Source organism: Bos grunniens, chromosome 3 (genome assembly GCF_055505025.1).
Source record: "Bos grunniens cultivar Pamir isolate PY7600 chromosome 3, Bosgru_T2T1.0, whole genome shotgun sequence".
Lineage (NCBI taxonomy): Eukaryota > Metazoa > Chordata > Mammalia > Artiodactyla > Bovidae > Bos > Bos grunniens.
This window is the reverse complement of record NC_141167.1, coordinates 82207068-82767491: the sequence shown is the minus strand read 5'-3', so window position 1 is coordinate 82767491 and position 560424 is coordinate 82207068. Positions and strand designations below refer to the sequence as shown.

Here is a 560424-nt window from a genome sequence, read left to right as displayed (position 1 = left end):
GGCTAACTTGAAGGTGCGACTTACCATTCTATTGTTTGCTGAGTACTTGTTAAAAGAAAGATATGATTCTTCTAAGAGACGTAATTAGTTGTGTTCATCTCCAACCTGGGAGTAATTGAGTCATGGAAACAGAGCCAGGAGGGAATATACATATACTTACATGATTGTAGGGGTTGAGGGTTGGGGACTGGCACGTCCAAAACCATGGAGCAGCTGGAAACTCTTGGCCAAAAGCTGATATTCTGTCCTGAGGACAAAGAAATTCTTTACTAAAAATTAAGGTTTATTTAAAAATCTGAGTTTAATCCAAATGTATGCCATTGCCTTCCAAAGGTATATTTAAACAACCCAGGGCTCATTAGGTATGTTCCTAAATTATGAACAGGGTAGAATAGGCTTATAGATTCCTCATTGTGGTTTCTATTCACACTCCTTTCCATTTCCCCTCAAGTATTTATTTTCCTGTGGATCCAAATGATGAGGAATAGGCCACGGAACTAATCAAGGTATCAGCAATTTTAATAGCTGAGGATACTCTTATCTTGTAATTTTCTGAATAGGGAAAATCGGTTATACTTTATCCTAAGGGAAATCTCAGTTTTTCTATGAGTATTTTAATCTGAGTGGATGAGGTCCACCATTATTGAAGATAATTACTTAAAGTCAGTTGTCTATAGATGGTATCCACATCCACAAAATACTTTCACAACAATACCTAGATTAATGTCTAAAAGAATAACTGAATTCTATATGATAGTCACATTACTTAATGAGTTTGAGCAAACTTCGGGAGATGGTGAAAGACAGGGAAGCCTGGCGTGTTGCAGTCCATGGGGTTTCAAAGAGTTAGACATGACCGAGCAACTAAACAACAGCAACAACAAATATGTTGGTTAAGAAGACACATTAAAGTAACCATCATCATTCCCTCCTTGTCAACTTGGCATTCATACACATATCCTTAAATGCACTACTCCTCAAAAGAAGACAATGACAAAGTCATAAGTCCACTTAACATGATGTACCTATCATCAGTTCAGTTCAATCACTCAGTGGTGTCCGACTTTTCCCAAACCAAGAACAGCAGGAAGCCAGTCCTCCCTGTCCATCACCAATGCCCAGAGTTCACCCAAACTCATGTCCACTGAATCAATAATGCCATCCTACCATCTCATCCTCTGTTGTCCCCTTCTCCTTCTGCCCTCAATCTTTCCCAGCATCAGGTCCTTTCAAATGAGTCAGCTCTTCACATCAGATGGCCAAATTATTGGAGTTTCAGGTTCAACATCAGTCCTTATGCTGAACAACCAGGACTGATCTCCTTTAGGATGGACTGGTTGGATCTCCTTGTAGTCCAAGAGACTCTCAAGAGTCTTCTCCAACACCTCAGTTCCAAAGTATCAATTCTTCGGCGCTCAGCTTTCTTTATAGTCCAACTCACACATCCATACATGACTAAGGAAAAACCATAGCCTTGACTAGACAGAACTTTGTTGGCAAAGTAATATCTCTGCTTTTTAATATGCTGCCTAGGTTGGTCATAACTTTCCTTCCAAGGAGTAAGTGTCTTTTAATTTCATGGCTGCAATCACTATCTACAGTGATTTTGGAAGGCAAAAAATAAAGTCAGCCACAGTTTTCAGTGTTTCCCCATCTATTTGTCATGAAGTGATGGTACCGGATGCCATGATCTTAGTTTTCTGAATGTTGAGCTTTAAGCCAACTTTCTCACTTTCACTTTCATCAAGACGCTCTTAATTCTTCTTCACTTTCTGCCATAATGATGGTGCCATCTGCATATCTGACGTTACTGATATTTCTCCCTGCAATCTTGACTCCAGCTTGTGCTTCTTCCAGCCCAGAATTTCTCATAATGTGCTCTGCATACAAGTTAAATAATCAGGGTGACAATATACAGCCTTGGTGTACCCCTTTTCCTATTTGGAACCAGTGTGTTCTTCCATGTCCAGTTCTAACTGTTGCTTCCTGCCTGCATAAAGGTTTCTCAAGAGGCAGGTCAGGTGGTCTGCTACTCCCATTTCTTTCAGAATTTTCCACAGTATGTTGTGACCCACACAGTCAAAGGCTTTGGCATAGTCAATAAAGCAGAAATAGATGTTTTTCTGGAACTCTCTTGCTTTTTTGATGATCCAGTGGATGTTGGCAATTAGATCTCTGGTTCTCCTGCTTTTTCTAAAACCAGCTTGAACATCAGGAAGTTCATGATTCACATATTGCTGAAGCCTGGCTTGGAGAATTTTGAGCATTACTTTACTAGCATGTGAGATGAGTGCAATTGTGTGGTAGTTTGAGCATTCTTTGGCATTGCCTTTCTTTGGGATTGGAATGAACACACCTTTTCCAGTCCTGTGGCCACTGCTGAGCTTTCCAAATTTGCTGACATATTTAGTGCAGCACTTTCACAGCATCATCTTTCAGGATTTGAAATAGCTCAACTGGAATTCCATCACCTCCAATAGCTTTGTTCGTAGTGCTGCTTCCTAAGGCCCACTTGACTTCACGTTCCAGGATGCCTGGCTCTAGGTGAGGGGTCACACCATCATGATTATCTGGGTTGTGAAGATCTTTTTAGTACAGTTCTACTGTGTTCTTTCCACTTCTTCTTAATATCTTCTGTTTCTGTTAGTTCCATATGATTTCTGTCCTTTATTGTGCCCATCTTTGCATGAAAAGTTCACTTGGTATCTCTGATTTTCTTGAAGAGATCTCTAGTCTTTCCCATTCAATTGTTTTCCTCTATTTCTTTGCATTGATTGCTGAGGAAGGCTTCTTTCCTTGCTATTGTTTGGAATTCTGCATCCAGATGCTTATATCTTTCCTTTTCTCCTTTGCTTTTCACTTCTCTTCTCTTCACAGCTATTTTAAGGCCTCCTCAGACAGCGATTTTGCCTTTTTGCATTCCTTTTTCATAGGGATGATCTTTTTTTTTTTTTTTTTACTTTTTTTAAAATTAATTAATTTATTTTTTTACTATACAATATTGTATTGGTTCTGCCACACATGAACATGAATCCACCACAGGCATTCACATGTTCCCCATCCTGAACCCCCCACCCAGCTCCCTCCCCATACCATCCCTCTGGGTCATCCCAGTGAACCAGCCCCAAGCATCCCGTATTGAACCTGGACTGGCAATTCGTTTCTTATGTGATATTATTAGGGATGATCTTGATCACTGCCTCCTGTACAAATTCACAAACCTCTGTCCATAGTTCATCAGGCCCTCCGTCCATCATATCTAGTCCCTTAAATCTATTTCTCACTTCCACTGTATAATCGTAAGGGATTTGATTTAGGTCATACCTGAATGGCCTTGAAGAGATCTCTAGTCTTTCCCATTCTGTTGTTTTCCTCTATTTCTTTGCATTGATTGCTGAGGAAGGCTTTCTTATCTCTTCTTGCTATTCTTTGGAACTCTGCATTCAGATATTTATATCTTTCCTTTTCTCCTTTGCTTTTTGCTTCTCTTCTTTTCACAGCTATTTGTAAGGCCTCCCCAGACAGCCATTTTGCTTTTTGCATTTCTTTTCCATCTGATGGTCTTGATCCCTGTCTCCTGTACAATGTCAGGAACCTCCGTCGACAGTTCATCAGGCACTCTATCAGCCCTAGGCCCTTAAATCTATTTCTCACTTCCACTGTGTAAATCAAATCATAAGGGATTTGATTTAGGTCATACCTGAATGGTCTAGTGGTTTTCCCCACTTTCTTCAATTTAAGTCTGAATTTGGTAATAAGGAGTTCATGATCTGAGCCACAGTCAGCTCCTGGTCTTGTTTTTGTTGACTGTATAGAGCTTGTCCATCTTTGGCTGCAAAGAACATAATCAATCTGATTTCGGTGTTGACCATCTGGTGATGTCCATGTATAGAGTCTTCTCTTGTGTTGTTGGAAGAGGGTGTTTGCTATGACCAGTGCATTTTCTTGGCAAAACTCTATTAGTCTTTGCCCTGCTTCATTCTGTATTCCAAGGCCAAATTTGTCTGTTACTCCAGGTGTTTCTTGACTTCCTACTTTTGCATTCCAGTCACCTATAATGAAAAGGACATCTTTTTTGGGTGTTAGTTCTAAAAGGTCTTGTAGGTCTTCATAGAACCATTTAACTTCAGCTTCTTCAGCGTTACTGGTTGGGGCATAGACTTGGATTACTGTGATATTAAATGGTTTGCCTTGGAAAAGAACAGAGAGATCTCTTCAAGAAGATTAGAGATACCAAAGGAACATTTCATGCAAAGATGGGCTCGATAAAGGACAGAAATGGTAGGGACCTAACAGAAGCAGAAGATATTAAGAAGAGGTGGCAAGAATACACAGAAGAACTGTACAAAAAAGATCTTCACGACCCAGATAATGACAATGGTGTGATCACTTACCTAGAGCCAGACATCCTGGAATGTGAAGTCAAGTGGGCCTTAGAAAGCATCACTATGAACAAAGCTAGTGGAGGTGATGGAATTCCGGTGAGCTATTTCAAATCCTGAAAGATGATGCTGTGAAAGTGCTGCACTCAATATGCCAGCAAATTTGAAAAACTCAGCAGTGGTCACAGGACTGGAAAACGTCAGTTTTCATTCCAATCCCAAAGAAAGGCAATGCCAAAGAATGCTAAAACTACTGCACAATTGCACTCATCTCACACGCTAATAAAGTAATGCTCAAAATTCTCCAAGCCAGGCTTCAGCAATATGTGAACCGTGAACTTCCTGATGTTCAAGCTGGTTTTAGAAAAGGCAGAGGAACCAGAGATCAAATTGCCAACATCCACTGGATCATGGAAAAAGCAAGAGAGTTCCAGAAAAACATCTATGTCTGCTTTATTGACTATGCCAAAGCCTTTGACTTTGTGGATCACTATTGTGGATCACAATAAACTGTGGAAAATTCTGAAAGAGATGGGAATACCACACCACCTGACCTGCCTCTTGAGAAACCTTTATGCAGGCAGGAAGCAACAGTTAGAACTGGACGTGAAACAACACACTGGTTCCAAATAGGAAAAGGAGTACGTCAAGGGTGTATATTATCACCCTGCTTATATAACATATGCAGAGTACCTCTTGATTACTTGCCCACAAAACCCTGACTATGGGGGAAAGGTGACTGTATATAGGATACATATTTAGAGCATATACAGATGGAGGGCATTGCCAAAGCCTTGCAATTGACACCTAGCTGACACATTTACCATTTTCAGTTTTTCAATTTTGACAGATCTTTTAGGTCAATGTTATACCACTTCATGGCAAATAGATAGGGAAACAATGGAAACAGTGACATACTATTTTGGGGAGCTCCAAAATCACTACAGATGGTGACTGCAGCCATGAAATTAAAAGACGCTTGCTCCTTGGATGAAAAGCTATGACCAACCTACACAGCATATTAAAAAGCAGAAACTGTATTTCGCTGACAAAATCCATCTAGTCAAAGCTATGATTTTTCCAGTAGTCATGTGTTGATATCATAGTTGGACCATAAATAAGGCTAAGCATCAAAGCATTCATTGATGCTTTTGAACTGTGGTGTTGGAGAAGACTCTTGAGAGTCCCTTGGACTGCAACGAGATCACACCAGTCAGTCTTAAAGGAAATTAATCCTGAATATTCATTGGAAGGACTGATACTGTAGCTAAAGCTCCAATACTTTGGCCACCTGATGCAAAGAGCTGACTCATTGGAAAAGACCCTGATTATGCGCAAGACTGAAGGCGGGAGAAGGGGATGAAGAGGATGAGATGGTTTGATGGCAACAGCAACTCAATGGACATGAGTTTGAGCAAGCTCCAGGAGATGGTGAAGGACAGGGAAGCCTGGCATGCTGCAGTCCATGGGTTCGCAAAGAGTCAGACATGGCTGAGTGACTGTACATCAACAATATGTTAACAATGGGAGAAACTGGGTAAGGGACACAGGATAACTGTTCTATCTTAGCAACCCAAGTTTAAACAAAATTTCACAAAGTGTAAATTCTCTCATACTTGGTAGTACGATGCAGGTTCAAAAGGGGATCTGATGTCCTTACACCACTCTAGATCACTCTGAAGCAGAGTTGTGATATTATCTAGTATAGGATGCAAGGGAAAATCCTCATTCTGTTGATTAAGTGTTGTGAGAACTTTGGCAGTTTACTCAGGTTAGTTCTTCTAGCCATCAGTTTCCTCATCCATCAATTGAAAGTAATAGTAGTTTCTACACCATAGTGTTGTTACTGACATTATATCAGCAAATACATGTAAGAAAATTTAGAACAGTGTCTGATACAGAATGATATCACTTATTAATATTATATCATGTTGTAAACACTCTACATTCCACAGATGAAAAATATGAAAAAGTACGCAATGAGGTAGAACCTGTATACACTTAGGAATGAAGCACACTCACATTTTTTTTTAAATCAAAGTACAGTTATACCTCATATTTTGCTTCCTTGCACTAACAAAACTTTTATGACCTTGGACAACTTACTTATGATTTTTAGAAATTAGTTTCACTGCTTCTGTAAAGCAATGTTAGCAATACTTATCTTGATGGATTGTTACATAAATGAGAACAAATATATGTCTATCAATAGGCACATCAGATCAGATCAGTCCCTCATTCATGTCCGACTCTTTGCGACCCCATGAATCGCAGCACGCCAGGCCTCCCTGTCCATCACCAACTCCCAGAGTTCACTGAGACTCACATCCATCAAGTCAGTGATGCCATCCCGCCGTCTCATCCTCTGTCGTCCCCTTCTCCTCCTGCCCCCAATCCCTCCCAGCATCAGTCTTTTCCAATGAGTCAACTCTTCGCATGAGGTGGCCAAAGTACTGGAGTTTCAGCTTTAGCATCATTCCTTCCAAAGAAATCCCAGGGCTGATCTCCTTTGGAAAATCTATAGTCTTAAATAATACTACAATGCATTGCTTATAGAATGAATTTTATTTGCTTAATTTACTGCAAGATGATTCTATAGCCCATTGCATCCTTACTTGAAAAAACTTTTATTTAAAATAAGTAGTGAAATCATAATTAACAGTATAATTTTATTGTTTTATGTTAGTATTGTTTTAAAATTTATTTTATTCATGGATGAGATATTTCAGTGCAATGACATATAAACACATCTGTATAAATATGACACTGTGAATTTTAGAATTGCAGTCACATCATAATCAGTTAACCCTGTTAAGGAGATCCATTTTTTCTCATGAATAAAGATTTAGACATTTTTACTTAGACACATGGAAACACATTTAACTAGACAAATTAATTTGAGAATATTTCTGCACAATACGTATAAAGAGCTTCTTATTGAAAAAATACATTAACATGGTATAAATTATTTTATTCTCAAGTGTGTTATGGTATTAAAGGACCAATTTACATTAATTTTTGGAGACAGATAAAAGGCATGTATCATTTATTTCTACATAGTTCATTATATAAAAATACAAATATTAATATAAGCAAGTAATACCTGGCTTACTGCATACTATCCAAATGTTCCCAAAATAGCAATGAGATATTTTAACCTTTTCTTTTTCTAAAAATGTAAGACATATTGTTACCAGGTATCCAGAAGCACCATCAAGCTAGGCTCAAACACCCAACAAATATTCAACTTTGCATTGTTTAACTTATTACTGAAAATATGATAAACTGAGATACTTATATTCTGATCAATTATTAGGCTTTTTTCTTTCTTTTTTCAATATCATTATATTTAAGAATCTAGAGAGTAATGGATAACTGACCATATAAGATGATGAATTTCTTTTCTTTTTTTTTTTTTTAATGTAGGAAGACAATAGAGCCATTTGACTCCCACCATCAAAATCAATTACTTCTTGCTTATGGCCTACTCCCATAACTGCAATACATAATATGTGTATTTTCCTCATTTCATTGTATATGCATATATAATGAATGCATATGAATATTATGTGTAACATTGTATATAATATAAATACATGTGGATAATGAATACAATAAATTATCCATATTTTCACAAATAAGATTATGAAAGGTGTTAATCTGCATATCTGTATTTCAAGCAGGCATTTTCCAAAATGAAATACATAACTGAATTATCAACAAAGAAGAAAATGTCCCATAAGAGCATTAAATACCAGGAGAAAGACCTTATTAATCCAATCCAGTTCCCTCATTGATAAAAAGATGATTCAAAATACTGCTTCTAACCATAGAAGTATTTTTTGGAATACTAATATGTATTTAGTATTTAGTTAGATGTTGAGGTAGAGTGTTAATAATAGAGAAACAAATAATAATGCAATGAGTAATTGTTACCAATGGTAATGCTCTTGAAAGTATTTTTAATTATATAGAAAAGTTATATACAACACAGATATCCAGAAGAGCATATAGAATTATTGACCATGCTAAACTAAAACAACAAATTGTTTCTGTGTCTTGGTACAGAGGAAACAAAGAGACAACCATGCATATAGAAAAATGAGGATCATTAGGTTTATTGCTTGCTCCTTTCAAAAGGCTGAAGTCACTTATAGGGAAATTTTATTGTTGTATATAACATTTACTTATATATTTATGTATATATAATTTTGTTATATACATTTTGTTATATGTATATAAAATATATATAAAGTCACTTATAGGGAAATTTTATTGTTATAGATAGCATTTTTAATATATATATATAATTTTGTTAGATATATTTTGTTATATATATAATATATTATATATATTTGTTATATATAACATTATTGTTATATATAACAACTACTTTTTTGAAAATAGCTAGCTGAGGTGGGTCTTTGCATTCAAGCTAGTTTAACTGATATAAGCTATCATTTATAAAACCATAGTGGGTGCGCTCTAAGATTGGTAAACCACTTACTACATTCTGTTCTCTTTACCAAAGATTATGTTGTAAAGTGGGAGTGGAATCGCCATTGGGGAATTTCACTGCATTCCTCTTCAATAATGAAAAATACAAAGAAACTATGTATGAAATACATGGAAACTATATGGCTATGCTTTGGGTAAATAAAAATATTCATATCAGTTTTTCCCAAAACTTATTTCACAAAACAGAAAGTCAAAGAAATATTATACAAAAAGCTTTTTTGTTTTCAAAGATGATAAACATTACATAGTATGTTTTCCTTTTAATAAATAATGAAATACATAAGTATATTAAAGGCTAGAAATTCTACAGTAGAGAATTCTACTGTAAATAATTGAAATAATTATTTTCTAAACTTACACATGGCAGTGGAATACATCATCCTTATGTTTGGCTTTCTAAGTCAGCAAAAACAATTCTTTGTGTCACCATCATTGTATCTGCTTATCTAAAAAAAGAACATATTTTGAAAAAAAAAGAATATTAAAATAATATCATGTAAGAAACGAGTTGCCAGTCCAGGTTTGATGCGCGATACTGGATGCTTGGGGCTGGTGCACTGGGACGACCCAGAGGGATGGTGTGGGGAGGGAGGAGGGAGGAGGGTTCAGGATGGGGAACACATGTATGCCTGTGGCGGATTCATTTTGATATTTAGCAAAACTAATACAATTATGTAAAGTTTAAAAATAAAATTAAAAAAAATAAAAAAATATAAATAAAAAAAAAGATACAAATATCTAAAAAAAAAAAAAACAATGGAATTTCATTAACTACATTGACGGCAATTCCTGGAAACTAGAGGGAGGTTAATTAACAATTTATTGTTGTTTAGTCACTAAGTCGTGTCCAACTCTTGCAACTCAATGGACTGTAGCACACCAGGCTCCTCTGTCCATGGGATTTCCCAGGCAAGAATACTAGAGTGGGTTGTCATTTCCTTCACCAGGGGATCTTCCTGACCTAGGATTCAAACCTGCATCTCTTGAATTAGCAGGATTCTTTATAACCGAGCCACCAGGGAAGCCCTAATTTACAACAAACATATACAAAAGAAGATGTGGTACATATATACAATGGAATACTACTCAGCCATAAAAAAGAATGAATAATACCATTTGCAGCAACATAGATGAACCTACAGATTATCATATTAAGTGATGTAAGTGAGAGAGAGAAATAAAAATACCATATGATATCCCTCATTTGTTTAATCTAAAAAATTATGCAAATGCTATAAAGCTACAGTCATCAAGACTGTATGGTACTTGGCACAAAAACAGAAATATAGATCAATGGAACAAGACAGAAAGTCCAGAGATAAACTCAAGCACTCCTTGGTAACTTATCTTTGACAAAGGAGGCAAGAATATAGAATGGAGAGAACCTAGTCTTTCAATAAGTGGTACTGGGAAAAATGGACAACCACATGTAAAATAATTAAATTAGAACATTTCCTAACACCATACACAAAAATAAACTCAAAATGTGTTAAAGACCTAAGTGTAATACCAGAAACTATAAAACTCTTACAAGGAAACATAGGCAGAACACTTTTGACATAAACCACAATAAGATCCTGTATGACTCACCTCCTAGAGTAATGGAAATAAAAATAAATGGGATCAAATTAAACTTAAAAGCTTCCACACACCAAAAGAAATCATAAACAAGATGAGAAGACAACCATCAGAATGGGAGAAAGTTATTTCAAATGAAGCAACTGACAATGGATTAATCTCCCTCGTGCCTCAGCTGGTAAAGAATCTGCCTCCAGTGCAGGAGACCCAGGTTCTATCTCTGGGTTGGGAAGATTCCCTGGAAAAGGGAATGGCTACCGACTCCAGTATTCTTGCCTGGAGAATTCCATGGACAGAAGAACCTGGTGGGCTACAGTTCATGGGTCGCAGAGTCAGTCATGACTGAGCAACTAACACACACTCAGGCAGTTCAATAGCTTAAAAACAGATGGCTAATAAACCCATGAAAAATGCTCAACATCACTTACTGTAATAGTAGAGATATGCACATCACGACTACAGTAAGGTATCACCTCACACCAGTCACAATGTTCATCATCAAAAATATCTACAAACAATAAATCCTGGAGGGGGTGTGGAGAAAAGGGAACCCTCTTGCACTGTTGGTGGGAATATAAATTGATGCAGCCACTATGGAGAACAGTATGGAGATTTCTTTAAAAAACTAGAAATAAAACTACCATATGACCATGCAATCCCACTACAGGGCGTATACCCTGATAAAACCACAATTCTAAAAGATACATGTACCCCAGTGTTCTTTGCAACAATATTTACAGTAACCAGGATATTAAAATAACTTAGAGATCCATTAATAAATGAATGGCTAAAGAAGTTATGGTACATATACACAATGGAATATTACTCAGCCACATAAAGGAATGAATTTGAGTCATTTCTAATGAGGTGGATGAACCTAGCTCTAGCCTGTTATACAGAGTGAAATAAGTCAGAAAGAGGAAAACAATTATCATATAAATGCATACAAATGGAATCTAGAAAAATGGTTATGATGAACCTATTTGAAGGACAGCAATAGAGATGCAGACATGGAGACCAGACTTGTGAACACAGTGGGGGAAGGAGAAGGTACACGAACTGAGAGGGTAGCAATGAAACACTTACATAACCATATATAAAATATAGTCAGTGGGTATTTGTTATATGATGCTGGGAGCTCAACCTGGTGCTCTGTGACTACCTAGAGAGGTGAAATGGGGTGGCATGTGGGAGGGAGGTTCAAGAGATGGAGAACATATATATACTTATGGCTGATTCCCACTGATGTATAGAAGAAACCAACATGACACTGTAAAGCAATTATCCCCCAGTTAAAAATAAATAAATTAAAAATTATCCTTGCAGTCCAAGGGACTCTCAAGAGTCTTCTCCATCACCACAGTTTCATCTATGAAACAGAAATGGATTCACAGATTTTTGGTTGCTAAGAGGGAGGGGAGTGAAGGAAGGATGGATTGGGAGTTGGGATAAACGGATGCAAACTGTTAAGTGTAGAATGGATAAACAAGATCTTACTGTACAGCACAGGGAAGTGATGTTCAATATCTTTTTATCTTAAAAACCAAAGATTAATAGATATAAGGAAAATAGATGAATGATGATCCCATATATCAAAAGCTTTAGCCTCTTTTTAAATTATACTTCAACTCACAGTTAAGACAGTCATTTTAAAGAATTTCAGCAGCACCTGTATAAGCAAGAATATTGTTTTATCAATTATATGGCATATAACTAAGAGGTCATCGCTTATCAAGATAATAAGCAATGATAATTAGCAAATAAGGATAATTATTACTTTATGGCATGACTGTACTATTTTTGTAATTTTTAAAATTAACTTTATTGATGAAAATTTACATATAAAAATGCACTGATTAGTTCTGACAGATGTATGCCTTGGTCATCCATTACCATAATCAAGATAGAGAACATGTTAACATCCAAAAAAGCCCCCTAAGAGCCTAGTAAAATAAATTCTACTTTCAACACCAAATCAGATCAGAGCAGTCGCTCGGTCATGTCTGACTCTTTGCGACCCCATGAATCGCAGCACGCCAGGCCTCCCTATCCATCACCAACTCTCAGAGTTCACTCAGACTCATGTCCATCCAGTCAGTGGTGCCATCCAGCCATCTCATCCTCTGTCGTCCCCTTTTCCTCCTGCCCCCAATCCCTCCCAGCATCAGAGTCTTTTCCAATGAGTCAACTCTTTGCATGAGGTGGCCAAAGTATTGGAGTTTCAGCTTTAGCATCATTCCTTCCAAAGAAATCCCAGGGCTGATCTCCTTCAGAATGGACTGGTTGGATCTCCTTGCAGTCCAAGGGACTCTCAAGAGTTCTCCAACACCACAGTTCAAAAGCATCAATTCTTTGGCGCTCAGCCTTCTTCACAGTCCCAACTCTCACATCCATACCTGACCACAGGAAAAACCATAGCCTTGACTAGCCAGACCTTTGTTGGCAAAGTGATATCTCTGCTTTTGAATATGCTATCTAGGTTGGTCATAACTTTCCTTCCAAGGAGTAAGCGTATTTTAATTTCATCGCTGCAGTCACCATCTGTAGTGATTTTGGAGCCCAGAAAAATAAAGTCTGACACGGTTTCCACTGTTTCCCCATCTATTTCCCATGAAGTGGTGGGACTGGATGCCATGACCTTAGTTTTCTGAATGTTGAGCTTTAAGCCAACTTTTTCACTCTCCTCTTTCACTTTCATCAAGAGGCTTTTGAGTTCCTCTTCACTTTCTGCCATAAGGGTGGTGTCATCTGCATATCTGAGGTTATTGATATTTCTCCCGGCAATCTTGATTCTAGCTTGTGTTTCTTCCAGTCCAGCGTTTCTCATGATGTACTCTGCATATAAATTAAATAAACAGGGTGACAATATACAGCCTTGATGAACTCCTTTTCCTGTTTGGAACCAGTCTGTTGTTCCATATCCACTTCTAACTGTTGCTTCCTGACCCTGTATACAGATTTCTCAAGAGCCAGATCAGGTAGTCTGGTATTCCCATCTCTTTCAGAATTTTCCACAGTTTATTGTGATCCACACAATCAAAGGCTTTGGCATAGTCAATAAAGCAGAAATAGATGTTTTTCTGGAACTCTCTTGCTTTTTCCATGATCCAGCGGGATGTTGGCAATTTGATCTCTGGTTCCTCTGCCTTTTCGACAACCATCTTGAACATCAGGAAGTTCACGGTTCACATATTGCTAAAGGCTGGCTTGGAGAATTTTGAGCATTACTTTACTAGCCGTGAGATGAGTGCAATTGTGCGGTAGTTTGAGCATTCTTTGGCATTGCCTTTCTTTGGGATTGGAATGAAAACTGACGTTTTCCAGTCCTGTGGCCACTGCTGAGTTTTCCAAATTTGCTGTCATATTGAGGGCAGCACTTTCACAGCGTCGTCTTTCAGAATTTGGAATAGCTCAGCTGGAATTCCATCACCTCCACTAGCTTTGCTCGTAGTAATGCTTTCTAAGCCCCACTTGACTTCACATTCCAGGATGTCTGGCTCTAGGTCAGTGATCACACCATTGTGGTTATCTGGGTCATGAAGATCTTTTTTGTACAGTTCTTCTGTGTATTCTTGCCATCTCTTCTTAATATCTTCTGCTTCTGTTTGGTCCATACCATTTCTGTCCTTTATCAAGCTCATCTTTGTATGAAATATTCCTTTGGTATCTCTGATTTTCTTGAAGAGATCCCTAGTCTTTCCCATTCTGTTGTTTTCCTCTATTTCTTTGCATTGATAGCTGAAGGCTTTCTTATCTCTTCTTGCTATTCTTTGGAACTCTGCATTCAGATGTTTGTATCTTTCCTTTTCTCCTTTGCTTTTCACTTCTCTTCTTTTTGCAGTTATTTGTAAGGCCTCCCCAGACAGCCATTTTGCTTTTTTGCATTTCTTTTCTATGGGAATGGTCTTGATCCCTGTCTCCTGTACAATGTCACGAACCTCATTCCATAGTTCATCAGGCACTCTATCTATCAGATCTAGGCCCTGAAATCTATTTCTCACTTCCACTGTATAATCATAAGGGATTTGATTTAGGTCATAGCTGAATGGTCTAGTGGTTTTCCCTACTTTCTTCAATTTAAGTCTGAATTTGGCAATAAGGAGTTCATGATCTGAGCCACAGTCAGCTCCTGGTCTTGTTTTTGTTGACTGTATAGAGCTTGTCCATCTTTGGCTGCAAAGAACATAATCAATCTGATTTCGGTGTTGACCATCTGGTGATGTCTATGTATAGAGTCTTCTCTTGTGTTGTTGGAAGAGGGTGTTTGCTATGACCAGTGCATTTTCTTGGCAAAACTCTGTTAGTCTTTGCCCTGCTTCATTCTGTATTCCAAGGCCAAATTTGTCTGTTACTCCAGGTGTTTCTTGACTTCCTAGTTTTGCATTCCAGTCCCCTATAAGGAAAAGGACATCTTTTTTGGGTGTTAGTTCTAAAAGGTCTTGTAGGTCTTCATAGAAGTATTCAACTTCAGCTTCTTCAGCATTACTGGTTGGGGCATAGACTTGGATTACTGTAATATTGAATGGTTTGCCTTGGAAACGAACAGAGATCATTCTGTCGTTTTTGAGATTGCATCCAAGTACTGCATTTTGGACTCTTTTGTTGATCATGATGGCCACTCCATTTCTTCTGAGGGATTCCTGAGGTCATCTGAGTTAAATTCACCCATTCCAGTCCATTTCAGTTTGCTGATTCCCACAATGTCGACATTCACTCTTGCCATCTCCTGTTTGACCACTTCCAATTTGCCTTGATTCATGGACCTGACATTCCAGGTTCCTATGCAATATTGCTCTTTACAGTATCGGTCCTTGTTTCTATCACCAGTCACATCCACAGCTGGGTATTGTTTTTGCTTTGGCTCCATCCCTTCATTCTTTCTGGAGTTATTTCTCCACTGATCTCCAGTAGCATACTGGGCACCTACTGTCCTGGGGAGTTTCTCTTTCAGTATCCTATCATTTTGCCTTTTCATACTGTTTATGGGGTTCTCAAGGCAAGAATACTGAAGTGGTTTGCCATTCCCTTCTCCAGTGGACCACATTCTGTCAAATCTCTCCACCGTGACCCGCCCGTCTTGGGTTGCCCCACGGGCATGGCTTAGTTTCATTGAGTTAGACAAGGCTGTGGTCCTAGTGTGAGTAGATTGACTAGTTTTCTGTGAGTATGGTTTCAGTGTGTTTGCCCTCTGATGCCCTCTTACAACACCTACAGTCTTACTTGGGTTTCTCTTACCTTGGGCTTAGGGTATCTCTTCACGGCTGCTCCAGCAAAGCACAGCCATTGCTCCTTACCTTGGACGAGGGGTATCTCCTCACCACCGCCCTTCCTGACCTTCAATGTGGGATAGCTCCTCTAGGCCCTCCTGCGCCCACGCAGCCACGGTTCCTTGGACGTGGGGTTGGTCCTCCCAGCCACCGCCCCTGGCCTCGGGCGTGGGGTTGCTCCTCCTGGTCGCCGCCCTAAATTTTTTCTATCATTCATGAAATGGATGTGGTAGCCATTCAGCTTGGATTCAAGATATTTACTTGCTTTCCATCCCTTTTGCTTTTTCAGTGTTTGTGTGTTCAAACATAAGGTAGGCAAGCTCTGGTGACTAGCATACAAAGGGATCAAGAACACTGGATAAATTATCAGACTATAAATCTGTAGTACCAGACAGTCCCAGTTAATCACTGACTAGAGAAAAAAAAAAAAAAAAACCTAGGAAATTTGGTCTATAAATCATATGTATTCAGGGTCTGTGTCTATTGCAACGGCAAAAATAAATAAAATGAAGTCAATTCTGGCAAAATGTCAAATGTTGTGTCTTTTGGATCTTTTGTGTCCACGGGGATGATTTGTTCATTTTCATAGACTGAAAATTCACTTAAAAGTGACATCTGTAATTCTGTACAATTTTCTACTTGTAAGTATATTTTTCTCTCTTCATATCTGGAAGGTCAGGATCCAGGCAGATAAAGATTTTCAGAAAAAAATACTAATGAAGTTAACAAAAATAGCTAAGAAATCTAGTGGTGTTGGAGAAGACTCTTGAGAGTCCCTTGGACTGCAAAGAGATCCAACCAGTCCATTCTGAAGGAGATCAGCCCTGGGATTTCTTTGGATGCTAAAGCTGAAACTCCAGTACTTTGGCCACCTCATGTGAAGAGTTGACTCATTGGAAAAGCCTCTGATGCTGGGAGGGATTGGGGGCAGGAGGAAAAGGGGACGACAGAGGATGAGATGGCTGGATGGCACCACTGACTGGATGGACATGAGTCTGAGTGAACTCCGAGAGCTGGTGATGGATAGGGAGGCCTGGCGTACTGCCATTCATGGGGTCGCAAAGAGTCGGACATGACTGAGTGACTGAACAGAACTGAAGAAATTTAGATTTTGTTCAATGAGAAAGCATGAATATGGTAAAAATTCTTTAATGGGTAATAAGTAGATGAAGAATTTATACAAGTCACAGTTAATTGATAATGAAATAATCTCAAAATTTCCTTCTCTTTTTTCTTGAAATATTTACATTCTACTTTTTACCTATCAAAGGAAAAATTAAGTACAATTTGCTATACCATTATATATTATAATTTCACAATTCCATTTTGTTGTTGTTCAGTCGCTAAGTCATGTCTGACTCTTTGTGACCCCATGGACTGCACCACTCCAGGCTTCCCTGTTCTTCATGATCTCCCAGAGCTTGCCCAAACTCATGTCCATTAAATCAGTGATGCTATCCAACCATCTCACCCTTTGCTGCCCCCTTCTCCATCTGCCCTCAATCTTTCCCAGCATCAGGGTTTTTTCCCAATGAGTCGACTCTTCACATCAGGTGGCCAAAATTTAGATACATTTAGATAATCCAAACTGTACACATGTTTATAAATTTCATTGTCCCTTACCACTCATGAGTCAGGTGCAGCCACGCCTTTGACTATGATCCTCTTTGATTCCTCATAACAAATGTATGTAATTTCATTGATACTTGTTTTTCCTATATGTTATCACATAAATAATTAAATTTAATTGAGTGAAATAGTTCACCTTGATTTTCCCTTCAGCTGATGATGTTATAATATACCACCACATATTTTGACCACCAAATAAAAACTCATTTCAAGATAATGATGGTATCAACTGTCTCAGGGAGGTGATGATCCCTCAGTCATTTTAGATTAGCACTCTCAATAATGTCTCTCAAGTAAATAATCCACTGTTATAGGAGAATTATACTTTCTTGAGCATAAAGCAGTTGTCGTTTCAGTTGCTAAGTCCTGTCCGACTCCAGGGTATGTTCCCTATCCAGGGATAGAACCCACATCTCTTGCATCTCCTGTATTGACAGGTGGGTTCTTTGCCACTGTGCCACCTGGGAAGCCCTCAACAATTTTACATCTGTTTAATAGCTAAGCATACAATTTAAAGTCAAGAAAATATTTTCCATTAAGTTAAAACATTTAGAATGATTACTTTCTTTTATATGTTATTTGATTTCTTTCAAGTTTTAAAAATTTCTTACTAGATTATAAATTTAAATATTCTGCACAACACTATTCAGTAATACAAAATTTACTTGTGCTCCTGTATGAATATTTATAATTTGGGAATTGCTAAATTTGTCCAAATTTATTCTGACTTTTGCAGTAAACACAAAAATGTATCAAGTAGTTTGTTTTGTTATTAATATCATTGTTCGTTCTTATTTAATATTGAAAGAAAATTGCATGTTTTTCAAAGATAGTATCATAACAGTAGAATTGGACAATCTTGGTTTTATCAAAAACAGCATATTTATTAAAAATGAAAATCAGAAGGAAATTTAATTGAGCTTAAGTGAAGTAACTCAATTGTGTCCGACTCTTTGCAACCCTGTGGACTGTAGCCTACCAGGCTCCTTCCTCCATGGGATTCTCCAGGCAAGAATACTGGAGTGGGTTGCCATTTCCTTCTCCAGGGGATCTTCCTGACCCAGGGATCAAACCGGGGTCTCCTGCATTGGCGGCAGATGCTTTAACCTCTGAGCCACCAGTTCAGTCATTTCTAAAAATTACACAACTGCTTCAAGATGCTCTCTTTGTTTGCTCATTGCCTCTGCTTATGAATTAAGGATAGTATGGAGAAAGTCATATAAGAGTTATCTAGGTTTTATATTCAGCAGATGCAGAGAATTTCATATAATAAAAGGTAACTGAAAGAACCATTTTACTTTTTAATTTATGGCCTACTTCAGTTACCTTTAAGATATAATAAAATGAACTAGGTGAAGTAACATTTGTATTTCTTTACTAATTAAGGTTGGAAGCAATATGCTCTCAGTGCAAAGTTGTTTAGGAGAATGGTTCTCAAATGCTATTTTATTCAAACACACATTGCAAACAGTGGTAAAAATACAAACTCCAAAAATTTCATTACCTGCTTCTGATACAGTGGAGATAAGATACAGGTATCTTTATGTTAAAACTTCCCCAGATATTGCAGATGCAAGTTGCTCCAAGACTGTTCTTGGGAAAAAATGGGTAGAGAATGTTTGTCTAAAGATATGATACATACAGTCACATTTTCCAAGTAGGCAAATTAGGTACAACCTTGTAATTGGAATAATAAAAACAATAAAATTTTATATACTAAAAAACTTGAAGTAAGTTGTCATTTAACCAAGTGAGCTTGCTTTGTTTGTGTCTTCAGACCATCTTCTCTAGGTTTATTTTAACTTGCTTTGCAGGGCAATGAACTTTGGATAAACATTGTTTATTCTTAACTGATTCAACTACTTGAGAAATTTTTCAAAGTTATTTTCACATAAACAATAACAGCTAGCCATTATTTGTATGATTCTGTGGGTGATTTGCAATGCTCTGATAAAGGTAAGTATCACTTCAGTCCACCCATCAGTCTTCTTAGCTATACCAGCCCTTGAGAAAATATTTTACTTTTTCCAATGCATGGTTAATAAGAAAAGGACAGCTATTGAATGTGAGTTTAACAGGATTAAGAGGAGAGCTGGTATTAGAGGGTAATTGAAATGTAAGTAATTTCAGGATAACAAAAATCACTGGTAAAGCCTTTTTATCACTTCAGTGAAGAGTTCAGTCTAGCTTTCAATTGCTTCCTATAATTTCTGTTTACAAGCCTTCATTCACTCTCACTCTCTCATAGGAAACATTTGTGATGTCAGAAATACAACCCGAGGTTACCACACTGTGACATTTTCAAACTCTTCAAGGTTTGTCAAGCACAGCAATTATGTTTAGTAGAAGTCTCTAACCTCGCATACTCATGCTCCTTAATCATGTATGATTATACACACAGTGGAAATCTGTAAAGTGTTCAGGCTTGGAAAAAATGACTGTGTTTAAATGCTGCTTTTAGGGCACAAAGAGATATCTGAGATTTTAAAAATAAGATAGTCATAATTTTGTAAGTTTTAGTTTTGTGAAACTATCATGGAACCTAATAAAGGGATTTTCTTCATAGATTGCTATAGCTCAAAAAAATCTGTTTGAAGGCTCTAGTCAGTTAAGCATATTTTAATTGAGTTCAGAAAACTTTCTATAAATCATTTAGAAATATTGTACATTGTCTGTAACTGAATTCATCAGATTATTTTTACATTGTGAAGTTAGCAATAAAATATCATAAGTACTTCTAGCAGAAATTTGTGATGCTTTTAATACAAAATATGCTGTTCAGAAATATTTCAGTATTTCTAAAATTTTGTTACAAATTAGAAAATTAATTAGAAAAATAATTGGTAGATTTTTATTCCTTTTAAAATTAACAACTATAATCTCTGTTTTGAATGGTGTGTATGTACATTGAAAATATAAAAATTTGAAGGCAATTGAGTATGGAGCTTGCATTTGTGACAAGAACATGAACATGAAGTCATTCAGTCATGTCCAACTCTTCGTGACCCCGTGGACTGTAGCCTGCCAGGCTCCTCTATCCATGGGGAATCTCCAGGCAAGAATACTGGAGTGGGTTGCCATTTCCTCCTCCAGTGACAAGAAACATAAGAGAATTTATAAAGCAAACAGCATCTGAGTGAACATTTGGTCACTTTGTAAGCATTAGTTTCTAAAATATAATGTAAACATATACAAAGTTACGTACAGATATAATTTAGTATTAAAGTATTTGGGAAACTACTTCTAAATATTTATTTTACTGTTTTATTTTTAGTAATAAAAATAACCTATATAATGAAAATTATATAATGTATACGAAGAATGCTTAAAACTCAACAATGAAAAAAATCCAATTAAATAATGGACAAAACATCTGAACAGACAATTTATCAAAGAAGATACACAGATTGAAAATAGGCACACAAAATGTACTCAATATCACTTATCACTAAAGAAATGCACCCTAAAACAACGAAGAAGTACTACCATACACCTAAAAAACGGTCGGGAAAAAAAAAAAAAAAAAAAACACTTGACAGTTTCAACTCCTGGTGAGGATGATGAGCAGCCAGAATTCTCACACACTGATAGTTGGAATGCAAAATTGTACAACTGCTTTGGAAGACAGACGGGAAGTTTCTTACAAATCTTAAACATAATCTTAACATGCAGTCCAGCAATCTTGTTCCTGTGTTTACCCAACAGATTTGAAAACATATGTTCACTCAAAAACCTGCCTGTGAATGTCTGTATCAGCTTTATTCATTACTGGCCCCGACTGGAAGCAAACAAGATGTGCTTCAAAGAGGATGGATATACAAATTGAAAACTGTTGTGCATCCATAGAATGGAATATTATTAAGCAATAAAAAGAAATGAGCTTTCAAGGCACAAATAATGTATATTGCTAAGTGGAAAGAAGCTGGTATGAAAAAGCTACACACTATATGATTTGATTTATATGACATTCTAGAAAACACAAAATTATCCAGGCAATAAAGATCATTGTTGCCCAGATTTGCAGGTGTAGTTTAAATAGATGAAGCACAGAGGATTTTTTAGGGCAGGAAAATTATTCTGTATGATACTATAATGATAAATTAATGATACTATGCATGTCAAATGCATTGTTTTTATAGTACAAGAGTGAAACTTAATGTAAGCAAATAAAAAAATGAAGGGGTCAGGAATTTCCAAGATGAAATGCAAACTACCACAAAATGATCTAAATGGATTATAAATGTGTGAAATAACCAAACTTTAATGGCTAATAATTCTGTAAATGAGTAAAGTTGGTTAAGACTGAAGATGAATGAAACTGTACATAAGCATTTTATTGTATTTGGTAAAGTTGTTTTACTATAGGGATATGACTTACATCTGAAATCATTGTACATGAATATGTTCTAAAATTCAATAATTAAATAAACAGTGGGAGGTATTAGGAGTTAGAGTTCTCACTGTTGGAGTGGGTAGTTTCAGACAAGTAGGGTGAGAGAACTAGAATGATCAACATGTTAATGGACTAGAGTTGGAGATATATGAACTCATGCTTAGCTTAATACATACACAAATGGATACATAAAGAAGTATTTATTTCTATTTTGGATGGAATCCTGGCATAGAAAAAAAAACATTAGGTAAAAACTAAGGATATCTGAGTAATGTATGAAATTTAGTTAATACTAACGTATAAATATTAATTGCTGTTGTTGTTTAGTCACTAAGTCATGTCTGACTCTTTCCAGCCCCATGGACTGTGGCCCGCCAAGCTTCTCTAAGAGATTCTCCAGGCAAGAATACTGGAGTTCATTCCCTTTTTCCTTCTCCAGGGGATATTCCCAACCCAGGGATCAAATCCAGGTCTCTTGCATTGGCATAAGATATTTTTTTACTGCTGAGTCACCAGGGAAACCATATTAATAATTCACTAGTGGTGATTAATTACCATACTAATGTAATATATTAATATAGGGAAAACTAAAAATGGATTTTACAAGAAATTTTTGTATTATCATTGCAACTTTTCTGTAAAAATAAATCTACTCTAAAATAAAAGTTTATTCTTAAAAACTAATCTCTACTTCAACCCACATGTTGTTACTCCCTGTTAATAACAGATCTTCAAATTTTGATGTATTCTTCCACTCACTTTTTTTCATTTCATATAGATTTAAGAAAACATCAATGCTTAATTCTTTTGTGAGAAAAATGTGTTTTTTAACTACAAATATATCAATTGTGACATCTGTATTTTTATACACTAAGCAATCTCATATTGTTTTCTTATAAATGTTTAGGCATAGAGTTTTAGTAGATGCATTTCCAGCAATCAAAACTTCTTTAATTTTGATTCAAAAGTCAGAAATTTTAGTAACTTGCCCCAAAAGTTACCTTGCTTCTGCATGATTTTCACTGATGCATAGCTTATATTGGCAGTTGTACACTTACTTTTTTCAAGATATGAAATAGAGATAATTCCCTCACTATTGCTTTATGGGCTTCCCTGGTGGCTCATGTATGGATGTGAGAATTGAACTATAAAGAAAGCTGAGTGCCAAAGAATTGATGCTTTTGAACTGTGGTGTTGGACAAGACTCTTGAGAGTCCCTTGGACTGCAAGGAGATCCAACCAGTCCATCCTAAAGGAGATCAGTCCTGGGTGTTCATTGGAAAGACTGATGTTGAAGCTGAAACTCCAATACTTGGCCACCTGACGTGAAGAGCTGCCTTGTTTGAAAAGCCCCTGATGCTGGGAAAGACTGAAGGCAGGAGAAGGGGATGACACAGGATGAGATGGTGGGATGGCATCACTGACTAAATAGACATGGGTTTGGGTGGACTCGGGGAGCTGGTGATGGACAGGGAGGCCTGGCGTGCTGCGGTTTATGGGGTCGCAAAGAGTCGGACACGACTGAGTGATTGAACTCAACTGATGGCTCAGAGGTCAAGAATTTGCCTGCCAGTGCAGGAGATGAACTATTTCATCTTTTTTCATGATTGGAAGTCTTGATTTTGAGTAGAGATGAACCAGCGATGTGGTTAAAGCCTAAAATGAGATCAGCCATTGTATTTGGGTGTTTGTTTTTTCCCAGCCATATTGACCTGCTTGCTCTTCATGTGTAGACATGAAGTTAGCATAGAGTTCAAATTAACCAGCATGAGATACTTGCCTTGTATTTAATGGAAGAATTAAGAGGCCAGAGAAATGAAAGTATGCATGAAAGTGATAACTGAAAGACTTCAAGGAACATGAGGTATAATTATATGAGAAAGAAGACAATGAAGGTATGAGAGGAAAAAAGAAAATGTGACTAAAGTCAATGGACTGAAGGTCCTAAGAAGGTCAAAGCATTGTTATTAGTCACTAACAAAAGGAACAAAAGGGAACTGGAAAAAATAAGTAGTTGTATACAAACAGGGATAGCAAAAATCACCAATTTGCACATAGCATTATTATAAATAATAGTAAGTATTAAGGTGATGCAAAAATCTTAAAATGCCCCATATATCAGGATAGGAAGATGTTTACATTTTCACTTAATTGTAAAATTATTTAATTTAGAATTTTGGACATGAATCAAATTGTGTAGGTAAAAATAATGACTAATCACAAAACTGTCACTAGCAAAAAGTACGTAATTTCTAGCATTCCATCCAAAACATTAGTGAAATTTTGCTATAAAGAGATTATTCAAATAAAGTAGAAAATTATATAGATCCATCATCAGTTGCTTTAAGAATGACAGTTTTAAAAACTTAAATTACAGTGTGTTTATGAATTATGGATAGACAATGTCCTACTTTTTGAAAGCAAAACTAATTTTCTTGTCAACGCCAATAATAAATATATCAAATGTCATGAATCTCACAGGGAAGGATGCTTACATCTTTTCATTTTTTTAAGATTCACATCAATCAGATAACAATCAAAAATGCCAGTGTTTCAAGAAAAATAAATTTTATGTAGAACCCTACTATCAACCCTTTTAAACATTATTATGCTTTTTTTGAATTTTTAATTTATATTGTATGCTTAATTCATCCTGATTATGAGAAAGTTAATATAAAATTTTAATACAGAAAATACCAAGAATTAAATTACCATTAACATATTTTCTAATTATGTAGGTTAGATAATTTGGCAAATAATAATGGAGTAAGCTGTACATCTCAAATAAAATTAAGAGTCTGGCTTCACCTTTAGGGGAGACTTTCTTTCTTTATTTCTTCATTGCTTCTTTCATAATCTTTTCCTAGAAATTCTATTAAATGGATTTCAGAAACTCTGTATGATTTCTTCATTCAATACTCTCCATATCTCCAATAGTTCGGCGTTTCTTAATGAAAATTGTTGTGCCCTGAATGTATAGTCACTCTAATTATTATAAACAAATGCTCCAGTTATTATGGCTGCATAACAAATTACCTCGTAATTCAGTGACATAAAATGATGATTTATTATACTCATGAATTTTGTAGGTCAGGAATTTGAACAAATCACAACAGGGATAGTTTGTCTTTGCTTCATAATATATGAGACCTCAAACTATATGACTCAAAGACTTCTGGTTAGGATTATTTGAAGCTTTGCATGCTCATAACACGCTTGAAGGATGACGCTTACTGGTGCCTTACATTAGTTGGGTCTGTTGAACCGAGTCCCTAAACTTTGCATCTCCATTTGGCCTGCCTTCTACACTGCAGGATGGCTGGGCAACAGGCAAATATCCCGAGAGAGAGATTCAGGTGAAACCACATCATCTTTTATTACCTAATTTCAGAAGTTATACAATATCACTTCCAATATTCTATTTACAGAGGCAATAACAAAATTCCACTGAGTTCAAGGAGGGAGAAAATAAATTCATCTCTTGATGAGACCAGTAACGTTCCGGAGTGGAACAAGAAATATCTATTATACAGAGTGAAGTAAGCCAGAAGGAAAAACATAAATACAGTATACTAACGCATATATATGGAATTTAGAAAGATGGTAACAATAACCTGGTGTACAAGACAGCAAAAGAGACACTGATGTATAGAACAGTCTTATGGACTCTGTGGGAGAGGGAGAGGGTGGGAAGATTTGGGAGAGTGACATTGAAACATGTAGAATATCATGTAAGAAACGAGTTGCCAGTCCAGGTTCGATGCGCGATACTGGATGCTTGGGGCTGGTGCACTGGGATGACCCAGAGGGATGGTTGTGGGGAGGGAAGAGGGAGGAGGGTTCAGGATGGGGAACACATGTATGCCTGTGGCGGATTCATTTTGATATTTGGCAAAACTAATACAATTATGTAAAGTTTAAAAATAAAATAAAATTAAAAAAAAAAGAAATATAGTTAGGGATAATTTTGTAAAATACAATCTGCCACAACTAAACTCTTTTTATGAATTTATTGTCAAGGAGAGAAAATAATGAGTTGGTGGAGTGTAAGGGGTAAGAAAACATTTTTATTAATTTGAAAGACAATAAGAGTTTTTATGCTAATCAGAATGATTCAGTTAGAAAAACCAATGATAGCAGAAAGAGGGTCTGCATGCAAGAATGAAGGTCTTACAAACTAAACAGGATCTGATCTAGAACCAACAGATGGAGTTGGCCTTTGAGAGGGCCACTACTTCCATCTTTCATTATAATGATAGAAAATACAGAGACTCTAGTTATAGTTGTAGATGGGCATTACTCATTTAATAAACACTAATATTGGTTTATTATATGTAAGACTTTAAGTAGCCTACGTATGTTAACTGAATCCTCACTAAAGTGAAGTCGCTCAGTCGTGTCTGACTCTTTGCAACCCCATGGACTGTAGCCTATCAGGCTCCTCTGCCCATGGGCTTCTCCAGGCAAGAGTACTGGAGTGGATCGCCATTCCCTTCTCCAGGGGATCTTCCCGACCCAGGAATCTAACCCGGGTCTCCCCTATTGCTGGCAGAGGCTTTACCGTCTGAGCCACTATAACCCTGCTGCTGCTGCTGCTGCTAAGTCGCTTCAGTCGTGTCCGTTTCTGTGCGACCCCACAGATGGCAGCCCACCAGGCTCCCCCATCCCTTGGATTCTCCAGGCAAGAAAACTGGAGTGGGTTGCCATTTCCTTCTCCAACTGCAAAGTTTTATTTTTCTTGTACTATTTACAGATAAGGAAACGAAGGCACAGAAAAGAAAAGTGATTTTTCAAGGTCACACAGTTGATGACTGGGAGTTGGGATTCAAAGCCTACCATTTGGATTCCAGAAAACATGCTGTCAAAGAGGCACTAGGCTAAACAGTGTCTTTTGGCAGACTTAGTTGAAAAATAGTAAGTGAATTTCCAAAAGATTGTTTCTACTTTTATCAATAAAAAAATGGTTGTCACAAAAGACCATCATGAACACACAGATGTAAAGAACAGATACCACCCAAGGTTTATTGGGGGAAATCTTTTAAGCAGAAGAATTTTAGAATTGACTCAAACCTCAGAACTCTCGTTATTCTACAGCACGGGGTGGACAAGGGAGTTCCATACCCAGAGAGACCACGGTTTACAGCAGAGAGGATCCTGGGGAGCTGCAGAAAGAGCTTTACCAGAGAGAACTCCGGGGCGATGAACAAACCTGTTCTAAACTGAGTTATATACTTACAGGTTAGCCTAAGCTGGGCTACAGAACTTGTATTTTCTCTAAGTAACAAGAATATTTCAAGGGAACCTAAAGAATATTGGAGTTCATAGAACTCATATCTGAGTTCTACATACTGAGGGCTCTGGTAAAAGCCAGGAATGCTTCCACCAGCCTAATACATTCTTTGCTATCCAGAAAAGAAAGCTCTCCACTGAAGTGCCAAAAGACTAAGGGAATAATCCTCCATTGCATCTAGATTCATGTCATCAAAGATGATATTATCATTAGAAGACAGAAGTGAGACTGTATTGAAAAGTGGTTTGGGTATAGAAAATGTGAGACCAAGTTTATTCAGGAAATTTAGTGGTATAATTTATTAGTGCTGAATGAATACCAGTATGAGGCTGATTTTCACTAGTTTAAAGAGAGCAATTAACTTTGAGAGGTTTTCAGGTAATTACAGCTTTTTGAAAACAGTTTACTGAGTTTAAAGTTAAGGCTTTGTCAACTTGATATAATGAATGAGCAAGTGTCAAAGGTATGTAAGGGAGTATTGCAACATAGGATCTAATATTTGTAGACAAAGAAGAGAAAATATGAAGGGAGTGATAAACAGTGAAAGAGAGAAACAGACTCACAGACTTGGAGAATAAACATATGGTTACCAGAAGGGAATGGATAATTAGGGAATTTCAAATTGACATATACACACTGCTATATTTAAAATCAATAACCAACAAGGACCTACTGCATAGCACAGGGAACTCTGCTCAACATTTTGTAAAAACCTAAATGGGAAGGGAATTTGAAAATAATAAATACATGTATATGTATAACTGAATCACTTTGCTGTACATCTAAAACAAATACAATATTGTTAATCCACTACAGTCCAATATAAAACTAAAGTTTTAAATAAAATAAACAGAAAAAAAGAAGCCTAGTGCCATTTAATCTTAAATTTCTGACCAGTGAGTTTTAATGAACAAAATTCCAAAGCTTTGACTTGTATTCATTGAATCAAAAACCCTTTATCAATGTTTCAAAGAAAATTTTAAGATATGCTCTTGGATAGCTTTTGATAAAGAGCTATTGCTATTTGATTATATTTTAAAAATAAATAGTTTGAGGTATAAATTTTTTCTTAATGGGGGGAATGGTAGTGATCAGAAAAAAAAAAAATTGCATGACAGGGGCTGGAATCATCTCAAAAATGTTTGCATTCCACTTTTGGATACTTTAACTTATTTCATATTCAAATAATTCTATTATATAAGTTGTATTAATATCCTTATCTTACTCAGATAATTGAAGTTGAACTTAAGTACCTACTGAAGAACATCAAACTAATTATTGACCATGCCGATATCCAAAGCAGGAAGTCTAGATCTAGAAGTTATGTTCTTAGTCTCTATCCCAGCTGCTCCCCAAGATAGATTATTAAAGTAAATGAGGAATATTTTAATGATTTTTTTACTTAGAGCCTATCATATAATCATATATGATTAAAAAACCTCTGTTGGTTTCTTTGGATGATGCTCTGTTCAAATTGTGAGCTTAGAATTATACTGTAAATTAATTTTAAGAAGTCATTTAGAGACTTGCCTAGTGGTCCAGTGGTTAAGAATCTGCCTTGCAATACAGGGGACCTGGGTTCATTGGTTTGGGGACTAAGATCCTACATGTTGCAGGGCTACTGAGTCTGTTTACACAACTACTGAGCCCACATGCCACAGCAAAGACCTAATGAAACCAAATTAATTAATAAAAAGTAATTAAACACTGTATTTTTGGTTATAGAAACTTTTTTTCTCTTCTATTAACAGTATATTGAGGAAGTGAAAGTTGCTCAGTCGTGTCTGACCCTTTGTGACCCCATGGACTATACAGTCCATAGAATTTCAGGCCAGAATACTGGAGTAGGTAGCCTTTTCCTTCTCCAGGAGATTTTTCCCAACCCAGGGACTGAACCTAGATGTCCCTAATATCAGGTCGGTTCTTTACCAGTTGAGCCACCAGGGAAGCCTATATTGAGTAACATGAACTTATATTTCTTATGTAAGTGTAATTTGCTTTTACACAAGCCTCTAGAGATAGAATGTTTTAAAAATATAACAAAAAATAAACCTTGATCTATGGGTATTTTGATAGACATAGTCTCCTAGGAATAGACGTCTTCGAAATGCACTACTGATAAAGGAAGTTGGTAATTTTAATCCCTATAATGATATAGAGAACACAAAAATGTATTTCCTGAACATATATTTGTTAGGCAATATTATTTAGTGGAAAATATGATGGCTCTTTTGATACTTTTTAGCTGATTCACATACCCACGTATTCCCTAAGAGATCAGAATCAACTTCTCTGTCTTATAGATGAGGAAACTGATTTTCTAGCAGGTTAAAAATCATTTTATAGACATCACACTGAAGTTATCCATCTAAATCTAGTTGCTTAACTCATTAATAAAGAGACCTCAGACTTGAGAAGAACACATGTTTAGATGAGTCAGCAAACATTCTGAATGTTAACAGACACTGCTTGTAGGCTAAAAGAAATAATTATGGGCTTAAAGGCTAGCAGGAAATGGGTCTGAAAACAAATTAAGCTCCTTTTTACTTCTATTAGCAATGTCTTGCAGGAAATTCTGGGATTACATACTTTTATTTTAAAGACAGAGTAACTAGGAAGAGGATTGTAGTAAATACATGATGGAAAAATGCTACATTATTTACTACATATTTGGTGGCTCAGTGATAAAGAATCCACCTGCCAATGCGGGAGACACAGATTCAATCCCTGATCTGGGAAATTTCCCTGGAGAAGGAAATGGCAACCCATTCCAGTATTCTTGCCTGGGAAATCCATGTACAGAGGAGCCTGGCAGACTATAGTCCATAGGGTTGCAAAGTCAGACACAATTTAAAGACTCAACAACAACAACATTTCATGTTAGTAATGTTCAGTGATAACTGAGTTGGTATTGCTTAGTGATAATAAAGTAAACAAGTAGAACTGAATATAAAAGAACTGCAAATGTACATAGCATTCTTGGGATCAAAATTCAAAGTTCTCAATTAAAAATCTCAATCAGCTGTATACACCCACTTTACGGAAGCTTATGGTATTGACTTAGGCTAGTAATTAAATACAAAAGTAGGACTACAGTATAATTGTTCATTGCAGAGCAAACTGGGAAAGATCTTATTTTTCAGGAGACTATGTATCTAACAATTGCTTTATTATGGGCTTGAGTGTGATGTACTTTACACATTCAAACATTTCAAGTCAGAATTAGTAAAACTGCACATTTACTTGGAGTTATTAATTTAGTGTGGCTGACTTTGGCAGAATTTAAGAAGATTTATTTTCCTTGCTGTTTTTGCTTTTATGTCCTCAGGTCATTCACAGCCCGCCTTGGAATAGTGTTCTAATCTTACTAGTAAAATTTAGTCTCTCCTGATTAATTTTGTCTGGTATTCTTTTTCTCCCAGTATGCCCATATTTCTTTTTTATCTTTTATTACTAAGGGAACACTCCTTCTATTTAACTGAGTTGGATGATGAGTTAAACACATTATTATCAGAAAAATTTAAAAATAAACCACAGGACAACTAATTGCTTCGTAGGAAAATGAGGAGAAAGAATAAAATTATAGGACTCTAATAGCTACATCTTCAGTGGCGCTCAGAAAAGCACATTTTGTTTATGACACTGGAAGTAATCCCAGGCCTCTAAGCAGTTAGTGTACTTCTTTTGCACTTACTCTGGAGAGGAAGGACGTGACTTATTGAAGTTAGAGGATTCAACTTTGCAAATTAGTTGCTAGGTTGAAATTAGAAATCTAGTTTTTGGCTCACCACAGCAACCTTGATATCTTTCCCCTTGGAAGCAGAGGCTGTTCAAACTTCCCTCTTTTTGATGTTTGCAACAGTCCTGAATTCAGAATAAGAGGAGCAATGTTTGCCTGACAAGGAAACAAGACTAAGGATCCAATTCACCTCTGGAAGCAACCTATTGAAGAGCTTACTCTGAGTTGTGAGCGAGCTGTGTGCCTCTGCTTCTTGTAACTCCTTGTAGAATGACCTTCATTCCAGAATTTCAGGGGTGTTGAGAGCATCAGTCTGTTACTATAATCATTAAATTCTTCCTCTGGAGTGCACTTCATATGAAGGATATTCAAGTGTAGGACAGACTCTCTATTCCTAATGACTTTGAAATTGCAGCCATGTATTTTCAGACAAGATAAAATAGAGACAAGGAGAAGTAAACAGCAGTTTACTATGCAGAAAGGGTCTAACTTTGCTCAAGGCTATTTTCCTCTTAGAGGGAAATAGCAGACCACAGATCTATAATATATAACATGGCACAGTACTAATTCAGTATGTTTTAACATACGTATACCCTAAAATCATTTGACCTTGATGAGATCTACAGAATTCTACATCCTAAAAAGAGAGGGAAATGAAATCTAATTGGCCACTCACTCTATAATGTGTGTGTGTGTGTGTGTGTGTATGTGTGTGCTTAGTCACTCTAATTGGCCACTCACTTTATAATGTGTGTGTGTGTGCGCTTAGTCACTCAGTGATGTACGACTCCTTGAGATCCCATGGACTATAGCCGCCAGGTTCCTCTGTTCATGTTATTCTCCAGGCAAGAATACTGCAGTGGGTTGCCATTCCCTTTTTAGGGGATCTTCCTGACCCTGGGATCAAACCTGGGTCTCCTGCATTGCAGGTGGATTCTTTACTGTCTGAGCCACCAGGAAAGCCAACTAACCCTATTACTCACATAATAATAGTATCACTTCAAAGGCACTATGAATCCCTCTTGCCCACAGTATAAAACATAAATTCCTCAATGTCTTGCATAAAATGCAATAAAAAATATATATGCTTTTTCTTCCTCTACCACTTTTTACACAGACCCTCTGCTCTAGGTAAACAGGCTAGAGATGTAACCCATTACATTTCCCACCACCTACCCACTCCTGTCTCCTTTGTCAATTACCCTCTCTCTCTAAGGCAACTTCATTCCCTAAGTCCCACTCCACTACTTTTCTCTAGATTCTGATACTTTTAAGGTTTCTCTCATGCAATAATGACAACAATAGCCAACAATTGTACAAAATAATTACTTGTGGCTATTAAGTGTTGTGGACTTCCCCGGTAGCTCAGTTGGTAAAGAATCTGCATGCAATGCAGGAGACCTCAGTTCAATTCCTGGGTTAGAAGGATTCACCTAGAGAGGGGATAGACTACCCACTCCATTATTCTTAGGCTTCCCTGGTGACTCACACAATAAAGATTCCACCTACAATGCAGGAGATCTAAGTTTGATCCCTGGTTGAGAAAATCCTCTGAAGAAGGCATAGACTACCCACTCCCGTATTCTTGGGCTACCCTGGTGCCTCAGACCATAAAAAATCCACCTGCAATGTAGGAGACCTGAGTTAAATCCCTGGGTTGGGAAGATACACTGGAGTGTAAGGCAACTCACTCCAGTATTCCTGCCTGGAAAATTCCCGTGGATACAGGAGCTTGGTAGGCTACTGTCCATGGGGTCGTAAAGAGTGGGACACAACTGGGCGACTAAGCACAACACAGCACAATAAGTGTTGTATATGTGTTGCTTCTTATAATACTCAAAATAACCCTAAGTGTTATTCTGAACTAGATTGTAAACTCCCTGAGAGCCCTATATGCAGAGTACATCATGAGAAACGCTGGACTGGAAGAAGCACAAGCTAGAATCAAGAAATTGATTCAGGGAGAAAAATCAATAACCTCAGATATGCAGATTACACCACTCTTATGGCAGAAAGTGAAGAGGAACTAAAAAGCCTCTTGATGAAAGTGAAAGTGAAAAGTGAAAAAGTTGGCTTAAAGCTCAACATTCAGAAAATGAAGATCATGGCATCTGGTCCCATCACTTCATGGGAAATAGATGGGGAAGCAGTGGAAACAGTGTCAGACTTTATTTTTTGGGGCTCCAAAATCACTGCAGATGGTGACTGCAGCCATGAAATTAAAAGATGCTTACTCCTTGAAAGGAAAGTTATGACCAACCTAGATAGCATATTCAAAAGCAGAGACATTACTTTGCCTACAAAGGTCCGTCTAGTCAAGGCTATGGTTTTTCCTGTGGTCATGTATGGATGTGAGAGTTGGACTGTGAAGAAAGCTGAGTGCTGAAGAATTGATGCTTTTGAATTGTGGTGTTGGAGAACACTTTAGAGTCCCTTGGACTGCAAGGAGATCCAGCCAGTCCATTCTGAAGGAGATCAGACCTGGGGTTTCTTTGGAGGGAATGATGCTGAAGCTGAAACTCCAGTACTTTGGCTGCCTCATGCGAAGAGTTGACTCATTGGAAAAGACTCTGATACTGGGAGGGATTGGGGGCAGGAGGAGAAGGGGACGACAGAGGATGAGATGGCTGGATGGCATCACTGACTTGATGGACGTGAGTCTGAGTGAACTCCGGGAGTTGGTGATGGATAGGGAGGCCTGGCGTGCTGCGATTCATGGGGTCACAAAGAGTCAGACATGACTGGGCCACTGAACTGAACTGAACTGAGAGCCCTATGCATGCTCAGTAGATACTGAAGGAATAATTTCCATTTTATATATAAGAAACATAGGTTTAATAGGATCAGTTAATTTTGGAAAGCATACAATCAACTTGAGTGGAGTTTGTGTGATTATAGGGAATGTGATGCTGGGGAAATTCTTTTAGTAAAAACATTCTTCACAAATAATCTCACTTTATCCTAAAATATTTCTGAAAATGGGAATTATTATCTTCATTTTATAGGTGAAGACACCAGCTCAAAAAGGCTTCTAACTATATAGAATCAAGATTTGTATGCAGAACAACCTTAACCCCAAATCCAAGTTATATTGACATTGATGTTTTACATCTCACCATACAAATAGGTAAAATATCCAATGATTCTTAAACCAATCACTAAAAATCTACCATCTTATCTCTAGGTATTAATTCTGCCTCAGCATCCTAAGCAGAAGTTTGAAAAATCAGAGCACTTTTGAGATAATATAATACACTGACTGCAAAATAAACCATCAATCTGTTGCTTTGTGTGGCTTAGTGATTGAATCAAATCAACTGAAGAGCTGATCACATTGATAATGATAAAAGGAGTTACTATGCAGAGGAATATATTAAATAGCAAAAATCAACTTGGCAGCAACTCAGAGATATAATCTGGATCTTTTCCAATAATATTTTGAGTACATTTTCCTTGCATTATGTATGTTTTATGACAATTATCTTTCTTATTGTATCATTGGAATGAAAGACATTTCTTTCTGTTGCCATGATGCAAATTTCCTTAGTGAGAGATTAGTTTGATTTGCTGGTTATATCCTTTTGCTAAGTGATGGCAAATGGTAAATTAGGCTCAGTAAGGAAACGGCAGTAAAATGCATTGCATCTTATTCTATAGCTGAGATAATCAAGAACATATTGTTGAGAAAACAACTAAATCATAATGTTTAGAGGAGAAATATCTATCAGTAGTCATATGCTTTTTCAACTAGTTTTTCATTTGTAAAATTAAAGTCTCTGAATAATAACAGATGGAATCAACAAAATATGTTCCATCCTCAATGATATAATTTCTGAAAACTGCCGATGGAAAAGTTCATAGACCTAAATAACTCCATTTTTTAGAAACCACTTCTCCCATGTTATCAGATACATATTCAAAAACTGTGTATCAGCCAACATTCTGTCAGCTAGAAATCTCAGTTAATTGGCAAGAACATATTGCTGTGATGCATCATAAAATAGTCTAAAATGAACAACTCATTGCACTCGAAGAAGTTGTAATGCATTCTGTTAAAATTGATATTAAAAATCAAATTTTTGTTTTGTAAAGTTGAACAGTTAAATATTTTCCCTGTGCTCATATTCTCTGAAATTGGAATCTTATTTTCTCCATAATATAGAAATCCATCCTCAAATGGCACAGCCCACCACAAATATTAGCACTGGCTTGAATATCTATCCTCTTAAATCTTCAATATATCCACTGCAAATTCAAGAATCCCATATATGTATATTTATCTATAACCTCTCTTTTTCCTACTTATTGAAGCTATAAATTTAGTTAAACTAATACTATTAAAATTTGGGGGCTTAAGTCATCACTAGTAACCATTCTTATCCTTTTTTTTTTTTTTCTTTTTGGTATGTCACCTTCTACAAGCGTCTTTAAGTGCTTAGACATGGAGAGCTGAGAATTCAGTGGTGATTCTTAGGTTCCCGCAAAAGACTTAGACTCACAGCATTCAGTTTATTCTAGTTTGCTCTAGTTATCAGAATACTTGAGTTGCCAAGTTTCATATTTCATCTTCCTGACCCATACCTTCAAGGACACAGATATTCTGTTTCATTATTATGTGTCTTCTTAGCATTGACAAACGTCTCAGTTTGACTCAAGTCAACCTATGACTCAAGTCAAGAGAGGAAAAGGACCTCCGTTCTTAGTTTGATTATTTTACTCTCATGCTTAGACAATTATGATTAGTTCCTCACTAATTTTACATTCTGTAGCTTGTATTCCTTCTAAAACAATTTACATATGGATATAATCATGTCAATTCTTTGATTTCCTTTACACTTCAGAAGCAATTGGCACCTTTCTCTGGTTTAGTCCTTATTATACTACCTACAGGTCCCATTGGTGGCTCAGACAGTAAAGCATCTGTCTACAATGTGGGAGACCTGGCTTCTATCCATGGGTCAGGAAGATTCACTGGAGAAGGAAATCACAACCCACTCTAGAACTGTTGCCTAGTAAATCTTATGGACAGAGGGGCATGGTGTCCGTGGGGTCACAAAGAGTCGGACAATTTCAATAAAGCATCTATTTCTGCTTTATTGACTATGCCAAAACCTTTGACTGTGTGTATCACAATAAACTGTGGAAAATTCTGAAAGAAATGGGAATACCAGACCACCTAACCTTCCTCCTGAGAAACCTATATGCAGGTCAGGAAGCAACAATTAGAACTGGACATGGAACAACAGACTGGTTCCAAATAGGAAAAGGAGTACATCAAGGCTGTATATTGTCACCCTGCTTATTTAACTTATATGCAGAGTACATCGGGAGAAACGCTGGGCTGGAAGAAGCACAAGCTGGAATCAAGATTGCCAGGAGAAATATCAATAACCTCAGATATGCAGATGACACCACCCTTATGGCAGAAAGTGAAGAAGAACTAAAAGGCCTCTTGATGAAAGTGAATGAGGAGAGTGAAAAAGTTGGCTTAAAGCTCAACATTCAGAAAACAAAGATCAGGGCATCTGGTCCCATCACTTCATGGGAAATAGATGGGGAAACAATGGAAACTGTGTCAGACTTTATTTTTGGGGGCTCCAAAATCACTGCAGATGGTGATTGAAGCCATGAAATTAAAAGACGCTTACTCCTTAGAAGGAAAGTTATGACCAACCTAGATAGCATATTCAAAAGCAGAGACATTACTTTGCCAACAAAGTTCCGTCTAGTCAAGGCTATGGTTTTTCCAGTGATCATGTATGGATGTGAGAGTTGCTGAGTGCCAAAGAATTGATGCTTTTGAACTGTGGTGTTGGAGAAGACTCTTGAGAGTCCCTTGGACTGCAAGGAGATCCAACCAGTCCATTCTAAAGGAGATCAGTCCTGGGTGTTCATTGGAAGGATTGATGCTGAGGCTGAAACTCCAAAACTTTGGCCACCCCATGCAAAGAATTGACTCATTGGAAAAGACCTTGATGCTGGGAGGGATTGGGGGCAGGAGGAGAAGGGGACAACAGAGGATGAGATTGCTGATGGCATCACCGACTTGATGGACATGAGTTTGGGTAAACTCTGGGAGTTGGTGATGGGCAGGGAGGCCTGGCGTGCTGTGATTCATGGGGTCACAAAGAGTCGGACATGACTGAACGACTGAGCGACTGAACTGAACTGATACTACCTACACCCAGAAACTTGAAGTTTGTATTGTTATTTTATGGTTGTGTCTGTCTCCTGCCACAGCATGATAAATCATATCTTTTATGATTCATAATTGTTTATTGGTATTGCATACGGGGATTGAAGGGCTTCTCTGGTGGCTCAGATCATAAAGAATCTGCCTGTGACACAGGAGCCCCAAATTCAGTATCTGGTTTGGGAAGGTCCTCTGGAGAAGTGAATGGCAACCTACTCCTGTATTCTTACCTAGGAAATCCCCTGGACAGAGGAGCCTGAGAGCTACAGTCCATGGGGTCGCAAAGAGTGAGACACAACTAAGTGACCAAGCACACACATGGCTATGAAACAGTACCCATAAAACTACCAGTCTTTTTACTTGAGCAATGAAATGAATCATGGTGCCATTTTCTAAGTTGAGCGAGATTACAATGTGGGCATATTTATTTTGGGAGGAGGTCTAGAATTTTGGTGTTCATGCTAAATTTATGCTGCCTACTAACACACAAGTGGAATGTGTTCAAAGTCAGATCAGGGTTGGATTATTTGTGGGATTGATTCCTCCATTTATGTGCATTTTTCTTAATTGTCTGCAAATAGATAGTCAAAAACTTCTCTGTTTCCATGTAAAAATACAAATCAATTGACTCAAAAAATGTGATTATAACATATTTTTGTGTTGAAATTAGCAATGTACTCTGATTGTTCACCCTTTGAGTTAGTTTATAGATCTAACAGAAATTTGGATTTTTATGGCATTGCCCTTTCATACATTTATTCATGTATTTATTTATTCAACAATACATGCAAATATAAATAAGATATGGCTCTATGCAAAGACCTCATAGATTAATGCTAGAGATCAACAGTTGCAATACAGAGGCTTATGAGTTAAGATAAATAACAGAAGTGCTTTGGGAACATATAGAAACGACACTAATCAAGAGTTAGTAAAGGAAAAGGGGAAGTGGAGAGATTAATCAATCATAGGTTTTCCAAAGAGGATACCTGAGCTAAGTATTAATAAAGATGGGAAAAATAAAGACTTACATTTAGAGCAAAACATGTACAACAGACTTAGAGAGTTAAAATAATTCTAGGCACTTACAATATTTGTGTGACTAGAATATAATAAAGCTGTGATGATGGGAAAGTCTCAATATCATTAATGATTCTTTTATATTGTGCCTAGCTTTTTATATGGAGAAGGCAATGGCACCCCACTCCAGTACTCTTGCCTGGAAAATCCCATGGATGGAGGAGCCTGGAAGGCTTAAGTCCATGGGGTCGCTGAGGGTCGGACACAACCGAGCAACTTCACTTTCACTTTTCACTTTCATGCATTGGAAAAGGAAATGGCAACCCACTCCAGTATTCTTGCCTGGAGAATCCCAGGGACGGGGGAGCTTGGTGGGCTTCCGTCTATGGGGTTGCACAGAGTCGGACATGACTGAAGCAACTTAGTAGCCTTTTATATTCTATTCTGAAGACAATGAGGAATCATAAAGATGCTGATCAGGGAGATATATGATCATATGTAATGTTAAGAAAGGTTTCTCTGACTGTAGCTTCCTTGATAGCTCAATTGGTAAAGAATGTGCCTGCAATGCAGGAGACCCTGGTTCCATTCCTCGGCAGGGAAGATCCGCTGGAGAAGGGAAAGGCTACCCACTCCAGTATTCTTGGACTTCTCTTGTGGCTCATCTGGTAAAGGATCCGCCTGCAATGCTAAAGACCTGGGTTCCATCCGTGGGTTGGGAAGGTGGCCTGGAAAAAGGAAAGGCTACCCACTCCAGTATTCTGGCCTGGAGAAGTCCAAGGACTACAGTCCATGGGGTTGCAAAGAGTGGGATGGGACTAATCGACTTTCACTTTCACTCTGGCTGCAATGTTTAGAAAATGTAAAGTGTATATATTAGAGGCAAGATAGTTAATATAAAAAGCATTGAAATTATTAAGGTAAATTTAAAAATTAGAAATAAAATACAGATGTAGGAGGTAATTAAAAGGGATGAATCAGGAATGGTTATTTGGGTCAAGTAAATGAATAGAATAGACGGTACCATTTATAAAGGGACAGATTGCAAATGGAGGATCAGATTTGGGGATGTCATTAAGGGCCAGCAGAAGTAGAATAATACAAGATAATTCAGTTCAGATATATTAAGTTTGAAATGCCTAGAAGGCAGTGAGGTAAAGATGTATGTAGTTGAGTATATAGGTCTAGAACTCAGAAATATAAATGAGGGTTTTGGCAATGATCAGTCTTCAGTTGTGGCATAACAAGAATACCCACTTCTACTGTTTAATATATGCTAAAATAAAGAGGAATATTCATGATTCAAAATTAATTTTTGTTATCTATTATGTATTATTCTGACTTCCTTGATAGCTCAGTTGAAAAAGAATCTGACTGCAGTTCAGGAGACCCCAATTCGATTTCTGGGTGAGGAAGATCTGCTGGAGAAGGGATAGGCTACCCACTCTAGTATTCTTGGGCTTCCCAAGAATGTATTATTCTAAATGATTTCATGCATTTTCTAATTTTAAATTCACAGGTATTCTGTAAGGGTAGGGAGAGAGGCTGATTACAATCACCATTCTAAGGATGAATAAATGGAGACCCAAAGTTATATTAAATATATTTATTAATTTCAAAGTTATATTAAACTTGTGCCAACAGAATTAGAAAGTGGAACTAGATTAGCCGACTTTAAGCCCAGTCTTCTTTCAGGGTCATTAATTGCCTGTCATAGCCATTGTCCATATTTTGGTGTTGTGATAGAAATTCAGCAGTGAATTTCATAATAATCTACTAACTAGAGTTTATAAACAAATTAATATTCGATGTTAATTCTGAGATCAGAATCTATCAGATCAGATCAGATCAGTCGCTCAGTCATGTCCGACTCTTTGCGACCCATGAATCGCAGCATGCCAGGCCTCCCTGTCCATCACCAACTCCCAGAGTTCACTTGATGCCATCCAGCCATCTCATCCTCTGTCGTCCCCTTCTCCTCCTGCCCCCAATCCCTCCCAGCATCAGAGTCTTTTCCAATGAGTCAACTCTTTGCATGAGGTGGCTAAAGTACTGGAGTTTCAGCTTCAGCATCATATCTTCCAAAGAAATCCCAGGGCTGATCTCCTTCAGAATGGACTGGTTGGATCTCCTTGCAGTCCAAGGGACTCTCAAGAGTCTTCTCCAACACCACAGTTCAAAAGCATCAATTCTTCGGCGCTCAGCCTTCTTCACAGTCCAACTCTCACATCCATACATGACCACAGGAAAAACCATAGCCTTGACTAGACGGACCTTTGTAGGCAAAGTAATGTCTCTGCTTTTGAATATGCTATCTAGGTTGGTCATAACTTTCCTTCCAAGGAGTAAGCGTCTTTTAATGTCATGGCTGCAGTCACCATCTGCAGTGATTTTGGAGCCCCCCAAAATAAAGTCTGACACTGTTTCCACTGTTTCCCCATCTATTTCCCATAAAGTGATGGGACTGGATGCCATGATCTTAGTGTTCTGAATGTTGAGCTTTAAGCCAACTTTTTCACTCTCCACTTTCACTTTCATCAAGAGGCTTTTTAGTTCTTCTTCACTTTCTGCCATAAGGGTGGTGTCATCTGCATATCTGAGGTTATTGATATTTCTCCTGGCAATCTATACAATTTACTAAATCCAGAATACAGCAATATCAACTGAAACACCCAGTTGTCTTTATGGATTTAATAAAGGCTATTTCACTTGGTCGGCTTCCCTGATAACTCAGTTGTAAAGAATCCGGCTGCAATGCAGGAGACCTGGATTTGATTCCTGGGTCAGGAAGATTCGCTGGGAAGGGGATAGGCTACCCACTCCAGTATTCTTGGGCTTCCCAAGAATGTAATATTCTAAATGATTTCATGCATTTTCTAATTTTAAATTCACAGGTATTCTGTAAGGGTAGGGAGAGAAGTTGATTACAATCACCATTCTAAGGATGAATAAACGGAGACCCAAAGAAGTTAATTTCAAAGTTATATTAAACTAGTGCCAACAGAATTAGAAAGTGGAACTAGATTAGCCGACTTTAAGCCCAGTCTTCTTTCAGGGTCATTAATTGCCTGTCATAGCCTTTGTCCATATTTTGGTGTTGTGATAGAAATTCAGCAGTGAATTTCATAATAATCTACTAACTATAGAGTTTATAAACAAATTAATATTCTGATGTTAATTCTGAGATCAGAATCTATACAATTTACTAAATCCAGAATACAGCAATATCAACTGAAACATCCAGTTGTCTTTATGGATTAAAAAAAGCTATTTTGCTTGGTAGGCTTCCCTGATAACTCAGTTGGTAAAGAATCCGGCTGCAATGCAGGAGACCCGGATTTGATTCCTGGATCAGGAAGATCCCGCTGGAAAGGGGATAGGCTACCCACTCCAGTATTCTTAGGCTTCACTTGTGGCTCAGCTGGTAAAGAACTGCCTGCAATGAGGGAGACCTGGGTTCGATCCTTGGGTTGGGAAGCTCCCTTGGAGAGGGGAAAGGCCACCTGCTCCAGTATTCTGGCCTGGAGAATTCCTTAACTGAGCGACTTACACTTTCAGTTTCATTTTGCTTGGTATTTTGATGCACTCACATATTATATAACTATTCTGCATATATTGCAACTTTTTTCAATAAGCTATCTAATGCATAACATTTGCAAATGTTTATAATTTCCACTAATACAGCCCTTGGAATGGTGATTATTTAACATGTAAATGGTCTACTTGTACTTGTTTGGAGAATGAATGTGGAAAAGATATTCAAATTTGTTCTTAGTTGGCAATTATAAACATTGAAGAAAGTAAAAATTATTTCTAGACCACACTAGATGGTGTTCTTAATGGCAGCCAATCATTAGGAACCTTGATTAATTTATTTTACTCTAATTATGAAAGTCCATGGGGTTGCAAAGAGTCGGACATGACTGAGCAACTGAAGTGAACTAAATCATGAAAGGCTTTTTGATAGGCACTGTGGGGTAACAATGACAAAGAAGTTTCCGCCATTTGAAAGAAGTGCACAGATTAACTGTAGAGATGGGAAAGGAAACAGTGGGACAAAATATTGTGCAAAATATGAAAAGTCCCAGTTGTAGTTTATATCAACATTTGGTTTAAAATTTAAAAAGATGAATGGGGTACTGGTGGAAACTTCATGAAATCATCACCAGTAAGACTGTGAAAGACAGTCTTCAGATATAGCAGATATGGGAAGAATACTGTGATGACTAAAGAAATCAGTTAAGCTATCAGTCAAAATAGTTTATGGATAGGCATTGAAAATATGAAATTAACCAGGATCAGAGCCATATATTTGACAATATATCCCAATTTACTCATGAATGCCTGTGTGTAGTTCCTTTTCTGTCAATGCTTTCACAGCAGTAATATCTTCAAAAGAGTTATAGCTTACTGTACTCCATGTATTAAGTTTCTATCCTTTTGTGACGAAGACAAATGTTAACTTTAGTGAATCTATATTACTTAATGGCAGACAACTATCAGTTCATTTCATAGTACGTAATTGATACAACACGCTCTCTGAGCCTTCAGTTCAGTTCAGTTCAATCTCTCAGTCTTGTCCTACTCTTTGCGACCCCATGGATTGCAGAAAGCCAGGCTTCCCTGTCCATCACCAACTCCTGGAGCTTGCTCAGACTCATGCCCATTGAGTTGGTGATATCATCCAACCATCTCATCCTCTGTTATCCCCTTCTCCTCCTGCCTTCAATCTTTCCCAGCATCAGGGTCTTTTCTAGTGAGTCAGTTCTTCGCATCAGGTGGCCAAAGTATTGGAGTTTCAGCTTCAGTATTAGTACTTCCAATGAATAGTCAGGACTGATTTCCTTTAGGATGGACTGGTTGGATTTCCTTGCAGTCCAAGGGACTCTCAAGGTTCTTCTCCAACACCACAGTTCAAAAGCATCAATTCTTTGGCACTCAGCGTTCTTTCTAGTCCAACTCTCACATCCATACATGAGCACTGGAAAAACCAAAGCTTTGACTAGATGGAACTTTGTTGGCAAAGTAATGTCTCTGTTTTTTAATATGCTGTCTAGGTTGATCACAGCTTTTCATCCAAGGAGTAAGCATCTTTTAATTTCATGGCTGCAGTCACCATCTGCAGTGATTTTAGAGCCCTCCACTAAAATAAAGTCTCTCATTTTTCCTATTGCTTCTCCATCTATTTGCCTTGAAGTGATGGGACCAGATGCCATGATCTTAGTGTTCTGAATGTTGAGCTTTAAGCCAACTTTTTCACTCTCCACTTTCACTTTCATCAAGAGGCTTTTTAGTTCTTCTTCGCTTTCTGCCATAAGGGTAGTGTCATCTGCATATCTGAGGTTATTGATATTTCTCCCGGCAATCTTGATTCCAGCTTGCGCTTTACTCAGTCCAGCATTTTGTATGATGTACTCTGCATATAGGTTAAATAAGCAGGGTGACAACTCTGAGCCTTAAGTTTCACTTTTCTTGGTCATACTGCTTCCATAACAGGCATTCAAAAATATCCACAACATATTTTTTACTAGATAAATGACATAGTTGTAAATCATTTTCCAAGGCTGTGTTCAAAAGAACTAGCATTAGCATGCATAATAATTATACTTTTCACCTGTTGAGAAAATAAACCAGATTGCCTTTCTTTCATTGCAATGTATCATAATAAAGGAGCAGATTAGTTGCAAGATTTGAGAGCTTTAATACATTTTACACATACTTCACTCTGTTATACTGTCATTAAAATCATGTTTCTAATAATGGATTAAGATCAATAAATTTATTCAGAGAAGACCTCTGATTTTAGAACAATATAGTCAGTTCTTGGACTATAACTATTAAATAAGTATATTTATTATTTTGACCATACATGGAATTTCTTCACATTTATTGAGATAATAAATTGCAATAGGAATATTTAATTGTAAGAATTCTATCATAACTCTGAATATTTGGGGGAGATAAAAATATTAAGTAATGTGATTAAATTAAATATTATAAATATTAAAACCATATGTATCTACATTAAGAAGTATTTTTCCAATAAAGCTTACTGTCACATTCTCAAATGAATAACTGATTGTTGTTGTTTTTTCCTATATTTCAATTGGACTGGCAAACTCTTTCACACCTGTATCTATCACAAAGTACTTCCTTGAAAATTTATATAACTTAGCCTGAATGTGGTGTCTGAGTTTTAATATGGGTTTTAATATGGGTTCCAAACCTTAAAAAATTTTCTTTCAAAATTAACAAATCCAAAATTGTGGAAAAATTTTTGATGGCATTTACCATAATCAGTTTTCATGTTGAAAATAGAACAAAGAAATCAGATTACTGAGAGAAATGTCAGAATTTAAGATTAGATTTCATGGTATAATAATTGAAATCATGACAGTAAATTAATTATTTTGTGTAAAAAGCATAGACTGTGTAAAACAGAGAAAAAGAAAACGAAAGAAAGGAAATAAAAGGAAGAAGGGAAGGAAGGAAGGAAGAAAAATAGATGAAGGGTAGGAGGAAAATCTATGATGGACTGCTTTTCACTCGTATTCTCAAGGGAATGAAAATCACAATGGTTCTCTTGTCTCCTACCTCAGGATTATCCATTCACTTTCTGAATTTAGTAAGCCTATTCCCTCTCTCTGTTAGAGTAGAGGGATGGTATGGGGAGGGAGGTAGGAGGGGGGTTCAGGATGGGGAACACGTGTACACCCGTGGCGGATGCATGTTGATATATGGCAAAATCAATACAATATTGTAAAGTAAAAAAAATAATAATAATAATAAAGAGTATGAGTGATGGAGTATTGCTGCAAAACAATAATGCCACACATCTATCACCTTAAAATAACATATATTTATCACCACACAATTTTGTGGAGCAAGAGTCTAGGCACAGTTTAACTTGGCCCACTGCAACCTGAAATTCAGGTGTCATCCAAGGATGCAGTCTCTTTTGCAATTTTATTTGTGAAGAAGGATGTACTTTCACACTCCCAGAGTTGCTAGCAGCATTCAGTTTCTTCTGGACTGTCAGACTGAGAGCCACCATTTTTTCCTGTCTGTAAGTCTGAGGCCACCTACAGTGCTTTTCCCATATGGGCTTTCCCAAAAGAATTGCTGAAGGATGATTGAGATTATGATATATATGAACGTATATGAGTGTATATAAATATAAAATTATTTTATTTGTAAAATGATATGTTTACTTTTAAATAAAAAACATTGACATAGCCAAATAAATAATTCAAATTTTTCTCTTTTATATTTCTGTGTGTGGGCTCAGTTGCTCGGTCATATCTGATTCTTTGCAGCCCCATGGACTGTAACCTGCCAGGCTCCTCTGTCTATGGGGTTCTCCAGGCAAGAATACTAGAGTGGGTTGCCATTTCCTTCTGTAAGGGATCTTCCTGACCCAGAGACTGAATCTGAATCTCCTGCATTGGCAGGCAGGTTCTTTACCACTAGCCCCACCTGGGAAACCCTCTATGTTTCTAGTAGAAAATAAAAAGTAAAATTTTGCTAACCCAATTTATCTGAAGTCGTTTTATCAGTTCAAAATGACACATTAAAATTGTTTTACTCATGGTGGAAAAGGCTGAAAAAAAAGTAAACTCTGAACTAAAGCTCCTCTGTCTAGATTGGTTATTTTTGAAGTTCATGTTGAGATAAGCAAGTGCTAAATCTTAATGAATTCATTTTCAGATAGGCATCAATTTATATAGAAATAAACCATAAAATCCAGCATAATTGTAAATTTTATTTCCAAAGCAAATTTCTACTTTGTCATTTCAAATGTCATTAGTTTATTATAAATAACTTTAGTAGTATAAGAATACCATTTAATAATTTTAAAATGCACATTTTATTTGTAAAGTTGGAAGAAGCTAAATGTTTGACAAAAAAGAAAATGAATGCCTACTTCACTCCTAAATATTTATTTACTTAAAATTGCATCTTTTTTTAAAATTTTATTTTATTTTTTAACTTTACAATATTGTATTAGTTTTGCCAAATATCGAAATGAATCTGCCACAGGTATATCCGCGTTCCCCATCCTGAACCCTCCTCCCTCCTCCCTCCCCTACCCTCCCTCTGGGTCGTCCCAGTACACCAGCCCCAAGCATCCAGTACCGTGCATCGAACCTGGACTGGTGACTCGTTTCATACATGATATTATACATGTTTCAATGCTATTCTCCCAAATCTCACCCCCGTCTCCCTCTCCCACAGAGTCCATAAGACTGATCTATACATCGGTGTCTCTTTTGCTGTCTTGTACACCGGGTTATTGTTACCATCTTTCTAAATTCCATATATATGCGTTAGTATACTGTATTGGTGTTTTTCTTTCTGGCTTACTTCACTCTGTATAATAAGTTCCAGTTTCATCCATCTCATTAGAACTGATTGAAATGTATTCTTTTTAATGGCTGAGTAATACTCCATTGTGTATATGTACCACTGCTTTCTTATCCATTCCTCTGCTGATGGGCATCTAGGTTGCTTCCATGTCCTGGCTATTATAAACAGTGCTGCAATGAACATTGGGGTACATGTGTCTCTTTCCCTTCTGGTTTCCTCAGTGTGTATGCCCAGCAGTGGGATTGCTGGATCATAAGGCAGTTCTATTTCCAGTTTTTTAAGGAATCTCCACACTGTTCTCCATAGTGGCTGTACTAGTTTGCATTTCCACCAACAGTGTAAGAGAGTTCCCTTTTCTCCACACCCTCTCCAGCATTTATTGCTTGTAGACTTTTGGATCACAGCCATTCTGACTGGGGTGAAATGGTACCTCATAGTGGTTTTGATTTGCATTTCTCTGATAATGAGTGATGTTGAGCATCTTTTCATGTGTTTGTTAGCCATCTGTATGTCTTCTTTGGAGAAATGTCTGTTTAGTTCTAATGAGTATACTACCCAAAGCAATTTATAGATTCAATGCAATCCCTATCAAGCTACCAACGGTATTCTTCACAGAGCTAGAACAAATAATTTCACAATTTGTATGGAAATACAAAAGACCTCGAATAGCCAAAGCAATCTTGAGGAAGAAGAATGGAACTGGAGGAATCAACCTACCTGACTTCAGGCTCTATTACAAAGCCACAGTTATCAAGACAGTATGGTACTGGCACAAAGACAGAAATATTGATCAATGGAACAAAATAGAAAGCCCAGAGATAAATCCACGCACATATGGACACCTTATCTTTGACAAAGGAGGCAAGAATATACAATGGATTAAAGACAATCTCTTTAACAAGTGGTGCTGGGAAAACTGGTCAACCACTTGTAAAAGAATGAAACTAGAACACTTTCTAACACCATACACAAAAATAAACTCAAAATGGATTAAAGATCTAAACGTAAGACCAGAAACTATAAAACTCCTAGAAGAGAACATAGGCAAAACACTCTCCGACATACATCACAGCAGGATCCTCTATGACCCACCTCCCAAAATATTGGAAATAAAAGCCAAAATAAACAAATGGGACCTAATTAAACTTAAAACCTTCTGCACAACAAAGGAAACTATTAACAAGGTGAAAAGGCAGCCTTCAGAATGGGAGAAAATAATAGCAAATGAAGCAACGGACAAACAACTAATCTCAAAAATATACAAGCAACTCCTACAGCTCAACTCCAGAAAAATAAATGACCCAATTAAAAAATGGGCCAAAGAACTAAAATTGCATCTTTTAATTTAAGTTTGTAAGGTTTATACTCTTTTAAAGCATGGAACCCATTAATGCCAACCATGATTGCTTTTCAATCACTTTTCTCCTTCTAGCTTTATGATGTGCTTTGTTTTCTTTAATTACGGCATGATGATTCATTACTTGCACTGTTTCTGTTATGAACTGAGTCAGCCTTTTGGCCTTTCCCAACTAATAATCTGTCTTTTTCCTCTCAAGTGTGTTTTTCCTCTGTACAGAGTACATAGGTGCTTACTTATTTATGTACTTATTTCTTGGGAAAATGTGATAATGTAACATGAGAATGCCATCAACTTGTCAGAAATTTATAAAACACTTTTATATATACTACTGCTGCTGCTAAGTCGCTTCAGTCGTGCCCTACTCTGTTCGACCCCATAGACGGCAGCCCACCAGGCTCCCCTGTCCTTGGGATCCTCCAGGCAAGAATACTGGAGTGGGTTGCCATTTCCTTCTCCAATGCATGAAAGTGAGAGTGAAGTCGCTCAGTTGTGTCCGACTCCTACAAAGCAGTATGATACAAATTGGAGTAAATAGTATATTAAATAACCTATAGTTTAGAGTGTAGATTTTGTCTTTTTTTTTTTTTTTGAGACAGAGAACGTTATAAATTTTATGCAAACATAGAAAAGGCAGAAGAACCAGAGATCAAATTGCCAACATCCACTCGATCATTGAAAAAGCAAGAGAGTTCCAGAAAAACATCTATTTCTGCTTTATTGACTATGCCAGAGCCTTTGACTGTGTGGATCACAACAAGCTCTGGAAAATTCTTCAAGAAATGGGAATACCAGACCACATGACCTGCCTCTTGAGAAATCTGTATGCAGGTCAGGACGCAACAGTTAGAACTGGACATGGAACAACAGACTGGTTCCAAATAGGTAAAGGAGTATGTCAAGGCGGTATATTGTCACCCTGCTTATTAAACTTATATGCAGAGTACATCATTAGGAACGCTGGGCTGGATGAAACACAAGCTGGAATCAAGATTGCAGGGAGAAATATAAAAAACCTCAGATAAGCAGATGACACCACCCTTATGGCAGAAAGTGAAGAACTAAAGGGTCTCTTTATGAAAGTGAAAGAAGAGAGTGAAAATGTTAGCTTAACACTCAACATCCAGAAAACTAAGGTCATGGCATCTGGTCCTATCACTTTACGGCAAATAGATGGAGAAGCAGTGGAAACAGTGGGAGACTTTTTTGGGGCTCCAAATCACTGAAGATGGTGCCTGTAGCCATGAAATTAAAAGATGCTTGCTCCTTGGAAGAAAAGTTATGACCAACCTAGACAGCATATAAAAAAGCAGAGACATTACTTTGCCAACAAAGGTCCATCTAGTCAAAGCTTTGGTTTTTCCAGTAGTCATGTATGGATACAGAGAAGGCAATGGCACCCCACTCCAGTACTACTGTATGGAAAATCCCATGGACTGAGGAGCCTGGTAGGCTGCAGTCCATGAAGTCACTAAGTCGAACATGACTGAGCCACTTCGCTTTCAGTTTTCACTTTCATGTATTGGAGAAGGAAATGGCAACCCACTCCAATGTTCATGCCTGGAGAATCCCAGGGATGGGGCAGCCTAGTGGGCTGTCGTCTATGGGGTTACACAGAGTCTGACACAACTGAAGCAACTTAGCAGCAGCAGCAGTAGCAGCATGTATGGATGTGAGAGTTGGACTATAAAGAAAGCTAATCACGAAATAATTGATGCTTTTGAAGTGTGGTGTTGAAGAAGACTCTTGAGAGTCCCTTGGACTGCAAAGAGATCCAACCAGTTAATCCTAAAGGAAGTTAGTCCTGAATATTCATTGGAAAGACTTATGTTGAAGCTGGAACTCCAATACTTTGGCCACCTGCTGCAAAGAACTGACACAATGGAAACGACCCTGATGCTGCGAAGATTGAAGGCAGGAGGCGAAGGGGACAACAGAGGATGGGATGTTTGGATGGCATCACTGACTCAATGGACATGGGTTTTAGTAAACTCTGGGAGTTGGTTATGGACAGGGAGGCCTGGCATGCTGTAGTCCATGGGGTCTCAAATAGTCAGACACGACTCAGTGACTGAACTGAAATGAGGAACTCTTTTCCTTATTTTCCTCCTTTCAGATTAAACCTGTATAACAAGTGTTGGGCTCAAGTTTATAAGTGATTTAAAACTTCTGCATTTTTAATCATTTTATAATTTCTACATTCCCGAATAGTCTGTTAAGAATTTTTTTTTTTTTTTTTTTTTTTTTTGTGAGGTAATTGCTTTTATAACACTCATGGACTTTTTTTTATGAATGGAAGGAACTCTTAATTCTAAGAGTTTACAAATTTTCCCTGTTAATGTATTTCTACCCTTCCTCTCTATTTAACCTTTAATAAAGAAGGTAATTAATGACTTAAATAGGACAAAAATAATTTTGAACAGGTTGTACTTCCCTTTGATAGTATTCTGAATAGTATGAAGCATCTTGCTCTTAATTCAAGCTTAGAAGGTTTGCAGCTCTTCAGAGGAAAAATCTAAAGCTAGACTGCCCCAGAAGGGCTACTTAACAAAACAACAGCATGTCCTGGAGGAACATGTATAGCTAAACCAATAAGTAGGGTTTAACATTGTATAAATATTTTAAAGGGTTGTATATCATCATGTGTATACAAAATATATAATGTGTATGTATTTATATATGTGTACACCACTATGATAGTTTAAGCAAAATGATAAATTGTTTTAGTAAACTCTCACCAATTGCACTGATAATAGATGTATAATTTTGTCATTGATGTGAGGTTGAAGGCAAAGAATCATTAGATTGGCATGGTATTTCCTCCTGATTCAGAGTTTGTAGAGTCCTTAGAGAACATTGGTAACAGCCTTTCAGATGTACTGATTACAAAGTGAGATGCTCTGCATATTAATTACAGTTTTTCACCCAATAGAGTATAGAAAAAAACTAAAACAGTTAGAGAAAAAAACAAAATGGAGGGAAGCCAAGAATGCTTGGAGTGTGGGAGAGTCAAGCAATTGTCTTTGAATATTATGATTAAGATGCTCTTGAGCTGATGCAAGTTAAGTTGCTGACATTAGAAGGCAGAAATAATGATGAAATCAATTATACCACTCTTCTTTTAACCATTTACTAGTTCTCTAAGTATAAATGTAAGTTCTAAAAGGTGAGATTTTTATCAGCGTACACTAATATTATTGAATATAAGACTAAGTGCTATTTATACTAAAATAGAAATACTAAGTTTTAAGAATAAAGAGTATTTTAGAAAGAAATATTTATAATTGTAAGGATACTGGATTTCATTGGAAATTAAATGGCTACTGGAGTGGGTAGCCATCCCTTTCTCCAGGGGATCTCCTGACCCAGGGATCAAATCAGGGTCTTCTGCATTTCATGCAGATTCTTTTACCATCTGAGCCTCCAGCGAAGCCCCAATTGTAATGATATAAGCACTTAATTTTAAAAACTGAAAAAAACTATGAAATATAAATTATCATTATGAAAAAGTCAGGTTGGATATGTGTGAAAGATGACACTTTTACTTTAAGTTGAATACATAACACTTTTATTTGTAAAAGTGCATTGAAATGAGAGTGCTTCCTAGGTGGCACTAGTGGAAAGAATACGTGGGCAAATTCAGGAAGCATAAGAGATGTGGGTTCGATCCCTGGGTCAGGAAGATCCCATGGAGGAGGCCTGACAACCTGCTCCAGTATTCTTGCCTGAGAAAACCCATGAACAGAGGAGCCTGGTGAGCTAAGGTCTATAGAGTCTCGAAGAATTGGACATGACTGAGCAACTGAGCACACATCCATGGATATGAGGACAACAGATTCCTCTAGTTATCACTTTGATAATTGTTTTACACTGATTATTATTACATGTCAAGAGTTTTAGAATACCTAAGAACTAAGATAAGAGGATTATGCGATTAAGGTCTGGTTTTATGTGTTAAGATGTCTTATCCTAATTCCTTAGATGTAATGAATCATTGTTATCTAAATATAAGAAAACATATTTTCAATATATTTTGGAGTTTTTTTGGATATATCAAAAAAGACATTTATATTTCACAATGTGCAATAAATCCTACACAGAATATTTATATTTATTTAACAAAATATTTTTATCAAATATAATGTATTTAACTTGTATTTACTTATCACTAAGTACTGTGACATCTAGTCATGGCAAATAGATGGGGAAACAATGGAAACTGTGAGAGACTTTATTTTCTTGAGCTCCAAAAATCACTAAAGATGGTGACTGCAGCCTTGAAATTAAAAGATGCTTGCTCCATGGAAGAAAAGCTATGATCAACCTAGACAGCATATTAAAAAGCAGACATTACTTTGCTGACAAAGGTCTGTCTAGTCAAAGCTATGGTTTTTCCAGTAGTCATGTACTGATGTGAGAGTTGGACTATAAAGAAAGCTGAGCATCAAAGAATTGATGCTTTTGAACTGTGGTTTTGGAGAAGAATCCTTGAGAGTCCTTTGGACTGCAAGGAGATCCAACCAGTCCATCCTAAAGGAAATCAGTCCTGAATATTCATTGGAAGCGCTGATGCTGAAGCTGCAATTCCAATATTTTGGTCACCTGATGTGAAGAACTGCCTCTTTTGAAAAGCCCCTGATGCTGGGAAAGACTGAAGGCAGGAGGAGAAGGGGACGACAGAGGATGAGATGTTTGGATGGCATCACTGACTCGATGTACATGAGTTTGAGTAAGCTCCAAGAGTTGGTGATGGACAGGGACTGCAAGCTTGCTGCAGTCCATGGGGTTGCAAAAAGTCAGACGTGACTGAGCAACTGAACTGAACTGAAGTACTATGATACTCACTAAGAACGTATTAGATATGCAAGAAAAAATAAGAGTAAAATGCCTGCCTTTTCCTTATTCTCTGGGTTCTTGGATTTCCAGTGGAAAGATGAACAGGCAAACAGTATACTACAGTGTGATAATCCAGCAATATAAGCATTTACTAAATTTCGAAGAACATAGGAAAGCATCAATGTCTGATGAACTAAATTACGAACAGTTTCATAGAGGAGGCACTTCAAGAATGAACACTTTTTATTTAAAGTTGCACAAATATGTGAAAACAGACAAGAAAGTTGTATGAAGGACAGTGTGAGAGATGGGAAGGGCATTGCTCACAAAGAAGAGAGCGTTTGCAAAGGATAAAAGTAGTTCTCATCCATATCAGACACAATGCACATCTGTTTTTAGGACAAATAATTTCTAATACTCTTTTTACTTTCTTTAAATTAAATTAACAGTGAAACTTCCTACACAGGTACTTTAAAATAATAAAAGTATAATTCCCAAAGATGACTATAATAGAGAATTTTTTAAAAAGTAATTTATAATAGAACAATATACATTTCAATAGGCAAATACTCAAGGCTCAACTGTGTCTAGAGTATATTGTCTTAGGTGACACAATTTTCCAAATGGGATCAGCTCTTAAGTTGTAAGTATATATATATATATATAATTTCTGAGTACATAATGAGTAAAAAAGATTTTGGAGCCAACCTATAATACAGTCTCTCTCTTTACCATGGGAAACAAAGAAATGTGGCTTGCCCAAACATACTAATAAATAATCTCAGACATCCTGGCAAACACACATATCATTTGTAAGCAGGGACATCTTTAGTTATAATCTACTTTTAAAAAACTGTCTTACTGTCTAGGATTGCTCATGGAAAATAACCTAGAAAGTGTACATTTCTTAAATTGTAAATTCCATATGCTAGCCCCTTGGTTATTGGATGGGCACTCAATTATATATTTTGTTGAAGTAGCTTGTAGGGATGCTTATATTATTTCCTGACTAAGAATCACTATTATAGAGGATGGAGTACTATAAGAATTCAAAAATTTGCATCAGTTAAACTAAAATATGTTTGCATATCATATAATTCACTTGTCTCATGTATAAAAGTCAATGTTTTTAGTAAATTAATAGAGTTGTACAGCAATCATCAGTTAGACTATTTTAGAACACTTCCATCACACCTAAAACATTTTCATCACTCTAATATCCCCTGAAAATACACGTTTGTCTCCAGAAATTTTCTTTTTTCTGAAAATTTCTATAAATGAAATCATACTATACTCAGTCTTTTGAGACTGGTTTCTTTTACATAGCATCTTGTTTTAGAGTTTCATCCATGCTGTAGCATACAGTTGTATTAATCTAGTTTCTTTTTTAAATTGCTGACTAAAATTTCATAGAATATCACATTATTTATCTATTAAAAATAATCTTAAAATTCATATGTAACCACAAGGGACCCCCAAATAACCAAAGCAATCCTGAGAACGGAGAACAAAATTGCAGTCATTACATACCCTGGCTTCAAAATATATTACAAAGCTATGGTGAAATAAAATCTTTTCTTAAACTTATTTTGAGTTTGTGTACTGGCATATAAAAATAAAATAGATTTGTGTATCTTAGCCTTGAATCTTGAATCCTTTGTATATTCAAATGTTGTAGTCATTTTCCTGCAGATCCTTCATAATTTTCTACATGCAGAATATTTTTATAAAATATAGATTTTCTTCTCTTTTTCTCTAGTTATAATGCTATTTATTTTTTCATTCATTCATTCTGGATTGTACTTCTTAGTTCTGAAAAATATTCTTTCAAAATTAAATAAAATTTGTCTGTAGGTTTACTGTAGATAAGTTGAGGAAGCATTCTTTTATTAGTGGTTTTTGAGAAGTTATATTACAAATCAGTATTGGATTGTATCAGATACTTTTTCTGCATCTATTGAGTTGATCATGTATTTTTTTTTCTTTATTCTACAGTTTTGTTCAGATGCATGATCTTTTTAATGTGTTGTTGGATTTGAATGGCTAATTTTTGTTGGCAACTTTTATCTCTTTATTTATAATAGATATTGGCCATTATTTTCTTTTATTATGATATTTGCATGGCTTTGGCATTGAAGTATTACTAGCCTCCTAAAATGAGTGGGTTTGTATACACTTGTATACACATAAATATAGAATTTATGAAGGGTTGGTAATATTTCTACTTTAAACATATAATTAAATTCAACAATAAAGCCACTTGTGTTTACAGTTTTCTCTGTAGGAACATTTTAAATTATTAAAAATTTATTTATGTCAGCTGAACATTTTATTTATTCTTCAATCAGTTTTAATTTTTTTCATTTGAATAATATTTCCCTTTTATCTAATTTGTGCAATTTGTTTGTATAAAGTTGTTCACACTATTCTTACAGCATATTTTAAATTTCCTTGTGATGTCACTTATTTTTGCCAATTTTGATAACTGTCTTCTAAAATATTTCTTGGTCAGTCTAGCTAACTTGTCAGTTTTATCTTTCCAAATCTTAACTGTTGGTTTTGTTCACATTCAGTATGGCTTTATTGCTTCTATTTTGTTGATTTCTGTTCTAATCTGTACTATTTCTTTTGGTTTTCTTTGGATTTAGTTTATTTTTTTCTTGTTTTTTAAGGTGAAAGCTAATTTTTTGATTCAAGATCTTTTTTATTTGCCAGTAGGTATATTTACCTATAAATTTTTGTATATGCACTGATTTTAGCTGCGTCTATAAATTTTAATGTTTTGTTTGCATTTTCATTTGGTTCATAGGATCTTCTAAATCCACTTGCAATTTCTTCCTTGGATTTTTTAGAAATGTATTTTTATTTTCCAAATATTTAAAAAGTTATCTTTTTTCATCTTTTAATAATTTCTATTTTGGTTTTATTTGGGTTTTAAACAATTTTTTGTACAGATTAAGTTCTTTTAAATGTCTGACTTAAATGTTTCACATATGCTTGAACAAAATGTGCATATTACTGCTATTCTGTTATATGTTTTAGGAGTACCAGACAAGTCAACTTGGTGATCAGATCAGATCAATTGTTTAAGTCTTTAATATTGCTACTGACTTTCTATCTAATTGTTGTATATGTTATTATAAATGGACTTTGAATTTTACTCTTATTATTATTGAATTAGTTATTTCTCCTATCCATCATTCCATAATTGCTTTCATGTATTTTGGGGATATTCTCATTTAAAAAAAAATCTTGTTTTTATTTTTATTTGCTAAGCCTAGATTTCTAAGTAGTACTCTTAGGTCAAAATAGTTTATGCATCAGTCAGCCCAGAGCTTATGCTTAAACATCTTGAGCCAGTAAGGGTTCTATCCTTTGTCAATAACCCTTTTTGGAAAAAAAGGTATGTATTCGAGTTTCCAAGAATTTACAATTCTTTCTTGGCTTTCACTGTCTATGTGTGCAGTATCTTTTGTTTAGTCAAAAACCATAGATGGCTCCTGACTTTTTTGAAGACTCCTGAGTGTATGTGTACCGTACTGCATGTGTGCAGCTTCCCAGAACACCAGGGATATGTGAATATGAGAGCTTATCAAAGTTGACTATGTCTATCAAATTTCCCAGATCTATCTGTGAAATTTTTGACAAGCCTTCTAGTCTTTTGCAGAGCCTTTGGAATACTGCAATTTAAGTTTAGTGATATGTTGACTATTCCAAGTTATTTGTTATCATATGTCTTATGTCTGGACAGCTAGGATCTGGAATAGCTAAGAGTGTCCAGCATCTTTCACTAACTTCCTAATAATCTCCCCAAAAGAGCTTTTCTGCTGAAAGGTTCAGGGTAGCAGAGTATCTTTGATGTTGTCTTAGGGCTTCCAAGTCATGTAGTATATGCAAGAGAAGCCAGGTAAAAGCTCTTTTTCTCTGTTGTAACCGAGACTTTTCTACTCTGCCACAACCCTTTAGGTCAATCTCCCTAGAGATAAACATCACTAAGGTAATAACCAGAACATTGTGGATTCTGGAAAAGCATGCCAGCAAGTATAAATGAATTACACTGAGGAAGGACAGCATCCAACATATCTGAACTTACATATTATATTTTCTAATGAGTTGTGGAGTTTAATATTATTACTTTTACAATAAATACCTAAAAAGTTCAGTTCAGTTCAGTCACTCAGTTGTGTAGGACTCTTTGCGACCCCATGAACTGCAGCACGCCAGGACTCCCTGTCCATCAGCAACTCCCAGAGTTCACTCAAACCCACATCCATTAGTTGGTGATGCCATCCAACCATCTCATCCTCTGTCGTCCCCTTCTCCTCCTGCCCTCAATCTTCCCTAAAATCAGGGTCTTTTCAAATGAGTCAGTTCTTCCCATCAGGTGGCCAAAGTATTGGAGTTTCAGCTACAACAACAGTCCTTCCAATGAATACCCAGGACTGATCTCCCTTAGGATGGACTGGTTGGATCTTGCAGTCCAAGGGACTCTCAAGAGTCTTCTCCAACACCCCAGTTCAAAAGCATCAATTCTTCAGCGCTCAGCTTTCTTTATAGTCCAATTCTCACATTCATATATGACCACTGGAAAAACCATAGCCTTGAGTAGACGGAGATCAGCCCTGGGATTTCTTTGGAAGGAATGATGCTAAAGCTTGAAACTCCAGTACTTTGGCCACCTCATGCGAAGAGTTGACTCATTGGAAAAGACTCTGATGCTGGGAGGGATTGGGGGCAGGAGGAGAAGGGGATGACAGAGGATGAGATGGCTGGATGGCATGACTGACTCGATGGACGTGAGTCTGAGTGAACTCTGGTAGTTGGTGATAGACAGGGAGGCCTGGTGTGCTGCGATTCATGGGGGCGCAAAGAGTCGAACACAACGGAGCGACTGAACTGAACTGGACTGAATTGAGTAGATGAATCTTTGTTGGCAAAGTAATGTCTCTGCTTTTTAATATGCTGTCCAGGTTGGTCATAACTTTCCCTCCAAGGAATAAGCATCTTTTAATTTCATAGATGCAATCACCATCTGAAGAGATTTTGGAGCCACCCAAAACTAAAGTTAGCTACTGTTTCCACTGTTTCTGCATCTATTTGCCATGAAGTGATGGGACTGGAGGCCATGATCTTAGTTTTCTGAATGTTGAGCTTTAAGCCAACATTTTTGCTCTCCACTTTCACTTTCCTCAAGAGGCTCTTTAGTTCTTCTTCGCTTTCTGCCATAAGGGTGGTGTCATCTGCATATCTGAGGTTATTGATATTTCTCCCGGCAATCTTGATTCTAGCTTGTGCTTCTTCAAGCCCAGCGTTTCTCATGATGTACTCTGCATAGAAGTTAAATAAGCAGGGTGACAATATACAGCCTTGATGAACTCCTTTTTCTGTTTGAAACCAGTCTGTTGTTCCATGTCCAGTTCTAACTGTTGCTTCCTGACCTGCATATAGGTTTCTCAAGAGGCAGATCAGGTGGCCTGGTATTCCCATCTCTTTCAGAATTTTCCACAGTTTATTGTGATCAACATAGTCAAAGACTTTGGCACAGTCAATAAAGCAGAAGTAGATGTTTTTCTGGAACTCTCTTGTTTTCAATGATCCAGCAGATATTGGCAATTTGATCTCTGGTTCCTCTGCCTTTTCTAAAACCAACTTGAACATCTGGAAATTCTCGGTTCACATACTGTTGAAGCCTGACTTGAAGAATTTTGAGCATTACTTTACTAGTATATGAGATGAGTGCAATTGTGCAGTAGTTTGAGCATTCTTTAGCATTGCTTTTCTTTGGGATTGGAATGAAAACTGACCTTTTCCAGTCCTGTGGCCACTGCTGAGTTTTCCAAATTTGCTGACGTATTGAGTGAAGCAATTTCACAGCATCATCTTTCAGGATTTGAAATAACTCAACTGGAATTCCATCACCTCTACTAGCTTTGTTCATAGTGATGTTTCCTAAGGCCCACTTGACTTCACATCCCAGGATATCTGGCTCTAGGTGAGTCATCACTCCATTGTGATTATCTGGGTCATAAGATCTTTTTTGTACATTTCTTCTGTGTATTCTTGCCACTTCTTCTTAATCTCCTCTGCTTCTGTTAGGTCCCTACCATTTCTGTCCTTTACTGAGTCCATCTTTGCATAAAATGATCCCTTGGTATCACTAATTTTCTTGAAGAGATCTCTAGTATTTCCCATTCTATTGTTTTCCTCTATGTCATTGCACTGTTCACTGAGGAAGGCTTTCTTATTTCTCCTTACTATTCTTTGGAACTCTACATTCAAATGGGTATATCTTTCCTTTTCTCCATTGCTTTTCACTTCTCTTATTTTCACAGCTATTTGTAAGGCCTCCTCAGACAGCCATTTTGCTTTTTTGCATTTCTTTTTCTTGGGGATGGTCTTGATCCCTGTCTTGTGTACAATGTCACGAACCTCCATCCACAATTCATCAGGCGCTCTGTCTATCAGATCCAGTCCCTTAAATCTATTTCTCACTTCCACTGTATAGTCATAAGGGATTTGATTTAAGTCATACCTGAATGATCTAGATAGGAAAGCCTTCCTCAGTGATCAATGCAAATAAATAGAGGAAAACAACAGAATGGAAAAGACTAGAGATCATTAGAGATACCAATGGAACATTTCATGCAAAGAGGGGCACAATAAAGGCCAGAAATGGTAGCGATATAACAGAAGCAAAAGATATTAAGAAGATGTGAGAAGAATACAGAGAAGAACTGTACTAAAAAGATCTTCATGACCTAGCTAATCACAATGGTATGATCACTCACCTAGAGCCAGACATCCTGGAATCTGAAGTCAAGTAGGCCTTAGGAAGCATCACTATGAACAAAGTATTGGAGGTGATGGAATACCAATTGAGCTATTTCAAATCCTAAAAGATGATACTGTGAAAGTGCTGCACTCAATATGCTAGCAAATTTGGAAAACTCAGCAGTGGCCACAGGACTGAAAAAGGTCAGTTTTCATTCCAATCCCAAAATTAAAGCAATGCCAAATAATGCTCAAACTACCACACAATTGAAGTCATCTCACATGTTAGTAAAGTAATGCTTAAAATTCTCCAAGCCAGGCTTCAGCAATACATGAACTGCGAATTTCCAGATGTTCAAGCTGGTTTTAGAAAAGGCAGAGGAGCCACAGATCAAATTGCCAACATCTGCTGGATCATTGAAAAGCAAGAGAGTTCCAGAAAAACATCTACTTCTGCTTTATTGACTATGCCAAGGTCTTTGACTGTGTGGATCACAATAAACTGTGGAAAATTCTGAAAGAGATGGGAATACCAGACCACCTGACCTGCCTCTTGAGAAACCTATATGCAGGTCAGGAAGCAACAGTTAGAACTGGACATGGAACAACAGACTGGTTCCAAATAGGAAAAGGAGTACATCAAGGTTGTATAATGTCACCCTGCTTATTTAACTTAAATCAGTGTACGTCATGCGAAACGCTGGTTTTGAGGAAGCACAAGCTGGAATCAAGACTGCCGAGAGAAATATCAATAACCTCAGATATAAAGATGACACCACCCTTATGGCAGAAATCTAAAAAGAACTAAAGAGCCTCTTGATGAATGTGAAAGAGGAGAGCGAAAAAGTTGGCTTAAAGCTCAACATTCGGAAAACTAAGATCATGTCATCCGGTCCTATCACTTCATATCAAATAGATGGGGAAACAGTGGAAACAGTGGCTGACTTTATTTTCCTGTGTTCCAAAATCACCACAGATGGTGACTACGGCCATGAAATTAAAAGACACTTACTTCTTTGAGGGAAAGTTATGACCAATCTAGACAGCATATTAAAAAGCAGATACATTACTTTCTCAACAAAAGTCCATCTAGCCAAGGCTATGGTTTTTCCTTTGGCCATGGATGGATGTGAGAGTTGGACTGTGAAGAAGGCTGAGCACCGAAGAATTGATGCTTTTGAACTGTGGTGTTGGAGAAGACTCTTGAGAGTCCCTTGGACTGCAAGGATATCCAACCAGTCCATCCTAAGGGAGATCAGTCTTGGGTGTTCATTGGAGTTGTAGCTGAAACTCCAATACTTTGGCCACCTGATGGGAAGAGCTGATTCATTTGAAAAGACCCTGATGTTGGGAAAGATTGAGGGCAGGAGGAGAAGGGGATGAGAGAGGGTGAGATGGTTGGATGGCATCACCAACTAGATGGACGTGAGTTTGAGTGAACTCCGGGAGTTGGTGATTGACAGGGAGGCCTGGCATGCGGCAGTTCATGGGGTCACAAATAGTCAGAGACGACTGAGCAAGTGAACTGAACTGAACTGAATGGTCTAGTAGTTTTCCTCACTTTCTTCAATTTCAGTCTGAATTTGGCAAAAAGGAGTTCATGATCTGATCCACAGTCAGCTCCCACTCTTGTTTTTGCTAACTGTATGGAGCTTGTCCATCTTTGGCTGCAACGAATATAATCAGTCTGATTTCATTTTTGGCCATCTGGTGATGTCCCTGTGTAGAGTCTTCTCTTGTGTTTTTGGAAGAGCATATTTGCTATGACTAGTGCGTTTTCTTGGCAGAACTCTATTGGCCTTTGCCCTGCTTCATTCTGTATTTCAAGGCTAAATTTGCCTGTTACTCCAGGTGTTTCTTGTCTTCCTACTTTTGCATTCCAGTCCCCTATAATGGAAAGGATATCATTTTTGGGTGTTAGTTCTAGAATGTCTTAGAGGTCTTCATAGAACTGTTCAAGTTCTAGAGTATCTTGTAGGTCTTCATAGAACTGTTCAACTTCAGCTTCTTCATTATTACTGGTAGGGGCATGGACCTAGAGTACCATGACACTGAATGGTTTGCCTTAGAAAGAAACAGAGATCATTTTGTCGTTTTTGAGATTGCATCCAAGTACTGCATTTTAGACTCTTTTGTCGACTATGATGGCTACTCCACTTCATCTAAGGGATTCCTGCCCACAGTAGTAGATATAATGGTCATCTGAGTTAAATTCACCCATTCCAGTCCATCTTAGTTCACTGATTCCTAGAATGTTGACGTTTACTCTTGCCATCTCCTGTTTGACCACTTCCAATTTGCCTTGATTCATATACCTAACATTGCAGGTTCCTATGCAATATTGCTCTTTATAGCATCGAACCTTGCTTTTATCGCCAGTCCCATCCACAACTGGGTGTTGTTTTTGCTTTGGCTCCATCCCTTCATTCTTTCTGGAGTTATTTCTCTACTGATCTCCAGTAGCATATTGGGCACCTACTAACCTGGGGAGTTCACCTTTCAGTGTCCTACCTTTTTGCCTTTTCATACTTTTCATGGGGTTCTCAAGGCAAGAATACTGAAGAGATTTGCCATTCCCTTCTCCAGTGGACCACATTCCGTCAGATCTCTCCACCATGACCCATCCATCTTGGGTGGCCCCACACAGCATGGTTTAGTTTCATTGAGTTAGACAAGATTAAACAAACAGTCAATATATATGAAGAAAGATACACCAGCTAAGTTGATTATTCTTTGTACTTCACTATATCAGGAAGTTTCTCTCCTTGGATGTTTGTCATGAAGGACTGGTATCTACAGATTGCTTCACCAAGGACACCTTGCAATTGGCATCCTGTTGGTTTCTGCCAATGGGAGTCACTAAGAGGAAAACGCAGTGAAAGGAATGAAGTCCTACATTTTGTTATCCCTGAATTCATCCTATCTGACAGTCATTCTGTAAGTAGCTCTGCTCTTCTATTGCCATATTTTCTATTTGATGGCCTCTTTACTGAAAGAGCAGCTCTTTCTTGACTCTATAATACTAGTTTTCCCTTGTTTCTTTAACTCTAAGGACAAAAACAACTTCTTATTGTTGCATGTCATTTACCTATTTTGAGTGGACCAAGATTCTACTTGCTTGGGGGAAGTAAACACAGGTGGCTCATGGAATATAATATTGTCATATTATCCAAATAATTACTGATCCTGGTTTGAGACTGAATGCGAATAAAGGTCAAAGGGAACTAAAAGGTTAGAGCTTTTAGTAGCCATAGCAACCATGTTGATCACAAAGATTATGGAGTGGGCTGAATACACACACACACACACACACACACACACACACACACAGAACAGAAGGTGTACAAATCCTGACTCAAGTATTGAAAGGAGAATTTTAAATGTAGCAGGAATTACATAGTAAAGAGCATTTTAGGTAGCATTTACTTTTGGCTCAAAGTGAGAGAAAACTTGATAAAGAGTGTCTTAGACAAGTAGGGGTTTACTTTTCTCTCAAAAATGTGGAGTAAATTCAGCAACTCCATGTTATCAAAGCTGCTGTATCTGAGAATCTTAGTTTTTTACTCATAATTGCAACACTGCTTTTGAGCATCCATTTCTCACTTGGATTTTTAATGTACATAAATAAATGATTGAAAAAGACCAGGTGAATCTGTCCTTTTTATGAAGGTTAAAAAATGTACAGTATGATGCTATTTGTGCAAATTTTAAAAACAAACAATTGATGTATGTTTACACTATTAATGGTTACAAAGATGCAAAAAATAAGTAGGAAAAGTACATAATTATTATTGAGAATGACATGCAACAATTGTAGGAGAGTGTTTAATAAATCTATAATATATTTTTCTTTTAAAAGAGAGAAATCTAAAGAAAGATAGCACAATTTTAATAAGCTGAAATTCAGTGGATGGTTAACTGTTATTTGCTGTATTTTCCAGTATGTGGAATATGTTATGGTAAATGAAACAAAGATTATTTGCTTTTGCTTTGTTTTGTCCCTAAATAAGTGACAGACTCAGGTTTAAAAAATAAAATTAGGTTTCTTATTTTCAGAAAAATAGATGCTGGGAGCAGGGAAATGTTTTCATCTCAGTCCATCATGGCAGCAGAAATCAGGACTTGCTAAAGTCAGTGTTGAACAATCTATTGTCAATGTTGGGAATTAATATGTATAGACGGAAGACACCCGTGGGACCAATTCTTTGATCATCCTAGAGGACATGGAAGGGTTTAGGAGATAGCACAAGTACAACCACTGCAAACTGTCTGGGAAACACTGATTCTGCATATACGCTTTTAAAAAAAATCACTAGTAAACTTATAGGGCTTAAATGTTAAAGCATCTGCCTGCAATGCAGGAGACCAGGGTTCAATCCCTGGGTCGGGAAGATCCCCCGGAGAAGGAAATGGCAACCCACTCCAGTATTCTTGCCTGGAGAATCCCATGGACGGAGAAGCCTGGTGGGCTATAGTCCACCGGGTTGCAAAGACTCAGACACGACTGAGTTACTTCACTTTAAACTTATAGGAATTAATTGTGAGTTTATATTTTCTCCCCTCCCTCAAAAAATAAATATAGTGATCATCAAATTGAACACTTGAAGAAAAAAAATTCCTTTTGTCTGTTTTTTTACAAAAATACAGTGTTCTAGAACAAACAAAATAGTGTTCTCAAACTGGAGACCTAGTAAGTAATATATAAAATAAGACAAAGCAAATGTTCAGGAGATAAGAACACATTAGAGATGAAAAGGGAAACCATTTGTTGAAGATTGTGAAGAAATTACGCATAAGAATTAAAATTCAAATAGAAGGCAGAGAAGCAGAATTGAAAGGGTAGAAAAGAAAATGAATAATGTAAACCTTATTATATTTCCATTTTATAAATAAGTAATTATATAGATTAATAATTGATGATCAATAAAGATAGAGTAAAATTACACCAAATATTTAAATTATTTCTTAAGGAATATGCTAAAATAAATGAAACAGAAGTAATGTGCAAAGTCATAAGTTTTTATTTTCTGAGTGATGGAAGCATGTAGTTATTAACAATTTAATTAAAAGAGAAACACCACTCTCAGACTCCCTCATGAACATTTGGATGTGATATGATAGCAGTAAGATACTTGAGGGAATTCTTAAGAAAATATTTTTAGCAAGATATATTTAATCTATTTGGGTTGCTTACTGTGAATAACCAGGAATATGTAGATTTATTAGAGAAAACATTTTGAAAACTGAAAATATAAACTATGAATCCCCAACCTTAAGTATGTTCTCTGAGCTTGCCCTACTGATAGAATATCTTGTACTACGAATTCAAGATGTGTCCCAGTACACAAAAAGTGACTTTTTGAAGTTTTATTTGACAGTTTGGAGCCTTCCCAAAGCAGATGCTTATATATCTGTGTGTGTATGATTTTTATTTCTCACTGATCATTAGTAATTCAGCCTCTTGTATCATTGCAATTTACAACCAATCCCCATTAGGAAGTAGATTATGTTGAAACATATTCTACTCAAAACAACAAAAATAAAAAAGCATACATACTTGAAAAACATTATAATATAAAATATTTAGGGGCTTCCCTGTGGTGCTGGTGGTAAAGAAACTGCCTGCCAACGCAAGAGACATAAGAGACGTAGATTCAGTTCCTGGGTTGGGAAGATGACCTTGAGGAAGGCATGGCAGCCTACTCCAGTGCTCTTGCCTGGAGAATCCCATAGACAGAGGAACCCGGCAGGCTGCAGTCCTTAGAGTCTCACAGATTCAGACACAACAGAAGCAACTTAGTATGCACGCACAAAATGTATGATACTCAAATAGTTAACCCACAAATATTTCCTGGGAAATATAAAGACTTACTACGGCTACTGCTAAGTCGCTTCAGTTGTGTCTGACTCTGTGCAACCCCATAGACAGCAGCCCACCAGGCTCCCCTGTCCCTGGGATTCTTCAGGCAAAAACACTGGAGTGGGTTGCCATTTCCTTCTCCAATGCATGCAAGTGAAAAGTGAAAGTGAAGTCACTCAGTCCTGTCCGACTCTTAGCGACCCCATGGACTGCAGCCTGCCGGGCTCCTCCATCCATGGGATTTTCCAGGCAAGAGTACAATAAAGACTTGAGTAAAGCAATAAAGAGATTTCTAGAATGAGAAGATTGAACATTATAAAGATATCACCTCATACTAAATTAGACATTAATGCCGTTGCAATAAAACTCCATGTTGGATATTAATTTTAACTTGAGACAACTATTAGCAAATGCAAATAGAAAACAGAACAGGACAAGATAGCAAAAAAATCTTTGAAAAGTAATTTTTACCATTTTATACCAAACTGTGAAAACCTGACAGAATACTGGCCATCCTAGCTGCTGCTAGCAGGTAGTTTCAGTGCAATGGCTGAGATGCTGTCTTAAGATTTAGTAGAAATGGTACATCTAGAAGACTGATGGCAGTAAAGAAGGATAATGTTAATTAATCACTAGATCTAAGGACAATTGTGAACTACATGTTTCAAAAACCAGGATTTTTTTTTTAATTTAGTTTTCTTTTTTTTTTAATTTTTTTTTTTTCGTTCCACCTAAGATTTACTCTCAGAACATTGACAGTATGCCTTAAAGTTTGGTCCCCTAGATTAGCAATGTACTCTTGACCAGAATATACATGTCTCAACTCAAGCATCGCCTCTTTTTGGTCACATCATTTTGGAGATCCACAAATTGGGTTATCTGGATTCCTCTTCATTAATTTAGCACACAAGTATGCACTTATTTTAGCATGTATCCAGCAGTAACATCTCTGTTTGTTCTCATTTATCAAAGCACACTGACATCTTGGGGAGCAAAGCCTATTTGTTTCAAAAATTACTCTCACTAATACATTCCACTTACTCCTTGGAAGAAAAATTATGACCAAACTAGACAGCATATTTAAAGGCAGAGACATTACTTTGCCAACAAAAGTCCATCTAGTCAAGGCTATGGTTTTTTCAGTAGTCATGAATGGATGTGAGAGTTGGAGTATAAAGAAAGCTGAGTGCCAAAGAATTGATGCTTTTGAACTGTGGTGTTGGAGAAGACTCTTGAGAGTCCCTTGGACTGCAAGAAGATCCAACCAGTCCATCTTAAAGAAAATCAGTCCTGAATAGTCATTGGAAGGACTGATTTTGAAGCTGAAGCTTCTAATACTTTGGACAACTGATAGGAAAATTTGACTCATTTGAAAAGTCCCTGATGCTGGGAAAGATTGAGGGAAGGAGGAGAAGGGGATGACAGAGGATGAGATGGTTGGATGGCATCACTGATTCAATGCACATGGATTTGAGTAAACTCTGGGAATTGGTAATGGACAAGAAGGCCTGGCGTGCTGTAGTCCATGGGGTCGCAAAGAGTTGGACATGACTGAGCAACTGAACTGAACTGAAGTACTGTGACACTCAGTAAGTACATATTAGACTGAACTGAACTGAATATATTCCAATGTCCAGCATAGTGCAGGAATAAAGTAGAACCTAAATTAATTTATATTTGTTAAACAAATACATGAACAGTAATGAATTACCATTTCCAGATTCTAATGATGGGTATGATATAGGCTTACATTTCATTCTTACAGTAAGATTTAATCATATTGTTATCACATTTTATAGAAGAGAAAACTTATCATGCCAATTATAGCTATTTAAAGTCATCTCATGGTGATGTGAAATAAAACACATGATTCTTAAAAAAATTTGATAACATAAACAGAGGAATTGAACAATAACTTCCCTCAAACAGATTTTAAAATATTGGATTGGCCAAAAGATTCATTCAAGTTTTTCTGTAAGACGTTACAAACTTTTGAGCCAACTCAATATAAAAGAATTAAAGAAATAATAAAGTAGAAATCCCAAATTAATGGGAGGGAAAGATAATATTTTAAAAATAATATTGGAAATAGTGTCCTTAAATTTGAAATAAATGAATTAACTTAAATAATTATTTCACATCTTTTAAAAATAAAATTTAATTGAAGATTACATTTTAAAATAGCAAATAGAATTAAAATAAATGCTAGATGTCTCAAATGCTTGGGTGAAGGAGTATTAAAATTAGAAGTGATATCAATTATAAAGGAAAATAGAAAAATTTGACCAGATAGGTTTTATTATCTGCTCTATATTTTTTTAAAGGAAAAACCAACAGAGAGTAAAAAAGTATAATTTCAAACATGTTGGTGGAAAGTTGTGGAAAGAGGATTTATTTTATTTATATATAATAAAGTGTACAGTGTAGATGTGTCAGTAAGTTCTTGGAAAGAAACCGTACCTGAAAACCAGGCATGAATTTAAGGGCCGCTGAAGAAAAATTTCAAGTGAAAGATGTGGGCAAAAGCACAGAACTTCAATACTGTGTAGATGTGTGAAGTAGGCAAGAAATAACCCAGATCACCAAGTTACCAGTGTTAAATGAAATGCCAGGACCCAATTAAAAAAAAAAATCTTGTCTTCTTTGCTTAAGTAATAGTATCATGAAAAAAAAATTATGGACCTTATAATTATAAACAACAAAGTACACATATTGATAATTAACAAAAAAGACAAATGAAAATCAGAAAATAAAAATGAATAATCCTATAGGGAAAATATATCAAGGGAAAAAAATCCTATAAGGATACAAATATGTCAAGAATGAAGGATCAAATATCTTTAAATATTAGAATGTACCCAACGGCACCCCACTCCAGTACTCTTGCCTGGAAAATCCCATGGATGGAGGAGCCTGGTGGGCTGCAGTCCATGGGGTCGCTAAGAGTCGGACACGACTGAGCGACTTCACTTTCACTTTTCACTTGCATGCATTGGAGAAGGAAATGGCAACCCACTCCAGTGTTCTTGCCTGGAGAATCCCAGGGACGGGGGAGCCTGATGGGCTGCCGTCTATAGTGTCGCGCAGAGTTGGACACGACTGAAGTGACTTAGCAGCAGCAGTAGCAGTATGAGATTCTAGGAATGATGCTAAAGCTGAAACTCCAGTACTTTGGCCACCTCATGCGAAGAGTTGACTCATTGGAAAAGACTCTGATGCTGGGAGGGATTGGGGGCAAGAGGAGAAGGGGACGACAGAGGATGAGATGGCTGGATGGCATCAATGACTTGATGGACGTGAGTCTCGGTGAACTCTGGGAGTTGGTGATGGACAGGGAGGCCTGGCGTGCTGCAGTTCATGGGGTCGCAAAGAGTCGGACACGACTGAGCTCCGGATCTGATCTGATCTGATCTGATGAGATTCTGAATTATATCACATATTATTTGTGGAATATATATAGGATGGATGAAACATTACCAATTTTTTACATGTGGCTTCTTGAATACTATTCAAATATTCTGTGTATTTCAATAACCAGATAAATGAAACATAAAGACATTTTCCCTGAAAATATAGATGCTGTTGCTATCAGTTCATTTATCATCTCAAATTTTTGAAAGAAATCAAAGGAAAAAAATCTATTTCTCTCTTGTGTGAACAATACTCCTTCTACCTCTGTCTTACTTTTGGCTGGAGTGTCTGCAAATTCATCTGAAAAATTGGTTTGTCAGTTTTACACTTCAATTCTGTGGGCTGCTACTATAGAAGGACAGGTAATTTGCTCAGAGGAAGAATGGAATTTGTGGCAGTAATTGTCATACTAATGGCTAATCCAGAAAACCACTGCTGCTTCAAACAAGAGTCTCTGATCTATAAATAGGTCATCATTAGGAAATAGAGAACATACCATAGAATTTGTAATAAATATCATTTGGTATCCTGAAAAATTATCTTATGGCTTTCACATGCTTCTTATATTTCTCTTAGATCAGATTCTTTAGAGAGTATCCAGAGATAGAGCTTTATGTGTAGAAATTCTACTGAAAGTACCTGTGGGATCAACACATACAGAGTCACTAATGTGGAAGGATTTAGTAGAGAGCAGAGCAGAACTGCGATACATTGCAAAAAAGACCTCACGGATAGCATAGGGTGTTCTAGAGCTAGGATGGCATTTTGCGGTTATCCATCTCTGAAGGAATCATTCTAAGCTTCCTATGTTACATGCATCAGTCTTTGGGTGAGGCAGCTTTTGAGAAAGGAGTGTGGCATGGGGTAAAGCAGCTCTCTTCTGCTAAAGACAGTATACACAGGGACTTGGCTGAGGGATATTAGCATCACTCACTCTCAACAGCTGGGGAAGTGAGTATCTTAATACCAGAGGGAGTTTCTGGGTGGCACACCAATACATCAACTTCAGTCCAAGCTTTGTGATTCATTAATTCATTTGCTTCGTATAAGAAGTCCTGGAAATATTTTCTCCAATATTCTGGTCAGGCTATTTTCCTGAATAAACCTACAAGGGTTATTAAATAAACCTCTAAACCTGCTCTCAAGGCCACATCTGAGATTTTTTTGTTGGCCTCTTGTTTATCCATTTTAAAATCTCTCTACCATAGGCCAACATTGCTGCTGGTTTAGGTGACTTCCCTAACTTCAGAACCTCGTCCCTTGAACAGTCTGAACCTCTGATTGTTAGACCCTTCTCAGACCATAGCTGAAACACTTGTTCATTTACTGTGGATAGAAGATGAAGGAGTTCCAAGAGATAAATACATTGACAGAATACCAAAGTTTTCCCTGCCCCTATTGTATAGTAATAGTAATTTTTGGATCTTGGACTCCAAAATCACTGTAGATGGTGACTGCAGCAATGAAATTAAAAGATGCTTGCTCCTTGGATAGAAAGCTATGACAAACCTAGACAGCATACTAAAAAGCAGAGACATTACTTTACCAATGGAAGTCCATGAAGTCAAAGCTATGGTTTTTCCAGTAGTCATGGATGGATGTGGAAGATGGACCATAAAGAAGGCTGAGCGCCAAAGAATTGATGGTTTTGAACTGTGGTGTTGGAGAAGACTCTTGAGAGTCCCTTGGACTGCAAAGAGATCAAACCACTGATCTCTGGAAAAATCCTGAACACTCACTGGAAAAACTGATGCTGAAGCTGAAGCTCCAATACTTTGTCTACCTGATGTGAAGAGCTGACTCATTAGAAAAGACTCTAATGCTGGGACAGATTGAGGGCAGGAGGAGAAGGGGGCAACAGAGAGCAAGATGGTTGGATGGCATCACTGACTCAATGGACATGAATTTAAGCAAGCTCGGAGAGATGGTGAAGGACAAGGAAGCCTGGTGTGTTGCAGTCCATGGGGTTGCAAAGCGTTGGACGTGACTGAGCGACTGAACGGCTAAATAACAACATTGTGTAGTAATAGCATGCCTGCCAAGATGGTAATTTTTTCCCCCTTGCTAGTAATGATCAAATAAAAGCTTAAAACTTAGAGGGTTGCTTGCTGTGCCCCTGGTGGAGTAATTCTCTATCTGGGATTGAAATCACTAAATCACCAGAGTTCAGTGTTGCAGTGATATAAAGCACACATTCCCTGAAACAGATTACTGAGTATGATGATAAACAGAGACAATTCTACTCCAATCCTTACTGCCTGTTTCCTGGGGAAATAGAATCATATCATTATCATTAATTCCAACTGTATACCATGTCCTGGAGAATAGTGCTCTATCTTTACATGGCATAATCTCCAAAAGGACAGCTCAGTTGACCCTTCAAGAGATCACTGTTGCGTACTATTGGGCCAATGTTCTGGGAGGTTCTGAATAATGGAACGAACAAATCCCAGATTCATGTGTCTACTACTGTACCTTTTTTTTTTTTTTTTCCTGGAAAATAGGTCTTTTACATTATGAGAGCAGAGAAGAGCACCCTACTCCAGAACTCTTGCCTGGAAAATCTCGTGGACTGAGGAGCCTGATAGGCTGCAGTCCATGGAGTCACTGGGAGTAGGACATGATTGAGCAACTTCACTTTCACTTTCATTCATTGGAGAAGAAAATGGCAACCCACTCCGGTGGTCTTGCCTGAAGATTCCCAGGGATGGGGGAGCCTAGTGGGCTGCCATCTATGGGGTCGCACAGAGTTGGACATTATGAGAGACTTTGTGTAACAGGGAATGTTATGAAGGAGTCTGTGTCAGTGGATAGAGCTTTCTATGGGTCTTTGGTTAATGGTGCTAATTAAGTTCTTATAAGCAGAAAAGGCAAACTATCATTGGAATATGTGTTAGACTACTGGAAAATGATCATATAGTCCCTAAATTTAAGTGTGGTGGAAGCTTCTAGGACGGTTAGTCACACTTTCTTAGATTCAACTGGTAAGGCTGTGCTGAGTCTCTCAGTCGTGTCTGACTCTGTGGCCCCATAATCTCTACCCCAACAGGCTCCTCTGTCCATGGGATTTCCCAGGCAAGAATACCAGAATGGTTGTCACTTCCTTCAGCAGGGGATCTTCTTGACCCAGAGACTGAACCTGCATCTCCTGCATTGGTCGACAGATTCTTTACCACTAGTGCCACCTGGGAAGCCCTGGTAAGGAGACAAGTCAAGTAAATTTAGACACTTTACTACTCATGATGTAGCAGATGACAAATGTTCCCTTTGACACACAAATTCCACTGGGGCAATGTGGAGAGAGGTCCAGGTGGATGCTGTGCACACAGCTGAACTGTATCACGGCTGAGGAATAGCAAGCTTCAAAATCATCCACTCTTATAAAGGAGAACTGGCAAACCTGACCATCTTTCCTTCTAGAGTGAGACTTCATCCTTACTACCCTGTAATGTTAGCAAATCCCTGAGGAGGGAAGAGACAGTCTCTATCTTCTGGAATATAAATGAATCTGAAAACTGAGTGCTAATACATGGGCAAAGATACAAAAATAGGTTGTATTACATTCTCTTGGCCAACAATTCAGTTGCAAAAGCATTTTCCAGCCAATTTCTACTTGTACTAGCTCTTTTTCCCCTGGTAAAGGACTCAATGTAGGGGTTAAGATAATTATCAAATATGTCTCTTCCAATTATACATTTAGAGTTTGTGTCCCAAATGACCCCATTGTAAAGTTGTAACTGAATAGTCTCCTTTAATTACCTGGTTTCCATGCATCCTCCATCTATATTAAAGGACTTCAAAGCACTTTGAGTCTATGTATATCAATGTCGAGTTGGATACTACATCGTTGAAATAATTAAAAATGCTCTTTTTTCAAGTGCATGGTTAACTAAACATAACGTCGTAGTTATCATTGCAGAAGTAATGGGAAAGCATCACTATGCACACTTGTTATGTGTTCCTCCTGGGAAAGCTCCACATTAGATTTGACTGCCTCAAAGCATTGCTAATTTTCAGATTTCCTAGGAAACTAATTTTGAATCAGGAATATAGTTGGAATGCCTTAAACATCAAGATTGTTGGAAGTAGTCTTTAGCAGAAGGAAGATGTACTGGTTTCCTATGGCTGCCATAACAAATTACCATAAACTTATTGGCTTAAAACAACAAAAGTTTATTCTTATATCAGTTCAGTTCTGTTCAGTTCAGTCACTCCGTCATGTCTGACTCTGCAACCCCATGGTTTGCAGCACGCCAGGCTTCCTTGTCCATCACCAACTCCTGAGGTTTGCTCAGGCTCATGTCCATTGAGTCTGTGATGCCACTCAACTACCTCTTCCTCTGTCATCCCCTTCTCTTCGGGCCTCAATCTTTCCCAGCATCAGGATCTTTTCTAATGAGTCAGTTTTTGCATTAGGTGGCCAAAGTATTGGTTTCAGCTTCAGCATCAGTCCTACCAATGAATAGTCAGGACTGATTTCCTTTAGGATGGACTGGTTCTCCTTGCAGTCCAAGGGACTCAATATTCTTCTCCAACACCACAGTTCAAAAGCATCAATTCTTCAGTGCTCAGCTTTAAACTCCTGGAAAAAGCATAGCCTTGACTAGACGGACCTTTGTCAGCAAGTGGTAATGTCTCTGTTTTTTAATATGCTGTCTAGTTTGGTCATAGCTTTTCATCCACGGAGCAAATGTCTTTTAATTTCATGGCTGCAGTCACCATCTGCAGTGATTTTCGAGCCCTCAAAAATAAAGTCTGTCACTATTTCCATTGTTTCACAATCTATTTGCTTGAAATCCCCTTGTTTCACAATCTATTTGCCTGAAATCCCCTTGTGCTATTTTTCATATATATATATATATATTTCTTGTACAGTTCCTAAGAGGAGAAGTTCTAAAATGGATCAGAAGGGCTACATTCTTTCTGAGGGGTCTAGGGGAGAATTGGTTTTCCTGCCTTTCATAGCTCTTAAAGGCCACCTGTATTCCTTTGTTCATGGCCTCTTTCTCCATCTTTAGTGCCAGAAATACAGCATCTTCAAATCTCTACTCTACTGTTATCACAATACTATCTGTATCTGACCCTCTTATTGTCTTCTTATAAAGACGCTTGTGATTAAATTGGCCTCACCCAGATAATCCAGAACAAGGTTCCCATCTCAAGATCCTTAACTTTATCACATCAACAAGGTTCCTTTTGCCATGGAAGGTATTTATAGGTTTGGGGAATGAGGATGTGAACATCTTTGATGGGCCATTATTAAACCTTTCACAGCTCACCCTCTGCGATACCTCAATGTCTAACATGAAGAATGGTTGGTAATTGATGATATTTTCTTGGACATCCCTAGTAAGTCATGATGAGGAAAACTGCATGGTCTATGAAATAGCACAATTTCCTTAGAGGTTAAATAATAATGAATCTCAAACTGTGGTTTAATGACACATAATTCTTTAAACTGGTGATATTTATTACTGTTTTAGCATCATAATGTTTATCTTTAATCATTACAGTTTCTGAAATGTTCATAATAATAAATTTAGTTGAGATATGATATTTTCACATTGCATTTGTTGTAAACTTCTTTAATTTTTGAACTTACAAAATAAAATCCTAAATTTTGTTACTTTTTTCATATGTAACAAGTAGCTAATTTATACTTGAATCACTTTTTCTTATTAAATTGTGTCTCTTTTCTTGTGTGTGATTTATAAAAGTCTTGTTATTTCTGAAAAATAGAGTAGATTATAAAATGAATATATTACTTTAACTTTAAATCTTAAAATTACACAGAATTAGTTAAGTAGAAGTAAATTTGAGAGTTGCTTGAGTTTTTTGGTAAGTGTATCTTTTCCTATAATTGCCCGGTTTTTAGTGCTTTTTTATTGTGATTTTTAAGTGTTACACATATTAATTTTTGTCATTATAAATTAACTCATTATTATATGCTAGAAATGTTTCAAATGGTGGCACTTCTACTGGTCCTTCAATTTCTTCAGTCTTTTGATGGCAGACTATACTGTGACAGCAGAAACAGTGTTGTAGGTCCAGGCACCACCAGCTGCCATTTTCATGAAAGAATCACAATGCCAGATGCCCGCAGCTTGTCTCTTCATCATGGACTTCCCACAGAAGGAGCAAGTGTATGCGGCATGATGGCTGATTTCAATTTTCTTCAGCATTTTCCTGAGGGAGGCACTATAATGGGTCCCATATTTATTGACAGTTCTGACCTTCTTGTTGTGTTAATCATGTCTTCCCACAAACATTGAAGTTTTTAAAAGAAGGTGAAACACTTGGGCTACCTCGGTGGCACTAGTGGTAAAGAACCCATCTGCCCATAAGGGATGCTGATTGTATCCCTGGGTCAGGAATATACCCCGGAGGAGCGCATGGGAACCCACTCATGCCTGTAGCCTGTCTGGCTACAGTCCACAGTTGCAGAAGAGTTGGACACAACTGAAGCAACTGAGCATACAGGAAAGCAGGAATCAACACTTAAAGATATGGAACATTCATTTTAAAGAAGTTTCCAAAATATAGACACTACTTTTTATAATCATTCTCTATTTTGTGCCATTAAAGGATAGAGACTAGATTCTCCATGTGAGTGACACAGGGAAGACTGTGTTATTCTTGTGATAATGCTGCAGTACTGTTTGCAGTTATGGCAAGGTGAGAGGTATACTGACAAATTGAAACTCCAGTACTTTGGCCACCTGATGTGAAGAACTGACTCATTTGAAAAGACCTTGATGCTGGGAAAGATTAAAGGCAGGAGGAGAAGGGTAGGACAGAGGATGAGATGGCTGGATGGCATCACTGACTCAATGGACATGAGTTTGAGTGAACTCCGGGAGTTGGTGATGGACAGGGAAGTCTGGCATGATGCAGTCCAAGGGGTTGCAAACAGTAGGACATGACTGAGTGACTAAACTGAATTGAACTGAATACTAAGTGTATGGTCTGATATATTGGTATTATTGATATCTTTGATTTGATCCCAAAGGGAAGGGAGCTTATAGATCCAGAAATTTTGGTGAACTTTTGTGTTTATGTTTATAGTTTTAATTTTTGACCCATTAACTTTAACTTACATGCACTAGAAATATTTATTTTTTCCCTAACTGGAAACAGTTGTCAGCTTTTATTTTTGGGGGCTCCAAAATCACTGCAGATGGTGATTGCGGCCATGAAATTAAAAGACACTTACTACTTGGAAGGAAAGTTATGATCAACCTAGATAGCATATTAAAAAGCAGAAAAAAAAAAAAAAAGCAGAGGCATTACTTTGCCAACAAAGGTCCGTCTTGTCATGGGTACGGTTTTTCCAGTGGTCATGTATGGATGTGAGAGTTGGACTGTGAAGAAAGCTGAGCACCAAAGAATTGATACTTTTGAACTGTGGTGTTGGAGAATACTCTTGAGAATCCCTTGGACTGCAAGAAGATCCAACCAGTCCATTCTAAAGGAGATCAGTCCTGGGTGTTCATTGGAAGGACTGATGCTAAAGCTAAAGCTGAAACACCTGATGTGAAGAGTTGACTCATTGGAAAAGACCCTGATGCTGGGAGGGATTGGGGGAAGGAGGAGAAGGGGATGACAGAGGATGAGATGGCTTGATGGTATCACTGACTCTATGGACATGAGTTTGAGTAAAGTCTGGGAGTTGGTGATGGACAGGGAGGCCTGGCGTGCTGTGATTCATGGAGTCGCAAAGAGTTGGACATGACTGAGTGACTGAACTGAACTGAACTGAACTTTTAAAATTAAATAAGAGATTAAAGAGTTAATATAACTGAAAAGCCATGTCAGGGGAAAAAAAAAGACTACAATTTCTACAGTGTGATTAGGAGAATTCTTAGACTTCTAGGCATTGGGAAAATGAAGGAAACACAGATTTAAAGTGAAATGAATACATTTACACTTGCCATAGTCTTACTGTCAATGAAGAAACATTATTTTCCTTATTTTATAAATGGGATGGTTCTATAAATAACTTTTAGAACATGTAGCTTTGATGTTTCAGGCACGAAATATAATGGAATTTAAACCTCAAATATTTGAAAGATGTATTTTTTAGACACAAAGTTCAACTTTTAAAACTGTTGCAGAGACTTACATTACAGAATATACATTATTTTACATCTACTTAGAAATGCAGTCTAATTTGCATTTAGATAACTGAGGCTTATAATGATCTTAATATAACAAGTATTCAGCATTTAACACTATACAGCATCCATATCTTTTTCACCTGTACTGATGTCTATGGCTTTGTTTTGGGGCCAGTTCAATTCCATTGGTATTTTTATAAGTATTAAGGTATCACTTCTGGAAAAGGCAATGGCACCCCACTCCAGTACTCTTGCCTGGAAAATCCCATGGACAGAGGACCCTGGTAGGCTGCAGTCCATGGGGTCCCTAAGAGTCAGACACGACTGAGCGACTTCACTTTCACTTTTCACTTTCATGCATTGGAGAAGGAAATGGCAACCCACTCCACTGATCTTGCCTGGAGAATCCCAGGGACGGTGGAGCCTGGTGAGCTGCCGTCTATGGGGTCGCACAGAGTCGAACACGACTGAAGCAACTTAGCAGCAGCAACAGCAGCAAGGTATCACTTCTAACTTAGATACAGTTATGCGAGAAAGTATGTGCTTGGCATTGTGGAAAGAAAGTGAAAGTGAAGTCGGTCAGTCATGTCCGATTCTTTGCAACCCCATGGACTTTAGCCTACCAGGCTTTTCCATCCATGGGATTTTCCAGGCAAGAATACTGGAGTGGGTTGTCATTTCCTTCTCCAGGAGATCTTCCCGACCCAGGGACTGAATCCGGGTCTCCCGCATTGTAAGCAGATGCTTTACTGTCTGAGCCTCCAGGGAAGACCAAAGTTTTGCATAAATAAACTAACTGGACAGCAGTGAAAGATAAAGTTGACAACAAAATAATTGATATTTATTGAAATATTTATATTGTTCAAATAGGAAATGCTTTATAAAGCCTATACATTAAAGTATTCAAAAATTATAATGGACTTTCAATTCAAACAGGCTTTGTTTTCACTCTCTGATGTACCTCAGCCCAAGCTGTATTGCTTTGGACAGGTCACATATTTTCTCACACTTAACACACTGTATAATACTTGTTAAGCAATCAATAAATGCCCAAAGTTATATTACTATTGTCTCTTTTAGGATAGTTTTTTTAATGTTAATATTTATAATAGTATCACTTTCTGTTTTGATATGCTAATCTATTCAGGAGTTGAATGAGTTAAAGGAGACTATGATGTATGAAGGTTTTTCTTGGCAATGGTGGTTATACGTTTCTTGTAGGACAGGTGAGATTTGTGTAAGCAGATAGGTAGATGCACTTTATTAACCAGCTAATTATTTTGTGAGCACATCCTACATGCCAGGCATTATGTTAATTCCTGAGGAAATCCCAGTACAATGATGCATGATCATTTTGTTATCAAGGAATTTATAATCTGGGGATAGAATGAATAAATAAAATAAGAATTTAAATGTATAGTCAGTTACTATAGGAGCACAGATAAAGTGTGTCACTATACAGATGGCTGGTCTGGGAATAAAGAAGCAAGAAGGATAGATGAGTTTACACTCACAAAGAGAAGACAATCATATGATGAACAAATGAAGCCCAGGAATCCAAAATAACTGGAATTAAGGCAGGAGATGCATTTCAGAAAGAATTTGGTTTGATAGATGTAGTTTCTGCGAGATCTGAAATATGAGGAAGAAGAGAGGTTAGACATTGGAGTGGTAGTGGGACTAAAGTAAACAAAAATTTAAAAAAATATATACATCTGAGCATTAAACTATGAACATCTACAGTTTTAAAAATTCTTATCAAATTAATCCTCAAAAAGAAAGAAAAGCCTATTTTGTAGCTCCCTAGTTTTACAAATCCCTTCAAGAGAAGACATCTGGAAATCATATCCATCTAAGGAGCTGGATTTTTTTAGCAACGTTGGCCTATGTTAAAACATCAATAGGTATTTTCTTAAATCAACCTTCTCCTGGCCATTGTTCTACAGTCTGAATGCATTTTAGTAAATTAATCACTTAGCTAATAATCTCTCTGAAATGTAAAGTGGAACATTCTTATGTTCAGTGTTTAAAAAATAGGAGTTGGTTGTTGTGCTTCATGAATATCAACACAGCTTGAACCTTTCAGCCTTGTGTCCCATGTGGAACAACTTAACATCCTTCCTCTTTCACTTTGCACCTTCGTATGTCAAAAGGACTTTAAAAAATAAATCTCTCATCATGAAACCGCTGTGAATATCAACAGGGACTAAAACTCTCTTAGGTAATCTAAGGGCAGAAAAGTTTAGGGGACACATTTTCTGAAAGAATTTAGAACACAAATATCGATCAAGATCACATACTTTCCAGCATCTACATTACCAGGATATAACTTTATCATGATGTCAATTATATGACCTGAATAAATATAGCTTTGAAAGAGTAGGAATAGTTTTCAGTTTTCTTAAAGCAATTAATATTCTAACTCACAAGTTTCAGTAATTTGACTTATAGGAAAACAGGAAAAGTAGGATTTTTGGTAATGTATGAAGAATTCCCTCCTTTACTGATGTTTTTGTTCATTATAATCTCTCTCCACACTGAGATACGAACAGATTTTTACATGCTTCTTACCTCATAAAGTGATTTTATTTCTGAAGCAATTGTGTCCTGCTAACAAAAGTCCCATTTTAGTGGCTCATAGGAAACCATTCCCTGATGGATAGGAAAAGACATAGTGAGGAGGGCTATGACTACAAAATTAAGGGCTATGTGGCAAAAATTTTACTTGGTTAAGCAGATGTATGATCTTATAAAAATTCCAAATGAAAAATATACAAAATACAGAAAAGAAGCTATATAAAATTCTTTATTTTGTGAAATTCAGTACATACTGGAAAATTATTGTAACATTGCATTTTGCTTAATATTCTTCAAGATACTAGCACCAAAAATTATTTCATATGAACATCTGCCACCAATATATTTTTTATACCATTACCATGATTAATTTTGATTATATTATTGTAGCTGTCATAAAATACTTTATTTGAATTCAAATGCAGAAATATATATTACTGCATAGAGAAATCATTCCAGCTATAAAACAATAAGTGGTCCCAATACATTTTAGACTAAAGAACACTAGAAGGAAAATAAATGCTTTTTTCATGTATATAAAACTATGCTCTAAAACACATGAGTGACTTAATGCACCTACCATTCAATATCCTTTCTAGTTTACTTTGTTTACGGGACTTGTGCATTAGTCTTCTAAAATTGTTTTCTGTGTTTTTCAAAAAAAAATACATACATTTGAAATTTGCAAATACATATAATTCCAAGTTAATTTCATGTTTTTACTTTTTCACAAGAAGGAATTAAAGTATGAGTTAGACTATCAGCTTACATACTGAAATGAATTGTGAGTTAAGATAGTATTATTTCTGCTCATATGCAGTGTTGTTAGAATTCTGAGCTGTAGAAGCAGGTTGTCAGCTGCTCAGACAGATTCCTGGTGAGACAGCAGGAGGTAGATCTTGGACTCAAGTTTAATAGCTCACCTAGGAATAATCAGGTTGATCTGTAATCCAGAAGAGAATTTGAGTATTAAGATTAATTTTATTAGATATGCTTCTGTCCATAGTTTCAAATTGGATGACATCTGCTTCAACATTTAGTGGTTTAAGAATCCAATTAGTAAGTCACCGGATTCAGGGAGCATGATATTGAAAAAGAAGAACTGGTTGATTCTGTGAAATTTTCTGTCTATGCCACATTAGATCCTCCTATATAGTCTCTAATATATTCGAAAATAAGTGACCGGGACACTCATATCACTGTAGAGAATATTTCCCCTGTACCATTGTGTATGCATGCTCACAAATTATTTGATTAAACCTTTACAATGCTCTTCATCTGTCAGTAAGATAAAATGTTCCTATCAAAGAGGAGCCTTTTCCTTTACCCTACTCAGTTCTCTGGCACTTACACATAGAAAAACCTGAAGTGCAGTTCAGCCTCCAATGTTCAGGGAAAGAGGAGTGTGTACAATACTGTCAACTTGCAGCTAATCTGCGGTAGCTTTGTGCTACCAAAGAGTTTACCAGCTCTTGACCAAGATAGGAATGACATGTTATATTAGTGATTTATTTTGTGTTCTTTAAACTGCTAAAACTCCTCTGGAGGCATTACAGCTTTCTTTTATAGAAATGTGTAGATTGATAGTGTGTAACTGATTCAACAGGTCACACAATTTGGTTTTGCTCTGTGACCAATGGAGTATTAGAACAAAAACAAAACAAACAATCCTCAGTAAACTTTAGCCTCAGCTTCCCTGAGGACAAGTTATTCATTAGTTCTGGCTAATGGAATAAAAGGGTATGATCTATTCATTTCTAATGTGATTTTTAAATTTTTCAATATTATCTTTTAAAAATGAAAGCACATACATTCCTAATGAATTTTGTTAACAAACTCGATGTCTTTGTGTGATTTGAAAGTGAATTCCTTTAATTTCTGGATTATAAGTAAAAGATCTCTTATAAATGTGACACAACACAGTATGACTGGAGGTTAAGGATAATACCTGGAAGTTGAACTGAAACATGGTAGAAAAATCAGACAAATAAATATATGTCAGAAATAAACAAAGGAAAAGGCATATAAACTGTAAATTTAGTACTATTGATGGAATAGAGAGTGGGTTTCTGTTTAGTTCCTTTGCATGAATGTTGATATATTTTTTCCTACCATAGTCAGATACTTAGATTACTTTTCTACAAAAGAAAATCATCTGTTGAAACCGTATTCCAGAATAGCTTGAACCTGCTTGAAATCGGGTTACACAATATTAAAGGTTTAAAGCATTTGGAGAAAAGTTAGAGAGACTTCTGTATTCAGACTTTCAAGCTCAAAATGAAAGTGATTAATAACTTCTATCTTTTGCTTTGATTGTGGAATGTTTCAATGTTAGAGGGCTTCCCTGGTGGCTCAGACGGCAAAGCTTCTGCCTCTAATGCAGGAGGCCTGTGTTCATCCCTGGGTCGGGAAGATCTCCTTGAGAAGGGAATGGCTACCCACTCCAGTACTTCCAGCCTGGGAAATCCCATGGACAGAGGAGCCTGGCAAGCTACAGTTCATGGGATTGCAGAGTCAGACTCGACTGAGCAACTAACACTTAACGTCAATGTTAGAGAAATTTCAAGACAAGATCTTGAGGTGTCATATCATTTCTCCATATGAAGTTGAGAAAATCTGCTTATGGTATTGATTTTAGAATAATATCTGAATCACATGCTTGAGAGTTAGGCATATTGTTCTAAATATAATTTGACATTTAAAATGGAGCTGACTACATAAAAAGCTAGGATTTATATTTCATTTTAAAAATCATTAGTGAACAAATGTTGTCAGGACAACTATAGGCTCAAAACTGATATCTTGACTCCAGTAATACCTGGTTCCAAGATGTCAATAACATCTCCAAAGATAATAGAGTGAATACATATTTAATTTTAACAAAATGTTAAGTACCAGAGAGTACTTCAAACTATAGCACAATTGCACTCATCTTACATGCTAGCAAAGTACTGCTCAAAATTCTCCAAGCCAGGCTTCAACAGAATGTGAACAGTGAACTTCCAGATGTTCAAGCTGGATTTAGAAAAGGCAGAGGAACCAGAGATCAAATTGCCAACATTGCTGGATCATCGAAAAAGCAAGAGAGTTCCAGAAAAACATCTATTTCTGCTTTATTGACTATGCAATAAAGTCCTTTGACTTTATTTTATTTATTTATTTATTTATTCCTTTGACTGTGGAAAATTCTTCAAGAGATGGGAATACCAGACCACCTGACCAGCCTCTTGAGAAATCTGTATGCAGGTCAATGCAGGTCAAGAAGCAACAGTTAGAACTGGACATGGAACAACAGACTGGTTCAAAACACGAAAAGGAGTACTTCAAGGTTGTATATTGTCACCCTGCTTATTTAACTTATATGCAGAGTACATCATGTGAAATGCTGGACTGGAGGAAGCACAAGCTGGAATCAAGATTGCTGGGAGAAATATCAATAACCTTAGATATGCAGATGACACCACCCTTATAGCAGAAAGTGAAGAAGAACTAAAGAGCCTCTTGATGCAAGTGAAAGAGAATAGTGAATAGTTGGCTTAAAACTCAACATTCAGAAAACTATGAGCATGGCATCTGGTCCCATCACTTCATGGCAAATAGTTGGGGAAACAATGGAAACAGTGAGAAAGTTTATTTTGGGTGGCTCCAAAATCACTGCAGATGGTGACTGCAGCCATGAAATTAAAAGACACTGGCTTCTTGGAAGAAAAGCTATGGCCAACCTAGAAAGCATATTAAAAAGCAGAGGCATTACTTTGCCAAAATAAGTCCGTCTAGTCAAAGCTATGGTTTCTCCAGTAGTCATGTATGGATGTGAGAGTTGGACTATAATGAAAGCTGAGCACCAAAGAATTGATGTTTTTGAACTGTGGTGTTGGAGAAGACTCTTAAGAGTCCCTTGGACTGCAAGGCGATCCAATCAGTCAATCCTAAAGGAAATAGGTCCCCAATATTCATTAGAAGGACTGATGCTGAAGCTGAAACTCCAATACTTTGGCCACCTGATGCTAAGAAATGAGTCATTAGAAAAGACCCTGATGCTGGGAAAGATTGAAGGCAGGAAGAGGAGGGGATGATAGAAGATGAGATGGTTGGATGGCATCACCGATTCTATGGACATGAGTTTGAGTGGACTCTGGGTGTTGGTGATAGAGGGAGGCCTGGCATGCTGCAGTCTATGGGGTTGCAAAGAGTCAGACATGACTGAGCGACTGAACTGAACTGAAAATGTTAAGTATAGAATTTATTGATGCATTGCTAAAACAACCATGAATATAATTAAGACCAAGTCTTTAAAGTAAAAAAACCTCAATTTCTCATTAATTATCTAGATATTTAAGTCTCAGTTCATTTAGAAGCCTTTAAGTTTATGTGCCAAATGTAAATGATATAAAATGAAAGCTCGTCATACCCAACTCTTGGGACCCGACGGACTGTAGCCCACCAGGCTCCTCTGTCAATGGAATTTTCCAGGCAAGAATCCTGGAGTGGGTTGCCATTTCCTACTCCAGAAATGATATAATGTTGTGTATAAAATGCTTTAGCTGTGTTATTTGGTAAACAGATGGTTTCTCATTAAATCTTTAACCTAGGGGCCACTCCAGAAGCCTGTGTTGGTGCCCTGGGCTTTTGGACTTCTGGAAAGCATTCAACTTACTGCCCAGACATTCAAAGTTCCCTGTTTCTGACCTTTGGGTGGTCCTGCTCCTGAGCATACCACTTGTGACAGAGCCTGAACCCCCACAACTGGCTGGATCGCCTGGGGGAGACACTGCTGCACTGTGACTCTAACTGAGGCATTGAATTGGGGTTGGTTTGATAGGTAATATGAGCCAGACTCCCAGTTTGGGACAAAGGGCCCTGGCACCCAGGTGTTCCTCATTCCAAGACTTTTTGCTGGCCTATAGAACTACCGAGTTCTTTCTTGATCCACTTATTTCCAGGAAAAGTGGTCAGGGTATCCGTGCTTTGACCCTGATTGTGACTTCCTCTGAGCCTCCCCTTCCTCAGTACACCCTAGCCCAATCTCTCCCTGCCCTTCCTTGCAGACCCACACTTTCCCTCCAGCCCTCATACATGAGCTACAGTGTGTATTCGGTGTGTTCAAAAACAAAAGCATTGTTTAAAATTTTTGGAACTGTTTTGAATTCCATATCAAGGTTTTGGTAGTATATCTTTGTGATTTTAAAACATTGTAAATCATATATTTTGAGAGCACAGACAAGAGGCACTAATTTAGGGAGAGTTGGTGCCTGGTTTGAAGGACAAGCACTGGTGAATAAACAGAATGCAAAGTCATTCTAGAAAGAAAGTGTATCCAACACAAAGACAGGAGACAAGAGTTTCCTGTATTTAGGAAACTGCAATATTTGGCACATAGAAAATGCCTGGTAAATATTTGCTGCTATTATGGTTTTATTTATATTAAAAGTATTTTATTACTACTGCTAGAGAGAGCACATGAGAGACGGAGAACTTAGAGTTCTAGCTAGAGCAATAGTTGAAGAGTAAATACAGACTTTAAAGATATTGCACATTTCTACACAGATTTTGTAGAACAGCTAAAAGGAAATGCATAGATTAGTGAACTGACCACACTTACATTGTAGAAGATTGTAGTGGACTAGACAAAAATAGACTAGAACTGATTATTAGAAGTTTGATTGTAGCAATCTAAGAAAGAGACAATAATTCTAACAGGAATAGGGAAGATGGGGAGAAGGTATCTGTATTTTTGAAGATAAATTAGTGAAAGCTATTGACTTTTTTGTGACAGATGACAGATGGTAAAGTAGAGGAAAGAATTATGAATGAGTTTCAATATTCAGGCTTGTGTAAGTGGATGCTTGCTTCTGTTACTATTAGTTATGGGTGCAGCCCAAGAAATATCATGGTTAGGGGAAAAGATGTACTTTTTTTGTTTTGCTTACGCTTATTTTTAGGTGCCCAAGAGATCTCTAAGGGAAGATATCACATTTGCGGATATAAGTACAAATCTGGGGAGTCTTCAAATATAGAAAGGTCTTAAAGCCATGGATTTGACAGCCTTTGTGTAAAGAATTCAGAGAGAAAAGTAGCAAGACTGAGAGTTGACTTCCTCCTGAAAACCAATGTTTATTTATCATCAAATCAATATTGAAACCACACAACACACACAGACCCCATAGCTGAAAAATAGTAAAGGAAACAAGGTAGACAGAATACTTCCTTAAAGCTGACATAGAACATTTTGAGGAATAAAAGGTGAGCATTTTCAAATACTGAAAATACAAGATAAAGACTAGAAAGTGTGCACTGGAAATAGCAAAGAGAAGAAACTGTTTTCCTTGGAAATGTCTGATTGAAAGATAGTCTAGGTGTTGAAAGAATGGTTAGTGATGGAGGTTTGTGAATTCTTGATTTATAAAACTGGTTTTTATGGTTTGCAACATGTGGCTTGGCTGGGAGTATGTGAAAAAAATAATAAAAACAGGCTTTAGTTTGATCAAGACATTCTTAACCCTAGAGAATGGGATTGCAGAAGTCTGAAGGAAAAGAAGCCTTTTTGTGTTGAAGACATAGGGATAGTTATTTGAAATCCATCTGTCAAGAAAAGGCACATTGGCACTAAGGCTGCCTTATATGCTCACAGAGGGTCTGCTGGCATACTGTTCATAATTATCACTGTGGGAGTTGATGAAAGGATATAGATTGAAATAAAGAGATGGAGAAGATGAAAAGTAGGAATAAGGCAGACCAAGGACAGAACTCTGGAAAACCGATATTTAAGGGGTTGCATACAGGAAAAAAAAAAAAAAAAGATCCACGTTCTCTCATTGTGGAAATGAGAAAACATTTGAATAAGCCAACTCAGACTTATGGTTTCCAGTGAAAAGGCCAGAAAATCACAACTAATTTGCAGTTGTTTTTTTTTTTTGTCTGGAGGGGTGGGAAGGACGGGGAGGATATGCTTTATGTAAGCACATGGATGATGTGTCTTTTCCTGAGCATCCTCAATGTGAGAGAACCATGGTGGGAATCTGATGATACAGCTAATGAGGGAACTGACTGATCCCAGTGATCCATCTCTGTAATCAGACTCTTGGAAATCCTGTCAGTGAGATTTAACCAAATGTAATCCTGCTGGAGAGGACTTTTGGGAGTCCCTTGGACTGCAAGGAGATCCAACCAGTCCATCCTAAAGGAGACTAGTCCTGGGTGTTCATTGGAAGGACTGATGCTGAGGCTGAAACTCCAATACTTTGGCCACCTCATGCAAAGAATTGACTCATTGGAAAAGACCCTGATGCTGGGAGGGATTAGGGGCAGGAGGAGAAGGGGACGACAGGATGAGATGGCTGGATGGCATCACTGACTCAATGCACATGAGTCTGGATGAACTCTGGGAGTTGGTGATGGACAGGGAGGCCTGACATGCTGTGATTCATGGGGTCGCAAAGAGTCAGACATGCCTGAGCGACTGAACTGAACTGAATCCCTACATTGTTCTTCCCAGGGGTCTCAGTGGTAAAGAAGTCACATGCCAATGCAGGAGATATGAGTTTGATCCCTGGGTTGGGAAAATCCCCTGGGGGAGGAAAAGAAACCCACTCCAATATTTTTGCCTAGGAAATCCCAAGGACAGAGGAGCCTGGCAGGCTATAGTCCATGGGGTCACAAAAAAGTTGGACATGACTTAGCATTTAAACAATAAGAACAGGAAAAAAAAAAAAAAAGACCCAGGGAAGAAAACTGAGGAGAAATGTTCAGAGAGACAGGGAGGAAACCAGGAGAAAATAACATGCAGAAGGTTAGAGGTCACCTTGGGTGTGATTTGATACTGGTTTGGAATAGCATTTTCCATGTAACTTAATCCACATTAAATTAGTTCCCTCCTTCTCTACTTTTCAAATGGAATGCTTTCTCCAGCCCAGATAGCTCTTTGCTGACCCCTTCTGATATGCATCTGGTACAACTCCCGCAATTTACTATTGTGAACTTGGCTCATTAAAAAGTCAGAACCTGACTATACTGATTTTTACCATTACCAGCCTGATATTGATATTCTATCTTTATAACTCATGTAATACTGTTCTTGAATCTCAGTCACCTATGGTTGTGCTGTGCTTAGTAGCTCAGTCGTGTCCCACTCTTTGCGACCCCTTGGACTGTAGCCTGCCAAGCTCCTCTGTCCATGATGATTCTCCAGGCAAGAATTTTGGAGTGGATTGCCATGCCCTCCTCCAGGGGACTTTCCAACCCAGGGATTGAACCCAGGTCTCCCACATTGCAGGCAAATTCTTTACCATCTGAGCCACCAGGGAGCCCATGGTTGTGCGAATTCCTTCTGTTTTGGATTAAAAATGAGCAGAACTTGAAACAGAATAAATGGTTGTGCTAATTCCTTCTATTTCAAATTCTGCTTATTTTAAATTTCTCATAGTATCTCCCACCAGGTTAACATCAGTAAAGCTTTGAGTGACACGAACATAGCAATTAGGATATTAGATTTCCAGGGGATCCAAAATTAATTTTATATAGGCATGATATCTTTGTACTTGGAGAGCACTCTAGATATCTGAATGCCCACTGAATTTCAACTACTCTAAAACTAACTTCTCATTTGTCTAATTCATAAAGATGTGATTATACCTTCAATCTATATTTAGCAATTTAAAACCTGAATGATCTAATGTTAGTTACCCTTGTTACATACTTCCAGATGAAGATTTGGACAGTGATTGCATTTTTAATCATCAGTTTTTAATACTAGGGCTTTAGTTATATAGGACCTCGATTATAGTTAATATATTTCTCTTTATGAGGACTGACTTCCTTTTTTTCATCTTTATTGAGATAAACTTAAAAAATAACATTGTATGAGTTTACAGTGTACAGTGTGGATGATTTGATATACTTATATATTTTGAAGTGATTATCATAATAAGGTTAGTTAACACATCAGTCACATCTAAGGTAACCTCATATAGTTACCTTTTGTGTATAGTGAGAATATCTGAGATTCACTCTCTTAACACACTTTATGTATACATCACAACATTGTAAACTGTAGCCATTATGTTGTGCATTCAGTTCAGTCGCTCAGTTGTGTCCAACTCTATTGTGATCCACATAGTCAAAGGCGTTGGCATAGTCAATAAAGCAGAAATAGATGTTTTTCTGGAACTCTCTTGCTTTTTCCATGATCCACAGGATGTTGGCAGTTTGATCTGTGGTTCCTCTGCCTTTTCGAAAACCAGCTTAAACATCAGGAAGTTCACGGTTCACGTATTGCTGAAGCCTGGCTTGGAGAATTTTCAGCATTACTTTACTAGCATGTGAGATGAGTGCAATTGTGCGGTAGTTTGAGCATTCTTTGGCATTGCCTTTCTTTGGGATTGGAATGAAAACTGACCTTTTCCAGTCCTGTGGCCACTGCTGAGTTTTCCATATTTGCTGGCATATTGAATGCAGCACTTTCACAGCATCATCTTTCAGGATTTGAAATAGCTCCACTGGAATTCCATCACCTCCACTAACTTTGTTCATAGTGATGCTTTCTAAGGCCCACTTGACTTCACATTCCACGATGTCTGGCTCTAGATGAGTTATCACACCATCGTGGTTATCTGGGTCGTGAAAATCTTTTTTGTACAGTTCTTCTGTGTATTCTTGCCACCTCTTCTTAATATCTTCTGCTTCTGTTAGGTCCATACCATTTCTGTCCTTTATCGAGCCCATCTTTGCATGAAATGTTCCCTTGGTATCTCTAATTTTCTTGAAGAGATCTCTAGTCTTTCCCATTCTGTTGTTTTCCTCTATTTCTTTGCATTGTTTTGCATTAGATCCCTGGAATTTATTCATCTTATATCTGAAAGTTTATACCATTTAACCAACAAGTTCCCATTTCCCTTACCTATGCCCTGCCCCAGGCAACCACCAATCTATTATGTTTCTGTATCTTTTTAAAAAAATTTCAGATGTAAGTGAGAGTATGCAGTACTTGTTTTCCTCTGACTTATTTCATTTTTAGTGCAATTCCTTTAAGTTTCATCCACATCACAAATGGCAGGATTTTCCTCTTTTATGGCCACATAATATTACATTACATGTATCTATAATTATGCACAAACATTTCTTTATCCATTTGTCTATCAATAGATGCTTAGGTTGTTTCCACGTCTTGGCTATTGTGAATAACGCTGCAATAACATGGGTATGCACATATCTTTTCAAGATAGTAATTTCATTTCCTTCAGATGTATTCCCAGAAGTAGTATTGCTGGATCCCACTGTAGCTCTATTTTTTAATTTTTGAGGAACATCTATGCTGTTTTCCATGGAAGCTGAATCAATTTACATTCCCACCAACAATGCACAAAGTTCCATTTCCACCATATCATTGCCCTCATTTATTGCCTCTTCTCTTTGATAATAGCCATCCTAACAAGTGTGCAGTAGTTCTCAGTATGATTTTGATTTGTATTTCCCTTCTGTGACTTGTGATGTTTAGCATATATTTATGCATTTTGGCCACTTGTGTGTCTTTTTTGGAACAATATTTATTCAGGTTCTATGCCCATTTTTAAATCAGATTATTTACTCTTTGTTATTGAAGTGTATGAGTTCCTCATATATTTTTGATATTATCTGATAGATGGTTTGAAATATTTTTTCCCATTCCATCGGTTACCTTTTCATGTTATTGATTTTTTTTCTGTGCAGAAGTTTTTTAGTTTGATGTAGTCCCACTTTTTCGCTTTTGTTTTTCTTTCTTATATACTTGGCCTCACTTCCAAGAACTCTTCACCAAGACCAATGTCATGAATCTTCCCCCCACTTTTTAATAGGAGTTTTATTATTTCAGGTCTTACATTTCAGCCTTTAATCCATTTATAGTTAATTTTTATGAGTGGTATGAGATAGGAGTCTGGTTAATTTTTTTGTGTGTGAATATCCAATTTTACTAGCATCATTTATTGAAGAGACTGTCTTTACTCCACCGAGTATTTTTGGCTTCTTTATCAAATAATAGTTAACTGTATATGCATAGATTTATTTCTGGGCTCTTGATTCTGTTCTGTTTGTCTATATGTCTATTTTTATGCCAATATCATATTGTTTTGAATACTATAACTTTGTATTATACTTTGAAATCAAGAAGTGTGATACTGCTAGCTTAATTCTTTTTTCCCAAAATGCTTTAGATGACTGTGGTCTTTTTTATTTTATTTTATTTTTTTTTGAGGTCTTTTTTAGTTCCATATAAATTTTAGGATTTTTTCCCTATTACTGTGGGGAAAAAAAAGCATTAGAATTTTGATAAATATGATCTTGGATCTATAGATTGCTTTGGGTAGTATGGTCATTTTAAAAATATTAATTCTTCCAATCCATAACATGGATATCTTTCCAGTTGTTTGTGCCTTCTTCATTTCTCTCATAATGCCCTAGAGTTTTCAGTGTACAAATTTTCATTCATTCTCCTGTTAAATTTACCACAACAGCTAAAAATGCTGCAAAGTGAGGGTTTGACATATTACATATAAAATGGAAGATATAGATTATTTTATGACCTGGAGGATTTTACAGTGTGTTACTCTTAGAGGTCACAGTGGATTCTTGATACAAGGGGAATGGAGCATGGCATTTGTAAGGGGCTCCTCTGCCAGCTTTGTCAAGTATCCAACTGCTAACTAACCTTTAGTTTATATAATCCTATTATTATAGCACGAGTAGAAACAAGTGTGCATACTTGGAAAGGAATGGAATTGTTGAAAACATGAACAAATTAATAGTAAGATTTTCAAGTTGGATAACTTAACAATTTATGAATATATATGATAAAAATTGTACTTAAACATTAGTAAGTCAGAAATGGCATTAAAATCCATCTTGATATATGTTGAGCAACTATGTTTCTAAAAATTATAAAATTCACGTTTTAAAGTCATCTGAACAAGTGTTATATAATAAAGACAGTGATTAATGCTAAGACATATTGTGCAATAATTGGCTCCTCACCGCTTGATGGATTTCTTAAAATTTTTATTTTTTTAGTTTATTTGGCTGCTTGGGTCTTAGTTGTGGCATGTGGGATCTAGTTCCCTGACCAGGGATTGAACCCAGGCCCCCTGTATTTGGATCACAAAGTCTTACCACTGGACCACTGGAGACGTCCCTTGATGTAGTTTCAAATTATTTTTTGGAGGTGGGAAGATGGAGGGAGAGACTTAAGTATATATGCTCACACATCATTTGTAGTTTCTCCTGTCTTTAAATTTAAGTATTCAATTTTGTGTTTAATGCAGAAAGAATGGACTATCTTGTGTATTGTAACATTTTCTAGCAATATGCCCACAGCTTTCTGAGTATTCACAGTAAGTATGGTAATATACACATATAGGAGAGGGAACACTCTTTACTGACAAATAGATTTATTCTTACCTTTGAGGATGACATTTGAAAACAGAATTTCTGGGAACATTCCACAAAGTTTGTTTAAACAAACTAATAATGAAGTAAAATAAAAGTACCCAATACTTATTTTATGAAAAAGAGCTTTATGTCTATTCTTATTCATCTATGGAATAAAAGGCTGCACAAAATGTTGCTTAATGTCAGTATTCTGTGGGTGGCCATTACTGTGTGTATTACTTATTATTTTGATAACTTATTTAAGTGTTATTTCAAAAAAATAAACAAGGTCTGGGTTTTCAAATACAATCTGTACTAATAATAGTAATAATGACAAGAATGACAATAAAAACAATGATAACTTTGTTACTTAATGGGCATTTAGTATATAACAGACACTGCACAACTATACTTTTGCCTGGAAAATCCCATGGACAGAGGAGCCTGGTAGGCTGCAGTCCATGGGGTCGCTAAGTCGAAGACTGAGCGACTTCACTTTCACTTTTCACTTTCATGCATTGGAGAAGGAAATGGCGGCCCACTCCAGTGTTCTTGCCTGGAGAATCCCAGGGACAGGGGAGCCTGATAGGCTGTCGTCTTTGGGGTTGCACAGAGTCGGACACGACTGAAGCGACTTAGCAGCAGCAGCAGCAGCACAACTATGATTTATGATACGTTTTAAAATAAGAAAAAAAAATGTTTTCTAGATCTGTGTGGCTTAAAAAATAAGTCTAACAATAGAAACAAGTAGTGATAACCTTATGAATCTTTATTGTTATGCATTTGAATACTTACAATATAGTCACCATGTTCTACCACTTTCCCAAGTTACAGTTACAGTATTATCTTTCCTCAGCATCTCAATCTGGGTAAGTAATAAAATACATATTTCTACTATCTGTGGAAACAAGATAGGAAATTTGCCTGTTTTCCCCAGGAGTTTCAGAGGTTGTCCTTAATTTCCCATGGTGAGAAAATGAAATTTTCTTTCATCTAAAGGTATATGTTTATAAAACCAAATTTCTTATGTTCTTCCTGATCTTCTTTATCAATTGATCAAAAGTTAATAAAGAGCTTTCCAATTTTTAGTGATAATTATTGCTAATACTTAGTACTAATACTTAAGATTAACTTTGGTTAATCACTGTAGTTATTTTACACAAACTCATGTATTCAACTATGTATTAGTACAAGAACTCTGTGAAGTCTCCATTTCACAGATACAGAATATGAGGCTTATAAAGTTTAAATACTTTGGTTGTCATTGCAGAGCTAATAGGCAGATAATGTGAATACTTCGGCTCCAGAGAGTGTATACTTTATAGTTGTAGACTGTTATGGGGGAATGGGAACAAATCTGAACATAAAATTATAATCTTCTTATGTTCCTAAGCCTTCTACTACCCACCTCCCAAAAATGAGGGTAGGAAAGCTGCTATTGTTGTTATAAGTACTGACATTTGTTTACTGAGGTTATAAGAATAGTGTAAAGTAACTGCCACTTGTAAATATCCACTGATAGATAACCTTCATTCCCATTTCAGCATTAAACTAACTGGAAACAAGGGTGTTAATTGTTTTTTATTTAAAATTATAATGTTGTCTAGTTTCATCTGAACCCAAAAAAATATTTTGACAGATCTAGAATTTTACCAGACATTCAATTAAGGATTGACTATTGCTCTTGAAACATTATTATTTACTTAAAAAAAAAAAATCACAGCGGTGTATTTCTTACAGAAGAAAATAACCTCTTCAGCTAACTAGAAGGACAAAAAGCCAATGGAAGGAAGCCACTAAACTGTGTGCCTTATTCCCCCCTCTCAGCTCTATACAGACATTTTTATCCTTCTTTAAAGTTATCAGAACCAGAAGAACAGATTTTTAAATAGTCTGTCTCCAGCTGTCTCCTTGTTTGGGTCCCTGGATGATTTCTCTATGTGAAACGCCTTTCATCTTTTTTCAGGTGAAAGGTTTATTTGTAGATATTCTACAAATGAAACCAACTAAAATCTCCGAAGCTCAAAAATGAAGCTTAGAGTCTTTTTGAAGGAGGCTGACACAACATAGCTGCTCAGCTGCAGAACACTCACTGAGTCTGTGCCACCTACCACTCAGATAGGGGGCAGGTGCCAATTAAAAGGAAGCCAAGTGGGTAGATACATAAAGCAATGAGGTACCTCTTTCCTTTACTTTGCCAAATAGATACAACCTAGCCAACTGAAGCATTTTAGGTGAAACTACAACACTTCTTCATGGGTTCTCAGGACATATTGGCCCAGAACTAAGCACATGTGATCAACTTTGCCTTTCGTTCCCTAGATTCTTCTTATTTCTCCTCTTCTGAACTAGCATACATCTCTGTTCCCATAAGACTTCTTCCAGATTACCAATGAACCCATCATTTCCCTCTTCCTTTCTCATTACAAATTGTAATCAATAAAAAGATGATATATTCATTCATTCACATTAGGATGAAAATTATGCACAAGGCTTAGTCTCTTTCATGGTAAGTTGTCATTTTCTATGGGATAATATTTAGGTTAAAGTAAAGTATACTAATAATGGATTATTCCACTACATCAACTAAGTTGAAAAATATTTTGGAAACATTGTAAATTCCCCAACATTTAAAATTATTAATTTGTTCTATACATAAATTGCATACACACATACATATTGCTAAGTAGTTGTGTGTGCACGTATATATAATAGTGATGGTAATAGTGGCATGCAAAGTGAGCATTTGGCAATTTATTTCAGTAAAGGCAATTCTTAATATTCTGATGAGGAAATACTGGGTGGTATCTCCTTTAGTTACAGTTTCTCTCTATATTAATTTTCACTGACTTACATTTCTGTCAGTATGACATATCAGACATCCTAAATGACCTTCTCACTGAAAGCAACTAAAACTGCTCAATAAAATATTTTTAAAATATTAAAAAATGGAAAGCTGATCTGGCAAGAAAATATGAAATTCTAGGAGGATAAAAACAAAGAGAGCAGGAATCCTGGGACTTGAGCAGCAGGCAAGAATGTTCTGAAAGCTTTGCCCTGAGGGTACGGCCAAATGGTTGAGCAGCAATTACACAGGGTCAGGTGATTGAAAGGACTCATAATACTCCATGGGGTATATACTCACTAAGGTAAAATATATGTACAGCAGGAGGAAGAAAAGCATAGGCAAACATCAGACAGGTCGAAGACTTATATATACAGCTCCCAGAGTCCCTTCTTAGTTACACAATTCACAGTTTGTCATCAGATTGTTAATCATTACATGATGGGGAGAAAGACTACCTAGGTCTTCAGTTCAGTTCAGTTCAGTCACTCAGTCATGTCTGACTCTTTGCGACCCCATGGACTGCAGCATGCCAGGCCTCCTTGTCCATTGTCAACTCCCAGAGTTTACTCAAACTCATGTCCACTGAGTCGGTGATGCCATCCAACTCTGCCGTTCGCTAGGTCTTAGGGGCATCTTTGTCTCATTGAAGGAGGAGGACTTTTTATATTCCTCTGTTAGTGTAGCAAAAACTCCCCTGTATTACTGTGTTTAATAGTGGGATGCAAGAGAACAGATATGAAGTGCAAACCATCAACCTGTTCATTTTTCTATAAACACTCTTGATAAGCTGGTGCAACTTGCCTTCTGGTTTGTCTCAAATTCTAGCACGAGACTACACTAATCATTATTCAGTACAAATTAGTCAAGTTTTGACCAAGAGACACACCAAGACTCCAGGCATTCCTGGAAATAAATGAGTTTGCTACAGATTAGCTGAGATCAATTCTATACTTATAGGAGTTGTGATTTTTGAGGACTATGGAAATTAAGGGACAGGAGGTTAAGTCTTGTAGTAGGCAGATTTGTGGGGAATCGAATAAGAAACAATTTACATTTAGCTAGAACCTACATGTTACATTCTCTTCTTAAATATGAAGTAGAAGTACACTGGACATACATAACAGAGGAACAAAAAATGTATCTTAACTGGCCCTTGGAGGAAGGGGGAAAGTTTTTGCTGGTGATTTATAATTTTATGACTCTCATTTGAATTTGTGGTTGAAACCTGGTGAAACACAAATTTATTTCTGGAGGAACATAAATAATTCTTTATTAAATATTCATTCCTTCCTACAGCAATCAAGACGTAAATCTCACAGTCCCATGAGCTCTAATAATCACAAAGCACACAAGGAATCAAAAAACCATGAGAGTTAGCCAGCAGAAATAGTAGGCAGCAAATACACTCAAAATTAAGATATTGCAGTTTATTGGACATAAGACATGAAATAAGTGTGTTTACCCTGTTTTAAGAAACAAAGTAGCTGTTTTAAAGATAAAATATGAGAAATAAAATGCCATGAAAAAGTTTCCACGTGTGGGGTAGCTGGGAGGGCAGCAGGTGGCCTGGACCTGCTTCCCTGAGTATAGCGCTACCCTCTGGCCCCCACAGAGGCCGAACCTGGGGCCTCTGAGCTCCAGCACAGGATGCATTTTCTTGTAGAGATCCTCTACACATAGTAAAAGAACAGGAAGAGTGTCTAGAGGCAAAAAGGAGATAGGAAAAAGTGAAAAATAAACTAAGGGACTTGGAAAATTGTAAATCCTCAACACACTTACATGGAATTTTTGAAGGAAAAAGCTAGAGGATGGGGGAATTCTCTGTTTACAGGGGAAATGACAGAATAATCCAGAACTGATGAGAAAATGTTTAATATTTGAGCATACCAAAGAATTTCAAGAATTTCAAGCAGATGTCATTTATAAAAATGTAGATAGCCAAAGTATATAGATATTTGCTATTCTATCAAAACACTTTCTACTAAACATATAGGCTATATATATTAATATATATATGTATATATGGGTTGCAAAGAGTTGGAGACGACTGAGCAACTGAACCGAACTGATGTGTATACATATATATATATATGTGTATATATATATATATATATATACACACACACATATACACACACATGGATTTTTCAGGTGATAGAAACAGCAAAATGAATTACTATTTCATTAGTCTTCACTGACCATTTTCAATTTTTAGAATCTTTGCTTCCTATGCAATAATCACCTGTGAACAAAAACTAATATCCAGAGTTTGTTGAAGTAAAACTATTTTCATTGCTTCCTTATCAATATTTCACTTCTCAGTAGCAGGGTCAAAGACTTATTCTCACAGAGCTGGAGGAGGCAATGCATTTTTTTAAACTCACATAGAAGTGGAAATGACTTGTCATTTATCTTTCCCTCAGAACAAGTTCTTTTGGAGAGGAAAGCAAGATTTCCCTAAATGCCTTAAAAGAGGTTAGATGGAGACCAAAGTCAGCTAAGGGGTGAGAGTAGGGTGCACTAGAAGAGGAAGGAAGGGATATTAAATGGAAACAATTTTGCCCAGGAGATAAACCCCTTTCAAATGTTGGCCTGGGGATTACTAGATCTGCAGTCTTTAAAACATGACAGTCACTAAGGTTCAAAGCTGAGCTTTCTAGGTTCTTAAGAATAAAGCTTGAGACACTATCCTAATATAATCTTTACATTGGTCAAATGATAGAATGCCTAATGTTAATGCCTCAATTTAGAAGCTAATCTTTCCAATTAGTGCTTTATTTCTTAGCAGATAGTGTCACATAAGGACCAGGAAAATAAATGATTGGTTTTGCATATTACATTTTTGCTCTTCAAACCACAATACTGCCCACAGTATGATCACCACTTATTATTAATTTACTTTTCAAAAACACAAAGGTCCTGTGTATACTAAACACAAAGCTAAAGTGACAGAGTCCTTTTTTCAACCCAAATAAATATATCACTGTCATTTAGCAATCCCCAGCGTTCAGTTGAATTTTTTTCCAGCACTACTAGGATGTTAAGGGAGGGTGACAATAGAGACAGCTTATTGATGTCCTGTGCATACATCTGAAAGCTACTTTAATGTTGCACATAAAAGGTCAAGCATAAAATTATTTGCTTGGAGCAGCTGTCCTCAGAGATTTGAATTAACATAGATGGAGATTATCACAAGAAAAAAAGTTTAATTTTATCTTAATTGGATTAAGCTGGGTCCCATCCATACTGAGAAGATGAGGTTACAAAAGACTAGAAACTGCCAGGTTGACAGAAAGGGATTAATTCATGGGCTAGTGTCAGGTTGTTGACTAATAACATATTGATCGTATCTATAAGATATGCACAGTGTCTGTCAGGAAGAGAGACACTTTGGAATTGAAGATCCTAGCCTATCTGACACGATCAAAGTTAGATTAATATTAGTTAAGAGCTGCAAGTGAGCTGCGTATTGCCTTAGCAACCGGAGACATTTTCTACATGTGTCTGGGACTGCCATCATGAATAGTAGCAGTACTTGTTGGTTAGAGGGAAGCGACTGATTTGTGTGGCTGCTTCCCCCACTCCTTTCTGTCTTCAGTGCGTTCCAGCAGACATATTGAACTACCACGGTTTAATCCCAGTGGAGCCTGCAGGTGGTATTGTCCTTGCATTGAGGAGTTATTAAATTCTTAAGGTCACCATAGAAAAGGTTCTATTAAATTGAGTTAATAAAAACATTGGGCAAAGGTTTGCAAAGAGCACAGATGTCAAAGCTTTGGGAATTGGAATGTCTCTTATGATATTAGGCTAAAAGAATAATTTAAATGACACTATAATATAAAGAAGATAAAAATTCTGTATTCAATAAATATGAAATTTTCTCACCTAATACATGTGCGTATATGTTAATACTTGTATAAGACACTCATTTCTTTGAACATTTTGCTTGCCATTTCCTGTATGCATTTCTTTCTTTTCTTTTTTCAGTTGAGGGAACACATGTATACCTGTGGCGGATTCATTTTGATATTTGGCAAAACTAATACAATTTTGTAAAGTTTAAAAATAAAATTGTAGTTGGAAAAAAAAAATAAATAAAAACAGAAACACCTGGAAAACAGCACCTGAGCATAAATCCCAGTGAATTTCTGGGAATTTTTGTATGTGTGAAAACTGATTTTTAAGAAAAAAAGTTGAAAGGAAGTGTGACACTTGATTTAGGGTGACTCTAATACTTGCCTGAATGGAGGAAGTGGGTTAGAAAAAGTCTTTAGCATTTAGTTCCAATGATGCAGCTGAGATTCTCTATTGATACAGTCTATAAACAAAACTGCACTCATAGCACAATGTGTGTGGAAGTCCAACTATTCCTTATGCATCCCACTTATCTGTGGATTTACAATAGCCTGCTTCCACTGGAAGAGGAAGCTGTATATTAGCATGGTAGCATTGTGATAAACATTCTAAAAACTGAGGGAATCACTACTCCATCTGTCCAATTACTAAACGTTAATATTCTATTTTCAGGGAAAATTATGAGAGAAAACTCATGGAGAGCACATGACTTTTTAGAATGAATCTGACAGAGGATGAGATGGTTGGATGATATCACCGACTCAATGGGCATGAGTTTGAGTAAGCTCTGGGAGTTGGTGATGGACAGGGAAGCCTGGGGTACTGCAGTCCATGGGGTCACAAAGAGCTGGACACAACTGTGCGACTGAACTGAACTGACTGCTCTTTAATGATTGAAGCTGAATTTGGCTTCAGTATCCGACACTGAATTAAATCTTGGAAACAAGAGTTTTTGGCTGAAGCAGAAAAGAATAGCTTGGTTGCTTTGCCAGGCAAAGGGGGCCACAGTGGACTAATGCCCTCAAAATTGTGTGTCCCAACATAGAGAGGTAGTGAGAAGTTTTATATTAATGGTTCAAAGAGGGCGTGATCAGCTCCTGGACATTTTTCTGACTTGGTGGTGGTGAGGCAAGTGGGAGTCAGCATTATCAACTTTCTGGTTCTAGCTGGTCTGTTATCTCCATGCCTTGTGGGCAGCATATCATCTAAACCATTAACTTCTCTCACCTGGTGGGAGCTTTGCTGCTAAGTTGATTCAGTTGTGTCCAACTCTTTGTGACCCCATAGACGGCCTCCTACCAGGCTCCACCGTCCCTGGGATTCTCCAAGCAAGAACACTGGAGTGGGTTGTCATTTCCTTCTCCAGTGAATGAAAGCGAAAAGTGAAAGTGAAGTCGCTCAGTCTTGTCCGACTCTTAGCGACCTCATGGACTGCAGCCTACCAGGCTCCTCCCTCCATGGGATTTTCCAAGCAAGAGTACTGGAGTGGGGTGCCATTGCCTTCTCCAGGAGACTGGGAGCTTTAGTATCTGCAAAACAGCTCAAAGATATAGTTCCCTTGATGGGAAACCAGGACCTTGCCCCAGGCTACACTGTTGTTTCTCTAGACTCTCAATCTCTCCTCTATCATCCCCTCTGTTCCCTAATTAACAACTGCTTGAACCTGCTGGTTGGAACTTATAGGAGGTCAAGGAGGCTGAAAGAAGCCTGTTTCCTATAATCAACAAAATGGGGATCTCAGGAAGGTTTTTATGCCCAGGAGCCCCACAGGTCTTGCTCTATATCAATGATCCACTCTAAAAATATATCCCTCCCTCCCTCCTTCCTTCCTGGGTGTCTTTGCAGAGAGCCACCTACAGATGGTGGTGGGGTGTTGGTGCAGGTTCACCTGCTGGCTCCCAGCATGAATTAGGGCGTGGACTCCAGCACTGGCGCAGGTTGCTCCTCCTCCACTGCTCAGCGTGAGGTGTTCCCCAGCACACACTCTCTCCACCCTGGCCCAGCAGCAGTGACCTGGAGGTGGTTCCAGGTAAGTCCAGGCCTCTGCTCCCATCTCTCCTTTTTGCACGTCCCTGTACACTTCCCCCTACTCTATATGCTGCTTTTGTAAAAATAAAGTGTTTTCAGTTGTTGGCCACTTGGCTTTCTGTGCATGGTACAGGAAACGCTTGTCTGGCTGAGCGCTTTGGGCTGCAGACAGGTGATGAGCCCTAAGTTGGGGCAGCTGTAGGGGCCTCTAAAGTAAGGCAGAGCGGGCAGTGCCACCTGGCTTGAGACCATCGAAAACAGGAAGCTTCAGAGAAATGAAATGGGACTTGAGGGTGCGGGAGGGGCAGTAAGGGGCCCTGAACACGGAGGGGCTGTGACAGGGTGGGGAGCCGAGATGAGGTCACAAGTCAGTGAAAACGGCAGCTGGTGTGCAGGGACTGCTGGTAGTCCTTAAGGATTTGATGATGACTGATGTGAATGGACCCCGGGGACTTGTCTGGTGACTGGATAGGGGTGCAGAACCTAGCTTGGGGCTATCGTGAATGGCAGGGAAGAGAGAACCTGATGGTCAGATGGTGCCTGCCCAGTGTATTTGTACCCTGGCCCTCAAGGCCACAATTGGGTGGCAGACATCTGGCTGCATTTGTGATGTTACTCCAGTTGTGGGAAGTGATGGAATCCTCAGAACTGCCCTCTGGCCTCAGGAAGAGGGCCCTGGCCTGCCCTTCTACTTCTAGGCCTTGATCCAAGGTGCATGCCCCACCCCTTGTGGGGCCAGCCATGTAAACTGGATGTTTTTCCTGCAGTTTCATTCAGATGCTATCCTTACCACTGCACTGCACAGCTAGAAGGGGTAATCTCTGCAATAGACAGGTGCTCCTTCCAGACTTTCTGTGTTTAATGACTTCAGCAGAGTCACTTCAGGGTCACTGGGCAGATTTCCTTCCCTTCGTCTTCCACTTTATACGAACAGGTTCCTACCTCTAGAATTCACTGTCCGGTGACTGGCAGATGACACTAGATGGACTGTGGAGGGAGATGGAAGGGGCTGGTTCCCAGGGCTGTGGACCTCTCAGGGCAGGGGTCACAGTCTGTTCAACCCTGAGCTGCAGGACGTTGGGTTCAGCATACTTTTTACCAGACTGGGGTCCGTTTGAGCCGCTAGAGGTGAGCGCCTACCCCGGCCATCCTGTTTTACCTGAGCAAAGCTGTCTTGCCCCCTGTACAACCTGCACCAGGCTCCTTGAAAGCTGCCTCACAGCATCAGGAGGGGCAGATGCTGGTGCCAGGAGTTAGTGCACCCCGCCAGGCACACCCTTACACCCCCATCAACACACACACACACACACACACACACAGGGCCCTGAGGACAAAGTGCTCTGAGGACACTGAATCCCACGGCCTGCACACGTGCACCAGCTAATTCTTCACCAGCCAGGTGCCACCAGGGATTGGCGGAAGTGGTAGACAGCAGGTGAATGCTATTTCTTAATTAAAATTGGATCTCTAGTTTTTCTGAGACATGAGACTACCCAAACAGTCTATATATCCTAGACTTCATTGCATTCTTTAACTATGTAACTTTGTCTTCAATCAGGGCCAGCTACATCATTTCTGTGCAGGGAGGTTGGGGGAAAGGATGTGTTTAAAAAAGAGGGAAAAATCTATATTGAAGTTATTAATTTATTGTGTTTCCTTTTCTTTTTGTGTCTCAACTTATCACATTATTGTGTTGCTAATTAACATAGTTCTAAGTAAAGAAAATTAAAATTTTAATTATTAACATGAATTTTTCTGTTCATATTTATTTTGTTCAATACCAGTTTTAAAAGCAAATGTAAGGGCATTTCATGTGTATGAGGAGTAACAGAAATTGTACAGTCCATATTTCATAGCTAATCTATGCATATGTATCTTATTCCTGCCCTGAGTAGAACACTTCACAAAACTTATTCATGTTTAATAAATATTGAGGTGACTGTGGCAGTTTCTTCAGTAAGACAACAATACAACTTGCCACATCAGTTGACTCTTCACCAGTAATATGCCTGTAGCATGCAATGCTGTTTGATAGTGTTTTACCCACAATAGGACCTCTTTCAAAACTGGGATCAATCCTCTCAAACCTGTCACTGCTTTATCTATTTAGTGTATGTAATGTTTTAAATACTTTGTTGTCCTTTAAACAGTCTTCACAGCATCTTCACCTAGACTCCATTTCAATACACCACCTTCTTTGCTCATGAGAAGCAACTCCTCATCCATTTATCATGAGATTGCAACAATTCAGTCACATCTTCAGGCTCCACTTGTAATTCCAGTTCTCTTGCTATTTCTGCCACAGTTGTACTTACTTTTTCCCCTGAAGTCTTGAATCCCTAAAAGTATTTCCCGAGGATTGAAATAAACTTCTTCTAAATTCCTCTAAACATTGATAGTTTGCTCCCTTCTACTGACTCACAAGTGTTCTTAATTGTATTTACAATGTGAATAGATTTCAGGATATTTTCAACTTATTTTTCCTGACACCATCAGAAGGTTCACTATATCTGGCAGCTATAGGTCTATGAATTGTATTTCTGAAATAATAAGACTTGAAAGTTGAAAATTACTCCTCAATCCATGGACTGCAGAATGGATATTGTGTTGGCAGGCATGAAAATAACCTTAATTGTGTACATCTTCATCAGAACTCTTGGATGGCAAGGTACATGATCCCTGAGCAGTAATATTTTGAAGTAAATCTTTTTCCCTGAGCAGTAGATCTCAACAGTGGGCTTGAAATATTAAGTAAACATTTTGTAAATAGGTGTTCTGTCATTCAGGCTTTCTTGTTCATTTATAGAGCATTGGCAGAGTAGATTTAATATAATTCTTAAGGGCCTTAGGATTGTCAGAATGGTAAATGAGTACTGGTTTCAACTTATAGTCGCCAGTTGTATTAACCCCTAATAAGAATCAGCCTGTCTTTTGAAGCCAGGCATTGACTTATTGCTATAGAAGTCTCAAAGGGCATCTTCTCCCAATAGAAGGCTATTTCATCTACACTGAAACTCTGTTGTTTAGTGTAAGTAATTAATTATCTTAATCAGATCTTCTGAATAACTTGCTGCAGCTTCTACATCAGTACTTGCTGCTTCTCTTTGCAGTTTTGTTATGGAGGTGGTGTTTTCCCTTAAACATCATGAACCACCCTCTGCTAGCTTTAATCTTTCTTTCTGCAGCTTCCTCACCTATCTCAGCCTTCATAGAATTGAAAAGATTTAGGGCCTTGCTTTGAATTAAGCTTTGGTGTAAGGGAATGTTCTGGCTGGTTTGATCTTCTATCTTGACAACTAAAACTTTTCTTTATATCAACAATCAGACTCTCGGTCTCTTATCATTTGTATATTTACTGATGGAGCACTTTTACTTTCCTTCAATAACTTTTCCTTTGAAATCACAACTTGGTTAACTGGTGCAAGTTACCTAACATTTGGCCTTTCTCATGAAACTTAATTATTTCTAGCTTTTGACTTAAAGTGAGAGAAGTGTGACTCTTGCTTTCCCTTGAACACACAGAAGTTGTAAGATTATTAACTGGCTGGCCTAATTTTAGTATTGTTTGTCTCAAGGAATAGGGAGGACTGAGGAGAGGGGAGAGGGGAGAACACATAACATTTATAAGATTGTTTGTTGTTTTATTTAGGTGTGGTTCGTGATGCCCCAAAATAATTATAATTCTAATGTCACTGATCAAAGGTCACCATGCTGCTGCTGCTAAGTCGCTTCAGTCGTGTCCGACTCTGTGCAACCCCATAGACAGCAGCCCACCAGGATCCCCCGTTTCTGGGATTCTCCAGGCAAGAACACGGGAGTGGGTTGCCATTTCCCTCTCCAATGCATGAAAGTGAAAAGTGAAAGTGAAGTTGCTCAGTCGTGTCCGACTCTTAGCGACCCCATGGACTGCAGCCTACCAGGCTCCTGCATCCATGGGATTTTCTAGACAAGAGTACTGGAGTGGGGTGCCATTGCCTTCTCTGAAAGGTCACCATACAAATATAATAAAAAAAAAAAAGTGTGAAATATTTCAAAAATTACCAAAATGTGGCACTGAGATATAAAGTTAGCAAATGCTATGGGAGATGGTACCAATAGATTTATACAGTGTAGGGTTGCAATTTTTTTAAAAAAAGAATATCTATAGAGCACAATAAAGTGATGCACCATAAAATGAGATATGCCTATGCTTCCTTTGACCTCCCACACCTAGAGGGTCTACCATAATTCTATGCAAATGGGATACTGTTGTTTTGCATGTATGGGATACAGTATGTTTTGCATACTGTTCTATGCAAAAACTATCTGCAAATGATTGAGCAAGAAATGGCAGGCACACATTGTGTCTCCTTTGCTCTCATGTATACTCAGTTATTTTATGAGACTTCATTGACAAAACAAATGTTCAAGAAAAAAATTAAGGATTTCAAAAGGGTGACAAGGTCATTAAAGTAAATGTGGGGCTCTTCTGAAATTTCTTCTAAAACTAGATTTACACTTGATCTGAATCCTGCAGTTATTTGTGCAGTGCAACAAAATATTCACATTTTTTCTTTGCTGCACTTTCATCTTTGTTGGCCAGCTCCCTCTTTCCTTTCTTGATCACAACATATGCCATGCAAGATCTTAGTTCCCAGACCAGAAATCAAACCTGTGTTCTCTGCAGTGGAAGCATGGAGTCTTAACCACTGGACCACCAAGGAAGTGCCCTCTTTTGATTATCCATTTTCATAAGCTGATGTGTGGGTTTGTCACTAGGATGCATAGTAGCAACACAACTACACACCTTGCAGTTTGTGAATGAACTGAGCAACAAATGTACAGTGATCAATCAGTGACAGATTTGGAAAAAATGACATGATTACTCACTGAAAATGATAGCACCATGTATATTTACATAGAGATTTATGGAAAGAAGAGCTTGTGTGTTCAAGTTTGTGTGTTCCATATTTACTCACAGTTAATGTATTATATCGGAGAAGGCAATGGCACCCCACTCCAGTACTCTTGCCTGGAAAATCCCATGGATGGAGGAGCCTGGTAGGCTGCAGTCCGTGGGGTCACGAAGAGTTGGACACAACTGAACGACTTCACTTTCACTTTTCACTTTTCATGCATTGGAGAAGGCAATGGCAACTCACTCCAGTGTTCTTGCCTGGAGAATCCCAGGGACGGGGGAGCCTGGTGGGCTGCCGTCTATTGGGGTCACACAGAATCGGACACAACTGAAGTGACTTAGCAATAGCAATAGCAATGTATTATATAATTTGAATAGTGTCATCAGGGAGCTAGTGTTATTTAACTAAACAATGGTAACTGGTGTTTGTGCATATTGGAACCAGAAAAATGAGTACTTTATACTTATTGTATCATACTTTTTCATGATGTCAAGCATCTAGAAGTGGCTTAGAGTTCTGGTTTAGGACTTCTCCTGAAGTGGCAGTTAAAATATCATCTTGGGCTCCAATCATGTAAAGACTTGCATGAGACTGGTGCATTCACTTGCAAGGTGACTCCCTTGCACACCTGGCAAGTTGGGGCTCTCTCTGACTCCAATGCTCAGTCATGTCCAACTCTTCGTGACCCCGAGGGCTATAGCCTGCCAGGCTCCAGTGTTCCTGGGATTTTTCAAGCAAGAATACTGGAGTGAGTTGCCATTTCCTTCTCCAGGGGATCTTCCCAACCCAGGGATCGAACCTGTATCTCCTGTGTCTCCTGCATTGCAGACAGATTTTTTTACCCACTGAGCCATCAGGGAAGCCCAAATCAGGACTAGTTATCGGCAGAAAGATCAGTTCCTCCTTACCTGGACTCCTCCATAGGGCTGCTTGAATGTCCTCATAACATGGCAGGGGCTATTCCAAGAGAAAGTGACCACAGAGAAAGAATAAGATGGAAGTCATATATCTTTCATGACCTAACATGAGAAGCCACACACCGCTGTTTCTTACTGATTGCAGTTCAGCAAAGGAGGGAAGTGTGGGTAGGAATGTTGAAATTATTGGGGACCATGTTGGAAACTGAATATCACATATAGCAACATAGAACCTCGGAAATGGTTAAACACAAAAAGAAAAAGAAGCCAAACAAGCCCAACTATAACTTGATGGACTGGACCAGAGGTTATTTTAATAATATTAACATTCCCCTAATGCTTTTAGGAGACAAAAACCTATTACACATATTTAGTAAGCTTCATTGGATATAATAACATATACTCCCTGAATATATACATTAAATTTTAAGGTTTCTTAAATCGTGCATTGTCTTATTTACCTTGATGTGTATAGACTTTAAAATAGGGCTTCCCTGGTGGCTCAGATGGTAAAGAATCTGCCTGCAATGCAGGAGACAAGGGTTTGATCCCTGGGTTGGGAAGATTCCCTGGAGAAAGGAATGACAACCCACTCCAGTATTTTTGCCTGGGAAATCCCATGGACAGAGGAGCCTGGCAGGCTGCAGTCCATGTGGTCACAAAGAGTCACTAGATACTCATCAAAGATCTCAGCAATTGGGGAATAAAGTCATGTCTAAAATCTTCCCATTAGAATAATACTGCTGATTTTACACTTTTCCATTTTGATATGTTTTTCTGCAAGAGATATTTTTAGGATTAAGAGTAAGAAAAGTTTTAGGGATAGGAATATCTTTATTCCTCCAAAGATTGTATTTTATGAAACTTTACAAGCAGTTTATTTCCACATACAGTCACTTGCATTGGTTATTAGTATTGCTTTTTACTATAAAGTTTTGCAAAGTGAAAACCGTTTTGCTTTTGCCATTTAGTTTGCAATTGTTTTATTACTGGCAAATTTGAGTATTTTACCAATATATGTAACAACCTTGTAACATAAAAGGTTATGTTAAAAGCTTATTTTGTAACTTGTATAAAGCATTATTTTATTGGATCAAGACTATTTTCATTTTCTAATATATATTTCCATTACCTTTACATATTAAATATATATGTGAAAACTGTCACTAGGGCATGTAAAAAGTTTTTGCTTTGTAGTTTTAGTTTATAGTGCTTTTAGTCTTGCAAAATATGATTTTAGAATTTAATTTCCACGTAATAAAATTATTAGATTTCAAGTTTTATCTTTAATATCATAGCTGCAAACTTACCTTTCGAGATTAATATATGCTAATTTTACATCTAATTCTTATATGGTTTTTTTATATTAAAATTTTTGATACAGTTAGAATGAATACCAGTGTATGATTTCCCATTGGGATATAAATTTATAATTCTTTTTTATAAAATGCTAGCTAGTTTGTTTTACAAGTTAAACAACTTGTCTTTAATACTTTAGACTTTGGTATAGGCATGAATCTATCCGAACTGTCTATTCTCTTCCAATGTCACACCTCTGTAATTGTTGTTAGCTTTAGTTTTTTTTCAAGTTGGTGGTTTCCTAAATTAGTTTTGGGTTTAATACACCTTATGAGTATAATTGGCAACCATCTATTGCCACATTTGAGGAGTGCTGAAAGTGAAAATCAACAATACCTCTCTCAAAAATGTGTTACTGATCTTGAAATATTCACAGCCAAATTCTTTCTTCAAAGTTCATCTCTTCTTAAGATAAGCCCTTTCATATTATACTATCTAGAAAGACTGGTTTGCTTTTGTTTTAAAATTATATTGTTTTGTCAAATTATATTTCTAAGGATACAGTCTCATGAATTTTAGTATAATTTAATGTTTTTTGAGTGTACGAGAACAGTTTTGTATATAAAACAATCTCTTAGAAAATGATAGCATTTAATGAGAATATTTAACTAGATATATACAGACATTCCTTTTGGATAACAATGAGCGTAAGAAAAAATGGATAGATTGATTTTTCATTAAAGATAAATAATTTTTTTTATTGAAAGATAATTTTCCAGGAAATTTCTTTTTGGAAGTTTATAATATATGGGAATTCATTGTTAATTTCAGATGCACAAAATTTAACAATGTTTTAAAATACAATTTGATAATTATGTTATCTTAAAAATATTTTTTACTGCTAAAGCTAGTTGTTTTTGAAAATATAAGTCCCTGATGGTGTTCAAAAAGAATAAATAATAAAAAAACATGTCAGAGAAAAGTTATTTATTTCAATATAAATGAAATGATTGATGCCTGATTATTAAAAAAATTATGATCTAGATCACACCAATGGAATACAAGACTGCCCACCAAGCCCAAGGCTTGCATTTTGGGGAAATAGTTTTGTGATTGTCTTTTTCAGATAAAACAAGGCATCAGAAATGCCTAGATAAAACAGTTTTACCTCACAGTCAGGAGGTGATCTCTGAGGAAAGAGACTCTCCAACATTTTATGATTTTACAGACTGATGTACAACTTTCCTGGTATAGACTCTGTTACTCTCCTCCACTCCACACAAAAATATGATCTTATTGATGCTGATCAGAGCTCAGCAACGTGAGAAATTCAGTGCCCAGAAATATATAAAATGTTAAGTACTGAATACAAGCAGGGCAGTGGTATAGTTAGAAAAAGATCTCAGACATAGCACATCCTTATCTCGTGTGTGTACTGTCACATATGGAAGCATATTAATTTAAATGTAATTCATATTACATTTACATATTGCATACCAGAAGCTCCCTTCTAATCAGACTGAATGAAACTAAAGCCATTAAAGAACAAATAATATGGAGTTACATTTAAATTAATATGAGCCATGTCCTCTATTGACCCAGGAATTGAACCCAGGTCTCTGGCATTGCAGGCAGATTCTTTACCGACTGAGCTACAAGGGAAGCTCAGTATGCCTTGGAAAGGCAAAAGATTGTGACTAGTCAATTAAAATCTCCTCTGAAAGGTAGAGGGATATTTTTAATGCATAAGAGCATTAGGAAAAGAAAAAGGAAATAATTCAAGATGGAGTTCATCCTAACAGTTTTTAAAGAAAAACTACAAAATTGCATAAAATTTCAGAGGAAAATTCTGCCTTACTCATCTTTGTTGTGGTGGCTCAGGGGAGAGAGTTAGATAGTGGAAATGGCCCATATTAATGTAAATGTAATTATATATTATTTATTCCTTAAAGGCTTTAGTTTCATTCACTCTGACTGGAAGGGAGCTTCTGTTTCCACAGAATTCAGAGAATTTTAGAAAAATAGGATCCTGAGCAAGTCAGTTCACATATAAAAGGATCACTAATACCTAGAGAAAACTAAAGCTTACTTTTGAACTCTTTATCAAGAGTGGTTCTAAAGGAATCTACCACTTACAGAGTCGGACACGACTGAAGTGACTTAGCATCAGTGGCAGGCCCGGGGATGGGCTTCCCAGGTGGCGCTAGTGGGAAAGAACTGGCCTGCCAATGCAGGAGATGTAAGAGATGCAAGTTTGATTCCTAGGTCGGCAAGATCCCCTGGAGGAGAAAATGGCAACCCACTCCAGTATTCTTGCCTGGAGAATCCCACAGACAGAGGAGCCTGGCAGGCTGCAGTCGGTAGGGTTGTACAGAGTTGGACACTACTAAAACGACTTAACACCCATGCCCGGGCCCTAGGATAAGTGCAAAAACAAGGAGAGATATAGATGTCCTAGGCAGAAGAATTTGAAGCAAAAGGAATAGGGTGTGTCATCCTTTTCCTCCATAGCTTCTGGAGTTCTATTATAAGGGATGTTCCTGGTATTTCTCTTGATCATCAGAGGCATCATGTAATTTATTAATGTCTGATTTCAAAACTGTCTTCAAAGAAAAGCAAGTTTAAAATACTTTAAACTTATATTTCAGTTTGTATGTTGTCTTCTATTCAAAGTACATAAGAAGAATTCATCTCTATTAATTTACTTGAACTAAAGTGACAAATAGTCTGAAACAGGTTAAATGTTATTTCCCACATCACAAACCACGGAGGGAAAAACTTCTTAATTTCCAGATTTTCTGATCCTTACTTCAGTATGCCTGTTTTTATTTGCTTACATTATTTCCCATATGATTTTCTTTGAATATTCCTTTGATTCTTGTTTTGTGGAGGGAAGAGGAATGTATTTTTAAATAAAATGAGAAAAGAAAAACAGGCATTTTTTAAACATATATTTGTTACAGTTGAATGTATTATGTAAACTACTGTAACTTAATAAGTATTTATGTTGCATAGAGTAGACAACTGTAGCAATTATTAAAGACAACATATGGCAACCTTAAAGCTCCAGGGTGACAACAAAAACATATGACTTCAGCTAATTATAAGTATTTTCTAAGATCCTCCTAATTGCTGTAGTAATTAAAATTTACCAGTTTTTGTGAAGATGCCAAATGACTTATTACAATGGAGTCACTATATGCTTTGCATTATTAAGTTTACATAAAATATACACTCCTAGAACACTAAAGAATTACTCTTTGTCTATATTTATAGCTATTATTTGTATCTATATCTATCTATCGATTTGTATGTAGACCTCTCTATAAATAGGTAGGTAGATACTGCCTCTCTTTCATAAATTTATATATAAATAGACTTACATATACATATGTATATATTTCTTTGTATGTTCCTATAAAGAAATCCTAGAACTTAATTCCATCTCCTTCAAAGTCACCATGTCTTATCTCATTTTTATTTTCTACACATTGTAACTCTGTCCTTCACTATTTTTTATTAGTAATATATACTATGTGGTGTTTGCAGTCTTCTTGATAGGATAATAATTAGCATTAAAAATTTATTAATTCAGATCAAATATACAGCTCAGCTTTCCAGATCACATAGTCCTACTGGTAACACCACTCTGATTAAAAGAAATGTTTGCTGGATTAAAATACAAATTAAGATATTGTAATATGTATTAATATTTTAATTCTGAAATCCCTAAGAACAGGGGAAAAAAGCTTCCCAAGAGAAATTGAGTTTTATTTAAACTTTAAACCCTCATGTTATTAGATATTTCAAGTTATTGGATACCCTTGAGAAAAGTTGTTTTAACAATATAATTTTAAATTCATGACAACATAACTCCTGTAAATTGCCTTTCAACTAAGGATTTAGTTTTTATTTGCTTAATCAATCCAAGCTTTATGAAACTCTCGAAGGGCTGTGAATAGCTAGAAACTATTTTTTAAGAGAAGAATATTGAATATTATAAGAAAATAATCTACAATTTAAACAATAATTTCCTTAAAAATTATAGTTCAATATGGATCAGAAAAAATATAAACTATTTTGAAATGTAATGTAAAATGTATGTGAACCTGACCTTAATTGTATATTTTTAAATACCCAGGTTGTATTAATTAGGGTTTAGCACAAGGAAATGGTCCATTTTAGGCTTTACTTTTTTTTTCTGTTTTTAAAGAAGAGAAAGTGTTTACAAAATCAGATCATATCACTGGAAACAGTAAGTTTGAGAACATGTTGCCTTAGCTGCCATCTGTATATTTGAAAATTAGCAACAGGAAGCCACTGCCACATCTGCAGCTCAACATCAACAAAACAGTGAGTAGATCCCTGAAATGCTGATTTAATTCAACAGACTCCTGATACAAATGCAGTTTTGATGGGACATTGAATGCCGAGTCTAGTGTAACAGCTTCTATCTATAACTCAAAGATCCTGTTTGAAATGTCCATAATATTTTAGTGTTACCCAGGAACACAAAAACCAGTCTCAGAACTTAAGAGAGAGGGAATTTAATAAAGGCAGTTTTTAGATGCCAGTGGTGAATAGTGATTTCCTTCCCCAACTCTCAAGATTAAAGGGCAAGAAAGCACTGTTACTTTTCTCAACAAAAGACAAGATAAAGAGAAAACATCATCAGAGTCCAGAGCTATCCAAGAAAAAGGAACCATAGTGGCCATTCCATTTTGGATTAGTAGCTGTGGAAAAGTTAACTTGCTGCCAAAGATAAAGCCTGAAGCACAGAGAGAGGAAAAATACTCTGGTTCTTTCTCTCTCATGCCATTCAACAGTCTGACTTTGGCTTTCATTCAGCAGAAATTTGGGGAAGCCAACTGAAGTCCAACTTGGAACTACCTGATGGTTTAGTTGGCAAAAAACAATTCTCATCAGTGAACCCAAATGAAAGGGAATTTGGAAAGTAGTTTCAACTTTCCAGTCTGTTCTTTGTTGAAGGTCCACTTGAGCACTAAAAAGATGCTTAATGTCAGTTCATCATACACAATGTATTTGACCTGTTCAACTACTCAATATCTGTCCATACATTTCCAGACAGTAGCATGCTTTAACTAATGTGAGCAAATGCATCTCTTAAATATGAAAAGATTATCATTACCCTCTTATAAAATTAAGATATCTTCAAAGATATCAACTCATAATTTCATTTCTGGGTGAGATTCATTCTTCCATTTAGTTACAATTCCTCTTTGATAATAACAATCTCAAGCCTATATTATCACTCATGTAACTTTTATATAAAGTGATAGATGAGACAGAGAGGGAGAGAATGAAATTGGCATAAATGCATATATATTAAAACTACGGATAAATATCTAAGAATCACTGCTGGTGTTTACAAAATTTCTATTATCCTTCCACATTCTCTTTGCCATCAGGTGGCAATTCAGCTGCAGTAAAATGTGCAGTGACATAACGGTCATCTTGTCTGCCTGAACACTGTAGTAAGAGCGTGCTATGCCAAGGCAGACTTTTTTTTTTGTCTTATTTGTTGCTTTTTGTTTTGTTTGTTTTAGATTTAAAATTCATTAAATTCAGAGCAACTTTTGAGAGACTCATCTCTATGACCCATTAGATAGATCTACTTTTTTACCACTCTTCCAATTTTGTTGTTGTTCAGTTTAGTGCCCAACTCTTTACGACCCCAGGGACTGCAGCATGCCACACTTCCCTGCCCATCACCATCTCCCAGAGCTTGCTCAAACTCATGTCCTTTGAGTTGGTGATGCCATCCAACTATCTCTTCCTCTGTCATCCCCTTCTCCTCCTGCCTTCAATCTTTCCCAGCATCAGGGTCTTTTCTAATGAGTCAGCTCTTACCACCAGGTGCCCAAAGTTTTGGAGCTTCAGCATCAGTCCTTCCAATGAATATTCAGGATTGACTTCCTTTAGGATTGACTGGTTGGATCTCCTTGCAGTCCAAGGGACTCTCAAGTGTCTTCTCCAACACCACAGTTCAAAAGCACCAGTTCTTTGGCCCTCAGCCTTCTTTATGATCTAACTCTTCCAACTTGATTATTTCTAAATGCCTGAACAATCTTGCTACAGTGAACACAGACATCAATGTCCTGAGATAATTTCTCCTTCCCATAGACTGGGTGTCTAGATGTACCATTTAAAGTGTTCTCCAATAGGAGGATTCCTGTTACCTTGATTGGAGATATAATGATGCAGTACGCTTCTAGTATATAATACTGCAATCTATGGGCCTAGGTTCACATATTTTTTTCTGCTTACTTTCTTGCTTGAGTGAGGGAGAGATAGTAATGCACTTGGAGCAAGTATATTATAAGCCATCTGTTTATAACTTTTGTATCTTCCACATGATGCTGTACTTTGCATACACGTACTTCAATATCTTGGTTGGCCGTATAATATCTAGTTCATTATGGGAAGTTTGGATCATAAAAACATGTAATGTGTCATGATCAAGTATTCAATATTAGCAGGGTCCAGTAGCAACTTCCATTTAAAATGAATCTCCAAATTATATTTTATCTTTTTCTTTAATATACTATTGGATGTGATTTGGTTAAATTTTTATAGGATTACAGATATCAAAGCTGATTCATTGGTAGTCAGTGAATTGACCATATTCACTTTCCTTTGCTCTTAAATATGTGATGTGTGAAAACAAATGTTGTTAAATTAAGCTGCCTGGCTTAAGATATTTTGTCATAGCTTCCTGAATGGAGTAGAACATGTAGCTTCTATGGGAAATAGTATAGTAGTTCCTCAAATAATTAAACATACAATTATTTTATGATATAGCAATTTCACTTCTGGGTATATACACAAAAAAATAACATGGACTCTACAGATACACCCATTAATATCATCATTATTCACAATAGGCAAAAGATGGGAACAACCCAAGTGACTTCTCCATTCTGCAGATGAATGGATAAACAACATGTGGTATATATATATATATATATATATATACAGTGGAATATTACTCAGCCTTAAAAATAAAGAGCATTCTAATATGTGCTACATAGATGAACCTTGAATAAATTTTTATCAAATAGACAGCTCAAATAAGAGTTGCAAAAGGTGTGTAATTTCACTTATAGAAGGTACATATAAGCCATATCCATAGAAACAGAAAATAGAATGGTAGTTGTCTGAAGATGAAGGGAGGAAAAATGGGGATTTTGTATAATGAGTACAGAGTTTCAAATTGAGAAGATAGAGAAATTCTAGACATGAATGGTGGCAATAGTTCAATTATGTTAATATATTTAATGCCAGTGACCTGTATGCTTAAAAATAGTTAAATAATAAGCATTATGTGTGTGTGTGTACAGTCAATCATGTCTGACTTTTTGTAGTGTGATGAACTATAGCCCACAAGGCTCCTCTGTCCATGAAAATTTTCAGGCAAGAATACTGGATTGGTTGTCTTTTCCTCCTCCAAGGGATCTTCCTGACTCAGGGATCAAAACCATGTCTTGTGTCTCCTGCATTGGCAGACAGATTTTTTTTTTTTTAACCACTGAACCACCAGTGAACCCTATGTTATGCATATTTTTCCACAAAAATATCCATAAGTAGATAATGAGAAAAAAAGAATGGTAAGAAGAAGGTGTAAAGGACCTGTGCATATTAAGTAATGGAGAAACTCGAAGTGAAAGTAATAAATTTGTAGCTGTAATTATCAAATAGGCTTCCATGGTAGCTTCTTTGCAGTGCAGGAGAACCAAGTTTGATCCCTGGGTCGGCAACACCCCCTGAAGAAGGGATTGGCTACCCACTCCAGTATTAGAGTCCCAAATAATTGGGCTTCAGGCAAACAGAAGAAAGACCATTCATGATGAAGAGAGCAAAAAAAAGTTTGAGAAGTTCAGAGAAAAAAGTCTTATCTGAAGGCAGGCAACCACTAATCCAAGTCTAGTTTCTATCTATATATAGTTGCCTCTTTTGGGCATCTCACATATGGAATTCAACACTCTGTGGTCTTTTGTGACTGTCTTCTTTTCCTTAGTGTAGTATGATTAAATTTCACTGATGTAGTAACATGAGCAGAGTTTCATTTATCTTATAGCCACATCCATTGTGTGAATATACTTTTTTATTCATATATTCATCAGATGATTGATTTATATTTGATTTGTTTCCACTGTTGTGCTATTATAAATGATGCTGCTATCAACATTTTGTGAGCATGTTTTAATTTCCTTGGCTATATATCTGGGAGTGAAATTGCCAGGTCATGTAGTAACTCTACATTTAGGATTTTGTTGATTTGCCAAACTGTTTTCCTAAGTGTCTTCATCATTTTACATGTTCAGCAGCAATGAATAGGGAAAGGGAAAGGGAAGTTGCTCAGTCGTGTCTGACTCTGTGCGACCCCATGGACTGCAGCCTATCAGGCTCCTCTGTCCATTCGATTCTTCAGGCAAGAGTACCGAAGTGGGGTGCCATTGCCTTCTCCGACCTTGGTTTATAACATTATATAAATTTGAGGTATGGAAAATTATATTTCAAATTCTGAAGCACTACAGTATACTCACCACCAAAAGTTTTATTTTCCATCAGTCATGATACAGTTGACCTTCTTTTTTTTTTTCCCTCTCTCATCTTTTTTTTTTTTTTCTCTCTCATCTTATTTTTTTATTTTAATTGGAGGCTAATTTCTTCACAATATTGTAGTGGGTTTTGCCATACATTGACATGAATCAGCCATGGGTGTGCATGTATTCCCCATCCTGAACCCCCCTCCCACCTCCCTCTCCATCTCATCCCTCAGGGTCATCCCAGTGCACCAGCCCTGAGCACCCTGTCTCATGCATCGAACCTGGACTGGTGATCTGTTTCACGTATGATAATATACATGTTTCAATGCTATTCTCTCAATGAATGGAGAGTCCCAATTCTCCAAATCATTGCTAATTCTTGCTCTTGTCTGTGTCATCTTTGTAGGGTGGGAAGTAGTTTCCTGAGGTTGTGGTTTTAATATGTTTTTTCCTAATGATACATGAGCTGCTGAATGTATTTTCATGTGACTGTTGGCTATTTAAATATTTTACCTGGAAAAATGTTTATTCACATCCTTTGTATATTTTTTAGTTGGGTCATTCATTTTTTATTATTGAATGGTAAGTATTGTTTTATGTATTCAAGATACAGTTTCCTTGTCAGATACATTATGTGGAAATATTTTCTCCCATTTCTTCTTGTTTTTAAAATTTTATTGATGATGTCTTTGAAGCACTAACATTTGAATTTCGATGAACTTTAGTTTATTTATTTGAGGGTGGTGGCATTTGTAATTGGTGGCTTGTATAAGAAATCTGCCTAACTCGAGATCACAGATATTTACTCCTATGTTTTCTTGAAGAATTTTTCATATTTAACTGTTACACTTAGGTTGATGATCTATTTTGAGTTCACTTCTGTGAAAGATGTGAAGCATGAGTTCAGGTTCATTATTTTCCATGAACAAAGCTAGTGGAGGTGATGGAATTCCAGCTGAGCTATTTCAAATCCTAAAAGATGAAGCTGTAAAAGTGCTGCACTCAATATGCCAGCAGATTTGGAAAACTCAGCAGTGGCCACAGGACTGGAAAAGGTCAGTTTTCACTCCAATCCCAAAGAAAGGCAATGCCAAAGAATGCTCAAACTACCGCACAATTACACTGATCTCACACACTAGTGAAGTAATGCTCAAAATTCTCCAAGCCAGGCTTCAGCAATACATTAACCGTGAACTTCCGAATATTCAAGCTGGTTTTAAAAAGGCAGAGGAACCAGAGATCAAATTGCCAACATTCGCTGGATCATCAAAAAAGCAAGAGAGTTTCAGAAAAACATCTATTTCTGCTTTATTGACTATGCCAAAGCCTTTGACTGTGCAGATCACAATAAACTGGAAAATTCTGAAAGAGGTGGGAATACTAGAGCACCTGATCTGCCTCTTGAGAAATCTGTATGTAGGTCAGGAAGCAAGAGTTAAACAGGACATGGAACAACAGTCTGGTTCCAAATAGGAGTAAATCAAGGCTGTATATTGTCACCCTGCTTATTTAACTTATAGGCAGAGTACATCATGAGAAACACTGGGCTGGTTGAAGCACAAGCTGGAATCAAGATTGCAGGGAGAAATATCAAAAACCTCAGATATGCAGATGACACCACCCTTATGGCAGAAAGTGAAGAGGTACTAAAAAGCTTCTCAATGAAAGTGAAAGAGGAGAGTGAGAAAGTTGGCTGAAAACTCAACACTCAGAAAACTAAGATCATAGCATCCAGTCCCATCACTTCAATGCAAATAGATGGGGAACCAGTGGAAGAATTTATTTTTCTGGGCTCCAAAATCACTGCAGATGTGACTGCAGCCATGAAATTATAAGATGCTTGCTCCTTGGAAGGAAAGTTATGGCCAACCTAGACAGCATATTAAAAGCAGAGGTATTACGTTGCCAACAAAGGCCCGTCTAGTTAAGGCTATGGTTTTTCCAGCAGTCATGTATGGATGTGACATCTGGACTATAAAGCTGAGCACCGAAGATTGATGCTTTTGAACTGTGGTGTTGGAGAAGACTCTTGAGAGTCCCTTGGACTGCAAGGAGATCCAACCAGTCCATTCTGAAGGAGATCAGCCCTGGGATTTCTTTGGAGGGAATGATGCTGAAGCTGAAACTCCAATACTTTGGCCACATGACAGGTAGAACTGACTCCACTGCTGGGAAAGATTGAGGGCAGGAGGAGAAGGGGATGACAGAGGATGAAATGGTTGGATGGCATCACCAATTCAATGAACATGAGTTTGAGTATACTCCAGGAGTTGGTGATTGGCCAGGGAGGCCTGGTGTGCTGCAGCCCATGGGGTCACAAAGAGTCTGACATGACTGAGCAACTGAATTGAACTGATTTATTTGTTCAGCACTGTTTGTTGAAAAAACTTTTTCCCCAGTGAATTATTTTGATACCTCTGTCAAAAAGCAATGGATCCTAAATATAGCTTTTTCTTGAATCCTAATTCTATTTCATGATCTGTGTCTATCTTTTTGCCAATGCAACACTGTCTTTTTACAGTTAACTTTGTAGTATTAAAGGTTTGAGTCCTCCAGCTTTGTTTGCTTTTTAAAACAGTTTTGGCTAATCTAGGTTCCTTGACTTTTTATGTAAATTTTAGGATCAGTTTTTTAATTTCTACAATTCCAGCAGGAATTATACAGTGATTGCTTCGAATCTATACATAACTTTGGGAGGTGTTACCATTTTAACAATGTTAATTCTTTAAACATGGGATGTATTTTCATTTGTTTAGATCTTTACTTTCTCTCAATATGTTTGGAATTTTTTTAATGTACAAGTCTTATGTTTTTCTATCAAACTTACCCCTAGGTATTTCATTTTTGGTTGCTTTTATGAAAGGAATTGTTTTATTTTAAAATCATTGATTGCTAAAATAAACAAACACAGCTTATATTGTAGGTTGCTCTTAGATCCTGCCATAGAGCTGAACTTCATTATTAGTTCAGATAGTTGCTTAAATGTTAAGTAGAAGTGGCAAGAATGTATATTCTTTTGTTTCTGATTTTGGGATGAAACATTCAGTCTTTACTAAATATGTTAACAGTGAGTGTTTTTTGGATAGATTTCTCAAGATAAGGACATTCCCTTCTATTTCTAGTTAAGTAGTTTTCTCAAAAAAGGGTGTAGGATTTTCTAAATGCTTTTCCCACATGTTGGGATGATTATGTGACTTTTATCATGTATTATATTAACATATAGCATTACACTGATTTTTTTTTTTAATCTTAAATCCACCTTGCATTTCTGAGATACACTCCACCATGTTTCATCAGTTCAGTTCAGTCACTCAGTCATGTCAGACTCTTTGCGACCCCATGAATCGCAGCACGCCAGACCTCCCTGTCCCCCACCAACTCCCGGAGTTCACTCAGACTCATGTCCATCGAGTCAGTGATGCTATGCAGCCATCTCATCCTCTGTTGTCCCCTTCTCCTCCTGCCCACAATCCCTCCCAGCATCAGGGTCTTTTCCAATGAGTCAACTCTTCGCATGAGGTGGCCAAAGTACTGGAGTTTCAGCTTTAGCATCATTCCCCCCAAAGAAATCCCAGGGCTGATCTCCTTCAGAATGGACTGGTTGGATCTTCTTGCAGTCCAAGGGACTCTCAAGAGTCTTCTCCAACACCACAGTTCAAAAGCGTCAATTCTTTGGCGCTCAGCCTTCTTTACAGTCCAACTCTCACATCCATACATGACCACAGGGAAAACCATAGCCTTGACTAGATGGACCTTGTTGGCAAAGTAAAGTCTCTGCTTTTGAATATGCTATCTAGGTTGGACATAACTTTCCTCCCAAGGAGTAAGCATCTTTTAATTTCATGGCTGCAGTCACCATCTGCAGTGATTTTGGAGCCGAGAAAAATAAAGTCTGACACTGTTTCCACTGTTTCCCCATCTATTTCCCATGAAGTGATGGGACCAGATGCCATGATCTTCGTATTCTGAATGTTGAGCTTTAAGCCAACTTTTTCACTTTTCACTTTCACTTTCATCAAGAGGCTTTTGAGTTCCTCTTCACTTTCTGCCATAAGGGTGGTGTCATCTGCATATCTGAGGTGATTGATATTTCTCCCAGCAATCTTGATTCTATCTTGTGTTTCTTCCAGTCCAGCGTTTCATGTGTTACTGGATTCAGTTTGTCAGTGTTTCATTGAGGATATAGTGTATTTCTAATTGTAAGGGAAATTGCTCTGAACTGTTGTCTTTAGTTTTGGTTTCACAGTAATAGTGGCCTCATAGAATGTGTTGGGAAGTGATATTTGCTTTTTTGGAAGAGCTTGTGATTGGTATTGAATCTTTTGCAAACATTTGGAAGAATTTATCAGTAAAGTCCTCTGGGCCTGAGCATTTCTCTTTCTCCTCTTCTTTTAACTAATAGAATCTCTTTGAGTGGTATAGACCTATTCCGATTATCTAGGGGTGGAGAGAAGATTTGACTAGCTTGAAAAAGCTGTTACAGACTCTGCTGTCAGAGTTCAATAGTTTCTCTTGGATAAACAGTTTCTATTTTGTTCTGTGGCTTTAGCTAAATACAAGATTTCTGAAATGGTGGTTTTAGTTATTTTATAGTACATGTGAACTCCATGTTCCTCACTCTGGCATTCCAGAAGGTAATCTGGGTCAGGGAAAAGTTGGTTGTACCTCATGGCTATTGTTAAGATAGAAAACATTGAGCCAGTTATATTTTACTGAAGAATTTTTATAGTATGAGAATGTGACATTTAAAAAAAATCTAATAAAGACAGGTATTAGATAATCATCAGTGCAAAGGTAAAATGTGTCACTCCTTTAATTCATTGCAATCTAATTATTACAAAGGAAGAGAAGAATTAGATGAATAGTTGTGAGTTAAATGATAAAAATCTTCATAAAATATAAAGGTGAATCACAAATGTTTGACTACACAAATAATCCACAAATATTTGAGTTATTCCAGTAAATACCTGAAGTTGCAATATTACTTTTTACAGGTAAACACCAACTTATCCAAAAGCTGAGGGCATCAGCTTTCTAAGGCAGATGATTAATGAAAGCAACTTTTGATTCCAGGTTTAATCATTTATTTGCCTGTCAATGCCATGATAAAGTCCCAGAAGCTCTTTGCAAAATTTGCCATGAGATAGAGTTAGCAGGTGTTATTAAGAGAATATGCAAGTTTCTTTAGCAAAATGCCAAAAGTTTATTGTTGACCAACTGGGGAAGACCTGTGAGATCCTTCCAGTGTACACAAAAGCAATGAATCCATAATTAAATTACAGTTAATCACAGATGGTTATTTTACAACAGGTGCTCAACTTTGAAAGTGTAGCTCTGGACTATTTTTGTTCCAACATGATGTTCAATCCCTGTTGGTTATCTGGCAATATTTTATAGTTAGAAAATGTTTATTTTTGTGATGTTATTTCCTCCCTAATAAATAAATAAAATATTATTTCATGTAAATTTAGTGAGCGTGTGCCCATTATTATTTTGATATTTTTTAAAACACAGAAAAATTATTTAAATATTATTTATCATATTCACAAAATATTTATTGATATTCAGAAATAACTGTTATTCAAAGATATTAGCAGGAGTATATGAAATGATAGACAAATTTAAAGGATTCTACATTGTTCAAATTTAGAAAAATTTAATAACTCACATAGTCAACAATAGCTTTATTGACACATATAGATGTTTTTAATGGTTTCACTTTTAAAAACAAATAAAATAAGCAAAAATGATATAACATTGAATTATTGGTACAGTAACCATCACAACATATTAAGGGAAGAAAGGGAATAGGTGATTTTTTTACATATTTAAATTTAGCACTAATATTCTGTAAATGATAATTTTGCTGAGCAAAGCCAATCCCTCCTCCAAATATCATAAATATAAAGCTGATCTGGATACATCTATTTTAGAGTCTAATTATTAATCATCTATTAAATGCAAGATTTTTGGCTTAATGCTAGATATAGTCAGTGTTCTCAGCTTTGGGGTATCATTATGGAACTATTAATATTCCATGTTCTTATAAGTAGCCACTAATTACCCATTTCTTTCATCTCATTCTGTATGCCCCTCCTAACCCTCTGTTTGGAAAGAAGAGTTGCATACTCCTATGACTAATTGCTTTGGCATTGCATTCTGGCAATATTGTTTTCAATCTGTTGTTTTCTGCAATGATCCAAATAGATATTTCTCCTACACACACACACACACACACACACACACACACACTCAAAATGCCATCTATAGCATCCCACTGTAGGAGAAAGACCCTCTTCAGCTTTTTTTTTAAAGAAAATTAGAATACCTCCTTTTAGGGAAAAACAAACAAACAAACATGAGATTATAAAGGCTGTTAGAGCTGTAGTCTTAGAACTAAGAACACCATCAACACTTGTGGGACTTTAGTCAGACTTGAGTCAAATAAGCAGAAATAAAGGAATTAAATCTGTGATCAAAACATAAAATTCAGAAACTCCAGAGATAAAATAAAACATTCACAGAATCAATAAAGACATTTGAAATCAAGACTCTGGCAAAAGAAGTAAAAAGAATATTTGTGTACTAGCTAAACTATTCTTTTCCAAAAAGAATATTTGTGTACTAGCTAAACTGCACCATGAGCATTCTATTATATATGCAATTTTTCTCACTTCCATTACCACTCAACTTTCCAGATGTTCTTCCTTCTTCATGCAATGACTTTTCCTTCCTTTTCCCTGGAACCTGTATGTCTCTCCCTATTTCCTCTATCCCTAATTCAGATAAGTAATATCTCTAATCCCTCAATTATGTCAGTTACAAGTTGTATCAAGGAAGCATAACCAGATAACATCTACCCAAAATTCAACCATGTGATTTTCTTATGTTCTTGGTACCTGTCATATACATGGTTACTGAATAACTTTTTTAAAATGAGCAAACATGTTATGCTAATTAGCAGCAATGTTGTCATTTTGATGATTTTTGAATAAATATATGTCAATTGCTTCCTACCTTTAATTATAGAAAATTATAGAAAAGAAATACAAAGAACACTATGTTCTTAATTTTCAAATAACTGCCACTTTGAAAGGGCCTTTAATGTGTTTTTAATGTGTATTCACTACCAGCTATGTTGTCAGTACAGAAGATGTGATTTACTTTTTAATCAGAGAGAATCATGGCTGTTGCTCAACTGAATCTCTGCCTGGTGTATAGAAATAAAAATATTATGTACATACACATCTGAATTGGATCCAAAGGTTGACAAACCTTTAGATAGCTTATCTGACAAATATCTAGTAGCTAGTTTATTACCTTGGTCATTTTAAAAGCTATTTAGAATGGTCATTTCTTTTAGGATAAGAATTCTTAGTCTGATGTACATTTTATGATTTTAACAGTAAAAGACAAATATGGAGGTTTTAAGGGATTTAGGGCACAAAAATAGCCACCATACCCGAGCAAATTCCATACCTCAAATAAATCTTAAATAAAAGCAAATATATAACAAGGTCTAAAATTACCAGTTTCACGTGACCTGTATTTTACAAACACCCCACTGAGTAACGTGCTTTGAAGACAAAGGATATATTTTCTAAAGAACTACCGTCACAACTGATTTCCCATTAATCAGAATTATGTTTGTATATTTATTGAATGTGTTTTCTAAGGAGTTTCCAACTTTTAAAGTTACAACTGTTAGTCATCATGATATCTGAGCTATAAGAAGACCTACCCAAACATTTGTACTGACAAAATTATTGAGCTATGAATTAGTGAAATGCTTTGCCTACATTTTGTAAAATGTTATAAAATAGTCATTGTGTATTTCAAATATTAATATACTCACTAAAATTGTATTCAAATTTTTAAATGAAAAATGCCATGCTTCAGGCAATAGAAGCACAAAGACTGTTTAGACAGAACTCTGTCCTCAGGTGTTGTCATGTGATTAAGCACTACAATATTCTGTCTATAGAACAAGTATGGTTACTAAGTTAAAATAAAGTGTCATTTAATGGAATTTTAAATGCTAATATTTTGGATGTAGCTTTTGACCATAGTTGAGTCTATTCCCAGGAGGTTCAGATGGTAAAGAATCCGCCTGCAATGGGGGAGACTCAGGTTCTATCCCTGGGTCAGGAAGATCCCCTGAAGAAGGGCATGGCAACCCACTCCAGTATACTTGCCTGGAGAATCCCATGGACAGAGGAGCCTGGCAGGCTACAGTCCATGGGGTCGCACAGAGTCGGACACGACTGACTTTCACTTTCTTTCGTAGTTGAGTAGTTGGTCTCACAAAGATTCATGTTTCTCTTGAACAATGCCAAAATAAAAAGGTGTACGTGTCTTTAATGTGTATGTGTTCACTTTTATACACAAGAAGGGTAAAGATACTGAGTTATAATCTTAGTGCCTGATTCTCCTTTACAGAAAACCTTGAGTATATAGAAATATTCCTTACTTGTGTCTTAATGGAAATCTCACAATTTTATGGCACAATACAAATGTTAAGCTGTGATATTTTATTAAAGGAATAGAATCAATGCTAAACATTATGAAATTAGCATGCACATGTAAATTTAGATATTCTCTTGAGAAATAATATCAGGCTTGGGTCCTTTTTCTTAAATATTAATATTCTGGTTTACATAAGTACTGCATCCTGCTGCTATAGAAAATGACTACCATTGTTGATTTATGATGGCTATTTAACTAAGGTATCTCTTGTAAAGGACATGTCTCTATTAAGGATTGGAGGAAAAAAGATAATACGAGCAAGCCTTGGTTTTTAAGTAAATGATAAAAAATTTGTTTGGAAAATGAAAGAATCTATTATATGTTTATTTGGGGAAATATTAAGTGACTTACCTGAGTTATGGGGAAGAGAGTGGAAAATGAAAAGATCAAGCAATTTCTTGCTTCAGTTAGGTTCAGTTCAGTCGCTCAGTCGTGTCCGACTCTTTGCGAGCCCATGAATCGCAGCACGCCAGGCCTCCCTGTCCATCACCAACTCCCAGAGTTCACTCAGACTCAGGTCCATCGAGTCAGTGATGCCATCCAGCCATCTCATCCTCTGTCATCCTGTTCTCCTTCTGCCCCCAATCTCTCCCAGCATCAGTCTTTTCCAATGAGTCAACTACTCGCATAAGGTGGCCAAAGTACTGGAGTTTCAGCTCCAGCATCATTCTCTCCAAAGAAATCCTAGGGCTGATCTTCATAATGGACTGGTTGGATCTCCTTGCAGTCCAAGGGACTCTCAAGAGTCTTCTCCAACACCACAGTTCAAAAACATCAATTCTTTGGCACTCAGCCTTCTTCACAGTCCAACTCTCACGTCCATACATGACCACAGGAAAAACCATAGCCTTGACTAGACGAACTTTGTTGGCAAAGTAATGTCTCTGCTTTTGAATATGCTATCTAGGTTGGTCATAACTTTCCTTCCAAGGTGTAAGCGTCTTTTAATTTCATGGCTGCAGTGATTTTGGAGCCCAGAAAAATAAAGTCTGACATTGTTTCCACTGTTTCCCCATCTATTTCCCACGAAGTGATGAGACCGGATGCCATGATCTTCATTTTCTGAATGTTGAGCTTTAAGCCAACTTTTTCCCTCTCCACTTTCACTTTCATCAAGAGGCATTTGAGATCCTCTTCACTTTCTGCCATAAGGGTGGTGTCATCTGCATATCTAAGGTTATTGATATTTCTCCCAGCAATCTTGATTCCAGCTTGTGTTTCTTCCAGTCCGGTGTTTCTCATGATGTACTCTGCATATAAGTTAAATAAGCAGGGTGACAATATGCAAATTGACGTACTCCGTTTCCTATTTGGAACCAGTCTGGTGTTCCATGTCCAGTTCTAACTGTTGCTTCCTGACCTGCATACAAATTTCTCAAGAGGCAGATCAGGTGGTCTGGTATACCCATCTCTTTCAGAATTTTCCACAGTTTATTGTGATCCACATAGTCAAACGCTTTGGCATAGTCAATAAAGCAGAAATAGATGTTTTTCTGGAACTCTCTTGCTTTTTCTATGATCCAGCGGATGTTGGCAATTTGATCTCTGGTTCCTCTGCCTTTTCTAAAACCAGCTTGAACATCAAGAAGTTCACAGTTTACATATTGCTGAAGCCTGGCTTGGAGAATTTTGAGCATTACTTTACTAGCATGTGAGATGAGTGCCATTGTGCAGTAGTTTGAGCATTCTTTGGCATTGCCTTTCTTTGGGATTGGAATGAAAACTGACCTTTTCCAGTCCTTGGCCACTGCTGAGTTTTCCAAATTTGCTAGCATATTGAGTGCAGTACTTTCACAGCATCATCTTTCAGGATTTGAAATAGCTCAACTGGAATTCCATCACCTCCACTACCTTTGTTCATAGTGATGCTTTCTAAGGCCCACTGGACTTTACATAAGGATGTCTGGCTCTAGGTCAGTGATCACACCATCAAGATTATCCGGGTCGTGAAGATCTTTTTTGTACAGTTCTTCTGTGTATTCTTGCCACCTCTTCTTAATCTCTTCTGCTCTGTTAGGTCCATACCATTTCTGTCCTTTATCGAGCCCATCTTTGCATGAAATGTTCCCTTGGTATCTCTAATTTTCTTGAAGAGATCTCTAGTCTTTCCCATTCTGTTGTTTTCCTCTATTTCTTTGCACTGATCGCTGAAGAAGGCTTTCTTATCTCTTCTTACTATTCTTTGGAACTCTGCATTCAGATGCTTATATTTTTCCTTTTCTCCTTTGCTTTTCACTTCTCTTCATTTCACAGCTATTTGTAAGGCCTCCCCAGACAGCCATTTTGCTTTTCTGCATTTCTTTTCCATGGGGATGGTCTTGATCCCTGTCTCCTGTACACTGTCACAAACCTCATTCCATAGTTCGTTAGGCACAGGCACTCTATCTATCAGATATAGGTCCTTAAATCTATTTCTCACTTCCACTGTATAATCATAAGGGATTTGATTTAGGTCATACCTGAATGATCTAGTGATTTTCCCTACTTTCTTCAATTTAAGTCTGAATTTGGTAATAAGGAGTTCATGATCTGAGCCACAGTCATCTCCTTGTCTTGTTTTTGTTGACTGTATAAAGCTTCTCCATCTTTGGCTGCAAAGAGCATAATCAATCTGATTTCAGTGTTGACCATCTGGTGATGTCCATGTGTAGAATCTTCTCTTGTGTTGTTGGAAGAGGGTGTTTGCTATGACCAGTGTATTTTCTTGGCAAAACTCTATTAGTCTTTGCCCTGCTTCATTCTGTATTCCAAGGCCAAATTTGCCTGTTACTCCAGGTGTTTCTTGACTTCCTACTTTTGCATTCCAGTCCCCTATAATGAAAAGGACTTCTTTTTTGGGTGTTACTTCTAAAAGATCTTATAGGTCTCCATAGAACCGTTCAACTTCAGCTTCTTCAGCATTACTGGTTGGGGCGTAAACTTGGATTACTGTGATATTAAGTGGTTTGCCTTGGAAACGAACAGAGATCATTCTGTCATTTTTGAGATTGCATCCAAGTACTGCATTTCGGACTCTTTTGTTGACCATGATGGCCACTCCATTTCTTCTGAGGGATTCCTGCCAGCAGTAGTAGATATAATGGTCATCTGAGTTAAATTCACCCATTCCAGTCCGTTTTAGTTCGCTGATTCCTAGAATATCGACATTCACTCTTGCCATCTCTTGTTTGACCACTTCCAATTTGCCTTGATTCATGGACCTGACATTCCAGGTTCCTCTGCAATATTGCTCTTTACAGCATCCGACCTTGTTTCTATCACCAGTCACATCCATAGCTGGGTATTCTTTTTGCTTTGGCTCCATCCCTTCATTCTTTCTGGAGTTATTTCTCCACTGATCTCCAGTAGCATATTGGGCACCTACTGACCTGGGGAGTTCCTTTTTCAGTATCCTATCATTTTGCCTTTTCATACTTTTCATGGGGTTCTCAAGGCAAGAATACTGAAGTGGTTTGCCAACTCAGTGAAACTAAGCCATGCCCATGGGGCAACCCAAGACGGGTGGGTCATGGTGGAGAGATCTGACAGAATGTGGTCCACTGGAGAAGGGAATGGCAAATGGGAATTTCTTGCATAGACTACTACAAAGTTAGATGTAAAATAAATTGTCAAAGCAAACAGTTTTGGGAAACAATAATAAGAAAAATTATATTCAACAAAAAACAGAATAAATTCTGTTAAACATCAGTTCAGTGTTGTAAAGAATCATCTCAAGAAAATCTTGTAGGATGATGAAAAAAATATATTGGAAACAAAGACAATCTGAGAGATAATATATCCTGAGTCTAAAGAACAGCAGTATTATCCAGATAATTAATATATGTGAATAAAAGAAAACACATATAACAAGAACAATTTTAAATGATAACAAAAAAAGAAAATTTATGCACAGGTGTGTGTATAAAATACAAAAACAAAGTTAAATAAAAGTAGTCATTACAAGCATATACTTATAAATGTTTCATAAGGTAGCATTAACATTGTTTTGAGATAAAGTAACATTAAGAAACTTATTTATTAACCATAACACATGCTAAAAATATGCAACCGAACATATGATCTTTAAAAATGATTTTCAGCAACAAACTGAATATATGAGAGGTGGAAAAAAATTGTTGGTTGGCTGGTTTCTTCACTAACAAAGCTGACATACCAAAAGTGATTCTGACTAGGAATGAAAAATATGATTCTTGAAATGATATCTGAGTGTTCTCAGAATTTAACAAGAAGCAGGAAATCAGGCATCTTCAGTTTATTTATCTAATCAGAAAATGGTCACATTTTTACTGTGTGTCAGGAAATTCACTAAATGCTGGAGATATAATAGTGAATGAAAGATATAGTTTTGCTATAAACTGTGCAGAAAAAGAGCAGTATTTGGAGAAGACTAGAGTGACAAGATGTTTTGTATATTTGCTAAATTTTTCAACATGAGTGATATTGAAACATATTTTATGCCTATGAAAATCAGTTAGTCATGAGGGTGAAAATGCAGGACAGAATAGGAATTAATGCAACAATGGAATCCATCTGTGACTTGAAGTTCATGGATATATTATACAAGTGAAGAGTCTGATCTCAGATAGGATCAAAAGCAGTTGTATTCTAACAGAAGCAAAGATCAAGCATATGTTACATGTAGAGATTTCACAGACATTGCTTTTAGAGCCCTACCTCTGACTAACATGGCTTGTCACTACTGATATTTCAGTTTCTTTTAGAGAATCTTGACTGACTTAGAACCAACAGGTCATGTAGTTCTAACATGGCTTTGGAAGCATCTTTGTGTATATGGTCATACCTGGTGAAAGGGATTTTTATAGTGAGCTGCTGCCCCTGCTGCTGGTAAGTCACTTCAGTCGTGTCCGACTCTGTGTGACCCCATAGATGGCAGCCTACCAGGCTCTGCCGTCCCTGGGATTCTCCAGGCAAGAACACTGGAGTGGATTGCCATTTCCTTCTCCAATGCATGAAAGTGAAAAGTGAAAGTGAAAAGTGAAAGTGAAGTCGCTCAGTCCTGTCTGACTCTTAGCAACCCCATGGACTGCAGCCCACCAGGCTCCTCCATCCATGGGATTTTCCAGGCGAGAATACTGGAGTGGGTTGCTACTAATCTCCAAATGATTTTGTATACATAGTACTTAATTGCTAATTAAACCTTATATATGTTTTATAAATGTTTTTTTTTAATTACTTTTATTTTATTTTTAAACTTTACATAATTGTATTAGTTTTGCCAAATATCAAAATGAATCCACCACAGGTATACATGTGTTCCCCATCCTGAACCCTCCTCCCTCCTTTTTTTTTTTTTTTTTTAATTTTTTATTCCTTTATTTCTCATGTGTTCCCCATCCTGAACCGTCCTCCCTCCTCCCTCCCCATACCATCCCTCTGGGTCGTCCCAGTGCACCAGCCCCAAGCATCCAGCATCGTGCATTATAAATGTTTAAAAATAACATCTGTTTTAATTGAAGTAATGGATAGAAACTTGAAAAATATTCTACAGCTGATAAAAGTGAAAAAAAAAGAGAAGAAAAACATTAAAACAGAATATTGTATAAGATCATAAATATGAGAACAAACTAAATACATATAAATGAGACAAACATTCCTATTTTTAAAATGCCATATTAAAAATTACTCAAATATACTATATAACTTTATATAAGTTTATATAAACTTTATATAAATTTATGGTCAAATATCTACTAAACTTATAAACTTAAATATCTACTAAACTATTTGAAAGTAGTTTGTCTTAGGAATAATTTGCAAGAAGCAGAATTCACTCAAACCAGCTTTCAAACGAGATGTGGAATAATTACAGTGATATAATGTCAAGCTATTACTTTTTAAAACATACAATATTTTTAAAAACTAATCTTTTGGAAAATGACATTGATAAAAAAAATAATGAAAAGCAGGTGTTAAATCACAGATTACACATGAAAATAATATATCACCATAGAAAGGAAATAGAAATAATTAAAAAAGAATTATTTTCTATACAAACAAATGGTAATGAATTTGAAAATCTGCATAATTTATTGAATGGGAACTTACATTTGCAAGAAGTAACAGGAAACCTCAGTAAATGAATAATCTTGCAGTATATGAAGTTTATCAAATTTAACCCCCTCTAACGCACACTAGTTCCAATATTCTACACAGATGTTTGTTTGAGTATTCAAAAATTAATAGCATCTGCATTAGTGTAGCTGATTTAGAGCAAAAGGAAGTAAAGAAAATCCCTCAATCGATTTCAGCATGCTAATATAAACTGTATACCACAGTCCAGCTATAAGAGTACATGAAAAACTATCTTCTAATGTTACTGAATAATGAACATGCAAAGATTAAAATGAAAGTTATCAGAGTAAAATCTGAAACATATTATAAGAATGATGTAACAGAACTATTAGAGAGCTTTTTAACAAACTCTACAAGGTTCAATCTAGAAAAGAGGAAGATTCAACAATAGGATATCAAACATAAGCCTCCTTATTAATGAGTAAAATAAAAATTTTAATAATGTGCACTTCAGAAAATGTGAATATTAACAGTACACTGTTTATTAGCATAATTTAGTCTACTAACCAAATTTAAACTATTTCACCCACATCCAAAATCATATTTGGGGGTAAAGACTAAAAGTGGTTTCTATTAGAAGACAAAGCTTCTTAATGTCATCACTATTAAATACTATTTGTCAGTTTAATTTGACAGTTGTCACTATTTGTGTAAATGGTATAATTATTGTGAAATTTTCTGCTTTTCAAATAACTGAAGAAATAATAAGCTATATAATTAACCAGGACATTGTATAGTATAATAGAAAGTCCCATTCACAATAATACAGAGGAATTATTTAGTGTTAACTTTAATATTAAAGATATAGAATTTATTTGCAAGCTATATGCATTCTGAATTTCATATATGTACTAAAATATAACAAAACAGCCTATACAAATAGATATATACCATCTTCTGTATGAAGATACATATTTCTCCCTAATAAGCTATGATTACAATACAATTCTAATAAAAATTAATGAAACTTTAATTCCAACCTACATTTTTTGAGATTGCAGCTACTGAAGTTTAGACTGATTTATTTTGGAAAAGAAACATGTGCCAGTGTCCCTATAAATGTTTTCTATTCAAATTCAATATATCCTTGCTACTCTTATGAACTATGGATAACCATGAGAAATATAAACATATCTCCTACTCTCAAAGAGTCTAAAGTTAAATGGAATTAAATAGTATTATATAGCATCAAAATTATCCTCAGATGTTAAGTTTAAAATTTTGCAGAAATTAAACTGATTGGAAAAGAATAATATTCACTTAAAGAGTTTTGACAACGTAGAAAAGATAGACAAACTTAGATCCCCATGAGCTGTGTATACATGTAAATGGAAAAATATAGAACTATTGAAACAGAATATGTTACTGTTGTTTCTCAGTCGCTAAGTCATGTTTGATTCTTTGTGACTCTGTGGACCACAGCATATCAGGCTTTCCCATTCTCCACTATCTCCCAAAGGTTGCTTAGATTCATGTCCATTGAGTTGGTGATTCTGTCTGACCATCTCATTCTCTGCCATCCCCTTCTCTTTTGCCTTCCATTTTTTTCCAGCATCAGGGTCTTTTCCAAAAAGTCATTTTTTTTTTGCATCAGGTAGCCAATGTATTGGAGCATCATCTTCAGTATCAATCCTCCCAATGAATATTCAGGGTTTATTTCCTTTAGGATTGACTGATTTGATCTCCTTGCAATCCAAGGGACTCTCAAGAGTCTTCACTAGCACCACAGTTCAAAAGCGTAAATTCTTCGGCTCTCAGCCTTCTTGAAGATCTAGGTCTCACATTCATACATGACTTCTGGGAATACCATAGCTTTGACTAAATAGACCTTTGTCGGCAAAATGATGCCTCTGTTTTTTAATATGCTGTCTAGGTTTGTCATATCTTTCCTTGCAAGGAGCAATCATCTTTTAATTTCATGGCTGCAGTCTCCATCCACAGTGGAGCACGAGAATATAAAGTCTGTCATTGCCTTCATATTTCCCCTTCTATTTGCCCTGAAGTGATATACTGGATGCCATGATCTTAGTTTTTTAGATGTTGAGTTTCAAGTCAGCTTTTTCACTCTCCTCTTTCACCATCATCAAGAGGTTCTTTAGTTCCTCTTTGCTTTCTGCCATTAGAATATCATCTGCCATCTTATTGTCATTGAGGTTATTGTTATTTCTCCTGGAAATCTTGATTCCAGCTTGTATTATCCAGCCCAGGATTTCACATGATGTAGTCTGCATGTAAGTTAAATAAACAAGGTTTCAATATACAACTTTATTGTAATCCTTTCCTAATTTTGAACCAATCTGTTGTTCCATGTAAGGTTCTAACTGTTACTTTCTGTCCTGCATACAGCTTTCTCGGGAGACAGGTAAGGTGGCCTGGTATTCCCATCTCTTTAACAATTTTCCACAGTTTGTTGTGATCCACGTAGTCGAAGGCTTTAGCATAGTCAATGAAGCAGAAGTAGATGTTTTTTTGGAATTCCTTCACTTTCTCTATGATTCAAGAATGTTGGCAACTTGATCTCTGGTTCTTATGCCTTTTTTAAACCCAGCTTGTACATCTCGAAGTTCTTGGGTCACATAGCTGAAACCTAGCTTGAAGGATTTTGACCATAACCTTACTAGGATGTGAATGAAATGAGTGTGATTGTATGGATATATCTAATTATGACCTCCATGAAAACTTTAAGTTGCTGTTATTTGTTTTTCAGTCACTAAGTCATGTCTGAATTTTATGACCTCATGGACTGAGGTGAGCCAGGCTTCTGTGTCCTCCACTTTCTCCTGGAGCTTGCAGTAGCTCATGTCCACTGAGTCGATGATGCTGTCTAATCAACTCATCCTCTGTTGCCCCCTCTCCTCTTGCTTTAAATCTTTCCCAGAATTAGAGTTTTTTCCAGTGAGTTGGCTCTTCTTTGCATCAGGTGGACAAAATACTGAAGCTTCAGCATCAGTCTTTCCAATGAATATTCAGGGTTTATTTCTTTTAGGATTGACTGGCTTTATCTCCTTGCAGTCCAAGGAATGCTCAAGAGTTTTTTCCAGCACCACAGTGTGAAAGCATCAGTTCTTTGGCACTTGGTCTTCTGTTGGAACTTCCCAGGTGGCTCAGTGGTAAAGAATCCATCTGCCAATTTGAGAGACTCAGGTCACATATGTTTGATCCCTGCATCTGGAAGATCCCCTGGAGGAGGAAATGGCAACCCACTCCAGTATTCTTGCCTGAAAAATTCCATGGCCAGAGGAGCCTGGCAGGCTCTATTCCATGAGGGAGGTCACAGAGTCAGACATGACTGAGCAACTGAGCACACACACAGACTACTTTAACCCCCAACTCTCAACATTCATACATGACTACTGAGAAAACCACAGCTTGACTATATGGACAGTTGTTGCTAAAGTGATGACTCTGTGTTTTAAAATACTGTCTAGGTTTGTCTCAGCTTTCCTTCCAAGGACAAGTGTCTTTTAATTTCATGACTGCAGTCTCCATCTGCAGTGATTTTGGAGACCAAGAAAAGAAAATCTCATTGCTTCTACTTTTTCCTTGCCTTGAATTGAAGGGACGAGATGCCATGATCTTAGTTTTTTGAATGTTGAGTTTCAAGCCAGATTTTTCAACTTCATCAAAAGGGCTTTAGTTCTTTACTTTCTTCTTTTCTGCCATTAGAGTGGTATCATCTGTGTTATCTGAGGTTTTTGACATTTCTCTTGGCAATTTTGATTCCCACATGTGATTCATCCATCCCAGCATTTCACATGATGTACTCTATATATAAGTCAAATAAGCAGGGCGACAGTATATGGCCTTGTACTCCTTTCCCAAGTTTGAACCATTCAGTTGTTCCATGTAAGGTTCTAACTGTTGCTTCTTGACCCACATACAGGTTTCTCAGGAGACAGGGGAGGTAGTCTTCTTTTAGAATTTTCCACAGTTTATTGTGATCCACACAATCAAAGGCTTTAGCATAGTCAATGAAGCAGAATTAGATATTTTTCTGGAATTCCCTTGCTTTTTCCATGATCCAACAAATGTTGGCAATTTGATCAGCTAGATCTAAATGAAAGGGAAATTTCAGCTATCATAATCAGTTTAAAAGGCAAAAGATTGAAGGTACTTTGTAATCTTTAAATTCCATAATATTTAAATAAATTAAACAAAGGAATTAGAAATGGTATAACGTAAAAGGAAATATTACACAAACAGTGTTTCACTATGGTTTTTCCTGTGGTCATGTATGGATGTGAGAGTTGGACTGTAAAGAAGGCTGAGTGCCGAAGAATTGATGCTTTTGAACTGTGGTGTTGGAGAAAACCCTTGAGAGTCCCTTGGACTGCAAGGAGATCCAACCAGTCCATTCTGAAGGAGATCAGCCCTGGGATTTCTTTGGAAGGAATGATGCTCAAGCTGAAACTCCAGTACTATGGCCACCTCATGCGAAGAGTTGACTCATTGGAAAAGACTCTGATGCTGGGAGGGATTGAGGGCAGGAGGAGAAGGGGACGACAGAGGATGAGATGGCTGGATGGCATCACTGACTCGATGGACGTGAGTCTGAATGAACTCTGGGAGTTGGTGATGGACAGGGAGGCCTGGCATGCTGAGATTCATGGGGTCGCAAAGAGTCGGACACGACTCAGCGACTGATCTGAAAATGAAATATGGGCTTCCCAGGTGGATCATTGGTAAAGAATCCACCTTCTAATGCAGGAGAAACAGGAGATGGGGGTTTGATTCTTGGATTGAGAAGAAATGGCATGTATCCTTGCCAGAGAAATTCTGTGGACAGAGGAGGCTGGTGGAGTACAATCCATGGGGTTATAAAAGAGTTGGACACAACATAGTGACTGAACAACAAGATGAATATAAACAGCTGACACATAAAACCATTCTTCAATTTCATTCTATGTAAGAGAAGTAATGATTATGAAATATTGTTTGAAGAACATGTAAAGAATCCACTTCCAGAAATTTACTATCTCTTCTCTTTGGATTGGGCTTCCAAGGTAGTGTAGTGGTAAAGAATCCACCTGCCAGTGGAGGAGACTCAAGAGACTTGGGTTCAATCCCTCGGTCAGGAAGATTTCCTGGAGAAGGAAATGGAAACCCACTCTAGTATACTTGCCTGGAAAATTCCATAGGTGGAGAAGTGTGGCGGGCTACAGTCCATTGGATCTCAAAGAGTCAGACAGGACTGAGCACACCCACACACATATCCGATTGCCCTGTAGGTTATGTCAAAGCAACAAATAGCTGTGTATCTGGGCCCTGTTGTCTTGTACCTGAAAATTTGCCATTCAGAGTTTTGATGTCATACTTTTAGCTTGCAGAGTTATTCTGCAAAAGAGCTTTATGGAATCCAGGATATTGGAGACAATGAAAAAAGCTTCAACATAAGAGTTTAAACATGACAGTGTAATTGAAATACAAGCTCTGGCGCTAGGCAGCTGGACTCCATCTGGAAACTCATGTGTAGTTTACCTTATTTAAGAATACAGTATGTGAAAAGCAGATTTTAGGGATTTACATATGTAGATTGGAGTAGCAAAAGTACCACAATGTGTCCACAGTCGTTGTATCTCAGGAAGCACTCTTGTATATTACCATTCTTTGGTGTTAAGGACTGTGTTTTTCCCCTGTACTGTTATATTAATTAATAGAGAGGCATTGCACACAGGTCTGTGATGATCTTTTGTAGTTACATTTCCTCTTTGATGGCCAATTGTTCTGCCATCATCTATTAGCAGTTACTTCTCTTCTTGTCATTCAAAGTATCCTCTCTCCTAGGGCTCTCTGTACTAGTGAAGAAAACTGGAAATCTCTTTCCACCTGTGGTCACAGTTCTTCCAACATTTCAAAGCTGTTACTGTACCAATGGTGTAGCACAGTTAGAGCAGTCTGTTCTCATTTCTGGCAAAAAGAGTGTGCATTACCTAAAGATAATTTTTTAAAATAGTAATAAAACATGGTGAAAATAAGACTGTTTTGATTATTATGATGTTCAACAATGCTCAGCACAGTCATCCCTGTGTAGAGAGTAATCCCTCTTTACAGAGACCATTTCCCACAACTCCCCACTGCTGTGCCACCATGAAACTCTAGGAATAATGTGTGCACTGACCTCTTGTTTTCTATTTATTTGAAGCTTCCTTATTTACTTATGCAGAAGGAGCTCCTTTTAAGTGATCAGCATTTAAGTCAGTAATACCTTTTACTCCAGAGACTGCTGCTCATTTACTGGAAGTTAACAAACACCCTCTTCCAACAACACAAGAGAAGACTCTATACATGGACATCACCAGATGGTCAACACCTAAATCAGATTGATTATATTCTTTGCAGCTGAAGATGGAGAAGCTCTATACAGTCAGCAAAAACAAGACAAGGAGCTGACTGTGGCTCAGACCATGAACTCCTTATTGCCAAATTCAGACTGAAATTGACGAAAGTAGGGAAAACCACTAGACCATTCAGGTATGACCTAAATCAAATCCCTTATGATTATACAGTGGAAGTGAGAAATAGATTTAAGAGCCTAGATCTGATAGATAGAGTGCCTGATGAACTATGGAATGAGGTTCGTAACATTGTACAGGAGACAGGAATCAAGACCATTCCCATGGGAAAGAAATGCAAAAAAGCAAAATGGCTGTCTGGGGAGGGCTTACAAATAGCTGTGAAAAGAAGAGAAGGAAAAAGCAAGGAGAAAAGGAAAGATATAAACATCTGAATGCAGAGTTCCAAAGAATAGCAAGAAGAGATAAGAAAGCCTTCCTCAGCAATCAGTGCAAAGAAATAGAGGAAAACAACAGAATGGGAAAGACTAGAGATCTCTTCAAGAAAATCAGAGATACCAAAGGAACATTTCATGCAAAGATGGGCTCGATAAAGGACAGAAATGGTATGGACCTAACAGAAGCAGAAGATATCAAGAAGAGGTGGCAAGAATACACAGAACAACTGTACAAAAAAGATCTTCTCGACCCAGATAATCATGATGGTGTAATCACTGACCTAGAGCCAGACATCCTGGAATGTGAAGTCAAGTGGGCCTAAGAAAGCATCATTATGAACAAAGCTAGTGGAGGTGATGGAATTCCAGTGGAGCTATTCCAAATCCTGAAAGATGATGCTGTGAAAGTACTGCACTCAATATGCCAGCAAATGTGGAAAACTCAGCAGTGGTCACAGGACTGGAAAAGGTCAGTTTTCATTCCAATCCCAAAGAAAGGCAATGCCAAAGAATGTTCAAACTACCGCACAAATGCACTCATCTCACATGCTAGTAAAGTAATGCTCAAAATTCTCCAAGCCAGGCTTCAGCAATATGTGAACCGTGAACTTCCTGATGTTCAAACTGATTTTAGAAAAGGCAGAGGAACCAGAGATAAAATTGCCAACATCTGCTGGATCATGGAAAAAGCAAGAGAGTTCCAGAAAAACATCTATTTCTGCTTTATTGACTATGCCAAAGCCTTTGACTGTGTGGATCACAATAAACTGTGGAAAATTCTTCAAGAGATGGGAATACCAGAACACCTGATCTGCCTCTTGAGAAATTTGTATGCAGGTCAGGAAGCAACAGTTAGAACTGGACATGGAACAACAGACTGGTTCCAAATAGGAAAAGGAGTTCGTCGAGGCTGTATATTGTCACCCTGCTTATTTAACTTATATGCAGAGTACATCATGAGAAACGCTGGACTGAAAGAAACACAAGCTGGAATCAAGATTGCCAGGAGAAATATCAATAATCTCAGATATGCAGATGACACCACCCTTATGTCAGAAAGTGAAGAGGAACTCAAAAGCCTCTTGATGAAAGTGAAAGAGGAGAGTGAAAAAGTTGGCTTAAAGCTCAACATTCGGAAAACGAAGATCATGGCATCCAGTCCCATCACTTCATGGGAAATAGATGGGGAAACAGTGGAAATAGTGTCAGACTTTATTTTTCTGGGCTCCAAAATCACTGCAGATGGTGACTGCAGCCATGAAATTAAAAGACGCTTACTCCTTGGAAGGAAATTTATGACCAATCTAGATAGCATATTCAAAAGCAGAGACTTTACTTTGCCAACAAAGGTCCATCTAGTCAAGGCTATGGTTTTTCCTGTGGTCATGTATGGATGTGAGAGTTGGACTGTAAAGAAGGCTGAGTGGTGAATAATTGATACTTTTGAACTGTGGTGTTGGAGAAAACCTTTGAGGGTCCCTTGGACTGCAAGGAGATCCATCCAGTCCATTCTGAAGGAGATCAGCCCTGGGATTTCTTTGGAAGGAATGATGCTCAAGCTGAAACTCCAGTACTTTGGCCACCTCATGTGAAGAGTTGACTCATTGGAAAAGACTCCGATGCTGGGAGGGATTGGGGGCAGGAGGAGAAGGGGATAACAGGGGATGAGATGGCTGGATGGCATCACTGACTCGATGGATATGAGTCTGAGTGAACTCCGGGAGTTGGTGATGGACAGGGAGGCCTGGAGTGCTGCGATTCATGGGGTCGCAAAGAGTCAGACACGACTGAGCGACTGATCTGATCTGAAACCTACTCTCACCATCTAGCTGTTTAAGCATCCAGCTTCTTGCTAATGTAGATGCCCTTTAGCTGCCATGCTGAAATTTTAGGTGTCCTTCAGACAAGGACATACTCTGACTCCTTGAGAATTATAAGACGTTTCCAGTTCTGGTTTAGTGCTTACCCTGGTACTGTGATGTGATTTCAGAGATCATTAGAAGTTGCTCAGATAAAGAAACCTACAGGGTTTTGTTTGCTTTTTATAAAAAATGCAATGCATGCTCCTTTTCTTAGGTAGAATTTGGGTTTTTAAAGTGGTCCCCAAATGGAAAAAAAGCATCTATCTCACAACCATAAAAATATGGAAATATGAACATGACATTATTAAGATGAAAAAAATATAGGACTACTCTCTGAGATTAAGCATAAATCTATAATCTGTTTTGCTATATCTCACAAAAATATTAGTATTCTTCAGTTGCAAGTGACAGAAACTCAACTGTCTAACTAATATAAACCAAATGAGAATTCACTGACTCACATAATTGGGAAATTCAAAGAGTGAAACTGAGTTCAAGACCAGCTGTGTGCAGAGAGACACGAGCATGCTAACAACTGTCATCAGAGCTCTGTCTCTACATCTCTAACCTTTGCCCTCTTATGTGCTGACAACTTCCTTAGGAAAACTTTTCCCATGTCATGGAAAATATGCCTGCTGGTAGATCTAGGCCCATACATCCTTTCCAGATAGTGATTCCAAAGTTAAGGCAGCTACCTGTCTTCCAATAAATAGTAAATTTCCCAGACAGAGTAGTGATTTTCCTTCCATAAGTCATGGCCCCATTTCTGAAAAGGAAAAAAAAAAAAAAATCATTGTTAAGAGAATTGTAATCTAACTGTTAACACTAATCACAAGCGTATTCATGTGGCAGTGAGGTGGCATTACAATGACAACCCCTTCACATTGGAGCCATCTACTACCAGTGAGAAGTACTTCTTTTCCTGTTATCCTTTTAAATAGCTTCCTGCTCTTTTTCTTGATAACACTGACCAGTTTCCTGGTATATAACTAGTAGTAAAGTTGTTCATTTAATGCCATACCAGGATCTCAAAATAATAATTATATTTGTGTTCATCTATCTACCTGGCATCCTGCAGAATATCTCAGGTACAAAAGGTTCTTAATAAATAATAGTACAAAGTAAATTAGTCAGGGTGGTGTTTCTTAAACTGACAAAAATTTGCTATCATCTGTAGAAAACGAAAAAAAAATTTTTTTTTGATCTGTTCAGTACACGTTCTGAAGCTCCTTTCTATATCTGTTAAATGAGATCCTCAGTTCTCCAATTTTGTGAAAATCCATCTTCATCCACTGATTCTAATGTGTATATAACGATACCAATCTTCCTGTTTATAGTTACTGAAATATTGCTCTATATTGGCTATCTTACAGTGACTGTGTATGCGTGACTGCACAGTCATGTCCAGCTCTTTGTGACTCCATGGGCTATAGCCCACCAAGCTCCTCTGTCCATGGAATTTTCCAGGCAAGAATACTGGAATGGTTTGCCAGGGGATCTTCCTGACCCAGGGATCAAATGTGCATTGCCTGTGTCTCCTGTGTTGAAAAGCAGATTCTTTACCACTGAGCCATCTGTGACTATAGACTTAAAATATTCTTCAATTTAATTTAAATATATAAGTGTAAATGAGATTTGATTGTACAAAAGAAAATGAAAATTCCTCTGTAGCTATGTCAGTAACCAAGTTAATAGAGTGACTCTCTAGAGTCATAAGATAATAAAGAACTATGCTCTTTTTTTGCTCATAACATCCTGGCAGTTAATACTGACTACCCATCTTTCACTGTGCATGGGAAATCAAAGTATGCTCTGTTGAGGCATAACTCTAAGATATTGAAAGAGTTCCTGTGGTCTCATATTAAATACTTTTTCCAGGGTCTCTGAGTTGCTTCCATTCCCATTTCTATTACATTTCATATAAATAGAATGACCATATAATTTATCTTCTGAATTGGTACATGTTTAAGAATGAAAAGGAGCATCATTATGCTGTGATAGCAGACATAACCAGGACACTCTCAGGTCATTCTATACATGACAAAGAGACAGGGCTACAGGTATCCTAAGATTGTATAACATTCTGGGCTTGGTCTTATCTTTTGCTAGTTCATGACTTCTAATATACAAAACAGACACTTGCCATTAAAAATTCAAGATGCACTTTTGATGGTTCCAAATTTCATAAATGTTAAATATCAAGAAATCTCTTATTTTCAGAAACATGGGAAAGGGACATAAAGCATGAGTATTTTAAGATACTTTCCTGGAAAAACAGAAGAAAAATAAAAATCTAAAATATTTGTAAATTGCCTATCATTAGAATCTAGCCAATTTTACAAATAATGTACTGTCCCTAGGAAAGAAGGGCAGGGAATCAGGGAGAAATAAGAACTGTGTGTATATTTCAGTAGTCTGTAAAACTTATAATAGTCCTCTGTAGTATCAGATCAAAGTAAATTTAATTATTTACATTTAACTGATGTGAAGTATATGAGTAGGAAGTCAAGAAACACCTGGAGTAACAGGCAAATTTGGCCTTGGAGTACGGAATGGAGCAGGGCAAAGGCTAATAGAGTGTTGTCAAGAGAACACACTAGTCATAGCAAACACCCTCTTCCAGCAAAACAAGAGAAGACTCTACACATGGACATCAACAGATGGTCAACACCAAAATCAGACTGATTATATTCTTTGCAGCTGAAGATGGAGAAGCTCTATAGAGTCAGCAAAAACAAGACAAGGAGCTGACTGTGGCTCAGATCATGAACTCCCTATTGCCAAATTCAGACTGACATTGAAGAAAGTAGGAAAAACCACTAAACCATTCAGGTATGACCTAAATCAAATCCCTTATGACTATACAGTGTAAGTGAGAAAGAGATTTAAGTGACTAGATCTGATAGATAGAGTGCCTGGTGAACTATGGATGGAGGTTCATGACATAGTACAGGAGACAGGAATCAAGACCATCCCCAAGAAAAAGAAATGCAAAAAACAAAATGGCTATCTGATGAGGTCTTACAAATAGCTGTGAAAAGAACAGAAGTGAAAAGCAAAGGAGAAAACGAAAGATATACCCATTTGAATGCAGAGTTCCAAAGAAGAGCAAAGAGAGATAAAAAGCCTTCCTCAGCAATCAGAAGCTTTTAAGGTTAATTAGGTCCCATTTGTTTATTTTTGCTTTTATTTCCAGTATTCTGGGAGGTGGGTCATAGAGGATCCTGCTGTGATGTATGTCAGAGAGTGTTTTGCCAATGTTCTCCTCTAGGAGTTTTATAGTTTCTGGTCTTACATTTAGATCTTTAATCCATTTTGAGTTTATTTTTGTGTATGGTGTTAGAAAGTGTTCTAATGAGGTGGATGAAACTGGAGCCTATTATACAGAGTGAAGTAAGCCAGAAGGAAAAACACCAATACAGTATACTAACGCATATATATGGAATTTAGAAAGATGGTAACAATAACCCGGTGTACGAGACAGCAAAAGAGACACTGATGTATAGAACAGTCTTATGGACTCTGTGGGAGAGGGAGAGGGTGGGAAGATTTGGGAGAATGACATTGAAACATGTAAAATATCATGTAAGAAACAAGTTGCCAGTCCAGGTTCGATGCACGATACTGGATGCTTGGGGCTGGTGCACTGGGATGACCCAGAGGGATGGTATGGGGAGGGAGGAGGGAGGAGGGTTCAGGATAGGGAACACATGTATACCTGTGGCGGATTCATTTTGATATTTAGCAAAACGAATACAATTATGTAAAGTTTAAAAATAAAATAAAATTTTTTAAAAAAGCCTTCCTCAGCGATCAATGCAAAGAAATAGAAAAAAACAATAGAATGGGAAAGACTAGAGATCTCTTCAAGAAAATTAGAGATACCACAGGAACATTTCATGCAAAGATGGACTCAATAAAGGACAGATACAGTATGGACCTAACAGAAGCAGAAGATATTAAGAAGAGGTGACAAGAATACACAGAAAAACTATACAAAAAAGATCTTCATGACCAAGATAATCACGCTGGTGTGATCACCAGCTAGAGCCAGACATTCTGGAATACAAAGTCAAGTGGGCCTTAGGAAGCGTCACTTTAAACAAAGCTAGTGGACATGAGGGAATTCCAGTTGAACTATTTCCAATCCTGAAAGATGATGCTGTGAAAGTGCTGCACTCAATATGTCAGCAAATTTGGAAAACTCACCAGTGGCCACAGGACTGGAAAAGGTCAGTTTTCATTCCAATCCCAAAGAAAGGCAATGCCAAAGAATGCTCAAACTACTGCAAAATTTTACTCATCTCACATGCTAGTAAAGTAATGCTCAAAATTCTCCAAGCCAGGCTTCAGCAATATGTGAACCTTGAACTTCCAAATGTTCAAGCTTGTTTTAGAAAAGGCAGAGGAACTAGAGATCAATTTGCCAACATCCACTGGATCATCAAAAAGCAAGTGAGTTCTAGAAAAACATATATTTCTTCTTTATTGACTATGCCAAAGCCTATGACTGTGCAGATCACAATACACTGTGGGAAATTCTGAAAGAGATGGGAATACCAAACCACCTGACCTGCCTCTTGAGAAACCTATATGCAGGTCAGGAAGCAAAAGTTAAAACTGGACATGGAACAACAGACTGGTTCCAAATAGGAAAAGGGGTACATCAAGGCTGTATATTGTCACCCTGCTTATTTAACTTATATGCAGAGTACATCATGAGAGACGCTCGGCTGGAGGAAGCACAAGCTGTAATCAAGATTGCCAGGAGAAATATCAATAACCTCAGATACGCAGATGATACCACCCTTATGGAAGAAAGTGAAGAACTAAAGAGCCTCCTGATGAAAGTGAAAGAGGAGAGTGAAAATGTTGGCTTAAAGCTCAACATTCAGAAAACTAATATCATGGTCCCATCACTTCATGGCAAATAGATGGGGAAACAGAGTAAACAGTGGCTGACTTTATTTTTCTGGGCTACAAAATCACTGCGGATGGTGATTGCAGCCATGAAATTAAAAAACGCTTACTTCTTAGAAGGAAAGCTATGACCAACCCTGATAGCATATTAAAAAGCAGAGACTTTGTCAACAAAGGTCTGTCTAGTCAAGGCTATGGTTTTTCCAGTAGTCACGTATGGATGTGACAGGTAGACTATAAGGAAATCTGAGCACAGAAGAATTGATTCTTTTGAACTGTGGTGTTGGAGAAGACTCTTGAGAGTCCCTTGGACTGCAAGGAGATCAGTCCTTGGTGTTCATTGGAAGGACTGTTGTTGAAGCTGAAACTCCAATACTTTGGCCACCTGTTGTGAAGAGCTGACTCATATGAAAAGACCCTGATGCTGGGAAAGATTGAGGGCTGGAGGAGAAGGGAACGACAGAGGAAGAGATGGTTAGATGGCATCACCGACTCAATGGACATGAGTTTTGGTAAACTTCGGGAGTTGCTAATGGACAGGGAGGCCTGGAATGCTGCGGTCATGGGGTCACAAAGAGTCGGACATGACTGTGCGACTGAACTGAAGTATATCAGTTCAGTTCAGTTGCTCAGTCGTGTCCGACTCTTTGCGTATATAAATTGCCTAAATGAAATTTAACATTATTCTGATGATTATGTCTTCCAAATTATGTATATGATTATGCTAATTATTATTTCTATAAAACCCACTAAAATGCTTTAATTTTAATATCTAGTATAATAAAAAATAAATGATAATGCAATGACCATAGAGGAAATATCAATTTAATAGTTATAGATTACTAGTTGGTTTTGTAACAACTTGGGTTTTTATTTCATATAACAAAACATCATTACTAAGGTTTCAATGTCATTTTTTTAAAGTGCCTTAGAATGAAATTATAGTAAGATGATCATTTGCATACATAAGACCATCAATAAAATATTTAGTACTATGACTGGTGCATAGAGAACATTAATTAAATTTAGTTATAATTATTATCTTTTTCATTACCTGCTACTTCCAAAATTTAACAACAGCAACAAACAGATTAACCCAGAGAAGAATACATCCAAATAAAATATGCTTTTATTTTAAAGTGGCAATAAACTGCAAATTATAAAAAAGAGCCCTGAAATAAATGTTATTAACTATGTCCAATGCCATATGTTTCTATGATGAAGAATTGACTTTACTTGGTTTCTAATCAAGGAGTCTGTCATTTGATATTAGCATCAGAATTCTTAATGTGAATTCTGATTGTTACTCTATTTTAAAATTGTGTTATTTTCCCTTTATTCTTCTCTGTAACCCAACAAAACACATATATACCATAAAATTGATGAAACATCAAATTTTGTCATTCAAACCTGATGGTCTGGAAGTACAAATATTAAATATTTTAAAAGACATTTTAGGAATTTGGATATTGTTAATTTTAATGATAAAACAACACCTCATTCTTAGGGTTACCAGTTTAGCTGATACAAATTTGAATTTGTATCAGATTTGTATCAAATTTCCTCCAATGTCTTAATTAAGTTATAGCTTAAATGGCAGAACTACCAAAGTGAGGTCATATCCAGGCATATTCTCACTAATTATATTGTCTAAGAGGTTGGAATAACAACATCATTCTCGTATTTATGAAAAAGAAAGAGAAAAGGAATCATTTATGGCCTTTAAACATAAATGATATTTTTAAAGTATGACATCACTTCACAAGTTTTTGTGGAATTATCAGGACATTAAAGAGCCATTGCTTTGAAATACATATCTTTAGACATATTTGGGCACCTATAAAAATATAAATTATGATTGATAGAACCTTCCATTTTTGAAGTAAAATTCTTATCAGAACTTAAAAGCCTGTAAACTTATGTTTGCTTCTCACAATTATAGCAACACTTTTCTAATCATTGTACTGTTAAGAAGGAGCCTATATGTATGTGCATATGATTATCTACTCAATATATTCTGGTATAATAGGTTAAATGCTAAACAGTGAAATCAGGAATATCTGAGTAGATATGGCCAGAGACCTCAACAAGCTGAAGTTTAGATTTGTATATTTGGTGATAGCAATGGACTTGCTAAATTTTCAACAAACCCAAATACAGCAACATCTAGTCAATCTGAATGGAAAAGAATTTTGAGTAGAGGTTAATATTTACTGTAGAGCTTAATGTATATATTTGGCTCTTGATGTCCACTAATGTTCTAATTTTATTAGATAGGCCCTGCCTTTCACTTAAACTGTAGAATTAACATTTTCAAAGACTGGAAGGATTGAAGTGGTTATATTAAAATATGTCAAGTGCAAAACTTACTGATTTAATCTGCTTACTTTGTCCACTAAATAATAACTGATGAATATTTAGTTATTTAAAATTATCTTAAAAATATTTTGGAAAGTGAAAGTAGCTGAGTTGTGTCTGATTCTTTGCAACCCCATGGACTATACAGTCCATGGAATTCTCCAGGCCAGAATACTGGAGTGGGTTGCCATTGAAGTTAACTTTAATTGCTGATACTAGTGGCAATCAAAATCAAACATAAATTTTTGTCATAATGGAAGAGCAACAATTAAAATGAAATATTATTGTAATATAAATGTCTATGTTTTTTTTTTTTTTTTTGTCATTGGGCTTCCCTGGTGGCTCAGAGGTTAAAGCGTCTGCCTGCAATGCGGGAGACCTGGGTTCGATCCCTGGGTCAAGAAGATCCCCTGGAGAAGGAAATGGCAACCCACTCCAGTATTCTTGCCTGGAGAATCCCATGGATGGAGGAGTCTGGCGGGCTACAGTCCACGGAGTTGCAAAGAGTTGGATTATTAACGTTATAGTTGAACTAAAAGTTTTGGAAGGATAACAGGGCCAAACATTGTGGTTTTTTTCCTTGATGGTCAAATAAAGCAAGTAGATTTTGTGTGCATATAACTTAAATAGCGTGTAATTTAATTGTATAATATTATACTTAACTATATTAAGTATATTAATTATATTAAGTATATCAGTTATTATTTAGTGGACAAAGTAAGCAGATTAAATTAGTAAGTTTTGCACTAGACATATTTTAGTATTACTATATAACCCCTTCAATTCTTCCAGTCTTTGAAAATGTTTATTTCTACAGTTTAAGTGAAAGACAGGACCTATCTAATAAAATTAGAACATTAATTTAACATGTATATTAAGTAAGTATAATTAAGTATAATTAGAATATTAACAACATGTATGATAGCATGTTGCTATTCAATATAATATATATGGCAGTGTTTTGATACTGTTTCCATTAGTCAACATGGGCTTCATAATAAAATATCACAGATTGTACTTAAATGACAGATTTATTGTCTCAGAATTCTGGAGGCTGGAAGTCCGAGATCCTGGGACCTGCATGATCTGGTTGTGGTGAAAGCTCTATTTCTGGCTTGCACACTTTCTGACAGTGTCCTCACATGGTGGATAGTCAGCTGTCTGGTATTTTTCTTTCAGGGGAATTGATCCCATCATGAAGACCCACTCTCATGACCTCATCTAAACCTACTTCCCTTCCAAAGAACCCATCCCCAAATACCATCATATCAGGGGTCAGGGCTTCAATTTACGAATATACTGCTACTGCTAAGTCACTTCAGTCGTGTCTGACTCTGTGTGACCCCATAGATGGCAGTCCACCAGGCTCTCCCGTCCCTGGGATTCTCCAGGCAAGAACACTGGAGTGGGTTGCCATTTCCTTCTCCAATGCATGAAAGTGAAAGTGAAAGTGAAGTCGCTTAGTCGTGTCTGACCTTCAGCGACCCCTTGGACTGCAGCCTTCCAGGCTCCTCCATCCATGGGATTTTCCAGGCAGGAGTACTGGAGTGGGGTGCCATTGCCTTTTCCTTATGAATATAGGGACAGCATAATTCAGAAAAACAGCACTATATATAATATATAAATTATATGTATGGTTACCATAACATTTATTCTCTGAATTGAATACTTTTGACACAAGAAATTGCTGCTATTATTATAATAATAATAACAAGTGACAGTTGCAAACTTGGAGATTCCAGGCAAATTTTATCTTATGTTACTCCACTGCACTTAACAACATAAATCACTTTTTCAGTTTAATATGTCTTCTAAGATTTTTGCCTGACAGTCTAGAGTATGCGATACTGTTAAATTCTTTCTAAAGAAAAAGCAAACAGTGATTTTGCATGTAGTACAATGGAAAAGGGTAAACGTAAAGGGAGCCTGAGTTGAGTGTTCATGTTAGGCATGGTGCTATGTGTTTTGTAAACATTCAGAACTAGAAATACATGTCATGATGTCTATACACTCTCAGTTTCTCTTAATACTTCAGGGGTAGCTCAGAAAACCTATGTTAGTTAAGATTATGGATCATGAAAATACACTGCTTGGGTTTAAATCATAACTCTACTTCTTACTACATAACATTGTTCAAAATATTATGTAACCTTGATAAAGTATCTCCATTTTCCTGGGCTTTAGTTTCCTTATTTCCAACATATAGGTATTACAGTATAAGGTGCATGTGTGTGTGTGTGTGCGCGTGCATGTATGCATGCTTAAAAGAGAGCTTGACCTATGCAATAGATAAATGTTTACTCTAAACACTAGTTTTGTTTCCCATCTTTCCAGGCACAGATAAAGGTGGTCATCCTTTGTTGTGTTTTGTTTCACCATGTAGTGCCTCTAACCACAGTTAGTTTTTGAGTCCCTATTATGTGGTCTGGTTTGAAAAGAAAAGCTGAACTGACTCGTTTCTTAGGAATATTAATAAGAAAATGCCTGTGTATTTTAAGTGCAAACTTAACTGCACATTCCAGATTATAACATAGTGCTATCTTAAAATCATTTTATATAGAATCGTGTTTCTCTGTGGAACTTACAAGTAAATGGGAGACCATTAAAAATGCAAGCTGTGCATGTGTGCTAAGTCGTTTCAGTTGTGTCTGACTCTATATGACCCTATGGACTGTAGCCTGCTAGGATCCTCTCTGTTCATGATATTCTCCAGGCAAGAACACTGCGGTGGGTCGCCATGCCCTCCTCCTGGGGATCTTCCAACCCAGTGATCAAACTTGTGTCTCTTATATCTCCTGCATTGGCAGGTGGGTTCTTTACCACTAGCACCACCTGGGAATTCACAAAAATACATTAACCCTTGGGTTAAATCATCACTGTAATTCATTCACATGTGTGTGTGTGTGTATAAACATTCAGAACTATGTATATCCATACATACATACACACATGTAGCTGGGTGAAATATTTCTACTTTCATGATATATTGTTAATGTTAATACTTTGATATGTGGAAAAGTTAAATGCAGAAACCTTGTATATGTAGATACACTGTCTCAAAAAACAAATTGACTTGTATTGACTCTATGGCCTGACATTCATCAAATGGAATAGGAAGCTGCTTCTGCTGCTAAGTCACTTCAGTCGTGTCCTACTCTGTGCGACCCCATAGACGGCAGCCCACCAGGCTCCACTGTCCCTGGGATTCTCCAGGCAAGAACACTGGAGTGGGTTGCCATTGCCTTCTCCAATGCAGGAAAGTGAAAGTGAAGTCGCTCAGTCATGTCCGACCCTCAGCGACCCCATGGACTGTAGCCCACCAGGCTCCTCCGCCCATGGGATTTTCCAGGCAAGAATACTGGAGTCGGGTGCCATTGCCTTTTCCTGGAATAGGAAGAGCTAGCCACATATCAGGTGTCCCCTGTGGGTCCGTGGGTGAGAAATCTACCCCTAATACAGGAGACACAGGATCAATCCCTAGGTCAGGAGGATCCCTGGAGGAGGGGATGGAAACCCACTTCAATATTCTTGCTAGGAAAATCCCATGGGCAGGGGTCCTGGTGGGCTACAGTCCATGGAGTCGCAAAAGTCTGACATGACTTGAGTGAGCAACCACAAATTGGTTTTTGAGTGTTGATGTTTCCAAAGTCTTGGAAGTACTATGGTTCAATGTATGCTTTTCTGTGATATTCATATAATATGATGCAGAATCTAGGATATGTTTTGTATATGAGAAAAAGGATTAAATTAAGCTTAGGAAATGGACACTTTAAAATGGTAAAACTAAAAAGTTCTAGATAAAGGAACAATTTTACCTATACATTCATCTATTTAAAATATTTGCTGAATTTTATTATGTATTCTTTGGGAACTGGTTGTCTTTATTCCTGGGAAAAGACCCATTTTATGTGCTGTAAATACACTTGGGAAGAATCGCTATATTAGTAACACTCCCAGTCAACTAGGATGAAACACAATTATTAATTTCCATCAAATATGACTCATGACATTTAAAATAATGAAATTTAAGAATGTGGAGTATGGATTAAGTTGTGCATATTACCTGACTTTACCACCTGGGGTGTTGTTCTGTTGCTATGTCATGTACGTCTCTTTGTGACCCATGAACTGCAGCACACCAGGCTTCCCTGTCCTTTACTATTTCCCTGAGTTTGCTCAAACTCATGTCCACTGAGTTAGTGATGCCATTCAAACATCTTATCCTCTGTCACTCACTTCTCCTCTTGCCCACAATCTTTCCCAACATCAGGGTCTTTTCCAGTAAGTTGACTCTTCACATTAGGTGGCCAGAGTATTGGAGCTTCAGCTTCAGCATCAGTCCTTCCAAAGAATATTCAGGGTTCTCATCCTTAAGGATTGACTGGTTTGATCTCCTTGCTTTCCCAGGAGCTTTCAAGAGTCTTCTTTAGGACTACAGTTTGAAAACATTGATTCTTTGGTGCTTAGTCTTCTTTATGGTCCAACTCTTACATCCATGCATGACTACTGGAAAAAAAAACATAGCTTTGACTATACAGACCTTTGTTGACAAAGTGATGTCTCTGCTTTTTAATACACTGTCTAGGTTTGTCATAGATTTTCTTCCAAGGAGCAAGTGTCTTTTAATTTCATGGCCACAGGCACCATCTGCACTGATTTTGGAACCCAAGAAAATGAAATATGACACTGTTTCCAGTTTTTCCCGTCAATTTGTCATGAAGTGATGGGACCAGATGCTATGATCTTTGTTCTTTAAATGTTGCGTTTTCACTCTTCTCTTCACCTTCCTTCGTCAAGAGGCCTTTTAATTCCCCTTCACTTTCTGCCATTAAAGTGGTATCATCTGCCTATCTGAGGTTATTGGTATCTCTCCCTGCAATCTTTATTCCAGTTTGTGCTTCATCCAGCCCAGCATTTTGTATGATGTACTCTGCTGCTGCTGCTAAGTCGCTTTAGTTGTGTCTGACTCTGTGCGGCCCCATAGATGGCAGCCCACCAGGCTCCACTGTCCCTGGGATTCTCCAGGCAAGAACACTGGAGTGGGTTGCCATTTCCTTCTCCAATGCATGAAAGTGAAAAGTGAAAGTGAAGTCGCTCAGTTGTGTCTGACTCTTAGCAACCCCATGGTCTGCAGCCTACCAGGCTCCTCCACCCATGGGATTTTCCAGGCAAGAATACTGGAGTGGGGTGCCATTGCCTTCTCTGTGATGTACTCTGCATGTAAGTTAAATAAGCAGGGTGACAATATACAGCCTTGACGTACTCCTTTTCCTATTTTGAACCAGTCTGTTGTTCCATGTCCAGTTCTAACTGTTGCCTTTTGTCCTGCATACAGGTTTCTCAAGAGGCAAGTAAGGTCTCTGGTATCCCCATCTCTTTAAGAATATTGCACAGTTTGCTGTGATCCAGATAGTCAAAGACTTTAGCATAGTCAATGAAGCAGAAGTAGATTTTTTTTTAATTTCCTTGCTTTTTCTATCATCTAGCGGATGTTGGCAATTTGATCTCTGGTTCCTCTGCCTTTTATAAATCCAGCATGTGCATGTGGAATTTCTCAGTTCAGGTACTGCTGAAGCATATTTTGAAGGGCATTACCTTGCTAGCAAGTGAAATGAACACAGTTTTTTGGTAGTTTGAACATCTTTTGGCATTACTTTTCTTTGGGATTGGAATGAAAGCTGACCTTTCCAGTCCTGTGGCCAGGAGTTTTCCAAATTTGAATTTCCAAATTTTGAGTTTTCCAAATTTGCTGGCATATTGAGTGCAGCACTTTAACAGCATCATCTTTTAGAATTTTAATTACCTCAACTGGAATTCTATCACATCCACAAGCTTTGTTCATAGTAATGCTTCCTAAGGTCCACTCGACTTCACACTTCAGGATATCTGGCTCTAGGTGAGTGACCACACTATCGTGGTTATCTGGGTCATTAAGACTTTTTATTTTTTACAGTTCTTCTGTGTATTCTTGCCACCTCTTTTTAATCTCTTCTGCTTCTGTTAGTTCCTTGCTGTTTTTATCCTTTATTGTGCCTATCTTTGCATGAAAAGTTCCCTTGGTATCTCCAATTTTCTTAGAGATCTCTAGTCTTTAGAAAACACTTTGTTGTGATCAATAGCTTCTGTACAGATAGTGACTGCAGCCATGAAATTAAAAGACGCTTACTCCTTGGAAAGAAAGTTATGACCAACCTAGGTAGCATATTCGAAAGCAGAGACATTACTTTGCCAACAAAGGTTCATCTAGTCAAGGCTATGGTTTTTCCTGTGGTCATGTATGGTTGTGAGAGTTGGACTGTGAAGAAGGGTGAGCGCCGAAGAATTGATGCTTTTGAACTGTGGTGTTGGAGAAGACTCTTGAGAGTCCCTTGGACTGCAAGGAGATCCAACCAGTCCATTCTGAAGGAGATCAGCCCTTGGATTTCTTTGGAAGGAATGATGCTAAAGCTGAAACTCCAGTACTTTGGCCACCTCATGCAAAGAGTTGACTCATTAGAAAAGACTCTGATTGGGGAGGGATTGAGGGCAGGAGGAGAAGGGGATGACAGAGGATCAGATGGCTGGATGGCATCACTGACTCGATGGATGTGAGTCTGAGTGAACTCCGGGAGTTGGTGATGGGCAGGGAGGCCTGGCTTGCTGCAATTCATGGGGTCTCAAAGAGTCAGACACGACTGAGTGACTGATCTGATCTGACCTGTCTGATCATGAATATCCTTTGATTATAAAAAAAGTATATCCAAAATAATTGAATGAATTATTAAAATATGTTCAAAATTAAACTTGGTAAGATCTCTTCAGCAGCAAAACAGTAAAAATGTTAAAATTAATACAAGTATTTTTAACATGAGTAAATGGTGTTATATAGCTAGTGTCATGATCGTATTAGTAAAAATGACAGTCCTCTATGATGTAATTGATAAACAATTCAGTTAATTAACTGAGTCAGACAACGCTGTGGTCCTAGTGTGCTTAGATTGACTAGTTTTCTGTGAGTATGGTTTCAGTGTGTTTGCCCTCTGATGCCCTCTTGCAACACCTACCGTCTTACTTGGGCTTCTCTTACCTTGGGCGTGGGGTATCTCTTCACGGCTGCTCCAGCAAAAGCGCAGCCGTTGCTCCTTACCTTGGATGAGGGGTATCTCCTCACTGTCACCCTTCCTGACCTTCAGTGTGGGATAGCTCCTCTAGGCCCTCCTGAGCCCTCGCAGCCAGGGCTCCTTGGACATGGGGTTGGTCCTCCAGGCCGCCGCCCCTGGCCTCGGGTGTGGAGGCGTGAGGTAGCTCCTCTCACCCACCGCCCCTGGCCTCGGGCTTAGGGGTGCAGGGTAGCTCCTACCAGTGGCCACCCCTGACCTCGGACGCAGGGTAACTCCTCTTGGCAGCACCCCCTGACCTCGGACGCAGGGCAGCTCCCCTTGGCCAATCCTGAGCCATCGCAGTTTGGCACTCTTGGCCATTGCTCCTGACCTCGGACGTGGGGTAACTACTCTTGGCCACTGCCCTTCGGGCATGGGGTCCTCCCGGCTTCTGCCCCTGACCTCGGACGTGGGGTGGCTCCTCTTGGCCACACTTAGCAGGTGCCGGTCACAGCCGCCTGCGCTTAGCAGGCGTGACGGTCGCAGAACACAGAGTTCCAAAGAATTCCAAAGAATAGCAAGAAGAGATAAGAAAGCCTTCTTCAGTGATAAATGCAACAAAATAGAGGAAAACAACAGAATGGGAACGACTAGAGATCTCTTCAAGAAAATCAGAGATACCAAAGGAACATTTCATGCAAAGATGGGCTTGATAAAGGACAGAAATGGTAGGGACCTAACAGAAGCAGAAGTTATTAAGAAGAGGTGGCAAGAATACACAGAAGAACTGTACAAAAAAGATCTTCACGTCCCAGATAATCACAATGGCGTGATCACTGACCTAGAGCCAGACATCCTGGAATGTGAAGTCAAGTGGGCCTTAGAAAGCATCACTACGAACAAAGCTTGTTGAGGTGATAGAATTCCAGTTGAGCTATTCCAGATCTTGAAAGATGATGCTGTGAAAATGCTGCACTCAGTATGCCAGCAAATTTGGAAAACTCAGCAGTGGCCACACGACTGGAAAAGGTCAGTTTTCCTTCCAATCCCAAAGAAAGGCAATGCCAAAGAATGCTCAAACTACCGCACAATTGCACTCATCTCACACACTAGTAAAATAATGCTCAAAATTCTCCAAGCCAGGCTTCAGCAATACGTGAACCATGAACTTCCTGATGTTCAAGCTGGTTTTCGAAAAGGCAGAGGAACAAGAGATCAAATTGCCAACATCCACTGGATCTTGGAAAAAGCAAGAGAGTTCCAGAAAAATATCTATTTTTGCTTTATTGACTATACCAAAACCTTTGACTGTGTGGATCACAATAAACTGTGGAAAATTCTTCAAGAGATGGGAATACCAGAACACCTGATCTGCCTCTTGAGAAATTTGTATGCAGGTCAGGAAGCAACAGTTCGAACTGGACATGGAACAACAGACTGGTTCCAAATAGGAAAAGGAGTACGTCAAGGCTGTATATTGTCACCCTGCTTATTTAACTTATATGCAGAGTACATCATGAGAAATGCTGGACTGGAAGAAACACAAGCTGGAATCAAGATGGCCGGGAGAAATATCAATAACCTCAGATATGCAGATGACACCACCCTTATGGCAGAAAGGGAAGAGGAACTTCAAAGCCTCTTGATGAAAGTGAAAGTGGAGAGTGAAAAAGTTGGCTTAAAGCTCAACATTCAGAAAATGAAGATCATGGCATCCGGTCCCATCACTTCATGGGAAATAGATGGGGAACAGTGGAAACAGTGTCAGACTTTATTTTTCTGGGCTCTGAAATCACTGCAGATGGTGACTGCAGCCATGAAATTAAAAGATGCTTACTCCTTGGAAGGAAAGTTATGACCAACCTAGATAGCATATTCAAAAGCAGAGACATTACTTTGCCGACAAAGGTCCATCTAGTCAAGGCTATGGTTTTTCCTGTGGTCATGTATGAATGTGAGAGTTGGACTGTGAAGAAAGCTGAGTGCCAAAGAATTGATGCTTTTGAACTGTGGTGTTGGAGAAGACTCTTGAGAGTCCCTTGGACTGCAAGGAGATCCAACCAGTCCATTCTGAAGGAGATCAGCCCTGGGATTTCTTTGGAAGGAATGGTGCTAAAGCTGAAACTCCAGTACTTTGGCCACCTCATGCAAAGAGTTGACTCATTGGAAAAGACTCTGATGCTGGGAGGGATTGGGGGCAGGAGGAAAAGGGGACAACAGGGGATGAGATGGCTGGATGGCATCACTGACTCGATGGACGTGAGTCTGGGTGAACTCCGGGAGTTGGTGATGGGCAGGAAGGCCTGGCGTGCTGCCATTCATGGGGTCGCAAAGAATTGGACACGACTGAGCAACTGATGTGATCTGATCTGATCAGTTAGTTAAAAAGTCAGTGGGATTTTTTTTAAAGTGATAAAATGGGCTCAAAGAATATCTGCTATATTAAAGAAGTAAAACTAACCAGAACAAACATTTTAATTAAAAATATTTTACATAAATATACACAGCAAAGAGTGCACATATTACATGTGACCCACACTTCTCTCACATACCTCTTTTTTAAATTATTTTTTGGTATGCGATTTGCTTTGGATTTTTTTTTTTTTTCACTCATCCTTCCCTCATGTCACTAGTTTTTGTTTCTTCTGTGGTCAATATGCTGTTAAAAATTATTGATTTCTAAAGTTTCAAATGCAATGTTTATTTTTTAAATACTTATTAAAGTTCCTAATCTTTTTTAATCTATGTTACTGTTCTCTTTATATTTCTTAAGCATACATATCATAGTGATTTTAAAGTCCTTGTTTGTTAACTACAACATTTGCATATGTTTAGGTTGGCTTTTTAAGTCCTTATTTTTTTTTTTCTGATTTAGCTGTCCTCTTTGAATGTAATTTTTGGTTGTGTACTAGAAATACAAAACATATGTAAACATAAACATAAAATGAATGTGTTATCATATGCCAGCATTATGTGGAGGCTCCAAATGATGTTCTGTTCCATCAGAAATTGTCCTCCTTTCCTCAGACAGAAGAACAGTGTGGAGGCAAACCCTTAATGCTTAAAGTGATTCAGCTGCATGGGGTCTTGGTTACAGTTTTAGCAAGTTTCTGTCTCTCTTATCTGACCCTTGTTTCTAGGGTTTGCCCTGGGAGAACTCTGATTCAGAGCCTGAGATTTACCTCCTCATCTCTGAAAGATGAGAGTACATTTAATTCTGTCCTTTAAATGTCATTTCACAATTTTTAAGGTGGGTACTTGTCATGTTTTGATGGCAGCACCTACATTACCAGATCTTTGTGTTCAGCTATTACAAGACAGTGAATAATTTTACTCTGCGTTTCTGAAGCTTTTGGACTAATTTTTCTGTCTTTCAAATAATCCCTGAATTTAGTGAATATTCTTTGGAAGCCTGGCATATACTCACAGGGTAAAAAAGAAACCCTCAATAAGCAGATAGTTTCAGTTCAGTTCAGTTCAGTCACTCAGTCGTGTCCAACTCTTTGCAACCCCATGAATTGCAGCACGCCAGGCCTCCCTGTCCATCACCAACTCCAGGAGTTTACTCTTACATCAAAATAATTCTCTAAAAATTTTGATCTTCTGCCCCTCATTATTTATATAGTGCTCTCTGAAGCCTTTAATAATATAATTTTGCAATTTCATCTAGCATTTTTCCCAAGCTGTGACTGGAGGCATTTCAGCTTGCCATCATGTACTATATTTTACTGAGGAAGAGCACTCACTCTCCTTAAAGGCCAAATGCAGTAAGGCTCCAGGCTAATTAAGGAAAAGGAAGCCTATAATCTATCAATTATTTTCCTAAGTATTTCTTCCAGTCATTAAAAAGTGATTACAGGTTTCATGTGTTTATTTTAGGAGAAGGCAATGGCACCCCACTCCAGTACTTTTGCCTGGAAAATCCCATGGACAGAGGAGCCTGCTGGGCTGCAGTCCATGGGGTTGCTAGAGTCGGATGCGACTGAGCGACTTTACTTTCACTTTTCACTTTCATGCATTGGAGAAGGAAATGGCAACCCACTCCAGTGTTCTTGCCTGGAGAATACCAAGGACAGGGGAGCCTGGTAGGCTGCTGTCTATGGGGTTGCACAGAGTCGGACATGACTGAAGCGACTTAGCAGCAGCAGCAGTGTTTATTTTATCTTTGTTATCTTATTCTTTCTTCAGTATTAAGTACCTTAATAGATAGTGCTGTGCTCTTTGGAAAAACAACTCCTTGTATGTTTGTTTGTATTGGATGCCATGGTGATGTCACCCATTCTATAGACTTTTATTCCATGAGACAGGCTCTTAATCCCCCAAATATAAATAAGTTAATCACACCTAGATAGGACTGTTCCAGGGTTTATTCATTAAAACTCCTCCATCATTTCTCACCAAATGATTTCCTTTTCTTCCCTGCTTTTGTTGTTTTTTTTAAAAACAAGTTCATCTTGACCATGTCTAAATTTAAAAACTTCATAAAGTATAAAACCTACTCCAGTGTTTCTAAAAATTCAGTGACAGAATTTTTTTCTTTTTTTATTAACTGTGTAAGCCCATCTTCCTGGTTAACATATTTCTACAATGCTTATTTAGGCAGTCATTTCTATTATTGAGCATAAAATATGTGTTTTCTCTTTTTTTTAAATTTAATTCTATTTTTTAACTTTACAATATTGTATTGGTTTTACCATTTATCGAAATGAATCTGCCACAGGTATACATGTGTTCCCCATCCTGAACCCTTCTCCCTCTTCCCTCCCCATACCATCCCTCTGGGTCGTCCCAGGGCACCAGCCCCAAGTATCCAGTATCGTGCATCGAACCTGGACTGGTGACTCCTTTCATATATGATATTATACATATTTCAATGCCATTCTCCCTGAAACTATTCTAGAACAGAGGTTTTTTTTTTTTTTTTAATAAGGTGTTAAAATGTTGAAATTTTGCCCCTGCAAAGAGTTATTCAATAATAAAAAGAAAATTCATAAATCATGCTTAGAAAGTAGAAGACTACTACATTTATTTAAGTCCAGTCTCAGATCTTCAGATCTTGCCACTTCTTGTACATAAGCCTTTGTCAAATACTCTAATTATTTTATCACTTTGTATTTCTTAAGAATTGAAGGGAAAAACTAATTTTTCAATGAGAATTAATAGAAAATATAGTATTTCACAAACATTTTTATTAATATTTCCATTGTCATAAAAGAATATGAAAATGTCTATCAGACCTACTATTGCCAATATTAAGTATCACTATTTTTAAACTTTAATAAATTTAAGAACTGTATATGATATTTTATTATAATTTTATCCCCTTTGTTTCAGTTAAATGTATTAATAATTTATTAGTTCTTTGCCACTCCTTTATGATTTTATGTGCATTTTTTCATTTTATTGCATTTACCTGATGTATTTGTATGAGTTATTCAAATGTTAAAGGTTTAACTATCTTTTGTAACTTATTTTTCCTTAGAAAAGTACTTTCCTTTTCCTTACAGAAAAGAGAAACTTCTGTAAGTTTATATTTAAGAAACAATTGTGCTAGTGACAAGTATTAAGTAATACTATACTACTTTTATCTGATACTGAGTTTTTGTGTTTACCTGGATCTGATCCTGTCCTGTACCATTGATTTGTTTGTGCTTTTAATAGCGACATCTGTTTTTCATTTTAATTAAGAAATAGTCCATACTTATGGAAGAGACAGAAAATGTATCATAAAATTAATGTACAACACAAAGCATTATGTTTACTTTTTTAATATCTGGAAGGTAAACCACTATCATTACCCTTTTCCAGAACTGTCTTGGCTGGTGTCAGCTTATTATTCATCTACTTGACCTTTATTTCACTTCCTTTTTATTTCCAAGAAAATATAATGCTGGATTTTCTTTTTTTTTTTTTTCCTTTAATAGAAAATTATTTAATTAGTATACATGTGTTCCCCATCCTGAACCCTCCTCCCTCCTCCCTCCCCACACCATCCCTCTGGGTCGTCCCAGTGCACCAGCCCCAAGCATCTAGCATCGTGCATTGAACCTGGACTGGCATCTCGTTTCATACATGACGTTTCAATTGAACATAAACAAATACTCTCCATTTCTCTTATGATCAATAAAGTTTTTAGATAATGAGTGGTGATGTACAAGTATCATGTAATTATTAACTCACTGTACTACCCTATATCTACATGTTTGAGTGGGTTTAAATTTTCTTAGTAATCTAGGTATTGTTATTATTGTTACTTCAGACAATTCAAATGGAATTTCCAAAGCTAATTCTCTGGGAATCTTAACTACACCATTGCTTTTACACAATAAAAGCCATAAATAAAACTTAATGGCTACTGAAATGCTCAGACACATAGTCAGTGTTGTGTATAAACATGTTAGAGGAAGGTCCAGGGCATTGAAAATTCCTAAACATGGAAACCTAATAAAATTAATCTTATATAAAACCCCAAATCAATCTCTCAAGCTCTGTTTTTCATTTCCTTTGAAATTCCCTTCTGAACTTCTTCCCAATTTTTTCCTTAAAAAGAAACTAGTTAGTCTTGCCAATGATTAGTTTTTATTGTATTTTCATATATATGGTAAGTTTTACTACGGTAAAGGTAATTAGAAATTATGTGTGACTCCTGATTTTATTGAGATTGTTGTCCTGTATTTTTGGTGTCCAGATGTGCCCTCATTTTTCTCAGTCTTCTTTTAATTAGCAAAAAAGACAGAAAATATATTTTGTTCATAGGAATTATTTATTATTATTACTGTTGTTATATAACCAAGCCCTAGGTATTGTTCTTTCTCCCCACTTGATCCATACATATCTTTCTTAATTCACAGTCTTAATGCATGTGGTTCCTATTAATGAAATCTAATGAAATTCCCCCTTTGATACAATAGATTTACCTTCTGATAAATAACACATGGAGGAATAATGTCAATTGATGGAAGGACCTGTAAACATTTCATTACATTTTTTCTGTTCAAAACGTGTGTATGCTGTTTCAGGTTGTGAAGATCTATAAGACTATTCATAACTAAATACTACTAATTTTTAAGACTATTCAGGAACTAAGATGTTTATCATAATGGTTTCATAGTTCTGGTTTGTATAAATCCACATCTTTACTAAGGCAGTGCCAACATTCTGCCAGCAACCATACTGAATCATTTTTTCCTCTCTTCCTCTTTCCACCAACTTTCATTCTTACACCAATGTGTAAGTGTTCTGTTCTCCTCTTAAAATTATGGGTTTTACTTTCTCATGTGTGAGTGTTTTAGTTCTTCAGTCATGTCTGTTCTTTGCAACCCCATCCACCAGACTACTCTGTCAGTGGAATTCTCCAAGCAAGAACACTGGAGTGGGTTGCCATTCCCTTCTACAGGGGATCTTCTAGACTCAGCGATGGAACCCAGGTCTCCTGCATTGCAGGCAGATTCTTTACTGTCTAGACACTAGGTTTTTAAAAAAATTTTTTTGGTCTCATCCCTGGTTTCCCCTCTTCTGCTTCTTTATTTCAGATTCCTTTGCGTATCATACACTGTGGAACTAATCAATCTTTTTTCTTGACAATCTAGAAAACTTATTTGAAAGCAATCTCATATTAGGCCAGCAATTTTCAAAATGCAGTCTGTGGATACCCAGTGGTCCCTGCTTTGCTTTCAGGGAGACTGCAAATTAGAAACAATTACCATAATAATAGTTAGATGTTATTTCCCTTTTTCATTATCTTGATATTTATTAATACACTGATGATGAACAAGCAGTGTGTAAAATTAGTAGAAGCATAGCATCAATCAAAGCAGGGTCAACAAATTCCTTTAGTACTAGCACTATAATACTAATAGTGTTTTTTACTGCTGTGTTTTCTCAATAAAAAAAGTTCTAGTATCACTTGAAAATGTCCTTGAAAAAGCAGTAATATTTATCAATGTTAATCAATCTCAATTTCCAAGGGCATACTTTTTGAAAAACTGACAAAATGGAAACTATTTATAGAACCCTTATGCTGCATTCTAATTTAAATTATTTTCCTAATTAAAATAAGAACACTTGTGCAATTAAATTAAACACTGAATTTGAGGCTTTTTCATAGAAGATCATTTTTACTTGAAAAAAAATGATGGAAAGACAAGTGGTGATTATTTAGACTTGAGTGTATGAATTATATTTTTTTGAAAATAAAGTAAGCCTACCACTTCAAGGAAAACAAACAGTGACAGTATGAATGGTAATATTTGAGCTTTCAAGATGTTATGGGCTGAATGTGTCCTAGCAAAATGCATAGGTTGAAACCCTATGCCCCACTGTGATAGTAAAAATAGACAGGCCTTTAGGAAGTAATTGTTGTTCAGTTGCAAAGTTGCATTCAACTCTTCTGCAACCCCATGGACTGTAGACCACCAGGCTTCTCTGTCCATGGGATTTTTCAGGCAAGACTAATGGAGTGGGTTGACATTTTCTTCTCCAGGAAATCTTCCTGACCCAGGGATCAAATCCATGTCTCCTTCATTGGTAGGCAGATTCTTTGCCACTGAGCTACCAGAGAAACTCTTGTGAAGCAATTGGACAAGATAATCTCATGTGCTTGGGAGTTACATTGGAAGCTGTGCCAGATACCACAGTCTAGTAGCACTGGAGAAGGCAATGGCACCCCACTCCAGTACTGTTGCCTGGAAAATCCCATGGATGGAGGAGCCTGGTAGGCTTCAGTCCATGGGGTCGCATAGAGTCAGACACGACTGAGCAACTTTACTTTCACTTTTCACTTTCATGCATTGGAGAAGGAAATGGCAACCCACTCCAGTGTTCTTGCCTGAAGAATCCCAGGGACAGTAGAGCCTGGTGGGCTGCCATCTCTGGGGTTGCACAGAGTCGGACACGACTAAAGTGACTTAGCAGCAGCAGCAGTAGCACTGGCTTTGGTACCAAACAGTCTGAGGTTCAAACCCAGCTCCACCACCTCCTAATAATATTATCTTGAGCAGTGTCTCCTACCTCCCCACCACAGGCATAGTCATTCTTGATTTAGCTTGTGAGTGTTTTTTTATTTTTTATTCTTTTCTTTCTTTTTAATTTATTTTTTAATTGAAGGATAATTGCTTTACAGAATTTTGTTGTTTTCTGTTAAACCACAACATGAATCAGCTATAGGTACACATATATCCCCTCCCTTTGAACACCACCCCCCATCTCCATCACCATTCCAACCCTCTAGGATGACACACAGCCTCTGTATGAGTTTTCTGAGCCATATAGCAAATTCCTGTGGCTATCCATTTTACATATGGTAGTGTAAGTTTCCATGTTACTCTTTCCATACATCTCATTCTCTCCTCCCTTCTCCCATGTACATAAGTCTATTCTCTATGTCTGTTTCTCCATTGCTGCCCTGAAAATAAATTCTTTAGTACCATTTTTCTAGATTCTATATATGTGCATTAGAATGCTATATTTATCTTTCTCTTTCTGACTCACTTCACTGTATATAATAGGTTCTAGGTTCATCCACCTCATCAGAACTGACTCAAATGCTTTCCTTTTTATGGCTGAGTAATATTCCATTTTTGTACAGGTACCACAACTTCTTTAACCATTAATCTGTTGAAGGACATCTAGGTTGCGTCCATGTTCTAGCTATTGTAAATAGTGCTGCAATGAACAATGGGACATATGTTTTTTTCAATTTTGGTTTCCTCAGGGTATATGCCTAGGAGTGGGATTGCTGGGTCATATGGTAGTTTTATTCCTAGTTTTTAAAGGAATCTCCATACCATCTTCCATAGTAGCTGTATCAATTTACATTCCCACCAACACTGCAAGAGCATTCCCTTTTCCCTACACGCTCTCCAGTGTTTATTTTTTGTAGACTTTTTGATGATAGCCATTCTGCCCAGTGTGAGGTGATATCTCCTTGTAGTTTTGATTTGCATTTCTCTAATAATGGACGATGTTGAGCATCTTTTCATGTGTTTGCTAGCCATCTTTATGTCTTCTTCGGAGAAATGTCTGTTTAGGTCTTTTTCCCACTTTTTGACTCGGTTGTTTGTTTTTCTGACATTGAGTTGCATGAGCTGCTTATATATTTTGGAAATTAATCCTTTGTCAGTTTCATTTGCTGTTATTTTCTCCCATTCAGAGGGTTGTCTTTTCACCTTGCTTATAGTTTCATTTGCTGTGAAAAAGCTTTCAAGTTTAATCAGGTCCTACTTGTTTACTTTTTTTATTTCCATTACTCTAGGAGGTGGGTCATAGAGGATCTTGTTTTGATTTATGTCATTGAGCATTCTGCCTATCTTTTCCTCTAAGAGTTTTATAGTTTCTGGTCTTATATTTAGGTCTTTAATCCATTTTAAGTTTATCTTTGTGTATGGTTGTAGGAAGCGTTCTAATTTCATTCTTTTACATGTAGTTGTCCAGTTTTCCTAACACCTTTTATTTTTTTATTTATTTATTTTTTAATTTTATTTTATTTTTAAACTTTACAATGTTGTATTAGTTTTGCCAAATATTGAAATGAATCCACCACAGGTATACCCGCATTCCCCATCCTGAACCCTCCACCCTCCTCCCTCCCCTCCTCTCCCTCTGGGTTGTCCCAGTGCACCAGCCCCAAGCATCCAGTACCGTGCATCGAACCTGGACTGGCAACTCGTTTCATACATGATATTATACATGTTTCAATGCTATTTTCCCAAATCTCCCCACCCTCTCCCTCTCCCACAGAGTCCATAAGACTGATCTATACATTGGTGTCTCTTTTGCTGTCTCGTACACAGGGTTATTGTTTCCATCTTTCTAAAATATACAAGCAACACCTACAGCTCAACTCCAGAAAAATAAATGACCCAATCAAAAAATGGGCCAAAGAACTAAATAGACATTTCTCCAAAGAAGACATACAGATGGCTAACAAACACATGAAAAGATGCTCAACATCACTCATTATCAGAGAAATGCAAATCAAAACCACTATGAGGTACCATTTCAAGCCAGTCAGAATGGCTGCAATCCATAAGTCTACAAGCAATAAATGCTGGAGAGGGTGTGGAGAGAAGGGAACTCTCTTGCACTGTTGGTGGGAATGCAAACTAGTACAGCCACTATGGAGAACAGTGTGGAGATTCCTTAAAAAACTGGAAATAGAACTGCCTTATGATCCAGCAATCCCACTGCTGGGCATACACACTGAGGAAACCAGAAGGGAAAGAGACACGTGTACCCCAGTGTTCATCGCAGCATTGTTTATAATAGCCAGGACATGGAAGCAACCTAGATGCCCATCAGCATATGAATGGATAAGAAAGCAGTGGTACATATACACAATGGAGTATTACTCAGCCATTAAAAAGAATACATTTGAACCTAACACCTTTTATTGAAGAGGCTATCTTTGTCCCATTGTATATTCTCATCTCCTTTGTCCCCATAGGTGCATGGGTTTATTTCCGGGCTTTCTATCTTGTTGCATTGGTCTATGTTTCTGTTTTTATGCCCTTCTGTTTTTCTGTCTTGATGACCATAGCTTTGTAGTATAATCTGAAGTCAGGAGGGTTGATTCCTCTGGCTTCATTCTTATTTCTCAAGACTGCTTTGGCTATTTGGGGTTTTTTGTGTTTCCATATGAATCTTGAAATTTTTGTTCTAGTTCTGTGAAAAATGCCATTGGTAATTTGATAGGGATTGTATTAAGTCTGTTGGAGAAGGAAATGGCAACCCAGTCCAGTATTCTTGCCTGGAGAATCCCAGGAATGGCGGAGCCTGGTGGGCTGCCGTCTATGGGGTCGCACAGAGTCGAACACGACTGAAGTGACTTACCAGCAGCAGCAGCAGCAGCATTAAATCTGTAGATTGCATTTGGTAGTACAGTCATTTTCACAATATTGATTCTTCCTAGCCAGGAACTTGGAATATCTCTCCATCTGTTTATGGCATCTTTGATTTCTCTCATTAGTGTCTATTATTTTTCTGTGTACAGTTCTTTTGTTGCCTTAGGTAAGTTTATTCCTTGATATTTAATTCTTTTTGTTGCAGTGGTGAATGGGATTGATTCCTTAATTTCTCTTTCTGATTTTTCATTTTTAGTATTTAAAAATGCAAGTGGTTTCTGTGTACTGATTTTGTATCCTGCAACTTTGCTAAATTCACTGATTAGATCTAGTAATTTTCTGATACTATACCTAGGGTTTTCTACGTACATATCATGTCATCTGCAAACAGTGAGAGCTTTACTTCTTCTTTTCCAATGTGGATTCCTTTTATTTCTTTTTCTTCTCTGATTGTTGTCGCTAGGACTTCCAGAACTATGTTGAATAACAGAGGTGAAAGTGGACACCCTTGTTTTGTTCCTGATCTTAAGGGGTATGCTTTCACTTGTTCACCATTGAGAATAATGTTTGCTGTAGGCTTATCATATATGGTCTTTACTATGCTGAGGTAGGTTTCTTCTATGACCATTTTTTGAAGAGTTTTAATCATAAATGGGTACTGAATTTTCTAAAAGGGTTTTTCTGCATCTATTAAGATGATCATATGGTTTTTATCTTTCAATTTGTTAATATCATGTATCACATTAATTGATTTGTGTATATTAAAGAATATTTGCATTCCTGGAATAAACCCAAATTGATCATGGTGTATGAGCTTTTTGATGTGTTGCTGAATTCTGTTTGCTAAAATTTTGTTGAGGATTTTTGCATCTTTGTTCAGCAGTGATATTTGCCTGTAGCTTTCATTTTTTGTGTTGTCTTTGTCTAGTTTTGGTATCAGGGTGATGGTGGCCTCATAGAATGAGTTTGGAAGTGTTCCTTCCTCTGCAATTTTTTGAAAGAGTTTTAGAAGGATAGGCATTAGCTTGTCTCTGAATATTTGATAGAATTCTCCTGTGAAGCCATCTGGTCCTGGAGTTTTGTTTTCTGGGAGATTTTTGATCACACCTTCAATATCAGTGCTTATAATTGGGTTGTTGATAATTTATATTTCTTGCTGGTTCAGTATTGAAAGATTGAAATTTTCTAAGACTCTCCATTTCTTCCAGGTTATCCATTTTATTGCCATAATATAATGTTGCTCTTCAAAATAGTCTCTTATAATCTTTTGTATTTCTGCATTGTCTGTTGTAACCTCTCTTCTTTCATTTCTAATTTTGTTGATTTGATTCTTCTTTTTTTTTTGATGAGTCTGGCTAAAGGCTTGTCAGTGTTATTTATCTTCTCAAAGAATCATCTTTTAGTTTTATTAATCTTGACTATTGTTTCTTTCATTTCTTTTTCATTTATTTCTGCTTGGATCTTTATGATTTCTTTCCTTCTACTAATTTTGGGGGTATTTTATTCTTCTTTTTCGAGTTATTTTAGGTGTAAAGTTAGGTTATCTATTCAATGTTTTTCGTGTTTCTTTAGGTAGGATTGTATTGCTCTAAACTTCTCTCTGAGGACTGCTTTTGCTGTAACCCATAGGTTTTGACTTGTTGTGTTTTCACCATCATTTGTTTCTAGAAATTTTTTGATTTCCCTTTTGATTTCTTCAGTCACCTTTTGGTTATTTAGAAATGTGATATTTAATCTCCATGTGTTTGTATATCTTAGTTTTTTTTTTTTTTTCTTGTAATCAATATCTAGTCTCATAGCATTTTGGTCAGAGAAGGGGCTTGATATGATTTCAAATTTTTTAAATTTAATGAGGTTTGATTTGTGACCCAAGATGTGGTCTATCCTGAAGAATGTTCCATGTGCACTTGAGAAGAAGGTGTAGTCTTCTCCATTTAGATGGAATGTCCTGAAGATATCAATGAAATCCATCTCATCTAGTGTATCATTAAAGACTTGAGTTTCCTTATTAATTTTCTGTTTTGATGATCTGTCCATTGGTGTGAGTGGGGTCTCTTACTATTGTTGTGTTATTGTCAATTTCTGCTTTTATGGCTGTTAGTGTTTGTCTTATGTATTGAGGTGCTCCCATGTTGGGTGCATAGATGTGTACAATTGTTATGTCTTCCTTTTAGATTGGTTCCTTAATCATTATGTAGTGTCCTTCCTTATCTCTTGCAATCTTCTTTATCTTAAGGTCTGTTTTGTGTGATATGAGGATTGATACTCCAGCTTTCTTTTGCTTCCCATTTTCATGGAATATATTTTTCTACCCTCCCACTTTCAGTCTATATGTGTTTTAGGGATGTAAGTGGGTTTCTTGTAGACAGTATATAAGTGGATTTTGTTTTTGAATCCATTCATCCAGTTTGTGTATTTTGGTTGGCACATTTAATCCATTGTCTTTTAAAGTAATTATTGATATATATGTTCCTATTGCCATTTTCTTAATTGTTTGTGGTTGATTTTGTAGGTCTTTTTTTTCTCTTGTATTTCTGGACTATATGAAAAGCTTTTTATTTCCCCATGAATTCTGAATGAGATCCTTGCCAGGTACAGTAATCTTGGTTGTAGATTTTTCCCTTTTAGTACTTTAAATACATCCTGCCATTCCCTTCTGGCCTACAGAGTTTCTACTGAAAGATCAGCTGTTAAGCATATGGGGTTTCCCTTGTATGTTATTTGTTGCTTCTCCTTTGCTGCTTTTAATATTCTTTCTGTGTGTTTAGTCTTTGTTAGTTTGATTAGTACATGTCTTGGTGTGCTTCTCCTTGGGTTTATCCTGTATGGGACTCTTTGTGCCTCTTAGATTTGATTGACTATTTCCTTTTCCATGTTGGGGAAAGTTTCAACTATAATCTATTCAGAAATTTTCTCATACCCTTTCTTTTTCTCTTCTTTTTCTCGGACCCCTATAATTCAAATGTTGGTGTGTTTGATATTGTTCCAGAGGTCTCTGAGATTATCCTCAGATCTTTTCATTCTTCTTACTTTGTTCTGCTCTTCAGAAGTTATCTACCATTTCATCTTCCAGCTCACAATTTGTTCTTCTGCTTTGGATATTCTGCTGTTGATTCCTTCTACAGTATTTTTAATTTCAGTAATGGTATTGTTTGTCTCTGCAGGTTTATTCTTTAATTCTTCTAGGTCTTTGTTAATTGATTCTTGCATTTTATCCATTTTGTTTTCAAGGTTTTTGATCATCTTTACCATCATTATTGTGAATTCATTTTCAGGTAGTTTGCCTATTTCCCCTCCATGTATTTGGACTTCTTTGTTTCTAGTTTGTTCCTTCATTTGTGTAGCCTTTTTATTATGTTTTTTCTTTTTAACTTATTGTGTTAAAAGGTCTTATTGAGGTTTCCTTTTCCCAGGCTTCAAGGTTGAATTCTTTTTTCCTTTTGATTTCTGCCTTCATAAGTTTGGTCCAGTGGTGTAAGCTTCATATAGGATTAGATTTGTGCTGAGTTTTTGTTTGTTTGTTTTTCCTCTGATGGGCAAGACTGAGTGAGGTGATAATCCTGTCTGCTGATGATTTGGTTTGTATTTTTATTTTGTTTGCTGTTTAGATGACAGGCCAATAAGAAAACTGGCCTGCACAGGGTGCTACTGGTGGTTGTGTGATGCCAGGTCTTGTACTGAAGTGGTTTCCTTTGTGTGAGTTCTCACTGTTTGATACCCACTACGGTTAGTTCTCTGGTAGTGTAGGGTCCTGGAGTCAGTGCTCGGGGCTTGATCTCATGTGGTGGTCTCGCGGGGTGCTTGGTCCAGCCCAACTTCTCTCTCAAGTGGCCCTTCTGCCAGCTGTAGCTCTGCTTACCCTGCCCTCAGATGTGCTGGGAGTGGACCACGTCCATCCTGAGAGGTGATTTATGGGCCCACAGAGTGTGGTATCATGAGCTCAGTATTGGCCATCTCCCAAAACCACAGACTGGAGGAGCTAAGCCACATTCTTGGTGATTCGTGAGTGTTGTTTTGATGCACCTTGTCATTTTTCCAAGAAAGTCTAGAATTTGTGTAAAGTGAAAAATCAGACCCTAGACTTTGGCTAACTGTACTTAGTACTGGCATCCTGTGGACTCTGCCCAAACTGGCCTGTCAAGCAGCAGCCAGTCTCACATAGCAGTAATTTGCCAGCTTTGGTCAGGTCTGCCTAAACAGCAGATCTAGAGGAGGCATAGTTTCCATGCTGCTAGTCTCGTTGGCAACAATGTCACATTGATGAGCCTTTCCTTCTCAATAGGGAAATGCTCTGTTTCTTCCTGCTCTGTGATCCTCTGGAACACACCTTGTTCTGCTATGACAAGATCTGGCCCTTGTGAGATCCAAAATCTTTCCAATAAGTCCTCTTTTTAGGTTAGCTTGTATTGCTCTCTGTTTCTTGCAATCAATACTTCTAAAGAGATAGACTCTGCTTGCCCTCAAAAGCTACTTTGAATGTTCTGACAAGGATGTTTCGCACTTTAAGGACATGATTTATAGTGTCATAATCTGTAATAGATATCTTACAAGCTTCTGATTAAGTACCCAAGAAGCAAAACAGGTTGGATTAAACAGAAGGGAGAAGAGATAATGGGTCTAGATTACTTGCTGAATTATTATTTATCTGCTTATTGGGAAGAGTTCATAGTGAAAGTGATAAGACGTTTTTACAAATGTTGGAACAATCTTTGGAAGTCAACACATTTGGCCCTGCAGGGCTTAAGGATGCTTTATCACCTTATTTAAATGAGAAATTTAGCAAATGTTCCTGAGTAGAGTGTTGTTGAAAATAAGGCACACTAAAAGCTGAGCTATTAAATTTTATACATATGGAATTGTTTTTAATTAGTCTTTATAAATATCCACATTTCTAGATGTTAACAGAATTAATTGCTAGTTTGGGGCTGTCTAAAACTATTAAGAAAACAGCTGATTAAGTTATGTTAAAAAATATACTAGCCACTTCTGTCTGTCTAGACTCATGTCTTTGAAAACAAATCCATCTCATTCAAGACTGCAGTTAAGTTCTGGCACATAAGAGGTATTCAATAATATGTTCCTGAATGGATTATGGACAAAGTTGAATAATAGAGACAGTCCTGTTGGTATATGACAACAATTTACTTGCCCCTTAAATATATCTCAAATTCATGCAGTGCTTTGGTTTTCATCAAATCACCTTTATCCAAAGTGGACTTCTGCAATACATTTTTATTTCATTTGCCGTCAAACCTTTTTTATTTCTTACCAATCAGTTATCATTACTGTTTTGTTTTTCTTATACTTTTTGAATGGCAAAGCAGTTCTGTTTTCCTCATACTTTTGAATGGCAAACTCTTTTTCTTTTTCCAGATTTTGGTATGAACATCATTTTCTCATAACTCTGTCCATTTATATGAATATTACAAGTGAAAATTATATAATAATTTGTGTGATTATTGTCTGATACTTGTCTTTTCACTGGAATTTAGGTTTAATAAGGCCATATCCATTTTTTATTACCATTTATATCTAGATTCTGGTATAGTACTTTGTAAGCATAAGTAACTATTGAAAAGGGAATCGTTGAATGAATAATCATTCCATGTGTCTTTATGAATGAAGCATTTTGAATAAATATTTTGAAAGGAAAAATTGATTATTTATTTGAATAAGAAAGTAAACAACAGCAGGTTACTAAGTCCCATGTTTTCCATGCCTGGCTAAAGGTATGAACGAATTTTTCCTTGATTTGGGAAAGTTCAGTTCAGTTCAGTTGCTCCGTCATGTCTGACTCTTTGTGACCCCATGGATTGCAGCACTCCAGGCCTCCGTGTCCATCCCCAACTCCTGGAGTTCACCCAAACTCATGTCCATTGAGTTGGTGATACCATCCTACCATCTCATCCTCTGTTGTCCCCTTCTCCTCCTACCCTCAATCTTTCCCAGCATCACGGTCTTTTCAAATAAGTTAGCTCTTTGCATCAGGTAGCCAAAGTAATGGAGTTTCAGCTTCAACATCAGTCCTTCCAATGAACACCCAGGACTGATCTCATTTAGGATGGACTGGTTGGATGTCCTTGCAGTGCAAAGGACTCTTAAGAGCCTTCTCCAACACCACAGTTCAAGGCATCAATTCTTCAGTGCTCAGCTTTCTTTGTAGTCCAACTCTCACATCCATACATAACTACTGGAAAAATCATAGCCTTGACTAGATGGACCTTTGTTGCCAAAGTAAGGTCTCTGCTTTTGAATAGGCTGTCTAGGTTGATCATAACTTTCCTTCCAAGGAGTGAGTGTCTTTTACTTTCATGGCTGCAGTCATCATCTGCAGTGATTTTGGAGCCCAGAAAAATAAAGTCTGACACTGTTTCCACTGTTTCCCCATCTATTTCCTGTGAAGTGATGGGACCAGATGCCATGATCTTAGTTTTCTGAATGTTGAACTTTCAGTCAACTTTTTCACCATCCTCTTTCACTTTCATCAAGAGGCTCTTTAGTTCTTCTTCACTTTCTGTCATGAGGGTAGTATCATCTGCATATCTGAGGTTATTGATATTTCTCCCGGCAATCTTGATTCCAGGTTGTGCTTCTTCCAGCCCAGCGTTTCTCACGACGTACTCTGCATATAAATTAAATAAGCAGGGTGACTTGGGAAAACATGCTTTCAAGTGGATGAACTGTTAATAGTTCTTCAGTGACATTGATTCATGTTTTTTTTTTATGATTATAAAATTCAACTAATTTTATTTTATTTTATTTTTTTGTGGTTCTGCCTTTATTTAATTTTTAATTGTATTTTAATTTTTAAACTTTACACAATTGTATTAGTTTCACCAAACATCAAAATGAATCCATTATTGTTGTTGTTTCTTTTCCCGCATGTATACCAAAGGGATGGTATTGGGTTTGGAGTATAACTATTCCAAACAGAATGAATTTGGCAACAATTGTATGGGCCTAGATTTGTCACCAAGTTTAAATCTTTCATAGTACTCTCTTCAAGATTCTTAAAAATCTTCTAATAAAAATAAAGGTGAATATTGGATTCAGGCATTAAGGAGAGCCACATTTCAAATAGATAAAGTGATAATTATGTGGTAGACTCTATAAAGACCTGGCCCTCCCAGGTGGCTCAGTGGTGAAGATCCTGCCTGCCAAGCAGGAGACACAGGCTCAATCTCAGGGTCCAGAAGATCTCCTGGCAAAGGAAATGACAACACATCCCAGTATTTCACCTGGCAAATCCCATGGGCAGAGCAGCCTGGCCAGCTACAGTCCATGGGGTTGCAAAAGAGTTGGACACAACTTAGCGACTCAACAACAACAACAAAGAACTACATGATAAATATGAATTCTATCCAAAGATGTTTTGGAGGGAAATTGCTTTAAACATGCATATGTTATAGAACAGAGCACAAAAGTAGAATAAATATTTAATCTCTTTGACAATCTCCTCACTTTTGTCCACAAGATTTGTCTCAAACTGGATTTGGGAAGGCGAAGATATCTTACACTGGTTTGTACTCTTCTAAATATCCAAATTAAAACCAAAACAAAACAGGAATCAATGCAGAAAAGAGACAACTACAGATGTATAATAATCTTTAAGTGTGTAATTTTAGATCAGAACCTGAACTGCAGAAAAACAAGTTAAAGGACATTATTGAGCAATTGATAAAATGTAAATATGGAATGTGAATTATAGTATTGGATCAATAGAATAAATTTTCTGGCTTTGATCATTATAGTGAGGTCAGGTAAGATTAAAGCCTTGTTTATAAGTGTGAAAGAGCAATTGACATGATGTCTTCAACTTTATTTCTCTCACTATAGAAATAGATATGGATATAATGTATATAGAGAAGAAAAAACAAGAGAAAAGAGGGGAGAAAAAGAGATGGAGGAGGAGAGAGAAGAGGAGAAGAGAAGTGAGGAGATGAGGAGAGCACAGAACAGCACAAGGAGAAAACAAATGAGCAAAAAACATAAGCAGTGGATATGGGTAAAGGTTATGGATCTGGGTAAAGGGTATAATTGTATAATTCTTAAAAAATTTCCATAAATTTGAAATTATGTATATAATCAACAAGGAATAAAAATGCACAGTCCTATAATTGGCATGGTAATAAGTGGAATCTGTTATTAAGTAGGTTGTTACATAGGTTGTTACATGTGCCTTCTATTTATTTTTTGTCCTTTTCATTAAAAGTAAAATCATCACTTGATATTTCTCATTTACCAAGTTTGGTTACTAATCTCAAAGCACGAAAGTTAAGATTGCTTAATTGCATGATTGCTTCTGTTCCTGAATTTCTGTTTCAGCATTTATTTTAAGACTCTGTTAAATTAATGATTATATAATAAAATATAATAACTATATAACGAGTGTAACAAAATATTCATATTAAAATTAGATTTATACATAATAGCAATAAGCATCTTATTATGAAAGTTTAAATAATATACTTAAAATTATTTATTGTGATTAACTTCAAAATAATTAAAAATAAAATGCAATGATTTTTTTGGTTTAACTTTAGGAATATATAGGCAGCTCCCACAGACTTCCCATGTAATTCAGTCAAATTTAGCAGTCTTTGATAGTAGGTGTATTTGCACATATACTCAAAGACACACAAATCTACCATTATAATTTCTAGACTTGGGAAATGAACAAAAGTCTTGCATGTAAGCAAATTATTTCTTGCTCTTACCTTTTGGTCTCAAAGTAATAAAATTCCTGATTTGGGAGATTATGTCTTCTTAAAGGATGTACTTGTCAATGTATATGACAAATATGACTTCCATGACTTAATTTCCTCCCATATTATTTTGTATTTATTCTTAAAAAGGAATCTGAGAAGACTCAATGTGGTTTTCCAAAATATTTCCTGAAGTATTCAACTCTACCACTGGGGTTAGCCTTCTTATATTTCTCCCTTTTATTTCGAGTATACTGTTCTTTGTTTCCTTCTGGCCCAATGGTATTTCATCCAAAGTTATCTTTCAAATTTTCTTTCTCAAAGAAGCATGGATTTCAATGCTTGAAAAATCTCTTGAGCAGATTATGAATACTGGTACATTCTGATATTTTGTACATTTGACATAAAATTTAACTAGTCCTTGAATCTTGAACTTTAATGCTTCTTGTGCTTCTTTATTTAAGGGTGGTGACATAATAAGGCATAACAGTATTATCTAGGGCAAAACTCTTTATACATTGAGTAATGATTGCTTTCTTTTTCAATATTAGCTCCTGAGTTAGAAAATAAAATATCTTGTATGATATACAGAAGCTACAACAGTTTAATAATAATAATATTTTTATATAATTTTCTACAAAATAGTTGAAGTTACACATACAAAAGCATGCATGATCTAACTCAGAGTGAACGTAGATGAAACTAAGATGTTAATCCTTATAAAACAGGTAAAATAAAACAGCATATGTACACATATGGATGCATTTATATATTATATTCTCCCCCAAAATAGCACAAACAATAAAACAAGAAAAGTGGGGAAAATAGGAGAAAAAGATAAGAAAATTAGAGGACCACTCCAGAAGAAGTAAGATCTGAATAATAGAGAAAAATCAAAATAAGGCAGTCACCGGAGGAATAATTCAAAAATTATTTGGTAATTGAAGACTATGACTTTCCAAATTGAAAGGACCTGTTGAGTCACGTGACAATTTGCAAAGAAAGATCAATAGGTTATGATGAAATTTTGTAAAACTAGAAACAGACAGAAGTCATTAATAAGTTCCATAAAGTGGAAAAATTAGGTTCATAGATCAGATCAGGATCAGAATGGCTTTGGAAATCTCAATAACATTTTCAGGTGTAATATAATGTAGGCAACTCTCTATGTCTCTCTGTTTATCTCCCTTTGTGTTTCTTTCTCACATTCTGATTATTCAGTTTAGTTCCATTATAACATAAGTTATTCAGTTTTGTTCCAGAGAAAATAAATAAAAGTTTTTCATAGAATTGAACCATATAGATGAACCAGAATACAAGGAGAGAGAAAGAGACTAGATTTTGCTAACACCATTTGTTTAGGTAACATCACTGGGGCTTCTCTGTCATGCTGTGTCAGAATCAAGACCTATTCCATTACATTTGAGTTAAATTAATCAATGATACTGGTCTATTTTAAGTCATTTAGATTTCCTGTCCTTTGAACACATTATATTCTTAAGTTTTGTAAGAATTTTTGTTTAGGACAACTCACCTTGAATCAATGTTATGATGATGTCAAAACAACAAAAATTAAAATAACTACTAGAATATTAGGGATGATAATTCCACTTCTCAGACACTATAGGCAGGTTTCATCAAAATATTATAAAAAAATAGAATGATGAAATGTGTGTTCTTAGGCACAAGCACATAAAATGATGGCTGTGGCAAAGATAATATAAAATTCTGACATTTATCATATGTGAGGCACTGGGCTACATTTTTTTTTACAAGCAACATTTTTTAAATCCTCAAAGCAAATGAGAATAATAAATGTAGCAAAATATTAATATGTATAAATATTAAAAGAATTTGAATTTTAGCCCCATAAAATGATCTTTCATAAAGTATTAATGTGTTTTGATACAGAAAATCTATTTTATATAGCCACTGAGTCCAGGTTTAAGGATAGATTGAAGTAACAATGAGAAAGCAATTTTAAATTAATTAGGGCTTCCTTGATAGCTCAGTTGGTAAAGAATGCGCCTGCAATGCAGGAGACCCTGGTTTCATTCCTGGGTTGGGAAAATCCGCTGGTGAGGGGATAGGCTACCCACTCCAGTATTCTTGGGTTTCCCTTGTGGCCACCTGGTAAAGAATCCATCTGCAATGCAGGAGATGTGGGTTTGATCCCTGGGTTGGGAAGATCCCTGGAGAAGGAAAAGGCTACCAACACCAGTATTCTTGCCTGGAGATTTCTAGGGACAGTATAGTCCATGGGGTCAAAAAGAGTCAGACACTACTGAGCGACTTTCACTTTCACTGTTAGTACATACAAGTATCAGTTCAGTTCTGTTCAGTCGCTTAGTTGTGTCTGACTCTTTGCGACCCTATGAATTGCAGCACACCAGGCGTCCCTGTCCATTGCCAACTCCCAGAGTGTACTCAAACTCAGGTCCATTAAGTCGGTGATGCCATCCAACCATCTCAACCTCTGTCATACCCTTCTCCTCCTGCCTTCAAACTTTCCCAGCATCAGAGTCTTTTCCAATGAGTCAACTCTTCACATCAGGTGGCTAAAGTATTGGAGTTTTAGCTTCAGCATCAGTCCTTCCAATGAATATTCAGGACTGATTTTCTTTAGGATGGACTGGTTGGATCTCCTTGCAGTCCAAGGGACTCTCAAGAGTCTTCTCCAACACCACAGTTCAAAAGAATCAATTCTTTGGCACTCAACTTTCTTTCAAGTCCAACTCTCACATCCATACATGACTACTGGAAAAACCATAGCCTTGACTAGATGGACCTTTGTTGGCAAAGTAATGTCTCTGATTTTTAACATGCTGTCTAGGTTGGCCATAACTTTTCTTCCATGGAGCAAGCATCTTTTAATTTCATGGCTGCAGTCACAATCTGCAGTGAATTTGGAGCCCAAAGAAATAAAATCTGTCATTGTTTCCCCATCTATTTCCCATGAAGTAGTGGGACCGGATGCCATGATCTTAGTTTTCTGAATGTTGAGCTTTAAGCCAACTTTTTCACTCTCCTCTTTCACTTTCATCAAAAGGCTCTTTAGTTCTTCTTCACTTTTTGCCATAACGGTGGTGTCATCTGCATATCTGAGGTTATTGATATTTCTCCCAGCAATCTTGATTCCAGCTTGTGCTTCATCCAGCCTAGTGTTTCTCGTGATGTATTCTGCATATAAGTTAAATAAGCAGGGTGACAATAAGCCTTGACATACTCCTTTCCCTATTTGCAACAAGTGTGTTTTTCCATGTCCAATTATAACTGTTGATTCCTGACCTGCATGCAGATTTCTCAAGAGGAAGATCAGGTGGTCTGGTACTCCCATCTCTTTCAGAATTTTTCATAGTTTGTTGTGATCCACACACTTAAAGGCTTTGGCATAGTCAGTAAAGCAGAAGTAGATGTTTTTTTCTGGAATTCTCTTGCTTTTTTGATGATCCAACGGGATGTTGGCAATTTGATCTCTGGTTCCTTTGTTTTTTCTAAATCCAGCTTGAACATCTGGAAGTTCTCGGTTCACATACTGTTGAAGCCTGGCTTGCAGAATTTTGAGCATTACTTTACTAGCATGTGAGATAAGTGCAATTGTGTGGTAGTTTGAACATTCTTTGGCACTGTTTTTCTTTGGGATTGAAATGAAAACTGACCTTTTCCAGTCCTGTGGCCACTGGTGAGTTTTCCAAATTTGCTGGCATATTGAATGCAGCACTTTCACAGCATCATCTTTTAGGATTTGAAATAGCTCAACTTGTATCCCATTACCTCCTCTAGTTTTGCTTATAGTGACGCTTCCTAAGGCCCACTTGACTTTGTATTCCAGAATGTCTGGCTCTAGCTGGTGATCACACCATCGTGATTATCTGGGTCTGGAAGATCTTTTTTTGTATAGTTTTTCTGTGTATTCTTGCCAGCTCTTCTTAATCTCCTCTGCTTCTGTTAGGTCCATACCATTTATGTCTTTATTGAGCCCATCTTTGCATGAAATGTTCCCTTTGTGTCTCTAATTTTCTTGAAGAGTTCTCTCGACTTTCCCATTCTGTTGTTTTCCTCTATTTCTTTGAATTGATTGCTGAGGAAGGCTTTCTTATCTCTCCTTGCTCTTCTTTGGAACTCTGCATTCAAGTGAGTATGTCTTTCTTTTCTCCTTGTCTTTTGCTTTTTTTCTATTCAGAAAAGAATATTTGTAAGGCTACTTCAGATAACCATTTTGCCTTTTTGCATTTCCTTTTCTTTGGGATAGTCTTGATCCCTGCCTCCTGTACAATGTCATGAACCTACATCCATAGTTCTTTAGGCACCCTGTTTATCAGATTTTGAATCTGTTTGTCACTCCACTGTATAACTGTAAGGGATTTGATTTAGGTCATACCTGAATGGTCTGGTGGTTTTCCCTACTTTCTTAAGTTGAAGTCTGAATTTGGCAATAAGCAGTTAATGGTCTGTGCCACAGTCAGCTCCCAGTCTTATTTTTACTGACTGTATAGAACTTCTCCATCTTTGGCTGCAGACAATATAATCAATCTGATTTCGGTATTGACCATCTGTATTTGGTATTGACATACAGGTATAGCTAAACGCAAATGTATGCAAAATGGAATGAGCTAGAATGAGTACGGTAGAATAACCGTACTTTAGAAATCTTTCAGCTGGGCAGTTTATTTGATAAACAGGCTGTGACACCTGTGATCATATAATTAGTCTCATTGGGAAAGACTTAGCATGAGAGCCGACATGATCTTTGAGATTCTGTAAGGCCAATTGCTATAGAGATTGTTTTCTTTATAGTATTTTATTTAACCCACACATCTGTTTTAAGATATTGGTATTGTCTCATTTTCAGGTGGAGGAAATACAGATAAATGAAGTTAAGTAAATTTTCAAGCCCCTGAACCTAATGATTTGGAGAATTGATATTTAAACCCAGAATTTCTCTTTTTTAAAAAAAGCATTATTCTTAGTTTTGGGTAAAGACAACTGGGCCAATCTTGTCAATATAAGAAATTATTTATCACAATATTAACTTCCCTGAAGAGTTCTGATAGTATCATATATAGTTACTATATGCCAGCTAATATGCATTCCATATCCAAAGAATAGTAAGAATCTTATATTTTCTTCTTACAAAGTATACCACATGTGAGCAGGTTAACATTTAAATTAAACACACACCACATCTGATTATTTTAATTTTATTTTTGGAAATACTAAATGAATGTACCTGCTAGATATTCTGCCTTAATTTTGGAAATTTATTTTTAAAATTATTTGTTAATCTCATAAATATCTCACACCAGTGACCTCTCCAGATGGTCACAGTCTAAGGTATCACAAGTGCTTTGAGCAATTAAGAGTGTAGAATTAACAGAACTCATCCATTTTTAAATAACCAAATTCTAGTTTTATAAAGGAAAAACAAAACACTGAACACACGCACAAAGAGAAAATCCCTAATTTCAAAAATTGCAGCTTAATTATCTGGCTACTAAAGATATCGTCTAAGAGAAGCAAATGGTATGAATCATTGGCCTAATTATAGTAATGTCAGAGCTTGGGTTAGCTTGCAGCAACATTTATTCTCTGTGCCTGGTTCCATCTCTGTAATAATTATAGAGATTTGGCAACACCACTTATGTAACCATTGACCATAAATTCAGTTAGACCAAACAGCTTTGGAAACTGATGGTAGGGCAGCTGACACTTTTAATTTACAGATCCTGTTATCATTAGACTAAAGTAGGTGGTGAGGTGAAAAGAGGGTCAGGGCTAAATCCTTCACATGTTGAAATTCTGCCCACAACCATAGGCGACAATTACCCTTCAGAAAAGATTATTTAGACAGTCTTTTAACAAGAGTGACATCTTCTGGCCCACATATGCAATTCAAACTGCTCCATATTTATAATCCTTTGCCATAGCCTAGCTTTATTTCTGCAGATGACAAATGAGCTGAGTTTATAATTATGAAGGACAATATTTAGCACAATAGAGTTCTTGTTCAGTTATTTTGACTTTCTAGTTTAAACAAAATGACTCCAAATTTCTTTGGGTTTCATGGTGACATTTTATTTGAAGTTTTTGTTTATATAATTTTTCTTTCCTAGAAATGCTAAATTTTTTTTGAAGTTTGAATACAGCATCCTTATGGTTTAAAAATGTTCTGAAATTTTATTTTGAGCAGTTGATTTGTGATACTACAAAACAATTTTTTATGTTGAAATAACTCTGTTGTAAAAATATATGCTCATGTTTGTTTGTTGTGTGTTATATTTTCAGTTAGTACTCGATAAAGAACAACTGTTCATTGTTATTTTGGTTAACTCTTCTCTCTTTCCTGATGTGTGTGTGTGTGTGTGTGTGTGTAGGTAAGTATGCATATGTGTTTATTTTCTTCTCAAATAGGTCAGTCTGGAAATATATATATAGTGCCATGTATTGTGAGTCTTGTATACTTTGAATCTTTATCATTGACTGCTTTTATTTTTAGGATTTTCTTTTAAATCAAGTGATTATTTGTGTGCATACATTTTGTATATATAATGATTATTATATAGTTTATTTTAATTGATAAAAGTACCTTTAAATTTCTAAATACAAAATTTATATAAAAATATATAAACAGTTTAAAAAGTAAACATTCATTATGTTAAAAATAAGAAATGACCACTGTTTATACTTTAGTATATATAATTCCAGAATTTATTTCTATGTAGAATTATAGACACAAGTATATATTAGGTTTTTTAGTACTTGTCATGTAGGACAAGGATAGATTCACAGTGGTCTATAATTTATTTTTAATCTAAATGATACTATCAGATTAATAAACAGTAATATTCTTTTTCTGTGGTATTTATCTTAAGATTAACTCTGTAGAACATGCTGTTGTCTTTTAAGCAGAACAGATACAAAGGCACATAGCTTAAGAGCATCTAGGCTTTTATATTTTGATCATATCTTTGTCTTTAAAAGAAAACATAGCATCTCAAAAATGTTAACTTGGATAAATCACCTTCTTGAAATTGTGCTCATGTGCCCCTTCATTTCTGCTAACCTAAACATCATTCTGGAAACATCATAGCTAACTAAAGAAGCTTGATTGCTACCTGGCTCTGCAAGGATTGAGTCATCAGCCACAGGAGACCTTGACTTTTAACACACCCTGAGAGGAATTGAGCAGAGATCAGGAATGAGGCACTCTGTGCTCAGGAAAACTAGCAGAACAGCACTTCAGATAGATATTTTCAGGAGAAATGTTTTATGAATCTGTTCTTACATCTTCCAATACTTAGAAAAGCACTGAAACAAGTAACTAAGGTATCTGTTCTTCGTGATCAGCAGCCTGTGCTTGGTTGCTTGTACCCCTTTGTCAAAATCACATGTATTCTGACCTTCTCCTTCCCTTTTCAGGGCAGTTTCTCAGAGTTATCTGAGAGGCTATGTCTCAGGCTGTAGTCCTCAGGAAGACATGGAATAAATTCAGCTCACAGCATTTGCATTGCGTGTGGTTTCTTTTGAACAGGGAAGTGGAAGATTAGTATTGTATCTTTAAGTCACTATTAATTATCTGATTCACTTAACCTCTTTTAGTCTCCATTTTCTTACTTCTGAAGTTCATAACACCTACGGCAGAAGGTTAATGCAGGAATAAATTTTAATATAGATGGAAAAGTGTTCTGTAAACTACTAAGCACCTTGAGTAGTAATAATTATTACATTAATGGATTTCATATCTACCTACTTTTCCTCATTTAATCTTCCAAACTAACATTATGAGGTAAATAAATTTTCATTTTACAAGCATAAAAATTAAATAAGGCTAAATGACATGGTTAGATTAAAAATGCAAGTGATGGAGCTGAGACTCAGACTCAAGTAATTCTATTTCAGAATCCAGAAAGCCGTGAGGAAGAATCATATTTTAATATATTAATAAATTTAACTATTCAGAAATACATAAGAAATAGTAAAATATAATTTAACCTTTTCAAAATTTATTCTTGAATAAATTAAATATATTCTATACAAGGCAAAATGACTATAAAGAATCCACATTGTAGATTATACATTTTATTTCACAAAAGATAGGATCTAAACATTTCAAGTATTTCTATTTTAAAGAGAACCCAATATCAAACTGCATAATATTTTGCTATATATAAACATCAGCTTGCATTCAAATGATAAAAACATACTTGTAATTCATACCAAAAACAAATATAATAGAAACAATGGTAATATGATTCAGGCTTCTCATACTGGCTGTAGTCAAATTTGTTTTTTGCCTGGGTAGTCAAGTGGAGAAATATCTAATAACTTAAGAGGTTGCAATTAATCGTGGGATTTAGTTTCTTGTATTTTGAGAACAGTCCAAATTAATTTTGCATTTTTACAAGGAGTAAAAGTGTCAATCAGTTTCTTCAGGTTGTATCTCCAGAGATTACTTAAGCAAACTATCTGCAGTTTATAGCATTATATCTGTGAGGGGGGATAAAAACCAGCAACAACATGCTTTGATGTGTGACAAGCATACAATGTTGTCTTATCAATTAACTTTTAACTCTGATCACAGTATTCTCCAGTAAGAGAGACAATATCTTATGAAATTCCCCTCCTAATTTGGGTTTGGGCACCTGTGGGAAGGAATGATATTTTTCCTGATTATAAAATGGATAACTTATTTTCATGCTAGGAAAGACTGAGGGCAGGAGGAGAAGGGGGTGACAGAGGATGTGATGGTTGAATGGCATCAGTGACTCAGTCGACTTGAGTAGGAGCAAACTCCCAGAGATAGTGAAGGCAGGGAAACCTGGCATGCTGCAGTCCATCGGATTGATCACAAACAGTTGGACACTACGTAGTGACTGAACAACAGCGAAGTAACTGGGGTAACGTGATAGGTGATAAGTTGCTTGCTTCAGTCGTGTCTGACTCTTTGCAACCATATGGACTGTAGTCTACCAGGCTTCTCTGTCTGTGGGATTCTCCAGGCAAGAATACTGGAGTGGGTTGCCATGTCCTACTCCAGTGGATCTTCCAGGCCCAGGGATCGAATCCTGCATTTGCAGGTGGTTTCTTTACCAGTAGCACCAGCTGGGAAGCAGATTATATGTATTTTTATAATCTAAAATTTTAAACCTAATGTTTTGGGACATCAATGCTAACCTTTATGATATATATTAATAGGAAGATTTAAAAAATATAAAATGGTACACTGAGTTGCAATTTGTCTTAGTGAAGAAAAACACACAACCTACAGGCTGCAAGTTAAGTTTTATTCAAGGATTTTATGAAAGACTGTAGCCCAGGAGACAGCCTCTCAGATAGCTCTTGAGAAATTGCTCTGACGGGTTAAAACCAAGGTTATTAAGGAGTTTGGTTTTTCCTATTTTTCAGGAAAAAAAAAAAAGATGTAGTCAAACATCAAATGATTGTTTTTTACTAATCATGAAAAATCAACATCTCAAGTTAGTGATTTTCATGCATTACTATATATAGGAAGATGCAAGAATCTGGGTTAATTGAAATTATTCCTTAGGCATACATCTTGATCTAGGACCAAAGCACTGAATGCTTTCATTTTTCTTGTTTTTCTCCTTCCTGAATTTTCAACAGGGTGCACCAAGGTGCAGGGGAGGGGGACATATGCAGTGGCTGATGTTTTGATCCTTCAAGAGCTGGAATGGCCAGAACATCCTTTATTGACTGTAATGGCAGGCAACAACCCCTGTCCACAAGATGTTGAGATGGTTTAAAAGAATAGATAGAAAACCTTATAAGACAAGCATTTCTTTTCTTACTGCTCCCACAGGTGATTAGCTGGGCCATGTGTACCTTGTATATATAAGCCCATCCTAAGTGAAAATATATAGCAAGTGTGCAGTTCACGTCAAATACTCTTTTGACCTAATTTTTAAACTTTTGTTTTTGAAACTTTTGTTTGATTTTCTACTGAAGTCTATTCTTCTGTTCCTGGATTTTTAAAAATTATAATTTATTAATGACATCTATTTGCTCTGTTCAATATATAGAAAGGATTCTACTTTAAGTATACTTTCACTTAGATGGAAACATTGTATATTCACCCAGCAAGCTGGGTCTTGCTTTACATAAATATTCTTGAATTAAATGCATAACTGTTTTCTACTGTTACTAAATTCTCACTCACATGCTCAAACTGAGTTCAGAAACTTTGATGTCAGTACTGTTTCAATTAAACACAAATGCTATGTGGTCAGTAATACATTTACTTTCATAAATGGATGTTGAATTTTATCAAAAGCTTTTCTGCATCAGTTGAGATGGTCACATGCTTTTTATTCCATTTGTTAATGTGGTATATCACATTGACTGATTTGTGAGTATTGAAAAATCCTTGCATCTATGTGATAAATCCCATTTGATACGGGGATTCAGTTTGCTGGTATTTTGTTGAGGAATTTTATGTCTGTGTTCATCAATGATATTGGCCTGTAATTTTCTTTTTTTTTTTTTATGTGTCCTTTGTTTTGGTATCAGAGCAATAGTGGCCATATAGGATGAGTTCTGGAGTGTTCCTACTGCTACAGTTTTTTTTGTTTTGTTTTTGTTTGTTTGTTTGTTTTGTGGGGGTGATAATTTCAGAAGAACAGGTGTTAATTCTTATCTAAATGTTTGCTTGGAATTTGCCTGTGAAGCCATCTGGCTTTTGTTTGTTGTGAGTTTTTAAATCATAGATTCAATTTCATTGCTTGTAATTGGTCTGTTCATATTTTCTTTTCCTGATTCAGTCTTAAAATTTGTCCATTTTTTCTAGGTTGTCCATTTTGTTGTATAGTTGCTTGTAGTACTCTCTTGGGCTTCCCAGGTGGCGCTAGTGGTAAAGAACTCACCAGATAATGCTGGCTGCAATGAGTCAGACACAACTGAAGCGACTTAACACACTTTAATGGTTCTTTGTATTTCTGTGGTATTGGTTATAACTTCTCCATTTCATTTTTAATTTTATAATTTTTTGTGTGCTTGTTTGCTTAGTGAGTTTTCTCTGATGACTCAAATGGTTAAGAATCTGCCTGCAATGCAGAGGACCTGGGTTTAGTCCATGAGTTGGGAAGATCCCCTGGAGAAGGGAATGGCAACCCACTCAGTATTCTTGCCTGGAGAATCTCCATGGACAGAGGAGCCTAGAGGCTATAGTCCATGGGGTCACAAAGAGTCTGAAGCGACTGAGCAACCAACACACTAGTTACTCCATCATTTCCAACTCTATGCAAGCATTTGGATTGTAGCCCTACAGGCTCCTCTGTCCATGGGATTTTATTGCAAGAATACTGGAATGCATTGCCATATTCCTCCTCCAGGGGATCTTCCCTGACTCAGGGAGCAAACTCGCATCCCTCATGTCTCCTGCATTAAATGTGGATTCTTTACCCACTGAGCCATCAGGGAAGCCCATTAATTTGATACCCCTCCCTTTTTTCTTGATGAGTCTGGCTAAATGTGTATCAATTTTATCTTTTCAAAGAACCATCTTTTAGTTTCATTGATCTTTTCTGTTGCTTTTTTAGTCTCTATTTCATTTATATCTGTTCTGATCATTATGATTTCTTACCTTCTACTGACTTTAGATTTTGTTTGTTCTTTCTCTAGTTGCTTTAGGTGTAAGTTTAGGTTGTTTGAGATTTTTCTTATTTCCTGTGGTAAGCTTGTAGCACTATAATTTTCCCTCTTAGAACTGCTTTTGGTGCAACCCATGGATTTTGTTTTTGCCTTAAAAAACAATATGTATTCTGGAATGGTCTTGAGCTCTGCTAATTCACTAGTATAGGGTAACATTTATGATTCATTCTTAACTTTCATGGAATCCATTAAATTGCAGATTCATGAGATTTATGTTCATAAATGGAAGGGCATTTGCAGCAAAACAGAAGTCACAGAACATAGGACATAGCCTTTCCTTTTACCAAAACCTTCAACTCCTTGCTTTGTCTTAAAAATCAGGAAACTTTTCATAATGAGTCTTTGAATATAATAGAAGAGAACAATGCTCATTAAATATTATTGGAGTAGCCAAATATTCTCATCACAACATAATCCAACCACTAGGTTTCACATGAGGGTTTAATGTTCTGATGCTCACTTATTCACATTAAAGATAAGAATCAGTTTAAATGGTTATATTCTTGTTAAAACCATATATCAGTCAAAATTAAGTTACAAGCAAAAAACAAAAAATCTCTGATTTAGCAGATAAACCCTTTACCATTAAAGATATTGGACAGTTTATTGAGTCACACAAAGGACTGTGGAACAGTCATAGAGACAAAAAAAAAAAAAAAAAAAGATGCTCAGATTCATAGAAATCTGCTACCCCAAGTATTAGCTCTTGCTGTAGAAACACTTGATACTGTTAGTAAGAGAATCTGAATGTTGCCACTAGTCCACAAGCCCTTATTGCATCTGTACTATTTCTTGTTGCAACTGACACCATCCCCAGAGACATCATTTGCATTTCTTATGTTCTACTTCAATAATCATGTGTGGGTGCATCTGATGATTATGGGTGGATTGCATATATATTAGTTTTAAGGGAGGCTAGGAAAATGAATATTTCCTATTTTCATAGATTGCAGTGGAGCACAACTCTGTCTCTGACCAACACTCAAAAAGAGAGAATTTCTCAATCAGGGAGCACCTTTAGACACAGGCTACAGAATGAGATAGCTGACTGTTCCAGATAAGATTGCTCTGAGTTATATTTTGGATAACACAAGAAAGGCTGATTTAGGTAACAGACTTTGATATGTTAGAAATTTAATTTGGTCAAATCACTGGGATTTTTATCTTTGTGTTTACAGTAATAGTTATTGCACCTATAGGTTATAGCTTATATAACCTTATAGGTTATAGGTTATATCTTGCACTATAGGTTATAGCTTAACCTATAGTGATTGATAGAGCACTTAATGCATTATAAGAGAACCATAAAATATATTAAAATCAGAGACATTACTTTGCCAACAGAGGTCCATCTAGTCAAGGCTATGATTTTTCCAGTAGTCATGTATGGATGTGAGAGTTAGACTATAAAGAAAGCTGAGTGAAGAATTGATGCTTTTGAACTGTAGTGTTGGAGAAGACTCTTGAGAGTCCCCTGGACACCAAGGAGATCTAACCAGTCAATCCTAAAGGAAGTCAGTCCTGAATATTCATTGGAAGGACTGATGCTGAAGCTAAAACTCCAATATTTTGGCCACCTGATGCAAAGAACTAACTCACTGAAAAAGACCCTGCTGCTGGGAAAGATTGAAGGCAGAAGGAGAAGGGGACGACAGAAGATGAGATGGTGGGATGGCATCACTGACTTGATGGACATGAGTTTGAACAAGCTCTAGGAGTTGGTGATGGACAGGGAGGCCTGCATGCTGCAGTCCATGTGGTTGTAAATAGTCAGACACAACTGAGCAACTGAACTGACTAACAAAATATGTGAGAATGGATTAGCGATTGAGTGATGATTATAAGAATACAGATTTAATGGTATGGATGGCCTGAGATCCATGATATGCAATGGCAAAATATTTTGCAAAATTACCTCATGCTGTATTTTGAATAGTAGATCATGTGCCTCCTCACTATAGAGGGTGAATATTGGAAGCCCAGATGGGAAAAACAAGATTTGTATTGGGTGTTGGTTACCTTTGCCTACATTTGGAAAGATATTGAAAAAAGAGACATGTTCCAAAAAGAAATGGGCTGATATGCTAGCAGAGAAGGAAATAATTAGAGAAATCTAAATTTGGGGGCCTTGTTAGGTTTGAAAGATATGAATGGTTTTAGAACCCAAATGGTAAGTCATGACATTTGAGCAGACTTTAAGAAAAAAGTTCCAATCAAGTATTTTATTTAAATTAAATCAATCAAGGTAAAGGTTATAATAATAGTGTGACCATTTTGGATTTTTGGTTTTCATTCTCTGAAATAGAAATATATTTGATGATTTTGAGTACAGGAGTACCATGGTATTATTTGTGCTATTAAAACATTATTTACTTCGTGATTGAAAAAAAGACCAAAGAGTCTAAAAAAAAAAAAAAAGACTAAAGGAAGAAGCTAACACATCCATTGATGTTACCTTGTAATAATTTAGGCATGAGTTAATGTCTGGGGTTAAAAGAAAAAAAAAAAAAAAACTAGTCCAATAACTACCTAATTATCTGCAATATATGCTGCTTTATGGCTAATTTGATTAGAAACAATTATCATAAGAAATTTTGTTACCGTTTTGCCATCACTCAGTGACCGCACAAAGTATTTTTGGTTTATGTTAAAAGGCACTCTCAGTTAAGGACCTGTACTAATGGAATTAAGTGCCTGGTAGAAATATATTTTTATTTCTCATCATGATTAGGAAAATATAACCACCAGAGTGACAAGTTTTAGGAAAAGTCAAACTTAAAAAATTTTCATGAGAAATTGTATCACAGAATTAATTTAAAATAGGACTGAGCTCTTTTCTCCTGAGGGCAAGAAAAATAGGAATGCAGGCTTAAAAGCTATTCTGCATTTCCAATTTCAAAGTTTCAAGTTTTATACCAAAAAAGTAACTTTTTGGTTAACTATCCTGTCTTTATTCTACATTTTAAAATAGTATATTGTTATTCATGTAACCTTCAAATTGCTAAGATACTTGCTAGCTTTTTACCCCAGTGATTTCTAATAGGAAATTTAAATACCCACTGAGGCAAGAAAAAGAAACATTTAGGGGACTGTGCGTTGCAGTGATTGATTACAGTGGTCAAAGCTAAGACTCCTAAATAATAGATACACATGTGTTCAGCCATTCATCTGAAAAAAGAAGAAAAAATCTATAGAAAAGAAAACATTATTATTCAACAAAATGGCCATAGGTAGTTAAATCAAAAATTTTAAACTACTATACTAGCAAATTTAGTTGTTATTTCTTAAGATAAAGAGACTCAATAGGTCTACAAATTATTCTTAAGATCTGGGGATTTTAAACTTAAAAAAAGAGAAGCTTATACTTATTTACCAATTTGAATCTATAGAACTTTATGATCATACACCAATGAATTTTAATGAAAAGGGAGGAGGTAAGCATGATGGTGAAGTGACATTTTAGGTGATCTGAAATAATTCCTTCCTTTACATAAAAAACATTTATTGAATGCTTCCTCTGTGCTAACTACAGTTCTAATGATTGGGATTGACAAATTAGGAACCAACATCAGATAGTGATATGTGCAACTAAGAATCATGATGGGGGAAAAAAAAAAACAAACCTTTTGAGGAAACACTATTTGAGATGAGATCTGAGTGACTAGAGGAAGACAGAGATAGCTGAAGATTATGCCAAGCAGAGACAGCAGCTATTTTCAAAGACCTTTAGAAGAACAAGCTTGGGTTTTCCAAGAAATAGGAAGAAGACCAGGATGACTAGAATATAGTGGGCACAGGAGTAAAGCAGTATGAGTCTGAGGATTAGTCCCAGGTCAGATAATACTGGATTTTACAACCCTGGCCAAAATGTTTGATTTTAATTCTAATTCAAGTCACTGTATCTTAGTGACAGTGACATGGTAAATATCTATTGGGTCATAAAAGCCCAAGAGTTCCAGAAACATCTACTTCTGCTTTATTGACTATGCCAAAGGCTTTGACTGTGTGGATCACAACAAACTGGAAAATTCTTTAAGAGATGGGAATACCAGACCACCTTACCTTCCTCCTGAGAAATCTGCATGCAGGTCAGGAAGCAACAGAACTGCTCATAGCACAAAGGACTGGTTCCAAATTGGGAAAAGAGTACTTCAAAGCTGTATATTGTCACCCTAATTATTTAACTTATATGTGGAGTACATCATGTGAAGTGCCAGGCTGGATGAAGCACAAGCTGAAATCAAAATTGCAGGGAAAAATATCAGTAACCTCAGATATGCAGATGATACCACCTGTATGGCAGAAAGCAAAGAGGAACTAAAGAGCTTCTTGATGAAAGTGAAAGAGGAGAGTGAAAAAGCTGGCTTAAGACAACATTCAGAAAATGAAGATCATGGCATCCTGTCCTATCATTTCATGGCAAATAGGTGGGAAAACTATGGAAAGTGACAGACTTTATTTTTTTGGGCTCTAGAATCACTGAAGATGGTGATTGCAGCCATGAAATTAAAAGATGCTTACTCCTTGGAAGAAAAGCTATGACCAACCTAGACTGTATATTAAAAAGCAGAGACGTTACTTTGCTGACAAAGGTCTGTCTAGTCAAAGCTATGGTTTTTCTAGTAGTCATATATGCATGTGAGAGTTGGACTAAAAAAATGTTGAGCACCTAAGAATTGATGCTTTTGAACTGTGGTGTTGAAAAAGACTCTTGAGAGTCACTTGATTATATAAAGTGCATTAGATCACAGACGTTACATCTGGTGACAAAATTGAATCCTGGTTCAAAATCCTAATCTGCTTTTGAATTCCAGGTTCTTACCAACCTGTTGTATTGCCAGGGTACAACCATTTGACATTTTATTTTGACTTATTCATGAAACATTCACCAGGTGTGTCTGGCTGGTGGAATATTGGATATGGAGAATGTAGAGTAAATGTCTGTGATTTGTTGAATCAGTTGTAAGCTAATTGAGAATGAGATTTTATTTTCATTTGCCATTTTTGGCCCCTGTGACAGTTACTTTTATGTATCAGCTTTACTGGGCCACAGAATGCTCAGATACTTGACTTACATATTGAGAATGTCCTTGAGGATTTTTTGATGAGACTAACATTTAAGTTAGTCTCAATAACACCCAAAAAAGATGTCCTTTTCATTATAGGGGACTGGAATGCAAAAGTAGGAAGTCAAGAAACACCTGGAGTAATAGGCAAATTTGGCCTTGGAATACAGAATGAAGCAGGACAAAGACTAACAGAGTTTTGCCAAGAAAATGCACTGGTCATAACAAACACCCTCTTCCAACAACACAAGAGAAGACTCTATACATGGACATCACCAGATGGTCAACACCGAAATCAGATTGATTATATTCTTTGCAGCCAAAGATGGAGAAAGCTCTATAGAGTCAGCAAAAACAAGACCAGGAGCTGACTGTGGCTCAGATCATGAACTCCTTATTGCCAAATTCAGACTTAAATTCAGAAAGTAGGGAAAACCACTAGATCATTCAGGTATGACCTAAATCAAATCCCTTATGATTATACAGTGGAAGTGAGAAATAGATTTAAGGGCCTAGATCTGATAGATAGAGTGCCTCATGAACTATGGAATGAGGTTCGTGACATTGTACAAGAGACAGGGATCAAGACCATCCCCATGGAAAAGAAATGCAAAAAAGCAAAATGGCTGTCTGGGGAGGCCTTACAAATAGCTGTGAAGAGAAGAGAAGCAAAAAGCAAAGGAGAAAAGGAAAGATATAAGCATCTGAATGCAGAGTTCCAAAGAATAGCAAGAAGAGATAAGAAAGCCTTCTTCAGCGATCAATGCAAAGAAATAGAAGAAAACAACAGAATGGGAAAGACTAGAGATCTCTTCAAGAAAATCAGAGATACCAAAGGAACATTTCATGCAAAGATGGGCTCGATAAAGGACAGAAATGGTAGGGACCTAACAGAAGCAGAAGATATTAAGAAGAGGTGGCAAGAATACACAGAAGAACTGTACAAAAAAGATCTTCACGACCCAGATAATCACGATGGTGTGATCACTGACCTAGAGCCAGACATCCTGGAATGTGAAGTCAAGTGGGCCTTAGAAAGCATCACTACGAACAAAGTTAGTGGAGGTGATGGAATTCCAGTGGAGCTATTCCAAATCCTGAAGATGATGCTGTGAAAGTGCTGCACTCAATATGCCAGCAAATGTGGAAAACTCAGCAGTGGCCACAGGACTGGAAAAGGTCAGTTTTCATTCCAATCCCAAAGAAAGGCAATGCCAAAGAATGCTCAAACTACCGCACAATTGTACTCATCTCACACATCAGTAAAGTAATGCTCAAAATTCTCCAAGCCAGGCTTCAGCAATACGTAAACCGTGAACTTCCTGATGTTCAAACTGATTTTAGAAAAGGCAGAGGAACCAGAGATCAAATTGCCAACATCCGCTGGATCATGGAAAAAGCAAGAGAGTTCCAGAAAAACATCTATTTCTGCTTGATTGACTATGCCAAAGCCTTTGACTGTGTGGATCACAACAAACTGTGGGAAATTCTGAAAGAGATGGGAATACCAGACCGCCTGACCTAACTCTTGAGAAATCTGTATGCAGGTCAGGAAGCAACAGTTAGAACTGGACATGGAAAAACACTGGTTCCAAATAGGAAAAGGAGTACGTCAAGGCTGTGTATTTTCACCCTGCTTATTTTAACTTCTATGCAGAGTACATCATGAGAAACGTTGGGCTGGAAGAAGCACAAGCTGGAATCAAGATTGCTGGGAGAAATATCACTAACCTCAGATATGCAGATGACACCACCCTTATGGCAGAAAGTGAAGGGGAACTCAAAAGCCTCTTGATGAAAGTGAAAGAGGAGAGTGAAAAAGTTGGCTTAAAACTCAACATTCAGAAAATGAAGATCATGGCATCCCATTACTTCATGGGAAATAGATGGGGAAACAGTGGAAACAGTGTCAGACTTTCTTTTTCTGGGCTCCAAAATCACTGCAGATGGTGACTGCAGCCATGAAATTAAAAGACGCTTACTCCTTGGAAGGAAATTTATGACCAACCTAGATAGCATGTTCAAAAGCAGAGACCTTACTTTGCCAACAAAGGTCCGTCTAGTCAAGGCTATGGTTTTTCCTGTGGTCATGTATGGATGTGGGAGTTGGACTGTGAAGAAGGCTGAGCACTGAAGAATTGATGCTTTTGAACTGTGGTGTTGGAGAAGACTCTTGAGAGTCCCTTGGACTGCAAGGAGATCCAACCAGTCCATTCTGAAGGAGATCAGCCCTTGGATTTCTTTGGAAGGAATGATGCTAAAGCTGAAACTCCAGTACTTTGGCCACCTCATGCGAAGAGTTGACTCATTGGAAAAGACTCTGATGCTGGGAGGGATTGGGGGCAGGAGGAGAAGGGGACGACAGAGGATGAGATGGCTGGATAGCATCACTGACTCGATGGACGTGAGTCTGAGTGAACTCCGGGAGTTGGTGAGGGAAGGGAGGTCTGGCCTGCTGCGATTCAAGGGGTCGCAAAGAGTCGAACAGGACTGAGCGACTGATCTGATCTGAACATTTAAGTTGGAAGACTAAGTAAACCAGATTGTTTTCTCTAATGTGTGTGGGCCTCATCCAATCAGTGGAAGGATTGGATAGAAAAAAAGGCTGATTGTCTCCTAAGTAAGAGGAAATTTTCTTGGCTGATAACCTTTGAACATTATCTCTGCAAATTTGGACTTGCCATCCCCCATAATTATGTAAGCCAGTTATAAAAGGATAAAACCAACATCTCCTACTGGTTCTGTTTGTCTGGAAAACTCTAACTAATACAGCCTCCTTAAAAGTATAAAAGTAAGAATTTACGTGTGTTTGATCAATGGAGTTTATTAGATAGAAAGGGGTACTAAAGAACAAAGTTTTAGTAAGCCACAGAGAATATTCCTCAAGAATATACAAGGAGATAACCAGACAGGATTATTCCAACACCATCTAGAGATGATTTGACAGGCAATGCTTGAGTGATTCAGGTAGACTATTATAACTTGGATGGCATATTCAATTTCTACCTTCTGAGCAGTTCTGAAAGACATTTATGTACCTAGAAGCTGGAAAGACTTTTGATTTTTCAGAATTATTTATTATGTTTCCATGTGAGATGGAAAATGTGTGTTTATCAGACACATTGTATGTTTATTTGGAATACAAAATAGAACAAAATTAAATCAGTGGAAGCAAAAAGTGACTTTCTATGAAAGTTCAGTAAAATTGATAAAAGTCTAGTTTTACCAATTATGAAAAAGAAGAGATCTAAATTGCCATTGTTAAGAATAAAAATAGAAATATCATTATATTTGCTAAAGATACTGGCAACCCACTCCAGTACTCTTACCTGGAAAATCCCATGGACAGAGGAGCCTGGTAGGCTGCAGTCCATGGCGTCGCTAAGAGTTGGACACGACTGAGCGATTTCACTTTCACTTTTCACTTTCATGCATTGGAGAAGGAAATGGCAATCCACTCCAGTGTTCTTGCCTGGAGAATCCCAGGGACGGGGGAGCCTGGTGGGCTGCCGTCTCTGGGGTCGCACAGAGTCAGCCACAACTGAAGCGACTTAGCAGCAGCAGCAGCAGCAGCAGCAAAGATACTAAAAGTACAAGAAAATATCAACAAATTTTAAGCCAATATAATTAAAATTAGAGGGCGTGGACAGACTATAGACCTTACAGGTTATTAAAAATCAGATAAAAAAACCCAAATAAGGTTATGATAATTAATTGAATAATGTATAATAAATCTTCCCACAGGATAAACTCTAGTCACACTTGGCTTCACTGGAGAATTATATGAAATATTTTAAAAGGACATAATATGAGTTACATATGAATTCTTTCAAAAATAAGAGGGTACACTTGCCAATTAATTTTAAAGGTCAGAATTACTTCAATAGCAAAACCAGACACAGATGTTACAAAAAGTGGAATTGCGGACTAAAATATTTTTGACTATGGATGAAAAACTCAACTAAATTTTATTTTTCCAGCCATATATTGAGAAGATGATTGTTTTTGTTGAGTTGCTTTTTCCAGTTCTTTGCAAATCAATGAACTGCACAATGCAAGTCTTCTCTGTCCATCACTATCTCCCTGAGTTTGATTAAACTAATTTCCATTGAGTTAGTGATGCCATCTAAACATCTTATCCTCTGTCACCCCCTTCTCCACTTAACCTCATTTTTCCTAGCTTCAGGGTCTTTTCAAGTGAATCAGGTCTTTCTGTCAGTTGGACAAAGTATTGGAGCTTCAGCTTCCAAAGAATATTCAGGGTTGATTTCCTTTAGGATTGACTGGTTTGATCCCCTCTTTGTCCAAGGGGAATCTCAAGAGTCTTCTCCAGCACCATAGTTCAAAAACATCAGTTCTTTGGTGCTCAGCCTTCTTTATGGTCCAGCTCTCACATCCACACATGACTACTGGAAAAACCACAGCTTTGACTAGGCAGACCTCTTTCTCAGCAAAGTGATGTCTCTGTTTTTTTCTTTTTTTAAAAAAAATACTGTCTAGGTTTGACATAGCTTTTCTTCCAAGGAGCAAATGTCTTTTAATTTCATGGCCACATTTTCCCCATCTGTTTGCCATGATGTGATAGGACAGATGCCATGATTTTGGTTTTTGAATATGTAGTTTTAAGCCAGCTTTTTCACTCTCCTCTTTTACTTTCATTAAGAGGGTCTTTACTTTCATTAAGAGGGTCCTCTTCACTTACTGCCATTAAAGTGGCTTCATCTACATTATTGCTGCTGCTAAGTTGCTTCAGTCAAGTCTGACTCTGTGCGACCTCATAGATGGCAGCCCACCAGGCTCTGCCGGCCCTGGGATTCTCCAGGCAAGGGTTGCCATTTCCTTCTCCAATGCATGATAGTGAAAAGTGAAAGTGAAGTTGGTCAGTCGTGTCCAACTCCTAGTGACACCTTGGACTGCAGCCTACCAGACTCCTCCGTCCATGGGATTTCCCAGGCAAGAATACTGGAGTGGGGTGCCATTGACTTCTCCACTACATTATTGAGGTTGTTGATATTTCTCCTGGCAATTTTGATTCCAGCTTGTGATTCATCTATCCTGGCATTTCACATGATGTACTCTGCATATAAGTTAAATCAGCAGGTGAACAATATACAGCCTTGATGTACTCCTTTCCAAATTTGGAACTAGTTCTTTGTTCCATGAGTGGTTCTAACTGTTGCTTCTTGACCTACATACAGGTTTCTCAGGAGTCAGGTAAGATGGTCTGGTATTCCCATCTCTTAAATAATTTTGCACAGTTTGTTGTGATCCACACAGTCAAAGGCTTTAGCATACTCAGTGAAACAGAAGTAGATGGTTTTCTTTTTTTTTTTTTTGGAATTCACTTGCTGTTTCTATGATCTATGCTATGTTCACAATTTTATCTCTGGTTTCTCTGCCTTTTCTGAATCCAGTTTTTACATCTGGAAGTCCTTGGTTCACATGCTCTAAAAGCCTATCTTGAAGGATTTTTAGCCATTAGCTTGGTAGCATGTGAAATGAGTATAATTATTTGGTAGTTTGAACATTCTTTAGCATTGACCTTCTCTGGGATTGGAATGAAAACTGACCTTTTCTAGTCCTGTGGCCACTGCTAAGTTTTCCAAATTTGCTGGTATATTGAGTGTAGCACTTTAAGAGTATCGACTTCTAGAATTTGAAATATCTCAGTTGGAATTCCATCACTACACTATTTTTGTTCATAGTAATGCTTCCCAAAGCCCTCATAATGGCACCCTCCAGGATGTCTGGTTCTAGGCTAGTGACCCCACCATTGTGGTTATCTGAGTCATTAAGAACTTTTTGTATCATACTTCTGTGTATTCTTGCCACCTCTTTTTAATCTCTTCTACTTCTGTTAGGTCCATACCATTTCTGTCCTTTATTGTGTCAATCTTTGCATGAAATGTTCCCTTGGTATCTCTAATTTTCTTGAAGAGATCTCTAGTCTTTCCTATTCTATTGTTTCTCTCAATATCTTTGCATTGTTCACTTATGAAGGCATTCTTATCTCTTCTTACTCTTCTCTGGGACTCTGCATTCAGTTGGGTGTATCTTTTCCTTTCTCCTTTGCCTTTCACTTCTCTTCTTTTCTCAGCTATTTGTAAGGTCTCCTCAGACTACCTTTTTGCCTTCTTGCATTTCTTTTTCTTGATAATGGTTTTGGTCACTGCCTCCCTTACAGTCTTATGAACCTCCATCCATAGTTCTTCAGGTACTCTGTCAGTTCTAATTCCTTGAATCTATTTGTCACTTCTACTGTATAATCATAAGGGATTTAATTTAGGTCATACCTGAAAGGTTGATTATATTCTTTGCAGTTGAAAATGGAGAAGCTCTATACAGACAGGAGAAACAAGACCAGAAGCTGACTATGGCTCAGATCATGAACTCTTTATTGCAAAATTCAGACTTTAATAGAAGATAGTAGGGAAAACCACTGGACCATTCAGGTATGACCTAAATCTAATTCCTTATGATTATACAGTGGAAATGACAAAGAGATTAAAGGGATTAGATCTTATAGAGAGAGTGCTTGAAGAACTATGGACAGAAGTTCATGACATTGTACACCAGGCGAGGATCAAAACCATTGCCAAGAAAAGGAAATGCAAAAAGGCAAAATGGTTGTATGAGGAGGCTTTACAAATAGCTGAGAAGAGAAGAGAAAGGCAAAGGAGGAAAGGAGAGATATATCCATCTGAATGCAGAGTTCCAAAGAATAGCAAGGAGAGATAAGAAAGCCTTCCTATGTGATCAATGCCAAAAAGTAGACGAAAAAATAGAATGGAAAGGACTGAAGGTCTCTTCAAGAAATTTGAGATACCAGGGTAATATTTCATGCAAAGATGGGCACGATAAAGGACAGAAACTATGTGGACCTAACCAAAGCAGAAGATATTAAGAAGAGGTGGCAAGAACACACAGAAGAGCTATACAAAAAAAAGATCTTAATGACCCAGATAACCAAGACTGAGTGATCAGTCACCTAGAGCCAGATATATTTGAGTGGGAAGTTAAGTGGGCCTTAGTGAGCATCACTGCAAACAAAGTTAGTAGAGGTGATAGAATTCCAGCTGATCTATTTCAAATCCTAAAAGATGATGCTGTAAAAGTGCTGAATTTATTATGCCAGCAAATTTGGAAAACTCAGCAGAGGCCACAGGACTGGAAAAGGTCAGTTTTCATTCCAATCCCAAAGAAGGTCAATTCCAAAGAATGTTCAAACTATGATATGTTTGCACTCATCTCACACACTAGCAAAGTAATGCTCAAAATTCTCCAAGCAAGGCTTCAACAGTACGTGAACCGAGAACTTGCAGATGTTCGAGCTAGATTTAGAAAAGGTTGAGGAAGCAGAGATCAAATTGCCAACAAAGCAAGAGAATTCCAGAAAACATCTTTGTCTGCTTCATTGACTATTCCAAAGCCTTTGACTGTGTGGCTCACAACAAACTGTGGAAAATTCTTCAAGAGATGGGAATACCAAACTACCTTACCTGCCTCCTGAGAATTTTTATATGCAGGTCAAGAAGCAACAGTTAGAACCACTCATGGAACAAAGGACTAGTTCCAAATTGGGAAAGGAGTACGTCAAGGCTATATATTATCACCCTGCTTATTTAACTTATATGCAGAGTACATCATGTGAAATGCCTGGCTGAATGAAGTACAAGCTGAAATAAAGATTGCCAGGAGAAATATCAATCACCTCAAATATGCAGATGGCACCACCTTTATGGCAGAAATCAAAGAGGAACTAAAGAACCTCTTGATGAAAGTAAAAGAGGAGAATGAAAAAGCTGGCTTAAAACTCAACATTCAGAACACGAAGGTCATGGCATCTGGTTCCATCACTTCATGGCAAATAGATGGGGAAACAATGCAAACAATGACAGATTATTTTCTTGGGCTCCAATCACTGTAGATGGTGACCTCATCCATGAAACTCAAAGACACTTGCTCCTTAGATGAAAAGCTATGACCAACCTAGACTGAATATTAAAAAGCAGAGACATTACTTTGCCAACAAGGTCTGTCTAGTCAAAACTACAGTTTTTCCAATAGTCAGGTATTGATATGAAAGTTGGACCATAAAGTTGAGTGCTGAAGAATTGTTGATTTTGAACTGTGGTGTTAGAGAAGACTCTTGAGAGTCCTTTGGACTGCAAGGAGCTCAAACCAGTCAATCCTAAAAGAAATCATTCCTGAATACTCATTGGAAGGACTGATACTGAAGCTGAAGCTCCAGTACTTTGGCCACCTGATGTGAAGAACTGACTCCTTAAAAAGAGTCTTTGCTGGGGAGGACTGAAGTCAGGAGGAGAAGGGGATGACAGAGGATGATATGGTTGGATGGCATCTCTGACCTGATGGACGTGAGTTTGACCAAGCGCCAGGAGTTGATGATGGACAGGGAAGCCTGGTGTTTTGCACTCCATGGGGTCACATAAAGTTCTATATGACTAAACAACTGAACTGAACAGAATGACCTTGTGCTTTCCCCTAGTTTATTCAATTTAAGTCTGAATTTTCTAATAAGGAGTTCATGATCTGAGCCTCAGTCAGCTCCTTGTCTTGTTTTTGGTGATCGTATAGAGCTTCTGCATCTTTGGCTGCAAAGAATATAATCAATCTGATTTCAGTATTTACCTTCTGGCAATGTTCATATGTAGAGTCAGCTCATGTTGTTTAATAAGAGTGTTTGCTTATGACTGGTGTGTTCTCTTGGCAAAATCTGTTAGCCTTTGCCCTGATTAATTTGGTACTCCAAGACCAAACTTCCTTATTTCTCCAGGTATCTCTTGACTTCCTACTTTTCCATTCCAGTCCCCTATGGTGAAAAGGACATCGTTTTTTTATCTTCTTTTTTAGAAGGTCTTGTAGGTCTTCATAGAACCGTTCACTTTTCACCTTTTTCAGTGTTAGTGGTTGGAGTGTAGACTTGGGTTACTGTGATGTTGAATGGTTTGCCATGGCAATGAACAGAGATCTTTCTGTGATTTTTGAGATAGCACACAAGTACTGCATTTTGGATTCTTTTGTTGATTACGAGAGCTACTTCATTCCTTCTAAGGTATTCTTGCCCAAAGCAGTAGATATAATAGTCATCTCATATAAATTCTCCCATTCCCATCCATTTTAGTTCACTGATTCCTAAAATGTCAATGTTCACTCTTGCCATCTTCTATTTGACCATATTCTATTTTACCTTGATTCATGGACCTAACATTCAGGGTTCTTATGCAGTATTGTTCTTGACAGCATCAGACTTTACTTTCACCACCAGACACATCCACAACTGGGCATTGTTTCCACCTTGGCTCAACCTCTTTAGTCTTTCTGAGGCTACTGCTTTGTCTTCTGCAGTAGTGTATTGGATACCTACCAACCAGGGCTCATCTTCCAGTTTCATAATTTTTTGCCTTTTCATGGGATTCTCAAGGCAAGAATATTGAAGTGGTTTGTCATTCCTTTCTCCAGTGGGCCAAATTTTACTGAGAATGAAAATTAAATGTTCATTTAAATAGATGGCAGAAAAAAGAATGGTTTTAAATAAAATTTATTGTTTATTTTTGAAGGCAAAAAACTCTCTGGAATGTGGAAATAGAAAAACACTTATTCCACCATCTAAAGATATATCTGAAAAAAACTGAAGCTAATGTAATGACATAATTTTAAAGACTAAGAGATTTATCCCCAAAATCAGAAATAAAGGGAGGATGTCAATGCTAACTATTGCCAGTTAGCATTCTACTGGAAATCTTTTCCAGTTGAATAAGGTAAGACATAGAAGTGAAAGATTAGAACATAGAATATCAATAGGCCAATAGATAAATGTATTTTAATGATCATCAGAAAAATAAAAACCTATTGATAATATGCAACAAATTAATGAGATTCTGAAACATTATGATATGTGAAAAATGAGAGAGATTAAAAAAAAAAACAGTGAATCCTCTATGATTCCAGTTGTATAAATTTGTAGAACAATGAAACCCAATCGCAGTGATTGCTATAGGCTAAATATTTGTTGTTGTTTAGTTGGTAAGTCATATCTGACTTTTTGTGACCTCTGGACTATAGCTTCCCAGGCTTCTCTGTCTATGGCATTTTCCAGGCAAGAATACTGGAGTGGGTTGCCATTTCCTTCTCCAGAGGATCTTTCAGACCCAGGGATTGAATCCACATCTGCTTGGCAGGTGGATTATTTACCACTAAGCCACCTGGGAAGACCCAGACTGTTTATGTCCCCTTAAAACTTCTGTTGAAACCTTATCTCCATTGATGGCATTTGCAGGTGGGGACTTGAGCAAATTTATGAGTAAACTGAGTTATCATTGTATATGAGAAATAGCATAAATTGTTATTACCAGGAAAGAAGCATGCTTATGTATATTTGAATATACCTGTTGAATATAAATGAGATATGGAGCCAAGGAAGTCTACATTTTTTACCATATCTAATTCAGAGATATAAATGATCACAGATAATATAATTTTTAAGACTTACTGTATAGATACAAGTCTTGTCCTTTCCATACCTCCTCTCTTTTTAAATTAAGACTTTTATGAATTTAACTTTATAAATTCCTCAGTTTGGACTCATTAATTCACAAGCAATCTTGTAAACTGAGTTGAGAAGCAGTTATTGATTGCATCTTATTTGTCTGATTATTATCTCAGTTATTTGTTAAACCTTTCCAATGGATGGAAAGCATGCATATATGTCTGTGGACTGGTATAAAGACTCTGAGAAATGGTTGAAGTTGCATGAGTCTACCAATGTCTTTGTATGCAAGCAGGGAAAATTCTTGGGTACAGCACAGATTATAATGCCAATTAGTTACCTAAATCTGGAATGGTTACAGCCGTCATGTTCACTGAACTGTATCCAGTTGGCAGAAGTTAATCTATGGGGATACAATCTAAATATCAACAAAATGTGTTTCTGGTTAGATAATAAAACTTTGGTGGAGCTGTTCAGTTGGCAGTTTTCCAACCTGAGTCTGTCTCACACCTGCTGCATCTGTTTGTTGTATGAGGTCTCTGTTTTACACACTCTCATATTTAGAAAAGGTAAACTATTCCAGTAATCTAATCGCCAATGCTGACTTCTTGATTTAGTTTAAGAAATTTCAGTGAATAATGCCAGAGTTTCTCATATAAAGCAAAATCTTTGCCAGGACATGCTATGCAGTTAAAAATGTTACTTTTTTTTTTTTTTTTTTTGAAGATAAAAGTTATCCTCTGTAAGGAAGCTTGTAAGTAAAAAAACCTAAACCTGATTCAGTGGGTCCAAATGTTAAAACTCAGCAGGTCTGAAATTCAAAGGAAACTAGGCTATCTAGGGTGTAGATTCAACATTTTTTTTTTTTTTTTTGGTCTTTGGGGTGTATTTTAAAGGATATAAAATAAGGAACTCAAGGGAGCATTCAGTTGATGTTTTATTACCTCAAATAAATAATTTATTTAAAATTATCAGCAATAATAAAATATCCTACACTTTGTCCAAGTCAAAGTAATTACAATGTAAGCATGTATGATAGGAGAGAAAAAAACCACAAGAGATGTAAGGAAGTAATTCTTTATAACTTTATGAATTTTCCATATCATGATTACTCACTGTAGTATATACTCTCCTTCCTGGTTAAAATAGTGTTTTGAGGGTTTATAATAGGAAAAATAAACAGTATGCAATTGGAACCAAATTCATATCCTATCTCTGTCATTTAACATCTTTGTGAAATTAAATAGCAATATCTTCATCTGTGAACCAGTGGTAATTATATTTATTTCGCAGGATTATTTGGGAAAGAAAAATGAAACATATCTATCAAATTCGTGTCCATTGAGTGAGTGATGCTATCCAGTCATCTTATCCTCTGTCGCCCCCTTCTCCTGCCTTCAATTTTCCCCAGTATTAGGGTCTTTTCAAATGAGTTGGCTCCTCAACATGAGTTTGCACAAACTTTGGGAGATAATGAAGGACAGGGAAGCCTAGTGCACTGCAGTCCATGGGGTCACAAAGAGCTGGCGTGACTTAGCAACTGAACACCAACAGCAGCATCCCCAGAGTAAATGTTTGTGCTCACCTTTTATTTTTCTTCCCCCACATAGGAATATCTAGAAAAAAAATTAATATATATATATATATCTTCCTTAATAAAATGCTGTCCTAAAATTCTCTCTACTTATTGCTTGGATGAAACACTTTTAGTAGAGAGAATTATGATTTCAAGGCTCCAAAATCACTGTGTCTCTTAAAACTAATTCTTTTAATCTTTTTCTCTGGACTTTGTTGTATCTTCTTTAAAAATTCATCAATGAAGTAAATGCCTATCTAGTTCTTAAGTGTGCTTCTCCAGATCTCATTCTTTAAAAAAATAGTTCCAGAGGGAAAAGAGTAAAAGAAATAAGCCCAAGAAAAATTATTAAACAATTGCTTATTTCCTTTTACTCTTATTTCCAGTCCTAGAATAATGAATCTTTCAACATTAATTGAGCACCTAGAGTGTGGTAAATTTTAAAGTTGAGGGCTAAAGATAAAAATTTGAATGGAACATGCTGTATGACTTTATGATGTTACAAATCTAGGTGAAATATGGCACATTAATATCAGTACAAAATGGTTAAGTGGGGTATAGATTTCTGTGAGGTGCTATGGGAGCATAGAAGAGGTGAAGGTATTTTTTTTTTTTTTGCAGAAGATATTTCTGTGCCACAAAATAAAATATTTCTTGAAGGAAATGTAAGATTGAGAGGGAAATATATGCCACACAGTTGATGAAACAGCTTGAGCCAAGTGTACATAGACCTCATTCACTTCATTATGCAGCAAAAACTAACACAACTTTGTAAAGCAATTATATTCCAAACAAGTTATATATATTTGCAGTGGGAACTGTTATTGCTGCAGTATCATTCGATTTGTATGTTTGAACTATATTGTGTCCTTTATGTACAAGTGTGCAGAGTACCTAACCTCATTTTACAGACAAGACATCTCAAGTTCAGAATCTTTAAGGGAATCAACTAAGATTATTCATCACACAAATCAGAGTTCCAGACTTAAAGCTCTTCTTTTTAAACAAGCGACGTCTACTTGTACAGCTGACCAAATTGACCAGATTTCCTCTATAACAGATTCAACAAAATATGTATGTCTATAAAGATCATATATACATATAGTTTGAAATTTTGTTTAGATAATTGTATATACTTTTGAGAAGCTTTAGTATTTTTGATCCAGTTTTAGCTTTGTCTCAAATGACTACATTTGAGTTTAGAGAATGGAGCAAAATTGGGAATTACCTTTCTGTGTGATAGCATTTGAACATCAGCTGACTGCATGCTGCAAGGTAAGGGAAGTAGTTGTCAACAAGATTTAAAGTTACTGTCAAGTTTATATAGCCACACTGGAAAGGTTACAGGAGGAGCATGATTTTGTTGAAATTAAGTACCAATGACTACTGGACCATGGATATGCACATTAGTTATCATTAATGCTTGACACCTGCATCTTCTTTGAGATGTTTAAGTTGTTTTTCTTGTCAGAAACAAAGTGCCCTGTGGTATGATCCTCATCAATTTTCTTTAAAACTTGAGTATGTATTTGTGTCTATGAACCTCAGCAAGACTATATTCTCCTTTTAACTATTTTACTTATTGGAAATCACAAAGCAGTGAGCTGCTGAATGAGCAGCCCAAATACTTGGGATTTCTTTCAGAGTGAAACTATTTGATGTAGAATGGTAACAGAAATGAAAACAAATATGTAGATACCTTCCTGAGACACACTGAAGAAGTGTTGATAAATAGGCTTCATATGTTAAATCATGTTGGTCTCCACCTTGATGTTAGAATAATGTATTTAGTAGGTGCTAGAAGACTGGTGAAACTATGAATAGTTAAAAAAGAAACAGAAGCTTCAGACTTCCATAAATAAATTCTCATCACTTTCTTAAAATATGCCAAGAAATTTTAGATTTGGAGGTGAAAAGAGTTATGGTATACTGTTAAACTTCAAGGAGTTTACAGTTTAGTATTTGTGAGAGGACCATTTTTCTCTTTTTGAGAGAAGTTGGTATTTCTTGTACAAAAGTAATCAGACTATTGTGCTAATTTTTGTAAGTGAAATATAATGTTACAGTTCTGAAGTAATTATATCATAAATTAATTTCTAAGGCATGCATATCAAATTTTTCATTGTGATTATTGACTTATAAATATGCCCAAGATTTGCAAAATCAGACATAAATATTTTGATTTCTGGAAAATTTTCAGAATGTTTTATTTTTTCAAAATATCTCATTTATAGGAAGGCATATCTCTTCCCAGCTTATCACTGTTTTAGTATCAATTTTTAAATTTTATCCTCCTTGGTAGGACTCAGAAATGTTCCTTAGTCTTCTTTAACTAGATATAAACTATCTTTATTTGTCCAGTGTATGTATTATTATTGTCTATGTTTTTGTATCTTTCTCCATGTCTGGCTTACGTTTTCCCAAGTGTTAGCCTCAGTAATTATAGAAATTTTAGTCAGTGTGAAATATATCTATTATTTGAACATGCTTTACATGAAGACAGTAGTTTTGTCCAAATATCTGGGACAATATCTGGCACATGGTATGTACTCAACTAGTTGAGAGACTAGAATTATAATAAAACATTACTCTGAAGTTCTACCTATGCAACACTCTTCTTAGAGTACTAGAATATTGATAAGAATTGAGAAAGAATTCAAACTTCTCGTACTTCCTTTTATTTTTTAACTTTACAATATTGTATTGGTTTTGCCATATATCAAAATGAATCCACCACAGGTATACATGTGTTCCCTATCCTGAACCCCCCTCCCTCCCCATACCATCCCTCTGGGTCGTCCAAGTGCACCAGCCCCAAGCATCCAGTATCGTGCATTGAACCTGGACAGGCGACTCGTTTCATATATGATATTATACATATTTCAATGCCATTCTCCCAAATCATCCCACCCTCTCCCTCTCCCACAGAGTCCAAAAGACTATTCTATACATCAGTGTCTCTTTTGCTGTCTCATATACAGGGTTATTGTTATGTTGGAGTAATCTAATTATGCCAACCAACTAATTTCCATCTCTCTTTTGATGCATACAGTGGTCTTAAAGGTGTGAGTATACATATAAAAGGTAAATGATGCAAATTTGCCCCTCAACTATCTGTAAGGTGCTTCAGTTCAGTTCAGTCACTCAGTCGTGTCCGAATCGCAGCACGCCAGGCCTCCCTGTCCATCACCAACTCCAGGAGTTCACTCAAACTCACGTCCATCGAGTCGGTGATGCCATCCAACCATCTAATCCTCTGTCGTCCCCTTCTCCTCCTGCCCCCAATCCCTCCCAGCATCAGAGTCTTTTCCAATGAGTCAGTTCTTCGCATGAGGTGGCCAAAGTACTGGAGTTTCAGCTTTAGCATCATTCCTTCCAAAGAAATCCCAGGGCTGATCTCCTTTAGAATGGACTCGTTGGATCTCCTTGCAGTCCAAGCGACTCTCAGGCTTAGGTGGTACTAATAAGCAATTTTATGTACAGGGTGTATATATAAATAACCTATGGAAAAGTGCCATTGCCAGCAGTTAGTGGATATGGAAATTGCTTAGTTCCTCTAGTAAAACCAATGTTTATATAGCTACTGGGTAACTTTAAAAGATTAAGATTTTGATATGTGAAACTTAGAGCTTCAAGTTTGGACAAACAGCAGAGGCTCAAATTCAACTGTTTAAAATACTTCACTAAAAATAAATAAATAAAATACTTCACTAGAAACGTAATTACCTATATTTCCTTACAAACAACATATGTCTCCCTGAGGGTTGTCCTTCACACTCTAATGTACTGCCATTTGATCACAGCATAGCCTGTGTGATTTTTATAGCAGCATAAGAGAGATTAGTGACCTGATATGTAGTTGCCAAATGTCAGAATATTGCCATCAAAGCATACCATCTGACATCTCTGAAAATCTGCCTCAATAGATATATCAGTTAAGAGCGGAAGCAGAAACTTTCCTGGTGGTCAGTGGCTAAGAATCCACCTCCTGATGCAGGGAACAAGGATTCTATCCCTGGTCGGGAAACTAAGATGCCACATCCTGATGGGGTAACTAATCCTGCATACCACAACTGGAGTGAAACTTGCATGCTTAAATGAAGATCCCACGTGCCACAGCAAAGACATGATATAGCCAAAAATCTAGGGGAAAAAAAAAGAGTAGAAGCAGTAAAGTTGAATAAAAATTATGTTTTTAAAAAATTGGAATCCTGAAAGGCAAGTTATTGAATAGAAATGATGACAGATAAGATGGCTTGAAATTATGTACTTCGGTGGTTCTTGGTTCAATATTTTCAAAATCAGTTCAGTCAATTCAGTCACTCAGTCGTGTTCAACTCTTTGCAACCCCATGGACTGCAGCACATCAGGCTTCCCTGTCCATCACCAACTCTAAAACTTGTTCAAACTCGTGTCCATTGAGTTGGTGATGCCATCCAACTATCTTATCCTTTGTTGTCCCCTTCTCCTCCTGCCTTCAATCTTTCCCAGCATCAGGGTCTTTTCTAGTGAGTCAGTTCTTCACATCAGGTGGCCAAAGTATTGGAGCTTCAGCTTCAGCATCAGTCCTTCCAATGAATATTCAGGACTGAATTCCTTTAGGATTGACTGGTTGGATCTCCTTGCAGTCCAAGGGACTCTCAGGAGTCTTCTCCAAAACCACAGTTCAAAAAATCATTTCATACCCTCCATAATGGGTGGGTATACCCACTTTAATAAAAAGGCAATAACAAGTGTCAGTGAAAATAAGAAGAAACTGGAACCCTCATACATTGTTGGTAGGGGTATAATATCATGCAACTACTTTGGAAAAAACTTTGGAAATTGTTTAATATGTTAAATAAATTTTTACCCTGATCTTAGCAATTATGTCATGAGAGAAATAAAAATGTATGTATCACAAAGACTGGTTTACAAATGTCCATAACAGTGTTATTCATAATAACCAAAAGTGCAAGCTATGCAAATACCTCTAGTTGGATGCATGGATAAATACCATGTGAACTATTTATACCGTTTATTCATATTTGACAATAAAATGGATGAAATTATAGGCACATGTCAAAATGGATGAACTTTAATAACACTGGAAAAGGTCAGTTTGCATTCCAATCCCAAAGAAAGGCAATGCCAAAGAATGCTCAAACTACCACACAATTGCACTCATCTCACATGTTAGTAAAGTAATGCTCAAAATTCTCCAAACCAGGCTTCAGCAATCTGTGAATCTTGAACTTCCAGATGTTCAAACTGATTTTAGAAAAGGCAGAGGAACCAGAGATCAATTTGCCAACATCCGCTGGATCATGGAAAAAGCAAGAGAGGTCCAGAAAAACATCTATTTCTGCTTTATTGACTATGCCAAAGCCTTTGACTGTGTGGATCACAATAAACTGTGGACAATTCTGAAAGAGATGGGAATACCAGACCACCTGACCTGCCTCTTGAGAAATCTGTATGCAGGTCAGGAAGCAACAGTTAGAACTGGACATGGAACAACAGACTGTTCCAAATAGGAAAAGGAGTACGTCAAGGCTGTATATTTTCACCCTGCTTATTTAACTTCTATGCAGAGTACATCATGAGAAACGCTGGACTGGAAGAAACACAAGCTGGAATCAAGATTGCCGGGAGAAATATCAATCACCTCAGACATGCAGAAGACACCACCCTTATGGCAGAAAGTGAAGAGGAACTCAAAAGCCTCTTGATGAAAGTGAAAGTGGAGAGTGAACAAGTTGGCTTAAAGCTCAACATTCAGAAAACAAAGATCATGGCATCCGGTCCCATCACTTCATGGGAAATAGATGGGGAAACAGTGGAAACAGTATCAGACTTTCTTTTTCTGGGCTCCAAAATCACTGCAGATGGTGACTGCAGCCATGAAATTAAAAGACGCTTACTCCTTGGAAGGAAAGTTATGACCAACCTAGATAGCATGTTCAAAAGCAGAGACATTACTTTGCCAACAAAGGTCCGTCTAGTCAAGGCTATGGTTTTTCCTGTGGTCATGTATGGATGTGGGAGTTGGACTGTGAAGAAAGCTGAGTGCTGAAGAATTGATGCTTTTGAACTGTGGTGTTGGAGAGACTCTTGAGAGTCCCTTGGACTACAAGGAGATCCAACCAGTCCATTCTGAAGGAGATCAGCCCTTGGATTTCTTTGGAAGGAATGATGCTAAAGCTGAAACTCCAGTACTTTGGCCACCTCATGCGAAGAGTTGACTCATTGGAAAAGACTCTGATGCTGGGAGGGATTGGGAGCAGGAGGAGAAGGGGACGACAGAGGATGAGATGGCTGGATAGCATCACTGACTCGATGGACGTGAGTCTGAGTGAACTCCAGGAGTTTGTGATGGACAGGGAGGCCTGGCGTGCTGCGATTCATGGGGTCACAAAGAGTAGGACATGACTGAGCGACTGAACTGTGAACTGAAGTGAAAAAAGCTGGGCACAAGAGATCATATATTGTATGATACACTGTATATGAAATGTTCAGACAAGTCTATATAAAAGAAGACTAGTGTTGGCCTAGTCTGAAATGGTAATAAGAGTTGACTATAAATGGGCATTTTGTGTCTTTTTGGAGTTTTAGAAATGTTCTAAATTCAGATTATGAGGATAGCAGCATGACTCTGGATATTTATTAAGAATTATTAAATTGTGTGATTAAAATGGATCAATATTATATTTTGTAACTACTCGAGTCTGACTCTTTGAGATCCCATGGACTGGAGTCTGCCAGTTCCTCTGCCCATGGAATTTTCCAGACAAGTTTACTGGAGTGGGTTGCCATTTCCTACTCTAGGGGACTTCTTGACCCAGGGATCACACCTGTGTCTCCTGCATCTCTTGCGTTGGCAGGCTGATTCTTTACCACTGTGCCATCCACAATAGCAACTCATACCTCAACGAAGCTTTAAAAATTAGATGCCAGTCATCTCCTCCTCAATTTCCTACCTGTAATCAAGTCATTATTTTTGTACAATTGTAGTATAGTCACTTCCTTAACTTTCCTCTTTACCATTCTTCTATGACAATTTAGTTCGTGTACATGGATCTTGTGTGTCTTCTGTGTGTGTGTTTTAGGTTATGGCTAAAACATACTTTTAAAACGTCTTGTTTTAAGGTGTTCTAGAAAACATTGATTTAAGTTAGATATACATAAAATCTAAAACTTTATAAAATTTATAGGAAACAAGAAGGAAAAGGGAAATAGTATCAGTATGGAAAGACAATATTAGTATGTTCAAAAATCCTGAAAAGTTGATAAAAGCATTTATGAAGGTTGTCATTATGAGCTGCTGCTTCTAGTTCTTTATTATACTGCATGCAATCTGGTTTAAATGCCACTCATCTACAAAAGCCAAAAACAATCTCTACTTATATTTGCATATGAAGACAGGACTGTGGAAAGCTATTATAACTGCTCAAGAAGTGCTCTTTCTAAAATGCATTTCTTTAATGACCCAAAGTATATAAAAAACATTATCTGCCAAAATTCTCTATGTTCATCAGCATCACAATGCAATAAGCAAAGGTAATACTTCAGTCTTAGATGGACCTTTATGGTCTTCAAGACCATAATCAGTTATATTTAGTAGTTAGGATTGTAAAAGCATAACAAATACAATGAAATCATTGTATACATCATTGATCTTGAGGGAGAAGTCTCTGTGAGAATTCAGCATAAGGGGTACGAATCAGTTGATCTCATGGCTTCCATGATTCTTGATCTGGCATTTTCACTTTTTATTTCAACTGTTTTATATTTATTTCTACAGAGTATAACACTGATTTAAGAGGAGAGCCTAATTTTGTTGAAATTAAAAGAGGTCTTTATTCATACTATTTACTCATAATTAATAAACACTTGAATTATTTGTCTCAATTGTAATACATTATTTTTTATGTAAGTGTGTATCTCAGCCTCAGGGAGAAAAAAATAATGTTTAGCAAATATTTACTGGTAGATTTTGGTTTTTGGAAGTAATTTTGAGAATATCTAGTTGCTAAGGAAGTGGGTGACTTAGTTCGCACGCACTGTTTTAAACAGTGCTTTGCAAAAGATTCCAAAATAAAAAATAGTGCTGAAAAATTATGCTCATGATATTAATTAAATTATTGTCCCCTGAAATAATGTTTAATAACAAAAATATGAATATTCATAATCCTTTTAAAAAATTATGAACTGGAGGGGCAGTTCAGGGAGACATTCTAAAGAATAGCATTAAATGTTTCATGTTTCCTGCTGTTCAGGTTATATTTCTGATTTTTCCTTTTAATTGCAAGTTTTTAAAGCAGAGAATTGAAAAATATAGAAATGACCCAGTTTGGAGACATATACTAATGTTTTCTTATTTCAACAAGCAATTTAAGACATAAGGAATAATCGCTGGCATTTAAAGAATAAAAATACTTCCCAATATAGCTACAACTGCCTCACTGAGACTCTTTTATATAGCTTGAAAATCATATCATCATAAGATGCTTTGTACTGTCTCTAGTGTTATTTTTAACAGGGAAAAGACTATGTTTGGGTATTTATTAAATTGAGAATTATTTTTAGAGCCACCAAGTCATTGCTTCTGTCTGGTTTAATAATAGTTTAGTTGAACTTATATTATAAACTAGAAATATCTGATATATAGCTTTTTAAATGAGTGATCTTAGTGTCAAAGGGTTATTAAATCAGATCATAAAAAGATGAATGAGAAAGAGAGTTAAAATGGCATAAATTCTTAAGTTTTTAATTGGCATAAAAATCTCAAATCTATAGAAGGAGTTACTGCTGTGAGCCAAGCACTGTCTGGGACAGATGTGTGAGATGTTTTTTATGAATCACTCTCAGTCAAAGTTTAAGAGCAATAATATCTGTGGAAAAATATTTTCTAAGTATATGTAAAATAGTATGATGTATGTTTTGGCCATTATTTTAAAATAAAAAGACATGGAATAAAAAAAAAATATTTATTATGTTATTGTATAATGCAAATTAAGAAACTTCATTTATTTTTCTTGCTTGTCTTGCTTTCTTTATCACTTTGCAACACTTGCTTAAACTTTCTTCCCTTGGCAGCATTCTTTCCCATGATCACAGAGCATAAATTCAGTCATTTCATCTTTAAATATTTAATTTCCCATGATTCCATATTTTACTCTTAATTCTCTTTCTTATGGTTAGTGATTTTGTATTTTCCGCACTCTTTTGTTTTCAACCTTCCCTTGCTTTCATATTTAATTGTTTTTGACATAAATAGTCCTCTTTTTTTTTTTTTTTATCCTGACAACCTCTCCATGTAAATGGAGTGTTTAGTCCATTTACCTTTAATAGTAAGTAATGATATGATCACCTTTATAAATGTCATCTTGCCATTTGTTTTCTATATGCTTCATTTGTTGTCTTTTCCTCTCTTGCTTATTTCTGGTCTTGCTTTGGCTGGAATGAGTTATTTTTAGTTTTTGTAGTCTGTTTTCTTTTCTCTACTGTTTTTTTCTACCTCTTTTTACTAATTGCATGAGAAATTACAACATTCAGTCTTAAGTTATCACAGTCTGTCTTCGAATTATAGTCTCCACAAATAATGTAAATTACAAAAGTACAATTCTACTTATTCTTACCATAGTTTGCATTCTTAACTTCTAAAAAAAAATTTACACATGTTCTAAACTCAAATGTACATTATGTTATTTTTTGCTTTAAACAATCTTTTAAAGAAAATATGTATTTTATGTATACACAACATTGATATAATGAAGATTTTAAAATGTCTTTTTATATTTAATCTTATACTTGTGCTTTTTCATGCTCTTCTACTCCTTAGACCCTACTTTGATTTGTAATATTTCTCTTCATTTTTAGAACTGTTTGTTGTTCTTATAGATCAGCTAGAAGTGATGCCTGTCAGCTTTTAGGTGGCAGGAAATTTCTTTCATATTTGAATAATAATATTAGAGTTTGGAATTTTAGTTGGACATTTTTGTTTTGGAGCTTTCCCACTTCTTTCCATTTCCATTACACAGTTTCCACAAACTGTGTAAAAAGATATTTAAATATTTGCCAGACATCTCCAGTAGAATCATCTGAATTTGGAGATTTCTTTTGGGGAATTTTAAAATTATAAGTTAAATGTCATTAATGGTTATAATATTATCTAGGTCCTCATCTTGGTGGACTTTTGGTAGCCTGCGGCTTTTTTGAGAAATTGGCCTGTTTCTTCTGAATTTAAGTGGACAGTTGCTCACAGAATTCCTTTTTTACTTTTTCTGTGATTATGAGATCTCCTGTTTTGTTCTTCATGTTGGAGGTATGCCTTTTCTCTTTCTATATTTTTCACTCTTTCTAAAGTTTTATGGTTTTGAAGAACCAGCTTTGTACTTCATTGATAGTTTCTATTTTTTTCTTCAATTTTATTTATGTTTGCTTTTATTAAGATTATTTCTTTCCTTTTACTTGCTTTGCATTTTTTTTTGCTCTTTTTTCTAGTTTCTTGAAGGTTGGAAGTTAGATTATTGATTCAACAATTTTCTTCTTTCCTAGTATAAGCATGTAGTGCTATAAATTTTCCTCTCAGCACTGCTTTAGCTGCATCTCAAATATTTTGCTATATTGTCTTTTATTTTAATTCTGATCTACCATTTTGTACCATTTAGTATTGTCCTCTTGGATCAATCACTTATTTTTGCCATGTGCTATTTAATTGACAAGTGACTTGACTGTTGCCTGCTTTTTTTTTTTTTTCCAATAATTGATTTATAGTTTGATTTCATTAGTGTCAGAGAAACTACTTTGTATAATTTTACTCTTTTAAATTTGTTAAGATTTGTCTTACAACCTAAAAGATTTTCTATCACGGTGAATGTTTGCTGGGTGCTTGAAGGAGATGTTTATTCTGCTCTCATTGAGTAAGGTGATCTAAATATGTTAAATAAATCCTCTGGTTTACTGTCTTGTTTCCATCTATATCTTTCCTCGTTTTCTATTTAAACTATGAGTTCTAGTAACAGCCCTAGCTATAATTGTTTATTTATTTATCCTTTCAGGTCTATCAATGTTTGTCTCATCCAAAGCTCTGTTGCTTGATGTGTACATATTTAATAGTGTTATATATTCCTATTTTGTGGTTGTTTATTGTTATAGAATATTTGTCTTTGTCTCCAGTAAAGTTCTTTGTTTGGACGCTATTTTATCTGCTGTGAATATAGCTCTCTTGCTTTTTGAAGCATCTTTTTGCTTGGGCTAGCCTTTTCTATTTTTCTACCTTCACCTATCCATGGCACTGAATTTTAAATGTACTTCTTATAAAGGACATATAGTTGGGACCTATTTATCAACTCTTAATCTGTGCTGCATAATTTATATCTTTAAATCATTTATATTCAACATTCATATACTAGGGCTTACTACTGTATTATATTTTTTTTATGTTTGCTTTTCTCTTTTTCTTTTTTTGCCTTCATGTGTAGTATCTTGTATATTTCAAAAGTTATTATTTCATATTGATTTATTTATAATGTGTTTGAGCATGTCATTTTCCATAGTTTTCTTAGGAGTGACTATTTTAAACCACATGTACTGTCATTCTACTGGCATAAGCATTTTACCACTTCAAAGTAAGTGAGGAAGGCTTTTTTAATTTAGCCCCCTTTATCTTTCTTAATTTAAAATAATTTTGTCATGAGTATTTGTTAGTATTATACTTTCTACTTGAATTATTACATATCTTTACAAAACACATAAGAAAGATAATTTATTTCATTTAATCATATTTGTATCCTTTCCATTTTTCCTTCTTTCTTAATATTCCAAGGTTGTTTCATTTATCATTTCTCTTTTTTTTTTGAACAATGTCTTTCAGTCATTCCTTAAGTGTAGTGACAAATTCGGTTAATTTTTCTATAGATAATAATGTCTTTATTTCTTCATCATTTCTGAAAAATAGTTCTCCTGGATATAAAATTTATAGTGGGTAGTTTTTTTCTTTTAGCAGCTGAAAAAAATGTGCCACTTTCTATTCCCTTCATGATTTCAGATAAGAAATTTGATCTTCATTTAAATCATTATTTCCCTAAAGGTAATGTTTAATTTCTCTTTGGCTCTTTTCAAGGTTTTCCTTGATATTAGTACTCATAAGTTAAATTATAATATAGTTTAGCATGCATTTCTTTGGATTTACCCTTCCTGGTATTTACCCAGTTTCCTTGATTTGTGAGTTCATTATTTTTGCCAAATTTAGTGAGTTTTAAACTATTAATTCTTTGACTATTCTTTCAGCCCCACTGCTGTTCTCCTGGCACTTTTAAACTCTGATTATACAAATGTTTTATCTTTTATTATTGACCTACAATTCCTTTGGGCTTCCCTGGTGGTTCAGCTGGTAAAGAATCTGCCTGCAATGTGTGAGACCTGGGTTTAATCCCTGGGTTGGGAAGATCCCCTGGAGAAGGGAATAGCTGCCCACTCCAATATTCTGGCCTGTAGAATTCCACGGAGTATATAGGCCACGGGGTCACAAAGAGTCGGACATGAACTTGTGACTTTCACTTTCATGTCCCTGAGTTGGTTCTTTCTTCCCTTCCCCTCCCTCACTTCCTCCTTTCTTCCTTTCTTTCTCCTCTCTGTTATTGAGATTAGGTTAATTCTCTTGATAGTTTCCCCATAAGTTTTCTGCAGTCTACTCTTGAGCTCATCTATCAAATTTCTAATTTTTGTTATTTTAGTTTTCAGTCAATTTCACTTTTTAATAGCATTTGCTTCTTTGCTTAACTTTTCTATTTTTAATTCATTTTAAGAAAATGTGTAATTGCCTATTGAAAGTTTGTGATGGCTGCTTTAAAATCCTTATTAGATAATTCCAACATCTTGGAGGTGTCTTGAACTAATTACCTTTTCTCACTCAAGTTTTTATTGTCCTGACTCTCATAAAGATGGGTGAATTTTTGTTGTGGTGGTGGTCTAGACTTTTGAGCTATTATTGTAAGAAACTCTTGGTCCTATTGAAAAATTTTATTTGTCAGGAAGTCACTTTTTAAAAATTAACCATATAGATGCTAGCCAATTTTGTGGGCTGTTGTTTCAGTGATGATTTCATTTTCTGCCTTTGAGATACTATTTGCTCTGTTTGGTGTATCTCATGCTAGTGGAGGTCACAGTTTCCTGTTGCTGCTACTTGAGGAAATGGGATACCCTTCACTAGCTGGGCTATCTAGTGCTTCTAGCTGAGGGAAAATAATCTCCAGTTCATGGAACAAAGAGCACTTCTGGTCAGGGCATTGTTGTATCAAATCCCTCTTGTGGGTACTGTTGAACCATGCAGGATCTCTGGGTGCATGAGGGAAGTATCAGGTCCAATGGGAGAAAAATAACATTTCTTCTAGTGGTATGTTATTAGCATGCTCTCCAGTTGATCTTACTTGCCAGTTCTTCCTTGCTTGCCTGAGGTTGTCAGTTGGATTCCTGTTTGATCTTGGTGGGAAATGGGAGGTGAATCTACTTGGACCCCCATCTGTTGATAGTTTGGGAGTTAGGAAATGCCAGACTCCGTAAGATTTTCCTATTGAGTGGGGAATTGTAAGAAACTTTGTGCTATGTTTTTCTTTTCCCAGTACTGGTGTTAGTAACCAATATGCCTTCCTTTCACCTATCAGAATTTATCTTTGTCTATTGCCCAGGGTTTATGAGTATACTTAGCAAAGAGAAGCAGGGAGAGATAAGTCTATGCCATTTTGTCTGGATCATAGTCTCTATTATTTATTTGTAACCTATATTTTATATGAAACACTAGGATAGGCCTTTTCTTTTTCCAAGACTACATTTATAATTTAGTAGAAAACAAATACAACTAATATTTGAGTATAATGATCTGTGATCTGTGATAAAGGCATTATGAAGTATTGTCAAAGCTCATAGTATAAAAACCTAATATCTTCAATTGGGATAGGTCAAGACTGTTTAGAATAAATTACCTTAAAAGCAAGAACTAAAATTAGGGTTTAGTCAGATAAAATAGGAAGTGAAACAGAGAATATCATGTGAAAAAGTTTGAATGCAGTGGAGCAGGATAAGTGAAAGGAAATATAAATGGTAAATTCAAAATTAATGGAGTACAAGTGTTAGTTGCTCAGTCATGCTTACTCTTTTGCGACCCCATGGACTGTACCCTGCCAATGTTGATAAAACTCCTCTGTTGATGAAGTTCTCTGGGCAAGAATACTGGACTGGGTAGCTATTCTCTTCTAAAGGGAAACTTCCTGACCCAGAGATCAAACCTGCCTCTCTCATATTGCAGGCATATTCTTTACTGTCTGAGCCACCATGTTTAAAGAGGATAGTAGTTGGTGCAGACACTGGATATCCTTGAAATAGTAGGAAGCTCCAGTGCTCTTGCCTGGAGAATCCCATGGACAGAGGAGCCTGGTAGGCTGCAGTCCATGGGGTCACTGGGAGACGGACACAACTGAATGACTTCACTTTCACCTTTCACTTTCATGCATTGGAGAAGGAAATGGCAACCCACTCCAGTGTTCTTGCCTGGAGAATCCCAGGGACGGGGGAGCCTGGTGGGCTGCCGTCTATGGGGTTGCACAGAGTCAGACATGACTGAAGCAACTTAGCAGCAGCAGCAGCAGTGAATTTAAGCAAGGGAATATGTATTTTGCAATATCACCCTGAATGTCATGTCAGCTACTGAAACAGGAAGAAAAAAGGAAACTGAATAGAAATAGATGATAATAGTACTTTATTTTGTATTAAGAAATTTAGGTCCTAATAAAAGTTGGGAATATTTAGTTACTTTGTAACACAGTCATCAAAAACTTCATCATGAGAGAATGGTTCTGCTGAGCCAGAACTGTTTCCATATCATTAACATTTTGAATCACCATTCCCTTTCCATCATCCAAATGAAAACATCCACCCAGCCCAGCTACATTTTTCAGTATGGTAGACAATCCTGAGCCAGCACTAGATATAATGACATGGTATCTGGATAAACAATTAACAACAACACTGTTCTAAACACACATGACTAAGCATTTAATTGAAATTTAATGAAATAGTCTATGTAAGTCTGATCATAAATATTAATTGGCCTGAAGAAAGCACTTTACTAAATAAAAAGGTAAGTCAATAAAATGACACTAAAAATACATGAACTTGGATATTCAGAAGGCTAAATATTTATCAACATCACTATGTGTAGGGCATATTCTTTTGTTCAGTTTTACAGTAAATGTCTGTTTTAAAAAAAATTCTGGCCAAAGAAGAGTTTTCATTCTCTTCCGGAATTAATTGACCATTAAAGAGATTGCAGACACAGAGCAGATCAAAAACCATCTATATTTGTTTAGTGGACACTGCTTGGCTCATCAGTTCAGTTCATTTGCTCAGTCGTGTCTGACTCTGTGACCCCATGGACTGCAGCATGCCAGGCTTCCTTGTCCATCACCAACTCCCAGAGTTTATTCAAACTCATGTCCATTGGTCAGTGATGCCATCCATCTATCTCATCCTCTGTCATCCCCTTCTCCTCCTGCCTTCAATCTTTTGCAGCATCAGGGTCTTTTCCAATGAGTCAGTTATTTGAATCAGGTGGCTAAAGTATTGGAGTTTCAGCTTCAGCATCAGTCCTTCCAATGAATATTCAGGACTGATTTCCTTTAGGATGGACTGGTTGGATCTCCTTGCAGTCCAAGGGACTCTCAAGAGTCTCTCCAACACCGCAGTTCAAAAGCATCAATTCTTAGGCGCTCAGCTTTCTTCACAGTCCAACTCACACATCCATACATGACTATTGAAAAAAACCAAAGCTTTGGCTAGATGGACTTTTGTTGGCAAAGTAATGTCTCTGCTTTTTAATATGCTGTTAAGGTTGGTCATACCTTTTCTTCCAAGGAGCAAGCATCTTTTAATTTCATGGCTGCAGTCACCATCTGCAGTGATTTTGGAGCCCCCCAAAATAAAGTCTGTCACTGTTCCATTGCTTGGCTCATACCAGTTGATTTTTTAACTGTATCAAGGGTAAAATCTACATATATTACATGAATTGTCTAGAAAGGTTACAAGAGAAAAACAAGGCAGAGAAAGGAATAAGATTGATGCTTTGCAACTAATATTTGTGAGCACTCATTATTTTTAAAGGTATCTTGTTGTTCAGTCACTCAGTCATGCATGATTCTTTGCAACCCCATGGACTACAGCATGTTTTATTTATAACATTGAATTTAATTTTATATAAAACAATTTCTCTTAATTTATAGGTCAGGAATTATGTTGGTATCACAACTATTAGCACACATTGTTATATGCTGATTTGGACCTACATTCTAATCTAACTCTAAAACTCTTACCTTCTCTTTTTTATCACACCATATGACTCCTCTAACAGATAGATAGGTAGATAGATACATGACAGACAAATGATAGATATTTCAAATTTTAAAGGACAGATGAATATATATTACTTATTAATTTCTTGTAACATATTTCTAGAAGCATCTTCTAAGCAAAGATAATCATAATTATAAGCCCTCATAGAATAAGTAGGATAAGAGGGCAGGGATTGTATTAAAACACACTTATTTTATTTCTCAATTATTCCCTCTGCTGTATTTTGTCAACTAATATAATGAACATGTATATTACTATGAATGAAATTATAAGATGGGAAGAGTATCAACACATATGAAAAAATATATATTACACCAATACAATGAGATGTCACAATAGACATCTTGGAAGGGAAAAATCAAAGTGCAGTGACATATTAAGTTTCATGGACAAGATTCAGGTTAAGCTGGGCCTTGATGTGGAAATAAGAAATGAATGATGAAAATGAAATGAATAGATGAAGAAGAGAGAAAATTAATATCTCTGGATTTATACAGGGAACTAGAAATAGGTATATATAGTTGGAATGGATAATCCAGTTCTACAGATCACAGACTGAAGTGTATGATCTCCTCTTTTTATTTTTCTTAAGTCTGCAGTCACTTGACTGAATGGTTTTCAGGCCCGGTCTTGCCTCAGTCTATGTCCATAAAGGACATAGGGAGGACACTTAGGTGTTCTGGGCCTACAACTTTGAACTGAGGTGATAGACAGATTTACAGTAGTTCTATTCCAGTGTCACTGAGTCCAAGCTCATTCTGTTCAAAACAGTACAGGCCAATAAATCAGGAGACAGGTGTTGGAGCAAGGAATAATTACTTTTATTTGGAAAGCCAGGAGTCTGGTTCTCTAGAGTCCTAGGGAGCCATCTTACCAGAGTTTAGAAGCTAGTTTCTTTTATAGAACAGGAATAGGAGGAAGTGAGGAGGAAAAGTTAAAAAAGGCTATAAGTTTTATAAATATTTCCTGGTTTTGCCACACTCTGGAAAAGTGAAAGTCACTTAGTCCTATCTGATTTTTTGTGACCCCATGGACTATAGAGTCCATGGAATTCTCCAGGCCAGAATACTGGAGTGAGTAGCCTTTCCCTTCTCCAGGGGATCTACCCAAACCAGGGATTTAACCCAGGTCTCTGGTATTGCAGGCAGATTCTTTATCAGCTGAGGGGTGTGTTAATTCCTTTTCTCCTGCAGCCATTCACAGGTGGCTAGGGCCAGGATGTTTCCTTGTAAACTGAACAAAGATACTTTAGTTTAAGATTCAGGCAGAGTGATCAGGGTTCCTTGAGAAGGGCTATTATATTTGCATATAACTTTAGGCAACATTTAGTGATTGTGCCATGTGCTAAGTTGCTTCAGTCCTGGCCAACTCTTTGCAACCCTAGCCTGAAAGGCATCTATGTCCATGGGATTCTCCAGGCAAAAACACTTGACTGGGTTGCCATGCACTTCTCTAGGGTATCTGCCCAACTCAGGGATCAAACCAATGGTAGGTTCTTTATCATTAGTGCAACCTGGGAAGCAACTTGTAACAAATGCAGCAGAAGGCAGGTGTTGTTCGGTCACTCAGGCACGTCTGACTACTTCTGACCCCAAGGACTGCAGCACACCAGGCTTCCCTGTACTTTCCCATCTCCCGAAACTTGCTAAAACTCACGTACATTGAGTCAGTGATGCCATCCAACCATTTTGTCTTCTGTTGTCTCCTTCTCCTCCTGCCTTCAATCTTTCCCAGCATCAGGGTCTTTTCTAATGAGTCAGGACTTCGCATCAGGTGGCCAAAGTATTGGAGCTTCAGCTTCAATATATGTCCTTCCAATGGACACCCAGGACTGATTTCCTTTAGAATGGACTGGTTGGATCTCTTTGCAGTCCAAGGGACTCTCAAGAGTCTTCTCCAACACCACAGTTCAAAAGCATCAATTCTTCAGCGCTCAGCTTTATGATCCAATTGTCTCATCCATACATGACTACTGGAAAAACCATATCTTTGACTAGACAGAACTTTCTTGGCAAAGTAATGTTTCTGCTTTTTAAATATGCTTTCTAGGTTTGTCACAGCTTTTCTTCCAAGGAGCAAGTGTCTTTTAATTTCATGGCTGCAGTCACCATCTGCAGTGATTTTGGAGCCCAGGAAAATAAAGTCTGTCACTGTTTCCGTTGTTTCCCTATATATTTGTCATGAAGTGGTGGGACTAGATGCCATGATCTTAGTTTTGTCAATGTGAGTTTTAAGCCACCTTTTTCACTCTCCTCTTTCACCTTCATCAAGAGGTTCTTTAGTTCCTCTTTGCTTTCTGCCATAAGGGTGGTGTCATCTGCATATCTGAGGTTATTGACATTTCTGCTTTAACAGAAAGCAGAGGTTAAAATAAAAGAAGCAGATCTAATATGGAGGCAGATTTGTTCTTCCCTACTACACCAAGTCCTTGCTATTAAAGTATATGTGGGCTTCCTTGTGTTGTATTTTATTTTGATAATGAAATTGTTGTATAGTATATATAAATAAGTTTCATCTTAGTAAATGATCTAATAATTAATGCTCTGCAGATATGCTACTTGTCTTATTTTTATATATATTTCTGTCTGGAGCTCTTCTCTAGGAATCTAGCCAAGCTACTGTGTACATCTATCTCCTCATAGGGCTCTCAAATGCTGGCTTGCAGTTAAAAAAAAAAAAAATTGTGAGTCATTTTTCTTTTTCCTAATCACCTTGTGATCCTGTCACAATATATATCATAATATATAACCTGCCTGCCTGTCAGAATATATAACTCCCTCACACTTTCTGTTTTCAATTAGATTTAGCTATTATGGCTGTTCCCTAGCAATGTTATATGTATCTTAAGACAGAGTTCTATCTGCAGGTATGGGCATCCTTTCAGCATTGTTGTTGTTCTGTTGCTATGTTGTGTCAGACTCTGTGACCCCATGCATTGCAGCACACCACTATCTCCCGAGGTTTGTTCCAACTCATGTCCATTGAGCTGGTGATGCCATCTAACCTTCTCAACCTTTGCCGGCCCCTTCTCCTCCTGCCCTCAGTCTTTTTCAGCTTCAGGGTCTTTGCCAATGAGTTGGCTGTTCACATCAGGTGGCCAAGGTATTGGAGCTTTAGCATCAGTCTTTCCAATGAATATTCAGGGTTGATTTCCTTTAGGATTGACTGGTTTGATCTCCTTGCATTTCAAGGGACTCTCAAGAGTCTTTTCCAACACCACAGTATGAAAGCATCAATTCTTCAGTGTGTGTAACTTATAATACAATATAGAATTGAATGTACCTTCAGCAATAAATTTTTATGGTTGTTAGTTATTATTGTTATGTTCCAAATGAAGAAACAGGTTCAAAGAAGTGGGGGAATCCAAATTTAGATCTAAATCTTTCTCCAAACTCTGGGTTACACTTTATAACACTGTTTTGCATGTTACAGATGAGTCTCCCATTTGCCCAGTCTCAGAAACTTATTCGTCTGTTGGAAGAATATAGTACTTTCATCTGCAAGGTTTTCTATGTACCCTATAGACAGCAGTTATCAAGCAAGTTACTAAGAGGCTCACATGCTATTATAAGAAAGAGTATATATCCAACTGAAACAGATGATGCAATTTGTCAAGCAGTGTATATGGGATAGACAAAGGCATTTTAGAGCTGTCAAGAGCCATTTTCTAGTGTTTCTTCTTAAGTCATTTAGTGATTTTACACTGGTATCTTGAAATGGGCTATAGTGGAATTATTTATCAACAGATATTGGCAAAGGTTTAAATTTGAACATTTTCTTTTCAGAAAGCTGATTGTTAAGCATGTAATAGTACATTACAATATAAGGGGTTTGTTATGGTAATGATTAGTACAGAGTGCAGAGTGTGGTCAAGTTATCCAGAGCCAAAAGACTACAATGTGATAAAAGGAGATACTGAAAAACAATGCAGGTAAGAGATTACCAAAATAATTTATAGGCTTATTCATTAGCTTTAGGAAATTAAGACACTAAAAATGAATATACTTATAGGGTAATGCCAACTCATTCAGCAGCTATTCAATGACCTGTTAATTAGTTGTTGACCTTTCAACAACTTTTGAAAGGTCAAAAGATTCTTTCTTGTTTTCCCCATAAGATGGCCCTAGTAGTGCTTAGCTGTCTTTAACCTTAATTGAAACAGTTTTGTTAGATTATATTGTGACAGCTATCCTATCAGTGTGCATTAAAATAAAACTTACCAAAATTGGTGAATTTTTGCAGCCATTTTAATATTGAGGATGGAAGAAAGAAAGAAAATTTTCAGCATATTATGCTTTATTATTTCAAGAAAGGTAAAAACACGACTGAAACATAAAAAAAAAAAAAAAGATTTGTGTAGTGTATGGAAAAGGTGCTGTGACTGACCAAACGTGTCAAAAGTGGTTTGCAAAGTTTCCTGCTGGAGATTGCTCACTGGATGATGTTCCATGGTTAAATAGACCAGTTAGAGTTAATAGTAATCAAATTGAGACACTGGGAACAATCAGTGTTATTCCACATGGGAGATAGCCAACATAATCAAAATATCCAAATCAAGCACTGAAAATCATTTGCACCAGGTTGATTAACTTCATTGCTTTGATGTGTGAGTTCTATATAAGTGAAAAAAAAAAAAAAAATCCCAAAACATCCGCATGCAATTTGCTGCTTAAATGTAATGAAAATGTTCCATTTTTAAAGCAAATTGTGACAGGTGATAAAAAGTGGATACTGTACAATCATATGGAAGAGATCATGAGGCAAACAAAATCAACCACAGCAAACACACCAAAGGCCAGTCTTCATCCAGTGAAGGTGCTGTGTGTAGTAGGTGGGATTAGCAATGAGTCTCCTGTTATGAGCTCCTTCTGGGAGATTGAATGATTAATTCTGATAAGCAACGCTCCCAACTAAACCAACCAAAGGCAGCACTCGACAAAAAGTATCTGGAATTAGAAAATGCATAATCTTACATCAGGAGAACGCGAGATGACCAGGCAAAAACTGTTACAGCTTGGCTAGGAAGTTCTGATTCATCCACTATATTCACCAGATATCACAACTTAAGATGTCCATTTACTTCAGTCTTTACAAAATTCTCTTAACGGAAAAAATTTCAATTTCTTGGAAGACTGTAACAGCCACCTGGAATAGTTCTTTACTCAAAAAGATAAAAAGTTTTAGAAAGATGAAATTATGAAGTTGCCTAAAAAAATGACAGAAAGTAGTGGAACAAAACAGTGAATACATTGTTCAGTGAACTTGGTGAAAATGAAAGATGTGTCTTTTATTTTCACTTAAAAAAAAACAGTGGAATTTTTGGCGAAACCAATAAATTATTCTTGCAAGGATGATCCTTATAAGAAAAATATTGGATCCTTCACCATTCATATAATCTATGTCTATATAATTTCAATTCAGTTCAGTTGCTCAGTCGTGTCCGACTCTTTTCGACCCCATGAATCACAGCATGCCAGGCCTCCCTGTCCATCACCAACTCCCGGAGTTCACTCAGACTCACGTCCATCAAGTCAGTGATGCCATCCAGCCATCTCATCCTCTGTCGTCCCCTTCTCCTCCTGTCCCCAATCCTTCCCAGCATCAGAGTCTTTCCCAATGAGTCAACTCTTCGCATGAGGTGGCCAAAGTACTGAAGTTTCAGCTTTAGCATCATTCCTTCCAAAGAAATCCCAGGGCCGGTCTCCTTCAGAAAAAAACCCACAATTGATTGTAATTATCTTTATTCTGAATAGTTCATAATTTTTACACAATAAGAAATACTATTTTCATATATTACATTTCCAGTGCTTTTATTTCCTTTATCCCTTTTGGTAAATCCAGATTTCCATTGGATATTATTTTTCTTCCATCTGAAGAACTTCCTTTAGCAACTGTCATAGTGCAAATCTGATTATTAATTCTTTCAGATATTGTCTGTATAAAATGTAACTTGTATGATATTTTTGCTGGTATAGATTCAAGATTGACAGATTTTTTCTCCTTCATTATGATTTTAAAGATAATTGCATCATTATTCTCTGACTTGTGTTCTTCCAATAAGAAATAGGATGTCATATTTATCTTTGTTCTTCTGTACCAAATAGGTTTTTAAAATTGTCCTCCTTTTAAGAATTTTTCTTTATTACTGATTTTAAACCACTTATTTATATTATGTCTAGGTGTAGTTTTTTTTTTTTTTTTTTTTTTTTTTTACATTTCTAATTTTTGGTATTGATGCACGTTCAGAGTTTTTATCATTTGGTTAATGCTAACCAATTATCTTAGCATTTTTCTTCCCCACACCTGTGTACTTCTTTTTCAGACTCTCATTACTTTCCTGTTAGGCTGTTAGAAGTTGTCCTAAATCTCACTGATGCTTTACTAATTTTATTTTCAGACAGACTCTTATCTATTTCATTTTGTATCATACTTACTGCCATATCTTGAAGTTCATTAAATTTTTCTTATACAATGTCTCTTTTGCTATTAATTTCTTTCTACAACTTTTCCATCTACAAACATAGATTTTATCTCCAGATGTTTGTTTTATGTCGTTTTATAGCCTCAATGTCTCTACTTAGGCATACTCAATTTTCTATATTCTTGACCATATGAAATACAGTTACAGTAACTTTTTAAATGACCTTGTTTAATAAGTCTATCAACTGTGTCATTTCTTGATAAATAATGTTTTACTTTTCTCCTCTTTACATATTTTTCTACTACTTTGCAATCCTAGGAAGTTTTGATTGCATGTCAAACTTCATGAATTTTTGGTAACCTTGTGGAGCTCAGAATATTTTTTAATTTCTTACTTATATTAGTTTTGTTAGGTAGGACCAGAGTAGCATTTTGTTTAAGGCTGATCTTTACCCCTCACTGAGACAAAACTGGGTTTGGGTGGACTCCGGGATTTGGTGATGGACAGGGAGGCCTGGTGTGCTGTGGTTCATGGGGTCGCAAAGAGTTGGACATGACTGAGTGACTGAACTGAGACAAAACCATTTTGAGTAATCTTGATGTCCTGTGAACAATGTTTCTCTCTCTCTCTCTGTGTCTTTGTCTCTGTCTGTCTTCATCTCTCTCCCTCTTTTCTTTGTTAGGAACAGAAACTTTCCCTGGTCTTATGTTAATCCTGAGAATTGCAACATCTAATCATTTTGAGGTGTTATTTCTACAACCGCATAAGCATTCAGTGATCACTACTTAGCACAAAACTCAAGGATACCTTCTAGAGATTTACTGAAATCTATCCCTGTATAGTTTTCATTCCAATCCCAAAGAAAGGCAATGACAAAGAATGCTCAAACTACCACACAATTGCACTCATCTCACATGCTAGTAAAGTAATGCTCAAAATTCTCCAAGCCAGGCTTCAGCAATACGTGAACTGTGAACTTCCTGATGTTCAAGCTGGTTTTAGAAAAGGCAGAGGAACCAGAGATCAAATTGCCAGCATCCGTTGGATCACGGAAAAAGCAAGAGAGTTCCAGAAAAACATCTATTTCTGCTTTATTGATTATGCCAAAGCCTTTGACTGTGTGGATCACAATAAACTGTGGAAAATTCTGAAAGAGATGGGAATACCAGACCACCTGATCTGCCTCTTGAGAAATTTGTATGCAGGTCAGGAAGCAACAGTTAGAACTGGACATGGAACAACAGACTGGTTCCAAATAGGAAAAGGAGTTCATCAAGGCTGTATATTGTCACCCTGCTTATTTAACTTATATGCAGAGTACATCATGAGAAATGCAGGGCTGGAAGAAGCACAAGCTGGAATCAAGATTGCCAGGAGAAATATCAGTCACCTCAGATATGCAGATGACACCACCCTTATGGCAGAAAGGGAAGAGGAACTAAAAAGCCTCTTGATGAAAGTGAAGTGGAGAGTGAAAAAGTTGGCTTAAAGCTCAACATTCAGAAAATGAAGATCATGGCATCCAGTCCCATCACTTCATGGGAAACAGATGGAGAAACAGTGGAAACAGTGTCAGACTTTATTATTTTTTTCATTTAATTTAATTTTTTAACTTTACGATATTGTATTGGTTTTGCCATATATCAAAATGAATCCGCCACAGGTATACATGTGTTCCCCATCCTGAACCCTCCTCCCTCCTCCCTCCCCATACCATCCCTCTGGGTCGTGCCAGTGCACCAGCCCCAAGCATCCAGTATCATGCATCCAACCTGGACTGGCGACTCATTTCATATATCATATTATACATGTTTCAATGCCATTCTCCCAAATCATCCCACCCTCTCCCTCTCCCACAGAGTCCAAAGACTGTTCTATACATCAGTGTCTCTTTTGCTGTCTTGTATACAGGGTTATTGTTACCATCTTTCTAAATTCCATATATATGCATTAGTATACTGTACTGGTGTTTTTATTTTGGGGGGCTCCAAAATCACTGCAGATGGTGACTGCAGCCATGAAACTAAAAGACGCTTACTCCTTGGAAGAAAGTTATGACCAACCTAGATAGCATACTGAAAAGCAGAGACGTTACTTTGCCAACAAAGGTCCATCTAGTCAAGGCTATGGTTTTTCCTGTGGTCATGTATGAGTGTGAGAGTTGGACTGTAAAGAAGGCTGAGCGCCGAAGAATTGTGCTTTTAAACTGTGATGTTGGAGAAGACTCTTGAGAGTCCCTTGGGCTGCAAGGAGATCCAACCAGTCCATTCTGAAGGAGATCAGCCCTGGGATTTCTTTGGAAGGAATGATGCTAAAGCTGAAACTCCAGTATTTTGGCTATCTCATGCGAAGAGTTGACTCATTGGAAAAGACTCTGATGCTGGGAGGGATTGGGGGCAGGAGGAGAAGGGGACGATAGAGGATGAGATGGCTGGATAGCATCACTGACTTGATGGACGTGAGTTTGAGTGAACTCCGGGAGTTGGTGATGGACAGGGAGGCCTGGCATGCTGGGATTCATGGGGTTGCAAAGAGTCGGACACGACTGAGCGACTGAACTGAACTGAACTGAATCCCTGTATATCTCATTTCTCTCTCATTATCTGCCCCGTGAAATGTATTTGTCTTAGTCTACCTTATCTCCCAGGTCATCTCTTCAACCAAAGTAGTTCCCTGAGCTCTTTTAGGTATCTTCTTCTCTTTTAAATACTTTAAATTTTTTAAAATTTATCTAAAAATTTCTTACATATAGATTTTACATTCACATGGAGATTTATTATTGATTAATTCAGCCTTGAAATTAAAAGATGTGTGCTCCTTGGAAGAAAGGCTATGACAAACCTAGACAGCATGTTAAAAACCAGAGACATCACTTTGCCAACAAAGGCCCAAATATTCAAAGCTATGGTTTTTCCAGTAGTCATGTTTGGATGTGAGAATTGAACTGTAAAAAAGGCTGAGCACTGAAAAATTGATGCTTTTGAACTGTGATGTTAAAGAAGACTCCTTGGACTGCAAGGAGATCAAACCAGTTCATCATAAAGTAAATCAACCCTGAATATTTATTAGAAGGACTGATGCTGGCTGAAGCTGAAGTGCCAGTACTTTGGCCCCCTGATACGAAGTCCCAACTCATTAGAAACGACCCTGATGCTAGGAAAGATTGAAGGCAGGACGTGAGGGGATGACAGAGGACGAGATGTTTGGGTGGCATCACTGACTCAGTGGACATGAGTTTGAGTAAACTTTGGAGATGGTGTAGTATGCCATGGTGTAGCGTGTAGCATGCCAGGGAAGCCTGGGATGCTACAGCCCATGGGGTCACAAAGAGTGGGACATGACTGAGCTACTGAGCAACAACAACAATACTTTTTGTCACATATTCTAAGCAGCTGTGATAAGTACTAAAAATGCCATTTTAAAATTTATGTTATTCACAAACTTTGTGATTTTTATCAGTGGCTTTAAATAATGAACTACATATGATCTTGGCTTTGAAATGCAAGCCTTATAACCTTAATAAGTTATCATGTTGCCTTTTGAACTTTAATTTATATTTCCATAACTATGTTAGTTCTTGCTAGAGGTTTTCTTCACTGTTTATGTCTTTTAATTCAACTTTTCAGTCTCTCTGTTTCTGTGTCTTCTCACTCTTGTGAAAAACCATTCTAACATTTACACAATTATTTCCATTAGGCCTCTAGACTTCCAGAACAGAACTGTAATGTATAAATGTGTTTTCAAACTACTGTGATGTGATTCTATGTTTGATATCACAAAGCATGTGAAAATCTTTTTTAGTTTCAAATTTTATTTCCCCAAATTGCATCTGTATAATTTTCCAATTTTGCAGGAATTACCCTGGTTAAAATCCAGCAGCCAGGCTTTTTTTTAAAATGAAATTCCATTTGCTTACCTTGTTTGAAGTGGCAGAAGTTTTATTTCCCTTATGTGATGCACTAACCTTATTCAGGAATTCAATCTATAAAGATACATGATTTTAGTTTGCTTTGTTTTTGTGTCTCTGGTCCACTTTGATAAATTTTTAAATTTAAGTAAATATACTTTTTTCAAATTTTCTTAATTATTGATCTGTGTTTAGAGAAGTGAGTGTAGCAAAAAATGAACTGACACAGCTATATTGACTGAGATTCATGGTTCATCATGCATTTTATTAGTGAAGAACACACTTAGGTATGTGGATGTCAGTCAAGTCCATAAGGCAGACAGCAAATCTTTAAAACAAATATGGTAAGGATTTTGAATGACCCTGAGTTCATATCACTTAATATGTAAAATCTTTTCATCTTTCATTTTTTCATTTTTACTTTTCCTATACTTTCTCATTCAATTGTAAAGACTGTGATTTAAGATATCCACATTGCAATTGATAGAGATCTCAAGAATTTTTTGCTAAAATGATTTATTGCACTTGGAATACTGTACTTAATCTCCAGTGCCCCACCCATCCTCTTAAAACATTTATTTTAAAAATAAGTAATGATCTATGTAAAGATTCTTCACACATCTAAAACTGACTCTGGATATTTTTAGTATGACCCTTAGACTGCCTCTTCTCTGATATCTCCTTCCTGACATTTACTTCTAGATTATACAAATACTTCTATTACATTTACCCAGTGAGAGCGTTATACCTATTTCACAAGCTGAGACTTTATAATCAAATTTTAAAACACAGTAAAGTGACTGATATAAATAAATCAAAAGGATTAAAATTAAGTATTTACTGGGTAAGTTGATCTTATAGGAAAAGTTTACACTTGCATTTTCAATTTAGGAGAAACTCGTTTTACAAAAGTGAACATATTTTTATATACTGTTTTTCTTGTTGATTATTGTTTCTTATTAAGTTACTCAGTGGAACTCTTCCCATTTATCAGGTTTATCTGGGCATTAATGTGGAATATTTGACATGTGCCAAATGTGTTAATGAAAATTATCACTGACACAGCATTTCTCCAAGCTGTAAAAGACAGGACACATAAAAACTGATTAGTTGCCATGACAGAATGAACGCTTGAGAATTACTTTTCTTTGCATATCATTTAAAAAATCAATTAGATGAATGTTAGAGATCAATATTATTTAGTGCAGGAAAACAAAGAAAAAGCACAATTATGACAGCTATTGCCTCCTAAATATTTTTCTTTTTGGACTGACGATCTTGGGCAAAGTCACTTAGAAAATGATGTAATAAAGGTCACCTTCAGCTGCAAGAATTGCCCTTTTGTTTCTTTTCAGGAGCATGATGCTGTCAAATCCAATACACAGTGGAAAGCTGCATCATTGGATGACTGTGATATTTTAGAAATAAAATTTGAAAATTGCTTTTTGACAATAAGCCCAAAAAAGAAGTATTTTATTGAGGTTTCCCTTTTTCTCTTATAATTTATTATTGAATTTTTGGTCGTTCGTAAAATGTCAAACCTAGCATTTGGTATTATTTTGAGACATACGAGTGCCACAGAGCAAGGTATTGAATCTGTATTTAAATGTCCGCCATATGAATTAATTCCATAATTCTATATGTTTTTGAGAAGCTCAAGATAACTTTTTGCCTTTATTATGAAACTCTATACAGAAAGTAAATATGTGACTTTCTTATAAGAAGTACCATTATAAGAAATTGTATAGAAAGAATCTCTCAGGGTGTTTTGAGCAAAGCTTATATTTAAGTTTTGAATCATTATCTAACAGTTTGTTCTGGAGTTGATTTTGAAGTGTTATGCTCTTTTGATCAAAGATACTATAAACTATTTTTAAGCAACTTAACAGTTAATAATCAAGGGATATAAATCTCTTACTCTACTATTGTTATAACAAGCTGCCATGGTCTAATTTGGAAATTTGTAAACATGGTAAGCTATTTTTTGAGATTATCTCACTTCTCTATAGTTTTGTTGTTTTTGTAAGAAATGATTGTTATAATTTTTAAAAGATATCAACATAATGTCAGTGTCCGTTGCAAGTCCCCTATCCTTATGTTATCTTTTTCCATAGTCTTATATCATATATGTACTATACAATTTCTCTATAATGCTTATATGTTTTTCCTTTTATGTATAAGTCATTTGTTAATTTTTCCTTTAATATTTTTTATTGAAATATAGCTGACTCTCAAATTAGTTTTTGGTATACAAAACAGTGATTTGACATTTATATACATTATGAATTGATCACCATGGTTAAACTCAGTAACCATCTATTACCATACAAAGTAGTTACAGTATTACTTATTGACTGTATCCTCTATTCTATATACTACATCTCTTTGATTTATTTTTTATGTAACTAGAAATATGTTTCTCTTAATCCCCTTCATCTGTTGCTGCACCCCTGTCCCCAATCCTCTCTTCCACCACTCTGGCAAACATCAGTTTGAGCTCTGTATCTGTGACTGTTTATATTTGGTTTTGATTGTACATTTATTTTTTAGATTCCACATATAAGTGAAATAATGTAATATTTATCTTTTTCTGTCTGACTTATTTCACTTAGCATATCTCTAGGTCCATCCATGTGTGATATTATATATTTTTATTTGTTTTGTGCCTATTGGATTTCTTTCTTACTTTGCTGAAAGCAGCTTGAAGAAGAAGGACTGGATCTAGTTCTTTTTCTCAGTATCTTTTCCATTACCTAGCACACTCAGTCATGTGACAAATACCTATGAAATGGACAGGTTGATAGATGAAGTATCCAACTCTTATACATAATGTGAAAAGTTTCTATGCTCAGAGATCAGACTCACCTTCCAATATAAACATTAACTTTTCTAGTTTCTGTGTAATATTCGAGAAAGAAAAGGCATGAGCCATTTATAAATTTTTGCCTTTTTTAGAGTCATTCATGTTCCACATGCTATCATAACATTCAACATTTACTTCCATTGACTCATCCATAGATGTATTCTAACTCCAAATGTTGCTTTCTTAGCAACACATTATTTCTGACCCTTTGTGTTTAAAAATATATGGTGTTATCTTATATAGTCATTCTCAAACATATTGCATTGTTTCCAGATTATTCGATCATTTCATAATCATTTTTATGTACATACTGTGTGGCATATATTGACAAAATGAATTAAAGTATCTTTTACAATGGCAGTAGAGAAATGCTGTCAGTGATTAGATTTTAATGTGATAAGGGCTATTGTAGTGGTAGTTATAGGACATAACAGTAGGGTAATAACATTTATATAAAAACTGATTCAGATAAATCTTCCCAAGAAAGTAACATATTAAATTTATGGAACAAGTAGGGGTAAGGAAAAATAAGGGGGATTTGCAAGCAGAAATAATAACATTTTTGAACACACAGAAGAGTACAGCACACTTTGTTCTGCTTAGAGTAAAGATTATGGGTTGGCCACAGTTGGCAGGGGCAACTGCTCAGTGGTAAAGAATCTGCCTGCCAATGCAAGAGACACAAAAGACACAGGTTCAATCCATGGGTCAGGAAGATACCCTGGAGAAGAAAATGGCAAGCCACTCCAGTATTCTTGCCTGGAAGATTCCATGAACAGAGGAATCTAGCGGGCTGCAGTCCAGAGAACTGCATGCAGAGTTGGCAGCCAGGGATGGGCAGCACTACGAAAGGCCCACTGTAAGGCTGTGTGGCAGCAGGATTTTCTCCTCACAAGTAACTCGTACTCAATGTCATTCCTAACATACATTTTTACACTTTGGATCCAATCTTATGATCAGGTCTTATAAATTCTTTCAGTGGATTTAATAAATTTCCCTTCTTTTTTATTACTTCAGGCACTTGATTGCTTCAGGCCTCCTTTACTCCAGAAAGAGTACAATAATCACCCAACTTTTCTTTCTGCCTTGTATCGTGACCTCACAGCTATCCTACAATTACCATACTGTCTCCTCAGAATTCTGTTCTCAGCCATTATTCTTCCATGGTGTACCTCTAAGCATGACAATTCCACTCTTAGAGGATGAAGAATAGTTTTTTGTTTTTTGTTTTTTTCCCCACTAAGAAAAGGTAGGATAAAATTTGGATGGTACTTAAGATTATTGAAAATGGTAGATGGAAAGGTTGATGTTGTTTGCTTCAATGAAATAGGAGGACATGGTCTTGAGACAGTTTGAGGAAAAGGGGAAACATTGGCTGGATGGCATCACTGACTCAATGGACATGAGTCTGAGTGAACTCCGGGAATTGGTGATGGACAGGGAGGCCTGGCGCGCTGCGATTCATGGGGTCGCAAAGAGTTGGACACGACTGAGCGACTGAACTGAACTGAACTGAGGAAGATACAGAGGCACTGTTGGTCATCACTGAAGGCACAAAGGTAATTTGAAATTAGGAACTCACAGTGTCCAGATTCATATTATGTGAATGTCTCCAGTAACTTTAGAAAGTTGCTAGGAACCAAAGGGTGGGGGGAAATGAGGAAAAAAGCAAAAGAAATGGCAACAATAACTAAGTGCCCACTCTTGATATCTGAACATCTACTGAAACCAATGGATTTTTTTTATATCTATGTTTTCCACATAGTTTCACTAAAAAGCTCTTGTTTCAATCATAGTATTTTTCTGTCCTGGGACATGAAGTGATTTTCTGATTTACTTTCTACTTCCAATTAACTATTCAAACTTAAATTCCATGATTATTTATTTATTATATTTTTTACTGGAGGATAATTGCTTTACAATATTGTGATGGTCTCTGCCATTTATCAATGTGTATCAGTCATAATTCAAGGATACACACATATATGTATATATATCTCCCCTCCCTCTTGAGCCTCCCTCACTGCCCATTTCCCCCATCTATGTCATCACAGAGTGCCAGGCTGGGCTCCCTGTGTTATACAGCAGCTTCCTGCTAGTTATCCACTTTACACATGATAGTGTGTATACGTCAGTGCTACTTTCTCAGTTTATCCTAGTCTCTCTTCCCCTGCTTTGCCCACAAGTTTGTTCTCTATATCTGCATCTCTATTTCTTCTCTGTAAATAGATTCATCAATACTATTTTTCTAGATTCTCTATATGTGTGTTAATATATGATATTTGTTTTTATCTTTCTGACTTACTTTGCTCTTTGTAACAGGTTCTAGGTTTATCCACCTTACTAGAACTGACTCAACTGCATTCCTTTTTTATGACTGAGTAATAGTCTATTGTTGGAGAAGGAAATAGCAACCCACTTTAGTATTCTTTCTCCTAGAAAATCCTATGGACAGAAGAGCTGGGTAGGCTAGAGTCCATGGGATTGCAAAGCGTCAGGCACGGCTGAGCATACACACACAAACATACACACACACATAATATTCCATTATATATATGTATCACAACTTCTTTATCCATTCATCTGTCGGTTAACATTTAGGTTGATACCGTGACCTGGCTATTGTAAAGGGTGCTTCAGTGAACATTGGGGTGTATGCATTTTTTTGAATTGTGGTTTTATCAGGATATATGCCCAGTAGTTGAATTGCTGAGTCATATGGTAGTTTTATTCCTAGTTTGTTAAGGAATCTCCATACTGTTCTTCATAGTGGCTATACCAATTTACATTCCCACCTAATTCAGTGATTATTAATACCTACTGTGGGTCAGACACAGGTTTTAAACTATGGCTCAGACAGTAAACAATCTGCCTGCAATGCAGGAGACCCAGGTTTAATCCCTGGGTCAGGAAGATCCCCTGGAGAAGGAAATGGTAGCAACTCTCCACTCTTCTTTCTGGGAATATATGGACAGCCTGGTGAGCTACAGTCCATGGGGTCACAAACAGCTGGGCATGACTGAGCAGTGACCTTTAGGTGTGTCAGGCACAGTGCTAGTCCTGCTATACACAGGTAATTAAAAATAACTCTCATACAACCTATAGTTTAGTACAGGCAATAGATTACATACAAAAATTGGAAATCACAAAAGATAAAGAACTACAAAAGGATACATAGTGATATTAAATTTTATAATGAAGTACTTGACATAACTAGACAATGAGGCCTTCCCTCAGAAAATGAAAGCTTAGCTGAGATATGAGTCATAAAAGTGGAATCTATTAGGTTGGGAAAGGATGAAAAACAATGCTTGGCAAAAGGAAGTTTATAGATACAGATTATAGTACTCAGGAAATGAAAAAGTCATAGAAACATGAAGAAGAGGTTGAAATAACTCAAGAGAAAACAGAAGAGATAAAGAAGAGATTCTTCGGATCATTGATGACAAGAAGATAGGGATAAAAATTTATATGAGGAGGAATTAATTTAAATATCTTTAGACTAAATTAAAGAGTGGGAACAGTGTCAGACTTTATTTTTTTGGGCTCCAAAATCACTGCAGATGGTGACTGCAGCCATGAAATTAAAAGACGCTTACTCCTTGGAAGGAAAGTTATGTCCAACCTAGATAGCATATTCAAAAGCAGAGACATTATTTTGCCAACAAAGGTCCGTCTAGTTAAGGCTATGGTTTTCCCTGTGGTCATGTATGGATGTAAGAGTTGGACTGTGAAGAAGGCTGAGCACCGAAGAATTGATGCTTTTGAACTGTGGTGTTGGAGAAGACTCTTGAGAGTCCCTTGGACTGCAAGGAGATCCAACCAGTCCATTCTGAAGGAGATCAGCCCTGGGATTTCTTTGGAAGGAATGATGCTAAAGCTGAAACTCCAGTACTTTGGCCACCTCATGCGAAGAGTTGACTCATTGGAAAAGACTCTGATGCTGGGAGGGATTGGGGGCAGGAGGAGAAGGGGACGACGGAGGATGAGATGGCTGGATAGCATCACTGACGTGATGGACGTGAGTCTGAGTGAACTCCGGGAGTTGGTGATGGACAGGGAGGCCTGGTGTGCTGCGATTCATGGGGTCACAAAGAGTCAGACATGACTGAGTGACTGAACTGAACTGATGAACCTGTCAGTGATTTTAAAACAAATGTTTATTGTGAATGTGTGGCTATTAGTATGCAGGTAAGTATGAGTGTGAGAAATGATAATTTTATATTATAAATAGTTAACCAGTACAGGAATGATTAGAGACAGGAAAAGTGAATGCGGATGTGTCTATCAGAAGGCTAATAAGTAAGATTAGGCTAAATTTAATCTTGATTCTAAGTCCAATTTTAATAGGCCTAATCCAGTTGGTTTACATTCAAATGACTAATGTTGACTTAGACTAAGTCATGTCTGACCCCTGGCAACCCCATTAACTGCAGCACACCAGGTTTCCCTGTCCTTCAGTATCTCCACGAGTTTGCTCAAACTCATGTCCATTAGGTAATTGATGCCATCCAACCACCTCATCCTCTGTCAAATCCTTCTCTTCTTGCCATTAGTCTTTCCTAGCATCAGGGTCTTTTCTAATGAGTTGGGTCTTCACAAGGTGGCCAAAGTATTGGAGCTTCAGCTTCAGCATCAGTAAGTCCAACCAATGAATATTCAGGGTTGATTTCTTTAAGGATTGCCTGGTTTGATCACCTTGAAGTCCAAGGAATTTTCAAGATTCTTCTCCAGCACCACAGTTTGAAAGCATAAATTCTTTGGTGCTCAGGCTTCTTTAAGATCCAACTCTCACATCCATATATGACTACTGGAAAAACCATAGCTTTGATTATATGGACTATTGAAGGTAAAGTTATGTCTCTGCTTTTTAATGTGCTGTCTAGGTTGGTCATAGGTTTCCTTCTAAGGAACAAGCTTCTTTTAATTTCATGGCTGCTGTAACTGTCCAGAGTGGTTTTGAAAATGAAGAAAATTAAATCTGTCACTGTTTCCATTTTTAACCCATCTATTTGATGAAAGTGGAAGAGGAGTGTGAAAGTTAGCTTAAAACTCAACATTCAGAAAACTAAGATCATGACATCTGGTCCCATAACTTCATGGCAAATAGATGGGGAAACAGTGGAAAAAGTGACAGAATTTATTTTTTTGGGCTCCAAAATCACTGGGAATGGTGACTGCAGCCACAGAATTAAAAGATGCTTATTTCTTGGGGGAAAAATTATGCCCAACCTAGACAGCATATTAAAAAGCAGAGACAGTACTTTGGCAACAAAGGTCTATGTAGCCAAGGCTATGGTTTTTCCAGTAGTCATGTATGGTTGTGAGAGTTGGACTATAAAGAAAGCTGAGCACCAAAGAATTGATGCTTTTGAACTGTGGTGTTGCAGAAGACTCTTGAGAGTCCCTTGGACTGCAAGGAGATCCAACCGATCCATCCTAAAGGAAATTAGTCTTGAATATTCATTGGAAGGACTGATGCTGAATCTGAAATTCCAATACTTTGGCCACCTGATGCAAAGAACTGACTCATTTGAAAAACCCTGATGCTGGGAAAGATTGAAGGCAGGAGGAGAAGGGGACAAGAGAGGATGAGATGGTTGGATGGCATCAACTCAATGGACATCAATTTGAGTAAACTCTAGGGAGTCGGTGATGGACAGGAAGCCTTAGTGTGCTGCAGACAATGGGGTCACAAAGAGTTGGACATGATGAGCAACTGAACTGAAATGAATTTATCATGAAGTGATGAGACCAGATGCCATGATCTTAGTTTTTTTTTTTAATGTTGAGTTTCAAGCCAGCTTTTTCACTCTCTGTTTACACCCTCATGGGCTGTGAGGTGAAGGAGTGGCAGCGCTGCACAGGAGTGGCAGCTGCGTGGCGCAGGGAGCAGTGAGAAGAGATACCCCACATCCAAGATCAGGAGCAGCCGCCCAGAGGAGATACCCCATGTCCAATGTCAGGAGTGGTGGCCGAGGAACATTTCATGCAAAGATGGTTTCATTAAAGGACAGAAATAGTAGGGACCTAACATAAGCAGAAGATATTGAGAAGAGGTAGCAAGAATATACAGAAGAACTGTACACAAAAGATCTTCACGACCCGGATAATCACCATGGTGTGATCACTCACCTAGAGCCAGACATCCTGGAATGTGAAGTCAAGTGGACCTTAGGAAGAATCACTGTGAAAAAAGCTAGTGGAGGTGATGGAATTCCAGTTGAGCTATTTCAAATCCTGAAAGATGATGCTATGAAAGTGCTGCACTCAATATGTCAGCAAATTTGAAAAACTCAGCAGTGGCCACAGGACTGGACAAGGTCAGTTTTCATTCCAATCCCAAAGAAAGGCAATGCCAAAGAATGCTAAAACTACTGCACAAGCACACTCATCTCACATGCTAGCAAAGTAATGCTCAAAATTCTCTAAGCCAGGCTTCAGCAATACATGAACCGTGAACTTCCAGATGTTCAAGCTGGTTTTAGAAAAGTCAGAGGAAACAGAGATCAAATTGCCGACATCTGCTAGATTATTGAAAAAGCAAGAAAGTTCCAGAAAAACATCTATTTCTGCTTTATTGACTCTTCTAAAGCCTTGACTGTGTGGATCACAATAAACTATGGAAAATTCTGAAAGACATGGGACTACCAGACCACCTGACCTGCCTCCTGAGAAATCTGTATGTGGGTCAGGAAGCAACATTTAAAACTGGCCATGGATGAAACTGGAGCCCATTATACTTAGTGAAGTAAGCCAGAAGGAAAAACACCAATACAGTATACTAACGCATATATATGGAATTTAGAAAGATGGTAACAATAACCCTGTATACGAGACAGCAAAAGAGACACTGATGTATACAACAGTCTTATGGACTCTGTGGGAGAGGGAGAGGGTGGGAAGATTTGGGAGAATGGCATTGAAACATGTAAAATATCATGTATGAAACGAGATGCCAGTCCAGGTTCGATGCACGATACTGGATGCTTGGGGCTGGTGCACTGGGATGACCCAGAGGGAGGGTGTGGGGAGGGAGGAGGGAGGAGGGTTCAGGATGGGGAACACATGTATACCTGTGGTGGATTCATCTTGATATTTGGCAAAACTAATACAATTATGTAAAGTTTAAAAATTAAATAAAATTAAAAAAAAAAAACAAAAAACTGGCCATGGAACAAGCTGGTTCCAAATAAGAAAAAGAGTATGTCAAGGCTGTATATTGTCACTCTGCTTATTTAACTTATATGCAGAGTACATCATGAGAAATGCTGGGCTGGAAGAAGCACAAGCTTGAATCAAGATTGCTGGGAGAAATATCAATAACCTCAGATACACAGATGACACCACCCTTATGGCAGAAAGTGAAGAGGAACTCCAAAGCCTCTTGATGAAAGTGAAAGTGGAGAGTGAAAAAGTTAGTTTAAAGCTCAACGTTCAGAAAACTTAAGATCATGGTATCTGGCTCCATCACTTCATGGGAAATAGATGGGGAAACAGTGGAAACAGTGGCTGACTTTATTTTTCTGGGCTCCAAAATCACTGCAGATGGTGACTGCAGCCATGAAATTTAACGACGCTTACTCCTTGAAAGGAAAGTTATGACCAACCTAGATAGCATATTCAAAAGCAGAGACATTACTTTGCAACAAAGGTCCGTCTAGCCAAGGCTATGTTCTTTCCAGTAGTCATGTATGGATGTGAGAAATGGATTATAAAGAAAGCTGAGGACCAAAGAATTGTTGCTTTTTAACTGTGGTGTTAGAAAAGACTCTTGAGAGTCCCTTGGACTGCAAGGAGATCCAACCAGTCCATCCTAAAAGAGATCAGTCCTGGGTGTTCATTGGAAGGACTGATGTTGAGGCTGAAATTCCAATACTTTGGCTACCTGATGAGAAGAGCTGACTCATTGGAAAAGACCCTGATGCTGGGAAAGATTGAGGGCAGGAGGAGAAGGGGATGACACAGGATGAGATGGTTGGATGGCATCACCGACTTAATGGACTTGGGTTTGGGTAAATCCTGGGTGTTGGTGATGGACAGGGAAGCCTGGAGTGCCCCAGTTCATGGGGTCGCAAAGAGTCAGACACAACTGAGTGATGAACTGAACTGAGCTTACACCCTCATCAAGCTGTTTATTTACTATTCCTCTTTGCTTTCTGCCATTAGGGTGATGTCATCTACATATCCAAGGTTGTTATTTCTCCTGGCAATCTTGATTTCAACTTGTGATATACCCAGAATGGCAATTTGCATGATGTACTCTATATATAGGAGGGTTACAATATACAGCCTTGCTGTATTGCTTTCCTAATTTTTAACCAGTCCATTGTTCTACGTCTTGTTTTAACTTTTGCTTCTTGACCTATCTACAGGTTTCTCAGTATGCAGATAAGATGGTCTGGTATCCCCAACTCTTTAAAAATTTTCCAGTTTGTTATGATGCACACAGTCAAAGTCTTCAGCATAGTCAGTGAAGCAGAAGTATATGTTTTTCTGGAGTTCCCTTTCTTTCCCTATGATCCAGTGGATTTCAGCAACTTGACCTCTGGTTCCTCTGCGTTTTCTATATCCAGCTTGTACATCTGGAAATTCTTGGTTCATGTGCTGCTGAAGCGTAGCTTGAAGGATTTTGAGCACTATTTTGCAAGCATGTGTGGGCTTTCCTGGTGGCCTAGTCAGTAAAGAATCCGCCTGCAATTTGGGAGGCCTGGGTTCAATCCCTGGTTTGGGAAGACCCCCTGGAGGAGGGCATGGCAACCCATTCCAATATTCTTGCCTGGAGAATCCCCAGGGACAGAGGGGCCTGGTGGGCTGCAGTGCATGGGGTCGCAAAGAGTCAGACAGGACTGAGAGGCTAAGGATACACACCTTGCTAGCATGTGTAATGAGTGCAATTGTATGGTAGTCTGAACATTCTTTGGCATTTACCCTTAATTAGGATTGGAATGAACATTGATTTTTCTCCAGCCTTGTGGCCACCCCTTTGTTTTCCAAATTTGCTTATATACTGAGTCAGCACTTTTACAGCTTCATCTTTTAGGATTTGAAATAGTTCAGCTGGAATTCCATCACCTCCACTAGCTTTGTTCATAGAAATGCTTCCTAAGGGCCACTTGACTTCACACTCCAGAATGTCTGGCTCTAATTGAGTGACCATTGTGATTATCTAGGTCACTAAGACCTTTTTCCGCATAATTCTGTATATTCTTGCCACCTCTTTTTAATCTCTTCTGCTTCTGTTAGGTCCTTGCTGTTTCTTTCCTTTATCATGCATATCTTTGCATGAAATCTTCCCTTGATATCTCCAAATTTCTTGAAGAGATATCTAGTCTTTTCCATTTTATTGTTTTTCTCTATTTCTTTGCCTTGTTCACATAAGAAGACTTTCTTATCTCTCCTTGCTATTCTCTGGAACTGTGCTTTCAGTTGGATATATCTTTCCCTTTATCCTTTGCCTTTTGCTTCTCTTCTTTACTCAGCTAATTTTAAAGTCTCCTAAGACAACCACTTTGCCTTGTTCCATTTCTTTTTCTTAGGGATGTTTTTGCTCACTACCTCCTGTACAATGTTATGAACCTCCACCCATAATTTTTCAGACACTCTGTCTGTCACATCTAATCCCTTGAATCTATTTGTCACCTCCAGTATATAATCAAAGGGATTTGATTTAGGTCATACCTGAATGCCCTAGTGGTTTTCCCTGTTTTCTTCAATTCAAGTCTGAATTTTGCAATACGGAGCTTGTGATCAGAACAATAGTCACCTTCTGGTCTTGTTTTTGCTGACTGTATAGACCTTCTTCATCTTTGGCTGCAAAGAATATAATCAATCTGATTTTGGTGATGACCATCTGGTGATTTCCATGTGTAGAGTCAACTCTTTTGTTGTTGGTAGAGTGTGTTTACTATGATCCTGTGTGTTCTCTTGGCAAAACTTTGTTAACCCTTGCCCTACTTTCAGAGAAGGCAATGGCACCCCACTCCAGTACTCCTGCCTGGAAAATCCCAGGACAGAGGAGCCTGATGGGCTGCAGTCCATGGGATCGAGAAGAGTCGGACACGACTTCACTTTCACTTTCACTTTTCACTTTCATGATTGGAGAAGGAAATGGCAACCCACTCCAGTGTTCTTGCCTGGAGAATCCCAAGGATGGGGGAGCCTGGTGCGCTGCCGTCTATGGGGTCGCACAGAGTCGGACACGACTGAAGTGACTTAGCAGCAGCAGCAGCAGCAGCCCTACTTTAGTTTGTACTTTAAGGCCAAACTTGCCTGCTACTCCAGGTATCTCTTGACTTCCTACTTTTGCATTGCAATGCCCTGTGATAAAAAGGACATCTTTTTTTGGTGTTAGTTCTAGAAGGTTTTGTACGTATTTATAGAACTGATCACCTCAGCATTGGTGGTAGCGGCATAGACTAGAATTACTGTGATGTTGAATGGCTTGCCTTGGAAATGAACGAAGATCATTCTCTCATTTTTGAGGTTGCACCTAAGTACTGCATTTCTGACTCTTTTGTCGACAAAGGGTTACTCCATTTCTTCTAAGGGATTTTTGCCCACAGTAGTAAATATAATATTCATCTGAATTGAATTCTCCCTAGCCTGTCTATTTCTTCTAGTTACACTGATCTAATTAGCTCTTTTCTTAAGTGTAATATATTTGTTCATTTCTTCTGGCTTAATTCATGCTGTTCTTTACCACATTTGTCCTTCTCCATTGTTCATATCTATCAAGGCTCTAATGCCTGACTGAAATATCAACTTTAATTGTTATGTTATATGTGACTTACTTACATAGAATATATCGTTATCACTCCACATCCATTCAGTGAGTCATGGAATTTTATAGCAGCAAGAGAACAATTTCTTGTAATGTTTTATGGCTTGGTTTATAACTCTCTGTGTCCTTCCCTAAAACTCTACAACTAATCATGTAATCTAGAAGACCAAAGACAGTTTTCATTTCTTAATAGAAATAGTGAGCTGTTAATACGTATCTTTTATGTATTACACTCTATTTATTTAATTATACTATTACTAGCCTGATTTATTTTTTAGTCCAAAAATAAGAATATTAAAGTTTAAAGAGGTTCAGTGGATTTTCCAAATGAAAACTGATATGGATGCTAATGTATGACAGAAAACAAAGCAATATTATAAAGCAATTATACTTCAATTAATAGTAGATAAGTTAAAAAAAATTGATATAGGAAGGAACTGAGATTTGATCTTGGTTTTTTTTGCGTTTCAAATCTGACCTGTTTGAAGTGGAACAATGAATAAGATAAAACCTTAAACCAGTGTCCATTTATCTAGGAGAAACAAACAGTATCAATCAGTATTTTATTCATTGTGAATAATGAATCTGTGACAAGTTGCCATAGGGATAGCTTACAATGTAATAAATTATTTGGAAAGATCAATTTTAAGTATGTGTGTAAATCTGTATCATTAAAATTTAACATAAAATATGTATAAATACATAAGAGAACAACAACCAAATCTGCAGGGCTTTTAACAAAGACATTCTAATTTATTTTCCCTGTCTTTAAAATTCAGTAAGACTGTATTGGGACCCTAGAATCCACATTTTTAACATTAATACCAATTGCTTATTGTATAATTAGTCACCAACAGTATTTTGAGGACTACTGTTCTAAAATTAGAAGAGTATGAAAGTGTTTTAGTAACTGTGTGTGATAAGAGTGAAAAATAGTTGCACTGTTTTGTTACTGGCAATCTGACTCTCGTCAGCAGTTGAGAATGTCTATATAGTTTACAGCCAGATTTCACATAAAGAATACTTAAATGAAAAAAAAAAGATAGAGGGCATACACTGAAAGAATTTGTCATTCTTTATTCTCCCAGATTCTGTCTAGAACTTGACAGACTTACTTATCTATCTAGGACTTTGAAAGGAGCACAAGTATTTATCTCCACAAAACTTCAATAACAGAAATAGACTGTAACCTTTGTGAGATGCCTCAGGAGACATGACCATATAAGATTTCCTCCTCCTTTATTGCTCAACAAGTAAAAATGCAGTCTTTAGAAGCTTTACTGTGTCTATTACTGATATAGAAAATTTTTCCACTATTTCAGAGTACATATAGTGTATAAGTACAATTTCTGGAACAAAGGAATTATTTGTATAAAGATTTCCTGCCTTAATAATGAAGAGTGTTTATGCATGTAAAATATATTGCATCAATAATATCTATTCACTTACTCATTTGCTATGAGTAGGTATAAATAAGTCTGACAGTATTTAACTTATATTTTTGCATAGGATGGTATGAAGGTAATTAAAAATTATCTGTTGAGTTTTGATATTCCCAACCATTAATATGTCAGTTCTTTCATTAATTTTTATAAAAATATATTAGATATTGATATGGGAAGTTTAAATTTTCTTTATATCCTTTTTTCCCTTTTCAAGGATTGATTTATATTCTCTTACAACATCATTACTTACTGTTTACAAACTAACTTGTTTAATAACTAAAACAGATCTTCAGATATTATATTCATATTTTAATCTATGTGAGATGATCTGCATTTTAAGATTAAAGTTGCCATGTAAATTTAACATTTTCATCCAACCTTAAATGTAATCTGTTATCAAGTTAGTAATGCAATTTAAAAATACAAATCTATCATTTATCCATTACTGGTAATGTATTATACCTACTAAGTTTATGTCTTCAATGCTTGAATGATTGAATGTTAAGTATATAAACACATTTATTATTTGAAAATGTACTTAAAATAAAATTTTGCCTTAAAGGCAATGTATTTTAAAAGCACTTTAGTGTTTACACTGTCTTTGTGTGGGATTCTTATTAAAAGTTTTAAGTTCTGAGGCCCATATAATTAAAACTATATCATAGAATATGAAATACATAATATCTGTCAAAAAGTAGATAATATTCATTAAAGATTTTGTGTTCTGGGATCAGTTGATGTTTGCTGTTGTTTTTCATGTTTTTAATTTTCTTTTAATGTTTCAATGTCTTTGATTGTCTTATGTTTGTATAAAAACTTGTATACTAAACTCTTTTTGTGAAACAATGTTTAATATTAAGCGGAACAACTCAGTGACTAGATTGATAGATTGGCATTGGGGAGCTACTAAGATTGAACATTAGTAGAAAAGAAAGAACACAAAACAAAGAACACTAACAGTATCTCAAAGGCAAGAGAAAACCGAATGACAGAAAAAATAGTAACACAAAATGAGTGGGATCATTTGATGAGATACATTGACAGAGATAAGAACCTATACTAAGATAACCTTGACATACCCCTTAGCTTGACTAAGTTTTACTCAAGTTTTTTTCTTTTTCTTTTTCCAGACTACAGGCCCCTGACTTCCCTCTTACAGCCTTTAAACTTGCAGTTATAGGTTATTTCTCCTGTTCCTTTAAGAGGTAAATCTTCTCCTAGCCTCTTGCCAGTTCTACTTTAGAACTTGTCTTTCTGGATCATCTGAAAGCCAAGCCTTTGTAATGTAATCATCAAGAAAGACAGTGCCTTTATCTCCCAGTCACTGTGGGCAGGTAGGAATCTAACTTCTCTAAGTGCCAAACAGCAAGCACAGATGGTCTAATCACTTTGACCAACCTCTCCCCAACTGTCCTCCAGCACTTGCCACTGGTTCACCTTACTGCTTAAAAACTCTCCCCGTGTTTGTTTCAGTGAAGTTGATTCAGGCTCTCTCCCCTCTTGACCCTATTGCAGTAATCTTGAATAAGGTCTTCTTGACTGTTTAACTTGTCTGCTGCAAATTTTCTTTGATAAATTTTACCAATAGTATAAATGATAGACTCTGACTTTTTGAAATGGAATACATAGGCGCATATTTTCTTTTTTTTTATTTTCTCCTTTCTCCTGGAGGTCCTGCCTCTCTTCTTATGTAAATTTGGTATATAGTAATATGTCTTATAAAAGTCACTTAAAAATGATTGGTTCAGTTACGCCAAACAATTCTGCTTAAATCTGAGGTGGGCCTTTGGAATTCTCCTTTTGACATTCTAGCATAGCTGACAAAGGCTTTTTTTGGTAAATATTCTTTTCTAAGGTAATGGAAGTAGCAGTAATATTGAATAAAGTCTCAATAATTGCTTCTATTTTTAAAATCATGAAAGGAATGCACATATATATATTTATCATAATTATAATATTTTTTCTATTATTCCATACTGTATTGATTAAAAAAAATTCCTTATTAATTCTACATTCAAAATAACCTTACTATGCATAATTGCCCTTTTTTCAGATAACTTTGAAGCAGACTGTTTTTTCTAACCCTTTGTGTATAGTTTTCTCTTCCTAATCCATTGCTTTTAACTCTCCTTTAGTATATTTCTCAGTGTTTCCCTGGGGTCAGTGTTTTCTTAAGAACAGGCCCTGTAATCCCTAGGAGATCAGTACTCCCTGAAGTATGATTTTCATTCTGACTAGCTATACTAAGACTCAAACTGTGATATTTGTTAAGCAGTGGGCCTACCCCAGTATACCCTGGTGAGCTGAGCTTAAAAGCTATTTGTTAGCTTAGTTAAAATGCAGTAACAGATTTGGTATATAAATGTTCTGTTAAATATATGTAATTCTTTGAAAACTAAGTATGCAAAGTAAAACTAATTTGCATTAATATATTCTAAATAATTATGACAGTTGTTTACTTCCCTTTAGAACTGATGTGTGGTTAATGTAAATATGCTTAAGTATTCTGAGTTATTTAGGTAAGAAAAAATTTAAATATCAAAGTCATATCTTCCAAGCATGAAGAAAAACATAAATAAAAATTCTGCAAATCTGGCTTAATTTTTAGTCCCTTCAATAAGATCAGCTCATTAAAATGAACATGTAATTAGTATAAATTATTTTAAAATTATATTACCCCTTATTATCAACTTCCATTGATATCTTAATCCTATATGATTAAATTCTATTTTCTTCAGTCTAGTCCCATCATACAGCTGGAACTTTATCTTAATGATGTATTTTCATGTTTGCAAGTTTATTAAACTTTCTCTTATTTCTTATAGTTCCATTATATTCTATTAAAAAAGCTTTAGCTTAACATAGACATTACTGAGCTTTCTACACAGTTCAATTGTTCTATTTATTTTAGGTGTTTTTTTTTTTTAGAAGCACCCATTATTTTTATTAACATTGTATTTTATTATATTTTAAAAATTTTCTCCTAGATTTATGTTTATAACTTCATGTGAAGTTCAAACTGATCAAAAGAGTATAAATCATTACTTAAAATACTATCATTGCTGAATTTATGAAATGACACCAGTTCTTCATCAAAATATTCTCTGTGAGCAATTGTTTAGTCACTAAGTTATATCTACCTCTTGTGACTCCATGGACTGTAGCCCACAAGTCTCCTCTGTTCATGGGATTTCCCAGGCAAGAATACTGGAGTTGGTTGCCCTTTCCTTCTCCAGGGGATCTTCCTGACCCAAGGATCTAACTCACATCTGCTGCTTGGTAGACAGATTCCTTACCACTCAGCCCCCTAGGAAGCACTTTGTGAGCAACTGCAGTCAGAAAAACACTCTTAACTTGCAATTTAGAATGTAAGTGCTAAGATGTCCCTGAAAAAAATAGAGAAAACTTTAGAGACTCTGGAAAATTTGTTGAGACATTTATACAAAATAGAAAAAGATAATATTATTATAGTCATAATGATATGATTAAGCACAATTTAAGGCTCACTCTATGCTGAGGTTTCTGTCAGACAACACTACGGAGTCCTGGCTTTCAAATTAAAACACTGCACTTCATTTTCTCACTGAAATGAAGTGAAGTGAAAGTTGCTCAGTCGTGTCTGACTCTTTGTGACCCCATGGAGTGTAGCCCATCAGGCTCCTCTGTCCATGAAATTCTCCAGGCAAGAATACTGGAATGGGTTGCATTTCCTCCTCTAGGGGATCTTCCTCACCCAGGGATAGAACCCACATCTCCTGAAGCTCCTGCATTGCAGGCAGATTTTTTACCCCTGAGCCACCAGGGAAGTCCTCACTCTATGCTGAGAACTCTTATAAAAGTTTTACATATTTCATTTAATCTTCCAAATAACAGTTACCCTTCCCATTATGAAAATATGAACACTGAGGAACAGAGAGTTAGATTCATACCTATACAGTATTAAAATGAGAAACAAATCTATTATAAAGAATGGGTGGTAATCCTAAGAGATAAATGATACCCTTATTAAAAGAGAAAAACACCATCAAAATGTCAATATATTTAGTTGATTTTGTTCAAGTTTAAGGGTTCTACTCTTGGAGAAGGAAATGGCAACCCACTCCAGTATTCTTGCCTGGAGAAACCCATGGATGGAGGAGCCTGGCAGGCTATATTCCATGCGGTTGCAACTAACCTCAGTTGGACACAACTGAGCAACTAAACAGCAGCAGCAAGGGTTCTACTAATTGCATCTGAATTGAAAATTACTTTCCTACATTTTCCATTTTCATGATTTTGGAAAAATCATCCCAAAGTTATAGGCTGGATAGTAAATGTTTCTTTAAAAGCAACATGATATAACAACATAGCAGGATTTGTTAGTCAATAAGAACACTGTTCAAACATGTTCTATTGATTTCAAATTAATTCAGTGACTTATGTAAGTTTCCAAGGTCTTGTATCATATCAGTATTCTCTGTTAAATAAAAGTATTTAACTTTATTAAGTTGTTATGAATTTTAAATGAAATGATTATGTATAAATTCACTACCATAGATAAGGTAATTTATAAAAGTTACTTATCTGTTTCTCTCCCTCTTTACCTGAAATAGTAATACTTTCTCTTATATATTGGTAAGATCATGTGGCTAATTTTAACCATGGGGCTATGAACACAAGTCAGGTATACTATCGAAGCTTAGACAATAAATGATGAAAGTGTCGTCTTGAAAGTCTTTCTGATTTCACATCCAGCTGTCAGCTAGATGCCACCAAGGCAGTTTTAAACATCCATATTGAAGATCCTAGAATAACTATAAAGAAGGGAAGAAAGATTCTAACAATGTATAGTACAACTACATGTGACACTAGGAAAGTTGTCTGCTCCCTGAGCCACAAGCACTGAATAACAATGACATTGATGTAAACGCAGCTTTATTTTGTTAAATAAGATTTGCAATTTTTTTTGTCACCAAGCATCTAACTAATCTACCAAATCCATGCATAGCCAATATAGAGAGAATGACCGAACTCCCTCTGCTTCTCAGTGAACACTTCAGGGAAAGATACATTGAATGGCTTAGTTTGAATCAGAATATGCATCACCCCATTCCCTACTCCCTGGAAGAAAATACCAAATCAACTTTTACTTATTACATAGAAGATCCATAGGAAATGTATAGATAAGAGGAAAAGAAGACCTTAAAAACAGAAGATGGACAACTAATCCTATTTGTGTCAATCATCATGGAGTTGGGGACCTCAAGCCTGAATCTCAGATGACTTGCTGCTACTAAAACTTGTCTACTGTGAATGTTCCTTTGATTGCTATATAAAATATGCAAGCTATAAATTCTAAATGTAGGCTTAAACTTATTGTCATGGTGAATAACATTGTATATATGTATATATATAGGGCTTCTCAGGTGGCAATAGTGGTAAAGAGCCCACCTGCCAATGGAGAAGATGTGAGACTCAGGTTTGATCCCTGGGTCAGGAAGATCCCCTGGAGAAGGGTATGGCAACCCACTCCATACTCTTGCCTGGAGAATCCTGTGGACAGAGGAGCCTGGCGGGCTATCGCCTATAGGTTTGCAAAGAGTTGGACTTTACTGAAAGAACTTAGCCCAGCACATGAAGCACATATATATGTATAAGTATGAAGCTTTGGTCACCTATGTATTAATTGTCCCCTGTTTTACCTGTATTGATTGTTTTCAATATCTATGTAGAGAAGTTAAATTTAATCAAACTAAAAGTCATGATTGATTCAATCAGCCTGCTCGGTCTGTATGGGGCACTTTAGATCAAAATGGGACTGTCAAATTTAATTAAACCCAGATATCTTATATACTTTAGTATTTACACAATGCCATACCTATAGGCTTGATTTTCCTTCCTTGAGTATTGTCTTATTTGCTGTTTTTAGTTTAACTATAACATTTGGTCCTGGATAGAAGCCAGCCATTGTAGTATTTGTTTTTGAGGTACAAAACTTTATCAAGATAATTACAAGTGTTATAGGTTCTGCAAATTCTGTAAAATAATCAGTAATATGTTTCATATCTTCCCAGGAGCAATCCATAAATAGAAAACTATTTAAAAATGATATATTTCAACAATATACAGAGCTGACAAAAATTAATCACAAGAGAGTTTTCAAGCTGAGTATTAGGTATTGGTCTTTGCATAGAAGTCTGACTATGCTAGATGTTCTCATGAGTACTATCTCATCCAATTTTCCTAACTCTATAAAGTATGTACTATTTGCTTGATATTACCAATGAGGAAACTGAAGCCAAGAAACACTAAGTTACTTATTTATATGTATATATTTAGTTATTGTGTTCATATCAGAAATTTTGTCATTTGAAGTTAAACCAAGTATGCAATTAAAGAAAATCACTTATTTTATTTTTGGTTGCAGTAGGTCTTTGTTGCTGTATGTGGGCTCGCTTTAGTTGTAGTAAGCAGGGGCTACTCTTAGCTGCATGGGCTTCTCATTGTGGTGGCTTCTCTTGTTCCAGAGCATGGGCTCTAGACATGCAGGCTTCAGTAGTTGCAGCACGTGGGTTCAGTATTTGTGGCTCCCAGGCTCTAGAGCGCAGACTCAATAGTTGTGGCACATGGGCCCAGTTGCACTGGGGCGTGTGACATCTTAATTCCTGGACCAGGAATCCAACTCATGTCCCTTGCATTGACAGACTCCTAATCACTGGACCACTAGGGAAGTTCCCAAGTATGTCTTTTTGAAATGAATTTAGATGAATCTACAAATATTAGGTTCATGAAGGGTATGAAATATGAGGACATTATATGTTAAAACATTTGTTTCCTCGAAAATAATTTTAATATCACCGCCTTTGATGGGGAGATTACTGAATTCCTTTGTTGTGCATACATTTTATGAAATATGTTTTTCTATTTCAATGTATTAAAATAAATCTTATTGAATATGGGCTTTGAACAATTCTTGAGTGATACTGAAACTTTACTCAGCCCTATAACTGTATTTTGTTAGCAGATATTTAGGCAATACATTGTAGAATGACTTTTGATTTCAGTAAATTGGCTAAAGGAAGAAAATAATCTTGAGAAAAATGACCAAAATCCATCAGGTATATAGCTATAGTTTAAAGATATTATTGATCTTTTCACTTGAATTCTCTGTAGAAGAATAATTATCATATAGTGATGATTATTTCATAGTACTAAATGTCAGAGGTAACATTAAGATTTAGGCCCTTTCTATTTAGTCTGTTCTCTCCTTAGGTATTCAAATATAAATTTTGTTCATATTCTTCAAAAGGCCTATTATATTTTAAATTTAAATTAGCTTTGTGAGACTTTCAAACATTTCATGGACATTTTTTGATTAGCTTATTTTTTATTCCTTAAAGAGAAATGATGTCTGTATAATGTACTAACTGGTTTCTAATAACTTCATTTGATGATAAAATTACCAAAAAAAAAAAATTACCTAATAGTATAAGTTGTATATTTTATTACTGGATATAGAATCATTAGGACACTGCAATTCATTAGCATATTATGTGGGAAGAAATATTATAGTACACTAAAATATTATAATGATAGTGCTGGGTTTAAATTCTATCTCTGATCCTATATTATAGCTCCTTTTCTTCAACTGGAAAATAGGGATATACATTCAAGATCATATGGATATTCTGAGGCTTAAAAGAGGACACACACACACACACACCCCACCCCCACCCCAAAGACTTGATGGTTATTCTGAGGCTTCAAAGAAATTATACCCACCCACCTGCCGCAAAGGCCTGACAAGGAGATAAGCAATTATAGTTAAGCAAATAGATAAGTGTGGAGAAGGCAATGGCAACCCACTCCAGTGTTCTTGCCTGGAGAATCCCAGGGACTGTGAAGCCTGGTGGGCTGCCGTCTATGGGGTCGCACAGAGTCGGACATGATTGATGTGACTTAGCAGCAGCAGCAAATGGATAAGTAAGATAGTATCAGGCTCTGCATTTCAAGCTCTGCATTACTAGCCTAAAAGGTAGATTAATTATGACAGAGCCATAAGTATTGATGGGGAACCTACTTTAACTGAGGAAGAAGGGGTCTAAGTAGATGTGACATTTTTGCTGCAGAGTAGGATAATATGGAGAGTGAATGGATATTTGAGGAGAGAGGAACATACTATGTGTGAGTGGGAGCACCAACAAACTCAGAATGTGTGATAGAATTTCAAGTCTATTTTATGTTTAGAAGTTGTGCTTATAACATTAAAATGTATCCAGTCCTCAGAGCTGTAAGTTTTACCCACATGAATTCAGCTCTATGGATGCAAGTTTGTAGAGTAAGTGGATACTTGGGTTTAACCACAGTGGGTGTTACTGTTTGTTCTTTAGGTGAATGTAAAGGAGAAAGCACAAGAATTATTTGAGTCACTATGCTGTACATTTTAAAATTATAAAGTGCTATACATCAGTTATGCTAAGTCACTTCAGTCGTGTCTGACTCTGTGCGACCCCATAGACGGCAGCCCACCAGGCTCCCCTGTCCCTGGGATTCTCCAGGCAAGAACACTGGAGTGGCTTGCCATTTCCTTCTCCAATGCATGAAAGTGAAAAGTGAAAGTGAAGTTGCTCAGTCGTGTCCAACTCTTAGCGACCCCATGGACTGTAGCCTAACAGGCTCCTCCGTCCATGGGATTTTCCAAGCAAGAGTACTGGAGTGGGGTGCCATCGCCTTCTCCGATATCTTAATAAAACTGGAAAAAAAGAAGAGAGACATTTAAAAGGCAGTGTTTACAAGGGATAAAATCTAATTGATACATTTTAGGAAGTTAGTGATTACAAAGAAAGTTAGAGGTCAAAGTATAAGCAGTTTCCAAAAAGAGAAATAAGTGAAATTTGAATAAGTGAAATTATTTTCTGAAGAAGTAAGTGTCCCTCTAGTTCAAGATCTGTTTGGTAATCTGAACAACAAAACTTGTCTATATAGGAGACAAAAGTAATAAGTAGTCCTTGATTCATATAGAGTTTACCAGATTCTTAGAATGAAAGATTGTGTGTGTGTGTATGTGTGTGTGTGTGTGTGTGTATATGGCTTCATATTGGTAATTAATTGCCGAATGATACTTGGCAAGTTAAAAACATTCAAGATTATGCTGGGCTTGAAAGGCAGGCATGCAAAGACGCTTGGAAGAGATTTGCTTGCCTCATAAGTTAACTGCTAAATTCAGTTATTTCCTTATTCAGTATTTTGCTTCTCCTCTAGAGAATGCACAGAATATGTTCTGCTTATATTCAACTGGTACACCTGAGCATCTTAGAAGGGCAAGAGATTAAAAAAGTAACAAAATGGAAATTTTAGAAAATAAATAATACAATGTTGAAAAGAGGGGAAATGAAATTGACAGGAAAAATAAAAGAAAATAATATGATGAAGGCATGAACAGGAGTAGAGAAATTTGTAAAATCTAAGAGTAAGAAGGATGAAATAAAACCTAATATAGGCTGCTGCTGCTAAGTCGCTTCAGTCATGTCCAACTCTGTGTGATTCGAGACGGCAGCCCATCAGGCTCCACCGTCCCTGGGATTCTCCAGGCAAGAACACTGGAGTGGGTTGCCATTTCCTTCTCCAATGCATGAAAGTGAAAAGTGAAAGTGAAGTCGCTCAGTTATGTCCAACTCTTAGCGACCCCATGGACTGCAGCCTACCAGGCTCCTCTGCCCATGAGATTTTCCAGGCAAGAGTACTGGAGTGGGGTGCCTAGGCTAGGTAAATGCAAAAGTAAACAGGGAAGTATGTTATTGTGAAAGTACAGTGACAGAATTAGTTAAGTGGGCATGTTTTTCTGCCTAAAGGGGAAATGATTATTTTTATTTGATTTAGATAATATATTAGTATGAATAATAAAGTTAACTCTCTTAGAAGCAGGGACATACTTTTATGGCATTTCAAGAGACTGGAATATTGTGTAAGAGATAATACACATATATGCACACAGTCTTAATTTTAAAAAAAATTTAGTTTGAATTGCTAGTAAAAGCTCAGTTGCTATGACCTCACGTAGTCTAGTAGCACCTGCAACACCAGAAAAAGCTTATGTCTGTTGCATTCTTAAGCTCTGCTCTGACCTCAGCAGCTTGGATTATATTTTAGTGTAAAGAGATCATGTCATCTGGGATATGGTTAGTTTTATCTCATTTTAAAAACCAGAGTCACCTCAAGTTGACATTTCTTCTTTCCTTTGACCCATTCCCTTTTTCTTTCTCAAAACCACTAATATCAAAGAAAACACTGAAATCTCCTTCCTTTATGTTATCCAGCTTGCTTTCTTGGTACGGTTCAAAAAAATGACCTTGGAATTATAGAAAGTTTAAAATGGTTTGGAGAAAACTTTCCAGCTGATGTTGCTTGATATGTTCTTAAACCAACATGTTGCTGAGACCTGACCTAATTGAAAACTCCACAGGCTCAAATTTTTGTGTGATGAAATAAACTAAATGACCCCAGAAATACCCAAATGTACCCTGCTGCTGCTGCTGCTGCTAAGTCGCTTCAGTCGTGTCCGACTCTGTGCAACCCCATAGACGGCAGCCCACCAGGCTCCCCCGTCCCTGGGATTCTCCTGGCAAGAACACTGGAGTGGGTTGCCATTTCCTTCTCCAGTGCATGAAAGTGAAAAGTAAAAGTGAAGACGCTCAGTCATGTCCGACTCTTTGCAACTCCATGGACTGCAGCCCACCAGGCTCCTCCATCCATGGGATTTTCTAGGCAAAAGTACTGGAGTGGGGTGCCATTGCCTTCTCCGAAATGTACCCTAGTGGTTCTCTAAAATGAAACACACACACACACAAGCCAAGCATTTCATGCACTGAAGCTGACTTTGGTGACTAATTCCTTCCTTGTTACTTGATATTCCAACTGTGTTGTTGTTGTTCAGTCACTAAATCATGTCTGACTCTTTGTGACCCAATGAACTGCAGCTCTTCAGTCTTCCCTGTCCTTCATTATCACCCGGAGTTTGCTCAAATTCATGTCCGTTGAGTTGGCGATGCTGTCTAACCATCTCATCTTCTGTCAACCCCTTTTCCTCTTGCCCTCAATCTTTCCCAGCATCAGGGTCTTTTCCAGTGATTCAGCTCTTCACATCAGGTGATAAAATTATTAGAGCTTAATTTCAGCGTAAATCCTTCCAATGAGTATTCAGGGTTGATTTTATTTAGGATTGACTGGTTTGATCTTGCAGTCAAAGGGAGCCTCTAGAGTCTTTTCTAGTACCACAATTTGAAAGCATTAGTTCTTCGGCACTCAGCATTCTTTAATGGTCCAACTCTCACATCGATATATAACTACTGGAAAAACCATAGTTTTGATTATTCAGACCTTTGGCAAAGTGATGTCTCTGATTTTTAATACACTGTTTTGGTTTGTCATCTATGTTTGCACTCATCTCACATACTAGCAAAGTTATTCTAAAATTCTCCAAGCTAGACTTCAACAGTATGTGAACTATGAACTTCAAGATGTTCAAGGTGGATTTAGAAAAGGCAGAGGAACCAGAAATCAATTTGTCAACATCCATTGCATCATCAAAAAAGCAAAAGGGTTCCAGAAAATCATCTACTTCTGCTTTATTGACTTATGCCAAAACCTTTGACTGTGTGGATCACAATAAACTACGGAAAATTCTTAAAGAGATGGGAATACCAGACCACATTACCTGCCTCCTGAGAAATCTGTATGTAGGTAAGGAAGCAACAGTTAGAACTGGACATGGAACAACAGACTGATTCCAAATCGGGAAAGGAGTACATCAAGGCTGTATATTGTTACCTTGCTTATTTAACTTATATGCAGAGTACATCATGAGAAACGCTGGGCTGGATGAAATACAAGCTGGAATCAAGATTGCTGGGAGAAATATCAATAACCTCAGATATGCAGATGACACCACCCTTATGGCAGAAAGTGAAGAAGAACTAAAGAGCTTCTTGATGAAAGTGAAAGAGGAAAGTGAAAAAGCTGGCTTAAAACTCAACATTCAGAAAACTAAGATGATGGCATCTGGTCCCATCACTTCATGGCAAATGGATGGGGAAGCAATGAAAACAGTGACAGACTTTATTTCTTTGGGCTCCAAAATCACTGCAGATGGTGACTGCAGCCATGAAATTAAAGGACACTTGCTCCTTGGAAGAAAAGTTATGACCAACATAGACAGCATATTAAAAAGCAGAGACATTACTTTGCCAGTAAAGTCCATATAGTCAAAGCTATGGTTTTTCCAGTAGTCATGTATGGATGTGAGAGTTGGACTATAAAGAGAGCTGAGCACTGAAGAACTGATGCTTTTGAACTGTGGTGTTGGAGAAGACTCTTGAGAATCCCTTGGAGTCAAGGAGATCCAACCAGTCCATCCTAAAAGAAATCAGTCCTGAATATTCTTTGGAAGGACTCATGCTGAAGCTGAAACTCCAATACTTTGGCCACCTCATATGAACAGTTGAGTCATTTGAAAAGACCCTGATGCTGGGAAAGATTGAAGGCGGGAGGTAAATGGGATAACAGAGGATGAGATTGTTGGATGGCATCACCAACACAATGGACATGAGTTTGAGTAAACTCAGGAGTTCCTGATGGACAGGAAGGCCTGGTGTGCTGCAGTCCGTGGGGTCGCAAAGAGTCAGACATAACTGAGTGACTGAACTGAACTGAACTGAGATTTGTCATAGTTTTCTTTCCAAGGAGGAAGCATCTTTTAATTTCAGGGCTGCAGTCACCATCTGCAATGATTTTGGAGCCTAAGAAATTAAAATCTGTCACTGTTTACACTTTAACCTTTTTATTTGCCACGAAATGGTAAGACCAGATGCCATGATCTTAGGTTTTTGAACACTGAGTTTTAAGCAGACTTTTTGCTTTTACCCTCATCAAAAGGTCCTATAGTCCTTTTCCCTTTCTACCATTAGAGTGGTATTATCTGCATATCTGAAGTTGTTGATATTTTCTTGGTAATCTTGATTCCAGATTTTGATTCATCTAGCCTGGCATTTCCCATTATGTGCTCTGCATATAACTTAAATAAGCAGGGTGACAACATACAGCCTTGTTGTACGTCTTCCCCAAATTTGAGCCATTTTGTTGTTTCATGTCCAGTTCTGTTTCTTCTTGACCTGCATACAGGTTTCTCAGGAGCCAAATAGGTGGTCTGGTATTCCCATCTCTTTGTGAATTTTCCACAGTTTGTTGTGATACGCACAGTCATAGGATTTAGTATAGTCATTGAAGCAGAAGTAAATGTTTTTCTAGAATTCCCTGGCTTTCTCTGTGATCTAAAGAATGTTGGCAATTTGATATCTGGTTCTTTTGCCTTTTCTAAACCCAGCATGTACATCTGGAAGTTCTTGGTTTACATACTGCTGAAGCCTAGCTTGAAAGATTTTGAGCATTACCTTGCCAGCATGTGAAAATAGTGCAGTTGTATGGTTGTTTGAACAGTCTTTGGCATTGCCCTTCTTTGGGATTAGAATTAGAAAAGGTGAATAAGTCATTTCATGTTATTTGAAGTGCTAGACAAGATATCTTAAATGGCAATGGAAGGTTTGTCATAGAGAATTAGTTCTCAATTCACAAGTGCTACAATTACTCATCAACTACTTCTTAAGTTTCTACTATTAATAGGTACTCTTACAGGTCCTTGAGATATGGCTCTGAGCAGTATAAATATCCCACTGCTGCAGAACTTACATTCACATATTTAAGTTGATTTAGACAGAACACTAGTCCAAGTAAAGAAATGGCAGAAGGAGTAATGAGAAGAAGCTCCTGGGTACTGTATACTCTGAATGGTTTTATTTTCTCATCAAAACAGTAAATATTAATGAACCCCCATAAAAACAACTGTAGGAGAGAAAAAATGTTAGTTGTACTGACAAAAATCTCTTTCAGAAAGGATTAGTGCACCTGTGGAATGCTTGTTATATTTGGGATCACGAACAGCCAGAACTATAGAGTGATTATTGATTAAATTTGCAATTAAAATTAAAATGTGAACTTGAGAGACGTTTCAGACACTAGAAATTCTATATTAGAATAGTAACTCTCCTCAAACTGAAGAGAAATGCATGAATCCTTCTATGCTTTAGATTGGTGTGAACTCAGAAAACAATTAGAACTGAGGTATTATAAAAGAGGACAAATTTTCAGAAAAGATTGTCATATTTATTCTTAAAGTTTTTCCTCATTAATGAAATAGCTGAGAAAGGGCCACATAATCTCATAAAAAGAGCTAATTATATCCTAATTTATGTCCTGATAAAGACATAAAATTCTCACAAGTATTCCCTCCATGAATGTAAAGAAAAACTCAGAAGATGCTGATCAACATAAGTCAGGTGACGACTGTTGAAATGACACTTCTGAAAATTGCATCCATTTGAGATGTAACTCCTTTACTTTAAGTATATAAACAAGTAAATGAATGAGAAAAACATTATTAGCTTAATAATATTAATTGGACTTGGCACTGGGAAGTCACACACCAAAGTGAAAAAGATTCAAATCTGAGGTCAGAGAAAATGAGATGGCATAGAATGGCCTCACTTCCTTTTTCGGCATGGTGATTATAGATCAGTGTATGAACTATATGAAAGGCAATCATATTAAAAAAAGATGTAATTTAAAACATTTAAATGAGGATAGAAATCTAGGTGAAAATAATTATTAGAATATTAAAATCAATTAGAAAGTGCCTTAAAGACCATAAATCACATGCTCTAGTGTTTTTTACATATAGAGAAGAAAAATAAAAAATAAGCCATTTTCAGAATTGCCCATCAATACTTTAGTGTAAAATATCTTTATTTCCACTTAGTAAATTTACTTTTTATTGATGATATGAAATCTGTTACTAATTCGATTACTTTGAAAAAGCACAGTAAATTAAATTTTAGACTTAATGCTCATAAGTATTCAATAAAACCATAACTTAATGAATTGAATTCTTCCTCTAATTTATTTATTATATGATTATTGAAAATATTACATTTTTTTGTCAGCACTATGAAAAGTGCCAAACATATAATGTTTATTCAAAATAAAAATGATTCAGAATACACTAAATTTCTATCTGAAATCTAAAGGAAACAGATGTCTTTTTATTAGTCTTTTTGTAGCTATACATCAGTGTTTATGTCATGAGTGTTGACATCATATAAACAGAAGTAAATCATGTCTTATCTAACAATGCTTTTGTCAAAATCATTTTAGCTAAAGTAGAAAGCAGAGTCATGCACATACATGCATTGAGAGATTTTTCATGGCATATTATAATATTGTTAGTATTCATTCTCACCAAAATAATATGAAAAGTTAAGCATGGTTATATTTTCAGAGAAAAGTGAATACTGTTTTCACTAAGGATGGGAATACTGATAAGACTATAGATCATCTTAAGAGAAATTGAAGAGTACTGGGATTTATCATGTATATTTAATTCATGTCTTGCCCTTTATTAACATTATTTTACCTATCATCTGGAAAATAGCAGAATGGCTTTAAAAAAATTCTACATCACCTCCTTAGTCCAAACATTTTATACTTGGAGCTACTTGAATTTATAAAAGCTATGTTTTTTTTTTTTTTTTAAAGCTATGTTTTTAAAGAAATCACTTGTCCATTTTGTTGTATTGTGCATAGGATGAATTGTTTTATCCAATTTCCTTACCTGAAAATTGTTTTCTTTGTAAATGAAACCCTTTAAACTATTGTTAAATGGTATTTTATGCATTTTATTCAATATTTTACTCTAAAGAAAATTTGGTATTAGAATTTTATCACAGAGCCACAATTTAATTTTGAATTACATTTGACACATTACATATGAATGATATAAATCTCTAAAAAGATAAATTACATTCCCAGTAAGGAGTATAATAGAATACAAATCCTTATCTCCAAAGTCAAAGCTCTTTGTACATCCTATTCCATTTCTGGTAGAGTAATCAAAATCATACTAATGTACTCCTACTAAGATATGAAAATAATACAGTTTTATAGTAATGAAGAGGAAAACAGTCTGGTTCCTCAAAGTGTTAAAAATAGAACTTCCATATGATCTAACAATAAATTCTGGATATAGATCTCAAGAAAATTAAGACATTATTATTTTTTGAGTTATTTTTTTTCTGTTTACTTCTTTTTTATTATTATTATTATTTTTTACTTTACAATATTGTATTGGTTTTGCCATACATTGACTTGAATCCGCCATGAGTGTACATGTGTTCCCCATCCTGAAACCCCCTCCCACCTCCCTCCCCATCCCATCCCCCTGGGTCATCCCAGTGCACCAGCCCCGAGCACCCTGTAAGACACTGATTTTTAAAGATGTGTGCATCCCAGTGTTCATTGCAGATAAATTTTTTATAATAGCCAAGATATGGAAGCAACCTAACTGTCTATCAACAGATGAATGAATAAAGAAAACCTATTATATTCATACATATATATATATATACACACATAATGTTATATAATGTTTATTGAAAATGGAAATTATTTAGAATATGCTATATTTCTTGAATTGAATATTGTGCTGTGCTAAGTCACTCAGTAGTGTTCAACTCTTTGTGACCCCATGGACTGTAGCCCGCCAGGCTCCTCTGTCCATAGAGATTCTCCAGACAGGAGTACTGGAGTGGGTTGCCATGCCTTCCTACTGGGGATCTTCCCAATCCAGGGACTGAATCCAGGTCTCCCACATTGCAGGTGGATTCTTTTCTGTCTGAGCCACTGGGGAAGTTTGAAATGAATATTACTCGTGCATTAAAAGAAAAAAAAATTCCTTTTCTGACAACATAAATGAACCTGAAGGGTATTATGCTTAGTGAAATTAGTAAAACAGGGAAAGACACATACTGCATATTTTCTCTTATATGTGGAATCTATAAAATAAGGCAAATGAAGGAATATAACAAAACGGAAACAGACTCAATACAGAGAACAAACCAATGGTTAGCAGAGGGGAGAGATGTGGGGAGAAGGGCATTATAGAGGAAGGGGATTAAGAGCTACAAACTGGTAGGTATAATATAAATAAGTTACAAGGATATAATGTACAGCACTTAGAATATAACCAACATTTTATAATAATATTGTTCAGTTGTTAAGTCACGTCTGACTCTCTGTGACCCCACAGAACGCAGTACGTCAGGCTCTCCTGTCCTTTACTAAATTCTGGTGGTTGCTCAGATTCGGTCCACTGAGTCGGTGATACCATCCAACCATCTCATCCTCTGTCACCCACTTCTGTTCCTGCCTTTGGTCTTTCCCAGCATCAGGGTCTTTTCCAATGACTTGGTTCATTGCATCAGGTGGCCAAATTATTGGAGCTTCAGCTTCAGCATCAGTCTTTCCAATGAGTATTCAGGGTTTTTTTTTTTTTTTTTAGGATTGACTAATTTTATCTCCTTGCAGCCCAAGGGACTTTCCAGACTCTTCTCCAACAACGCAATTAGAAATCATCAATTCTTGGGCACTCAGCCTTCTTTATTTTGACTTTAATCTATATAAATATAGAATTACTAGGTTGTACACTTGAAACTAATATAATATTGTAAGTCAGCTATACTTCAGTTCTAAAAATAAACATGAAGTAAGGGAAAGAAAACAAGAAACAACCACATGACACTTCAGGGTTGACGAGAAAAATAAGACTTGAGGGCATAAAATCTTGGATAAAGCTTTGGGAAAACTCTCAAAGAAATGAACCAAAATTCTGCAGTTACTTTTTCCTTCCAGATCCATCATCTTTAGCAAGCATCCAAACAAGGTTCAGTTCAGTTCGGTTGCTCAGTTGTGTTGGACTCTTTGGCACCACAGGGACTTCAGCACTCCAGGCTTCCTTGTCCATCACCAACTTCCGGAGCCTGCTCAAACTCCTGTCCATTGAGTTGGTGATACAATCCAACCATCTCATCCTCTGTCGTCCCCTTCTCCTCCTGCCTTCAATCTTTCCCATCATCAGGGTCTTTTCCAGTGAGCCAGTTTTTCACATCAGGTGGCCAAACTATGGGAGCTTCAGTTTCAGCATCAGTCCTTTCAGTGAATATTCAGGACTGATTTCCTTTACAATTGACAGGTTTGATCTTCTAGCAATCCAAGGGACTCTCAAGAGTGTTCTCCAACACCACAGTTCAAAAACATCAGTGCTTTGTCACTCAGCTTTCTTTATGGTCCAACTCTCACATCCATACAAGACTACTGGAAAAACCATAGCTTTGCCTAGATGGACCTTAGTTGGCAAAGTTATGTCTCTGATTTTTAATAAGGTGTCTAGTTTGGTCAGAGCTTTTCTTCCAAGGAGCAAGCATCTTTTAGTCTCGTGACTGCAGTCACTATCTGCAGTGATTTTGGAGCCCAAGAAAATCTGTCTGTCCCTGTTGCCATTGTTTCCCCATCTATTTGCCATGACGTGATGGGACCAGATGCCACAATCTTAGTTTTCTGAACTTTGACTTTTAAGCCAGGTTTTTGTCTTTTTCTCTTTCACCCGCATCAAAAGGCTCTTTAGTTCCTCTTTTCTTTCTGCCATAAGAGTGGTGGTATCTGCCTATCTGAGGTTATTGATATTTCTCCCTGTAATCTTGATTCCAGCTTGTACTTCATCCAGCCTGGCCTTTCACATGATGTACTCTGCATATAAATTAAATAAGCAGGGTGGCAATGTATAGTCTTTACATAGTCCTTTCCCAATTTTGAACCAGTCTGTTGTTCCATGTCTGTTTCTAATTGTTGCTTCTGATCTACACACAGATTTCTCTGGAGGCAGGAAGGTTATCTAGTATCCCATCTCTTTTAAGAGCCAGACAAGGTTAAGCAAGAATTGCAATGCAAAGAGAGATACAATGACCTGATAACCACATTCTGATTTTTTTTTCACTTGCAAGCTTGTTCTGATATTTAAAGATATCAGACAGAGGCCAACAATGGGCACAGATCTCACAAATGCAAAAATATTTAGGCAGTTTTACATTTCTGGTGATTTAAGTTCGGAAATTGTGTTATAATTTGTAAACTGGTATGAATTTTGATACAACTCCAGTATTCTTGCCTGGAGAATCCCATGGACAGAGGAGTCTATGGGGTCACAAGAGTCGGACACAACTTAGTGAATAAACCAACCAACCAAGAATTGTGATACAGTCAACAAACTTGTTTTAAGCCCTGTGAATGCACAGAGAAAGAAGTGATTTCAGCTGGAGAATGTCAAGGAGTAGATACTTTGAAAGGTTTCTGGTAAGTGAGAAGTCATTGAACCATTTTCACATGTTCCCATATTCACCCATATGCAGTTAGATAGTCTCTCTTAAGTGAGTCTAAAGTATTTAGCTTGCACTTCTATTACACCACCTGTATTAATACATTTTAATTATACTTTACACATCTGGCTCTCCTCTCCCATCAACTTCTACTAGCCTGTGCTCATGTACAGTAGAGATCTCATTTTATCCATTTATTTCATGATGTAAGACAACTTATGTCACCAATAAGTGACATAGTAAGTGCTCTTGAATAAGTGGAGAAGCTATCTGTGAGTCCTAGAATAGACAAAAGACTTCATAGAAGTTTGTGATCTAGGACAATTCTTATATGATATTCAGGTAGAAGGTACTCAAAAAGTAGGGAAGCTTCCAAGGAAAGAAAATCTCAAGTGCAAAAATGCCTAAGTGTAATGCATATGGTAGATCTTAAAAATAATTCACACAGATCTGAAAAAAGTTTGAGTTTCCAATATGGCTATAACACTAAATGTTTTGGAAAAAAAAAAAAAAATGAGACTAGGAGATTGTCACATTACCTGATTCCAAGGCCAAGAAATTTTGACATCTTCCTGAAGACTTTCTTAGGAATTTCTAATGTCATTAAAATTTTTGAGGAAAACATAATTGGGATGAAATAGCCTTTAGTTAACTGATATAGCTGTGTAGTAAACAGGTCTTGCCTGTTACCTCGGAAGTCTTTAAGAGAATCTGTGTTTTCTTTGTTGTAAATGTATGCATCCACTAAACAATACACTCAGCATTAAGAAAACTCCTTGTATTTTTTAAACAAAATGTTTCTGTGTTGATATTCCAGCAACTAATATTACTTTAAGAAGAATTATCTGTTCAGTAACAAATTACATTCTCTGGCAGGTTCTGAAATGTTTTCATGTCACAAAATAAGCACCACCCAGAAAATAGCACCGTTATTATCTTGTAACTGACCAGTAATATATATGTAATTATTGTTTTTTCTCTAAATATATGTATTATCTTCATGGCTTCCGCAGTGTTAGTGAGACCCATCAGTTGCAAAAAATTCATCACTGACATTTCAAAAAGCACATAGTCAAATATTCCCTGTGTCTCTAATTAAAGAAATAAACATATCATTCACTATAATGTTTACATTTGAAACAATACTTAAACTTATATTTAGAATAATTTTAAATTATTTAAAAAGTTAAGAAATTACACGATTGTTTCTCAGTATCACCTTTGTTTGAAAATCCTATACCTATGTTTAGGCAGTTTGTTGAAGAAAAAAATATATATACATAGTTTTCTACCTTTTTAAAATTAAAGTGTTATTTTTCTAACGATCTGACAACCCACATAAATTCTAAACTGCTTTTATGGTGCTTTTCCATTAGTTTTTTGTTGCTTGCTAATTACTTTTCTTGCCCAGTTTCATTTGCAGTTTGAATAAACAGTTACTTTCTGCCTGCAGGTTACTAAAGGAATAGTCAATATGCAGCTGTAATAAAATCATAAATTTCTTTGAACAGGCAATTTCCAACTTATACTTCCACAGAGGGTTTTTAAATCTCTACTGTTAGAGAAACAACTTTATGAAAACCTCAAAGTTTTATGCTAATTTATGAAGTTTGGATTCAATGAAGATGGAATCAAAATGATTGGTCATTATAATTTGACATTGCAAAGAATAATCTGACAGTAAAGTGTACCCTTTTTTCACATTTAATTGATATATTTGTTGTTGTTAAGTTGCTAAGTTGTGTCCAGCTCTATGCGACCCCATGGACTATAGCACTCCAGGCTCCTCTGTCCTCCACTGTCTCCTGGAGTTTGCTGAAATTTGTGTCTATTGAGTCAGTGATGCTATCTAACTATCTCATCCTCTGCTGCCCCCTTCTCCTTTTGCCTTCAATCTTTCCCAGCATCAGGATCTTTTCCAATGACTCAGGATTTGCATGAGGTGGCCAAAGTATTAGAGATTCAGCCTCAGCAACAATCTTACCAATGAATATTCAGAGTTGATTTCCTTTAGGTTGGACTGGTTGGATCTCCTTGCAGTCCAAGGGACTCTCAAGAGTCTTCTCCCACACCACGGTTCAAAAGCATCAATTCTTCAGCATTCCTCCTTTTTTTATGGTCTGTCTCTCACATCCTTACATGACTACTGGAAAAACTATAGCTTTGAGAATATGAGCCTTTGTCAGCAAAATGATGTCTCTGCTTTTAAATATGCTGTGTAGGTCCTTCCAAGAAGCTTTTCTTCCAAGGAGCAAGTGTCTTTTAATTTCATGGTTGCAGTTACCATCCCTATTGATTTTGGAGCCCAAGAAAATAAAATCTGTCACTGCTTCAACTTTTTCCCTTTCTGTTTGTAATGAAGTGATGGGACCAGATGCCATGTTCTTAGTTTTGTAGTGTAGAGTTTTAAGCCAGCTTCTTCACTCTTTTCTTTCACCCTCATCAAGGTCTTTAGTACCTCTTCATTTTTTTCTGCCATTAGAGTGGTATCATCTGCATGTCTGAGATTGTTACTATTTCTTCCAACAATCTTGATTCCAAATTGTGATCCATCCCGTCTGTCATTTCACATGATATACTCTGCATATAAGTTAAATAAATTGGGTGACAATATATAGCCTTGTCATACTCCTTTCCCAATTTTGAACCAGTCATTCCATGTTCTGTCTGAGGGTTGCTTCTTGACCTGCATACAGGTTTCTCAGGAGGCAGCTAAGGTGGTCTGGTATTCCCATCTCTTTAAGAATTTTCCACAGTTTTTTTGTGGTCTACATAGTCAAAGGCTTTAGTGTAGTCAGTGAAGCAGACATAGATGTTTTTCTGGAAATCCTTTGCTTTCTCCAAGATCCAATGAATGTTGACAATTAGATCTCTTGTTCTTCTGCCTCTTCTAAACCCAGCTGATACATCTGGAAGTTCTTGATTCACATGCTGCTGAAGACTTGCTTGAAGGATTTTGAGCATAACTTTGCAAGCAGGTAAAATGAGCACAGTTGTACAGTAGTTTGAGCAGTCTTTGAGATTCCACTTCTTTGGAATTGAAATGAAAACTGACTTTTTCTAGTCCTGTGACCACTGCTGAGTTTTCCAAATTTGTCTGCATATTGAGTGCAGCACCACTTTAACAACATCATCTTTTAGGGTTTTAAATAGCTCAGCTGGAATATGCTTCTCAAATTCAGAGGACAGGAGAATCAATTTTCATAGTGATCACTCTGTATATTATTGATGTGTCATGTAACTTGAAGGTTTGATCAACTTAGCTAATTTTAATAGTCGGTATTCAAACTTCATTTGTTTTTGTTTTGTTTTCTATCTTTGTTCCAATGCAACAATAAACTAGAAAGCATATCCACTATTGCCAATAATTTCACCCTTTGGTTTTTCTTTAATAAAATCCTAAGTAAGTTTTAAAATTCATGCCTATATTTCTAACTGAATTTTCCTATGACTGAGATAAAAAATAATAAATATACAAAGTTTTGTTTGCAACATAAGAGACATGTAGTGCTACATTAGTAATAAAAATATAATCCTTTAAGGAAGTTGCATTATTATTTGTACTTGTGAGGTTTTAGTGATATTTCCTTTTTAATATTCTACTTCACTAAAGGATACATATGTCACAAGTATACTTTAGCATAAATGTGAAATATTCAATAACATGGTGAAGTATATTCAATTAAAAAAAATTGAAAAGCACAAATTCAAATGAAATTTTATTTTTGAAACTATGGGCATATATTATTATTATGTTCACATTTATTTCTAAAATATTTTATTAATAACTGCTTTCTTGAAATACAGGGGTAAATTCCAGATAATCAACTTCCCTGAGATAATTCTAAGGAATGACTCTTGTTCTCCGAATCTCTAAGGGTCAGATAAAGGACACATTGTAACTCTTAAAGTCAATGGGTGATTTCTCCTCAGGTAAATTCTCTATTAGATGGGACATGAAGGTGATGATGTCCTAGACATTCTCCCTTATTCAGTAGTTTGGGAATATTTCATCAACCTCTGCTAAGACTCCCCACTGATTCTGGTTTTTAATAACAATAAAATGCATATAAGTTCAGCAATTTCCATTTACATGGTAAGAAAGAAGAAAGAGGCTTTCCAGAGCCTATTAGTGCAGGAAGATGTTTATGGAGAAGGGTCATACTCCTGAGGTCATTGTTCTAAAAACTTTCAGATAATTAGGTTAAAATTTGCATAAAATCAGAAATTTGGGATGCTCATCTGAAATGAGCTGTTTGAAGTCATTTGTACAGTTTTACTCTGATGAGTATCAAGGGGCTCCAGCCATGAGCTGTAGTATTTTATTGATTGTAAAAAATAAAAATGGACCCAAAGCAGAAAACACCATATATATAAAATAAAGAAATTTAGAGAAGTTTTGATACATAGGATGGGAGGTAGAAATAAAAATTAAAAGACTTCAGAGAAAAGGGAATAATTACAGTAAAGTATATTATGAGAGATAAATGTATCTGACAGTGGAAAAATAAAGCTTATTGAATTTAAATTAACTCAGCAATTCTGTATAAATTAGTAATGATTATGAATTTTAGAATACTTGTAAATGTTTTATAAATTTCAAATATGTAAAATATCTGATAGGCAACATAAATTTCTATGTAGAACCTTCAAAACTGCTTTAATAATTTTCTGATACCTACTTGAATTTAGGAAGAAAATTGAAATATAAACAATTAATATATAAAAATATTTAAAAAGTATTGTTCCAAATAAATTAAAATTATTCTCTACAAACTTCAAATTAAGATCAAATTTCTAAAAAATTTTACTTATTAGATGCTAAAAGAAAGGTATTATATATTATAAAAATGTATATATTAATAAAAATGTATATATTAATAAAATATCTTATATAAATAAAAAATATTTTAGAAATAAATATGAAACCTTTTAGTATACTAAAAAAAAAAAGAACACAAACAAGAAAGTATCGTATCTTGGAAAGTCGTGTGAAGATATGTAGGTTAAACACTATCATCTTGTAAGAAATAGTGTTTTAAATTTATTTTTGAAAACAATTAAAATTTGTAAACTTCTTTTTTGTTTCATAGAGTTAAGATGTGTCAAGAAAAAAGTGGGGGAAATTAACTGGCCTGGTTTTGCTGTGGCTCATCATTTCATTAGTAACGAATACTTCTGTAGACTTGGGGAAAAAAATTGAAGGTCTTTCTTGTTAATCATGGGCCTGGACAACATCATTATATACCAGAAATAACATTGTCTCTTTAAATATTATGGGAAGTTGTTTAGAGTTGTAGTTCTAATAACTTCCCCAAAACGCTCACATTCTAATCCTCAGAATCTGAGAAACATTAGTTTTTTGGTAAGAAGGAATTAAGGTTGCAGATCAGTTAAGTTGCCAATCAGGAGATTTTAACCTAAGGAGGTTAACTTGGATTATCCAGGTGATACCAATGTAACTACAAGGATCCTTAAAAGTGAAAGAGGAAGGCAGAAGAGAACAGTCAAAGGGAGATGTGATTAAAGAGGGAAAGTCAGAGAGAAACAACATTAATGACTTTAAAGACGGAAGAAAGGGGGTCGGGAACCATCAAATGTGGGAGGCTTCTAGAAGCTAGAAAAGGAAAGACAATGAACTTTTTTCTGAGAACCTCCAGAATGAAACACAACTCTGCTAACACATGGATTTTAGACCAGCAAGACCTGTGTCAAGTTTTGAACCTACAGAACTGTAAGATTATATTTTTCTGTTGTTTTAAGTTAGTGACTTTGCGGTCGCAACATAGTTGATAGATTTTACAACTTTTCTTTTGAAATGCAACACATACATAAAACATAAAAGCTCAACTGAATACTTAATTATAGTGTTACTACTACTCAGGCCAAGAAATCCAAAATTGCTAGGTCTCTGCTCCTCCCAGACTCATCTTTTGTTCCTTTATGGTCATGTTTCTCTTCTTTTTTTCTTGTAGAATATAATCATCATTCCTAGCCCTTTGTTAGATTTTGACTTACTTTGAAATTTTGTGTAAATAGAGTTTACTTACTTTGTAATTTTTTTTCTCTGTCTTGAGTCCTTTCATTCAATATACTTTTATAATACATTTTTACTCTGCATTTTATTATACACTGTATTCTGGTTTAATACGATTTGATAATTTATCAATTCACTGTCAAAGGATAATAAGGTTTTCCTTTGGAAAAAATAAGATTGTTATTAAGATTGCTAATAAGATTGTTGGGGTTAACAATCTTCCACAGCCTCTTTTAAACATGTATAATAGTGCATATACTTGTGAATTATGCTGAGATATTTAGTCAGGAGTAAAGTTAAATCCAGTGAGAACAACACTCTCTCCTATAAATAATAACATAGGTAATACTTTTCTGCTATCTGAAAATTTTAATTCTTTTTAATTTTCAAGTCATTATGCATTATATTCCTATTTGTGGTTTTATTTGCATTTACACTGCTTGGATATCATAGAGTTCTTCAGTTTGTGATTCACTGTGATATTTTTCTCTAAAACTTTAGAGCCAGTGTTTGTTTTTGAATATCACATCTGACTTATATTTTTTTTCTCCTCTTCTTATGGGAATATAACCACACATAAGTTGAATCTTAGATTCATTCCTCATGTATATTTAAATGATTTTATATTTTTTTGTTCTTTGTTTTTTCCAAGCTTCAGCTTGTATATTTTCTATTAAGCTATCATTGTTGCAACAGACATTTCTTTTGCTATGTCTAGGCTGTTGTTACACATATTATTGATATATTTCATTTCTCAAATATGGAATTTTATTTATTCCTTTACATAGTTCTTTTGTAAAAATTTCTACCTTGTCTGCTTTGGAGGGGCTTATTGATTATATTTTTTTACAATTCTAATTTCAACATCTAGAAAACTCATTGCTCTGTTTCTGTTTTCTGTATGGTCTCTCATTTTTTTTGGCCGTTTGGTTCTGTTTCCTGGCATATCAGACATTGTATTTGACTATAAAGATGCTGTACAATATTAACAGTCTAGAGAAGTGATTTACTTTTCCATCTTGCAGCAGTTATGAGGTCACCTGGATTCAAACAGGAATTTAGATAAATCAAGTCTGAACTTTGTATTGTATTCATTTTTCTCTGTTAATCCCTCAAAACTGAACAGCAAGTTTTCTTAGATATCATATAATGTTTTTTGTTGTTGTTTAAACTATAGCCTATTAATTATCACCATATTTCTAAATTTTTATGCATTTAGTGATTTTAAAGGATATCTTATTTTACTTTTATATTTTATTACATTGGTAATATATTAGTAGTTCCTGATATTCCTGAGTTTACCTCTCTCTTTAGAACATGCATTATTAAACTATATTTTCTCTTTCTCTCTATGCCCCTGTTTCCTTAAAATATATGTATTATTGTATATGTGAACAGACATATATAGATCAAATGTGTGTATTTGATGATGTTCTATGACTTTATACAGATTCTTGAAGTAGGAGTTTAATGTTTTTTTGCAACATAGGCATAAATCCTTATGAGCATACATAATAAATCATACATGGAGGATTGCCCAATTTACTTAAAATATGTATAAATATTTTATATAGCACAAATTTTAAATTTATGATTTTAGATTATGTAAATTATAATTATTTTCCAAGAGATTTTATAATTTCTTAATAGTCCTGAATTCTATGGTATAATATATTAGGAATAAGAAAGAATATTGCTCTAATAAAATTGGGGAAGATCCCATATTCAATGTAAAATATAAGAGAGCTTGAAAAGCAGACATTCTAGTTTAATCATCTATTTGCATCTATTTGCTAAGCAAGTACTGAAGAGCTACTGTACATGAGACATATTATATATGCTAGTAATTCCTTGTCTAAGAAAAGAGATATAAACTTTGTCTTTAGGAACCATGAAGTTTAGGTAGTAAAGTTACAGTACCTATATTTTGCTAGTTTATTGATATAATTGGATATTTATTCATATCACATTTTCTTGAGTTAGAGAAATCAACTTTAGATTTGTCAGGTGATGTTAGATTGACTTCATGGTCCTAATTCACCATGGAGATTTTATTCCAGTGTTTTGCCTGCTTTTTTTTTTAATGCTCAGGTTCTCAAAGTCTCAAAACTGGATCATAAGAAAAAATGACATCTCCAGGTGACTTGGCATGCATAAATTGGAAATTAATAAGACATTTAATTTTATCTAATATTTGATATTTGATAAAATGCTAAATATTTTATCTGATATCATTTGAAGTTTGAACTTAAAGTGGTGAGAATAGAGTGACTATGCTGTGGTGTTTCAAGATATAGAGAAGAATTATTATAAAGTTTGTAAATACTAAATACTAGAGTATATATATAAATAATCATACAGACAGTTTCTTTAAATATTCCACCCAGATGCTTAATATTCTTTAGAGGTTAGTTTCCTAAACCATGTGCATTACAGTAATTCACAGAGGCAGTATGTATGAGCTGTGAATAACGGTATTGTATGAAATGCTTTCTAATCTGCAATTGTTAATAGGCCTCCAGTGACTACCAGCTCAGGATTTAAGAATTGAATGTCTCATCAAGAATAATTCACAACCGGTCAATGTTCTGCTGATGTAATAACATGACCTTGATCTCTGTACCAGATCATGATTGCAAAATAATTAATTCTATTCCTTAGTCCACATTAGTAGTGATGGATGACATCATTTATCAAGACATTGGGAAGTTATTTAGGAAAATTTCTTATCATATCCTTAACCCCTTTGCTACCTACAGCAAAGTCAGATTTGTAAGGTCGGTTTTTGCTAGTCTGGAAGGAGATTTATAATCATTGTTCTGTGCTGCCTGCATAATATATAAGCCTTGGGAGTATTCTAGCTATGTGCTTTCATTTCTGCTCTAACTCTAATATTAGAAAATATTGAATTAATGTGCACTTGGTATGCCTGGAGATCTCAGGTCAGGGTCACCCATGACCTTACAATTCAGCCACAATGGGCTTTGATTTATGGTAGAATTTATAATTTTTACTATTTGAAAGTAGTTTTCCTAGATGATTAACCTATTACAATTCAACAGGCAGTCCTCTGTGAAGAAGAAATCTTGAATTAATTTCCACTCTTTTGACCAGGCTCTATCTCAAATTTTGGTGCAGCATTTTGTTCCTTTGAATACTCACATGTTTTGTAAAAGAGAGTGCATGCCTGTCCACATTTTTCATATAATACTAAATCCAGGAAAATGAAATCTAAAGAAAACATCACTATGGTGGTGGTTTAGTCACTAAGTATGTCCAACTCTTGTGACCCCGTGGACTGTAGCATGCCCAGGGTCCTCTGTCCATGGGATTCTCCAGGCAAGAATACTGGAGTGGGGTGCCATTTCCTTCTCCAGGGGATCTTCCCAGCCTGGGGATCGAATCCAGGTCTCCTGCATTGCGGGCAGATTCTTTATCCACTGAGCTACAAGGGATCTAAACATCACTGTAAGAAAGTTAGTAATCGTGAACATTGAGATCATTGTGGCAGACATTGTACAGTGTTTGAGGGTCTAGGAATGACTATGTTCCAAAGCTGAATTCTTTTTCCTTCTGATTATGCATGACCCTGAAAACTGACTAGGTGTCCTCTCTCTTTCATGACTTCTTAATATATGGGTATAATTTTAAGTTTTGGGGGGCACTAGATACATTCTGTAGTATTGCCCAGTGCATTTTACAAAGAATCCAAGCCATGCCTGCCAAATCACATCACTCCCTCCTTTAAACTTATTTTCTCTTTGTAAGGACAAGAAAAACAGTGGGTTTTCATAATATTTCCCCATCTCAAGGAACATAAACGTCATTCTTTTTTATTCATTTATTTGTTCTCCTTTATCCCAGTTTCTCACACTGATTCCCTTTTACCACAGGCAAGGGATTTAATCTATTTACTGTTACCTTTAATTTATGTAAATGTTCTTTGGTTACATGTATTATTCTGCTCTTTTTTCAATTGGTAGTACATTTTTAGGTTGGATCTCCTTTTCCATGTGTACATTTGCTTTGTTGTTTCTAATTGTTCATGGTATTTGAGGATGTTTAATATATAATACCTATTCTCTGTTTAAGCAATACACACCCAATACTCTATAAATTACTATTACCAAAAATAGCATTGAAGTGAACATCTCCACAGGCCTCCACATGATTGAGAAGTCTTTGAGATAAACATCCAGGAGCACAATTGCTGGATCATATCTTCTTTGGTAACTAATTTGGCTGATTATCCAGAATGGTTGCACCATGCATTCCCTCAAGAGCAAGGTGTAAGTGTTCCTCTACTTCTATATTCTAGATGAATATTTGCATTGCAAAGCTTCCTAATTTTGTCTTTCTCTTTGTTCTAAACTGATATTCGGTATTGTCTTATCTTTTAATTATTCTGATAAAGATTAAATTAAAAATCACTTTATAGTTTTATTATAATTTGCATTGCTCTCTGGAGATTGTCTGATTACATTCTCCAGCTAATTTTCTTTTGGGCTATCTGGTTTGGTTGTTGTTGTTTTGGCTTATGTGCTCCTATTATGGGGCTTCCTCAGTGGCTCAGTGGTAAAGAATCCGCCTGCAATGCAGGAACCAGAGGAGACATGTGTTCAATCCCTGGGTTGGCAAGATCCCCTAGAGGAGGGCATGGCAACCCACTCCAGTGTTCTCGCCTGCAGAATTCCATGGACAGAGGAGCCTGGCGGGCTACTGTCCATGTGGTCATAAAGAATTGGAGATGACTGAAGTGACTTGGCAAGCATGCACGCTCCTGTTATATTCTACTCTGTGTATACCTTTGCCCAAGATGTTTTTCTCTGAGCAGAAATCTTTAATACTGATGTTATCAAAACACTTTTAATTTATCTAATCCCTTGTATTTTTCTTATTTTAAGAGGACCTTTCTAATGCTGAGGTCCATTCCATTTGCAATCACCCAAACAAGGTCAAACTGTAATTAATACACTTGAATTAGTGTCTTTATCATTGCACTTGAATCCCTATGTTTTGTTAGTGTTCTTTTTGTTGTTTGTGCTGTTTTTCTTTAGTGGAATTTATTAATATATACTTCTGAGGCCAAGGACTGTGATGTAATTTTATACCCAATGTCTAGTAGAGTATCCATCATAAGGCTGGTGTTAGTCCGTCAGTCGTGTCCAACTGTTTGTGACCCCATTGATTGTAGCTCACCTGGGTCCTCTGTCCGTGGGATTTTCCAGGCAAGAATACTGGAGTGGGTTGCTGTTTCCTTCTCCAGGGGATCTTCCTGACCCAGGGATTGAACCCAGAGAATCTGCATTGTAGGCAGATTCTTTACCATCTGAGCTACCAGGGAAATCCTTGGTAGCTCCATCATATAGTAGTTTCTTAATAAACACTTATTAAAATAATGCATTTAGATTCAGAGTACTGGAAAATGGACAAATGATCAGGGGAAAAATACAAAGTGAGGTAGTTATTAGTAGCATGGGTAGATAGAGTCTGTGTGAAATCTTGCCCTCAGTATATCCTCCAGTCATGTTCAGAGTTAGTTCATCAATATTTTCTTTCCTGATTGTTCATCCAAACCTGTTTCCTCTCATCATTGTTTACTGTACTTTCCCACTCCCTCTTATGCAAGGAAGGGCTTCTACTTTGGGTAGTAAAATGATGTCTGCTGCTGCTGCTGCTAAGTCGCTTTAGTCGTGTCCGACTCTGTGCGATCCCATAGACTGCAGCCCACCAGGCACTGCCGTCCCTGGGATTCTCCAGGCAAGAACACTGGAGTGGGTTGCCATTTCCTAGGGTGGCCAAATAATCCTGCCTACCTGCATGTTACCTTGTAGAAAACATAATTCAGATCAGCCTTAAAGGGATGACTTTTTGTTTTCTGACTTAAGCATCACTTAAAATTTTCTCAGTTTTTTCCTTCTATCATTTACTTCATGAGAAAAAGAATGGATATTCGAGTTTTAGGGAGATAGAGATACATGTATTCTAAGTACAGTCTCCTGTAAACTAGAAATATAAGCCAAGACTGTTTCTTTAAATAATTTTACCTTCATTTCCCCCCCCCCCTTTTTTGAATCAGCTCCAGTAAAGGGATTCATTCAAAGCCCTGAGCATAGAGCCTGGGCATACAATGAGAGCTCAGTATTAGTTTCTACCCATCAAGGTAAGTTGATGAAAGTAAAAGATACTTTTCAAGGGGAAATCATGATGGACCTAATGCCATCTTTTCTCCTCTGACAGGTACTTCTAGTATGTGTGAATTATAGGTGTCTCAGACACAAAGTTCATTAAAAACTGAAAACTGCACAGTTATAAAACCTTTAACTGACTAAAAAGTCAGTTTGGCTCATGTAACAACACTGGGTAATGTATATCTTTACTATTTACTCCACATATTGGTTGTAGTTCTTCAAAAGTTCTAGTATGAGGTGCATTTAAACTATTTTTGTTTGCAAATACTTAGAATTTGAGAATGCAGACATAAATGACCTTATGGCATAATATGATTATAAGATTGCTAGAAAGAGAGTTATGGTAACAATTTTTTATGTTAACATTCACACATTTTCTCTAAAAGCAGAGCAGACTTATTGTTAATTGTTAACCATGGAAGTGCATGCGTGTTTCAGGAACAAAATTTTATTCTTCGTATATTTCTCCCCACCACTTTAGTTTTATTCAAAGCAAGAAAATAACGGAGACTACTTAAACAGAGGTGACCATGTTTGATTTTCTTTAATTATTGATCATATTTTTAACAGTATTTAAAAATAATTTTATTAATAAAATGTTATATCAAAAATAACTTAAGCCACTTACACACTTTATTTTCTAGATGTACATCTTTTCTATTTCAAATGAATCTTTACCCTCAGCATGGAACTATTCCATGATATTTCTCATACAGTGACCCCATGTCCCTCCAGCTTCTGTCACTGTACTCTGTTCTATAAAACAAAAAGTCTTCAAGGAGTTATCTATGCTCTAATTATAATGTCTATAATTTAATTATTTCTCAAGCTTCTTGTATTCATTTCTACTATCCTGTCAAACCTGCACTTGTCAAGGTCACAAAAATATCCAAGTTGGTAAATCTAATCATAAATTTTCAGTACTATTGGCAGTATTGCTCAAATTTCAGCTCTATTGGGTAAAAGTTCAAATCTACTATAAACTAGAAAGAGACATTTTCTTTAAATATCCTTAGTTTTGATTGCTTTCTTTTCTTAAATGAGAGGATAGAAGATCACTCCTTGCTGTGGAATACTGTTTCTTCACATGGCCTTGTACTTCCAAAGTCCTTTACCTTGGAAAGAAGAAAAGATGTCATTTCTTTTCATTGGCCTTCTACTTCCCAAAGTCCTTTCTTAGTTCTTTTATTTTTCCTTATTAACCTTTTCTCTTTCTACACACAACTCCCGTGATTTAATTCAATCCTGTAAATTTAAATATATATATACTCCAGTACTTTGGCCACCTCATGTGAAGAGTTGACTCATTGGAAAAGACTCTGATGTTGGGAGGGATTGGGGGCAGGAGGAGAAGGGGATGACAGAGGAGGAGATGGCTGGATGGCATCACTGACTCGATGGACGTGAGTCTGAGTGAACTCCAGGAGTTGGTGATGGACAGGGAGGCCTGGCGTGTTGTGATTCATGGGGTCGTAAAGAGTCGGACACGACTGAGCGACTGAACTGATACTCTGAAGTTTACAGAATCTATAGTTCTAGCACAGCTCTAAGAACAGTTAATATATACCTCTGCCTGCTTTCTCAGTCTGAGTATCTCCAGAGTGTCTCAAAACCAACACATCTAGAACTAAGCTTGTTTCTTTCTCTTCTCAATCTATAGTCTTTCTGATCTCTATAGATAGTGACTGCATTGTCATATTGGGCAAAATCTTGAGTCTTCTTGACTCATTGAGATCATGAGGTGCGTAACTACATGAGAGCTTTTAACTACAGCAAGATTAATGATTAGAGTACAGTTTAAGTCTGTCCTTTGTTTTCTTTTAATCTTTTCATCAATCACTGAAGTTTTTGTATATATGGAAGTAATGTGTGGGAACTGAAAACATACAGAGCCTGCTTTGCATTAAGTAAACATCAAACACAAAGAGACCCCTTTGAAGGGACTTGCAATAGCAATCTAGAAACCTGCTGTCCATAAATGCAGACAGTGACATATAACAGGAAAATGGAAAATGGCAGAACAGAGAATCATCGACAGAAACAGGCAAGAGATAGGAACCTTTGAGAAGACTCAAGGGAGAATGATAGATTGGGTTACATACTTAAGACCTTCTTAAAGCATTCTGACAAGATGGATACTTTTATCCTTAGATAGCAGTATAGCCAATATTCAGTCCTATAAATTCATTCAGTCAAACATTCAACAAATATTCATTAAACAAATACTATACAGCAAGTATTATCCTAATTTCTGAGTCCCTCTCTTCATTGATCTTACATATTTGATTTTTTTTTTTTCATAGAAACATGATATCACAGTGTGATCAAGGTAGGGGAATGGATGTCACTGTAAGTGTGATGAGCACCAATAATAAATAAATATAAGTAAGGTATGCATTGTATTTATTGAATAAAACAACTTTCAAAGGACATAGTTTACCAATAGAGAAAAATTTATTAGTGAATGGGAATGACTTATGTCATTAAAATAAGCAAAAACTCTCAAACTGGAAGTTGTTGAATAACTTTTTACAGCTTATAACTTTACTTAGTTGAACATAGCATTTTAATATTTAGATTCAATTAATATATTGTTTTTATTAGAAAAATAGATATTGTGATAGCATTTAAAATATACTATGATAGCATTTAAAATATTTTAATTCTCCCAAATTTGACAAATTACAGTACCAAAAGAATAGGACCACAAAAATAAAAGGGTTTTCTTAGTCATTCCATTGTGTGTTAAAATAATATCATTATTGCTGGGTCTGATTTGCTAAATATTTTCTACTTATTTATTTATTGTGTTAATATAGTTTTCAATAAAAAAGGGTTATAAAAATATTCAGATGCCTACTAATCCCTTTGGATGTTGGCAGGATAGGTTTTCTCATATCAGGAGTAACAGAAAACTGTTTAGAACCATATATATGTTCAATGTATTATTTGCATTTGTATATGCAAAAACAAGTAGTTTATTTGTTTACATTTTGTATGTAAGTAGGTTTTAGCTGAAAGACGGAAATATGAGAGGTATAAAAATGAATAACGAAGAGTACCTCATTACTTGAAAATCTTCCTGTTTTTCGACTTGCCTTACTGTTGAACATACATAATTATATCCTTTCTTCTGCTTATCTCAGTTTTATTATGGAACTATTGAGCAGAAACCCTGTCAATGTTTGACTTATTGCATACCTGAAATGTTGTTGATGCTCAATGAGGCAATGAGTAATCTGTTCCCTGAAAAGAAGTTAAACACATTTAGATGTATTAAATTTTCATTCTTCTTAGTGCTTTGCTAAGTGTAAACAAGGGATGGATTCCAGGCAGCAAAATGCTGTTACTGATAATGTTACAGTAACTGTTACAAGATAAGTACGTGCTTGAGAATAAGAATTGAAAGCTTTTTATAGGCATTTACCATTGTCATGACGCCCAAGTGGATCATCAGTCAAATTGTCTCTACAACAGGGCATAGATGGGTTGAGATATTGTTCATCTCTTATTTGGGGTCACATGTGGCAACATGTTATAACACTTTTTCAAACTGTCACCTAAAATGAATACAGATCTGAGAAAATAAACGATTATTAGGTTTACTGTTACTAAAGAGGTGTTTACAATTACTGAGTCATTAATGATAGAAACAAAGGTGTTTGTTTGGAAATGTTATATGAACTTATGGCAATAAAAATAGCTTGAATCCCATTTTCCAGTGGTGCCCATGGTGTGAAAAATTCAGGAAATAGTGAATGGTATGAGTGGTGCATAGTGTAGAAGAGAGAGAGGGCAGAGAAAAGAGGAAAGAGAGAGGGAGACAGAGCTATAGATCCAGGGACACAATACAGAATAAATACCAAAAAATCTACACATGAGTTTATCTTATTCAAGCAGACAACAAAGAGAAAATCTTGAAATAAAATTAAAAAAAAAAAAACTTTAAAATAGAAGGACATGGATAGGAGTTGCAATGAATTTACTAGAAACTAAGCAAGCAATAAGAAAGCTGAGTGAAATATTTAAAGTGTTAAACAATTAAGAAACAAAAAAAGCACCTACAAATCTATATCCAGAAATTTATCCTTTAAAAATGAAGGGGATATAAAGACTTTATCAGAAAAGCAAAATAACAAGAAATTTATAAACCACAGACATGCGCTTTGAGAAAAAATAAGTTCTTCATGGAGAAGGAAATGATAAAGTTTTGAAACTCAGATTCTCACGAAGGAAAGATATTTGTAAACAATAAAGTGAAGTAAAACCCAATTAGTGGTATTGGTAAAATGAAATAATTTATACTGTAGATATGATTGAAATCACAAAATAGAACATGACTAATTTTTAAAATGAATAATACTAGACCTTTGAAATGGATACTTTTCTATAAAATATAATCAATAATATAAATCATATTCATTTTATGATATCTCTTTAAAAAAGAAAATCTGTCTACTCAACATCACCTTTCAAAAAAGTAACTAGTTATGCTGTAATATGGATATGATATATCCTTCAAAGCAGAAAGAATATGAAACTGATCAAAATATAATGGTGATAATAAATCTAATTAGTGACAACTACTTTTTATTGGATAATACAAGAAATAACAAATGATATGAACAATTAAATATTTTATTAAAAATTAATTAATTGTATTTTCTTGTTTTACTGCCAAACTTTGATATGATATCATAATGATATTTAAAGGTATGATACTCTGAATAAGCAAAAATAAAAATGTCAACTATTTGTGGTTATATGTCTTTGTTTAAATTGGTACAAAGTCTGTGAAGAAGTGTACATGGTTTGTACCATTAACTCTAAACACTTCAACTATTTAACAAAATATGCTGAGATTTACTAGATTGAAAAATTTGAAATTGATTATCTCACATTATTTTGAACAATAGGAAAATGAATAGATTCAGATCAGATCAGATTAGATCAGTCCCTCAGTTGTGTCCGATTCTTTGCGACCCCATGAATCTCAGCACGCCAGGCCTCCCTGTCCATCACCAACTCCCGGAGTTCACTCAGACTCACGTCCATCGAGTCAGTGATGCCATCCAGCCATCTCATCCTCTGTTGTCCCCTTCTCCTCCTGCCCCCAATCCCTCCCAGCATCAGAGTCTTTTCCAATGAGTCAACTCTTCGCATGAGGTGGCCAAAGTACTGGAGTTTCAGCTTTAGCATCATTCCTTCCAAAGAAATCCCAGGGCTGATCTCCTTCAGAATGGACTGGTTGGATCTCCTTGCAGTCCAAGGGACTCTCAAGAGTATTCTCCAACACCACAGTTCAAAAGCATCAATTCTTCAGTGCTCAGCCTTCTTCACAGTCCAACTCTCACATCCATACATGACCACAGGAAAAACCATAGCCTTGACTAGATGGACCTTTGTTGGCAAAGTAGTGTCTCTGCTTTTGAATATGCTATCTAGGTTGGTCATAAGTTTCCTTCCAAGGAGTAAGCCTCTTTTAATTTCATGGCTACAGTCACCATCTGTAGTGATTTTGGAGCCCAGAAAAATAAAGTCTGACACTGTTTCCACTGTTTTCCCATCTATTTCCCATAAAGTGGTGGGGCCGGATACCATGACCTTCGTTTTCTGAATGTTGAGCTTTAAGCCAACTTTTTCACTTTCACTTTCATCAAGAGGCTTTTGAGTTCCTCTTCACTTTCTGCCATAAGGGTGGTATCATCTGCATATCTGAGGTTATTGATATTTCTCCCGGCAATCTTGATTCCAGCTTGTGTTTCTTCCAGTCCAGCATTGCTCATGATGTACTCTGCATATAAGTTATATAAACAGGGTGACAATATACAGCCTTAATGAACTCCTTTTCCTATTTGGAACCAGTCTGTTGTTCCATGTCCAGTTCTAACTGTTGCTTCCTGACCTGCATACAAATTTCTCAAGAGGCAGATCAGGTGTTCTGGTATTCCCATCTCAGAATTTTCCACAGTTTATTGTGATCCACACAGTCAAAGGCTTTGGCATAGTCAATAAAGCAGAAATAGATGTTTTTCTGGACCTCTCTTGCTTTTTCTATGATCCAGCAGATGTTGGCAATTTGATCTCTGGTTCCTCTGCCTTTTCTAAAATCAGTTTGAACATCAGGAAGTTCATGGTTCACGTATTGCTGAAGCCTGGCTTGGAGAATTTTGAGCATTACTTTACTAGTGTGTGAGATGAGTGCAATTGTGCAGTAGTTTGAGCATTCTTTGGCGTTGCCTTTCTTTGGGATTGGAATGAAAACTGAGCTTTTCCAGTCCTGTGGCCACTGCTGAGTTTTCCAAATCTGCTGGCATATTGAAGGAAGCACTTTCACAGCATCATCTTTCAGGATTTGAAATAACTCAACTGGAATTCCATCAACTTCCAGTAGCTTTGTTCGTAGTGATGCTTTCTAAGGCTCACTTGACTTGTAATATTTGCACATTTAAGTGACATTGTCTGTAACTAAGCATACTAAAAAGGTATAGTTCATATCGCTCTAGAATGTATAACCCTATTCATTTAGCAAATCATTCCAACAGAGTTACATTGTTTCTTTAAAGCCATATATCTAGCAGTATAGGAAGCATTAAATGTTAAAATAGAAAAAAAGTTCATTTAAAAAAAAATGCTTACATACAACCAACTACACCTATTCCTGGTACATTACTATATCACTAGCACTAACATACAGTGCTTTTTAAGACAAATCTCACAACATACCCTGTAAAGAACACACTGTCTATGAGATCTTATAGCTGTATTTCTGATTCACTGGATAACTCTTTATCAACATATAAAAACTCTGATCACTTAAAATATAGACACAACATTGGTATGCGGTTAACATTTTACACATCTTTAAACATAGGTGTTTCATAGAAGTAATTTGTCGGGAGCTGCATTAGGCATTACTGAGAAAATGGAGGCACGGTCCCCAGCCCCCACTCCTCATTCCGCAGGCACGGATCCCAGGATGAAGGAGTTAGGCCTTGTAATTCTGACTTGTCTTTTCCTCTCTTTGGCTGAGTTGACTGAAAAGGAATATTAAGGTGCTTATTGGTCTTGAGAGGAGCATGAGAAGGCACAAAGCCTTCTGCAGCATTGCTCAGAAAATAACTCATAAAGTTAATCATTGATATTTGTTCAAGGACTTTTACAAAAGAGTGTTCCCAGATGAGCACATAGGCCGTAGCTTGAGGCCATGGGAAGGATTGATATCTGAAGCCTATTTGTGGGGAGAAAGTTTATGCAAAGGAGTTTACTGAATTTAGGGCTTAGAAATAATTAAAACAGTTAGAAGTTAAAGATTTAAGGAATGTTGTAAAGTTAGCATATTTTGCTATAGCTTATAGAAGTTAGAAATTTTTAGAGACACTATAACTAGAAGCCTTTTTAAGAGATAGTGAGTTCAGGATGTTAGGGGCAAACAGGATTTAGGAAGATACATAATAAACTGAGGAATGTAGCATGAGTTACAATGTAATCACAAGTTAACTATAGGACACATTAGAAGAGGTAGATAATAGATGATATTATACCAAGAGAATCACTGAAGCAGGAACTCTGTTTGAAGAGCAACAATGATTTATGGAGTTAATCAATCTGGGAGAGGGGGAACTGAAAATGTCAAACCTCTGGCCTAATGTTTTTGTAAAAGTATAAAAGAGAACCTTAAACTTGGAATAAAGAGACAGTCCATAGAAAACTGAGAGGCTGTCTGATTGGCTGACACCATCATCTCTTCAGGTTGAATCCCTGGTTGCTGGAGTTGGACTCTGGCAGTAATTTATAATAGAAGGCATAAATCTGCATGTACAGATCACATGTGGATTAAACACATATACCAAGGATCAATAGATTAAGTGCTTTTGACTGGATTGCATAAGCATTTTTTCCCCACTGAATAGAAAGTTAAATACATTCGGTGTTTAATAGAGGGGAAGGGCATATACAGTCCATGGAATTCTCCAGGCCAGAATACTGGAGTGAGTAGCCTTTCCCTTCTCCAGGGGATCTTCCCAACCCAGAGATTGAACCCAGGTCTCCCACATTGCAGGTGGATTTTTTACCAGCTGAGCCACAAGGGAAGCCCAAAGGAGGGTAGGAAATGCTTAATAAGTTAATACTAATGGGAAAGTACATATTACAACAAGTCAAAGCAAATGCTGGAAATTATATGTAATGCTTTTAGAAAAAGAAGTCAATGGATTTGATCCTGTTTGCTAATGACACACACTGCTGCTGCTGCTGCTGCTGCTGCTAAGTTGCTTCAGTCGTGTCCAACTCTGTGCGACCCCAGAGACAGCAGTCCACCAGGCTTCCCCATCCCTGGGATTCTCCAGGCAAGAACACTGGAGTGGGTTGCCATTTCCTTCTCCAATGCATGAAAGTGAAAAGTCAAAGTGAAGTCGCTCAGTCGTTCCCGACTCTTAGCGACCCCATGGACTACAGCCTACCAGGCTCCTCTGTCCATGGATTTTCCAGGCAAGAGTACTGGAGTGGGGTGACATTGCCTTCTCCGATGACACACACTAATGCCATTCAAATATTCACTTAAAAAGAATATATTAGAATTGATTCAAATATATTCTTTTTAAGTGAATATTTGAATGGCAGTGAAGTAAGCCAGAAAGAAAAACACCAATACAGTATAATAACACATATATGTGGAATTTAGAAAGATGGTAATGATAACCCTGTATCTCTTCAGTTCAGTCACTCAGTCGTGTCCAACTCTTTGCGACCCCATGAATCCCAGCACTCCAGGCCTCCCTGTCCATCAACAACTCCTGGAGTTGACTCAAACTCATGTCCATCGAGTCGGTGATACCATCCAGCCATCACATCCTCTGTTGTCCCTGTATGTGAGACAGCAAAAGAGACACAGATATATAGAACAGTCTTTTGGACTCTGTGGGAGAGGGTGAGGGTGGGATGATTTGGGAGAATGGCAGTGAAACATGTGTAATATCATATGTGAAATGAATAATATCATATGTGAAATGAATCGCCAGTCCATTCTTTTTAGGTATCTATTTCTTATCCATATACAGGCATTTTCATATTTTCTGGATACTGCTTTATTGGTTATAATTTTCCCATATTTATTTTTTAGCAGATAACTCATCTTTTCATTTTGTTTTGAAGTTTTTGATGCACATAAAATTTTTATTTTAATATAATTAACTATGTCAGTGTTTTCTTTATGATTTGTGCTTTTCTGTGTTTTTTAAAATATAAATTTATTTATTTTAATTGGAGGTGAATTACAATATTGTATTGGTTTTGCCATACATCAACATGAATCCACCACGGATTTAATATTGAAGACTTCCCCAAAGTTCAAAAATTTAGCAATAATCCAATCATCGATTTTGTCAAGTTAGAACCATAACCTAGTTGGTGATATCTTTAATCTGTATTATAACTTTAATTTTTTGAAAAAAATACATGAAATAATGAAATAATGGGATTTTATTTTATGACAGAAACAAAATGAAATTTTTAATTTAAAAACTTTTTAAAAGGATGATTTTAAAGCTTGTTAAAAGCTTTTTAAAAGGATGACTTAGCTGACAAAATGTATGAGGAAAATCCTGAGTCAAAACCAAAAAGGAGGTTAAAATCTTGAAATTATAGTCGTAACCATTCTTGCTATCACACACAGCACGTATTATGTGTCAGACACTATATTGAAGATTTTCCACATATTCTTTCACCCTTTGTGCAATCCTGTAACTAATGCAGTGTCAGTATCTCTATTTTATAAATGTGGAAGCAAGGTACAGAGGCTACAGAGATAAATTGTGGATAAATTGTTGAAGGCTACATGGCCTGAAATTAGAGCTATTAATACCGTCTTTTAAAAAAGTGTTTGGTAATTTTTGTAAGAAGTCGTTACTCGCATCTAAGTTGCTGAAGTTTTGACAAATAATTGTCTATCATCCATTTAATATCTATAATTTCTAAAATAAATATTTCTTCTCTCATTATGATAATGGGAATTTATGTTTCTCCTTATATTCTGATCGGTCTGGTTAAAATTTTACCAGCTTGGTTTCACTGATGTTTTTAATAATGTTTTATTTTAAATTTCATTTATTCCTCCTCTGTATTACATTTTTCTTTTATTTGGGCTTACTTTGCTGTTCCTTTTTCTAATTTTGTAAATCAGAAGAATTATCATTGATTTAATCATTAATCTTTTATAAGGATTTAATGATAAAAATTTATATAAACAGCTTTTAAATTGCATCCCATAAATCTTGATATATTTTGTTTTAATTGATTCTTTTTGTTCAAACTTGTCCCACATTTCTTCATTTTATGTTAATAGGAAGTGTTTTGCTTAATTTCAATATATTTGAATATTGTCCAGATACTTAAAAAAAATTGAAATCTATTTTAATTCCATTTTGATTTTTCCTATCCCTGAGCCCAGGATATGGTCAATTTTGGTATATATTCTGTGTTTACTTTAGATGCTTATATATCCTCCTGTTGTTGAATGGACTGTTTTATATATGTTGCTAGGTTGAGCAAAATGATATTGTTAACACTTCTATTATCTTAAATATTTAATTGTTTTCATTACTAAAATCTTCTATTATAATTTCAATTCATTTCTCCCATATTGTTTTCAGATTTTGTGTTGTACATTTAAAACCTATATAAATTAAGTTCATAAATGTTTTGGATCACGAGGTTCTGTGGAAAAATCAATCCACTTATACTTATGAAGTGCTCTCAGTAAACTCTGGGAGTTGGTGATGGACAGGGAGGCCTGGCGTGTTGCGATTCATGGGGTTGCAAAGAGTCGGACACAACTGAGCAACTGATCTGATCTAATTACATGCTTTGATATTTACTTCATTGTGGCCTAGTGGTTAAAGCAATGGGCTTGAAATTTACTTTGATATTTTACAGCTATTCCAAAGCCCTAACTCAATGAAACTACAAGCCCAATCAAACTACTTAGGGCCACCCAAGATGAACAGGTCATGGTGGAGAGTTCTAACAAAATGCGGTCCAGTGGAGAAGGGAATGGCAAACCACTTCAGTATTTTTACCTTGAGAACCCCATGAACAGTATGAAAGGCAAAAAGACAGGACATTGAAAGATGAACTCCCCAGGTGGGTAGGTGCCCAATATGCTACTGGAGATCAGAGGAGAAGAAAGATTGGAGAGAGAGAGCCAAAGCAACACCACCCAGTTGTGGATGTGATGGTGATGGAAGTAAAGTCCAGTGCTCTAAAGAGCAATATTGCATTGGAACATGGAATCTTAGGTCCATGAATGAAGGCAAATTGGAAGTGGTAAAATGATATGACTAATACAATTATGTAAAGTTTAAAAATAAAATAAAATTTAAAAAAAATGATATGACAAGAGTGATCACTCACATTTTAGGAAACAGTGAGCTAAAATGGACTGGAATGGGTAAATTTAACTCAGATGACCATTATATCTACTACTGTAGGCAAGAATCCCTTAGAAGAAAGGAGTAGCTATGATAGGAAACAAAAGAGTCTGAAATGCAGCACTTGGATGCAATCTCAAAAACAACAGAATGTTCTTTGTTCATTTCCAAGGCAAACCATTCAATATTACAGGAATCCAAGTCTATGCCCTGAACAGTAATGCTGAAGAAGCTGAAGTTGGACGATTCCATGAAGACCTACATGACTTTCTAGAACTAACACCCAAAAAAGATGTCCTTTCCATCATAGGGGACTGGAATGCAAAAGTAGGAAGTCAAGAGATACGTGGAGTAATAGGCAAATTTGGCTTTGGAGTACAGAATGAAGCAGGACAAAGGCTAACAGAGTTTTGCCAAGAGAACGCATTGGTCATAGCTGCCGGGAGCCGGTGAGGCATTCCGCTCATGACAAAGGTCATGAGGAAGGAGGCTTGGCATACGCAAAGGCGTGTTCGAGCCTCAGGAGTCCGCCTGGATATTCTCGAGCATTTTCCCCCCCCAAAAAACAGAGTCTGCCTACTTTATTGCTTTGTGCTCTCACCTCTGACTTTACTGGGGGCTGTCCCCTACCACCATCTCGCTCTCTCTCTGTCAAAGAGTTAACTTACAGCTCCAATTAATAAAGTTCCTGGGCAATTAGGAGTGTTTAAACCCCTCAGATGGCTCTCTAACTCGCCTGACAAGTTTACCCGGACTCCTGCAGCTATGCATACGATTGTTTACAGTCTCCTAGCCTCCAGAGGCACGGGAAGTTTAAGATATTCAAATAGCTTAGAGCCTCTCAGAGAGTTAGAAACTGTCAGAATAAACTAGTAAAGGATTTCATTGATGAGTCAATGCTTGTTGCCAAGTTTTCACATCCCCTGAATTGTATCCTTGAATGTGTATTAATTAGTAGTTGGTATATAGAAAAAATAAGTAGTGGCCTTGGTGTTAGTAACTTTAGACCCTTAAGGTAATAAATTCTTTCCTTTGTTGTAAACCCATTACACATCCGCCCTATAGGAATGCAATTTTATCTTTGGAAGATGGCGCCAAACCTTAAAATAATTACTCTTAGAGAAAATAAGTCTTTGTTGATAAGTCCTTGTCAAGAGTCATAAAATGTTAGTAGGCCTTCTGGCCAGAAAATGATGTAAATCACCTAAACCATTTGTATACGATAAATTTGCAGGAAAGAAACCCTGGTTTTTGATAAGAATCAAAGACTGCTGACTTTGCATCCCCTATTATCCTCTATGTGTAACTTAGGGTATAAAAGCCCCTGTTAAAAATAAAGCTAGGGGCCTTGCTTACCAATGCTTGGTCTCCCCATGTCATTCTTTCCTTTAACTTCCGGCTGAAGTCTCCATCTGGAGCGTGGATATCCTCTGCGACCACTTATTTGCCTGGGCTTCTAAGACCCACTCGAGAAGGTGTCTAAGGTGGGGCACCTTCCGCTATTCGAGAGGGAGCCTGCGGCCTCCGTGGTCAGAGCTAACCTGGTGTCACGGGTTATATTGATTTTCCGCGTAAACCAAGCTACTCAGCCTCTTTTCTCCACTGAATTTTCCTACTGAGCTATCCTCATTCTATTACTCTTTATATATCTAATTACCATTTGAATAGGTCGCCGACGCCGTCTCCCCTTCGAATACCCTGGATCAGCCGGGGCTGGTCCTCGGCACATAGCAAACACCCTCTTCCAACAACACAAGAGAAGACTCTACACATGGACATCACCAGATGATCAACAGCAAAATCAGATTTATTATATTCTTTGCAGCCAAAGATGGAGAAGCTCTATACATTCAGCAAAAACAAGACTGAGAGTTGACTGTGGCTCAGATCATGAACTCCTTATTGCCAAATTCAGACTTAAATAGAAGAAAGTGGGAAAAACCAATAGACCATACACGTATGGCGTAAATCAAATCCCTTATGATTACACAGTGGAAGAAAGAAATAGATTAAAGGGACTAGATCTGATAGAGTGCCTGATGAATTATGAAGGGAGGTTCAGATATTGTACAGGACACAGGGAGCAAGGCCAACCCCCCAAAAAAGAAATGCATAGAAGCAAAATGGCTATCTGAGGAGGCCTTACAAATAGCTGTGGAAAGAAGAGAAGTGAAAAGCAAAGGAGAAAAGGAAAGATATACCCATTTGAATGCAGAGTGCCAAAGAATAGCAAGGAAAGATAAGAAAGCCTTCCTCAGTGATCAATGCAAATAAATAGAGGAAAACAACAGAATGGGAAAAACTAGAGATCTCTTCAAGAAAATTAGAGATACCAAGGGAACATTTCATGCAAATATGGGCACAATAAAGGACAGAAATTGTATGGACCTAACAGAAGCAGAAGATATTAAGAAGAGGTGGCAACAATATGCAGAAACTATACAAAAAAGATCTTCACGACCTAGATAATCATAATGGTGTGATCACTCACCTAGAGCCAGACATACTGGAGTCCAAAGTCAAGTAGTCCTTGAGGAAGCATCACTACGAACAAAGCTAGTGGAGGTGATGGAATTCCAGTTGAGCTATTTCAAATCTAAAAGATGAAGCTGTGAAAGTGGTGCACTCAATATGCCAACAAATTTGGAAAACTCAGCAGTGGCCACAGGACTGGAAAAGGTCAGTTTTCATTCCCATCCCCAAAAAAGGCAATGCCAAAGAATGCGCAAACTATTGCACAATTGTATTCATCTCACACATTGGCAAAGTAATGCTCAAAATTCTCCAAGCCAGGCTTCATAATACATGAACCATGAACTTCCTGATGTTTAAGCTGGATTTAGAAAAGCCAGAGATCAAACTGTCAACATCCACTGGATCATCAAAAAAGCAAGAGAGTTCCAGAAAAACATCTACTTCTGCTTTATTGACTGTGCCAAAGCTTTTGACTATGTGGATCACAACAAACTGTGGAAAATTCTGAAAGAGATGGGAATATCAGACCACTTTACCTGCCTCTTGAGAAATCTGTATGCAAGTCAGGAAGCAACAGTTAGAACTGGACATGGAACCAACAGATTTGTTCCAAATAGGAAAAGGAGTACGTCAAGGCTGTATATTGTTACCCTGATATTTAACTTATATGCGGAGTACATCATGAGAAACACTGATTGGATGAAGCACAAACTGGAATCAAGATGGCAGGGAAAAATATCAATAACCTCAGATATGCAGATGACACTACACTTATGGCAGAAAGTGAAGAATTAATAAAGAACCTCTTAATGAAAGTGAAAGAGAGTGCAAAAGTTGGCATAAAACTCAACATTCAGAAAACTAAGATCAGGGCATCTAGTCCCATCACTTCATGGCAAATACATTGTCAGTGTTTTCACTATTTCCCAGACTTTATTTTTTTGGGCTCCCAAATCACTGCAGACTGTGGCTGTAGCCATGAAACGAAAAGAGGTTTGCTCCTTGAAAGAAAAGTTTTGACCAAACTAGATAGCATGTTAAAATGCATATATATGGAATTTAGAAAGATAGTAACAATAACCCTGTATGTGAAACAGCAATAGAGACACAGATGTATAGAACAGTATTTTGGACTCTGTTGGGGGGGCGGGGATGATTTGGGAGAATGGCATTAAAACATGTATAATATCATATAAGAAACGAATCGCCAGTCCAGGTTTGATGCAGGATACAGGAAGCTTGGGGCTGGTGCACTGGGATGACCCAGAGGGATGGTATGGAGAGGGAGGTGGGAGTGGGGTTCAGGATGGGGAACACGTGTACACCCGTGGTGGATGCATGTTGATGTATGGCAAAACCAATACAATATTGTAAAGTAAAAATAAATAAATAAATAAATAAAAGTAAAAATAAATAAAAATAAAATACTTTTCAGTAAATCTTAAAAAAAAAAAAAAAAAAAACTATGCGTATTGAAACTAGAAATAATCCTCTTTCCTGAATAAAAATGGAGATTGAACCAAAAAAACAAAAAGCTATCTTTGCCAAGAAAGGTCCATCTAGTCAAAGTTATGGTTTATCCAATAATCATGAATATATGTGAGATTTGGGCTATAAAGAAAGCTGAGTGCCAAAGAATTGATGCTTTTGAACTGTGGTATTGGAGAAGACTCTTGAGAGTCCCTTGGACTGCAAGGAGATCCAACCTGTCCATCCTAAAGAAAATCAGTTCTGAGTTTTCATTGGAAGGACTGATGCTGAATCTTAAACTCCAATACTTTGGCCACCTGATGTGAAGAACTGACTCATCTGAAAAGTCCTCATGCTGGGAAAGATTAAGGCGGGGGAGAACTGGAAGACAGAGGATGAGATAGTTGGATGGCATCACTGAATCAATTTACATGAGTTTGAATAAACTCCGGGTGTTGGTGATGGACAGAGAAGCCTGGTGTACTGCAGTCCATGGGGTCGCAAAGAATTGGACATGACTGAGTAACTAAACTGAAAGCTCTGTCGATATGTGTTAGCACAACATATATTTTATCCTGTCAACTACAAATTGGCACTTGTCATCTACCTCTACAATGGTTACATCATGTCGTGCTGCAGCTGCTGATTTTCAACACCCCCATAAAAGGAGTTCATTATGGAGAACAGAAATGAGGCACTGTTTACTCTAGAAAAACGAGGAAAACTGGTCTTCCAATAGTTAGATATTTTGGAGCCGATTTTATGAGCCCAATTCTTGTATCTCTTCATATCTAGAAAAGCACTATAATCATCCATGATAACTGCTCCTTGTGACTAGCATCAACTTTCTGCAAAAAACATGTGCTTGATTACATGTTTTCCACCTTCACCAGAATCACACATATACTGAGCTTCCCCTTATCTCATTGGAGCAATTTCTCAAAGCTATCTAGGTTGATGTTTCCCATGCTGTAGTCATTTTGTCCATAATAAAACTTAACTTGTGACTCTCATGTTGGTTGTTTAAGACTCTGTTGTTTAATTCCACAATAAGAATTTTCCAGTTTTTCCTTCTGTTGATACGGTGGTGGTCTGGTTGCATACATATTCTTGTCCAACTCTTTGAGATGCCATGGACTATAGCCTGCAAGGCTCCTCTGTCTATGGAATTTTAAAGGCAAGAATACTGGAATGGGTTGCCATTTCCTTCTCCAGGGGATCTATCTTCCTGACCCAGGGATTGAACCCCCGTCTCTGGCATCAACAGCATTGGCAGACAGATTCTTTACCACTTGTGCCACTTGGGAAGCCCTTCTGTTATTGACTTCTAACTTCTTCCATTGTGGTGGTTACTCAGTTGCTCAGTCCTGTATAGCTATTTGAGACCCCATGGATTGTAGCATGCCAGGCTTCCCTATGTTCACTATCTCCTGGAACTTGCTCAAACTCATGTCCATTGAGTCACAGCCATCTTGTCTTCTGTTGTCCCCTTCTCCTCCTGCCTTCAATCTTTGGCAGCATCAGGATCTTTTATAATGAGTCAGTTCTTTGCATCAGGGGGCCAAAGTATTGGAGCCTCAGCTTTAGGGACAGTCCTTCCAATGAATATTCAGGACTGATTTTTGTTAGGACTGACTGGTTTGATCTCCATGCAGTCCAAGGGACTACCAAGAGTCTTCTCCAACACCACAGTTCAAAGGCATCAATTCCTTGGCACTCAGCCTTATGGTCCAACTCTCACATCTGTACATGACTACTTGAAAAACCATAACTTTGAGAGTATGGACCTTTGTCAGGAAAGTGATATCTCTGCTTTTTAATATGATGTCTAGGTTTGTACTAGCTTTTCTTCCAAGGAGCAAGCATCTTTTAATTTAATGGCTGCAGACACAATCTTCAGTGATTTTGGAGTCCATGAAAATAAAGTCTTTGACTGTTTCCATTATTTTCCCATCTATTTGCCATGAAGTGATAGGACCAGATGTGATGATCTTAGTTTTCTGAATGTTGAGTTTTAAGCCACCTTTTTCACTCTCCTCTTTCACCTTCATCAAGGGGCTCTTTGATTGCTCTTTGCTTTCTGCCATAATGGTGGTGTCATTTGTATATCTAAGGTTATTGATATTTCTCCCAACAATCTTGATTCCAGCTTGTGATTCATTGAGCCCAGCATTTCACATGACGTACCCTGCATATAGGTTAAATAAGCAGGTTGACAATATACAGCCTTCACATACTCCTTTCCCAATTTAGAACCAGTCTGTTGTTCCATATCCAGATCTATCTGTTGCTTCTTGATCTATATACAGGTTTTTCAGGAGGCAGGTCAGGTGGTCTGTTATTCCCATCTCTTGAAGAATTTTCCACAGTTTGTTGTGATCGATGTACACAGTCAAAGGCTTTAGCATTGTCGGTGACGAAGAAGATGATGTTTTTCTGGAAGTCTCTTGCTTTTTTGATGATCTAATAGATGTTGTGGAGAAGGCAATGGCACCCCACTCCAGTACTCTTGCCTGGAAAATCCCATGGACAGAGGAGCCTAGTGGACTGCAGTCCATAGGGTCGCCAAGAGTCGGACACGACTGAGCGACTTCACTTTCAGTTTTCATTTTCATGCATTGGAGAAGGAAATGGCAACCCACTCCAGTGTTCTTGCCTGGAGAATCCCAGGGACGTGGGAGCCTGGTGGGCTGCCGTCTATGGGGTCACACAGAGTCGGACAGGACTGAAGCAACTTAGCAGCAGCAGCAGCAGCAGCAGCAGCAGCAGCAGCAGCAGCAGCAACAGATGTTGAATTTGATCCCTGGTTCCTTTGCATTTGCTAAATCCAGCTTGAACCTCTGGGAACTCTCAGTTCACATACTGTTGAAGCCTAGCTTGGAGAATTTTGAGAGAATAATTTTTGGTGGCTTAACCTATGATCTATCATGAAAAAATGTCCTGAGTGTACTTGAGAATAATGTGTACTTTGTTGTTTCAGGATGAATGTTCTGCACATCCCTGTTAAATCTAGTTTGTGTATCACATCAAGTACTTGATGGCTTTACTTCTTTCTGTTTGTTCTATCCATTATCGAGAGTGGGGTATTGATGCCTCTATTATTTTATAGTTCTCTATTATTCCTTTAATTCTCTCAATTTTTGCCTTATATATTTTATTGGTCTCTTTATTGGTGTGTAAATACTGATATTTCATTTCTTTTTGCTGTATTGAATTTTCCATAAGTATATAATTTCTCTTCACCTCTTATGAAGATGGAGGAAAAAGAGGACCACTCGTTTATTTTTTTTAATTTACTTTTTAGTGAAGGATAATTGCTTTAGAATTTTGTTGTTTTATATCAAACCTTAACATGAATCAGCCATAGGTATACATATATACCCTTCATTTTGAACCACCCTCCCGTCTCCCACCCCATTTACCCCTCTAGATTGATACAGATTCCCTCTTTGAGATTCCTGAGCCATATAGCAAATTCCTGTTGGCTATATATTTTACATATGGTAATGTAAGTTTCCATGTTACTCTTTCCATATATCTCACCCTCTTCTCCCCTCTCCCCATGTCCATAAGTCTATTCTCTATGTCTGTTTCTCCATTGCTGGCCTGAAAATAAATCTTCAGTACTATTTTTCTAGATTCCATATATGTATATGTGTTAGAATACGATATTTATCTTTCTCTTTCTGACTCACTTCACTCTGTATAATAGGTTTTATGTTCATCCCCTCATCAGAACGGACTCAAATGCATTCCTTCTTATGGCTGAATAATATTCTATTGTGTATATATACCACTACTTCTTCATCCATTCATCTGTCAATGGATATCCAGGTTGCTTTCATGTTCTAGCTATTGTAAATAGTGCTGCAGTGAACAATGGGATACATGTGTCATTTTCAGTTTTGGTTTCCTCAGGAGTGGGATTGTTGGGTCATATGATGGTTTTATTCCTAGTTTTTAAAGGAATCTTCATACCGTCTTCCATAGTGGCTGCATCGTTTTACATTCCCATGAACAGGGCAAGAGCGTTCCCTTTTCTCCACACCTTCTCCAGGATTTATGGTTTGTAGACTTTTTGATGATTGCCATTTTGACCAGTGTGAGGTGATATCTCCTTGTAGTTTTAATTTGTACTTCTCTAATAATGAGAGATGTTGAGTACCTTTTCATGTGTTTATTAGCCATCTGTACGTCTTCTTTGGATAAATGTCTGTTTAAATCTTTTTCTCACATTTTGATTGGGTAGTTTGTTTTTCTGGCATTGAGTTGTATGTGCTGCATGTATATTTTGGAAAGTAATCCTTTGTCAGTTGTTTATTTTGCTATTATTTTCTCCCATTCTGAGGATTGTCTTTTCATCTTGCTTATAGTTTCCTTTGCTGTGAAAAACCTTTCAAGTTTAATCAGGTCCCACTTGTTTACTTTTGTTTTTATTTCCATTATTCTAAGAGGTGGTTCAGGGAGGATCTTGTTCTGATTTATGTCATTGAATGTTCTGCCTGTTTTCCTCTAAGAGCTTTATAGTTTCTGGTCTTATATTTAGGTCTTTAATCCATTTCCAGTTTATCTTTGTGTATGGTGTTAGGAAGTGTTCTAATTTCATTCTTTTACATGTAGCTGTCCAGTTTTCCCAGTACCTTTTATTGAAGAAGCTGTCTTTGTCTCATTGTATATTCTCACCTCCTTTGTCAAAAATAAGGTGCCCATAGGTGCATGGGTTTATTTCTGGGCTTTTAGTCTTGTTCCATTGGTCTATGTTTCTGTTTTTGTGCCTTCTGTTTTTTCTGTTTTGATGACCATAGCTTTGTAGTATAATCTGAAGTCAGGAAGGTCGATTCCTCCAGCTCCATTCTTCCTTTCTCAAGACTGCTTTGGCTATTTGGGGACTTTTGTATTTCCATATGAATCCTGAAATTTTTTGCTCTAGTTATGTGGAAAATGCCATTGGTAATTTGTTAGGGGTCACACTGAATCTGTAGTTGCAATTGGTAGTATAGTCATTTTCAAAATATTGATTCTTCCTATGCAGGAACATGGAATATCTCTTCATCTGCTTTTGTCATCTTTGATTTCTTTCATCAGTGTCTTATAATTTTCTGTGTACAGTTCTTTTGTTGCCTTCAGTTCAGTTCAGTCGCTCAGTCATGTCTGACTCTTTGTGACACCATGATTCACAGCACACCAGGCCTCCCGGTCCATCACCAACTCCCGGAGTTCACTCAGACTCACGTCCATCGAGTCAGTGATGCCATCCAGCCATCTCATCCTCTGTTGTCCCCTTCTCCTCCTGTCCCCAATCCCTCCCAGCATCAGAGTCTTTTCCAATGAGTCAACTCTTCGCATAAGGTGGCCAAAGTTTCAGCTTTAGCATCAGTCCTTTCTATGAACACCCAGGCCTTAGGTAAGTTTATTCCTAAATATTTATTTATTTTTGTTGCAATGGTGAATGGGATTGATTCCTTAATTTCTCTTTCTGATTTTTTGTTGTTAGTGTATAGAAATGCATGTGATTTCTGCGTATTGATTTTGTATCCTGCAACTTAGAAGGCAATGGCACCCCACTCCAGTACTCTTGCCTGGAAAATCCCATGGACAGAGGAGCCTGGTGGGCTGCAGTCCATGGGGTTGCTGAGGGTTGGACACGACTGAATGACTTCACTTTCATGCACTTTCATGCACTGGAGAAGGAAATGGCAACCCACTCCACCATTCTTGCCTGGAGAATCCCAGGGACAGGGGAGCCTGGTGGGCTGCCGTCTATGGGGTTGCGCAGAGTTGGGCACGACTGAAGCGCCTTAGCAGCAGCAGCAACTTTGCTAAATTCAGTGATTAGTTCTAGTAATTTTCTGATACTATCTTTAGGGTTTTCTACGTACAGTATCATGTCATCTGCAAACAGTGAGAGTTTAACTTCTTCTTTTCCTATCTGGATTCCTTTTATTTCTTTTTTTTCTATGATTGCTGTAGCTAGGACTTTCAGAACTATGTTGAATAATAGTGGTGAGAGTGGACACCCTTGTCTTGTTTCTGATCTTAGGGGGAATGCTTTCAATTTTTCACCATTTAGAATAATGTTTGCTGTAGGCTTAATGTATATGGCCTTTACTATGTTGAGGTAGATTCCTTCTGTGCCCATTTTTTGAAGAGTTTTAATCATAAATGGGTGCTGAATTTTGTCAAAGGATTTTTTTACATCTATTGAGATGATCATATGGTTTTTATGTTTCTATTTGTTAATATGGTGCATCACATTGATTTGTGTATATTGATGAATCTTTGCATTTCTGGAATAAACCCAACTTGATCATGGTGTATGAGCTTTTTGATGTGTTACTGAATTCTTTTGGCTAAAATTTTGTTCAGGATTTTTGCATCTATGCTCATCAGTGATATTGGCCTGTGCTTTTCTTTTTTTGTGTTGTCTTTGTCTGATTTTTGTATCAGGGTGATGGTGGCCTTGTAGAATGAGTTTGGAAGTGTTCCTTCCTCTGCAGTTTTTTGAAAGAGTTTTAGAAGGATAGGCATTAGCTCTTTTCTAAATGTTTGATAGAATTTTCCTGTGATGCCATCTGGTTCTGGGCTTTTGTTTTTTGGGAGATTTTTGATCACAGCTTCAATTTCAGTTCTTGTAATTGAATTATTCATAGTTTCTATTTCTTCCTGGGTCAGTTTTGGATGATAGAACTTTTCTAAGAATCTGTCCATTTCTTCCAGGTTATTCCTTTTATTGACATAATATAATGTTGTTGTTCATAATAGTATCTTATAATCCTTTGCATTTCTGCGTTGTCTGTTGTAATCTCTCCTTTTTCATTTCTAATTACATTGAGTTTGTTCTTCTCTCTTTTTTTCTTCATGAGTGTGGCTAAAGGCTTGTCAATTTTGTTTATCTTCTCAAAGAACCAGATTTTAGTTTTATTAATATTTACTATTGTTTTTCATTTCTTTTTCATTTATTTCTGTTCATATCTTTATGATTTATTTCCTTTTACTAATTTTGGGTTTTTTTTCTTTTTCTTTTTCCAGTTGTTTTAGGTATAAAGTTAGGTTGTCTATTCAACGTTTTCCTTGTTTCTTTAGGTAGGATTGTATTGCTATAAACTTCCCTTTTAGCACTGCTATTGCTGCATACCATAGGTTTTGAGTTGTCCTGTTTTCATTGTCATTGGTTTCTAGAAACTTTTGATTTCCCTTTTGATTTCTTCAGCAACCTGTTGGTTATTTAGAAGCATGTTATTTAATCTCCATGTGTTTGTGTTTCTTATAGTGTTTTCTTGTAATTGTGTTGAGGTCCTTTAATGGACCGGAACCTGGTGGTCTGGAGTCGATGATAAGAAAGTAAAAGAGAGAGAGAAAGAGGCTGGTATTCCTTGGTTTACACAGAAAACCAGTTAAGTCCTTGATACAGGGCTTGCGCATGAAGGCACCTGGCGCCCTCTGGAGGGGGTGAAAGCACAGTGCGCCTTCTTGAGAGGGTCAGAAGCCTGGGCAGGAGAGTGAGCATGACAGACCACTGTATGGGAAAACTAACGAAGTAAATGCATGCATTCCTAAGCCTCTGGGAGTAGTTTGCTACTCCACTTAATTCCTGAATATTAAGGAATTAATAAGGGACAGAGGATTCATGACAGATCCACAACAGCACACAGGAAGCTTCCTGCTACATGCTTCCTGACATAATTGATACCTAGTCTCATAGTGTGGTCAGAGAAGATGCTTGATATGATTTCAACTTTCTTAAATTTACTGAGGTTTGATTTGTGACCCAGCTTGTAGTCTATCCTGGAGAATGTTCCATGTCCACTTGAGAAGAAGGTGTATTCTTCTGCATTTGGATGGAATATCCTGAAAATATCAATGAGATGACTCATCTGCTGCTAAGTCACTTCAGTCGTGTCCGACTCTGTGTGACCCCAGCAGCCCACCAGGCTCCCCCGTCCCTGGGATTCTTCAGGCAAGAACACTGGAGTGGGTTGCCATTTCCTTCTCCAGTGCATAAAGTGAAAAGTGAAAGTGAAGTCGCTCAGTCTTGTCTGACCCTAAGCGACCCCATGGACTGCAGCCCACCAGGCTCCTCCGTCCATGGAATTTTCCAGGCAAGAGTACTGGAGTGGAGTGCCATTGCCTTCTCCGATGGCTCATCTAATGTATCATATAAGACTTGTGTTTCCTTATTTTCTGTTTTGATGATCTGTCCATTGGTGAGAGTGGGGTGTTAAAGTCTCTTACTATTATTGTGTTACTGTCAATATCTCCTTTTATGCCTATTAGTGTTTGTCTTATGTATTTAGGTACTCCAAAGTTGGGTGCATAGATATTTACAATTGTAATGTCTTCCTCTTGGATTTATTCCTTGATCATTATGTAGTGTCCTTCCTAATGTCTTGTAATCTTCTTTATTTTAAGGTCTATTTTGTCTGATATGAGGATTGCTACTCCAGCTTTCTTTTGCTTCCCACATGCATGGAATATATTTTTCCATTCTCTCAGTCTATATGTCTTTAGGTCTGAAGTGGGTTTCCTGTAGACAGTGTATATATGGGTCTTGTTATTGTATCCATTCAGCCAGTCTTTGTCTTTTGGTTGGAATATTTAATCCATTTACATTTAAAGCAATTATATATATATATATATAATTTTTCATTATTATTCATTATTATCATTATTATTACTGTTTACTTATTGTGTTTGAGGTATCCTTTCCCAGGCTTCAAGGTTGAATTCTTTCTTTTGTCCTTTTGGTTTCTTCCCTCCTAAGGTTGGTCTAGTGGTTTGTGTATTCCTATCGCCATTTTCTCAATTGTTTGGGATTGATTTTGTAGATCTTTTTTTCTTCTCTTTTTTCCTGACTATATAAGTCCCTTTAACATTTGTTGTAAAGCTGGTTTGGTGGTACTGAATTCTCTTAACATTTGCTTGTCTGAAAAGCTTTTTATTTCTCCATCAATTTTGAATAAGATCCTTGCAGGATACTATAATCTTGGTTGTAGACTTTTCCCTTTAGTACTTTAAATATATCCTGCATTACTTTCTGGCCTGAAGAGTTTCTGCTGAAAGATCAGCTGTTGAGTTTAAGGGATTTCCCTTGTATTGTACTTGTTGTTTCTCCCTTGCTGCTTTTAAGATTCTTTCTTTCTGTTTAATCTTTGTTAGTTTGATTATTATGTGTCTTGGCATGTTTCTCCTTGGGTGTATCCTGTATAGGACTCTTTGTGCCTCTTGGACTTGATTGACTGTTTCCTTTTCCATGTTGGGAAAATTTTCAACTATAATCTCTTCAAAAAATTTCTCATACCCTTTCCTTTTCTCTTCTTCTTCTGGGACCCCTATAATTCAAATGTTGCTGCATTTAATACTGCCCAGAGGTATCTGAGACTATCCTCAGTTCTTTTCATTCTTATTACTTTATTCTGCTTTTCAGAACTTATTTCCACCATTTTATCTTCCAGCTCACTGATTCGTTCTTCTGCTTAAGATATTCTGCTATTGATTTCCTTCTAGCTATTTTTAATTTCAGTAATTGTGTTGTTTGTATCTGTAAGTTTATTCTTTAACTATTCTAACAATTTTTCTTTGTTAATTGATTCTTGCATTTTCCCCATTTTGTTTTTGAGGTTTTTGATCATCATTACTATCATTATTCTGAATTCTTTTTCAGATAGTTTGCCTATTTCCTCTTCATTTATTTGGACTTCTGTGTTTCTAGTTTGTTCCTTCATTTGTATAGTATTTATCTGCCTTTTCATTATTATTATTATTTACTTATTGTGTTTGAGGTCTCCTTTCCCAGGCTTCAAGGTTGAATTCTTTCTTTCTTCCTTTTGGTTTCTTCCCTCCTAAGGTTGGTCTAGTGGTTTGTGTAAGCTTCGTATATGGTGAGATTTGTGCTGAGTTTTTGTTTGTTTTTCCCCTCATGGGCAAGGCTAAGTGAAGTGGTAATCCTGGGTGCTGATGATTGGGTTTGTATTTTTGTTTTCTTTGTTGTTTAGATGAGGTGTCCTGCACAGGGTGCTACTGGTGGTTGGGTGACCCTGGGTCTTGTATCCGTGTGGTTTCTTTTGTGTGAGTTCTCACCATTTGATACTCCCTAGGGTTAGTTCTGTGGTAGTCTAGGGTCTTGGAGTCAGTGCTCCCACTCCAAAGGCTCAGGGCTTGATCTTTCTCCAAAAACCAACCTAAGTCCAATCTACCAAAAGGAATTTCACCTGAAATGAAAGGGCCTTTTCTTGAGTTCCAAAAGCCAGTGCACAAGAACACAATGGAGATCTCTGACTCAGTGGAAACCCTGGCTCAGTGCCAGCAGCCTAACCCCAGCCCTATTCTCTGCAGCCCTGGCTGGCTGTGGAGCCCTCTGGGGAACTTCAGGGGTTGCCCCGAACCAGACCTGACCTCACTTGGGACCACTCTTTTAAATTGGCTGGCATTCACTTTACCTAGAGGCAAAGTAGCTTACAGAAATGGGAGAAGGTGTATCAACAATGGCCATGCCTTCTTTGTTTGCACTTCTATGACAAGAGTCACTAATCAGTGATTAGAACACAAATTTCCAACATTTGTAGAACAGAGTCATTTTTGCCCATCCTAGCTCCTACAAGCTGTGCACAAGTTGTTCATATTCCCAGAATCCTGTTAAGCATGTATTACTTGGGAAATAGAAATAAATCCTTTTCAAAATTGTATACTTTTCAACTCATTCAGCACCTATAGCATTTTGGTCATTATCACAGGAACAATATTCTATGATCACATCTGTATTAGTCTGTTAAGGCTACTATAACAAAATTCCAGTCATGGGTAACTTAAATAACAAAAAGTCATTTTATCACAGTTTTGAAGGCTAGAAGTCCCATGTCAAGGTGCCAGCAGATTCTATTTCTGGTAAGAGCTCCAGCTTGCAGGCAGCCCCCTTCTCACTGTGGTTTCTTCTCTGTATATGCACAGAGAAATCTTCCTTGTCTGTCTTCATTTTCCCATAAGGGCACCAGTCCTATCAGCTTAAGGTTCTACATTTAAAAGCTTACTTGGCCTTTTTTACTTTATAGATTCTATCTCCAAATACAGCTACACTAGGGGTAGCTAGATGCTAAGTCGCTTCAGTTGTATTCACCTCTTTGCAAGCCTATGGACTTTAGCCCACCAGGCTTCTCTGTCTGTGGGATTCTCCAAGCAAGAATACTGGAGTGCTGCAATTTCCCCCTCCAGGGGATCTTCCTGACCCAGGGATAGAACCCGGGTCTCTTAAGCCTCCTGCGTTGGCAGATGGGTTCTTAACCACTGAATCCACCTGGGAAGCCCCACACTAGGGGTCAGGGCTTCAAACCATGAATCTTGAGGGCACACAATATGGTTCATAACACCATCCAATTAAATTTAAAAGCAATAAAGATGATAACTGTCTAACCCATACTTATTAGGAAATTAAAACTTACTTTAAGTAATGTAAAACTAAATAAATCTTCATTACTTTTACAAGTTTATAACATCAGTTATTTCTTTTGCTCTGCGTTTCTAAGGCAATACTGGAAAGATGTTTACAGTTAGATTATTATAGCAAAAGTTAATAAGTTAACAGAGTAAATACAGTTATTTAAATACCTTTACTTCTGTAGTTCAGTATGCATCCTGTCTGGCTCAATTGATAGTACTTTGTTTAAAAGCATTTTATTGTACAGCTTTGATTATTCCAATTATTAACATATAAATTTTCATAAATTTGGTTGTCACTGTTTGGTTAGTTGAAAATAATCTGACCTCTGGATCATGACAGAGTATATCCTCCTGTATGATAATTATTTTCTACTGCTCCTCTTTTCACATGGTTAACTCCTCTACATAATTAAGGTATTAGCCTTCTAAATGTATGTTTGGATATGTATGTATGTATGTGTGTGTGTATACACTTTCTTTATATAAAATTTCAATATTAAAATTGCTATGCAATTATTTCTATTATTTTTATACAGACATCTCAATGAGGCAAATAGGCTCTCTTTTGATTAGTTTTATCCATAGAACTCAATAGAAACAAGGGTGATATACATATTCATTGTTCACTTTTAGAATTATATAAGCATCTTGAATTACGGGAAATAGATGGGGAAACAGTGTCAGACTTTATTTTTGGGGGCTACAAAATCACTGCAGATGGTGACTGCAGCCATGAAATTAAAAGACGCTTACTCCTTGGAAGGAAAGTTATGTCCAACCTAGATAGCATATTCAAAAGCAGAGACATTACTTTGCCAACAAAGGTCTGTCTAGTCAAGGCTATGGTTTTTCCTGTGGTCATGTATGGATGTGAGAGTTGGACTGTGAAGAAAGCTGAACGCCAAAGAATCGATGCTTTTGAACTGTGGTGTTGAAGAAGACTCTTGAGAGTCCCTTGGACTGCAAGGAGATCCAACCAGTCCATTCTGAAGGAGATCAGCCCTGGGATTTCTTTGGAAGGAATGATGCTAAAGCTGAAACTCCAGTACTTTGGCCACCTCATGCAAAGAGTTGACTCATTGGAAAAGACTCTGATGATGGGAGGGATTGGGGGCAGGAGGAGAAGGGGATGACAGAGGATGAGATGGCTGGATGGCATCACTGACTCAATGGACGTGAGTCTGAGTGAACTCCAGGAGTTGGTTATGGACAGGAAGGCCTGGCGTGCTGCAATTCATGGGGTTGCAAAGAGTCGGACCCGACTGAGCGACTGAACTGAATTGAACTGAACTGACCTCTTACCAACTTTCAGTGCAAAAGGATTGCTTGTGATTGTTAACTGAGAAAGGGAAAGGGGGCCAAGGCAGTAAGCCTTCCAATTCTAGTACACTCAGGAATGTTTCCAACTGTATTTCCTATTTATATGTAATATCCAGCAGACTAGACAAATTCAACAATAATTTAGGTCCTCAGTGCTCATCATGAAGAACTAGGTTCTAGATTTTTTTTTTTTTTTTGTAGCACTTGATGATAAATTCATTGCTTCATTGTACATTAACTTCTTTTACACAAAACTTTGGTTGGTGCTATTTGATCAAAATGGCAACAACCACTTGATCACCAAAAAAGCAAGAGAGTTCCAGAAAAACATCTACTTCTGTTTATTAACTATGCCAAAGCCTTTCACTGTGTGGACCACAACAAAATGTGGAAAATTCTTCAAGAGATGGGAGTACCATACCACCTGACCTGCCTCCTGAGAAATCTGTATGCAGATCGAGAAGCAACAGTTAGAACTGAACATGGAACAACAGACTAGTTTCAAATCAGGAAAGGAGTACCTCAAGGCTGTATATTGTCACCCTGCTTATTTAACTTATATGCAGAGTACACCATGAGAAATGCTGGACTGGATGAAACACAAGCTGGAATCAATATTGCAGGGAAAAATATCAATAACCTCGAATATGCAGATGACACCACCCTTAGGGCAGAAAGCAAAGAAAAACTAAAGAGCCTCTTGGTTGAAAGTGAAAGAGGAGAGTGAAAAAGTTGGCTTAAAACTCAACGTTCAGAAAACTAAGATCCTGGCATCTGGTCCCATCACTTCATGGCAAATAGATGGGGGAACAATGGAAACAGTGACAGACTTTATATTTTTGGGCTCCAAAATCATGTGACTATAGCCATGAAATTAAAAGATGCTTGCTCCTTGGAAGAAAAGCTATGAGAAAGCTAGACAGAATATTAAAAAGCAGAGATATTACTTTGCCAACAAAGGTCCATCTAGTCAAAGCTATAGTTTTTCCAGTAGTCATGTTTGGATGTGAGAGTTGGACTATAAATAAAGCTGAGCACTGAAGAATTGATGCTTTTGAACTGTGGTGTTGGAGAAGACTCTTGAGAGTCCCTTAGACTGCAAGGAGATCCAACCAGTCTATCCTAAAGGAGATAACTCCTGAATATTCATTGGGAGGACTGGTGTTGAAGCTGAAACTCCAATACTTTGGCCACTTGATGTGAAGAACTGACTCATTTGAAACGACCTTGATGCTGGGAAAAATTGAAGGTGAGAGAAGGGGATGACAGAGGATGAGATGGTTGGATAGTATCACCGACACAATGGATGTGAGTTTGAGTAAACTCTGGGTGTTGGTGATGGACAGGGAGGCCTGGCATGCTGCAGTCCATGGGTTCACCAAGAGTCAGACATGACTGAATGACTGAACTGAACTAAACTTGGTTGGTGCTAGGGGATTCTTTGGTGGCTCAGTGGTAAAAAAAATCCACCTGTGTGGATTTCCTCAAAGCAGGAGACACAGGTTCAACCCATGGATTGAAAAGATCCCCTGAAATAGGAATTGTCAACTCACTCCAGTATTCTTGCCAGGAAAATCCCATGGACAGCCTGTTGGGCTGCAGCCCATAGGTCACAAAGAATTGGACATGATTGAGCATGAAAAACTAACCATTATATTTTTAAACAGAAATTATCTAGTTGAGTAAGCCAGAGAATTCTACTCTTTTTTGATGGTTTCTGAAACTCTTTTAAGTACATTTTTGGGTATCAAAATGACTTTGAAGGTCATGGATGGTATGTGGCCAATCAATGCATTTGACAGCAAAAATGATTCTTGTCTTAAATACCAATAATGTCTGTCCCATTTCAGAATCATTGACAGAGACAGAATGTCATTTAATATTCATTCCTTTTATGATACTCTGGGAATTAAGAAAAAGGTTTTCATTATCAGGGTGTCTATGCAAATAGCATTATTTAGTAAACTAATAAGCTAATTTTATTAAAATTAGTAAATTTTAATAAATAAAACATTTATTTTATTATAAATAAATTTATTCTATAAAATAAAAATAAAATTTTATTAAAATTAGTTTATTTAATAAACTAATTTAATACCCTTGAAGAAAGTAAAAATTAATTTTGAAAACTAAAACTAGATTTTAAAAGCAACCTATTATTTCTATAAGTGGGTACATCTTTAATTTACTGATATTTTAATTTACTTGTATTCTAACGTGTGTAATTAATATCACACCATATAAAATTATTGTATTCCTAGCACTAACTATCGGAGAAGGCAATGGCACCCCACTCCAGTACTCTTGCCTGGAAAATCCCATGGACAGAGGAGCCTGGTGGGCTGCAGTCCATGGGGTCACTAAGAGTCGGACACGACTGAGCGACTTCACTTTCACTTTTCCCTTTCATGCATTGGAGAAGGAAATGGCAACCCACTCGAGTGTTCTTGCCAGGAGAATCCCAGGGACGGGGGAGCCCGGTGGGCCGCCGTCTATGGGGTCTCACAGAGTCGGACACAACTGAAGCGACTTAGCAGCAGCAGCACTATGTATACAAGGAAATCCTAGTTACAAAGGTGATTCATCACGGATTCTTTTTTCAGAATTGTGATGCGAAAGAAGACAAAATGTTTTTTGTTTTTTTTGTTTTTTGTCTAAAGCACACAAAAGGACAGGTTATGTATATATTTAAACCTTAGCACCAAAGTAATTTGCTGGCAGACTGGATGTGGTGTGTGAGAGGAAAAAGAAATGATTCAGGCCAAGTAGAAATGTGGAATTGAACTAAATGAGGAATATTGAAGAACAAAGAATTTGAGGAGCATAGATAACAGTGTTTTTGCTTTGTAGTGTAGTCACTTTAGTCATGTCCAACTCTTTGCAATCCCATGGACTGTAGTCTGCCAGGCTTCTCTGTCCATGGGATTCTCCAGGCAAGAGTTCTAGAATGGATTGCCATTCCCCTCTCTAGAGGATCCTCCCAACCCAGGGATCGAACAAGTGTCTCCTGTGTTGCAGGCAGATTTTTTACCATTTGAGCTAAAGGAAGACCTATTTTTGCTTTGGACAGCTTGATTGGGTATCCATGTGGGAGGGAATTGTTAGGGAGACAATTGAATTTAAAGGTGTGCAGTTCAAGAAGGGAGAAGGCAATGGCACCCCACTCCAGTACTCTTGCCTGGAAAATCCCATGGACAGAGGAGCCTGGTGGGCTGTAGTCCATGGGGTCACTAAGAGTCGGACACGACTGAGCGACTTCACTTTCACTTTTCACTTTCATTGGAGAAGGAAATGGCAGCCCACTCCAGTGTTCTTGCCTGGAGAATCCCAGGGACGGGAGGTCCTCGTGGGCTGCCATCTATGGGGTCGCACAGAGTCAGACATGACTAAAACGACTTAGCAGCAGCAGCAGTTCAAGAAGATGTTGGGTTTGAAGATAAAAAAATTAGAACTTGCCATCTTTCATTTTTAATGCCAGTGTACTAGATGAAATTACTGAAGGAATGTGTGTAAACAAAGAAGAAATTAGAACCTAAGACGGAACATAGAATAATAGTCTCTGGAGGCCAGATGAAAACATTTACTCTGTTTCCAGCTTCTAGTGTGTAAGTTGTTTGAGAATAAACCCTGTCAAAAATACTTTCAGGGCACCATTAAGGTTTAATCAGGGCAAAAAGGGAAATGAAAAAAAAATTAGAAAAATTACATGTAGGAGATTTTATTAATAATTCACTGTGCGTTCAAGACAGTGACAATGAATTCAAGACAGCACAGAGTAAGAGTTTCTGCAGTGAGGTGGGATATGTGACTGAACCAGAATAGGAGAACTACAGGGCTATATGGGAATGAGAAATCAGGCAATGAAATATATCAGTTGAGTCTTGTGATTCTTATGGTGACAGGATATAAGCAGAGATGTCTTGCATATTGAAAATATTCTTGATGATCTATGTATGGAAAGGGTCTGATCTTTCTATACAGTGGTGAGCAAAGAGGGAAGAGGCTTTATCACTTGGAAATAGTGGGTCTCCTTTTCAGTGACAGCAATGACAGTGACAGGACTATGGGAAGCTCTGTGGACAAACCACGTTTTCTCCACTGGGGATGTGTAGGCAGATGGAAGGGTGATAGAACCAGGGCCATGTGAGTCTCTCTTTATCACCTTCTGTCAACCATTTGGTGAATCTGCCAAGGTTCATAGCTGTGCATTCTTACCAAAATGCTGAGCTCGGAAAGTCTCAGATTAAATCAGGCTATTACTCTGTCAAAATTATTATTAAAATTTGCTCAATAATTTTCTTAGTAGAGCCCCATGGAATACATAATTTAAAATTTCAATATGTTGAATTTCAGTGATGTGACTAAGGAGCACGGAATACATAAACAGCATGATCAAGACATTGCAAAGATGTTGAGCATTCTGTAGGACACCCCATTATTTTTTCTTAAAGATCTAAATGTTTAATTGGCAATCTAAGCTCATATTATAGCATAATGAAACGATTGTCTGATACTGTTCTTTTCTCTTTTACCTCCTTTGATGTTTTAAAAAAGGATATGAAAGTAAGCATACCTCCACTCATATGTAATAGCTATTTAAAATATTTGTGTTAATATATTCTTTTTTTATTTTTTATTTTTTTTGTTTTGTTTTTGAATTTTATTTTATTTTTAAACTTTACATAATTGTATTAGTTTTGCCAAATATCGAAATGAATCCGCCACAGGTATACATGTGTTCCCCATCCTGAACCCTCCTCCCTCCTCCCTCCCCATACCATCCCTCTGGGTCGTCCCAGTGCACTAGCCCCAAGCATCCAGTATCGTGCATCGAACCTGGACTGGCAACTCGTTTCTTACATGATATTTTACATGTTTCAATGTCATTCTCCCAAATCTTCCCACCCTCTCCCTCTCCCACAGAGTCCATAAGACTGTTCTATACATCAGTGTCTCTTTTGCTGTCTTGTACACCGGGTTATTGTTACCATCTTTCTAAATTCCATATATATGCGTTAGTATACTGTATTTATGTTTTTCCTTCTGGCTTACTTCACTCTGTATAACAGGCTCCAGTTTCATCCACCTCATTAGAACTGATTCAAATGTATTCTTTTAATGGCTGAGTAATACTCCATTGTGTATATGTACCACTGCTTTCTTATCCATTCATCTGCTGATGGACATCTAGGTTGCTTCCATGTCCTGGCTATTATAAACAGTGCTGCGATGAACATTGGGATACACGTGTCTCTTTCCCTTCTGGTTTCCTCAGTGTGTATGCCCAGCAGTGGGATTGCTGGATCATAAGGCAGTTCTATTTCCAGTTTTTAAAGGAATCTCCACACTGTTCTCCATAGTGGCTGTACTAGTTTGCATTCCCACCAACAGTATAAGAGGGTTCCCTTTTCTCCACACCCTCTCCAGCATTTATTATTTGTAGACTTTTGGATCGCAGCCATTCTGACTGGTGTGAAATGGTACCTCATAGTGGTTTTGATTTGCATTTCTCTGATAATGAGTGATGTTGAGCATCTTTTCATGTGTTTGTTAGCCATCTGTATGTCTCCTTTGGAGAAATGTCTATTTAGTTCTTTGGCCCATTTTTTGATTGGGTCGTTTATTTTTCTGGAGTTGAGCTGTAGGAGTTGCTTGTATATTTTTGAGATTAGTTGTTTGTCAGTTGCTTCATTTGCTATTATTTTCTCCCATTCTGAAGGCTGTCTTTTCACCTTGCTAATAGTTTCCTTTGATGTGCAGAAGCTTTTAAGTTTAATTAGGTCCCATTTGTTTATTTTTGCTTTTATTTCCAATATTCTGGGAGGTGGGTCATAGAGGATCCTGCTGTGATGTATGTCAGAGAGTGTTTTGCCTATGTTCTCCTCTAGGAGTTTTATAGTTTCTGGTCTTACGTTTAGATCTTTAATCCATTTTGAGTTTATTTTGGTGTATGGTGTTAGAAAGTGGTCTAGTTTCATTCTTTTACAAGTGGTTAACCAGATTTCCCAGCACCACTTGTTAAGGAGATTGTCTTTAATCCATTGTTTATTCTTGCCTCCTTTGTCAAAGATAAGGTGTCCATATGTGTGTGGATTTATCTCTGGGCTTTCTATTTTGTTCCATTGATCTATATTTCTGTCTTTATGCCAGTACCATACTGTCTTGATAACTGTGGCTTTGTAGTAGAGCCTGAAGTCAGGTAGGTTGATTCCTCCAGTTCCATTCTTCTTTCTCAAGATCGCTTTGGCTATTTGAGGTTTTTTGTATTTCCATACAAATTGTGAAATTATTTGTTCTAGCTCTGTGAAGAATACTGTTGGTAGCTTGATAGGGATTGCGTTGAATCTATAAATTGCTTCGGGTAGTATACTCATTTTCACTATATTGATTCTTCCAATCCATGAACATGGTATATTTCTCCATCTATTAGTGTCCTCTTTGATTTCTTTCACCAGTGTTTTATAGTTTTCTATATATAGGTCTTTAGTTTCTTTAGGTAGATATATTCCTAAGTATTTTATTCTTTCCGTTGCAATGGTGAATGGAATTGTTTCCTTAATTTCTCTTTCTGTTTTCTCATTATTAGTGTATAGGAATGCAAGGGATTTCTGTGTGTTGATTTTATATCCTGCAACTTTACTATAGTCATTGATTATTTCTAGTAATTTTCTGGTGGAATCTTTAGGGTTTTTTATGTAGAGGATCATGTCATCTGCAAACAGTGAGAGTTTTACTTCTTCTTTTCCAATTTGGATTCCTTTTATTTCTTTTTCTGCTCTGATTGCTGTGGCCAAAACTTCCAAAACTATGTTGAATAGTAATGGTGAAAGTGGGCACCCTTGTCTTGTTCCTGACTTTAGAGGAAATGCTGTCAATTTTTCACCATTGAGGATAATGTTTGCTGTGGGTTTGTCATATATAGCTTTTATTATGTTGAGGTATGTTCCTTCTATTCCTGCTTTCTGGAGAGTTTTTGTCATAAATGGATGTTGAATTTTGTCAAAGGCTTTCTCTGCATCTATTGAGATAATCATATGGTTTTTATTTTTCAATTTGTTAATGTGGTGTATTACATTGATTGATTTGTGGATATTGAAGAATCCTTGCATCCCTGGGATAAAGCCCACTTGGTCATGGTGTATGATCTTTTTAATGTGTTGTTGGATTCTGATTGCTAGAATTTTGTTAAGGATTTTTGCATCTATGTTCATCAGTGATATTGGCCTGTAGTTTTCTTTTTTTGTGGGATCTTTGTCAGGTTTTGGTATTAGGGTGATGGTGGCCTCATAGAATGAGTTTGGAAGTTTACCTTCCTCTGAAATTTTTTGGAAGAGTTTGAGCAGGATAGGTGTTAGCTCTTCTCTAAATTTTTGGTAGAATTCAGCTGTGAAGCTGTCTGGACTGGGGCTTTTGTTTGCTGGAAGATTTTTGATTACAGTTTCAATTTCCGTGTTCGTGATGGGTCTGTTAAGATTTTCTATTTCTTCCTGGTCGAGTTTTGGAAAGTTGTACTTTTCTAAGAATTTGTCCATTTCTTCCACGTTGTCCATTTTATTGGCATATAATTGTTGATAGTAGTCTCTTATGATCCTTTGTATTTCTGTGTTGTCTGTTGTGATCTCTCCATTTTCGTTTCTAATTTTGTTGATTTGATTTTTCTCCCTTTGTTTCTTGATGAGTCTGGCTAATGGTTTGTCAATTTTATTTATCGTTTCAAAGAATCAGCTTTCGGTTTCGTTGATTTTTGCTATGGTCTCTTTTGTTTCTTTTGCATTTATTTCTGCTCTAATTTTTAAGATTTCTTTCCTTCTACTAACCCTGGGTTTCTTCATTTCTTCCTTTTCTAGTTGCTTCAGGTGTAGAGTTAGGCTATTTATTTGACTTTTTTCTTGTTTCTTGAGGTGTGCCTGTATTGCTATGAACTTTCCCCTTAGGACTGCTTTTACCGTGTCCCACAGGTTTTGGGTTGTTGTGTTTTCATTTTCATTTGTTTCTATGCAAATTTTGATTTCTTTTTTGATTTCTTCTGTGATTTGTTGGTTATTCAGCAGTGTGTTGTTCAGCCTCCATATGTTGGAATTTTTAATAGTTTTTCTCCTGTAATTGAGATCTAATCTTACTGCATCGCGGTCAGAAAAGATGCTTGGAATGATTTCTATTTTTTTGAATTTACCAAGGCTAGCTTTATGGCCCAGGATGTGATCTATCCTGGAGAAGGTTCCATGTGCACTTGAGAAAAAGGTGAAATTCATTGTTTTGGGATGAAATGTCCTATAGATATCAATTAGGTCTAACTGGTCTATTGTATCATTTAAAGTTTGTGTTTCCTTGTTAATTTTCTGTTTAGTTGATCTATCCATAGGTGTAAGTAGGGTATTAAAGTCTCCCACTATTATTGTGTTATTGTTAATTTCTCCTTTCATACTTGTTAGCATTTGTCTTACGTACTGTGGTTCTCCCGTGTTGGGTGCATATATATTTATAATTGTTATATCTTCTTCTTGGATTGATCCTTTGATCATTATGTAGTGACCTTCTTTGTCTCTTTTCACAGCCTTTGTTTTAAAGTCTATTTTATCTGATATGAGTATTGCTACTCCTGCTTTCTTTTGGTCCCTATTTGCATGGAAAATCTTTTTCCAGCCCTTCACTTTAAGTCTGTATGTGTCCCCTGTTTTGAGGTGGGTCTCTTGTAGACAACATATGTAGGGGTCTTGTTTTTGTATCCATTCAGCCAGTCTTTGTCTTTTGGTTGGGGCATTCAACCCATTTACGTTTAAGGTAATTACTGATAAGTATGATCCCATTGCCATTTACTTTATTGTTTTGGGTTCGAGTTTATACACTGTTTTTGTGTTTCCTGTCTAGAGAATATCCTTTAGTATTTGTTGGAGAGCTGGTTTGGTGGTGCAGAATTCTCTCAGCTTTTGCTTGTCTGAAAAGCTTTTGATTTCGCCTTCATACTTGAATGAGATCCTTGCTGGGTACAATAATCTGGGCTGTAGGTTATTTTCTTTCATCATTTTAAGTATGTCTTGCCATTCCCTCCTGGCTTGAAGAGTTTCTATTGAAAGATCAGCTGTTATCCTTATGGGAATTCCCTTGTGTGTTATTTGTTGTTTTTCCCTTGCTGCTTTTAATATTTGTTCTTTGTGTTTGATCTTTGTTATTTTGATTAATATGTGTCTTGGGGTGTTTCTCCTTGGGTTTATCCTGTTTGGGACTCTCTGGGTTTCTTGGACTTGGGTGATTATTTCCTTCCCCATTTTAGGGAAGTTTTCCACTATTATCTCCTCAAGTATTTTCTCATGGTCTTTCTTTTTGTCTTCTTCTTCTGGAACCCCTATGATTCGAATGTTGTAGCGTTTAATATTGTCCTGGAGGTCTCTGAGATTGTCCTCATTTCTTTTAATTCGTTTTTCTTTTATCCTCTCTGATTCATTTATTTCTACCATTCCATCTTCTAATTCACTAATCTTATCTTCTGCCTCTGTTATTCTACTATTTGTTGCCTCCAGAGTGTTTTTTATTTCATTTATTGCATTATTCATTATATATTGACTCTTTTTTATTTCTTCTAGGTCCTTGTTAAACCTTTCTTTCATCTTCTCAATCCTTGTCTCCAGGCTATTTATCTCTAATTCCATTTTAGTTTCAAGATTTTGGATCAATTTCACTATCATTATTTGGAATTCTTTATCAGGTAGATTCCCTATCTCTTCCTCTTTTGTTTGGTTTGGTGGGCATTTATCCTGTTCCTTTATCTGCTGAGTATTCCTCTGTCTCTTCATCTTGTTTAAATTGCTGAGTTTGGGGTGTCCTTTCTGTATTCTGGCAGTTTGTGGAGTTCTCTTTATTGTGGCGTTTCCTCACTGTGTGTGGGTTTGTACACGTGGCTTGTCAAGGTTTCCTGGTTAGGGAAGCTTGTGTCGGTGTCCTGGTGGGTGGAGCTGTATTTCTTCTCTCTGGAGTGCAATGAAATGTCCAGTAATGAGTTATGAGATGTCTATAGTTTTGGGGTGACTTTGGGCAGCCTGTATCTTGAAGCTCAGGGCTGTGTTCCTTTGTTGCTGGAGAATTTGCTTGGTATGTCTTGCCCTGGAACTTATTGGCCCTTGTGTGGTGCTTGGTTTCAGTGTCGGTATGGAGACATTTGATGAGCTCCTGTCAATTAATGTTCCTTGGAGTCAGGAGTTCCCTGGGGTCAGGGTTTGGACTTAAGTCTCCTGCTTCCGGTTATCGGTCTTATTTTTACAGTAGTTTCAAAATTTCTCCTTCTATACAGCACCATTGATAAAACATCTACATTAAAGATGAAAAGTTTCTCTACGATGAGGGTCACTCAGAGAGGTTCACAGGGTTACATGGAGAAGAGAAGAGGGAGGAGGGAGTTAGAGGTGACCCAAATGAGATGAGGTAAATCAATAGTGGAGAGAGTGGGCTAGCCAGTAGTCACTTCCTTATGTGCACTCTACAACTGGACCACTCAGAGATGTTCACGGAGTTATACAGAGAAGAGAAGAAGGAGGAAGGTGACAGAGGTGGCCAGAAGGATAAAAGGGGGGAATGAAAAGGAGGGAGACAGATCCAACCAGTAATCAGTTCCCTAAGTGTTCTCCACCGTCTGGAACACACAGAAATTCACAGAGTTGGGTAGAGTAGAGAGGGGTTAGGGAGGAGACACAGGCGACCTGGTGGAGAAAAAGGAGAGTCCAAAGGGAGAGAGAGCAGTCAAGCCAGTAATCTCGCTCCCTAGTGAAAAATGCGTCCTGAAGATTGGGTTCTTAAAGGTACAAAATTGGTAACAAATACATAAAAGCAAAAATTAAAATTCTAGAGTAGAGTTTGGAATTTCAAAAATACAATGTTAAAGAAAAGAAGAAGGCAAAGAAAGAGAGAAAAAACGAACAAAGAAAAACAAACAAGGTCGCAAAAATTATAAAGAAAGTACAGGTACAAAATTGATAACTAATACCAAAAAGCAAAAATTAAAAATCTAGAGTAGAGTTTGGAATTTCAGAAATACAATGTTAAAAAAAAAAAAAAAGAAAAGTAAAGAGAGAAAACAAACAAACAAAAACAAACAATGTCACAAAAATTATAAAGAAAATACAGGTACAAAATTGATATCAAATACCAAAAAGCATAAATTAAAAATCTAGAGTAGAGTTTGGAATTTCAGATATACAATGTTATATAAAAGAAGAAGAGAAAGAAACAGAGAAGAAGAAAAAAAAAAAAAGTCACAGAAATTATATAAAAAAAACTATAGGTACAAAATTGGTAACATATACCAAAAAGCGAAAATTAAAAATCTAGAGTAGTGTTTGGAATTTCAAAAATACAATGTTAAAGAAAAGAAGAAAAAAAAAAAAAAAAACAAGGTCAAAAAATTATAAAATATATATATATGAAGTTTGCTGAAGAAGAAAAAAATAGGGTCTTTTTTTTTTTTTTGCAAAGTAATAGGTTATAAAAGTGAAAATTAAAGGAACAATAGAGGACTTAAAATTTTTTTTTAATTAAAAAAAAATGATCGTAGAAATAATAAAAATATATCTAGGACTTTCTTGGTTTTGTTGTGGGTGTTGTGGGTTCAGTTCATTTTTGGCTAGTTCCTTGGTCAGACTTATATTTCTCAAGATCTATAGGCCCCTTCCTATGTAGTCCGTAGTAACCACAGGGTTTTGATCTATTGCCTGTAGCTTCCAAGGCGTTTCCCTCTGTTATATCTTCTTCTGTTTGCTAGTCTCTTCAGTATCTGGTTTCCGCCCTGACACAAAGGGGACGGTGGAGGACAATCTTTTTTTTTTTTTTTTTAGGCTCACTTGTTCAGTCGCGCTGTGGGGAGGGAGGGAGGGATGCTGCAAACAAATAACACTGGCGTGGGCTCGCAGTGCCTCAGCCACCCTGGGTCTGTCCCCGCTCACAGCGCGTGTAGCCACCCTGCCCACACTGCTCGGGCTCTAGGTTGTTCCGCCGGGAACAATCCAAGGCCGGCCCTGGGCTGCATGTACCTCCCAGGTCCAAGCCGCTCAGGTTCAGGCACTCGGGTAGTCCTCAGAGGCGCAGACTCAGTTGGGCCTGCGTTTTGTGCTCTTCCCAGGTCCGAGCAGCTCAGGTGATGAGGTGTTTGGCGGGCGCCAACGCTGCGACTTATCGCCTCCCCACCACTCGGTTATCTGGGTGTAAAACCGGCGCACCTTCTCAGGCAGATGTTGACCGCCCAGACCCCCAAGAAGTTTTAGTTAGCAAAGAAGCCTGCTTACAGTTTTATAGATAATGTCTCTCTGGGGCTGCGATTGCCCCCTTCTGGCTCTGGCTGCCTGTCACCGGAGGGGGAAGGTCTGCAGCCGGCTATCTCTGTTCAGTCCTTTGTTCCGTGCGCGGGCCTGGCGGTCTTAGGTTAGGGCTGGCTTTTCGCGTGGTAGATATCCCACAGTCTGGTTTGCTAGCCCAAATTATTTTGCTCAGATAGCGCTCAGGGTATTCAGGCCAGATTCTTACTCTCAGCGATGCAGCCCGCGCCCGCCTCCCTGCCCAGCCCCCGCTTGCTAATGGCGGATGCAGGCGTCTGCGCTGCTTCTCCGTTGGGGGAGTTACCGTAGGGCTCGCAATCTGCGAGTTTTAATTGTTTATTTATTTTTTCTCCCTGTTATGTTGCCCTCTGTGCTTCCAAAGCTCGGCACAGATTCGGCAGTGAGAAGGTTTCCTGGTGTTTGGAAACTTCTCTCTTTTTAAGATTCCCTTCCCAGGACGGAACTCCGTCCCTCCCTCTTTTGTCTCTTTTTTTTGTCTTTAATATTTTTTCCTACCTCCTTTTCTTAGCTGGTGTTTGGGGTTTCCCTGGTGGTTCAGATGGTAAAGAATCCTGTAACGATAACCCTGTATGCGAGACAGCAAGAGACACAGATGTATAGAACAGTCTTTGGACTCTGTGGGAGAGGGATAGGGTGGGATGATTTGGGAGAGTGGCATTGAAACATGCATAATATCATATAAGAAATGAATCACCAGTCCAGGTTCTATGCAGGATACAGGATGCTTGGGGCTGGTGCACTGGGATGACCCAGAGGGATGGTACAGGAAGGGAGGTGGGAGGGGGGTTCAGGATGGGGAACACGTGTCCACCGTGGAGGATTCATGTTGATGTATACCAAAACCAATACAATATTGTAAAGTAATTAGCCTCCAATTAAAATAAATAAATTTAAATTAAAAAAATAAAAACAAATAAACTTCAAAAAAAAAAAAAAAAAAATCTCCCTGCAGTGCGAGAGACCCCGGTTTGATCCCTGGGGTGGGAAGATTCCCAGGAGAAGGGTGTGGAAACCCACTTCAGTATTCTTGCCTGAAGAATTACATGGATGGAGGAGCCTGGTGGGCTACAGTCCATGAGGTTGCAAAAAGTCGTGTTGAAAAGGCAGTGTTTAAAAGTCAAGATTTGTAGGAAAGTAAATTGTAGTCTTATTGGGCTATGCGATTGATTCTAAGCCTGGAATGGTCAGTGTTTCCTGTCTATAGGGTTATTCAAGGCTGAATTACTTTCAGAAGCAAGCATAAATCTACATAATACTCTTGCTGTAGGTTCACTTGCATTCAATTACTTTATGTTATAGTAAGCAAAAAAAGAAAAGGAATATTAAGCTTAGAGACCGGTGATATTACAATTAAAATCAAGATGAACTGAGTGAAGCATATAGAAATACATAATGTTATCAATGCTTACTATTATAGTTAAGTGTAATTTAAGATTTTAGATGCAAGTTATGGTTTAAATCTAATATACATGAACTAGGGGCATACCATTAATTGATTGATCCATTTTTTAAATATTCATAAGTTGTCTCAGGACAGTATAACACAACTAAGCAAGTTAAAATATACACATGTGATACTACAGTCAATGATAATGTTTCATGGATGCATGTGTGAAGATAAGTAAAAATTTGTCACTAATAATAATGTTTAAAACTAGCACTGCCATTGTATTATTTTCATAATTAAAATCCAGCAAATTAAAATGATAATTACTGATAATGCATATTTATCTCAGTAAAACTTGTACTGCAATTACATTTTTACAAAACCAGCTTCAGAAATTCCCTTCTTATAATGCACTATGGTCTTCATCTTGTTTTCCATTAACAGGTGGTAGACTTGCATATTCAAAGCTCTTTTTAATAAAGTATGTTATCTACAAACACTGAAGTTTCTTTGTGAGTAATAGCATATGATGAAGTTCTTGACAGGATTCAAAACATACCACTAAATTTTCATTTCTATGAACAGCATGTTCAAATCCTAAGGCTGGGGACATTGTAACTCTAATTTATAGAGATATTATTATACAATATAGTGTAGTTTCCCACTGGAGAAGTTTCCACTGGGGAAGAGAATGGCAAACCACTTCAGTGTTCTTGCCTTGAGAACCCCATGAGGAGTAAGAAAAGGCAAAAAGATAGGACACTGAAAGATGAACTCCCAGGTTTGTAGGTACCCAATATGCTACTGGAGATCAGTGGAGACTTTATTTTCTGGGCTCCAAAATCACTGCAGATGGTGACTGTAGCCACGAAATTAAAGGACACTTTCTCCTTGGAAGAAAAGTTATGACCAACCTAGACAGCATATTAAAAAGCAGAGGCATTACTTTGCCAACGAAGGTTCATCTAGTCAAAGCTATGGTTTATCCAGTAGTCATGTATGGATGTAAGAGTTGGACTATAAAGAATGTTGAGCACTGAAGAATTGATGCTTTTGAACTATGGTATTGGAGACCACTCTTGAGAGTCCCTTGGACTGCAAGGAAATCCAACCAGTGCATCCTAAAGGAAATCAGTCCTGGGTGTTCATTCGAAGGACTGATGCTGAAGCTGAAACTCTAAAACTCTGGCCACCTGATGTGAAGAGCTGACTCATCTGAAAAGACCCTGCTGCTGGGAAAGACTGAAGGCAGGAGGAGAAGGGGATGAGATAGGATGAGATGGTTGGATGGCATCACCAACTCAATAGACATGGATTTGAGTAGACTCTGGGATTTGGTGATGGACAGGGAGGGCTGGCATGCTGCAGTCCATGGGTTCACAAAGAGTTGGACAAGACTGAGCAACTGAAATGAACTGTTAGGGTAGTTTAAATGAGTATCATATTCATCAGTAATTTGTGCTCTGTATATATTTCTAGATATGCTTTGATAGTAGATATATTGTTCTCACATTTGCTTTTAATAATACTAGGTAAAGAGCAACTACTCTCAATAAATACATTTGCACAGAATGCAGTAAATTCCTTACAGGACCCCTATACCTTTTGCCATAGTATAAATCATGGTTTGTCACTGCTAGGCATATATCTACATACATAATGATTTACAATTTTACATGTCAGTATTTCCAAAAAATCTTTATTTGGCTTGATCCCTTTGCTCAAAAGGTTGAAAGTGTTTTAATGCCAAGCCAAATTTTCGTAGCTCATTGGAGAAAATACAACTGGAGAAACTGTGACTATGACTGTAAGCAGGCAGTCTTTAACTCTGGAGCATGATTTGCTCCTGGAAATATTAATAACTGGTCCTCATGTATTAGAGAAATATTTCAAACACTTTGTAGTTATGGAATGAGAGAAATGAATTATTATGGCATGGAACATATAAAGAAAGTAAAATACATCAATCTAAAATCTGAAAAAATAAGCCAATTGTGGCATTCAAAACAATTCATGAAAAATAGATACGAATTTAATTTAGCCATGCGTGCATGCTAAGTCACTTCAGTCGTGTCTGACTCTTTGTGCCCCTATGGACTGTAGGCTGCCAGGCTCCTCTGTCCATGGTATTCTCCAGGCAAGGACACTGCAGTGTGTTGCCATGCCCCCTTCTGGGGGTCCTTCCCAACCCCGTAATCAAACCTGTGTCTTTTATGTCTCTTGCATTGGTAGGCAGTTTCTCTATTACTAGCACCACCTGGGATGCCCAATTTAGTTATAGTAGACATAATTATTTGATACATTTGAAAATGCCTTGTCTTCTGAAAATATAAACAAATGGTAGGAAAACAAGACATAGGAGATAATGAATCCTAAAAGTCATCATTTATTGGAAAATAGGTATTTTTATAACTAATGTCATATGCTTATTGGTACAACTAACATCCAACTAGTTTGACCATAACTATTTTATAAGGTGAAGTCTTATACCAAATATTAATCAGAAGAACCATTGTACTACTTAATAGGAACATTTTCATTGAAGATTTGAATTGAATGTTGTTACAATTAGCCAATATAATGCACTAAGGTTCAATTTATGTTGTCTTCATTTATGGTATCTTACTCTTTCTGATATTGCTAATTGTAAATCTCTTGAATAAACCTGATTAGTGAAGTTGCATGTTACGTATTTAAATAACCATGACATTTCTAACTCAAAGTAAATAATAGCTTTGGGAAATAATAAAATGTGACAGATGGCCCTGTTCATTTGAACACTGTAAGCAAGAGCAGAATCACTCGTGGAAAATGATTGGTGGAATGAATAAGTAGTAATTGCTTTGCATTAAATAAACAAAAGACACTATCATATATTAATACATTCACAGTTTATTACAGTTGAGACAGTTATTCTAATCAGCACTGATAGCAATTGAATAGATTGGTTGCACCCAAAGGTGCTGTTTATTAATTTACCTTAACAAATAATGATATTGTGTCAAGGTAAATTATGTTTCTTCATGTTTCAAGTTTTTACATTGAAACTTAAATTGAACAGAATGCTTACTCATTTGTCCTTTTTATATGTAAAATTACTTTAGATCAACATTTTAAAAAGAAATAGCTCTGTTTTTGAATGAATTTTTAAATAATAGAATAAAGGGTGCTATTTGAGCTGTTAGTCAAACTGTCAAATTTTATTGAGAAATTCATATTTAGTTTTGACTGTAAACTAGGAGTAATAATCTTTCCCATGTAACTTTTAGTGTGTTTGCACATGTAAATATGGTAGAATAGGAGAATAAGTGACAGTTTTAAAAATAGTGTAATGATTATGATACAAGAAATTTAATTTAAGATAAAGGAATTCTTTTTGGATTAGGACCATTTTTAATGGTCTTTATTATATTTTTACATTATTGTTTCTCTTTTATGTTTTGGTATTTTGGCTGCAAGTCACATGAAATCTTTCCTCCCCAACTAGGGAATCCAACCTGTGCCCCTTGCATTGGAAGGTGAAGTCTTTACCAGTGGACCGCCAGGAAAATCCATAAAATAAAGAACTTTTAAGCACTGGAGTGGCCAGTGGCTGAGAGGAGATACCCCAGGTCCAAGAAAAGGAGCAGTGGTCATGCTTTGCTGGAGCAGCCCTGAAGACATACAAGACATACGCCACGTCCAAGGTAAGAGAAACCCCACTAAGACAGTAGTCGCTGAGAGAGGGCATCAGAGGGAAGACAGACTGAAAGCACAATCACAAAAATCTAGTCAATCATATCAAATGGAGCACAGCCTTGTCTAACTCAATGAAATTAACCATGCCGTGAGGGCTACCCAAGATGGACAGGTAATGGTGGAGAGTTCTGACAGAATGTGGTCCACTAGAGAAGGTAATGGCAAACCACTTCAGTATTCTTGCCTTGAGAACCCCATGAACAGTATGAAAAGGCAAAAAGATAGGACACTGAAAGATGAACTCCCTAGGTTGGTAGGTGCCCAATATGCTACTGGAGATCAGTGGGGAAATAATTCCAGAATGAATGAAGGGACAGAGCCAAGGCAATAACACCACCCAGTTGTGGATGTGACTGGTGATAGAAGCAAGTTCCAATGCTGTAAAGAGCAATACTGCATAGGAACCTGGAATGTTAGGTCCATGAATCAAGGCAAATTGGAAGTGGTCAAACAGGAGATGGCAAGAGTGAACATCGACATTCTAGGAATCAGCAAAATAAAATGGACTGGAATGGGTGAATTTAACTCAGATGACCATTATATCTACTACTGTGGGCAGGAATCCCTTAGAAGAAATGGAGTAGCCATCACAGTCAACAAAAGAGCCCGAAATGCAGTACTTGGATGCAATCTCAAAAATGACAGAATGATCTCTGTTCATTTCCAAGGCAAACCATTCAATATCACAGTATTGATATCACACTGCCCTGACCAGTAACATTGAAGAAGCTGAAGTTGAATGGTTCTATGAAGACCTACAAGACCTTCTAGAACCAACACCCAAAAAAGATGTCCTTTTCATTATAGGGGACTTGAATTCAAAAGTAGGAAGTCAAGAAACGCCTGGGGTAACAGGCAAATTTGGCCTGGAATACAGAATGAAGCAGGGCAAAGGCTAATAGAGTTTTGCCAAGAGAACGCACTGGGCATAACAAACACCCTCTTCCAACAACACAAGAGAAGACTCTATACATGGACATCACCAGATGGTCAACACCAAAATCAGATTGATTATATTCTTTGCAGCCAAAGATGGAGAAGCTCTATACAGTCAGCAAAAACAAGACAGGGAACTGACTGTGGCTCAGATAATGAACTCCTTATTGCCAAATTCAGACTTAAAATGAAGAAAGTATGGAAAACCACTAGACCTTTCATGTATGACCTATATCAAATGCCTTATGATTATACAGTGGAAATGACAAATAGATTTAAGGGACTAGACCTGATAGACAGAGTGCCTGATGAACTATGGATGGAGGTTTGTGATACAGTACAGGAGACAGGGATCAAGACCATCCTCAAGAAAAAGAAATGCAAAAAGTAAAATGGCTGTTTGAGGAGGCCTTACAAATAGCTGCACAAAGAAGAGAAGTGAAAAGCAAAGCAGAAAAGTAAAGATACACCCCTTTGAATGCAGAGTTCCAAAGAACAGCAAGGAAAGATAAGAAAGCCATCCTCAGAGATCAGTGCAAAGAAACAGAGGAAAACAAAAGAATGGGAAAGACTACAGATCACTTTAAGAACATTAGAGATACCAAGGGAAACTTTCATGCAAAGATGAGCTCAATAAAGGACAGAAATGGTATGAACTTAAGCAGAAGATATTAAGAAGATGTGGCAACAGTATGCAGAGTAACTGTACAAAAAAGATCTTCATGACCCAGATAACCATTATGGTGTGATCACTCACTTAGAGTCAGACATCCTGGAGTGCAAAGTCAAGTGGCCTTTGGAAACATCACTACAAGCAAAGCTAGTGGAAGTGATGGAATTCCAGTTGAGCTATTTAAAATCCTGAAAGATGATGCTGTGAAAGTGCTGCACTCAATATGCCAGCAAATGTGGAAATCTCAGCAGTAGCCACAGGACTGGCAAAGGTCAGTTTCCATTCCATCCCAGAGAAAGGCAATGCCAAAGAATGCTCAAACTACAGTACAAATGAACTCACCTCACACGCTAGAAAGTAGTGCTTAAAATTCTCCAAGCCAGGCTTCAACAGTATGTGAAACGTGAACTTCCAGATTTTTGAGCTAGATTTAGAAAAGGCAGAGGAACCAGAGATCAAATTGCCAACATCTGTTGGATCATTGCAAAAGGAAGAGAGTTCCAGAACAACATCTGCTTTATTGACTGCACCAAAGCCTTTGACTGTGTGGATCACAACAAACTGTGGAAAATTCTTCCAGTGATGGGAATACCAGACCACCTGACCTGCCTCCAGAGAAATCTGTATGTAGATTAAAAGCAACAATTAGAACCACACATGGAACAACAGACTTGTTCCAAATCGGGAAAGGAGTACTTCAAAGTTGTATATTGTCACCCTACTTATTTAACTTATATTCAGTGTACAACTTGCAAAATGCCAGGCTGAATGATGAAACACTAGCTGGTTTCAAGATTGCTGGAAGAAATATCAATAACCTCAGATATGCAGATGACACCACCCTTATGGCAGAAAGCAAAGAAAAACTAAAGAGCCCCTTGATAAAAGTGAAAGAGGAGCATGAAAAAGTTGGGTGAAAACTCAGCATTCAGAAAACTAAGATCATGGCCGGTCCCATCACTTCATGGCAATAGATAGGGAAACAGTGAAAACAGTGACAGACTTTATTTTTGGGGCTGCAAAATCACTGCAGTAGGTGACTGCAGCCATGAAATTAAAAGACGCTAGCTTCTTGGAAGAAAAGCAATGGCCTACCTAGACAGCATATTAGAAAGCAGAGACATTACTTTGCCCACAAAGGTCCATCTAGTCAAAGCTATTGTTTTTCCATTAGTCATGTATGGATGATAAAGAAAGCTGACTGCTGAAGAATTGATGCTTTTGAACTGTGGTGTTGGAGAAGACTTTTGAGAGTCCCTTGGACTGCACGGAAATCCAACCAGTCCATCCCAAAGGAAATCAGTCCAAATATTCATTGGAGGGACTGATGCTGAAGCTGAAACTCCAATACTTTGGCCACCTGATGCAAAGAACTGACTCATAGGAAAAGATCCTGATGCTAGTGAAGATTCAAGGTGGGAGGAAAAGAGTGTGACAGAGGATGAGATGGTTGGATGGCCTCACAGACTCAGTGGACATGTTTGAGTAAACTCTGGGAGTTGGTGATGTACAGGGAGGCCTGGCGTGCTGAAGTCCAAGGGGCCGCAAAGAGTCAGACATGACTGAGTAGCTGAACTGAACTGAACTATTGTATATAATGTAGAAGGAAATGGCAATCCACTCCACTATTCTTGCCTGGAGAATCCTATGGACAGAGAAGCCTGGCCACAGTGACGGCAAAGAGTTGGCTATGACTGGGTGACTAAACAACAGCATCGTATGTATAGTTACATGTAGCATCATATACTACAGTTACATGTAGCAAGGATCCTGCCAAACAATGTGGTCTACCCAAATTATATTTGCTTTTCCTTGCCTTTGTTCTGTATACATACTGCTCAGAATAATTCCTCTTCCCATTTCCTAATGTAGCCAATCTTTTTTTTATGTGATTTGGTATGAATACTTAATATATGATCTATTTTGACAAAATTTTAAGTGTACAATAGACTGTTGTTAACTAAAGCCACAATGTTTGATAGCAGAACTCTAGAATTTATATAATTGAAACTTTATACCCACTGAACAACATCATCTCATTTCCCTCACCCCTCATCCTCTAGCAGCCACTGTTTTACTATCTGGTTTTATGAGTCCAACCACTTTTGTTACTATGATACATACAAGTGGAATCATATGGTATTTGTCCTGGTGTGAATGGTTTACTTTACTTAGCATGATACTCTGCAGGTTCATCCATGTTTTCACTTTTGGCAGTATTTTGTTCTTAAGAGTGAATATTCAGTTTTATGTCTATACCATATCTTGACTATTTAATGATTATGCTACAAGATATATGAGTGAAGTTACGTTTTCATATCTTCAATTCTTTTAGATATATATTTAAAAGTAGGATTGCTGGATCATATGCTAATTCTATTTTAGTTCTTTTAGAAACTTCCAATTATAATGTCAGTGGAAAAAGCTCTTTGCATGGAAACAATGTGATCTGATTTATATTTTGAATGCTTAATTTTGTTGCTTATGGAGGACTGATTGGCTTGAATAAGATAATGGAGATAATATAGATAACTGCGTTCCAGACAACAGATTTATTTATGCATCATAGATGCTTTTTGAAACTGCTAAATTATGAGTCAAAATGCTAAAGAAAGATCAGATATGATTCTTCTTCAGAAATTACAGATTTATAATTTACTGATAAACTGAATTGGAGTTTATTTTCTACACAAATCTATTCTTTAATTAAAATATGCAGTTATCTATGAGTGATTTATGTTTTTGACTAAATATCCTTATATTTGAAGATAACATATTCCAAAGAACACAGCTGTTACATGCCTATGTATATGTGAAAAAGCATCTGCACAATTAAATTAAATTTTGAAATTTGACTACAAGGTAAATATCTGAAGTATTAAAATTAAATGTTAATGATCATCAGGCTAGGATATAGCAAAATCTTGTAGGTCATAAGGCAAGTGCAATATAAATAATTCACATCATTTTATTAATATGAATTTTCTGGGTTATTGACATACACTGCTCTCCATTTTGCTTATTTCTGCTCTATCAAAATTATATATAACTATTGGTTCCCTGAGTATGTTGAAAGGGCAGTATCTTTGAATTTAGACAGACACCAAAGAAAAAAATTGAAAGCTATCTTGTTATGGAGCTATTTCTACTGACATTTCACCACAGTCCAGAATTTTTCAATTTTGGATGGATTCACATTAGCAAATTTCACAGTCATCTTTAATTGCCATATGAATTGGAATATTTTTCAAATTGACTAACAAGTTCTCTTTATGTAGGATGATAAACCAGAGGAGAGAAGTATAATCAGAAGTTCATAATCTACCTTTATGTGTGCTTAGTCACTCAGTCGTGTCTGAGTCTTTGTGACCCCATGAACTGTAGCCTGCCAGGCTCCTCCGTCCATTGGGGCTTCTCCAGGCAAGAATACTGGAGTGGATTGCCATGCCTTCCTCTCTACCTTTATATCAGATATGTATAATTTTCTTCCAATCATCTGAACCTAGTAAAGAATGTGTGCTCTTAAGACTTCCTAGGTTACAGAACTCACTTTTCAGTATAAAAGATGAAAATACTAAATATTTGCTTAATCAAGTACTCCAACTTTTAGAGCAGAGCCATGGGGCTGGATTCAGAAAGAAAAAAAAAAAAAAAACACAAACAAAATAAAACAGATATCTTGAATCCAACATTAGTGGTGAAATCCCAAAATAGAAACAGTGAAGAATTTGAACACTTTATGTAGTTAGTCATGAGTGGAACTCACTGATTGATTGCCAGGCTTTAGGAAATCATATAAGGTTTTCAGATTGTACAAGGTGGGACACTTTAATCAAGTAACCCTAATAAGCAATTCTGTTAGGTCATTATGTCATCCTTATTTTATAAGTGAAGAAAAAGAGGTATAGAATGTTTATACAATTTGCCAAACTAATAGGCGGTGAGTAAGTATAAAATGGGCTGTTAGGGTTCACAGTTTTCCCTCTGAATCACTACACTACGCTGCCTTCTTCACCCATATAAAAATAAATGTTTTCCAAAGCTATTAATATACTTTTCAAAGATTCTGACACTTTTCTCACTAATGAATTCCTCAAGGCTTTGATGAAGTAGACGTATGAATGTTCCTATAAGGGGATTTAGATGCAAAATGAGTGATTTATGGATTATAACCCCACTCTAACTTCTTTATTTTTATATATCTCTATTTGGAGATTATTTTCATCCCTGTTGGTTTCCAGTCAGTCATCAGAATAAGCTATTCATCGTTTGCTTGGTTGATTTTTCTGGGACTGAATCTCAAGAGTGGCCAATGATTATATACTGTAAATCCCTTAATATAATGACATTCTTGAAATTCTCTTCAGTTAAAGATGGCTTATTGATTTTTAGTGGCATGGCAGGATCCATGAGAGGCAAAATGACCAGGGCAAACTGAATACTGTAAACAACAGGGTCAGGGTGAAAATTAGAAGCATCTCATGTGCAGGAGTCGAGTAGCAGCTAAGATCACATGATGGGTAAGCTGCTAATCTTCTACTTATGAATACTTTTGATAATCAAATAAGACTAGGCTTAGAAAATGGAACCTGTATTTGAATTCATAGACTCATGAGTTATTAATTAATTCCTAAGTCAATTTAGTTCACAGATTCAGAAGACCTCGAGTAATAAGACAAATACATTATCAGAATCTTCTTCCTAGCATTCTCCAAAGAGAAAGGACTAACTGTACAATCAGAAAATGAAACCCTGAGATTTCCTGAGTATTTTTCAACAGTGGCTCTAATTTTTGATTAATCTGGAGATTAGAACACGCTCATCTTTTCTTAATTACAGTGGAAGCTATAGCACCAAGCAATGAACGATGGCTTGAATGGAATTCATCTCATGATAAGCGTACTTGGACTCTAAAACTAATCCATTATTATTTCAAAAATTTACTAGATCTGTAGCTAAGGAATAAATATGTTCTACAATCATAATATTTCCCATATTGTCTTTTGGCCAAAGAAGTAAAGTTTATTGAAGAAGTCCAAATGGAAATTCCTACAAACATGTGTTTATTTCCTAATATGGTAGTTAGAGCACAGATTCTTGAATCAGAACACAGAGGTTAAAATCACCATTCTAACACTGAATCCTTTGTGATCTTATTCAAATATCTTAATAATTTTGGCCTATAAATTCTATGTATGTACTTGAATACTATATATTTTAAATAATTTCTGTATATTTTATAGAGCACTTATAATGATGCCTGCACATAGTAATCATATATTAGTGTTTGATCAATCTATCAATCAAAAACCACAGCTTTGGAAAAATTCAAGAAACATTATTCAACTATCTAAAATTTTTTATTGGAGCATAACTGTTAGATGTTGTGTATATACATCTCCTCTTCCTTGGATTTCCTTTCCATTTAGGTCACCACAGACCACTGAGTAGATTTTCCTGTGCTATACAGTCAGTTCTCATTAGTTATCTGTTTTATACACAGTAATCTAGATATGCCAATCCCAATCAACCATCTAAAATTTTTAACCAAAATAATAAATATTTCTCTCACATCCCCTTATAGTTATCAATTATTTCAGAAGGATGAAGATGATGGGTCTTGGAAAATGAGTGGATTATCACATTTTTAATCAAATAGTGACTTTAGCTGTCACTGCTATTTTAGATATGTTCTCTTCAAATGAATGAATGAATAAGTAAAAGCCTTGGTGCCTGATATTTTTGATTTTGTGACTTTAAAAAAAAGTTCTATCAAGAAATTATAAAAACTGGAAGCAGTTTTTCCCCCCAATCTGCCAAGAACAGCACTACTGTACATACAGTGTCTTACCTTAGTGTTATTTTTTGAATTCTGAACAACCATTTGGTCTTGATGTAACTTGACCATCTTATAGTAAAAAAAGGACTTCAGCCAATTCACTATCCCAAATGATATCCTCTTATGGCATTGGTATTCTCCTCCCAGTAGTACCTGAAAAGGAGAGGACAAGTATTTTAGATGCTATGTTAGAAGAGAAGAGACTCTTCTCATGAAAATTCTGATGTGTACAGTATTTGTGGAGTGACTGAGCATCAAGTAGATGTGGAAATCTTGAGATATTCACCTACAGCAACATGTGTCTGCATGTTATTTTATACACCACTAAAACAAGTCATGAAATGCTTGGTGGGCTTTTCAAAGATTTGAAGGCAACACATATCATGTATAGTACTTCTCTGACTCATTTCAAAGCTAGGGAAGCTATAGAAGGTTAGCGTTGAATCAGCCCAGAAAGCTTTCTGGATGATGTAAAGTGCCATTATACAACTGTACTGTTGATCCATTATAACCCCATTCATCTAGTGTTGCTTAAGTGTCTATTGCAAAGGTAAGTTTGGCTTAACTCTATGGCGAAGCTCATTAGAGTAGCATAAAATTTTTGTAGGATAAAATTCTCATGTACCCCAAGGATTGGAAGAAAAAATCTATTCTATCTTAATAGTTTTTTAAAAAATTGTTATTTTCTTGTTCCTGGACAATAATATAAGCTAAAGTGTATAACTGTGAAATATGAGATGATTATCCAAACTGAACTGCACATGGTGACTTTGGAGTTAATAAGCTTTACTAGCAATAAATTTAGACATTCCCAGCAGCATTTTATCTTAAGATTAGGGTAGCACATATGAGATTATTTCAAGCAGTCTAGACAGTTACAAGAAATTTGCATTAGTTAAGTTGATTCATACTCTCCACCTGCCTGTGCTGCCCTTCGTGTCTCGTCTCAAAACACATATGTGACTTTATCATTAATCTTTATGACCACTGGTCTAAGGAGAAAAATACCCAAGCCTAGTTTACAGATAATGCTATACTGTTTGTGTGTCCTGGTGAAAAGTGTATTACAACCACATTGAAATCCTGCTTTTGTGTAATTCTAAATTATGTGAAGAAAGTAAAACCTCAGAACTGGCACAATCGCATTTTCAATTTTTACCTCAAAAGAGAGAAGAAGGCCTGAGATGAAGTATCTATGAATAATGCTTTGATAAGATAATCAGACATTTAAAAGAAGTAAATGAATCAATTAAAAAGGAGTTCACAAAGGCATATATTAATGAATCTCCTAATTTATGACCAGAAAGTATAAATATTCATGTTTTTTTGGATGGTCAGCAAAAGCTCTCAAAGCAGAGAAAACTTGTAATAACACAAGATGATCTAGATTATTCATTTTGTGATGTGAGTTCAGCCTTCTTCTCCAGGTGGCAAAGAAAACAGACTCTGGTTGCAAGCCTGGAGACTGCAGAATCTCAATGGTATGGCCATCCTGTTAGTAAGACTGACTTGGTTATTGCCAGTGCTTACTCTCCAGTATCATCAATCTCATCACTGGTCATACATCTAGTAGAAGATGATCATATTGGAGTCTTTACCATTCTAAAGAGGGCAGAGACTTATTTGCACCAACATAGAGAGTTGTTTTTTTTTTTTTTTTTTTTGTATTTTTTTTTTTTAAGAAATAGAAGAAAACAATAGAATGGGAAAGACTAGAGATCTCTTCAAGAACATTAGAGATGACAAGGGAACATTTCATGCAAAGACGGGCTCAATAAAGGACAGAAATGGTATGGACCTACCAGAAGCAGAAGATATTAAGAAGAGGTGGCAAGAATACACTGAAGAACTATACAAAAAAGATCTTCACAACATAGATAATCACGATGGTGAGTTCACTCACCTAGAGCCAGACATCCTGGAGTGCAAAGTCAAGTGAGCCTTAGGAAGCATCACTACGAACAGAGGTGGTGGAGGTAATGGAATTCCAGTTGAGCTATTTCAAATCTTAAAAGATGAAGCTGTGAAAGTGGTACACTGAATACGCCAGCAAATTTGGAAAACTCAGCAGTGGCCACAGGACTGGAAAAGGTCAGTTTTCATTCCCATCTCAATAGGCCCATCACTTCATGGCAAATCGATGGGGAAACAGTGGAAACAGTGGCAGACTTTATTTTTTTGAGCTCCAAAATCATTGCAGAATGTGACTGCAGCCACAAAACTAAAAGATGCTTACTCCTTGGAAGGAAACTTATGACTAACCTGGACAACATATTAAAAAGCAGAGACAGAACTTCCTTATGACCCAGCAATCCCACTACTGGGCATACACACTGAGGAAACCAGAATTGAAAGAGACACGTGTACCCCAGTGTTCATTGCAGCACTGTTTATAATAGCCAGGACATGGAAGCAACCTAGATGTCCATCAGCAAATGAATGGATAAGAAAGCTGTGGTACATATACACAATGGAGTATTACTCAGCCACTAAAAAGAATACACTTGAATCAGTTCTAATGAGGTAGATGAAACTGGAGCCTATTATACAGAGTGAAATAAGCCAGAAAGAAAAACACTAATACAGTATACTAATGCATATATATGGAATTTAGAAAGATGGTGACAATAACCCTGTATGCGAGACAGCAAAAGAGACACAGAGGTATAGAACAGTTGTTTGGACTCTGTGGGAGAGGGAGAGGGTGGGTTGATTTGGGAGAATGGCATTGAAACATGTATAATATCATATATTGAATGAATTGCCAGTCCAGGTCTGATGCATGATACAGGATGCTTGGGGCTAGTGAACTGGGACGACCCAGAGGGATGGTACAGGGAGGGAGGGGGGTTCAGGATGAGGAACAAGTGTACAACCGTGGTGGATTCATGTTGATGTATGGCAAAACCAATACAATATTGTAAAGTAATTAACCTCCAATTTAAATAAATTTAAAAAAAAAGCAGAGACATTACTTTGCCAACAAAGTTCTGTCTAGTGAAGGCTATGGTTTTTGTAGTAGTCATGTATTGATATGAGAGCTGGACTATAAAGAAAGCTGAGTACTGAAGAATTGATGCTTTTGAACTGTGGTGTTGGAGAAGACTCTTGAGAGTCCCTTGGACTGCAAGGAGATCCAACCAGTCCATCCTAAAGGAGATCAGTCCTGAGTGTTCATTGGAAGGACTGATGTTGAAGCTGAAACTCCATTACTTTGGCCACTTGATGTGAAGAGCTGACTCATTTGAAAAGATCCTGATGCTGGGAAAGATTGAAGGTGGGAGGAGAAGGGGACAACAGAGGATGAGATGGTTGGATGGCATCACCAGCCCAATGGACATGGTTTTGGGTAAACTCTGGGAGTTGGTGTTGGACAGGGAGGCCTGGCGTGCTGCAATCCATGGGGTCGCAGAGTCAGACACAACTGAGTGACTAAACTGAACTGAACTGAGACAGGTGTTGAGGATTATACTGCCCCACTTACCCCTGCAGGATTTCTGTCCTTATATTTGCAAAATATCACATATACTCACTGACAGCCCACCAACACTGCTTCTGAGTGAAGAACTTACTTTACTATAATGAAAGAAAAAAAGGACAAATAATTGGTTTTATATATTAATATTTCATGGCCCTGATATTGGCAGACTATATTAAAATATTTTAATTTCTCTTAAATATGATTCAGAATGTTTGGTGTGGTCTATATAAACCTACATTATCTGGCTTTTGCCTTCTTTTTTACTTTTAGTTGTTTTTTTTTTTTTTTTTTCAATTTTTATTGGAGTGCAGTTCATTTCCAATGTTGTATTAGTTTCAGGTTACATACATCAGTTATATATATAACTGAATCGGTCAGTTATACATATGACTACAGTTATAGCCATTCTTTTATAGATTCTTTTCCCATATAGGCTATTACAGAGTATTGAGTAAAGTTCCCTGTGCTATACAATAGGTCATTATTAGTTATCTATTTTGTATATATTAGCGTGTATATGTCAATCCAAATCTCCCCATTTTTCCCTCTCCACCTCTTTCCCCCTTGGTAACCATACATTTGTTTTCTACATCTCTGATTCCATTTCTATTTTGTGAATAAGCTCCTTGTAAATAGGTTCGTTTATTACCATTGTTTTTAGATTTCACATATAAGCGATATCATATGACAATTGTCTTTCTCTGTCTGACTTACTTCACTAAATATGACAATCTTTGCTGCTGCTGCTGCTGCTTAGTCGCTTCAGTCGTGTCCAACTCTGTACGACTGGATAGACGGCAGCCCACCAGGCTTCCCCGTCCCTGGGATTCTCCAGGCAAGAACACTGGAGTGGGTTGCCATTTCCTTCTCCAATGCAGGAAAGTGAAAAGTGAAAGTGAAGACGCTCAGTCGCGTCCGACTCTTAGCGACCCCATGGACTGCAGCCCACCAGGCTCCTCCCTCCATGGGATTTTCCAGGCAAGAGTACTGGGGTGGGGTGCCATTGCCTTCTCCATGACAATCTCTAGGCCGATTTATATTGTTGTAAATGGCATTGTTTTATTATTTTTCATGGTTTCTGTCTTTCTCAAACCCTAACCTCCAAGTACTCTTTCCTCAATTCACAGTGATCCATCCAAACAGACTTTTTTTGTGCTTTTCCCGGTACCTACCTCATCCAACATCAAAACCCTTGTATGAGATGTTCCTGAGTCTGTAATTCTCTCTACTTTCATTCCTTAGATAGCTCAAATTTAATTGTTATTTAGATGTCAAATGAAATGATGTTATCACAAAGAAACCTCCCCTTACTTCATAGACTGCATTAGGGCTCTTTTTCCTTTCTGTACATTTTCCTCTTTCTTATCACAATATAATTAGTTGTTTAATAACTATTTCTTGTGTATCTCCCTTTGGAATTCAGCCTGTAAGTCATAGATCATTTTTTATGTATCTATTTCTAAATTCATATCATTCAACAATGTATTTATACATAATAAGTACTCAAAATATTTGTTGACTAAATGAACAAATGAGTAATTTATTTCATTGTAAGTTAATTTCTCATAACTGTAGTCTTACAGTGAATGAAAAAGAGGAAGGATGTTCTTCCTGTTACTTCCTCATTCTTTCATGATAGCATGGTGATGAGTTATGAGGAGAGGACTCTTATTCTAACATATCTTCCTAGTATACAGACTCATATCTGTGCCCCAATTCACTTCATCTAACACTTATTGATACACTAACAATAGTCTGCCCCATGGAGAGTGCCCTAAGCATTTCAAAAATATTGCATGTTCTGTTTTCTGTCTACATCATCAAATTATTTATGATCTCTTTGATTTTTATGAGAGCATTTTTAAATTATGGGCACATAGGACATTTGTAATAAGCAAATTATATGCTAGTAATGTGTTCCTGTCTACTGAAAAAAAATTAGTTGCCCAACCAAACCTGTTGCTCAGATTATGATGATACACTTGTCAAAACACAGTACAATTATGAATAGGAGGTTGATTTCATGTTTTAATTTTAATGGAGATTGGATATTTGAATTCTGTAGACATGTGTCTGAGTTTAATAACCATCAAATGCATGTTCAGATTGAATGACCGAGTCAATTATTTCTCCAAAAGTAGTCTTTAAGAGAATTTTAAATACATAAGAATAGTAATGGAGCAACTCATGAATACTATATGTTTCCAAAATTAATCGCAAGTCAACTTCATAGTTTATATTTGTGGGATCTTATTATATTATTTGGAGATATTGATTGAGTTACAAAGCAATGGAATGCTAATACCTTTTGGAAGAGGTAAAACAACTAAAGGTCATTAATAAGCTAGGTAGAAATTAGCCCAGTAATCTCATTAGATTTTTATTTTGAATTTGACCTTTCATTTTTCTGAAAGAGATCATTTTCTAAACTGTAGATTTCATAGTATGTGAACGCAATCTTAAAGTACTAAAATATAATAAAATTTTGTATTTTGTAATTTTAGAGTAATAAAATAATGGTTAATTTTTTTTTCTTTTATCTGCAGTATAAGTTGTTTATTACATGATGTTGGTATAGTTCCAGATTATTTGGGATATTTAAAATACTTTAAAGATGGTATAAAACAGTTAAACTAAGACATGTTTGCCTGCCTAGCCTCCCCACTAACACCATGTCACTTTGACCCAGATTTAATACCTAGGTGAGGAAGAGTCCCTGGAGAAGGGAATGGCAACCCACTCCAGTATTCTTGCCAGGAGAATTCCATAGACAGAGGAGCCTGGCAGGAATAGTCCACAGGGTCCTGGAGAGTTGGACACAACTGAGTGACTAAATCTTAATCTCTTAGCAGGTGGATAGTGACTGAACAACAACTACTAGATGTACATAGGGAAGAGATGGAAGAAATGGAAAGGAGTAGGGATAAATAATCATTATAATACAGCACTTTGCTGTTGTTTATTCACTAAATCATGTCTGACTCTTTTGCAACCCCATGGACTATATCCCACCAAGCTCCTCTGTCCATGGGATTTCCCAGGCAAGAATATTGGAATGGGCTGTCATTTCCTTCTCCAGGGGATCTTCTTGACCCAGGGATAGAACCCACATCCCTGGCATTAACAGACAGATTCTAATTTACTGTACCACCTGGGAAGCCCATAATATGGTACAGTCCAAGATTAAAGAAACATAAAGTAAACACGTGGCATCTGAGAGAAGATTGTACTTCAGGAGACATGCTAACTATATTTTGCTATTGTCTTGACAAGATCTACAGGAGTTTTAAAACCTATTCCATCAAGAAAGAACAAGAGATAGGATATTGCCTATAGAGCTAAGGAAAATGTTGGTGTTAAAAAAAAAGATATTTATGATTGATTATAAAAATATTTATTAAATGAGTTATGGTTTTAGAGAAGTTATTAAAAGGGCATTTTCCAGGAATAATTTTTAGAGAAGTTATTAAAAGGGCATTTTCCAGGAATAATTTTTAGCTAAGTAAACTAAAACATGAAAGTGATCATCTAACATGATATAGTATCAGTTCAGTTCAGTTGCTCAGTCATGTATGATTCTTTGCAAACCCATGAACCGCAGCACACCAGGCCTCCCTGTCCATCACAACTTCCGGAGCCCACCCAAACTCATGTCCATTGAGTCGGTGATGCCATTCAACCATCTCATCCTCTGTTGTCTCCTTCTCCTCCTGGTGTTTAAGTCCCTTGGACTGCAAGGAGATCCAACCCGTCCATTCAAAAGGAAATCACTCCTGACTATTCATTGGAAGGACTGATGCTGAAGCTGAAACTCCAGTACTTGGAGTTTGTCCACCTGATGTGAAGAACTGACTCATTTGAAAAGACCCTGATGCTAGGAAAGATTGAAGGTGGGAGGAGAAGGGAACGACAGAGGATTAGATGGTTGGATGGTATCACCAACTTGATGGACATGAGTTTGAGCAAGCTCCAGGAGTTCATGCTGGACAGGAATATCTGACTTGTTGTAGTCCATGGGGTCACAATAAGTTGGAATGACTAAACTCATAGTAGTTCAGATGAAAAATTTTCTAAGTATTCTAACATTGGATTATTTGAGAAAATGAAGATTCTAAACTTATTCATAAGGAGGGGCCCAGTGGAGTTTAGTCTGATTTGGAGGCCATAGTTATTTGCATAGGGAGTGATGAAAGAAGTAATTCTGAATAAATCCAAGATTCAAGTGACCAAACAGGTATAAATAGAGCTATTTTGGTAAACAGAGATATTTTGACCAAATGTAGAATAAAACAGTGAATATTTTGACTGGTTGGTGGTTTTGTTTATTTGGGGGCTAGAAGAGGAGGGCAATGGGGAAATAGACATGATAAATTTAGAGATGGATATGAATTTTAATGAATTTTGTAAAGATAAATACTTTCCCCAAACATATGGTTATTTGATAAAACATTCAGCTTTTATTTATTTATTCATTTTTGTAATTGAATCTTTTTCTTTATCCTTGTTTTTGAAGTGTCTCCCAGGTGAGAGGGCAAAGATTCATGGTTCATGTATAATTTATTTTCAGAAGTTGTAAGGAAGAACTATCACTTATAAGACAGTATTCTTAAAACTCACAAGGGAGCTACAGATGTATGTGTCTTAAGGAATATTCAGAAAATTAAAGTTTTATTTTTTGGTGCCATCATTTGTCAGTCCTGCCAGGAAGACACAACTATGGTTTTTATCCTTCAAATCAAGTCTTGTTTTAATAAGACTAAAATACAAACACAAGTGAGGAGGACTGCTGCTGCTGCTGCGTCACTTTAGTCATGTCCGACTCTGTGTGACCCCATAGATGGCAGCCCACCAGGCTCCTCTGTCCCTGGGATTCTCCAGGCAAGAACACTGGAGTGGGTTGCCATTGCCTTCTCCAATGCATGAAAGTGAAAAGTCAAAGTGAAGTCGCTCAGTCATGTCCCACTCTTAGCGACCCCGTGGACTGCAGCCCACCAGGCTCCTCTGCCCATGGGATTTTTCAGGCACGAGTACTGGAGTGGGGTGCCACTGCCTTCTCCGGTGAGGAGGACTAGATAACTGTAACTAGCTATTTTTGAAAAAGATTACTATAGCAAAATTTCTTCTAATATTAAGTATAATTTAGAGAGTATTCTTGCATTGTACCATCCATCATAGGCACTGAATTTTGAAAAATAAATAATTAAATACACATTTATTATCTTATGTAACTTCTTGTTCCATTGCGTTCATCTAGGAGAGTTGCTAAAAGGGCAAAGAATTTGTTTTTCAAATTCAAACACATTTTATGGTAGCAAAAAAACAAATGCACATTATAATGGAAGTCTTTACAAGTATTTTCTTTAATAATCTAAGATCAGTTCATTGAAAAATTAAAACACATTGGTAACTGTGTGTCTTACTAGAAGGAGAGCAAACATTTGCTAATCTCCTTTCATTTTGGTACACATTCTAAATTTTTCCACATTATCTCATTTAGTTATCACAGTGACTACTTAAGATAGAAATTATTGTTTCAATCATTCAAATGAGGAAACAAATTTTCACAGGTTTTATATGCGGTAGGTCCCTCAGCTAGTAAGTAGTAGGTAGAGTTTGAACTTGGATGATACTTATTTCTATGTCATGTCCAATACACAAATAGAAAATGGAAAAAAAAAAAAAAAGACTTTGAAAGGTAATTCCTCAAGGAAATATTTTAAAATTTTGCTTCTGTACTTATAAATATGTCATCCTTTCTCCTGTAATCTTTCAAGGTTCCATTCTTTATCTCTTATCCTGATTCGATCACTTCTGTTTATTCCAGGATTTTGTTCAAATATTTTTTTCTCTTCTCTCCTATACATGCAGTCCCTCCTTCTTCAGTGGATTCTGTGTTAACAGCTGGAAAATCTGTGTTAACAGCTGAAAAGCTTGCCAGTGTTTGAAGCTGACTTAAAACTAAAAATGTAACAAGTTTCTTGACCATAAACTTTTCTAACTATTTCCATACCTCCTTCCCTTTTCAATCAGTTTCTCTACAATATGGTAAAGAATCTGCCATCACTGTGGGACACCCGGGTTTGATCCCTGCCTCTGGAAGATCCCCTGGAGAAGGAAATGGCAACCCAGTCCAGTATTTTTGCTTGGAGAATCCCAAGGACAGAGGAGCCTGGCAGGCTACAGTCCACAGGGTCACAGAGTCAGATCTGACTAACAGTTTCAGCTTGTCTACAATATAAATGACCATCTCTGTGTTCACTTTTTCACTTTCATTATACCCTAAACATTTAAGAATTTGGTTTTTACTTGAAGCATTCAAATAAAACTAGTTTCTTTGTTGGTATTAAATATGCACTGAATTTTTCTACTGCTTTAACTTAACCAGTAAAAAGCACTTGACCCCGCTGACTAATTATTTCTTGAATTTTCTCTTTATCTTCTCCCCTACTGATACTCTACCTTAATTATTGTTCCTCTCTTTGATTGTTTGTTTTTGGCCTCTCTGTGTCATGTGGGATCTTAGTTTCCTAACCAGGGATCAAACCTGGATTCTCTGCAGTGGAAGTGTGGCGTCTTAACCACTTGATAGCTAGGGAAGTTCAACTCTCTGATTGTCATACTTTAAATATTTTCTTCTTCAGGCCATGTACATGTGTTGATATATTTCTTTTTCTTTCTGACTTACTTCATTCTGTATAACAGGCTTTCGATTCATCACTTCACTAGAACTGACTCAAATTCATTCCTTTTTATGGTTGAATAATATCCAGATGTTCAAGCTGGTTTTAGAAAAGGCAGAGGAACCAGAGATCAAATTGCCAACATCCACTGGATCATGGAAAAAGCAAGAGAGTTCCAGAAAAACATCTATTTCTGCTTTATTGACTATGCCAAAGCCTTTGACTGTGTGGATCACAATAAACTGTGGAAAATACTGAAAGAGATGCGCATACCAGACCACCTGACCTGCATCTTGAGAAACCTATATGCAGGTCAAGAAGCAACAGTTATAACTGGACATGAAACAACAGACTGGTTCCAAATAGGAAAAGGAGTACATCAAGGGTTTATATTGTCACCCTGCTTATTTAACTTATATGCAGAGTACATCATGAGAAACGCTGGGCTGGAAGAAGCACAAGCTGGAATCAAGATTGCCGGGAGAAATACAAATAACCTCAGATATGCAGACGACACCACCCTTATGGCAGAAAATGAAGAGGAACTAAAAAACCTCTTGATGAAAGTGAAAGAGGAGAGTGAAAAAGTTGGCTTAAAGCTCAACATTGAGAAAACTGAGATCATGGCATCTGGTCCCATCACTTCATGGGAAATAGATGGGGAAACAGTGTCAGACTTTATTTTCTTGGGCTCCAAAATCACTGCAGATGGTAATTGCAGCCATAAAATTAAAAGTAGCTTACTCCTTAGAAGGAAAGTTATGACCAACCTAGACAGCATATTAATAACCAGAGACATTACTTTGCCAACAAAGGTCCGTCTAGTCAAGGCTATGGTTTTTCCTGTGGTCATGTATGGATGTGAAAGTTGGACTGTGAAGAAGGCTGAGTGCTGAAAAATTGATACTTTTGAATTGTAGTATTGGAGAAGACTCTTGAGAGTCCCTTGGATTGCAAGGAGATCCAATCTGTCCATTCTAAAGGAGATCAGTTCTGGGTGTTCTTTGGAAGGACTGATGCTAAAGCTGAAACTCCAATACATAGGCCACCTCATGCGAAGAGTTGACTCATTGGAAAAGACTCTAATGCTGGGAGGGATTGGGGGCAGGAGGAGAAGGGGACAACACAGGATGAGATGGCTGGATGGTATCACCAACTTGATGGAAATGAGTTTGGGTGAACTCCGGGAGTTGGTGATGAACAGGGAGGCCTGGCGTGCTGCAATTCATGGGGTCACAAAGAGTCAGACAAGACTGAGTGACTGAACTGAACTGAACTAAATATTATATAAATGTACCACAATTCTTTATCCATTCATCTATGATGGACTTCTTGGTTGCTTTTGTGTCATAGCTAGTGTAAATAGTGTTGCAATGAACATTGGGGTACATGTGTCTTTTGAATTATGGTTTTCTCAGAGTATATGCCCAATAGTGGGATTGCTGGGTCATATGGTAGTTTTATTCATAGTTTTTTTTAAGGACTCTCCATTCCGTTCTGTATAGTGGTTATATCAATTTACATTCTTTCTAACAGTGTAAGAGTTGTTTGTAGATTTTTTATGATGGCTGTTCTGACTGCTGTGAGGTGATACTTCATTGTAGTATTTGCTTTTTTCTAATAATGAGTGATGTTGAGCATCTTTACATGTGTTTCTTCAGACCATATTTTAAGACATAGTGCTCATAATTCTTATTACAATTTTAAGCTTTAATAATTTTATAAGTATAAATAATATGAGTTGAAAAATATTTGAGAGTTTACTTAAATTTCTTTTACATTGAATTTATTGATTTTTAAATAATAAAATTTTAGGTTTTCTTTTTAGCTGCTTTGAATAGGTCAGATATTCATGGAAACAAAAAATATATAATTACAGATTTATTATTTGAAACTCACAAAACTAAATGTTTCACTCCCTGTGGTTAAAGATGGAAATGCTGACCAAATAGCTTTATGTGAGTTCCATTCTCATTTACCTATTAGACTCCTTGAAATTCTTCTGTTAGAAATTATCCAGGCATATAAAAATCAACATGCCCATATATTTCTTACTTGATTCTTCCTCATATCAATTCTCCTCAAATCTGTTTCCCTTATTTCAAAGGATAGAATCTATTTATCTAAGCTAGAGATCTTTTTCTCCTTCAACTGTTAATACACAATAAGCCACAAGTTCTGACTACTCTTCTCTTTACACAATTGTATATATCACCTCCTTTGCTGTCAGTAATACTGATGATGTAATTCAGAGACTCATAATAGATTGTCAGTATAATTCAGTAGGCTTTAAACTAGTCTTCCTATATTTTATAACTTCTAAATGTCATATTTTAAAATGTGGACAGCTTAGTATTAAATATGAATATAAACATATGCACACACACACACAGTTCATAGATTTTCAAGTTCAGGTAAAGCCCAGTTGGTCAGAATAGACCAGTGTTCCAACAGAACACTCCTATACAAGAATAGAAGATTTTTTAAAAAATCGTTGTTAACTTTATTTGTCACTCTTTATAGACATTGGTCCATTTTTACATAAAGTAGGGAGTATCTACTTACACTTAACTTTCTATAGAATGATTTTGTACCGTAAACCAGAGTAACTTACACAAGAGAGAAAATGACTGCAATCATGCCCCAGGATGCCCCCCAAATGTTTTTTGTGTATGTGATTACAAGTGTCTATAACTCCACAAAGCTAATTCCTTCTTATATCAATGTAGTATGTTCAGTATCCACACTTGACCATTCAGATCACCAAACTTTCAGAAGAGATTAAAATAATAGCTATTATCTCTCAATCAGATGCAATTCCAGATCTGAGTGACTGTGTAAGCACATTCATAGTTAATAGCTGCTCAAAGTTAAAAACCTTTTCCTGTTTCAGAGATATTTACATTAAGACATTTAGAAATGGTTCATAGTATATAACAGCCCAAATATCACTTTTAACCTGTCCTGTGTAAGGAAGTTAAACATTTCAAATTCAGCACATTTTGCCAAAATGAATAACACAAACTATTCTAAATGTTATTTATTACAGTGCCTATTTTAAATAGTAAATGGAATGAAACTATATTAAATGGTTATATCATCATATTTGAGCATATTATGGAATTTATATCACAAGGGTCACCTCACATCAATACTATATAATTCACTCTAAAAGAACAGGCACACACAAAAGAGAACAAAATTTGATTTTTTATAAATTTAAAGTGTACTATCTAGTTTAAAGAGAAGGCAATGGCACTCCAATCCACTACTCTTGCCTGCAAAATCCCATGGACGGAGGAGCCTGGTAGCCCATGGGGTCGCTAGAGTCAGACACAACTGAGCGACTTTACTTTCATGTTTCACTTTCATGCATTGGAGAAGGAAATGGCAACCCACTCCAGTGTTCTTGCCTGGAGAATCCCAGGGACGGCGGAACCTGGTGGGCTGCCGTCTATGGTGTCGCACAGAGTCGGACACGACTGAAGCAACTTAGCAGCAGCAATCTAGTTTAAACTACACTAAAAGATTTATTTTAATGAAACAGTCAATTCTAAACCTTCTTTTTTTCCAAGTTTGGCTTAAGGAAAGTTCAATCCATTCAAATCTTCTGGTTTGTCATCCTATAAATGATGCTATCATTTTCAGGATCCATGTTCCACATATTGTAACAGGTGACAATCAGAGTCAAGGCCAAACCGATCATTATCCAAAGTACCAGGCTGAAAACCACTGGATATTCAAAATTATATTTATAGGCAAGATTATAGGGAGTTAAGGGGTCCTTTACTTGTTTTGTCTCAAGGATAGTCTTTGTCTTCCTCATAAGGGATGTGTCAAATGATCTGACAGTCACCAACTCTACCACTGCGTTCCCACCATAGAGATTGTACATGACATCTGCATACTTTTGCAGAGCATCAGCAAGGATCTTAGAGGCATCTCTAAATTGTTCAGTCTTCCCCATAATATTTACCAATTTCTTCCAGACCTGGCAACTCCAGTGAGTATAAATCAGGAGAATGATCCTTGGCTAGATGCTTATGTCGGGACAACAAACTTGAAATATCATGCAGCACTTGCAGTTCAGAAAGAAAAAGGAGATCAACTTCATTGTTCATACTTAGAGAATTGAGGGGAAATGAAGTGAGAGCAGAGGTTTCTTGAAACAGTCGATTGTGGAGCTGTCTGAGCATTACTGAGATCTTTGAAAACCGAGTTTGCTTTCCCCACCATGTACACTCTTTCCTCACTGGGAGCCAACAGCAAAAACCACTGGAGTTTCTTCAAAAATAAAGAGTGAATGGAATTTGCCATGCTGTCAAGACTAAAAGGAACTGCATTCTCCAAAGGGTATGAAATGACACTGCCTGGGGGTAGAGCAAGCTTGTCCACTCCTTTCACCATCACCATAACAGTAGCCTGAAGATGGTGGCACAGGTTACCTACTGTAAGGCCCGGCCAAGAAAGGTCTTCTTTCACAGAGAAGCCCATGGACCATGCAGCCACGTCTGGGATTCGCTCTCCTGGAATAGGGCAATTTCCATTCTGGAAAACAACAGATACTGGTGATCTTAATATACTAAATTTGTTCCCTAAGACACCTGATACAGGTAAGCATAATACTGCTGGCTAAGAACTCTCTGTTTCCTGATACCTTTGACTCCACCCTTCAGGGCCAGGCTTGCAGGGTTACTCTCAGGATCCAGTGAGACACTCATGGACTGGGTTTAGAAGAGAGGCGGATCAGTTCCTTGTGCTGCCCTAATACTGTACAGTCCAAACAGCAGGGAAGATGCATGAGGCAGGACCCAGATGTCAACAATGGGAGCCTCACAAACTTATGGTTGAGGTGAAGGGCAGCCACAGCCAGATGGCAGGGTCACAAGGAGGTACATCACCAAAGTTTACAGAGCCAGACACAGCGAGATCATATAAACATAAGGGTCCATATAGAAATGACAGTCATCAAGTTCCGTTTGCTGCTTACGTCTGGAGTAGAGACAGCAGATGCCCTCAGGAAGCTGTCGATATTGGCAACACTTTATTTCACTCTATGCAGGAAACACAAAACAGACACAACTCCCTGTGCCCTCCAAGAGCTGCCGTGTGTATTTGTTGAATGAATGAACTCAGGATGACTGAAAAGCCCTCTGAGTACGTGTGTCTCAGCTCCCCACTCTCCTCCCAAGTAGGGGATTTTGGGAGCAAGTGGCAGTGAAATCAAACCCTGAGAGAAAGCATCTACTCCTAAGAAAACACAAGCAGGGAGGCCAGGACCAGCATGAAGGTAAGGGAGTCTGCCCAAGATATCCTAGTGCGGGTGGCTCCTTTTCATTGCTTTTCCGGGGATCTGCCAAGATGGTGACAATTTATCCCTGCTTTCTCTGAGGGAGGCTCATGCCACAGCTCAGCTTGTCCCTCTGTCCCACCAGCCTGATCCCTCTCCTGGCCATGCTTGGAATCACCTGGGGAGCTTTAAAAGCTGCTGATGCCTCTAGAATAGTAGATTTTTTAAAAAAATACATTTTTATGAAGGTGAGTTACATTGATCAAGTGTTCATTGTTCTCTGGAAGTCTTTTTTGATAGCAGCGCTAATGACACTTATTTTACTTGGAATGTGAACCTTACTCTCTTCAGTGAAGTCTATACTTCTTTAGGGAGGGCCCATTTTATATTTATTTTCTTATTCCTACAATCTTATATAATGTTTACTGTTATAACTGTTCAAAAATGAATGGGAGGATAAGTAAATGAACATAGACATTAATAACAAGGAACAAATAAATGACTATCAAAATATGTTTAGTAAATACTTTTCAATACCAGCACAGCCCCCAAAAGATAGTTTACATGATACTTTTCATTGATTTCTATATGGCACATTCTGTCAATACCATAATCATAAGTTGCTTTTGGTACTTTGTTGATTCATTAAGTAAAATATTTTATTCCCAGTGGATTTTTAAAAGAGTAAAAAGTGTTAACTGAGATAGAAGACATGTATTGTAGCTCCATTGGTAAAGAACCTGCCTGCAAGGCAGGAGACCTGGGTTCTATTCCTAGGTCGGGAAGATCCCCTGGAGAAGGAAATGGCAACTCACTCCAGTATTCTTGCCTGGAGGATCCCATGGACAGAGGAGCCTGGTGGGCTACAGTCCAGAGGGTTGCAAAGAGTCAGATACTACTTAGCGACTAAACCACCGCCACCACTTCTTATGTTAAGAAGCATGGGGCACTTTCAATACTAAGTAAAATATTTTATTCCCAGAGGATTTTTAAAAGAGCATAAAACTGTTAACTAAGATAGAAGATGTGGGTTTCTCATTAAGAAGAATTGGGCACTTTCAATATTTAAGTAAACATTTTTACAAAATTAGAGTTAAATCATTTGAGAAAGAAATTGGAACTTAATATGATATACATGGGGATTCCCTGGTAGCTTAGCTGGTAAAAAATCCCCCTGCAATGCAGGAGACCCAGGTTAGATTCCTGGGTCAGGAAGATCTTTTGGAGAAGGGATAGGCTACTCACTCCAGTATTCTTGGGCTTCCCTGGTGGTCAGCTGGTAAAGAATCCGCCTTAATGCAAAAGACCTGGATTGGATCTCTGGATTGGGAAGATCCCCCAGAAAAGGGAACTGGTTATCCTCTCCAGTATTCTGGCCTGGAGAATTCCATGGACTGTATAACCCAGGAGGTAGCAAAGAGTCCGACACAACTGAGAAACTTTCACTTTTCATCATGTACATGGTCCATAGAATCCACTTTGATGTTGTTCTGATTAGATTGCCTTGCTGTGGTCCTATTGCTGGGTGGTAGCTTATGGTTGCTATGTGATAGACTTTGGTTGCTGTGTGATAGAATTCCTAATGCTCAACTCTGTCAATCAGTCATACAACTGGAGATAAAGATAAATTCAGGACTCTATGTAGCTCTGTGACCTTCACTGGTAATGAATCCTGTAGCTTCATTAGTTGCATTCAAAGCTTTTTAAAATTAATTGCCTTTCTCTAATGAAGTTTTTCCTTGCTTGGAAAATCAGAACAATGGTAAATACTTCAACAAACTTAACAAAAATGTATTACAGGCTAGTTGTGACCTTGAAGAGGCTTTTTTCCCAATTGTAATGGCATGTATTATATAGAATGCATAGGAAGGGCTTTATTTTAATTAATATAATCATTCTTTATGTGTTAAAAACTTACTATATTGCAATCTTGTGTACTTCACTATGATACATTAAAATCTCTTCTAAAATCACTTATGCTCATATTCAGGATTTTACATTTTCATTTGTTTAGCTTATTTGGCCATGTGATTGTCATATTGCTCCAGGCACAGAAGCAACCACTCTGACACTAATGTTTTTTAAACTACATTACATTATACATATGCCTAACAGAAGTATGAATCAATGCCAGCATTGCAAAGGAAAAAAATTCATGAAATGTAGTGTTACATAGAAGAATAATTTACTCTGGAGGAAAACAGGGTTTTAATTTCCATAGTTTGAACTTCTATTTTTACCTGTGCACAAAAACAAGTTGAAATATTTATTCATTGGATCAATTGCATAGTGTGTGTATATAGATAAAGATAGTCATAATTTTTTCAGCCAGGGTTTGTGTCTTTGGGTATGGGCTATTCTATAGCTGCTAGATTATTATGTTTCATAATTATGTTGGGACATATTTTTCTCCTTAACTGCAGAAGGCATTTACTTTCATTATTCAGAGTGCATATACCTGGGTTGTTTTTATGAGAGTAAGATGAATTTTCAATGCACCATTCATAAACCAGAGTTACCAAGATGTCATTCCTTTAGAGCTACGAAATGAGGTAAACTTTAGGATGAATTTAAAAGTTCAGTGTATGAAAAAGTCTGTATCTTACTGGGTCATTATAATAATTAAATGAGAAATTGTCTCTGAAGCAATTAAAACAATGCTAACTCAGATAATCAGTGTATTATGAAGTTCAATAAAAATAAGTTATTTGTATAGTGAAATAATGTTGATAAAATATGTCCCACTTCTTAACCAAAAATATGTTTTATAAAAATATTCCATTAAGTCTGGATTAATTTGGGACTTTGTTGGTGGTACAGTGGATAAGGATCCACTTGCCAATGCAGGGAACATGGGTTCAGTCCCCGGGCCAGGAAGACGCCACATGCCACGGGGCAACTAAGCCCATGCACCACAACTCCTGAGCCTGTGCCCTAGAGCCCATGCCCTGCCACACGATAGTAACCCCCACTCACCGCAACTAGAGAAAGCCTGCACTCAGTGACAAAGACCCAACACGGCCAGAAATGAAATCTAGAGGAATTTGAAAGTCAGAATAAAAGCATACAATTACTGGACATTAATTTACAGATAAATTATCTAGTTAGATTTTCCCCCATATTGGTTCAAATATCCCATTATTTATAAATTCATATATTTTTCTTTAAATGGCTTGCCATTGAAAATATTTCTATATATCCATTTGCTGAAAAAATTTTATCAAATACCATCACTTTCAATTGCAGTCCCAATATTAAAACATTAGCACTTAAAAAGGGAAAGAAAACTACTAAACTTTCAGGGTATTTAAGCTACAGAGAATTTCAGGAATATTCAACTCTTCCTTCCCATTTCAGTATGAGGAAATTGAGGTAGAGTGGTATAGGTGGTATATGTAATATCTCTTGCTTATTCAAATTTTAGTACACTCTAATCAGTGTTATAAATAGATATGGACATTTTCAGAAGCAGACACTCTATTTTCAATAGATAGGAAGGAGGGAAAGAAGTGAGGGAAAGAAGTGAGGGAAGAGAAAAATAGGTCTAGAAGATGAGAGAAAGACAAATGGAATTACAAAGCCAATCACATAAGTCAAGGAGAGGAAGGAGCTATGTGCGTTATGGTCCCCAAATACATTTACCTAGGAATCTCAGAAAATCACAACATTCAGACTTAAATATGCATTTTAAAGCAGACTATGAGTTTTAAACAGTTACAAATAGTACCATATTCTTGCATGTGATGGATGCCTAGCAAAAACAAACCAGAAAGCAATCTTCTTCTGTTCTCTTTGTGAAAAAGACTTCTAGATAGTGGTGTTTGTTTCATTAGTCATAATCCATATCGATATTTTATTATTTATAACAATTGAGATGTTTTATTTTAATAATTGAGAGTGTATAAAATAAACCTCAGCAGAGCATTGGTATTTACACAATCCTTAAAACATTCAGTTCAGTCACTCAGTCGTGTCCAACTCTGCAAACCCATGGACTGCAGCACGCCAGGCCTCCCTGTCCATCACCAACACCGGGAGTCTACTCAAACTCATGTCCATAAGTCAGTGTTACCATTCAACCATCTCATCCTCTGTCGTCCCCTTCTCCTCCTGCCTTCAATCTTTCCCAGCATCAGAGGATCTTTTCTAATGAGTCAGTTCTTCGCATCAGGTGGCCTAATTATTGGAGTTTCAGCTTCAACATCAGTCCTTCCAAAGAATATTCAGGACTGATTTACTTTAGGATGGACTGGTTGAATCTCCTTGCAGTCCAAGGGACTCTCAAGAGTCTTCTCCAACACCAGTTCAAAAGCATCAGTTCTTCAGCACTCAGCTTTCTTTATGGTCCAACTCTCACATCCATACATGACAACTGGAAAAAACCATAGTTTTGACTAGACAGACCTTTGCTGGCAAAGAAATGTCTCTGGTTTTTAATATGCTATCTAGGTTTGTTATAGCTTTTCCTCCAAGGACCAAACATCTTTTAATTTTGTGGCTGTAGTCACCATCTGCAGTGATTTTGGAGCCCCCAAAAATAAGGTCTGTCACTGTTTCCATAGCTTCCCCATCTATTTGCCATGAAATGATGGGACCAGATGCCATGATCTTAGTTTTTTTAACGTTGAGTTTTAAGCCAGCTATTTCATGCTCCTCTTTCACTTTCATCAAAAGACTCTTTAGTTCTTCTTCACTTTCTGCCATAAGGGTGGTGTCACTGCATATCTGAGGTTATTGATATTTCTCCCGGAAATCTTGATTCCAGCTTGTGCTTCATCTGGCCCCACATTTCATATAATGTACTCTACATGTAAGTTATATAAGCAGGGTGACAATATACAGCCTTAACATACTCCTTTCCCAATTTGGAACCAGTCTGTTGTTCCATGTTTGGTTCTAACTGTTGCTTCTTTACCTGCATACAGATTTTTCAGGTGGCAGGTAATGTGGTATAGTATTCCCATTTCTTGAAGAATTTTCCACAGTTTGTTGTGACCCACACAGTCAAAGGCTTTGATATAGTCAATAAAGCAGAAATAGATGTTTTTTCTGGAATTCTCTTGCTTTTGTGATGAGCCAACCGATGTTGGCAATTTGATCTCTGGTTCCTTTGTTTTTTCTAAATCCAGCTTGAACATCTGGAAGTTCATGGTTCACGTACCTTTGAAGCCTGGCTTGGAGAATTTTTAGTATTACTTTGCTAGTGTGTGAAATGAGTGCAGTTGTGCAGTAGTTTGAATATTCTTTGGCATTAAAATGGTTAATTTTTTTGATGATAGGGATTTTCCTCAACAAAGGTATAGCAATCACTGTGCCTTCAATTTTGTTAGCCATGTTGTACCTTTCAAGACAGCCTTATTAGCATCATTGCCAAGCTTTCTAGAATTTGAATCCTGGTTCAGGTATGTGGAATTACTATATTCTCTCTTGTCATGTTTTGTGATGACTTTTGTCTTAAGCTCTTTTGGTGTATGCAAGAGAATGGAGTTAGAATGGTTGGCCAGAAATTCAGATTTCCTCTGTGAAGAATGATGAGATACTCATTTGTCCACTCTCCTCTCTTATTTTTTATTGAAGTTCAGTTGATTTACAGTATGATATTAATTTCACATGTATAGAAAAGTGACTTGGTGATACGTATAAATATATATATTCTTATTCATTTGAAAATTCTTTTTCATTAGAGTTTATTACAAGATATTAAATATAGTTCCTTCTGCTATACACTATATCTAGTCTTTTGTTTTATGCATGATAGAGGGCATCTGTTAAACCGATACTGCCAATTTACTCCTACTGTCCTCTTCCCCTTGGTAACCGGAAGTTTGTTTTCTGTTGTGAGTCTGTTTCTTTTTTGTAAATAAGTTCATTTGTACTGTGTTTTAGAATCAACATATAAGTGATATCATACATTATTTGTCTTTGTCTGACTTACTTCATTTAGTATGATAACTTCTAGGGCTATCCATGTTGCTTCAAATAGCATTATTTCATTCTTTTTATGACTGAGTAGTTCTTGCCTGAAGAATCCCGGGCTGCCGTCTATGGGGTCATACAGAATCGGACACGACTGAAGCGACTTAGCAGCAGCAGCAGCAGTATTCTATCGTGTGTGTGTGCGTGTATTAAATAATGTACTATATATACCACATCTTTTGATTTACACTTAATTTTGCTTCCATGTCTTGGCTATCGTAAATAGTATTGCTGTGAGCACTGGGGTACATGTATCCCATTTCAAATTGGGGCTTTCATATTTTTCAGATATATGCCTAGAAGTGGGATGAGTGGATTATACAGCAATTCTATTTTTAGGTTTTTAAGGACCTTTGATAGTATTTTCCAAAGTAGCAGCACCAATCTGCATTCCCACCAGCAGTGTAGGAGGGTTTCCTTTTCTCCTCATATTCTCTACCGTTTATTATTTATAGACTCTTTGATGGTGGCCATCTGACCACATTAGGTGATACCTGATTGTAGTTTTTATTTGCATTTGTCTAATAATTAGTGAAGAGTTGACTCATTGGAAAAGACTCTGATGCTGGGAGGGATTGGGGGCAGGAGGAGAAGGGGATGACAGAGGATGAGATGGCTGGATGGCATCACTGACTCGATGGACGTGAGTCTGAGTGAACTCTGGGAGTTGGTGATGGACAGGGAGGCCTGGCATGCTGCGATTCATGGGGTCGCAAAGAGTTGGACACGACTGAACGACTGAACTGAACTGAACTGAATAATTAGTGATGTTGACCATCTTATCATGTATCTGTTGACCATCTATATGTCTTTTGAAAAATGTCAATTTAGGTCTTCTGTGTCTTTTTTTTGGATTAGGTTTTTCCTTTCCTGTTATTAAATTGTATGACCTATTTGTTTATTTTTGAAATTAAAAGCCCTTTCAGTCACATCACTTGCAAATATTTTCTCCAGCTCATAGCTTTTTTCTTTTCAGTTTGTTTATAATGTTCTTTGGGCTTCCCTTGTGGCTCAGCTGGTAAAGAATCCACCTGTAATATGGGAGAACTGAGTTTGATTCCTGGGTTGAAAAGATCCCCTGAAGAAGGGAAAGGCTACCCACTCCAGTATTCTGGCTGGGAGAATTCCATCGACTGTATAGTCCATGGGGTCCACAAAGAGTTGGACACAAAGAGTCGGACTGAGCAACTTTCACTTCACTTCATTTCATGACGTTTTTTGCCCTGCAAAAGTTGTTAAGTCTGGCTGCTACTAAGTCACTTCAGTCATGTCTGACTCTGTGTGACCCCATAGACGGCAGCCCACGAGGCTCCCCCATCCCTGGGATTCTCCAGGCAAGAACACTGGATTGGTTTGCCATTTCCTTCTCCAATGCAGGAAAGTGAAAAGTGAGAGTGAAGTCGCTCAGTCGTGTCTGACTCTTAGTGACCCCATGGACTGCAGCCCACCAGGCTCCTCCGTCCATGGGATTTTCCAAGCAAGAGTACTGGAGTGGGTTGCCATCGCCTTCTCCATGTTAAGTCTGGCTAGGTCCCATTTATTTATGCTTTTATGTCTGTCATCTTGGTGACTGGACTAAGAAAACAATGCTACAGTGGCGTCATATCTTGTATTTAAGTCTTCAAGGTCTAATCCCCTCTTGACATGAGAGGTAAGAATGGGTAAAAAGACCATTGAAATTTTCCAGGAATCTGAGTTAAGGATTATGTATTATAGGTAATCCCTGAAACTATTGTATTTATAGTGCATGGCTCCACAGTCACAGAAGCTACATTAAGGAGTCCAAGTTCATACTGCTCACCACATGACAGGCCAATAAATTAAGGGACAAGTTGTTGGGGCAAGAAATAGTGACTTTATTCAGAAAGCCATAAGACCAAGAAGATGGTGAATTAGTGTCCCTAAGAACCGTCTTGCTGGGATCTGGGTACTAGTTTTTTTTTTTTTTTTTTTTAATTCTTTTTATGGAAAAAACAGGGGAGAAGTGAGGAGGAGGTAAACTAAAAAGGCCAAATTTTTTGCACGTATTTCCTGGTTTTGGAAAGACTGTATATGGTTTGTGTTCATTTCTTCTATTCTGCAGTTCAGTTAAGTTCACTCAGTTTTGTCCGACTGTTTGTGATCCCATGAACCACAGCACACCAGGCCTCCCTGTCCATCATCAACTCTCGGAGTCTACCTAAACCCATATCCATTAAGTTGGTGGTGCCATCCAACCATCTAATCCTCTGTCATCCCCTTCTCCTCCTGCCCTCAATCTTTCCCAGCATCAGGGTCTTTTCCAGTGAGTCAGCTCTTCACATCAGGTGACCAAAGTATTGGAGTTTCAGCTTCAACATCAGTCATTCCAATGAACACCCAGGACTGATCTCCTTTAGGATGGGCTGGTTGGATCTCCTTGCAGTCCAAGGGACTCTCAAGAGTCTTTTCCAACACCATAGTTCAAAAGCATTAATTTTTCTGTGCTCAGCTTTCTTTATAGTCCAGCACTCACATCCATACATGACCACTGGAAAAACCATAGCCTTGACTAGATGGATCTTTGTTGGCAAAGTAATGTCTCTGCTTTTTAATATGCTGTCTAGGTTGGTCATAACTTTCCTTCCAAGGAGTAAGCGTTTTTAATTTCATGGCTGCAATCACCATCTGCAGTGATTTTGGGGCCCAAAATAATAAAGTCAGCCACTGTTCCCGCTTTTTCCTCATCTATTTGCCATGAAGTGATGGGACTGGATGCCATGATCTTAGCTTTCTGAATATTGAGCTTTAAGCCAACTTTTTCACTCTCCCCCACTTTCATCAAGAGGCTATTTAGTTAGGCTGGATCAAAACATTTCTTGTGAGCTGAACAAAGGTATTGTTCAGGCATGGAAAGGAGGATCCCTGGAGAAGGACCACTGTGTATTCTTTAAACTATAGTCAATGTTCCTTTGGGCTAGTGATTAACTTGTAGCAAAAAACAGCAGAACACAAAAGTTAAAGAAACATCTAATATGGAGTCAGATTTATTCTTCCCTATTAGAGCTGTGCAATTTTCTGGCATATAAAACAGATTTTTTTGGTAGCATAAACATTTGTCAACTTTGGTACAATAACTCACATGCTTCATCTAGAGAACTCATCTATTCTGGGTCAAAGAACATTTAAGTAATGCAAGAAAGTACTTTCATTATTCTCCAGATCCTTCACTTCTCTTATCCTGTTGGGTGCTTCAGTTCTTTACATCAGTATAAACTTTGAGAGGAGACAAGATTTCTAGTTTTAATGAATCTAATTAGAAAATCTGAATCTTTGTATACTCAGTATTCCCCCCAAAGTTTTAAAGTATTATTTATGACATTGTTAAAAACAGCAAATTAAATTTGAAACTAAACACTTCATATGAGGCTAAAACAGTACAAGGGCTTCTCTGGTGGCTCAGATGATAAAGAATCCACCTGCAATGCAGGAGACCTGGGTTGAATCCCTGGGTTGGGAAGATCCCCTGAAGGAGGGAATGGCAACCCACTCCAGTATTCTTGCCTGTGGTCTCCTTAAAATGGCCACCTATTATTGTAGCCCCTTTTGAGGAATTTTGCTTGTATAATCATTTCTTTCTCAATGCTGCATAGATATTTAATCCAAAAATTCATATATCCAGTTGTATAATTTAAATTGTCAAAAGTAGATATTTAGTGAGATATCTACTGAGTTATCTAGTAAGATATCTTTATTAGAGAAACTATGGTAAGACTAAATATTGCAGTTGAACATGAACTTAATAACTGATCCTCTTCAGTTAAAAGCAATGTAGAAATAATCACCTCATATTTAAAATAGTAAATAAAAGAGGGCTTACAGTTTCTATACTATTGATAAAATTTACTCATCAATTTAAATAGAAAATTGTTGTTAGCATTTTATACTAAAATAACATTGGTCATGCATTTGACATGCACTAGATTATACGTATTGAAGGTTGAGGGCTCTTACTATGTTCAGTTAATTGAACACTCATATCAAGGTCTTTTCCATTTTTAGGCCTTTAGACCTGCTTTTCCTCTGGCAGAAATACTCTTCCACTTATCTCCACATATGCCTCCTTTTGAAGGTTAAGAATAGATTTACTAAATGTAATTTCAGACAATCTTACTTAGCTAAAGTATCTTCCTCTCTTCAGTCACTCTGTATTCACATTAGTGTTTATTGGACCTGCAATTAACTTACTTATTCAGTTGTTCATAGTTGTTTTTTCTGTCTCTTCCTAATACAGTGTTGGCTCCTGGAAGTCAGAGAGTTTGTATAATTTGTTTCCAGTTAAATTTCCCTAATACCTAAAATAAGATTGCTGCTGCTAAGTCGCTTCAGTCGTGTCTGACTCTGTGTGACCCCAGAGACCGCAGCCTACCAGGCTTCTCCGTCCATGGGATTCTCCAGGCAAGAACACTGGAGTGGGTTGCCATTTCCTTCTCCAATGCATGAAAGTTGAAAGTGAAAGTTAAGTCGCTCAGTCATGTCTGACTCTTAGTGACCCCATGGACTGCAGCCTACCATCCATGGGATTTTCCAGGCAACAGTACTGGAGTGGGGTGCCATTGCCTTCTCCCTAAATAAGATTTCAGTTCAGTTCAGTCGCTCAGTCGTGTCCGACTCTTTGCAACCCCATGAGTCGCAGCACGCCAGGCCTCACTGTCCATCACCAACTCCCGGAGTTCACTCAGACTTACGTCCATCGAGTCAGCGATGCCATCCAGCCATCTCGTCCTCTGTCGTCCCCTTCTCCTCCTGCCCCCCAATCCCTCCCAGCATCAGAGTCTTTTCCAATGAGTCAACTCTTCGCATGAGGTGGCCAAAGTACTGGAGTTTCAGCTTTAGCATCATTCCTTCCAAAGAAATCCCAGGGCTGATCTCCTTCAGAATGGACTGGTTGGATCTCCTTGCAGTCCAAGGGACTCTCAAGAGTCTTCTCCAACACCACAGTTCAAAAGCATCAATTCTTCGGCGCTCAGCCTTCTTCACAGTCCAACTCTCACATCCATACATGACCACAGGAAAAAACATAGCCTTGACTAGATGAACCTTTGTTGGCAAAGTAATGTCTCTGCTTTTCAATATGCTATCTAGGTTGGTCATAACTTTCTTTCCAAGGAGTAAGCATCTTTTAATTTCATGGCTGCAGTCACCATCTGCAGTGATTTTGGAGCCCCCAAAAAAGATTAGGTACACAATAAACAAATAAAATACAAAAATACATAAACTAATTCCTGGAGTTTTCTGGAGTTTCACGTATTCTCTTATGTTAAGTATTTTTCATATGTTGATATGACACAAATTTGATAAAATTTGATAGTCTTTCTAAGATGGAATTCATTCATTTCATCTCCAATGAAAGGGGGCTACAAGAATACCTATAGATAATACTCAGTTTTGTTATTACTGAAACACTTATGCATGAAATCTGTTCAAGTTCCAATTTTTTCACCCAAAAGGCTTGCAGTCAGAAATACACTTTCATAATATTATTATACCATTTACAATCCACTGACTGTTTGCTTCAGTTGCCAACCATTTTCATTCCTTGGTAAATGCTGGGTTTAACTGTGAACTATTTTAGAAAATATGACCATTCAGACACATCCCAAGACATTCTGATTCAATATGTCTTAGATGGGACTGAATATCTGTATTTTAAAACTTCACATGTGACTCGTGGAGGCTACTGCACTAGGCATTATTTTTCTTTATTCATTTGAATAAATATATTTTTCTTTATTCATTTTTTAGTGTGGGTAAAATAGTAAAAATGAAATGATATGTAAATAAAGTGAATAGTAAAGGAATATAAATTAAGCAGTTCACAAACTGGTAAATTATCCCTTGAATAAAAAGTAGTTAATTGATTTTGCATGTCTCCTACTTTCCTAGCCCTTTGTACTATGTAGAAAATACTAGGAACCAGTGACAAAGAGAAGAGAGGGAAAAAAAAAAAAAAGAAAGACCGTATTAGTGAATTAACTGGAGCCAATGAATGCTTCTCTTTGGCAGTGAAATATATTTCTTACTTTGTGTTCCAGTAAACTCACAGTTTCCAAAATTACATTCAAAAGTCATTGAACTAATTTCTTCTTTGGTAATAAGACCCTGCTGTGTTCCCAGTTAATTAACTTGATTATTTTATAATGAAGGCCAGGAGTCCTTGTCTTTCAAATTTTTTTCTGTGTGCAAATTCTGTAATTTCAGAAGGGTACTTAAAACATAGGAAAAACTTGCTTATTCATTCATTTACTTTAGCCTAAAGGAGTAATCTTAATATTCTTATTTATATAAAGTACAATTAATGTTAAATATCCTGAGACATATATTGAGAACTTGGCTCAGGTTTCCCTTATTTTTACCCTCACTCCCCTCAGAATCTCACTTGGGTAAATTCACTTGTGTAAATTCACTAAATAGTTTTCCATTGCCAACGTGATCTATTATGCTTTGGCTGAGTAAGCCAGTATTTTATTTTCCCTGTAATGTGTGCATAGAAACCTTGCAATTGTGCCTTGTTAATTTTCCATACACATGGCTTCAGATCAGATCATATCGGATCAGTCGCTCAGTCGTGTCCGACTCTTTGCAACCCCATGAGTCGCAGCACGCCAGGCCTCACTGTCCATCACCAACTCCCGGAGTTCACTCAGACTTACGTCCATCGAGTCAGCGATGCCATCCAGCCATCTCGTCCTCTGTCGTCCCCTTCTCCTCCTGCCCCCCAATCCCTCCCAGCATCAGAGTCTTTTCCAATGACTCAACTCTTTGCATGAGGTGGCCAAAGTACTGGAGTTTCAGCTTTAGCATCATTCCTTCCAAAGAAATCCCAGGGCTGATCTCCTTCAGAATGGACTGGTTGGATCTCCTTGCAGTCCAAGGGACTCTCAAGAGTCTTCTCCATCACCACAGATCAAAAGCATCAATTCTTCAGTGCTCAGCCTTCTTCACAGTCCAACTCTCACATCCATACATGACCACAGGAAAAACCATAGCCTTGACTAGACGAACCTTTGTTGGCAAAGTAATGTCTCTGCTTTTTAATATGCTATCTAGGTTGGTCATAACTTTCCTTCCAAAGAGTAAGCGTCTTTTAATTTCATGGCTGCAGTCACCATCTGCAGTGATTTTGGAGCCCAGAAAAATAAAGTCTGACACTGTTTCCACTGTTTCCCCATCTATTTCCCATGAAGTGATGAGACTGGATGCCATGATCTTCGGTTTCTGAATGTTGAGCTTTAAGCCAACTTTTTCACTGTCCTCTTTCACTTTCAAGAGGCTTTTGAGTTCCTCTACACTTTCTGCCATAAGGGTGGTGTCATCTGCATATCTGAGGTTATTGATATTCCTCCTGGCAATCTTGATTCCAGCTTGTGTTTCTTCCAGTCCAGCGTTTCTCATGATGTTACTCTGCATATAAGTTAAATAAACAGGGTGACAATATACAGCTTTGACATAGTCCTTTTCCTATTTGGAACCAGTCTGTTGTTCCATGTCCAGTTCTAACTGTTGCTTCCTGACCTGCATACAAATTTCTCAAGAGGCAGATCAGGTGGTCTGGTATTCCCATATCTTTCAGAATTTTCCACAGTTTACTGTGATCCACACAGTCAAAGGCTTTGGCATAGTCAATAAACTCTTTTTTTTTTTTTTACATTTTTTTAACATTCCTAATTCATTAGTGTTTGAGAGAGAGAAATGCATAGTTAGAGAGGAAAAAAGTAGCAAAGATGAAGAGCATTTCAGTAAATTTCACAATCTTGAATCAAAGTAATTCTGCCCATTCAGGTTAATGTATTTCTATACCATGTTTGTGAAAAATTAGATTATTCCCACTTTGTTACTCTTTTGTAAACCAAAATATTTTAGCTTTTAAAAATTTGTTTTAGAAATAATTCAGTTCTTCTCTATAGAAAGTTTAAAATGTTGATTTTTTTTCTCTCTGGATTATCCCTAGTTTGATTCTCTTAAGCAAATGTTTATTGTCCTTTTGTGTACCTAACAATATACTAAATAATTAATATACAGCAATGAATATAATGAAGTCCCTGTCCCAAAGAAACTTACCTGTAAGTGAGAAATATAGATATGTAAACACATTAATTCAGTTCAATAGAATGTTTAAAAAAGATATATGTTCATACAACATAGAGGCAGAGAAGTAGAAGAAGAGAAACTAGTTAATGTTGATGTTAACTAGTTAATTTCTTCAACTAGAATGTTGAAGAAATGAATGAGCAAGAAGAAAGCAAAGAACTTATAGTCATAGAATAAATAATCATGAAGAAACAATGAGATAAGAAAAGACATGTGCCTTACAAGTGAATGAGGAAAGGGTTTTAATGAAGCGGGGGGATATAGTTCAATAGGGTCAAATATAGAGAATTTCTGCATGATAGGGCTGTCTAGGTTCTTAGGTTGTGGCAATATGAATGCAATGGATAATTCTTTACAACCTAAAGAACTATCTCCCAAATGGTGGAGAGAGATATTGTGTTCCAAGTTAGAGAAAAAGTAAGATATCAGAGGTAAAATGTAGGATCATAGATGTTGACTAATCTTTCAAAGAGCTGAGTCAACCCATGGATGGTATTCTTTGTCTTAAGGCTGAGACTCAGAATCCAGAGTCTATCATGCTTCGGGAGAAATTACCTTGTAACTCCCTCCTGAAATGTTCTCCAAACTTCCATGAAAATATTTATGTACATAAGTGGATTGTTTAGATGGTCTTGGGGAAGGAAGGAGGGGATAATGAGAAAGAAGAGAGGCCTGACATACTTTAGCTCTATGCTGCCTAACATGGGGAGAAAGCATCCCTTTATCATGTTAATTAGCAACCCAAGATCCAAACAAAGGAAAGAGTTTGTCTGCAGCAGAGTTTAGGGCAGCAGGAAAAGATTCCTGATCCAGAAGGAGGGGAAACCTATAAGACAAACAGCAAATAAAATGATTCGCTTTATTTGTTGTTGTCTGTTATTCAGTCACTAAGTTGGGTCTGACGCTTTGGGATCCCATGGACTACAGCACGCCAGGCTTCCTTGTCATTCACTGTCACCTGAAGTTAACTCAGACTCGTGTCCATTGTGTCGATGATGCCATCCAACCATCTTATACTCTGCTGCTCCCTTCTCCTTTTGACTTCAATCTTTCCCAGAATCAGGGTCTTTTCTAATAAGTGAGCTTTTTGCATCAGATGGCCAAGGTATTGGAGGTTCAGCATCAGTCCTTCCAGTGAATATTCAGGGTTGATTTCCTTTAGGATTGACTGGTTGGATCTTCTTGCAGTCCAAGGGATACTTGAGAATCTTCCAGCACCACAATTTGAAAACATCAGTTCTTTGATGCTTAGCTTTGTTTATGGTTCTACTCTCACATCCGTACATGGCTACTGGAAAAAACAGCTTTGACTAGATGGACCTTTGTCAGCAAAGTAATGTCTCTGCTTTTTAATATGCTGCCTAGGTTTGCCATAGCTTTTCTTCAAAGGAGCGAATGTCTGTTAATTTCTTGTCTGCAGTCACCATCTGCAGCGATTTTGGAGTCCAGAAAAATAAAATCTGCCATTGTTTCCACATTTTCCCCTTCTATTTGCCATGATGTGATGGGACCAGATGCCATAATCTTCATTTTTTGAATGTTGAGTTTTAAGCCAGCTTTTTCACTCTCCTCTTTCACACTCATCAGGAGGCTTTTTAACTCCTCTTTGCTTTCTGCCAGGAGAGTGGTATCATCTGCATATCTGAGATTGTTGATATTTTCCCCAGCAATCTTGATTCCAACTTGTGCTTCATCCAGCCTGGCATTCCGCATGATGTACTCTTCATATAAGTTAAGTAAGCAGGGTGACAGTGTACAGCCTTGAGGTATTCCTTTCCCAATTTTGAAACAGTCAGATGTTCCATGTCTGGTTCTAACTATTGTTTCTTGACCAGCATACAAGTTTCTGAGGAGACAGATAAGGTGGTCTGGTATTCCTATCTCTTTAAGAATTTTCCATAGTTTGTTGTGATCTACATAGTCAAAGGCTTTAGCGTAGTCAATGAAACAGAAGTAGATATTTTTCTGAAATTCCCTTGCTTTCTCTGTGATCCAAATTAATTTGCTTAATTTGATGGCTGATAATAGCAGAGACAATAGTTTGTCAACAAAGGTCCATCTAGTCAAGCCTATGTTTTTTCCAGTAGTCACGTATGGATGTGAGAGTTGGACTACAAAGAAAGCTGAGTGCCGAAGAATTGATGCTTTTGAACTATGGTGTTGGAGAAGACTCTTGAGAGTCCCTTGGACTGCAAGAAGATCCAACCAGTCCATCCTAAAGGAGATCAGTCCTGGGTGTTCATTGAAATGACTGATGTTGAAGCTGAAACTCCAATACTTTGGCCACCTAATGTGAAAAGCTGACTTATTGGAAAAGACCCTGATGCTGGGAAAGATTAAGGGCAGGAGGAGAAGGGGATGACAGAGGATGAGATAGATGGATGGCATCAGCAACTCAATGGACATGAGTTTAGGTAGACTAAGGGAGTTGGTGATGGACAGGGAGGCCTGGCCTACTGTGGTTCATGGGATTGCAAAGAGTTGGACACGACTGAGTGACTGAACTGAACTGAATACTGATATGGAGAAGAAAAAGATTTATACTAATTACACTTCTCTTTAATGTCTTCGTCTTCCCTCAAGATGTTAAATTACTTATGGTCATGGATCTTATCTTACTTATCCCTATACCTCTAGTATTTTTTATGATAAGGTGAATATAAGTTATTTAATAATAATTAGTTTTTCTTTATTGCTAGAATTTAAAATGCTTGTTGGTGAGCTAATAGGATGTTATCCTTAAAAATAAATTAATATAACTGGAATATTGTCATTAATTCATTGGCATCTGTGGCAGAGTATTGGAAAGATACATCAAATTTATAATTAAAGGATTAAAAAAAATCCTTGAAAAAAAAAAAAGCATTGCTGAAGTTGGCTGATGTAATAACTGGTGACAGTAACCAAATTTTGACTAAGGAACAATAAGAAACCTTGAACAAAAAGTACTTAAGTATTGCTTATGGTTTGAAGAAATAATAGCAAATAGATAGTACTGATTCTGTAGTATGTGCCTAGCACTTTTTATGAATTTTTATATAATAATTTTCATAATCATCACTATAACTGAGATAGATAGTAATTTATCCTAATTTACAAAAGAAGTAATAAAAACAAGGAGTAGTCCAGAAACATATTCAAACCCATGAGACTAGTAAGCAGTGAATCAAAAGTCAACTCAGGTAATTTAGTTCCAAAGCCTACAAAATTCAGCAGTTTACCATACAACAAAAAACATGAATATAACTAAATTAAATAAATGCAATTAATTTGAGGATTCATACTGACAGCATTCAATCATGGATTATGTTTATGCCAAATACTTTTTATTTATATTAAATACTATTTTTAAAAGAGTGTATTAGGGTTGTATGACTCCATGTAAATAAGAGAGAGAGAGGTTGAGACTTATTATGAGCAGTTGTCTCACATGATTATGGAGACTAAGAAGTTTTAAGATCAGCAGTCCACAAGCTGGAAACCCAGGAATGTGAATATGTAGTTCCAGTACAAGGTCAAAGGCCTGAGAACCAGGAGAACTGATTATATAAAATTTAGTCTGTAATTTGGCAGGTTTGAGACTAAAGAATATCTGATATATCAATCTGAGTCTAAAAGCCAAAAAATCATCAGTCCCAACTCATGTAGTCAGGTAGGAGGAGTTTTTCCTTACTTAGCCATTTTGTTTTATTTAGTTCTTCTATTGATGGCTGAGACAGATCCACATTAGGGAGGAAAATCTACATTATTCAGTCAACTGATTCAAATGTTAGTCTTATTCGGACACATCCTCACCGACACAACCAGAATAGTGTTTGTTCAAATGTCTGGGCACCCTATTGGCCCAGTTAAGTTGACGCATGAAATTAACCATCACATGTCAAATTAACTCATGTCAACTTGGCACCCATTTGCACTAAACTTAATCACCAAGGAAAGATAATAACAAGGTCATAATTCTCCCTAACATGATATAACTATCCTTATACAGTTGAAATCCTACTAATTCCTTGTCCACAAGAGGAGAAAAAAGCCCTTGAGTATTATTACTCTTCTCCTTGATATTTCATAACTTAAATATTATGATGTAAAGTTAATATGCCTTTTGTTACATGATAAAACATTAAGAGAGGGAAAATAAAGATATCTGCAATATATATGTATATACTTGTATATACAAACACATAAATTATTCATAACAAAATAATATAATGAAGATATTCTCATGACAATTATTGTCCTTGTTTCTATAACTTGTCACATGGTTATAGTTAGTATTAATACTCTACCTTCTCCCTTTACCCATTCTGTATTCTTTTTGCCTTTAGCAAATACCTCATATCTCTTTGGTTCTTAAGCTGGTGAGGTGACTGAGTAAGTTCATCCTGAAAGCTCTGAACAATTAGTGGTCATCCTGGATTGGGTTGTTGTAGTTTTCCACTTACCTTAAACATAGTGCATGGTAAAACTAAAAGATGCACTAAGAGAAGCCTTAAGTGATCACCTATGTTCTAGACATACTCTGTGCTGTGCTTAGTTGCCCAGTTGTGTCTGATTCTTTGTGACTCCATGGAGTGTAGCCCACTAGGCTCCTCTGTCCACGGGGATTCTCCAAGCAAGAATACTGGATGGGTTGTCATGCCCTCTTCCAGGGGATCTTCCCAACCCAGAGATCGAACCCAAACTGCAGGCGGATTCTTCACCATCTGAGCCACCAGGGAAGCCTATGAATACTGGTGTGGGTACCCTCTCCCTTCTCCAGGAAATCTTCCCAACCCAGGAACCAAACCAGGGTCTCCTGCATTGCAGGCAGATTCTTTATTAGCTGAGCTACCAGGGAAGCCCAGACATAGTCTATTTTACCTCCATTTTGCAGTATTAGTCCAAATTCCCCTTCAGTCAGGCATAGGATGAAATTCTGAGTTGGATTTTCAGCAATCTAAAGGATGATGATGTTGTCCTTTTCTCACCCTTTGTGATATCAGTCTGCTAAAGCTTCAGTTCAGTTGCTCAGTTGTGTCTGACTCTTTGTGACTCCACGGACCGCAGCATGCCAGCCCTCCCTGTCCATCACCAACTCTGGAGTTTACTCAAACTCATGTCCATTGAGTCAGTGATGCCATCCAACCATCTCATCCTCTGTCATCCCCTTCTCCTCCTGCCTTCAATCTTTCCCAGCATCAGGGTCTTTTCAAATGAGTCAGCTCTTCTCATCAGGTGGCCAAAGTATTAGAGTTTCAGCTTCAGCATCAGTCCTTCCAAAGAATACTCAGGACTGATTTCCTTTTGGATGGACTGGTTAGATCTCCTTACAGTCCAAGGGACTCTCAAAAGTCTTCTTGAACACCATAGTTCAAAAGCATCAATTCTTCAGTGCTCAGCTTTCTTTATAGTCCAACTCTCACATCCATACAGAACTACTGGAAAAACCATAGCCTTTTCTAGATGGACCTTTGTTGGCAAAGTAATGTCTCTGCTTTTGAATATGCTGTCTAAGTTGTTCATAACTTTTTCCCCAAGGAGTAAGCATCTTTTAATTTCATGGTTGGAATCACCAACTGCAGTGATTTGGGAGCCCAAAAATAAAGTCAGCCACTGTGTCCGCTGTTTCCCCATCTATATCCCATGAAGTGATGGGACCAGATGCCATGATCTTAGTTTTCTTGACTGTTGAGCTTTAAGCCAACTTTTCACTCTCCTCTTTTACTTTCATCAAGAGGCTCTTTAGTTCTTCTTCTCTTTCTGCCATAAGGGTGGTGTTATCTGCATATCTGAGGTTATTGATATTTCTCCCGGCAATCTTAATTCCAGCCTGTATTTCGTCCACCCCAGCGTTTCTCATGATGTACTCTGCATATAAGTTAAATAAGCATGGTGGCAATATACAGCCTTGACGTACTCCCTTTCCTTGGATTCCTTTTCCTTGACTTACTCCTTGGACTCTGTCAACCTTTGCCCCAATTTTAAGCCAAAGTCTCCCACATGCCAGCCTCTTTGTGAATATGCATGCACCTCCCAAGCCCCTTCATGAATATGCATGTACTCTTAGCTTAAAACTTCTGCGGTTTTGCTGTTCAGGAGACACTGCTTTGGGAAAGATCCCTGGTGTTTTCTTTACTTGTTACAAGTGATACATCCTTCCTTCTCCAGGTCTTTATCTTGTTGTATCTTTTAGCTTGACATCTACCAAGAGAATAACCCAGTTTGGGTAACACTATGGTGATGTTTTATATATTTCTATTGCCAGATCATGTCATAAACTATCAGTTTTCTTCTTATCACTAGAAATAGAATCATTAGCATGTCTGCTGCTGCTGCTGCTGAGTCACTTCAGTCGTGTCCGACTCTGTGCGACCCCATAGGCGGAAGCCCACCAGGCTCCCCCGTCCCTGGGATTCTCCAGGCAAGAATACTGGAGTGGGTTGCCATTTCCTTCTCCAATGCATGAAAGAGAAAAGTGAAAGTGAAGTCACTCAGTCGTGTCTGACTCTTAGCGACCCCATGGACTGCAGCCCACCAGCCTCCTCCGTCCATGGATTTCCCAGGCAAGAGTACTGGAGTGGGGTGCCATTGCCTTCTCCGCATTAGCATCTCCAAATCTAATCAAATTAGAGATCCAGTTCTGGATACTCCAGAACCAATTCAGAAAACTCATCCTTGAAATTGTGTTCTTCTAGAACCATCTTAGGTACTAAAATCTGTGTTTGTCATAGCTCTCCTGGAAAACAGAACCAATAGGATTTATGTGTCTGTCTGTGTCTATATATTGTTCAGTCGCTCAGTCATGTCCGACTCTTTGCGACTCCATAGACTGCAGCATGCCAGGCTTCCCTGTCCTTCACCATCTCCCAGAGCTTGCTCAAACTCATGTCCATTGAGTTGGTGATGCCATCCACCATCTCATCCTCTGTTGTTGCCCCCTTTTCTTGCCTTCAATCTTTCCCAGCATCAGGGTCTTTTCTAATGAAATAGCTCTTTGCATTAGGTGGCCAAAGTATTGAACCTTCAGCTGAATGTGTGTGTGTATGTGTGTGTATGTGTATAAATATATAAATATATAAAGAGAGAGAGAGAGAAAATTGGTGCATGCAGTTATAGAGGCAGTGAATTTCCATTATCTGTAGTCAGCATGTTTGAGACACAGGAAAATTATTTGAGTCCACAGGCCACAAAACCAGGAGAGCCAATGAAGTAAGCTCCAGTCTGAAATCTGTCAGGCAGGCCTGTGACCCAAGAAAAGAGGTGTTTAAGTCTGAAGTCCATAACAGTTCAAGTCCCAGCAAGAGGTGTTTTCTCTTACTTAGCCTTTTGATTTTATTTTATTCAGATCTTCTATCGATTATATGAGGCTCACCTACATTAGGGAATGCAATCTGCTTTACTTAGTCTTCTGATTTGAATGTTCACCTCATCAACAAACACCCTCACAGACATACCCAGAATAATGTTTGACCAAGTATCTGGGCACCCTGTGGTACGGTTAAGTTGACACATAAAATGAACCATCACAGATCATAAATATTCATTTGTTTAGTGTCAGATAAAAATAATCATGGGATATTCTAATATTAATACTTTCTTCTTTTACCCCAATGAAACATCTTATAGTGTAGTGTAGAACCACTGTACTAGAAAGTGAAAGTGAAGTCACTCAGTCATGTCCTACTCTTTGCGACCCCATGGACTGTAGCCTACTAGGCTCCTCCCATCTGTGGGATTCTCCAGGCAAGAGTACTAGAGTGGGTTGTTGTTTCCTTCTCCAGGAGATCTTCCCAACCCAAGGATCAAACCCAGGTCTCCCGCATTGCAGGCAGACACTTTACCATCTGAGCCACCAGGGAAGACTCATACTATACTAGACTGCTGCTCAATAACAGTTGTCAAAATAAAGACCACAGAAGTGTTATTGATGAAGTAGGAGGCAGAGCAACTTAGAAAAATAGTAATTGGAAATTAGTAAAAATTAACATATTCTTTAAAAGTATGTACTGGAAAATAAATCATGTTTACTCACTGCATGAGGGAAAAACATAATGATGTGAAGAATCTTTGATATAAAATAAAAATAAATCTTTGTATTAAAGTGCATAGAACTAAGAATGTAAGGAGAGAAAAATGTATAGTTTAAAAATCTACATTAGAAAGTTTGTGCAATAACCTGATATAAAGAGAAAAGTCAGGAAACTGTAATTTCTTGAAAAAACTGGTACTAGAAATGCTAGGTAACTTAAATGAGTCTCATCATTCATTGGAAGAATATCTTTAAACAAGGCTCGTTAATTAAGATGTCATTGAACACAGAAAAGCAAAATAAATTAAAGGTGATGGGGGCAGTGGATAAAAGTTAAACTAGCCTAAAAAAGAACCTTAATAAAAGAGGAAAAATATAAAGTAAAAGAGATGTATAATAAAAGGAAAATAATTGTAATGCATATAGATTAGAATAAACATGAAATCATAATACTTTTAGACAAAGCATTGATGAAAGTATTCTAATCTGTAATTGTGACTCACCATTTATTGATTTGAGCAGGAACAGTATTAAATACACTTTGGAAGTAAAAGAATGTGTGTTTTGGCTCTCATTTTTTATTCCAGAAAGTGAGATAATAAATAAACAAATGTCCACGTGCATAATTAGAAGGCAAATATATTAATGATTAGAGGTTGTTGATAGTGAATACTAAGAATATTAATTTATGGAAAGGGGTGAATTTGAGAAATGAAATTTCTTACAGAGTGAAACAATTCAAGGATAGAGTCAGCTGAGAGGAAGAGCCAGAAATTATAGCATAAGATTATAAATCTCATAATGCAGTCAGATGAACATAAAACACAATTCATTACTAGCATATTTCTATGTACAACATACACTTTAAGCTAAACTCTTAGGAAGAAATATTCCCTTGGGACTGTCAGAATAAATTAGAATTTAGATAAAGCAGAAGAAAGAAAACTTTTTTTATTTCTCATCAGCTAAATATTGGAATTCCTCCACTTATTAGGGTCACTAAACAGATCAAAAAGGGAAAAATTAATTAAATAAAATTATGTCTCAGTGGAAAAGAAAGTTAGTACTCTGGTATTGGAGTCAGATTAAAATGCCTACAAAAATTAATCATGGAAAATACTCCACTTCCTTTATCAGGTAAGTTAGAAGGCTACAAGATTAAGGGAGCTCCAGGATAAAATAGTTTTACAGCTTTGCTAGATGGTGATGTAAGTTCCCTGCTGCTCTGGCTCAGGGTATATGACCTAGAAGATCCAGTGTTGCTGGAGGAATCCATAGAAGCTAGAAGTTCTTTGTGAAGTCTTCGGCAAGCTGTGATAGACTCACAAATCTGACTTCTATGGTTTTGGAAATAGAACATATCTTCTGTTTCAAAGAAGTACTATTTAAATAGCAGTTCCTGGTATGCTTCTGGGACCCATTAGAAATGAAGAATCTGGCTAGAGGACACTGGCCAACTGTAAAATTAACTGGCTTTCTTAAGGTGGATATTTTCAGAATCAGTATATCATAAGGCACAAAACATACAGCTCTCCCATAATAGTGTATTTGGCATTGGTCTTAATCAATTTTAGATTCACAAGTAAATTATATAAAGAAGTGGACCCAGACAACCATTTCACTGACTTTGGTTGTGCTAATGCCTCTCTTTCAACTCAATGCTTTTTGCTCAGTGGAAGTTTTCATGTGACTAGTAGGCAGGGAGAGAAAACAAAAAACAGCCCTGATTTAGAGAGATATATATTTGCCTAAAAATGTAAGAATTTGCTAAAAATGAAATATTGTCACACTAGAGACTCACTTGTTACTGAGTCCAAACTCACTTTCTGCTTGCTGCATGACAAGCCAATGAATCCGAGAGAAGGGGTCGAACCAAGGAAGAGACTTTATTCAGGAAGCTGACTGACCGAGAAGATGGCAGGCTCAGTTCAATTCAGTTCAGTCACTCAGTCGTGTCCGACTCTTTGCAACCCCATAAATCGCAGCATGCCAGGCCTCCCTGTCCATCACCAACTCCCGGAGTTCACCCAGACTCATGTCCATTGAGTCAGTGATGCCATCCAGCCATCTCATCCTCTGTCGTCCCTTTCTCCTCTTGCCCCCAATCTCTCCTAGCATCAGAATCTTTTCCAATGACTCAACTCTTCGCATGAGGTGGCCAAAGTACTGGAGTTTAAGCTTTAGTATCATTCCTTCCAAAGAAATCCCAGGGCTGATCTCCTTCAGAATGGACTGGTTGGATCTCCTTGCAGTCCAAGGGACTCTCAAGAGTCTTCCCCAACACTACAGTTCAAAAGCATCAATTCTTCGGTGTTCAGTCTTCTTCACAGTCCAACTCTCATATCCATACATGACCACAGGAAAAACCATAGCCTTGACTAGATGCCCTTTGTTGGCAAAGTAATGTCTTTGCCTTTGAATATGCTATCTAGGTTGGTCATAACTTTCCTAGGCTAGCACCTCAAAATAACCATTCTCTGGGTCTGGATGCCAGGTTCTTTTATAAATTAGAGATGGGGGGAGGTGAGGAAGCAAAGTAAAAATATCATTAATCTTACAAACATCTCCTAGGATGGCAAGACTCAGGCAAGAGATGTGTTAATTTCTTCCTTCCTGCCACCTACAGGTGGATAAGGTTCTGAACAAAGGCACTTTAACAGTCAGGCAGAGGGGCTGGATTCTCTGAGGCAGGCATTCTGTATAATTATAATAACAAAAGTAATGAATAACAAGTCAAAGAAACAGTTCCAACATAGAGTCAAAACTGGTTCTTCTCTGCAACACACTCAGTATTCCTAAGAAACAGTGAGGAGTGGAAATCATTCAAATGGACAGAGAAACATACAAGCAGTGCAATGTGCTACTTCCACTGTGTATGGAGAAAGAAGCAGCCTGAGATAAAATCAGTTCAGTTCAGTTGCTCAGTTGTGTCTGACTCTTTGCGACCCCATGAACTGCAGCACGCCAGGCCTCCCTGTCCATCACCAACTCCCAGGGTTCACCCAAATCCATGTCCATCAAGTCGGTGATGCCATCCAAACATCTTATCCTTTGTCATCCCCTTCTCCTCCTGCCCTCAATCTTTCCCAGCATCAGGATCTTTTCAAATGAGTCAGCTCTTCGTACCAGGTGGCCAAAGTATTGGAGTTTCAGCTTCAACATCAGTCCCTCCAATGAACACCCAGGACTCATCATCTTTAGGATGGACTGTTTGGATCTCCTTGCAGTCCAAGGGACTCTCAAGAGTCTTCTCCAACACCATAGTTCAAAAGCATCAATTCTTCGGCACTCAGCTTTCTTTATAGTCCAACTCTCACATCCATACATGTCCACTGAAAAAACCATAGCCTTGACTAGACGGACCTTTGTTGACAAAGTAATGTCTCTGCTTCTTAATACACTGTTTAGGTTGCTGCTGCTGCTGCTAAGTCACTTCAGTTTTGTCTGACTCTGTGTGACCCCATAGACGGCAGCCCACCAGGCTCCCTAGTCGCTGGGATTCTCCAGGCAAGAACACTGGAGTGGGTTGCCATTTCCTTCTCCAATGCAGGAAAGTGAAAAGTGAAAGTGAAGTCATTCATTCGTGTCCAACTCTTAGGGACCCCATGGACTGCAGCCCACCAGGCTCCTCCATCCATGGGATTTTCCAGGTAAGAGTATTGGAGTGGGGTGCCATTGCCTTCTAGGTTACATCAATACAAATTCAAGGGCAATAATAAATGGCTTGGCTGATGGGTCAGGCTTCTGAAAGGCACATAACTCTAAGTAAAAAGATCATACACAAAGAGTCTGGGTAATAAACAAATGAATTGACCCATGGAAATGAATCTGTAGATATTTTTGTCTCACTATCAAATCCCACCAGAGAGCATCCACTCCAGAAGAAGCCTTCAACAACCAGGTAGATGTGATTTGTTTCTCAGTGGCCCTCTGTTAACCTCTATTCTTAGTTATAAAGATGTTTTGCAAGAGGCTGCTAATGGAGTAGCATGGTAGCAAGGATAGAGGCCATGTAAGTGTTCAACAGAATGGCTTCTCTGACACCAAGACTGATTTGACTACTGTTGCTGTTGTGTTCATCTGGTTGGTAGCAATGAATGATGCCAGTTCTTTCATAGGATACCATCTTGTGAAAATAAGGGCCTGTGGTTTAGCGGAACGCTGGGCTGGAAGAAGCATAAGCTGGAATCAAGATTGCTGGGAGAAATATTAATAACCTCAGATATGCAGATGACACCACTCTTATGGCAGAAAGTGAAGAGGAACTCCAAAGCCTCTTGATGAAAGTGAAAGAGGAGAGTGAAAAAGTTGGCTTAAAGTGCAACATTCGCTTAAAGCAAAGATCATGGCATCTGGTACATCACTTCATGGGAAATAGATGGGAAAACAGTGGAAACAGTGTCAGACTTTATTTTCTTGGGCTCCAAAATCACTGCAGATGGTGACTGCAGCCATGAAATTAAAAGGCACTCCTTGGAAGGAAAGTTATGACCAACCTAGATAGCATATTCTAAAGCAGAGACATTACTTTGCCAACAGAGGTCCATCTTGTCAAGGCTATGGTTTTTCCAGTGGTCATGTATGGATGTGAGAGTTGGACTGTGAAGAAGGCTGAGTGCCGAAGAATTGATGCTTTTGAACTGTGGTGTTGGAGAAGACTCTTGAGAGTCCCTTGGACTGCATGGAGATCCAACCAGTCCATTCTGAAGGAGATCAGCCCTGGGATTTCTTTGGAAGGAATGATGCTAAAGCTGAAACTCCAGTACTTAGGCCACCTCATGTGAAGAGTTGACTTATTGGAAAAGACTCTGATGATGGGAGGGATTGGGGGCAGGAGGAGAAGGGGACGAAAGAGGATGAGATGGCTGGATGGCATCACTGACTTGATGGACGTGAGTCTGAGTGAACTCCGGGAGTTGGTGATGGACAGGGAGGCCTGGCGTGCTGCCATTCATGGGGTCGAAAAGAGTCGAACACGACTGAGCGACTGAACTGAACTGAACTGTGATTTAGTGGAAAGTTAATTATGTCTGTTTCCTTCAATCCTGGAGGATTCAGTGATTCATCTTTATTGGAATTGACATTTGCTCTGATACAATTCTCTGCCTACAATTTCTCTGCTAAAGTGACTCACTGGCTTAGAGAATTCTTGCCTTACCTTCATGGGATAACATACGATAAAAGTACTAATCAAAGGAGATATCTCAGGATGAAGAAGATTCAAAACTATAGTGATTCTGTGATCACCATAATGGTGATGATCCTGTCCATCACCATTCAGAAGCACTCATTCCAATAAAATAGTGAAATAGTCTATTAAAGACTTAAGTTCTAGGTTAGGTATGACACACTCTGTGAGATTAGATTGCAGTCCTCATACAGTTCGTACACAGAATAAACAACAGATATATGATGTGTCTCTAATATGAGAATACACAAGTTTGGGGTAAACTGGCCAAACTAAGATTATCTCCTTGCATCGTCACTCTCTCTAGGTGAGAAAACTTATTTGTGCCTCTCATTTGCCAAATCATGGGTCTCATTGGACTAAAGTTCTTGAGAAAGCCTTTATTTCTCTGGGGAGACTATAAGGGCACAGTAAGTTTTAGTGAAACTGAAACTATTACCTAATGAACTGACTAAGTACTACCAGACACTTATGGACCAGCAGACTAAGGAAGGAATTACTCTTCTGAAAGAGTTAATTGAATGAATGGAACTAATGTTGCTGCAACACAATGGGTACCACCATGAATAGATTGAAAATTCGGTGAGTTCATGAGGTTTCTATGTTATTCTTTGTCTGATGATAACAATGAGCTGGCATGGACAAGGTAACTAAGAGCTTGTACCTTACAGCTTAGTATAGCTGATGTACTGAAAACATTAAATAAAATCCTAAAAAGGGATGCTGAGTATCAATTAGAACATTGAGACAAATTGAAATAACAGAGATTGTAGTTTGTTCCAATAACCATGTTATTTAAGTTTGTCTTTGAGAGATTTTACATCTTAAAGCCCATGTGGCAGAGATTGGATGGAAGCATAGACTGACAGGTATTTTTGCTGTCTAATCACATCCTTTCAGCTTACTATGATTTTAGATGCAATTGCAGCTGGTTCAGTAATGTCAGTTTCTTCCAAATTAAAATAAACAGTGTGGACTTTTCCAATTTTTTCTTCAGTATCTTCTCCAAAATCACAGGATATCAATTCATGTAATACCCCAAAAAAACCCAGATGTGATGGGGTTAAAGAACACTGCTGGGGTTAAACCTCAGTTAATGGGCAGAAGAAGCTGGTAGATGAATCTTCTAACCTAACTTTTGGAAGAAAATATTGGAAATGATTCTATATACTGCTTTAAGAAACTCAAGAAATTTAGCCCCAAATATTTATAGCAAACGTTTCAATTGTTATTGTTTAGTTGCTAAGTCATGTCTGATTCTTTTGTGACCTCATGGACTGTAGCCCACCAGGCTCCTCTGTCCATGGGATTTTCCAGGCAAGAATACTGGAGTGGGTTGCAGGTCCTTCTTTCTCCAGGGATCTTCCTGACCCAAAGATTGAACCCACCTCTCCTGCACTGGCAGGCACATTTTTTATCACTGAACTACCTTGGAAGCCCAAATATTTCAACATTCTATACCATTATTTTTGCTTTTCTTTATTAGCTGTATCACTTTGCCTACTTTCTACTCCATCTTTGAAATCATCTTTCAAATAAACTACCTACATCGCAGTCATTGTGTTAGGTTCTGTTCTGGTGGAATCCAAACTCAGAAGGCAGAGAATGTCTTATTTGTGACTGTGTTTCTAATTTTGTTTTAAATCAATTCCTGGTATATGGTAGTACTCAATGATTCTTTATTTTCCAATAGACAAGATTATTAACCATAGGGGAAACAAATATTTAAGGGACTATTTAATCTGACTAGAATGGAAATAACAACAGAAACATTGTCTGTATGTGTCCTTAAACTTTTTTTTTTTCTAAACAGACCAGAAATTAGAAGGTTATAAAACCAAGATGCATATAATTAGATGACAGATAATGAATACTGAACTGAAGCTTCCCCCTCCCCCCACCCAAAAAAAATAACAGAAAAAGAAAAGGCATAACGAGTTGGAAAAAATAATGATTAAAATGTTACTCTTTCAATCCATCCCCTCAACAACACTCTCTAATTCCTATTTGATTCATCAGTTCAGTTCAGTCACTCAGTCATGTCCGATTCTTTGAGACCCCATGAATTGCAGCACACCAGGCCTCCCTGTCCATCACTAACTCCCGGAGTTCACTCAAACTCATGTCCATCGAGTCAGTGATGCCATCCAGCCATCTCATCCTCTGTTGTCCCCTTCTCCTCCTGCCCCCAATCCCTCCCAGCATCAGGGTCTTTTCCAATGAGTCAACTCTTCGCATGAGATGGCCAAAGTACTGGAGTTTCAGCTTTCGCATCATTCCCTCCAAAGAAATCCCAGGGCTGATTTCCTTCAGAATGGACTGGTTGGATCTCTTTGCAACTCTCTCAAGAGTCCTCTCCAACACCACAGTTCAAAAGCATCAATTCTTTGGCACTCAGCTTTCTTCACAGTCCAACTCTCACATCCATATATAACCATTGGAAAAACCATAGCCTTGACTAGACAGACCTTTGTTGGCAAAGAAATATCTCTGCTTTTGAATATTTTATCTAGGTTGGTCATAACTTTTCTTCCAAGGAGTGTCTTTTAATTTCATGGCTGCAGTCACCATCTGCTATCCCTGTGTAATTCTATTCCTATACCCATCATTTTGCTGTTATTGATTTTGTTTTCCCTTGCAATGTGATTTTCATAACTCTAGTTTTATGTCAATTTCTAGTTATGTATCACAATGACTGTCTAAACTACAAATCCTGATTTACAAAAAAGAAAGTTTCCTTGGTGTATTTTGGCTATAGCAGTGGGGTCCTGTATTGTGCTTCTCACTCAGCAGTGCTTAAAAGAGCAGAATCCCACAAACACATTGGCATTTCTCTAAAAAAATGATATGTGTATAAATATATATGTGTATACACACATGAAGAAAATGATTGCTGAAGATTTTGCACAGCAAAATAATACTTTTCAATTTTAATAGTGTATCTTTATCTATAAAGTGCTAAATAATATAGGAAGAACCAAAGAGCCTCTTGATGAATGTGAAAGAGGAGAGAGAAAAAGTTGGCTTAAAGCTCAACATTCAGAAAACTAAAATCATGGCACCCAGTCCCATCACTTAATGGGAAATAGATGGGGAAACAGAGGACAGAATAGCTGACTTCATTTTTCTGGGCTCCAAAATCACTTCAGATAGTGATTGAAATCATGAAATTAAAAGATGCTTACTTCTTGGGAGGAAAGTTATGACCAACCTAAACAGCATATTAAAAAGCAGAGCCATTACTTTGTCAACAAAGGTCCATCCAGTAAAGGCTATGGTTTTTCCAGTGGTAATGTATGGATGTGAAAGTTGGACTATAAAGAAAGCTGAGTGCTGAAGAACTGATGCTTTTGAACTGTGGTGTTGGAGAAGACTATTGAGAGTCCCTTGGACTGCAAGAAGATCCAACCAGTCCATCCTAATGGAGATCATTCCTCGGTGTTCATTGGTAGGACTGATGTTGAAGCTGAAACTCCAATATTTTGGCCACCTGATTCGAAGAGCTGACTCAGTTGGAAAGACCCTGATGGTGGGAAAGATTGAGTGCAGGAGAAGGGGACAACAGAGGGTGAGATGGTTGAATGGCATCACTGACTCAATGGACATGAGTTTGAGTAAACTCCAGAGTTGGTGATGGACAGGGAGGGCTGGCATGCTGTGGTTCATGGGATCACAAAGAGTCACACATGACTGAACAACTGAAATGATACTGAATATAGGATTTCCTCTTTATTTACAAGTGATTCTATAAAGCAAATAAGTGAAAATATGAATTTCATAGTTTAAGAAGTTTTTACTTGGAATCTTGTTCAGTCACTAAGTTGTGTCCAAATCTTTGTGACCTAATGGACTGCAGCATATCAGGTTTCCCTGTCCTTCACTATCACCTGGAGATTTCTCAAACTCATGTCCATTGAGTCAGGTATGTCATCCAACCATCTCATCCTCTGTCATCCCCTTCTTCTATTGCCCTCAGTCTTTCCCAGCATCAGGGTCTTTTCCATCAAGTCGGCTCTTCACATCAGGTGGCCAAAGTATTGGAGCTTCAGCTTCAGCATCAGCCTTTCCAATGAATATTTAGGGTCGATTTCCTTTAGGATGGACTGGTTTGATCTCCTTGCTGTCCAAGTGACTCTCAAGAGTCTTCTCCAGAACCACAGTTCAAAAGCATCAATTCTTCGGTGCTCAGCCTTCTTTATGGTCCAACTGTCACTTCCATACATGACTACTGGAAAGACCATAGTTTTACTATACAAATCTTTGTCGACAAAGTGATGTCTATGCTTTTTAATATGTTGTCTAGGTTTGTCAGAGCTCTTCCTCCAAGGAGCAAGCTTCTTTTAATTTCATGGCTGCAGTCATCATCTCCACAGTGATTTTGGAGTCCAAGAAAATAAATTCTGCCACTGCTTCCATTTTCCCCCATCTATTTGCTATGAAGTGGTGGGACCAGATGCCATGATTATTTTTTGAATGTTGACTTTTAAGCCAGGTTTTTTCACTCTCCTCCTTCACCTTTATCAAGAGGCTCTTTAGTTTCTCTTTGCTTTTCCTGTCATTAGAGTGGTATCATCTGCATATCTGAAGTTGTTGATATTTCTCCTGGCAATCTTGATTCCAGCTGGTGATTCATCCAGGCTGGCATTTCACATGATGTACTCTGAATAGAAGTTAAATAAGCAGGGTGAATATACAGCCTTGATGTACTCCTTTCCCAATTTGGAACCAGTCTGTTGTTCCATGTCCAGTTTATAACTACTGCTTCTTTACCTGATACAGGTTTTTCAGGAGGCAGGTAGGGTAGTCTTGCATTCCTATCTCTTGAAGAATTTTCCACAGGTTGTTGGGACCCACACCATCAAAGCTTTTAGTATAGTCAATGAAGCAGAAGTAGATGTTTTTCTGGAATTCTTTTGCTTTTTTCTATGATCCAACGGATGTTGGCAATTTGATCTCTGGTTCCTCTGCCTTTTCTAAATCCAGCTTGTACATCTGAAAGTTCTGATTTCATGTACTGTTAAAACCTAGCTTGAAGGATTTTGAGCCTTTACTTACTAGCATGTGAAATGAGTGCAATTGTACTGTAGTTTGAACATTCTTTGTCATTACCCTTCTTTTGGATTGTAATGAAAACTGATCTTTCCCAGTCCTGTAGCTGGAATCTTTTAGATAGTTTTAAGTAATTGTATTAAATGTTTGTAATATTTCATGGATATTATAAATACTATTAATGTGAGCCATCATCTTTGATATGGTATTTTAAAGGAAATCCAGAAAATTTGATGCAATTTAAATGCTTAAGAACATATTAACAGTTATATATATTTTTAAAAATTTATTTGTGAAGAAAATATACAGCAGTCACCAGTATTAAGCTAGAATTTTAAAACCAGCCAAAATGCTGTTGAATTCCTTGCGATTTTCTTGGCCTAAAACAGATTATTATTAAGCAAAATTGTATATGAATTACAGTGGTACTGAAACATTCAAAATTCCTTTGTTGAAAAATTGGCTCATCGTTGTTTCACAGCTACAGATTTTCCTGATTATATTTATGGCAGGTCAAGAGATTCCATATTTTATCATTATCTTTTTTTGCTAAGCAAGAATGACTGGTTAAGGGTGCTAGAAAGAAAATGTTTCCCTTCTGGAATTTAATTAGTTTGACTTTAACTCAAAAAGAGATTCTGCTAGCTGTCAGCTCATATTTGGATCTCTAACTAATTAAAGCTCCTAGGAAGCCTATTAAAATTGTTCAAAAGCCAAGCCCCCTTTTAAAAATCTCCAACATTGCCATTCAAGGAGTGATGATGATATTATTGCTCACATATCTTGTTTATTACATTTGTGTTGAAAATGAGCTGGAATATGCAATCTATTTAATTCTGTCCTTTTTTTTTTTTTTTTGTAAAATGCTTTGAAATGCATCAACATTCGACACGCAGCACTTTTATTAAGCTGGTAGATATCTTGATAAAATGGGTGTAAGAACAATTTAAAGTCCCCTTTTCTGGTACAGTTGCCAAGATATTCCATTTTTGTATGTTTTGATTTTCAGAGCACTAGTTATTATACTTGTAAAAATCTTGTTAAATTAGAAAATGGAAATTATTTACCTGATTTTTCTTATTCAAGCCACTATAAATTTAATTTGGTTCTGCTGAACTCAGAGACAAGGCAGTATCTAGAGCAGGATTTTTAAATTTGAGACTTGTTAAGGAAATAAAATGATTTACTATTCATGATATTTGTGTATTTTTAGAGAATGGAATTTCTCCTCTAATTAAAGTCTGTGGTTTCCCCCATAAAAAATAACATGACAATCTCCATAGGAAAATAAAAACATCAGATCAGATCAGTCGCTCAGTCGTGTCCGACTCTTTGCGACCCCATGAATCGCAGCATGCCAGGCCTCCCTGTCCATCACCAACTCCCGGAGTTCACTCAGACTCACGTCCATCGAGTCAGTGATGCCATCCAGCCATCTCATCCTCTGTTGTCCCCTTCTCCTCCTGCCCCCAATCCCTCCCAGCATCAGAGTCTTTTCCAATGAGTCAACTCTTTGCATGAGGTGGCCAAAGTACTGGAGTTTCAGCTTTAGCATCATTCCTTCCAAAGAAATCCCAGGGCTGATCTCCTTCAGAATGGACTGGTTGGATCTCCTTGCAGTCCAAGGGACTCTCAAGAGTCTTCTCCAACACCACAGTTCAAAATTCACACACACATATCTATGTTTTACTCCCCCTCTCCCCCCATCCCATTTTTTACTAGTTCTACTCTGTGTTGTGGAATCTGCTTCCTACCTGGGGAATTGATTGTGAGTCTTGATCTTTGTACATGCACATGCTCAAAGATCAGTGTACCAAAGCTATTAATTGACTTCTATGAGAAGCTTTTCTTTCTCCAATATTTTCTGCAGGATGATAGCTGTGGCTTTTAGATACTGCAGCTCTCTTTCCCTTTGATCTGGCCACATGGGCTGCACTGTGTCTAGAAAGCAAGTCAGCTCCAAATTCATAAACTAACACATTGAAGAAGGAGGTTGTAAAACCCTTGTTGGCAGGAAGAATTTATTTCTATTTAGAGTGACACCTGGAAACCAGTGCTTAATGTTTTAGCAATAGAAATGCCAATATAATTTCTGGAAAAGACAATCAAACTGTCCCTGGGAATGTGGGCCAAAATTTTTACTTGTTTATAACTGCATGTAAATCAATGCTTTATTTCTAGGATAGTGACAAGTACAAGTGGCAGCTTCATAAACATTGGTTAATAAAGTGGCCTTGCCTCCATGGCATCACCAAATGAGTGTATCATATTTCACTTTAGAGTTGGTATGAAGTATAGGATAGAATTCTAATTTGAGTGCTAAATTTGGGAGTCAATGGTTATAAATTACATAGCAATATTTATATGTGTATAATTTTTTGAGAAGAGAGAATCTTCTTTAGGTTCTCAATAAAACCTTTATTATTTAGAACTTATTATTTTTTAGAGCATTTTTTCTTTGCATTAAAAGATCTCTTCTCAATTCCTTAATTGCATAGAGATAATATGTATTTTATTCACCAAATTAAAAAAATGGCAGAGGCTAGTGGTCATAGGGATGACTGGAACCAGAGAATTAATCTTTATCCTCTCCCTGCCATATCACTCTAACCTTTTATTCTGTGAGTTGGGTCGTACCAGAAGCTCTGAGCTTAACTCTTTAAACACTTTCATCCAATAAAAGGAAAAAAAAATTTTTTTCCTCCTATATCCACTTAAAAAAAAAAAAAATTCCCAGAGAAGGTTTCTATTAGCCCAGTCTCAACCATGTACATGTTGTGCAAGAATGTCTAGGGAGTTTGATACGTGGAGACAAACACTGATCAGAAAAAAAAAAATCATAAATGTTCTAAACATGGTCCAATACAAATTGATTGACTGTTTGAATGATGAAGATAAGAGAAGGAATTTGTCATCCTAAAGGATTCAAATCGCTAAAATTAGCAAAGTTCAAACAGTCTAAAAGAATATGTGCAAGACAAATATATAGATATCTACCCAGACTTGGCCACTCAGATCTGGAAATCGGATTGTAGTTATCAACATAAAAATTGTTTCTAGTAACATAAATAGGAGTGACATATAAAAGAATACACAGGCTGATAATAGAAGAACATATAGCATAATAATGGAGAAAGAAATGGCAACCCACTCCAGTATTTTTGCCTGGATAATCCCATTGACAGGGGAATCTGGTGGGCTATAGTCCATGGACTGCAAAAGAATTGGATATGACTGAGTGACTAAATAACAACAACACAGCATGTGAGGATTAGCAACGGAGAACATAAATAGTTAAAGAGAGGAGAGAATCAAGAAAGTGACTTTAAATCAACAAAAGTCAAGGGTGAAGTGTATTTCTGGAAAGCAAAATCAGAAAGAGGGGCCAAATACTACCTCAAGAGCATTCTCTATACTTAAAGACTAAAAAAAGCTTGTTTGATTTGTTTACTAGAGAGTTTTTAAAAAGGTTATTTTGTTAGTGAATATGGGGAGAAAATCCAGAGTGGAGTGAATAAATATTTTTTAAGAGCAATATGTGTATATGGTGATGGTAAAGGATTTTTTTCCCTTTAAATTATAGAGCTATCAAGAATGCCTGGGAGGAAATTTAAAAATATATTAGGACAGAGAAACTACTGAGTAGAAGAGAGAAGATTTCAGTCAAAAGTAAGGAACTAAATGTTAAAGGACAGCAAATTCTGGAAGACAAAAAGAAAGAATTCAATCAATAGAACAGATTAAAAACATTAGAATTGAAAAGCATAGCTGTTCTTTTCCTCAAAAATTTAAAAAGCACAGTATTTTAAGTTAATAATTAACAAATACTGAGAAAAGTGTGAAACCATAGTCTGGAAAAATAGTATCTCAAGCAGAAAGAAATAAATGTACAAAAAGCTACATGGACATCAAAAGCAGGGAGAGAATACAGACCAGCTATAAAAGAATCACAGAAGACATAATCTGGGGGATGCGGGAAACAAAACATTACATTAGAAGTGAATATTTAACACACCTAAGATTGAGGAACAAAAGTTAAAAAGATTATGGATTAAAACTACAGCAGCAACAGCAAAATTATACTAAGGAAGAATATCAGAGGAAAGTTTAAGAAATAAAACTAGAAAGGAAATAACAGTGTAACAAAAAACTAAGAGTATTAAAACAGTTTATAGCAGTATTATTTGAATCCAGGCTAAATTTTGTATTATTTTTTAGAAAGTATTGAATAAGTTATTGTTCAATTTAATGAAATTTCCTTTATGTTCAGTTCAGTTCAGTCGCTCAGTTATGTCCGACTCTTTGCAACCCCATGAATCGCAGCACACCAGGCCTCCCTATCCATCACCAACTCCTGGAGTTTACCCAAACTCATGTCCATCGAGTCAGTGATGTCATCCAGCCATCTCATCTTTTGTTTTCCCTGTTTCCTCCTACCGCCAATCCCTCCCAGCATCAGGGTGTTTTCCAATGAGTCAGTCTTCGCATGAGGTAGCCAAAGTATTGGAGTTTCAGCTTTAGCATCAGTCCTTCCAAAGAACACTCAGGACTGATCTCCTTTAGGATGGACTGGTTGGATCTCCTTGCAGTCCATGGGACTCTCAAGAGTCTTCTCCAACACCACAGTACATAAGCATCAGTTCTTCAGTGCTCAGCTTTCTTCATAGTCCAACTCTCACATCCATACATGACCACAGGAAAAACCATAGCCTTGATTAGACAGACCTTTGTTAGCAAAATAATATCTCTGCTTTTTAATATGCTATCTAGGTTGGTCATAACTTTTCTTCCAAGGAGTAACCATCTTTTAATTTCATGACTGCAGTCACCATCTGCAGTGATTTTTGGAGCCCAAAAAAATAAAGTCAGCCACTGTTTCCACTATTTCCCAATCTATTTCCCATGAAGTGATGGGACCAGATGCCATGATGTTAGTTTTCTGAATGTTGAGCTTTAAGCCAACTTTTTGACTCTCCTCTTTCACTTTCATTAAGAGACTTTTTAGTTCTTCTTCACTGTCTGCCATAAGGGTGGTGTCATCTGCATATCTCAGGTTATTGATATTTCTCCCGGCAATCTTGATTCCAGCTTGTGCTTCCTCCAGCCCAGCGTTTGTCATGATGTACTCTGCATATAAGTTAAATAAGCAGGGTGACAATCCTTTATGTTACTACATAGTAATCATAGGAATTTTACTTCTAGGAATTTTTAATGATAATTAAATGTAACCACAAAATGAAAAAAAAAGAAAAAAGAAGTCTGCATGTTAGTTTAACTGACAAATGTCAAAACTAAACAACCCAACGTAAGAAATGATAATTGATGTTTCCATAAAACACAGTGTCTTCAACTATTTTAAATTATTTTAACTCAAATGATAAAAAGGAAACAAAGTTTATACATATACATTATAACTATTATAAAATATAATAAGAATCAAACTATTTTTCAGTAAAAATAAAGACAAGAAAGTATATTACTAAGCCTGTTGTACTTATTTTCATTAGTACGACTAAGCACTGTAGGGTAATTTTGTGGGTTTATATATTTTTTCTTTAGTTCTATAAATTTGTTGTTTTGTTTTCAAGTTTAACTTTTTATTAATTAATTTATTTTTAATTGAAGGAAAATTACAACATTGTGTTGCTTTTTGGCATACATCAACATGAATGAGTCATAGGTGTACATATATCCCTTCCCTCCAACCTCCCATCACATCCCACTCCTCTAGGTTGTCACAGAGCACTGGTTTGAGTTCCAGGAGTCAAACAGCAATTCCCACTGGCTATCTATTTTCTATATGTTAGCGTATATATTTCCATGCTAACTCTCCACTTTCCCCCTCTCTCCTTCCTAACCACACTCCACACAAGTCTGTTCTCTATGTCTGCATCTCCATTGCTGCCCTGTAAATAGGTTTATCAGTATCATCTTTCTACATTGGATAAATAGGTATTAATATGTGACATTTGTTTTCTCTTTCTGATTTTGTTCTTCACTCATGCAGCCATGTCCTACTCTTTGTGAACCCATGGACTGCAACACGCCAGGCTTCCCTGTTCTTTACCATCCCTTGGAGCTTGCTCAAATTCATCTCCACTGAGTTGGTGATGTCATCCATTCATCCCCTCCTCTGTTGTTCTCTCCTCCTCCTGCCTTCAATCTTTCCCAGTATCAGGGTCTTTTCTAATGAGTTAGCTCTTTGCATCAGGTGGCCAAAGTAATGGAGCTTCAGCTTCAGAATCAGTCCCTCCAATGAACACCCAGGACTCATCATCTTTAGGATGGACTGGTTGGATCTCCTTGCAGTCCAGGGGACTCTCAAGAGTTTTCTCCAACACCAGTTCAAAAGCATCAGTTCTTTAGTGCTCACTCTTCTTTATGGTCCAACTCTCACATCCATCATGACTACTGGATAAACCACAGATTTGGCTAGATGTTGGCAAAAAGTGATGTCTCTACTTTTTATTACACTGTCTAGGTTTGTCATAACTTTTCTTCCAAAGAGCAAGCATATTTTAATTTCATGGCTACAGTCACCATCTGCAGTGATTTTAGAGCCCAAGAAAATTGTCTCTCACTGTTTCCACTGTTTCCCTACCTATTTGCCATGAAGTGTTGGGACTGGATGCCATGATCTTAGTTTTGTGAATGTTGAGTTTTAAGCCAGCTTTTTCACTCTCCTCTTTCACCTTCATCAAGAGGCTCTTTAGTTCCTCTTCACTTTCAGCCATAGGGGTGGTTATCACCTGCATATCTGAGGTTATTGATATTTCTCCTGGCAATCTTATGTCCAGCTTGTGCTTCATCCAGCCTGGCATTCCACAGATATACTCTCCATGTAAGATAAATAAGTAGGGTGACAATATACAGCCTTGACATATTCCTTTCCCATTTTGGAACCAGTCTGTTTTTCCATGTCCAGTTCTAATTGTTGCTTCTTGAACTGCATACAGATTTCTCAGGAGGCAGATAAGGTGGTTTGGTATTCCCATCTCTTGAAGAATTTTCCGCAGTTTGTTGTGATCCACACAGTCAAAGGCTTTAGCATAGTCAGTGATGCAGAAGTAGATATTTTTATGAAACTCTTTTGTATTTTCTATGATCCAGGTTCTTCTGCCTTTTCTAAAAACAGCTTGAATATCTGGAAGTTCTTGGTTCATGTGCTGTTGAAGCCTGGCTTGGAGAATTTTAAGCATTACTTTGCTAGTGTGCAAAATGAGTGCAATTGTGCAGTAGTATGAACATTATTTGGCATTTCCTTTCTTCAGGGTTGGAATGGAAACTGACCTTTTCCAGTCCTGTGGTCAACGCTGAGTTTTCCAAATTTGTTGGTAGATTGAGTGTAGCACTTTAACAGCGTCATCTTTTAGGATTTGAAATAGCTCAACTGAAATCCATCACCTCCACTAACTTTGTTCGTAGTGATGCTTCCTAAGGCCTATGTGACTTTGCATTCCAGGATATCTGGCCCTAGGTGAGTGATCACACCATTGTGGTTATCTGGGTCATTAAGATAATTTTTTTTATAAGTCTTCTGTGTATTCTTCCACCTATTCTTGATATCTTTTGCTTCTGTTAGGTCCATACCATTTCTGCCCTTTATTGTGCCCATCTTTGCATGCAGTGCCCTTGGTATCCCTAATTTTCTTGAAAAGATATCTAGTGTTTCCCATCCTGTTGTTTTCCTCTGTTTCTTTGCATTGATCACTGACAAAGGCTTTCTGTTCTCCTTTTGCTATTCTTTGGAACTCTGCATTCAGATGGGTCTATCTTTCCTTTTCTCCTTAGACTTTACCTTCCCTTTTTTTCTCAGCTATTTGTAAGGCCTCCTCAGAACCATTTTGCCTTTTTGCATTTCTTTTTCTTGGGAATGATTTTGATCACCACCTCTGTACAATGCTATGAACCTATCAACAGTCCTTCAGATCTGTTATCAGATCTATTCCCTTGAATCTGTTTGTCACTTCCACTGTATATTCATAAGCGATTTGATTTCAGTCATACCTGAATGACTGAGTGGTTTCTGTTACTTTCTTCAATTTAAGTCTGAATTTTGCAATAAGTTCATGATCTGAGCCACAGTCAGCTCCTGGTCTTCTTTTTGGTAACTGTATAGAGCTTTCCACCTTCGGCTACAAAGAATATAATCAATCTCATTTCACTATTGACCATCTGGTGATGTCCATGTGTAGAGTCATCTCTTGTGTTGTTGGAAGAGGGTGGCAGCTATGACCAGTGTGTTCTCTTGGCAACACTCTGTTAGCCTTTGTCCTGCTTCATTTTGTACTCCAAGGCTAGACTTACCTCTACTCTAGGTATCTCTTGATGCCCTACTTTTGCATCCCAGAACCCTATGATGAAAAGTATTTCTTTTTGGTGTTTGTTCTAGATAGTCTTGCAGGTTTTCATAGAACCATTCAACTTCAGCTTCTTTGGCATTACTGGTTGGGGCATAGACTCGGAATACTATGATATTGAATAGTTTGCCTTGGAAATGAACAGAGATCATTCTGTTGTTTTTGAAATTGCACCCAAGTACTGCATTTAAGATTGTTTTGTTGACTATGATGGCTACACTCTATTTCTTCTAAGGGATTCTTGCCTACGGTAGTAGATATAATGGTCGTCAATTAAATGTGCCCATTCTGATCCATTTTAGTTCACTGATTTTTAAAATGTCGATGTTCACTCTTGCCATCTCCTGTTTGACCACTTCCAGTTTAACTTGATCATGAACCTAACATTCCAGGTTCCTATGCAATATTGTTTTTTACAGCATTGGACTTTACTTACACCACCAGACACATCTACAACTGTGTGTTGTTTTTGCTCTGGCTCAGCCTCTTCATTCCTCTGGAGCCATTTCTCCACTCTTCTCCAGTATCATATTGGGCACCTACTGACGTGGGGAATTTCTCTTTCACTGTCATGTATTTTTGCCTTGTTCATGGGGTTTTCAAGGCAAGAGTACTGAAGTGGTTTGCCATTCCCTTTTCAAGTGGATCACTTTTTGTCAGAACTGTCCACCATGACCCGTCTATCTTGAGTGGCCCTACGTGGGATGGCTTATAGTTTCATTGCAAGGCTGTAATCCATGTGATCAGTTTGGTTAGTTGTCTCTTACTGTGGTTTCATTTTGTCTTCCCTCTGATGTATGAGGATAAGAGGCTGTGGAAGCTTCCTGATGGGAGGGACTAGCCATGGGGCAAATGGGTCTTGCTCTGGTGGGTGGGGCTATGCTCAATAAATCTTTAATCCAATTTTCTTCTGATGAGTGGGGCTGTGTTACCTCCCTATAGTTTGGCCTGAGGCCACCTCCTTCAAAAGGACTCATGCCAGCTCTCTGCAGCTCCAAGGACTGTTGTATTCAGTGCCCCTGCCCTGTAGCATGCCACTGTAGACCCACACCTCCACCAGAGATTGCTGGACAGTCACAGGCAAGGCTGGCTCAGTCTCTTGTGAGATCACTGTTCCTTTCTCCTGGATCCTGGTACACGTAAGGTTTTGTTGTGTCCTCCAAGAGTCTGCAGAGAAGGCAATGGCAACCCACTCCAGTACTCTTGCCTGGAAAATCCCAGGGATGGGGGAGCCTGGTGGGCTGCAGTCCATGAGGTCACGAAGAGTCGGACACGACTGAGCGACTTCACTTTCACTTTTCACTTTCATGCATTGGAGAAGGAAATGGCAACCCACTCCAGTGTTCTTGCCTGGAGAATCCCAGGGACGGGGGAGCCTGGTGGGCTGCCGTCTACGGGGTTGCACAGAGTCGGACATGACTGAAGCGACTTAGCAGCAGCAGCAGCAATAAGTCTGTTTCCTCAGTCCAGAGGGTTTGTAATCAAATCCCACTGGCCTTAAAATTCCCTGGGCATTCTCAGTCCCTTTGCAGATCCCAAGGTTGGGAAATCTGTTGTGAGCCCTAGAACTTTGGCAACAGTGCAAGAACTTCTTTGGTATAATTGTTCTCCAGTTTGTGGGTTGTCTGCTCAGTGGATCTATGGTTGGGCTAATGGTAATCTCCTCTAGGAGGGCGTATGCCACATGCCACACTTCCCAGGTCTGCTGTAGTCAGAGCCCCGTCCCTGTGGCAGGCCACTGCTGACCTGTGTCTTCACAGGAGGCACTCAAACACTCAAAGGCAAGTCTGGCTCAGTGTCTTGTGGGGGTCATTTTTCCTTTCCCTGGGCCCTGTTGAACACAAGGTTTTGTTTGCACTCTCTGAGAGTCTCTGGCGGGTATGAGGTTTGATTCTAAACGTGATTTTGCTGCACCTACTGTCTTGTTAGGTCTTCTCTTTTGCCTTGGATGCGGGCTATTTTTTTTTGGTGGGATCCAACATTCTCCTGTTGATGATTGTACAGGAGCTAGTAGTGTGATTTTGGTGTTCTCACAGGAGTAGGTGAGCACAAATCCTATTCTGCCATCATACATAACGACTTTCTGAATTACTTCACTCTGCATAATAGGTTCAAGGTTTATCTACCTCATTGGCACTGACTCAAATGCATTGCTTTTTATGACTGAGTAATATTCCATTGTATGTTAGTTCTGTAAATTTTTACTTCCTGAATTTTTAAATGTTTAAATTGGATCTGTACACAATTAAAATGGCTCAGTGGTAAAGAATAAGCCTGCTTATGCAAGTGAAACAGGTTTGATTCTTGTGTCAGGAAGATCCCCTGGAGAAGGAAATGGCAACCCACTCCACTATTCTTGCCTGCGAAATCCCATGGAGAGAGGAAAGTGGTGGGCTACAATCCATAGGGTTGTAAACAGTTGGACTCAGCAACTAAACAACAGAATATTTTAGTTTTCTTAATGATTGGATATACTTTTCATTATTAATTATCATTACCTTTGGGGATATTCCTCCTTTTGAAATTTCCTTTTTCTGAAATTAAAAGAGTAATACTAGTTTTTCATGCATATTTTCTGCACATTGTATTGTTTTTCATCATTTAATTTTCAACCCATTAGTGTCTTTACCGTTAAAGCAATTTCTTTAGTCAGCATGTTATAAGGTTATGCAATGTTATGGAGCCTGACAATCTGTCTATTAACTGGAGTATGGAGTACTTAATGCAGTTACACTTAATGTGAGTATTGAGATTACTGGCTTTAGATTATTATTTTACCTTTTGCTTTCTGTTTTGCCTGGTTTTGTTTCTTGTCCCCTGTTTTCCTGTCTTAAATTAATTAAGCATTTTAAAAAATATTCAATTTAATCCTGTGTTTTCATCTTTTTAGCCAGTGTTAATTTCAAGTGGTTAAACTAGAGATTTAAATGTTCTTTGAATGTGCATCATTAACTTATAATAGTCTACCTTAAAATGATATTCTAATTTTACAAAAATTCTAAGATCTTTATCAGAATCGTTTTCCATTTATCCTCACTTTGTGCTCCTATTTTAATGTATTTTACCTCTCCATAATTTATAAACTTCACAATATATTGGTATTTTTCCTTAACCAGTCAAGAAATTAACTCTTTCAAAATATAACAATTAAAATTGTATTATATTTGAATACGTAGTTACAGTTCTATAACTATACATGTCTTTCTGGATATTTGGGCTTTTTCTTCAAATTTAAGAACTTCCTTTAGTGTCTCCTGTAGTAAAAGCTCATGGAGATAAATTTTCTGTTTTTTATTGTCTGAAAATATATCTATTTTATCTTTTCTTTTTTTGTGGCTCTCCTAATATTACAATATAATTTATATACTTTTCTGAATGTTTTGACAAACATATATAATTGTATAACAAGGGCCATAATGAAAATGTAGACCAATTCTTCAGTTCAGTTCTGTTCAGTTCAGTCGCTCAGTCGTGTCTGACTCTTTGAGACTCCATGAATCGTAGTACACCAGGCCTCCCTGTCCATCACCAACTCCCGGAGTTTACCCAAACTCATGTACGTCAAGTCGGTGATGCCATCCAGCCATCTCATCCTCTGTCGTCCCCTTCTCCTCCTGTCTCCAGTCCCTCTCAGCACCAGGATCTTCCTCAAATTTTCCTAGTGCCTATTTATAGTCAAGCATCCCTCAGTCCCAGCCCCAGGCAATTCAGAGTCTGTTTTTTGTCCCTATAGATTTGCCTTTTCCAAAAATTCATGTAAATGGACTCATGCACTATGAGGACTTTTAAGTCTAGCTTCTATACTTTAGTAGTACTATATATCTGTTACTCAGCCAAATTGTCCCTTGTATCAAGAGTTTATATTTTATTATTTGGTGAGTAGTATTCTGTTTTATGGATAATACTTTTCTTATCAATCCATAAGAGATCAATTGTGAATAATATGATATAAATGCCATCATGCATGTCCTTATATGAATTTAATTTGTCATTTTGCTTGGATAAGTGAATAAGATTTCTGAGTCTTATGATAAATATGTTTTATTTTATTATGTTCTGTCGCTTCAGTCGTGTCCAACTTTTTGTGATCCCCGAGGACTATAGCCCATCAGGCTCCTCTGTCCATGGGATTCTCCAGGCAAGAACACTGGAGTGGGTTACTATTTCCTTCTCAAGGGAATCTTCCCAACCCAGGGATTGAAACCACATCTCCTGTATTGGCGGGCAGATTCTTTACTTTATGAGGCACTATCAACTTTTTTTCCAAATTAAATAAAGTATTTCACATTCCCACCAAAAATGTTCCAGAGCACAATGCTATTCTACACCCATAACAGCATTCTCACCAGCAGTTGGTATTGTCATATTTTTAAAAAATTGAATTTTAATCACTCTAGTTGGTATGCTGTAATATTAATATTTAGTGGTTTTAAGTTTTTCTAAAACCAAATAATATTGAGAATTTCTTCATGTGTTATTTGCCAAAAGTATATCTTCTTTGTTGCTTTATCTATCCAAATATTTTGCCAATTTTAAGCTGAGATATTTATATTCCAATTACTGAGTTAGAGATTTATTGATATACCATAGATACAATCACTTTAGGAGATGTATCATTTCTAAATATTCTGTACATATATGAGACTGGTGGTTTCATTCTGTAAAGAGAGTCTTTTAAATAGCAAACACTTTTATATTGAGTCTAATTTATCTTTTTCTTGTTTTCTTTATTTGGCTTGTATTTTTGAAGTTGTATCTGCTGAATCCTTGCCTAATCTGTGATCAAAATTTTTTTCTACTTCCAGGACTTATAAAGACTTAAGTTTTACTTCTAGATCTAGGATCAATTTATACTTTAATTTTTTCTTCCAAATGAATCAATAAAAAATATTTATATATTGCACAGGATGTTTACATAAGATTTTAGCAGTGTTTTTATAATATCAAAAATGATGAATCAATTAAAGTAACCTATTTTAATAAGCAATTAAAATAAGTAACAATGATGAATTTCCCAAGCATATTTTGGAAAAAATATCTGAAAGGGAACACATATAATATGTAACCAATGACTATAGAGATTTTGTTGTTATTCAGTTGCTTAGTTGTGTCATACTTCTTGTAACCCTAAGGATTTCAGCTTGCCAGGCTTCACTGTCCTTCACTATCTTCCAGAGTTTGCTGCAACTCACATTCACTGAGTCAATGATACCTTTCACCCACCTCATTCTCTGTCACCTCCTGGTCCTCAATCCCTCAATCTTTCCCAGATCAGGGTCTATTACAATTAGTCAGCTTTTTACATCAGGTGGCCAAAGTATTGGAGCTTCAGCATCAGTCCTTCCAAAGAATATTCAGGACTGATTTCCTTGTGATAGATTGGTTTGATCTCAGTCCATGGGGTCGCGAAGAGTCGGACATGACTGAGCGACTTCACTTTCACTTTTCACTTTCATGCATTGGAGAAGGAAATGGCAACCCAGTCCTGTGTTCTTGCCTGGAGAATCCCAGGGACGGGAGAGCCTGGTGGGCTGTCGCCTATGGGGTCGCATAGAGTCGGACATGACTGAAGTGACTTAGCAGCAGTAGCAGCAGCAGCCTTGCTATCCAAGGGACTCTCAATAGTCTTCTGCAACATCATAGTTCAAAAGCATCAATTCTTTGGCACACAGCCTTCTTTATAGTCCAACTCTCACATCCATACATGACTACTGGAAAAACCATAGCTTTGACTATACGGACTTTCACCAGGAAAGTGGTGTCTCTGCTATTTATTACACTGTCTAGGTTTGTCATAACTTTTCTTCTAAGGATCAAGCGTCTTTTAATTTCCTGGTTGCATTCACCATCTGCAGTGATTTTGGGGCCCAAGAAAATAAAGTTTGTCACTGTTTCCATTGTTTCCCCTTCTATTTGCCATTAAGTCGTGGGACCAGATGCCATAATCTTAGTTTTTTTAATACTGAGTTTTAAGCCAGTGTTTTCACTCTCCTCTTTCACCTTTATCAAGAGGCTCTTTAGTTTCTCTGGTATTCCCATCTCTTTAAGAATTTTCTACAACTTGTTGTGATCCACACAAAGACAAATAAAATATTCCAAACATCTTTATATATCAATAAAAGTACAGACAAATGAATCAGGTGTATAAACTGTTAATTAAGGCTACTATTTTATTCTGAAGATAAGAGAGTAGAATAAAATAGGAAATGTATACACAAATTTTACAACTGTATTGGAAATGTTTGTTGCTTAAGATCTTTCGTGGATACGTAGAGATTCATTATACTGCTTTATAAAATTTTAAGTGATACAAGTTTTTTCTTTCAAGTGATTTAAAATGCACTATAAGTTAAATAAGGCATTAAAAGGAAATTAATCATATATATATATATATATATATACATTTGAACAATTATAAAGTTAGCTTTCATCAGTATCTCTTTTTTTTTATTCAAGTACAATATTCTAGACAAATGTTTATAAATTAAAGTAAAAATAAAGAAAACTTATAAAAGGTGTTAATAATTTCTCATATTTTGTTATCCAAGGAACCTAAACCTAAATATCTATAAAGCATATGGAAATTAATTTGGATGAAAATTCAATGTTTCTGTTAATTGATCTCTTTTATATGTTCAGTTCAGTCGCTCAGTCATGTCTGACTCTGTGACCCCATGAATTGCAGCATGCCAGGCCTCCCTGTCCATCACCAACTCCCGGAGTTTACCCAAACTCATGTGTATCAAGTCGGTGATGCTGTCCAGCCATCTCATCTTCTGTCATCCCCTTTTTCTCCTGCCCCCAATCCCTCCCAGCATCAGGGTCTTTTCCAATGAGTCAACTCTTTGCATGAGGTTGCCAAAGTACTGGAGTTTCAGCTTTAGCATCAGTCCTTCCAATGAACACCCAGGACTGGTATCCTTTAGGACAGACTGGGTAGATCTCCTTGCAGTCCAAGGGACTCGCAAGACTCTTGTCCAGCACCACAGTTCAAAATCATCAATTCTTTGGTGCTCAGCTTTCTTCACAGTCCAACTCTCACATCCATACATGACCACTGGAAAAACCATAGCCTTGACTAGATGGACCTTTGTTGGCAAAGTAATCTCTGCTTTTCAGTATGCTATCTAGGTTGATCATAACTTTCCTTCCAAGAAGTGAGAGTCTTTTAATTTCATGGCTGCAGTCACCATCTGCACTGATTTTGGAGCTCAAAAAAATAAAGTCTGACACTGTTTCCACTGTTTCCCCATTTATTTCCTATGAAGTGATGGGACCAGATGCCATAATCTTCGTTTTCTGAATGTTGAGCTTTAAGCCAAGTTTTTCACTCTCCACTTTCACTTTCATCAAGAGGCTTTTTAGTTCCTCTTTGTTTTCTGCCATAAGGATGGTATCATCTGCATATCTGAGGTTAGTGATATTTCTCCCTGCAATCTTTATTCCAGCTTGTGCTTCTTCCAGGCCAGCGTTTCTCATGATGTACTCTGCATATAAGATAAATAAGCAGGGTGATAATATACAGCCTTGACGTACTCCTTTTCCTATTTGGAACCAGTTTTTTGTTCCATGTCCAGTTCTAACTGTTGCTTCCTGACCTGCATATAGGTTTCTCAAGAGGCGCATCTAGTATCTAAATGTTTTTAGTAATTAAAGAAAATATATATTGTCTTAAATTCTCTTGACACTTTTTATTAATGTTTGATATTCAGTTCAGTTCAGTCACTCAGTCGTGTCTGACTCTTTGCGACAAGATCAACTGCAGCATGCCAGGCTTCCATTTCCATCACCAGCTCCCAGAATTGCTCAATCTCTGTCCATGGAGATGGTGATGCCATCCAACCATCTCATCCTCTGTCATCTCTTTCTCCTTCTGCCTTCGGTCTTTCTCAGCATCAGGAACTTTTTCCAATGAGTCAGCTCTTCACATCAGGTGGCCAAAGTATTGGAGCTTTAGCTTCAGCATCAGTGCTTCCAGTGGATATTCAGGGTTGATTTCCTTTAGGATTAAGAAGCTGGATCTCCTTGCAGTCCAAGGGACTCTCAGGAGTATCCAACACCACAGTTCAAAAGCTTCAGTTCTTCAGTGGGTCAACTTCCTTTACTGTCCAACTCTCACATCCATACATGACTACTGGAAAAACCATAGTTTTAAATAGATGGACTTTTGTTGGCAAAGTAATGTCTCTGCTTTTTAATATGTTGTTTAGCTTGGTCATAGCTTTTCACCCAAGGAACAAGCATCTTTTAATTTCATGGCTGCAGTTGCCATCTGCAGTCATTTTGGAGCCCAAGAAAATAAAACTCTGCCACTGTTTCCATTGTTTCCCCATCTATTTGCCATGAGGTATGGGACCAGATGCCATGATCTTCGTTTAGAATGTTGAGTTTTAAGCCAGTTTTTTCAAGCTCCTCTTTTACTTTCATCAAGAGGCTCTTTAGTTCCTCTTTGCTTTCTGCCGTAATGCTGGTGTCATCTGCGTATCTGATGTCATTGATGTTTCTCAGGGCAATCTTGATTACAACTTGTGCTTCATCCAACCGGACATTTTGCATGTTGTACTCTGCATATAAGTTAAATAAACAGGCTGACAATATATAGACTCGACGTACTCCCTTCCCAATTTGAAATCAGTCCATTGTTCCATATCCAGTTCTAACTGTTGCTTTTTTGACCTGCATACAGATATTTCAGGAGGCATATACATTTTTAAAAGGTCATCTGGTATTCCCATCTCTTAAAGAATTTTCCACAGTTTGTTGTGATACATACAGTAAAGGGCTTTGGCATAGTCAATAAAGCAGAAGTAGAAGTTTTTCTGTAACTCTCTTGATTTTTCTATGATCCAACAGATGTCGGCAATTTGATTTCTGATTCCTCTGCCTTTTCTAAATCCAACTTGAACATCTGGGCATTCTTTGTTCATGCACTGAGCCTGGCTTGGAGAATTTTGAGGATTAATTTGCTAGTATGTGAGATGGGTGCAATTGTGTGGTGGTCTGAACATTCTTTGGCATTGCCTTTCTTTGATATTGGAATGAAAACTGAATTTTCCAGTCCTGTGGCCACTGCTGAGTTTTTCAGATTGCAGGCATATTGAGTTCAGCTTTTTAACAGCATCATCTTTTAAGATTTGAAGTGGCTCAACTGGAATTCTGTCACCTCCACTAGCTTTGTTCGTAGTGATGCTTCCAAGGGCCCACTTGACTTCACACTTCAGGATGTTGGCCCTAGGTGAGTGATCACACCATTGTGGTTATCTGAGTCATTAAGATCTTTTCTGTATAGTGCTGTGTATTCTTGCCACCTCTTCTTAATATCTTCCACCTCCCTTATGTCTATACTGTTTCTGTCCTTTCTTTGCATGAAATGCTCCCTTGATATCTCTAATTTTCTTGAAAAGATTTCTAGCCTTTCCCATTCCATTGTTTTCCAGTTTCTTTGCATTGATCACTGATGAGACTTTCTTATCTCTCCTTGCTATTCTCTGGAACTCTGCATTCAGATGGGTATGTCTTTCCATTTCTCCTTTGCCTTTAACTAATTTTCTCAGCTATTTTTATGTCCTCCTCAGAAAACCATTTTGCCTTTATATTTCTTGGGGATTGTCTTGATCACCACCTCCTGTACAATGTCACGAGCCTGCATCATAGTTCTTTGGACACTCTATCAAATTTAATCTCTTGAATCTGTTTGTCATTTCCACTGTATAATTGTAAGGGATTTGATTTAGGTCATACCTGAATGGTTTTAGTTTCCCCTACTTTCTTCAGTTTAAGTCTGAATTTTGCAATAAGGATTTCATGATCTGAATCACTGTCAGCTCCGGTCTTGTTTTTGCTGACCGTATAGAGCTTCTCCATCTTTGGCTGCAAAGAAAAATCAGTCTAATTTTGGTATTGACCATCTGGTGACATCCATATGTAGAGTTGTCTCCTGTGTTGTTTTAAGAAGATGGCTGCTATGACAAGTGTGTTCTCTTGGCAACACTCTATTAGCCTTTGTCCTGCTTCATTTTGTACTCCAAGGCCAAATTTGCCTGTTACTCCACGTATTTCTTGACATTCTACTGTTTCATTCTAGTCCCCTATGATATAAAGGACATATTTTTTGTTGTTAGTTTTAGAAAGTCTTATAGGTCTTCATAGAACCATTCAACTTCAGCTTCTTCAGCATTACTGGTTGGGACATAGACTTGGATTACTGTGATATTGCCATTGGAAATGAACAGAGATCATTCTGTTGTTTTTGAGATTGTACCCAAGTACTGCATTTCAGATTCTTTTGTTAACTTGAGGGCTACTCCATTTCTTCTAAGGGATTCTTGCCCACAGTAGTAGATATAGTGTGCATCTGAATTAAATTCACCTATTCTGGTCCATTTTAGTTCACTGATTCCTAAAATGTCCATGTGCACTTGTTCACTCTTGCCATCTCCTGTTTGACCACTTCCAATTTGCCTTGATTCATGGACCTAACATTCCAGGTTCCTATGCAATATTGCTTTTTATAGCATTGGACTTCACTTCCATCACCAGTCATATTCACAACTGGGTGTTGTTTTCATTTTGATTCTGTCCCTTCATTTTTTCTTTGAGTTATATCTCCATTCTTCTCCAGTAGCATATTGGGCACCTACTGACCTGGGGAGTTTATCTTTCATTGTCATATCTTTTTGCCTTTTCATACTGTTCATGGGGTTTTCAAGGCAAGAATACTGAAGTGGTTTGCCATTCCCTTCTCCAATGGACCACTTTTTGTCAGAACTGTCGACCATGACCTGTCCATCTTGGGTGACCCTTCAGGGCATGGCTCATAGTTTGAGTTAGACAAGGCTGTGATCCATTTGATCAGTTTGGTTAGTTGTCTCTGATTCTGGTTTTTATTCTGTCTGCCCTCTGTTGTATGAGGATAAGAGGCTTGTGGAAACTTTTGTTGTAAAATTAAATTTAAAATTATAAGCATTTGTTATCATGAGTGAGAATGACATTAATTTAATAGCACTATATTCTGAGTTTTATTTTCAGTGAGACATAAATGACTTCAGGTGGTTTATTGATAATTATAATCTAAATGTGCTTTGGTTACTGAAGACATTTAATCCTGCAAGTATTTATAAGAAATTAATGAACAGACACTTTAATTTACTGGAAACAGCCAGCCAGTGAGAGACTTGTCACAACCCAGCCAGTGAAAAACCATTGGTCTTTTGTTCACTATAGCCCTCCCATCTTACCTCCCCCCTCTATAAAAGAGTTCTCTTTATTTATGCTGGACACTTGCACTTGGCTTACTAGAGTTAATGATCCTCCTAATTGGAATTCTTTGAAGATTTTGAAAAAACACATTTTTCTTTTTTGCTGAAGAAATAACTGCCAGTCATCTGTTTTAAACATGCTGTGCTTAGTCGCTCAGTCATGTCTGACTCTTTGTAACCCCATGCTCTGCAGCCATGCCAGGCTCCTCTGTCCATGGGGACTCTCCAGGCAAAGATACTGGAATGGGTTGCCATGCCCTCCTCCAGGGGATCTTCCCAACCCAGGGATCAAACTCTGGTCTCCTGCATTGCAGGTGGATTCTTTCCTATCTGAGTCACCAGGAAAACCCTTTAAACATGGTAAAACATTTAAATTATCAACAAAAGTCATCTCTTCAGTGGCCAAATTAGTGATACAACTTCATTCAAACATAATAGTCCTTCAATTAGATCTCCTAAGTTGAGAACAGGCTGGCCAGAGGGAGTTAAAAATAGATAAGCTAATGACAGCTCTTCCTTGATTGCACTGACTTTTGTTTTATCAATTAATGATAGCAACTAGGATAATTGAATCATCACAGAGTAATGATCATCTATCACTGTTGTTTCTTAGAACTGTAAGGTTTTCCTACACCCATAAGTAAACACTTTTATGTGTAGCAACAAATACAGGTTTTAATTAAGTATCAAAAATAATTATCAAAAATCAAAATGAGAGTAATTTGATTTTTAGACTTGATATTTGAGATGTAGAAAAACATCTTTTTAAACCATTTTTAAAATCGAATTATTGGCAATTTCAGTTCAGTTCAGTCAGTCAGTCACATCTGACTCTTTGCAACCCCATGGACTGCAGCACGCCAGGCCTCCCTGTCCAACACCAACTCCCAGAGTTTACTCAAACTCATGTCCATTGAGTCAGTGATGCCATCCAGCCATCTCATCCTCTGTTGTCCCCTTCTCCTCCTGCCTTTGATCATTCCCAGCATCAGGGTCTTTTCCAATGAGTCAGTTCTTCGCATCAGGTGGCCAAAGTATTGGAGTTTCAGCTTCAGCATCAGTCCTTCCAATGAATAGTCAGGAATGGTTTCCTTTAGGATGGACTGGTTGGATCTCCTTGCAGTCCAAGGGACTCTCAAGAGTCTTCTCCAACACCACAGTTCAAAAGCACCAACCTTTGGTGCTCAGCTTTCTTTTTGGTCCAACTCTCACATCCATACATGACTTCTGGAAACATCATAGCTTTGACTAGATGGACCTTTGTTGACAATTTACCTTGTGTTAATATGTATATCTAAGTGATTGATGATCTTTTCCATTATAGGTTGTTATAAAATATTGAATATAGCTTCCTATGCTATTCAGTAGGTCCTTGTTTATTTTATAGATAGTAGCAGTATGTATGGAGAAGGAAATGGCAACTCACTCCAGTATTCTTGCCTGGAGAATCCCAGGGTCAGAGGAGCCTTTTGAGCTGCCATCTATGGGGTAGCACAGAGTCAGACATGACTGAAGTGACTTAGCAGCAGCAGAAGTATGTATATGCTAATCCCAGGCTTCCCAGGTAGCTCAGTGGTAAAGAATTTGCCTGCAATGCAGGAGACACAGGTTTGATTCCTGGGTCAGGAAGATCCCTTTGAGAAGGAAAGGACAACACACTCCAGTATTCTTTCCTGGCAAATCCAATGGACAGAGGAGCCTGGTGGGCTACAGTCCATGGGGTCGCAGAGTCAGACAGGAGGTAGCAACTGAGCAAGTATACTTGCATATGCTAATCCCAAATCCTAATGTATCTCCCCCACCCCTTGCTGTCCCTTTGGTAACCAGAAGTTTGTCTTAAATGTCTGTGAGTCTAATTTTGTTTTGTAAATAGATTCATTTGTATCATTTTAAAAATATATTTCACTTATAAGTGATATCACAATATTTGTCTCTCACTGTCTGATATACTTAATAGGATAATCTCCAAATCCATCCATGTTCCTGCAAGTGACATCATTTAATTATTTTATGGCTGAGTAATATTCTATTGTGTGTGTGCATGCATGTGTGTGTACACATTTTCTTTATCCATTCACAAGTTGATGGACATTTAGGCTGCTTCCATGTCTTAACTATTGTAAATAATGCTGCAATGAATATGGGGGTGCATGTATTTTAAAACTTTATTTTTATTTGGAGGATAATTGCTTTACAATTTTGTATTGTTTCTGCCATGCAACTATATGAATCAGCCATAAGTATGCATATATCCCCTCCCCCTTAAGCCCCCCTCCCACCTACCCCAATCCCACCCCTCTAGGTAACCAAAGAGCACTGGGCTGAGCTCCATGTGCTGCACAGCAACTTCCCACTAGCTATCTATTTTACAAATGGTAGTGTATATATCAGTGCAACGCTCTCAGTTCATCCCACCTCTCCTTCCCCTGCTGTGTTCAGAAGTCCATTCTCTATGTCTGCATTTATATTCCTGCCACAAGTAGGTTTATCACTGTTATTTTTCTAGATTCTATATAAATATATGCAATAGTATATTCTATTTGCTTTTCTCTTTCCAATTTACTTCAATCTGTATAACAGGCTCTAGGTTAACCCACCTCATTTTAACTGACTCAAATTTGTTCCTTTTTATGTCTGAATAATATTTCATTGTGTATATATATATATGTGTGTGTGTGTGTGTGTGTGTGTGTGTGTGTGTGTGTGTGTGTATACCACAACATATTTATCCATTCATCTTTTGATGGACATCTAAGTTGCTTCCCAGCCCTGGCTAATGTAAATAGTGCTGCAGTGAACATTGGGGTACACGTGTCTTTTGAATTTTGGTTGTCTCAGATTGTATGCCCAGTAGGCTTTTGTACAGCAAGGGACACTATAAACAAGATTAAAATACAGTGCTAAAATGGAAGAAAATAATTGCAAATAAAGAAACTGACAAAGAATTAATCTCAAAAATATACAAGTAACTCATGCAGCTAAATATCAGAAAAAGAAATAACCCAGTCAAAAAATGGGCAGAAGACCTAAACAGACATTTTCTCCAAAGCAGACATACAAATGACCAATAAATACATGAAAAGATGCTCAGTGTTACTCATTACTAAAGGAATGAAAATCAAAACTACAATGACAAATGCAAATCAAAACTACCATGATGTATCACCCCATACCAGTCAGAATGGTGTTGTTCAGTTGCTTGTTGTGTCTGACTCTTTATATCCCCGTGAACTGCAGCATGCCAGGCTTCCCTGTCCTTCACGATCTCCGGGAGTTTGCTCAAAGTCATGTGCATTGAGTCAGTGATGATGCTATCTAACCATCTCATCCTCTGCTGCCCCCTTCTCCTCTTGCCCTCAGTCTTTCCTGACATCAGGGTCTTCTCCAGTGAGTAGGCTCTTCATATCAGGTGGCCAGAATATTAGAGCTTCAGGTTCAGCATTATTTCTTCCAGTGAATATTCAGGGTTGATTTCCTTTAGGATTGAGTGGTCAGAATGGCATCATCAAAATATCTACAAACAATAAATGCTGGAGAGGATGTAGAGAAAAGGGACCCCTCTTGCACTGTTGGTGGGAATATAAATCGATACAGTGACCATGGATAACAGTATAGAGATTCCTTAAAAAAAAAAAAAAAAAAAAAGGAATAAAACTACCATATGCCCCTAAATGTATCTTTTTGAATTATGGTTGTCTCTGGAACTGGATCTTCCCAGGTGGTAAAGAACCCACTTCTCAGTGGTAAAGAATCCACCTGCCAATCTAGAAGATGTAGGAGACTTGGGTTTGATCCCTATGTTTGAGAAGAACCCTTGCAGGTTTCTTGTTAAAGCAGTCAACTTGTCAGATTAAAAATAACGTACATAAAAAAAAAAAAAAAAAAAACTTAACTTGAAAACCCTGAATGTAGAGATTGAAATGTTAACTACTGGTGTGGTAATATGATTTTCTTCAGAAAACTACAGGAAAGTAGAACAATGCAGATAGATATCAATTATGAGCAAATTGAAATTTAGTCACTATTTACTTCCTTAGGTCTCCCTCTCAATTTAGTTATAGATCAGTTAATGTGTCATATAAGGCTGTCAACATTTAGAAAAATGTTACTGAGAAAAATTCCCATGTTATGATCATTTTAAGGTATATCTATTTTTATTCCTTTGAAGATTTTCACTTATTTTTATTATTTTTGTGATAAGAATAATCTAGAAAAGTTTACTTATTGTAATTAATTTAATTAGCATGACATATTTGGCATGCCATATTTATTGCAGGTTTTTTGAGTAATAATTCCTATATCATATGGTTCACCCACTTAAAGTGTATAATGGTTTTTAAATGTATTAACATATTCAGTGGATACTGTATATTCAATATATATGTAATATATTTTCAATAATATTCAATTAGATAAAGCAAAGAAATCAGTTTTAGCTATTTTACATATTTCAAAATATTATGATCACTTATAGGAAAATGAAAGTGAGAAAAATCTTAAGCTTTAAACAGTACTCTTTAGCAAATTCAATTTTCTGTTAACAGGTGACAGGATTGATAGAGGGTCAAGTGTTTGGGTTTCATGAATGTATAGTTGGCAACATGAAAATTAAGTGGAGATGATTATGATCCAGAATACACATGCATATGAAAATACTTTTAAGTACACAAATAAATTCTAAAGGAAATTGTGTATGGACTATACTGAAGTTATTAAAGGTGGTTGTTATATACAACAAATAGCAATTATTTAGTAGATACTTTGATATTTTGGCATATCTGTACACCTGTGAGATCACCACCAAAAGCAAGATTATTAACATAGCCATTAGCCTCAAAACTTTCTTTGCATGCTTTTGTAATTACCCCCTCAAGGTTCTCCTATTCTGATGACTGATCTGCTTTCTACATTATCTATAATTTTCATAAATATAATACAAAAAGTTTGGAGATTTTCTCATTATCAGAGAAATAAAATCAAAACCACAATGAGGTACCATTTCATGCCAGTCAGAATGGTTGTGATCCAAAATTCTACAAGCAATAAATACTGGAGAGGGTGTGGAGAAAAGGGAACCCTCTTACACTGTTGGTGGGAATGCAAAGTAGTACAGCCACTATGGAGAACAGTGTGGAGATTCCTTAAAAACTGAAAATAGAACTGCCTTATGACCCAGCAATCCCACTACTGGGCATACACACTGAGGAAACCAGAATTGAAAGAGACACGTGTACCCCAATGTTCATCACAGCACTGTTTATAATAGCCAGGACATGGAAGCAACCTAGATGTCCATCAGCAGATGAATGGATAAGAAACCGTGGTACATATACACAATGGAGTATTACTCAGCCATTAAAAAGAATACATTTGAATCAGTTCTAATGAGGTGGATGAAACTGGAGCCTATTATACAGAGTGAAGTAAGCCAGAAAGAAAAACACCAATATAGTATACTAACGTGTATATGGAATTTAGAAAGATGGTAACGATAACCCTGTATGTGAGATAGCAAAAGAGACACAGATGTATAGAACAGTCTTCTGGACTCTGTGGGAGAGGGAGAGGGTGGGATGATTTGGGAGAATGGCATTGAAACATGTATAATATCATATATGAAATGAATCGCCAGTCCAAGTTCGATGCATGATACTGGTTGCTTGGGGCTGGTGCACTGGGATGACCCAGAGGGATGGTATGGGGAGGGAGGAGGGAGGGGGGTTCAGGATGGGGAACACATGTACACCTGTGGTGGATTCATGTTGATGTATGGCAAAACCAATACAATATTGTAAAGTAATTAACCTCCAATTAAAATAAATAAATTTATTTTAAAAAAAAGTTTGGAGATTTTAAGACTGTCCTGAAATGTGCCAATTTGTATCAGGACATACACATCTCAATAGGTGATTAAATTCAGAGCTCAGCTTTATACAGCAAAAGGGCACATAGCCAGTCATAGGAAAAATGACTACATTAGGTGATGACCAAGGAAGCCATACTGAAGTTTCCACATTCTTTTTCTTCTGGAATCTCAAAGAATGTGTTTTCTCTTTGGCTGTGAATTAAAGGGATGTGTGCTCAGTACTCTTCCCTAGAGAAGCCCACCTGAAAGCCACAGTCTGAGGCTTTTATGGAACTGAAACTCAGAATCATAACAATGAAACCAATTAAATATCAACAATCTTGATATTTATGTAAACAGTCCTGATAGGCCATTACAGCATGGTCCTTTGCTCCATTTGTACACAACGCAGTCCTCAATCACTAACATAAAATACCTTCTGAAGTCTAGATACTCTGAGGTTCACCAAAGTTAATATCTCGAGTCTAGGTTCTCTTGGAGACATGAAGCTCTAAGAAACAAAACTTGGTGTGTTAGTCTTTTTCTCAGGAATACCTACTCTCTTTGGTTTAACTTCTTTTCTTAAGTATATTGATCTTCATCAATATTATTGTATTTATCCCTATTTCTTTCTATTTTATTACTATAAAGCATTCTATCATATAGCTTCCCTGATGGTCCAGTGGGTAAAGAATCTGCCTGCAAGGCAGGAGACATGGGTTCAATTCCTGAGTCAGGAAGATCCCCTGGAGAAGGAAACGGCAATCCAGTATTCTTGCCTGGAGAATTCCCATGGACAGAGAAGCCCAGCTGGCTACAGCTCATGAAGTCACAAATAGTCAGACATGACTGAGTGACTAACACACACATTCTGTCATATAAATATACAGAAATGTTTCTGCATTCAGTTGTTGATGCATATATGGATAATTTCCTGGTTTTTATTAAAAATAATGCTCCTATGAATATTTGTGTATAGCTTTATCATTTATACATGCTTTAGTTTTATTGAATAAATATATAGAAGTAAAATAGATGTCATAGGCATCAGATCAGATCAGATCAATCGCTCAGTCGTGTCCGCTTCTTTGTGACCCCATGAATCGCAGCACGCCAGGCCTCCCTGTCCATCACCAACTCCCGGAGTTCACTCAGACTCACGTCCATCGAGTCAGTGATGTCATCCAGCCATCTCATCCTCTGTCATCCCCTTCTCCTCCTGCCCCCAATCCCTCCCAGCATCAGTCTTTTCCAATGAGTCAACTCTTCGCATGAGGTGGCCAAAGTACTGGAGTTTCAGCTTTTAGCATCATTCCTTCCAAAGAAATCCCAGGGCTGATCTCCTTCAGAATGCACTGGTTGGATCTCCTTGCAGTCCAAGGGACTCTCAAGAGTCTTCTCCAACACCACAGTTCAAAAGCATCAATTCTTCGGCGCTCAGCCTTCTTCACAGTCCAACTCTCACATCCATACATGACCACAGGAAAAACCATAGCCTTGACTAGACGAACGTTTGTTGGCAAAGTAATGTCTCTGCTTTTGAATATGCTATCTAGGTTGGTCATAACTTTCCTTCCAAGGAGTAAGCATCTTTTAATTTCATGGCTGCTGTCACCATCTGTAGTGATTTTGGAGCCCAGAAAAATAAAGTCTGACACTGTTTCCACTGTTTCCCCATCTATTTCCCATGAAGTTGTAGGACCCGATGCCATGATTTTCGTTTTCTGAATGTTGAGCTTTAAGCCAACTTTTTCACTCTCCACTTTCACTTTTATCAGGAGACTTTTGAGTTCCTCTTCACTTTCTGCCATAAGGGTGGTGTCATCTGCATATCTGAGGTTATTGATATTTCTCCCAGCAATCTTGATTCCAGCTTGTGTTTCTTCCAGTCCAGCGTTTCTCATGATGTACCTTTAACTATATAAATAACTTCAAAACATTTTTTTAAAGTAGTTGCACTATTTTGCCTCTCTCTTCTGGTGGCTCAGATGGTAAAGCATCTGCTTGCAATGCAGGAGACCCAGGTTTGATCCCTGAGTCAGAAAGTTCCCCTGGAGAAGGAAATGGCAACCCACTCCAGTACTCTTGCCTGGAAAATGTCATGGATGGAGGAGCCTGGAAAGCTACAGTCCATGGGGTTGCAAAGAGTCGGACATGACTGAGTGACTTCACTTTCTTTCTTTGCACCATTTTATATTTCTACTAACAGTAAATGAGATTTACAGTTGCTTCATATTCTTACCAACACTGTGTATTGTTGTTGTTGCTATTTAGTCTCCAAGCAATGTCCCACTCTTTTACGATTCTAGGGACTATAGCCAGACAGGCACCTCTGTCCATGGGATTTTCCAGGCAAGAATACTGGAGTGGGTTGCCATTTCCTTCTCCGGGGGATCATCCCAACCCAGGGATCAAACGTGCATCTCCTGTGTTAGCAATTCTTTACCACTGAGCCACCCGGGAAGCCCTGGTCATATGCTTTAATTTCAGTCATTTAATGTGTTCATGTGCTCAGTCGTGTATGACTCTTTGCAACCCCATGAGCCTCTAGGTTCCTCTGTCCAAGGAATTTTCCAGGCAAGAATACTGGAATGGGTGGCCATTTCCTATACCAGTAGAATCTTCTTGACCCAAGAATTGAACCTGTGTCTCTTGTATCTTCTGGATTGGTGGGCAGATTCTTTACCACTATGCCACCTTGCTGCTGCTACTGCTGCTAAGTCACTTCAGTCGTGTCCGACTCTGTGTGACCCAATGGACGGCAGCCCACCAGGCTCCCCCCGTCCCTGGGATTCTCCAGGCAAGAACACTGGAGTGGGTTGCCATTTCCTTCTCCAGTGCATGAAAGTGAAAAGTGAAAGTGAGGTTGCTCAGTCGTGTCCAACTCTTCCCGACCCCATGGACTGCAGCCTACCAGGCTCCTCTGTCCATGGGATTTTCCCCACACCTTAATAGATATCTTATTTTTAACTTGCATTTTTATAGTAAAGAATAATTTTGATTATAGTTTCACGTGCTTAATTAACTTCTTTGGTGAAATAACTTTATTATTTTTATTGCTTGCATTTTTATTAATTTTTTAAAGAAGAGAGCTAAGCATAGTTAATTAAGCACTTTCTGTTAACCAAATACTGGAACAGATGTTTTACATTTATATGTTAATTTTCTGCCCACTTACACCAGCCCCTGGGAACAACTAATATACTTAATGTCTTAATGAATGTGCCTTTTCTGGAGATATCATATAAATGGAATCATACAATATATGGTCCTTTATATCTGGCTTAATGCATTTAATTTTTTAATGGTCCATCCATGTTATAGCATATAAAAGTATTTTATTCATTTTATAACTGAAATAATATTCTATGGTGTAAATTTAACACATTTTTGCTTATACATTCATTGAATGATAGACATTTGGACTGTTTCCCTTCCTTGGCTGTTGTGAATGATACTTCCATGGTCATTTCTGTATAAATTTTTCAAGGATATATGTTTTCATTTCTTATCAGTATATACCTAGAAGTAAACTTTTAAAATAACTGCCCAGTTCGGTTCAGTTGCTCAGTCGTGTCCGACTCTTTGCAACCCCATGAATCACAGCATGCCAGGCCTCCCTGTCCATCACCAACTCCCAGAGAGAGTTGGACTGTGAAGAAGGCTGAGTGCTGAAGAATTGATGCTTTTGAACTGTGGTGTTGGTGAAGACTCTTGAGAGTCCCTTGGACTGCAAGGAGATCCAACCAGTGCATTCTGAAGGAGATCAGCCCTGGGATTTCTTTGGAAGGAATGATGCTGAAGCTGAAACTCCAGTACTTTGGCTACCTCATGTGAAGAGTTGACTCATTGGAAAAGACTCTGATGCTGGGAGGGACTGGGGGCAGGAGGAGAAGGGGACGAAAGAGGATGAGATGGCTGGATGGCAAAAATAACTGCCCAATTATTTCCCAAATAGGCTGTACCATTTTACATCACTATCAGCAATGTATGAACATTTTGGTGTTCATTCACACGCTCACCAGCATTTATTATTGTCCATTTTTTTCTTTTTAAAATTTTCCCTCCCACTGTGTGTTCATGGTTTCTCATTGTGGTTCTTAATTGACTTTTCCTTTTATTTATTTATTTATTTTTTAATTCTTTTTGTTTTTAATTTTATTTTATTTTTAAACTTTACATAATTGTATTAGTTTTGCCAAATATCAAAATGAATCCACCACAGGTATACATGTGTTCCCCATCCTGAACCCTCCTCCCTCCTCCCTCCCCATACCATCCCTCTGGGTCATCCCAGTGCACTAGCCCCAAGCATCCAGTATCATGCATCAAACCTGGACTGGCATGATATTTTACATGTTTCAATGCCATTCTCCCAAATCTTCCCACCCTCTCCCTCTCCCACAGAGTCCATAAGACTGTTCTATACACCAGTGTCTCTTTTGCTGTCTCGTACACAGGGTTATGGTTACCATCTTTCTAAATTCCATATATATGTGTTAGTATACTGTATTGGTGTTTTTCCTTCTGGCTTACTTCACTCTGTATAATAGGCTCCAATTTCATCCACCTCATTAGAACTGATTCAAATATATTCTTTTTAATGGCTGAGTAATACTCCATTGTGTATATGTACCACTGCTTTCTTATCCATTCATCGGCTGATGGACATCTAGGTTGTTTCCATATCCTGGCTATTATAAACAGTGCTGCGATGAACATTGGGGTACATGTGTCTCTTTCCCTTCTGGTTTCCTCAGTGTGTATGCCCAGCAGTAGGATTGCTGGATCATAAGGCAGTTCTATTTCCAGTTTTTTAAGGAATCTCCACACTGTTCTCCATAGTGGCTGTACTACTTTGCATTCCCACCAACAGTGTAAGAGGGTTCCCTTTTCTCCACACCCTCTCCAGCATTTATTATTTGTAGACTTTTGGATCGCAGCCATTCTGACTGGTGTGAAATGGTACCTCATAGTGGTTTTGATTTGCATTTCTCTGATAATGAGTGATGTTGAGCATCTTTTCATGTGTTTGTTAGCCATCTGTATGTCTTCTTTGAAGAAATGTCTGTTTAGTTCTTTGGCCCATTTTTTGATTGGGTCATTTATTTTTCTGGAGTTGAGCTGTAGGAGTTGCTTGTATATTTTTGAGATTAGTTGTTTGTCAGTTGCTTCCTTTGCTATTATTTTCTCCCATTCTGAAGGCTGTCTTTTCACCTTGCTAATAGTTTCCTTTGATGTGCAGAAGCTTTTAAGGTTAATTAGGTCCCATTTGTTTATTTTTGCTTTTATTTCCAATATTCTGGGAGGTGGGTCATAGAGGATCCTGCTGTGATGAATGTCAGAGAGTGTTTTGCCTATGTTCTCCTCTAGGAGTTTTATAGTTTCTGGTCTTACGTTGAGATCTTTAATCCATTTTGAGTTTATTTTTGTATATGGTGTTAGAAAGTGTTCTAGTTTCATTCTTTTACAAGTGGTTGACCAGATTTCCCAGCACCACTTGTTAAAGAGATTGTCTTTAATCCACTGTATATTCTTGCCTCCTTTGTCAAAGATAAGGTGTCCATATGTGTGTGGATTTATCTCTGGGCTTTCTATTTTGTTCCATTGATCTATATTTCTGTCTTTGTGCCAGTACCATACTGTCTTGATAATTATGGCTTTGTAGTAGAGCCTGAAGTCAGGTAGGTTGATTCCTCCAGTTCCATTCTTCTTTCTCAAGATTGTTTTGGCTATTCAAGGTTTTTTGTATTTCCATACAAATTGTGAAATTATTTGTTCTAGCTCTGTGAAGAATACTGTTGGTAGCTTGATAGGGATTGCGTTGAATCTATAAATTGCTTTGGGTAGTATACTCATTTTCACTATATTGATTCTTCCAATCCATGAACATGGTATATTTCTCCATCTATTCGTGTCCTCTTTGATTTCTTTCACCAGTGTTTTATAGTTTTCTATATATAGGTCTTAAATTTAGGTAGATATATTCCTAAGTATTTTATTCTTTCCATTGCAATTGTGAATGGAATTGTTTCCTTAATTTCTCTTTCTGTTTTCTCATTATTAGTGTATAGGAATGCAAGGGATTTCTGTGTGTTGATTTTATATCCTGCAACTTTACTATAGTCATTGATAAGTAATTTTCTGGTGGAGTCTTTAGCGTTTTCTATGTAGAGGATCATGTCATCTGCAAATAGTGAGAGTTTTCTCTAGACAGGAAACACAAAAAAGGTGTATAAATTCGAACCCAAAATAATAAAGTAAATGGCAACGGGATCATACTTATCAGTAATTACCTTAAACGTAAATGGGTTGAATGCCCCAACCAAAAGACAAAGACTGGCTGAATGGATACAAAAACAAGACCCCTACCTATGTTGTCTACAAGAGACCCACCTCAAAACAGCGGACACAAACAGACTGAAAGTGAAGGGCTGGAAAAAGATTTTCCATGCAAGTAGGGACCAAAAGAAAGCAGGAGTAGCAATACTCATATCAGATAAAATAGACTTTAAAACAAAGGCTGTGAAAAGAGACAAAGAAGGTCACTACATAATGATCAAAGGATCAATCCAAGAAGAAGATATAGCAATTATAAATATATAGGCATCCAACACAGGAGCACTGCAGTATGTAAGACAAATGCTAACAAGTATGAAAGGAGAAATTAACAATAACACAATAATAGTGGGAGATTTTAATACCCCACTCACACCTATGGATAGATCAACTAAACAGAAAATTAACAAGGAAACACAAACTTTAAATGATACAATAGACCAGTTAGACCTAATTGATATCTATAGGACATTTCATCCCAAAACAATGAATTTCACCTTTTTCTCAAGTGCACATGGAACCTTCTCCAGGATAGATCACATCCTGGGCCATGAAGCTAGCCCTGGTAAATTCAAAAATTAGAAATCATTCCAAGCATCTTCTCTGACCACAATGCAGTAAGATTAGATCTCAATTACAGGAGAAAAACTATTAAAAATTCCAACATATGGAGGCTGAACAACACGCTGCTGAATAACCAACAAATCACAGAAGAAATCAAAAAAGAAATCAAAATTTGCATAGAAAGGAATGAAAATGAAAATACAACAACCCAAAACCTGTGGGACATGGTAAAAGCAGTCCTAAGGGGAAAGTTCATAGCAATACAGGCACACCTCAAGAAACAAGAGAAAAGTCAAATAAATAACCTAACTGTACACCTAAAGCAACTAGAAAAGGAAGAAATGAAGAACCCCAGGGTTAGTAGAAGGAAAGAAATCTTAAAAATTAGAGCAGAAATAAATGCAAAAGAAACAAAAGAGACCATAGCAAAAATCAACAAAACCAAAAGCTGGTTCTTTGAAAGGATAAATAAAATTGACAAACCATTAGCCAGACTCATCAAGAAACAAAGGGAGAAAAATCAAATCAATAAAATTAGAAATGAAAATGGAGAGATCACAACAGACAACACAGAAATACAAAGGATCATAAGAGACTACTATCAACAATTATATGCCAATAAAATGGACAACGTGGAAGAAATGGACAAATTCTTAGAAAAGTACAACTTTCCAAAACTCGACCAGGAAGAAATAGAAAATCTTAACAGACCCATCACAAGCACGGAGATTGAAACTGTAATCAGAAATCTTCCAGCAAACAAAAGCCCAGGTCCAGACGGCTTCACAGCTGAATTCTACCAAAAATTTAGAGAAGAGCTAACACCTATCCTGCTCAAACTCTTCCAGAAAATTGCAGAGGAAGATAAACTTCCAAACTCATTCTATGAGTCCCTCATCACCCTAACACCAAAACTTGACAAAGATCCCACAAAAAAAGAAAACTACAGGCCAATATCACTGATGAACATAGATGCAAAAATCCTTAACAAAATTCTAGCAATCAGAATCCAACAACACATTAAAAGATCATACACCATGACCAAGTGGGCTTTATCCCAGGGATGCAAGGATTCTTCAATATCCGCAAATCAATGTAATACACCACATTAACAAATTGAAAAATAAAAACCATATGATTATCTCAATAGATGCAGAGAAAGCCTTTGACAAAATTCAACACCCATTTATGATAAAAACTCTCCAGAAAGCAGGAATAGAAGGAACATACCTCAACATAATAAAAGCTATATATGACAAATCCACAGCAAACATTATCCTCAATGGTGAAAAATTGAAAGCATTTCCTCTAAAGTCAGGAACAAGACAAGGGTGCCCACTTTCACCATTACTATTCAACATAGTTTTGGAAGTTTTGGCCACAGCAATCAGAGCAGAAAAAGAAATAAAAGGAATCCAAATTGGAAAAGATGAATTTTCCTTTTAGTTAAATTTCACGAGCTTACTGGCCATTTGTATATTTTCTTTAGAGAAAAATCTGTTCAAATAATTTCTGCTTTTGAACTTCTGTTGTTGTTTTTTGTTGAGTTGTAAAATACTTCTTGATATATCCTGCTTACTACTTCCTTGATAGTATTCGATTAGTATTTTTCCCATTATATGGCCTCCCCTCCACTCACTTTCTTGGTAGTGTCCCTTTCAGCAAACAATTTTAATTTTGATTAGATCTAACTATTTATTGTTCTTGTGTTGCTTGTGTTTTGTTGTCATATCATATCTGAGAAATTACTGCTTAATGGTTTAATCCCTGGGTTGGGAAGATCCCCTGGAGAAGGAAATGGCAACCCACTACAGTATTCTTGCTTGGGAAATCCCATGGACAGAGGAGACTGGCGGGCTATAGTCCATGGAGTTGCAAAAGAGACACAATTTACAGATTAAACAACAACAATCCCAGATTAGGAAGATTTATACAAGTGTTTTCTTTTAATATTTCTGTAGTTTTAGTTGTTCAATTTATGTCAGTAATTGATATTGGTTTTTTTCTTTTTTTTTTGTATCTAGAGCAAGGGGGGGATTAAACTTTCATTACTTTTGCATCCAGACTTTTCAGCACAATTTATTCAAAAGACTACCCTTTTCCTCACTCTTCTTGACACCCATGCCAATTTTTAAAACTTTTACCATAAAGGTTTATTTCTGGACTCTCAATTTTATTCCATGGATTTATATGTCAGTGGTTAGCCAGTTCCACATTGTACTACAAATCTACCTTTGTAGTACAGTTTGAGATTGGGATGTATGAGTCATGTATTATTTGACATTTTTCAAGATTATTTGGGCTATAATAGCTCACTTGACTTCTCATATGAAATTTAGGATCAGCAAAAAGTCAGCTGGAATTTCATAGAGATTGCGTTGAATCTTTATATACAATTTGGGAGTAGAGTAATGATATTCTAACAATATTAAGTCTTCTAATTCATGAATGTGACATATCTTTTCATTTACATAGATTTTCTTTGCTTTCTTCCAATGATGTATTATAGGTTTTAGTGCACTTGCTTTGACAAATGCAAATCTTGCACTTGATTTGTTAAATTTACCTTTTTTTATTTTTTTAAACATTTTCAGATTGTTCATTATTATTCTACAAAAATAAAACTAACTTTTTTGTATCAATATTGTGTTCTAACACCTAGCTGAATTATTCCATGAAATCTAATTCTGTGTGTGTATGTGTCTGTATTTTTAAGATGTACTATATAAAATATTTTGTCATCTTCAAATTGAGGCAGTTTTTCTTCTAACTTTTTAATTTGGATGTCTTTGGCTTTTTATTTCTTTTCCTTGCCTTATTCCCCTGGCTGAAACTTTTATCTCAGTTTTGAATAGACTTTTGAGTTTTTATCATGTTCCTGATTTGAGGAAAGCTTAATCTTTCATGATTAAGAATGATGTTAGCTATAGCATTTTCATAGATGCCCTTATAAGATTGAGGAACTTATTTTTATTTCTAATTTTTTCAGTCCTTTTATCATAAAACAATGTAGGGTTTTGTGAAGAAAGTCACCAATTATTGTGAAGATAATTAGATAGTTTTTTGTTATTTTTTTCTGTTAAGATGGTATATTGTTGTTGTTTTTCATTCACTAAGTTGTGTCCAACTCTTTGTGACCCCATAGACTGTCGTCTGCCAGTTTCCTCTGTCCTCCACTATTTCCTTGAGGTTACTTGAAATCATGTCCATTGAGTCTGGTAATGCTATCTAACCATATAATCCTTGGCTGACTCCTTCTCCTCCTGCCCTCAGTCATTTCCAGAATCAGGATCTTTGCCAATGGGATGGCTCTTTGCATCAGGTGAAGTGAAGTGAAGTCACTCAGTCGTGTCTGACTCTTTGTGACCCCATGGACTGTAGCCTACCAGGCTCCTTCCTCCATGGGGATTCTCCAGGCAAGAGTACTGAAGTGGGTTGCCATTTCCTTCTCCAGGGGATCTTCCCAACCCGGGGATCGAACCCAGGTCTCCTGCATTCCAGGCAGACACGTTAACCTCTGAGCCACCAGGGAAGCCCAGGTAGCCAATGTATTAGAGCTTTAGCTTCAACATCAGTCCTTCCAATGATTATTTAGGGTTGATTTTTTTAGGATTTACAGGTTTGATCTCCTTGCTGTGCAAGGGACTCTCAAGAGTCTTCTCCAGCACTACCATTCAAAAGCATAAATTCTTTGACACTCAGCCTTTATGGTCCACCTATCACATTCGTATGTGACTACTGGAAAAAACATAGCTTTGACTATACGGACCTTTGTCAGCAAAGTGATGTCTCTGCTTTTTAATATGCTGTCTAGGTATGTAACAGCATTTCTTCCAAGGAGCAAGCATCTTTTAATTTCATGGCAGCAGTCACCTTCCACAGTTATTATGGAACCCAAGAAAACAAAATCTCTCATTGTTTCCAATTTTTCCCCTTCTATTTGCCATGAAATAAATAGAGGAAAACAACAGAATGGGAAAGACTAGAGATCTCTTCAAGAAAATCAGAGATACCAAAGGAACATTTCATGCAAAGATGGGCTCAATAAAGGACAGAAATGGTATGGACCTAACAGAGGCAGAAGATATTAAGAAGAGATGGCAAGAATACACAGAAGAACCATACAAAAAAGATCTTCATGACCCAGATAACCACGATAGTGTGATCACTGACCAAGAGCCAGACATCCTGGAATGTGAAGTCAAGTGGGCCTTAGAAAGCATCACTATGAACAAAGCTAGTGGAGGTGATAGAATTCCAGTTGAGCTATTCCAAATCCTAAAAGATGATGCTGTGAAAGTGCTGCACTCAATATGCCAGCAAATTTGGAAAACTTAGCAGTGGCCACAGGACTGGAAAAGCTCAGTTTTCATTCCAATCCCAAAGAAAGGCAATGCCAAAGAATGCTCAAACTACCACACAATTGCACTCATCTCAAACGCTAGTAAAGTAATGCTCAAAATTCTCCAAGCCAGGCTTCAGCAATACATGAACCATGAAATTCCGGATGTTCAAGCTGGTTTTAGAAAAGGCAGAGGAACCAGAGATCAAATTGCCAACATCTGCTGGATCATGAAAAAAGCAAGAGAGTTCCAGAAAAACATCTATTTCTGCTTTATTGACTATGCCAAAGCCTTTGACTGTGTGGATCACAATCAACTGTGGAAAATTCTGAAAGAGATGGGAATACCAGAACACCTGATCTGCCTCTTGAGAAATTTGTATACAGGTCAGGAAGCAACAGTTAGAACTGGATATGGAACAACAGACTGGTTCCAAATTAGAAAAGGAGTATGTCAAGGCTGTATATTTTCACCCTGCTTATTTAACTTATATGCAGAGTACATCATGAGAAACGCTGGACTGGAAGAAACACAAGCTGGAATCAGGATTGCCAGGAGAAATATCAATAACCTCAGATATGCAGATGACAGCATCCTTATGGCAGAAAGCTAAGAGGAACTCAAAAGCCTCTTGATGAAAGTGAAAGTGGAGAGTGAAAAATTTGGCTTAAAGCTCCATGTTCAAAAAATGAAGATCATGGCATCCAGTCCCATCACTTCATGGGAAATAGATGGGGAAACAGTGGAAACAGTGTCAGACTTTATTTTTCTGGGCTCCAAAATCACTGCAGATGGTGACTGCAGCCATGAAATTAAAAGACACTTACTCCTTGGAAGGAAAGTTATGACCAACCTAGATAGCATATTAAAAAGCAGAGACATTACTTTCCCAACAAAGGTCCGTCTAGTCAAGGCTATTGTTTTCCCAGTGGTCATGTATGGATGTGAGAGTTGGACTATGAAGAAGGCTGAGCACTGAAGAATTGATGCTTTTGAACTGTGGTGTTGGAGAAGACTCTTGAGAGTCCCTTGGACTGCAAGGAGATCCAACCAGTCCATTCTGAAGGAGATCAGCCCTGGGATTTCTTTGGAAGGAATGGTGCTAAAGCTGAAACTCCAGTACTTTGGCCACCTCATGCGAAGTGTTGAGTCATTGGAAAAGACTCTGATGCTGGGAGGGATTGGGGGCAGGAGGAGAAGGGGACGACAGAGGATGAGATGGCTGGATGGCATCACTGACTCGATGGACGTGAGTCTGAGTGAACTCCGGGAGTTAGTGATGGACAGGGAGGCCTGATGTGCTGTGATTCATGGGGTCACAAAGAGTCGGACATGACTGATTGACTGATCTGATCTGATCTGATCTGAATGAGACTGGAAGCCATGATGTTAGTTTTATGACTGTTGAGTTTAAACCAGCTTTTTCACTCTCCTCTTCCACTTTCATTAACAAACTCTTTAGTTCCTCTTCAATTTCTGCCATTAATGTGGTATCATCTGCATATCTGAGGTTGTTGATGTTTCTCCCAAGAATCCTGATTCCAGTCTGTGATTCATGCACCTGGTATTTCTCATGATGTATTCTGCTGCTGCTGCTGCTAAGTCGCTTCAGTCATGTCCGACTCTGTGAGACCCCATAGATTGCAGCCACCACGCTGCCCCGTCCCTGGGATTCTCTAGGCAAGAATACTGGAGTGGGTAGCCATTTCCTTCTTCAATGCGTGAAAGTGAAAAGTGAAAGTGAAGTCGCTCAGTCGTGTCTCACTCCCAGCGACCCCATGGACTGCAGCCTATGAGGCTCCTCCATCCATGGGATTCTCCAGGCAAGAGTACTGGAGTGGGGTGCCATTGCCTTCTCCGGATGTACTCTGCATAGAAGTTAAATGAGCAGGGTGACAATATGCAGCCTTATTGTACTCCTTTCCCAAATTTGAGTCAGTCAGTTGTTCAATGTCCTGTTCTAACAGTTGCTTCTTGATCTGCATACACATTTTTAAGGAGACAGGTAAGATTATCTGGTATTCCTATCTTTAAGAATGCTCCACAGTTTGTTGTGATCTATACAGTCAAAAATTAAAAGATGCTTACTCCTTAGAAGGCAAGTTATGACCAACCTAGATAGCATATTAAAAAGCAGAGACATTACTTTGCCAACAAAGGTCCATCTAGTCAAGGCTATGGTTTTTCCTGTGGTCATGTATGGATGTGAGAGTTGGACTGTGAAGAAGGCTGAGCACCAAAGAATTGATGCTTTTGAACTGTGGTGTTGGAGAAGACTCTTGAGAGTCCCTTGGACTGCAAGGAGATCCAACCAGTCCATTCTGAAGGAGATCAGCCCTGGGATTTCCTTTCTTTGGAAGGAATGATGCTGAAGCTGAAACTCCAGTACTTTGGCCACCTCATGCGAAGAGTTGACTCATTGGAAAAGACTCTGATGCTGGGAGGGATTGGGGGCAGGAGGAGAAGGGGACGACAGAGGATGAGATGGCTGGATGGCATCACTGTCTTGATGGACATGAGTCTGAGTGAACTCCAGGAGTTGATGATGGACAGGGAGGCCTGGCTTGCTGCAATTCACGGGGTCGCAGAGAGTCGGACACAACTGAGTTACTGAACTGAAATGAACTGAACTGATCTGATACAGTCAAAGGCTTTAGCTTAAGTCAATGAAGCTGATGTTTTTATGAATTCACTCATTTTCTCCATGATTCACTACGTTTGTTCATAGTAGTGCTTCTTAAGGCCCACTTGACTCACATTCCATGATGTCTGGCTCTAGGTGAGTGACCACACCACCTTGACTATCCAGGTCATTAGGACCTTTTCTGTATAGTTGTTCTGTGTATTTTTGCCACCTCTTCTTAACCTCTTTTGCTTATGTTAGATCCTTTACCGTTTTTGTCCTTAATCATGTCCATCTGCACATGAAACTTTACCTTGCTGTCTCCAATGTTCTTGAAAAGGTCTCTAGTCTTTCCCATGCTATTATTTTCCTCTATGCCTTTTCACTGTTCATTTAAGAAGGTCTTATCTCTGCAATTCAGTTGGGTATGTCTTTCCCTTTCTCCCTTACATTTTACTTCTCTCCTTTCCATAACTATTTGTAAAGCTTCCTCAGACAACCATTTTGCCTTCTTGCATTTATTTTTCTTTGGAATGATTTTGGCCATTGCCTCCTGTACAGTGTTATGAACCTCCATCCATAGTTCTTCAGGCACTCTGTCTACCAGATCTAATTCCTTGAATATATTCATCTCCATGGGATAATCATAAGGGATTTGGTTTAGGTCTTACTTGAATTGCCTACTGGTCTTCTCTACTTTCTTCAATTTAAGCTTGAATTTTGTAATAAGGAGCACATGATCTGAGCCATAGTCAGTTTCAGGTCTTGTTTTTACTGACTATATAGAGCTTTACCATCTTTGGCTGAAAAGAACTTAATCAATCTGATTTTAGTATTGACCATCTGGTGATGTCAATGTGCAGAGTCTTCTCTTGGGTTGTTGGAAAAGGGTGTTTGCTATGACCAGTGTGCCCTCTTTACAAAATTCTATTAGCCTTTCCCCTGCTTCATTGTGTATGCCAAGGCCAAACTTTCCTGTTAGTTCAGATATCTATTGACTTCCTACTTTTTCATTTCAAACCCCTATGATGAAAAGGACATCTTTTTTTGTTAGTTCTAGGAGGTGTTGTAAGATCTTCATAGAACTGGTCAACTTCAGCTTCTTTGGCAATAGTGGTTGAGGCATGGACTTGGATTACTGTATTGTTGAATAGTTTGCCTTGGAAATGAACTGCGATAATTATGTCATTTTCAGATTGCACCCAAGTCCTGCATTTCAGACTTTTGTTGACTGTGAGAGCTACTTCATTTCTTCTAAGGGATTAATTTCCACAATAGTATTAAGAGATATAATGTTCATTGGAATTAAATTCATCCTTTCTGTTCATTTTAGTTCACTGATTCCTAGGATGTTGATGTTCAGTCTGTCTCCTGCTTGATCACATCCAATTAACCTAGATTCATGGACCTAACATTCCAAGTTCATATTCCAAGTTCATATTCAATATTGTTCTTTATAGCATCAGACTACGTTCACCACAGTTGAGCTTCATTTATGCTTTGGCTCAGCTGGTTTATTCTTTGGAAATATTAGTAGTTGCCCTACATTCTTCCGTGGTAGTTATTGGACATTTTCTGACTGGGGGGATTCGTACTCTGGTATCATAACTTTTTTCCTTTTCATATTGTTCATGGGGGTTTTCCAGGCAAGAATACTGGAGTGGGTGGAATATGCTTCCCCAGTGGAATATGTTTTGTTAGAACTCTTTTTTTTAAATTAATTTTATTTTATTTTTAAATTTTACATAATTGTATTAGTTTTGCCAAATATCAAAATGAATCCACCACAGGTATACATGTGTTCCCCATCCTGAACCCTCCTCCCTCCTCCCTCCCCATACCATCCCTCTGGGTCGTCCCAGTGCACTAGCCCCAAGCATCCAGTATCGTGCATTGAACCTGGACTGGCATCTCGTTTCATACATGATATTTTACATGTTTCAATGCCATTCTCCCAAATCTTCCCACCCTCTCCCTCTCCCACAAAGTCCATAAGACTGTTCTATACATCAGTGTCTCTTTTGCTGTCTCGTATACAGGGTTATCGTTACTATGACCCATCCATCTTGCATGGCCTTGCCTGGCATGGTTCATAGCTTAATTGAATTATGCAAGCCCCTTCATCACAGCAAGTCTGTGATCCATGAAGGGGAAAATAGTACATTACATTGACTGGTTTTCATTATGTTGAACAAAAATACTTAGTAATATTCTGAATTCAGTTTGCTAATATTGTGTTGTGATTTTGCTTCTATATTTATAAAATGTGTTGGTTAGTAGCTTATTTTCTTGTGATAGCATTGTCTGGTTTTGGTGTGAGGAAATACTGGCCTCACAGAATGGTTTGGAATGAGTTCCTTCCTCTAAGTTAGGAAGATTTTGTAAAGCTTTATTGTAAATTATTTTTTAAGCATTTGGTAAAATTCTCTTATGAAGCTATTTTGGTATGGGTTTTGTGAGAAATTTTTTGATCAGTAATTCAGTCTATATTCCTTGTATAGTTCTATTTAGATTTTGTCTTTTAAGTCAATTTTATTGCTTTTCTACAAAGTTATTTTGTCTAGAGTATCTACTTTGTTTGTGTACAATTGTGTACTGTATTCCCTTTTAATCTTTAATCAACCTCAGATATCAGGTTTAACGGTGTAGTTCCTCTTTCATTCTTGGATTTAATAGCAGATATTAAACATATTCAAAGCAATGATTATTGGGTCAAATTCTCACTTGAGGATATGAAGAGTTGGAAAGAATACTACTCCAATTATTCTAAGGGAAAAAGCTGCAACTTCATGAGTTTCTTTGATCCCTTTGGAGAGCTGAAGTAGTAGTAGAAAAGTTTTTCAATTCACATGTTTCCTTCACCCATTTAAATTTCTGGAGTCCACATTTTCCTTCACTATTCATCCAATAATTCCTTACTCTATTGACAGTTCTTCATTGAATTTAAATTTCAAAATGTTATTCTGAGTTTATATGCTGTCTGCAGAAACACATACATGTAACATTACCTATCACAATCAAAATCAGAACTTCTGAAACTAGGATACCACCCTCAATGAACTCTGACAACTCAATCTATTTGTCATATGGAAATTAAGTTTAAATCTAAAAGCCTAAAATATACGTACTAATAATAGGTTTAGAATGTTTGAGAATGTTAGGTTTTTAACTTGTAAATTCATGCGTTATCTTAATTCTCTATTTTCCTCTTATAGGCATGAATAATAAGAAATGATCCCTATGTTTTGAACATTTATCAGTAATAACCAAACTGTCTTTATCTAAATATACAAAGGTAGAAATAAATTTTTAAAAGAGAGTAAACAGTAATCCAGTTAATGAAATAATTACAACATTTAACAGAATAAATGGCTAAATAAATACTTTTTTTAAAGGTGAAAACATCACCAAATATCTGCAATTCAGCATTTCTTTAAGTTACAAGTTGGCAGACACCGGCAAAAACTTATTTCTCAGATCTGAAACATAATTTTAGAAGTATAAATATATAAGTGGAATGCACTAATATATGTGAACATTTTCTCAGTTGTGCAATGATACATACTGAAGGATTCTAATATTATTTTCAAATACTCAAAAGCCAGACAAAATCATGGATACTGATAATGCCCTGCCCTTAGTCCCTTAAGCCAGCCTTTGCATGCATGCTCAGCCTTTGTGTTGGTCTGTAATAGTCCACAGCTCTTCCTTTTTGTGAAGGATTACCCTTAGCTGAATGGTAGCTTCATTTCCCAGGAGGTAAAATACACTCTGTCCAAGGTGCAGTTTTTCCTCCAGAGTTCATCATGTAATTCTGATGAAGCCAGTCTCATTCCAACTAAAATTATAAATTTCTGTCCTACTTCCCTACTCCGTATTTCTTGAGGTTACAGTCTCAATAAATTATGTGCACTTGAATCCCTATCTCAGGCCCTGACCTAAAATAAGTAACTTTGCCTCTTTCATTTCTAAATATCCAGGAAATAAAAGCTGATTTAACCAACTTTGAACAATCATTCTGCTTGCTTCAGAGAGCCTTGCCCCAAAATATTAATGATAGTGTAATACTATAAAGATAGAAGCAAAGAAGGGCAGATACTCTCAAATTCTCCAGATTCAATTATGACACTCTTTCTCCATTAGTGAGATAAGTAAACTTAATTCAAGTACAAATTATGCTTTTGCTTCATTGATTAATTATTAATTTTATTGCTAACCCACTTCATTGTTGTGACTCTAATAAAGTGCAAGCTTTCTGAATATAGAATGCCAATTTTCAACACTTTTGAAAGAAAATATTTCTACATTAATTTTTTTAAATGGGGTGAAGTCATAACAAAGCAAACATATTTCTCTTCTTCAGTGTAACAAAAAATAATAAGAATGAGGCTAACATATCTAAATTCTGTTTCTATTCCTAGTAAAGCCACAGATGAATTGCAAATCTTTGGAATTTAGCATTTTATCTGTAAAATAAATGAAGGGTATTGGTTTGACTTAATTTCAACAAATATTTATTCAGTGTATATTGTATGTTGTTGTGGTCTTTTTTTTGTTGTTGTTGTGGTCTTTTGACTTCAAGATTAACTATGGTAAGGAAAACAGGTATTGAACCAGGATCAATATAAATTCAGTAATAGAGATATTTTTTAAAATTCAAGAGGAATTGAGTCAAATGGGAGAATTAATATCGATTGAAGGTCAATGGAAACTTCCATGGGGCTGATATCTGAGGTGAATATTGATGAATGTGTTAAATCTCAATGGAAGGAAGAGGGAAAATACAGGATTAAATAACAGTGAAGTAAATGTAGGCAGACATTAAAGGACATGGGATATTCAAGTATATTTTCACAAGGTAAATATAAAAATATGAATTTGTGTGTATTATTACTTGTACATGCTAAATTATATGAAACATTTTGCTATATTATTTTATTAAAACAAATTTATAGCATGATTCCCACTGTCATTAAAAAATAATATAAATAACAAAACGGAGTATCATCTGATTGACATACTTATTTCATCATTATTTCCAACAATTTATGAGCTGGTCTATTTCTAGAAAACTTCTTAAAATTTGTTTTGAAAGAGACAACAAAACAAATAAACAATGAATCAGTTATTTCAAAGCTTCCTAGATTATTCTTGATTTCAGGTGTGGGCATAGAGTACAGAAGCTTTATCAGAAATAGTACAATAGCCATGAAAATTAAAATGCTTATTTTATCATTGTAATTGAAAATGACAATGATATATTTGAAATCTGTCTTTCCATGACAAGAAAGCATTTTTATAAACACTTCACTATAAAAGCAAATGTAGAGTCAAAATCATTTTGTTGCACTGCTCTATAAATTTCTAATGCTTTTAAGTAAGGCTTTATTTAATTTCACAGAAAGTTCCATATTTCAGCAAAATGTTTTTTGAAAAGTTTAATAATAAGTCAAAAGTTATAATATAATATGGTTAATGAAAATGCCCCAAGCCAAAGAACAGTAAAGAAGAGATTTATCTAATATGTTTAAAAGATAATACAAGAAAGATGCTATTTTATTCATTCAGACATTGCAAAAGTGTTTGAGCTCCATGCTAAGTGCTTTGGCCAGAATTATACATTTTGACAATGAGGACAAAATTTTATCATTAGTACAACTGTGACAAAATTTAGACTGGAAAAATAGACATCCAGGACATTGTTTCAGATAGTTTTGTTAAATCATGACCCTATTCAGTTTTCATTTTCAGAAAAGATCTAACCTAGTTTCACTGTCATAATATTCATATTTTCCACTTATGTTTTATTATAAAATTTTAATATGTATTGATCTTATATATTGATGTTATACTAAATGATGATATACCATATATAATATATGCATTAATATATAATGTATAACTGTACCATATCTAACATCAATTGCATTAACTATACTATATATTGCAGCTACCCAGGTGGCACTAGTGGTAAAGAACCTACTGTCCAATGTAGGAGACGTGAAATGTGGGTTTGATTGCTGATTCAGGAAGATACCCTGGAGGAGGGCATGGCAACCCACTCCAGTATTCTTGTCTGGAGAATCCCATGGACAAAGAAGCCTAGTAGGCTACAGTCTACAGGGTCACAGAGTCAGGCACAACTGAAGTGACTTAACACACATAGTATATATAATATCTATTACATAATATTTATTACATCTATTAAAAGGACCAACATAGACATCTTAAAAACAAATACAACTGGGTAAACATAAAACTAAAATGGTTGAAAGCAAATATACCTGAATTTACTGTTGTTATTCAGTTGCTCAGTTGTATCCAACTCTTTGCCACCCTATCAACTTCAGCATTCCAGGCTTCCCTGTCTTTCACCATCTCTCGGAGCTTGTTCAAACTCATGTACATTGAGTTGGTGATGCCATCCAACCATCTCCTCCTCTGTCATCCACTTCTCCTCCTGCCTTCAATCTTTCCCAGCATCAGGACCTTATCTAATGAGTCAGCTCTTTGCATCAGGTAGCCAAAATATTGGAACTTCAGCATCAATTCTTCTAATGAATATTCAGGACTGATTTCTTTTAGGATTGACATGTTTGATTGCCTTGCAGTCCAAGGGACTCTCAAGAGTCTTCTCCAACACCACAGTTCAAAAGCATCAATTCTGCAGTGCTCAGCCTTCTTTATGGTCCAACTCTCACATCCATATCTGACTGCTGGAAAAATCATACCTTGGACTAGATGAACCTTTGTTGGCAAAGGAATGTCTCTGCTTTTTAATAATGCTGTCTAGATTTGTCATAGCTTTTCTTCCAAGGAGCAAGTGTCTTTTAATTTCTTGGCTGTGGTCACCATCTGCAGTGATTTTAAAGCCCAAGAAAATAAAGTCTGTCACTGTTTCCATTGTTTCCCGATCTATTTGACATGAAGTGATGGGACTGGATGCCATGATCTTGGTTTTTTCGAATGTTGAGTTTTAAGCCAGATTTTTCATTTTCCTCTTTCACGTTCATCAAGTGGTTCTTTAGTTCCTCTTTGCTTTCTGCAATAAGGGTTTATTCTGAATTTACTAGGGTAAAGAATAGTGAAATATTCACAAGTATTTATCTTTCATTGAGCACTGTTTTTTAGTGTGCTTTAAAAACACATATGATCAGAAGACAGTTACGAGAAGTTATTTGTGACAATTTCTATAAAACACAGTTAAACAGGTAAGTCTTGCTTTAACTAACTCAGTTTATCCTGGTAAACCTCTATAGTATTATATCAATAGAATGTGACACAAATTCCAACATACACTTTGTCACCTCATGGCCAACTCTCATTTATTGAACAAGACCAAACTGAAAGAGACTATTATTTAATCTATCATTGTTTGAGTTGTAAATAGTTTAAACTGACAGACAAAAATGATTATTACCAGAAAACTTTATTTGGTTTTATAGAAACTGTTATTTTTACAGGCAGTATAAGTCATATGTACAACATACATTTATGTTTCAGTATAGCCATCACTCTAGCAGAGTCAGTAGTATTTTCTTCCTATTCCATTTGCTTAGAACATGAATAAATCAAAGGTTTCCTTATTTGTGGTCATACATACTTCAACTTACAGGATTTTAAAAAATCTATTGTAAGATATGCTCTATTGAACTTGATTACAATAAAAGTGAGAATTTATTTCTATTGATTTTTCATTTATGCCACTTTAATATATTTGTTATCATTAACAAGTAAACATTCTCTATAACATAGTAAATTAATTTTAACAAGTTTAATAAATGTCAGTCACTCCAGTGTTTATCAATTAATTCAAAAGTAATTTTCATGTTATTATCACTTCATGATATCTGTTTAATATCCAGAAAAGTTAAAACTTCTGATTTCATGTTCTTTTATATGTACATGAGGGGGGTGTCAATCTCCAGATTAAAACACAGTGACTTTAGAAAGTTATGGAACATGAAACAACACTTTTAGGACTTAGATAATAGAAGGTATTGGTTTTTGCCTATAATAGTATCTACCTATATACCTCATCCGGAGAAGGCAATGGCACCCCACTCCAGTACTTTTGCCTGGAAAATCCCATGGATGGAGGAGCCTGGTAGGGTGCAGTCCATGGGGTCGCACAGAGTCGGACATGACTGAAGTGACTTAGCAGCAGCAGCAGCATATACCTCATCTGCTGCATTCTATTTTTATAAGAAATAATATGTGCAAAAAATAAACTGTAATTGCAATATGTGGGCTTCTCACTGTGGTGGCTTCTCTTGTTGTAAAGCACAGCCTCTGGATTGCAGAAGGCTTCAGTTATTGCAGCTTGTGGCCTCAGTAGTTCTGGTTCCCAGGCTGTAGAGCACAGGGTCAATAGTTGCAATACAGTCTTATTTGGTCAGTGACATACGGGATAATCCCAGATCAGGTATCCAACCAGTGTCTCCTGCATTGGTAAGCAAATTCTTTTTTACCAGTTTAATAATCAAAATAATATAACTCAAGTGCCATAGTCTCATTTATTAGGATGTTAGTAGAGTCTAGAGTAGAGGATGCAATGAGAAGGAATATGTGAAAGGGTTTTAAATAAAAAAGTGATATGAATGTAACTGCAATCAACATGACTCAAAATTTATCAGATAAAAAATTCTTTTCCCAGAAATCAGTGTAATAAAAATATGTAACTAGGAAGCTATTAGAATAGATAATTGTTTCTTATCCCTATGACCTAATACAGTCATCCCTAGGTATTCATAAAGGCTTCATTCCCAGGACCACAGCAGATACCAAATTCCATGAATGCTTAAGTCCCTTATGTCCAGAGGGGTCTCTGTATCTGAAGGATCTGTATTCACATATATTTGATGAGCTCATGATATGATCATCAAAATGAGAAATTATTATTTCTTTGAGATAGTCTTTTATTTCATTTTTGTTTGCTTATTTGTAGAAACATTATTTTAATCATCTTCTAAAGATCTCTCTTTTCAACCAGCAACACCCTGATTGGTAAATCTACAGGAAATCATTAATCCTTTTATTTATTTTTAAAGCAATTTCCAGAGGAATTGGAAATCTATGTCAGAAGTCATTTCACATTAAAAGTATTCTAATGAGGTAAAAATGCAGGGACTTATCAATTATACAATTCTTGCTGGTAAGACAGAACAGGCTGTGTTCATGTAAATATATATGAGAAAATTGTTGTCGGCTTCTATTTATTGACAGTATGCTAGAATTGCACCAATTTCTTGTAAATTAAAAACGCAATAGAACAAATGAGGATTATCAGATCTTGCTAGTATATTTATGAATGCAAAAACATTACTGCTACAATAATTGTGCTCTATTGTCAATATCTTTTTCAGTACTGGTGATAAGAATAAGCATTATCACTGATTTAAATGATAAAAAATATTGAAATCTGTTATCTGAAAAATAATGATTGCCTTCAGTATTTTAGGTATTTAAGGTAATATCAATCATTTATTTTATTTTGAAAAGTTTCAGCGTCTAAGAAAGAGTGTTTTCTTGCTTTTGCTTGAAATTGTAACATCCTGTAGTTCTATAGGCATAACATACATAAAAGTTACCCAAAAGCAGCAAGGGGAAGAGCAGAAAGTTAGAGTAACATCTATTTTATTTACTGACATATACAAATAATGCATAAACAGTGAAGTAATTAGTATCATATATGTATGAGGAGTTAAAAAAATAAAATCTATCATTTTGGAATTTAACACATACTTCTAAAAATTGTAATCCTGAGTTATACATAAAATACAAAAATTATCAAATCTTAAGTGAAAGTTCTAAGTTATGAAATAAAGGCAAGTTCTGTCATTTCTAGCTTATTTTAATTTTAAAATTATTTCCCAGACTTTAACATTTTTAATTAATTTTTATTGGAGTATAGTTGATATAAATGATTTAAATCCTTTCTTATTTATTAATTTTTTTTAAAAATCAAGATGAATATAACCAAGATATGTTTTATATATATATATATATATATGAATATAACCAAGATTATAAATGTAATTAGAACCATAGCATTTGTTGCATTCCTACCTTTAAGAAGTCTTCAATGATAAAGAGCTAAAGTGCTCATTTTTAAACAATCCTCCCATTTGAGACCCATCAATTAGTGGTCTGTTTTTATCAACTTGCCTTGAATTCTGAGCAAAGATTTCCATGGTTTTTCTAAGCCCTCGGAGAATCACCTCTTCAGTGATTCTTCAGGGTAGCTGCTGAAAATAACACTCACCCAAAGATGCTTCCCCTATAGCACCAGGAAGCTTCAGTGTTGGCATAAATAGCATAATAGTGATTATATACAATAACCTAGCTATGATTACCTTAAAATAAAAAGAGATTTGTTTGTTATTGAAAACTAAGAGAAAAAGAGATCAAGTCAGTCAGAGAAGTCTCAGGCTTGGAATTAAAAACAAATGCCAGATAAATCTACCCCCACAAGCCAGTTGCTATAATCATCGCCCTGACACAAGATCTAAGATGAAAACTTTTCAAAAACTATAGTTATCTAACCGACCCTATATAAGCTTTACTTATCAGCTTAGAAGAAAAGATACCAGCAAATAACAAAAAGAACCCAGGCCAGAAACAGGGTTAGCAATGTTTTGAGTATCCTTGCTGGTACCAAATAAATGTTTGCAAGTATTTAAAGAGTGGACTGCAAATGTATTATCATCCCCTTAATTTGTCTTCCTGCCTTAGTTTCTGACTTCAGCTTGAAAATGCCCCTCAAATCTGTCCAATTTAATTGTCTGCTCTTAACTTCATTTGGGCCATTTTGCTTGTTGGATGCTTTTAATGAGAAGCCTCTGTGCATGCCTCAAGGTAAAAATTTAACCCTCTTGTAGTGACTATGTTCAGATCCATCTCCTCTTCATGTTAACCTCAATTCCATATTTGTAACTGAATTTGACTTTCTTTAGCATCACCTGAAAAGTGAAAGTGAAAAATGAAAGAGGAAAGTGAAAAATTGGCTGAAAATTCAACATTCAGAAAACTAAGATCACGGCATCCGGTCCCATCACTTCATGGCATATAGATGGGGAAACAATGGAAACAATGACAGATTTTATTTTTTGCGCTCTAAATTCACTGCAGATGGGCACTGCACCATGAAATTAAAAGATGCTTGCAAAGGCAATGCCAAAGAATGCTCAAACTACCACACAATTGCATTCATCTCATACGCTAGTAAAGTAATGCTCAAAATTCTCCAAGCCAGGCTTCAGCAATACATGAACCGTGAACTTCCTGATGTTCAAGCTGCTTTTTTTAAAAAATTTATTTATTTTATTTTTTAATTTTACAATATTGTATTGGTTTTGCCATATATCAACATGAATCCGCCACAGATATACATGTGTTCCCCATCCTGAACCCTCCTCCCTCCCCATACTTTTAGAAAAGGCAGAGGAACCAGAGATCAAATTGCCAACATCTGCTGGATCATCAAAAAAGCAAGAAAGTTCCAGAAAAACATCTATTTTCTGCTTTATTGACTATGCCAAAGCCTTTGACTGTGTAGATCACAATAAACTGTGGAAAATTCTGAAAGAGATGGGCATACCAGACCACCTGACCTGCCTCTTGAGAAACCTAATGCAGGTCAGGAAGCAACAGTTAGAACTGGACATGAAACAACAGACTGGTTCCAAATAGGAAAAGGAGTACATATTGTCACCCTGCTTATTTAACTTATATGCAGAGTACATCATGAGAAACGCTGGGCTGGAAGAAGCACAAGTTAAAATCAAGATTGCCAGGAGAAATATCAATAACCTCAGATATGCAGATGACACCACCCTTATGGCAGAAAGTAAAGAAGAACTAAAAAGCCTCTTGATGAAAGTGAAAGTGGAGAGTGAAAAAGTTGGCTTAAAGTTCAGCATTCAGAAAACGAAGATCATGGCATCTGGTCCCATCACTTCATGGCAAATAGATGGGGAAACAGTGGAAACAGTGTCAGACTTTATTTTTCTGGGCTCCAAAATCACTGCAGATGGTGACTGCAGCCATGAAATTAAAAGACGCTTACTCCTTAGAAGGAAAGTTATGACCAACCTAGATAGCATATTGAAAAGCAGAGACATTACTTTGCCAACAAAGGTCCATCTAGTCAAGGCTATGGTTTTTCCTGTGGTCATGTATGGATGTGAGAGTTGGACTGTGAGGAAAGCTGAGTGCCGAAGAATTGATGGTTTTGAACTGTGGTGTTGGAGAAGACTCTTGAGAGTCCCTTGGACTGCAAAGAGATCCAACCAGTCCATTCTAAAGGAGATCAACCCTGGGTGTTCTTTGGAGGGAATGATGCTGAAGCTGAAACTCCAGTACTTTGGCCACCTCATGCGAAGAGTTGACTCATTGGAAAAGACTCTGATGCTGGAAGGGATTGGGGGCAGGAGAAAGAGGGGATGACAGAGGATGAGATGGCTGGATGGCATCACCGACTCGAGTTTGAGTGAACTCTGGGAGATGGTGATGGACAGGGAGGCCTGGCTGGCTGCGATTCATGGGGTCACAAAGAGTCGGACACGACTGAGTGACTGAACTGAACTGAACTGCTGCTTGGAAGAAAAGCTATGACAAACCTAAACAGCATATTGAAAAACAGACACATTCCTTTGCCAACAAGGGTCCATCTAGTCAAAGCTATGGTTTTTCCAGTAGTCATGTATGAATGTGAGAGTTGGACCAAAAAGAAAGCTGAGCGTCAAAGAATTGATGCTTTTGAACTATGGTGTTAGAGAAGACTCTTGTGAGTCCCTTGGACTACAAGGAGATTGAACCAGTCCGTCCTAAAGGAAATCAGTCCTGAACATTCACTGGAAGGACTGATGTTGAAATTCCAATACTTGAGCCACCTGATGTGAAGAACTGACTCATTTGAAAAGACCCTGATTCTGGGAAAGATTGAAGGCAGGAGGTGAAGGGGACAACAGAGGATGAGATGGTTGGATGGCATCACTGACTCGATGGACATGAGTTTGGGTAAACTCCGGGAGTTGGTGTTGGACAGGGAAACCTAGCATGCTGCAGTCCATGGGTTGCACAGAGTTGGATACAAGTGAGCCACTGAACTGAACTGAGCATCACTTGTGTAAAGAGGACAGCTCCCAAATTCTTCTCTTTCATTTCAATCTAAGTCATACTTACTGCCACTAAGGATAAACAGGGCAGAACTTCTTGCCTGTATTTAAAGAGCTCCTGAATTTATAGATATTCCTTTTCTGGCTTTCCACAGCTTTTCTACTTCCCTTTTTGTGGCTACTAAATTCATTCACCCTAACTTGTCATCCCAAATCTGAAAACCTTCTATTGAATGATGCAGATGGGAAATTGCTGAACGTTTAGAACACTCCAGTCTTTAATCCAGAGACATTTACCAAGGGAGATCTTTGACTTAGTCATTGAAAGCCTTGATAAAGTTAAAAGTCTGAGAAAACAAAGGGTGATTGCAGAGAAGAAAGTATTTAAATGAGAAATTAATGTCAAAATGAGAAATTAATATCAAAGATACTTTAGAAACCCCATGCATTTGGAAATTAAATGTCTACTTTTAAATTATGAGTATAACAAAGAAAATTAGAAAATATTTGTAACAGAATATTATCAGAATTTGTTGCATGCAACTGAAGCTACTCAATGTAACTGAATATGAAATCTTGAATAAAGTATGAAAACAAATAATGGACACTAGCATAAAATTTTGTGAAATTTGAAAATCTGTACTTTAGTTAATAATACTTCCTGTTTTTAAATAACAGTACTTCTTTATATTCTAGACTTTCAGCAGTAATACATTTGGCTCATAATTCTTAGGTTTTCTGCTAATTTTATTTCAGGGACAGAAACTGTGGAAGGGGGAATGCCCTAAAAATGAGTGTTACCCCATATGTCAAAAAGTAAACAGAGCTCACAATGTAACAAAGTAAATGCAAAATTGGAATGTCGTGACTAAAAGAATATATATCTTACACTCAAAGTAGATTTTTTAGAAAAAACTGCTCATTTCCATGTATATCACTGCAACTCACCTCTGTATATGGGAACTATCTTCTATTTATGAAATGATAGCTCCTTCAGTATTCATAAACTGATCAGTTCAGTCACTCAGTCATGTCCATCACCAACTCTGGGAGCTTACTCAAACTCATGTCCTTCGAGTCAGTGATGCCATCCAACCATCTCATCCTCTCTCGTCTCCTTCTCCTCCAGCCTTCAATCTTTCCCAGCATCAGGATCTTTTTCAATGAGTCATAAACTGATACATGTAATAATTGCTTTCCTAATGATTTTATTGTGACTTCCCTGGTGGCTCAGACGGTAAAGCGTCTGCCTACAATGTGGGAGACCTGGGTTCGATCCCTGGGTCGGGAAGATCCCCTGGAGAAGGAAATGGCAACCCACTCCAGTATTCTTATCTGGAAAATCCCATGGACGGAGCAGTCTGGTTGGCTACTGTCCATGGGATCGCAAAGAGTCGGACACAAGTGAATGACTTCACTATCACTAATGATTCTATTATATACATGCTTGCATTTAAATAAACATATCTATCAAGCTTCCTTTGGCACCTCAGTTTTGAATTGTCTGTCATTATCTCTACTATCAAACTCAGCAGAAATGTCAGTGTTTAGACACATGTTGTCATACTTCAGTATTAAGTCATTATAAAACCACACTTCTGGATACTATATATCAACTTTTAACTTCCAGTATTACCCACATAGGACTATGATAACAACAGAATCAACATTTTTGAAGATTTATTTAACAAGTGTAATGCACATAGAACTTCAAAGTGTTTTTGTAAAGATAAGAGCTGATATGATTCATTTTTATAATGGTTTTATTTCCAGAATACAAAGTAGATCATCACTTTCCTCTCAGAATACAAAATTGGGATAAAAAGGAAGACCACCATTAAGAGGTATGCTTTTTTGTTAGATGATTAAAGTTATATGATATTTGGTATTTTTTTTCTGCTGCTGTTGCTGCTGCTAAGTCTCTTCAGTTGTGTCTGACTCTGTGTGACCCCATAGACAGCAGCCCATTAGTCTCCCCCATCCCTGGGACTCTCCAGGCAAGAACACTGGAGTGGGTTGCCATTTCCTTCTCCAATGCATGAAAGTGAAAAGTGAAAGTGAAGTCACTCAGTCATGTCTGACTCTTCACGACCCCATGGACTGTATGTAGCCTACCAGGCTCCTTCGTCCATGAGATTTTCCAGGCAAGAAGGGTGCCATTGCCTTTTCCGATTTTTTCTCTATTGGTTTAAAAAAAAAAGCAGAATTAAATTCTCTTAGCATAATTGTTCAAATAAATTTAGTTTTTATTGACATTTAGTGATTAAGAATTTTGAATATATACATATATTTGTGAATCACTTTGCTGAATATCAGAAATATATATACATATGTGCATGTGTTCATATTTCTATTCTTTTCCCAGTTCAGTCTCGGATGATTGTACCCTTCTAAGAATTTGTCTATTTATTCTAGGTTGATCATTTTATTGGTGTATAGTTGCTTTTATTTTGTTATCCATTAGTTTTTGTAGGTCTCTTTTCTTCCTTTTGTCTTTTGTTCTCTCCTCTCGTGATTTGATGACAAACTTCACTGTTCTGTTAGGATTCCTTCTTTGTGTGCGTGTGTTTATCTATCACAGTTATCATGAGGTCTTGATACAGCAGTCTATATATAAGCAAGATTGTTTTAAGTTGCTGGTCTTTTAATTTCAAATGTCTTTCCAATATCCTGCATTTGTACTCTGCTCACAATTGTTGGTTTTACTATTATATTTGTGTTTGGTTGATTTCCTGCCTTTAGTGTGTTTGCTTTTACCGGTGAGCTTTCCCATTTGTAATTTTCTTGTTTCTAGTTGTGACCTTTTCTTATCTAGAGAAGTTCCTTTAGCATTCGTTGATCTAGTAGTACTAAGTTCACTTAGCTTTTGCTTGTCTGTGAAGTTTTTGATTTCTTTGTGGAATCTGAATGAGAGCCTTGGTAACAGAGTGCTTTTGGTTATAGGTTCTTCCCATTCATTGCTTCCTTTGTAGCTCAGCTGGTAAAGAATCTGCCCACAATTCAACAGACCCTAGTTCAATCCCTGGGTCAAGAAGATCTCCTAGAGAAGGGATAGGCTACCCACTCCAGTATTCTGGCCTGGAAAATTCCATGGACTATATAATTCATGGGGTCACAAAGAATCAGACACAACTGAACAACTTTCACTTTCATCACTGTAGATATATCATGCTACTCTCTTCTGTAGAGTTTCTCCTGAAAAATCAGCTTATAGGAATTCTCTTGTATGTTACTTGGTGTTTTTCCCTTGTTGCTTTTAACGTTTTCTCCTTGTATTTAATTTTCATCAATTTGATGTCTATATTTCTCTGTGTGTTCCTTCGAAGAGTTTATCCTAGCTGGGATTCTGTTTTTTCTGGACTTGGGTGACTGTTTCCTATCTCAGGGAAGTTTTCAGCTATTATCTCTTGAACTATTTTCTCAGGTTCTTTCTCTTCTCCTGGGGCCCCAATAATAAGAATGTTGGTGTGTTTAATATACTCCTAGAGATAAGATGTCCTTTTTAATAGAGGATATTCTGGGTATATTTTGCAATGTTTATATTTATAGCTTATTTGCCAGAGTCACAAGATCATTCTGGATATTCAGTCTGTGAACCTGATAGGGTTCCAACAGCCAGCATTTATCAAAATGATCATCTTAGTGTTTCTACCAGTCTTTGGATCTAGTGGTTTCATCTCTATGTAATCAAATCTTGGCTGTGACTCTCTGAATTTGCTTATTCCTTCCAGATTTTGGGTGGTGATTTGCCTTTGCAAACTCAGTTTTTTGATGGTTTTTAAAAATTAATTGACTTTTGCTTTGTTCAATGCTTTACTATTATAAGGAAAAGAGTGAGGTCTGTAAAATGTCAGCATTGAAATAAAAGTATTTTTTGAACATTGTTTCATTCTCTCATTTTTGTGCTTTATTCTGAGATTTTTTTGACAATTCAATATAATACAATTCAAACATTCCTCTAATTTGTCTCATCTGTCATATAAATCCATAGTGTATCTTAATGTTAACTTTTGTTTTCCAGTTATAATATTTACATTGATTTCTTCTTTTTATCCTATTTCTGCACCTTGTCACTTAAAAATGTTAACCGTATCATATCAATCACATTTATTTGAAAGTTTATATATGACAGCTCCAATATCTAGATAAAAAACTCAGCTCCCATCAGAATCATTTGCTTTTTCTATTTGTTTCGTATCAATTTTTGTTATTTTCACATATCTTTGTTAAATACCAGATATTGAGTTTTAAAACATGAAGATGATTTTAGTCTCTCAATTATGTTACTTTCCTTTATAAGGAATTTACTCTTCCTGCTTTTTGAAGGTAAATTAGATAAAGGAAACTAACCAGTTAGGGATTGAGATGATTGGAGAGTTTGCTGATCACTACATTATTGCCACCACTAAGGTTTATTTCTTCCAATGCCTTAAGAATCATCTTTGTCCTCTTTATATAGAGAACTCCAATTCTTTGGACCCAGCCCAATAGACTAAAAAGCTCTGACATAGATTTTGCCCCTCATCATCTATTTTAGAATTGACAAGTAACTCAAGGGAAAAGTTAGAATTTGTCTAGGCTTCTAATCATTCCTCAGTCTTGTTACCTCACATCTGTGCTATCTTCTGAGCTTCAATTAGAGGATTTTGATCTGTTTTGTTTAAATGTAGGTTTTGTTATTATCCTTTCTGGAAGAGTTGTTTTCAGATAAGCTATTCTTCCATTACCCAGAGCAGAATTTCTGTAGTATTTATTATATAAACTCATGTTTAATAGTTTTATTCAATGAAAAATACATAAATAAAATAATATGTAAATGGTTCTGTGTAAAATTATAAAGTTTTGTCAAGATGATAAATTTTGGAAATAGAAATCTATACAATATAAATATCAATGGAGAAAAATTTGTTTAAATTGTCATCAGGTCTTGAGATCTAAAAATACATAGTGTGTCAGAGTGTAAACTTCACAGATAGAACTTATTTTGTTAATGTGGGAGTTACATAAAAACTGGGACATCACTATTGTTGCAGCAGCAAAAAAATAGTTTAGTCCTTAGATATGACCTTTAAAATTCATCTATTTTTAACTTGTACATTTTCATTTTTCCAGAACACTAGCACTGATTTTCAAAGTGACTATGATTCTTATAGATTTCTCTTAGAAATAATATTTCCAGGAAGTTCTAGGAATATCTCAAAGTGTTCAGAAAGTAAGGCAACTTAGACTTCTTTGATGTAAATGTTTGCAAATAATATACTTTTGTATTATTGGAAAAATGTATAAGCCATTAGGCTTATGACAATTCATCCTGAAAAATATCTCATCTCTAATTTTTCATCAGTGTAAATAATGGTAAAATAATGTAAATAATAGTACAGTAATTGTCATAAAAATCAGAATGGACTTCTAACATCTCAAAACTTCTTTCTTCAATATTCTAATGATGATGGACTTGTCTTTCTGGTTTCAAAGTAGATGTTTTTATTGGTTCATTCTCTAAATATTGAATCATAAAAATGAGTGTTGGTGACTTGTTAGCACTGGTATGTGGAATTATAAGAATGACTTTTATTATATATGAAAAATATCCCTGGCATTGACTTGTGTCATTTCCTTCTTTTTTCTTTCTCCTTTAACGACATCCCAGCCCTTACTTACCATTCTGAATGACAGAAATTTGCTTTTGATTCCTTAAATAAAGTGTATTGGTCAGGATTGTTCAGATTCTTTCTCTTTGAATATCCACTGACCAGATCTTTATCTCAGAGGATTGGTAGTACAATAATATTACAAATTATTTTTTATGATGTGAAACATACTTTTTCTAGCCTGCAGCAATTTCCATTTGTTATTTCAAATACCAATTTTCTCTTATATTTATGCACAAAACTTCTATCCTTTACTTACTTATTTTAATTAATATATTAAAACAAAAGTTCTGTTTTGTATAAAATGGAAGAAGTGTTTTCTATTCCAGTTATCTATATTCCCCCCCTATTCAACATGGTTCATTGCGAAAATAGAAATATGAATCATTGTTACTTTAAAAAAATGTCCTCAGAAGGAGGACTGGGATTGGATGCCTGGAGACAGCCCAAAGGGGCTACAGCTGTGGTCTCACTGCAACTGGGGATATACGCATTTTGAGCTCAGGTCTGCACAGAAGTAGCATTGTTAATGCTTGACAAAGCAACCTTATTCTCAGTGTGCTCACAGCAGGCATAGCTCTGCTTCTAAGAGCTCTGGGAGAGTGAAAGTGTCAGTGGGTTGTCCAAACACAGATGTGGGGCTGTAATCTGAGTCAATTCCTAGCAGCAGTATGTCTTCAGATTTCTACTACTGATGGATTTGTGAGCGTAGCACCTGCATGAGATTCAAGCAGATTACTGGTGCTCCCATGGCTCGGGCAGGTACAGAGTTAGCAGGGGTGGGTTTTGTGGATGTGTACATAGGAAAACAAGGCTGGGCTCTGTGGTGATTCCCATAGCTCTTACAGTTTGCCCAGATGCACAACTATATCAGGTTTGGGTACCAGGCTTTGGTGAATCTGCTAAGGTGGCTTTCTGAGCACAGTGCCTGAGGGACGTTTGGTCCTATTGCCAATGTTTCCACCACTGAGATAGGGCTAAGGGCAGTGCTGACAATAGTGTACTTTGTGAACACGCACAACAGTGAACAGGTGACTCCACAGAGCATACTGCCTGATGGACAGCTCCTATGGAGAAATACTCAGTGACTCCTTTTCTAGCAGGAGTGCTCCAGTCCTGCCTACCTCACAGATCCAGAACCATTTCTGGAGGAGGGCTTCCACTCCAACAACTAGGGAGCGCATCCTTCCCCAGCAGGGCTGTGACAACCACAGAACAAAGAGGAGGCCCCACAGTAGAAAAGTGTTTATCCTAAATCCATAGAGTCAGAGAGCTATAAGTGAAATAAAGAAGCAGAGGAACTACTCCCAATGAAAAGAATAAAACAGACATCTACAGTCTATTAGACCTTGAGTTTAAAAAGAAGGCAATAGGAATACTAAAGCAATTAAGAAAGTTTATTGATACAAATGCAGATCACTGTAACAAAGAACTGGAAACTATAGTAGCAGCCAATCAAAACTGGAAAATTCATTTCCTGAGACAAAAACTGAGCTTAAGGCAATAAATACCAAACTAAATAATGTGGAAGAACAAATAAATGATCTGGAAGATAAAATAATGGGAATCACCCAGTCAGGATAGCAGGTAGAAAAACAAATAGGAAAAAGTGAAAGCAATATATGAGAACTATGGGATCATATGAAGTCTACCAATCTTCACATGATAGGAAATCTAGAGGGAGAAAAAGAGAAACAGGGATTGTAAATTAATTTAAAGGAAATATGACTGAAAACTTCCCAAAATGAAAGAAGGAAACAGATACCCAGATACAGGAAGCACAGAAGGTCCCAAACAAGATGAAACCAAATAAGACTTACACCAGGACATATTATAATTAAAATGACAAAAGAATATGATAATATTCAAAATCCTGAAACGGAAAATCCTGCAACCTAGGATTCTCTACTAAGCAAGATTATCATATAGGATAGAAGGAGAGAGAAATAATTTCTCAGACAAGTAAAAACTAAAAGAATACAGCAATATTAAAGCTAATCCAAAAGAAATATTGAAGTATCTTCTAAATAGAAAAGAAGCTAGATCCTATATGGAAGAGAATATAACAGTTGTAAAGTAATCAATTAAATAAGCCAGTACATTTAAAATATTTTTTAAAATGTGAAATCCATAATAGCTACAATTAATAGCAAAAGCATACACATGAAGATGTACACAGTACGTTAAAATCATAAAATGTGGGGGAGAGGAATAAGAAAAAGTAGACTTTTTTTTTTTTCAAATGTGTTTGAGCCTATATAAATGCTAGTCTAAAGCAAGTAGATATTGTCATGGGTTAACATACTTGAAAAACAGGGTAGCCACAAATAAAAAACATATAATAGGCTCACAAAACTAAACAGAAGAGAACTTAAGCATAATACAAAAGAAAGCCATCAAACCACAAAAGAAAAATAAAAAGAAAGAAAGACAAAATACAAAATCAACTGGAAAACATGGTTTAAAATTGCAGTAAATGGATATCTGTCAATAAAGTAGAGACAAAGCAAACAAGACCAAACATTAGTAGAAGGGGAAAAAATCATAAAAATCAGAGTAGAAATAAATGAAATAGAGACAAAAAAAAAAAAAAAAAAAAAAACAGGATCAATGAAAGTAAAAACTAATTCTGTGAAAAGCTAAAAATAACTGTTAAACATTTAGCCTGATCGATCAAGAAATATAGAGAGACAGGCAAATCAATAAAATTAGATTTGAAAAAGGAGAAAGTATAACCAACACAGAGAAATATAAAGGATAATGAGCAATTATACCCCAGTAAAATGGACAACCCCGAAGAAATAGACAAACTACCAAGACTTAACCAGGAACAAATAGAAAATATGAACAAATTTCCAGTACTGAAACTGAATCAGTATTGTAAAAACTCCCTATAAACAAAAGTCTAGAACTTTTTTTTTTTCATGGTTTCACCAGTGAATTCTGTCAAACATTTAGGGAAGAGTTAACACCTATATTTCTGACACTATTCCAAACAATTCCAGAGGACAGAAAATTCCAAACTCATTCTATGAGGCCACCATCACCCTGATGCCAAATCAAAGATACCACACAAAAATTACAGACCAAAACTTTTCTTGAACATAGATGTAAACAGTCTCAACAAAGTACTAGCATGCTCACTTCAAGAATATATTAAAATCATTAAAATGAACACACGCCATGATCAAGTGGGATTTACCCCAGTGATACAAGGAATTTTCCTTATCTGCAAATCAGTGTGATACACCATATTAACAAACTGAAGAATAAAAATGTATGATCATCTCAATAAATGCAGAAAAAGCTTTTGATAAAATTCAGCATCCATTTATGACAAAAACTCTCCATAAAATGGGCATTGCAGGAACATACCTCAACATACTACAGGCCATATGTTAGGAACCCATAGCTAATATCATATAAAAAGCTAAAAGCAGTCAAAATTCAGGAATGAGATAAGGATGCCTACTCTCATCACTTTTATTCAACATAGTTTTGGATGACATAGCTACAGTAATCACAGAAGAAAAACAAATCTGATTTGGAAAGAAAGAATTAACACTATCCACAGATGACATGATGCCATGCATGGAAAATCATAAAGAATTTTCTTTAGCTACAAGAAAACTACTAGAGCTCATATATAGAGAAATGTGTTGTAGTTTTATACACTAACAATGAAATATCAAAGATAAATTAAGAAAGCAATCCCATTATCATCACATCACAAAGAAGAAAATACCTAGGAATAACCCTAGGAGGGCAAAAAAATCTGTACTCTGAAAACTATAAGATAATGATGAAATAAAGATGACACAAATAGATGAAAAGATATACTGTGTTTTGGGATTGGAATAATCAGTATTAAAATGAAGGTACTATTGAAGGCAAACTACAGATTCATTGTAATCTCTATCAAATTACAAATGACATTTTTCCACAGAACTGGAACAACAACAACAACAAAAAACCCCAAAATGTTTAAATTTGTTGTTTGTTGTTTAGTCACTAAGTTGTGTCTGACACTTTTGCAATCCCATGGACTGTAATCTGCCAGGCTCCTCTGTCCACAGGATTTTCCAGGCAAGAATACTGGAGTAGATTGCCATTTCCTTCTCCAAATTTTCAATTCATATGAAAACACAAAAGACCCCTAATAGTGAAAACAACCTTAAGAAAGAAGAATATATTACTCATCCATTAAAAAGAATGAAATAACGCCATTTGCAGCAACATGGATGGACCAAGAGATTATCATGTTAAGTAAAGTAAGTCAACGGAAGACAAATATCATATGATATCTCTTATATGTGGAATCTAAGAAAAATTATACAAATGAACTTATTTACAAAACAGAAAAAGACACACTGACTTCAAAAACAAATTTCTGGTTACCAAAGAGGAAAAGAGTATGGGATAAATTTGGAGGTTGGGGTTAACATATATACACTACTACATGTATTAATAAAATAGATAATCAATAAGGATCTACTATATAGCACAGGGAATTCTATCAATGCTCTGTAATAAGCTATATGGGATAAGAATCCAAAGAAGAATGAATATATGTTCACATACAACTAAATCACTTTAAGCTGAATCTAACACAGCATTGTAAATCAAATATACTGCAATATAAATAAATAAGTAAATTAAAAAAAAAGAAAGAAGAATCGTGTTGGAGATATCATGCTTCCTGACTTCAGACTATACTACAAACTTATAGTCATTAAAGAACATGGTACTTGCACAAAAACAGACATATAAGTTAATGCACCCAGATAGAAAGCTGAGAAATAATCAAATGCACTTTTGATTGATTAATCTATGACAAAGAAGGCAAGACCTTAGAATGGAGAAAAGACAGATATTTCAACAAGTGGTGCTAGGAAAACTGGACAGTTACATGCAAAAGTATGAAATTAGAACATTCTATAACACCGTATCCATCTGATAAAGATTTAATTTTTTAAATGACTGAGTGCAAAATTCTACTCATTCACTTAAAAAAGCATGAATTAATGCCATGTGCAACAGCATGGATGGACCTAGAGGTTATCAGGCTAAGTGAAGTAAGTCAGAAAAAGAAACATGTTGTATATTATCACTTAAATGTGGAATCTAAATAAATGCTACAAATGAACTTATTTACAAAACAGAAATAGGGTCATAGATACAGCAAACAAACTTATGGTTATCAAAGGGGAAAGGCATGGGAGGAATAAATTGGGAATTTCAGATTAACAGATACATGCTACTGTGTATAAAATAAACAACACTGATCTCCTATATAGCACAGAGAATTAATAACCTATAATGCAAAAGAATCTAAATCACTTTGCCATACACCTGAATCACTGTAAATAAAAATATATCAATTAAATAAAACAAAATAAATAGAAAAATTTTCTTAGAATCTTGAAAAGACAAAAAATATAGAGTGGCAGACCAGATAGTAAAAATAAGAGCCTACCATATGCTGCCTACAAGAGACCCATTTTAGGGTGAAGGACACATACAGATTGAAAGTGAGGGAATGGAAAAAAGATATTTCATGCAAATGGAAATGACCAGAAAGCGGGGATAATACTACTCATAACAGTCTAAATAGACTTTAAAACAAGGCTGTAAAGAAATAAAGAATAAAATTATATAATGATAAAAGAATCAATACAAAAGGTGTTTTAAACTCATTAATATATATGCACCAAATATGCTGCTGCTAAGTCACTTCAGTTGTGTCCGACTCTGGGAGATCCCATAGATGGCAGCCTACCAGGCTCCCCCATCCCTGGGATTCTCCAGGCAAGAATACTGGAGTGGGTTGCCATTTCCTTTTCCAATGCATGAAAGTGAAAAGTGAAAATGAAGTCGCTCAGTCGTGTCTGACTCCTAGCGACCCAATGGACTGACTGCAGCCTACCAGGCTCCTCCGTCCCTGGGATTTTCCAGGCAAGAGTACTGGAGTAGGTTGCCATTGGCTTCTCCTGCACCAAATATAGGAGCACCTAAATATATAAAACAAATACTAATAGTAATAAAGGAAGAATTTGATGGGAATAGTATAATAGTAGGAGATTTCAGTATTCCATTGACATAACTAGGACGATCGTCCAGGCTGAAAATTAACAACAGAGATTCTAAATGACCGAATAGAACAGTTAGTCTTAATTTATACTTTCAGGATATTACATCCAATAAAAGTGTACATGGAACATCCCATAGGGTAAACCACATACTAGGATAGAAAATAAGCCTCAACAAATTTAAGAGGACATGAATTATTTCAGGCATCTCTTCTGACCACAATGGCATGAAACTAGAATTCAAATACAGAAAGAAAATGAGAAAACAATGATTACATCGAAACTAAATAATATTCTACCAAAAATGATTTGGTATATCAAGAGATAGTTAAAAAATTTCTTGAGACACATGGCAATGAAAACACAACCATGCAAAATCTATGGGATGCAGCATAAGCAGTTCTAAGAAGAAAATCATAGTGATACAGGCCTTCCTCAAAAACCAAGAAAAATCTCAAATAAGTACCCTAACCTATTACCTAAATAATTATAAAAAGAAGAAAAAAGAAAATGTAAAATTAGTAAAAGGAAGTAACTAGCAGAGATCAGACAGGACATAAGTAAAATAAAGATTGGAAAAATAGAAAAGCTCAATAAAAATTAATCTGTTTTTTGAAAGGATAAATGAAATTGACAAATCTCTGGCCAGGCTTACCAAGAAGAAAAGAGAAAGGACTCAAATAAAATAAGAAATGAAAGTGGAGAAATAACCAATATAAAAACCCATAAGAGAATACTATAAACAATTATATGTCAATAAACTTGACTACCTGGAAGAAATGGAAAGGTTTCTAAAAACACAGAATCTACAAACTGCATCAAGAAGAAACAGATCATTTGAACAGACCAATAATTATAATTGATATAGAATCCATTAAAAACAAAAACAAACAAACAAACGAAAAAACAGTTCCCTGCAAAGGAAAGTCCAGTACCAGATGACCTCACTGGGGAACTCTACCACACATGCAAAGAGGAAGCTGTACCAGTTCTTCTTAAACTCATCCAAAATATTGAAGAGGAAGGAACACTCCCAAAGTCATTCTATGAAGCCACCATCATCCTGATAGCAAAACCAGACAAAGACACTACCAAAAAAGAAAATTATAATCCATTACGTTTGATGAATATAGATGCAAAAATCCTCAACAAAATATTAGTAAATTGAATCCAACAACACATGAAAAGGATCATAAACCATGATCAAGTTGGATTCATCCCACATTCACAAGGATGTTTCAACATATGAAAATAGTCAATATGATACACCACATTAATTAAAGAAAAGACATGTTGATGTATGGCAAAACCAATACAATATTGTAAAGTAATTAGCCTCCAATTAAAATAAACAAATTAAAAAAATAAAATTTATTAAATTAAAAAAAAGAGCTACATGATCATCTCAGTAGATGGAGAAAAAGTTTTTGATAAAATTCAACATCCACTCATGATAAAACTTTTATCAAACTGGGTATAGAAAAAACATAGCTCAAGATAATAAAAGTTATTTATGACAAGCCCACAACCAACATAACATGCAATGTGAAAATCTGAAACCTTTCCTACTAAAATATGGAAGAACACAAAGATGCCCACTCCCACCACTGCCTTTCAAAATATTGATTCCTAGCCACAGACAAGAGACAAGAAAAATTAGTGAAAATAATTCACATTGGCAGGAAAGAGGTAAAATTTTCATTATATGCAGATGACATGATATATAGAAAACCCTAAAGAACCCACACAAAAAGTACCAGAACAGATAAATTTAGCAAGGCAGCAGGATGCAAGATTAATGTACATAAATTGGTTGCATTTCTTTACGTGAACAATAAAATAAAAGGAAAGTTAAAAAAAAAACAAACCTTTTAAAAATTACATCAGAAGATTAAATAAAATATTTTAGCATAAACCTGACCAAGGCAATAAGACTTACATGCTAACAGCTATAAAATATTGATAAAGGAAGTTGAAAATGATTCAAAGAAATGGAAAGCTATCCTATGCTCTTGGATTAGAAAAATTAATTTTATTAAAATGCCATACTACCCAAAGCAAACTAAAGATTTAATGTGATTCCTATCAAATTACCCATGACATTTTTCACTGAATTAGAACAAATAATACTAAAATTTATATGGAAGCACAAAGGATGTGGATTTGCCAGAATAATTCTGAGGGGAAAGAACAAAGCTGGAAGCATAACCTTCTGATACTTCAGACAACACTATAAAGCTACAGTAATCAAAATGGCATTGTATTGGTACTTAAATAGACATATGGATTAGTGGAACAGAATAGAGAGCTGAGAAACAAATTCATACACCTAATTCAGGCAATTAATCTTTAACTAAGTAGGTAAGAATATGTAATAGAAAAAAGTGATGTTGAGAAACCTGGATAGCTGTGTGCAAGTCAATTAACTTAGAATACTCCCTCACACTGTACAAATAAAGAAACTCAAAGTAGCTTAAAAAGACTTATGTCATGATACTATAAAACTCCTAGAAGTGAAAATATGCAAGGCATTATCTGACATAAATCATACCAATGTTTTCTTAGATAAGTCTCCCAAGGCAGAAAGAAATAAAAACAAAAGTAAACAAATGAAACTGAATCAAATTTTCACATTTTTGAACAGCAAAGGAAACCATAAACAAAAAGATAGACTATGAACTGGGAGAAAATATTTGCCAACAGTGTGATTGTAATGGGATTAATTTCCAAAATATACAAATAATGTACGTGATTCAATAACAACAGCGAAACAAATAACCCAATAAAAAAATGGGCAGAAGATCTAAATAGACATTTCTCTGAAGAAGACATCCAGATTACCAACAGGCACGTGAAAAATGCTTATCATTCCTAATTATTAGAGAAATGCAAATCAAAACTATGATGAGGACTCTCCTCACACTGGTCAGAATGCCCATCATTAGAAAGACTACAAATAGTAAATGCTAAAGAGGGTGTCAAGAAAAGGGTACTCTTCATTATTGGTGCAACTGTAAATTTGTACAGCCACTATGGAAAACAGTATAGAGGTTCCTTGAAAAACTAAAAAAAAAAAAGAAAAATAGTGTTTCCCTGTGATCCAGCCATCACACTCCTGGGCGTATATCAAAAAAACAAAACAAAACATAAACCCCTGTAATTCAGAAAGACATATGCATCCCAATGTTGATAGCATGCTATTTACAGTTCAAGACATGGAAGAAACATAAATATTCATCTGCAGATGAATGGATAGAGAAATGGTAGTTTATATACACATGTGTATATACACCATATATACAATGAAATAGTAATCAGCCATAAAAAACAATTAAATAATTCCATTTGCACCAACATGGATGGACTTAGAGACTGTCATGCTAAGTGAATTAAGTCCATCAGAGAATTGCAAATATCATATAATATCACTTCTGTATGGAATCTAAAATTTGATATAAATTAATTTGTTTATAAAACAGAGACTCAGAGGCTTAGAAAATAAACTTAGAGTTACCAAAAGGAAAGGGGGAAGGAAGAATAAATTAGGAGTTTGGAATTAGCAGATAAAAACTTCTATAAATAAAAAAAGATAAACAACAAGGTCCTAGTGTATAGGACAGAAATCATATTCAATATCTTATGATAAGCCATAATGTAAAGAATATAAAAGGAACATATGTATGTATTTGTATAACACAATTACGTTGCTGTATACCAGAAATGAACACAACATTGTGAATTAACTATACTTCAATAAAAGCAAGATAAAAAAATTAAAACTTCTGTACTCTGTGAAAGACACTGTTAAGAATATAGATGAGAAAATAGACAACATAAGAGAAAACATTTATAAAAGATATAGCTGATGAAGTACTTGGATCCAAAACATAAAGAGTGTTCAAAAGTCTACAGTATGGAAATAACATAATTTTTAAATGAATAAAAGTTTGGCATGGACATTTAAAAGAAGATATAAAGATAGCAAATAAGCATGTGAAAAGGTGCTCAAAATCATTTGTAATTAAAGAATTGAAAATGAAAACCAGACACTATATATACTTGTTAGACTGACTAATGTACAAAAAACTGACTATAGCGAATGTTGATGAGAAGGTAGAGCTAGAAGAACTTTCGTTATTTACTGGTAGGATTTAAAATTGTAAGCTACTTTGGAAAAGAGTTTTATAGTTTCTTGCAATGTTAAACATAATTTACCCCATGATTCAGTAATTGGGCTTTTCTGCATTTACTCAACTATTTTGAAAACTTGCTGCTAAGTCACTTCAGTCGTGTCCGACTCTGTGCGACCCCATACACGGCAGCCCACCAGGCTCCCCAGTCCCTGGGATTCTCCAGGCAAGAACACTGGAGTGGGTTGCCATTTCCTTCTCCAATGCATAAAAGTGAAATGTGAAAGTGAAAACATATGTCCGCATAAAAATGTGAATGTTTATTGCAACTTTTTCCACATCATTGAAATCTGGAATTAACCAAGATATCCTTTAATAGGTGAATGAATTAACAAACTGTGGTACAACCATACAATGGAGTATTATTTGGCATTAAACATGAGATAACTGTGAATGAAACAACATGAATTATGTCAAATGCATATTGCTCAGTGAAAGGAACCAGTCTTAAATGTATATACAGTGTATACTACAATTTCATAAAATTCTGGAAAACAAAACAGTAGGGATCATAGAAAAAAAATCAGTGACTGCCAAAGGTGTGGGTTAGAGAAGCAGGACTGAATACATGAAGCATAATGAATTATTTTTAGTATCTCTAATATACTGCTATCAGCCTGGAAAATCCCATGGATGGAGGAGCCTGGTAGGCTGCAGTCCATGGGGTCGCTGAGGGTTGGACATGACTGAGTGACTTCATTTTCACTTTTCACTTTCATGCGTTGGAGAAGGAAAAGGCATCCCACTCCAGTGTTCTTGCCTGGAGAATTGCAGGGACGGGGGAGCCTGGTGGGCTGCCGTCTATGGGGTCGCACAGAGTTGGACACAACTGAAGCGACTTAGCAGCAGCAGCAGCAGGAATATATGACACTATGCATTTGTAAATATCAAGTTTTATAGCACAAAAATAAACCTTAATGAATGGAAATTTAAAAAATATCATTTAGAAGATCTGATGACTCTAGCATGGACTATAGAATGTGATAGAATGGTGTAACTGTACAACAAATGTGTGAAGCAACCCCACTGGAGAAGGTTGAAGGAAAAAGTAACTTTGGAAATGAAAGAATTTGTAAGCTTAAAGGCGAAATAAACTATACAAGAATACTTTCCCATGGGAGTTGGATTAAAAATTCTAATTCTGTTCTACATGTATACAGGAATTGAACAGTTAAGTAAATGGATGGAAGATGGAAGAAGTTTATTACTGTTAGAGTTGGAAGTTAGAAAAAAGCAAATGAAAGAGGAAAGAACAATCCATGCAGTGACTGATTACAGTCAGATATCAGTATGAATTTGTTTAGCTTTATGTAAATAAATTAGCAACACAGAAATATTTATAGATACGTATATATGCACAGGCTAGTATACACACACAAGCACACACATTTATTTGTGTATACCTGGTATATCAGCTGAGAGAATCTACAAGAATTGGAGCCTCAGTAATATACCAGTACCTAAAACTTAGTTTTCAATGCCATTCTCCAATAAGAGGAATTTGAGTTCATTGGAGAAATGGCTGATTCTGGGATGGGGGCAAGAATTATACAATATGAGCCTGGAACATCTTTTAGTAAGTAAGAACGTACTAAAAACTTAACAAAACACAAACAAACAAGAAAGAAACAATGATGTGAGTATGTTACAGGAACACAGCCACCACTGTAAGAACTCTCAATAGTCAAAGCTTAAACAGCATCCATGAGTCCATACTGATAAAAATACATGAGTAAATAAATTAATAGTAAGTAGAGACAAAACTCCCATACAGAAGAATTCCAAATAATTTATTTAGATAGCATGCCCTCAAGGAGGTGGAGCATACCTCCCTACTCTTTATGCATGGATTATATATAGTGACTTCCTTCCAAAAAGTAAAATATGCAAAGGGGGAAAATATTAATAACTGCAGAATGGGGAAATCTGACAAACACTACGTTGACCAGAGATAGGTCATGCTGTTAATAAAGACACTTGATATGATGTGATGAGAATGGCTCTTTACCTCTTTGGTCTTACTCCAGAAAGTATAAAACCTCATTCCAATAATAAGTAAAACATCATTCAAATCTCAATTGAAGGATTTTTTTTTTTTTTTTACCAAATATCTGACATGTACTTTTCTTTTTTTTTTTTTTCGTGGAAGCAACCTAGATGTCCATCAGCAGATGAATGGATAAGAAAGCTGTGGTCCATATACACAATGGAGTATTACTCAGCCATTAAAAAGAATGCATTTGAATCAGTTCTAATGAGGTGGATGAAACTGGAGCCTGTTATACAGAGTGAAGTAAGCCAGAAGGAAAAACACCAATACAGTATACTAACACATATATATGGACTTTAGAAAGATGGTAATGATAACCCTGTAAGTGAGACAGCAAAAGAGACACAGATTTATAGAACAGTCTTTTGGACTCTGTGGGAGAGGGAGAGGATGGGATAATTAGGGAGAAATGGCATTGAAACATGTATAATATCATATATGAAATGAATCGCCAGTCCAGGTTTGATGCATGATAGTGGATGCTTGGGGCTGGTGCACTGGGACAACCCAGAGGGATGGTATGGGGAGGGAAGAGGAGGGGTTCAGGATGGGGAATATGTGTACACCTGTGGCAGATTCATGTTGATGTATGGCAAAACCAATACAATATTGTAAAGTAATTAACCTCCAATTAAAATAAATAAATTTATATTAAAAAAACAAATACTTTTCAAAATTGTGCAGATCATGAGAATAGAAGAGGGAAAAGAGAAAGAAGCTTCTTTAATGCCACAGCCAAGAAGAGTCTAATGTATACCTGTGGTGGATTCATTTTGATATTTGGCAAAACTAATACAATTATGTAAAGTTTAAAAATAAAATAAAATTTAAAAAAAATAAAGAGACATGAGAAGTCTATAATGTGGTAGTAATATATCAGATGGGATTCTGGAGCAGAAAAAAAGACATTTAGTAAAAATAAAGGAAATATGAATAAAGTGTGGTCTTTAGTTAAATAATAATATATCAACATTGATTCATTAATTGTAGCATATATACCATACTAATGTAAGATGCTAAAAATAGGGTGAACTGTGTTTAAGGCATGTTGGAATTCCCTGTATTATTTTTGCCATTATTAAGGAAGTTTGATTTAGACAACATGTGATTCTCAGAAAGAAATACACCAGTTCACTGACAGTATGGTGACAAATCTCCATTAAGCAATTTTCCATTATATGGGAAAGCTAAAAAACACGTACACAAAACATAGATGAGAATGCACAAAGTATATAAAAATAATTACAAGATGAAAATACATAAATAAAAATAAATAACAAAAAGACCTTGTCTCTGAATTATCCCTAAAACATTCCCTTTATATTTTCAATTTATTATTAGTAAATGGAGTAAGTGACTATGAAATTTGTGAGAACATATTTAGTAGTAGAAACTCTGCTACCCTGTAATAATGATGCCCTTGTGCAGCCTTCTGCTATAGTTGCCACACTGTCCTTTCCTTTAAACAAAATCATTAAGCAAAATTTGGCTCTTTACAGAGTTTAGTTAAATCCAGTTTCAAGTGATACCTAGAGCTTAAACCAACCTCCTTACACCCAAATATCCCACATATGTGGGTACTTTTAAGGGATTCTACTGGTAAAGGAGCTGAAGAATGTTCAACCCCCTTGAAAATTGTACTAACTTCCCATGCTAGTAAGGTTATGCTCAGAATTCTTCAAGCTAGGCTTCAGCAGTATTTGAATTGAGAACTTCCAGATTTACAAGCTGGATTTAGAAAAGGCAGAGAAACCAGAGATTAGAATGCTAACATTCATTGGATCATAGAGAAATCAAAAGAATTCCAAGAAAACATCTACTTCTGCTTTAATGACTACACAAAATGTGTGGATCACAACAAACTGTGGGAAAACTTAAAGAAATGGGGCTACCAGAACATCTTACCTGTCTCCTGAGAAGCCTGTATATGGGTCAAGAAACAATAGTTAGAACTTTATATGGAGCAGTTGATGCTTTTAAATTGGGAAATGAGTATGGCAAGGCTGTATATTGTTACCCTGATTATTTAACTTCTATGAAGAGTACATCATGTGAAATCCTGGCTGGAGGAATCACCAGCTGGAATCAAGGTTGCCAGGAGAAATACAGTAACCTCAGATCTGCAGATGACACAATCAATAACTGAAAGCAAAGAAGAACCAAAGAGCCTCTTGATGAAGGTGAAAGAGGAGAGTGAAAAAATTGGCTTAAAAGCCAACATTCAAAAAACTAAGACCATAGCATTCTGTCTCATCACTTCATGGCAAGCATGGAGAAAAAGCTGAAGCAATGACAGATTTTCTCTTCTTGGGCTCCAAAATCACTGCAGATAGTTACTGAAGGCGTGAAATTAGAAGACACTTGCTTCTTGGAAGGAAAGCAATGACAAACCTAGACAGTGTATTATAAAGCAAAGACATTACTTGGTAGACAAAGGTCTGTATAGTCAAAGCTATGGTTTTTCCAGTAGTCATGTACAGATGTGAGAGCAGGACTATAAAGAAGGCTGAGTGCTGAAGAATCATGGTGCTGGAGAAGACTCTTGAGAGTCCGTGAGATAGCAGGGAGATCAAACCAGTCAATTCTAAAGGAAATCAATCCTGAATATTCACTGGAAGGACTGATGCTGAACCTCCAATACTTTGGCCACCTGATGCGAAGACCTGACTCCCTGGAAAAAACTCTAATGATGGGAAAGATTGAGGGCAGGAGGAGAAAAGGGTGACAGAGGATGAGACAGTTGGATGGTATCACCAATTCAATGGATATGAACTTGGGTAAACTCTGGGAGATAGTGAAGGACAAGAAGACCTGGTGTGCTGCAGACCATGGGGTTCCGAAGAGTTGAGCACGACTTAGTGACTGACCAACAGAACAACTGGTAAAGATGACTTTCCTTAACCCCTTGTGGATTGCCAGATAGTTACCAGAATAATTGCTGAAGATTAAAAATATGAGAATTTAGATAATCATTTAACATAAAAGAGTACATAAAGAGAGATCAACTAACTTGATCTAACAAAAACACCATTTACATTTAGAATTAACCTCAACTAGTGAGCAAGAGTTTTGTACACACTCCTGATATCAATGTGATTCTTATCTGGGCTTGAGGTTACTTAACAAATTTTGAATTAGGAATATGTTACACTGGGGCATCCCAGATGGCTAAAGGAGTAAAGAATACCCCTGCAATGCGAAGATACAAGAGATGCAGGCTCAATCCCTGGTCAGGAAGATCCCCTGAAAGAGGAAACGGCAACCCACTCCAGTATTCTTGCCTGGGAAATCCCAAGGACAGAGGAGCCTGGCAGGCTACAGTCCATGGGGTCACAAAGAATTGGACATAACTGAACATGCAAACACTTTTACATCAGCTAGATTAGACCATAAAGGACTGGAGCAGGCTCAAAATATTTGAAAATAAACACTTGAGCACAATTAAAGGTCGCTTAAATAATAACGAAATGTTACTTAAACAGAAAATAAGCAATGCAAAAGATATATACCTGGCAAAGATACATGTCAGTATGTATGCATTAAAAACGTCAAAAGAAGAAAATATCTTTGTTTCATTAGATAATGCACTATGAACCAGGTCTACAATTATAGCATATTCCATGAAGTCATAACATTTAATTATGTTACATTATTTTTTTCCTCTCAGTTAAAAGAATACAATGTATCACATTTGTTTTAACATTAAATGGGTTCAGTTCAGTTCTGTTCAGTCACTCAGTCGTGTCCAACTCTTTGTGACTCCATGGACTGCATTAAATGGGTTAGCTTAGTTTAAATATAATTCTTCCAGTGAACAATAAGGTAGGACTATCAGGCTGAAAATTTAACTTAGCACCTTGCGTTTGGTAAAGCCAGTTGGCTTCTAGTCTCCCTCAGTCCAGCAGATCTTTCTATATGCACTTGCAGACTTGATTGCTGTTTTTCTATTCACTTGGCATTTTTCATTTTAGAATGCATTAAAGGTAAATTGATAAGATTTAATTTTAGAAGATGCAAAGTTTTTATTAAAAAATATCAGAGATATATTAATAGCAGAATATAAAATTAAAATGATGCAATTGTAATACAATTTTTCTTTGATGATTATATTATTTATGGGACTTAATTTTCTTTCAGGAGATGATATGTGATCAAGGCATGAAATGTATTCATGTTATTTTAGGAAACATTCAATATTCAATGAACTGTCCAGAATACAAATAACTAATCCTGCTAGATTATATGTCCAATTTACTCTGTCAAATAATGAAGATTTGTTGTTGTTAGTCACTCAGTTGTGTCTGACTGTTTGCGACCCCATGGACTGTAGCCTACCAGGCTCCCCTACCATGGAATTTTCCAAGCAAGAATACTGGATTGGGTTGCCATTCTCTTCTCCAGGGGATCTTTCCGACCCAGGGATTGAACCTAGGTCGCCTGCATTGCAGGCAGATTCTTTACCAGTTGAGCCACCAGGGAACTCAAAATATAAAATATATTTTATATATATCTATATATTGTATAATATATATAGTATATATATTAATATATAATTAATATTATTAATATATTATTTATATAAATATATTTTTATATATACACAAAATATAAAATCAGGAATATTCTAATATTGCCATTGTTGATTTTGTTAAGCATTATGGACATCTAATTATAACATTATTGACATCAGCATATACTCTTTGAAGCCTCAAAATAGTGCTACTTTAAGGGTGTCTATTTTATGAGTTTCACTGCATGAACCTAAAGAAATAAAATGTTCTCTGAAACTCATTTAGTTAAACTATATATTTCAGTTTTTTCTAAGTATCATTCCATATCTGCATTCATACATAGCAAAACATTCCCCAAATGTTTTGATTTCTATTTCAAACTTGCAGCTGAAGAGCATTTCTAAAAATGATGCATATAAAACATTTCCTCAAAACTAACGTTAACAGAAAATACATTAAAGGTTGCCTCTGCAAATGAGGACGAGTATTGATTTTTATAAATAGAGTTCTACTGTGCTTTTCATGTGTTCAGTCATTAGCTAGAGTATTTGGATTATACAGCTTTTATGATTCTTCCAGCACATATAGTCTGATTTAATTTTAGCATTCTCATTGATTGCAAGGGGTGTCAGAAAGGGCAGAGGGATGAATTGGGTTGACAGAGTTCAACATATGGCATCCAATTAGAGACACCAGAGAATGTCAGTACTTTTTTTATTCCTCTTATATAAAAAAAGAAACTCTAATGCTATTTATTCTTGAGAGAAGACTACATCTAAGATTCCACTCAACAATGTTTATAGAATATCTCTTTTAGCATATTTCACCACAGTGGAATACATGAGTTATATAAACACTTTAAAAAATTTAAATGATAAAAATATAGTGGTAAGAACTCTGGATTTAGCATCAGAAAATACTATTTACCGTTTATATAGTAAACTTGGATAATGTATTTAAACTTTCTGTCCCCATTTTTCATTAGTAAAATGAAAATGGCAGTCTCTCTCACCAAATTTGTATTAGTTTCCTAGGGCTGATGTAACAAAGTACTACAAAGTGAATGGCTTGAAACAACAGACTTCCATTGTCTTACACTTCTGCAGGCTAGAAGGGTGAAATCAAGGTGTCAGGAGTGTCATTCTTTCTCTGAAACAAACTGGGGAGACTTATTCCTTGCCCCTCTCCTAGCTTCTGGTGGTTTGCAGCAATCCTAGGCGTTCTTTGACTTGTGGGTGGGTCACTCCAATCTATCTCTCTGTTCATACATCCATTTTCCCTTTTGTACCTCTGTGTACCTCAGAGTACACACATTCCTTGTGTACCTCTCTCTGTGTTTCCTCTGTGTTTTCTATAAAAATACCAGTCACCCTGAATTAAGGGCCCACCATCCTACTTCCATATGTCTCCATCTTGTGTGTATGTCAAGTCGCTTCAGTCATGTCTGACTCTTTGTGACCCCGTGGACCATAGCCTCCAGGCTCATCTGTCCATGGGATTCTCCAGGCAAGAATACTGGGTTGCCATGCCCTCCTCCTTGGGATCTTCCTGGCCCAGGAATGGAACCTGTGTCTCTTATGTCTCCTGCATTGGTAGGTGGCTTCTTTACCACTAGTGCCCTCTGTTTGCTATAGTTTTACTTCCTAACAAGGCCACATTGTAAGATACTGGGGCTTAGAAGTTCAACATACCCTTTTCAGGCACAATTTAAGCTGTAACAGAGTTGGAGTAGGATTTAAGGAAAATATGATAAAAATCTTCTTGCACAGTATCTAATAACAGTAGCTTCTCAAAAAAATTTTAAAAGAAGAGTTGAGAAGAGGAAGTTTAAAACAAATAAAATGTATACCTGTGGCGGATTCATTTTGATATTTGGCAAAACTAATACAATTATGTAAAGTTTAAAAATAAAATAAAATTAGAAAAAAAAAAACAAATAAAATCATCTAAACCTTAAGTCAAACAAGAGCCTTATGGTCCCAATAATGACAAAGTCAGATTATTGAAAATAGTTGGACAACTAAGGGGTTAATCCTAGAGATTCAGTGCTCTGTGTTATAGATAAGAAACTCCTAGGTTAGCATTTATAGGACATACATTGGAGCAATCTGCATATGTCTCACTTCAGGAAACTTTAAAAAAATCAGATCTTAGACCTCCAACCATTCTGGTCCAATAGATTAAGGCAAAAGAAGTATTTTACAGAGTTAATATTTTAAAAAAGTTTGTTTCTGATACCCAGCTAGGTTTGAGAATGACTCTTGAGAGTCCCATGGACTGCAAGGAGATCCAACCAGTCCATTATGAAGGAGATCAGCCCTGGGTGTTCTTTGGAAGGAAGGATGCTAAAGCTGAAACTCCAGTACTTTTGCCACCTCACTCGCAGAGTCGACTCATTGGAAAAGACTCTGATGCTGGGAGGGATTGGGGGCAGGAGGAAAAGGGGATGACAGAGGATGAGATGGCTAGATGGCATCACCGACTCGATGGACGTGAATTTGAGTGAACTCTGGGAGTTGGTGATAGACAGGGAGGCCTGGCGTGTTGCAATTCGTGGGGTCGCAAAGAGTCGGACACGACTGAGCAACTGAACTGAAGTAATCTGATTGTCAAACAACTGTATGTTAGTGAGTCTTATGTATTTTAGGTGAAGTATTTTCCATGTTAAAGTTAATTTCTTATTTTAACAAATTAATTCTGAGTTCTTCCTAGATTTCTTGTCAAGATTTGCATGCTGTTTAGCTCCTCAGATTATATGCCTTCTTTCTATGGAAGGATATAGTACCAAGCTAAAGCAAGATAGAGAGTTCATTTTGTAGCAAGAGTCAGGGAAAAGCGGTGACAGATAATCAGACTTTAACCAGAAAAAATAATTTTCAGAATCTGGGTAAAAGAAAAATGTGAGGCAAAATTCTGAGAAGCATATAGTTTTACAGATTGCTTTTTTTGTTCTATGCCTATGGGAGATTGAAATGTCCCTACAGAAAATGTAGACAATTTGGAGAAGCTAAATACGTGCATCTATGGGTTGGGTGCCAGTGCGTAGAGTTAAGAGCTTGAACACCATATAGTCAGGGACAAATCAAGAACTGTGGGATCAGAAGTTCATGCAATTTGAGGGACCTTTAAAAATAATATAAAATTGTAAATAGAAAATATATTTACCACTGAATGAATACTTTTAAGATAAGTAAGAAGCATGAAATTTATACTCCTAAAATTCCAGTAAAAACAAAGGGATCATAAAATTTAGAAAATAATATATTCATATATTATCTGACAAACTTCTACACTTCTTCCCCTATATATTTACATCAATAATACTCTAATTATAGACCAAAAAAGTATTGCCCATAATGTTATGTAAATAATCCAAAGTTTAAAGAGCTAAAAAGTGGCAGATCTTGATTTTAAATCCAGACAATCTTGTTCTATAATCCATACTCTTAGTTTCTATGCAATCCTTCCCAAATAAGAGAAATTATTTTCCTTATATATAGATGCCTGTGACTGCTTTTTCAGAAAGGATGACAGAAACTTGGAAAACTGCCAACCACTGGGAAAGAGAACAGAGGGCTAAGGAAAGGGATTGAGGCAGAGTTTTCACTGTTTATCCTTTACTTCCTTTTGATTTTCATGCTTGGCTTAGGTTTTTATAAATAATAAAATACAAAAAATGGAAAAGCATATGGAAGAAAGGAAGAAACTAGTGGAAAGAAGGAATTACTAGAGTTCATTTCTATACTATGGTTAAAATATTTTTGCAATCATGGGTATTATTTCACTTCTCCAGGGAGAATATTTTATGGGCCTTTAAGGTACTTTAAAAATGTATTTATTAACATAGAAGAAAGTACACATTTAACTGCTGAATTTTAGAAAAAATTACAAAAATTTGTACAGTTCCTTGAGACTATTTAGAGAGAAAAACATGTATGTATATATTATATGCATGATATAATATATGGAATGATAGATATAATTTTTTAAATAATAGAGATGGCTATCATTATATCTATGATTGTGTGTTTTTAAAACTAGTTGCCTAAAATATAAATATGTACTTTGGCCACCTGATGCAGAGAACTAACACATTTGAAAACGTCCTGATGCTGGGAAAGACTGAAGGCAGGAGGAGAATGGGACTATAGAGGATGAGATGATTGGATGGAATCACCGACTCGGTGAAACATGAGTTTGAGTAAACTCCGGAAGTCGGTGATGGACAGGGATGCCTGGCTGCAGTCCGTGGGGTCACAAAGAGTTGGACACGACTGAACAACTGAACTGAACTGATTATTATAATAAATGTTTAAACAATAATATGTTTGGCTTTAAAAATGTGGCAGTGAATTAGATTTTAGGCCATTCTTAGTGTTTACATAGTAACTTTAAGAAAATAAAATACTTTTTATTCATGCTAGTTAGTGTAATTAGGTTATATTCTGAACCACAGGAAGTCAAGAAATAAGCTTTTAATCATTCAAAGTGTATATTTTTTTAAATTTTGGAAGCCTTCTTGGGAAATTCTTTTATATGACACAAATCAACTCTGCAGATATATCAATAGTATTGTACAAACACATGCTATACTCTTCAGCATTCTGAAATAAATAATACCTGTTATCTGGAAATGCATAGTTCCAAGTTATCTATAACCCTAATCTTACTATTAATGTATTTGGATTAGATTGTGTTGATTTGATAACACTTGAGAGCCAAAGTGCATAGTCAGAGAGATCTAGTAACAATGACAAGTTTCAGCCTTTCATTGCTTTTGTGGAGTGTTTATGGAATTCTGAATGAGGAAGGTAAGAGTTGCATTATTTTGTCAAATAAAAAATGCACATCAATATTCTTTGATGAAACACCAACAATTCAGATAAACTTGATCAAGTTTCCTTCCTTCCAAGGAGGAAAATAAAACCAACAGAATAGAATAAAAGCCACAAATCTGAAATATGCCTGTGTGTATACTAGTCACTTCAATCATGTCTAACTCTGCAGGGCCCTATGGACTGAAGTCCACCTGACAGGCTCCTCTGTCCTTGGGATTCTCCAGGCAAGAATACTGGAGTGGGTTGCCATCGCCTCCTCCAGGGGATCTTCCCAACCCAGGGATTGAACCTGTGTCTCTAAGTCTCCTGCACTGGCAGGAAGGTTCTTTACCACTAGTGCCACCTCAGAAGCCCAGTCTGAAATATATGTATACCTAAATATATATACATTTTATGTTGTATTATATGCTATATAAATATATACAAATATAATATATACATAATTTGTCAGGCCAAAGTCAAATTGACAAATATAAAATATTTATGTTTAAAATGAATCAATAATGGACATAAAGATAATTAAGGCAGTTTTAAATAAAGCATTTGTAAACAATAAAAATGACTGACATTTGCTGCATGATGACTACTTCCTAAAGCTCTGGAAATAATTCTCAAAACTCCGGGAGTTGGTGATGGACAGGGAGGCCTGGCATGCTGTGATTCATGGGGTCGCAAAGAATTGGACACAACTGAGCGACTGAACTGAACTGAACTGAAGCTTGATTTTTCTCTTCCATATTCAATAATAATGTTATTCTCCAAAGCCTCCCTGGCATTTTACTTTTATTATGCAGCTTTATCCACAGCACAATAATGGGTACTTCACTCAATCCATAGGCTCACCTTTTTTTTTTTTAGTTTCTGCTCACTGTACAGTCCCATAAGAAACACCTTGTTTTCATGTAAGAATCAAAGGAAGAACTATTGGGTAAATTTTACTTGAGTATTTTAAAAAGTACTTAAATTCAGGACACAAAACAAAAAAATACGATATCAATAGACTACCTTACAATACATACTCCCTTATTATATATAACTCTCTAGAGATATTGTTTTGCCATAGGTAAAAAAAAAATATGAACAGAAATCAGAAAGCAAATTAAGAGATAGGGGTTTTATTATATCATGCTTGACTATTCATAGATTCCACATCAAAATCTTTAAATCTCTCCCTTATATAAATATATGTAAATGTATAGAAATATCTGTGTGCACAGTTTAAGCCTTAAAACAACTTAGTAAATAGCAAACTATCCATTTTAGAAGGCTTGATACCAGGACATGATCCAGTCAATTCAAAGCAAGAAGAAATTACATTTATAGGAGAATGTAGTTATAACTCGTAAGTCCTAGCATTGTTATGAGACCATAAAAGGCTTTGGGTGATTTCATTAGGCCCCACATAATACACATACACCTCAGTTTAATACAATAAAATACACTGACATTTCAGTCAGATTTGATACCTGTGGATGTATCAGTTTTCCCAGATTCACTGGTAAAACATAACACTACTGTCATATCCTTCTTTTCTTCTATGTATTTGCTACATTCTGCTGTACCAGTGGGAGACTGAAATTGTGCCATTCTTGCTTCGTAAACATGGAACAGAAAGCCTGATGAGGGATAGAAAAAGTGTGACTTGGTCATGATGGACTTTGAGGGGTTTTGTTACTGTGTGATAGAATTGAAAAGACTATAGTTTTTATAGGAGGTAGTTTTTATTTTGGATGGATTCTCTTTTATAATAACTAAATATCTAGGCTTCTGTAACAGATTTTACATAATTTCTGGGGTCATTAAGAGTGGAGGCATGCCACGTCATATGCATTTCTATTGTTGCTTTGATACACACATACACACACACACACAAATATGTATATAGTTATATTTATTAGTTTACATAATGACTTCCACTGAACTGTGAACTCCAAAAGAACAGGAATCTTCCACTGGCTAAAATGAACATAGTCAGACCAACAGCAAACCGTCCACCCTCAAAAAAATGTTGAGTTAGATTCAATCGGTTACTGGCCCTCAAAAGATTAAGAATAATGATATGATTCTTAGAGGCAGTTCAGAATTTGTTTTCTAAAAAAGGAAAATTAACAGTGATTCTTAACGGTATATTTAGCACTTAAATTCAACAAAATGAACTTCTGCTTTTGTCTTATTAAAATTATTATACAGAGTGAAGTAAGCCAGAAAGAAAAACACCAATACAGTATACTAACGCATATATATGGAATTTAGAAAGATGGTAACGACAACCCGGTATGCGAGACAGCAAAAGAGACACAGATGTATAGAACAGTCTTTTGGACTCTGTGGAGAGGGAAGGGGGGATGATTTGGGAGAATGGCATTAAAACATGTATAATATCATATAAGAAATGAATCGCCAGTCCAGGTTCGATGCAGGATACAGGAAGCTTGGGGCTGGTGCACTGGGATGACCCAGAAGGATGGTATGGGGAGGGAGGTGGGAGGGGGGTTCAGGATGCAGAACATGTGTACACCCGTGGTGGATGCATGTTGATGTATGGCAAAACCAATACAATATTGTAAAGTAAAAAAAAATCTGAAAAGTTAATGAATTAATTTCAACTTTCAGAATAGATTCATTTCACTTCTCAGTTGCAGAGGTGGAATTCATATCTTGGTAGAACTAATTTGAAGGCCTGTTTATATGTAGTTGCTCAAATGCCTTTTTAGTTATGTTATGATTTTAACCAAAGTTATGGAACTGGAGAAAACTTAAAAAGTTTTAATCATGGGGTATTTTTGTTGATGAAATTTGTGTTTATGTTTTTACTAATAGTCTTTTTCAGTAATGCCATTTCTAATGAAATTTTCTCATGATGATATGAAAACTTATTAGAATAGCTTGTAATGTGCTAAATTAGTTGAATAATATACCTGAAGAATTGGGAGAAATATTTTAAATCCATTTACCATCCTAAGATTTTTCTTAAAATTCAGGTTTTTATGTTAAAAATAATTGACTTTTTATCTAATTGTTTATAGATAGGTTGTACAGCATTCAGAATACAAGTTACTTTGGGCTCACCACTCTTTCTGCTCTAGTCCAAACTCAGCCTCAATACATTTCGGGATAGTAGATCTTCTACAAGTAGCAATAGTAAGAACCGGACATGGAACAATTGACTGATTCAAAATTGGGAAAGGAATATGTCAAGGCTGTATATTGTCATCCTGCTTGTATAACTTATATGTAGAGTACATCATGTGAAATACCATGCTGTATGAATCACAAGCTGGAATCAAGATTGCCAGGAAAAATATCAACAACCTCAGATATGCAGATGATATCACTCTAATGGTAGAAAGCAAAGAAGAACTAAAGAGCCTCTTGGTGAAGGTAAAAGAGGAGAGTGAAAAAGTTGACTTGAAACTCAACATTCAAAAAACTGAAATCATGCTCCAAAATCTCTCCAATGGTGACTGTAGCCATGAAACTAAAGGCCACTTGCTGCTTGGAAGATCACTATGATAAACCTAGTGTATTAAAAAGCTGAAACATCACTTTTCCTACCAAGATCCATATAGTCAAAGCTTTGGTTTTTCCAATAGTCATGTATGGATGTGAGAATTGTACCATCAAGAAGGATATTCTCTGAAGAATTGATGCTTTCAAATTGTGGTGCTGGGAAAGACTCTTGAGAGTCCCTTGAAAAGCAAGGAGATCAAACTGGTCAATCCTAAAGGAAATCAACCCTAAATAGTCAATGGAAGGACTGATGCTTGTAATGTGCTAGGTTTGGCCACCTGATGTGAAGAGCTGACTCATTGGAAAAGACTCTGGTAATGGAAAAGATTGAGGGCAGGAGGAGAAGGGGGAAACAGAGAATGAGATGGTTGTATGGTTGCATGACCAACTCAATGGACATGATTTTAAGCAAACTCCAGGAGACAGTGAAGGACAGGGGAGCCTGGCATGCTTCAGTTCATGGAGTCACAAATAGTCAGACACGACTTAGTGACAGCAACAGCTAAGATTATTTTCATTTACTAAAATTCAAAGTTAATGTGAGAAAAAACACATTCAGTGAAAATAGTAATTCCAATAACCTTGAGGCCTTATATATATGACCAGGTTTCATGTATTTAGGCAGGCATTACCTAAATTAGCCAGGTGGTTTTGTCAGTGGCATTGTGTTGACGCTACTGTGACCCTCTAGCTATTACTCCATGACTTGGGTTCAATTATTAATTAGAAGCTACAGGTTAGGAATGAGGTATTGAAAGATGAGTAAAATCTAATTTTTTAGGGGAAAAAATGACAAGTAAAGGAAGCAATAACGATATCAGTTCAGTGAGTTCAGTTCAGTCGCTCACTCGTATCCGACTCTTTGCGACCCCATGAATCGCAGCACGCCAGGCCTCCCTGTCCATCACCAACTCCCGGAGTTCACTGAGACTCAGTACCCTAAAGAATTTACATGCTGCCCAAATATATCTTAGGCCCATCAATTTTTTCTGTTTACTAATACTGTCATTTCTCTATGCAATATATGATTTACCTGAAACATTAAATTGTATTTTAGCAAATTCATCTTTTCCTATCAACTTGTTCCTGCACAATTTAGTTACAGTTCTGTTTTAAACAGACATATCTGAAAATCTCATGAAACTATAAGACTCTCCAATTGGTATCTCATTGTTTTTGGATAAAGTTCTAAGTTATTTACATGTATTATACAGTTTTATATTATTTGGCCCTGTTTGCCTGTTTAACCAGAGAAGGCAATGGCAACCCACTCCAGTACTCTTGCCTGGAAAATTCCATGGACAGAGGAGCCTGGTAGGCTGCAGTCCATGGGGTCGCTAAGAGTCAGACACAACTGAGTGACTTCACTTTCACTATTCACTTTCATGCATTGGAGAAGGAAATGGCAACTCACTCCAGTGTTCTTGCCTGGAGAATCCCAAGGATGGAGGAGCCTGGTGGGCTGCCGTCTATGGGGTCACACAGAGTCGGGCACGACTGAAGCGACATAGCAGCAGCAGCAGCCTGTTTAACCTCATCCTCTGACACACACATATTTCTTTTCTGTGCCCAAGCCACTTAGGCATTTTCTTTATTCTACGATTATGCAAAATTTCTTCCTACCTCACAACCATGGCATATGCTGTTTCTCTGCCTCATACAATGATTGTGGTTTCTATAAAGTATATAAGACATTCAAAATATTAAATGCCATCAGAAAATATTCATTACAAAGCATTTTTGTTCTTTTCTGAAAGAGGAGAGTGAAAAAGTTGGCCTAAAGCTCAACATTTAGAAAACAAAGATCATGGCATCCGGTCCCATCACTTCATGCCAAATAGATTGGGAAACAGTGGAAACAGTGTCAGATTTTATTTTTTGGGGAGGCTCCAAAATCACTGCAGATGGTGATTGCAGCCATGAAATTAAAAGACACTTACTTCTTGGAAGGAAAGTTATGACCAACCTAGATAGCATATTCAAAAGCAGAGATATTACTTTGCCAACAAAGGTCCGTCTAGTCAAGGCTATGGTTTTTCCAGTGGTCATGTATGGATGTGAGAGTTGGACTGTGAAGAAAGCTGAGCACCAAAGAATTGATGCTTTTGAACTGTGGTGTTGGAGAAGACTCCTGAGAGTCCCTTGGACTGCAAGGAGATCCAACCAGTCCATTCTAAAGGAGATCAGTCCTAGGTGTTCTTTGGAAGGACTGATGCTAAGGCTGAAACTCCAATACTTTGGCTACCTCATGCGAAGAGTTGACTCATTGGAAAAGACTCTGATGCTGGGAGGGATTGGGGGGAGGAGGAGAAGAGGACAGCAGAGGATGATATGGATGGATGGCATCAGCGACTTGATGGACATGAGTTGGGTAGCCTCCAGGAGTTGGTGATGGACAGGGAGGCCTGGTGTGTTGCGATTCATGGGGTCACAAAAAGTCAGACACAACTGAGCAACTGAACTGAACTGAGCATAGTATTTTTGTTCTTTTCTGTAACATCATCATGGTACAGTCAAGGTCTTTTGAGTAATGATTTGAAAACTAAATCAGTAATCAGAATGGGGCTAGAAAATTTGATACACAAGGGTAAGGTATCTAACTACAGTTTCTTCTTTGGGAATTTTAATATATTTTGGTTTGACTCATGTTCTATTCTCTTTTTTACCCATTATTTCTTTTAAAATTTTTAATCAACATCTTGTTTTCAGAGTTCCTACGAAATGCATTAAATACGTTATTCTAAACACATTACATGAGGACATCAGTTTTTAAATAATTATTTTTATAGTTTTGAACTAAGTATGTAAGCATGTCTAATATATTAGTATCTAAAATATAAATTCTGGTCCTATTCTTCTCAGCCTGTTTCTTTTAAAAATCTATTTAAATATAAGAATTTTGTTTTTCAGAATTAAATTGTAGTTGAAAAATCTTTTAGATTCTTTTTCACTCTGAGTATCTAGATTCTGAAGCCAATAACACCATATTAGACTTTGTTTCAGATCTAATTGATGGTTAAGGAATATTACAGGATTGTCTTGCTCTAGGGAAGTAATGTGCAAGACACAATCCTCTCTGATAAGTTGCATGGTATTGAGAGTCAGCTGAAATAGGAAAGGATGACCCTTATTAAGCTAAGTGTTTGAATAAAAACTGTGTCATGTAAGATGTTTTTAACAAAAATCAAATTGAAATTAAAAGAAAAAATGTCAGATGCTATAAAATAATCTTAAAAAAAAAACAGGCACTTGGTATAACATGAAAATTTTAAAAAAATTTAAATGCCCCCTAGTAAACCCCTAGAAAAATGATGCCTACTAATGTTTTTCTACCTTTAATGAAAATGCTTTGAGCATAAATTTAAAACCAAGAGAAGCAAAGGCAGATGTTTTTGTTCCATGAGCCATGTGTTCCTTTCTCTCTTAGGAGGATCATCTTGTTTTAATACTAATATTGAATCATGTAGGAGGCTTAAGTACAATTAACTCATTTCCCTAAGGTTAGTGGGAAGTGTATGTAACACAGGGAACCAAGTATAATTCTTTATCCAAGATTCTCACCTCAGCAGTTACAGCTGTGCCTTTGCAGACTCCTAGAGTATCCTGAAAGATGTCTATAATTTATATGGCATTGTAGAGAGTACTGCTGAAAACATCCTTCCAGTTTTATACCAAGGGGTGAGGGATATTCTATGAGGAGAGTCACAATATGTTCCAGACCCAATAAGAAAAGAGACTGGCAGCCTGGATTCTTCAACTTCAGTCAATTCCTGACAACTCTAGTATCAGAGTAACTTTCATGGCTCTAACACAGAAGATAACGCTTTGGAACACTGAATAGCATAAAATGACAGCATCTCAAATATCTGGCAATGTTGCATTAAATGTGTACTAAAAGTAATTATTTTATCTCACTATTGTGATTTAATAATTTTCATGGATTTATTTTACCACTGGAAAAAATTGAAACATTCTTATTTATGGTTTTCTATTATTATTGGGATGTTACATTATTTTTTTGGCTTCCCTGATAGCTCAGTCGGTAAAGAATTCACCTGCAATGCAGGAGACCCCAGTACGATTCCTTGGTAGAGAAGATCTCCTGGAGGATATGCTACCCACTCCAGTATTCTTGGGCTTCCCTTGTGGCTCAACTGGTAAAGAATCTGCCAGTAATGTGGGAGACCTGGGTTTGGAAGATCCCGTGGAGAAGGGAAAGGCTACATACTCTGAATACTCCAGTATTCTCGTCTGGAGAATTCCATCGACTGTATAGTCCATGGGGTCACAAAGAGTCATATACAACTGAGTGACTTTCACATTATTTTTCCAACTTAAGGTCATGTTAAACTCAATAACTGATGGTAGTATTAAATTAAAATGAACATAGATTTTACTTTATTATCACAGTGATTTTCATCAATTTGCAGTATGCATTGAGAGACCCTGGTTTGATTCCTGGATAAGGAAGCTCACCTGGAGAAGGGCGTGGCAACCCACTCCAGTATTCTTGCCTGGGGTATTCCAAGGACAGAGGAGCTTGATGGACTACAGTCCATGGGGTAGCAAAGAGTCAGACACAACTCAGTCACTAAGCACAGCACAGCATGCCTTGCTTAGAGTAAAAAAAATGAATAAATTAACGAGACTGTATATCTGTCAGTTTTTCTCCCATGGGTAACTTCATGATTTAATAGTAATTTGTATTTAATTATTTTCTTTTTTGATTCTTAAGCTATTATCACTTTGCTATTTTTAAGGACAGAATTAAGATTGTTTTTATAGAACATTATCTTAATAATTTTATCATACATCACATTTATATTCACAAGTTAGAATGTGTTTCTTTGTACCAGTAAAATGTTATTAAATGATTACCATTTAAAATTATCTGTGGTATAGAAAATTGTGCTTTCAGTATGTTCAAATATATGTTAAATGGCATTTGCTAAAAGAATTTGTTAAATTTGTTATGATAAACTTATTTTAGCATGACCATGGTTTCATTGGATATAATCTAAATAATAGTGTTCCCAGAAAAAAATTAATAATTCAGAAAATGATCAAATTTAAACATCGTTGAGATTGTTCAAGGTCTGAATTAAGTGGTAGAAATATCAGAGAAATTCCTCTAAAAATAACTTTCAGAGCAATCATGGCATGCCTTTCATCTTCCATCTTACAAATGAAGATATTATCTAATAGGATCTGGCAGAAGGGTCAAGTCCAGGCAAAATTTATACAAAGCCATATTTTGATAGTTTCAAAGTAAGACTGTGATGTGTGAAAAAGGTTACCATCAGACCTTGACTGAGAAACAGACTCAGTAGAAAATTACAAAGTTGTGAAATATTATGTCCTGAAATCCCTTTCTGAATCTCTAAACATGGTTTAGAAATTGAGTATCTCTCAAAGTGACTCCTTAGCTCAGTTGGTAAAGAATCCACCTGCAATGAAAGAGATCCCAGTTTGATTCCTGGGTCAGGAAGAAATCCTGGGTTTGATTTCTTCAGGAGAAGGGATAGGCTACCCATTTCAGTATTCTTGGGCTTCCATTGTGGCTCAGCTGGTAAGAATCCACCTGCCATGTGGGAGACCTGGGTTCATTCCCCGGGTTGGGAAGATCCCCTGGAGAAGGGAAAGGCTACCCACTCCAGTATTCTGGCTTGGAGAATTCCACGGACTGTATAGTCCAGGGGGTTGCAAAGAGTCAGACACGACTGAGCTACTTTCACTTTCATAGTGACTCAGATCCTCAGGGTGAGAATCAGATACACTCTTACACACAGAATTTTAAGCAGCCAAGTTTCCAATCATCTGTAATTTAAAAAAGCATAGCTTCTCAGCACTGTGTCTTTTTGTTAATTAACAAAAGAAGATTTTACAGGTTTATACATAATATGAAATTGAAAGAAGTTATCCAAAAATTAGATAAAACTAAACTTGAAATCAGGAGACAAAGATTTTGGTACCAGCTTCTCTTACAATGACTTGAAAAAGTACTGAGTATTATCAGTATTTATTTAATATAGTTTAAAATACAGGAGAATATTTAATTGATTGACTTGAAAATAAAGAAAGGTATTGGTTAAATGTAACCAAATTTCCAAATGTAGCCCAAATTTCCAGTTGATGTTGTGAAAGTGTTGCACACAATATGTCAGCAAATTAGGAAAATACAGCAGTGGCCATGGGACTGGAAAACGTCAGTTTTCATTCCAATCCCAAAGAAAGGCAATGTCAAAGAATGCTCAAACTACTGCACAATTGCATTAATCTCACAGACTAGTAAAGAAATGCTCAAAATTCTCCAAGCCAGTCTTCAATAATATGTAAATCGTGAAATTCCAGATATTCAAGCTGCTTTTAGAAAAGGCAGAGGAGCCAGAGCTCAAATTGCCAACGTCCGTTGGATCATTGAAAAAACAAGAGAATTCCAGAAAAACATCTATTTCTCCTTTATTGACTATACCAAAGCCTTTGACTGTGTGGATCACCACAAACTGGAAAATCCTGAAAGATGGGAATATCAGACCACCTGACCTGCCTCTTGAGAAATCCGTATGTAGGTCAGGGAGCAACAGTTAGAACTGGACATGGAACAACAGACTGGTTCCAAATAGGGAAAAGGAGTACGTCAAGGCTATATATTATCACCTTGCTTATTTAACTTATATGCAGAGTACATCATGAGAGAAACACTGGGCTGGATGAAACACAAGCTGGACTCAAGATTTCCAGGAGAAATATCAATAAGCTCAGATATGTAGATGACACCACCCTTATGGCATAAAGCAAAGAACTAAAGAGCCTCTTGATGAAAGTGAAAGAGGAGAGTGAAAAAGTTGGTTTGAAGCTCAACATTCAGAAAACTAAGATCATGGTAATTAGTCCCATCACTTCATGGCAAAAGATGGGGAAACAGTGGCAGACTTTATTTTTGGGGGGGCTCTCAAATCACTGCACATGGTAACTCCAACCATGAAATTAAAAGATGCTTGCTCCTAGGTTATGACCAACGTAGACAGTATATTTAAAAGCAGAGACATCACTTTACCAGCAAAGGTGCATCTAGTCAAGGCTATGGTTTTTCCAGTAGTCATGTATGGATGTGAGAGTTGTACTATAAAGAAAGCTGAGTGCTGATGAATTGATGCTTTTGAACTGTGGTGGTAGAGAAGACTCTTGAGAGTCCCTTGGACTGCAAGGAGATCAAACCAGTCCATCCTAAAGGAAATCAGTCCTGAATATTCACTGGAAGGACTGATGTTGAAGCTGAAACTCTAAAACTTTGGCCTCCTGATGTGAAGAACTGACTCATTTAAAAAGACCCTGATGCTGGGAAAGATTGAAGGTGGAAGGAGAAGGTGACGACAGATGGTTGGATGGCATCACCAACTCGATGGACATGAGTTTCACTAACCTCCGGGAGTTGGTGATGGACAGGGAGGCCTGGGGTGCTGCAATCCATGCGGTGCAAAGAGTCAGACATGACTGAGAGACTGAAAGGGACTGAACCAAATTTCTAAATAATATAATTTGTTGTAAAAGAGACTTGAAAACTTATGGAAAGCTATTTTAAATTATTTTTATATTAACCTTAATAAGTTGAATAACAATTCTATAGCACAGGTAGCCAATTATACTTAAAAAAAATAGAAGCCAACATAAAGGTTAAGCAAAGGCCATATGAACAATTTTGGAAAACAACTTCCCTAGGTCTTATCCAGGAATTCCTATTTTCAGTGGGTTTTCCACATTTATCTTAGATTAGAAATCTCTTTGGTTTGCTTAACTTAACATCTTTTGCCTAATTTCTTAAAATGTGTTGTTCTAGTTTGTGATGACACCTTATATGTTTTATATATCACAATCAGATATGGAAGAATACTAAATTTTGAATAGGAGATCCTAGCTTAATTTTTAGTAGCTATATCATAAACATGAAAGAAAAATAAGAAAATGTGGGCTTGAGATATGCTCAAGATATTTATTTTAGAAAGTTAAATTATTACTCATACACAACTGCTGAAATACATAATTCAAAGGCTAGATAAAATGTGTATTTTGAAGCTGATTCAGCAGACTGATGCTAGCATAAAGCAGCCTTCCTGGGAGGTATCTATTAATACCTAATCTGTATTCCTGAGCCAGCAGGAGACGAGTAGGCTGGATAAGTTTTGTTCTTTGTCCTGCAATTGGTGGGAGTACAAAAAAGAATTGCTTTTTATTACTTGGCAGCAGCTATCTGGCCAATTTAGAGAGTTACAAAAGGTGCTTAACAAGTTTACATATTAAGGAGGAATCAATTCTATTCTATATGATTATGGTAAATGAATATTTTAGTATTTTAAATTAGATTAAGTTTGCAAATTAAGGAAATATTAATATATTCTGCTCATCATTATAAACTAATAAAGTAGAAATTATGGTTTAGTGGTTAACTTTCTCATTATTCAAAATTGTCAACAATAACAATATTTGCAAGAATTGCTTTCAACTCACTTCAGGAATTCCTAAATTTTATTTTATTTTTAATTGGAATGTAATTGCTTTACAATGTCATGTTGGTTTCTGCCATACAACAATGTGAATCAGCCATAAGTATACAGGAGATGGCAAGAGTGAACATCAACATTCTAGGAATCAGTGAACTAAAATGCACTGGAATTGGTGAATTTAACTCAGATGACCATTCTATCCACTGCTGTGGCAGAAATCCCTTAGAAGAAATGGAGTAACCATCATAGTCAACAAAAGGGTCCGAAATGCAGTACTTGATGCAGTCTCAAAAACAACAGAATGATCTCTCTTCGTTTCCAAGGCACACCATTCAATATCACGGTAATCCAAGTCTATACCCTGACAAGTAATGCTGAAGAAGCTGAAGTTGAACAGTTCTATGAAGACCTACAAGACCTTTTAAAACTAACACCCCCAAAAGATGTTGTTTTTATTATAGAAGATTGCAAAAGTAGGAAGTTTGGACATGAGTTTGGGTAAACTCCAGGAGTTGGTGTTGGACAGGGAGGCCTGGCCTGCTGCAGTCCACAGGGTTGCAAACAGTCAGACATGACTGAGCGACTGAACTGAACTGAAACCTATGTTCCCTCTCTTCTGAACCTCCCTCCCAGCGCTCTAGGTTGTCACACAGCACCAGGTTGATCCTCTTGTGTTATACAGCAAGTTCCCACTAGCTATATATTTTACATTTGGTAATGTATGCATTTCAATACTAATCTCTCAATCAGTCCCCCCCTCTCTCATTTCCCCACTGTGTCTACAAGTCTGTTCTCTATGTCTGAGTTTCTCGATTCCTTCCCTGCAAATAGGTTCATCAGTAATATTTTTCTATATTCCATAGATATGTGTTAATATTTGTTTTGTTGTTGACTAAGTCATATCTAACTCTTTGTGATCCCACGGACTGTAGTCCACCAGGCTTCTCTGTCCATGGGATTTCCCAGGCAAGAATACTGGAGTGGGGTGCCATTTCCTTCTCGAAGGATCTTCCCAACTTAGGGATAGAACTTGCATTTCCCATATTGCAGGCAGATTCTTTACCACCGAGCCACCTTGGAAGCCCATGCTTAAATATACAAATTCTGACTTATTTCACCATGTATAATAGGCTCTAGGTTCTTCCATCTCACTAGAACTGACTCAAATTCATTCCTTTTTATGGTTGGGTAATATTCCACTGTGTATATGTACCACAGCATCCTTATCCATTCATCTGTCAATGGACATCTAAGCTGCTTCCATGTCCTGGCTATTGTACAGTGCTGGAATGAACATTTGCATACCTGTGTCTTTTAAAATTATAGTTAAGAATTCCTACATTTCACTGTAGAACTATAGATTAGGGATCAACAGATGTTTTTCTATTAAGGTTGAAGAGTAAATAATACAATTTTCTGTGCCATACGATGTCTATCATGAGTATTCAACTCTACTCTGTTGTGTTAAAAGAACCATAGATGGTATGTAAACAGATATTTCAGTAAAGCTATTTATGAAAATAAAGGTCTGCACTGGCATACAGGCCCTAATTTGCTGGTCTTGATCTAGAAAAGTGATCAGGAAAGTTGACATAGGAAATATGTTTCCTAAATTTTTATAACTTCAAATTAAGAGGTGTGTAGACTTTATATTAGAATAGAACTGAACTGAATATAAAATGCTTGGCCCATTCTTTTATAGACTCCTTAGAAATAGGTCTCTACTGTCTGCAGACATTTAAAATTGTGAAAAGTATAATACCAACTTGATCTTACCATTCCAAAGGGGAACTCTTTTAAGAGTGTATGAAAATTTGGACAGTACATACGACATAAACCAGAACTGCCCCAGGATAACTAGAATGTATGTTTACTCTCCTTAAGATAATTTGAAGTAACTTGATCTTCTTCTAAGATGACCAAAGGATTTTTTTAATTGAAAGTTGAATTGGTTTACTAAGGTTGCAGTTCAAAGTCACTTTTTATAGGAATACCCTGTGTGTGTATTTAATATGGACAGTAATAGTCTCTATTATTTTAGGAAATGTATTTTTATTTATATTTTTGAAAGTTCATTTTTTCAGTGTTTTTGTTATCTTTTCAGCAGTTTTAAGTGAATATTTTGCATCTTCTTTGCTACTCTTCTCTATCAATTGCTTTCCTCCTATATCATAGTCTTTTGAAATCTGTGATATATTTTGGGCACAGCTTCCATTTAAGCCTTCAGGTACTGCATTGTCTGTTTTTTACACCTAAATTAATTTTGCTATTCCTGGTTCATTTCATCTGTTATTTGGTCATAATCTTTTGTTATCTGGTCATATTTTCTTTGTGTGGTTATGGAATCCTTTCCTGCTTTCTAGTTATAATTTTTATTTGTATAACTGATCTTTCTTCACAGTTATAATTGCTTCATTAATATAAAAAGTGTTGTGTATTTGGGTCACAAATGTCTTGTGTCACATTTTTTGGGGGGTTGGGAGAATTTCTCTTCATCTTCAAAAATATTTTGCTGCTTTTTAAAATATTTATTCCTACTTCTCTGCAATTTTTTTCCTTATTAACAGTATATTTGATTGGAAGTAGTCTTTATGCTTTCTTGGGTCATTTACCTCTATTATTGCTGATTCCTATATTAGCAATAAAGAATTCTGAGAAATGTATGAAGGACCAGTGTAGGTTGTTCGATTTATCTGACATAAATCACAGCAGGATCCTCTATGACCCACCTCCCAGAGTATTGGAAATAAAAGCAAAAATAAGCAAATGTGACCTAATTAAACTTAAAAGCTTTTGCACAACAAAGGAAACTATAAGTAAGGTGAAAAGACAGCCTTCAGAATGGGAGAAAATAATAGCAAACGAAGCAACTGACAAAGAATTAATCTCAAAAATACACAAGCAGCTCCTGCAGCTCAATTCCAAAAACAAATAAATGACCCAATCAAAAAATGGGCCAGAGAACTAAACAGTCATTTCTCCAAAGAAGACATACAGATGGCTAACAAATACATGAAAAGATGCTCAACATCACTCATTATCAGAGAAATGTAAATCAAAACTACAATGAGGTACCATCTCATGCTGGTCAAATGACTGTATCCAAAGTCTACAAACAATAAATGCTGGAGAGGTGTGGAGAAAAGGGAACCCTCTTACACTGTTGGTGGGAATGCAAACTAGTACAGCCACTATGGAGAATAGTGTGGAGATTCCTTAAAAAACTGGAAATAGGACTGCCATATGACCCAGGAATTTCTGTATGATCTAATGGGCACCCTCATGCATAGCTACAATGAGGCCACTTCTTTACTAATGATGCTCCTGTGAGGCCAAGCCATCTGATTTTTGGATTCTAACCCAACTCAGGATATATCCTAAGAAGGTCCTTGAATTTTTATAGGTTCTTCACCAATTGACCTATGGACATCAAGGGATGCTACCCTTGCTTTCAAAGGAGGAATTCTCTCTTTTTTTAGTGATAGTGTAGTGTAGTGATGGTGATAGTACAACAAATACGGACATTTGTGCTTCGTATGCATGTTATAAGCTCACTCTCGTTCTGTTTGTCTCTGTTTCTGTCTCTGTCTCCCTTTTTTGCTTACTCCCATACTTGTACCCCTGCCTGTTTGCTGTTAATCCTACTCATACAAGCTCTCTCAATCAGAGTTTGGCCATCTCATTCTGGGTGTGAATATTTGATATAATTTCAAAGATCTGTCCTATACTTGTCCTATTCAGACTCACTCAATATATTTTATCTCTTTAGTTTTCTCTGGCTAAGCAGCTGTACTTAGATATTCTTGGCCATAAACAGATGGTATACGGGTATTTGTTAGCTTTAAACAAAAAGTCTTTGGGAAGTCTCTCCACACATTCGGTGTCCAGAAGTGAATTGATTTGTGTGAATAGTATAGAAGATATACAGAGGAGGAAAATTGAGGTTTTTAAAAATGGGTTTGCATTTTTTTGTTTGTTTTATATCTCTTCATTATGCTTTCTGGCTTGCAGGGGAAAAAGTTGACTTAGTTTGGAACTAGGATGTTGCTATGCCATTATCAGAAACAGGAGCATTGTTCTTTATACTGTAGGAATCAATACTATTGATAGAATATTTTATCTATATTATTCTACTTTTTCATATCTTAATATATTAAAATCTGAATCATTCTTACTCGAAATCTTAAAATATAATTGTAAGCATTTAATTTTTATTTCTTGTGGCATATGAAATAATAGTGTGTTTTGTACTAGAGTCTATATAATAAAGTAGGAAGAAAATTGTAAGTTGACAATAAATATTGAATGAACAAATTAATTAATAAATAGTTGAACTCCATTTAACCTCACAAAAATTGTTTAAAGCTTGGTAGCTGTAAGCTCCCATCTTTGAGATCTTAGTAAAGAAAATTTATATAGCTTAAGTAATCCTGATAAGTATAACAGAGGCTATTTCTGAAGAAATGAAAGGCAAATCATCTGAATTTAAATTCACTACTAAAGGAAGAGACTGAAATTATATTTCTTTTCTAATATTAGTACTAAAGCATTTAAATAGAACTCAATGCTTGGTGTTCTGTCAGTGAGAATGACACTCCACCCTGAAATTTGCAGGAAAAAAATAAATGACACTTCACTAACTCTATACACTTAAATAGAGGTGGATACTGATGTCAATGGCACCCCACTCCAGTACTCTTGCCTGGAAAATCCCATGGATGGAGGAGCCTGGTGGGCTGCAGTCCATGGGGTCGCTGAGGGTCGGACATGACTGAGCGACTTCACTTTCACTTTTCACTTTCATGTATTGGAGAAGGAAATGGCAACCCACTCCAGTGTTCTTGCCTGGAGAATCCAAGGGACGGGGGAGCCTGGTGGGCTGCCATCTATGGGGTTGCACAGAGTTGGACACGACTGAAGTGACTTAGCAGCACTGATGTCAATGAAACTTAAACATCAGAGTTTCTTACTATCTGGTATTCATTCCGATTTACCCCACCTGAGACATTATTACTACTTTAAAAAAAAAAAAAAAGCTCCCCCCAATATAATAGTTTCAGTTCTTATGATGATCTATTCTTGCATTTAAAGAATCATTGTTTGATGTGAAAGTTGGACCATAGAGAAGACTGAGAGCCAAGAATTGGTGCTTTTGAATTCTAGTGCTGGAGAAGACTCTTGAGAGTCACTTGGACAGCAAGGAGATCAAACCAGTCAGTCCTAAAGGAAATCAAGCCTGAATGTTCATTGCAACGACTGATGCTGAAGCTGAGGCTCCAGTACTTTGGCTCCCTGTTACAAATAGTCAACTAGTTGGAGGGGACTCTGATGCTTGGAAGGACTGGGGGGAGTTGGTGGCAGAGGATGAGATGGTTAGATAGCATCACTGACTCAATGGACATGAATTTGAGCAGACTCCAGTAGATAGTGGAGGACAGAGGAGCCTGGCACACTGCAGGTCTTGGGCTCGCAGAGAGTCAGACATGACTTAGCAACTGAATGACAATAATAACCCATTGTTATAAACCTGAATCAAAGTTTGAAATAAACATCATGCCTACTAAAGAAGAAAAGAAATCATAGTTTGCCTTTATAGTATATCTTTATTGTTATTATTTAATATTTGTCTACCAGAGAGAATAAGAATTCTTCTTTATCACTGTTTTATCCTAAGGGCCAGAAACAGTGTCTGGCCTAACAGGGATGTCAAGTAATATTTTCTGGATGAATGAACATCACTTTAGATAATGATCTTTCTTCTCTTCCATACACAATTTTCTATTTAGTCAAAAGCATCACAGTTGCAGGTACACTGTGTTCTAAATATATTTTCTGTAGAATTGGAGGTAAAGCAGTTTATGACTGTTCAGCATAACATTGCATTAAAAATAACATTTGTTGTAGAGGCAGGATTACTCTGAGATACCTGTATTTGTAAACCCTTTACAGCAAGTAAGATGTATTTCTTCAGAGATCATTTCCTTAATAGGATTTCAGACAGCTTTTGGAAGCAGCTAAAATAAATTGCTTTTAAACATTTGTGTCATATCACATTAAAAAGGGTTATAGATCAATATCCACCATGTGCTATAATATATACCCTCATCCTATAATAGAATTAATCTTAGATTAAAAAGAGAAATTCTTTTCTGATCTTCCCACCAACCTACTCTTCCTTCTCTTCTTGAAAATATGAGCTTTTCAAATGACATATGACTAGAAGAATCCATTATAAGCATCCACTGTTGTGCCTGCTCTAAAGTAATTTGGTTCTGCATTAATAACTCCCACTTCACAATCTCTTGTAAGCTCAACTTAAATGCCTGTGTCTTAAAAGTGATTGCTTATTTTGTACAGGAATGTTTGATCATCCAAGTTTTCTGTGTTTCATCACATGGTATAAAGAGTTGGTACTGGACAAAGTTATAGAGAAGGTCTATCAAGTTTGCCCCACCATTCCTTCTCTGTACCTCTAGCTTATTATCAGTAGTAATATTTTATTTTAGAACCATGGATTCTTCAATATTCCCCTATCAAATGCTAATACACTCAGAATCCAGTGGAGAGAGCAGTCATATTAATAGATAATTACAATTCAGTGTAATCAGTTGTATATGAAAATTTAAAATTCTATGTGAGGAAGAAGAAAGGCTATTTAGAAATATTTGACAGAGAAAAAAAACGATATTTTGAATATTTTGGAATATGAGGATCCCACCTGTTAGAAAAATGGATGAGACAATATTTTCACAGGACAAGGCCATTTGAGTTATGAAAAGAAGTTCAGGACTTCCCTGGCGGTGCAGTGGATAAGAATTCATCTGCTAACGTGGGGGACACCAGTTTGACCCCTGGTCCAAGAAGATTCCATGTGCCACAGAGAAATTAAGCCTAGTTGCAACGACTAAGGTCTCACTCTAGAGCCGACAAGCCACAATGACCAAGCCTGTGTGCTGCAACTACTGAAGCCCGTGAGCCCGCAGGCCTCAACTACTGATCCCAAATGCTACATCTACTGAAGTCCATGTGCCTTGGTCCTGTGCTTTGCGAGAGAAGCCATCACAATGAGAATCCCATGCACTGCCCCACTTGCCTCAATTAGAGAAAGCCAGTGAGCAGCAACAAAGACTCAGCACAACCCCACCCCCAAAAAAAGGAAGTTCAAAATCACTAAAAAAAAAAATAATAATAATACAAAACTGAAAATAGAGGAGTTACCAGATCAAAAGAGGCCTTTTAAGACCTGCTAAGGAGTTAATTATCTGTAGACAACACAGAGACTGAAGAATCAAGCAGGAATCAAAATGAAATATCTTATTTATTAATTTACTCTAATTTATTTATATTTTATGAAGGAATATATGACAGTTATGTGGAGAATATACTCAAATGATGAGGCCCAAGTTACAATATTCCACATTAGAAACGAGGAGGCCTACACTACCAATGAGCTAAAAGAATGCAGAGGAGGAGGAGGAGAGGGCAGAGATGTGCTGGTGGATGTGCAAACTAGCTCAAAACAACGCCTGATTTGTAGCAATGGCCTAATTCTGTAGTGTGTAAATGCCCCTACCATTGCCAATTACAAACTGCTTTACCAACTTCAAACTGTGTGATCACTGAAAGCAGAGTTGGGAAGAGGTGTACACAATCAGCTCTGCTGAGCTAGTATCAGCTAGCTTCAGAACAACACTAGAGATATCTGAGGTACAATCAATAAAAGGTGGACATTGATGGAATGCAGTAGATAATGGAGAAATGCTTGTATATAAATCCAAGATTTCCGTTTTGGGGAAGAAAATGTGTCAATATTTTAAAGCTTTTATTTTATTCTCAGATGGCTTTGTTCTCATCTAAAAAGTAATAGCAACAACAGTAATAATGTTTGCAAAAAGAAACCTTTCAAGTAAATATTTGCATTTAAACTGACATCCTCAAAAACATAGTATCTTAGAGACATATAAACAATAACGTGAGGAAGTTTAGTAAAGCACACCTAATTGAAAGTTTAGCTGAGTTGCTTCATAAAATTGCTGCCTTTGCATCTGTTTTGTGTGGCCAACCAGGTCACAGGGCTTGAACTGACACTGGCCCCTCCCAAATAATGGACACAAAGTCACAAGACACAAATGTAAGTTCCCGTTATGATTTTCCCAAGATGCCCTTTTGATAAGCACTCTCCTGCCCCCCAGGCTTCCCTCATAGCTCAGTTGGTAAAGAATCTGCCTGCAATGCAGGAGACCCCGGTTTGATTCCTGCATCAGGAAGATCCACTGGAGAAGGGATAGGCTACCCACTACAGTATTCCTTGGCTTCCCTTGTGGCGCAGCTGGTAAAGAATCAGCCTACAATGCAGGAAACCTGGGTTCAATACCTGGGTTGGGAAGATCTCCTGGAGAAGGGAAAGGATATATACTCCAGTATTCTGGCCTAGAGAATTTCATGGACTGTTATAGTCCATGGGGTGGCAAAGAGTCAGACACAGCTGAGCAACTCTCACTTCACTCCTACTTCCCAGGGCCTTCTCCTAGTCATCCCTTAGGTAAGACTTCTTAGGGAACTCACCAAAACCCCACACTTTCTGGTTTGAATTGACAAATCTACCCTTAACCCTGGTGGAACTAGTGGTAAAGAACCCATCTGCCAATGCAGGAAACAGAAGAGATATGGGTTTGATCCCTGTGACAGTAAGATCTCCTGGAGGAGGACATGACAACTCACACCAGTATTCTTGTCTGGAGAATCCCATGGTCAGGGGAGTCTGGTGGGCTACAGTCCAAAAAGTTGGACACAACTGAAGTTGACTTAGCATGCACCCTTGACCCAGGAGCTTGAAGGAACTCTACACACAGATCCTAATACAGGTATGTGCCCCAGGTCCTGCCCTATCTCTGACTGCACCTTGCCTTGACTGGTTCCTCCAAGTGTATAGAGTACCTCCTCCAGGACTTGCAAGTAATAACCTTCCATTTTACTTTCCCTTTGCTCTCTTTATTGAACCATACAGTCTGTCACTCTTAGGCTCTATTTAATAAATATTAATTTAATAGAGTCACAACATCAGTTGGGAAATGTTTGGTGTTGAGGGTAACAGAATTTAGGCAAACTTCAATGATTCAATTCAGATCAATAATCTCCAAACCATCTACCTCTAGCTATTAAGGGTGTTAGTAAAGGTTAAATGCTTTATTTATTCAGGTTTTGAAGATTTTATATAATAATTTACTTTGTGAAACTAAAGCAGAAATAGACTATACAGTATTTTCCAAAATTAAGTTAGAAAAAGTTTCTGTTTTTACTGAGTATCTATATTGAAGGGCCAGTGTTCTGGGGAATAAAGAGTTGATGCAGGCTATTCTGTTAATTGAATCAACATTCACTATATTACCAATTTCAAAATTCAGTAACTTACTTATTTTAGAGCTTCCCTGGAGGCTCAGCTGGTAAAGAATCTCCTTGCCATGCAGGAGACCCAGGTTCTATCCCTGGGTCAGGAAGATCCCTGGAGAAGGAAATGGCAACCCACTCTGCCTGGGAAACCTTATGAACAGAGAAGCCTGGCTGGCTACAGTCCATTCGGTTGCAAGAGTCAGACATGACTTAGCGACTAAACAACCACTACTGCTTATTTTTACATCATGAATAAGTATGGGGTTTTATTGAACCAGCCTAGCAAAGTATAAAAGTTTAGATACTGAGTCCATATAGTTTCTTGCAGGTCTACACCAAAACCAATTGTTTACTTTGTAATTTGAACTCTTGAAACTGTATATATAATATTACTAGATATCCTAATGCAAATATTGCCACTACCGAAGGTATCCTCTTCAAGGGATCTTAAGAGATGTCAGTTGTTGAAGGCATTTTCTTTCCATGCCATGTTATAAGTGAACTAATAGATTAGTTTTGACAGTATATACATTCAAAAACAAGTGACCAGGTGAAACATATGAAAATTGACTGTTACTGAATCTTAAATGCTATCCTTGACAATCGGATAGTACCTTGTCAAGGACTTCCCTGGTGGCTCAGACCGTAAAGCATCTGTCTACAACGTGAGAGACCTGGGTTCGATCCCTGGGTTGGGAAGATTCCCTGGAGAAGGAAATGGCAATCTACTCCAGTACTCTTGCCAAGAAAATCCCATGGACGGAGGAGCCTGGTGCAGGCTACTGTCCATGGGGTCCAAAGAGTCGAACACAACTGAGCAACTTCACTTTGCCTGAAGAAATAATAAATTCATAGAAGGATACGTGCACCCTTTTTTCCAGATGGAAAACAATAAGAGCAAAGAACCAATAATAGTTATGAGGCACAAGCAAAGTAACATTAATATTTCCTCATCTAATTCTATAACACTCTTATGATGAGTTATATGTATTATTACCTCTATTTTTATATGAAGAAATTCAACTTGTGGAATTTAAATACTTGATATATGAATTGGTTTCTGTCAGAATGATAAATGTTAATGTTCTTAAGCAGTGTATTTTATGCATATTCTTATCAAAAATTAAAAAATTACTCAGCATTTTTCTCTATATGGAAATATATATGTTCAATCAAGGATACACATTCTAAGAGGGAAAGCTAACAAATTCTTAATAAATGAATGAATGAGCATTCCAGTGTTTCTCAGCGCAAGCAGTATTTTTTGCCTATCCAATCCCAGTCTTTCCTCTTGACACATTCCTTTTTAAAAATGTATTCATTTTTAATTGAAGGATAATTGCTATACAATATTGTGTTGGCTTCTGCCATATATCACCATGAATCAGCCATAGCCATATATATGTTCCCTCCCTCCTGAACCTCCCTCCCAACACATTCCTTTTCATTTCAACTATGTTGTCAATTCTGATAGATAGATAGATAACCTGTCTATCTCTCATGCTATGATTATTACTTCTTTCTGTTGACTATTATATCTTTCCTATTACTTTTTCTTGTTTTTCTGCTCTTGGCCTTATTTAACATATTCTTTGGGACTGTTAAATGTGGTGTTTTTTCATTTTTCAAAATTATTTAGGGGAAATATACTTTGCAAATATTCAAAACGATAAAATACCATTAACAGTAAATGTGGGCAAATATATGAACCTAAAGGAAATGGCTCTGCTTTAGGTAAAGCAAAGTGAGGTCAACCATGAACATTATTCCAGAAGAACCTGTTATAATTGTTGAGAGAGGCAAATGTCTCCTAGCTTTATTTATCAGAAATGGAATTATAAGACTGTTTTTTGACTGCTGGTGTCCACAGATAATTAAAAATGAAACATAGAAAGTCCTTTCACCTAGAAATAATTATTCAAAGCTGACTCAGACTTGAGGAATTATTTGTCTGGTTTATAAAGAAGTTCAGTGTACATATTCTAACACTTATAAAGGTCCCCATTCCTATTACCCAGATAATTAAAGGCAATTCCTGCTATGAAATCTAGAACATATTTGCTTGAGACCAAAATTTCATGATATTAAATAAATTCAACCAAAATTTACTAACTTGCTAAGAAAACTGAAGTTTTAGACTTAAATGGTTATCTTTTAACTAGATATCTATCTTTTAACTATCTTTATGCACAATTTAAAAGAGCACAGTGTTAAAATATTACTTAAATATTTCTGCTGTATTTCCTGTTCCTAAAAGACATGGTCTTCAGTAATTCCTATTTGTACCTACAACCCATAGTTGATTCCCTATAAACACTTGCTTGTTAAAGTATTGTATAGTCGAAATGAACATTTATGAGGTTTATGTAAATGAACAGTCAAAAGTATGTGAAGGATACAGATCTTGAAGTGAGTATGCAACAGTTAGTACTATGTTTTCTAGGGGACACTTTAAATGGCATCAATAGACACTAATAATTTGACTTTTTATCTATGTTTATTGATTTCTGCTGGTAGCAAGTCAAATGGCAGTACAAAGTCATAAAGAGAATTTAGAGTAGGACTTGGAGAGCTATGACACTGTTTAGGAGACTCTCCATTTTAAATAGGCAATTTGTCAGCAACGTGACCTTTAAAATGGCTTTTTATGTTGTTTTCTTGTTTGCCTTTTTAAGCAATTCACCTAGAAATGGCATTTTTTTTTTTCAGGAAAAATCTATCTTTTCTTGACTAGAACATTATTCAGGACAACTAATCTTAAGGGTACAAGGAAAACAAGATAATGAAAATAAAAATATGGGAAGCATGTGTTAGATATTACACTGAGAGTTCAGAATTTGGCAACATAGTTACTAAATAATTTTAGTTACATTTAAAATCTCTACTTGGTCTTCAAACAGACAAAATAAACCACACCCTTGATAGGGACTGCATACATAGTTAGTGATAGGATTAATTAAGATTATTCTTAGAATAAAACTCTATTCATTTTCTGAAAATAATATAACAGCAATGTACCACTTTTGAAATGGAGCCAGACCTTATGGGGCATTCCCAGGACAGACTCCACCCCTTCGTGTCCTCAGCCTTCCTTTTGTCTATAGAGAAACTTTAGTCAAAGAATAAATTTAATCAGAGATGTGAGAAAATGCAGACTCAAAGGAAAACAGTCCAACAAGACCAAATAACAGAGGTTGAGTCATTAAATAAAAGGAACTTTTGTTCTTCTTCAGAGACTATAAATAATATTCTGAACTGTTTTATAGGTACTGAAACCCTCACCAGGTGGAAGAAGTTAACCACATGATGACCAAACAGTAGCCATTCATAAGCTGCCACAATTCTGAAAACTGGCCTTGGAGAAATGGAAACAAATTGACCTTGGACCTGAAGGTTAACTGTATTTAAAAGCAATCAAGACAATGTTGATTAGACTACTGTATAATTATTTTCAAGATGACTGTTAGAGCTGACTACTGTGTCTGCATGTAATCTCTTCCCCCTGCCTATACACCCCTGAAACTCCCCTTTAAAAGCTTTTGCTTTTATACAGGGGAGGTGACCTTTGGATATAAGTCCACCCTCTCCCTCAGCTTTCACCCTCCAGAATAAAGTAAAATTTCCTTTCCACTAACCTTGGCTCTTGAGTATTGGCTTGTGAGTGACCAGCAGTTGGACCTGAGTTTCATTAATATTTTAGCTACATCTTTTCAATATGAACAAAAATTAACTGGTGTTTTTAATGCCTAAAATCATACCCATAGTTTCTATTTTGTCAGTGTGTGGGGCATATTGCCATTAACTAAGCACATAAGCTATTCTGCCTCATTTTGGTGGGTATTCATCATACAGATGGCCATGCAAGAGTCTGTGGAAAATGTCTAAGTGTCCAATCCACATTGCCAGTGCACCTCCTCACAAAACATCAAAGACTGTCATTATTCAACACTGTGAAACATGTTACCATGAGAGTGCCTTTTAAAATAGATATTAAAATGGCAATTTGATTTATAAATTAGCCATGCTTAATAGCTATAGGATAATTCATGCAGTTGTACTAATGAAGTATTCATAACTCTATATACACACTGCAGAAATGAAAAATCAAGATTATCCTTCATCCATTTTAGGCAGTTGTCTGCAGCCTTTGACATTGCCATTTGGCCTAAGGACATTACTGAGGGGACACTAGAGACACACAAATCTATCTGCTTTATCTATGTGCACAGAAAAAGCATTCTGGGTAGAGGTTTCAGTTCAGCACATTCGTTACCTTTTAATTGCTTCTAAATTGCATGGTAACCTGTCATATCAATAGCCAAATGTGTTTAACTGAAATCAGCATGGTTTGAGCAATACATGCTGTGAAAAACTTTTTCCTTCACTTAAATATATGTATGTGTGTCTATTTGAGCATGCTTGTGTGGTTACACCTGCTATTATAAAACCAGGTAGACCTAATAAAAGAGAAAAGCAAATGTATTCTAGAAAAAAACAATTAAATAATGAACACAGACAAATTCCATCCAAACATTTCTAATGTTATACATGATTAAATATTATATAACCTGGTACAGGTTATATAATAAAAGTTTTGTTCAACAGAAACTATTTACAATGCCAGATGTTCAACATATCAGAAAAAGCATGAAAAGATACTGTGCAGTTAAGCAATTTAAAATTTTAAGCTATATAGAAACATTTCACTAAAAGAAAATATAAATTTGAGTATCTTAGGCTAGGCCACAGTGAGCACAGTTTCATAAAAAATTTAGCACCACATCGACTACTGTGAGCACCAAAGTATACAAATTATTCCCTTAGAAGACTTACTAAAAGCTATTTCACAGTCACATGTAGAATGTACACACTTCATCCTTACTTCAAAATAGTGCAATCATAAATCTCACATTTCTAAGCTCCCAAAGAAAAATACCATCATTCAGAACCTTAAGTAGAGCTTTCAGTCCATCTTACCAGTTTACAATCTTTCCTATCTCCATTTACACAGTTCTGTAAAACAAAATAAAAATTACAGGCAAAGGAATTAACACATTTTCTCCTTTCACTTCTTTAGTCTGCTCTTTATCCCATTGAAACTTATTTTCAGAAAAGGGGTTGGGAACAGTGAGAAATGTAAATGCTTCCAAAATGAGAAAAGCCCAGCATATCAAGTTGGTCCAACACCTGACGAGAATATAGTGGTACTGTGATAAACTTGGCTATCGGGGGTAACAGGTGTAATCTGACATTTGGCATCACATGAGGAAGTTTAAATCAGCCTCCCTGCTCTTTAAATATTGATTTAGTGGGGTGTATAGAAGATAAAGCAGAAATACATGCTTTTCTGGAACTCTCTTGCTTTTTCCATGATCCAGTGGATGTTGGCAATTTGATCTCTGGTTCCTCTGCCTTTTTTAAAACCACCTTGAACATCAGGAAGTTCACAATTCACATATTGCTGAAGCCTGGCTTGAGAATTTTGAGCATTACTTTACTAGCTTGTGAGATGAGTGCAATTGTGCGGTAGTTTGAGCATTCTTTGGCATTGCCTTTCTTTGGGATTGGAATGAAAACTGACCTTTTCCAGTTCTGTGGCCACTGCTGAGTTTTCCAAATTTGCTGGCATACTGAGCACAGCACATTCACAGCATCATCTTTCAGGATTTGGAATAGCTCAACTGGAATTCCATCACCTGCACTAGCTTTGTTAGTAGTGATGCTTTCTAAGGCCCACTTGACTTCACATTCCAGGATGTCTGGCTCTAGGTTAGTGATCACACCATCGTGATTATCTGGGTCGTGAAGATCTTTTTTGTACAGTTATTCTGTGTATTCTTGCCATCTTTTCTTAATATCTTCTGCTTCTGTTAGGTCCATACCATTTCTGTCCTTTATCGAGCCCATCTTTGCATGAAATGTTCCTTTGGTATCTGTGATTTTCTTGAAGAGATCCCTAGTCTTTCCCATTCTGTTGTTTTCCTCTATTTCTTTGCATTGATCACTGAAGAAGGCTTTCTTATCTCTTCTTGCTATTCTTTGGAACTCTGCATTCAGATGTTTATATCTTGAGAAATTTGTATGTAGGTCAGAATGCAACAGTTAGAACTGGACACGGAACAACAGATTGGTTCCAAATAGGAAAAGGAGTTCGTCAAGGTTGTATATGGTCACCCTGTTTATTTAACTTATATGCAGAGTATATCATGAGAAACCCTGGACTGGAAGAAACACAAGCTGGAATCAAGATTGCCGAGAGAAATATCAGTAACCTCAGATATGCAGATGACACCACCCTTATAGCAGAAAGTGAAGAGGAACTCAAAAGCATCTTGATGAAAGTGAAAGTGGAGAGTGAAAAAGTTGGCTTAAAGCTCAACATTCAGAAAACAAAGATTATGGCATCCAGTCCCATCTCTTCATGGGAAATAGATGGGGAAACAGTGGAAACAGTGTCAGACTTTATTTTTCTGGGCTCCAAAATCACTACAGATGGTGACTGCAGCCATGAAATTAAAAGACACGTACTCCTTGGAAGGAAAGTTATGACCAACCTAGATAGCATATGCAAAAGCAGAGACATTACTTTGCCAACAAAGATTCGTCTAGTCAAGGCTATGGTTTTTCCTGTGGTCATGCATGGATGTGAGAGTTGGACTGTGAAGAAGGCTGAGCACTGAAGAATTGATGCTTTTGAACTGTGGTGTTGGAGAAGACTCTTGAGAGTCCCTTGGACTGCAAAGAGATCCAACCAGTCCATTCTGAAGGAGATCAGCTCTGGGATTTCTTTGGAAGGAATGATGCTAAAGCTGAAACTCCAGTACTTTGGCCACCTCATGCAAAGAGTTGACTCATTCGAAAAGACCCTGATGCTGGGAGGGATTGGGGGCAGGAGGAGAAGGGGATGACAGGATGAGATGGCTGGATGGCATCACTGACTCGATGGATGTGAGTCTGAGTGAACTCCGGGAGTTGGTGATGGAAGGGAGGCCTGGCATGCTGTGATTCATGGGGTTGCAAAGAGTCGGACATGACTGAGCGACTGATATGATCTGATCTGATAGAAGATAAAAAGTAGTAAGTCCAGAGCATTTAGTTAGAAATGAAGAAAACCATCAGAAGGAACTGTGATCATCAGTTAGTGAAGTGGGAAGAAAAAAGAGAGTGAGATTCTGGAGGTCAAATAAAGATGGACTTCATGAAGTTGGGACTTATGCTGCAGATAAGTCTAACACAGAGACTGGCAATTTATCCTTGAATGTTTCCATATCTAAGTTATATTTGATTGGCAAAAATCTTTTGGTGGGGTTCTGGAGGCAACAGGGCATTAGGAGTTAATGTGAAGAGGAATGTAGACAATCAGTATAGAGAAATTTTTCAAAGTGTTTTTATGTTAAGAGCAGAGAGTTTGTACAATAGTTGCAGGAGGATTTGGGTCAAGACATAATTTTTCTTGAAGATGAGGAATATGTTATTTGTAATGTTGATGGCGAGAATTAAGTTGTGAGAAAAACTGATGATGTAGAGATATTCAGATCAGATCAGATCAGTTGCTCAGTCATGTCCGACTCTGCAACCCCATGAATTGCAGCACGCCAGGCCTCCCTGTCCATCACCAACTCCTGGAGTTCACTCAGACTCACGTCCATCGAGTCAGTGATGCCATCCAGCCATCTCATCCTCTGTCATCCCCTTCTCCTCCTTCCCTCAGTCCCTCCCAGCATCAGAGTCTTTTCCAATGAGTCAACTCTTTGCATGAGGTGGCCAAAGTACTGGAGTTTCAGCTTTAGCATCATTCCTTCCAAAGAAATCCCAGGGCTGATCTCCTTCAGAATGGACTGGTTGGATCTCCTTGCAGTCCAAGGGACTCTCAAGAGTCTTCTCCAACACCACAGTTCAAAAGCATCAATTCTTTGGTGCTCAGCCTTCTTCACAGTCCAACTCTCACATCCATACATGACCACAGGAAAAACCATAGCCTTGACTAGACGAACCTTTGTTGGCAAAGTAATGTCTCTGCTTTTGCATATGCTATCTAGGTTGGTCATAACTTTCCTTCCAAGGAGTAAGCATCTTTTAATTATTAAGAGGGTAAAATCTAGGAATATTCTTGAGCAGACCCAAAGTGTGCAGATCTAGCACACAGATAGAAAGGTTCTCAATATTTTAGGGAAAGTGATATTTATCAATTGAAAATGAGGACAGGTAGACAGTATGAGTTGTTTTTGTTCAGTCGCTCAGTTGTGTCTGACTCTTTGTGACCCCACGGACTGCAAAATGAAAGGCTTCCCTGTCCTCCAACATCTCCCAGAGCTTACACAAACTCATTTCCATTGAGTTGGTGATGCCATCCAACCATCTCGTCCTCTAATGTACCCTTCTCCTCCAGCCTTGAATCTTTCCCAGCATCAGGGTCTTTTCCAATGAGTTTGCTCTTCGCATCAGGTGGCCAAAGTATTGGAGTTTTAGCATCAGTCCTTCCAATGCATATTCAGGATTAATTTCCTTTAGGATTGACAGTTCTGATTTCCTTGCACTCCAAGGGACTCTCAAGAGTCTTCTCCAACACCACAGTTCAAAAGCATCAATTTTACAGTGCTAAACCTTCTTTATCATCCAACTGTCACATCCATACTTGACTACTGAAAAACCATACCTTTGACTATATGGACTTTGTTGGCAAAGTAATGTCTGCTTTTTAATATGCTGTCTAGGTTGGTCATAGTTTTTCTTCCAAGGAGCAAACATCTTTTTATTTTGTGGTTGCAGTCATCATCTGCAGTGATTTTGGAGCTCAAGAATATAAAGTCTGTCAATGTTTCCATTGTTTCTCCAACTATTTGCCATGAAGTGATGGACCGGTTTCCATAATCTTAGTTTTTTGAATGTTGAGTTTTAAGCCAGCTTTTTCACTCTCCTCTTTCACTTTCATCAAGAGGCTCTTTAGATACTCTTCACTTTCTGCAATAAGGGTGGTGTTATCTACATATCTGAGCTTGTTGATATTTTTCCCGGCAATCAGATTCCAGCTTCTGCTTCATCCAGCCCAGCATTTCTCATGATGTATTATGCATATAAATTAAATAAGTAGGGTGACAATATGCAGCCTTGACGTACTATTTTCCCAATTTTGGACCAGTCTGTTGTTCCATGTCCAGTTCTGACTGTTGCTTCTTGACCTGCGTACTGGTTTCCTAGGAGGCAGGTAAGGTGGTGTGGTATTCCCATCTCTTTAAGAATTTTCCATAGTTTGTTGTGATCCACACAGGCAAAGGCTTTAGTGTAGTCAGTGAAGTAGATGTAGATGCTTTTCTGGAATTCTCTTACTTTTTCTTTAATCCAACAGATGTTGGCAATTTGGTTTCTGGTTCCTCTGCCTTTTTTTAAATCCAAATTGCACATCTGGAAATTCTTGGTTCACATACTATTGAAGCCTAGCTTGGAGAATTTTGAGCATTACTTTTCTAGCATGTGAAATGAGTGCAACTGTGCAGTAGTTTGGATATTTTTTGGCATTGCCCTTTGGAATTGGAATGAAAACTGATCTTTTCAAGTCTTGGGCCAAATATGGAAAACTCAGCAATGGCCACAGGACTGGAAAAGATCAAACAGTATGGGTAGAAATGCAAACTGAGATTGCTTATAGGAGAGTGTGTGAACGCTGATTTCTGCTACTTTTCCCAATGTAATAAAAAGCAAAATCATAATTGTGAGGAAGAAGGAAGGCATACTGGATGTTTGAGGGGAAAAGTAAAGAATGGGTCTCTTAGAGAATGAGAGAGTGAAATGTGAAATTTTTTCTTCGACTTTGCCCACTTGGATGGGAAAATGTAACACCATTGCTGGACAAACTTAAGGTTTCACCTGTATTTAACTGCCAATAATTGAAAATGTGATCAAGCTCTATGATTGTACTGTTTCTGCAGCCAGACTTAGTTTCTAGGGTGTTGGGTGAAAGGTAATAAAGCTGGATTTAATCCAGGATGAGATTTTTTAGATGGTGTAAGGAAACAGATTGTTTATGAGGCAATGACTGAGAAACTGACTAGACCATGAAATCTAAGTTGATGAAGTTCAGTTCATGCATGAACTGAACTGAACTTTTGTGACCCCATGGACTGCAGCATGCCAGGCTTTGCTGTCCATTAGCAACTCCCGGAGCTTGCTCAAGCTCATGTCCATCAAGTCAAAGTTGGCTAAGGAGGGAAAGAAAAGCACAAGGAGTTAAGAGGGAGTGAAAAATATAGAGAACACTAACAAGGAGGTTCTAGTGATATCAAGAACTGTGAGAGGATTGTGAGATGGAATGATAGGAAGCTGTTGTCAGAGACTAGAAAACTTGAAAATAAAATCATGGGGTGAGCAGTGAATTAAACTATCAATGACTAGACTATGATTATGAAGTAGGTGACTAAAATAGTGTCTAGGAGAAGGTCATTGTAGAAGATGAGATCAAGAAACTAAAAGGCCATAGAGGGAATATTTAGGTGATTCTGGAAAATACAAAGAAACATGACAAGAATGTCTGCAATTGACAATGTGCCCAATGAAGGAAAAAAGCTTAAAACAGTGAACTCTGGAGGCAAGCTGGGCTCTTGGAGGTCAAGTTCAGTTTCTAAGACATGAGACAAGAAAACATAGCATAGAGGAAAACAAACTGGATTGGAATTCAAGCTGGGGTTTCAGTCCCAGCTCTAAACCAAATAGTTTATGTTCTTGGACCACATATCAATATTTCTGAGTCTCCAGAGTGTGATGTATTACATTGAGGCACTAAATTACATGATTACTAAGCCACCATTCAATGCTAAATACACTATAACTATAGCAACTATTTTTGTAAAATAGAGAAGAAAGAGTTGGTGAAAGAAGGTGAGGCAGGATAAATCCATTTGGAAAAGAGTTAAAATTCTCTCTATAATCTTCTTTATAAGACAGTAAAGAAGCACTGGAGCTTTGAGTCCACACCAAGTAATAATTGTAATCACCACAATAAACACTGCTAAAAATTGGTAGAATTGACTACATTACAGAACCTCCCTCCTCCCATATATAAAATTGAGGTAATAATATCAATTTAAAGTGTTCTGTGAGAATTAAATGAGAAAATAATGTCCAATTGTAGTTTCATGAGAATATTATATCAGCCCTTCTCTCTCCTGCCTACATGATCATTTCCCTCTTCTACCATTAGTTGACACATATTTTATTTTTCCCATTAAAACAAAATAAACAATCTGAAAAGGCTATATTTTATATTATCCCAGCTATAAATATGACCTTATGGAAAAGGTAAAACTATGGAGACAGTAAAAATATCAGTAGTTGCCAAGGGTTAGTGGGATGTTAGTCATTCAATCGTGTCCAACTCTTTGCAATCCCACGGACTGCAGCCTTTGTCCATGGAATTCTCTATGCAAGAATACTGGAGTGGGTTGCCATTTTTTTTTCCCCCCAAGGGATCTTTATGACCCAGGGATTGAACCTGGTCTCTTGCATTTCAGGCAGATTCTTTAAAAAAAAAATTTATTTTAATTGGAGGACAATTACTTTACAATATTATGATGATTTCTGCCATACATCAGCATGAATCAGCCATGGGTGTATATGTGTTCCCCCATCCCAAACCTGCCTCTTACCTCCCTCCCCACCCTATCCTTCTGGGTTGTCCCAGAGCCCTGGCTTTGAGTGCCTGGCTTCATACATCAAACTTGCACTGGTCATCTATTTTACATATATACATCTTTCAGTGCTATTCTCTCAAATCATCCCACCCTCACCTTCACCAACAGAGTCCAAAAGTCTGTTCTTTACATTGATGTCTCTTGCTGCCCTGCACGTAGGATCGTCATTACCATCTTTACCATCTGAGCCACAGCTACAAATAGACAAAGCACAGAACACTTTCAGGGCAGTGGATGTATTCTGTATGGTACTATAATGGTGGAGGCATGTCATTATACATTTGTCCAAACCCATAGAATGTATAGCACCAGGAGTGAATCCTAATATAAACAATGGACTTGGCTGATAATGATGTATCAGTGTTGGTTCACTGATTGTAATAAATGTACCTCTCTTGTGGGCGATGTTGATAGTGAGGGACATAGATAGTGGGGTATGTGGAGAGTGGAGGATGTTGAGAATTGGGGAGGCTGTGCATGTGTGTAGGCTGGGGAAGATATGGGAAATTTCATTAACTTTCACTCAGTTTTGCTGTGAACTTAAAATTGCTCTAAAAATAAAGTTTATAAAAACAAGAACAAACAAAACCTGACTGATTAACAGTCTTGACAATCTCTTCCCCTTTGATGGATATACAACTCACCTAACATTTTTATTTCTAGCCCAACTTTCTTTTCTATATCTTTACTGAGATAATTTTTTTGTTCCTATTTGCACCAAAATTCCTTACACAGTTGTCTATCCTTATTGCTTCCAAATAGTCTCCTCAATTTCTCTTTTAAACCAACCCCTAATGGAGGGATTTTCTTTCTTCTTGAAATTATTTTTTCTAAAAGTCATCAATAGTATTTATGTTTCTAAATCTAATGACTTAAGTTTCTATGGTTGCTGACCTAGCAGCAGCATTTAGTACAGTTCTTCATTCTCTTCTTAAAACATTTTATTTGTGGCTTCCTGGACACCACATTTTCATTGTCTTCCCCTTATCATTTTGGTTGACTATCCTCAGGCTCTTTGCTGATTCTCCCCACCCGCACCTTTTTTTTTTTTTTTTTTTTTGGTTTGTTTGCAAATTCTTTACATTTCCAGCCGTTGAAACAGTATTTCTGAGGATTGAGGTTACCTCTAGTGGCAAAATTAGAGCCAGCTATTAAGCAGCAAGAATGCCACAGTAAATGAATACATAATCGGTTCTCTTTTAGCACCTTCTGTGTTCTCTTACAGAAGTTGTAGATGTCTATTTAGTTTATCTGTTGTCTTAAGGAAGCTGCAGTTACAACAATTATGTCATCTGAAGTTGTTTCAATCCTTCTATCCATATTTGAAATGCAATATGTGGAGTAAGTTCTGATAAGCTGTTTTGGCCAACAGCATTTTCATTCTTAGAGCAGCACTTCATTTTTATCCCATGCTTTGTATGGATTTTTTTTTTTTTTATTTTGAGGGGTTGGAAAAGATCTTTCTAAATCCAGAAAATCTAGTGATCTTTCAGTTAGCATCAACAAACAAGGTGGTGTTTTTAGTGCCAGAGGTTTAAAGGAAGAGACTGTATAAGGTCAAGGTGTGCTAGTCCTGAAAACGCAATCTCTTCGTTAGTTCCTGCTACAATGGTTCTCGATGCTATCTGGCACCTGCAACATCACGCTAGTGTTTGAAACTCCTTAGCATCATTGTTCCATGTCAGCATTTGGTGGCGTTTAATTTTTCCACAAACCTGGTTTGCTCACTAAGACTTTTGGTGTATTCCATTTTATACTGAATTTGATTAATTTCTGCCATCTCAGCTGCAAAGGGAGAAGGGAATGCTTCCCCACTCACTAAATGTGGACCAACTACTGCTTGCTTTTTAGCATTATCTGCTCCTGTGCTTCATATGAAATCCTTTAAACTTGCCTCCATAAGCATGTGCTGGATTTAGAGTTACTTTTGTCCCCTTGGGCCTGGTGGAGGGTCGCCGGCAAGTGCTGCTGCCCACAGGCTCCCACCCACAGGCTCCCAGACATGGGGGTGGGCACTGTCAAGGGCTGTTGGCCGAGCACACAGAGGCCCTCCCTAACTTTGAAAACTGAAGTGCCCTGAGGTTCAGTCCATGTGTGTTTTCCCTTCTCTATTTATATTTACAATATTTTATGTTCTTGGTGATCTCATCTAGCCATATGTTTTAAATATTTTTTGTAGGCTAATGGCTCCTATATTCCTATCCCTTGTCCATTTCCTATTCTTGAGCTTCAGTTATCACAATTATTTCTCATCTCAAAATGTGCCACACTTATAGTTTCCCACATTTCATTTAATGACAAGTCCATTCTTTAAGTGGCTCAAGCTAGAAATACTGAGATCATCTTTAATTTCATTTTTTTCTCACACTTTATTCAATCCAGTATGAGTCTTTGGATTCCCATTATAAATATACCTCAAACTGATTCTTCCCATCTATGAAGTTACAGCCTATACCAGAAAACATCCCTGAATATATGAAAAACTAAAAACTTAACCAACACAACACACACACTACTTTTGTAAGCATGAGAGAACTGTAAGTTAGAATCTGAGGAGGAACGAAGATCCCAAAGAAAAAGGAAAAACTGCACTGCATTCTATCCCTTAAGGAATTTGCCAACTTTAATAGAAGAAGCTGAAAATAGTAGTTCAGATTTGCTAGCAATTGCATAGGTCCAGGGAGTAGAAGCAAAAACCTGTTTGCTACTGCTAAGTCGCTTCAGTCCTGTCTGACTCTGTGTGACCCCATGGACTGCTGCCTACTGGGCTCCTCTGTCCATGGGATTTTCCAGGCAAGAGTACTGGAGTGGGTTGCCATTGTCTTCTCCGAAACCTGTTTAGGGCTCAGCAATTAGGGGGTATTTTGGAAGAATCAAGTTATTTGAAAGTTCTGGAGGAATTCTAGGAGTTAAGGAAAATTGAAAACAAGTTCTTCAGGATGACTGAAATTCAGTCACAAATTATATCAAACCTTGTTGGATCAGGGTTATCTACTCTTCTATAACTACCTGCCAGGAATTCTTAAAAAAAGAAATTACATCTTTTTTTTTTTTTAAGGAAGGTAGTTTCATCCTGAATCTCTGCAACTTCAAATACGATCTCTGGAATTTAGCCGAAATGTAAGAGACATGCAAAAATAGAAAAGATCCACAAAAGAAACAAACAAAACCAAAAGAAACAAACCAAAAAACAGGAACAAATAGTCAAATCCAAGAGAAAAAATTGGAGTTATCATACACAGATTTTAAAATTACTGTAATTAATATGTTGGTGATAATATATGACTAGATGGAGAATATCACCAGAGAATAAAATCTGTTCTGAAATATAAAATTCATTTTTAGAACTGAAAATTACAATATTTACAATAAATGACTTCAAATATAGATTTAACCTTATATTTAGCAAATACAAAATTAGTAAACTGGACTTTCCATGAGTAAAAATTTTCAGTGTAAAACACAGAAAAGAATTACAAGAAACACCTAATGTGTGAGACTTGGGTAAAAGTTGTAATGTATGTATAAGGCAATATTTGAATGGGGTGAGTGAGAGAAGGGGCAGAAAGAAATATGAGAAAAATAGCTGGGAATTTTCACAACTGGCAGAAAAAAAATTAAACTACAAATTAAGGAAGACCTACAAAAGCAAGAAGGAGATATAAAAGGACCTCTGCACCAAGTTACATCATTAAAACTGCCAAAAACCAGCAACAAACAAAACGTCTAAAACCAGAGAAAAATAAAAACATAACACTGTTAGGAAGAGTGCTAACTTTTCAATCAGAAGGACAGTAACCAAAAGAAAATAAAATGATTTTTTTCAAAGACTTGAAAGAAAATACCTACCAACCCAGATTTTAAGTCTCTGGAAAATATCCTTCAAAATGATAGCTATGTAAAGACTATTGAACGACTGTTTGGCCTGTGAACTTAAAGAAAAGAAATATCAAAGGGAATTCCTAAAACAAAACCTAAATGATCCGAAAAAAATTTGTCAATGCAGGAAGAGAGACTAAAGGAGAGGAGATGTTTGGGTAAATAAGAAGTAACATTGATTAAAACAAGCACAATGTTTTAGGAGGTTTAAAATATATGCAAAATTAAAATACAGGAATATGATAAGATAACACATAAGAGGGAATGTATGGAATTAAAGATTTCTAAGTCTGGGCAGTGGTAAAATTTTAGGTCTAAAGAAGAAGTGAAAGTTGCTCAGTTGTGTCAAACTCTTTGCGATCCCATGAACTGTAGCCTTCCAGGTTCCTCTGTCCATGGAATTCTCAAGAATATTGGAGTGGGTTGCCAATTCCTTCTCCAGGGGATAGAGGAGACTTTAGTAAATAAATTTGATTTTATAAATTCATTGTTTCTCAAATTTATGTGATCACAACATTTCTTCCATCATTTAACATTACTGAAAATACTGTCAGTGCAATGTACTTGAGGAAATACTGATGCTACACCTACCAGGGCTGCTGTAAATCTATAGTCACCAATGCCATTCATGGGAGGGAAAAAATAAATCTCTGAAAAATTATGAAAGATGATGTTCGGGAAATGCTCTTAGACCAATTTTACAGGCTTGACTTTATGTAGGGCGGGTGAATCTCTATTCTGTATCCCTTCAGCATAGATATCTTTCTGTGTGATATGAATATTGACCTAATTATACATTGCTGTCTATGCTCTCTTAATTTTTTTTATCCACAAGTGCATGTAATTTATGTTAGGTTTATATAAGGTTGCTGGATCATATATGTCTAATTCATTACTCTTTATTATAGAAGGAAATTTAAATAAAGCTTTCAAAATCAATGTAAGATATTTTGAAAAAAAATGTAGGCCTGTTCTTCCATACATTACAGGCCAAATTTTTATCTGGATATAATTTCCTCTTCACCTAATTCAATTTTTGATTATATGGTTCTTTTAGAGTACAATTATACTAATTACAGAGATTATTCTTGAAAATCAGATTATGCTACTTCCACACTGCCTCAAATTAATATCAGTAATATAGCTATAACAATTTACTCAACAAAGTATTAGTAATTCAGTGTAAATTTTATAAGTAAGGACACAGCATACTTCCATTATTTTAATTATCATGTGCTTCAAGAGGATAAGAGAAAATTCTTAATTTTTTAGTTAACTTTTGAAAATTAGGCAATTCAATAAGCTACTTAATACTATTCATAAAAAGCAAAACTAAACAAGTGGGACAAGAGCAAATTAAAAATCTTCTGCATAGCAAACGAAACTATCAACAAAATAAAACAGCAACCTACTAAGTGGGTGAAAATATTGGCAAATCATATATCTAACAAGGGGTTGATATCCAAACTATATAAAGAATTTATACAACTCAATAGCAGAAAAGGAGTCTGATTAAAAATAGGTAGAGGACCTGAGTAAATATTTTTCCATAGAAGACATGTAGATGGCAAACAGGTACATGAAAAGATACTCAATCATCTTTTCATTAATGGCATTAATGAAATCATTAATCATCAGAGAAATGCAGATTAAAACCACAATGAGATACCTTCACACGTTAGGATGGCTGTTATACAGGAAATAACAAGTATTGATAAGGATGTGAAGAAAAGGGAATTCTTTGTGTGTTGTTGGTGTGAATATAATTTGGTATAGCCACTAGGGAAAACAGTATGGAGAATCCTGAAAAAAATAAAAAGATAAAAAATAGAACTACCATATAATCTAACAATTCTACTTCTGGGTATTTATCCAAAGAAAATGAAAACTCTAACTCTTTGCAGCATTATTTACAATAGCCAAGATATGGAAACAGCCTAAGTAAAAGAAGATGTGTTATATACATACAAAGTAATATAGTCAATCGTTAAAAAAGAACAAAATTTTGCCATTTGGGACAATGCAGATGTTCCTCAAGGTCATTATGCTAAGTGAAATGTCAGAGAAATAAAAATGAAAAATACCATATAATCTCTTTCAGATGTGGAATATGAAAAAAGAAAGCTCATAAATACAGAGAATAGATTGGTGGTTGCCAGAGTTGGAAGGTGTGAGATATGGATAAAGGGATTCAAAAGATAAAATATAAAAAGTAAAATATAAACAATGACTTGGTCTTCACTGACAGGTTTGCAGGAACTAATCCAGTATTAAATGAAGGTATAATGAGTGATCCAGAATAAAGCCAATCTCATTTTTGTTTCAACATTCGCTTTGGGAGATAATGGAGAAAATAAGGATCTCTTTCTTTGACATTCCGAGGCCAGAAAGAATACGAAAATTAACCAACAATAATTGTGTCATCTTTGTAGTCAATTCAGAAAATATTTGCAAGCAAGTATGCAAGCTTCAGAAAATTATCAAGATAGAAATAATACACAGAAAACCATCGTATACCAGTAGAGTATGGCCAAAGATAGCTGAGTAGGTGAAAAAAGCTACTTTATGCTACTATGCCCTAGTCATATACTATCAAGCCCTTAGGGATTGAGATTCAACTACAATTAAGACTAAATTAAGACTAAACCCACTACAAAGTCTTCATTTGTTTTTATGTTTCAAATTTAACTTTGAAAAGTAAGATTATTTGGTGATAAACTATCAGGTATAAAGATAATAAAGGACTCAAATCTATCTATCTAATTTGCTTAAAATGGAAAACGCTTTAGTTCTTATATTTTGTATATAGTTCTTGTATTTTGAAAATTTTTATATATTGGTAATATACTTCCTTAAAGAGACTAAAACCACTTACCTAATAAAAACATTGAAAATACAATGCTGAAAATTCTGACCTTTCTAGTACCCAGTTGCATTCAGGTAAGGATAATTATTAATGTTGTCCTGAATTTTTTGGTTTTGGTGCATTCAATAAGCAATCTTAGTCTCTGAGCAGAAAAATATACCAGTTCAGCAAAATCTATTTTTCCTTGAAAGGTTCTTTGATTTGCTTTCCCACAGATACATGGGAAAAAACTCAAAGCCCATTAATGCTGGCATTAATATACATTAGTCATTGGAATAGACCATTTCCCAACTGGGCCCCACCACATTTCCAATGGACACCCAATTAATGACTGTCTAATTGACTCATCTGCAAATCTTACAAAGCAATACTTTTGCTAAGTAAATTGAACCTGCCATTGCAAAGTTCTACAAAATTGAGGGCATAATTAACTCTACTGAGGCATACTCGATCTTAGAAGCCCTGGGGATAATCAATAATTAGTTTCATTCTGAAATGGTTCTGTTGCTATATCCGTGGCACAAGGTTTCTAAATTACTTTTGTTTTGATGATTGTTGCTTATTTGGATCAGAACAGAAAAACTGTAGCTAACTCAAGCTTTATAGCATAATAAACTTTCCAAAGTACCTTGAGATTAAAAACAATCAAAGTAAATGAAGCATCAAGTACTATTTATCTTCCAAAATATTAGTGCTTCCAAAAAAAAGGAGGCCAAACAACCACTCTTTATCCATCACATTCAATGTTATATAACAGCAACATTTCATTTTATAAAACAAAGAAAATGAAGAGATCTGATTGGCTGATAAGCATTCTAACTGTGACTTCCTAGAAACTTCATGGTCTAAAATTTATGAGCATCACCTCTTAATTAAGAGTAAGAATTCTGAACACAGAGACTATAATCAGTACAACTGATTGGGTTCAATATTTATGGACCCATCAGTTAGCAAAAAGGGTAGAAGGAATTGAACAGTCTGATAGTCTAATAAGAATCCCAAAACCAGAAATTCTAAATGAAGTAAATTCATAAAACTCAAAATATATGCTTAACATATACTACGTAAATAGGCTTTTAAATACAATTTTCTGGAATCATAACACCCTTTTGCTTTAAAGTTAGAAAAAAAATGTTAAATTATTGAACCAATCTTTCCATTCTAACTCAAGAAGTGATATAAGCAGCTTTATCTGTCTGCTTCCCAGTTTAAGGAAGTGTGCCTTGCCCTTTGTACATTAGGTGACATCAGGTACTATTCTAGAGACATATTAAGAATTTATCCTAGATTTAAGTGTGTGTGTGTTCAGATACTCAGTTGCACACAACTCATTATGGCCCCATGGACTGACCGTAGATCACCAGGCTTTTCTGTCCATGGAATTATCCACGTAGAAATACCGGAGTTGGTTGCTATTTCCTTTTCCAGGATTTAACTGTATGTAATAATAAAGGAAATGTATACAAATTGTTTCCTAAGTCATAATCACTTTCCCCTTTAGTCCTGGTCACAATCTAATGTTAAAACAGTATGCACAGAGGTGTGACCAAGATGGTAGAGTAGGAAGACCCTGAGTTCACCCCCTCCTGTGGGAACACCAAAATTCCAACTATTTACAGGTAAATTATCAATGGGAATGACCTGAAAAGTAGCAGAAAAAATCATCTACGACTATAGACACACACAAAAACAACCAAAACAAGATGAGTAGGGAAGACAGAGACGCAGAGTAGTTAAGACTTATGCCCCTGAGGAGGTAACCTTCAACTAGGAGAATGTAGAAGTTCTCTGCAAGAAGCAAGGTGACCAAGCCCACATTAGGCTCCACAGCCTGGGGTTACTATACCAGGAAGCCATATCCCCAGAATCTGGCTTTGACGGTGAGTGGGTATAGATACAGCAAAGTTGGAGCACTGTAGGAAACAGAGACTCTGCTCTTAATCTCCACACACTCCAAGTTCCATTTCAAAGACAGTAATTTGAAAGAAGCCTGGGTTAGACCCTATTGGTAGAGCCTCACAGAGGCAGGAGGCAACTATAACTGCCCCTGGGTATATAGACACGATGGCAGCTATTTCTGGGAGCTCATTCTACCAGGAGAACAATGGTACAGGCAAATGCCATTTGGGGGTCTCATCGAGCTTATTAGTAGTGGGGCTTACCCATCCATGAGTGGGCCAATGCCAGCCTCAACCACCACTGTCCCCAGGTCCTACAGCCAGTCATGTCAGAACCCTGGCCCAGCCACTACTGGGCCAGCAGCTACTGAAAAGCAAGGCAGGGCCTGGCAACCAACTGGGCTGGAGACCAGACCCACGTACTTGTGTGCCCACATTTGTTGGCCCTGCCAGAACATAAAGGCCCACACAGCCCACAAAGGGGGCACCATTGTAGAAGAGCTGGTGTCTAGAGGGGAGTATGCTGCTGTCCCCCATAAAACATCTCTACGTAAGACTGTTGTCCAAGATCAGGAAATGTAACCACGCTTCCTAAGACGTAGAAGTAAATAAAAACAATTAGGCAAAATGAGGAGATAGAGGAATTAAGTTCAAAATAAAGGAAGAAGATTAAAACCTTAGAAAAAGAATTAAATGAAGTGAAAATAAGCAATCATTCCAATAAAAAGTTCAAGGTAATGATCATAAAGATGCTCAATGAACTTGAGAAGAATTAATAAACACAGTGAGAATTTTAACAGAGTTAGAAAATTTTATACAGAGAAGAATCAAACTAATGCCTACTATAACTGAAATAGAAAACACACAAGAAAAAAATCAACAGTAGATTAAAGAGGAACAGATGAACAAACTTTAAGATAGTAGTGGGAATCACCCAAGATGATCAACAACAAAAAAATTTTTAAATATGAAGAGAGTTTATAAGACCTCTATGACAATATCAAGTATACTAATATTCACATTATAGGAGCCCCGGAGGAGAAAAGACAGAGGAGGGGCAAAGACTTTATTTGAATAGTTAGTGTTAGTCACTCAGTAGTATTTGATTCTTTGTGACCATATGGACTGTAGCCCTCCAGGCTCCTCCATCTATGGGATTCTCCAGGCAAAAATACTGGAGTGGGTTGCTATTCCCTTTTCCAGGGGATCTTTGTGATCTAGGGATTGAACCTGGGTCTCCCACATTGCAGGCAGATTGTTTACCATCTGAGCCACCAAGGGAAGCCTGAATATTATTTGTATAGTATTAAAGTTTTCCCTAGTCTAGGAAAGGAAACACATTCAGATCCAGGAGGAACAGAAAGTGTGAAACAAAATGAACCCAAAGTGGCCATGCCAAGACATATAATAATTAAAAAAGCAAAAAGATAAAGAGAAAATCTAAAAGCTAGAGAAAATCTAAAAGCTAGAGAAAATCAACTAGTTACACACAAGTTATGTATGCTCCCATAAGCATATAAGCTGACTTTCCAGCAGAAACTTTACAGTCTGGAAGTAAGTGGCACAATATATTCAAAATGCTAAAAAGAAAAGAAAAAATAAAACAAAAAAACTTACAACCAAGAATGGTCTACCCACCAAGGCTCTCACTCAGCTTTGAAGGACAAAGAGTTTTACATATCATCAAAAGCTAAAAGAATTTAGTACCACTAAGCTGGCTTAATAAGAAATGTTAAAGGAACTTCTCTATATGGGAAAGAAAAGACCACAACTATAAAGATTACAAAAGGAAAAATCTCATTGATAAAGACAAATGTACAATAAGGTTGATTAAGATCAAGCACCTATAAAGCAAGTAGGTATATAATATTCCATCCAAAAGCAGCAAAATAAATGTTCTTTTCAACTGTGCATGAAACATTCTCCAAGATGCATTTAAGAAGACTGAAATCATATTATTTATAACACACATGTTTTCTGATCACAAAGATATGAAAACAGAAATAACAAGAAAAAACTGCAAAAACCACAAACACAAGGAAGCAAAACAATGTACTACTAACTACCAGTGGGTTACAGAAGAAATCAAAGAGGAAATTAAAAAATACTGGGAGACAAATGAAAATGGAAACACAATCATGTAAAATCTATGGGATACAGCAGTAACAGTTCTAAGGTTTATAGCAATACAACCCTACCTTAGGAAAAAGAAAAATTCTCAAACAATCTAACCTCACACCTATAAGAATTTGAAAAAGAAGAATAAACAAAACCCAAATTAGCATAAGGAAAGAAATAATAAAGATCAGAGCAAAAATAGAGACTAAAAAATCACCAGAAAATATGCATGAATTTAAAAGCTGGTTCTTTGAGAAGATAAACAAAATTGATCAACCTTTAGCTACATTCCTCAAGAAGAAAAGAGAGAGGGCCCAAATCAATAAAATAAAAAATGAAAGAGAAGTTACAATTGACATGAAATGATCATAAACCGTTACTACGAACAATCATATACCAGTAAAGTGGACAACCTAAAAGAAATGGATATGTTCCTAGAAACATAAAATCTACCAAGACTGAATCAGGAAGAAATAGAAAGTATGATCAGATCAATTACCAGAATTGAAATTGAATCACCAATCAAAATATTCCCAACAAAAAATCCAGGACCATATAATTTCACAGGTGCTTCTATCAAACATTTAAAGAAGAATTAAGACCCATCCTTCTCAAACTATTCCAAAAATATTGAACAGAAAAGAATGCTTCTGAACTTATTCTATGAGGCCAGCATCACTATGATAACAAACAAAATCCAGGATGGTTCAGTATCCACAAATCAATCAGTGTAATGTACCATGTTAACAACTTAAATAAAAGTAAGATCATCTCAGTCAGAAAAAGTTTTTGACAAAATTCAACATATCATAAAAACTCCAATAAAGTGGGTAAAGAGGAAACACTCTGCAACATAATGAAAGTCATATATATATCAAATTCATACACTCAACAATGAAAAGCTGAAAGCATTTCCTCTAATATCAGAAAGAAGATAAGATGCTCACTCTTACCATTTTACTCAATTGTGCACATAACAATCAAGAAAGAAAGAAAAGGAATCCAAAGTGGAAGGGAAAAGAGTAAAACTTGTCACTGCAGATGACATGATACTATAAAAAGAATATCCTAAAAAGGACATCAAAAAACTCTAAGAGCTCAATGAATTCATTAAAATGTCAATACAAAATTAATAGAGAAATTTGTTCTGTTTCTATACACTAACAATGAATTGTTTAAAAAAAGAAAAAGAAATTAAGAAAACAATCTCATAAGAAAGAATAAAATACCTAGGAATAACTCTAACCAGGGAGGTAAGACCTATACTCAAAAAAATACAATACATTGATGAAACAAATTACAGATGACACAAACAAATGAATAGATATACTGTGCTTATGGATTACATGAATCAATATTGTTTAAATGACTGTATTACAGAAGGTAATTCTCAGATTTAATGCAATCTCTATCAAAATATCTATGGCATTTTTCATATGACTAGAAGAAATAATTCTAAAATTTGCATGGAAACTCAAAAGATCCCAAATAGCCAAAATGATTTTGAGAAGAACAAAAACTGTAAGCATCACACATCCTGATTTCAAACTACACTACAAAGTCAGGTACATCAGTGAAAGAGAATAAAGAGCCCAGAAATAAACCCACACCTATATGATTAATTAATCTATTGTAAAAGAGGCAAGAATATAAAATGGGGGGAAAACAGCCTCTTCAGTAAATGGTGGTGTGAAAACTAGCTATACTCAAAAAGAATCAAAATGGTCTTTCTCACACCATATACAAAAATAAACTCAGAATTGATTAAAGACTTAAGTGTTAGACCTAAAACTACTAGAAGAAAATGTAGGCAGCGAGCTTTTTGACATCAGTCTTAGAAATATTATTTTGGGTTTATCTCCCCAGGCAAGGAAAGAAAAGCAAAAAGAGACTACATCAAACTAAAAAGCTTTTGCACAGCAATGGAAACCACCTACAAAATGAAAAGGCAGTCTACTGAATGGGAGAAGATATTTTCAAATGGTATATACAAAGAACTCAGACAACTCAATAACAAAAAAAAAATATTAATAAATGGGCAGAGGATTTGAATAAGCATGAATCTAGAGAAGACATATAGATGGCTAATAGGTATGTGAAAAGATGTTCAACAATCTAATCTGGGAAGCACAAATCAAAATGACAATGAGATAGCACCTTACAAAGAATGGCTATCATCAATAAAATTACCATATGACCCAGCAATCCCACTTCTGGGCATATACCTGGAGCAAACCACAATTCCAAAAGACACATGTACCCCAGTGTTCACTGCAGCACTATTTACAAAAGCAAGGACATGGAAGCAACCTTGATGCCCACTAACAGATGAATGGATAAAGAAATTGTGGTGCATACATACAATGGAATGCTGCTGCTACTGCTGCTAAGTCGCTTCAGTTGTGTCTGACTCTGTGCATTCCCATAGATGGCAGCCCACCAAGCTCCACCGTCCCTGGGATTCTCCAGGCAAGAACACTGGAGTGGGTTGCCATTTCCTTCTCCAATGCATGAAAGTGAAAAATGAAAGGGAAGTCACTCAGTTGTGTCTGACTTTTCATGATCCCATGGACTGCAGCCCACTAGGCTCCTCTGTCCATGGGACTTTCCAGGCAAGAGTACTGGAGTGGGTTGCCATTGCCTTCTCCAATACAATGGAATACTCAGCCATAAAAAAGAACTAATTTGATTCAGTTGAACTGAGGTGAATGAACCTAGAGCCTGTTATATGGAGTGAAATGTCAGAAGAGAAAGACAAATATCATATAGTAATGTACAATATGGAAAGTAGAAAAATGGTACTGATGGGCCTATTTGTAGGGCAGCAATAGACACACAGACATAGAGAACAGAATTGTGGACACAGTGGGGGAAGGAGAGGGTGGGATAAAATTGAGAGAGTAGCATTGAAACATATATATTACCATATATAAAATAGATAAATAGTGGGAATTTGCTGTATGACTCAGGGATCTCAACTTGGTGCTCTGTGACAACCTCTAGGGGTAGAATCGGGTGGGAGGTGCAAGGGAGTTTCAAGAGGGAGAGGACATATGTATACCTATTGTTGAATCATGTTGATGTATGGCAGAAACCAACACATCATTGTAATGCATTTATCCTCCATTTAAAAATAATTTTAAAAAAGACAACAAACAATAAGAATTGGTGAGGATATGGAGAAAAAGGTAACACTTGCGTCTTCTTGATGAGACTTTTTTTTTTTAATTTTATTTTATTTTTAAACTTTACATAATTGTATTAGTTTTGCCAAATATCAAAATGAATCCATCACAGGTATACATGTGCTCCCCATCCTGAACCCTCCTCCCTCCTCCCTCCCCATACCATCCCTCTGGGTCGTCCCAGTGCACTAGCCCCAAGCATCCAGTATCGTGCATTGAACCTGGACTGGCATCTCGTTTCATACATGATATTTTACATGTTTCAATGCCATTCTCCCAAATCTTCCCACCCTCTCCTTCTCCCACAGAGTCCATAAGACTGTTCTATACGTCAGTGTCTCTTTTGCTGTCTCGTACACAGGGTTATTGTTATCATCTTTCTAAATTCCATATATATGCATTAGTATACTGTATTGGTGTTTTTCCTTCTGGCTTACTTCACTCCGTATAATAGGCTCCAGTTTCATCCACCTCATTAGAACTGATTCAAATGAATTCTTTTTTGATGAGACTTTAAATTGGACTTCCCTGGTGGCTCAGACGGTAAAGTGTCTGTCTACAATGCGGGAGACCTGCGTTCCATCCCTGGGTCAGGAAGATCTGCTGGAGAAGGAAATGGCAACCCACTCCAGTACTATTGCCTGGAAAATTCCATGGACAGAGGAGTCTGGTAGGCTACAGTCCATGGGGTCACAAAGAGTTGGACACGACTGAGTGACTTCACTATAAAAAACAGAATGGGAATTCCTCAAAAAATTTAAAACAAAATTGCCATATGATCCAGCAATTACACTTCTGGTTATTTACTCAATGAAAATAAAAATACTAAGTCAAAAATATATATGCACTCCATCTTCATTGTAGCACTTTTTACAAAAGCCATTTACACTCACATCGTAAGTGGCCATCAATAAATGAATGGATAAAAAGGAGGTGGTGTGTATATGTAGGTATATATATGCATATTATGTACATATATTTACATATATACACAGTGTATATATACAATGAACTAATACTCTGGCATAAAAAATTAAATCTTGCTTCTTGCCACAACATACGTAGATCTAGAAAACTTTACACTAAGTGAAATAAATCAGACATTAAAAGGGAAATGATCTCACTTATATGTGGAATCTGAAAAAACAAAATGAAAACAGATTTATAGATACAGAGAATAGACCAGTGGTTTTCAGAAGGGAGAGGCATGATGGGGTGACATAAATATGTGAAAGGGATTAAGGGGTACAAACTTCCAGTTATACAATAAATAAATCATGAGGATGTAATACACAAAATAAGGTGCATGATTAATACAGTGACAACTTTTTAAGCGGACAGAGAATTACTGGATTTTTCTTATTATCATTTCATATTTTATACAAAAATCAAATCCTTATGTTGTACAGCTGAAACTAACATAACATTGTGTATTAACTATATTTCACCTGAAAAAAAAAGAGTAAGCACACATAATCATTTCACCAATATATGCTAATAATAACTAGACCTAAAAATATCTGGACTAAATGTTAGTCCATGGAATTCTCCATACAAGAATATTGGAGTGGGTAGCCATTCCCTTCTCTCGGGGATCTTTCCAACCCAGGGATCTAACCCAGGTCTCATGCATTGCAGGCAGGTTTTTTACTATCTGAGCCACCAGGGAAGCTCTAATGTTAGTGCAGCAGATTTAAAAGTATGCACTATATTGATTTTTACTCAATTATGAAAATATATAATTTATAATACTTCCATGTGACTGTCAGAATATTTAAGGGAATAGGGAATATGGGGAGAAAGTTGTATACACCATTCTATGTATACAAATATATAGCTTGAAGACAAAACAAGTCATATCAAGGAACAAGGAACATATCATAACATTATCATAACAAGGAACTTTTCTTATGAATGAATTAAAGAATTAAGTTTCTGGGACTTCCCTAATGATCTAATGGTTAGGACTCCATGCTTCCACTGTAAGGATGCATGGGTTTGATCTCTGGTCTGGTAAGGGAACTAAAATTCCACAAGTTGCATGGTGTGGCCAATAAAAAAATAATTATTTAATTGTGAAAGTGTTAGTCACTCAGTTGTGTCCAACTCTTTATGACACTGTGGATGTAGCCCAAGAGGCTCTTCTGTCCATGGAATTCTCCAGGCAAGAACACTAGAATGGTTAGCCATTCCCTTCTCCAGGGGATCTTCCCAACCCAGGGATCGAACCCAGGTCTCCTGCATTGCAGGCAGATTCTTTATCATCTAGGCCACCAGGAAAACTCAATTAATTAATTTAAAAGAATTAACAGTAGTGGAGACTCTAGTTAATGAGTTCTGAAATTTATCTGGCTATCTAATATTTACATGGTCACAAAATAATCCAGTCTAATTTGGATTTGTTGGCATGCTTGTGTCCTCAGAAACCATGGAACAATGAAATATAAAACAAGCTAAAATTTTCTCTCCATCAATGATGCAGAAAATAATATCTTTAACAATTTACATGAGAAAATATTATAATTTTAGTGTGTGTCTGAAAGTCAAGGGGAGAGAGAACCTGATGTGAAATACGTAGAGAGTCATCTATGCTACTGCTAAATCACTTCAATCATGTCCAACTCTGTGGGACCCCAGAGATGGTAGCCCACCAGGCTCCCGTCCCTGGGATTTTCCAGGCAAGAACACTGGAGTGAGTTGCCATTTCCGTCTCCAATGCATAAAAATGAAACGTAAAAGTGAAGTCGCTCAATCGTGTCCGACTCTTAGCGACCCCATGGAACGCAGCCTACCGGGGTCCTCCCTCCATGGGATTTTCCAGGCAAGAATACTGGAGTGGGGTGCCATTGCCTTCTCCGAAGGAGTCATCTGTAGTGGTGATCCAGCAACCCCACTGCTAGGCATACACACTGAGGAAACCAGAAGGGAAAGAGACACGTGTACCCCAATGTTCATCGCAGCACTGTTTATAATAGCCAAGACATGGAAGCAACCTAGATGTCCATCAGCAGATGAATGGATAAGAAAGCTCTGGTACATATACACAATGGAGTATTACTCAGCCATTAAAAAGAATACATTTGAATCAGTTCTAATGAGGTGGATGAAACTGGAGCCTATTATACAGAGTGAAGTAAGCCAGAAGGAAAAACATAAATACAGTATACTAACGCATATATATGGAATTTAGAAAGATGGTAACAATAACCCGATGTACGAGACAGCAAAAGAGACACTGATGTATAGAACAGTCTTATGGACTCTGTGGGAGAGGGAGAGGGTGGGAAGATCTGGGAGAATGGCAATGAAACATGTAAAATATCATGTAGGAAACGAGTTGCCAGTCCAGGTTCGATGCATGATGCTGGATGCTTGGGGCTGGTGCACTGGGACGGCCCAGAGGGATGGTATGGGGAGGGAGGAGGGAGGAGGGTTCGGGATGGGGAACACATGTATACCTGTGGTGGATTCATTTTGATATTTGGCAAAACTAATACAATTATGTAAGGTTTAAAAATAAAATAAAATTGGAAGAATAAAAAAAAAAAAAAAAAAAAAGAATTATGGCCCTGAAGTCAGACTCCATGAGTTTACGACACAGACTTCATTATTTACTAGTTTGTGTGATCCTGAACAATTTTAATGAATTTTTCTATCATCTTATTTTCCCATTTGTAAAATGGACTTAGGATTAGTAATTAATTACAAATATGATTATTATGAGGGTTGTAGAAGAAAATTCATGTAAATGTATGAAAGAAGAATGCCAACTACTATGCTGATTGTTTGTAAAGATGATGTTTCTAAATTAAATGTTAGTAATAATAACTTAGGGCTTCCCTGGTGGCTCAGTGGTAAAGGATCCACCAGCCAATGCAGAAGATACAAGTTTAACCCCTGGGTTGGGGAAGATACCCTGGAGAAGAAAATGGCAACCCGTTCCAGTATTCTGGCCTGGGAAATCCCATGGACAGAGGAACCTAGTGGGCTACAATCCATGGGTTTGCAAAAGAACTGAACATGACTTGGCAACTAAACAACAATAACAAATAATAACATTTATTGAGAACTTACTAGGTTCTAGAAGCTTTGCATATTTAATTCTCACAACTCTCCATGGGGTATTATTTTACAGATAATTAAAGGGAATCAAAGAGAAATAAAGTCATTAACTTATGATCACATAAATAGCATTGTTGGGTTGAAGAGGGTCTAGACTAGAAAATTGTATGATTGAGCAATACAACTTGGATCATAAGAAACCAAAATGGTTGCTGCACCCTGTTCTTAGAAGCTGGAATCTTTAAGCTGCACAGCCTGGAGAGAGAGCCTACAGCATGGGTAATGAAACTGATATAGATTCAGGACAAGACACCTTTCATACCTACAGAGAAAAACAGTGCTACTATGTTATCATATCTGGAAAACTGTTTTGTGTTTACATTTACATCTTACAAAAGTAGGTTTTTGCATGCACAGGACAAAATAGACACAAGGATATACAGAATACAGAAAAAGTATCTGTTTCTGCTAATGAAGATTGATTAGCCAATATATTCTCATAAGTGTTCTCATATTTCAAATTGTTAAAAAAATCAACTGCCAATCATTTATGAGTAATTCATTAGATTAAAATGAGACTTCGTTGACAAAGGTCCGTATAGTCAAAGTTATGGTTTTCCATTAGTCATGTACAGATGTGAGAGTTGGACCATGAAGACTGAGCACTGAAGAATTGATGCTTTTGAACTGTGGTGCTGGAGAAGACTCTTAAGAGTCCCTTGGACAGCAAAGAGATCAAACCAGTCAATCCTAAAGGAAATCAACCCTGAATATTTATTGGAAGGACTTATGCTGAAGCTCCAATACTTTGATCAGCTGATGCAAAGAGCTGACTCATTAGAAAAGACCTTGATGCTAGGAAAGATTGAAGACAGGAGGGAAAGGAGGCAACAGAGGATGAGATGGTTGGATGGCATCACCAACTCAATGAACATGAGTTTGAGCAAAATCTGGGAGACAGTGAAGGACAGGCAAGCCTGGTGTGCTGCAGTCCATGGAATTGCAAAGATTTGGACATGACCTAGTGACTGAACAACAGCAACAGTAAATAGTTACAAAAATGTTCTGTGATTAAAAATTAATATATTGATAAAATATAAGATACTATTATTTTAATTTGTATAAATTTATAATCCCAGACTTAATTTGGGAGGATTACTGTAAGATCAACTTCCAGGGAGAATGCATTCAGAACCTATAGTTTTCCAAAGAACATTTCAAATCTCTCTAAGCAACTGCTTTCATTTTAAGTTTCATTTAACTTCCCCCTATCCCGTGTCACTTGTCCTTTCAGCATTTACATGCAGGGCTGAGCATTGCCTTAGAGCCAATGTAGAAATAACCGACAGTCCTCTTGATAGCACTGTTTTCCCATTGGAGATTCACATCTGTGAACATTTTCAGTAATTTGTGGTGGTGGTTGGTGATTTAGTCACTAAGTCATGTCCAACTCTTGTGACCCCACGGACTGTAGCCTGCCAGGCTCCTCTATGGGATTCTCCAGGCAAGAGTACTGGAGTGGGTTGCCATTTCCTTCTCCAGGGGCTCTTCCTGACCCAGGGTCTCCTGCACTGCAGGCAGATTATTTTCTGACTGAGTTGTGCGGGAAGCCCCTCATAATTTGTAAATAAACCCTAAATCAAAGAACTTGATGAGGGATAAACTTTTGAGTTCAGTGTTTCTTTAAATAACAAATGTAACTCTTACAGAAAAAGCACTATTGGCTGCAATTTCCCAAGTTAACTTTAAATTTCTTAAGCTATTTATATTCTGTGGAAAATGGAAGAAACCCACTTTTATATAAAAATGAAGCAAAGGTGATATGAAGACAACACTATGTTGCACTTGGAATACAGTATTTCTTGAAGATTAGACTGTGTATTTCACCATAGTCTGTATTTTTCCTTTAAACAACTTATTTCTGCCACCACTCTATTTTGTGCTGGAGACTTTGAAAGCTAATTAAAGTCATATTGAATGTTTTTGACCAAAACTAAATAATGATAAATTTTCAGAATGTTTTTGTGTTCAAGGTTTAAAACTTTCCAAGGAGAAAAAGTATCACCTCGTAAACCCTCTCTATTTGGCCCTCATTTCTAGAGTGGCAACATTCAGCACACTAAAGAAAATTGAGGATACAAAATCAGAAATTTACACATGTAGACATAATATTTATACTTTTTCTGAAAGATTTTCTAAGTCAAAATAAACTTGAACTTTTGCTAAATTTAAGACAGTGGTGATTTAATTTGATATCGCAACTATTTTAGGAAAACAGATTAAATTTCAGACATCTCAATTGTATCACAGTTCTCTAAATTTCTTCTAAACTAAGTAAAATGATCAAACAAATCATTAGTGTCTCAGGGTGTATTAATAACATAGTAAAAGTAAAAATATCATACCCAAATCTCTACAGGTCCCCTAAATTAAATCATACTAACTCAGTATTCTGATTCCAGGGAGTAAATAAAATATTTTACATTTTGTCATGACCACACTTTTCCCCTTTATGATAGTTATTGAGCTATTTTTTCTTTGAATCTCCAAACTTTATTATTACCCGGCAGTCATTTGTGACTTAGCACTGGAATGGCCAAAGCCATGTTTCAATTCATCTCCTGCTACTACTTACCTGGAGTTGAGGGCAGTCAAGTGTAAGAAGAGGAGTTACCCATCTCACTTAAACTAGCCCCTAGTCATCATTGGCAGCTATCTCGGACTTTTAGCTTCCTATCAGTGCATCTAAGTAAATATTTCTTTCAGTTGACTTCTTTCTTAATACAGACTCTTTCTGCATGAAGCTATAAAAGTGTTGAGGAATCCTCCCACCCCAAAATATTACCTCTATAACTAGCTTAAATACCTTGCTCTTTATTTCATAATTAGTCCTTTCTCACCATATATATTACTTGGCAATTATTTCTTTTTTATGCTTAAACCATAAGGGTGGGCAATGTGTCATATTTTGCCATATAATTTCCTAAGGGAATTATACCTTGCAGAGTAAATGACTCTGACTCTGTTACATCTTGCTTTAAGAAATAAAATATATACTATAAGCATGCAATGAACCACCCTATATATTTTTTTAGTCTTCTTTCCTCTCTCTGGCACTTTCTGTTCAATTCTTCATTTCCTGTTTCCAAGTACTCATTAATAGAAAAGTAGACTTTAAATTCCTTCTCTCTTTTTCCAAAACTTTCAGTCAATAAGACCCTATTTTAGTCACATTTGTATCACAAGCACATAGAACAAATAATGTTCATTGCAGGCAGATGTGGTTATAAATTTTATATTTAAATTTGAAGCTGCATTTCATGTTCATTATAACCTTTGTGAAAGTGCTAGTTTAGAAGGATGCACAGCACAACTGATTTCATTCCTCCTCCATGTGCTGTTAGCCTGGTGTATTATAGATTCTTAATCCTAAAATCTGTAACGAACTATGCAAATTTCTTTTTAGTGTCCAAAATCTAAGATTGGCACCAAATTTACAAAAATAAAGTAAAAAAAAAAAAAAAAAAAAAAAACTAAGAGGCCAGAAAAATGTCCTTAAAAATGATGTTCATGTGTTTCAGAAACATTTAAATACTCAAAGACTAATTCTAAAGGTATAATATTTCTCAATTCTGCAAGCAAAAAGAACATGTTGATAACTAGTTTAATGATGTTGAAACAAAATCATAGTATCTATATTTTTCAAGAATTATCTGCCTGAAGTATCCATGTTATAGAAGACAGTTTCTAGCCAATGAAAATTTAAAAGCTCTAATAAAATTTTCTTTAATTATCATCTTATAAGGCAAATATATTTGATTTTATCGTACATAAATGAGTCTCTCTCTGCTCATTTAAGTCTTCATCATCTTTCAATTTAGAAGTAATATGATATCAGTAGTTCTTCTCTAATGTTGTATTTCAATAAACCTCATATGCTTACTGCCATCAGATTAATTTGTACCAACAGTATAGCCAATTTTAAAAGAGAACTAGAATTAGGTGGATTATTTGGAATATTGCCTTAATGTGGTAGGAGGAAAAACATGTTTGGAACATTTGAATATCAATTTGTAAGTTAGAATTCCCCATCATCATTTATTTCTATTTTCGTGTGTGTCTTCTTGAAAGTCTGAAATAAAAATGCTAATGTATTTTTAAAGGTTAATAGTTGCCTAAGTGGTTCATAAAATAGAAACTTAAACATAGCAGCTTGCAAAATTTAATGAGAGGGCAAACACAAGTTCACCTTGTCTTTTTATCTTCCTTAGCTGTGTCGTCTAGAGACCTGTAAAGTGTTGGAAGATGATTATATCAACTGCAGGATTAAGCGACATAGGCCCTGAGCAGATTAAATGGTTCAACATCTATGCACTTGGGGATTTACGTGGCAGAGTGTGTGAGCTTCACTCAGAGGGCAAACACATATTCCTGATGTCTATGCTACCATGAGAATAACTATCAGGTTTGGATTTCCATCCATCATTTTTATATCTGAAGAAAGCCTGCCTCCAACCTAATGAATGCTGTAGAAACTGAAGTCAATGGAGCCACTTGTCTTTATAACCATCAGTCAAGGCACTAAATCTATAAGAACTGAGATCCTATAATGAAACTAAGGGATACATTTTGCTTTATTTTCCATTACTGTGCATGTTTGAGCTTACCAAAATAATTTTATTAATAGTAATAATAGCCCACTTAGCTAAATACAATAACACATGAAAATATCAAAATTATGCCTGAAACACTACATTTTTATTTACATTTTAATATATTCTGGATTAGTGGTTCTCAACTGGGGATGTGAGCTCCCAACTCCCAACTCAAGTAGAAATGCCAGTTTAAAATAAAAATATAGGATGCTTAGTTATGTTTGAATTTCAGATAATTTTCTTTATAACTCTGATCTATGCAATATTTGAGATATGGTTAAATTTTTAAAAAGCAAACTTTTTTGGTTATATGAAACTAATACTTAAGTTGGTATCTTGCATTTTGTCTGGTAACCCTATAGGTCAGAGAGGACATTTGACAATGTCCAGAGAGATTTGGGGGCTTTTCTCAGTCAGTAAAGAATCTGCCTGCAATGCAGGAGACCTGGGTTTGATTCCTGGATCGGGAAGATCCCCTGGAGAAGGAAATGGCAACCCACTCCAGTATTCTTACCTGGAGAATCCCATGGACAGAGGAGCCTGGTGGGCTACAGTCCAATGGGGTTAGAAGAGTTAGATACAACTTAGTGACTAAAGCACCACCAGCAGAGAGACTTTTGTCACAACTGAAGAGGGAGGCGCTGCTGTCATCTTGTGAGTAGAGGTCGCGTGTGCGTGGTCACTCAGTTGTGTCCAACTCTTTGTAACCCCATGGTCTGTAGCCAGCCAGGCTCCTCTGTCCGTGAGAATTTTTTAGGCAAGAATACTGGAGTAGGTTGCTATTTCCTACTCCAGGGTAGAGGCCAGGGATACTTCTAAACATCCTCTCATAATAAAGAAAAATCTAGCCCCCAAGCTTTAGGATTGCACATATCGAGAAACTCTGCTGTAGATTATAACAGATTTACTACCTAACCGTTAAGACTAGTTCTTGCAATATTTGGAGTTTTAGGTTGCTCTACTTTTAGAGTAGGTTCTAGGTACTTCTGGAAAGCAATTAGCTGTAAAGATAGTAATCAATAGGTGAGTAATTGTACAGAAGAGAAATAAATCATTGATAGGGATGTTCAGTGAAAGTTGGTGAATTTGGAGAGAAATTGTATCTACTGAGAGCATTTGGCAGCATTGCAGAGTGGTATGGCTGTAGAAGGATTTCCTGGCCAACTAAAAAAATAAGAAATGAATATTATGGGATTATGAAGAGATTACTTTTATTATTAGTTAAACTTCCTTCTCTAAGACTGAGTTAAAATTTTGTTGATGAGAGAGAGAGAAAGGAAGAGAGAGAGGTTGGGGCTTTGTCAGTTTATATTCACAGACAAACTGAATAAGCACACATCAATGGAAGTAAATACTCAAAACAGAGAATTAGGGTGACATGGCAATTGGTAACATGAAAAACTTCAAAGGATCCAATTAAACTATAAATATGAAAAAGAATTTAGTAGTTTTCTTGTTTAGATCTTTAATTTGCACATTAAAACATGAAGCTAATCAAGGTCAAATGACTCATTTAAGTGTATTCAAAATAAGGATTCAGATGCTTCTTGGAATCCAAGTCAATAGACATACTATTTTAAAGTAACACCAGTAGCACATAAGTAATATTGTTAGGAAAAAGAAATCCTTACTGATCTTTTACAAAATTTTAAATATCAAGCCCTTTCTGAAATCTCTACTGATATCTCCCACTACGCTTTTAGTAATGCATTCATTTATATTCTGTTTCAAGGTATATACACAACTGTATAGAGCATGTTTCCAGGAAATATTAATATATCAACTCAGTGTAGGATGTTCACAATAGTGTCTAGCACAGAATGAGCCCCCACTCATTATACACATCTCTATTTTGTGATTGTTTCATTCACTCTATTAAAATTTTAAGGTAACTACATATTTCTCTCAGAAAGACATTTCTTCTTTAGGGACAATACAATTAACAGAGTGAGCCAACTTTTCCCACAAAAAGTGGAACTCAGTAAATATACACATAAGCAAAACCAGCATCCCCAAGATATTTCATCTTAAAATAAAGGCCTAGGATAATGGGAGTCTGAATTGTAATAATTAAATACTTATCCTTAAATCCAGGGGGAAAAGTGTCTGTATTTTTTGTGATTTTCATGAAAACACACATATTCTTTTTTTGAAAATATTTATCTCAATTGCCAGAGACACTTGGAGTGTGAAAACAAAACCTTGTGTACACCAGGACCCAGAGAAAAGAGCAGTGTCCTCCTCAGTGTCCTCCTGAGCCAGACCTGCTTTTGAGTGTTTGTGTCTCCTGCAGAGGCATGGGTCACAGTGGCCTGCTGCGGGGACAGGCGCTCTGGCTGCAGCAGACCTGGGAGATGCAGCATATGGCATAAGTCTTCTTGAAGGAGATTGTCATTAATTCCACTACAGAGCCACAGAGCAGATGACCCACAAACTGGAGAACAATTATACCAAAGAAGTTCTTGCACTGTTGCAAAAGTTCTAGGGCCCAAACAGATATCCCAACCCGTGGAACCAGCAAAGTGACTGAGAACTCCCAGCAAATCTGACTTGGAAGGCCAATGGGATTTGATTACAGAACTGGAGAAACAAACTCTTGGAAGGCACAACAAAACCTCGTGCACACCAGGACCCAAGAGAAAGGAGCAGTGACCCCACAAGAAACACACAGGCATCTTCAGTGGAGGCATGGATCAACAGTGCACCCCTATCATAGTTTGGCCTCAGGCCAAGCTACAGGGAGGGAACACAGCCCCACCAATCAGCAGACAATTGGATTAAACATTTACTGAGCTTGTCCTTGCCCACCAGAGCAAGATCCAGTTTTCCCCACAATTAGTACCTCCTATCAGGAAGCTTTTACAAGCTACTATCTTCATCCATCAGAGGGCCGACAGAATGAAAGCCACAATCATAGAAAACTAACCAAACTGATCACGTGGATCACAACATTGTGTAACTCAATGAAACTATGAGCCATGCTGTGTAGGGCCACCCAAGATGGATGAGTCATGGTGGAGAGTTCTGACAAAATGTGGTCCACTGGATAAGGGAATGGCAAACCACTTCAGCACTCTTGCCTTGAAAACACCATGAATAGTATGAAAAGGCAAAAAGATATGACACTGAATGATGAACTCCCCAGGTTATTTGTACATTATGATATTGGAGAAGAGAGGAAAAACAGATCCAGAGGAATAAAGAGGCTGACCCAAAAATGAAACAATACCCAGTTTTGGATGTGTCTGGTGGTGAAAATAGAGTCAAATGCTATAAAGAACAATATTGCATAGGAACCTGAAATGTTAGGTCCATGAATCAAGGGAAATTTGAAGTGGTCAAACAAGAGATGACAAGAGTGAACATCGACATCTTAGGAATCAGTGAACTAAAATGGACCAGAATGGGCAAAATTAATTCAGATGGCCATTTTATCTACTACTGCAGTAAAGAATCCCTTAGAAGAAATGGAGTAGCCCTTATAGTCAAAACAAGAGTCCAAAATGCAGTATTTGGGTGCAGTCTAAAAAATGACAGAATAATCTCTGTTTGTTTGCAAGGCAAACCATTCAATATCACAGTAATCCAAGTCTATGCCCAAACCACTAATGCCAAAGAAGCTGAAGTTGAACGATTCTATGAAGACCTACAAGACCTTCTAGAACTAAAGAAGATGTCCTTTGCATTCCATAGGGGACTGGAATGCAAAAGTAGGACATCAAGAGATACCAGGAATAATAGGTAGGGTTGGCCTTGGAGTACAAAATGAAGCAGGACAAAGACTAACAGCTTTGCCAAGAGAACACACTGGTTATAGCAAACACCCTCTTCCTACAACACAAGAGAAGACTCTACACATGGACATCACCCAGTGGTCAATACCGAACTCAAACTGATTACATTCTTTGCAGAGAAGCTCTATACAGTTAGAAAAAACAAGGCTAAGAGCTGACTTTGGCTCAGATCATGAACACCTTATTGCAAAATTCAGACTTAAGTTGAAGAAAACAGTGTAAACAACTAGGCCATTCAGCTATGACCTAAATCAAATACCTTTTATTATACTGTGAAAGTGAAAAATAGATTCAAGGAATTAGATCTGATAGAGAGAGTGCCTGAAGAACTATTGACAGAAGTTCGTAACATTGTATAGGCAGCAGTGATCAAAACCATTCCCAAGAAAAAGAAATCAGTTCAGTTCAGTCAGTCAGTCGTGTCTGACTCTTTACAATCCCATGAACCACAGCATGCCAGGCCTCCCTGTCCATCACCAACTCCAGAAGTTCACCCAAACCCATCTCCATTGAGTCAGTGATGCCATCCAACCGTCTCATCGTCTGTCGTCCCCTTCTCCTCCTGCCCTCAATCTTTCCCAGCATCAGGGTCTTTTCAAATGAGTCAACTCTTTGCATCAGGTGGCCAAAATATTGGAGTTTCAGCTTCAGCATCAGTCCTTCCAATGAATACCCAGAACTTATCTCCTTTAGGATGGACTGGTTTGATCTCCTTGCAGTCCAAGGGACTCTCAAGAGTCTTCTCCAGCACCATAGTTCAAAAGCATCAATTCTTTGGCACTCAGCCTTCTTCACAGTCCAACTCTCACATCCATACATGACCACAGGAAAAACCATAGCCTTGACTAGACGAACCTTTGTTGGCAAAGTAACGTCTGCTTTTGAATATGCTATCTAGGTTGGTCATAACTTTCCTTCCAAGGAGTAAGCGTCTTTTAATTTCATGGCTGCAATCACCATCTGCAGTGATTTTGGAGCCCAGAAAAATAAAGTCAGCCACTGTTTCCACTGTTTCCCCATCTATTTGCAAGAAAAAGAAATGCAAAAAGGCAAAATGGCAGTCTGAAGAGGCCTTACAAATAGCTGAGAAAAGAAGAGAAGCTAAAGGTTAAAGATAAAAGGAAAGATATTCCCATTTGAATGTGGAATTCAAAGAACAGGAAGGAGAGATAAGAAGGCCCTCATTAAGTGATCAATCCAAAGAAATAGAGGAAAACAATAGAATGGGAAAGACTAGAGATCTCTGAGAAAATTAGAGATACAAAGGGAACATTTCATGCAAAAATAGGTACTATAAAGGACAGAAATGGCATGGACTTAATTGAAGCAGAAGCTATTAAGAAGTGGCAAGAATACACAGAAGAACTGTACAAAAATGCTCTTAAAGACCCAGATAACCACGATGGTGTAATCACTCAGCTAGAGCCAGATATCTTCAAGTTTGAAGTCAAGTGGGCCTTAGAAAGCATCCCCATGAACAAAGCTAGTGGAGGTAATCAAATTCCAGCTGAGCTATTTCAAATCCTAAAAGATGATGCTGTTAAGTATTGCACCCAATATGCACCAAACTTAAAAAACCCAGCAGTGGCCACAGGAATAGAAATGGTCAGTTTTCATCCCAATCTGAAAGAAGGAAAATGTCAAAGAATGTTCAAAATACTACACAATTGCACTCATTTCACATGCTAGCTAGGTAATGCTGAAAATTCTCCAAGCTAGGCTTCAGTGGTATGTGAACCGAGAACTTCCACATATCAATCAAGCTTTAGAAAAGGCAGAGGAACCAGGGATCAAATTGCCAACACCTGTTGGGTCATAGAAAAAGCAAGAGAATTCCAGATAAATATCTACTTCTGCTTCATTAACTACTTTAAAGCCTTTCACTGTGTGGATCACAACAAGCTGTGGAAAATTCTTAAAAGAGATGGGAATACTGGACCACCTTAACTGCCACCTGAGAAACATGTATGCAGGTCAAGAAACAACACTTAGAACTGGACATTGAACAACAGACTGTTCAAAGTTGGGAAAGGAGTACATGTAGACTGTATATTGTCACCCTGCTTATTTAACTTATATGTAGAGTACATCAAGAGAAATGCTGGGCTGGATGAATCACAAGCTGGAATCAAGATTTCTGGGATAAACATCAATAATCTCAGATATGCAGATGACATCACCCTTATGGCAGAAAGTGAAGAAGAACTAAAGAGCTTCTTGGTGAAGGTGAAAAAGCTGGCTTAAAACTCAACATTCAAAAAAACTGAGATCATGGCATCCAGTCCCATCACTTCATGGTAAATAGATGGAGAAACAATGGAAACAGTGACAGATGCTTGTGCCTTAGAAGAAAATCTTTAAAAAGCAGAGACATTACTCTGCTGAGAAAGTCCATATTGTCAAAACTATGGTTTATCTAGTAGACAGGTGTGGATGTGAGAGTTGGACCATAAGGAAGTCTGAGTGCCTGAGAATTGATGCTTTTGAACTATGGTGTTGGAGAAGACTATTGAGAGACCCTTGGACTGCAAGGAGATCAAACCAGTCAAGTCTAAAGGAAATCAATCCTGAATTTTCATTGGAGGAATTGAAGCTGAAGCTGAAACTCCAATACTGTGGCTACCTAATATGAAAAGCCAACTCATTGGAAAAGACTCTGATTCTATGAAAGATTGAAGGCAGTAGGATACGGAGATGACAGAGGACAAGATGGTTGGATGGCATCACCAACTCAGTGGACGTGACTTTGAGCAAGCTGTGGGAGATGACGGACAGGGAAGCCTAGCATGCTACAATCCAAGGGGTTGCAAAGAGTTGAACATGAACGAGCTACTGAGCAACAACAACAAATCTCAATTGCATGTAAATTTATTTGCACTTTAATATTTACAACTGAAGCCCTTGCTTCCTTTGTTGAATGTGAGTATAATGATTAGTGTAACATGAAATCAGTGAAAAGCCCAGAATAATTTGCTGATTATAATAATGGAATTTAACATCTTCCTACTGACTTCCTTGATATATCAGAAATTAGTTTTCAATTGTCTGAGAAGGTAATGAATATCATGGTTTGACTTTTGCTTATAATATAAGGAAGAAAAGAGAGGATCTAGAATTATCCAGTGGAGAGATATATAAACTTTAGAGGGAAAACTCTCATTTAATTACCAAAAGTCTTGCTATCACAATAAAGAAACTGAAACGTATTCAGCATGAAATCCAGACCATGAATATTGAGTCCTTAATAGTGAAATCCAGAAAGGGAACTGCAGAGGCAGAATGAGGGCAGGGGTTGATTTGAGTCACCAAATTCTTTCAAGGAAGAAGAAAATCCCAGGTAATCACTGACAGTTTTAGATTTTAGAAGCAGCCTTGTCTATGAAGAAAGGCTTCAACATCTAAATCCTGTCATATTTTCTCTACTTAAGCAGTACACATCACTATTTTTTCCAATGTGTAGAAGCATTACTTAACTATAGTGGCTTTATTATCACTTAGTGTGATTTGCTAGGATGTGAGAGTTACCAAGCTACTGAAATTTGGCTAGTAATTGTGTTATGCTCTGAAGTAGTCAGGACAATCAAAAAGACATTCTGAGCTGCACTGCTTATTTTGAGAAAGTGCTGCTCTCTGCAGGTTATTTCATTTCCCTTGGCTTTATTTTCTCCACCAGCCCCATGGTTATTCAATGAATCACTTTGTACTGAGATATAGCTTCACCACCCATTTCTTCCTATACCATTCACTATCTATACCAGTCTTATAGACTTTGTTTTCCCTCAAATTTTTCTGTATACTGACAAAAATACACATCTTCTCATGCACAAGTGTTACCCTTTATATGTACTATTTGTCTCTCTTCCACTCAACTGTATGATCTTTGACAGTGAGGCAAATGTATTTTTCTGCCATATTTATGACAGGTTCTCAGAATATTCTGGATACATGATTTAATAAATGGATTTTGAGAACTATCTAATTGTCATACATGTGGAATGTAGGCAGGTAAATATACCTGGCCCAATAAGGTTAAAAATGCAACTTTCTTTACTTTTTGACTGTACATTACTGTGTACTATAATCAGAAATCACACACACAAAAACTAACAAAATGGCAAAAAGATATGGTGAAATGTAAGCCTAAAGTAACAGAAAGCAAACAACCGTGACTAAACAATAGAAGTTAACAAAATAGAAAAGTGTTTAAATGAGTTTGATTTATAAAATAAAAAAGCCAGTTCTTTGGGAAGAAAAATAAAAATACCAAACATTGCAGATCTAATTGAGAAAAATGAGAAGAAATTCCAGTGGAAATTCCACCAAAACAAAACAAAGCAAAACATGTATCAGAAGAGGTTTGCAACAACAACAACAACAAAAAAGAGACAGGAGTAGAATTTTTTTAACTCTAAGAGGTTATGTAAAACTCCATGACTATCAACTTAAAAAGCTAAGTTAAATGAACAATTCCATTGAAAAGACATTCTTAATGAAATTGGCACCAAATGTCCTAGGGATATGAGACTTTACAGAGTTTTACACTGATTTCCCCACTTTTCTATATTTATACTTCAAGGAAAAGTTTTAAATTGAGCTAAAACTCTGAAAAGGAAGAGTAAGAGGAAGAAGGAACTGGAAAAATAACCATGAGAACAAGGAGAAGTAGGAAGAAGATGATAATATCAGGCAGGGAAGAAGAAAGAGGCAATAGGCAGAGAAATGACGGTGGAAGAAGGAGGAGGAAGAAATGAAATGACAACTATAAATCACTTCCCAAGTAAGTCAATAGTAATTGCTTATAAGTCAGAACCAAGGGACAAGAATACTAACAGTCATAGTTTTTAGCAAAGACTGATCTGGAAGTTCTAGGCAGTGCATTAAGATAAGGAAAAATGAAAAAAAAAATGTGTACTAGAATATAAGAAGTAAAGCAATTATATTCAGAAGATCTACTTGTCTATATTGAAAATACAAAAAGGTTTACTATAAATTTATGTGATATTAGCAATGGTAAAATTAATATATTATATGTAAAAACTAATTCCTTTTTAATAAACTGACATCTAAGGCTTGTAATAATATAATTGTAAGGAAAGTAAGGGATACCATTTACAACAAAATAGCAACAAAAACAATAGAAGATTTATGTTTAACTTTAATAAATATGCAAAAACAGGGATATAATAAAATATTTTTCAAACTTATTAAGAAAGTCATATTCAAGAATGGAAATCAAAATATTATAGGATGACAATGCTCTCTCAATTCAAGTTATACATTTAATTTATTAATCTTCTGTAATGCTAATTAAAATATCAAAGTCTTTTTCATGGGACTTAAAAAACTGATACTTTAATTTATATAGAAAAGCAAGTGCCCAGAATGACAATTTTGAAGATGTATATATGGGGAGTTTTGCTTTACCATATCTTAATAATTAAAAGACGCTTACTCCTAGGAAGGAAAGTTATGACCAACCTAGATAGCATATTCAAAAGCAGAGACATTACTTTGCCAACAAAGGTCCGTCTAGTCAAGGCTCTGGTTATTCCAGTAGTCATGTACGGATGTGGGAGTTGGACTGTGAAGAAGGCTGAGCACCGAAGAATTGATGCTTTTGAACTGTGGTGTTGGAGAATACTCCTGAAAGTCCCTTGGACTGCAAGGAGATCCAACCAGTCCATTCTGAAGGAGATCAGCCCTGGGATTTCTTTGGAAGGAATGATGCTAAAGCTGAAACTCCAGTACTTTGGCCACCTCATGCGAAGAGTTGACTCATTGGAAAAGACTCTGATGCTGGGAGGGATTGGGGGCAGGAGGAGAAGGGGACGACAGAGGATGAGATGGCTGGATGGCATCACTGACTCGATGGACATGAGTCTGAGTGAACTCCGGGAGCTGGTGATGGACAGGGAGGCCTGGCATGATGCAGTTCATGGGGTTGCAAAGGGTCAGACACGACTGAGCGACTGAACCGAACTGAACTGAATAGTTACATCAATAAATGTTCAACAGTCACTAGTAAGATACCAAACAAAACTATAAACAACAACTACACACATATTGCAACGTTCAAAATTAAAAATCCGATTATGACATTGTTTGCAAGACTATGGAGAAACTGGAGAAGTGAGACCCCAAAATATGAATATTATAATAACTTTGTCCAAATACATAACTGACTGTATGGGATATAATCTAAAGAGCCTAAGAAAATAGTCTGAGACAAAGAAAAATCCACTTTTAATAAACCAAGGTGCACGGGAATCTGTTGCTTCTAAAATAAGTGCATTTTCCAACTGCATTCACCTTGGGTAGCAAAAAGCTCAAGACTTACAGAAAGGAAGTATCAGAAAACCAATTTCAAATCTAGTACAACATCTGAAAATTAGAGGGATCTCTAAAGGTAAGAACTATGGAGTGAGTAATCACCAATGTTATCCAAATTCTCCTCTAAATACTAAAATGTAAAGGTACAAGGAAGTCTCCTGGAAGTCAACTTAAAAGAAATTAACAATGTGAAAGTATAAAAATAGAGCAAATTAATATTATGGGTGAGAAAAACTACAGTTTGAATCTAAGCAATTAAACTTCTAGAAAGAAATTCCACAGAGGATCATAAGAAACTTAAGATTTCCTACAATTTATTATCTACAATGTCTAGTTTTAACCTAAATTTATTTTGTTAAAATGTAAACCACATTCAGAAAAAAAAAAAAAAATCCATAGCAACACTTTGGGAGAGGGTGTGGTATTTGAGCAGGTAGAGTTCAAAAGAGATATCAAAGAGTTAAGTAGATATTTAAAGAATGAGTTGAAAATGTATCAAAAAAGTATACAAACATAAATTAAAACTTAAAACTGATGTTCTAAAGCTAATAAGTGAAATAATTGAAATGAAAATTTACCAGTTTGGTCAAATTTAGAATGGAGATGGCAGAAAAAACAGACATCTATACAAAAGATTAACAGAAATTACTGAATCCAATGAACAGAGAAGAAAAGGAATAAAGAGAGTTCAGGAGAATCTCATAGACATATAAAACAGTATGAAGCAGTTCAACATGCATATAATGAGAAATCCAGATAAAGAAGAAAGAAACAGAAAAAATGAAATAATGCACAAATAGTAACATTAAATATTTGGGTGTGGGGTAAATGGAAACAAAAAGCTGTAAGATTTCTGTATACTATCTGTATGCTATCTGAAGTAATATAATATTAACTACATATATTGGCAAAAGTTAAAGATTTATGTTGTTCTTCCTAGAATGATAATGTAAAGAGACATAGAAAACCTGAATGATAAATAAGTAGAAAATAAATAGACCAATAACTAGTAGGAGATCAAATTAGTAATCAAAAGCTTGCCAACAAAGAAAAATGTAGAGCCCAGTCACTCACAGGTTATTCTACAAAATATTTGAAAATTAATGCCAATAATAGATGAGAAGATGGCTTGATATGGAAGTCAAGGCTTAAAGTCAGGGTCAAAGAGAGGGGAAAATTCCCCATCACGAATGAAGCTGAAGCACACTCCAGAACAAGTTAGATTACCAATAACAAAGATATTTCAGTGGCTGGGATGAGGTCAGTTCACAGGAAGAGAGATCTTCACATCTGTGCATTGAAAGATGGGGTGGGGAGAGGGTCCTGCCTGCCTACAGAAAGCCTATAGTTGGCAGGAGTACAGGCAGGATCAGATTTAGTTTTTCTCTCTTGGCTCTAGCCAGCAAGTATATGGATTTGTTCCCAACCAGAGGGGGAAATTATATTAAATGATAGCATTGCAGTCATAAATGCCAGTTGTAAGACTACAACCCACTACATGTGGACAGCCTGTCGTTGAATGATGCTACCAGTATAGGTCATGGAGGGAACAGGAAAACAAGGACCTGCCTTCCTTGGTCCTCTGTTCCCTCATCTAAAATCAGGGTATTTGTATATCACTTTCACACCACCTTTAAGAAGTGAAGTAATTCAACTACTCTAAACATGTCTAGTTTGAGGTTTCCTCTTCTGTTTTATCAGCACAATGATGAAAAAAGCCAGCTGTCTCAGGCCCACCTTATTACACTGAAAAAAAATTTTTCTGAGAGCCTCAGCACCTCTATTATAAGTTAGCTCTGGTTGTGATCCAACTAGAAAATATTAACTCATACTTTAAAAAAAGAAGAAGAAAGAGAAGGATTCTGTACTTCCCAATTAGTTGCAGTTTTCTCAAATCTTGAAATACTGCTACTCCATAAACAAGCAAAAGGTGTGACTTGAAGCAGAGGTTGTAAATTAGGTCATGTCACTCTGTGCATCTGTATTTGGCAGATTTGGTCTAAATCTGAACGTAATATTCCCTGATGAGGCAGTGGCTGGCTTACAGAACAGAACACACAGATTTATGAATACCTAGTTTAACAAAACAAGGGGGAATCATTATTCATTATAGATAAACTGAGGTCTTTGAGGTGGGGATACTGCTATTCAGAGGACAGCAAATGCAAAGCCCAAAGACCCAGTGATGTTAGTAATAAAAGCTACTTCTGTAGACCTTTAAACAACTCAACCACGCTAGCAATTTTCATAGAACCTCAGAGTTTTAGAAGGGAGCTTAGATATCATTGAATTCCTCTTCCCCACCTTGTTTCACAGATGAGAAAACTAAAGTTCAAAGAGACTAAGTGGTTTTCACAAGGTGAATCACTCAATATTCTAAGTTGCAAGACACAGAAATGGACTATAAACTGAGTGAGACAGACAGGGAATGTATTGGTTAAGATAGAGCATTCTTGGGAATGCTCAACTTGGAACTTGGCCAAGCAGACAGAGTGTGAGCGTGTGTGTGCTCAGTCATGTCTGACTCTTTGCAACCCTATGAACTGTAACTTGCCAGGCTCCTCTCTCCCTGTGACTCTCCAGGCAAGAATACTGGGTGGGTTGCCATTTCCCCCTGCAGGGGAGCTTTGTAACCCAGGGATCGAACCTGTGTCTCTTGCATCTCCTGTATTGGCAGGCAGATTCTTTACCACTGCACCATCTGTGAATCAAGGAGACAGAAACAATACAAAACTGTGACCTGAACTGGTTCTGATATAGAAACCACTGATGCTGTAACCAAATCCTTGGGGGCCATCTTCCTGCCCTTCCCCAAGTGTCACTAGTTCCTGAAACAGGCTGCTGTGGCTAGAACCTAGGGTCACGGCTGCACTCTAGCTTCAAGGCCATCTGAGAAAGTCAATAGCTGGTCTTTGGGTATCTTTTACATCAAGAGAACATGTTTGCAAAGACACATTGTTTCTCCCCTCCTGCTCCCCAGCAAAACAGAAGATGTTGAGAATTTCTCAACTTGGATTTTAAGACCCAGAAAGGTGTCAACCACTGTTTAGTCAAAATTAATAGCAATGTGTGAGATTACTCAGTGGGCAAGTGGCAAAACTGGCTCTACCCCTAGTTTGAAATTATTTGTTCAAGAAAAAAAAAATATATATATATATATATATATTTAATTTATTGGAGTATAATTGCTTTGAAATGTTGTGTTGCTTTCTGCTGGATAACAACATGAATCAGCTATATGTAGACTTATATCCCCTTTGTCTTGAGCCTCCCTCCCACTTCCCCCTCATCCCACACCTTGAAGTCATCACAGAGCACCAAGCTGAGCTCCCTGTACTATACAGCAGGTTCCCACTAGCCATCTATTTTACACATAGTAGTGTATATATGTTGGAGAAGGAAATGGCACCCCACTCCAATACTCTTGCCTGGAAAATCCCTTGGATGGAGGAGCCTGGTAGGCTGCAGTCCATGGGGTTGCGAAGAGTCAGAAATGACTAAGCGACTTCACTTTCAATTTTCACTTTCATGCACTGGAGAAGGAAATGGCAACCCACTCCAGTGTTCTTGCCTGGAGAATCCCAGGGGCGGGGGAGCCTGGTGGGTTGTCTATGAGGTTGCACAGAGTCGGACACGACTGAAGTGACTTAGCAGCAGCAGCAGTGTATATATGTCAGTCCCAACTCTCAGCTCACCCCTCATTCTCCTTCCAATCATGTCCACATGTCCATGTTGTTCTATTGAGGCATTGTATTAGAATCTAGGGACTCAAAGTGAACAGAAAGACATGGTTGCTACCCATATGGGTCTTACTGACCAGTGTTAGAGACAGACACTGAATAAATAATCACAAAGATAATATGTAATCGTAAATTAATTTTAAATTGTGACAAATTCGAAGAGGAAAATGTAAAAGCAATAATAAAACATTTATGTAGGAGAACTTGAATTCAGTTCAGAGAAGGCTTCTATGGGAAGTAACATTTAAGCTAAGAACAAGTAAGAAGAACCAAAAGGAAGAAGCTAATTAATTGGTTAAAAACACAGGGACCCTGATGCTGGGAAAGACTGAAGGCAGAAGGAAAAGAGGGCAACAGAAGATGAGACAGTTGGATGGCATCACTGATGCAATGGACATGAACTTGGGTAAACTCCAGGAAATGGTGAAGGACAGGGAGGCCTAGCATGATGCAGTCCATGGGGTTGTAAAGGGTTGGACGTGACTGAGTGACTGAACAAGAACAAATTTTCAAACTTTCAGAAACTTGAAGAGGAAGGTACTTTCAAACTAATTTTAGGAAACCAGTATTACTCTGATACCAAAACTAGACAAAGGCACTAAGAAAATTACAGGAAAATATCCCTGATGCATAGAAATGGAAAAAATCCATAGTAAAATTCTAACAAATTGAATTAAACAACACATTAAAAGAATCATACACCATGAGTAACTGGGATTTATCCTTGGGATACAAGGGTAGTTCAAAATACACAAATCAGTAAATATGATATGGCACATAACAAACCATAGGCAACCTGCAGAATATGATGTTGTCACTAGGAGACAAAAAAGACATTAATTCTCCCCATCTGAGCTAATGACCATGATGACCATGCTCTCAATTTCATAGACCATGAAGAGAATTATCTGGCCTCAAGGTGTTCAAAATTTTGTAAACTCACTTTGCTACCAGAAGTGGCTTATGATATGCAGGTAGTAAAAGTGCCTGGTCCTGCTGAGATACTTCATGATTTATAGAATATATTTTCCAGCCTAAATTTTCTGTAGGCTGTTTCATCTCTTTGTTTAAGTGAGATCAAGGTAATTAAATAAAAAGGAGACTAGAGCTCTCATACTTTTGGTTCCCTGTATCAATGCCTTAGTAGTGATGTAAGTTGCTCAGTCATATCCGATTCTTTGCGAACCCATGGACTGTAGCCCACCAGGCTCCTATGTCCATGGAATTCTCCAGGTAAGAATACTGGTGTGGGCTGCCATTTCCTTCTCCAGAGAATATTCCTGACCATCACATGCATTGAACCCAAGTCTTCTGCAATGCAGGCAGATTCTTTACTATCTGAGCTACCAGGAAAGCCCTAACTAGTTTTTTTTTTTTTTTAAATTTTATTTTAATTTTAAACTTTACAATATTGTATTGGTTTTGCCAAATATTGAAATGAATCCGCCACAGGTATACATGTGTTCCCCACCCTGAACCCTCCTCCCTCCTCCCTCCCCATACGATCCCTCTGGGTCATCCCAGTGCACCAGCCCCAAGCATCCAGTATCGTGCATCGAACCTGGACTGGTGACTTGTTCCATATATGATATTATACGTATTTCAATGCCATTCTCCCAAATCATCCCACCCTCTCCCTCTCCCACAGAGTCCAAAAGACTGTTCTATACATCAGTGTCTCTTTTGCTGTCTCGTATACACGGTTATTGTTACCATCTTTCTAAATTCCATATATATGCGTTAGTATACTGTATTGGTGTTTTTCCTTCTGGCTTACTTCACTCTGTATAATAGGCTCCAGTTTCATCCACCTCATTAGAACTAATTCAAATTTATTCTTTTTAATTGCTGAGTAATACTCCATTGTGTATATGTACCACTGCTTTCTTATCCATTCATCTGCTGATGGACATCTAGGTTGTTTCCATGTTCTGGCTATTATAAACAGTGCTGTGATGAACACTGGGGTACACGTGTCTCTTTCCCTTCTGGTTTCCTCAGTGTGTATGCCCAGCAGTGGGATTGCTGGATCATAAGGCAGTTCTATTTCCAGTTTTTTAAGGAATCTCCACACTGTTCTCCATAGTGGCTGTACCAGTTTGCATTCCCACCAACAGTGTAAGAGGGTTCCCTTTTCTCCACACCCTCTCCAGCATTTATTGCTTGTAGACTTTTGGATCACAGCCATTCTGACTGGCATGAAATGGTACCTCATAGTGGTTTTGATTTGCATTTCTCTGATATTGAGTGATGTTGAGCATCTTTTCATGTGTTTGTTAGCCATCTGTATGTCTTCTTTGGAGAAATGTCTATTTAGTTCTTGGGCCATTTTTTGATTGGGTCATTTATTTTTCTGGAATTGAGCTGTAGGAGTTGCTTGTATATTTTTGAGATTAGTTGTTTGTCAGTTGCTTCATTTGCTATTATTTTCTCCCATTCTGAAGGCTGCCTTTTCCCTTGCTCATAGTTTCCTTTGTTGTGCAGAAGCTTTTAAGTTTAATTAGGTCCCATTTGTTTATTTTTGGTTTTATTTCCAATATTCTAGGAGGTGGGTCATAGAGGATCCTGCTGTGATGTATGTCAGAGAGTATTTTGCCTATGTTCTCCTCTAGGAGTTTTATAGTTTCTGGTCTTACGTTTAGATCTTTAATCCATTTTGAGTTTATTTGTGTGTATGGTGTTAGAAAGTGTTCTAGTTTCATTCTTTTACAAGTGGTTGACGAGTTTTCCCAGCACCACTTGTTAAAGAGATTGTCTTTAATCCATTGTATATTCTTGCCTCCGTTGTCAAAGATAAGGTGCCCATATGTGCGTGGATTTATCTCTGGGCTTTCTATTTTGTTCCATTGATCTATATTTCTGTCTTTGTGCCAGTACCATACTGTCTTGATAACTGTGGCTTTGTAGTAGAGCCTGAAGTCAGGTAGGTTGATTCCTCCAGTTCCATTCTTCTTTCTCAAGATCGCTTTGGCTATTCGAGGTTTTTTGTATTTCCATACAAATTGTGAAATTATTTGTTCTAGCTCTGTGAAGAATACTGTTGGTAGCTTGATAAGGATTGCATTGAATCTATAGATTGCTTTGGGTAGTATACTCATTTTCACTATATTGATTCTTCGAATCCATGAACATGGTATATTTCTCCATCTATTAGTGTCCTCTTTGATTTCTTTCACCAGTGTTTTATAGTTTTCTATATATAGGTCTTTAGTTTCTTTAGGTAGATATATTCCTAAGTATTTTATTCTTTCTGTTGCAATGGTGAATGGAATTGTTTCCTTAATTTCTCTTTCTGTTTTCTCATTATTAGTGTATAGGAATGCAAGGGATTTCTGTGTGTTGATTTTATATCCTACAACTTTACTATAATCATTGATTAGTTCTAGTAATTTTCTGGTGGAGTCTTTAGGGTTTTCTATGTAGAGGATCATGTCATCTGCAAACAGTGAGAGTTTTACTTCTTCTTTTCCAATTTGGATTCCTTTTATTTCTTTTTCTGCTCTGATTGCTGTGGCCAAAACTTCCAAAACTATGTTGAATAGTAATGGTGAAAGTGGGCACCCTTGTCTCGTTCCTTACTTTAGAGGAAATGCTTTCAATTTTTCACCATTGAGGATAATGTCTGCTGTGGGTTTGTCATATACAGCTTTTATTATGTTGAGGTATGTTCCTTCTATTCCTGCTTTCTGGAGAGTTCTTATCATAAATGGATGTTGAATTTTGTCAAAGGCTTTCTCTGCATCTATTGAGATAATCATATGGTTTTTATTTTTCAATTTGTTAATGTGGTGTATTACATTGATTGATTTGCAGATATTGAAGAATCCTTGCATCCCTGGGATAAAGCCCACTTGGTCATGGTGTATGATCTTTTTAATGTGTTGTTGGATTCTGATTGCTAGAATTTTGTTAAGGATTTTTGCATCTATGTTCATCAGTGATATTGGCCTGTAGTTTTCTTTTTTTGTGGCATCTTTGTCAGGTTTTGGTATTAGGGTGATGGTTGCCTCATAGAATGAGTTTGGAAGTTTACCTTCCTCTGCAATTTTCTGGAAGAGTTTGAGTAGGATAGGTGTTAGCTCTTCTCTAAATTTTTGGTAGAATTCAGCTGTGAAGCCGTCTGGACCTGGGCTTTTGTTTGCTGGAAGATTTCTGATTACAGTTTCAATTTCCGTGCTTATGATGGGTCTGTTAATATTTTCTACTTTTTCCTGGTCCAGTTTTGGAAAGTTGTACTTTTCTAAAAATTTGTCCATTTCTTCCACGTTGTCCATTTTATTGGCATATAATTGTTGATAGTACTCTCTTATGATCCTTTGTATTTCTGTGTTGTCTGTTGTGATCTCTCCATTTTCATTTCTAATTTTATTGATTTTCTCCCTTTGTTTCTTGATGAGTCTGGCTAATGGTTTGTCAATTTTGTTTATCCTTTCAAAGAACCAGCTTTTGGCTTTGTTGATTTTTGCTATGGTCTCTTTTGTTTCTTTTGCATTTATTTCTGCCCTAATTTTTAAGATTTCTTTCTTTCTACTCACCTTGGGGTTCTTAATTTCTTCCTTTTCTAGTTGCTTTAGGTATAGAGTTAGGTTATTTATTTGACTTTTTTCTTGTTTCTTGAGGTATGCCTGCATTGCTATGAACCTTCCCCTTAGCACTGCTTTTACAGTGTCCCACAGGTTTTGGGTTGTTGTGTTTTCATTTTCATTCATTTCTATGCATATTTTGATTTCTTTTTTGATTTATTCTGTGATTTGTTGGTTATTCAGTAGCATGTTGTTCAGCCTCCATATGTTGGAATTTTTAATAGTTTTTCTCCTGTAATTGAGATCTAATCTTACTGCATAGTGGTCAGAAAAGATGCTTGGAATGATTTCAATTTTTTTGAATTTACCATGGCTAGATTTATGGCCCAGGATGTGATCTATCCTGGAGAAGGTTCCGTGTGCACTTGAGAAAAAGGTGAAATTCATTGTTTTGGGATGAAATGTCCTATAGATATCAATTAGGTCTAACTGGTCTATTGTATCATTTAAAGTTTGTGTTTCCTTGTTAGTTTTCTGTTTAGTTGATCTATCCATAGGTGTGAGTGGGGTATTAAAGTCTCCCACTATTATTGTGTTATTGTTAATTTTTCCTTTCATACTTGTTAGCATTTGTCTTACATATTGCGGTGCTCCCGTGTTGGGTGCATATATATTTATAATTGTTATATCTTCTTCTTGGATTGATCCTTTGATCATTATGTAGTGACCGTCTTTGTCTCTTTTCACAGCCTTTGTTTTAAAGTCTATTTTATCTGATATGAGTATTGCTACTCCTGCTTTCTTTTGGTCCCTATTTGCATGGAAAATCTTTTTCCAACCCTTCACTTTCAGTCTGTATTTGTCCCCTGTTTTGAAGTGGATCTCTTGTAGACAGTATCTGTAGGGGTCTTGTTTTTGTATCCATTCAGCCAGTCTTTGTCTTTTGGTTGGGGCATTCAACCCATTTATGTTTAAGGTAATTACTGATAAGTATGATCCCGTTGCCATTTACTTTATTGTTTTGAGTTCGAATTTATACACTGTTTTTGTGTTTCCTGTCTAGAGAATATCCTTTAGTATTTGTTGGAGAGTTGGTTTGGTGGTGCTGAATTCTCTCAGCTTTTGCTTGTCTGTAAAGCTTTTGATTTCTCCTCCATATTTGAATGAGATCCTTGCTGGGTACACTAATCTGGGCTGTAGGTTATTTTCTTTCTTCACTTTAAGTATGTCTTGCCATTCCCTCCTTGCTTGAAAATTTTCTATTGAAAGATCAGCTGTTATCCTTATGGGAATTCCCTTGTGTGTTATTTGTTGTTTTTCCCTTGCTGCTTTTAATATTTGTTCTTTGTGTTTCATCTTTGTTAATTTGATTAATATGTGTCTTGGGGTGTTTCGCCTTGGGTTTATTCTGTTTGGGACTCTCTGGGTTTCTTGGACTTGAGTGATTATTTCCTTCCCCATTTTAGGGAAGTTTTCAACTATTATCTCTTCAAGTATTTTCTCATGGTCTTTCTTTTTGTCTTCTTCTGGGACCCCTATGATTCGAATGTTGTAGCGTTTAATATTGTCCTGAAGGTCTCTTAGATTGTCCTCATTTCTTTTAATTCGTTTTTCTTTTTTCCTCTCTGATTCATTTATTTCTACCATTCTATCTTCTAATTCACTAATCCTATATTCTGCCTCTGTTATTCTACTATTTGTTGCCTCCAGAGTGTTTTTGATTTCATTTATTGCATTATTCATTATATATTGACTCTTTTTTATTTCTTCTAGGTCCTTGTTAAACCTTTCTTGTATCTTCTCAATCCTTGTCTCCAGGCTATTTATCTGTGATTCCATTTTGATTTCAAGATTTTTGATCATTTTCACTATCATTATTCGGAATTCTTTATCAGGTAGATTCCCTATCTCTTCCTCTTTTGTTTGGTTTGGTGGACATTTATCCTGTTCCTTTATCTGCTGGGTATTCCTCTGTCTCTTCATCTTGTTTAAATTGCTGAGCTTGGGGTGTCCTTTCTGTATTCTGGCAGTTTGTGGAGTTCTCTTTGTTGTGGCGTTTCCTCACTGTGTGTGGGTTTGTACAGGTGGCTTGTCAAGGTTTCTTGGTTAGGGAAGCTTGTGTCAGTGTTCTGGTGGGTGGAGCTGGATTTCTTCTCTCTGGAATGCAATGAAGTGTCCAGTAATGATTTATGAGATGTCTGTGGTTTTGGGGTAACTTTGGGTAGCCTGTACCTTGGAGCTCAGGGCTGTGTTCCTGTGTTGCTGGAGAATTTGCTTGGTATGTCTTGCCCTGGAACTTGTTGGCTCTTGTGTGGTGCTTGGTTTCAGTGTATGTATGGAGGCATTTGATGAGATCCTGTCAATTAATCATCCCTGGAGTCAGGAGTTCTCTGGAGTCAGGGTTTGGACTTAAGCCTCCTGCTTCCAGTTATTGGTCTTATTTTTACAGTAGTTTGAAAACTTCTCCATCTATACAGCACCATTGATAAAACATCTACGTTAAAGATGAAAAGTTTCTCCACCGTGAGGGTCACCCAGAGAGGTTCACAGCGTTACATGGACAAGAGAAGAGGGAGGAGGGAGTTAAAGGTGACCCGAATGAGATGAGGTGGAATCATTAGAGGAGAGAGTGGACTAGCCAGTAATCACTTCCTTATGTACACTCCACAACTGGACCGCTCAGAGATGTTCACGGAGTTATACAGAGAAGAGAAGAAGGAGGAAGGAGACAGAGGTGGCCAGGAGGATAAAAGGGGGAAATGAAAAGGAGGGAGACAGATCCAGCCAGTAATCAGTTCCCTAAGTGTTCTCCCCCATCTGGAACACACATAAATTCACAGAGTTGGGTAGAGTAGAGAGAGGTTAGGGAGGAGACACAGGCGACCCCGTGCAGAAAAAGAAGAGTCCAAAGGGAGAGAGAGCAGTCAAGCCAGTAATCTCACTCCCTAGTGAAAAATGGATACTGAAGATTGGGTTCTTAAAGGTACAAAATTGGTAACAAATACATAAAAGCAAAAATTAAAAATCTAGAGTAGAGTTTGGAATTTCAAAAATACAATGTTAAAGAAAAGAAGGAGGAAAAGAAAGAGAGAAAAAACAAACAAAAACAAACAAAGTCGCAAGAATTATAAAGAAAATATAGGTACAAAATTGATAACAGATACCAAAAAGCAAAAGTTAAACATCTAGAGTTTGGAATTTCAAAAATACAATGTTAAAAATAAAGAAGAAAAAAAGAAAGAGAAAACAAACAAACAAACAAAAGCAAAGTCGCAAAAATTATAAAGAAAATATAGGTACAAAATTGATAACAAATACCAAAAAGCATAACTTAAAAATCTAGAGTAGAGTTTGGAATTTCAGATATACAATGTTATATAAAAGAAGAAGAGAAGGAAAGAGAAAAAAAAGTCACAAAAATTATATAAAAGAAATATAGGTACAAAATTGATAACAAATACCAAAAAGCTAAAATTAAAAATCTAGAGTAGAGATTGGAATTTTAAAAATACAATGTTAAAGAAAAGAAGGAAAAAAAAAACCAAGGTCACAAAAATTATATAAAATATATATATGAAGTTTGCTTTAAACAAATAGGGTCTTTTTTTTTTGCAAAGTAATAGTGGGTTATGAAAGTGAAAATTAAAGGAATAATAGAGGACTTAAAAAAATTTTTTTAATTAAAAAAAAAAGAAAGAAAGAATGATTGTAAAAATAGTAAAAATATATCTAGGACTTTCTCTGGTTTTGTTGTGAGTATTGTGGGGTCAATTCATTTTCGGCTAGTTCCTTGGTCTGACTTATATTTCTCAAGATCTATAGGCCCCTTCCTATGTAGTCAGTATTAACCACAGGGTTTAATCTATTGCCTGTAGCTTCCAAGGCGGTTCCCTCTGTTATAGCTTCTTCTGTTTGCTGGTCTCTTCAGTGTCTGGTTTCTGCCCTGACACAAAGGGGATGGTGGTGGACACTTTTTTTTTGGCTCACTTGTTCAGTCGCGCTGTGGGGAGGGAGGGACACTGCAAATAACACTGGCCTGTGCTCTCAGTGCTTCAGCCACACTGGGCCTGCCCCCACTCATGGCGCGTGTAGCCTCCCTGCCCACACTGCTCAGGCTCTAGGTTGCTCCGCCGGGAACCACCCATGGCCAGCCCTGGGCTGCTTGCACCTCCCGGGTCTAGGCCGCTCAAGTTCAGGCACTCGGGTAGTCCTCAGGGGTGCAGACTCGGTTGGGCCTGCGTTTTGTGCCCTTCCCAGGTCCAAGCAGCTCAGGTGATGAGGTGTTTGGCGAGTGCGATTGCTGTGACTTATCACCTCCCCGCTGCTCGCTTATCTAGGTGTACAACTGGCGCACCTTCTCAGGTGGATGTTGATCGTCCAGACCCCCAAGAAGTTTTAGTTAGTAAAGGAGCCTGCTTACAGTTTTATAGATATTGTCTCTCTGGGGCTGTGATTGTCCCCTTCCGGCTCTGGCTGCCTGTCACCGGAGGGGGACGGTCTACAGCCGGCTATCTCTGTTCAGTCCTTTGTTCCGTGTGCGGCCTGGCAGTGTCTTAGGTTAGGGCTGGCTTTTCGCATGGTAGATATCCCACAGTCTGGTTTGCTAGCCCAAATTATTTCACTTAGATAGCGCACCGGGTATTCAGGCCAGATCCTTACTCTAAGCGATGCAGCCCGTGCCGTGCCTCCCTGCCCAGTCCCCGCTTGCTAGTGGCATGTGCAGGCGTCTGCGCTGCTTGTCCACTGGGGGAGTTACTGTAGGGCTCGCAATATGCAGGTTTTATTTGTTTATTTATTTTTCCTCCCTGTTATGTTGCCCTCTGTGCTTCTAAGGCTCGGCACAGATTCGGCAGTGAGAAGGTTTCCTGGTGTTTGGAAACTTCTCTCTTTTTAAGACTCCCTTCCCGGGATGGAACTCCATCCCTCCCTCTTCTGTCTCTTTTTTTGTCTTTTATATTTTTTTCCTACCTCCTTTCGAAGACTTGGGTTGCTTTTCTGGGTGCCTGATGTCCTCTGCCGGCATTCAGAAATTGTTTTGTGGAATTTACTTGGCATTTAAATGTTCTTTTCATGAATTTGTGGGGGAGAAAGTGTTCTCCCCGTCCTACTCCTCCGCCATCTTAGCTCCTCCTCCCCTAACTAGTTTTAATCCACTGTAAATATATATTGTCTATATTATCTGTTTCTCTTAAAGAACTTACACAATAAATTATTGAAGCTCTGAGTTACTATGATTTCTCAACTGATTCTTCCTCCTGAACTCATAACAAAAAAGGAAATATTTCTTAGATTAAAAGGAAAATACCAGACAGAAATTCTTTTTTTCCCTTACACTCCTTCCCCCCTCTGCCTTTTTTAAGTTTACTGTTATATAGATAGAATTATTCCTGTAGATGTAGGCATGAATTTGATTTAAAAGGCTTATTTTTAAGTTTCTGGGCCACAAGCAGTAAGAAAAAATAGACATTATTTACATAAATAACAAACAATAGAAACAGTCATATTGTTGAAAATTTAATAAGAATTTAATAATTTGAATAATAGAAAACTTGAGTAGGGTTGTAATGTGTCAGTCTCTCTTCTCATATCACATCAGTCGCTCAGTCGTGTCCGACTCTTTGCGACCCCATGAATCGCAGCATGCCAAGCCTCCCTGTCCATCATGAACTCCCGGAGTTCACTCAGACTCACGTCCATTGAGTCAGTGACGCCATCCAGCCATCTCATCCTCTGTCATCCCCTTCTTCTCCTGCCCCCAATCCCTCCCAGCATCAGAGTCTTTTCCAATGAGTCAACTCTTCACATGAGGTGGCCAAAGTACTGGAGTTTCAGCTTTAGCATCATTCCTTCCAAAGAAATCCCAGGGCTGATCTCCTTCAGAATGGACTGGTTGGATCTCCTTGCAGTCCAAGGGACTTTCAGGAGTCTTCTCCAACACCACAGTTCAAAAGCATCAAGTCTTCGGCGCTCAGCCTTCTTCACAGTCCAACTCTCACATCCATACATGACCACAGGAAAAACCATAGCCTTGACTAGATGAACATTTGTTGGCAAAGTAATATCTCTGCTTTTGAATATGCTATCTAGGTTGGTCATAACTTTCCTTCCAAGGAGTAAGTGTCTTTTAATTTCATGGCTGCAGCCACCATCTGCAGTGGTTTTGGAGCCCAGAAAAATAAAGTCTGACACTGTTTCCACTGTTTCCCCATCTGTTTCCCATGAAGTGGCGGGACCAGATGCCATGATCTTAGTTTTCTGAATGTTGAGCTTTAAGCCAATTATGCAATACTTTCTATCATTATCTCCATTAGATACTTAGAAAATCTGAGAAGAGGTTTTAGTTTTAACTTTTCAAATATTAAATACATTTATAAATTCAGATTAACTGAGTTAAAATTATAGTGGGCTTCTCTGGTGACTCAGATGGTAAAGAATCTGCCTGCAATGCAGGAGAGCAGGTTTGATACCTGGGTTGGGGAGATGAAACATGCCTAATAAAATACTAATTGAAAACATAGAATATAAACTATGAAAATATGAGTATATTCATATATATATATGTATCTGTATATAAACACATTGTATACATAAGCATATGTATATATATATGATATAAAATACGTATTATACATACACACACACACGCACACACACATACATATATATATGCAGAGAGAGCACACTTTGAGAAAGCTGTTCAGAGCAAGTATAAGAGCAAATGTTAACATGTGTTTCCTATTACCATCTTTAGGAGAAGGCAATGGCAACCCACTTGAGTACTCTTGCCTGGAAAATCCCATGGATGGAGGAGCCTGGTAGGCTGCAGTCCATGGGGTCGGTAAGGGTCGGACACGACTGAGCGACTTCACTTTCACTTTTCACTTTCACGCATTGGAGAAGGAAATGGCAGCTCACTCCAGTGTTCTTGCCTGGAGAATCCCAGGGACAGAGGAGCCTGTTGGGCTGCTGTCTATGGGGTCACACAGAGTCGGACATGACTGAAGTGACTTAGCAGCATTACCATCTTTTAGAAAATTTTAATGCAGAGACTTTTTCCACTTGGATCCACTGTCTATATCTGTCGAAAAAGACTTTAAATAACTATCCACTTTGAAAGCCCCTAGGCTACAAGCCTATGTGCATCTCTTGTCATTTGTGAACTTTCTTCTTAAAGCTCTTTAAATAGCAGTTTCTGCAATTTACTTTCCTAATACAATAGAGAAAAAATACAGAGAAAATAACATAAGATAAAGAAACAAGAAAACAGATGTAGCCTAATCTTATGTTATCTTACATTTATAACACAGCACTTCTTGGTGTCAAACTCTCTCTCTTTTTTGAATTGCAGGGCCTTTGATAATGTGAACTGTATTTGTAGACTATCACATTAATTATTGATGCTTTATAAATAATAAATGAAAGCAATAATATTGAAATAAAGTATATGCGACTATCTAGTTCTAAACTGATGAGAAACACGTTTAAAAATTATTCAACCAAACAGGAATATTAGCTGGAAAAAAAAAAAAACTGCATAGAAAACTTCAAGTCAAATAATACTGCAAGATTAACTTTTATTTTCATTGAGGCAAAATTGGCATATGGTGAAATAATGGATCCACACTTTACAATTCCATTAGTCTTATTATGTATACCTGTCAACTAAAATCCTTATCAAAACAGAGAATTTTTACATCACCTCATAAAATTCACATTTCCCCATCCAATAAACCCCAGCCCCAGTAGGCATCCACTCTCCAAATTCTATTTGTTAAATATTCATTTTTCCTTTTCTTGAACTTCACTAAAATGAAACCAAATAGTGTGAACTCTTATACTAAATATTTTTTCAGTTTATTAATATTGTCAGAACAGTAGTACATTATTATCATGTTGGCCAAAAAGTTCATTTAGAAATTCACATTATGGAAAACTTGTACAAACTTTTTGGCCAACCCAATATTACAGAATATTGTTCCACTGAGTAAACATACACCACAATTTGTTCATCCATCTCTTTATGATAGAATTTAGGTATTTTGAAACGTGTGACTTCTATGTGTAAAGCTGTATAAACATACCTATGCCAGACTTTTTATGGAAATATGCTTTCTCTTCTCTTGGGTAAATATTTAAATGGAATTACAAGCTCATGGGATAAGCATATGCAAAAGTTTAAGACAGTGTCAAAGAGTATGTTTATTATTGATTTCTAGGAATGCTTTATACATTTTAGTTACAAGTCTTTTGTCAATATATATTGTAGTTTTCTGTCTTTTCATTGCATTAACAGTGACTTGTACACCCAGGATTTTCCAGATAATTCTGCTACTGCTGCTGCTAAGTCGATTCAGTTGTGTTTGACTCTGTGTGACCCCATAGATGGCAGCCCAACAGGCTCCCCCGTCCCTGGGATTCTCCAGGCAAGAACACTGGAGTGGGTTGCCATTTCGTTCTCCAATGCAGGAAAGTGAAAAGTGAAAGTGAAGTCGCTCAGTCATGTCAGACTCTTCGCAACCCCACGGGCTGCAGCCCACCAGGCTCCACCGTCCATGGGATTTTCCAGGCAAGAGTACTGGCATGGGGTGCCTTGCCTTCTCCGTCCACATAATTACGTATTCTTAATCATTCCATTTTAACTGCTCTACTAACTTTCAAGTAAACTTAATTTTTGGTGGTTATTCAAAGGATTAAAATGGCCATCATTATCTTTCACAGTCTTCATATAGTTAATATTTTTCATTACAATTAAACATAAGAACTGTATCATATATTTCCACTTCAGTTCAGTTAAGTTCAATTGCTCAGTCGTGTCTGACTCTTTGCAACCCCATGAATCTCAGCACGCCAGGCTTCCCTGTCCATCAACATCCCCTGGAGTTCACTCAAACTCACGTCCATCGAGTCGGTGATGCCATCCAGCCATCTCATCCTCTGTCGTCCCCTTCTCCTCCTGCCCCCAATCCCTCCCAGCATCAGAGTCTTTTCCAGTGAGTCAACTCTTTGCATGAGGTGGCCAAAGTACTGGAGGTTCATATTTCCACTTAGCAACCCACAGTTTTATTGTATTGTTGTCATATATCTCATGTCTACAAATGCTTTAAAACCCAAAATACAATGTTATAAACTTGTTTTAAGCTGTCAGTTTTCCTATTAAAAAGTCACAGTATGTCTTTATCAACATATTTCATTAGTGTCATTGTTCCCTTGATTTGAATATGCTCTTTATTTCTGGCTTCTTTCAAGGTTTTTCTCTTTTATCTTTAGTTTTAAGCACCTAGGAGAAGGCAATGGAAACCCACTCCAGTACTTAAGCACCTAGACTCAATGTGCTTGTGTATGGTTTTGTGTTTGTCCTTCTTGGGTTTGCTAAGTAAGCTTCTGGCTCTAAGCTGGCTCATGCTTTTCCCCAAATTGTGAGTGTTTTCAGGTTTTATTTTTTTTCCTGTATGTATGTATGTATATGTGTGTGTGTGTGTGTGTGTGTGTTTTCACTTATTCTTTTCCCCTTCTGTTGCCAGGACTCAAATATCATAGATGTTATACCAGTTGGTATTGTCCCAGACATTATTTAGACCTTTTTAAGCTCAGATTTGTCTTCTGCCACCTCCAATCTGGTGTAAAACCTATTAGTTGAAATTTTCTTACAAGACTGCACTTTTTAGTTTTTGAATGTCTTCTTTTTTGTTTTTTCCCCATGCATTCCATTTCTCTGAGATTCCCCATTGGAATTCCCAGCTTTTTATTTAAGCCTTGAACATAATTTAGCTGATTTACAGTTCTTGTCTGCTAATCCAGTATCTAAGTCATCTCTAAGCATGTTTCACTTTCTCTTAAATATAAGAATTTCCTTTCCTTCCCATTTCAAATATTTCTGTGACACTGAACGTTTTGGTGTGGTGTGCATACTCAGTCATGTCTGACTCTTTGCAACCCCGTGGACTGTAGCCTGCCAGGATCCTCTGTCCATGAAATTTTCCAGGCAAGAATACTGGAGTGGGTTGCCATTACTTACTCAAGGGGATCTTCTCTACCCAAGGACTGAACCCACATCTCCTTCAACTTCTGCAGGAGGCAGGAGGATTCTTTACCACTGTGCTCCCTGGGAAGCCCTGAAATTTTTAGAATGAAACCTAACATTTTAGAGATTTTTCAATCATGGCATCTTCTTCTGAAGTGTATTTTTATTCTAGTAGGCAGTAAAGTTAATGTTAACTTTCAGATTTTGATTATATCAGTTATTAGGAATCCCAAGATATTTACCAAGCTCTTCTGAGGAGCTCAAATTCCAAATTCTGCTTCCTTTGATGGCAAAAGTGGAAATTTCTGCTTTTTTTTTTTTAATGTCCCAAATGTTTTTCTATCAGGTTCTTTAGAGTTTCTCCCACTCACATGTAGGTATGTAGTTCAGAGGTCATTCAAGTATTTGAGATGCCTTTATCTGCAGATATTTGGTGCTCCACTTCTGTGGTTTCCTCCTTACATTATTCCTCACTTTTCAATTTCTAGCCACCCAGACAATCTCAAAGTTTATTTTCTGACACTTCAAGCCAAAAAGATTGTGCTTTATTGCTTGAGTTCTAGTTACCCAATTGCTTGCAGACAAGACAATGCTCTCAGGAAGAAAGCTACATAAAAGTAATATCACCCAGTATGGTTTTCTTTAAGGATTATATTCTTTTCAACTTCTACCTGTTTTTCTCTACTCTCTGTTGCCTTCAAGCAAAATTTTCACTATAGTTTATAACTTTTATTCATGGAAAAATCTATATGAAACAATCTGTCTCCATTGCCAGAGATAGATCTCCATAGGATTTACTTTTTACTGTTTATTTCAATAACTCAGTATCTCTTCCACTTGTATTTAACTCTGTTCTCAATTGTGTTATTTTTCTGAGTGTGGTTTATTCATTATTCAGATGTTCAGCATAGTTGAACTTATCCTTGAAATGACATGGTATACTGAATTAAGTTCACTTGCTGATTTCTGAGCTTCCCTGGTGGCTCAGACAGTAAAAGAATCTGCCTGCAATGCAAGAGACCTTCTTGCCTAGAGAATTCCATGGACAGAGAAGCCTGATAGGCTATAGTCCACGGGGTCACAGAGTCAGAGATGACTGAGCAACTTTCGCATTCAAGAAAGTGATTATTTAAGAAGGCCCACTTTAATACATTTTCACTGGTTTTCAGAATTATTTCTAGTAACCAAAGGTATGATATTAAGCTGTTTGGAATTAAAATATCTGATATATCTTTTATGCTGTGTGATGGGTTTTTAATAAATTAGGAGTTATACTAGTTTCACGTTAAGAATGTCTAATTGAAAGTATTTCTATAGCATTAAAAAACTATTAGCTAATAATATAATTTATCTGATTTTAGAAGTCAGGCTCACAGTTCACTGTTTAATTAATACTTCTGATGGTTAATTCTCAGGAATATTAACAATAAACATCATTCATATTCTAGAAACAAAATATTGAAGATCACCAGCAGTTGAATTTTTGCACAGAGCAAAGTCTTATTAATAATCTCTAGCTGGATACATGATCCTTAATTGATGATATAAGATATTTTACTTTCTTTGCAATTGAATTAATCATGGATAGGAGAAAATTAATTCACTGAGTTTGATTCTAGTGCATGGCAGCAGAAATGAAAGGAGTAAAATGTCTTTCACTGTTTTCAATCTTCCATGCTCAGCAGAAAACCAGGATTCCCATGCTCTCTACTATTAAGGTAAACATAAACCCTAGAGACTTGGAATTTCCAGACAATCCAAAAGCTATTCAGTTTAACATAGTCAATCATCTATATCAAATAATTTGGTTTATTTCACTTAATTCTCCTGAAATGTAACTTCCCTCATATTATGTGACTTATTCCACAATGCATCTAAAGATTCTGATATATTTATGCACATGAATGAAAGAATTCAAGATGAATGGCTATTATCCCTTTCTACTTTTCCTCGAACCTGCCCAATTATGAAGAAAATTAATCTGTTTTTAGGCTCAGCTATCACAAATCCGGGACCAAGAAAGTCCAGTGTATAGTACAGATTAGTGAAAACCAAGAATAATTTTCTTCCATTTGACCAAGGGTGAATCCATAGGACTGTTCCTATGGACCTCATTTAATCTTGAAGATAAAGCTTGTTTTCCAAATCTTCCACATTAAAAGGCCAATCCAAATAACCACCTCTTACTATAAACCACAAATTTTCACTATAAATACTGGAGTCCTGCAAAATATACCAGAGATTTTCTCATAACTATATTCCTATGCCTAGTTCCTACTAGTTCTCAGTGAGAAGGGAAGTGAAAAAGTGAAACTTGCTCAGTCGTTTCTGACTCTTTGTGATCCCATGGACTATACAGTCAATGGAACTCTCCAGGTCAGAAAACTGGAGTGGGTAGCCATTCCCTTCTCCAGGAAGTCTCCCCAATCCAGGGATCAAAGCCAGGTCTCCCACATTGCAGGCAGATTCTTTACCAGCTGAGCCACCAGGGAAGCCCAGTTCTCAATCCACCAAGACACTAACTCCTATTTCCAGTGTTACCATCACACAATTTGCTTCTTAGCAAGAACCAATACTATGTTAAAGATCTTGATACTTCCAGCTCATCCTCACTTCCATCTCTATCTGCTAGAGTTTATTAAGACAACCTGGATTACAATGCTAGTTTTCTATAAATTAATTAGCAGACTTCTAAGATCCTCTTCTCTTGTAATAAGCCATTCAACTTAATTCAATTCTCCAGACCATGTATGACATTAGCTTCTCATCTTCCTTTTGGAAGCTCTTGTGATTGATGCTTTTTTGCACATATTTTATGCTAGGAATTGCACTAGGTACTTTATATGTTATCTCAGTTAATTCTCAAACTTCATGAGGCTGGTACAATAGTCTACTCAGGTATCACATGAGGGCATAGAGGTCACAGAAGTTAAATATCATGTCTGAAGTGAAGTAAAGTAATGTTCAGTCGTGTCCATCTCTTTGTGATCCCATGGACTGTAACCTACCAGGTTCCTCTGTCCATGGAATTTTCCAGGCAAGAGTACTGGAGTGGGTTGCCATTTCCTTCTCCAGGGGAATCTTCCTGACCCAGGGATTGAACTCAGGTCTCCCACATTGCAGGCAGATACTTTTACCCTCAGAGCCATGAGGGAAGCCCAAGAATATTATGTCTAATTATACCCAATCTGAAATAGTTGTTAAGATTTGAGCCCAGTCTGTCTCATTCTAAAACTTATCTTCCCCCTATGTCATGAGACCTCTTACTACTCTTGATCTTGATACCATGTTAGCCTGAAACATGAGGTAAAGAAGTGAGCTTTATGGAAGAGAGACACCACCAGATGTTAACAATAGCATACAGTTTAGTAAGTCAAACATGATAAAATAAATGTGTCAAGGTTGATAAAAGCATATATATTTTTTATTTAGACAGACCTATATTTAAATCCTGACACTTATTAGCTATTTGTCTTTGGTTAAGTTGCTTAATTAAAAAAAAACTTTTTGGGTATGTTTGTTGTTTTGTTTTCAATTTAGTGAAAACAAAATCATCTACTTTACAAAATTTCTGTGAACTAAAAATGCAAGTTTAAATTAGGTAGAACAAGTATAGAAATTAAGAGATCTCTTGATATATATATATTTTTAATCCTAGGGAGAGACATCAAGGATTATTAGGCAGTTAAAGTGCAGTACTGTCCCAAAGACCTGTGTTCTAAGGACTAAATTATATGCCTTCAGTTCAGTTTAGTCACTCAGTCATGTCCAAATCTTTGTGACCCCATGAATCGCAGCACGCCAGGCCTCCCTTTCCACCACCAACTCCTGGAGTTGACTCAGACTCACATCCATCGAGTCAGTGATGCCATCCAGCCATCTCATCCTCTGTCGTCCCCTTCTCCTCCTGCCCCCAATCCCTCCCAGCATCAGAGTCTTTTCCAATGAGGTGGAACTCTTCGCATGAGGTGGCCAAAGTACTGGAGTTTCAGCTTCAGCATCATTCCCTCCAAAGAAATCCCAGGGCTGATCTCCTTCAGAATGGACTGGTTGGATCTCCTTGCAGGCCAAGGGACTCTCAAGAGTCTTCTCCAACACCACAGTTCAAAAGCATCAACTCTTCGGTGCTCAGCCTTCTTCACAGTCCAACTCTCACATCCATACATGACCACTGGAAAAACCATAGCCTTGACTAGACGGACCTTTGTTGGCAAAGTAATGTCTCTGCTTTTGAATATGCTATCTAGGTTGGTCATAACTTTCCTTCCAAGGAGTAAGCATCTTTTAATTTCATGGCTGCAGTCACCATCTGCAGTGATTTTGGAGCCCAAAAAAATAAAGTCTGACACTGTTTCCACTGTTTCCCCATCTATTTCCCATGAAGTGATGGGACCGGATGCCATGAGCTTTGTTTTCTGAATGTTGAGCTTTAAGCCAACTTTTTCACTCTCCTCTTTCACTTTCATCAAGAGGCTTTTTAGTTCCTCTTCACTTTCTGCCATCAGGGTGGTGTCATCTGCATATCTGAGGTTATTGATATTTCTCCCGGCAATCTTGATTCCAGCTTGTGTTTCTTCCAGTCCAGCGTGTCTCATGATGTACTCTGCATATAAGTTAAATTGGCAGGGTGATAATATACAGCCTTGACATACTCCTTTTCCTATTTGTAACCAGTCTGTTGTTCCATGTCCAGTTCTAACTGTTGCTTCCTGACCTGCATACAGATTTCTCAAGAGGCAGGTTGGTGGTCTGGTATTCCCGTCTCTTTCAGAATTTTCCACAGTTTATTGTGATCCACACAGTCAAAGGCTTTGGCATAGTCAATAAAGCAGAAATAGATGTTTTTACGGAACTCTCTTGCTTTTTTCATGATCCAGCGGATGTTGGCAATTTGATCTCTGGTTCCTCTGCCTTTTCTAAAACCAGCTTGAACATCAGGAAGTTCACAGTTCACGTATTGCTGAAGCCTGGCTTGGAGAATTTTGAGCATTATTTTACTAGCATGTGAGATGAGTGCAATTGTGTGGTAGTTTGAGCATTCTTTGGCATTGCCTTTCTTTGTGATTGAAATGAAAACTGACCTTTTCCAGTCCTGTGGCCACTGCTGAGTTTCCCAAATTTGCTGGCATATTGAGTGCAGCACTTTCACAGCATCATCTTTCAGGATTTGAAATAGCTCAACTGGAATTCCATCACCTGCACTAGCTTTGTTCATAGTGATGCTTTCTAAGGCCCACTTGACTTCACATTCCAGGATGTCTGGCTCTAGGTGAGTGATCACATCATCATGATTATCTGGGTTATGAAGATCTTTTTTGTACAGTTCTTTTGTGTATTCTTGCCATCTCTTCTTAATATCTTCTGCTTCTGTTAGGTCTATACCATTTCTATCCTTTATCGAGCCCATCTTTGCGTGAAATATTCCCTTGGTATCTCTAATTTTCTTAAAGAGATCTCTAGTCTTTCCCATTCTGTTGTTTCTTCTCTTGTGTTGTTGGAAGAGGGTGTTTGCTATGACCAGTGCATTTTATTGGCAAAACTCTATTAGTCTTTGCCATGCTTCATTCCATATTCCAAGGCCAAATTTGCCTTACAGAAGCACTAATATAAAACTGCCCAATTTACTCTTAGTTTTTCTGAGAGAATAAGAAAACAAATATAAATCTTGTTAAGTAACTAATGATTACAGTGAAAATCTGTAATTTTGACCTAAAAATGTTCCTTTATTGTTTAAAACTGTGATAATGGGGGTGGTCATGGAGAAAAAGCCAAACTGGAATTCTATCGGGCACAATTTTCATGAGCCAAAGTTTATATACCTGGAAGTGAGTACCTTCCTCAGAACTTTGGAACTGAAGCATGAGAACCTCTTTAATCTCTATGGTAGAAAAATTATGAAGTTAGGACATTCTAGTGACCATGTCTCCAGTCATATGGAGGATGCCAGTATGAGAAAACTCAACTAACATGTGGAAAGGAGAATGTGATCCAATACTCAGTTCTGAATTCTTTTTCTTGATTTGTAAACAGTTATGATGCAATTCATCATTTCATTCTTCTGAGAACTTAACTTTTAGACACCATATATTCCTGGTATTACTCCTTCAACTCCAGATGTTCTTTTGTGAGTATGCCTGCTGTTTTCCCCATATATCTTCCATTTTTACTTTAAACAACTTTTACGTTACAACCCGTGTTTTACATTACGTTACGTTACATTACATAATTACATTACGTTAAACATTTTACGTTAAAACCAGTGTTTTAAACACTGGTGCCCCAGGATTCAGTTCGAATGCACTTTTCCCTCTCAATTTATATGGTTTTTCCAGTGGTCATGTATGGATGTGAGAGTTGGACTGTGAAGAAAGCTGAGCACCAAAGAGTTGATGCTTTTGAACTGTGGTGTTGGAGAAGACTCTTGAGAGTCCCTTGGCCTGCAAGGAGATCCAACCAGTCCATTCTGAAGGAGATCAGCCCTGGGATTTCTTTGGAGGGAATGATGCTGAAGCTGAAACTCCAGTACTTTGGCCACCTCATGTGAAGAGTTGACTCATTGGAAAAGACTCTGATGCTGGGAGGGATTGGGGGCAGGAGGAGAATGGGACAACAGAGGATGAGATGGCTGGATGGCATCACTGACTCGATGGACATGAGTCTGAGTGAACTCTGGGAGTTGGTGATGGACAGGGAGGCCTGGTGTGCTGCAATTCATGGGGTTGCAAAGAGTCGGACACGACTGAGTGACTGAACTGAACTGAACTATATTCATGCCTTTGATAATCTCATATTGTCACTTTAAATAGTATATGTTGATGACTTCCTAATTTAAACATCTGAACTCTACAGTTGTGTATCATACTGTTTACTCACCACAATTACTTTAAAAGCATATCAAACTTAACATGAATAGAACTAGATTCCATGATCTCTCCTCAACCCCAAATTGGTTCATCTGTACTTTTCTGGATCAGAGTCAATTACAATCCTACTTTTCCAGTTCCTCAAACCAAAAGCCTAAGAATTAATTATGATTCATTTTTTTAAAATCTTATACCCTATCTACTTTAACAGTAAAATGCATTAGCTCTATAGTCAACATATAACCAAGCTCCAATCAGTTCACACCTATATTATGACTCTTGTCCAGTTGTCTGTCTTGTCAATTAATTCAGGAATTTATGATATGGCTCTGACATTTCCTGTTTTGGCCTAGTCCCCATAGTTTAGACATGTGTGCCTGATAAGTCACTTCAGTGATGGCCAACTCTTTGCAGACCCCATGAACTGTAGCCTCCCAGTTTAGTTAGAGTTAAGCATAAACCAGATAATTGCATTCTTTGTTACAATGACTTTCCATCTTGCTTAGAGAAAAGGCCTGTCTAGTCAGTCTGTCTTAGTAACACTAGTCTTGATATTCTGGCATTTGAGAGAAGAACTGAGGGGAGTGAGGGAAAAAAGACATCCTGTTACCTGCCAGAAAAGCATGCAAGGCAAATGCAAAGATCTTGAGATAAAATCATGTCTTTTTGCCTAGAATTCAATAACACCATGGAATCTGGACTCACATAAGCCTAGTGTTAAAATTCTGTCTCTGTAACTTACCAGTTCTGTGGCCTTAGGCAAAATTATAGAAATGGCAAGTGGCAGGGAGTCAAAATGACACTAGAATGCTATTTCTAAATTCACTTATTTTATAAATATTATTGAGCACCTTTCCATGAGCCTATTGTAAACCAAATGTTCTAGACACTAAGAATAAAGCAGTGAATGAACGAATAAAAGTTATTGTCAACCATGTAGCACATTACAGTGATGCGGGAGAGACATTAAACACATTAAATGAGTAATGGAGGACAAGGAAGGCTGAACAGTGTGAATGGCGTTTGTTGTACATTGACAGTTAAAGATGGGAGTAATATTTGAACTCGGGCTTACATGAGTCCAAATTTTATGTTTTTCATAACCTTGTAATATTGACCTTTCAGTCTTGATATCCCTTGTATCTTTAAGAATGTCCACAACATAGTAGGACAGTGGTTGGTCAAAATCTTGCTTGTTAAATACAGTTGCCTCCTGCCATGATTGCATTGAGAAGTACAAATACGGAAGAATTTGAGACGGAAGAAGGAACTTGGAGAGTCACCTTTACTGGATGAGCAGGTGTGGTAATGACACTGGCATTTCCCAGAGGGAAGTAAAGGAAATCTAGTCAGTTTTTGATTTGTTTTTTAATGAATAAAAGAGATCATTCTCTACAGAAATGATTTTTGTTTCCTTTCCATGAGTTTGGTTACCAAGGAGTCTTGATTAAAAGATAGATGAAGATGTCTCATGTTGGTAAACAAATTTTTTAAAAAGTAACATCTTAAATTTTATTTTCAGGAACATTTATTATAGCACCGTGGTGGTAACTTTAAAGAAAATGAAATATTTTATCCCACAATCCTATCATGTTTATTAAAAAAAAGTTTACATTTTTATATTTAAAATGGACTTAGTATATGGTATTTGTACTTATGGTTATAGTCCTAGAATATAAAACATTTTGTATTCTGCTTTTATTATTCTACTTTATGGTTGGTTAGTGGGTACAAAATAATCCATTGACTAATGGTATCATAGTAACAGCTGCAGTTGTTTTTTTTTTTTTTTTTTAAGACTTAGGTATCTTTCTCAGTGACAACTCTCCTTTGCCTACTTTTATCATAATTCTAAATTTATATTGCTCAACCTGGCTGCAGGGAGTTTGAAAACACAAAACTATGCAGAAACCACTACCAGAGAGTCTGATTAAACTGATTTGGGTAGAACTAAAGCATTTAGTTCTTGAAGTACTTGTATACAGGCAGAATTGAGCGCCCCCGTGTTAATGAGTGAATAGCCCATTTAATACACTGACCTCACAGTGCCCTGACTTCCTTGCCTCCCTTCTACCTACACCTCATTATTAACACTTCATATCAACTACATAATCCTGACCACAATTCTATAATCTAACAGCACTTAACTCATTATTCCCATTACAACTTGTTCATATAATCTCAATAAGGGATGCTAATTAGGGGAGAAATCTGGATGCAAATCCATCTCCCTGTGTACTTCTCTTCTTTTGCATATGACTTTTTAACATGCAGTTTCACAGTTTTCATTAAACAAAGCCACCAGGTATAACATGCATTTTCTTCCACCTTAGAATAATTGATTTTCATTTTTTCCTTATTTATTACCTGCAATTTCTACATGGTCAATACTTGCATTTGACATTGTCAAATTAACTCACACAGTTTAGTGGACAGTATTTTCCCCTGATAGCATCCAAGGTATGATATGTACACAACAAGAGTTTTGTAAACTGTTTCGCATTATGAAGGCAGTCAAAAGTGTCTCTGCGTGACCATGAAAGCAAAAATTATCTCAGTCACATCCAACTATTTGTGACTGCATGGACTATTGCCCACTCAGTCTCCTCTGTCCATGCAAGATACTGGAGAGGGTTACCGTTTCCTACTCTAGGGGATCTTCCCAACCCAGGGATTAAACCCTGGTCTCCTGCACTGAACGTGGACTCTTCACTGTCTGGGCCACCAGGGAAGTCCAAGTATAATTAAGTTGTTTAACGTAAATGACTGCAATCTCACTATTTTGAGTCCTCCTCCATTATGTCACATACACAAATTTAATTTTGCCCAGTTCTTTTCCTTGTCATATTAATGCTGTGGGACAGCTTACCTTTTAAAAATATTAACAAAAATGATAATTTTTCTTTTTTGTTTTTTTCTGTCTGTGAGATGACAGATGTTAACTAAGCTTATTATGGTAATCACTTCATGATATGATTATGATTATTCTGTACACTTAAATTTATATAGTGGTGTATGTCAATTATATATCAATAAAACTGAAGTAAATACATTATAATTACAATTAAGTTTTAAATTATTATTTAAATAATGAGCAAAACCTGGACTTAATAATACACATGTTGATTGAAACCATATTGATCCAACTTTGAACAAAGCAGAAGACATAAGTCACTTCTAATAAAGTCAATTATTTAGAACATTTTGATAACTTCATGTAATCTTGCTAAATCAAAACCAATATTCTACTGTAATGAGGAATTTAACAAGACAATCTAAATGGCATGAAAACTAAATTTAGATTCTATGGTTGTAATTTTTAGATTTCATAATTTTAGTGAGATTTTTAACTTTTCAGTAGCATCAAAACATCCCTTAAGCTGTTACTTTAGAGAAGTAATTCACTGAGATAAAAAAGAATTTTTTTCCTTAATGCTAAATTATATAACATCCCTACTCATTCTATGAAGTAACTAAGCCCAGCACTTGTATAAGAAAAAGACATATATAAGTCCCTCCAGAAACTATTAGAGTCCCCTTACCAGTTAAATGAATTGTGTGGATTCAATTACTCTACTAGTCACATTTCATGAATGCTCTATCAATATCTCTCACTCAGTGACATTTTGGGATTTTAGGAACTTGGATAAAGGGAAAAAATAAAGAGTAATAGTCTAGAGCTACAAAACTGGTATCTAACCCATATGATATTTATCTATCTATTTATATATTATAGAGAAAATTTGTGTTTTCTTAAAGATTTCCATACAATATGGATGTATGCATATGTCCAAACTCAAATTATATATGTTAGACATGTAGGGATTTTTAAAAATACCACTTATACCTCAATAAGAGCAGCTCCTGGGTGGCATATCAGCTCCAGGGCAGCCAGTGGCAGTGGTGAGGCTGGGATGACTTCTGCTCCTGAGAGTCTTCCAACATCGGCTCCAGCCTTCCCCAGACATACTTCCTAGCCTCTCCAGCAGGGCTTTTCCCTCAATACCTGGCTGCACACTGACCAACACTTGATGGCCAATAAAGGTTTAAATGCTCAATGAGGGCTAACAGTGGGACATCCAGGGCACCGAGCATATCATCCAGCTACATTGAGCAGATGAAAGGCATGTTCCAGAGTTAGGGCCTGACAAAACGTGGTCCACAGGAGAAGGGAATGGCAAACCACTTTAGTATTCTTGCCTTGAAGACCCCATAAACAGTGTGAAAAGGCAAAAAGATATGACACAGAAAGATGAACTCCCCAGGTCAGTAGATGCCCAATATGCTACTGGGGAAGAGTGGAGAAATAGCTACAGAAAGAATGAAGAGGCTAAGCCAAAGCAGAAACAATGCTCAGTTGTAGTTTTATCTGGTAGAGAAAGTAAAATCTGATGCTATAAAGAACAATATTGCTTAAGAACCTGGAATATTAAGTCCAAGTATCAAGGTAAATCGAATATGGCCAAACAGGAGATGACAAGAGTGAACACTAACATTTTAGGAGTCAGTGAACTAAAATGGACAGGAATGGGCAAATTTAATTCAGATGACCATTATAACTACTACTGTGAACAAGAATCCCTTAGAAAAAAATGGAGTAATGCTCATAGTCAACAAAAGAATCTGAAATGTAGTACTTGGTTGCAATCTCAAACATGACAGAATGATCTCAATTCATATTCAAGGCAAGGCATTCAGCAACACACTACTCCAAGTCTATGCCCCAAACACTAATGCTGAATAAGCTGAAGTTGAAAGGATCTATGAAGCCCTATAAGATCTTCTAGAACTAACACCAAAAAAAAGATATTCTTTTCATCATAGGGGACTGGAATGCAAAAGGGAGTCAAGAGATACCTGGAATAATAGCCAAGTTTGGCCTTGGAGTACAAAATTAAGCAGGACAAAGGTTAATAGTATTTTGCCAGGAGAACGCACTAGTCATAGTAAACACTCAGTTTCAACAGCACAAGAGACAATTCTACACATGGACATCATCAGATGATCAGTACTGAAATCCAATTGATTATATTCTTTGCTTCCCTGGTGGTCAGTTGGTAAAGAATCTGCCTGCAATGCGGGAGACCTGGGTTCAATCCCTGGGTTGGGAAAATCCAATGGAGAAGAGAAAGGCTACCCACTCTAGTATTCTGACCTGGAGAAATCCATGGACTGTATTGTCCATGGGTCGTAAAGAGCTGGACATGAATGAGTGACTTTCACTCACTCACTCATATTCTTTGCAGCCAAACTTGGAGAAACTATACAGTCAGCAATAACAAGACCTGGAGCTGACTGTAGCTCAGATCATCAGCTCCTTATTTCAAAATTCAGATTTAATTTGAAGAAAGTACATAAAACCACTAGACCATTCATATATGACCTAAATCAAATCCCTCATGATTATACAGTGGAGGTGATGAATAGATTCAAGGGACTAGATCTGGTAGACAGAGTGCGTGAAGACGACAGACAGGTTTGTAACATTTTACAGGCGGTGGTGACCAAAACCATCCCCAATAAAAAGAAATGCAAGAAGGCACAGTGGTTGTCTGAGCAGGCCTTACAAATAGCTGAGAAAAGAAGAGAAATGGAAGGCAAAGGAGAAAAGGAAAGATATTTCCAATGAATGCAGAGTTCCAGAGAATAGCAAGGAGAGATAAGAAAGCCTTCTTAAGTGAAATGCAAATAAATAGAGGAAAACAATAGAATGGAAAAGATTAGAGATCTCTTCAAGAAAATTGGAGATACCAAGGAACATTTCATGCAGATAGAGGCACAATAAAGGAGAAAAATGGCAAGTAACTAACAGAAGCAGAAGAGATTAAGAAGCGGTGGCAAGAATACACAGAAGAACTGTACAAAAAAGCTCTTAATGACCCAGATCACCATGGGGGTGTGGTCACTCACCAAGAGCCAGACATGCTGGAGTGCGAAGTTAAGTGAGCCATAGGAATCATCACTACAAACAAAGCTAGTCAAGGAGATGGAATTCTGCTGAGCTATTTCATATCCCAAAGATGATACTGTCAAAGTGCTGCACTCAATATGCCAACAAATTTGGAAACTCAGCAGTGGCCACAGGACTGGAAAAGGTCAGTTTTCATTCCAATCCCAAAGAAGGCCAATGGCAAAGAATATTCAAATTACCATACAATTGCACTCATTTCACAAGTCATCAAGAATTATGCTCAAAATCCTTCAAGCTAGGCTTCAGCAGTACGGGAACCGAGAACTTCCACGTGTACAAGCTGGATTTAGAAAACGCAGAGGAATTAGAGATCAAATTGCCAACATATGCTGGATCACAGAAAAAGCAAGGGAATTCCAAGCAAACATCTACTTCTGTTTCATTGAGTATGCTAAAGCCTTTGACTGTGTGGATTACAACAAACTGTGGAAAATTCTTAATGAGATGGGAATACCAGACCACCTTACCTGCCTCCTGAGAAACCCTGTATGCAGGTCAAAAAGCAAGAGCTAGACTGGAGATGGAACAATGGACTGGTTCCAAATTGGGAAAGGAGAACATCAAGGCTATATATTGTCAACCTGTTTATTTAATTTATATAAAGAGTACATTATGTGAAACACTGGGCTTGATGAATCACAAGCTGGAATAAAGATATCTGGGAGAAATATCAATAACCTTAGATACACAGATGATACTAATGGCAGAAAGTGAAGAGGAACTAAAGAACCTCTTGATGAAGGTGAAAAAGGAGAGTGAAGAAGGTGTCTTAAAATGCAACGTTCAAAAAACTAAGATCATGGTGCCTGGTCCTATCCCTTCTTGGCAAATAGATGGGGAAAATGTGGAAATAGTATCAGGTTTCATTTTCATGGGCTCCAAAATCATTGTAGATGGTAACTGCAGCCACAAAATTAAAAGATGCTTGCTCCTTGGAAGAATAGCAATGCCAAACCTAGACAGTGTTTTCCCTTGCCAACAAAGATCAACCTACACAACATATTAAAAAGCAGAGACATTACTTTGCCAACAAAAGTCCATCTAGTCAAAGCTATGGCTTTTCCAGTAGGCATGTATGGATGTGAGAGTTGGACCATAAAGAAAACTGCTAAGCTAAGTCGCTTCAGTCGTGTCCAACTCTGTGTGACCCCATAGACGGCAGCCCACTAGGCTTCCCCGTCCCTGGGATTCTCCAGGCAAGAACACTGTAGTGGGTTGCCATTTCCTTCTCCAATGCATGAAAGTGAAAAGTGAAAGTGAAGTCGCTCAGTCGTGTCCAACTCTTCGCGACCCCATGGACTACCAGCCTACCAGGTTCCTCCGTCCATGGGATTTTCCAGGCAAGAGTACTCGAGTAGGGTGCCTTCTCCAAAAGAAAACTGAGCACTGAAGAATTGATGCTTTTGAACTGTGGTGTTGGAAAAGACACTTCGGAGTCCCTTGGATTGCAAGGAGATCAAACCAGTCAATCTTAAAGGAAATTGACTCTAAATATTCATTGAAATGTCTGGTGCTGAAGCTTCAATACTTTGGCCACCTGATGCTAAGAGCTGACTCATTGGAAAAGACCTGATGCTGGGAAAGATTGAGGGCAAGAGGAGAAGGGGGCGCGACAGAGGATGAGATGGTTGGATGGCATCACTGACTCAATGAACATGAGTTTGAGCAAACTCCAGGAAATAGTGAAGGACAGGGATGCCTAGCATGCTGCGGTCCATGGAGTCACAGAGTGAGACACGACTTAACTACTGAACAACAACAGCAATGATACCTCAATAAAATTTAAAAAATTTTTTAAACATTAAAGATACTATATAAATTTCAGTAATAAGAATATAGTAGTAGTAATAACAAGATGGTATTAGTATAATTGATAAAAATTCATTGTAAATCCATCTTATCAATGCTGTTTTTTTTACTCCTATCAGTAAGACATACACACACACACACACACACACACACACACACACATATATATATATATCTTATTTTAAAGACCCTCCAAACTGTAGGTTAACCAGTAGCATCCTTATACCTGAGAAATCGCCTAAGAAATTCATTCAGTTCCCCCTCTGAGATTTTGACACTCCATGACTCCATGGAGCAAAGAGTTTCAAGCTCTAAAGGATGTTTCCACTTGTATCCCATGCCTCCTCCTTTAGGCTATATCATAGGTATCTGGGAATCCCAAAAGTCCTTGTCTAAATAACTCTACTCCCCATGCCTACTCACTTGTAATATTCAAATCACTAGGCATAAAGTAGGTACTTGCATGAGTATCTGACAGAGCTAGGACTGCAGAAACAGGGCAGCCGTAGCCATGCACATAAGTTTGGATAGGCACACAGTGGTCAAGATAGAGTGAGGAGCTGGAAGACAAGGTCAGCACATTTGAGACAGGGAACTGGTTCTCCTTCTGCTGTCATACCCTAGTGAAAAAAATCTTGAGTCTGAAATTCTATATTTTAACCTGGCCTTCTTCTAGATGTGAAGAACTATTTGCCGAAGTTAGAAGGTTTGAATTTTCCATTATTTAGAAATACAGGGTGTGAGCCTTTATTGGCAGTCTTCCCCTGAGCTCTGCAAACACAGATCTCAATTCTGATTATCTGTAATTGGAGAGTCACAGCCCAGGTTGTAAATATTGAAGTGATGATGTTGTACGTTTCACTGGGGGAACGAATGAAAACAGAAACTGAGAAACAGTGAGGTGAATATCCAGAATTCATTAAAAGTGTCTGAGTCATTAGCAAAAGTGCAGACATCATTTGACTTAAAACGCTACACTGAATGTACCAAATAATCTATTTTCACTCTCCTTAAGAAAATCTGCTGCTTTTTAAATAGACACATTTTGTAATTTTAATGATTTAAATTTGTTACATGTGATTTTTTTCCCACAAGTTACTAAGAGTCTATCACCAAATTAAAATTTATTTTTAAAAGTTCCACATGTGGAGGCGTTCATGGGAGAGGGAAAGATTGATTGAGGAGAGTGGTGAACTAAAATCCTTCCTACAAGTGATTGAAATTCTGCTCCACACTCACTCTGTGGAGGTAAATTTTTGCTATGAATGTTTGGTTTTGAAATGTTTTTCCTTGTGTTTAAAACATTTATTAAAAAGTTGTTTATCCTCAATAAAATGTATAGGTTATGTCTGTAACTACAGGCTAGATACAGCTATAAGGCTGGGAAAAAAGTGTTGGGATTCTGCCAACGTTCCCTAAATTCATGTGTTCATAAACTGACTTCTGGAAAATAGGAAATTAATAAATCCAGGCTTAAGAGAAATGAGGAAGCCAAGTTCTTCGAACATAATACAGATCAAGTGGGCCCAGGTTTATTTTGTGTGCTGGGTTCCCCCTTCCTCTTCTCGGCCCCAGAGCTCTCCTGCAGCAGGCAGCCGTGGTCTCCTGGATTCTGCCCAGGACTTTGCCCTTTGTTGTGCACCATCCCCATTCCCCAAACATTTCTCAGAGTTTGTGTTAATTGCTACACATAGTTCTTAGAGCCAGCAAACATTTGATCCTCTTCTGAACATCTCAAATTTTCGAATTTAAAAACAGAGTCTGTAGTCTGTATGAGCTTACACTCATATTCAAAATCAGAAATCCTTATTATATTTCCCCAGAACATCTCAGTAGCTTAATCTGGCCCTGTGGTTCACTCTGTTGTCTGCCCCTACTGCTGATTTCCTTCTTCATTATACTGAACACTAGGAACATTTATGTAACAAGTGGGAAATGAATGCTGTCCATTTAATCTCTTTGTATCACGTTGTGGTTCATTTGCTTATCACCAGGGAGGATGGCTGAACTGAGTTACCACCACTAAATCCCCAAAATGTTGCTAAATAATTAAACAATGCTATTCTGAGAACTGTTTAGGTATATTTAAGAAGTGTTACTATCTTCATTGCCTTATTTCTGAAAGGAACCCCTTGTGAATTAGATATACACAAAGTGGATTTATCAAGTGTTATACTCTTGAAGATGAGCTACAAATTGGGTTTTAAATTTTCTATTAATGAACAGAAGGTAGAAAATATCATTCTGAAACACAGAAAAAGTGTCCTCTAAAAATATCTAACACCCAGTCTCCAGTTTCTGCAGTGATTTTTTAATATCCAAAACAAAGCAAGAAAATCTACCATTCCTCATGAAGTACTAACACCAGTATGTAAGATGACTTCCCAAGCAAACATGGTAATGGTTCAATTACCCTGCTAGAAGCTTCTTAAGACTCAATTTTCAGATTCTTCAAGCCCGTATAGCAGTGCCGTTGTGTGCTTTTTTCCTACCTCTGGACCTTGGAATTTTCATGGCCTCTACTTCATTCCCCAAGTGGAGCAAGGAAAGTCCTCTTAAAGCTAGATAAATGTGATCTTTTCACAAATTAGGAGAATGCGTCATTTTTTCCTTCAACTCTGCTCGTCTATTAATTTCTTTCTTCAATAAATACTACATGATTATCTATAAGCACTGTTCTAGACACACAAGCAAACAAAGTAAAAACCCCTGGCCTCATGGAGTTTACATTCCAAATAGAAGGTTAGCAACGGAGGTGGGAATGAAATGCATAACAAACCCATAAGTGAAATATACAGTTCATCAGATGGTAAGAATATTGCTAAAAACATGCCAAAGAAAAGTATAAAGTGCTATTGTGGGTAAGGCTAAAATTTGAAATATTGTGGTCAGGAAAGGCCTTGTTGAGATTGTAACATCGAAAGGTTAAGAATATAGCTATTGAAGCTCAGAGATGAAAGGTAAGATCACAGAAGTAAGTAGGAGCCAGACAGGGTAGACCATTGTAACAACTTTGGTACTCATCTTGATAAGAAGTCAATGGATGATTTTGAGCAAGCAGTGGCTTTATTACTGAGTCAAACTTAGGTCTGCTCACCCGTCTGTGTAATAAAGTCAATCTACCAACACTTAATTGTGGTGTAAGAAAGTGCAGCATTTATTGCAGGGCATCAAGCAAAAAGTCAACCGCAACTAATGCTCAAAAAAATTAAACTCCTAGATGAGCTTCAGGGAGGCATTTTTAAAGGCAAGGTGAGGGAGTGGATTCACAAGGTTTGTGATCAGCTTGTGCACAATTCTCTGATTGGTGGTTGGTGAGGTAACAGGGAGGTGTCACAGGAACTAAAAGATCAATCTTCTGTCTCCAGGAAGGGAGCTATGTGCTCATGGTCATCAGGTAATTTATTTCATTTGGGGGTGGTTTTTTGCATATGTAAAGCAACTCATGAAATCAGCATCAGATACTATTATCTGGGTACTTCACTAGGGAGCTATAGCTGAGGATATGGGGGAGGGAGGTCTCTCTAGGGAAGGCCCCATAGGGTCCTGCTTGGTTACAACTTGATTTTATGTGTATTTCAAATGAATAATATGGGTTGCTGCTTTGAAAACAAGCTAATGTAAGAGGCAAGATAGACACATAGAGACTAGATGAGATGTTACCAAGATAATCAAAGTGAGAGGCCACTTGCCTTGGATCAAGTGATAGCAATGGAACAGTAGGATATAGTCTAGCTGATGTGATAAATGGATGAATTGCATATGGGGTGGGCACGAAGGAGATCATTTTGCAGATTTGGGGTAAAAGAAATAGGGAAATGGAGTTTCCATAAACCAAATTGAAGAAAATTGCATGGGGAACAGGTGGTACTGGGAGAAAAATTCAGTAACACAAATCTGTGCCTCACAGGTGGTGCAGTAGTAGGGAAGCTGCCTGCCAGTGCAGGAGATGCATGAGATGTGGGTTTGATCCCTGGGTCAGGAAGATCCCCTGGCATAGGAAATGGCAACCCACTCCAGTATTTTTGCCTGGAAAATGCCATGGACGCAGAAGCCTCGTGGGCTACAGTCCATGGGTTTGCAAGGAGTCGGATGCAACTGAGCAACTGAGCACAGCACAGCATATAGTAGGGGAATGTTATACTTGAAATACCTATTGGTCATGCAAGTAGAGATGCCAAAAAGGCAGCAAAAATCACAATGTGAAGTTCAGGAGAAAAGATCTGCTCTCTATATATAATTTGAGAGTTCTTAATATGCATATGTTATATGTAGTTATGAAACTGGATAAGATCACCAGGAAAGGGTGCAAGACAGAATTTTCTTGCTAGCCTTAAAACAGAAAAGTTTAACTCTAGCAAGGAAATGAAGGAAAAAAAAAAAGAAAAGAAACTGGAAAAGAGATACTAGGAAAGAGCCACAATAGGGAATATAGACTCTCAAGCAGAGTGTTTGAAGTGCTTCAAAATAGGGTGTTTTCAATGCTGCTGAGAGATCAAATAAATGAGGACTTCAAAGTGACCATAGGATTGAATACCATGGAGATTGATGAGCCTGTCAAAAACTGTTTACATGTAGCAATGGGAGCAAAAACCTAATTAAAGTGGTTGCAAGAAAAAATGAGAAGGCTTCCCTGGTGGCTCAGTGGTAAAGAATCTGCCTGCCAATGTTGGAG

General features: G+C 37.0%; 1 long non-coding RNA gene and 3 pseudogenes across 11 annotated transcripts; 1 reads left to right on the top strand and 3 right to left on the bottom strand.

The window, feature by feature from the left end:
• Positions 1-74586: 74586 nt before the first annotated feature.
• LOC147375930 (large ribosomal subunit protein eL43 pseudogene) lies at positions 74587-79931 on the bottom strand (annotated as a pseudogene).
• Positions 79932-100186: 20255 nt separating this feature from the next.
• On the top strand, positions 100187-481985 carry LOC147375928 (uncharacterized). 11 transcript variants are annotated; one of them, XR_015161620.1, is made up of 4 exons: positions 100187-100433; positions 111760-111899; positions 321689-321887; positions 338899-339216. It is a non-coding gene; the product is annotated as an uncharacterized LOC147375928 (long non-coding RNA). The 11 variants fall into 11 exon arrangements; XR_015161618.1 differs by lacking the exons at positions 100187-100433; positions 111760-111899 and adding exons at positions 269616-269879; positions 274342-274471; XR_015161619.1 differs by lacking the exons at positions 100187-100433; positions 111760-111899; positions 338899-339216 and adding exons at positions 269617-269879; positions 431395-431465; positions 481618-481985.
• LOC147375929 (renin receptor pseudogene) lies at positions 343141-353936 on the bottom strand (annotated as a pseudogene).
• A 9188-nt stretch (positions 481986-491173) lies between the features above and the next one.
• Positions 491174-492070, bottom strand: LOC147375927 (mitochondrial fission factor-like; annotated as a pseudogene).
• Positions 492071-560424: the final 68354 nt, after the last annotated feature.